Genomic DNA, 516,591 nt, shown 5'->3' on the forward strand with positions numbered 1-516,591 from the left:
TTCAGTTTCTTCTTCTCCAATGCATGGCTCCTTTATATATTTCATCACATTCTTAAACTTGAGCCTTGAGTTATGGCTCTCTCTGTTCATGTCACATGTTTCTATATAGCCATAAGCTTACTTAAGGCAGGAGAAATGTGTACTATTGTAATAGAAATATCAGGAAGCAGTATGTATTGGACACTTCCTAGATGCAAAACACCCTTTCATTTAATGGTAAGCCTGTCCTTACAATAGTAGCTATGGTGCTGTTCATCCAAGTTTATAACTGAGGAAACAGGGAAGGAGAGGAATTGTTTCCTCAAGACAGTCACATCTACATCCATGCCAGGACTGCTTGGCAGTTGCTATCTTTAGCCTTTTCTATAATTCTTCACTGGTTGGAACCATATAACATTCCCTGAATGACAAAAAGATGCAGAATGCACCTAGCTCCGGGAGGTCATAAACTTGAGTTTGGTTTAAGTAAATGGACTTGAAAGGTACGCAGTAATGATAGCTACAGTTTTTTATTTAGGTATCCTACCAAAAGTATTGTATATTCTGTTTTCTCTTTCCTTCCTCCAAGGAGAACCATCTTTATTTTTCTTTCAGTCTATTCAACAAAACTAGGGCATTCATGAAGCGTTTTCTTCACTCTGGATTTTGTTGATCTTCACAATTAATTTATAAGACAGATAACACTATTACATCATTGTATAGGTCACAAAAATGTATCTTAGGATGTTGAAAATTTTGCTTGAGGTGACATAGAGTACAGAGGACATCAACCCAGCTGTCACGGACACTAAGGCCCTAACTACAGAGCAGATGTCCTGTTGATACACACCCACTGAGACATCTATTCTGCTATAATTCATTTAAACATTAACACAGAGACATAAACATTCAAATAGAAAGCTGAGTGTGGTGGCACACATCTTTAATCCCAGCACTCAAGGGGCAGAAGCAGATTTCTGTAAATTCAAGGTCAGTCTGTTCTACACAGTGAGTTCCAGAACAGTTAGGGAAATGTAGAAAGACCCTGCTTCGAAAAAACTAAACTAAACTAAACTAAACTAAACTAAACTAAACTAAACTAAACTAAACTAAACAAACAAAAAAATCAAGTAGAACTAAGCATGGTAACAAACACCTTTAATTCCAGCATTCAGGAGACAGAAGCAGGAAGATCTCTTGAGTTCCTAGCAAGCTAGAGCTACAAAGTAAGACACTGTCTCAAGGGAAAAAAAATAGACATTTGTCATCATTTACAGAGGCACAAAAATTAAAATAGATGTTTTATGTTATAAATTTTATTTAATAACTAATATTCAATATTTGACTAAAGAAGTGTAGTGTGAATAATTTTGTAAAATGACAGACTTGGGGTTGGGGATATAGCTCAGGTGGTAGAGTGCTTACCTAGCACACACAAAGCCCCCAATTTGGTCACGCATCATATAAACCAGGTATAGTGATGCACACCTGCAATCCAAGTGCTTGGGAAATAGAAATGGAAGGATCAGAAGTTCAAGGTCATCCATGGCTACATGAGAAGTTCCATGTCAGACTGGGACACATGGACTCTTTCATAAAATAAGATAAAGTAATGACAAACTAGACATCTGCCTTTAATAAATCAAATTCTTTATTAGCTCATCATAAATGATGAGCTTACAGTAGTTTTAACTTGTAGAAAGACAAAATGTACAACTTCATTGAAATATAGAAACAGTCCCTATAGGCTATAGTTTGAAAATGATGCAAATTCTAAAAGGATTTCTATAAAATAATAGATCCATAGCCATTTATGAAGATCAGTGATGCTCATCTATTATAAATAGATCATCTTTGAAGTTATAAATAAAGGCAATAAATGGTTATTGTTGAACACTTGGGAAATTTAGAATATAAAATAAAAGCTATTGACTATAGTCCTGTCCCAAGCCCCTCATCTTTTGAGGTTAACAAGAAACAAGTAATCAGTCCCTTCTACCCTATGTAAGCATATGGAGGGAATTTGTCTAGTAACAAAGGTCTCACCTAACAGTGTATCTCTAGAGAGTTTTTCAGAAGGGGTTGAAAACAGACACAGGAGAAGAATTTGAGATAATAGTGCTTCCAGAGGCAACAAGTTAAGGGTCATAAAACCTTGAAATTTAGAGCTGAGAAATACACAAACAAAACTATATGAAATTTAAAAAATAGAATGAAAGATGAAAACTCATGTGAATTCATGTTTTGGGTAACTTCTAGAAGTTTTGTCACTATAATTGCAGAAATCATGAACATTTAAAGTCAAGGGTCTCAATCCATCGTTGTGGTTTGAGTGTTATAGTCTGTTAAGCTATCTTGGTAACAGTTTTAGGAATGAGACTTCTAACAGGAGATGAGGGTAACATGACTAGGGTTATCATTAGGAAAGCAGGTTCTCCTGAGAGACCTCCTGAAAAAAGGATGGATTCTGCATTTCCCTCCTGTTTACTTCCTCATTTGGGGTTCCTTCCACCTTTGTGGTAGCTTGAATAAGCTTGCCCCAGGAAGTGGCACTATTAGGAGGTATAGCCTTGTTGGAGTAGGTGTGGCCTTGTTGGAGTAGGAGTGTCACTGTCGGGGTGGGCATCGAGACCCTCCTCCTAACCACATGAGACCCAGTCTTCTTTTATTGGCCTTCAGATGAAGATGTTGAACTCTCAGCTCCTCCTGCACCATGCCTGCCTGGATGCTGCCATGTTTCTGCCTTGATGATAATGGACTGAGCCTCTGAACCTGTAAGCCAGCCCCAATTAAATGTTGTCCTTAAAAGAGTTGCCTTGGTCATGGTGTCTGTTCACAACAGTAAAACCCTAACTAAAACAGCATCAAATGTTAACTTGGCAGCCTTCATAACTGTAAGAAACAAACCCCTACATAAGGCCCTAGGGACATATATATTCTACTGTTATTTTGCTTAAAGGTAATGTCATCAAACTGCCTACTAAATATTCATGCTCATGCTCACATCAGCACTGCTCTTGACATTGATCTGAGAAGGCTCCTTTTGCCTTGGGTAGTGGTTAATGCAGAGACTCAAAGAGATGAGTCTGACCAATGAGTGCTCATCCCTAAATGGGATATCTGTATCAATCCACCTCTGCAAGGATAGAAGCCAGAGGATGGGTAACAGCCCTGTGAAGTGCTGTCTCTTGGATGTGACATGGCCATTTCACTTGTGATCTCATGGCAGTTATGGTTATTTGCATATGACCAACGCAAAAGTAAGCCAGTCAACATTCCCAGTGTGTATGAGGCCCTACATAAGGCCCTAGCTGAAGACCTACTGACAAGTTGATGGCTGCTGGGGGGTGTGTGTGGGGGAGGAAGGAGTCTTATTTCCCCCATGGATGTGGCTGCTGGTAGGTTGCCTATGCTCTAGTGGATGGATGGCTGCATACCCATGAGCATATGGTCAACATTAACTGAACCCAATGGGTAAGAAGGAGGAGGAGGAGGAAGAGAAGGAGGAGGAGGAGGCAACAGGGAGCGGAGAGGGACTGAGGAGATGGCTAAGTGGTTAAGAGCACTGAGTGCTCTTCCAGAGGTCCTGAGTTCAATTTCCAGAACCACGTGGTGGCTCTCAAGAAGAAGAAGAGGAAGAAAAGAGACAGCAAGGCAGAAAGAGGACATGTTGGGAGAGTAAAAGGAGAGAACTTGGGGTAGATATGACCAAGATACACTGTATATGTATGAAATTGTCAAATAAGGGCAGGAACTGTCATTCAGTGGTAGATTGTTTGTCTTGCATCCATGAAAACCTAGGTTTGATCCCTAGTACTTCCAAAATCTAAGACATTCTATATGGCGTCATTATACCTGTTGAGTGGGTAAGATGGCTTAGCAGATAAAGGCCTTGCTTCCAGGTCTGACACATCAATTCAATCCCCAAACCCACATGGTAAAAGGAGAAAAATCAACTTCTGACCTGCAGACTAGTGTGTGCTCAGAGTCTAACCCAGGTCCTCTAGAAGGCCAGAACTCTTAACTGGAACCATTTCTCCAGCCTCAAACAAGATTAACAGGAAAGAGTTTACCTTTCATAAAGACATTCAGGGCAGGAATTGACAGTGACATAGAAAGTCTGTACACTGCCTGCTGCAGCTGCAGACCTCAGCCATTCTCCTACAGAGTTCTTTAGCATGAACATAAGTTCCGCAGCATACTCCCCTGCCTTCTTCAAGGTCACCTCTACCCAGCCATGAAGGGCAAGACTGGAGTTCTCTCTGTGGAGATTTACTGTGTTGGCCAGAAGTTACTTCCACTGCCCTCAGTTTATCAAAGGAGGGAAGAGACATCTGCAGGCCTGGGGGTAAGAACAGACATAAGTGATGGGTGTTTTGCCATCCACAGGGCAGACAGAAACAGTTTGCCCTCTCAATACAGCTGGCCCTGTTCCAAGCTCACCTCCTCCTGGAGATGTTGGCACTTTTTAAAGTAGGTCCATCTGTAATGAGCCCAGTGCTGCTCATTACATTACTTAATGAATAGTGCATAAGATATCATGAATGGTTTTACAGAGACCTAACACAGCCCTAACTCCTTTGCAATATAGCTCGGTTCCCCAGCCATTAGCTATCACCCCTTAGCTTGCCTCCACACTCAGAGAGCCACAAACACAAATACACGTGGCTGAGGCAGGTGCTCCCTTAGCAGGAGCCAAAGTGAACAGCACAGCTCCTGAAACACCACCGAGTCGGTACGATTCTGAGATTGGAACTTGGCGCCCTTCAAAGTATTCGTGTTATGGAATCATTCTGTTTCCCCAGGCAACATAATCAACCATGAAACCACTTTGGAAACTTTTGATTAAGAAAGAAGAAAAGAGCATACAGTAGCCCTGGAAAACCTCTCAAGCAACACAAGAAAAGTCTTAGCTCAGAGGCCTCCCTTCGGTCAGAAGGAGAGAATGCTGTCCTTCAGCCCTAGCCTGATTTAGGTTTGGAAATTCTACAGTGTGGTCTGTTTATGGAAATCTATCTTGTGTGTGTGTGTGTGTGTGTGTGCGCGCGCATGCCTGTATGTGCATGCAGCCATGTTTATTTCTCCCAGAAAGCTTTTGAATTCATAGTTTCAAAGGTGTGTTCATGATGTCTAAGCCTTGGGTTAAAGAGCTACTCATATCCTCCAGGTTCCCTCATCCTCGTCCATGGTGTCCACAACTTTCCCAGGATCCTTACCTTACAGTATGATGTGATATTTTGTGTTCTGCATTTTTATTGTTTTGGTTTGTTTTTCTCAAGGCAGGGTTTCTCCACACAGCCCTGGCTGTCTGGGAACTTAGATATCCCTCCCCCCCCCCCCCCCCCGCCACTGCCTCTTCCTCTGCTGGGATTAACGTGAGAACTGCCCCTCTCACCTCGTATCCTGCGTTTAAAGTGATGTGCTTCTCTCTTCAAGATTCTGGATTTTTTGGGGGGTGGGGGGTAGGTATCTTTCCAAAACTCATTCTCTGCTTGCATTTCAAAGCCAAGTGTTTTACATTGAAGTGGTCATGTTTTTATAAAAATGGAGTCACCCGAGTTACTTCTAATGGGACACCTTTTCCTCTACTATCTGGACTGAGACTTCAATCATGATCCTTGAGCTGCCGATCTGCCTAGACATTTGACCCTGTCTTTTGTTCTAGCAGTAGTTTTGGTTTTTAAGAAATCTTTTTATAAATGAAATGCCCAAGTAAATGTTATAAGAGAACAGCATTACTTAAGGGATTTCTGGTTTGTTTGTTTGTTTGTTTGTTTGTTTGTTTCTTTCTTTCTTTCTTTCTTTCTTTCTTTCTTTCTTTCTTTCTTTCTTTCTTTCATGGAGGACTTCTTTTGTGTTTTAAGATTTATTTGTTTGCTTTATATGAGTACACTGTAGCTGTCTTCAGAGACACCAGAAGAGGGTATCAGATGGTTGTGAGCCACCATGTGGTTGCTGGAAATTGAACTCAGGACCTCTGCAAGAGCAGTCAGTGCTCTTATCCGCTGAGCCATTTCTCCAGCCCACTTAAGGGATTTCTAATGGGGAAAATTGAGACCTCGTACCCAGATGTAAAGGAATGGCCACTTCTACTCCACGCAGGCCAGAAGGTGAAAGTGGGGATGCTCTCAATAAGTCAGAGAACACAAAGGACTTGAGAAGTGGGTGAGGAAAGGCTGGTAAAATAGGAAAGCCCTTGGAGGCAGCAGTCAGAGCATTCCCAACCTTTCCTTTCAATGCTGTTCACAAAATAAAATGAGAAAGGATGCTATTGGTCCCCAGCAAGGACACCAAGGTTGATATCTTATGTCACATTCAAGATCCTTGCTTAACGTGGACAGTTAAACTGCATCATTTACAAAAATAATATGCTTTTAGCCAGCCTCAGCTTTCTAAGATGAGTAAAACTTGAAAATGGAAACGGTTGATGCAATTTTAAAATCTACTAACTACAGCTTAACAAATGATTGCAAACTCCGTAGTTTAAAATAACAGCAGCATTTATTTATTTTTCACAGCTATACTGTGACCAGAATCTGGGAGCACTTAGATGCTGGGTGGTTCTGGCTCGGGGCCTTTTGTCTAAAGACTTGACAAGCACTGACTGTTGGGCTTCTTTCAAACCCACTGCCCAGGCCTTGCCTGGAGTCCTCTGTGACTAGCCAACTGCCTGAAGACTCTCCTGTGCTCTCTTCCTGGGCTGGTTGAACTTCCTCTAAGGAGTGTGGGTGGCTCCCCTCAGTCTGACCCAGCAGCCAGAGAGCTACAGGGAGTTACAATGCCTTTTGTGTGCTAGGCACAGTTCTTCATTTCTACCATCTTCTACTCATTAGAAGACCCCTACATACAATCAACACCCAAGACGATGGGAATTACCCACTGACTTTTGGAGGTAGGATGTCAAACAGTTTGTAACGTATCTTAAACTATCAAAATGAACATCGGGAAACTGGAGAAGGGCCCAAGGCCCTAGAAGGGAAAGGAAGGAAGGTATCAGCTTCTAGAACAGAGCATTGGGGCATGGACTGGATCCTTGGATCCTAAGTTCACATCATCCTAGGAATTGTGCAAGATTTGACAGAGTCCTCTCAGAGACTCTCACTAAGATAGAGTCAAAATCTGGAGTATGTTAGTCAGTTTTTCATCGCGGTGAAAAAAAAAATACTTGAGAAAATCAATTTAAAGGAGAAACTGATTGGGTGTGGTGACACAGGCCTCTAATGCTACCAGAGCAGGCAGGCAAACTCCTACATTGGCAGTCAGTCAGTCAGTCACTACATAGTGAGTTTGAGGCCAGCCAGGGACAGACATATTGCAAGACTTTGTCTCTATAACAACAATAACAACAACAACTACAAACTTTAATTTAAAATGAAAGGAATAAGGTATATTTTGGTTTGTGGTTTTAAAGGTATCAATCCATGATCATTTAGCTTCCTATATCCAGGACATAGTGGCAACCAGAAAGCTAAGGAGAGGAGTCCCAACCTGTCCAACTACAGGTTGCTCTTTCTACAGCACTACCTACGAAGCCCTGCACTCCTCCCCAAAGTGTCACAGGCTAGCAAGCAAGCCTTTGGGAGACACTTCAGGTCCAAACCAAAACGCTGAGGGATATTGGGAGTGGATGTGGAGCCAGGTATTAGGAAGGAAGAGAGAAGGTAGAGAAGGGAGTGCCCATGTGACACAATGGGAAAAGTAGAAGGCTCTTCTGGGACTCACTGGGCCAGTGATCCAAAGCCCCAGGGTAATAAGAGCTCTCTGCAGCTCTGCACACACCCTCCATGGTGCTTTGCGGCTCTGCACACATCCTCCACAGCGCTGTGTGGCTCTGTGAGACTCTGTGCATGCCCTCCACACTCTCTCAGTTCCCATATCTGTTCTTCAAGCTTTCAGCTACAGCCACCTACAAATATCTTATGCTTTCTTTGGCTTCAAGAACCATTGTCTAGGCTGGCAGAAAGAACTGGAAACCTAGTGCCTCCTTGGGGCAAGGGTCACCTGATAACTGACCAGTCATTTGCAACTCCTCATGCTCAGCCGTGATAGTCTTCCCGCTCGCTGGAGCATTCAGTGGCCACAAGAGTGTCCTCCTGGTTAGCACCCCCATCCCTCCTTTCCTCTTTCCCTCTCACAGATGAAGTCCTACCTCTGCCTTTCTTGTTTCAGGTTCTGCCTGGGAGGAAGCCAACCTAAGATCCAGGGAAAAGAACAGAATCCTGTCAGGTCCACAGAAACTCCATTTCCTCACACTCCAAAAGGCAGAAGGGGCAAATGGCCTGTGGAACCTATTAGCACACGGTGGCACTTTCTGGCCTCCAGGCTCCTTCATTGTCACAAGTACCTGTTCCACATTTCAGAGTCCCCGCTAGCATCCTAGCCCTTGCCTCCTCCCTGCCCTAAACTCCAGCTCACAGGCTCTCCTCCCCACAGCTGCCCATGCGGCTGATTATAACCCTGTATTTCGACTGTAGGCCATCTTTTTGTCTTCCTTGCCTCCTCTCTCCCTCTCTCCTCTGTCATCACCCTCTGCCACCAGGTAGGGCACATTTCCACTGGGGCTATGAATTGTATATTTTTCTATACAGCACACACCCGTTGAAAGTTCTGTCTGGACACCCCTCATTCTTTGTCTCCCTGTCTCTCTGTCTCTCTGTCTGAATCTCTCTCCCCTGCTCTCCTCCCCCCACCTCTCTCCCTTCCCTGCCTCACAGTCCCGCTCCACTCCGAGACAGCCTTTGCTCCCCAGCCCTAACAACCCTCTTGCATTAGGTTTGTTACACAGTGTGAGCTATGAGGCAAGTCTTGGTCTGGACCCCCACCCCCACCCCCACCCCCCAAGGTAAATTTCTCTCCTTAATGCTAACACCCTCCTCTCTGACTGCTCTCCTGTCCTCCACGTCTGCGGCTCACACTCGGTCTCCTGCTTTCTCCATTATCTGTAGCATGACATCATTCTTCTTAAAGCAATGCTCTCCTCTTTCTGTGCCAACAGCCATACGTCCATCTGTCCTTAGCTATGACACTGCAGATAATCAAAAGCTGTTAACCTAAAAATCATTTCATTAGGGCTAATCGCATCTGCATGGTATAGTTTGGGTGGTTTTAGTCTCCACATTCACTTGTTTCTAATAGACACATTCTTTGTAGTAAGCATGTATGATTTTTTTATGAAAACAATTACGTTAATTTTTTTCCCTTAAAAAAAGCAAAGGCTAGAGGTTGTGGGGGGTGGGTAGGATATTGGTCAAAGCCTACAAGCTTGCAGCTATTTGAAGAATACACTTGGAAGACCCATGCACTGCATGGTAACTACACTAATGACATTGTGTTCTACACTTGAGATTGACTGAAAGGAGTGCTGAAATATTTTTGTTACAAAAAAAAAAAAAAAAAACCCAAAAAACAAAAAACTAAAAAACAGCCGGGTGAGCATGTGGGGTGATGGATCCATTCATTAGGTTGGCCATGACCACTTCAAAACTTACACACATACTGAAGCATCACAGAGTAGACCTGAATATGGATAATTTCACCAGTTAAACATATGAATAAACAAGTAAATGAAAAGTGATTCATTCTAGATGGCGTGAGTAGAGAGAGCCATGATCTCCTGTTAGGATTCTTCTGTTTCTCCATTCCTAGCAAGCAGTGACTGTTTTTAAAGTTGATAAAACATAATGCTGATGAGAGACAACAAAATGGGCAGTTTTAAACAATACAAGATTAAAGGCGGGTGCTTTAAAAACGATAAGTTGTCGAAAACTTTGAGAGATAAATTAACAGTATAAATCAGAGGCTTTAAAAAATCTTGGTGTGTTTGCTCCAATAATTCTGTTATTTAGTCTGAGGCTGGTTTTTCAAAGATCCCAGCATGAGAGCTGTCCAAAGACTCCTGAGTCAGTATCTCTGGGCCTCAGGCTGGGAATGGGGCGCTGACGGGCTCTCCTGATGAATCTTTCATACGTTTAAGTTGACACTCTACAGGTGTGAGAGAGTTGTCATTAATGCCGATGTCTTAGCAAGGAACAGGCTCTGTTCCCCACGTTGGGAATGTTCATCCGTGAGCAACACCACAAAGAGTCTTTGTGGTCATGAAGGGATTTACCACCATCATCATTATCATCATCATCACTGTTTAATTCAGACATTTTACATAAACAAACTTACTGATATGTGATTTGTCAGAAAATTAAGGTTTAGTGAAGATTCAATGATCTTTCAACAAATGACAAAAGTAACTCTCACCCTTTACTATAAAATTAAAACAGCTATGATCCATTTACACACACACACACACACACACACACATTGGTTAAAGAACTAAATGGAAAATAAACTCACATGTTGAAGTATGTTTGTGGGGGAGTTCTGCCCAACTCTGGCCTATATAATTCCTGAATAACAGACACAGAGACCAGCTACAGGCCCTGTGTTACATGCTGTTTGGGTCTCACCGAGGTTGCTGTGCTCCATGTGTGTCCTTAAGAGAGCTTCTCATGGCACCGTGCTCACGGTCCATCCTGCCTCATGACAACCTTCTTCTTCCTTTCTTCTGTCCTCCTCCTCTGGGTCCCTACCTGAGACCCCCTACCCAATCTGAAGTTCCTTTTTCCTCTCTCTTCGACCCAGTCCCAGGCTCTAGCCTTTTATTACCTAATGAGAGATTATCAGGGAACATTCTTTGCAGTACATTGGTTAATGCAATGCCCATGTCCAGACTGCAGCCAAATCTTGGGGCACAGAAGTCTCCATCTGAATACGCAGCATACAAGATCAACTCTAACACATGCACAAAAATACTGATTTTTAGTTCTCTCTGAAAATATGATTGTAGATTATTTCTATTTTCTTCTGTGTTCTTGGTTGTTGTTGTTTGTTGGTGGTGGTGGTTTTAAGACTAAGAATGAACTATTGACAAAACCAGAAGTAAATGTGATGTTTTAAAAAATTGATCCAAGGACCAGGGAAAATGGGAAATTGCTTCCAACGTGATTTCCACCCTTTAAAATACACTTTGACTTAGCAGCATTAGTAAATGGTTGTATTCATTCCTGTCTAATTCTGAGAACTTTCAATTTCATTTTCATAACTATTTTTTTTATTTCAGTCTAAAGGAAATAAGCTTTAAAATTTTTGATGAGGTCAAGAATTTTTTTTTAGTTCTAAGATTTTTTAATCGGATTTTATTATACTTTTTATGAACTTGGAATGGAAAACATAACTGTTATGTAAAATATTAGAGAAGCATAGAATAGAGAAAAAGTAGCCGTAATTCCAGCTCTTCCCCTTATCACACCCAGAAAAACACATATCTATCTTTGTTTAATACTTCCCTACTCTTTTGCCTCTCTCTCTCTCTCTCTCTCTCTCTCTCTCTCACATACAGAGCAGTGTCGCCTTTGTAATGACTTCACAGAACATGGATGGAAAACAATTCCCCTGGTTTACTCGTTGTAAGACTGTTGCTGCTGTGTCAGAGCCTATGGCCTCGGGTGTGTTTATAACCAGCTCTGACCACCTTCCTGAAAGCTCCCATATGTCCCTTCTTTGTCTTAAAATTTCTAGGATTCCTTTTTCCTTATCAAAAAAAAATCATTTAACAATTCACTTATCTTATGGGCATAAGTATTTTGCCCACATGTATGTCCGTGTACCACAGGCTTGCCTGGTGTCAAAGAGGCCAGAAGAGGGCATCAGATCCCTTGGACTAGGGAGAGTCACAGTTGTGAGTCACACTCTGTGGGCGCTGGGAACTGAACTCTGATCCTTTGCAAGAGCAGCGAGTGCTGTTAACTTCAGGATAACATTTTTCATTCTTTCTTCTCAGTACTTCCTGTCCTGTTTCTTGTGCTGGCCTTGGCTATCACCCACAGGATAGTAACAAACAGCTCTGAGACTGGTCATTTATTAGGATTTAAATCTAGAATGTCCCCTGAACATTTGTATGTTAATAGATTAGTCATCAGTTGAAGAACTTTTGAGAACTAACTGGGTCATGAAGGAGGTCACATCACTGTTACCCTCATCCATTCATGGGTTTACACATGGCTAGACCAGTAGGAGGAGGGGCCTCACAGTGATGCTATGCCTTTGGAAGCATGAATCTTGTCCCTAGACCCTCCCTCTCCCCCCACCCCCGACCCCTTGCTTTCTGTCTTCCATGAGGTAGGCAACTTTGCTCTGTCATGCCACAGCCCAGAAACAATGGAGCAATTAAATACAGATTGAAATTCTGAAACTGTGAGCCATTTCCTCTACTCAAATGGTTTCTTTTGGATATTTCATTCCAGACATGAAAAATGACTAGCAAACCATCAGCATAATTTAGGTAAAATGTGATCTTTGGGATTCTAGAATGATTAAGAGATCAAAGTTATCTACCTAGTTGGGGCCAACCTGAACCATTTATTCTCAAACCCTCTCTTCCCTCTACGTAACCTCAAAATCCACCCTAGCAATGGTGGCTTCAGGGTGCACTTTGGGGGGGGTGAATTTTCTTGTTTGTTGTTATTTATTTTTTGAGATTACAATTTTTTATTTTAAATATTTATTTAACAACCCAACTGCAGTTTCCCCTCCCTCTTTTCCTCCCAGTCCCTCCTCAACCCCATTCACTTCTCTTCTGTTTCTCTTAGGAAAAGACAGGTCTCCCTTGGACATCAAACAGCCCTGGCATATAAAGTTGCAGTAAGCCTAGGTGCTTCCTCCCCTATTGAGGTAGATGAGGCAACCCAGTAAGAGGAAAGGGTCCCAAGGGTAGGCAACAAAGTCAGGGGCAGCGCCTGTTCCCACTGTTAGGAATTCTACCTGAAGATCAAGCAACACAACTGTAACATACATGCAGAGGGCCTACCTAGGTCAGTCCCATGCAGGCTCCCTGGTTGTTGGTTCAGTCTCTGTGGGCTCCTATGAGCAGTGGTTAGTTGATTCTGTAGGTTTTCTTTTCATGTGCTTGACCCTTCTGTCCCCTACAACCCCTTCTTCTGCAGGATTCCCCAAGCTTTGCCTAGTATTGGGCTGGCTGTGAGTCTCTGCATCTGCTTCTATCGATTGCTGAGTAAAGCCTCTCTGATGACAATTACACTAGGTCCTATCTACAAGTGTAGCAGAACATCATTAGCAGAGTCAGGGGTGGGCTCCTTCTCACGGCATGGGCCTCACACTGGACCAGCCATTGGTTGGCCACTCCCTCCATTTCTGTACCATCTTTACCCCAGTGCATCTTGTAGGCAAGACAAATTGTAGGTCAAACGTTTTATGGCTAGGTTAGAATCCCATTGCCTCCACTGGAAGTCTTGCCTTGTTATAGGAGATATCTGGTCCAGGCTCTATATTCCCCATTGCTAGGTATCTTAGCTAAGGTCACTCTTATAGATTCCTGGGAGTTTCCATTGCACTAAGTTTCTAGCTCATTACAGAGATGCACCCCACCCCATTCCAGTTTTCTCTCCCAGTATTCTCCCCCTCCATCTGCCCCACACCTGATCCTTCCTGTTTCCATCCGTACTCCCATTCCCCCATCCCAATCTTATCCCTTCCCCCATCCACCCACAATGTCTATTCTATTTCCCCTTCTCAGTGAGATCCACATATCTTGAGACCTTCTTCTTACTTAGCTTCTTTGGGTGCCAAGGATAAGCCTCGGTTTGGGAAAAGGTCCTGAGTGTTTGAGAGGGGCAAATGAAACCACTCAAAGTCAATGATGGGGTGCAAGTTGACAGCTCTGTAGTCTGCTCAAGATAGGTCTCTAGACAGCTACTGGGTTTTGTGACCAAAGTCAGAAAACCTGCTAGAAAAATTCTAAAAGAGGTGTGTTAGCTCTCTAGGTAGCTCTCTCTTGCAGACCAAAGCCCAGTCTTTCATTTACATATCAATTCAATCATTTACCCCAGGTTCCCTATTGATAATCTCATAAATCAGCATTTAATGACCTTAGCCCATTGATTCTTAGAAAAGGACAGCAAGTGCATTTTTTAAAATATAGCAAATGAACTCAGAGATCTCCTGTCTTTGTAAACACAAGCAACAAGATAGTTTGGTTGGATCTCACACTGAGATCACTATTTCCACCATGCCTGGACCTAATCTCAGAAAAGCCAGTCAAAAAAAGCCAGGTGTGGTGATGCATACCTTTAGTCCCAGCACTTGGGAGGCAGAGGCAGGCGAATCTCTGAGTTCGAGGCCAACCTGGTCTACAAAGTGAGTTCCAGGACAGCCAAGGCTACACAGAGAAACCCTGTCTTGAAACAAAAAAACAAACAGACAGACAGACAAAAAAGAAGGAAAGAAAGAAAGAAAGAAAGAAAGAAAGAAAGAAAGAAGGAAAGAAAGAAAGAAAGAAAAAAGAAAGAAAGAAAGAAGGAAGGAAGGAAGGAAGGAAGGAAGGAAGGAAAGAAAGAAAGAAAGAAAGAAAGAAAGAAAGAAAGAAAGAAAGAAAGAAAGAAAGAAAGAAAGAAAGAAGAAAAGAAAAGAAAAGCCAGCCTTCCATTGGATATCAATCAATCCAGGATGGGCTTGAACTCAGAAATTTGCTTGCCTTTGTAAGCATAAACAGTAAGTTTAACTGGGTGGGATATTGCTATCCCATTCCCTATTTCTTTCTTAATATCTTTCTGATAAGCTGGCTCATTAGTGCAGCTGCCTCTGTTCTTTTAGGTCTGTGACGCCCCTCATACAATTTATATTGCATCCATATATTTTGCATAGCTGGGAAATTCTGTTTATATGTTCTTGAACTCGTGTTTTAGAGTTCTTTCCTACAGCCTTAAGGGCTGTCTTGAAGGTCACAGTGTTTACCATTTTGTTGAGGAACATAGACACATTATCACTTTCTGGATCCATGCTGTTCCTAATTATCACAGAGTCTTTAATTTGTCAAGGAAAACATTTCCCAAAGGAGGAACATGAAGTAAAATATATACGTTATTATACAAACAAGACTAAAACGTAGTAACCATCAGCACCTGTAGAGGCCCACACCTTGCTAGCTGTCCTCCTAAGTTCTCAAGGAGCATGTCATACCATCCTTTCTCCAGCCACGCAGGACTTGGCATTTGTGTCTGTAGATTGTAGCATGGTTATCCTTTACAGCTAATATCAATTTATAAGTAAGTACTTGCCATATTTGTCTTTCTGGGTCTGGGTTACCTCACTTAGGATGATTGTTTCTAGTTCTATCCATTTGCCAGCAAATCTCATGATGTCATTGTTTTTAACAGCAGCTGAGCAGTAGTCCATTAGATAAATGTACCACATTTTCTTTACCCATTCTTCAGTTGAGGGGCATCTAGGTTGTTTCCAGTTTCTGGCTATTATGAATAAAGCTGCTAGGAACATAGTTGAGTAAGTGTCATTGTGGTATGGTGGTGTATCTTTTGTGTATATGCTTAGGTATATATTTGGGTCTTAAGTCATAATTGATTCTTAATTTTTTGAAAAACCAAATTAATTTCCAAAATAGTTGTACACGTTTTCACTTCCACTATCAGTGGAGGAGTGTTCCCCTTGTTCCACATCCTCACTAGCATGAGCTGTTGCTTGAGTTTTTAATCTTAGCCATTCTGATGGGTATAAGGTAGACTCTCAGAGTTGTTTTGATTTGCATTTCCCTGATGACTAAGGATGTTGAACAATTCTTTAAGTGCTTCTCAAATATTAGAATTCTCTCTGCTTAGATATGTACCCCGTTTTTATTTGGTTTGTTGATTTCTAGTTTCTTAAGTTCTTTATAAATTTTGGATATCAGCCCTTGAAAGAAACTTAAAATTCAAGGTCCATGACTCATGTGGCTTGCTAGTTAGGAGGGCTTTTGGGGCCAGGAGCAAAGAACAAAGGCTGTAAAGTCATCTCAGGAACTGGCTAGCCATAAAGATAGAGAAGACATACAAGAATGTCCAGACTGATCCGATGCCTCCCTATCTCCCACCCTTCTGACATGGGTTAAATGTTAACCAGATGCTCTGCTGTTACCTCAATCTCCATGTACAGTTTGCTGATGTTTAAACTGTCCAATTGTGTGAAGCTGTGCCAATTCTTCCCCTACCCCCATTCTTTTCCTATATAAACCCGTAACTTTTGAGCCTTGTTTTCGACACCTCTGTCTCCTGCATGAGATACGTGTCAGCCTGGAGCTCCGTCATTAAACTACCTCATGTGTTTGCATCAAGACGGTCTCTCGTGATTTTTTGGGTGTGCACTATCTCATGACCCGGGTGGGGGTATCCCCACGGAAGTCTTTCACCCTCTGTCGTATGTGGGGTTGGTGAAGATCTTTTCCCATTGTGTAGGCTGCCATTTTGTCCTTTTGGCAGTGTCCTTTGCCTTACAGAAGCTTTTCAGTTTCATGAGGTCCCACTTGTTATTGTTTATTATTATTTATTGTTGATCTTAGTGCCTGTGGGATTCGTGTTCTGCTCAGGATGTAGTCTCCTGCAGGGTGCACATTTTTAATTGCAGTCAACAAAGTAGGAGAATGCGGTGGGCTGCTGTGGGTGGTTCTAATTTGCAGTTTCTCATATCAGGCATCATCCTGTCTCTAGTTTCCTGCTTCTGCCACTGTCTGCCACAGGAAGTGAAGAAGAGTTAGGAATCCTCAGGTTCTGCTGTTTTCACACATGCTCTCTCCTCACAGAACCCTAATGCCAGCTTCACAGTGGCAACCTAAGCAGGTAGAGCTGACATGAAGCCTGGTGTGCATGATATCCTTGGTTCCATCTTGAGCAATATACACTTTTTTTTTTAACTCCACAAGCTTCCCTAGAATATTCCTAAAATGAAATTTTAAAAAGAAGATTGTACTGATTCATGACATACCAGAGAACTTTCTTGGATAGTTAATTCTTGCCAAGTCTTATTGGTACTGATAACTAAACACAACTTTAATAAAACCAGTGATGGTATTAAGTCACTCTAGGAAGTTGCTTTCAGTTGAGTAGGGAGGAGGAGTGTGTGTGTGTGTGTGTGTGTGTGTGTGTGTGTGTTCTCAGGTATCGCTCCTGTTTTGACACCATCTTAGTTTTTGAGACAGAGTCTCTCATTGGAACCTGGGACTCACTAATTAGGCTATGCTGGGTAGCCAGAAAGTCCCAGGGATTAACTGAGCTGTCTCTGCCTCCCCAGCACTGAGACTACAAGAACATACTAGCTGTACTGGCTAGTTTTGTGTCAACTTGACACAGCTGGAGTTATCACAGAGAAAGGAGCTTCAGTTGAGGAAATGCCTCCATGAGATACAACTGTAAGGCATTTTCTCACTTAGTGATCAAGGGGGAAAGGCCCCTTGTGGGTGGTGCCATCTCTGGGCTGGTAGTCTTGGGTTCTATAAGAGAGCAGGCTGAGCAAGCCAGAGGAGGCAAGCCAGTAAAGAACATTCCTCCATGGCCTCTGCATCAGCTCCTGCTTCCTGACCTGCTTGAGTTCCAGTCCTGACTTCCTTTGGTGATGAACAGCAGTATGGAAGTGTAAGCCGAATAAACCCTTTCCTCCCCAACTTGCTTCTTGGTCATGATGTTTGTGCAGGAATAGAAACCCTGACTAAGACACTAGCACACGGGTGGTTTGTGCTTATTTTTATATGTTTATTTTTGGGTTTCTAAGACAGAGCTTTTCTGCATAACCCTGACTGACTGTAGTGGATCTTGAGCTATAGAGTAGCTGGACCTCGAACTCAGAGGTTCACCTGCCTCTGTCTCCTGCGTGCTGGAGTTAAAGGCATGTGCCACCACACCTAGCAGGTCCTCATGTTTCTATGATGAACAGTTTACCAAGTGTTCATCAAGTCTTTGCTGGGAGGAGTTAATATTTAAAAATTATCTCCACTCAATCCGAAGGCAGAAAACTGAAGTTATAGCTTTGGCAGGGGTGGGGTGGGGGTGGGGGGACAGACTCTTTGAGGTCAACACAATCCTGTCAATACTAAGTTAGAAAAGTTGGAAAGTTATGCCTTTTTCCTTAGCCTCATCTTGTTCGCAGTAATTGCTTCCTTTCAACCATAAAGTTGTTTAGTGTGGGAGACATATTCCAAGGCTTCTCTTTATATCCACTGCTGCGAGATCCCATTTTAGCATAATTACAGTCTTGGGGTTGAAGAGACAAGCTCACTCTATCTAGCTCTGCAGCTGGCTTTCTCAAATGACAATGGGATGTTCACCAGCTTAGCAACAGCATTGCAGGCTGTCAGCTGGGGCGAGGCCCTCAGGATGAAATTTCCCTTGCTTTGTCTGTATTTCCTCCCTGGAAAGGGGAAATGGTGTAGAGCTTTTGAGGAAGGGAGCTATTTATTTTTCTGGGGTTTTTAAAGGGACCCACTGAACTCTCAGTGCAGATTTAAGAATCACAAATTGAGATTATTCACCTACATGCCTCAAAGAGACACCACTGAGCACAAGCAAACAACAAAAGCACAGGAAGCCAAATTTTGCAAGGCTTTCCCCCTTGTTTTCTTCCGTGTGAGGAGACTAATAAAAGTCTACACGCTCTCACCTTCTTTACCTACATTGTGACTCCATGCTCACCATGGCCCACTTAGTACACACATCCTCTCCGTAATCTGAAATACCAATGGTCCAACTCAACCATCTGTTATCCATATGTAGACCCATGCTTCCAACCTCGCTGACTTCTCTGCCCTTCTGTGGCTGGTCTGGTGGTCTTGTCCCTGCTCTGAGTCCTCGTTCTTGTGCACAGCTAGTCATTCCCTTCTATCTCATATATGAAACCCTCAGTTTATGTCTCTCTATATCTCAATTCTCCATCATAGGAAAGCTTTAGAATGGCCCATGTACTTGTAGGGCCTCTCTACCACACTATTTCTTTAAATTAAAAAATATTTCTCTGATACACTCACCAATATGGTTAAATTCACCTGTGTAAGCATCTTTGCCTGGCCCAGTGTTGTGACTATGATGCTAGCTCACCACTTCCTTGAGTTACCAAGTAGTGTCACACTCTTAAAGATTTCAGATTGGCTTTCTCATAAAAATTAAATGAACAAAAGACCTTTTAAAAACCAATCCACAGCTGGGCGTGGTGGCGCACGCCTTTAATCCCAGCACTCGGGAGGCAGAGACAGGCGGATTTCTGAGTTCGAGGCCAGCCTGGTCTACAAAGTGAGTTCCAGGACAGCCAGGGCTATACAGAGAAACCCTGTCTCGAAAAACCAAAACAAACAAACAAACAAACAAACAAACAAAAAAAAAACCCAATCCACGTATGGCAGAGACCACGATCATGAAAGGACTTTCTGCCCTGGTCCAATTTAAATCTTCCTTGTTCCAGATTTGGGCTCCTTATCTGTTGTTATTGGATGGAGTGGAGGTGCTATGTTGCCTGCCTGGTAACATTCGGAATGTTTGGAGATCTTTTGATTGTCATGACTGATGTAGAATTAACTAGCATTTAGTCCCTGACAACAAATAGTATATGCCAAGGTTAGCTAACTCTACAGGTAACAAATTCCTCTGGAGTTCAGTATCATCTATTTCCCTATTATCAAATCCTATACAAATATTCAAAACTTGCTTCAGCCCGTCTCTTCCAAGGCTCTCCAACCTTCAGTGAATATATCAACTACCATTCTGTCCAGAAGCAATGCACTGTCCTCCATATGCCCTAGGACTGTGACCCCATCTTTACAGGATTCTGTTTCAGGTCACTGGGTCCATGTGGGACCATGAAAGGCAGCCTGTTTTCTGGTCAAGCTAGGTTTAAATCCCGGAGACCCAGCAGATTAATCTGTAAGGGACAGAAGACCTGTTTGCCATGCTCCCAGGCATAGGCTCCTGACACAAGACCCCCAGCTCCATAATTCTGTGGCCATCAGTCACATAGGCAATGCCCCAAGCTCCTGGTACTCTGGCTAGACTCCATGCCTACAGTCACCTGGTTACAGCCAGGTATGTCCTGCCCCACAGTTACATGGCAACAGCAAGGTAGCCCAGCTCACTATAAAAGGATCTGCTTGGCCCCTCCTCTCCCTCTTGTCTCTCTTAAGCTCTTGTTCTCTTACTCTCACTTCTTGCTCTCCTTCACTCCCTCCCTTCTCCATGGCTGGCCTCTTCTCTCTCTCTCTCTCTCTCTCTCTCTCTCTCTCTCTCTCTCTCTCTCTCTCTCTCTCTCTCTCTCTCTCCTCCTTTCACCATGCTGAAGTGATGGAATAGGTCTTCCCCTAAAGCCCCTTCTAATCTCCCTCAGGAAGGCCTCCCAGTTTTTCCAGCTGCTGGACGAGACCAAGGACTCTCGCCCACACAGGAACCACCCAGCACCTTCCCCCCAACACCCCTTTTTTCCTTTCAGCCTGGGTCCACTGCCACCCCAGGGGCTCCCCACCTGTTCTCAGCTTTCCTGTGGTGTCCAGCAACATCCTGAGATGCCCAAGAGTTAGAGCCTGTCATTCCTGGACTCTGTGAGGGACCCCAGACTGCTCCCTCTCCACCCCCATGGACTGGGCTTTGGTGGCTTCCCACAGCCAGACGCCCACCTGGTGATGTGGAGAGGGTGGCAGTGCCCTGCATCCACCTGCCCAGTTTCTCTGAGCTCTGGCGGGATGCGGGTCCTCTCTCACACCCCTTTTATTTCCCCACGTCTGGCACCCATGTTATGCTGTTATGAGCACAGCACTGAACACAGGGTCATGCACACATGACATAACTAGTAAATGTTTCTAATTCAAATGTGAACCCATCAACATAGAAGTTTGCAATTGAAGTGGCAGAGGAAGAAATTGCTACAGATTGAGACTCATCAAGCAAACCCCATTCAATGTAGAACTAGAGGAAATGTGAAGGAGGCAGGTAGCTATCAGGGTACGGCCCTTATGACGACAAAGAATGGAGTCTTCTTTTCTGTGTGTATGTGTGTGTAGACCTTGCTGTCCTGGAGCGCATTTATGTAGACCAGGCTGGCCTGCCTCTGCCTCCTGAGTGCTGGGATCAAATGTGTGCACCACCACTGCCCAGATGGATTCCTTTTCATGTGTATACAAAACATATAGAATGTATCACCTTAACTGCTTTTAAGCACACTGGTCTGTGGCATTAAGGACACACACACCATTGTGCAGTTACCACTACCGTCTCTCCCCAGATCATCTTCCCCAATGAAAAGTCTATACACAGGAAACACAATGGCTTTCAGACATATGAGAGACTCGTCTGTCTAGATAAAGATGACACTTGATGTAGCAGTTCCTTTTCTCACATCTTTATGCTGAGATCAGGCTGTTCTCTGGCCCAAGTTACCCCATATAGTGAAAGGCTATGGTGTGCAGGCTGGGCCTTGACAGCATGTGATTCTATTGTGAGTTCAAATGCAGAGGAAGGCTGACTCTGACTTTGTTGCACACATAGATAACACCCCACTCACAGGCACAGACTGCTCAATAACTTACTCCTAAGAGGCTAATGGCACTACCTTATAAATGCATTAAAGTAGATCAGGACCACATACATACAGTGGAGTGACAAAACCATATGAGAAACACCAGGCCCAAGAACTTATGAGATCCAGCAGATGGAGAAAGAGTAACATATCCTGGCCTGGACCCACAGACAAGGAGGATGCCTAAGACTGTGATTGTGGCGAGTATTTGGCTTGGCAGCGGGAGTGACACTAGGCAGCATGTTGCTTCCACATTAGGAAGCAGAGATGAGCACTGCTGTTCAACACATGCTCTTGTTTCCCCCTTCTTAGTAAGTCAAGGCTCCCAGCCTTGGAATTGTGCCTCTCACACTCAAGCTGTCTACTTGCTTGTTGATCATGTTCTTTCATGTACAAAATTTTTTAAGTTTTGATAAAATCTAAGTTATATGTAATATATATTATTTTTTTCTATTGTCCTTTCACTATTGAACAGTCATAGCATTCATCAAAAATGGTGATGGGGATGGCTCAATTGGTAAAGTGATTGCCTTGCAAGCATGAAGACCTGAGTTCAATCCTCAAACCCACATAGAAAAGCCAGGCATGGGTTGTAATCTCAGGGCTCGGGAGACACAGAAGGACTCCTGAGCACACTGGCCAGCCTAGCCTAATTCGTTATCCCCAGAACAGAGAGACTCTGCTTCAAAAAACCAGGGTGACCAGCTCTTGAGATGCAACAACTGAAGTTGACCTCTGGCTTCCACACATATGTTCACATATGTGTTCACATATGTGTGCATGCACACACACATGCTCACAAATACACACTCACACAAGCAAAAGAATACAAGAAATTCAAAGCTTGCTTTAAGGAGTCTGTTTCAATGCTCAGATAAGAATGGCTAAAATTGAGGACAAGAATGACAATTAGTGTCTCCTTTGAACCTTGTTTAACTCTTACTCCTAAGTACAGTGGACAAGTTTGGAATCTTCCTTAGAAGGTAAGAGCCCCACGGCATCAGGAACATGTATCTGTGACACATTCCATGGTCAGTGACCCACATCTCTACCCCTCCTCTACTGCATGCACTCAGTCCAAGTCTTCAATGGCTGCTCAGAAAATCTACTAAGTTTGATCAAATGCAGATAGGATCTTATGTAAATAATCACCTTGGCTATGTCGATGTCATCATCTTTCCCAGAATGAAAAGTCAAGCTGACAATGGGAGAGGCTGACCTGAGACATATGAATTAGTAGGGGCATTACTGTGTCAAGATTTATAATCAGAACAAGGCATGTGTCCCTATGGCGAAGAGGTCTGCCTCCTAGAATTAGCTCTTCTCCAGGGGTAGGAGGAGCCTGCACAGACTTGACTCCACCAAGGAAAAACCTCAGCTCTGCCTCTCTTCCTTAAATGTGTGCCGTCTCTCATATGAAATTAAAAACTTGTGAAATGTAAGCTCAGGTCTTAGAGTTGTTCTTTCTTCCTCTAGCCCCTCCCTGCTATTTCCTTAAATTGGAGACTGGATTTTTCTTTTTTTTTTTTTTTTTGTTTTTTTCATTGACTGCCATCTTCTTTTATTATTTTATTTTATTTTATTTTTTTTTTTGAGACTGGATTTTTCTAACCAGAAACTTATCTTTACCATTATTTGTCATCATTAACGTGTATGGGCATTTTGCCCGCATGTATCTCTATGTCTGGTGCCCAAGGAGGTCAGAAGTGGGTGTTAGATTCCCTGGAATTACAGATGGTTGTGAGCTACTGTGTGGGTGCTGGGACTGGAACCTGGGTCATTGGAAGAGCAGAGGAGCCAGCTCTCCAGCCTCATTAATCACACATCCTTGAGATTTTTCCACAGAAACCCCCAACTCTCCCTCTTCTTTGCTTTTCTTTTGCTTCAGCATTACCGCTACCCACCATCATGAGATTTTGTCCCAGGTCTGTTTTAAAGCTGGTTACAAAAACATCTCAGTAAGGCACAGTTCTCTACCATTCTTGCTTCTCTAGGGTTCAGACACTGTAACACAGAAGTACTCACCAATACTCCTTGTAATTAACTTCTGTTTGCTTTCCCACTCTATTTAAAATGGAAACATTTCTAAACTGGAATATATTTGACAGGATTGATTAAAATTGTTTTAACTCCCAGAGTTCCAACTCTAAGAAATTGCAGGCCTTACCCATATCTCAGAGGTTAAAACAGCAAACATCCCAGACTGAACCACTACTGGAGAAATCCTTAGTTGAGCTTCGCAGGCAGGGTGCCCACGTGGGCTGCCTCTACCGCTGAAACATGCCTGCCTCGTTGTGAAGAATGGAATAAACACACTTTAGACACTTACTTTTAACGTACGCCAGGGAGATAGATAGTTGCATTAGTCAATGTCACAGAAGATAAATGTACCCAAATTAGTTGCCCCCCAAAAATGCTCAGTGAGCATCAAAGAGCCACATTATGCTTTCCAAATTACTAAGCAGACTATTCAAAACTACTGAAACATTCCCTTTTTTTCTTTTTTCCACTGCAGATCGTTGAGCAGCAGTTAGGAACAGCTGTCTTTCTCTGCTACCCTGCAGTGACATTGCATGCCCACAGCAACTTTCCTCCTTCAGCCTTCAACACACTAAAGGTGTGAAAGGTTACATGAGATTTAGCAGTGCTTAAGTTTAGGATTTAACTGAAGGATTTTATGTACAGACAGTCATGGACCCAGCAAAGATATACATCTACATCTAGATGCATCAGTCTGTATGTCTGATATACATACAAATGCACCATACTTGGTACAAGTGTATCTTTCTGAGAGTCAGGACCCGAATCTAAGCCATAGTGTCTTTTATCTTAGTGTGTGTGTGTGTGTGTTGACAATTTTATATGCCATTCTCCAGGAGCTGCCTATGTTGAGCTTTTTTATGCATGTATCTGCATCTCTGAGTAGATATACATCATGTGTGTGCAAGAAGCCAAAAAGAGGGTGTCAGATCCCTGAAACTGGAGTTGCAAGTGATTGTCATTGCCTGACATAGCTCCTCTGGGACAGTAGCAAGCTATCTAATCATGGAGCCATCTCTCCAGGACTCCATCTTGTTTTTTATGACAAGGTCTCTCATTGGCCTGGCACTCATGAGTTTGTTTATGGCTAGTCAACCAGGGAGCCCCAGGAATCTCCTTGTCTCTACCTCCCCAGCACTGGGAGTACAAGCACATACTACCATGCCTGTTTTGCTTGTTTTATAACATGGGATTTGACTTAGGTCCTCCTGTTTGTGTGGGCAAGCACTTTACCAAATAAGCCTTCTCATTGGCCCTACAGTGTATTTTGAATGTGACATTTTGCTTTGTGTGTTAGAGGAGTTGACCATTTCTAAGTAACAATGTTTTTGTGGCTGTCATCAGGTTGTTGTTCGGTACTTTTGTTGTTTTTTGTGTTTTGAAGCAGTTTCTCTATGTAGCCCTGTCTGTGCTGGAACTCACTTTCTAGGCCAGGCTGGCCTTGAACTCAGAAATCCACCTGCCTCTGCCTCCTGAGCACTGGAGTCAAATGTGTGTACCTCCTCCACCCAGATTTCTGTTTGCCTATTTGGGTTTTTGTGTTGTTGTTGTTGTTGTTGTTTGTCCTTGTTGTTGCTGTTTTTGGTTTAGTTTGGTTTTTTTTTTTGTAACAAAATATTACATATTCTAAAATATTAGATATATTTTAATTAATTTATTTAGTGTGTGTGCATGTGTGTATGTAGATGTGAAGGCATGCTTGTGCCATAGCACATGTTTGGAGGTCAGCTTGCAGGAGTCAGTTCTTTCTTTCTACTGTGTGGGTCTCCAGTCACACCTGGATCTCCACACTTGGCAACAGTGCCCTCACTCACCCTCTGAGTCACCTCACCATCCCGTCAACTATGCTTTGAGATGAGATTTCCCAATGATCTGCATCAGAGTTAGCCTGACTGATAAAAACTGAAGATCCTCACACACAGGGCCTGGGAACCTCCCTTATAGCAAACTCCACAGGAAGCAGCCCTTTTCTTAGTCATCCTATATCTAATTAGGAAGGGTGTGTTGTTCAAAATCCCCTTAGGAGCACTGAGTTCCCCTCCAATCCATAATGGAAGGAAAGAAGTGAGCACGTATTCTCATATGTCGACAGAACTACTTGTAAAAAATACAAGCTCAGTTAGTAGCATTGTCAGACAGTCATAACGAGGCTGCCTCATCTCACTCTGATTTATTTAAGTAAAATGAGATGAAGTCTGGTGCTCCAATCCTATGGCCCAGTTTCCTCATAGCTTACTGAGAGCGGAGAATCTACCTCAGCCACCGTTTAAGGGATGCAGCATTCTTTATTAGTTATGAGTGAACTTCTGGTTACCTCTTTTTTCTTTCTCCTGGTCACTGAGCTTCCTGAGATGTTATAACAAAATGCCACTGAGTCGAGGGCTTAAACAACAGAAATGCATTTTCTCATAGTTCCAGAAGTCAGTCAAAGATTAGGGTGCTGGCTAACTCAATTTCTGTGAGGCAGCTCTTCCTGGCTTCCCACAGGGAATGGGTTTGGAGGAAGGAATTTCTAAAGTTTCCTCCTCCTCTCATAAGGGCATCAGCCTATCATCTTAGGGTCCCTCCCTCGTGCCTCATCCAACTTTCACTGTTCCTGTAGGCTTGATGCAAAGTCAGTCACTGCAGCGTTCAGGCCTCAGCTTTTGAGTTGAGAGGAAACACGGTTCAGGGCATCGCAGCTGCTGGGGATGAAGAGGTAGACTGCTTTATCCTACAGTGACAAATCACTCGACAAGGGAAGAGGCAAACTGTTGATACACAAACCAGCACGAATGAATCTCGAATTACAGTGCTAATTGATAGAAGCCTTGCAAAGTCATGTATGATGAAATTTACCATGTAACTATTGAAAAAAGGCAAACCTGAGGGACCAAATACAAATCAGTGCTTTCTGGGGCTTGGGGAAGTGTTTCACTAATAGTGATATGTCTAATATCCAACATGATCCTGATACAATCAGGATGAAGTTTTGGTGTGGTGAAAACATTCCATTTCTTGGTTGTCATGGTGCTTACATGACTCTGTCAATAACTGAAAACCTCTACACAACAATGGTGACTTTACAATAGTCAAATTAGGTATAACTTAAAAATCTTAAGAATCTTAAGAATGATAAAAAAGATTATCTTTATCAGCCAGTGTTCATATTATGGCCAATAATGTCTCGTAATAATATAGCAGTTCTTCCCTGATACAATGGGCTTTTTAAAAAAAATTATTATTTTTTAATTTGACAGAACCCTCCAGAAAAATAAAATCACTTAATAAAGCAGTAAAATGCTTTGTGTGTAGGAGGAGGAAGAGATGCACATGTATGTGCAGGTATGTAACCCTGCATGCAGGTGTGGAGGCCAGAGGTCGGCACTGTCTTTCTGTATTGTTCTCTGTGTTACTCTTTTTAAGATTTCTTTTTACTTATGTGTATGTGTGCATGCTTTTGTCTGTCTGTATTTCCATCGTGTCTGTGTGTCTTGGGTGGGTGGGTGGCTGCAGAGGCAGAAAAGGGAGCTGGTTCTTCTAGAGATGCCCTTGTGTTCTGAGACAGGGTCTCACACTGACCCTGAAGCTCACCGTTGGACTAGACTGGCTGGCCATAGAGTCCTAGGGATTCTCCCTTAGCCCTGTGGTTTCAGTGCTATTGTATGCAGCTCTGACGTGGGAACCGGGATCCCGATTCAAGTCCACATGCTTGTACAAACATTTTACCCACTAACCATCTCCATGAACCCCTAGGAAAAGATGTTTCTCCCTTGAGTTTAAATGTCCTTTGTGTAATCCTACAAAACAGAGGTTACCGACTAAGGCTCCAAGCCCACAAGTTAGTAATAATACTAACAAAGGTAAGATAGAAATCTTTAGAAACACAGCTCTGTTTTCTTGCCTAGAAGCAGCTTTTAAAAGAAGATGAACAAAGACATCAAAGCCCAGGGAGACACCGCCACGGCCTGCTGTGTCCACAGCCTACTGTGTCCGGCAGCAACACAGCTTCTCAGAGGAAGGGATGAAGGGTTCCATTCTGCAAACCATGTCCCACCTTGCCTCTCTCCATTTTCCTGCCATCTGCCAGGTGCCCACACAGCAACCAAATATTATCGGAAATAATATCACCAACGAGCAGAAAAGTAAACGAGTGAGCAACGCCTTTGTTATATCAACACTGAAAGCTTTTTACAAACCCTACCAAGCAGGAAATAACACACAGAAGCCACCATCCCCTGTGGAATTTGTTTCAGAGGAAGCAGGTGACACAGCATTGATAGGCTATCAGACTGAGCATGCCAGAGAGTTCCTAACACAATAATCCAGGAGGAATTTGTCTATTTGATTAGCAGCGAGACCTTGAATACTTTTAGAGATTAAAAAAATCCTATCATCATGCTCAAAAGTTCTAAAGAGGCCACATTTTCCAGGGTGAAGGTAAAAATGACTTTGCACTAAATAAGATCTCACCCACCCACTCTTTCCTTACCGGACAGAGCCCTCCCACCACAGGCTAGGAATAGCCGACTAGGCATCTTGGCACAATGGGTCTGAGCGTGTTCGCAAACATTGGCCACTAAGTTTCCAACCTGTTCTGAAAGGCAGATGGCAGTGGGGATGGAGATTGACAGATGGAGATCCCAAGCTGAAGATCCAGGGAATCCGCATCTCACCTAAGCGGAACCATGAGGGCGAGCGCTGTGAATGCTGGAACTGGTGTACGTGGAAAGAAAGCTTTGCTGCTCTGCAAAATGGCTGGGATTCAGGTTTGTTGTTGTCCAGCCTGCAGCTGCAGAAAAGTGACTCTGAACTGCCTTTGTCACATTGGTGCCACTCAATGAACCCCCTAAAACTATCCATTCCTCTTTCCCTCCGGTCATTTTTACTGTAATTTTAGGGCTCCTTAATAGCAGAGGAGCCTGTTACTGAGTAGCTAATATTTTGCATTCCCAATAATGTTTCTTTACTCACATCACCCCCACCCTCAAATCCATGCCACATATCCCCAGCTGTAAGGTCCTGAGGGCCAGGAAAAGCACACTCCTCAGTACGAGCTCTCAGCCTCGTGATTTGTGTGTGCGAAGAATTTTTCCTGCATTCACACTCAGCTCTGTCTAATGAGGCTGAGTCCCATTCCTAGATCTCCATCTTCACCAGAGACGGGACTAGCTATGCAACCTTTTTTTCTTCTTCTAGCCTTATTAGAAACAAGAAAAGCACAGCAATAAAAATAAATCGGTTTGTTTCTTTTTCATCAAAACCCATGCGCAGGAGAGCCGTATGTATCCCCACTGCAGCCCTATATGAAAGGGGAGGAGAGAATCTATGCCCTAAGTCTCCAAGCCAAGGAATTCTGCCACTGCTGATGTAAATCACAGGAGTATTTGGGCTGCTATTGTAAGATACCATATCATATGGGGGAGGAGAAATCTCTGCTTTTGTTCTATCTGGCCCCATTTTTAATCATTGAGTCTTGGCAGGTCTACGTCTCACCCAGAACTCCTCTTACTAACAGCTTATTTCTATTCTTAGCCTGGTGAGAATATTTGACTCTGTGCTGTATTCTGGGAAAATCAGCTCAAGTCATTGAATGTGCAAATCAGGACATTCATCTTCAAGGTGCATACATTAGTGTCATGTAAGACTGCAGCTTTCATAAATTAGTTTTTTGTAAGAAAGTCTACATTTAAAAGTATTGCATTTGCCAGGAATGGTGGCACTTGCCTTTAATCCCAGTGCCCAGGAGGCAGAGACAGGTGGATTTCTGAGTTCGAGGTCACGCTGGTCTACAGAGCTAGTTCCAGGACACCAAGACTATACAGAGAAACACCGTCTCTAAAACTAAACTAAGCAAAAACAAATAAAATTATTGCATTTATTATGACTTTATTTTGGGGGAAAACATTTCCTACTACCATAAGAAAGTTATTAGACCCAGTTCTGTGAATACAGATAGACTTTCATGTAGGGGCATATAGGTTCTAGATCACTGACATGGCCTCACCTTCTGCTTCCCCATGACAACTGTTATGCCCCACTAAAGCTGGAACCTGAAGCAGAGTATTCCTGGGGACAGGCCTTTCATTTTCTTGCCAACTTTTTGAAGTGTCAGATGTGCTCTTCATGATAGAAGAGGAATATAAGTCATTTGCTTTAGTGTGAAATTGAAACTCATGGGTTTAGACTCTTTTGATATAGATTAGACGAATGCAATCTAAATCCAGTGTTGAAATGGTCCCTCAGTACCTGTAAGGGACAAGAGCTCCACAGATATCAAAATTACATATACTCAAGTGTGATATATAAAATGGCTTAGTATTTGAGTAAAACCTACAGACATCTTCCTGTGTACTTTAATCACTTCAAATGCTCTACAGATATTTGTTACACTGTACTATTCGGAAAACAATAACAAGGAAAAAGAAGGTACATATTAAGTACAGATAATATTTTTCCCAAATGTTTTCAATTTGCTGTTGTTTGGGTCCATGGGTACAGAGAACTATTTATATTATTTCAATATTAATTTCAGCTAAATAAACCAAGAAAAAAAAATAAGGGTACCAAGGGATTTGGAACAGGCTAGGCACACTGATTGGTACAGAGAGTCCCTTTGTTGTTCAGAATATTACACATTTCTTAAAAACCCAATGGAGGAAGTTACTCTTACACGGTTATCTATGAGGTGAGCATGCATGAAGATTTTATATTTGATTCTGCAATTTTGGCATCAAAAATGTTTAAACATCATCATCTGTTCCTGGAAAACTCTATGGGTAAACGTATCCCAATAACTTCATCTTTGTTAGTGCACCTTTCCAAAAAGCTATGCCTTGTTTTCAATACCTACAACATGACACAAATAACTTCTGTTATTATCTGAAATCAATTTGCATCAGTCATATGTGGTTTTGTACCAAAGTACATCTTGGTAGAACGGCTTAGATTGTTTGCTTTAATTTTCAGAACTACTTTCCCCCAGCTAAACGTTCTGTTAGCTGTAACTAGCCCAGTGATGACTGGATAGTGCCATGGTCTCCACATAAGTGGTTCTCTGGGGACCTTGAGGACCTAGCAGTTGTTGGTTATCTAACTCCAAATGGAAACTTTCAGCGGAGGAGCTGGAGGAGCTGGAGGGGCTGGAGGAGCTGGAGGGGCTGGAGGAGCTGGAGGAGCTGGAGGAGCTGGAGGAGCTGGAGGAGCTGGAGGAGCTGGAGGAGCTGGAGGAGCTGGAGGGGCTGGGGGAGCTGGAGGAGATGGAGGGGCTGGAGGAGCTGGGGGAGCTGGAGGAGCTGGAGGAGCTGGAGGAGCTGGGGGAGCTGGAGGAGCTGGAGGAGCTGGAGGAGCTGGAGGAGCTGGGGGAGCTGGAGGAGCTGGAGGAGCTGGAGGAGCTGGAGGAGCTGGAGGAGCTGGAGGAGATGGAGGAGCTGGAGGAGATGGAGGAGATGGAGGAGCTGGGGGAGCTGGAGGAGCTGGAGGAGCTGGAGGAGATAGAGGAGCTGGAGGAGCTGGAGGAGCTGGAGGAGCTGGAGGAGATGGAGGAGATGGAGGAGCTGGAGGAGATGGAGGAGCTGGAGGAGCTGGAGGAGCTGGAGGAGCTGGAGGAGATGGAGGAGCTGGAGGAGATGGAGGAGCTGGAGGAGATGGAGGAGCTGGAGGAGATGGAGGAGCTGGAGGAGATGGAGGAGCTGGAGGCAGAACTGAAAAAAAAACAATCACTTCTGTCTTTCTGTTGTTCAGCCCCCTACAAACTTTGGGGACCAGAACAAGAGTCTCCCCAAGATCCACCTTGTTGTCTTTGTTTCAGAAAGCACCAAGAATAAGAAAATTTGTACTCTTCTGTGGGAAAACTCTGCTATTTAAGGTCAGTTGAGGTCCACCAATGACCAGATAGCCTTCGAGCTTGGTGGAATATGGAAGACTCAGGACCTTTCCTTCTCTGACCTTCTCTGGGGAATTAAGAACTCTACCTTTGGAATGAATGCCACATAGCCTTGGTTAGATTACAGGAGCCACTTCTTTTCTCCTGATAAGAACACATCAGCTAGCAGCTGAGATTCCTGAAATGCTTCCCTGTGCTAATGAGCTATTTCGGTACCCTAAGTCTTCAGCCAATGACCTTTGCCTATCCTGGATGTCCCTATTCCCAATTCCCCACAAATTATATAAACCTTGAGTTACCCCCAAGTAAAGTTGATTTGACTCCCCGCTGCTGGTCCTGGGGTGATCATTCACCCTAGGTACTCACACCATAGGGCTTCTGCCCTCACTCCCCTCACCCTCGTTTGTCATCTCTGCTCCCACTGCCCTCATGGACCTGATGTTCCCCGAAGGAAGAGAAAGCCACACTCTACAGCTACAGTTCTTGAATTCCCAGCAACAAGATGTGGTGTTTCTTCTCCTTCATCAACAGGAGCAGTGCGGGGTATCACCTGCTTCCAACCACAACCACAGATGGGTTCCATTCTGGTACCCAAAGGAGTCGCTTCGTTCCCTTACTTAAGGCAAAGGCAGCATCTTCTTTGCTTGTGTGGGAATAACTAGGTCTGGATCAGGATTCTGCAGTGACATAACTAGAAACAATATATCAGATAGCTCCTTATGAGGAGATCTTGATAAAAGCTCAGTTTTATTCTTTCATAATCTCTAGAAGCTAATGTGTGATATAAACTTTTGGCCCTATGCAAATTTCTTAGAAGTAAATAAGGAACTGAAGCTGCTACTTTGCACTTGATCACTATCGGTTTTAATAACTGTTTTTAAAGTAGCTTGTTTTGAAGCGAGCTTTGTTTTTCTGCATCTCATTCTCCCATCTGTCAGGTTTTGTAACAAAGCCATAATATGCTGTTCTGAGGTTAGTTACTGTGTTAATTAATGCACTGCTGTGCTAGAAATGCTTGCTTAGATGGCATGGGTAAGTACCGGGGCTTGGACTATGAATAGTAAGCTACAATAAGCATTTTTAAAAAGTAAACCATCTATGATACAGAATCAATTTTAGAATTCATGCATATTTCTTAGTTGCAGGTATATTTTAAAGGATTATGCCAAAGCAAAATGTATTTGAAAACATTTATTGCTTAGAAAAATGAAAGGATATACCAATGAAGAGATTCAGCTACTATATTTTTTTCTAAAAGATTTACTTACTTTGATTTATGCATATGGGTGTTTTGCTTGCATGTATGTCTGGGCACCATGTGTGCCTGGTGTTAATGGAGGCCAGAAGATGCTGATGCATACCCTAAAACTGGAGTTATGATGGCTGTGGGACACCAGGTGGATTCCGAGAATCAAACTCGGCTCCTCTGGAAGAGTAACCAGTGGTCTTAACAACTGATTCATCTCTCCAGCCCCAAGACTCTTACATTTTAAAGTAGTCCTTCATTTCTTATCCCAGCATAAAGTTAAGTAACTTCTCTCCTTCCTTGGACTATTATATTGATAAAACATTGTGTGTGTGTGTGTGTTGCACAAACATGTTTGTGTATTAAGGGTAGATATTTGAATTGATATGGAAAAGCTCCCTGAAGAGAGGTAGAGTTTCTGCTTCAATTAATTATTCTCTTGAAACATTTCATTCCCACTACTAGAAAGGAAGACCTCTTCATCTCCCTGACTTCCCAGTCCCTCGGCTCCCAGCTTCCATTTTTCTGCCATAGATGACGGTGCCAACACCAAGCTATCGCACCAACAGAGCATCCTCCCTGAGAGTGAGTCCAGTGCCTTCATCCCACTGCACGCGCCCTTGGTTCAGAGGAGACTTCTGGGGTTGAGGAGGAAAGACTCAGACCCAATGTGTCACAGTCGGGGAGCTGACCTTTGCACAGCTTCTTCCCCGTCATTAATGTCTGTCCTGCTCTGATGCCACCACATCCACCACTCACTGACTCATTCCTGCCCCTGACTTTGTGCCCTGCCTCTTTGCTGCCCTTTGTCATCAAGGGAGAAGGAAAAGCAGTCTATTATTTGAGAGATTTAGCTGCGGTAACATATCAAATGCTCTCAGGCAGAGATGGTTGTCAGCCTGCTCCTCTCTTTGTTGCTGTCATCGAGCTCCGGGAAGTAAGTACTGCCTTTCTAGCATGTTATTTACAGACAGGCATTAGCATACCACACATGCCCGATAAATACTTCTGCCCCTTTGAGGTCATAATCAGATGTTGAATGGATGGATAATACATCCCAGCCTCTGAAGAAGCTGCACCATCACTGAGCTATTATTGCTGGGAGAAGCTGAAAGCTGCTGCGGACTCCAGGTCAGACGCCCAGAAAGAGAAATGCCCCTCCAAGGTATCGAGTGTACCAAGTGTACCCCCTGGAACCCACAAACACTTCAGATGCTGAAGCAATGATCTCACACTCATCTGAGTAATGCTCCTGCCCACAGCACACACTAATGCTAAGACTTCAAAGAGAGTATACCATAGAGTAATGCGTTTAAGATTTACAGCCTACAGCTCAAGTGGAAATAGTTTATTTCTCTACCGCGGAATTCAGCTTATCTCTAAAGTCCTCTGTTTCACTGATGGGAGGAAACTCCATCTTACCACTCTCAAGATAACTAGGTATTTGCACTTTCAAAATCAGTCTCTTGGAGTAAATATTCAGCTCAGTTAGACTTTAACTCAATCTTTTTGGAGCAAGTTCAACATAATTACTGTTCAACAAACAGCCTTGAAGAGTTTCTTCTTCTCTCCCCATCAGGATGGGATATATCTGGATGGAAGAGAAAAATGAATGGTCACACCTGACTGTGCCCCCAAATGCCTCTGTTCTTGCTGCAGCCTAGCATTTCACAACTCTTTCAGTTATATATAGTTTTTCATCTGACCCCTCCACCCCTAGGTCAAGTGAAGCTTGGCGACTCAACCTCACGTCCATCCTTCAGGCTGCCCTCCCTACAACCTAAGCTGTAGTCACTGTGTCCAAAAATGGGACAATTTCTATCATGCCAACTCCTTCACTTGCCGGAACTCTGACTTCCTCTCCCCTGTTTGAGGTCATGATTATCTCTGGTCTCTGTATGTATCTTTCATTTCTGCTTGGTGTAGTTAGGCTGAGTTTGTGGCTGGGGCCATTTGACATCTTGGGCTTGATGGACTGGGGCTTCACAAGGGCCTTGATGGCTTCTGCGTGTGTACTCACTGCCTTTGCATTGTCAGGCCTTTCTTGTTGTGCTTCTTGGCAAAGTGCATGTTCCTCAGGAACTTGGGGTCAACTCCCTTAAGAGATTCGTATGTTTGTGATGGGGTTTCTTGATGCCATTTCTGTGCCATCTGCAGGATTGGTTATGTGGGTCTTGGACTTGGCCATGTCTGCACTGTAACCCGAGGTTCCCCGGACCATTTGTTGATACCCATAATGCAAAGAAATACTTAGGTTTCAAGATACCAATGTGGCATCACTGAGCATGGCTATGAAAAAATGTGCCCTGGCACATCATACAGAACTCTACCACAAAAATACAAAAGATGGAAGAGCAGCCAGAGTGTGGGAATAGAAATGCAGTAAACTGACCAAAAATTGACAGCCTCAAGTAATCACTAGTTTTGTTTTCAACATTATAATTGAATTATAATTTGATATCATTTAATCTTTAATAATGGCTGTCTTTAATAGCCAGCTCATAAAACCTCTAAGATTTCACAATCAGCTCTCCCCATCAAGCTAGCTCCAGCCTACTGAAGGTGCTGATGCAACTCTAAGGACCCTTTGCTCATTCCCCATTCTAGCACAGCAGTGGCACCATGAAGGGAGACAGGGTGTGTGGTTGTTTCCCTTGGACCTCACTAATCATGGACTGCTGCTGGGGCTGCCTTAGTTTTATAGATATCCCCCTGAATTATTCAGATCCACTGCTAGAGTTGAATTAGCCATGCCATCAGCCAAGCCTTGAGCTATGTGGGGACATGGTTATGGGTTTCAGTGAAATCAATAGATTCATTTTCTTTGTTAAATTCCATTCATTAAAATGTTCTAGATTTTCATGGCAAAGCAGATCTAAAATGTACATAAAAGAGTCATCATTAAAATGAACTTAGACACTCCTCAGGAGAAAAAAAAAGGATTGTATTTTAGAGGTGTGTTGATCTTGTGTTGTTTTGGTTTTGTCTTTTGGAATAGAATTTCACAGAGCTAATCTGCCTTAGAAGTTGCTTATGTAGTCAAGGATGACCTTAAATTCTTTTAAATGAAATATTTTGCATCCTTTAAATATTTATTTATTTATTTATTCATTTATTTATTTAGTGTGTGTGTGTGTGTGTGTGTGTGTGTGTGTGTGTGTGTAGGGGCAGAGTGCATGAATACACGAGCTGTGACATCCTTGTGGAAGTCAGAGGACAGCTTGTAGCAGCTGCTTCTCTCCTCTACCTTGTGGGTCCTAGGGAGCCAACTCGGGTCTTCAGGCTTGGCCGCAGAGTCACCATAACGGTCTCCACTTTTCTTGTTGTTTTAAAAAAGATAGATTGCTGATGGAGAAATTGTTATTCTGAGCTGTTGTTTATGTTAAAATAAATCTGAAAAATAGTTAATAATTATTCCAGATGTTAAGTTGGCTTTTTCTTTTCTTTTCTTTCCTTTTCTTTTCTTTTCTTTTCTTTTCTTTTCTTTTTGTTTTTTAAATTTTTTTGGTGATTTTTATGAACTTCCAATTTTTGTTTCCAATAAATCCACTACACTTGTAATATAAAATGAAACAATTTTTAGTAACCTAATAATCAAGTTTCACTGCTGTTGTCTCTTTAAAGGCTAGAAGGATTAAATAACATTTTCAGTAAAAGCCAAGGGAAATAAACATTACTGTGCCTGATTTCGTTTAAAAGCCAAATATCCAGGAACTGGATCTGGCTAATTATCAATTTCTATCCAGATGGAGAGTTTTCCTTTTCTCTATCACTAGATGGAAAAGCACAGCGTCTCTGGCTGCTTTATTACATTCAGCTGGTTCCGTTGGAACACATTCCAAAATCGGTGGAGTTCAGAAGGGTGGTATATTGTATAATAAATGAGAAGTTGATATGGATGTGGTGGCATAGCTTAGTTCAGTCTCTGGCAGGTTCATGTGTGAGTGCACACATGCACTTGCACACACACATACACATGCACATACACATGTACATACACATGAAAAAAGGAAAATTATAAAAATGGTAATGGTTTTATGATGAAAGACTGACTGCAGGTCGGTTCTATGACCACCTTAGTTGGAATCGGAGCTCAGATGTTCCTGTAATAATCTATTGCTATGTAACATTTCGCCAAGACTCAGCTACTTACAAGAAATATGTATTATTTCATGGTTTCTGTGGAACGTGAGCCTGGTTTTGCTGGATGTGTCTGCCTCAATGTTTGCAAAGAAGTTGCCAGCAGTATGTATGTAAGTACCCAAATGTTTGACTGGGGAAGAACATGGATCCAAGTCCTGCTTTCTTAATCATGAGTTTTAGAACACAGAGTAAAATTTAGAAGATAGCGTCTTAATAAAATGGTGCCCTAGGTTGTTTCTCTGTTGCTGGGATAAAATACTGACCCAAAGCAGCTTGGGGGAAATAAGGGATTTCTTTGGCTTGCAAGTTCTAGGACATCATTGAGAGTGTCAAGGTGGGAACTTGGCGGTGGGAACTGAGGCAGAGACCACAGAGGATCAAGCCTCACTGGCTTGCTCCCCATGGCTTTCTCAGCTTGCTTTCTTACACAACTCAAGACCTCCTGCCCAGGGCTGGCTGGGACTTCCTACAGCAATTATCAGTTTAAGAAAATGCCGTAAGACATGTCCACTGCCCATCAGATGGAGGCAGTCACTCAGTTGAGGTTCCCTCTTTCCAGGTGACCCTGGATTATGTCAACTGACATAAAGCCAACCAGCACAGATGGACCAGGGCGTGGATTCATGTTAAATAATTGCTCGTGCGGGCATGTTGGGTAATGAATCATACTGTGAGAATCTGTGAGAAATGCTTCTCTTTGGTGAAGTGGAGATGAGGGCAGAGAATCCGGGTGACTGGGGCTGCTTTTCCAAGCCAAGCAATTTTAGAGACAGAGCCAGGTCACGCTCTGGTCTTGGTTTGCCAATCACTCCGTGTCTTCATTTGTCAAACTCTCTTATTAACTGGTAGAACATGCTCTCATTCTCAACAGTCATAGCTTTATTTACATTATGAACACTTACTGTCCAGGAAGGAGATCCATATTTTATTATAAATGAGTGTTGGGTCTTATCTGATTCATTTTCTGCATCAATTGATAATGATGCTATGTGAATTTTCTTCTTTAGCCTGTGATATGTAATGTGGTTATATTGATTGGTTTATATATAGTTAAGATAGATAGTAGCTATTTACTTGGTCATATTGTGTAATTTTTAAAATGCATTTTTATTTTATTTTTTTTTTTTTGGTTTTTTCGAGACAGGGTTTCTCTGTGTAGCCTTGGCTGTCCTGGAACTCACTTTGTAGACCAGGCTGGCCTCGAACTCAGAAATCCGCCTGCCTCTGCCTCCCAAGTGCTGGGATTAAAGGCGTGCGCCACCACGCCCGGCTGCATTTTTATTTGAAATGCTAGCACTCTGTTGAGAATTTCTGCATCTGAGTTTATGAGAGATGTAGTTCTCTAGTGTTCGTTTACGGCACTGTATGATTCAGGGTATCCGAGTAGCACTGGCCTCCCAAAGTGAGGAGAGAAGCATGCCTGCCTTTTTGGTCTCCTGGAAGACTGTAGAAGGTTAGTAATGATGTTTGCTGGAGCTGTCCAGTTGAGAACATCTGTATCTTCTTCTACAACATTTTAATGGCAAGTTCAATTCCTTTAATGGCTATAAGGCTATCCGGTTTCATCTCATTTGACTTTCAGTAATTTGTGGGTTTTATACATTTGGTCCATTTTTTTCTAAAGTTGTTAAATTTGCAAGTCCAGTTGTGTCTTCTGTGCTCTGGTAGTCCTCTGATGACCGCTGGAACTGTAGTAATATCCTGTTACATGATGGACAATGGTGTTTTTCTCTTTTCCATTTTATTTTTTCAGGCCCACTAAAGGTTCACTAGCCAAGCTTTTGTGTCATTAGTTGTCACGTGATTTTTGCTTGTGTCTTTGTTACTTCTTTAGGCTTGTTTTGGGGTTATTTTATTCTTTTGTTTTTCATCCTCTGGATCCTGAAGGCAGGGTTATAGATGATCATATTGAGACTGTCTAATGTGATCTTTTCTTCTTTCCTTTTTTTTTTTTTAAACCACTAGGAGCTTTATTTTTAGAAACAAAGATGCCAACACAAAGTATCACCCCAAACAGTAGCAGTTTTGCTTTTTCATCCTGCTTAAGTGAACAAACTACATAAATCCAGACCAAGTTAAGAGAAGTAAGCCTTTATTTCCATCTTTCTCAAATTAAGCCGGCTGACTTGGTTGCTTTGACGGGATTAGTCGAAGAGACCGAATCCCATATCCTCATCTGATTCCTCCGACCCTTCCTTTGCCTCAGCTTTGGCAGGGGCTGCAGCAGTCGCAGGGGCAGCAGGGGTGGCAGCAGCTGCAGGGGCAGCAGCCGCAAATGCAGATGGATCAGCCAGGAAGGCCTTGACCTTTTCAGCAAGTGGGAAGGTGTACTCAGTCTCCACAGACAATGCCAGGACGCGCTTGTATCCATTGATGATGTAGTGTGGCACGGAGGCAACAGTCGGGTACCCGATCTGCAGACACACACTAGCCACGTTGCGGACACCCTCCAGGAAGCGAGAGTGCAGGGCCTGCTCTGTGATGTCGAGCACTTCCGGGTTATAAATGCTGCCGTTGTCAAACACCTTCTGGATGATCAGCCCGAAGGAGAAGGGGGAGATGTTCAGCATGTTCAGCAGTGTGGCCTCGCTGGCTCCCACCTTGTCTCCAGTCTTTATCAGCTGCACATCACTCAGAATTTCAATGGTGCCTCTGGAGATTTTCGTGGTGATGCCCAAAGCCTGGAAGAAGGAGGTCTTCTCGGGCCCCAGACCAGTGTTCTGAGCTGGCACAGTGACTTCACACAGGGCGATGGCACCAGCACGAGCAGCAGCTGGCACCTTATTGGCCAACAGCATATCCCGAATCTCAGTGAGGTCCTCCTTGGTGAACACGAAGCCCACGTTCCCCCGGATGTGAGGCAGCAGTTTCTCCAGAGCTGGGTTGTTCTCCAGGTGGCCCCTGATGGCCTTGTGCATCATGGTGTTCTTGCCCATCAGCACCACAGCCTTCCCTCGGAGGGACATGCGGATCTGCTGCATCTGCTTGGAGCCCACGTTGTCTGCTCCCACAATGAAGCATTTTGGGTAATCATCCAAAAGTTGGATGAACTTGAGGAAGTAGTTGGACTTCCAGGTCGCCCTGTCTTCCCTGGGCATCACGGCGGTGAGTCAGGGATTGCCACTCGGGGTTTAAAGACGATGTCAAGTCTTCAGTCGAATTCCCAACAATGGTTCAGTATAGCTGTGAGTGGAGGTTCAAGGATCTAGCAGTTACTCAGTCACACACGGCAAGCAGGAGAGGGAGCAAGAGCGAGACTCCCTTCTTCCAATGTCCTTATATTGTCTCCAGCAGAAGGTGTAGCCCAGATTAAAGGTGTTTTCCACCACACCTCTAGTCCCAGATGAGAGTTATAGCCCAGATTAAAGGTGTGTTTGGCCGGGCCGTGGTGGCGCATGCCTTTAATCCCAGCACTCGGGAGGCAGGGGCAGGCGGATTTCTGAGTTCCAGGACAGCCAGGGCTATACAGAGAAACCCTGTCTCAAAAAACCAAAAAAAAAAGGTGTTTTTCCACCACACCTCTAGTCCTAGATGAGAGATATAGCCCAGATTAAAGGTGTGTTCCGCCACACCTTTAATCCCAGATGACCTTGAACTCAGAGATTTAATCTTCTGGAATCCATAGCCACTATGCCTCAAGATCTCCATACCAAGATCCAAATCAGAAACTTTTATCTCCAAGCCTCCAGATAAGGGTCACTGGTGAGCCTTCCAATCTGGATTGTAGTTCATTCCAAATATAGTCAAGTTGACACCCAGGAATAGCCACTACAGTCACCATGCCGTGAAGCCATTAGAAACGGTGCAAATCTCTCTTCTTTCCTTTTAAAAATATTGATATGTTTATTTGTGTCTAAGTGCATGCTTGCCGCAGCAACGGAGGGCAGAGAACAACTTGTAGGAATCCTTTCTCACCTTCTACCACGTGGTTCCTAGAGTTCAAACTCAGACCTTCAGGCTTGGCAGCAGACAAAAGTGTCTGCTGAGCCATCTTGCAGGCCGTATTTTCCTCTTTTCTGATGTAATCATTGGTGCAAAGCAGCTCCTTCCAAGGGCAACACCTTAACTTTGTTTTGCAAATGTTGATGCTTTGGGGTTTTTGTTTGTTTGTTTGTTTGTTTCACGTTTCACTCAGCTTATGGTTTTTTTTTTTTTTTGCTGTTGTTTTAAAAAATTTTTTTATTTTCCCTTTAGATCTCCTCCTTGACAACATTTTGTTTAGAAGTGTGTTGTTTAACTTCCACATGTAGAGGGTTTTTCTGTTGCATTTTTCTCACTGATTGCTTTAAGGTCATAGGCCAAATCCAGCATCGTTGGCCTTCTAACCCCTATAAGAATCTATCGTGGTGCTTGAGAAAATAAAATGGCACTCTATTTCTTGCTCTCTCTGGAACCCTGGGATTGCCCAGGGCACGTGCCACCACCTCTAGTGATTTTCTTTTAAAAGAATGACTCTGTAGACCAACTTCTGCCTCTTTACATACATAACCGTGATCTCTGGCTCAGTGCCTTTGTGTTATAATGCCAAGAGAGCTGAGGGTTGGAGTGGTCCTGGAAGGTCTTCTGCCATGGAAGGTCTTATTGCCGGTTAGCAATTAGACAATACACATAGTCGTGATTGTGAATAAACTTGCAGCCCAAGCTCAGCTTCCCATGGTGGACCTCAAAAATCACTGTGGCCACTCTAAGAACACCTGACACAAAAAGAACTGTGACAGTGAAGAGGTCAGCTCAGGGCCTTTGGAAAATTCCACTAGACCCCTCCCCTCCTGGAAGAGAGAGGTCATGAGCACACAGGTACAGCTCTCTAGAACGGAGAGGCTGATTACATCCCTCAGAAAGAACCACAGGGTAGATTGACTGTTGGCTGCCTGCAGTTATGGGAAGCCTCTACTACCTCATTCCCTAAAAACCAAGCAGTTTAAAAGTCACACTGTTCTGTCAATCATATTATGCCTAGTTGCTGTTGCTGTATTCTACCCCTAAAAAACTATATAAAAACTGGCCGAACAGGCTGCCTGGGATGGCCACCTCTCCTTTGGGTGCAGGACGACCCCAGCACTCTGGAATAATAAACTCCTCTTGCTTTTGCATTGATCCCCAGCTCCACATGGCTCACTCAGGGGGTCTCTGGTAGTTAAGGCTCGTCAGAGTCTTACAACAGGGCATAAGTACTAAATACTAAATAGAGTACTAAGTACTAAATACTAAATAGAGTACTAAGTAGTAAATACTAAATAGAGATGATGCCCTCAACCAATTGTGTTCTGGGTGCATTACATTTGTAGCTTTCACAAAAAATTGTGACTATCACTTAGACACTTCCTTCAACTTAGGGCCTATGCTAGTGATGGTCTATGACAATTAATATTCATCGGTTTCATAAAAAAGTAACCCTGCTGCTGACCCTTTAGCTGTACAGAGGGAAGTAAACATTGAAGTATCAGCCTCAGAGATGTCTTTAAAACCTTGTTATTAACACTTCCTAGCATATATAAAAGAAGCAAGAAGAATATTATGAATAGTTGTTGTGCTCATGATTCAGCTTCTAAAATTATTAATCTTCTTGCTTTTGATTGGATGCTTTCAATTCAACAGAGAGAGAGAGTGAGAGAGAGAGAGAGAGAGAGAGAGAGAGAGAGAGAGAGAGAGAGAAACAGAGAAAGAGAGAAACAGAGAAGAGGCAAAGAGAAGGGAGAAGGAGAGAGACTAAATTTCATCATGCCCTCTTGTTGGCATCTAATGAAAATAGGCATGAGTGCAGCAAACAATATTATTTCAATCAAAGGAGAATTATAGGCTATGAAAAAAGAAGTTGCCTCTAGACCTAGATGGCCACCAACAGGTTCACAGGAGAAATGGGCTACTTAAAAAACCAACACTCTCTCTAAACCATCCAAGATGAAACAGAATAGAAATACTTAAAATACACATTTTCTCGATTTTTATTCCAGAGTTCTTGGATTTGGCAAAATCTTCCATCCTCTTTGCTGTTTATCGGTTTGTCTCACCATATACTCAGATTTACTTATATTTAGATCACATTTCTCAAATGTTTATTAAATATGATAGCTAATTTTATATATCGAGTTAACTAGGTTATGGAATTCACACAGAGCCAGTTCCCCGCCACTCCCATCGGTTTTATCTATACTAGTGTCTCCTGAAGAGATTTGCTTTGGAATTGGTGGAGGGAATGAAGGTGAATGAAGTGCCCCCCACCGTTGTAGACCTGCTCCTGTTCCACTCCTTGCACCTAGGTACTCCTGTTTTGAGTTTTCAGATTCAAACTGGGACTTACACTCGTGAGATGCTCAATTCACAGGCCTTGGGACTCAACGAATTGTATCACTAGATTTCCTTCTTGCTTGCAGACAACAGAGTCTTCCTGGACCATTATCGACCAATTCCCATAATGAACACACACACACACACACACACAACTTCCTTCTGTTTCTCTAGAGGCCTTTGAATAATGTACCAGATGCTAGGCACTTTCACACACAGTTTTATGTAATCTTTGAAACAAGTCTGAGGGAGCTGTTATCATCCCTATTTCTGAAGGTGCAAAGAGAAGTTCAGGAGGGTAACTTGGCTAAGGCTGCACAGAGAAGATAGAACTCCTAACTCCATATCCAGATATCCTCCTTATCATCTATACTTGCATAGCTTTTTAAAACTTCAAAGTACTCTTTTAGCTTATGAAATAGATAAAATTAATGGTAAAAGTCCTGAATCTAATTTATCTTCTATGTGCAAAATATCTTAACTTTCTTCCTCTGTTGAGGGAATTGTCCTTCTCATGAGGCAGAAGCTGGTCTCGGTATTGAAAATGAAAATCCATGTACTATACTGATGTTCCTGGTAGATCAGTTTGGAGCTGTGTTACTACATATGGTAGCCACTCAGCACACATGACCCTAAGCACTTGAAATGGGGCTAGTGTCCATGTTGGACATACTGAGTCAAATAAAATACACTGTTAGGTGGCTAGAGAGCCGGTTCAGTGGTTGAGAGCTCATCATTTTCTTTCAGAGTTCACCGGGACTGTGCGGGGCAGCAGGCAATCACCTGTCCACCTCCAGCTCCAGAGGAGCCAATGACCTCTTCCAGCTTCCTGGGGCCCTACACAGAGTGCACAACCCTCCCCCACATATGCACAAAAGTAAAATCTTTGAAACATATAATTAGGGCTGGGTGGTGGTGGCGCATGCCTTTAATCCCACTGGGGAAGCGGAGGCAGGTGGATCTCTGAGTTCCAGAACAGCCTGGTCTACAGAGTGAGTTCTAGGACAGCCTGGGCTACAGAGTGAGTTCTAGGACAGCCAGGGCTACAGAGTGAGTTCTAGGACAGCCTGGGCTACAGAGTGAGTTCTAGGACAGCCTGGTCTACAGAGTGAGTTCTAGAACAGCCTGGTCTACAGAGTGAGTTCCAGGACAGCCTGGGCTACAGAGTGAGTTCTAGGACAGCCAGGGCTACAGAGTGAGTTCTAGGACAGCCTGGGCTACAGAGTGAGTTCTAGAACAGCCAGGGCTACAGAGTGAGTTCCAGAACAGCCTGGGCTACAGAGTGAGTTCTAGGACAGCCTGGTCTACAGAGTGAGTTCTAGGACAGCCTGGGCTACAGAGTGAGTTCCAGAACAGCCTGGGCTACAGAGTGAGTTCTAGGACAGCCTGATCTACAGAGTGAGTTCTAGGACAGCCTGGGCTACAGAGTGAGTTCCAGAACAGCCTGGTCTACAGAGTGAGTTCTAGGACAGCCTGGGCTACAGAGTGAGTTCTAGGACAGCCTGGGCTACAGAGTGAGTTCTAGGACAGCCAGGGCTACAGAGTGAGTTCTAGAACAGCCAGGGCTACAGAGTGAGTTCCAGAACAGCCTGGGCTACAGAGTGAGTTCTAGGACAGCCTGGTCTACAGAGTGAGTTCTAGGACAGCCTGGGCTACAGAGTGAGTTCCAGGACAGCCTGGGCTACAGAGTGAGTTCTAGGACAGCCAGGGCTACAGAGTGAGTTCTAGGACAGCCTGGGCTACAGAGTGAGTTCTAGGACAGCCTGGGCTACAGAGTGAGTTCCAGGACAGCCTGGTCTACAGAGTGAGTTCTAGGACAGCCAGGGCTACAGAGTGAGTTCTAGGACAGCCTGGGCTACAGAGTGAGTTCTAGGACAGCCTGGGCTACAGAGTGAGTTCCAGGACAGCCTGGGCTACAGAGTGAGTTCTAGGACAGCCAGGGCTACAGAGTGAGTTCTAGGACAGCCTGGGCTACAGAGTGAGTTCTAGGACAGCCAGGGCTACAGAGTGAGTTCTAGGACAGCCTGGTCTACAGAGTGAGTTCCAGGACAGCCAGGGCTATACAGAGAAACCCTGTCTCGAAAAGAGCCGGAGCCCCATGACTTACTCTGTCCTTCATTCCAGGCGCTGCCACTTAAATAAAATGCTGTGCTCATTTCCTAGGGTCACCAAATAAACATCACAGTATAAACCGGTGTGTGGACTCGTGGTTCTGAAGGATGTACATCCAAAATGAGGTGTCAACAGGGCACATTCCCTCTGAAACCTGGGGGCCAGTGGATCCTTGCTTGCCTTCTCTGAGTTTCTGATGGTTTGCTGGTAACATTTGGCTTCCCCTGGCTTGCTGCAGCATTTATCTGATCTCTGACCTTGTCCTCACCTGAATCAGTTTTTGTCTGTCTGTCTGTCTGTCTCTCCCCTCCCTCTCCCCCCAACACCTCTGTCTTCTCATACAGATACACTCATTGGGTTACTTCCCTTTGATCTTAGGATCTGCAGTTCTAACTTAATTGTGGATGATCCCCCTTCCAGTTATGATTAGTAGAGAATTATATTAACTTATATTATGATCTCTGGTGGTTAGAAGCTGAACCTATGTGGGGGTGAGCACAACTCAACTCCAAACAGACGGTAAACATAAGGAAAGGCTGACACGATTCCATGATTTGCTCCAAGGATTACGGGAGAAAGAAACTAGAGGTGAGTGTTAAGTGGTCCTATATACTCCCTGGTTTTATATAAGGACTGACCAAGTTCAGATGGCATATGCCATCATGAATTTAACGCATCTCTTACCTATAAGGACCAGTGACCACAAATAAGATTGTAGCTCTATCTTAACTAGCAGGCTCTCTGTAGCCATCTCAGACAAAAACATATAAATTGTGAGAGATCATTAGAAAAGGGGGTTGTTGCAGTGATCCTGTAACTCTTCCAGAAGACTGGCATCTTTAGGGTCTAAGGAACTAATGAGAGTCTGGGTGGAAGAGTCAAACGCATTAAAGACGCTCAACCAAGAGCCAGGCGTGGTGGCGCATGCCTTTAATCCCAGCACTTGGGAGGCAGAGGCAGGCGGATTTCTGAGTTCTAGGCCAGCCTGGTCTACAGAGTGAGTTCCAGGCTAGCCAGGGCTACACACACACAAAAAAAGACGCCCAACCAAGACTTGAAACTCGTGTGTAGGATCTGCTCCATTTCCCGGGTATTTCTTCTTTCTCCGCACTGATAATATATGTAAGTTTTTAATAAAAATACAAAAATTTAAAAACAAATGATAAAATGAGTGAGTGCTCCTCCTAAGAGGAGAGAATGGCAGCTTTTTCAGTCAGGAGCCCAGGGAGGATCCACACAAGAGCAGCATAGGATGGACAGCGGCTCAGGTGGCTAAAGGAAGCCACTGCACAGCTGAGTGCCAAAGATGCTGCCTCCACATCCCTTCCCTAAACGGAAGGACAGGCCTGGACTCTGGATCAGCACTATCTTGAAAAGTTTTCTCGGTCAAGTGACATCACTTCATACAATGTGAGGACGGCAACCTAGGCGGGCTGTGGTAAGGACTAAGGATCTACCTCAGTACAATGGACATACAATAGCCATCTCAGTAATTTAAATTTTTCCTTTGCTCACCTCTACACATACAGATAATATAATCTCTACCTACTGATCCATTGCCCCTGATTTACATTTAATTTAAAGAGCCAGTAGGTGAAAACAATATAATACACCACTAACTGCTTAGGTTCAAATGTCCACATTCATTAATTCAACAGGTATTTATTGAGTAATCCCCCCTTGTCAGTCATGGTATTAAAAATGAAACATCGTCCTGCTCTTAGGGAGTTTACTGCTTAGTGAGGAGACAGTAAGTCAACAATAAATATATAATTTAAAATCATAGTCAGACACTGTAGCACATGTCTGTAATTCTAGCACTTGGAAGATAGAAGCAAGACGATCTGAGGTGCATCTGAGGACAGGCTGGGGTATCTGAGGCCCTCTCTTAAAAATGAAATAAAAATTGAAGGGCCAATTACAGCAATGCACACCTATAATACTGGGGAACTAAGGTGGGAGGATCAAGGTCAGCCTGGGTTACAGCGATACGGAAAGGACACTCAAAAACATCCTCTGCGTGGAAGAAATGACAAGGTGTGGTGGTGATGATCATGCCCAGGGCAGGGCAGATTTAGTTAGGAAAGAGGACTGAGGGGCCTGTCTGAGGTGGCAATTAAACCAAAACGTGATGGATGACAAGAAGTCAGACATGTATATGTCACAGGGAGGTCTTGTGGCAAGTCAATTTTCCATGTACAAAGGCAGTCAGGAGCTAATGCATTTGAGCTGTCGAGGGGAGGTTCAGCTGGAGGGACCACTCTGAGTTCCGCCCAGCCTCATACCCCGGCCTGGAGGCTCTTTCAACATGGCCTCTCCCATTCTAGCACCGTCTTCGAACCTTACTTCTATTTGTCCGTCTTCCCTCACAAACTCATTCCGCCTAAACTTCCTGTGTTCCTGTCCCCTTGATATCCTCCGTTCCAGTATCTTCCCAGGGCATCTGGTCAGTTAATCTTAGGGTCATATGTTATCTGTGGGAAGAGATTGCGCAACACCGTCCCTTGGTGTTCATTTTCTCTTCCTTGTTTGTTCTTTTTCTATTCCTTATCACTACCATCATTTTTAGTTTTGCTTTTTTTTTTTTTTTTTTTTTTTGGTCTATTCCTTCATACTAGAGTGTGAACTCCATGAGTTTATATCCCCCAATGCTGTAACCCTAGAAGCGGGATCAGTTTGTATAATAAGTGTTAACACCCAAAGAAAATTATGATAGACAGGTAATGCAAGCTGTCTAACTGATAGCTGTTTGAGATAAACTGGGGACGTCCGGAGCAGGTAGGTTTGGAATTAAATCGGGAGAGGACGGATGGCTGGAGGGGCAGCTACAGAACAAAAACCGATTTCTGTCTTCTCCACTGGGCTAGGGACTCCCTTTGCTCTAGGATCCATATTCACTTATTTATCTATAATCAGTGCGCTAGCCCAGGACGTGGCACTTGGTGGATGTTTGTGAGGAGCAGATGCTCACGGATAGCCGAAGTGTGCGCAGGAAAAGTCAACCAATTTAGTTTCAGTTCAGTTGGGAAAGGTGAACAGATTATCCCCGGAGAAAAGACCAGAAGAGAGGAACGAAATACCGCAGAGGCAGGGCATAGGCTGCTGCGGCTGCGCAGTCCAGTCCCTCATTCCCGAGCAGCGGGACGCCGGCCAGCCGCTCCCATCGCGCGTGCGCACTGCCCGCTTCCCGCCTCCAACAAGATGGCGAAGGCCCTGTGCTGAGGGGGCGGAGTGTGGCTGCCGGAAACCCGGCCGCTACCTTGGGGGAGCTTCGGGCGAAGGCCCGGGAGCAGCGGACCGAGGCTGGCGCGATGCTGTTCCCGGGGAGGGCAGTCGGCTACCGTTGAGGAAGGTGGAGCGAGGAGTGGCCCTTCCAGCGCCCCCTATGTACGCCTCCCTGCGCTCGGGGCCGGTCGCCGCGTTGCCCGCCTCCGTACCGCCCGTGACTCTCGGGGCCGGGAGCTCCGGCGGCGGCCGGGGTCGAGTCCCGGGGGAGGGGAGGCGCCCGGGCGGCGCCCGAGCTTGCGGCCGCGGAGCGAGCGTCTGGCAGGTGAGTGCGGCTGCGCGTGCCGGCGACTCCCACCCCGGGCGGCTGCGCTGGGACCCGACCCCGGCGGCCGGGTTCCGCCGCCCTCCGGTCTGCACGCTCCTGACCTGCCCTGTCTCCGGCCTTCTGCTGGCTACGGGCTCGCAGGTTTCCCTCCCCAGTCCGCGGGCGGAGGTCGCGACTCCCGCCGCCCTCGCACCTTTCCTTGCTTCGCAGGCAGCCTCGCCCTTGCTAGCAGTCTTCTGTCCGCTCTAGGTGCGTGGGTCGCCCAGCCCATTTCTTTTCGCGTTCAACCTTTTTTAAAAAAACAAAAAACCTGAGGTCTGGGAGGATTGTCTGAGCCTGACTTATGGGGTTGCAGAGGAAAGGCTGGTTGTTCAGAGGCGGATGTGATCTGGTCTTGAGTAGAGTCCCGGTAGGCTGGGATGGGTAGGTTAAGAGCCCGACTCCTGCCTGCCTAGTGGAGTCTACGATGGCAAAACGATTGTTCGCTTTTAAATCATTCATCTCTGTCACAGGCTTTGGACTCAGCTTTTGAGACGGAAGCGTTAGGTTTTGTAGATCCATTGAAAGAATTGGGGAGTGTTATATTCCTTAAAAAACAAAGAAGACCTTATAAATGTAAGATAATACTTACTGGCACAAGGAAGGATTACTTTCTTTAGGTATTAGCCTAAGGAGCGCATAGAAGCTTTAGAATCCCTAATGTGCAAGCCCTTTGTTGTTTTGCTTTGTTTCTAAAGAAAGGACTGATGGAAAAAAGCGTTTTAAGTTCAAAACTACTCAAATTTCTTGTATGCTCGGTTGTTACTAGTGCTTAACATCACTCGCAGCACTTGCTAGTTTCTATAACGTGGGTTTGTGCCAATCTCAGCTGCCCTTCAAGGATAGTCGCGATTTCCAGTTTGGAAAAAACTGTCCTGAGTAACTTAGGAGCCTTGCCAAAGTTTGCAAGTGCAAACTGCCCCTTCAGAGTGGTAGTGGAGGAAGTCGTCTGGTAGTTTGTCGCCTCAGACTCGGATGTGTCAAGAGCCCCAATGGGGATTAAAAATACCTAGAAAATGCCCAATGAGATTGCAAATGAGTGGGGTTTTGAAAGCTGGTTTAGAAGACTGAAGCATTAGCTCAGTGGTAGAGTGCTTGTAAGACGGACTCTGTACATTCTCCAGGATTGTTTAAAAAAAAAAAAAAAAGTTATGGGGGCTGGAGAGATGGCTCAGAGGTTAAGAGCACGGACTGATTTTCCAGAGGTCCTCAGTTCAGTTCCCAGCAACCACGTGGTGGCTCACAACCATCTCTAATGGGTTCCGATGTCCTCTTCTGGTGTGTCTGAAGACAGCGACAGTGTGTGTGTGTCTTTTTAAAAAAGTTATGAATTAAAGTTTTAGAAATAGAATTGCCTACCTTAAAAGAAGAAATCTTTTTGAGTTTTATATCTCATTTGTTTGTTGTCAGTTTCTCTCTTCTAGCACTGAAGACTGCATGGTCTGGCCCTCCAGTGCTGTGCTTTCCTTTCAGTTTTGAAGGGACAAGGGGGAAGTGGAGCCTTCTAAACTTACTGGCTGAGAGAATCCCAGCTGTCTGAGGTGTACCTCCTCCATCAGCTGTTTGAGGTGTATCTCCTGCGTTTCCCAGACAAGAGGGAAGTGGAGCCTTGTAAACTCAGTGGCTGAGAGAATCTCAGCTGTCTGGGGTGTACTCCTGTGTTTCCCAGGGCTTTTTTTGTTTTCATTACTACCTCCTTAGTTGCTTATATTTCAGAGCTGTGTGCCTTTGCGAGAGCAACCCCCTCCATCTCTCTCTATTCAGATCTGTCCATTATCACTATTTGGAGGCCTCTCCCAGTTTCTCCCTCTCTGTGCTGTATGCATGTTACTGTTTTCTACTGAGCTGCCAGCTACAAATCCGGAGGCACTTCCAGATTCCAAATTTCCCTTCAGGATTCTCCCATCCAGGGACTCTGATGTAGTTAGACTCTTTCCTTCAGTCTTGGCTTTGACTTGTGTTAAAATTATTTACTAGTGGCTGTGGTCATGTTACCACTTAGACTTCTGTATCTGTAATACCTTGCTCAGTGGATCTAGAGGGAGTGAATGTGTTAAATGTCCATGTCAGTGCTTGCCACATCCTTATCGACATCTTTTGTTTTCACTATGATGTCACTATGAAGTGGAAGTCCCACTGTGCTTGGGGCCATCTTGACAGTGGGTCAGTAGGTAAATGGACCACCTTGGAACCTGACAGCTAGAGTTAGCTCTCCAGGACCCATGTGGTTGAAGGAGATAACCAATTCCTGCATGTTGTCCTCTGACCTACATCACACACAATAAATGTAATTTTAAAAAAACATTAAAAAAATCACTAGGGCTGGAGAGATGGCTCAGCGGTTAAGAGCACTGACTGCTCTTCCAGAGGTCCTGAGTTCAAATCCCCAGCAACCACATGGCAGCTCACAACCATCTGTAGTGGGATCCGAAGCCCTCTGAAGACATCTACAGTGTACTCATATAAATAAAATAAATAAATCTTTAAAAAAAAATCACTAGAGAACACTAAGCACCAAACCTAATGCCAGTTTCTCTGTCATCGTTGGTTTCTGTAGGCAATTGTAAATTACATAATACTCTGTAGTAGTAAATGACATATTCTTAGTGTTCTCCAGTGTACTTCCTGGTTTCCTGGTCCTCGCTCGTAAATTCTTTGCATGTCCTGCCCTCTTTCAACTTTATTCTTCCCTTATCTCTGTATCAGCTAGGCAGCAAATAGATTCACAAACAAAGGGAATGTAATTGGCAGATGCATATTTAGAAGTCACATGAAGTGTGGTTTGTTTAGAGATCATGAAGTCAGTACTAAACGTCCATTTTTCTCCTTTTTTTTTTTTTTAAACATTATCTTCCTGTTTGAGTTCTTTGCTCAAACTTGCTTCTCTCCTGTTAACAGTGTTCATGTTATGGCCTTCATTTACTGCCGTAGGAAGTTGGAAGACTCCTAGACATTGCCCAGAGTCCTCAGCTCTTCTGTGATAGGGCGAGCACAGATCATGCTGTTAAGTCTGGAGCAGTATCATTTTGTCCTGAGGGCGGTAGTCAGGTAGGAGTGAGTCCTCCCTAAACGGAAGGACTGCAGCACAGCATGGGGCGGAGTGGGTCCCAGACAGGGGATTCAAGTCATCAAGCCTTTGTATATGTTCTTTGGTGTGTTTTCTTGATGATCATGCCATTCTTTTTCTTGATGATATAAATCATTTCTGTGTGGATTGTCCTGATTTCTGGATCTCTGTTCCCACTACCACTGTTTGCTGGGTATTCCTATCTTAGATGTGCTGCTAAAATTCACATGACAACAAACCGAATCAGTTTAGTGGGCATGCATCTCTGTCCTATGGCGTGTTCATATGTGTTTGTACATTTGGCATTCTCTTCCTCCCTATTTCTTGTTGTAACTGCTTTCTCGAGTCCCCAGTCTTGAACCTTATAGTCAGGTAGGCTCTTCTCCACTGCCTGGTAGTCGTCAGCTCTTAACCACGGGTTAGTTAGGCTCCAAGTTACAGAATATTTAACTGGGTGGTTTAATCAGCATCTCACATAAGAAGATGATGAGAGTTGGAGGCCTCGTGGGTCGTCAGTGAGCTGCACAGAAGGTTCTTAAGGACCCATCTCCTTGACTGACTCGTCCTTGAACATAGGCATATGCTGTCCTGGTTCTTCATGGCTCCCTTTTTCCAGGTATCACTTAATTGTCTTTGGTAGCCAAAGGCCAAGACCTCTTATCTCTTAGTTAGGTAAGTAAACCTTCCACAAAAGGCCTGTATCAATCAGGTGTCTCTCCTAACTGTAATATTTGGAAAACCCATCTGTAGCTGAAGAGAGACGTAGTGTCCACAGCATACTTCTACATTGTTCTGTGGAGAGTTAAATTTTAAAAAGAGAATTTGCTAATGACAGTAGTAGCTTAAAGCACCGTTTAGCTGCGCATTGTTATAAACCATACATAGACTATTTGCCAAACATTTTGAGAACCGTAAATAACTGTTTAAAGTAGATTCTTATGGAAAATTTGCAAGAATCAAATAGCCTGTACTCTCCCTGAGCTTACGTTTTAGTCGAGGACATGGCCAGCAAACAGTGTACATCTATGTACAGGTCATGATTAGGCTCTGAAGTAAATCGAATGGGTTCCAGTGATAAAACTCAGTACTCTGGATAAGTCTTCAAAGGACTTGAACAGAGGAAGTAGTGGCAGAGTCATGGAAGGGTCTACTTGGGTAATGGTCTGTATTGTCCTTGTCCGGATTTGAAGTCAACATTGCACTTAAGTATGTAAAATCTCTCTGCTCAGAAATAGTTTGTACACAATCAGTTGGAACTATTCCTCGAATGCTTGTTATAATCCAGCAGAGGAGACATCATGGTTCTAGTAATAGCTTTCTTGTTTTGTCAGGTGCAGTCATAGGACTGGGAGGTTTTTCTTTGTGGAAGTTTTCTTTAAAGGTTTTGCTAATTAAATTTCTCTCCTCTTTTTCTCTTCTCATCTTTCCTCTCCTTTACTGGGATTGAACCCTGAGCTTCACACAGACTAGGTATGCTCTCTGCTACTGAGCTATAGTGTGCACAGGTGAGTGTGGAGTCAGAAGTTGGCCTCTGATGTCTGTCTGGAGCCTTTCTTGAGACAGGATCTCACTGGAACGGGACTCCCTGGGGCTTCCTAATTAGGCTAGGATGGCTCCCAGTGCACCTCTGGGATCCTCCATCACCATCTTCTTGCTTGTGGGCAAGTACTTTACCAACTGAGCCACCTCAGTCCCTGTATGTATATTAATAGTATACATTTTAATATATGCTATATATTATATCAATATTATTTAGAGTACTGCATATATTTACTGAATCTTACATTTCCTATGAACTTTCTATGTAGGATCATTTTTACTGATCATAAAGAATATGAAGCTCATACTTTAAATGTTCTCCTGTCTGCCTGAAAGGTCTTTGTTTTCCATTCTTCTGTTTTTCGAGACAGGGTTTCTCTGTGTAGCCCTGGCTGTCCTGGAACTCACTTTGTAGACCAGGCTGGCCTCAAACTCAGAAATCCGCCTGCCTCTGCCTCCCAAGTGCTGGGATTAAAGGCGTGGCCACAATGCCTGGCTAATGCCATGGCTCTTAACATTTTCTTTTAAAATAATTTTGTTATGCCCTTTTAAGGAAGGAAACCTTTTTAACTTTGTTTTCCACTTTATTGTTCTGTGATATGGCGATTCTTTGGACTTCGTGAATGTATGGGTCAGTTCTTATCACTCCCACATATTTGCCAGTCAAAGGTGATTCAGATAATCACCTCCAATTCAGTATTCTCCTTTGTTAATAAGGTTCTTCATTGTGATGATTTCTGCCTCTTATGTGCCCTGCCCCCTCTTAATTTCTCTTAAAGGCTTTATTCTGGACAGTTTTATCCTTAAAGTATTTATTTTTTCATCTATATCTAATATTTGATCTAATATTTGATCACTCATCCGATAAGTGCTTAATTTAGGTTATTTTTTCCAAATGTATGTAACTTTTTATAGTTTGCAGTTCCATGTATATATATATATGTCATATATGATATATGTGATATACATATATATGTCGTGTGTGTGTGTGTGTGTGTGAGAGAAACTTAGTTTGGCCATTATCCTCGTGAGTATAATAATTAGGAGTTAATTATAATATCTGTCAGTTATAATAATCTGCAAACTCCAATGTTTACAAATCTCTACATCTGTTGGAGAAATAATTTGATATATAAGATGAAAATAATCTTTTTGTGAAGATTTTTATTTGGTATTATCAAGAGTTTGGGGCTGCGAAACCATCTTAATCAAATTTCACATTGTTAACTCTGCCAGACTACCTGCATGACTTATGTGTGGTCAAAGGTCATGATCTCTGAGATGATGTGAATGTGGGGAGTGACCTGAAGAGGTCCATATTAAAGGCTTGGTCCCTAAGGTATTGCTGTTAGGAGCTGTAGTGTGAGATGTTGGTATTGGTGTTGTCTCCTCAAAGGTCACTTTGCTTTTGGGGCTCATGTGATGAGCTGCTCACCAGAGTTCCAGAGTAGTGCAGTGAAGAGGTTATGGGAAGCTCTTCTCTTAGTGCTAACTTCTCAGGTGATTGTTGGAATGACAAAGCACAGCGTGGTCTCCTAGTTCTTTGTTATCCTAAAATGGAGGGACCCTTGGGAACCTCGGGGGGGGGGGGGGGGGGGGGAGGGGCAGAGCCAAAGTTGTTTTTACTGTTCTTGGCATCTGTGTCAGGGACTCTTGGTTTGGTTAGCCCCCAGTCTTGCAGTGAAAGCAACATTAAATGTTTGTTTGTTTGTTTGTTTGTTTTTAATAAACTCACCCAAAGCAAAAGTTGAGATCACTTTTCTGAGTTCCAGCTTTCAGTGGGTTTGAACTGTTACTTCTCATTATATTAGTGGTTACTTGGTGCTTTGAAGGAGGTTGTTTAGTATCTAACTTAAAGTTATTTTCAGAGCCAGTTGGTCTGAATTGCCTGGTGTGCAATTTCCAAAGAAGTCCAGACATTGGACAACGTGTTCCAAGAAGACCAAACATTCTTTAGTCATCTCTTTGTGTTAATCCCTCTTTGTGGCATACATGAGAGACTCAGGAAACATAAAAACTAACACGCAGTTGTTTTCTTAATACTCTACATTTGTTTTTGTTTTTTGAGACAGGCTCTCTCGATATCCCTGGCTGCCTCTAGCTTGGAGATTCCCCTGCCTCTGTAATTAGAGATCTGAGCTGAGCCACTCCCAGCTCTGATATATGTTATTTGCCAGGCTAGTTCCTCTACAGAGCCCAAGGAAGGGAGGCAGGATACTGTATTGGACTGTGGTCATTGGATAAATTGTCTGAGTTGTCTGTCTAACCCCTGCAGACATGATGTGAACATTGTAAAGCGGGACTTTGCAGGGATAGAGAGAATGAGTGCTGAGTTGCCAGGGCTTGCAAACAAATTGCCCTTTAGGTTTTGTTTTGTTGTTGTTGTTGCTGTTTTTCTGAGACAGGATTTCTCTGTGTAGCCCTGGCTGTCCTGGAACTCACTCTGTAGACCAGGCTGGCCTTGAACTCAGAAATCCACCTGCCTCTGCCTCCCAAGTGCTGGGATTAAAGGCGTGCGCCACCACTGCCTGACCCTTTAGTATTTTTGCTAGCACTTGGGTGTATTTTCAATAATTAATGTGGGAACTCTTGTGCTATGTGATATTTTGATTTTTTTTTTAAACTTTTTAAGATTTATTTATTTATTTTATGTATATGAGTACACTGTAGCTGTACAGATGGTTGTAAGCGTTCATGTGGTTGTTGGGAATTGAATTTTAGGACCTCTGCTTGCTCAGTCCCTGCTCCCTCTGACATAAAGATTTATTTATTATTATACATAAGAACACTGTAGCTGTCTTCAGATACACCAGAAGAGGGCGTCAGATCTCATTACGGGTGGTTGCTGGGATTTGAACTCAGGACCTTTAGAAGAGCAGTCAGTGCTCTTACCCGCTGAGTCATCTCACCAGCCCCGATATTTTGACTTTTAAAATCACATTTATGTTGGGGTGTGGGTGTCCACCTGTGTCACAGCATGCGTGTGGAGGGTCAAGGACTGAGGGGGGTTGGGGGGGGCCTCAGTACTCTCTTTCCCCCATGTATGTCCCTGGGATCAAGTGCAGGCTGTCAGGCTTGGAGGTCAGCACCTTTATCCACTCAGGCATCTTGCCAGCCCAGGGAGTTGTGAATTTTACTCTCTCAGGGACAAAATAGGAGTTTTAAATCTTACATGTCTATAAAATGCATAATTTGTATTTGAATTCTGAGTTTGATTAAAAGTGGAAGTCAAGCTTTTAATTTAGAAATTCTGGACTTTACGTTGGTGGGCTGTCTTCCTTGTTTGGAAGGTTATGTTGGAAATTTAGAATAACATTGGTATTTTAAAATGATTTGAGATGCCATCCATATCTGCAATCAGATTGATGCATCAAAAACATACAAAAGCGGCCCTCTCGGTAGGAAAACTAGAATTGCTGGGTTTTGCTTGATTTTTTTTTTTTTTTTTTTTTTTTTTTCTCTGCCAAATGAATGTACTGAAGGGAAGAGCCATGCCGTGTTGGTTATGGCGCCTTTGCTTCCTGCGTTGTCTTTCCTTTGCCCACTTGCCTTCAGAGCACTGGATGGTAAAGTAAGAAGCGATTTTTAGACTCAGAAGAGGCCCTGCAAGCATGGAGTCTGTTGGGTTCTCCCAACTTGCCGCCGGTGTAGACTGTGACGTAAGGAATGCCCTTGTCATTGTTTCCTCACGTGCTTTCTGCTTCGCACCTAGTCCTAGGCAAGGTCAGGATGGTATCTTGTCAGATCTGTTGAATGGCTAATGCACCTTGATTACTTACATACTTGTTGCCAGAGCAGTTAATCTTAGGCTTCATGAATTAAAGAGTGACTTTTGATTTGAGTCAGTCTCAGCCCATGGTATAGGAAGCTGTTAATTTTTGTGCCAATCCTGAGCCTGGCCTGTCTTGACTATTACTTACCCAAAATGCTTGAGACGAGAAGTGTTTTGGATTTTTATCCTTCCTGGATTTTGCAATATTTATATATGCATAATTTGGGGGTGGAACCCAAGTCCAAGTATGAACTAGCTTATATTTCTCACACACCTCAAGCTGTGCATGTGTGGACATAGTCATATAGTCTTCTGGTTGTGCCAGGACCGGACCCAGGGCGTAATGACATGATGAGCACAGACTGTATTACTCTTATTTTGTACATCAGTTTGTATTTTGATTCTGGCCTGTTACATGAGACTTGAGTGTTCATTTTCCGGTCACGTTGGCACTTAGGAAGCACTTCATTAGGGGCAGTTAGATTTGTGGTCTTCAGGTGGGAAGTCTCAAGCTGTCTGTCTTCTGAAGAGTTTAACTTACATTGTAACCTCAGTAAAGCAACTGTGTTCGATTATGTACCCCAGACAAGGAACACATGATGCTATTCGATACTGTTCCACAGTCATAGCATTTAATAGATTTAATTAGTGATTTTGTTACCTTATTTCCAAAATCTCATTCTGCTTGACTGACAAATACAGCGCTCAGCTTTTCCTGTTGTATTCTTTTGTGTGCACTGGAGTGTAGTTTCAGTTCCTTTAACCTCAGACCTTCTACCCACCTCAGCCTTTTAATTTCTTCATAATTTTATTTCAGAAAAATCTTCCATAGATTTTATAAATTTCCAGTAGCCTTTCCTTAGTTTCTCACTTCAAATACATTTCTCCTATGCCTTCTCTAACATTAATTTACATATTGATAGCATTTAAGAATATATTAGCTATCTGTTGAAACAAACTTAAGGGTTGGAAAGGGTTACTGTGGACAGGTATCTTAAATTTTTTATTGTTTAAATAGTTTATCCCTTTAATTTTGTGTGTATGTATCTGAGTCTATCTAAGTGTACAGGAGCTGGAGGAGGTCAGAAGAGGCATCAGATCCCAGAATGGAGTTGCAGGCAGTTGTGAGCAGTCATGTGGGTGCTGGGAACCAAACCTGTGTTCTCTGCAAGAGCAGCAGGTGCTCTTAGTCACCGAGCCATGTCTCTAGCCCCTAAAAATTATTTTGGTCTCTGTACTTCTTTGGTTGAAGCTTCCAGCTTACTACTTGATCTGTACTTATCATTTACTTTGAGTATTTTATATAATTTAATTCTTACATAGTAGATATAAACTGTCATTTTATTGAAATTAAGCTCTCATCATTGGTATAAGAAAAATCTGTTGAGAATTAATTGCCTTTAGTTCTTAGAGAAAGCAAACTTGGATTCAAATTTGGCAATTGTCTTAGTGTTCTATTGCTGTGAAGAGACACCATGACCACCACAGCAATTCTTTTTTTTTTTCCCCCTCTTTCCAGACAGGGTTTCTCTGTGTAGCCTTGGAACTCTCCTGTAGACTAGGCTGGCCTCAGGCTTACAGAGATGCACTTGCCTTTGCCTTCCAAGTGCTGGGATTAAAGGCATCTTACACCACTGCCAGGCACCACAGCAACCCCTGTAAAAGAAAGCATTTAGTTGGGGCTTGCTTCCAGTTTCAGTGGGTCAGTCCATTCTCATGCAGGGAGCAGCATCACGACACACATACATGGTGCTGGAGAAATAGCTGAGAGTTGTACATCTGGATCCCCAGGCAGCAGGAAGAGAGAAACATGGGCCTGACTTAGGCTTTTGGAGCCTCAAGAGCCACCTTAAGTGACATACATAACCCCCCCCCACCAATGCCTCATCTACTCCAGCCAGGCCACACCTCCTAGTCCTTCTCTAATAGTACCACTCCCTGATGACTAAGATTTCACATATACGAGCCTTTGGAGGCCATTCTTCAAACGACCATCACAGCTTTAATTTGATCTGGAAAATCCATTGGACGTCTATGTGGTTCACTTGTAAGTCTACAAGATGAAGCCATAACATATTTTATGCTTTTTAAATACATTTTCTGAGCTTATAATATGGAGCCACCTCTTTTATACAAAAGATAACTTCTATACAGAGACCTTTAAAACTCATATCCCACTTAGATTAACAAACATAGATCATTTGTTGTCATATCACCTTGGGTGCTTTCAGATTGTAACACTTGCTTATTCCCCTTAACCATAGCTGCCTCTTACCCTCCCACCAAGGAATAAACGTCTAGACAGTGGTGGAAAGCTTGTCTGGCAGGTGCAAGGCCGTGGCTTCAACCCTTAGCACTAAGATGGAGGGAGGAGTGGTGATGAGCATAATTTTAGGCTAAACGTAGTTGACTAAAGTAGTTTGAAGTTTCTCCCACTGTTTGTGTACACCTGTTCATGTGTGTTGGTACACGTATGTACATGTGGAGACCAGATTACAACCTCAGGCGTCATTTCTTAGGTGCCATTGATGGTTTGTAGCTTGCCTGAGTTGGCAGGCCAGTGAGTTTCAGGGATCTACTTGTCCTGTCTCCAACATCTGGGATTATAAGTGCATCACCATACCCGGCTTTTTAGATGTCAGTTCTGGGGTCGAGCTTGGGTGCTTGTTGCTTACAAGAAAAGCACTCTACCAACTGAGCCATTGTTTGTTTTCTGTTTGTTTGTTTGTTTGGGTTTTTGTTTTTGAGACAGGGTTTCTCTGTGTAGCCTTGGCTGTTCTGGAACTCACTCTGTAGACCAGGCTGGCCTTGAACTCACAGAGATCCACCTGCCTCTGCCTTCTAAGTGCTGGGATTAAAAGGATGCACTACCACTGACCGGCTATCATTCCCATTTTAAACATAAAAGAAATCAGCTTTGTCAAGAAACAGACTTTAACATTTTTTATCTTTGAATAGGTATTGCATGCATGCAGTACACATTTCTTTTTTTTTTTTTTTTTTTGGTTTTTCGAGACAGGGTTTCTCTGTATAGCTCTGGCTGTCCTGGAACTCACTTTGTAAACCAGGCTGGCCTCGAACTCAGAAATCCGCCTGCCTCTGCCTCCCGAGTGCTGGGATTAAAGGCGTGCGCCACCATGCCCGGCTCTCAAGGAGGGATTTGTACAGATCAGTAATACTAGGGTGTGTGTGAGTGAGAATGGTCCACTAGAAAAGGAGAGATTATGTAGAGAGAAAAGACTAAGTAAAAGATAAAGAGTGGCTAGAGAGAATCTATTGCATAGGTGTTAACCTTTGATAGCCGCAAGGGAACCTTAGAGGGGGTAAGGTTAGCCCACACTTATGGCACCAGAATGGAAAGATGGGGACTTGTGCTTGGAATTGCAGCACTTGATAGGCTGAAGTATGGGGATTTCCGTGAAATCAGATCAGCCTGGAGACAAGAATTGGAACAAAAGAGACAAACAACAGTAGGGTGGGCAGCTGGATCTGTGATGGTCATAATGAAGTTGCTTGCCTAGGGTTCCAGTCACCAGCCACTACCGCCCAGCTGCATATACCTTGAGATGTGCTGTAGCATGCAGGAGGTGGAAGGCTGACTTTGAGTTGTCGGCCGTGAAAGAATTCCCCAGGTCAGAGCAGAATGGGAAAGGCAGGTTTACTGAGAATACTGCAAGGGAGCTGCTGCCGCCATAGGAAGACAGCGTGCTGTGTGTGTGTGTGTGTATGCTAGTGGCCTTTGTTTGCTATTCTTAACATACATGGTTGGTTGGTGTTTGACTCAGGGGTGGGGGTGGGGGCGGGGTTTGTAGGGTAGAAGTTCTGTGTTGGAAGTTCATGGGATAGTTAATTTTGATTGGCTGTGCTTAGTCATAGCCTTTCTGTAGTGCCCATGAGACCTAACTAGTCCCCCACAGCTAGGACTCTTCAGTCGTCCAGCTGCCTGACTTTCTTGTTACCCTTTCTCCTGTAAGCAACATGGTAAACTCATTGGTACCCCTAGCTGGTCTTAGATGGGATCTTTTTGGTCTTCAATGTCCTCTGAATATGGGTAAAGTAGACATTCATTTATGTCTTCTCAGGAAAAGGCATGCTACCGATGTAATTATAAATCTGTGTGTTATGCTTGACAGGGTATGTAAATAGTTTTTCTTCAGTAGTTTTTATATTGTTAAATAATTGTATTGATTCTCTGAGAATTTAGTACAATATACTTTGAACATATTCGTCTCTGCCAGCACTCCCATCCCTTCCCACCCAACTGTATGATTACTTCTCCTTTTCCTTCTGTCTCCATCAAATCCAGCTTGTAGTCCAGCTAGTACAGTAATAGTAGGATTGGGGCCTGCTCTAGTGGGTCACGTTATTAAACCAACAAACAACTGACTCTCCCTCTCCTAGCAGCTATTAGGTGTTAACAGACACACACACACACACACACACACACACACACACACACACGCACACACCCTCACCCTCGAACACCCTTCCTCTGCTAAGATTTTGTCTGACTAGAGCTTGTTCAGGTCTTGTGCATGCTGTCCTGTTGTACATAGAAATCCAGGTGCTTTTATTGTATCAGTGAAGTTGGTCTTTAACTGAGCACATCATAGGTAGTAAAAATAGATTTGTTCCAGGTTTGAGGAGACATGCAAAGCTTAGAGGAGGGAAGCAAACTGTGTAGGAAAGAGTAGCTCTGCTAGGCAGTGTCGAGTGCCCTGTCGTGTCTATATGTGAAATCAAAAGGAAAGCGAACTAGCCGTCTGTCCCTGCACAGAGTGCCACTTAGTTCTGTCCCCAGAGTGCAGAGGAACCTACTTCCTTTGTGCTTTCAGAACTTTGCAGGCAACGTACTGTTCTTAGGGCCAGAACAGTGTTGTTTGTTTATTCCCCCCTCTTTTAGAAGATGGGGTTGGGGTGCTTCTGTGAGACAGTTACCAAATTCCCCCAGAGTGTTTATCACTTCAGTGGATTTGTCTCTCTCTCTCTGTGTATGTGTGTGTGTGTGTGTATGTATTCACTTGCATGTATGTCTGTTTGTCTGTAAAAAAGAACTTTGTATTTGTACTCTCAGTCATGAAAGACTACTTAGAAAGATACTCTCCTGCCCCACTTATTTTATTATTTTAGTTTAGTTTAGTTTTTCAAGACAGGGTTTCTCTGTGTAGCCCTGGCTGTCCTGGAACTCATACTGTAGACCAGGCTGGTCTCGAACTCAGAAATCTGCCTGCCTCTGCCTCCCAAGTGCTGGGATCAAAGGCGTGCGCCATCACGCCCAGCTTCCCACTTATTTTATTGAAAAAAATTTTTTACATTAAATAGCAGAACTCTGAGGAAAGATTAAGAAAAGGCCCTTTTCCTGTTCTATGGGATATAGTATGGTTTAACGTCAAGAGACTTTTTGATAGTCGATACCAGTTGAGAAAGGTATTTGAATGTGAGATGAAATTTAGTTCAGTTTTTGAATCTTACTTTTGGTTTCTATAAAAGAACCTGTGTGCTATTTCTACCTAACCTTGGATACTTGTACAAAAGACATTCTTAAAGACTTATGAAATTATATGTTTCCGTTCTAAAAACATTAGCTGGACTGGGAGTGTATTTAGTGGTAGAGAATGTGCTTAGCATTCAGACACACTTGTCCCCAGAACCAGGAAAAGGCCACCACATCTGATTGGAGGGAGGGAGGGAGGGAGGGAGGGAGGGAGGGAGGGAGGGAGGGAGGGAGGGAGGGCTCATGTGTATTCTGTGCATTGAATTCATTCCTCTCTTCTCTCTAAATGTAGTAGAGACATTCTTTATGAATCCATTGATTAGCGACTCATTTTCTTACTGAAATAAAGTGAAATCTGTGTGTTAAGTGCTACCTGTAGTAGCCCAGAAACCCAGTTTTCTGTTCTGAGTGACAACATTGTGTTACAGTAAGGAAGGTTTATAATTTGTTTTCCACGTAGCAAACTTGGATTATTTGGCCTGTAATAACAAGCTTTTCTTTTCCAATATACAGACATTATTGTTTAAAGTGCAAGAGAAAGCAAAAGGAAGGGAAGATACTCAAAAGAAGAAATCGGCCTATCAGCAGGAGATGCTGCCGTCTCTAATTGCTATAGAGTAATAGAAAAAGGATTTGTGGGCAGGGCCTTGTTTGTTTGTTTGTTTTTGTTTTTGAAAGTACAAGCTTAGGGATATTGCCAGGTGTCTAGCGTTTGGTTCGGGGACCCAGTCTGGGCTACATGAGATATTGTCTCAAAAAAACCCAAAACAACAACAGAAAGCATACAGACAGACAAATAGAACTAGGACGTATTGGCATGAAAATCAATCTTTTGAGCCAAGAATTTGGTTTAAAGTTCTAATCATAGCATTCATCAAGCACTATATTGATTCTTTTCTAATCTAGGTTTGGGATTTAAAAGTTAAATTATAATTGATTTTTCTTTGCAAGTTCTGATATAGTCAAGGGCTAATTTATATTACAAAGTAATAAATATCTCATCAGGTAACCTAGACATTTTAGATAACTGGAATATTAATGAGAAACTTGAGTCCTGTTTTACTAGGATAAATAATTTCTGAAAAGCAGGATTCTGTGTGTTCTTCTCTCCTATAGCCCTCCCTTTATATTCATGTCAGATAGACAGACAGACAGATAGATAGATTTTGCATGAGAGGAAACATGTTTGTCTTCCCTCATTGTCCTTCCATCCCAAATAATCTTCCTTGTTATGCCATGTGTACACACATGTGCACACACACATGTGCACACACACATGTACACACACACGTGCACACACATGTACACACACATGTACACACACATGTGCACACACGTACACTTTGTACTTTTCATATGAATGAGAACAAAGTGCTTGTCTGAGTCTGCTTTTTTTACTGTATGTGGTGAGTTTTGAGTTTGCCAATTTCCCTGCATATGATATATCCCCTCCTCATCCTCCCATGTCTAAATAAAATTCTTTTCTTGTATTTTTATCACATTTATCTGAGATGGACAGCTAGGCTCCTTCCATGTAGACTGAATATTGCCACAGTACACTTGAACGTTGAAGTATCTTGGTATATTTGCTCAGGTTCCTTTGGGTGTATAGCTAAGTCCTTTGGTGGTACTAGTGTTAGTTTTTTTGAGGAGCTTCCATGTTGATTTTTGTAGTGACTTGCTAATTTAGTTTACAGTCTCACCAGCAGCATGTTGGAATCTATTGGAGTCTGTTGCATCTCCCAACTCTTTCACTAGGATTTGTTGTTGATTTTTTTTTTCATTCTGACTAGGGTGAGATGTAATCTGGTGGTGTTTGTGCGGTGAAGTAAGGGGTATGTGGGATGGTGTGTGTGTGTGTGGTGAATAAGGGGTATGTGGGATGGTGTGTGGGTGTGGTGAGTAAGGGGTATGTGGGATGGTGTGTGTGTGTGGTGAGTAAGGGGTATGTGGGATGGTGTGTGTGTGTGGTGAGTAAGGGGTATGTGGGATGGTGTGTGTGATGCGGTGGGGTAAGGGGTATGTGGGATGGTGTGTGGGTGTGGTGAGTAAGGGGTATGTGGGATGGTGTGTGTGTGTGGTGAGTAAGGGGTATGTGGGATGGTGTGTGTGTGTGGTGAGTAAGGGGTATGTGGGATGGTGTGTGGGTGTGGTGAGTAAGGGGTATGTGGGATGGTGTGTGTGTGTGGTGAGTAAGGGGTATGTGGGATGGTGTGTGGGTGTGGTGAGTAAGGGGTATGTGGAATGGTGTGTGTGATGCGGTGGGGTAAGGGGTATGTGGGATGGTGTGTGGGTGTGGTGAGTAAGGGGTATGTGGGATGGTGTGTGGGTGTGGTGAGTAAGGGGTATGTGGGATGGTGTGTGGGTGTGATGAGTAAGGGGTATGTGGGATGGTGTGTGGGTGTGGTGAGTAAGGGGTATGTGGGATGGTGTGTGGGTGTGGTGAGTAAGGGGTATGTGGGATGGTGTGTGGGTGTGGTGAGTAAGGGGTATGTGGGATAGTGTGTGGGTGTGGTGAGTAAGGGGTATGTGGGATGGTGTGTGTGTGTGTGGTGAATAAGGGGTATGTGGGGTGGTGTGTGGGTGTGGTGAGTAAGGGGTATGTGGGATGGTGTGTGTGTGTGTGTGGTGAATAAGGGGTATGTGGGGTGGTGTGTGGGTGTGGTGAGTAAGGGGTATGTGGGGTGGTGTGTGTGTGTGGTGAGTAAGGGGTATGTGGGATGGTGTGTGTGTGTGTGTGGTGAATAAGGGGTATGTGGGGTGGTGTGTGGGTGTGGTGAGTAAGGGGTATGTGGAATGGTGTGTGTGATGCGGTGGGGTAAGGGGTATGTGGGATGGTGTGTGTGTGGTGAAGTAACGGGTATGTGGGGTGGTGTGTGGGTGTGGTGAGTAAGGGGTATGTGGGATGGTGTGTGGGTGTGGTGAGTAAGGGGTATGTGGGATGGTGTGTGGGTGTGGTGAGTAAGGGGTATGTGGAATGGTGTGTGTGATGCGGTGGGGTAAGGGGTATGTGGGATGGTACATGTGGGTGGGGTAAGGGGTATGTGGGGTGGTGTGTGTGTGGTGAAGTAACGGGTATGTGGGGTGGTGTGTGTGTGGTGAAGTAACGGGTATGTGGGGTGGTGTGTGTGTGGTGAAGTAACGGGTATGTGGGGTGGTGTGTGTGTGTGGTGAGTAAGGGGTATGTGGAATGGTGTATGTGATGCGGTTGGGTAAGGGGTATGTGGGATGGTACATGTGGGTGGGGTAAGGGGTATGTGGGGTGGTGTGTGTGTGTGGTGAAGTAAGGGGTATGTGGGGTGGTGTGTGTGTGTGGTGAGTAAGGGGTATGTGGGATGGTGTGTGTGATGCGGTGGGGTAAGGGGTATGTGGGATGGTACATGTGGGTGGGGTAAGGGGTATGTGGGGTGGTGTGTGTGTGTGGTGAAGTAAGGGGTATGTGGGGTGGTGTGTGTGTGTGGTGAAGTAAGGGGTATGTGGGATGGTGTGTGTGTATGCGGTGGGGTAAGGGGTATGTGGGATAGTGTGTGTGGAGGCCAGAGGTGAACATTGAGAAGCTTTTTTTTTTCTCCCCCAAGCCCCACTCCATGCCTTTTTTTTTAAATATTTTTATTACATATTTTCCTCAATTACATTTCCAATGCTATCCCAAAAGTCCCCCATAGCGCCCCCCACTTCCCTACCCACCCATTCCCATTCTTTTGGCCCTGGCATTCCCCTATATTGGGGCATATAAAGTTTGCAAGTCCAATGGGCCTCTCTTTCCATTGATGGCCGACTAGACCATCTTTCGATACATATGCAGCTAGAGACAAGAGCTCCGGGGTTCTGGTTAGTACATCATGTTGTTCCAACAATAGGGTTGCAGATCCCTTTAGCTCCTTGGGTACTTTCTCTAGCTTCTCCGTTGGGAGCCCTGTGATACATCCAATAGCTGACTGTGAACATCCACTCCTGTGTTTGCTAGGCCCCGGCATCGTCTCACAAGAGACAGCTATATTTGGGTCCTTTCAGCAAAATCTTGCTAGTGTATGCAATGGTGTCAGCGTTTAGAAGCTGATTATGGGATGGATCCCTGGATACGGCAGTCTCTAAATGGTCCATCCTTTCATCACAGCTACGAACTTTGTCTCTGTAACTCCTTCCCTGGGTGTTTTGTTCCCAATTCTAAGAAGGGGCACAGTGTCCACACTTTGGTCTTCATTCTTCTTGAGTTTCATGCGTTTATCAAATTGTATCTTATATCTTGGGTATCCTAAGTTTTGGGCTAATATCCACTTATCAGTGAATACATATTGTGTGAGTTCTTTTGTGATTGTGTTACTTCACTCAAGATGATGCCCTCCAGGTCCATCCATTTGGCTAGGAATTTGATAAATTCACTCTTTTTAATAGCTGAGTAGTACTCCATTGTGTAAATGTACCATAATTTCTGTATCCATTCCTCTGTTGAGGGACATCTGGGTTCTTTCCAGCTTCTGGCTATTATAAATAGGGCTGCTATGAACATAGTGGAGCATGTGTCCTTTTTACTGGTTGGGACATCTTCTGGATATATGCCCAGGAGAGGTATTGCTGGATCCTCCGGTAGTACTATGTCCAATTTTCTGAGGAACCGCCAGACTGATTTCCAGAGTGGTTGTACAAGCTTGCAATCCCACCAACAATGGAGGAGTGTTCCTCTTTCTCCACATCCTCGCCAGCATCTGCTGTCACCTGAATTTTTGATCTTAGCCATTCTGACTGGTGTGAGGTGGAATCTCAGGGTTGATTTGATTTGCATTTCCCTGATGATTAAGGATGTTGAACATTTTTTCAGGTGCTTCTCTGCCATTCGGTATTCCTCAGGTGAGAATTCTTTGTTCAGTTCTGAGCCCCATTTTTTAATGGGGTTATTTGACTTTCTGGAGTCCACCTTCTTGAGTTCTTTATATATATTGGATATTAGTCCCTTATCTGATTTAGGATAGGTGAAGATCCTTTCCCAATCTGTTGGTGGTTTTTTTGTCTTATTGATGGTGTCTTTAGCCTTGCAGAAGCTTTGTAGTTTCATGAGGTCCCACTTGTCAATTCTCGATCTTACAGCACAAGCCATTACTGTTCTATTCAGGAATTTTTCCCCTGTGCCCATATCTTCAAGGCTTTTCCCCACTTTCTCCTCTATAAGTTTCAGTGTCTCTGGTTTTATGTGAAGTTCCTTGATCCACTTAGACTTGACCTTAGTACAAGGAGATAGGAATGGATTGATTTGCATTCTTCTACATGTTAACAACCAGTTGTGCCAGCACCATTTGTTGAAAATGCTGTCTTTCTTCCACTGGATGTTTTTAGCTCCCTTGTTGAAGATCAAGTGACCGTAGGTGTGTGGGTTCATTTCTGGGTCTTCAATTCTATTCCATTGGTCTATTTGTCTGTCACTATACCAGTACCATGCAGTTTTTATCACAATTGCTCTGTAGTAGAGCTTTAGGTCCGGCATGGTGATTCCACCAGAGGTTCTTTTATCCTTGAGAAGAGTTTTTGCTATCCTAGGTTTTTTGTTATTCCAGATGAATTTGCAGATTGCACTTTCTAATTCGTTGAAGAATTGATTTGGAATTTTGATGGGGATTGCATTGAATCTGTAGATTGCTTTTGGCAAGATAGCCATTTTTACAATGTTGATCCTGCCAATCCATGAGCATGGGAGATCTTTCCATCCTCTGAGATCTTCTATAATTTCTTTCTTCAGAGACTTGAAGTTTTTATTATACAGATCTTTCACTTCCTTAGAGTCACGCCAAGATATTTTATATTATTTGTGACTATTGAGAAGGGTGTTGTTTCCCTAATTTCTTTCTCAGCCTGTTTATTCTTTGTGTAGAGAAAGGCCATTGATTTGTTTGAGTTAATTTTATATCCAGCTACTTCACCGAAGCTGTTTATCAGGCTTAGGAGTTCTCTGGTGGAATTTTTAGGGTCACTTATATATACTATCATATCATCTGCAAAGAGTGATATTTTGACTTCATCTTTTCCAATTTGTATCCCTTTGATCTCCTTTTGTTGTCGAATTGCTCTGGCTAGGACTTCAAGTACAATGTTGAATAGGTATGGAGAAAGTGGACAGCCTTGTCTAGTCCCTGATTTTAGAGGGATTGCTTCAAGCTTCTCACCATTTACTTTGATGTTGGCTACTGGTTTGCTGTAGATTGCTTTTATCATGTTTAGGTATGGGCCTTGAATTCCTGATCTTTCCAAGACTTTTATCATGAATGGGTGTTGGATCTTGTCAATGCTTTTTCCGCATCTAACTAGATGACCATGTGGTTTTTGTCTTTGAGTTTGTTTATATACTGGATTACGTTGATGGATTTCCGTATATTGAACCATCCCTGCATCCCTGGGATGAAACCTACTTGGTCAGGATGGATGATTGTTTTGATGTGTTCTTGGATTCGGTTAGCAAGAACTTTATTGAGGATTTTTGCATCAATATTCATAAGGGATATTGGTCTGAAGTTTTCTATCTTTGTTGGGTCTTTTTGTGGTTTAGGTATCAGAGTAATTGTGGCTTCATAGAATGAGTTGGGTAGAGTACCTTCTGTTTCTATTTTGTGGAATAGTTTGTGAAGAACTGGGATTAGATCTTCTTTGAAGGTCTGATAGAACTCTGCACTAAACCCATCTGGTCCTGGGCTTTTTTTAGTTGGGAGACTATTAATGACTGCTTCTATTTCTTTGGGGGATATAGGGCTGTTTAGATCATTAACCTGATCTTGATTCAACTTTGGTACCTGGTATCTGTCTAGGAACTTCTCCATTTCATCCAGGTTCTCCAGTTTTGTTGAGTATAGCCTTTGGTAGAAGGATCTGATGGTGTTTTGGATGTCTTCAGGATCTGTTGTTATGTCTCCTTTTTCATTTCTGATTTTGTTAATTAGGATGCTTTCCCTGTGCCCTCTAGTGAGTCTGGCTAAGGGTTTATCTATCTTGTTGATTTTCTCAAAGAACCAGCTCCTTGATTGGTTGATTCTTTGAATAGTTTTTCTTGTTTCCACTTGGTTGATTTCGCCCCTGAGTTTGATTATTTCCTGCCGTCTACTCCTCTTGGGTGAATTTGCTTCCTTTTGTTCTAGTGCTTTTAGGTATGTTGTCAAGCTGCTAATGTGTGCTCTCTCTAGTTTCCTTTTGGAGGCACTCAGAGCTATGAGTTTTCCTCTTAGAAATGCTTTCATTGCGTCTCATAAGTTTGGGTATGTTGTGGCTTCATTTTCATTGAACTCTAAAAAGTCCTTAAGTTCTTTCTTTATTCCTTCCTTGACCAAGGTATCATTGAGAAGAGTGTTGTTCAGTTTCCACGTGAAGGTTGGCTTTCTATTATTTATTTTGTTATTGAAGATCAGCCTTAGTGCATGGTGATCTGATAGGATGCATGGGACAATTTCAATATTTTTGTATCTGTTGAGGCCTGTTTTGTGACCAATTATGTGGTCAATTTTGGAGAAGGTACCATGAGGTGCTGAGAAGAAGGTATATCCTTTTGTTTTAGGATAGAATGTTCTGTAGATATCTGCCAGATCCATTTGATTCATAATTTCTCTTAGTTTCTCTGTGTCCCTGTTTAGTTTCTGTTTCCATGATCTGTCCATTGGTGAAAGTGGTGTGTTGAAGTCTCCCACTATTATTGTATGAGGTGCAATGTGTGCTTTGAGATTTACTAAAGTTTCTTTAATGAATGTGGCTGCCTTTGTATTTGGAGCATAGATATTCAGGATTGATAGTTCCTCTTGGAGGATTTTACCTTTGATGAGTATGAAGTGTCCCTCCCTGTCTTTTTTAATGACTTTGGGTTGGAAGTCAATCTTATCAGATATTAGAATGGCTACTCCAGCTTGTTTCTTCATACCATTTGCTTGGAAAATTGTTTTCCAGCCTTTCATTCTGAGGTAGTGTCTATCTTTTTCTCTGAGATGAGTTTCCTGTAAGCAGCAAAATGTTGGGTCTTGTTTGTGTAGCCAGTTTGTTAGTCTATGTCTTTTTATCGGGGAGTTGAGTCCATTGATATTAAGAGATATTAAGGAAAAGTAATTGTTGTTTCCTGTTATTTTTGTTGTTAAAGTTGGCATTCTGTTCTTGTGGCTGTCTTCTTTTAGGTTTGTTGAGGGATTACCTTCTTGTTGTTTCTAGGGCGTGGTTCCTGTCCTTGTATTGGTTTTTTTCTGTTATTATCCTTTGAAGGGCTGGATTCGTGGAGAGATAATGTGTGAATTTGGTTTTGTCGTGGAATACTTTGGTTTCTCCATCTATGTTAATTGAGAGTTTGGCTGGGTATAGTAGCCTGGGCTGGAATTTGTGTTCTTTTAGTGTCTGTATAACATCTGTCCAGGATCTTCTGGCTTTCATAGTCTCTGGTGAAAAATCTGGTGTAATTCTGATAGGCTTGCCTTTATATGTTACTTGGCCTTTTTCTCTTACTGCTTTTAGTATTCTATCTTTATTTAGAGCATTTGTTGTTCTGATTATTATGTGTCGGGAGGTATTTCTTTTCTGGTCCAGTCTATTTGGAGTTCTGTAGGCTTCTTGTATGTTCATGGGCATCTCTTTCTTTAGATTTGGGAAGTTTTCTTCTATAATTTTGTTGAAGATGTTTGCTGGTCCTTTGAGTTGAAAATCTTCATTCTCATCCACTCCTATTATCCGTAGGTTTGGTCTTCTCATTGTGTCCTGTATTTCTTGGATGTTTTGAGTTAGGATCTTTTTACATTTTACATTTTCCTTGATTGTTGTGCCGATGTTCTCTATGGAATCTTCTGCACCTGAGATTCTCTCTTCCATCTCTTGTATTCTGTTGCTGATGCTCGTATCTATGGTTCCAGATTTCTTTCCTAGGGTTTCTATCTCCAGTGTTGCCTCATTTTGGGTTTTCTTTATTGTGTTTCCTTCCCTTTTTAGGTCTAGTATGGTTTTGTTCATTTCCATCATCTGTTTGGATGTGTTTTCCTGTTTTTCATTTAGGACTTCTACCTGTTTGATTATGTTATCCTGTTTTTCTTTAAGGATTTGTAACTCTTTAGCAGTGTTCTCCTGCAATTCTTTAAGGGATTTTTGTGCTTCCTCTTTAATGTCTTCTACCTGTTTAGCAGTGTTCTCCTGTATTTCTTTAAGTGTGTTATTAAAGTCTTTCTTGAAGTCCTCTACCATCATCAGGAGATATGCTTTTAGATCCGTGTCTAGCTTTTCCGGTGTGTTGGGGTGCCCTGGACTGGGCGAAGTGGGAGTGCTGGGTTCTGATGATGGTGAGTGGTCTTGGTTTCTGTTAGTAAGATTATTACGTTTACCTTTCGCCATCTGGTAATCTCTGGGGTTAGTTGTTGTCGTTGTCACTGTTTAAAGATTGGAGCAGAAGCTGTGTTCCACTCACCAGCAGTCTCATAATCCTGTGGCGGGGGTCATGGGTAGCTGGCGGTACCCCGGTGCTGGTCCAGCCGGAAGAGGCCTGTGGTCCTACTCTGGCCGGTTTTCTGCTTCCCTAACTAATGCAATCTCAGGTCCCGCTCGCAATTGGATTGGAGCAGAAGCTGTGTTCCACTCTCCAGAAGTCTTAAGATCCTGTGGCGGGTGTTGTGGGTAGCTGGCGAGTGTCAGCCGACCCTGCGCCCTAGCTACCCCGGTGCTTTTCTAACCGGAAGAGGCTTGTGGCCCTATGTAGGCCGGATTTCTGCCTCCCCAACCAAAGCAGTCTCAGGTCCCGCGTTATTGGACTGGAGCAGAAGCTGTGTTCCACTCACCAGCAGTCTCAAAATCCTGTGGCGGGGGTCGTGCGTAGCTGGCGGGTGTCAGCCGACCCTGCGCTCTAGCTACCCTGGTGCTGATCTGGCCAGATGAGGCCTGTGGCCCTACTCTGGCCTGTTTCTGCTTCCCTAACTAATGCAGTCTCAGGTCCCGCGCGCAATTGGATTGGAGCAGAAGTTGCGTTCCACTCACCAGAAGTCTTAAGATCCTGTGGCGGGTGTTGTGGGTAGCTGGCGAGTGTCAGCCGACCCTGCGCCCCAGCTGCCCCGGTGCTTTTCTGACCGGAAGAGGCTTGTGGCCCTACCTACGTAGGCCGGATTTCTCCCTTCCCAACCAAAGCAGTCTCAGGTTCCGCGTGATTGGACTGGAGCAGAAGCTGTGTTCCACTCACCAGCAGTCTCAAAATCCTGTGGCGGGGGTCGTGGGTAGCTGGCGGGTGTCAGCCGACCCTGCGCTCTAGCTAACCCGGTGCTGGTCCGGCCGGATGAGGCCTGTGGCCCTACTCAGGCCGGTTTCTGCTTCCCTAACTAATGCAGTCTCAGGTCCTGCGCGCAATTGGATTGGAGCAGAAGCTGTGTTCCACTCACCAGAAGTCTTAAGATCCTGTGGCGGGTGTTGTGGGTAGCTGGCGAGTGTCAGCCGACCCTGCGCCCTAGCTACCTCGGTGCTTTTCTGACCGGAAGAGGCTTGTCAACTCCATGCCTTTTTGTTGGACCTGGGGTCTAACTGAACATGGAACTTGCCAAGACAGATTGCCTGGTCCAGCAAAGCAAGGCCCTGGAGTGGGCCTGTCTACTCCCTATTGACAGACCAACTGATGGCACTCGGCCTTTGCTGTGGGCACTGGTGTCCAGCCCAGGCTGTGGGGCTCATGCACAGGCGCACTCTCTACCTGTGAAGCCGTGCGTGCAGCAGGCGTTCTACCCAGCTCCCAGCTGAGTGTTTATCCGAATTTTCCACATAGCTAAGGATGCTGATTTTGATTTTTTTTTTTTTTTTGCTGTTTGTATTTCTCTTTTTAAGAACTCTTTGTTGGACAATTGGGCATTTTTGTTTGATTAAGAGTCTTTTTTTTTAAAAAAATATGTATTTTAGCTGTTCAGCCCTTGCCTAGTGTATAGTAGGCAGACTTTTTCTTCTTCTGTAAACTGTTCTCTTTGTTGTGTGGTATCTTTTTTTTTTTTTTTTTTCGAGACAGGGTTTCTCTGTGTAGCCCTGGCTGTCCTGGAACTCACTTTGTGGACCAGGCTGGCCTCGAACTCAGAGATCCACCAGCCTCTGCCTCCCGAGTGCTGGGATTAAAGGCATGCGCCACCATGCCTGGCGTGTGGAATCTTTTTAATTTCATGGAACCCACCCATCAGCCCTTGCTGTTATCTCCTGAGCGCTTGATGATCTTGTCAGAAAGTCCTTGTCCCTGCCTTTCTCTTGAAGGGCTTTTTTTTTTTTCTCCAGCTCTTCTTAATTTCCAAGTCCTACATTAAAGTCTTTGCCTCATTTTACATTCATTTTTCTGCAGGGTAGGTTAGGCAGTTGGTCTAGATCCATCCTTGTACAAGTGACTGCACAGTTTCCCAGAACCATTTGAGAATGTCTTTTATCCAGGGCACTTTTTTTTTTTTTGACACCTTTGTCAAAACTAAGAGATTTATTTTCTGCTTGTTATTCTGTCCAGTGGACATACTGCCTGTCTTTGTGCCTATACTGTCCTGGTTTTGTGGTCCGAAGTCTATTTTGTGATTTTTTTTTTTTAGTTGTTTTTCTGTTCCTGCTAATAATGTCATTAGATCCTCTAAATTATTCACAGAAATATAAAACAGCTCTAAAAGTCATACCAAAGTCATACCGAAGTACAAAAGACCCCAGATAGCTAAAATACTCAAACAGAATGTGCAGTGGTAGAGGGATCATAATACCAAATTACAAAATATATTTTAAACTTTAGTAACAAATTTTGTTCCCTAAGAAAGAGCAGTTTATTATGTGCCTTGACTCTGGGGTTTTAACAGCTTACTATAGTAAGAATTTAGGAAAAAGAATTTAAAAGTTGATAAATAAAATTCCTATTATAGTCACACTATATTCTTTTTCTTAAGGTTTTTTTTTTTTTTTTTTTTTTTTTTTTTTTTTTTTTTTTGAGACAGGGTTTCTCTGTATAGCCCTGACTGTCCTGAAACTCACTTTGTAGACCAGGCTGGCCTTGAACTCAGAAATCCGCCTGCCTCTGTCTCCCGAGTGCTGGGATTAAAGGTGTGCACCACCACACCTGGCTATTCTTTTCCTTATAAACGTTTTTCCAGTTGAAAATACTTTCAACCATTACACTTAGCTGTAAATTTTAAGGATATAATTTCTTATCATTTTTCCTTTTGAGTAGGAAGAGACGCTAGTCCTGTTGCTTTTTGTAGATTTTACTCTAATCATACATTCTTCTCTATTTAAAAATATGTATTCCATTGGCTGTAGAAGGAAGCTTAAAGTTGAACCTAATAGGTAAGATGAACCTCTCAGCCCTCAGCACCTTCGGGGCTGCTTCTGTCACTGTCACTCTCTACAGTCTTCTCTTGATAAGCTAGGCGTGTTCTGAGCTGCCATCTTTTAACCATATAAAACTTGAATCAGCTAATGATTAAAGCTTCCAGTACACATGCCCCAGTCCTTCCCAGGTTCACCAGCTGATGCTGTCTGTGCTTATCATTATGTCCTGTGTGTTCACACACTAACAAAACACATGAGACATTAACGTGCAGACTGAGAAGCAGCAAGGGCAGGCACATCAAGGCTCCTGTCCTCGTGGGGTTTATGTTCCAGTCCAGGAAACAACGAGAGGACAGTTTAATAAATGTATAGAGAGGGCCTTTTCTAGTTCAGATGCTGTGAGCACATATAGAACACCATGGTGTGTGATAGAAAGCGGGAGGACCAGAGTGGTGGTGAGGCTATCATGGAGTGTCTTTAAAAATGGAGGGCATGAAGAAACAGGCATTAAGATTTGGGGAGCAGAGTTCTTTGTTTGATTACTGGGGACTGAAATCAAAGGTTTTCTTCATGGTAGGTAAGTACTCTTATACTGGGCTGGATCCTCAGTTCTTTTTTGTAAGCACATACAAATATCCATACACAGACTTACACACATACACATAATTAAAAATAGAGTTGTTGGCTGGTGAGATGGCTCAGCAGTTAAGAGCACTGAGTGCTCTTCCAGAGGTCCTGAGTTCAAATCCCAGCAACTACATGGTGGCTCACAACCATCTGTAATGAGATCTGATGCCCTCTTCTGGTGTGTCTGAAGACAGCTACAGTGTACTTTATGTATAATAATAAATAAATCTTTGGGCTGGAGCAAGTGGGGCCAAAGAGAGCAGAGGACCTGAGTTCAGTTCCCAGCAACTGCACGATGGCTCACAACCATCTGTACAGCTACAGTGTACTCATATACATAAAATAAATAAATAAACCTTTAAAAAAATAAAGCTGCTTTTTAAAATGTTAAGAGAAAATGCATAGCCAAGGTTATAACTCAGTGATACACTGCATCATACACAAGGCCTTGGTTCACTCTCTAGCCCCCGACTCCCAAAGTTAGTTGGCATTGTATATAAAATTTAAATGGTCTATATTTTTATTATATCACATGAATTATGTAATTGTTACTTTCTACAATATTCTAATCTTGGAAAGGTTTCAGAAGTACAGTTAACCAACCTATTGTTAATAGTCGTAAAGTTTTTAACATCTTAGTAATAATGCTGAATATTTTTTTACAATATAAATATTTCTCTCTTTCTTTTGTTTGTTGTTTTTTCTTCTCGTTTTTATTTTGTTGATACTAGGATTGAACCCAGGGATAAGCACTATCATTGAACTGTATTCCTTCCTCTTGTTTTTTTAATTTTTTTATGTGCATGAGTATTTTGCCTACATGTATGTGTCTGTATCATGTGTATGTTTGGTGCCTGCAAGAAGACAGAAAGGGGCATCATATACCCTGGAAATATATCTCTTTGTAGGCAGAAATCTGTTCTTTTTGAATTCTGTAAAGAGATGGTTGAATTTATCATTAAAAGCAAGAGTCAACTAAGCCTCTCAAAGAGGAGTATTGATTCTAACTCACTTCAAAAAATGAATTAATATCATTAATGTCCTTGTCAGTTCTTTAAACTGTCAAGTTTTTAAAAAAGATGTAGTATGTACTGGTCTGGTATGAAATTGAACGGTACTCTAAGGGAGGAGTGAGGATGATTGTAGGAAAGTGGGAAAAGATGCAAGAGACAAACATGGGAGGGCTGCAGGTCGTTACCACACCAGCCTCGAGTGTATTTCTCATACACTTATACTACAGTACTGTAGGAAGCAAAGCCATAAGCCAACAGAAACAATTTTGCTGAAATGTATGTATAAGACATTTGTTCTCACCTAAAAACCTCCCTGTTCCTTCCATCAAGGTCAATAGAATCTTCATCCCCTCGCCTTGAGCTTCAAGTGTACCGCCTCTTATCATGCCATCCCTCTACAGGCTGGGAAATCTGCCAACAGACCCTGACCTGCCTTGACTCTGCCTGCCAGGCAGACTTTTTCTTTTTTTCTCTGCTTCAGAGAAGCGGCAAACAGCACTTACAAATGAAGCCATTTATTAAAAACAAACACAAAAATGAACAGATATTTAAAATTAGAAGTATTTCTGAAAAAAATGAAATATTAAAAGTCTTGATATAAAATTTATTTCAGTGTTATAGTTTGGATAAAAGTTATCTTTATGCAGGGGCGGGCGGGTTTCTGAGTTCAGGGCCAGCCTGGTCTACAAAGTGAGTTCCAGGACAGCCAGGGCTATACAGAGAAACCCTGTCTCGGAAAAAACAAAAAAAAAACAAAAACAAAAACAAAAAAACCCACCGCCCCCCAAAAGAGTTATCTTTATTTTTTATTACTCCATCCATTTGTGTGAGAGTGTGTCCCTATGTGTAGGTGAGGGGCCCAAAAGATGGTATCCTTGAAGTTGGAGTTGTTATTGTGAACTATACAAGAATACTGGAATCCAGCCCTCAACCCTCATGATAGAGCATCAAATGATCTTGACAGCTGAGACATCTCTGTAGCCCCCAAATACTATCTTTAATTCATGTATATGTCATGCAGTCATAGCATAGAATATAGATATAGGAGCTCTATTCTTATCACCCGGTACATATATATCATTTCACACTTAGCAAAAGGTATCATCATTGTTTAAGTTGTTAATTGGAGTTTTAAAAAAGCAGTAAGTTTAGAAGATAGAATTCAGTCTTGAGGAAGCTGGCTTAAAAGGGCATTTATTGGATAATTGAGGTTTTTGTTTTGTTTCTGCTTGTTTTTTTAATAATCCAGATGGCTGCATGATTACAGTATAAAACTCTTTGGGCTTCTTGTACTTGAACTGTAGTGGTTCAGGAGCATATACTGAGCATAGCTCTCATTGAAACGTAGTCATTTGGTGAACCAGGTCTAAGAAGGCGGTGGGTTCATTCTCCAGCGCCCCTCGGTCACTGAATCACTCACTACTAGTAGTGCATGTAGTAAAAATGTTAACAGGTTTTTGACTGTCAACTGATTTCTTAAAGTCTAAGTTACTTTTAACTCATAGCCTGAGTTAAAGTATTAGGCTTAATTGTTTCATAGACAATTAGAAAATTGTTTTGAGGAGCTTTTAAAGTACATTCTTGATTTTACAAGATAATTTTTCTTTCTGGAAGGTCAGTCATGTATGAGAAATTCTGAGTGTGTCACAGATGATGACTGTACAGTGAGTCCTACAGAGTGAGTGCAACTCTTCCAGTTAGAAGATCTTAAAAGTCTTTGTAAAACCAAGCCATTTCATGAAAGGCACTTAGGATCCAGTCAAGACGATTCACAGGTTTCCTTTGTTCAGTATGACTTTTTTTCTAAATATGTTAAGACTTTAGTGTTTAATTCTAGTTACAGTTACAGTGTGGTCAGTCTACAGAAAAAGAAAAAAGAACATATTCTCCACAATCTCAACTTCAAAAGAATAACTATTTTTGTTGTGTTTTATTTCTAAGATTTAATTTTTATTTTATTTGTGTATTTGTGTGTGAGTCTGTGCACATGAGTGCATTGCCGGTTGAAGTCTGGAGAGGGAGTCAGCTGCCCTTGTCTGTGGAGTTACAGGCATATGTGAGCAGGCAGTGTGTGCAGGAGCAGTAGAGTTCTTCACGACCACACCCTCTCCAGCCCTCATTTTCTATTACTATGTATAAAATGTCTTAGGAAGTGGAATTGCCTCTTAAATGCTACTTAACAGCTTCTTGTCATATTTGAAAAAATAAAGAAGTTATAATGTAATCTAATTCATTTAAAAAACTAAAATTTCGTTTATTTTTAACACTTAAGTAGATAGGGGCTAGGGCAGAGATACATCTTATTTGGTAGATGGTTGCCTAGCATATAACAAGTCCTGGGTTCAATGCCTAGCTCCTCATAAACTATGAGTGGTGGCATATACCTTTAATTAATACCAATTAATACCTTTAATTAACTGATACCAAATCATGGAGGCAGAAGTCCAGGGTCATTCTTGATTCTCTTAAGTGTGAGGCCAGCCTGGTTGCACGAGGCCCTATCTCAAAATCAGTTTTTAAAAATTTTCTCTTTTAATCGGAGCTTAAATTAAACTTTTATACTAGAACTTAATGTGAATCTTGTCCTTTTAACTCAGAAGTCAGTAAATGAAATGTAAGAGTACGCATTAGGATTGGTAGTAATTAACAGCATGCATTGTATGCCGGGGGTGCTTTAAATTTGCTCTGCATATACCAATTCCTATTTTATGCTTGTTCTCATTTTATAAAAGAAGGACTCTAATCACTAAGAGGCCAAGTGACTAGTTAGAGGGTGGGAGGAGCAAAAGCATTTAGTTCAGGCTGGAACTCTGAGGTCTGACACAAGTCACTCTGCTCTGTCATCATGGCTTTTCTGGTAGCTGTCCGAAATATAGTTGTAATTAGAGTTAATTTACCGAATAAGTTAATGATTTGCAATGTCAAGTTATTCGTTGTCATTCGCGGACTAGAATTATGTTTCTCTGCTGCATCTGAATCATGGGAATGAAATCTGTTTACTGCCCCTCCCACCGTCAGTATCCTGCATCCCGTGCGGGGCTTTCCACCCTGCGGAGCTCCTGGTTATGAGAGTCAGTCCGCGTCAGGCTCTCTGGGTTGGCCGAGGTAGGGGTTTGAAGGTGCACAAGAGGCTTGGTGTTCCTCTGAACAGTGCAGTGCGGTGGAGTGGGGAGGGGGGGGTCTCTGTCCTGCTGTGAAGCGCGGTCAGAAGTGTGAAGCAGCTGTGTAATCCGCTGGATGCTGACCAGGGCGCTCCCCATTCCAGTCAGGAGCCTGCAGATTGGCTGGGCGTAGGCACACGTGACCGACATGTGGCTGTATTGGCGCAGCCTGCCGGGGTGTCACTGGAGACAGAATGGAGGTGCTGCCGGGCTGGAAAATGGGGTAGGTGCTGGGCTGTGATGGTCAGGTTTGCTGCAGGGGAGAGGGAGGAGGTGGTTTTTCCGCGGACTGCCTTAAACCGTTGACCTTTCCTTGGCTCAGGCTCTGCTGCCACATGCCAAGCCTGGGAGGCAGGGGCGTCGTCCCACTCCTCTCCCCCACCCCCCACTGCAGCACAGGAGATGAATTTCCTGTGCTTCTGATCTTGGGATTTTGACAGAAGAGGAAGAAAGGGGGAGGGGTAGAAGTGGTAAGGGGAGGCTGGGGAGAAAGCCGTTTTGTTTTTTATAATGCCTGTTGACAGTGGAGTGGAATAACAGTATCTAAGGAAACGAGTAGAGGACAACAAAGAATGGAGCATATTCATGGCGAGGAGAGAAAGCCCTAGCCCTTTGAAAGGCAGCTTTTCCTCCTTGGCCACAAGGACACAGGCAGTGGTAGCCATGAGTGGGCATTCAAAGCTGCAGCTGATGGCTCATGTGGAATCTAGCAGAAAGGGCTCCCAAGGGTGGGAGGAAAAAAGGACATGCACTGCGGAGCCCAAGTGATCATTTGGTTGACTGGCGAAATATTGTTCAGTAGTAATATGCCTGCTTTTGTACAACATATAAGTGAACTCGCTGAGAATAGGGTGGCAAAGAGATACCAGTGTCTTTGTTAGCTCCAGAATGCAGTGGTCGAGGCTTTCTCTGGTGACTGCAGTAGGGCTTTGCTGTAGACAACTGCAGAGCTCTGAGTAAGTGCCCCTGAGCAGATGAAACGCACAGTAGCAGACCGCGGTACAAGACGATGGCTCAGAGCTTCTCCCCAAATAGGAGAAAACACATATTTTGCTTTTTAAAGGAGGAGATATATCAGATTATGAATGTTTCGGCAGTAAAATGTATCAAACGCTTTGATTTTATATCACAAGAGAGATGCCAGATGGTTTGATTTAATATAAATCCTATAGGAAATCTTAATGCATTATGTATGGAAGTGAATCTTTCCCTTTGTTAGTCTAGCTTTTATGCTGTTAATTAGATCATCCAAGATCAAATCACTTTAGAATGTAAATTACTTTGTGAAAAATTGTGGGCAGTAAATTTTTTATAATCCTGATACTTGAAACCTATATTTATTAAGTAAATTTGTATTTCTCTTTTGTTTTTTAAAATGTAATAAAATCTACAGATAACTACTTTAGATGTACGTCAGTTTACCGAGTATCCATAAGATATACTCAGTATAAAGTATTTTAATGACTTTGAATTGTACTTTTACTTAGATGTTTAAAAGTGTCCATCTGCAGATTGAGTCTTTGCCTTATTTCTGTGTATGTCTATGCCAACCTCCCGCACTTCTGATGCCCTGAACTAGACTAGCAGTGGCTTTGTGGAGCCCTCTAGGAGCAGTGTCCAAGACAGTCCCTTTTAAATTTATGTGGTTATTTTAAGAGAATTTCCAATTTTGTCTCAGTAGTTTTTCAAAATAATAAAGAATTATTACTTGAGTAAATAATATGACATAAAATTTTCATTGACAAGTTAGAACAGTTTATTCATTTCTGCTTTGCTCTTTGTTGCTGTTTTGAGACAGTCTCATTGTCTAGTTCAGACTGACTTCCAACTTACTGTGTACCCCAGAGCAAATTCAAACTTCAGATCCTCCTGCCTCAGCCTTCCAAGTGCTAGGATTATAAGACTATTCCAGTATGCCAGGCCTAACTTTATTCCTAAATTTTGTTTTGTTTTGTTTTATGTTTTAATGTTATGTGATTGTTAATATCAGGATTAAAAGTACTTAGGATAGCTTTTGAATCTGATAGAAACCTTAGCTAGGAGTAAAGCTATCACACAGAGCTGACAAGTGAGTTAATAGCTAGCATTATCCAATCCCCAGAATCTGAGTGTAGTTCTTGAGCCTTTCACAGATATTGCCTCACTTAATCAACTAGCAAATGTAGCATTATTTTCAATTTATGTATTTCCCAGTTCTCTTACTTGGGTGTGTGTAAGGATACTTAAGTGTATTTCATTTTACTTCTATAAAATTACTATTAATGTCTCAGTGTAGAGCATACAAAATAGTATATGGCAATTGATTTGAAAAGCAGTGTCATGCCTGTGGACAAGAACCCCCACATTAATGACTTTGAATGTTTTCTTTTTTGAGACAGGGTTTCTCTGTGTCCTGGCTGTCCTAGAACTCACTATGCAGACCACACTGCCTAGAACTCACAGAAATCCACCTGCCTCTGCCTCCCAAGTGCTGGGATTAAAGATGCGCACCACCAATGCCTTGTGAAGTTTTAACTATAAGAGTGCTTTAGAAAAGATTTTATAGCTTAAATTACATTTATCTACTTATTTGCTTATGTATTTCCTCTGTGTGTGTAGGTAACATGACAACCTAACTGGACTTGATTCTCTTTTACCATGTGGGTTCCAGGGATCAAACTCAGTTTATCAGGCCTGATGACAAGCACTGTTACCTGTGGAACCATCTTGACAGCCCCATTCATTAGCATATTTTAAAATCAGTCTTCTAAACATTTCTATATTAGATTGCAGTATCTTTCGAAGTTAAATAGACTAATTAAGAAAAGATCACTCCTATTTAGTGTAACATTCAGTATTTCACTGGGCTTTTGTAATCTTTAAAATTACTTATTGCTAATTACTGTATCTAGAATTATGTGACCTATTTAGAAATTTATAAATTAAATAATCAAAAGTATGTTTTGTGAACTGAATCAAAGCTATTCACGATTTTGTTTGCATGAATTACAATGTAGGTTTTTATCTCACTGTTTTCTCCTTTACTGATTTTCCATGCTGTAACTAGTATCACAGTTGTACATGTTTAAACGCTTTGTGATTCCGAGCCTGCAGTGTGCTAGCACTTGATTTAGGATGACAGGAGCACCTGAGGAAGTATACGAGCTACATACTCATCAGCATGCCAGCCACATGCCAGACCTCGGGAAGGTGATGAAGAACCAAATAAAGCCTGGGAACACACCTTTCTGAGACACAAAGTTACATTGAAGGCACACTGAACACTGGTAGCTTTAGTTAGCCTTGGGCACCTTTTTTTAAGGTTTATATTATCTGAACTGTGTTCTGATTTGCAAGGAAAGGGTGGATTGTTCTCTGAGGGATGTTATGCAGGGAGAGCTTCCTCCTCTTTGTTTTCCACTTCTTCCATTCTTCTGTCTGCTGGGGATTGAACCCCACAGCCTTCATGCTACACGAGCCTCTGCGCTGGGGCCAGGAGCATTTTTAAGTGTACAGTTCTGTGGTGTTGAATGCATTGTGCATCCACAACTGCTGTCATCTCCAGAATTTTTTCTTGTTGTGGAAACTTTTGAGAACATTAAAGCCCCATTTCCCTTGCCTCTTGTCACCTAGCAGTCAGCTCACGACTTTATACCTTTGTGAATTTACCTGTTGAAGGAACTTGTTACAAAAAGATTCATATATTTGACCTCTTGTGACTGGCTCAAGTCTTCAGCATAATGTCTTTGTATTCGTTTAAGTTATACCATGCTTTAATCTCCTAGGTTTTAGCTTCTTTCCTTTTGAAGCTAAGGAATACTGTTACGTGCTCCCACCTGTCCCCAGTAGTGCTGCGTAATCATGTGTGCTCTGAGAGCTGGTGTCTTTGCTTTCATGTCCTGTGTGTGCTACCCAAATGTTTTAACTCACTGCCATTTTGAAAGACCTATCCATTTTACTTCCTGCCCACTGATTTTGTGCTGCTAACAGCTGTATACCAGCCTGTATTCATGATTACTGTACTGGAGGCTGGAGGGTCCCTTTTTCCTAATTCTTCTACCCTCAGACTGCAGTGGTCTATCCTGCTCAAGACTACTCGCTGGCTGTCTTAGGTACACTACTGTCTTACACAGCACACCGACACTTAATGGCTTGAGGTGGCGTTGTGCTTAAGTTATAAGCATGGGATTGTTTCTAATAAGAGGAGTTCAGGAGCATCTTGTTTGTGTGAGAAAACTCTAATTTCTCGGGAAGCTTCAGTCAAGATTTTGGTCATCTTGGCAGTCATCGGGTCTTGACTAGACCCAAGGCTCATTCCAAGATGGCTCTCTCTCTCATAGCCTCAGCTTCCTCGTGGCTGTTGGCAAGCAGTCTCAGTGACTTGTTTTGTGGATCTCCATGGAACTTCAATGTCTTGATGACATGGCAGCTGGCTTTCCCCAAGTGAACACAGCCAGAGAAAGGAGAACAGGAAAGCACTTGTGACCTGGTCTCAGAATATGACAACATGTACACCGTATTTCTGTTGTTTCCCTTTATTAAGAGCTACTGAGTCTAGCCTAAAAAAAAAAAAAGACCAGTTAGGCCTCTTACAGGAGTAAAGTCAGAGAATCTGCTCATTTGAGGGCTGTTGCATGAACCAAGAAAATGTCACTGGAATTTAGTCCTAAGAGAAGTACGTTGTCATCATATTGGCATAGTTCCTGTTGTAAAAAAAATTACCACAAACTTAGTAGGTTTGTTATGTGTTTGTGATGATTAGTTGGTTGGTTGAATTTTTTGTTTGTTTGTTTTTTAGACAGGGTCTTGTATAGCTCAGGTTACCCTTGAACTATACATGTAGCTGAGGATGGCCTTGAGCGATCACTGATTTTTTTAACTCTACTGCTGAGATTCTGGATGTATACCCAGTTTTATGTGGTGGTGGGATCAAATCCAGGACTTTATGCGTGCTAGGCGAGCACCCTCCCAACTGAGCCACAGCCGCAGCCCACTTCATGGTTTAAAACAAAATTTACTATTGACCTTTTTTGGAGGTCAGAAGTTGACATGGTTCTCCCTGTACAGTGAAGAGGCACTTCAGAGGCACTGCGTGTCCTAAAAGCTGGAGAGAAGCAGTCATCTCTGCCTTTCTTTCCCCTGGCTCCACTCCCTTTCTTCATCCTCACTGTTTTAATTTGTCTCCCTGTGAACCTGATGCCTTGCTTCTGTTGTCACATGCCCTTTCCTGACTGACCCTTTGTCTTACTTCTGAGGACAGATGTGGTAACATTGGCTCTGCCAGAGTTTAGAAGAATCTGCTGCACAGGCCTTACTAATCACTGCTGCCAAGGAAAGCCATGTGTTTATGGGCTTGGGAGATGACAGTGCGCACAGCTTCCTGGATGGCCATTGTGTTGCCACAGGTGTCCTAACACAGCTTTTTTTCCTTGAAGCATTTTAAAAATTAATATTGAAAATCATTCTTTTGTGAATGAGTGTTTATCTGTATATTAACTACTTAGGACTTAGTCTATGATAGAAACTGAGAGACTTTTTGCAGCACCTTTAATGGACTTTCCAATCAACTCCAGCCTCCTTCTACTATCTAACCACATGCACAGTGGTGTTTATATCTCTCCCTCCCTGGTTTCCTTGATTCCTCTATATGTGGGGTTTGTGTGTCTGTGTCTGTCTATGTCTGTGTCTGTGTGTGTGTGTGACTGATACACACACACACACACACACACACACATATATAGTATTCCTGTTATTGAACTTGGGGGTCACAACCTGTGCCCCAGGTTGGGTCTGATCACCCATTCTTAGCGATTAAAAGCCAATTGAAAGAACCAAATTGAAAGTGGAAGCTGAAGACTTCTTGAGTGTGGCCACATTGGGAAAAGAGAGATGTAGTGACTCCCTCTCCCATCCATCTTCTCTGTCCTGGATTGAGACAAGGACAGGTCACCCATGCTGGTAGGATTTGTACATCTAAGCAGTTCAGGTCAGTTATGTGACCACTACCATCATGGTGACCTGTCTTTGTCTGGACTTTAGTCTCTTTCTGTAATATGAAAAGTTTTTACAACTGTGTGGAATCTCTTTCCAGGGGACAAGTTTCCCTCTGCTTCTTCCATCGTGAGATTCTCAGGAAATTTCTATTTCTTTGAGGATCCCTATTTCAGTAGTATGATAGTCAGATGGAAAGACATGGGTATCCCTTTTGTAATATCCTCATTTCTGCCACATCTGTTGCCTTTCTTTCCTGGAATACACTTGTATTGATGTATGCTGTGGTCGGATGGATGAAGCAGTTGTGAGCCAAGAGAACAGTAGGTGGCGCACACAGACTGATGGGTCCTTTTCAAGGAGTAGTCTCCTGCCCCCCAAATTCCAGTTGACCAGAACAAGGGACATATTAGCTTATCTTTTATAATATTTTCCCAGAGCTATTTTATCAAAGTGCCACAAACTGGTGGTTTAGAACAATCCCTGATTTTATTCTTTTGGAGACCAGAATGTTAGAAAGATTCTTTCTGAAGACTCCAAGGAAGAACCTGTCTCTTTCTTAGTTTTTGATGCTTGCTGACATCCATTACCTCACAGCTGTCTCCTCAGTCTGTCTCCATTGTCAGACAGTATCCCTACTGTGTGTCTACTTGTATCTGTTTAGTCACATGGCCTTGAATTGCACCAGTCACTCATTTAGATCCCTTTTTAATACAATATCTTAGCTTTATTACTATGCAGAGACCCTGTCTCCAAAAGGTTCATAACTATAGATTCCTATGACTCAAGCACAACCCAAACCATTGTTGGAAATGAAAATCAGCAACACATAAAAGAACACACAAAGCAGAAATAGTTTTCCAAGGTGATTTTTTTTCTTTTTGTAATAAGGGTAGGTACCAGAGCCAAAACCCTGCTAGCCAGCGTACTCTGAAAGTAAAAACCAGCAGCTGGGCTTGCCCCTGACTTAGATGGAGACTGCATCTCTTCCCACTGATGGAGCTTGGCTTTGTAGTCTGACTTGATTGGTGCGGTCAGCACAGAGTGGAAGGGGCGTAACTACTTTTGATAGGAAAAGGTTTCTTATACTACTAACCCCACCCCCTTGTAAGACTAGTTGATAGTCTATGGATAAGAAGTTAGCAAATATTTTTTGATTCCATTATATAGCCACAGAGAGGAATCCATTATGCTTTAATGGAAGATAATCTTGTTGTTTTTCTTTGACTTTGTCTTGCTTTCTGTTTGTTTGCTTCTGTAACTGAAAGGGCATTTCATGTCTGTTCTTTTTCTCATGCATTTATCTTCTGTGTGACTAGAATTGGGAAGATTTTTTGTGGAATTACAGAAGCTGTGTGTTACATACAGACCTCTCCTAAAGATTGTGTGTGTGTGTGTGTGTGTGTGTGTGTGTGTGTGTGTGTGCGTGCGTGTGCGCGCGCGCCTGCCTGCCTTAGCTGGGGAGACAAAACATGTCAAAGTAAAATAGAGCGCAGTTAGGCCAAGGTTTGTCATATTTACCACTCCTTTGTCAGGAGTGTGCAGTGTGGACTAGAAGTGTCAGGAAGGCTTTGTGTGAGGCAGCTGATGCATCCTAACAAAGCAGAGGAGGAAACAGCCTGGCATCCACAGAGGACATTAAAGCACACACATGCACACATGCACACACACACACACACAAAGGTACTCTCAATTCTCTTCTAGACTTATGAAAACTAGTCAGGTTCCTGAATACGAAGCAAACGTTCACAAAGCTAATACTAGTGGTTCCCACACACAGTGTGGCCAGTCTCAAAGCACACAGTCAGTGGCAGCAGTGACAGGACGGGTTCTTTGTACCTTGTAGAGAAGTCACTGAGGGGACAGAAGACCAGACAAACATGAAGGAGAAGAAAGGATGAAGAAGTTTAAAATGGCAGGATATGTGCAGTGCTGACAATGTGCTTAGACAGCTAGAGGAGACAAGTTGGCATAAAGCACAAAAAGACCTACCTGCTGAAGGCATTTAAAGAATCTTTCTTTCCCGAGGGAACTTTCTGATTTCAATCCTGGCTGATTTTCACAGCTTAGTATTCAAACTGTTCCAGACCACATTAAAAAATGAGACATGCACCACTTCATTTTATGGATGTAGCATAATCTTCATTCAAAATCTTAAAGCACACACACATACATACATACATACATACATACAGGGTCTCATAAAATACTGAAATACTAAAAATTGAAGAGAAAAAAGCTTGAACAAGTGGGGTTTGTTTCCGTAATGGAGGATGGCTCAGCATTAGAAAAACATACACTATGAGAGGAAAAACACCCAGCGACTGTCTTAGTTAAGGTTTCATTGCTGTGAACAGACACCATGACAAGGTGTCTCTTAAAGGACAACATTTCATTTGGCCTGGCTTACAGTTGCAGAGGTTCAGTTCATTGTCAGCATGGCAGGAAGCATGGCAGTGTGCAGGCAGACATGGTGCTGGATGAGCCAAAAGTTCTCCATCTTGATCCAAGGGCAACCAGGAAAGACTGTCTTCTTCAGGTAGCAGGAGGGGGCTCTCGTCTGTACTGGGTGGAGCTGAATATAGGACCTCAAATCCCACGCCCACAGTGACACACCTGGCTCCAACAAAGCCACACTTACTCCACCAAGGCATACCTCCTAAGAGTGCCGCTTCCCTTGGGCTCAGGATAGTCAAAGCACTATAGCAACCTCTTGTAAAACTTTTAAATGGAAGGAAAGTCCCTAAATATGCTTAAATATTTATTATAAAATTTAAGGATTTTAAATGCTGAACTTGTAAATTGTTCCTCTTAAAATCAGGAATAAGATAATTTATGTAACATTTTGTACATTCAAGGTAATAATACGAAAAAAAGAAATGAGATGTAAATATTCAGAAACAAGAGGATAAATGTGTCCTTAGTTTATAGAATTGTATTGCAGTAGATGTGCTAGAAAAACTTAAAATTAATAGTATTAATAATCTGAAAAGGTTAGCTGCATAAAGGACACAGGATATAGTGTGATATTTTATGCATATAAACTTAAATTGGGGAAAAGAAATAAATGGCTCTGGAAAGCATATGTTCTTTCTTGGTAGGTAATTTAGGGAATTTTACGTAGGGTGCTAAATGGAGAGTCCTGAGACATAGTATGACTTAGTGTCATAGAAATTTAAGTCTCCCATGTTAATATAAATAAAGTACAGTTGAGTTATAATTACATTTCTGTTCAATGAAAAATAAGTGGTTGAATATTATAAAATAATTGATTTCCTACACAGAAGGCCACTATACTCTTTTGATATACAGTTCTATATAAATGAATATAAAATGGAATTTTTGATTCAAGCCTTCTCTGATAGTAAAGTATTCACTACAGATTCTTGTAATGTTGACCAATCTTTCATTCCTAAAATAAGCACCACCTATTCATGCTTTATTCTTTTCTAGTGTTGGGAATTTCCTGTCTCCTAGGACACTATTAAAGTGATAGCACAGTTTTGAAAGTGTGAACTTATAATCTCAAAAGAGAGAAGCAACCAAATGAAAGACAAGGAAATTAAGTGACTGAAAAAAAAAAAACACCTCAGGTAGCTTGAGATGAGCCTCCTCGTCCTGGATCCTTTCGGCATGATAGACTGCCTCTAATTATAAATTGGCATTATTAAAGATAGTCATGCCTTCTCGTTTTTGTGGTTTTGAGGATCCTTTCTGCTGGAAAGACCAGGTACAACAGAAACCGTGTTGGCCTACAAAGGGTTATAATATTTGTTGTTTTCCCGTACAGAAAAGGACGTGCAACTTGGCATGGAGGTGCACACCTTTAATCCCAGCCCCTGGGGGGCTGAGGCAGGAGGAGCTCAGAGACTGTGAGGTCAGCACACAGACCTAGGGAGGTCTAGACCAGCCAGGGCTACAGTGAGACCCTGATCCCCCCCAAAAATGTCGTGTCCTCCCCCCCCCAATAATTTAACTGCGATGGCCACCTTAGAACTTACCACAATTGGTCCAGACAACATATATAGCCGTTGCAGGGAGTAAGGAAGGAGGGTGGAGAAAGAAGATAACAAACAAGAGCAAATGTCACTGGCTGAGGCCTAGAAAGGTGGGGGGGGGGGAGGGGGGCTGGGGGGGGCGATGAGGTTGCATTGGTTGTTAGAGTGAATGAGATATATTCTTGGAATTAAATCCGTTGTTAAAATTAGCATATCACTTGGAATCTGACGGTGTTACATCTTCACATTGAAGATCTCTTTTGTTTTGTTTCTTCCTTTCCCAGTCATTATTCTAAGATCTCTAGGCTGTGGTAAAAAGTGGCAAAAGTAGACAAACACCTGTGGTTCTCTGTATTTTGTTGTTGTTTGTTTTTTGGAAAGAGGCTGAATGCCTTTTTATGTGAGGAGTGTGTGCATAGGTTCATGTATGGGGAGGTGCGGGCCAAAAGTCAACCTGATGTGTCATTCCTCAAGTGTCATCCACTCTGTTTTTGGGCAAAGGCTCTCAGTGTCCTGATTAGACTGGGCTGGGTAGCCAGGCCTGCTGAGTTCCAGGGACCTTCCTGTCTCTGCTCCCCCTCCCCCTGCTGGCATTGCAAGCAGACACTGCCTTTAAAACAAAGCAAAAGCTTGGGTGTTGGGCATCTGCTGAGATCCTCAGGTTTGCTTGCACCATGCCTGGCTATATTGTACATCTTCTTAGAAAAGTATCTCATCTTTTTATGGGGTCAGTTTGGTAAATTATATTTTCTGGCTTGTTGTCTGTTTCATTGAAATTTTTTAAATTCTTGGACTAATGGTCTTTTATGATTTGCCTGGTTTTCAGTTGGTATTAATTCCATTATCATCTAAAAGTATTGATGGATATGTCTATTTTTAAAAAACTAAAACTCTATTATTTAAAAAAAAAACCAGCAACCCCAGACTTAAAATAGTAATAATGAATTCTCCACATTTAATTCTAATTATGTATCTTTTACATTTACATTTCCTGTCTTGTTTCTTGAATGCTGTGTTTTTTCAGTAAGCATTTAGAGAAGAGTCTCTAGATAATTGCTTGCTTTCGCCCTACCTCAAATATTTCTGGCACAAACAGAGACCTATATTGGCTCTTGACTATAGAAAACTAAGTTGAGGTGTGTGCGTGCTCTCAGTAAAGTCAGGTCTTGAGAGTATTTCCCATCTCACAAGGCATGGCGCCATTATGTGATCTCATACGCATCTTTCCTGTGCTTGTGTGGGTGCTGGGGCTTGAACCCAGAACCTTGCACATTCAAGGCAAGAAGTCTACCACTGAGCAACACCTCCAACCCCAAGTTATATTAAAGCAGTTGGTAAATGTCCAGCTGCAAGTTGAAGTAATAAAGGGGCAAATGTTAGCTGACAAATGACCACCCAAAGTAAATGCATGAGCTCACAAGTTTTGTGAAGAGCAGCTGCAGGTGAGGGAGTGACATCAGCATCCGAGGAGGGTTGCAAGGTCGAGAATTCCTGCATGAAGCGGCTTGCTGTTTCCTTTTTCCATTGTTGGAGCAGAAGGACTTCAGTGACTGAGGTTGTTTAGGGGAGTGGAGGTCACAAAAATCACTAAAGATTACCATTCAAAACAAATCTGGGGGTTCAGCCATTAAGAGTGCGTGCTGTGGCTTCCAGAGGAAGCCAGGGTTGGTTCTCATGCTGACATTAAGCAGATCACAGCCACCTGTAACTCCAGCTCCAGAGGATCTGATGCCCTCTTCTGGCCTCTCTGGGCATCGCACTCCTGTGCGCAAACTGACCCAACATCAACCCCCATCTGATCACTTGTAATAGTTTCTGCCTGCTGTGCACATTTGCTCTTTTTGTGATTGTGTAATAAGTGTAGCCTAAGTACACTTTGATTTTTCATTGTCCTTGTTTGTGTGTTGTTTTAGAGTAGCATCTGTTATTGTATATGAAATAAATTACTTTGAAACGTAATTATTAGAGCTTTGTCAGATCTCCACTTGTCAGGTGATTTCAATGTGCTGTGTATTTCTGGACCTGCTTATTATTGGCATGTCTAAAACAGAGAAATGGTTAATCCTGTGAGTCCTCCTCTGTCTCTAGGAGCTCGCATTGGTCCTGCAGAAGTGGTTTACTTCTGTACTCTCATCTGTTGGTGTAGGGAAGGACGGCTTCCCTGTTAGGTCTTGTTAAGAAGTTATGCTACATATGTGTTTTTATAGTTTATTTACTTACACATTTTTGTTTTTCAGTCTGTACTGTGTGCTGACTCCTAACAGTGTTCCTGTAAGTTATATTAAAGCAGTTGGTAAATGTCCAGCTGCAAGTTGAAGTAATAAAGGGGCAAATGTTAGCTGACAAATGACCACCCCGAGCCTAAGACCCATGTGTCCAAGTGCAAGTGCTCGTCCTTTGTGCTTTGGAGACTTCCTGTAGATGCCCAGGTTCACCAGTGACTTGTAGAACTGACTAGATCCGAGTTCCGAGTCCCTTGATGTGTTGTTAAGGTCCCTGAGTTGTACCATTCCCATATATCATGATTAGCCAGAATAATATTCTTGTGTTAAATAATCCAGAATTGCTATTTTTCATTTTTATTCCAAAGTGAGTTGACATTAAACTGCAAAGAGAATGTGGGCTTCCCTGCTCTTTCTTGATCAACCCTACGGTACCTTGTATCATTCTGTGTGTGCCCAGTCATGCCAAGGGCCTCTTAGTACTGAGCTGGTCTCTCCTGTCTCCTGTATTTTCTCTCCTTTCTTTGAAGTCTTTCTTCTGAGGGCATCCACCTTAACCTTTTTAGTCTCAGTTTAAATACTGACCACTTATAGGATGGGCTGGCTATCCCATCAGGATTTTATGTTTTCCTTTGTGCTGACTTTGTGAATGGCTGCAGTTCTGTGGCATCGTAAATCTTCAGAACTACTTTGCCATGGATTAAATTAAATGAACGTGGTAGGATGAACTCTGGTCTCGTTCATGATTCTACTTCCGAAGGCCTATAGACCATGTCCAAATCAGAAGCTAGAGTGCAGCATTATTCACACAGATTCTTTATCAGTGTCTGTGTTCTGTAAGTCTGACATACAGGACGAGGTAGGTCATCTTTAACCTTGAAACTGTCTTACCAGATAGAGGTCTTACCTGTAGCAGTGCAGATCTCCTCAGATGGGACTGAGGCTCTGCCTTTTGCTTTAACCCTGTTTCTCTTCAGCTCAGACCCCATGTTCCATCCTCTTAGGAACTGTTGCTGCTGGGACCATGGCGTTTGGAGCCCAAGCCCGCGAATAAGCACCACTCCTCCTGTCTGGAGAGCTTTGCTGCCTTTGTCTCTTTCTTCAAAACAAAACAAGCAGCTACTCCATTCTTAGTGGTGAATTTCAAAATCCTTTTTAACCTTATAGGTCCAAGGGTAGCCAAGGATGGCTGCAGCTTCATATGATCAGTTGTTAAAGCAAGTTGAGGCACTGAAGATGGAGAACTCAAATCTTCGACAAGAGCTAGAAGATAATTCCAATCATCTTACAAAACTGGAAACTGAGGCATCTAATATGAAGGTATCAAGACTGCAACTTCTAATTGTAGCTTATCCACTTTCAGTGTTTCCTCTTGTAAACTTGGAATAGCTATGACACTTTATTTACTTAAAATTATACATAATAAACTCTTAGAAAAGTTAACATTCTTAGTAAATGCATTAATCTACTGAGTCATGCAAAGAAAATAAATTAACATTGGTGTTGGTTCATTCTTAGTCTTTAATTCTAGAAATAAGATTCCCCCCCAACTTTATCATTAGACTTGATTTAATGGAAAGGTTTTCTGTGCACTTACAGAGACTAGCTTTATTTTATAGTGTATCTCAAGTATTACATTGTCTTATTTAGAAAATACAGGTATCACCAAGCCTAGGTGATAATTTCCATGGTACTTCCAAGCCCTGAAGTTGGCTTTGCAGGTAGCAAAACAGTTGGAGAGTATTTAGTGTGTAGAGGTGAAAACCTTCTGTCTTCAGAGCAGCTGATTTAAATGTCAGTTACTTTCATTTTCAGTTAGGCAGCTTCCCACTACATTTAATAACTTCATAAAATTGGAGATTGTCGATAGAAATGTTTATTTCCTTCCCTTAAAAAAAAATCTGTTTTGTGTTGTTTCTGTTGCTTGGCTATTTTAACATCTTAATTCTAGCTTCTTCCTTCCGAACACTCTACTTTCCATATCTTTACATATTTCCTAGTCTGTCTAGTTCTTTCTCTGTCATTTCAAAGTCTCCTTTCTCTTCTAGACTTTGCTATCACTGAGGAAGCTGATCTTCTCTTTCCTGCTTATTCTTTAGCTCCAGCATCCTATCCTAACAGGTCAGCCTTGATCTCACAGCTCTCTTACCTAGTTTTCTATCCATCTCTTTTTCCATTCTAATTGCCATAAAACGCTTCGGCAATAAAATCTTCAGAATATTCCCTTCATAACCCTTTGGAAATAGGTAAACTATAAAAACAAACACTTACTTCTCCTTATCATTAGCTACATATCAGGGACTTAAAATGCCTGAGTCAGTTATCTCATAGGTTAAAAAGGCCATTTGTTACCTTAACACTCCCCAACACGGTGTCCTTTAACTGCTGGACAGGGCTGTGCGGGAGAGCTGGAGGAAACCACGCACAGAGAATTAGTCTGCTGGACGGGACACTTGGCAGACCTCCTCCTAGAGGGCCTGCTTAGATAGTATAGATCTAGTTTGTAGTGCAGAACTCAGGTCTTGATTTAAGTTTTTATTTAATTACTTATGAATTCAAAAATAGTTTTTAAAGAAACACTTTGGACAAGACAGGCATTTTAATTGACACTTTAATCTCCACTCTGCTGAAGTAGAGTGTCTTTTCAGAGAGATTGTACAAGTCACAAAAACTTGTACCGTGGGATATCAGGATCCCAGTCTATATCAGGAGAAATAGAATCTAAGGTATGCCTGGACTCGGTGATTACCCAACTGGTTATGCACACATCCTGGCAGATCTATCCATGTATGTCATTAGTATTGGACCTATGGTAAAATAGCAATTACAGCCTTCATTGAAGTTATTTATGTATTACTTCCTTAACAAGCTCTGCTGTTAAAGAACAGAACCGTGGCCTGTTTAGTCTTCCACTGATGTATAAAACGATGCAATTGAACCCATTGGTGCTTTCCATTTTGGGTTATAATTAAGTATAGCCATTCTTCTCCCTAAAGCCACGTTAGTAGACTTTGGGACACATACAATCTCAGTTTTCCTGACCTTTATTAACCTAGGCATCACAAAGAAAGGCAAGACACAGCTTCAGATTAAATTAGGGAAGCCTAAAACGTAAGCAGTAGTACCACCTGCTGGTAAAAGAGGGTACTACATCCTGCTGTCAGTTACATGACATCACTATAAAATACAAAAATACTGTGAGGTAACAGCCAGGAGAATGTATATAAAGAGTTAGGGAAATCTGAGCAGACCACATATTTGAGGGAATTGAGGAAATACTTGGTATATGTATGATATTGTAGCTGTGTTCAGAAAGAATCCCTATTTAAATATACCTATTAAAATATTGTAAAAGAAATGATATGCCAATTCCCCAGAATCATGAAAAGGAAAGCAAGGCTGAGATTATTGTGATTTTTCTCTCTGGGGACACAAGCCAGGCTTATTCTGGTCACCAGCAGGCAGCTCTGCTGGAAGGTATCATCCCTGAAGGCAGGCAAGAAGAGCTCTAGAGACGGCTGCCTTGGATAGGAGGAGGTCAGGGAAAGGCGTGTGTTAGCTTGTAAGGCCTGCCACAGAGAGAGAAACTTTGGCTTCATAAAGTATTTGCCAAGTTTTGAACTCTTTGGACCAGATTAAAAACCTCAGCTCCAGGATGGACTTTCAGTGCTAAAAGACAAGCACCAGCAGAAAATAAGCAGAAGTGGAAAGCCATAGTGAGATCCTCAAGAGATGCATCTGCTGTGCCGAATGTGAGTTCACGATGAGCAGGAAGTTAAAGGCCAAGGAAGCCAATTTGCCATATTTTCAATATAAGTAAAAAAGGACACACTCAAGAAACAAAATCAGTTTTAAATTACCTGAAAACTAAGTTAGGTTTAAACCGTTCACTGTTGCTACTAGAATGGAAACTAGCAACCCCAACATGGGAAGGGTAAGTTCTGGAAGAAGAATGCACCCACCACCTTAAGCCTTTCTTCTTCTTACATATATACCATTGGCATTCTGTCAAGCTTGAAGAATAAGAAAATGGTAATCAAGAAAACAGAATATAGGTGGTAATTCAGAAGCAATCCAGGTGTTGGCGTTAGTCAGCAATTCTTTACATAAATATGAGAATGTCTTGGAAAAAAGGATATTTGATAAAATGCTAGAAATACTATAGATTTTTTTGACGGAATTGTATTACAATAAAAACAAATCAGGTGTGGCTCACAGGAAGCACTTTCCAAAAGTTTTCACCTCAGCAATGTTGGGCTCTTCTTAATTACTGGTAATTTCTCAGCTCTAGCCAACCAGCATCAAGTATCCCAAGCAAAGCAAAGGTTTCGCTTGAATAGGTCTAGACTTGTTAATCACTCTTCATCCGCAGTTGACCAGAACCATAGAATCTTAATTCAAAATAACAAATGACCTCCATAGAGTCTTTAAACTTCCCTCTGGAACATCACGAGCCAGGCCTCCATCTTTTGCACTGCCCTCAACATTCTTATCTTCCAAGCTCCACAGAACAGCCTACCAAGCTTCGAATACCCAATGGCTTTTCTAGCTCAAAGTTCCAAAATCCTTCCACATTCTTCCCCAAAACGTGGACAGGTCTGCCACAGCAACACCTCGCTGTCCTGGCACCGCCTTGTCTTAGTTAAGGTTTCTGTTGCTATAAGGAAACTCCAGGAGCAGAGCAGCTTGAGGAGGAAGGGGTTATCAGGCTTACACATCCATAGCACAGTGCATCTTCAAAGAAAGTCAGGACAGGAACTCAGGCAGGGCAGGACTCTGGAGGCAGGAGCTGATGCGGAGGCCATGGCAGGGTACTGCTTACTAGCTTGCTCCGCATGGCTTTCTCAGCCTGCTTTCTTACAGAACCCAGGACCACCAGCCCAGGGATGGTACCACCCACAGCAGGCTAATCAATCACTAATTAATCAATCACTAATTAATTAATCAATCACTAATTAACAAAATGCCTTACAGTCTGATCTAATGGAAGCATTTTCTCAACTGAACTTTCCTCCTCTCGGATAACTCTAGCTTGTGTCAAGTTGACATTTAAAACAAAACAGCAACAGCAACAACCCAGCCAGTAAAGACTTCATCAAAATTAGAAACATGTCGTCTAGAAGGCTTCAATAAAAAAGCTTGAAAAACAGTCCATCTTTCACTATTGAAAATCACTTACCATACTACACACAAAAAAGAACTTATTTCAAAATATAAAAGGATTTCTTCTATACTAAGATAGTGAATTTGTCGGCAGGTAAAGGCACAAACACGGTGAGTACAAGCAGGGTGAGCCCAGAAGAAAATGATGTGCTGCTGACATCTTCAGTCCCAGCACTCCTAAGAGCTGCGAGAGGAGAGGCAGAGACAGGAGAATCATTTCCCAGAAGGTCCTGTTAGCCTGGGAGTCTCTGGCTTAGCAGCAGCCTCAACAAAAATAGATGAGAACTGACTCCCCAATTTTTCTGACCCCCACAAGTGTAGCACACACTTGAGTAGACAGACAGATAAGTTTAACTATCCAGGTTTTTTTGCTTTTGCTTTTGTTTTTGTTTTTGCAACATGGCCTCAAAAATTAAAAAGATAATTAGAAAAGGAAGATAAATGGCCGGGTATGGGCTGGAGAGTTGGCTCAGTGGTTAAGAGCACCATCTGCTTTGGTCCTGAGTTCAATTCCCAGCAACCACATTGTGGCTCACGACCATCTATAATGGGATCCAATACCCTGTTGTGAAGTGTCTGACAGCTACAGTGTACTCATATAAACTGTCCAGGTACACTACTGGAGAATATCTCAGTATCACCTGTCATCAGGGAAGACATTTGACTCCGACTCAGATGACTAAGATTTAAGACAGAGTCACACTGATTGGAATATTGAAATGTTCACACTGCCCGTAAACACATGCACACGGGCACAGAGGCACACAGGCACTCACATACTCTACAGCATTTTCTTTTCAAGGTAAACCCTGTGATTGAAGCATTGGAATTCTGAGAAATAACCCTGAGAAGTAAGTACATATGTCCACTAGATGTCTGTACAGAGTGATCATATTAGCATTCTTCATAGCAGCCTTCATGAGTACCTGTGGTAACATGGAGGTATCTTGAAGATAATTATGTTAAAGTAGAAACACAGAGACTCAAAGGACTCTCTACCGTCTAGTTCTTTCTGGGAACTGAAGATGCTTTGACCAGAACTTGAGGGGACCAAAGCTGGAAAGGCTAAGCCACCAAGGACTGAAGATCTGTACCTGTGCACAGTGAGCTTCAAAACAGAAACACAGTTGAGCTTACGTTTGTTAGTAGGCGTAGACCATTCATTATGTAATGTAAGTCATGCTAGATGTTGTCGTCGTAAGGCAAAGTAACTGGAAGTGAGTGAGTTGGCTTGTCCAGCTTTGCTTGGTGAAGTTCATAATTAAAGGCACTTCACAAAGCAGACACATTGGAATAAGCTAATACTTTGTAAAATTGCTACTCTTAAAACCCTTAAAAATTGTAGCCTTAAATTTCATTTGTTTTATTTACATTGCTGCTTTTATCAATAGATTTCTAACAGATGTACAGAGGCTTTGGTATTGGCCTTGAGAATTAAGCCTAAGGTGACACACATTCTCAACAAAAAGCATTCTACTGCTGAGCTGTGCCTAGCCACGGAGACTTCCTGTTCAGTTATTTACTTGCTATGTCCATGCATGTCCATGTGTGTCCCTGTGTCTGTGTGCATGTGTGTTGCACATGTGGAAGTCAGGACAATTTGTGGGAGTCAGTTCTTTCCACCAAATGAGCTCCATGATTCAAATTCAGATTCTAAGTCTTCCCTTAAAGCAATAATTTTATTACAGTTGTGAATGTTCACTAATTTTAAGATTAGAAAATGTGAGCACTTATCAAAATCACTCAGTTTTTACAGGGATTTAGAGAGGGACTAATGCTCTCAAACTAGGACCTGTATGTGTCCTACCTAAAAGCACGCTACCGGCTTGCCCACTGATTTAGATTGTAATTCTGTCACTAAAGGGAGAGGGACATTCTATATAAACACATTTAATGGGATTTTTGTTTTTGCATACTTTGTTTTTCTGTATGATATACTTTGGCGCTCTTGGCATAAGATGATAGGATTGGTCAAAGTCTGCTTGCAGCTGTTAGCTATGGCTGGAAGAGCTAGAACCCTGAAAAAAGAAGTCATAGTCTGCAGTGTTAGTCTGAAGCTAAGGAAGAGAAGTGACCTGTAGCTCAGTTATGCATTTGGGCATGCTCTGCACCCACTGAGGCGAGGTCTTCCCATCCCACAGTGATGATTCTCTCTGGAGAGGATTTTCAGCGTGAATATCCTTGACCTTCACATTGCCACACCTACCAAAGCCGTTCAAATAACAGCACAGTCTGCTGTGTGAAGGGCACATGCTAAGACCACAGGTCATGTGTTTTCAATGCGTACTGTGACAGACCAAGGCAGGAAGGACCTGGAGCTGTCCCTCTAGCATCAGCTCGCCTTCTGGTAGGTTCCCTTTCAATGCTTCCGAGATCACCTTACCATACAGTGACATGGCCTTAAGTTTCAGGGTTGCAGATGTTCAGTGCGTTTTCCTGGACTTCCAAAAACAAATCGGTGAAACAAGGACATGCTGGAAGCTCCCATGGCATGCGTCACTACATAGGAAGTATGAAAGTTATTAAGGAGCACTAATAAAAAAAAAAAAGAATTACAGGTAGCCAGGCAGAAAAATTGGATAGAAAATGATTTCAAACTTTTTTGTAAAAAAAAAAAAAAAACTCAAGAAGTACTTTCTGTGAGGAGAAAGACAGTGACACAAGGGCGGGGGCAGCTAGCATGCAGTTACATGAGTGCCTGCAGAATGAACCCAGGCTCTGGCGGGCCTCCTCAGGTGTGCCTGGCCGAGTGGTAAGTCACTGAACAGCCGACTTGGCTCCTGCTCATGAAGTGTGTCTTCTAACAGCCACTTTTGTATGGCTTAAGCAAGTCTGTCGGTGTCAGCTGATTGAAAATAGTAATAATTGTAGTTTCTTAGAAGTAATTAGCCCATATTGTAAAAAATAACGGGTTTGTTTTACTATGCCTTTTAATGTATGCATATAATGTACTTGGATCACACACACACCTTTACCTTCCTTTTAAGTGTGCCATGAAGTGTCTTGCATGGAGACTCCTCAAATCACCATTATCACAAAATACCACTATTATTTTTGTTGGGATAGAACAGTGAATAATAGGTAATATATTTAATATACACTATACCTATGGCATGTTGTCAGTGTGAACTGAAATAGCTTTCTAAGAACCCAGTCATACCTAAGTGCCAAGAATACAGAATCCTGTGTTGGAAAGGTTATTCGGCATTCCATGCTGATGTACTGTGCTCTCTCAATAGGAAGTACTTAAGCAGCTACAGGGAAGTATTGAAGATGAGACTATGACTTCTGGACAGATTGACTTACTAGAGCGTCTTAAAGGTACGTTTTTAAAAGCACTTTAAAATACTGTGTGAAGCTCAGTGTCCAGGTCAGCTGCTCTCACTGGATGCTGGGCTCAGCTTGCTCCTCTTCCCCACCTCTCCCTGGGTTGTAGCTGTTGAATATAAATAGATAAAAAGCTGTTTGCTTGTGTCTGTGTCACATCGTTGGTTTTAGCTTATCCCCTCAATTCTGATCTGTTTATAAGACTTGTTTCATTCTACCAGTCACTAACTACGCTTCAGTAAGCCGTGTGCCAACGGCTTCTGTGGCAGATAGGTTCAGAGGGGTGGAGTCTTTTTACCTGTCTTTTCCTATGCCATCTCTAGTAACATCTGTCTTCAAATATCTTTCTTACTTTGTTGCCTAAAACTTCCAGCGCCAAACAGGGGCCCTGCTCAGTAATAAGTGAAACCAGACAAATTCGGTTTTGAGTTGCTAATATTATCTCCCGGGAATCTTAGGATTTTGTATGATTTCCCTTTAACACACTTGTTTTCTGTATGACTCATGCTGACTTTGCAGGGCAAGTTTTAACTATTCTAAATAATTATTCAACTGCGTATATTTGTAATTAAAATATAAACCTGAGGACTCACTTTTAAAATAATGTAATAACATTAGGAGTATTTTACATGGCATAAAGCAGTTACTACATAAGAACTTGTTTCTGTTTAGAATTTAACTTAGATAGTAATTTCCCCGGAGTGAAACTACGCTCAAAAATGTCCCTTCGCTCCTATGGAAGTCGGGAAGGATCTGTATCAAGCCGTTCAGGAGAATGCAGTCCTGTCCCCATGGGGTCATTCCCAAGAAGAGCATTTGTAAATGGAAGCCGAGAGAGTACTGGGTATCTAGAAGAGCTTGAAAAAGAAAGGTAACTAACATGTGTTCCTTGTGCAGTAAGTACTGTGTGTGCGTGGGAGTTTTACAATGCAAGAAACTGACAGGTGACATCCTGCACCATCGTTCTTGCTTTATAAACCAGGCTGGCCTCGAACTCAAGAGATTGCCTCTGCCTCTCTGTCTCTCTGCCTCTCTGCCTCCTGCCTCCCAAGTGCTGGAATTAAAGGTGTGTGCCACCACAATCTACTTGTTCTAAAAATACAAATGATTGTGTTTATCATAATTCTAAAAGTAGAAAGAAGGAATTTTCTTGAAATTCTAAAGTCTTATATTTGACTACTTAGGTATTTTAAATATTCTACACATGGTGAATCCTTGGTATGGTGGTGAGCATAGCTACCTTTCAAATAATCTGTACATTGAGTAAAACCCTAAATCATTATATTTATATCTAGTTAAATTATCAATGACATAGTAGAATTTCAGGTTATCTTTTGAATGAAATTCAATAACTACTAGATCCTTTATAAGGAACCCCATTATAGAAAGCAGAGGAGAAGGAACCACAAGTGAGAGAAATGGTTCTTCATGTCATTTTCCACTTAGCCTGGGCGCTGAACTGCGTTCTTGCAATGAACTATTCTCCTCGTAAGTTAGAATTCTCTCACCACACATGGCAGAACCATCAAGATATTTTCAAGTATTTTAGGACTCAGTGCCAGGTGGCGAAACTCTTCTGTAAAACACTGGTCTGACACTTGTAAAAGCAGAGTGTTAAGTTTACATATAAAGAGCAAAGCCTGGAGCGCTGCGGAGATGGCTCAGCTCTGCCAGAGGTCCTGAGTTCAATTCCCAGCAAGCATGTGGTGGCTCACAACCATCTGCAATGGGATTGGATGCCCTCTTCTGGTGTCTGAAGACAGCGACAGTGTACTCATATACATAAAATAAATACATCAGCCTTGGCCTGGGGGGGGAAGACAGTGTAGCTGTTAGGAGCATTTGGTGCTTTTGCAAAGGATCCAGGTTCAGTTCCCAGCACTCTTATGGTGGCTTACAGTTAGCGTAAACCTAGTTCCAGGGACTTGAACCCTTCTTCTGACCTCCATAGGCAGCATGCATATGATACACACACATACAAACAGGTACACTCACATACACATAAAATAAAAAGATAAATAAGTAAAATTATATATAGGTGGTAAATGCATCATGTTTCACTGGGAGACAAAGGCATTGTTATTATTTTGGCTTGGGGTGAGGCCATTGGTAACAGTCGGTCTGGCCATGTAGACTAGGAGGGTGTTGTGCTCTCTTTAATCCCTTACCTATGCTGGTCTTTATTTTTACCCTGGGCTAACCAAACACCGCCCTGATCCAAAAGGAGAGTGCTCAGGCCCAGGGTCTTTGTTCCCTTTCATTCTGTAAAGCAGCAAAGGCCATGTGAGCAGGCCAGACTTCCCAGGCACTTACTTTGGTGCTGATATTATTAGTAGAGAGCTTTAGCGAAAAGAATTTTTTAAATGGATTTTACTGCCAGTGCTAGGTTTCATAACAGCTCTTGGTAATGAAGACTTGCAGTGGCCGTGCTCCTTTTATCTCAGCCTCTCTGACACGTAGGGGGACGTGCTCTGGGCTCCTGCTGCGGCATCATTTATCTCTTGCTGGATCCTACCCATTTATTTTCTCTCAATTGAGGGTGCTTAGCTATGAAATTATTTCTCAGGAAAGGTCTTCTACATACATTTGTACTCATTACAAATATTTCCCAAGGAAATACCAAACAGAATTTTAAAAATAATGAATCATCAGAGAGGGGAGCATCATTGTATGGCCAAATTCCAGATCATAATAGAAAATTTTCACAGATCTGATTACATGAAAATCCAGATTTTCCAAATAACAAAATTATCTTAAGTGATAAATTGAAAAGAAAAGAATGCATATGCAGCCTAGTGAGTAAGGTGTACCATCCCCAGTATAGAAGTCCCCTAAATGAGAAGCAGAAATTACAGAAAGGAGTGGGTTGCAAACCTGGAAAAGTGCTTCGTCTCATCATGCACATCAGAAGAAATCAACTCAAGTCGTGGTGATATCCTGGAGGTTTATAAATCTGTACTCTAAAAGTGTGTCATACACTTAAATTTGTAAAAATTATAGCTTATATAATTGATACGACACCTTACTAGGACACTTCAGTTCAAATTCATGTACCCTCAAATTTTATCATGTGTGCATGCATGAACATGTATAGAGTGAAGTACATAAAGACATTCATATATATATATATATATATATATATATATATATGTATATATGTGTATATATATATATATCAAATTACTTAAGTCCCCAAGTGCTCCCAGCAAAGAATTGGCCATAGTATTTCTCCTTCATGAGTTTATGAATATTATAAGGTACACAGAGTATTAGGCAGCTATCAAGAAGTACATAGTAAGCCTTTTGTTCTCATATGGAATGACCTCCAAGATAGATGAAAAAAACATGTATAGGACAACATATATATTAATAATCTAGTATTTATGTTTTTAAGTATACATGTAATTATGCAGATTATTTTTAGCATTTTATAGAAAATCTCTGGAAACAACACAAGAAAATTATACTGTACATTGCTTGGGGAAAGGAGCCACACAGAACAATAGGGAGCGTGTACTTGTTAGTCCTATTGAATTTTATCTCAGTAACAGCCTTCTGTTATATGTTTATGTTTATAATGGTCAGATGTATAGTGGGACTGGTTCCTAGGGAATTATGTAAATTCATCTTGAGATTCCAAGCTTTAAGTCTCTGCCTCAGGGTAGCACCCTCTGGCTGTGGATGTGAAGTTTATTCACAGAGTTGCTGCACAGCGGCCTACCTCAGCATAGCATCCTACCTCAGATGCAGCCCCAGGCTTCTCTCTTCCCCAGCGTCAGTGCAGCTGGTCCTGACTCCGTTAGTGCAGTTTCTTCTCTTACTGACTGTGAGTTCTGTTCTCGCCTTACCTTTCACTTACTTCGTAGACTATGAAAGAGAGCCCTTGGTTGAAGCAGAACTGGTCAGCATCATAGCAGGGAAGGAGCACACTTGATACTCAGAAGTCAGTGATTGTAATACCCAAGTGCTACTACAAAACCCAAGTCAGTGCGTTCTCACTAGTTCATTATTGTCTTCGAGCAGCAGCTGCTGAGAGCTACCAGGCAATATGTATTAGCTTGTGTAATTTACCTTTCTTCTAAACAGATCATTACTCCTTGCTGATCTTGACAAAGAAGAGAAGGAAAAGGACTGGTATTATGCTCAACTTCAGAACCTCACAAAAAGAATAGATAGCCTGCCTTTAACTGAAAATGTAAGTAACTTGACAGTGCAGCTTTTAGATTTGGTAACTTGACCTTCGAGTACTCAGATTATCTAGGAAGAATTCAGGATAACTGAGTTTGTAATGATATAAAATGTAATGTGTCTTAATCAGCTATTAACCCGAATATATAATGATTAATGAGTATTTTCATGGCGGTTGTTCTTGCTTTGGTTTGTTTGTTTTCATGGGGTTTTGTTTCTGTTTTTGACACAGAATCTGATGTATCCTGGGCTGACTTCAGACTTGCTATATAAGAGGACCCTGATCCTCCCAAATACTAGGATTACAGGCCTCCTTTACTGTACCCACTTGTTAATTAATTTTTAATAGAAGAAAAAGTTATTGTGTACCAACAGATACTTCTTTTAATTCCACATGTGTTTGGATCTGAATTCCACTTAGACAACTATATTTTTAATTGGTAGAAACATTATACTATCTGCTTGCAGTTTCTGTACAATGCAGGGATCATGCCAGATGGTTCTTACAGCTAAAATGTCCTTGACAATAATTTGAATCTTACTCTTTGTAGTGTAAATGCCACTGGCTATAGGCCCGGGTCCTACTGTGTTTACAAACTCTGTGCCCCTTTAACAAATACACTGAGGTTTAAATTGTCTAAGTCTCAGCAATACACATACGTACTATAGAAAAAAACCAACTTTCACAAGTTATTGCAACTTCCACATTCATGTTGTGCCGTGTACATGGCTCTGAGTTAAGCCAGATCACCTCACAAAGTGGATACATGATACGTGCCTGTAATGGCTGTGTCCAGAACAGCTCCAGAGATGGGCATGACTGAGAGAGACAGTGGGGGGAATGAAGAAAAGACAGACAGACAGACACATGGACGGACACACATGCATGCACACACACACACACACACACAGAGAAACAGTGGATTGGGTTCTGATGGAGAAACAGCACCCTGGATGCTCAGAGTGTTTATTGTATAGTGTTAAACGAAGAGGTGAAGATATTGCATACAGAAAAACAAGGAGGCAGGCTTAGCTAATCTCAGTAGGAGCAGTCTCTGTAGGGGAGCTGTCTTCAAGCCATAAACATCAGGCCAGAGGGAGAAAGCTGTGGTGGGCATTATCTATACATACCATCAGAATTCACACTTAGACCAGGATTAAAGGCTGTGCCATTCATTCTCCATGGGTCCTTGGCATAGGCTTGCCCATGTTAGCAGCACACATTCACTCTGGCCTTCCTCTGCTCCTCCCGTGGAGTCTTAGCACCCAGGAATTTGAAGAGGAGTATCAGAAGTTCAAAGTCTCATAGCTAGGGTGAAGGTCAACAGTTAGAACACTCACTGCACCTCAGCAGATCTGAGTTTAGTTACCAGCACCCACATGGACATTCACAATCATCTGTAACTCCAATTTCAGGGGATCCAGTGCCCTCTTCTGACCTCTGTGGACACCGGGCACTCACGTGGAGTGCATATATACGTGCAGGCAAAACACTTGTGCATGAAAAATAAAAATAAGTCTGTTTTAACAAACGGAAGGCCATCCTTAGTTGTCTATAATTTGACACCAGTGTGGGATATATGAGGTCCTATCTAAAAGTAAAGAAAAAAAGAAAACTTAGGAAAGCGTTCATAATCTCAAGGCTCTATGTTTCATCAATATTTTATGTAGTATTTAAAAGGGAAAATAAGACAAGTGTATGTGGCTTATTATCTTATCCACCAGACCGTGAGGGTGGTAATAAGTCCAGGGCCAGCTTGGGCTGCAGGAAAGTGCTTTCTCAGTATAACCTTTATTCTTAGCTTAGATTTTCACGTTCTTATAGTAGTTTTGAGAGAACCCAATAGGCAGAAAGCAAACATAGAAGGAAGAAAAGCCTTCCAGAATATAGTTACCTGGGCTTCCTGAAGGCAGGAGCTAGAACTCAAGGCCTTAAGTGCTCACTTCCCTTGTTACAACTCGAGAGCAGTGGGTCAGCACCAGAGAATCAAAAGTAAAGAGCAGGTGTCAGATAAATTTATTATTTGCTATTTATGAAGTAACCATGTTTGATAGAATACACAAAAATACACAATCATCGTGGGCCATTAGTAACACTAATAAATTTAAACCTGCTTGTATTTTATAGTCACTATAGTTTGCTTTCTGATTGGGAAATCAAGTTAACAAGCATCTCCATATAGAAATATTTGTCTGCATATCAGAATATCATACCACGTATCAGCTCTAAACCATATTATTACAACACTCTGTGTCACATTCAGCAGTTTGATTTTTGTGGAGTGGTGGGGAAATGGAGGACAAATGACAGAAATAGCAGTACAGGCTCAAAGAGAGCAAATGACGTGCAGGGGAACATGGTGATGCTTGTCTTCAGTCCCCAAAGCCCAGCACTTAGCCGACAGGTAGGCAGGTTCTGTGAGATGAGTCCAGCCAAGTAGTGCACTTCAGGCTTCAGGCTGCATAGTGAAGCCCTGTCTCTAAATAAATGAACAGCGTGCAGGCTGTTTCATCTGTCATGTGCTCCTAACTTTGGTGTGCCTTCAAGAGTGCATTATGTGTATGTTTTGTTTGAGGGCAACTTAAAAGTTTGGAGTTCTTGGACCCAGCCTGCCAGGAGCAGTTTCCTACAAGAGCATGAGGAGCGTGAAGAGCACGCCCTCCTGCTCTCCATGGCTCCCAGTGTCTCCTGACAGTTACCTCAGTACACCTGTGAGGGTGTCAGAGCCACTGGGACTGCGTTTGCGTTTACAGCAGTGAACGGCTATGTGGGCACTGAGAGTTGAACCCCAGTCATCTGAAAGAGCAGTCAGTGCTCTAAACCATTGAATCAACTCTCCAGATCCAGTGTTTAATATATAGACCGTTTCCTTACTCCATTTTCTTCATATGGCACGTGGAGTGTTTTCTCTCTGTTTAGCCTGTACACATAAGCCTTAGTTAATCAGAAGGGTAAGGGTAGTGAACATCTGCTGGCTTTTTACTTCCCCCATGTTGTCTGTGTTTTGTTTGTTTGTTTGTTTGTGATAGAATCTCATGTGGCCCAGTTCTCCTGAACTCCCAGTGTAGCCAAGAATGACCCTGGACTCCTGATCCTCCTGCCTCTGCTTCCTAAGTGCTGGGATTGCAGGCATGTGCCATCACACCTAGCTTTATGTGGCACAGGTTGGGTGAGCACTGTAACAACTGAGCTGCGTCTGCTGTCTAAAATACTAATTTTAATAATTAGAGATAGTTCCTCAGGGTTCTGAGTTGTAATTCAATGGTACTGTACCTGCCTAGAGTGTTCAAGGCTCCAGTTGATTCCTAGTACCACAAAAATTAATCAGGTGCCCCTTTAACAGATAAAGAAATCATAAGGGGACAGAAGTTCAGCTCACCCTAACTGGACCAATTGCGTATTTTCATCAACACAGTCTGAGTTAAAGCCAGCCAGCTTTTACCTCAGGCAGTTCCCTGTGTAGTCAGGGACCCCAGTTAAGCCTGCTGCCGTGCTCATGGTTTTGGATTTCTCAAGCATGGTGACTTTCATAGTTGTTTACTCAATTTCTTAACTGATACTTATGTGCTTTTTGGCTTTACTAGTAAACTGAGAAATTAATGTGCTGTTTGTGGTCTTAGTTTTCCTTACAGACAGACATGACAAGACGGCAGCTGGAGTATGAAGCAAGGCAGATCAGGGCTGCAATGGAGGAGCAGCTTGGCACCTGCCAGGACATGGAGAAGCGTGCACAGGTGATTCTCCCACTGCACACTACAGCTCTGCTGATGGTTCTGTTACTCCATTACCTGTGATGCAGCGGTTACCTCGCTTAGACAAGGCCATCAGTCGGGCCTCCAGCACCATCAAGGAGAAACATTCAGAGTCTGCCTTAAATTGGCACTGCTTCAGGATAATTTCTCATGGCTGTTGGGCATTATAACCAGTACTGACATAATTCTGCCTCTGCTATGACACTTGGGTATTAATCTTTCTGCATAGAATTACAGGGAAGAAATATTGATTCTCCCACAGATAATAACTAGTTTCAATTCCTTTAAGATTGCTATTTCTTGTGCTCTAAGTTTATGTAGCGACATTCAGAAGTTCTTTAAAAAATAAAATGGCAGCGACAGCACATGTTTGAGACACAAAGGAGGCGTAAGGAGTACCTAAGGGAAGGGAGCGAGAGGGATGAGGAAGAGGATAACCCACAGGAAGGTCGAGAAAGAACAAGAACTGCTTTGATTGTAGAGCACTGCCTTGTGCACAGCTCTGTGAGTGGCTAGGCTGGCCCTGTAGAAGGCAGTGTCATTACTGCCTTACCCTGCTTTTCTGGCCGTTCTGTTACCTGGAGATGACATAGCTCATTTTGCTTGCTAACATTTTAGGAAATTTAACTTTGTATCTTGAGTAACACACACATTTTCTACTTGGTAATAACAGTGTGAAAATTAAGTTTAAAAACCACAAACAAGACAAAAAGCCAGCTGCTGGAAGGGCTGGCCTTCAGTGACAGCAGTGCAAATGGTGTCTCCTTTGTAAGAACAGAAGAGAAATGACAGTGGCAGGAGTGGTGGCCCCAAGAGTACACCAGAGCTAGCACAGTGCAGGAGTCATAGAAAATCAGTTATTCTGCAAGAGTTTCCATACTTATAAGGACATCAGCAAAGGCTAAAGCCCCTCCCCTGCTCAATCTAAATGGGCTTTATTTTGTATAGTTGTAAATGTTCTAGATTCATCTCATAGACCTCAAATACTACACATGATACTATTTCTTTGCTTGTTTATAATATGTAACTTATACTATAATGAGTTAAAAGGTGAGTATACAAATGTTTATAACATACCTGAGAATAATTTTCTGTATTGTACAGTGAATGCCTACAAATAAGTGACAACAGAAAGCAGACACCAAAATAGTGATAGTTCAGCCACTGTGTGTGCACACCCCTGTAACCCAGCACTCAGGAGGCTGGAGTAGGAAGGTGGACTTGGAGGCCAGCCTGAGCTACGTGCTGATTCCTCTTTTAAGAAGAGGGGCTTGGATGTGAACAGCTCCACCCTAAAACAAATTCAGTTGGCTAATAGTTGTGAACAATGATGGCACTTAGTCTTAATGTAAAGAAGCTACAATTAATAGAAGAAAATGTAAAACATTTGAGTCCTTAAGATAGAATGGAAACTCAAAAAAGCAATAAAAGTCATTTTCATAAAAATGTAAAGCACCTGTCCTACAAAAATGAAAAGGAAAAATATTTTAACGGTATAAAAAAAATAGTTATTATCCTGAGAACTAATTCTTTTTTTTGTTGGTTTTTTGTTTGTTTGTTTGTTTTTTCGAGACAGGGTTTCTCTGTGTAGCCCTGGCTGTCCTGGAACTCACTTTGTAGACCAGGCTGGCCTCAAACTCAGAAATCCGCCTGCCTCTGCCTCCCAAGTGCTGGGATTAAAGGTGTGTGCCACCACCGCTCGCCTGAGGACTAATTCTTAAAGACTGCCTTTGTTTTTAAATGACAAAGGATTGGCCAACAGTCTGTTTAAAGGATGGTGATGTCCAGTATAACATGTAGAGATCACTGGTAAATAATTTGAGGAAATTTAAAGTAGACCCCATCCCTGCTCCGGCCTTTGTGACCTTTGTCTCTGTTACTAGTTTGGTTACTTACTTAGCTTCCTTTTTCAATGACATCTGTCCCACGTTAGCATGTTAGTAAAGGCTAAGAAAATGCCCATCAGGTGTGACAGAGCCTACTTCTGGGCCAGTGTGCTGTACACATCTTGAATTCCAGTCCTGGGGAGGCAGAGGCAGGTCGACCTCTTGAGTTCCAGGCCAGCCAGGACTGCATAAGGTCATCTCCAAAAACAAAAGCAGAAAGCAATCTCAGATCATGTGTTTGAGCAGACATGTCTTTCAGTAGTTCCTTCACAGTTTGAATGTAGAATTGTGTCATCTTTGTGGTTCTTATATTGCAAATAGAAGTAATGTTCATTTGGAAAGCAGAAGACAGAGAAACACAATTCTAGGCTACCCTCAACCACACAGCAAGTTCTAGGCAAAGTGGGCTAGACAAAGAGACTGGGGGTCATGGGGGAGCAGGGGCAGCAACCGGCTGTAAAGTGAATAAGCTAAAAAAATGCACCCATGTCAAGCCACGCCAGGGGTGCCACATATTAATATGCACTCTACACATAAAACTCACTGAATATCCGACTTGTTCTCTTCTTCTGTTTCAGCGAAGAATAGCCAGGATCCAGCAAATAGAAAAGGACATACTGCGCGTGCGCCAGCTTTTACAGTCCCAGGCGGCGGAAGCAGAGGTTAGTAAAGCCCCCTTCTGGTACAAGTCATGTAAGGAGCTCTCCCCGGAAAAGAAGATGTGTGTAGTCAATGGGGCATCATTGAGATATGGACCTTTCAGAGAGAGAGGCGGTTGTCATTGTTTTAATTTATGTATTTTTATATGCATTGGTGTTGTGCCTGCACATATGTGAGGGTTCCAGATCCCCCTTGAGCTAGAGTTACAAACAGTTGTGAGCGCCACATGGGCGCTGGGGGTTGAACCTAGATTTCCTCTCCAGTCCTAATTTTATACTTTTCAGCAATTAAAATTTAGTCTTCAGCATAAACTGTCAGTTTGTCTAATCAAATCACCACTAGAGCTATCATTACCCTTTAAGTGGGCTTTTTCTTATATGTAATCCATAATGAGAAATTTGATCAGACGTGTTTACTTGTGGTTATCCCACAGTCCTTACTGAAATGTAGTAAAAGCATTACATGAAGAGTCACAAATACCAAGGAAAGTGACAGGAATAAAAATGGGGGCTCTGGAAAAAAGTTCGATAGACTTAACTGTTATAGCATATTATAGGGACCAAGGAAGGCGGTGACAGAGCTCGGTGTGTATCGTGGAAGCTTAAAGGGTTCCCGACTGGTTATGCAGCTCACCTGTGAATATAAGTATTAGAAGGGACTGAAATGAGCATTGGCTGCACTTCCAGAAGAACCAGGCCCAGCACCTGCATGGTAGCTCACAACCATCCATAACTCCATTGCTGTGGGACCTGGCGCCCTCTCCCATCCTCCATGGGTAGCACGCTTGTATGCGGTATACATATATGTATATGAGGCAACACCCGTACAGAGAAAAATGAATGTAATGAAGCAGATGAGCCCCTGACATTGCTCCACATTTTCAGCACAACTGTTGCTGTTTCTCTTTTCAGTCCTAACAGAAAATAAGTTATCCCCACACACCACCCCCTCAAAAAGGATAGGGATTTTTGACTAGATTACAGTAAATTAATACAATGACTTGAAGCTGGAGGTAAGTGTGTATAGAAAGCTGACTTGGTTGGAATCTACTCAGTGGTGAGATCCCTACTGTCCTCCAGCCTTGTCATCTCTCAGAAGCTTCTCTAAGGAACGCAGCTTACCCAAGAAAAGGCTCAAGAGCCACCAGCAAACCAGACCAGCCATTCTCTGGTCACCATAGCTGCAAACCTTCATTTAATTTTTCTGTAGCTAGCCCACTCTTCAGTCTGTATGGACACTAACGACTGACTGCTAGGCATTTTAATAATGTTATGATAAGAACAATCATAGAAGGAGAGTCCCTTGTTGCAGGCAGAAGGAAAGCTCAACACTACAGCTGACCTTCATACCTCGGCAGAAGCAGGGTGTGATTGTACACGCATGCCTGAACCTCAGCATGTGGGAGGCAGAGCAGGAGGCCAGCCTGGGATACATAAGATCCTGTTACAGTCATTCACTCAGGAGAATTTTTTTTAAAGATCTCATGAGAGTTAAATTTAAAACCATGATTGAAAATTAAAAGATTTTTTTATATATATATATATATATATATATAAAGTAGAACAAGACAATGAAACACAAAATAGAATGGTAGGCAGGGAGGATACTCAGCAAATGCAGGTGCCCACCATAGCTTGCTGGCTTGAGCTCACTGCCCCAGCCAAGGACCCATGTGTTGAAAGGAGAGAACCGGTTTCTGCAGTCTTTCTCTGAGCTCCATAGGCATGAATACAGAGAACGTGCACACAGATTAAACAAGTAATAATGAAAAAGGGGTTGTTTTTAAAGGAAAACTCTAAAGCCTAGAAAAGGAAGAGAAATGCCAGTAAAGCGAATTCCTTTAGATTTCTCAACAGCCAACAACCTAGGAATCCAGGGAACAAGACTGTGTTTTATTTATTTATTTATTTATTTATTTATTTATTAATCTTAAGAAAATTTTCAGTCCCTTTGACACCAAGTATTTGAACTCATTCTTTGTCCTACAATTCAGTTCAGTTACCTCAAGTTGGTATTAGATCCCACAAGCAAAATTCTTAGTTATTTGCAAGACTGTTCCCATTCATACATTTAACAACAGGGTTTGGCTGTGCCCACTATAACTGTTTCCGCCTGGCTAGGAATCCCACTGAAGTGGATGCACTGTAGACCTTTGCCATCCTGACCCTACCTGACCCCACATGACAAAAACCAAGTCCTTTATCCTTTAAGAGCCCCGGCGATATGCTACCCAATTGACACAACGCTTCCTGTTAGCTGTGATAACACCCTGGTGGGGAGTCACAGCAGCAGGAAGCAAGGACAGTGGACACTGTTTATTCCACCAACTTTCTCCTTTTATACAGTCTAGGATCCCAGCCCAGGAAATGAAGTCATCCATGGGGGCAGGTCTTCCCAACTCAATCACGTTAATAAATGCAGTGCTTCACGGGCATTCCTAGAGACCTGTCTCCCTCGTGACTCTACACTGGTAACATCACAGTTGTTGTATAGCAATTTAGAAATTCAAGCCTTTCCAAACATCCAGAGTGCTCAGAATTCACTAAAAGCTCTCTACTTACATGATTCTACTTTTATTATATGGGGACACGACAAAAGCCAAATGGGAGACACATTGCAAAGTCCACAGATGAGGTGAGATGGTGGCAGGTGAAAATATCAAGTGTTGTCCTCTTGGAATCTAGGTTTGTAATCCCTCATTTTCCATCTGGGTTGCAAACTTACAGGTTGGCAGTTCCTCAAAACATTTAATGTAAAATTGCCACATAACCCAGCAGTTCCAGTCTCAGGTATCTAGCAGAAAGGTCACATAATGATCTTAATGCTATTAATGATCTATTCAAACAGCCTTATTCATTGTAGCCCAAAAGGAAAGATGGGACGAATGTGACACTGTTAGGCTGCACTTAAATTTGGGTACTGTAAGTAAAATGTGGATAACTTTTGAAAACTCTTTAAGTAAAATAGACCACATAAGTCCACTTACAAAATTACCAGAAGACTGGGGAACGGCTTAGTGAACAGAGTGCTTGCTGTGCAGTGTGAGGGCCAGAGTTAGGATGCCCAGAGCCTACACGCTCGTTAGCGACACCAGCGACACTCTGAGCTCTGGGGTCAGTATGTAAAGTAGAAGGTGATCTCACAGAAGACATCCAGTGTCAGCTGTGGGCCTTCATACCTGCGTGCATGTGTGCACATGCACACTTTTAATTAAATGTCTAGAAAAAATTTATTTTGAAGATACAACTCAAGCATGGTAGCACTTGATAGGTAAAGGGAATTGGGAGTCTCAAGGGCCAACCTAGGCAACATAGTGAGACTGTCTCTCCCTGACAAAAACTCAAAACGAAACAAAGGAGATGAGCTGTTGCCTGGTGCACTGAGTGGAAATGTGGATTAACTGTAAGCAGGTGGGAGAGAATTTACTTAATGATAAAAATACTCGGTACATTTATCAAAATCATTACATTGAACACCTCATGGGTATATTTTGTGGCACTCAACTGCTTAAACAAAACTGCTTTTATTTATTTCATTAAACCAGTAATGTACTCTTATTATCCAGCACTCAGAAGGCAGAGGCAGGGAGGATCAGTAGTTCAATGCCCACCTCAGCTACAGAACAAATTCAAGACCAGCATGAACTACATAAGATCCTGCCTCAAATAGCATCTTTCTTCCTAGTCTGCCTCCTAGGGTAGAAGCCTGGCCCTGCTTTACAGCAGGTATAGGATTGTTGTTACCAGAAGTCAGTCACAGCCACCCTCTCTCTCTCTCAACAGAGAGTAGTGATGGAGGACAGGGACCCAGGAGTGCGGTGGGAAGAAAAGAGACGGAGGAGGAGGAGGAGAGGTGGTGCTAGTTATCATGAGTGCGCTTGGCAGTTGCTCTGTGACCTTCATAGACTTGTCTTTCTTTTGTTTTACCTGAGTGTCAGTTACATGCAGTCTTAAGGTTTCTCTCTCTCTCTCTCTCTCTCTCTCTCTCTCTCTCTCTCCCTCTCTCCCTCTCCCCTCCCCCTCCCCCTCTCCCTCCCTCCCTCCCTCCCTCCCTCCCTCCCTCTCTCTTTCTTCCTTCCTGCCTTCCCTCCCTCCTCTCTCTCCTTCCTTCCTTCCTTCCTTCCTTCCTTCCTTCCTTCCTTCCTTCCTTCCTTCCTTCCTGCCTTCCTTCCTTCCTTTCTTTCTTTCCTCCCTTCCTTCCTTCCTTCCTTCCTTCCTTCCTTCCTTCCTTCCTTCCTTCCTTCTTCCCCTTCTCTGTATCTTCTCTTCCTTAGACAATCTCACTAATGTTTTAAGGCTTTAGGTACCATCTATATGCTGTTTGTTCATGATTTTTTTTTTTTATCCCCTTGAGGTCCAGATTCTTAATCCTGTGTTCCTACCATGGATCACCACTTAGGACTTAGGATTTGTCAAAGATTTTAAATTCAACCTACTTAACACTTGGGTGACACACCCCTTTAATCCTATCACTTGGGGAAACAGAGTCAGGCAAATCTCTGAGTTTGAAGCCAGCTAGGGTCCACACAGTGAGTTCCACTTCAGCCATGGCTGCATAGCAAGACCTGTCTCAAAAAACAAAACAACCAAAGCCCGTCTACCCTCTTTACCAGCCCCCTTCTTTCTCCCTTTTAGTCCCCATCTTTCCTCTCCATAGTCTGCGTGAGCAAACGGTCATCAGAATAATCCTTCACACCCTTTAGCCAGTTAGTAACCGCTTACAGCATGCTACGCTGCTGTAGCAGATACCAGACACAAAGCAAATGAAGAGAACAGACAGTTTGAGAGGTTCCAGTCTGCCTTGTGGGTAGGACATGGAAGCATGAGCTCGGGGTTACAGTCAGGAAAGGAGAGGCAAGCGCTGGTGCTCTGTGCCTTCTCCCACCTCACTGTTTTATTTGGTCCAGAACCCAGCTGCTGAGTGAGTGGCACCACCCACATTCAGGGTAGATTTTCCCTCCTTGGTTAAGCCAACGTACCCAGGGTTGTATCTGCTAGGTGAGTTCAGATCCAGTCAAGTCATAACTGTGATGAAGATTAACCCTCACAAGGTCCACCCACCCCTTGTGAGCCTGACACCCAAACACATCCTTTTTAAATCATAAAATCCCACCATCACTCTCAAGTATTCATGGACTTTTCATAAGACAGTGCATTTAGTCCATCTCTACACATCTCTGTTGCTGTCTGGAAATCGCCACTCAAACCATACAAACTCTGATCTCAGTTAAGCAAGAGTAATTTATTGAATGCATACCTTAATCCTGGACTGCCCAGTGGTCAGTGAGTCAGTTGTAGACATAACAGTTCATATTGACCTTTGAATTGAAGGGTCCTACATAAAGCTTTGTGGAATTTCTTATGATTAGCAAACCTCATACAGAACAAAACGGGGTGTGTGATCAGCATGTCCTTGAGGCAAGCCTTCTCCATGTCAGTGACTGGCAGGCCAGTTACAGCAACAATATGAAGTAGCTGGCAGGCTTGGAACAAAATGGCTACAGCTACTGGGGAGGGAGGTCAGACGTAACAATTTCATAGGGTCATCAGGGCTAACATTGTTCAAAACCCCAGTCTCTTAACTGAGTAAAATAAAATAAAAAAATAGCTGTAACATTTTTAAAACATGGTGACAACAGTGGTGCAATAATACTGACTGACGGACCAGAGAGAGCTTATTGTCATAATAATAAAAATACTCTAAACTGGATTGTGGTGAGACTGGTAAATTTATTGAAAATAATTTAATGGAACACTTAGTAGGTATGTTCTGTAGCACTTGACTGCTTAAGCAGAATTGCTTTTTTAAGTTTTTACTTTTTTTTTTTTTTTTTTTTTTAGCCAAGCCAGTAATGCACTCCTGTTACCCAGCACTCAGAAGGCAGAGACAGGGAGATCAGTAGTTCAAGGCTCACATAGCAAACATTCCCATTCCAACATGAAAGACTTGAGAGGATAGCAAGGACAGATGAGACCAAAGTAAGTGAGAACCACAGCATGGCAGAGCCGGATGCTGCCCGCCTCTCTAGTTCTGCCTCCTGCCATGCATGCAGCCTCTCTTGTTAGGCTGCTTCTATTCCATGTGTGCGATTCTCTGCGGTTTGGCCATCTCTGATCTACTGAGCTCTTTACTGCAGTGAGGCTTTACCTTCACAGCCTCATGAAGTGGTCTCTCAGGGCCTCCTTGCAGGGACTCTGCCTCTGCCTCATGCCCCAGCAGCTTCCTAGACTCTTGGCACAAGTTTCCCTGAGCTATAAATCTTAAAGTTTGCACAGCTGCAAGACCACTTGAGCAACTCTGTCCAGTTTTGCTGCCAGCGTGAACGGTAGTCTGACCAGTTTTTATCTGTCTGTTGTGCACCTTGGCAGCAGAGCCAGGAAACTTTCCATGATGGATTTCAAGCAAGGCAACCTTGTTATTTCAGTTTCTCCCCTTCCCTATGAATTGCACTTTTCCAGCCTGGAGTCTTCAGTGGCTGGAGTCTTGCCTGTAAGGCACCTTTCCTCCTGAGGGTGAGTTTCTTAATTGTGCCAGCCTCTAACCTTTACCATTTGTCTGCATCAGTCCTTAATCAGCTTCAGACTCCCCTCCTGCTCCTTTGTTTGCCAGACTCCGCATTTTCCCAATATTTTAGTTCTCTCTCACTGTAAATCTAAGAGCAGTGCATGAGACCACACCACAGCCTGTATGGTGCGCTCTCAAAATTTCCTCTATAACTTAGTGTATTACCTTTGAATTATGTCACAGTTTTTCAGGATGCGTGGGGGTTTTTTTTGTTTTTGTTTTTGTTTTTTTGCCAGATGTAGCACAGCTGGCTTCTAGCCCAGCTCCTATAGTCTTTGTTCCCCTGGGAAGCCTGAGAGCATAGTTACTACTGTGTGCCCTTCTCCCAGTGCTCCCACCAGAACGGTTCATCAAGCTCTGCCTAGGGTAGGCCACAACCTGTAGGCTTCAACCTCTTCGGGGGAGGAAGACTGTCAGAAAACTCAGATATTTACGTTAAGATTCATAACTAGCAAAGTTAAAGAGTCGCAATAAAATAATTCTTTGGCTGGGGCGTCAGTAGGACACAGGAACTGTGTAAAAGGGTAACAGCATTAGGAGGGTTGAGAACCCATGGCTTACTGCATTCCAGGGCTTCTGTAGTCCACAGACCCGTCCCAAAGCCTATCTCCACATGGGCAGGGGCGCCACCACAGCAGCCCTGCTCCTCATGCCACTTCTGTGGGACGTACTTTCCTCATGGCTGTGAAAAATCACCTCCCAAAATTGAAGAAGGGTTTGAGGGGGCACAGCGTCTTGTCCTGGGAAGGCATAGGGTCGGGATTGTGAGGTGGGTAACTACAGCACCCCCTACAGTCAGAAACAGGAAAGTGAATGTGGGTGCCCAGCCACTTTTTCTTTCCCTTCGTCCCGTCCATCAGGTAGTGATGCCCACATCTAGCACGGCCTTTCTTCCTTGTTAATGTCCGTAGCACTCCCTCTCACATGTCTAGGAGAGTGTCCATCAAGTTAGCCAGGGTTAACCAAGGTCACACCAGTCTAGCACCAAATCCTGTCAGGGTTCTCTCTGTAGCTGTGCTTCCATCTCCACTACTACCCTCCTGTGACATACCAGCCTCTTCTTTACTAATGCTACTGCATTAGCCTCCCAACTGCTACTTAAGTCACTTAGGTTTGACCCGTTGGTATGTTAGTGTTGACCTCATGAGGCAGTAGATGGCGTGTAGTGTAGTTGGCAGAGTACTGACCTAGCATGCACAAAACCCTAGGTACCACATAAAACCAGGGATAGGGTCACACATCTGTTATCCCAGCATTTCCAGAGATGAGGACCAGAAGTTCAAGACATCCTCGGCTACACAGCAAGTTTGAGGCCAGTCTGGGTTACATGAGACTATCTGAGTAGTTAAAATGGATGGGATAATGTGGTAGCCTCAGAATAACTTAGGCAAACCAACAAAATCAGAACATTTTAAAAACTAGCATATAAAATTATTTTTATTCTATATGTATGAATGCCTTTTTGCCTGCGTCTATATCTATGTACCACATGTGTAACTGTTGCCAACGGAAGCCAAAAGAGGTCATCAGATCCCCTGGGATTGGAGTTCCGCCATGAGGATTCTGGAGCTCAAACGTGGGTGGTCTGGAAGAGCAGCCAGTGCACTCACCACTGAGCCATCTTCCCCCCTTAGCCACCTTAATTCTGCTCATCACTTTCCTTGTGGTGCTTGGGCAAGTTTGTGACCTTTTGCTCTGCTACAAGAAGCCACTTTCCCCTGCTGCAGCTCTTTCCATGTGACCCTCTGTTTACCATCCTAGTTATCAGGTCCTCTTTGCAGTGCCACTTCCTAAGAAAGTGCTCTGCTGCTTCACACAGCTCCCAGCTTTCTTCACGAGGAGCTCTTGGCTTTCCTTTGACGAACTTGTCAGAATTTTGACTTTATTGTTACAGCTTTGGTTTTTTGAAAGTGTGTTCCCTCGCCAGGACAAGCTGTGAGCATGCAGGCATCTGAATTACTGAGAGTCACTTCTCTTTTGCTTAGCTACAGCTACTACTAGTTTTGGGTGAAAATGATACATGTCACATTTTTAAGTGGTCTAGAAAGGCTTCCGGGAAGGCATTTTTAAAATATAATGGTACTTTATGTCAGACTGTTAAAGCATAATCTTTACATTAGATTATGATAATTGCATTTTCCTAAAGCAAACAGATAAGAGTTTCTGTAGAAGATATGGGAGATTATTTTAGTTCTTGTAAAGTACCCAATTTGTATTTACAAAGTACCCGATTTGTATATCCTGTTCTAAAATTACTACTTTTACTAGGTATAATATGTCACTTTTATTTCATATAACAGAGGGTGGGTACATTAGCAAAATTTTCTGTTTTATTTATCACTTTCAAAGAGCTTATCACTTGGTTTCATATGACATTGGCAGAAGATGTGCACATATTCTCCGTAAAAATGTGCCTACAGGGGAGCTATTTGTAACCCTTGGTGTTAGTTTAACTGCTAGATTTGCAGTTCTGTTAAATGCCAAAGTCATATGACCTTGCACCCAAAGACTGTTATTTTCTGTAGGTGGATTGTGTTCCTGATAATGAGAGAGCACATCTGGTGGAGAATAGCTTTACTGTGAGCCTCTGAAATCCTTTGTCTGTACAGCCCAAGTGCTCAGGGGACACTTAGCCAGGCTGGAGGTCCGAAGTGCAGCATGCACTTCTGTGCCTTTGTCAGCCTATATAATTGATTCACCGAGAGTTTTGAAGCAAAAAATAAGCAGTGAGCTCTAAAAGCATACTGTTTTTTGTACGTAATGATGCTAACTCCATGTTAACAGAGGTCATCTCAGAGCAGGCATGATGCTGCCTCCCATGAAGCTGACCGGCAGCACGAAGGCCACGGAGTGGCAGAAAGCAACACCGCAGCCTCCAGTAGTGGTCAGGTATGAATATTTTCAAATTGACAAGTCCTGTCTGTTTCCTTAGAATGTGTGCCTCTAGAGACATTCAGTATGAAAGCACTCTCGCTTCTCTTATTACATTAGAGACACTTTCTGATCCTGCTCGAATCACGTGTGTGGCCTTCAGCTGCTGCCGGGCGCGTTCTGGAGAGAGTTTACTTCCGAGCTGACCCTGGTGTTGTATGTTAGCACAGTTCTGCTTTCCTTAAGGCCTCAGGACAAAGACATGCTTCTGGTTTTTAACTGTCACAAAGGCTCTTTTAGCTCTTACTTTCTGGTATACTTTAAGTTTACACAAATTGAGAAATAAATCTTAATTGGAAAAGATTTTTCTGATGCTTATAAATAAAAAGCTCCATACTGTATCATGTTTAGCTGGGACTGTGTCAATTTTTACCATGTCTAAACTGTGCCACCAATTTTCTACAAACGGTTTATTGAAATACATTCATGTATCCTATATTTTTCAAATTTCCTTCAACAGACAGTTTTATGTTGTAAGGGAATGATATTTTAAAACTAAAATTTTATTAAATTGATTTTTCTACCAACACAGAAGACTGGTCTTTCTGAGTTACTTTAGATATACTGTTTATATCTAAAAAAGGGGCTATTCTGTTAATCCACTAATAATAAAGCTTAAGATACTATCAGAATATTTCCTTGTACTGAAGTAAAGCAGATACTTTACTCCGCATCGCTAGTTAGTATTGTACAGGAAAGTTATTTAATGGTGAATTAGAATTAGGATAAAATAGTGAGGTTTAAATAGAAGGTTTGAGTTCTTTCTCTGTGTTACTGTTCCAGGAATTCCTTGAGAACTGTATGTTCCTACAGTGTAGGAGAAAGAGGATAAGTTTCATTTGACAGTTAGTTGTTGAGGCTTCATTGAGATCATATTCTAATTACTGTATACTTTAAAGTCTTACTCATATGGTAGACAGTATCTATACAAATCTGTGATACTACATGGAAATCATCTTTAAGTTGATTATACTCGATATCAGAAATGGAGACTGCTGCAAATATAAAAGGACCAGAAGGAACTTTTTATACGGAAGTGGGTGGGAAAACCACAAAAGAAGGGTCAGTAGGTTTCAGAAGAATGTGAATACTTTAAGATAGGCAGACACAGAAGGTCAGGATGGAGAGGTTCTGCAGTTAACAGACTGGGCAGTCTCCCAGAGGACCCAGCCTCCAGACGCAGCACCCACATGGCAGAGCACTCCAGTCCCAGGGCATCCAGTTTCCTTTTCTGGCTTCCAAGAGCCAGCCACTCAAGTAGAACACAGACATACATGCAGACAGAACACCCATACATGTAAAATTCATTATTCAATTACATTTTTAACAAGAAATTATTTTTTTACTTTTACCTTTTTTAATTGAAATATAATTACATCATTTTCCCTCTGCCCTTCAGTCCCTCCTGTGTCCATCTGTCTGTGCCCTCTCCTGAAATTCATGGCCTCTTTTTCTTTAATTATTATTGCTACACACACACACACATATAACATATAAGTATATAAACAAAACCTGCTGAGTCTGTCTAGTGTTTGAGTGTCCATGATTTCAGGGCTAACCACTTGATATTGGATAACCAGTAAAGGGACTCATTTCTGGAGGAGACTAATTTTCAGTTGCCTGCAGTTCTTTGTCTAGGCCTCCTCCCCACCCCCCCTAGGTATCCCCCTTCCACACTGGCATGTCCGTTGGTATGTCCTTGTTCATAGGTCCTGTTTAGGTGCCGGATCGTGGGTGAAACTTCCCTGTCATTTTAAGAGACATAATTTCACAGCAGATTTCCTGGTCCTCTGGCTTTTGCAGTTTTCTGACCCTCTTCAGAGATGTCCCTGTGGTTTACGTACAAGAGTTCTGTTGTACACACACAGAGGCAGTTGTTCTCTGCATCCTTACTTTTCTGTAATGGTCTCCACCTATTTCAGAGAGAGGCTTCTTTAGTGAGGGTGGGAGCAGCGCTGAGATGCGGGTGTGAGGCTAGGATTTAGAATGGAGTTAGGAGTGTGCTGCTTTAAGAAAGTATTGGTGATAGTCTCCTCTAAGAGCCGTGGCCTCACTCGCCCTGGGTAGCTGGCTAGACTGCCAGCTCCAAGCAGAGTTTCAGTTTCCTCTGTTTAGCAGGCCTAGTTCTAGTTAGGCAACTGCTGGTTAACCGCCAGCCATGTATGAGGACCACTGTGCGCCCTTAGGGTATTTAATATCTTCCTTCCTTCTCTCTCTCTCTTTCTTCCTTTCTATATTTATTTATAGGTTTTTAGTTTGTTTGGGTTTTTGTATTTGTTTTTGAGGCAGGGTCTCTGTAGGCCTGGTTGTCCTGGAACTTGCTGGCTGGCCTTGAACTCAGAGATCCTTTGCCTCCCAAGTACTGGGATAAAGGCATGTGTCGCCACTGCCCAGCCCCCGTAGGGCTGTGTGTGACACGCTGGGCTTTGTTGTGGTTCCTAGGTGTCCTAGCTGGGCAGGCTCTTAGTTGCCCCCTCCCTTGTCACCTTGCACACATCTTCCAGTGCTATGACAGCTAGTCGTCAGGGAGGAGGCTTGACTTGGAAAAGTCAAGATCAAAGCTGGGCGTAGTGGCATGTACCTATAATCCTGTGATTTGGGATGTAGAAGCAATAAAATTTGGGAGTTCAAGGCTACCCTTGGCTATAGAGCCAATTAGAGGCCAGCCTGGGTTACAAGAGAATCTGTCCCAGAACAACAGCAAAAAAGTCAAGATTATGTTACTTGCAACCATTTATAGAAAGCAAAAAATTTAAAATATAAAGATATTTACAAGCCAGGTATTTAATAAAGATGCTTCAGAATTGGCCAGTGAGATAATTCATTACATGTGTTTGTGTGCAACTGCATAAGGAATGTCAGGGTCAGTGTTACAGTAGCTGTCATTGTGTGCTGAGGTCTTTAGAGCTTTTGTTTTATTGCTTATATATTTGTATATTTTAACTTTTCTGGAACTCACTCTGTAGACCAGGCTGGTCTCGAACTCAGAAATCCGCCTGCCTCTGCCTCCCAGGTGCTGGGATTAAAGGCATGTGCCACCACACACAGCTATTTTAACTTTTTAATAAGTCAAGTTTTTACATTGTGTAACAACTATAAGGTCATTTTTATTTTGGGAAAATGGAAGAAAATACTGTCCTGTTTTCCATTCCTCTGTCACTTAGGGTGTCCCCAGAGGCCTGATTGAAACTGTTGGGGTCCAGGAATCACCCCACAAACCATCAGACACTGATCTCAGTCAAACAGGGATAGTTTACTGAACACACACACACACGACTGATCAATCAGGGATGCAGTCAGACTCAGGAGCTGAGACTACAACCCTGACTGTTTCCCAGGGGCGGCTTATAAAGGCAAAACCCATAGAAACTCATAGCAATCATAAAAGCTCACACACAGCTACAGGAAATACTGCCGAGTGGTTGGGCGGATGGTTCAAGTCCAAGGAAGACAAGGAAGGAATTCAGCATAAACAAGCAGTATAGTTATTGTTGTTAGCTACACAAAGCTGTTCTGACCTTTATTGCAATTGCCCCTAGAAGAGGGCGAGGGTCTGGGCAATTTCCAAGAATACCAAAGCATATCCAGACAGGATTTGCGGTGGTTAATAGTTACCTTGGACACGAAAAAGGTCCTCTGCAACAGTATTAAGATGGCTGACCACAGATATAAAACAAAATGGCTACGGTAATGTCAGAAGGCAGCAGCCACCTAGGTCTTAAAGAGTCCTCATGTTATTTAGCGTGAGGATGGCAGAAGAGGGAATCATTGAAAGGAGTCAATCAGTCGTGGTAACCTTGTCAGTAATCCCAGCACTGAAAACTGAGGTAGGAAGCCGGGCGTGGTGGCGCACGCCTTTAATGTCAGCAATTGGGAGGCAGAGACAAGCGGATTTCTGAGTTCGAGGCCAGCCTGGTCTACAAAGTGAGTTCCAGGGCAGCCAGGGCTACACAGAGAAACCCTGTCTCAGAAAACAAAAAAAAAACAAAAAAAAAAGAAAGAAAAAGAAAAGAAAAGGAAGAAAAAGAAAACTGAGGTAGGATGGCCAGTTCAAGTCCAACCTGGGTTACATAGTGTGGCCAGCCATGAGCCATATGTAGAAACACTGTCTCAAGAAAAAGAAAGAAAAAAATTGGTAATTCAGAACCAAATATTATTCCCTCTCTAAATAATAAATTCTTTTGTTTTACATTAATTCCACCAACATTGTATACATAGTTATTATCAGTGCTCTCTCAAATCCTAATGTAGATGACAGTCAACATCAATGAGTCCAAGATTCCTTAGACACCAGACCCAGGGATTTGAAAGGCTGATGCAGAATTACCACTTTAGTCAATTTTGTGCCTCCAGGGTACTGAGTTTAAAAGGCGTATCCCCCTACAACTGGCCCTTCAACCTATCTTGATAGGATCTGTATACAAGATACCTTTTATTATTATTATTATTATTATTATTTATTATTATTATTCTCTCATTTATATTACATACTTAACTGAAGTTTCCCCTCCCTCCACTCATCCCATCACCTCCCCAGACCCATACTCCTCCTCTGTTTCCCCAGGGATATCAACTGCACATGGCATATCAAGATACAGTAAGACTAGGCACAGAGCCAGATAAGGCAACCCAGTGAGGGAAAGGGTCCTAGAGCAGAGATACCCCCTCCCAAGAACATGGAGCTACACAGCCGTAACTGTACATGCAGAGGCCACGGTCAGCCCCATGCAGGCTCAACAACAGCAGCGAGAGGAGCGCTCATTATCTAGTTGTTTGTTTTATGCACTACAGTCTCTGATAAATAATTGGTGGTTAAATAATTGAGCAAATGACTAGTGGTTTTAAAGGAGAACGATACATCCTTGCTAGAAAAAGGATTTCTTGATCTGTGGTAATTTCTTTAGGAAGCTAAGTGAAGTAAATTATTCAGGCAAGTCCCTGCTTATTTATGTTAGACTTCTTCCTTAATGGGTTCTCAGCTTTGCAGTTTAAAGGTCTTTGATAATGCCTTTGGTAGTGATGATGAAGTTCAAGCACAAGTTAGGGAGAGGTGGACCAGTGGGGAAAGCCATGCACCGCTGCTGGTCTCTAGGATTCCTTCCTTTGGGCAGTTAGGGATGGCATAAGATGAGAGTAACCTGGTTCCGTGTGGATCATATCCACTGTGACTACCCATTGCATTTCTGAAAATGTTCTATCATTTGTTCTATAAATATTTCACTGTTCATTTCCAAGATAAGAATGCTTTTCAAAATGAATACCTAATGTCATTATCTCCCCAGTGAAACAAATGATTTTAATAGCATAGTATAGCCTATCATGATTCGTTTGCTATTGTTTCATAAATGTATTTATCATATTTTGTTTCACTTTAGGCCTAGATAAAGACCATGAATCACAATATTGGCTTATATCTAAAATCTTTGCCACCAGTAATTTTCCCATCCTGTCCTCACATAATTTTGATTTTGCCGGTCTCCCACCTAAAGTCCACAGCTTAAATATAACATCTTTAAAGCCTTCTCAGATACTTAATTATTTAATCCAACCTATGTCCACATTAGAATGCACCGTGCTCTCCATATTTGTCTTTAGAGCTACCTTAAGTTTTATTTACTGCAGCTTTTCAGTCCAGAGCAGGTCATCGCCTCTTTTGTTTTCCTCTGGTATCTTGTGCAGCCTGCTATAGTTATGTTATACTGCAGTTATTTATCTCATCTTTCCCCAATAGAATCTCAGCTTTTTCTAAATTGGGAGCTTCAGAGTGGCCTATATTTATAATCTAAATTGCACTGCCTAACTGTGCTTAACTTCTAGAGTCCGGCTGCACGTGTGGATCAGGAACCAGCCAGTGTTTTGAGTTCTAGCGGCGCGCACTCTGCTCCTCGAAGGTTGACAAGTCATCTGGGGACTAAGGTAACGGCAGATTACAAAGCCTCCTGCTAGGGCTAGGGGGATTGTGCTAAGATGGTCTTCGTGAACATTTAAAGAATTCTCACTCAGTCTCTTAAAAAGAAAAATGACATTTTTATACAAAGAAGCATAAATGAGAGGAAATGGGAATTATAAAAACTACAGAATTGGGTGCCTGTTAATTTTGTTTTGAGCTCATTATCCATTTACCTGCAAACATCCTAAGCTCCAGCCAGGCTGACTTCTTCATCACTCCTGTGCCTTCCCACCTCAGTGTCGCGCCTGCAGCAGCGCACATGTTTGCCCCACCTTGAAGGGCTGTTAGTCTCTCCCCAGCTCAGGAGTCTGAGCTGTGTCTCCAGAAGGCAGTTTCTTAACTCCTAGAAGCTTCTTAACCCCACAGTGGGGATGAAACGCCCTCTTAAAAATCAGATTGTTTTTCTCTGTCTTTAGGATCTCACCAAGGCTACAAATGAGTGTTAATGAATATTTATTGAAATGGACAGAAAAAAATTCATTGAAACTGAATTAGCCAATATGGCAAATATCTTACAATTATGGGAAATGTATGAGAAGAAAATCATTTTAGTATTTTACTATGGTGAAATTATGAGCAATATGTTTTCAGTCAAAACTGAAGAATTACTGTCTTCATAGCATATTCTGTGCTTTGTAAATAATATGGGAATTCTTAGGAAACATTAAAGTAACATTAATTTAAGAAGTGAATTTTAGGGCTAAAGATGAAAATCATTGATAGAATGCTTGTAAAGTATGCTCAAAGCTCTGAGCTCAATTGATTAAGAAAAAACAGTTAATTAAAGAAATGGCTAGTCAGTGGTGGCTCACACCTTTAATCTCAGCCTTGAGGAGGCAGAGGCGGGTGGACCTCTGGGTTTGAGGTCTACACAGTGATAGCTAGGGCTAACCACAGAAACCCTGTCTTGGGAGTGGGGGTATTAAAGAGATGGATTTGAGTGATCAGTGGTAACTCACCATAGTTTCTGTTGGGACCTCTCTAAGCTGGGCCAATAAGTAATTATCTCTGCATTGTCACCAGTCCCCTAGATTCTTACTGAAAAGGAAGACGCTGCTTCAGGCCATCAGGCTTAGAGCTGATGAGATCGGCTCAGCATCAATACGGGGTTGACTCAGGCAGGATGCATTTCCTTTAGCGGTGATTTGTGCATAATAATCTTCAGGCCTGGTTTCCTGTGTAATGTAAATCCTGTCATTTTGTAGCTCAGAAAACTGATGCTCAAGAGAAATCACATAAGTCCTAGTACCATGGCTGCTTGCTTAAAAGTGATGGAGCCAAACTTTGGAACTAAGTCTGATAAAAACACATTTATCCTCAGTCCTGTTGCTGCCATAATAGAACTAGCATCAGTGGAAAGTGTGTGTGTTTACACATTCCAAGCAGTGTTTGGCAACCTCAGCAACATGGACTAAGTCATTCTGTTTCTATAGGATATTAAGCAGCGCCCCTGGCTTCTGCCTACAAAACCCCCTAACACTTATGTGCCGCTGTTGTTAGGACCAAAATTATGTCTCATCGTACAGCCAGATGTGTCCTTGTGGATCTCTGACTTCCACAGGTGATACACTCCCTATGTGCCCTCTCCTTTCATGGAGCATCCTCTGACTTGGAGGAGAAGCTGGTAACCCCATGCTAACTGGATGCTCGTGGTTTTCTGTTTCTGACTTGCTTCTAAGCTAATTCTCCCAGTCTGTCAAAGCAACTAATGCTTACCACTTGCTTCTCAGAAAGAACATGAGTCTGTGATTGTGGCATTTTTCTTTTTAATGGCAAAATAATTTTATATAACAGATTATATAAGTTTAAATGTCATTATAACCTGATGAAAGGTAATGATTGCAGAGAATTAGAATTTAGTAGATTATAATTGTTGCAAATGTTTTCTATTTCTTAGAAGTAAAAAAGGTTTTAATTTATTTGAAGAATTTAAATTAAACAAATTGCAGAGAGAAAGAGAGAGAGAGCGAGCGAGCATGTGAATGGAGTATCTGAGAGAAGAAAAATTATTTTCATTCATAATAATCAGTTACTTTGGCTGATACAGGCAAACAGCAATTTCAGTACTGTGAGAATCACAGTCTGCATGCACTATTACTGTTACTTACTCACATAAACCAACTGTGGATGTGATTTTTAAATAGCTGTCATCTCTTCATCCAGAAAAGTTTACTTTTGCTTTATTTTAATTTTTATTGAATATAGTAAATAATCCCATTCATCACTTCATTAGATCTAGTTTTGGGTATTAAAGTTATAATTTTGTTTCTAAACTCATTTGGCCCACAGGTGGAAATGGTGTATTCCTTGTTGTCAATGCTTGGTACTCATGATAAGGACGATATGTCACGAACTTTGCTAGCTATGTCCAGCTCCCAAGACAGCTGTATATCCATGCGGCAGTCTGGATGTCTTCCTCTCCTCATCCAGCTTTTACATGGCAATGACAAAGACTCTGTATTGTTGGGAAATTCCCGGGGCAGTAAAGAGGCTCGGGCCAGGGCCAGTGCAGCACTCCACAACATCATTCACTCACAGCCTGATGACAAGAGAGGCAGGCGTGAAATCCGAGTCCTTCATCTTTTGGAACAGATACGAGCTTACTGTGAAACCTGTTGGGAGTGGCAGGAAGCCCACGAACAAGGCATGGACCAGGACAAAAACCCAAGTATGTTCTTTACAGTGTGCATCTCAATGCATGTTTCAAAAGCTGTCGGTTAGAGATTCTTTTTAAGTTAGTATGCTGTCTTTATGAATAGAAGGAATTTGTATTAGCTAACTAATGCTGCTAACAAATTGTAAGGCTTAAATCTGCATTTCCCTGAAAAATTTTTACAAAGGAAACTGTTGTGTATAGTACTGTGTAAGCAGGTCAGATATAAGGGTAATCTGGGTGGGCAGGCTTGCTGGCCTTCCTTCCTTCCTCAGTGCACCATTGCTCCCACCCCACCCCCGAAGCCAAGTACTCAGTTAAAGAGGACAGCCTTCCCCAGAACACAAGGGCCATCCAGTCAGGGATATATGAGAAGCCCTGCTAGAACTTCCGGGCAAGCTTTCAAGAAGAAACAAACAAACAAACAATTTAAAGGTAGCTGCTTTGATGATGTGTGTGTGATCTCTGCATTTGGGAGATGGAGACATGAGAACCAAGAGTTCAAGGTCATCTTGGACTACACAGATTTCAGGATCAGCCTGTGTCATGAGACCCTGTTATAAAGAAGCACAAAAAAGAAGACTCTACTTATTAGAGCTAGAGTCAGTATGAGCAGTTAGGTTGCCTTTGGATGAACATTTCTTTCTTGATGGGGGTACCCACAATTATTTAATAATTTATATTATTGCTTCTGAAAAAATACTTTCTGTCAAATAATGACTTTTGAAATCTTACATATAATATTTAAAATGTAGGTGCATATTCTTGGATACTATTTTCTTTAAATTTTTACTATATCTGTTTGTATAGGAAACTTTCTACTGGGTATCACATTTGTATGCAGCCATATGCTTTTAATTTATGACCATAATAGTTGTTCACACTGAAATTAGAAACAAAAATCTAACAGTATTATACCAAAGTATGTTTATTAGCTCAGCAAACCTAGGAGAGATTTAGCCCACAGTCCTGGTTAAGGCTGATCAGGGCTGAGCATGCTTGTGGAACCAAGGAAAGCCCTCGGCGCATCTGCTATTCTGCAGCTGTGGTACTTACTCAGCCGTTCAGCAGTTGATCTACTAACCTTCTATACATGAGGGAGATGTCAATAGCATCTGCTTATTTAAGAATGTAGCGACGTCCTTTTTAAGATAACAAAGCCTTTTGACTCAGGTAACTTTGTTTTTCAGTGCCCGCTCCTGTTGAACATCAGATCTGCCCTGCCGTGTGCGTGCTAATGAAGCTTTCGTTTGATGAAGAGCATAGGCATGCAATGAATGAGCTTGGTAAGATAAAAGCTTTCCTAACGCCACAAATACATGCTGCTGAGTGTTTACAACACGAAAGAAATCGATTATTACAAGTTTAGACAGAGAAGTTGAACTAATGTGAGGCTGCTAACTTTGATCAGCTGTTTCCATCCCTATAGGAAAAAGAAAAACCACTGTTCCCTGTCCCCATGGGAGACAAACATCTATCCTCCTATGAACCAACTTCAGTATTTAAAATCTTAACTAAAGATTGGAAAATTACCAAGTGGACCACCTTGGTCCCTGTTGTCCAAGTAGATCCTGTGTTGTGTCTGATGACAGTTTGAATCACTGTTCTTGCAATCTGTCGGGCATCTTAGATGAACACCAAGAAGTTATTAAGATTTTAATTTCTCTTAAAGGTTATCAGTATTTTACTGGATTTTAACAATGGTTGAAACTAGTGTATATAGAAAGACATGTTCTAACTGAAGTTAGAAACACGTGGTTAATTTTGTAGAAATTACTTAGGTTAGGTATATACTGTTACATCCTTTAAACCCTGTGTAATCATTGAGCACCCATTTTTTCATGTTGGTTTTTCTTTAATTTCTAGGTTTATTTTACACATGTATTCATAAATTGCATCATGCTGAGCCATGTCATGTGAACTGGATATCTCTAGTCGCTCCACACAGCAGGAGCCGCACACTGAGTTCTGTCTTAGTGTGGCTGGCCCGCTTTTGTGATGTTGGTTCCATCACCCCAGCCCTGCCTTGCATCCTTACCACCTCACTGTTATTCATCAGTTACTGTAAGCGTGGTACAGCTGTGAGCCTTAAATACGACAGACTGCACTGCAGGAAGGGAGTGTTGTCCCCTTCAGAGACATCACTTTGGGAAGCTCTGGTCTGTGGTTTGAGGCCTGCCCTCCATTCGCGCTTTTCTTCCCACAGGCCCACCTGGTCCTCTTTCCAATGTCCTGTGAAACCTCACTTAATCTTTTGGGTTTTCCCCATTTCGGTACAGTCTCAGCATTTGGGAATTTTTTACCTAATGCCAATAATTAAGAAAAGGGATAAAACTAACAACCAGGAAAACTCAGTTTTAAGATATTGGAAAGGTTTTTCTATAAATGTTCATATGTTCCAATGGACTGTAGACTAGGACTGACACATTAATTATCTGAATTTGAGAATAAAACTTAGACTCAGTATTTGTTCCTCTTCTTCTTCAGGTAGGAAGGCTACCCGGGGCATTTCATCCCAGGAGCTAGGTCAGGGGCTTTCAGGTGAGGAGCAGGATGGGGCCTCTGGGGGCGTGGCTGTGGGACGCAGCCACAGGGTGACCTTCCTCTCACTCCTCGCCTTCACATTCGCACTGGGGCAAAGGAGAGTCAGTGAGCGAGTACAGGCTAGCACAGGGACTTGGCAGAAGGGGGAAGGAAGGAAGGAAGGAAGGAAGGAAGGAAGGAAGGAAGGAAGGAAGGAAGGAAGGAAGGAAGGAAGGAAGGAAGAGTTCCTAGGCCTAGTCAGTGAGCTCTGTCCCTTGGATGTGTGAGGGTCCCAGACAGTTTACTTTGGGCACTGGAGTTTTCAGATGATTAAGACACACTCTGGCTTCCAAAAAAATTTACATTAATATTTTACAATATTTCTAGGTCATAACAGTCAGTAGAAGTATTTGCCAGGCCAGATATGTCCAGCCCTGTAGCAAACAGACTTCCCAAAGTAGCCAAGGAATCCCATTAAATATCAGTCTGAATGATGCTTATGATTGTGGAACTGGAATATCAGTCTGCAGAATATTGATCTGGACCCTAAGACTCATTTTAGAGTAGAACATCTCATGCTAATGATGGCTATCCAAGGCATGTTATAAAAATTATATACTTTTAAAAATTAAATACCTTAATCTGGTTTTGACAAAGTCTAAATTACGGGTTCTGTTTAATATCATTTGAAACAGTTGAATTGCATCATATTTCAGTGAATCCTTTTACAGTTTTAACCTGTGAATTAATGTTTTTTGCCTCGGAATTCACTGATTTATTTATTTTTACCTGCCTCAAATTAGAAAGAGATCTTTTGCTCTAAAAATTCAAGTTTTATTAACGTTTCGTCAGTCATAGTATCGTTGACGTCCAGTATATCCTCCTTTCCTCTTTGCTTAAAATCAGGTCCGAAAATTGATATAAGTTCTCTGACAATTGAATGCCATCCTCCCACCTTCTTTAGACCATTTTATCTTTCTTAGGAAGCAGTCTATTACTATACCAGGAAGATTTCATGTAAATATAGAGCATAGTGTTTTACTTGGCAACTGAGACCCTGCTTCTCAATGCTCTACATCTTGAGTAAACATCGGTATCCTGGGCCACAGTCTTCAGGGCTGCAGTGACTTCCTAGCTGACAAGTCAGCTGTGGTGCTGGCTCCTCCTTTGCTCAAGTGTACAAATACTGCTCTTCATTTACGCTGGGCCTGCCTGATGCTCTGCTCTCCCTCTCTGTGTTGTATCGTCCATCCCTAGTGCTTCACTTAATGTATCAGTCACTGTTGAGCTGGTGTTCTTGAGATTCACGTCTCAATCTAACTTTCCCTTCTTCAGTTTTATATGTGCAGGCAAACACTCTACACCAAGCCCCTGGACATGTTCCTACTGCTTCTCTGACATTTCTCTTGACAATGGTACTCTAGACACTTGTAACTGAACTCTCACAACAGATCTTGTTAGCCCACCCCCAACTCTGTCTTTTTCAGCATTCCTTTTGGTATTCTAATAACCCAGCTGCTCAAATCAAACTCTGAGAAAAATCATACAGGGCTTCATCATACAGGGCTTCATTTAAATCTCCTACAGTTAGAAGCTGAGCACTTTAATCCTTTTTCTTGAGTGTATCTCAATCCAGGCGTGGTAGCACACCTGTAATCATAGTACTCGAGAGGCAAACAAGATTGATCTCGATGAGTTCAAGGCCATTCTGGTCTCCATAGGGTGTTCCAAGTCAGTCAGGGATGCATACATAGTGAGACCGTGTCTCAGAATCAACAGTGCATGTGTGTATATGTGCATATGTACATGTAATTGTTATTTCTCATCCCGAGGCAAAGCACCATTGTCTCTCTGGTTCTACATATTTTTTTCCTACTTTCAGTCAGAAGCCATTCTGCACATAGTGCCCACCATACTGTATTTACAATATAGCTCTCCTTACACTTTCCTCTGTCTGACATCCTTAGTGTGACATGGAAAGTCTCTGTGATCTGGTATCCACCCACCTCTCTAGCGTCACTTAGTGCTCTGCCTCACTGAGTTCTTACACATGCTGTCTTTTCTACCTAGAATAATTCTTCCTCCTCCTTGTCCTACCCTGTTAGCTATTCAGTCAGCCATTAGATTTCACCTTCAGTGTTGTTTCTCAGACCCTTTCCTTGGGGCTCTCCCACTCCGGATCTCAGTGCTTCACATCATTCGTAAGTTTCATGAAGGCAGGGACTGAATCCGGCTCACTGACTGTACTTCTCTATGATTGCAAATAGATGGAGGAAAGTCTTCATAAATGTGGTTTCGATTTTCTTTATACAAATTTGCTTGCCTATGTTCAGAGAATTGCCTGTCATCTCTTCTTGCCATAAAGGTCTGTATGAGTCTTCATATAGTCAAGACACCTTATCTTACAGTTCTTAGCTCAGCATAGAACTTGATTTTGTAAATGTGCAGATTCTGCCAATGATCTTTATCTTTTTATGCCATTCACAAAATGTTAGTGCACTGGCCTTTCAGGTTAGCAGCTTACTGAGACTTACAAGCATGGTTTGTATTGTTTTAATGCCTGAGCCACCTCTCTGGAACAATACAATACCTAAGTCCCATGTGATTGATGTTGATGATGGTGATCTATCAATAGTTCGTGTGCATTTTTATCTTTCTTTTATTCTCATCCTCACCATTTTGCTTGGCTTTTTTTTAATCTCCTCCTTTTATTGTCTTCCCTCTCCCTTAATGTTCCCAGTCCTCTCACCTCCTCCTGTTGACGGCATGTGATTCAGCACACCTGCTAGTTAGGCAGTAGGAAGAAGGGAAATACTGAAACCTGGTACACTTGGTTATTTTAGAGTATCAAAGAAAATTAAGATTATTTTTTAAAGAAACTGGATAAAACTTTGTAGTAGGTTAAACAGATCGTTCTTTTCATGAAGTAACTTTTACTTCAAGCAAAATTTCATTTAAAAGTTTCATTATTCCTAAGGATTATTATTTGACACATTAAAAAAGTATTAGACCACAGGATATGACAAATGGAAAGTAATTTTAAAGCCCTTATAATAGCAGTAAGTTAATTTTTCTGTTTAGGTTTAGAAAGACCAGTGTTACAAATAGCCTTCATTGTTGGCAAGGTACAGTGTACGTCAGTGAATAGAAAATAATGTTTATTTCATTCAGTAAAGCAAGTGGTGGGAGGGTCGAGACATTGACAGAGAATGACATCATTGTCAGTTGTAATTATGTTACACAAAAATTATTTACAACAGTTTTGTGGCTTTTAATTTTAAAGGCAAATTTAAACCATGTATTCTCAGTCTTAGCGTTCTTTCCCCTCTGGTTTTAAGTTACCAAATTATACCAGTGTATTTGATTCTAGATTATTCTATGTTTCCTTTTGCCCTTGTTAAATTAGGGGGACTGCAGGCCATTGCAGAGTTATTGCAGGTGGACTGTGAGATGTATGGGCTTACTAATGACCACTACAGTGTTACTTTAAGACGGTATGCTGGAATGGCTTTGACAAACTTGACCTTTGGAGATGTTGCCAACAAGGTATGTCTTTTATAAGGCTTACTTCTTAAAGTAGCTCAGTTAGAACTTTTTGAACTAAAGAAAGAATTACTTATAACTAGTTTTTTGGCGTCTCCCACAGCAGCCCAGTTGAACAGTGACTCCTGGAAGCACCTTTCTCATGGTGACTGCATATCCCTACTTAGTGGGTTGCCTTTTGCCCAAACAAAGCAAAAGCACACCTGAAGATGGAGCCCTACACTGAAATTATATTGTTGCTCCAACAGCATTGCTCATACTAGGAATGTGGCTAAAAAGGATAGTACGGTGACCAGCACTGTAGAAAAGGATAATTACTAAAACACTGTTTCCAGGAGTGAGATTAAAACCCTGTGACAAACAATATACACACTGAGGCCATCAGACAGAACGCCATGCTCTGGTTTTTGCTTATCATTTCTCAGAATTTTGCTTGAGTTTCCTAGTTAGATAACAAAAATACATAACAGAAATAGGAGACATCTATCTTTCATTTAGGTAATCTTGTTCTGGTTCTTGTACAGGTAAAAATAACATTTATGATTGAAATAAAAGCAGATCTGAAATTTAGTAGCTAGAAGTATGGCCATTTCAGTCAGGTTCCTTGATGACACTGCTCCGCTTCTACTGTTACAGGCTACGCTGTGTTCCATGAAAGGCTGCATGAGAGCCCTTGTGGCCCAGTTAAAATCTGAAAGTGAAGACTTACAGCAGGTACTATTTAGAATTTTAGCAATTTAATGTACTAATTTATATTAAGCTTTGCCTTAGTATTTAGTGGCTTATGTTAAAGTATGGTTTTACTAACACTAAAGTAAAAAAAATAATTATATTGAAGTAATTCTTTTTGTCATTCAAGTATCATTTTTGAAAAATTTACTATAGGCAGAACATTCCTATTTTTATTACTATAATCAATCATATTTGTTGTGCAAATTAGTGGGCTTCACCTGTGACCTTTCAGTACATGCAAATACCATGCTTTGATCTTAGTGGTGGGGCATTCCTAACCTAAAACCTAAACCAGGCACTACTTGTATTCTGCTAACCTGATACCACATGTGGAAACTCTTTTATAAAGCTGCTTTGTGTACTAAGTTATTAATATACTATAGAAAGTTACCGTCAGGTTATACATGTAAGGAGTATATATGTGGAATATTATCTCATACCCAAGGTATCTCACACATACTCAAATATTCAAAAAGCCAAATTTAAAATCAAAACACTTAAGCATTTAGATAGGTTGTATTTAAACTGCAACAGATTCTACTCTTACCTCTAGCATTAGAAACAAAAGGACAATTGGTGTTACTCATTTTACATGTAAATTGTTCTAAACTTGATTATTTCCAGGTTATTGCAAGTGTTTTGAGGAATTTGTCTTGGCGAGCAGATGTAAATAGCAAAAAGACGTTGAGAGAAGTTGGAAGTGTGAAAGCATTGATGGAATGTGCTTTGGAAGTTAAAAAGGTAATGTTAAAATGTTGGGTGCTGGAATAGGAGATCCACTAGCCTCTGACTCTTTAGAGCTGGTATTAAAGGCACACTCCACCAGAGAGACCCTGTCTAAAACAAGGAGGGAGGCAAGGGCCAGCATCTGAGTTGTCCTCGTTAACTTGAGCATGGTGGCAGGCACACACTATACACAACTCACACAAGCAGTTGCATGCTCTTCATACACACGCACATAGACAGATCCATATTTAAATGTGCATAGGCTCTATATAAAGATACCTTTGAAATGACTAAATACATGATTAGGACTGATACTTAAGGAAAGATACCAATAGCCACTAAGTGCTGAAAAGGGTACATAATGTTATTTGCCACTAAAACTACAGTGAAATGCTATTATACATACCATACTGGATTAACGTTAAAAGATTAACCACACGTCAAGGTTGCTGAACATATGGAAGCATTCTATATTGTTATTGTGAATATGAAATTGTATACGCACTTGGGAAGACATTTAGAGATTTTTTTGTTAAACATACACCTGCCATACTACCTTGCCATTCCACTCTTAAGAATTAACTAGTGTTCTCACAGATGTATACATGATGTTCTTCATAATTTTGTAATGGCCAGAGTCAGAAGTAACTATAATTACTGTTGTTGCATTTACATATACGTGTGTGTGTATATACACACACACACACACACACACACACATATATGAATGAACAATGAAATTCTTCAGAGCCATAAAAAGAATGAACTGGTTAAAAAAAAAAAAAAAAAAAAAAGTGTTGCATGCCTACAGCCCCAGCCTACCCAACAAGTTATGGCGGAGTTTAAGACCTCCCTGGGCATCATAGTGGGGTACTGGCTTTAAAAAATGAGAGTGGTGTGTGGGGGTGGGGGTGTGTTTTCATAAGTGCACATGCAAACTAGAGCTATATGTAGGCTGTCTTCCTCCATCCCCGCCCCTGGTTGGTTGGTTTCCAGAGCAGGTCTCAGGGTGGAACTTACTATTCAGCCAGAGATGGCAGAGACCTTCTGCCATGATCCTCATGCCTGCTTCCACCTCCCAACTGCTGGCATCACACACATGGGTCTCAGCTCTTGCTTTACACGGTCCCAGGGCTCACACTCGGGGTTTTATTCATGCCGAGCAGGCACTCTTACCTGCTGAGGCAAATATGTAGCTCACCCATCTTTTTTTTTCTTATGTATGGGTGTTTTGTCTGCGTGTATGTCTGTGTATCAGATGCATACCTGATATCCTCAGAGGTGTTGGGCCCTCTGGAAGCAACCAGTTGCTCTGAACTCCCGAGCCTTCACTCTCAGCCGATTTTTGGTAGGGTCCTCTCAGTGAACATAGAACACCTCTATTCAGCAAGACTGACTAGACATCTTCCTGTCTTTGCCTTCCGAGCTGTCTTGTCCAGCTTTTTACATGGATTTTGGGAAAATCAAACTCAGGTATTCGTGTTTGTGTAGCAAGCATTTTACCAGATGAGCTATCTTCCAGCCCAAAGAACAAATTATTGAAAAATAAATCAGTAAGATGTATTTAAAGAAACTTCTCCAGTTGGCTTTTGTTTTTATTTGTGTGAATGCATGCATGTCTGCGTATCTGCTGGCATCTGTAGGCACGTGTGGAGGTCAGAGAAAACTCTGAGGAGTTGATTCTTTTTCCACCGTGGACTTGAACTCAGGTCCTCAGGCTTGTGTGGCAGGTGCTTTTTGTTGACTGTCTCCTCGACAGCCTTAGTAGTTACCTGTAACCCTATATCTAGTTTCTTTGGTTCCTGGAGTTTTCTTTACCTTATACTTTTTGAAACTTAGACAGCAGCACCAGATAGAAAGCCATAGAGGGGAGGTGTTAATTAACCCTTTGCTCATTGAGGAGGGTGCTAGTGTTGAAAGCAAGTCAGTGCTTGTCTAGGCCCTGGGGTAAAATGAAAAGATGGGTTTGGAGGCATGTGAAGAAATCTTGAGAGGTGTAAATGTTTGTCCATTGATTGCAGTGAGGAGTAGCTACATTTAAAGTGATAAGAATGTATATGTAAAAGATGTACAGTTTATTTCTCTTCAATAATAATTCCATAAAATTGTACCAGGAAATCAGTGCCGTGGCTCCCACTTGCTGCTCACTTAGAGCCCTCAGTCCTTCCTTCCCTCTGCTTTGTCTTTAGATCCTTTTTTGTTTCAGCTGTATATTTAAAAATAGAAAGTCCTCCATGGCTTCTAATTACTAGAGGATTTCTTTTCCTATAATGACTAAAGTCCTTAGTTCCTCCTAATCTGATTTCAGATACCTTTTCCTTTGTCTCAGAATCTACAGAGGTTTACTTCATTAGGGTTTTCTTTTGAATTTCCTTGTACATTGTATTTTTTGATCAGCCACTTATTACAGCTCCTTTCCTCATTTCTAATCTCCAGCCATTTCTTTCCTTCTCCAGCCCTGCACTTCTGTCATCCATCCCATCCCGTGTGTACTGTGTCTATAGCTGTGCTCCTCAGCTACACCCCAGCTTGCAATCATTTCATGCCTCCTGTAATTTCAACTGTAAAACTTGTTTAACACAAACTTTTGGTCCTTAGCCTGTAATCTCTGGAGCATCTTACACTTAAATCACATTGTAATTAAAATTGAACTCAGGACCTTCTCATTTGTGTGCGTGTGTATGTGCGTGTGTGTTTTAGATGTTTTGTTGCTTTTGTTGTTGTTGTTGTTATTGTTGTTTTGAGACTGGGTCTTGTGGAGAGAGGCTGGCCTTGATTTTGTACCAATCCTTCTATCTTAGCCTCCCAAATGCTGGATTTCAGACATGAACTAGCTAGCTGATGAGTTACATAAAACTGGCCATTTATGTAAGGTTCTATGTGTCTGCATAAGACACTGGAATTGAGACTTCAAGTAGTTCCTGGTAGGAATTTTGTTTCTGGTGTTTTCTCTCTTACATTATCTACGTTACCCTCCTATACAGTGTTGTCTCCTTTGTGAGGTATTTATTTTAAATTCAGACTGCAATAGCCTCCTTTTTACTGTTTTGCATCTGGATTGTCTGCCTCTTGTTCTGACAGGAACATTCCTAATAAAGATTCTTTGATGATGTCATAAGAAGAAACACTGACATTTGGAGTATGACAAATTGTAACCAAATATCATTAATATCAGAGTTTTTCTGCAACAATTAGAATTTTTATATGTGAGGGAGCTTGAGCCTTTTTGTAATTTGTAGTTTCTTTAGCAGTTTTAAGGATTTGTGGGCTGGAGAGATGGCTCAGCAATTTAGAACACTGACTGCTCTTCCAGAGGTCCTGAGTTCAGTTCCCAGCAACCACATGGTGGTTCACAACCATCTGTAATGAGATCTGATGCCCTTTTCAGGTGTGTCTGAAGAGAACAACAGTATACTCACATACATAAAATAAATAATTTTTTTAATGAATTTGTATGTTAGCCAGGTGATGGTGGTGCACGCCTTTAATCCCTACTCAGGAAGCAGAGGCAGGCAGATCTCTTTATGAGTTTGAGGCCAGCCTGGTCTACAGAGTGAGTTCCAGGACAGCCAGGGCTATACAGAGAAACCCTGTCTTGAAAAAAGAAAAAGAATTTGTATGTTTTCTAGTACTTTTTTACTCAACAACACATGAATACATAAATTTGTTTTTAATACAAATAACATATTATATAACCTGTTCTGCAGTATGTTGTCATTCAGTACTTAGATAACTTTCCATATCCACACATAGTATGTGAAGATGTTTTGAGTTTTTGTTATCCTGATAATATTATAATGTGATAATGAATATCAGTTCTGTATCATGGAAAGATACGTGGTCATAAGTTTAATCCTGTGTTGATTTATAGAAACAGCACTGACCCAAATTTCATTTTGTGTGAAACTGTAAATGAAAGGTTCCTGATTTACTAGTGAGGAATGTCAGAAGGGAGGCAAAAAGGAAAAGGACTCTTAACTAAACGGCACACACCATGTTTCAATCGCGACTAGGAATCAACCCTCAAAAGCGTCTTGAGTGCCTTATGGAACCTGTCTGCACACTGTACTGAGAATAAGGCTGACATCTGTGCCGTGGATGGAGCACTGGCATTTCTGGTTGGCACCCTCACTTACCGGAGCCAGACAAATACTTTAGCCATTATTGAAAGTGGAGGTGGGATATTACGGAATGTGTCCAGCTTGATAGCTACAAACGAAGACCACAGGTATATACCAAGTTCTATATTATTCTATATTCTTTTATGTGAATTATTATAGTTTATTTCTTTAGAAAAACCTAATTCTACGTTGTTTTATATTATTATGAAAGCTCTAAGCAAAGAGGCCTCATTGTAGTGCAAAGATAACTATCAACTCCAAAAATAACTCATTTCAATGTTGTTGCTGATAAAGTTTAAAATATCCTATAGGAATCTACAAATATGGTAGTTGAGAAATCCAGCCATGCTGTAGAAAAAGGAATAAAAATTCATTCTCCCCTACTTAGATGACATAAAGAAACGCAAAACTAATTTTAAACAAAGGGAAACTTCTGAGTATGATGAGGAGATAGAAAGGCTCAGAGCTTTCCTACTGATGCCTTAACCAGTTTTGAAGCTTATTTATACCCTTGGCAATCAGTTTTAAACTAAAATAGAATATGTTATTACTAGATGTTAATTTATTTTATATTTAAAAGACTGCAGATCTCTCCAAGACCCAGAGCTCATTATAGTGACTGTTAGCCCTTATATTTATATGCTTTTTATATTTTTAAAACCTATACTTCATGTTATTTCTTAAAATAATGCTTACATACACAGTCTGCCAAAGTGTGCTTTGGACTTGGTGTCTTCACTGAGACAGAGATCCCTTACTCTGTAAAGTAAGTTTGCTGCTCTAGAAGCATACTGGGTGCTCCCAGACTACATAACCATCTGTCAGTCACTTGTCCTCTGCTTCCAAGATACCTCAGTAGTCAGCATTGTTGCTCACTGTAATTTCATGATGTGTTTATAATTGTTAAATTAGAGAATTATTACTATGTGAATGTAGAAAATGTATCTGCTCAAAAAATAAAAATCGTTTCTCTTATAGTGGATCAGAATAGGACACAGAATAAATGAAACATAACACTATTACCACTTTTGGAATGATAGATGATACTTGGAAAAAATAAACATTAAATGAACCAAGAGAACAGAAAGAGAGGAGATGGCTGATGTGCTCATAATGTACCTACTGTGCTTAGTAATCATTTCTGTGTTTAAAACTGTTTTCTGCCCCTTTACTTGTTGTCACTAATCACATTTTCCCCTTAATCTCACGTGTTTTTGTTTTAACTCAGGCAAATCCTAAGAGAGAACAATTGCCTACAAACTTTATTACAGCACTTGAAATCTCACAGCTTGACAATAGTCAGTAATGCATGTGGAACTTTGTGGAATCTCTCAGCAAGAAATCCTAAAGACCAGGAAGCCTTGTGGGACATGGGGGCAGTGAGCATGCTCAAGAACCTCATTCATTCCAAGCACAAAATGATTGCCATGGGAAGTGCAGCAGCTTTAAGGAATCTCATGGCAAACAGACCTGCAAAGTATAAGGACGCCAATATCATGTCTCCCGGTTCAAGTCTGCCATCCCTTCACGTTAGGAAACAGAAAGCTCTAGAAGCTGAGCTAGATGCTCAGCATTTATCAGAAACCTTCGACAACATTGACAACCTAAGTCCCAAGGCCTCTCACCGTAGTAAGCAGAGACACAAGCAGAATCTTTATGGTGACTATGCTTTTGACGCCAATCGACATGATGATAGTAGGTCAGACAATTTCAATACTGGAAACATGACTGTTCTTTCACCGTATTTAAATACTACAGTATTGCCCAGCTCTTCTTCCTCAAGGGGAAGTTTAGACAGTTCTCGTTCTGAGAAAGACAGAAGTTTGGAGAGAGAACGAGGTATTGGCCTCAGTGCTTACCATCCAACAACAGAAAATGCAGGAACCTCTTCAAAACGAGGTCTGCAGATCACTACCACTGCAGCCCAGATAGCCAAAGTTATGGAAGAAGTATCAGCCATTCATACCTCCCAGGACGACAGAAGTTCTGCTTCTACCACCGAGTTCCATTGTGTGGCAGACGACAGGAGTGCGGCACGAAGAAGCTCTGCCTCCCACACACACTCAAACACATACAACTTCACTAAGTCAGAAAATTCAAATAGGACATGCTCTATGCCTTATGCCAAAGTGGAATATAAACGATCTTCCAATGACAGTTTAAATAGTGTCACTAGTAGTGATGGATATGGTAAAAGAGGCCAAATGAAACCCTCAGTTGAATCCTATTCTGAAGATGATGAAAGTAAATTTTGCAGTTATGGTCAGTATCCAGCTGACCTAGCCCATAAGATACACAGTGCAAATCATATGGATGATAATGATGGAGAACTGGATACACCAATAAATTACAGTCTTAAATATTCAGATGAGCAGTTGAACTCAGGAAGGCAGAGTCCCTCACAGAATGAAAGGTGGGCAAGACCAAAGCATGTGATAGAAGACGAAATAAAGCAAAACGAGCAAAGACAAGCAAGAAGCCAGAACACCAGTTATCCTGTCTATTCTGAGAATACTGATGACAAACACCTCAAATTCCAACCACATTTTGGACAACAAGAATGTGTTTCCCCATATAGGTCAAGGGGAACCAGTGGTTCAGAAACAAATCGAATGGGTTCTAGTCATGCAATTAATCAAAATGTAAACCAGTCTCTGTGTCAGGAAGATGATTATGAAGATGATAAACCTACCAACTACAGTGAACGTTATTCTGAGGAAGAACAACATGAAGAAGAAGAAGAGAGACCGACCAATTATAGCATAAAATATAATGAAGAGAAACATCATGTGGATCAGCCTATTGATTATAGTTTAAAATATGCCACTGACATTTCTTCCTCACAAAAACCATCATTTTCATTCTCAAAGAATTCATCAGCACAAAGCACTAAACCTGAACATATCTCTCCAAGCAGTGAGAGTACAGCTGCACCTTCATCTAATGCCAAAAGGCAGAATCAGCTGCGTCCAAGTTCAGCACAAAGAAATGGTCAGACTCAAAAAGGGACTACTTGCAAAGTCCCCTCCATCAACCAAGAAACAATACAGACTTACTGCGTAGAAGACACCCCAATATGTTTTTCAAGGTGCAGTTCATTATCTTCACTGTCATCAGCTGAAGATGAAATAGGATGTGATCAGACAACACAGGAAGCAGATTCTGCTAATACTCTGCAGATAGCAGAAATAAAAGAGAATGATGTAACCCGGTCAACTGAAGATCCTGCAACTGAAGTTCCAGCAGTGTCCCAGAATGCTAGAACCAAACCCAGCCGACTCCAGGCTTCTGGCTTATCTTCAGAATCAACCAGGCATAAAGCTGTTGAGTTTTCTTCAGGAGCCAAGTCTCCCTCCAAAAGTGGTGCTCAGACACCCAAAAGTCCCCCAGAACACTATGTCCAGGAGACCCCACTGGTATTCAGCAGGTGTACTTCTGTCAGCTCACTTGACAGTTTTGAGAGTCGCTCCATTGCCAGCTCTGTTCAGAGTGAGCCATGTAGTGGAATGGTGAGTGGCATCATAAGCCCCAGTGACCTTCCAGATAGTCCTGGGCAGACCATGCCACCAAGCAGAAGCAAAACCCCTCCACCTCCTCCACAGACAGTGCAGGCCAAGAGAGAGGTGCCAAAAAGTAAAGTCCCTGCTGCTGAGAAGAGAGAGAGTGGACCTAAGCAGACTGCTGTAAATGCTGCCGTGCAGAGGGTGCAGGTCCTTCCAGACGCGGACACTTTGTTACACTTCGCCACAGAAAGTACTCCAGATGGGTTTTCCTGTTCCTCCAGCCTAAGTGCTCTGAGCCTGGATGAGCCATTTATACAGAAAGATGTAGAATTAAGAATAATGCCTCCAGTTCAGGAAAACGACAATGGGAATGAAACTGAATCAGAACAGCCTGAGGAATCAAATGAAAACCAGGATAAAGAGGAAGAAAAGCCTGACTCTGAAAAAGACTTATTAGATGATTCTGATGACGATGATATTGAAATATTAGAAGAGTGTATTATTTCAGCCATGCCGACAAAGTCATCACGCAAAGCCAAAAAACTAGCCCAGACTGCTTCAAAATTACCTCCACCTGTGGCAAGGAAACCAAGTCAGCTGCCTGTGTATAAACTTCTGCCATCACAGAATAGGCTGCAGGCACAAAAACATGTTAGCTTTACACCAGGGGATGATGTGCCCCGGGTGTACTGTGTAGAAGGGACACCTATAAACTTTTCCACAGCAACATCTCTAAGTGATCTGACAATAGAGTCCCCTCCAAATGAGTTGGCTACTGGAGATGGGGTCAGAGCGGGGATGCAGTCAGGTGAATTTGAAAAACGAGATACCATTCCTACAGAAGGCAGAAGTACAGATGATGCTCAGCGAGGAAAAATCTCATCTATAGTTACACCAGACCTGGATGACAACAAAGCAGAGGAAGGAGATATTCTTGCAGAATGTATCAATTCTGCTATGCCCAAAGGAAAAAGCCACAAGCCTTTCAGAGTGAAAAAGATAATGGACCAAGTCCAACAAGCATCCTCGACTTCATCTGGAGCTAACAAAAATCAAGTAGACACTAAGAAAAAGAAGCCTACTTCACCAGTAAAGCCCATGCCACAAAATACTGAATATAGAACGCGTGTGAGAAAGAATACAGACTCAAAAGTTAATGTAAATACTGAAGAAACTTTCTCAGACAACAAAGACTCAAAGAAACAGAGCTTAAAAGCCAATGCCAAGGCCTTCAATGATAAGCTACCTAACAATGAAGACAGAGTGCGGGGGAGCTTCGCTTTGGACTCACCGCATCACTACACCCCTATTGAGGGAACGCCGTACTGCTTCTCCCGAAATGACTCCTTGAGTTCTCTGGATTTTGATGATGACGATGTTGACCTTTCCAGGGAAAAGGCTGAGTTAAGGAAGGGCAAAGAAAGCAAGAATTCCGAAGCCAATGTTACCTGCCACCCAGAACCAAGCTCAAGCCAGCAGGCAGCTAGTAAGTCACAAGCCAGTATAAAACAGCCAGCAAACAGAGGACAGTCCAAACCAGTGCTGCAGAAACAGCCCACATTCCCCCAGGCCTCCAAAGACGGACCAGACAGAGGGGCAGCAACTGACGAAAAACTGCAGAATTTTGCTATTGAAAATACTCCAGTTTGCTTTTCTCGAAATTCCTCTCTGAGTTCCCTTAGTGACATTGACCAGGAAAACAACAATAACAAAGAAAGTGAACCAATCAAAGAAGCTGAACCTACCGACTCACAAGGAGAACCAAGTAAACCTCAGGCATCTGGGTATGCTCCGAAGTCATTTCATGTTGAAGACACCCCTGTCTGTTTCTCAAGAAACAGCTCTCTCAGTTCTCTTAGCATTGACTCTGAGGACGACCTGTTACAGGAGTGTATAAGTTCTGCCATGCCAAAAAAGAAAAGGCCTTCAAGACTCAAGGGTGAGAGCGAAAAGCAGAGTCCTAGAAAAGTGGGTGGCCTATTAGCTGAAGACCTGACACTTGATTTGAAAGATATACAGAGGCCAGATTCAGAACACGGTTTATCCCCCGACTCAGAAAATTTTGACTGGAAAGCTATTCAGGAAGGCGCAAACTCCATAGTAAGTAGTTTGCACCAAGCTGCTGCAGCCGCCGCATGTTTATCTAGACAGGCGTCATCTGACTCAGATTCCATTCTGTCACTAAAGTCTGGCATTTCTCTCGGATCGCCTTTTCATCTTACACCTGATCAAGAGGAAAAGCCATTCACAAGCAATAAAGGCCCAAGGATTCTCAAACCTGGAGAGAAAAGCACACTAGAAGCAAAAAAAATAGAATCTGAAAACAAAGGAATCAAAGGCGGAAAAAAGGTTTATAAAAGCCTGATTACGGGAAAGATTCGATCCAATTCAGAAATTTCCAGCCAAATGAAACAACCCCTCCTGACAAACATGCCTTCAATCTCAAGAGGCAGGACAATGATTCACATCCCAGGGCTTCGGAATAGCTCCTCTAGTACAAGCCCTGTCTCTAAGAAAGGCCCGCCCCTCAAGACTCCAGCCTCTAAAAGCCCCAGTGAAGGGCCGGGAGCTACCACTTCTCCTCGAGGAACTAAGCCAGCAGGAAAGTCAGAGCTTAGCCCTATCACCAGGCAAACTTCCCAAATCAGTGGGTCAAATAAGGGGTCTTCTAGATCAGGATCTAGAGACTCCACTCCCTCAAGACCTACACAGCAACCATTAAGTAGGCCAATGCAGTCTCCAGGGCGAAACTCAATTTCCCCTGGTAGAAATGGAATAAGCCCTCCTAACAAACTGTCTCAGCTGCCCAGAACATCATCTCCCAGCACTGCTTCAACTAAGTCCTCCGGTTCTGGGAAAATGTCATATACATCCCCAGGTAGACAGCTGAGCCAACAAAATCTTAACAAACAGGCAGGTTTATCCAAGAATGCCAGCAGTATCCCCAGAAGTGAGTCAGCATCTAAAGGACTGAATCAGATGAATAACGGCAATGGGTCAAACAAAAAGGTAGAACTTTCTAGAATGTCTTCAACTAAATCAAGTGGAAGTGAATCAGACAGATCAGAAAGGCCTGCATTAGTACGCCAGTCTACTTTCATCAAAGAAGCCCCAAGCCCAACCCTAAGGAGGAAACTGGAGGAATCGGCCTCATTTGAATCCCTTTCTCCATCTTCTAGACCAGATTCTCCCACCAGGTCCCAGGCACAGACCCCAGTTTTAAGCCCTTCCCTCCCTGATATGTCTCTGTCCACACATCCATCTGTTCAGGCAGGGGGATGGCGAAAGCTCCCACCTAATCTCAGCCCCACTATTGAGTATGATGATGGAAGGCCCGCAAAACGGCATGATATTGCACGCTCCCATTCTGAAAGTCCTTCCAGACTACCAATCAACCGGGCAGGAACCTGGAAGCGTGAACACAGCAAACATTCCTCGTCCCTTCCTCGAGTGAGCACTTGGAGAAGAACTGGAAGCTCATCTTCTATTCTTTCTGCTTCATCAGAGTCCAGTGAAAAAGCAAAAAGTGAGGATGAAAGGCATGTGAGCTCCGTGCCAGCACCCAGACAGATGAAGGAAAACCAGGTGCCCACCAAAGGAACATGGAGGAAAATAAAGGAGAGTGACATTTCTCCCACAAGCATGGCTTCTCAGAGCGCTTCCTCAGGTGCTGCCAGTGGTGCTGAATCCAAGCCTCTGATCTATCAGATGGCACCTGCTGTCTCTAAAACAGAGGATGTGTGGGTGAGAATTGAGGACTGCCCCATTAACAACCCTAGATCTGGACGGTCCCCCACAGGCAACACCCCCCCAGTGATTGACAGTGTTTCAGAGAAGGGAAGTTCAAGCATTAAAGATTCAAAAGACACCCACGGGAAACAGAGTGTGGGCAGTGGCAGTCCTGTGCAAACCGTGGGTCTGGAAACCCGCCTCAACTCCTTTGTTCAGGTAGAGGCCCCAGAACAGAAAGGAACTGAGGCAAAACCAGGACAGAGTAACCCAGTCTCTATAGCAGAGACTGCTGAGACTTGTATAGCAGAGCGTACCCCTTTCAGTTCCAGTAGCTCCAGCAAGCACAGCTCACCTAGTGGGACTGTTGCTGCCAGAGTGACACCTTTTAATTACAACCCTAGCCCTAGGAAAAGCAGCGCAGACAGCACTTCAGCCCGGCCATCTCAGATCCCTACGCCAGTGAGCAACAACACAAAGAAGAGAGATTCAAAGACTGACAGCACAGAATCCAGTGGAGCCCAAAGTCCTAAACGCCATTCTGGGTCTTACCTCGTGACGTCTGTTTAAAAGAGCTGGAAGGACAAACGTAGAAAATCTGGTGTTAATCACTACTGCTGTATAGAGACTTTATTTCAAAGAAAACGTTAAAGGTTGAAAATTTTTGTAAATAGGTTTGATTCTTGTTAGAGGGGTTTTGTTCTGGAAACCATATTTGATAGTACACTTTGTCCTCACTGGTCATTTTGGGAGGCACTCTTATTAGGTAGGAAAAAATGGTAAAGCCAAGTATATTTGTACAGTGTTGTTTTACATGTATTTAAATAGCATCCATCCCATTGTCCTTTAATTATCGCCTGTCTTAAAATAACACTACAGATAGAAACTATATGATATATTGCTGTCATCAATCACTTTTAGATTATAAAATAAACTTACATCAGGGAGAAATTGGTATTTATGCAAAAAACTTAGTCCTTGTGAATCCATCTAATGTCATAATTAATCATGTGGCTGTGAAATTCACAGTAATATGGTTCCCAATGAATATGTTTACTCAGCCTGCTTTGCTTTACTGCATGAATGAAGCTGACGGTTCAATTTCAGAAGTAACGATTAATGATTCTGTGATCACATGGTGTGCATAGAGATAGCTACAGTGTAACGAGTCACACTATTTTGTGCTCAAATCTGTGTAACTGTAAAGCATTGAATGAAACTATTTTAACTGAACTAGATTTTATCAAAAGTAGGTAGAATTTTTGCTATGCTGTAACTGTTGTATATTCTGGTATTTGAGGTGAGATGGCTGCTCTTTTATTAATGAGACACAAATTGTGTCTCAAACTAAATGAACATTTCAGAATAAATTATTGCTGTATGTAAACTATTACTGAAATTGGTATTTGTTTGAGGGTCTTATTTCACATTTGTATTAATAACTGTCAAAAGGACCTCTTTTAAAAGCTAAATGTAAATTTTTTTCTTCAGATTCTATGCATTAAGAGTAAAATTTCCTCTTGCTGTAATAAAGACAATTGAAGAAGATTGTTGACACTTAACCATTCCTAAAATTTATTTTTATGTAATTAGCACTTCTCAATGCTTGGTATTTTTCCACTTTTTTTCTTACTCCTTTGGGGTTTGATTAAAACAAATGCCTATAATAGCACAAGACTAGGCACTGGACATTAGGGCCCACATAGAATATCTCCTTTTCCTTAATAGAATCCATACTTGAAAAACATTGATTCTTGACAGGTACCAGTTTTGTCTTTCAGGCTTTCCAGTGCAACTGTCTTACCCCGTCATCTTCTCTGTATTGATACTGGGTCTGAAATAAATGCCTACTACCACTCTGTATATTAAGGCAGATTTTTTTGCAACCAGGCATAATCAGTATTTTCTCATACTCAAAAAATACAAGTCGGTGAAACGTCAGAGATATGTGATACTGTTATGATAATATTTCAAGAAAGATTCAAAAGAGGGCCAGTCAGTAGGTAAAGGTGACTGCCTCCAAACCTGAAGGCCCAGTTCACTTCACAGGATGCACATGGCAAAAGGAAAGAACCAACTCCCTGAAGTCATCCTCTGACCTCCACTCACCTGCCTTGGCACATTTGCATGTGTGCACACACAGACTTCTTACGTTATCCATGAAGACATGCAGGGCTAACGAGAAGGCTCAGCAGGTAAAACCTGGTGACATGAAGTCTGCCCCCAGAATCCTCTAACCTCCACACACGCTCCATAATTAGAAAGTCACAAGTTTTTTTTTTTAAATTCCTACGCTAAAGACAACTTCATTTTTAATGGGTACGGTGGTTGGGATGTTATGAAGTGCCCACTGCCCATATGAATGAGAATACACTGACATACTTAATAGCCAAGAGTTTCAGTTCTTGTCAAACGTTATGTGAAGTTGTTTGATATCAGTATTCCATATTGTTCTCCAAGGTTGCCATAAGCAATGGGAGATGGGAATATAGGTCACAGCTGGTTCTCTTTCATTCCTAGTTTTCCATTAGAATTACTGCACGTCAATTTTTATAAGGCACTTCAAGTAGTTTTGTGGAAAGAGATGAGGTTTTAGTTAGAATACAATTGCCTTTTCATTCATGTTTTAGGAAATCAATGTTGGAAGTTAAAGAAGAGTCCATTCCACCTATTGGAGACAAAGTTCCCATGGGCAGCCCTGCTGGGAAGGGTCTGTCTTGTGTTGTCCCTTGAAGATGGAGTTGTTGGATTAAACCCTTTGGCTAGAGATAATGGCTGTGAAAGCAAAGGGGTTGACCTTAGCTGTGCTTTGAGAAGTTCACTGGATGATTCCTTAACTGGTAGCAGGCCAAGTGCTCCTGGCTTTTGCTTGTTTCAGATGGCACAGTAAGCCCAGTCAGTGCTGGAGCTTGGTTACTGGGCTGGATGCTTATTAAAAGGGCAAGGACCTACTTAGCTTTGGACTGCAGCAAAGAAAGCCTAAGGTAGCAATTTCAAACAGGTGTGGTTGGATCACCAGAAGTGTTTATTAGATCATTTCTGGGCACATACCCCCAGTTTGATAAGAGTTGATCTGGAGAGGGCTACAAGAATTTGCATCTGTAATGTATTTAGGGATGGTGGGTGGTGTGTGGGCTTCTGGTATGGGGACCGTACCTGGAAAAGTGCTGTCCTAAGTGTGTACAGCACAGCTCTTAATAAGCAAATGAGTTCCTAATCTACCAAGTCAATGCTCCTTGACATGGAAGACCTGAATATTGAGTTGTCCAGTCTCCTAGCCTATGTCGACTCATCGTAGGGAGTAAACTCACCATACTAACGGATACGAAATTCAAGATGTCCACTGCCTCTGAGTGCATCACTCTTGTCCCTTTGAAATAGCTACTGTTAAAAAAGGATGTGTGTGTGTGTGGGGGGGGGTACTTAAAAATACTTAGTTTCTCGATGGGCAGTAAGAAGCTATGGAAAGGGAAATTCAAGATGAGGGAAGATTGGTTGTAAGTGAAAGGAAACTAATCAATTTGCTAGTACACAGTAGAAGTGATTAATTGATGAAAAAAATTATATTTGATAATGAACTTTACAAATTACCAGGGTACTAACTAGGTAAATAAATAAAAGATAAGCCCTGTAGGTATCAACCAGCAATAAGTAATGTTAGAGTTTTCTTTATAGTGTAAAATGTGGATCATGTTACCACAAAGTTAATTGAAAGATGACTTTGTCGCTGAAAATGGGAGATGGTTGCCAGGGTTTCTTTGCAGCTAAGAAAATGGAAAAATTAAACTGTCCGAAGCTAAAGGGTTTACATGGCCAGACAGTTCCCATACACCAAACAACTTCTCAAGAGTCAAGGCTGAAATAGAGAGTGTATATTCTTTCTCATTTCCTAGTGAGCCTATCTATTTCCCTGTGTACTAACCTTAGAAAACTACTTTGTAATGTGGAATTCTATGAACTGTGACTTCTGTAAACCCAGGTCATTTTCCTCCTGTTCTAACTCTGCTTTTTGTTAGGCCATTGATGCATCTTTCAAACTGTATGTTCTGTGTATAATACTGTTCTTGGTGCTAAATAGACTTTCTTTCCTCTGATATTCAGGATAATTTTTCTCTATACTTCTGTTCACTTGTTTTCTTGAAGTTATCTGATTGTTATTTTTAATTAAAAATACTTAAATGTATACTAGTGAAGGTTGCCATTGAATATAAGCATTGAATACTAGTAAGAAATGTCTGTTGAAAGAAATGTCTGCCCATTTACACATTCCCTTGGGACCTAAACACTATCCCACTGATGAACCACTGAACATGTACCCAGTCTTTCCCCTAGTCCTGGCTATATCTGAAGACCTATATGGTCTGCCTTAGATTAAAACTAAATTGCCGTCTGCAGTGGTGGCACATGCCTTTAATCCCAGCACTGGGGAGGCGGAGGCAGGTGGGTTTCTGAGTTCAAGGCCAGCCTGGTCTACAGAGTGAGCTCCAGGACAGCCAGGGATACACAATACAGAGAAGCCCTGTCTCCAAAAAACAAAAAAACTAAAGTAACTAGGCAAGTCAGTTTGAAGTAAAAGTCACATTTTCTTCTGGCCTGGTATTGTCACATACACTTGTGATCCTAGTTGGGGGAGGGGGGGCGGCATTGGAGGGTGAGGAGTTCAAGGTCACCTTTAGAGGTATGGAGGCCAGCCTGGGATGCATGCTGATTACTAGCCTACTCTGAAGTGATAGAGTAGAACACTGACCTTCCTCTGCCCTCCAGGAGTGCACAGCCTGACCACACGTGCACATACACCACACACTCATGTTGACTGGAGAGGCTGACTGCTGTAACTGGCTTACGCATGGTATAACAAGCCAGGGAAGGCAAAGGGGCAAGATTCAGGAAGGAGGCTTGGGGAGAGAGACTAAGACAGTCACCAGCCACTACAGTTACCCTGCTGCTTTCTGCTTTTCCTGACTTGGCATTTGTGAACCAACACCAATTCCTTGAACATCAATTCACTTGAAGCCAATAAAACCACATTTAGACACGATAGTTGGGTTTTGGTAGTGCTGGGGAATGACATGTGCAAGGCAAGCACTTGTACCAGTGAGCCACACTCCCTGCCTGAACTGTCTCCTAATTTAAAAGAGGGAAGAAAGGAATGGGTCACCTCCAAAGGAAAGGATTGACATCAGATTTCCACCATACTAAATGATAAAATTACTGCAAGACAGTGGCGAAATATATACAGTCCTTGGAAGAAAATAAAAACATTCCATTTGGGGTTGGAGAGATGACTCTGCAGTTAAAAGCACTGACTGCTCTTCCAGAGGACCTGGGGTTCAATTCCCAGCATCCATATGGCAGCTCACAACTGTCTGTAATGCTAACATCTGATGCCCTCAAACAAGACAAACAGGCAAAACACCCATGCACATGAAATAAGTTATCTTTAAGAAGAAAGAACATCGTATTTGTCTAAAGTACTTTTATTATTTGGGGCCCTTTAGAGTTCTTTAGTCCTTTAAATGACAAGATGTCTTTTTTTAGTTGCTGTGATGAAACACCATGACCAAAAAGCAACTTGGGGAGGAAAGGGTTTATTTTGCTCACAGTTCTGTGAAATAGTGTATCATTAAAGGCAGTGAGGGCAGGAAGTCACACACGGCCAGAACCAGAAGGCAGGAACTGATGCACAGGCTATAGAGGGGGTGCTGCTTACTGGCTTGCTCTCCCTGGATTATTATATTAAGACTGCCTTCTTACAGAACCAGAGACCACCAGCCCAGGGATGGCCCCACCCACAATGGGCTGGGCCCTCCCATCAATCACTAATTTTAAAAATACCCTATAAACCGGGCAGTGGTGGTGTACGCCTGTAATCCCAGCACTTGGGAGGCAAAGGCAGGCGGATTTCTGAGTTCGAGGCCTGCCTGGTCTACAAAGTGAGTTAGAGGACAGCCAGGGCTATACAGAGAAACCCTATCTCGAACCACCAAAAAGAAAAAAGAAAATCCCCTATAGGCTTTTCTTATTTATAAGAGGCAGTTTTATAGAGACATTTTCTCACTTGAGATTTCCTTCTCTCAGATGACTTTAGCTTGTGTCAGGTTGACATAAAACTATCCAACACACTAAGTGTATGTTTAGAATATTGGCTCACAGAGTCTGAGCGCTAAAAAGTCAGTCTTGAAAAGTACAACAGGAACCATTTCCAGAACAGACATTCTATAGTGAAGACCAGGCTGTTGCTCCTGATCACTGAGCTCTGGGCACTAGCATAATGATGCACCCAGAAAGAATCACTCCTCGCTACTTGCTCCCCGCTGAAGTCTCACTTCGGTGAGGATAGAGGTTGCATAGTTACCAAATCTCTATGGAGGAGGCTAGCTTTCTAAGATGTGGATTGCCTGAATCTCCTGGCGTCATTTAAAAAGCACTGGGAAGCCAGAGACCATGACCCTGCTGCATCACTGCACCAGTAAAATAGAGCGGTAACAGTTGGAGCAATCGAACTCTCAAAAGCAAGCAAGATGGGAAGGTGGGAGAGCTGGCCTACAATTTGCCATGTTGCTGGCAAGGGAAAGATGATCCTCTGCCGACACCACCAGCCCCACCTTCGCCACCTATGGCAGACAGGAGGGCTGGCCCCAGGACCTGAGAGCAGGAGAGCTAGCCCTGTACCTCACCGGGGCAGCACAGTAAAGCCGACCCTGGATTGGGGGTTGGGGGACAGGGTTTGTGGATGAGCCCAGTCAAGAGGACAGAGAGCAGGAGAGCTGACCCAACCCCTTGCCTGCTGCAGCACTCAGCAGACCCAACACCACCTGGGCAGCAGAGTAGAGGGCCTCTGCTGGTATGGGCATGGGTAAGCCACCCTGAGGGCCACCGGAGGAGAGCTGGCACTGTTCTTTGCTGGCTGCAGCATTGGATTGCAGCATTGCAGCCAGGGTCAGTAGTGCTGGAGAGCTCACCCTGGTGGTGCCCGTGCAGGAGAACTGGCAGGCTGACCACCTCAGACACCTCCCAGGCCTAGATCCAGGGCTTTGAGTTGGCCTACCCCAACATCTACCCCATCTGTGATCTGCTGGAGTGCATGAAGGGGCTGGTCCTGCAGATCCACAGCTGCAGGAGCTCCGTGACACAGGGCAGCAACGGAATATTCAAGAGGAGTCCCAGTAAGCATCCAGCATTGATAGTGTAGTGGAAGCCAGAGGCCTCAAACCAGACTAGTGACTCATTATAATGAATGTTTACAAGCAAAGAAGTGTGGACAGAGGGGTATACTGTGGGACACACTGTGACACACTACAGCTTCTACAATGAGATTTTTTTTTCCTTTGTGTGTGTATAGGGGGGGTTGCAAGAGCAGAGGGTTGGTGTAAGGGGACAAGTGGGTTGGGGTGCATGGTGTGAGGTTCACAGAGAATAAAAAGTTAAAAAAGGAAAAGCAAACAAGTAGGTAAACAATTGTGAGTCTCAATCCAAATCATGCAAAACAGGAAAGATGAAGTGCGTGTAGTTTTAATCTTACACTTCAGAGTGCTGCAAACCCTACTGGGAAACAAGGGTTCAAAGTGAAGCATAACACTTCAGAGTGCTGCAAACCCTACTGGGAAACAAGGGTTCAAAGTGAAGTATAAAAGCTTAGAAGTCTCTGAGGATTTCTCCACAGTTAACAGTTGATCTGGGGAGAAAAACACTGGTAAGATGCACGTGTTCCTATAAATAAACTTGTATCCAGCTTCTGTGCACATTCCTGGTGAACCTCAGTGGGTCATCAAGACAAGACATGAGGTAGAACGGGAGCTAATTAAGAAGAGAAAGGACATTAGCAAGAGTGGAGGGGAGCCAGAAGGTGGTGGAGAGATATATCACATAGATACATTAGGTATATGTATAAGATTGTCAGCAAAACCCATTGTTTTATATGATTAAGAGATAAATTTGTTTCACCTTTTAGTAAAGGAAGATGGAGAATTACAGTACACAAAATAGCATGCAACTGAATCAAGCATATGATTAGCCATTGGATAAAGTAAAATCCTCCATTAAGAAAAGACGCCAAAGGATCAAGAATAAGTAAAAACAAGACTGCAGTACCCACATCTCACGTGCTGAGAAAGCCATGATGGCCAGCCTGTGCAGAACTATGCGTGGTTCTGGAAGAAAGGCATTACACAGGAATAAACCAGATGGGTAGTAGTTATGGGGCTGCAAGTAGCTTTTCCAATCCTTTCACCTGGAGGTTGTATGTCCTGGGTGAAAAACGAATGTTCACATTTATTGTGTGTGTATATGTTTGGATGCAGGGGTGCCATGGCACATGTATGACAGAGTGCTAAACTAACACTGGGTATTAAACAAAGATAGAAAGAGGGCTGCGTAGGTAACATCGGCCTCCTTGCCACGGCCAGGTTCCCTGGTACCTGGAATGTCACGCTTTTCCAGGAATTGTGTGTGCTTTAAAAAGCATGGCTGCACATGGTTGCTGTATCCTAGCGTTTGTGGGCAGCGTGCTGAAGCAGGAGGATTTAGAGGGTAATACCAACCTGGGATACATAGTGAAACTCTATTACACACACACACGAGTGAGAATTTTATTGTATCAGAACCAAATCTGATCACATACTAAGAAAGTAGGAAGTAGCAGGAAGTAAGGTGATAGAGACAGGTCAGGGCGAGCTAAGCATCTGCTGTCAGTCATCTGCTCTCACTCAGGGTAAGGAAGCCAACTATCCGACCTCACTGCAGCTTACACTTCTGCAGGGGTTTGGGGTTTAGTTTTTTTTTTTTTTTCTTCTGTACAAATGAACATCAAAATCCAAGCACAGTGGTCCACAGTGCCTATTAACTGGGAAGCAGGTCATCCCTGGCTATATAGCAAGTTCCAGGCCAACTTGGGGTATATGAGACAAAGCCCCCCTCCCCTGCCCCATTGCAAGAGAAAAAAAAGAGGTGGATGAAGGGGCTCAGAGGACAAAGGTATAAAGGCCCACATACAATAATTCTTTTAAAATTAACGTCTTAGTGTACCTATTTGTTTTAAAAATTGCTTTGTAGATGTGGAATAAACAGTGTACTGGCTAGTTTTGTGTCAACTTGACACAGGCTGGAGTTATCACAGAGAAAGGAGCTTCAGTTGGGGAAATGCCTCCATGAGATCCAGCTGTAAGGCGTTTTCTCAATTAGTGATCAAGGAGGGAGGGCCCCTTGTGGGTGGAACCATCTCTGGGCTGGTAGTCTTGGTTCTATAAGAGAGCAGGCTGAGCAAGCCAGGGGAAGCAAGCCAGTAAAGAACATCCCTCCATGGCTTCTGCATCAGCTCCTGCTTCCTGACAACCACATGGTGGCTCACAACCATCCGTAAGGAGATCTGATGCCCTCTTCCGGAGTGTCTGAAGACAGCTACAGAGTACTTACATAAATACTAAGTGCACCGCTCTGGAAATTTACCTTCCTAAGTCGAAAGCAAGCTAAGGGAAGCAGGAAGATATGGATGAGCACAGAAGGGCAGTTTCCTTCCAGATCTAACCGGCTTCTCGCTCCATAGTACAGAGACTCCGTCCCCTGGGTGAAGAGCCCGGGCTACACCGGGAGAGCGCGCACTGCCGGGTGTGGATAGGGCTAAGGCGACTAAGACAGCCTGAAGGGTAACGGCCCAGCACGACCGGCCACCGTACTCTTCTCGCGGGAAGACCGTCTACAAGCCACGTCACTCCGTGCCGGAACCAACCTACGAGGGAAAGCCCGCTACCGGACGCTTTGGAGGTATGACTTCCGCCGGAAGGGCGGGCGCTCTCTGTGGTCCGAGTCAACTTCCGGCTAGTGCGCTGTCCGGCCTGCTAGGCTGGCGCGGCTGACGGGACTCCGTGGAGATGGCTTGCGCGGCCGCGCGGTCCCCGGCCGACCAGGACAGGTGGGTCCTCGGGAAGGCTGGCCGCGGGGTCACTGGGCTCGGGGCTCTTCCCACCGGAACCCCGGCATTCCGCAGCTTCCGAGCCCCGATCGCACCCCGGTCGCGGGGCGGCGCGGGTTGGTGTGGTGAGGACCGGACCCGACCCGACCCGCCGTTAACGAACAGTCGCGCCGCGAGAAGCGCGTTCTACATTCGTGTTGCGATCAGAGAGGCTCGTCCGGTGTCCTCTGAGTTTCTCCTTTCGGTGTAAGAGCGCGCTCCAGCCTCGGGGACGCTGGACAAGCTGTTGTGTCAAAATAACAGTTGCATCATTGTTTTACTTCTGTCATTAAAAAAAAAAAAAAAATATATATATATATATATATATATACACACATATGTCTAATAAATGATGGTGTAAGATATACTTCAGTCATTAAAAATATATATGTTTAATAAATAATGGTATAAGATGTCTCTGCTATGCCGATGAGATTATCCCATTTAAGTTACTTAGCTGTGCTTTTCTTTTCGTGTGTGTTTGTGGCAGGTTTATTTGTATCTACCCCGCTTATTTAAATAATAAGAAGACCATAGCTGAGGGGAGACGGATCCCCATAAGTAAGGTGAGTAGCTGATACCTAGGCGGTTGACGGCTTAGGGAAGGTTGACTTGTTGTGGCCACGACTGCTTTCTTTCTTTCTTTCTTTTTTAATGAGATTGAAGAGAATACTTGCAAAACGAAAGAAACTTCTTAATGGCCTATTTGTAAAGAAAAGAAGAGGTCTGGGTCGAGTTTTCATGTCTTAACACCATAATTATGACAGTCTCAGTGAAAGCAAAGTTTAGTGTCGGTAGCACAACACTCAGGATGCAAACTCACTTTCTTTAAAGTGTAGGAATAAAGGTTTGTACAAAGTGCGGGTTTGTTGAGTTTTGTCTTTACTGCTTTCTAAAGGAGTGTAAACTTACTATAAAGTTAGTACTTGTGGAAAGCAGGTGTAGGGAGTGGGTCGGGGGGGGGGGTAGTAGCTCCAGGGTAAAAAGAGCTCTTAACCCAACATGTGGAAGACCCTGAGAGATTTACACTTCTGAATGATGTGATCTGTAGATAGGAAAACCCTAGTTAGGGGCTGGTCTGGGGACTTAAGCTTAGAAAATGCCCAGTGCTAAATAAGAGAGCTCACAGGATTTTTATGTTTTATTCTACTTTTTAAAGAGGCACTTGATTTTATAATCAAATGAGATCTCAAGCAAATAATTATCTATTTGTATACTAATGTCTTTCATTTGGCTATTACTTTGAAGAGTAAAGTTCACCTTGCAGCCTCCAGAGCACTGTTGAGAATAATGCCCAACATAAGGCTTTTGATAACAGCTCCTGGGTGCTCTCTGGAATGTGTATTGTTTCAAAAATCCACTGATGTCTAGCTAACAAACTTAGAAAAGTGTATAAATTGAACAAAATTTCATACTGGGAATAGAGCTGGATATAGCACCCAAACGTAGACATTACCAGTTGGCATGCAGGAAGATTCCTCTGTCTCGTGTGTGTGTGTGTGTGTGTGTGTCTTCCCTGCGCTCACGCATACAAAGGAACATTATTCTGATCCCCAACACTTCAGGTCACCTTTTTATATGTATGGGGTTATTCATTGTGTACTTTTCTGACTTTTTCACAGATCTTTAAACTATGAGACTTACTGATATTCTTAGTATAATTTTTTGCATATTTTGATGCCCGGGAATGAATACGAAGCCTCCAATAGGCTGAGCAAGTTCTCTGTCACTAAGCAACACATCCCACCCCCCGCCCTCCGCCCCACCCTTGGAGAGTAGTTTAACTTTAGGTGCTCCACGAAAGCTTTCTTAGCACGGGCGACAGTGTTTGTTTTATTCTTGTATATATAAGTGTCTGTGTGTGGGAATGTGCAGGTGGGAATGCAGGCACTGGAGACCAGAAGAGGGTGTCAGATCCCTTGGAGTTTGCCTGCCTGTTTGGGTGTTGGGACTGAAACTTGGGTCCTCTATAAGAGCAGTGTAAGCTCTCGGCTGCTGAGCCATCTCTCCAGCCCTCATCAACAGTTCTGAGTCAGATAACTGTTGTGACAGTTCTGTCATTTTAAGGTGCATGCTAACATCTCTGGCCTCTACCTGCTAGATAACGTTCCCTCTTCTCTAGTTATTTTGAAGCAAATCTGTCACCCAGCATGACCAAATGTTCCTGGGATAGAGGGAGTGTGAACTTGCCCTGCCTCAAAGTACTGTTTTGCAGAACTGCATTGTGTGGATCTCACACTGCTAGTTTAGGCTCTTGTAAGTAGTGCTGTGGGGCTACAGTGATGGCTCAGCAGGTACGAATCCTTCCTGCTTCTGCAGAATACCGGTTCCCAGCACCCACATGGTGACTCACAATCATCTATAACTGCAGTTCCAGGGGATCCAAGGCTGCTTCTGACCTCTGTGCGCACTGCACAAATGTGGTACACAGACACATAAAATAAATACTAAAAATAAGATATAGTGCTACTACGAATATGCTTAAGTATATATATTCAGCTGTTGACTATATACATGAATTGCAGGGCCAGAGACAGTCATGTCCAGCGTTAGTAGGTAACAGTCAGTATTCTGGAATGGTTGTATGTATAATCGTTTAACCAGTCAGATGCATTGAGCACTACTGTGTTCAGATCATCAGGCTTTACTGGGGAATGTACTGATGATGTCCTTTCTCCTTATGTTGGAGGAGAGAGAAACACACAGCTGGCTTATTCTTAAGGATTTTTAAATTTTATAGTAAAAATAATTAGATAATAAAAAATAACGCTAGGGCTTAGTCTGTTTTAGCCATAATACTAAAAATGATTTACAGGGCTGGCGAGATGGCTCAGTGGTGAAGAGCACTGACTGCTCTTCTGAAGGTCCTGAGTTCAAATCCCAGCAACCACATGGTGGCTCACAACCATCTGTAATGAGATCTGACGCCCTCTTCTGGTGTGTCTGAAGACAGCTACAGTGTACTTATATATAATAATAAATAAATCTTTAAAAAAATGATTTACATACAATGTAGTAATAACTACTTAAAACTCAGCTGTTGAATGTTTTTGTTTTTAATTGTTCAGGCTGTAGAAAACCCTACAGCTACTGAGATTCAAGATGTGTGCTCAGCAGTTGGACTGAATGCCTTTCTGGAGGTATGATGGGGGCCTCATCACCGTGTCTCACACTCACTTCATTGACATCACGACTCTAAAGACCTATTTTTGTTTTGTATTATTTGTGTTAGAAAAACAAAATGTACTCCAGAGAATGGAACCGTGATGTTCAGTTTCGAGGCAGAGTCCGGGTACAGCTCAAACAGGAAGATGGCAGCCTCTGTCTTGTACAGTTCCCGTCACGTAAGCTTTTTAAAATGAATTCACAGGGTTCTTGGGTAAGGTTATCTGTACAAAAGGAATAAATACCACCACACAGAATGTTGAAGCAGAAGGGTTATTAGTTCAATACCTGTGTGGGCTGTAGAATGAGTTCAAGAATAACATGAGCAACTTTGTAAGTCCTTGTCTCAAAATAGAAAACTTAAGAAGTCTAGAGATGTGGCTCAATGCTAGACTCTACCTACCATGCACAGGTTCCTAGGTTCAAGCCCCAATACAGCAAAAATAAATCTAAGAAGCAATATTGAATGACAAAAGCAGAAATATTCATACTGTGGTTCCACGAGTGTAAACTTAAATATTAATACTATATATTGGTAAATATATTTATTACTGATAGAAATGTTTTTTTTAAATGGACTAGAAGCTAACATACCCACTTTTCAGACAGTACTTACCTAATGGCGAGTGGTAAAGTAGGTAGGGAGTGGGGATCAGAGACTAATAGAGAACACTGGAGGGGTGGATGTCGGCTCAGGGGACAAGGGTACTTGATGACCTTTGTTCAGGGGAAAGAAAGAACAGACTCCACAGTTATTTTCTGACATGTGTGTACATGTCACATATATATATACACACATTATGTGCATGAACACATGGTTTTAGTTCAAACACAGTGTCAAGTCTTTACTTTTTTATTTATTTTTAACCTTTTAATGCATATATTTTAATTTAAAGCTGTTCACTCCCCCACCACCACCGTCTTCAATTTTATTAAAATAAAACAATTGCACTGTCAGGCTAATTGATAGGAAGTTGTTTGTTTTTAGTCAAATACAGATGAATTGGTTTTTATACATCGATTATTGCCAGAAACTTAAGATTCTGACTCAAGAATAATAGATAGGACTGAAGGTGACTTTTTGTAGTTAGATGGAGCAGGATGTGGGTGTGTGTCATTGTCATCTGGGCTTAGGGTGAGGTCCCTGTTGTTGGTTGGTTGGTTGGTTGGTTGGTTTTTTGAGACAGGGTTTCTCTGTGTAGCTCTGGCTGTCCTAGAGCTCACTCTGTAGACCAGGCTGGCCTCAAACTCAGAAATCCACCTGCTTCTGCCTCCCAAGTGCTGGGATTAAAGGTGTGAGCCACCACTGCCCAGCAGGTCCCTGATTTTTAATATGTCCCTCCCCCCTCTCTCAAAGGGTAAGGGGTGGAGTCCTGGGCCTAGGACTGAGGTTTCAAGTCAGTAACGTGTATTATTTCTAAGATTGTTACACTAAACCTAGCTTCCGGTTTCTAGGTAAGTCGGTGATGCTATATGTAGCAGAAATGATACCCAAGCTAAAAACACGGACACAGAAATCAGGAGGTGCCGACCCAAGTCTTCAGCAAGGAGAGGGGAGTAAAAAAGGGAAAGGAAAGAAGAAGAAATGACGTGGTGTGAACGTGGAGCACAGTCCTGCTGGGAGAGACATGGCATCCTTGTGTCTGAGAGAACAGCTGTTTGTTTGTGTCATTCAACTGAGCTGTGAACAAGTTATCTCCATCTTCATCAACAGTTAGCAATGAAATAAGTTTACATCAGAAGTTTGCATCCAGCTTTTATAACTGTAAGAAGGAAAAACTGTGTGTGTGGAAGAAAGAAGAATATTTTTAACAGATAATGACTGTCCCATAAGTTACTTGAAATACTATATCTGTTTGTCCTCTATATAAACATATATTTCAGGTTTTATAAGTTTAATAAAATTTGAAATACACATTTTGTTCATCTTTAAGTTAATGAAATAAAAGATTGAAACTGACTTTAGTAGCTTTCACTTAGGAATCAGTTAATAGCAATAGAAGAGGCTAGTGAGAATACTGAAGATGGACAGGGTGGGTAAAGCAGAGAAGCGGGAGAGGCAATGTAAACTGTCTCTTCATCTGCTGGGACAACAGGCAGTTCAGGCTTAAGCTTTAGACTTGCTTATGTGTTAGTCTTATGACCATTGTTTCTGAGCTGGAGAGACTTTCAATATCAAAGTGCTTGCTTCACAAGCAGGAAGGCCTGAGTTTAGATTCCTAGTACCCACACAAAAGCCCAATGCACTGGTGTGGGAGACAGGGAGATCCCAGGGTTTGCTGGCCAGTCAGTAACTCAGTGAACTCCAGGATCAGTGAGAGACCCTGCCTCATAAGATAAAGTGGAGAATGATAGGAGACTTAATGTCAACCTCTGGCCAACAGACACACACACGTGAATGTCACACCAAAACGTTTCTAAGCCAATGTGTCACACACCTACAGTCTAGCATCCTGGAGATGGAGGCAGGAAGATCAGAAATTCAAAGCTGGCTTCAGCTACAAATCCAGTTCTGTCTGGACTACATGAAAAGCTGTCTTCAAAGAAAACAGACATTGTTTCTACCAAAGTTCTAAAAATAACCAGTGCTTTAGCATCGGGAAGTCAACTTTCTCTGAAGAAACTACCTTGGAAATGTTCTTGTGAATTCATTCCACAGCACTTCCTGGAGTAGTGGCTTTGAGCTGCCGGGGCACAGCAGGACTGTCGTGTTGTGCCTTCTAGAACTTGCTACATGATGAGCAACAGGAGGCCAATACTAAAGCCCATTAACTTAGTCATGGAGCCCCAGCCTTCCTGAATACATACAGGGAGCCAACGGGGTAGAGTACATGAGACCCCATACCTCCTGAGGATCTGTTGGTGGTTGCTAGGCAGGATGATGGGATAGAGGGAGGCAGTCAAGGTTTTCTTCAGTGGTATAATAATCATAAGTTGCCAATAGCCCTAATTGTGGTTTGAATAGGAGTGGCTCCTTATACATTTGAATGCTTAGTCATCAGGAAGTGGCACTACTTGATAAGGATTAGGAGGTGTGGCCTGGTTGGAAGGAGTGTCCCTGGAGGTGGGTTTTTAAATGTCTGTCTCTTCCTGATGCCTGTGGATCCAGATACCAAACTCTCAGCTACTTCTCCAGCACCATATTTGCCTGTGTGACACCAGGCTTCCCACCCATGATGATAATGGACCCTGAAATAAACCTCTGAAACTGTAAACCAGCCCCAATTAAATGCTTTCTCTTATAAGAGTTGCTGTGGTCATGATACCTCCTCACAACAATAGAACACTGACTAGAAGACTAAACTCATTAGTTTAGTGGAATCATTTCTTTGGACTGTAGAGTTCTGTCTGGGGTGAATAGATGTCTGCCCATCTCCACAAGAAAAGATCACAAAACACTTGCTGCCTGAATGTGGAGCACTCCAGAACTAAGGATGAGTTTGGATGTTAGATTGTCTCTACTGTTTATAAAAAGTCATGCAACTGAAGGTGGAGTACTCACAAGGTTATCCCAATATCGTCATCCTTTCAGCATTAGCAATGGCATTGCCCCTGCCACGGGTGGAAGATGTGCACCTAAGCAATCCTCCTGAAGGTGATGTGTCCCCAGGAAGATTCCCAGGGTGGTCACCTTCCTCTTTGTTGTATAAAGTAGAATACTACCCTGATGCATGGGCTCCACCAGTGAGCACAGAGATGTCTCCAAATGGCTGATCAGCTAGTGAATGTGTCACAGGGGCCAGAGAGATGGCTCAACAGTTCAAAGCACTTGCTATGCTTGCAGGTTCCAATCTCAGCAACCACATGGCAGCCCATAAGCATCTTAACTCCATGGTACCATGGTAACCTAACACCTTCTGCTGGCCTCTGTGAACATCAAATACACATGTGGTGCAAAGACATACATGCAGGCATTCACACGAATTTCTAAAGGAAAAAAAGTATATAATTACAATCCTTGAAAGTAGTGTATATGGGATAGGATCTTTGAATCTTAAGCCGCTTATGGTGTCTGTCAGTGGTGTGACCGACCTTTGTTCTGGGCAATAAGACATGCTGCTGAGGAATTCCTAGAAAAAAAAAAAATGGCCTGTGTCTAGGAGGTACTGTATGAGGTATTGTATGAAACAGACATGCAGATGTCACTGTCCACACCAGCCACTGACTTGGCCAGGAAAGGGAAAGGGAAAACAAGAGATGGAGGCACTGGCTTGTCCCTTTCTGCTGGGATTCTCAAGGGGCAGTGAAATTAGACCTGTGCTGTATCACTTCCCAGGAGCCCCAAACTCAGACTCAGGCAGTGAAGGCAAAGGGACAGAAGATAGCCCTGGGTCTGACCTTACATACAGAGGAAGGGACAACCCATAATGTATGAAGGACATTATGATAACCAGAAATAGTTTTCCTTTGAACTGTTGATTTGGAAAAGACTTGCTGTTTGAGAACAAGGTCTCTTATAGCCCACATTGGCCAGAAACAGGCTATGGCCAGGAATACCCTTGAGCTGAACCCACCCCCCACCTTCTTTCACTACTAGAAGGCTGGGGTTGCAGGCCTGAGTGCAGCCAGTCTGGTGGATTTGGTCCGGGGACTGAGCCCAGCATTCTGCCAACAGAGTTACAGCCCCAGCAGAAAGACTAGAAAGAATGTTTTTAATTACTACTCGTGTGTGTGTGTGTGTGTGTGTGTGTGTGTGTGTGTGTGTGTGTACACATGTGCCACAGAAGTCAGAGGATAACTTGAAGGAGTTGGGTGTCTGCTTCTACTAAGTGTGTCCCTAGGGACCAGGCTTGACGGCAAGTGCCTTTAGCCACCTCAGTAGCCTAAGTTATAAAGAGAAAAGAGAAAACCTGTCCCAGCATGGCTCTCAAGACGGTAGGACACGGGTGCAGATGAGAACAGCCGGTGAGTGCTATAGGAGTGGAGACCCTGCGTGCATAACTATCCAGCTATGAGGTCTTGCTGCTGCAACAGAGTACCTGGCAAAGCAACTTAAGGAAGGATCAGCGGGAGGGGGAGGGTTAGGGAGGGAGGGAGGAAGAGAGAGGAGGAAGGCAGAGGAGAGGGAGGGAGCAGGAGGAAAGAGGGAGGGAGAAGAGAGGAAGAGAAGGAGGAGGGAGAGGGAGCAGGAGGGAGTTGGAGAGGGAAAAGAGGAGGGACGGAGGGAGGGAGGGGAAGGTTTATTTTGGCCCACAGTTGGAGGATACAGTCCATCCTGGTAGGGAAGCCTGCTAGCGGAAGCTGGAGGCATTTGTCACATCCAACCCAGTCAGGAAGGGATGACTGCTTGTGTTCAGCGCCTGTGTGTTCTTTCATTTATTCAGTCCCAAACCCCATGTGATGGAGCTACCCTAAGTTAGAGTGGATCTTTCCACTTCAGTTAACCTAATCTAGATACAGACATGCCCAAAGGCTTGTCTCCTTGGTGAGTCTACATCCTTTCAAGATTGTTAAGACACAGTGCATTATCTGAGGTAATATGAGGAAAATCAGACCCTGATGGATTGGCCCATATGAGCCATTAGAGACAGTTGGGTGTCACCAGCTGAGGTCCCCATCGACATCAGTGACTGGAGGGCAGCAGAGAAACACCTGACACTGCTGAAAGATAGGCATGGAGATGTAGTGTTTGGTGCCCAGCTCACAGGCTGGACAGGGCCGTTTACAGGAGAGTAAATGGCTCAGCGGCTAAGAGCACTGGCTGCTCCTCCCAGCACCCACATGGCAGCTCACAACCACCAACCATCTTAACTCTGGTTTCTAGGGATCCATTGTCCTATGGCTTTCTCGGGCACCAGGCGAATGTATGGCGCACAGGCATACATGCAGGCAAAACACCCATACTCATAAAACATCAATTACAAATAAAATTTTAAAAAGCTTGATTGATTAGGGACTCGTGCAGGGCTTTGATGGCTTTGCTGAACCCACAGTATAACATGACCTTTATGACGTAGGAGGCGTTCTTACAGATCTGAAGGGTTTGGACGGGCATGCAAACTGGATTCAGAAAGCACAGAAACAACCAGGAGAAGATGAAAGGCTTGGTGACTCTTACCCAAGATGTGTGAGAAAGTTCTCAGGAGAACTGGACAGATACCACGTGCAGTGCTGTGAGCAGAAGCAAAGTCAGGTGAAGGCACAGCCCTAGGCATTAGCGGGAACAATGAGAGCCAGCCCTGGCCCTTGGTGTTGGTGGGGAGGTACCTGGCAGCCCTGTGGCCGCATTCCAGGATGAAGAGGCGGGTCGGCTCATGGAGAATGACAGCAAATGGGAGGCTAAGGAAGAACCCCACACACATGGCTGTGCGCAACATGGTCCCTGAGAAAACACAGAACACAGCCACAGAATCTTGTCATGCTCCATGGAACCTTGCTAACATTTTCCCTCTTAGCTGCTCTGTGCTGAGATCAGCTGGCACTTGCTTGGAATGGTGGGTGGTGGGCCTTCAGTGGCCCTGCCCAGCATCCTCTCCAAGCTTGGCATTGACTTTCATCTGCAGAAAAGGAGAGTTCCTTATTGCTTCCTCTCGTTCTTTCCCCTGTCATACACTTGTATGCCTGCCATCTTCCTTCCCTACCAATACATTCTCTAATTGAATCACTACTTAGAGCCCTAGCTGAGTCTGGAAATGTACAAATAAGTGTAGAGTAGGCTTGGGAACGTGGCTCAGTGTTACACTCAGTTAACTTGTGCAAGGCTCATGGTAGGATACCAGGGACAGCCAAATAAAAGGAGGGAGGGAAAGGTAGGCAAAAAAGGGGAGGCAGGGAGGAAGGAGAAGGGAGAGACAGGAGGAGGAGGGAGAGAGGGAGGGAAAGAGGGAGAGAGAGAGAGGCAGAGATATCAAAGATCCATTAGTGCCTCCCTTGGGAACTTGTGAAAAAATTCAATAGTGCTGGCCCAGCCTAGAATTCAAATACATTTAAGAGACTCCCTAGGCGGTTCTTGCATGTGTTAAAGTTGGAGACACTAGGAAGTGTGTTGTTGTTAATGATGATGTTGTTGTTCTGATTTTTTGGTTTCTTATATATTTTATTACATGGAAACCTGCTGTTTTCTTTGAAATTGAATATTTTGTACTTTTATTTACTTAATTTTAAAAATACGTCACAGGTTCAACTACAAATTATCAGTTGTAGAAATGTTCTTTCAAGGCCAAAGAGAGGACTCAACGGGCAAAGTGCTTGCTGCGTAGACCTGGCAACTCGAGTTTGGTTCCTGGAACCCACCGATTGGAAGGAGAAAAGCGACTCATTTTGGTATCCCCAGACCTCCACAAGTGAACCTTTACATATTCAGGCCACGTGTGCCTGCAGACAAACACATAAATAATGTAATTTTAAAAGCCTACTTCACAGCCAAGAGTAGCAGCTCTCAGAATCTGTAATTCCAGCACTAGGGAGGCTGAGGCAGGTGGATCACCACAAGTTCAAAGCCATCTGTGCAACTAGCAAATGCCTTTGGCCCTAGCAGACAAGCACTGGCCTCCAGGGAGTCAGTAGTGTGGACCAGAATGGTACAGAGGGGGAGGTGGCACAGGAATACCCTACGGTCTCACATCTAACACTGCACAGGGTGCAGAGGGGGGCTGAAGTGGGGACCACGTAGGTGAGCAGCAGGAGCCGTGCTTCTCCTCTGCTTTAGTAGTAGTTTATAACCAGGGAGTTGGGCTTCACTGGGCCAACTTCCTCCCCAAAGCCTCTAGACTTGTGCATTCAGAGGCCAGAACACTCCCCAAGGCAATGAATTCCTCAAGGGCCCCCACTGTGCTCCTGTAGTAAGACACCAGTGGGAAGCTTGGTGTTTGCTCCCAATCTTGCATTAACAGGGCCCAAGCTCAGTGCAATCGGAGGGGCAGCAGGACCACTCCTGCCCCAGCTAGACTGAGGTTTTAGAGCAAATTCCCTGATCTGGTTCTTGCAGGCACCACCTTCCACCCTTGCCAATACCAGGTCCCTGTACTGCAGAACATCTAGTGGGCTTGGGTTGGCTACTCTGATGACCAAGTTGGACTCAAAAAGCAAATAGATACACCCCATAACATTGCAGTGTAATGCCTGTGGGATCCCAGAGATTCTGACTCCTACAGCAGTCTAAATTTAAACAGTACCCCCGCCTTCTTCAAGATGGCTTCTGGTCCTGGCACCCTGCATTTCCCAGCAACCACATGGTAGCTCACCCTACTGGACGATGACAGTGAATCCTTCTCCAAAGTCAGGCTACTGGGCAGCTTGTACCCAAGTGTCCTGAAACCCCATGGGCAGCACACGTGCTGGGTAGGTCCTGTCTCTAGAGCTAGGCAGTGGGTGTTGGAGCATTTCCTATGTGGCTCCAGATCACTAAATCTAACAAGGTTTCCGTGTCCTCTGGAGTCCAGTGTTCTCCGATGATCCAACCACCTCACAATGCAGCAACATAGCCAACAATTCTGACTTGGCTGAGGTGAGGGTTGTATGCCTCTGTCAACCATTTTGCTTTCTGGTCTTTTGTATCATGGGAGATTAAGAGTTAATATTACAGCATGTTTACAAACACACAAGAAAAACGGGGTAAGGAAACAGTGACCCAAGCTGGAGAGATGGCTCAGAGGTTAAGAGCACTGACTGCTCTTCCAGAGGTCCTGAGTTCAAATCCCAGCAACCACATGGTGGCTCACAACCATCTGTAGTGGGATCTGACACCCTCTTCTGGTGTGCATGAAGACAGTGACAGTGTACTCATATGTTGGGAGCAACCTTGCCTGAATGTTAACTGCCTTGTCAGCCGTAAGTCTTGGCCTCTGTAGGAAAGTACTACCCCCAGTTGAGAACAAATAGCTATAGATCTTGTGGACAGGTACCTAGCAACCCATTCTGTTCTGTTCCTCCTGCTGAACTTTTTACCTGGACAATAGCCTGCTTTCGGGAACAGGTGCTTTCCCCCAGAAACAAAGCGACTCCCCTCCACCTCCCTTATCCCATATCCTGCTTCTATGAGTATATAACCTGTGTGGGAACAATAAAAATTTGTCAGCTTGACCAGACCTCCTGACTTGCTGTCTGTTCTTCGTGTTTCTTGTCCCCCATTCTCTCCACAGGTGATCTTCAGACCCTGTTCCACTGTCGCGAGGGACGGGGCACTCATACACATAAAATAAATAAATGTGTGTGTGTGTGAGAGAGAGATTGAGAGAGAGAGAGACAGACAGACCAGAGAGCATGCTCCTGTTTGGCTTTAGTGCTGGTAATAAAATGTGGCTTCACACACAATGCTAAGCTCCTACTGCACCACAGAAGTGCTGTTTCAAAGAACATTCTCAGGCTGGGGGAGGGTGCTTGTGTGTTTTCCCCCTTCTTCTTTTCAGTCTTGGTCTTAGGACAGAAGGTACAGAATTATTTAGAGGCCCGTGGAGGAGGTATTGAGGGTGTCACATGCCTGTGATCCTAGCCCTGGGAAGGCTGGGGAGGAGGGTGGGGAGGAGGGTGATTTTAAGGCCACACGGTAGACCCTAACAATGGTTACTACTGTGCCGTGTATTTGCACTGCCCGTCTGTGAGAGTTCTTTGCACAAATGCTCTGTGCAGGCGGAAAGCAGTGAGTTGCGTTTCCTCCCAATCCAGGCTAATCATTGGTAGATGGGATTGATAGGTTTGCTTTCTGTAGGGAGCCTTCCTTTAACAAACCAATCGCTAGGAGGGGAAGTACAACCCCAGGGCAGGATGGGGTTAATAAAATCCAATTCTCACTAAACTACCAGATTTCATCTTATTTTGTGGGAATTTTCTCTTCCTAACCCATATCTTAGCAAAATTTAAAGTAAATACAATAAACAAACACTGAATATGGCTAGTTACTATAGTCATGCCTATCTATGGTTTCAGTTTTGAGAGGTCAGCCACTCTGAAACACAGCACAGCAAGACATCCTGAGGTCAGAGAAGGTCTGTGGGTAAAGGCACTGGCCATCAAGTCTGACAACCCGAGTTTGGTCCCAACATATGGTTGAAGGAGACAACCAAATCGTCCTCTGACCTCCACTATGATGTGTATGCCCACATATCACACACACACACACACACACACACAATGTAATAAAACATTTTAAAGATATTTTGAGAGACCACATAAACATAATCTTTATTTGAGTATATGTTGTAATTCTTCTAATTGTCACTTTGTTCAGTCAGTAACCTTTGTCACATATGTACACACACAAGAAAGAACAGTCCACACAGAGTTCAGTACTCTCTCCAGGTTCAGGCAGCCAGGGGAGTCTGGGAGCGTGTAAGGAGGCACTGGGCACATCATTTCTACTCACACCTGAGGACAGGCAAGAACTTCCTTACAGGCCTTGGCTGTTTTCTGCAGGCGTGGATGGAGGACCTTCCCCCAATGTCAGGAAATAATTGCTGCACCAACTCTTTGGGACATTTAATGTTTAGCAAGAATTCTGGAACTTTATATGCCTAGGAAATACCACTCAGATACAAATAAATGCTTTGTTTCCAGCCAGACACAAACTCAGCTCATTTTCAACACTCTTAAGTCATGACACTATTTATTTGGGAAGGACCGGCAGGCAGAAGTCAATTCATGATTTCTCCCACTGACAGCTGCAGGAAGTAGCAGGGAGTCTCCCGCAAAGTTGTGGGGTTGATGAAGCAAAATTACTTTTGGAGTTTATTTCACTGCAGCGTTCCACCAATACAATCTCTAACTAGCTGTGAGCAACATTCCCTGCCTGCCCATCCCCCACAGAAAGTATTTTGTATATTAACACTCTGCTCCTATATGCTACACTGTAATTTTCATTCTGCCAACAAGAAAAACGTGCTTTTACTTATAAGGACCTAAATATTTTTAATGTTTAAAGCCTAACAATTGATTTTATCCAAACAATAGTTCTTATTTTTTAAAAGATCTCCCCTAAGTCATATGAAGCCTAATGACTGCTATTCCCAGGAAAACGGACACAGTGACCCATATTAGGCTAGGGCCACAGTGCCTCTTATTTTGTATTGTTAATATTTCATATCATATTATTATTATCTTAGTCATCTGGAGGAGAATTTCTATTTGTCTTAAAAGTAACTCCTGTTGTTCACTTTGGTAGACAACTCCTTTAGTCCACTTCAGACTAACTCGAAGGCTGGGACACTGGCGTGTGGTGCAAACTGCAGATTTTTAGACCCAAACCTCTGACCCATCAGACCATGGGCAGTCACTTAAACTTTATTCTATCTGTCAAAACAAAACCTAAAACTGACGAGATTTTTAAGGGAATGCTAATAATTATGAATTGTAAAGTAAGGAGACCTCTTGAGGTTGGCCATAAAACCAAAAAAGAGTAGAAAGTTTAACTCAGCCACTGCTGGGCGGACAGCAGCTGTTAGTCACTGCCCTTCACATGCCCAGAACAGCTCTTTGAGCCGGACGTCATCAGCGCAATGTGCTGCTGACAGGAACAAGAACGCACACGTATGCCAGCCGTGGGGCACAAGCTACAAGGAGCAGCAGTTGGGAGTTGGAGGGCTTCAAGGTTCTCCTGGGCTACGTGGGATCATGTTTTTAAAAATGGGGGGTGGGATGTTTTGGGAGGTGGGATGTCTGTCTTGGGAGGTGCCTTGAACTAGTTTTAAAGAGTTTGGGGAGGAGAGGACTAAGGACCTTGTTAGCCAGCTTTAAGGTAAACCATGAACGGCTGGCATTTCAGCATCTCAGATGAGGAGCAGGGGAGATGGTGCCACTGTTTCCTGGGGAACTGGAGCTGATCTCGGGTTCGAGTCTTACTCGCTTGCATTGATTTCTGAAACATTACTTGGAAGCTCAGACCTCCAGCCTCGGCAGGTGGTCTCGCTTCTCAGGTCACAGGTGGCGTCTACAAGCCTCTCCTGGCCTCTTCCTCACAAGCACTGTGCATGTTCTAGCCAAACAATAACATTTTCCATATTTATGTATATGCGCAGATACATTAAAACACAGTACTATATATCTATAAAATCATACACTGCGTGAAGCACAACCACAAAGGTTTCCTAACTATAAGCACAAGGAGACGCATGCAGGGTGAGCCCCGCAGAGCACAGGGCCTACGGACAGAGATTCCCAACCCTCTTTTGTATTTCCTGGAGTATAGTGGCATGTCTTCCTACACAGCAAAATATTTTAAACACTTGAGGTGCTGCCCACTCTGTTAGATTTAAATGAAAATGCTCCTACATATACGACAAAGGCAAAGCAGCTTACAACACATTCCATTTTTAATACAGCGGGAAGTTTCCAAGGCAACATTATCCAACGACTGTGCCACTGTCCCTAATGTGACACGGAGCTCCAGGGGGTGGGGGGGAGGGGCGCCCGGCCAGGCCTCAGGTGCTCTTCTTCTCATCGCCCAGCAAGTTCACCGTGGCTTTCTTGACTGTTAAGGGAAAAGAAAATGTATGAAGGACTTTTATAATGTAAGTTCCACCCTCCCTGGCTACTAGGTAAGGTGGTGACTAAGGCGGGTGACTTGTATGCTGATGAGCACACACGGACGCTTGTGGTCAAGGCTAAGAAGGCTCCCAGGAAATGGACACAAATTCTAAGACGTCGGCAGAATTCTTAAAGGTCATCTAGCCTCGAGGCTTGTATGACATCCTCACCTGGACCATCTGTCCTGTGTCCTTCAATCCTCAAAGCAGCAGAGACGGTCCTGGTGACCAGAGTTAGGACAGAACCCACACCACACTATACATGCCTAGACTTACTCACTGAGCCACTATTCCCCCAAGGCAGGAAGTGTCGGGAGACCGGCGAGTGGGGCACAGTGAGATGGCCCAGACAGTAGCTGGTTTTGTTGGAGCCCAGAGTCTCCCAGTGAGAGCCAAGGAATCCCTTTGTCTACAAGCTTCCTGGCAACTGCTCTCCCTTCAATCCCTTCAAATCGTCAGGCAAAGCTGACATCAAGGGGGAAACACGTCTTTCTCAGCTAGCTGTGTGAGAGATCCCCAGTGATGTTGAACCATCAGAGAACCACTGGGCCGTCTCTCCAACCAACTTTCTTCCAATTTCTAAATCCTATTCGGGGTCTCCTTTCATGATCCAAAGCAAGAACTGAGCAGTCTGATGGCCTGTGATACTGGAAATGTTCACTGAGACCCCAATAGGCCAGCCTCTTCCTAGACAGCATCCATGTCTCCTCCTGTTCCTTGACCCTCCCCCCTCCTTCACTTCTCTTTTCTTCTTATTGAGCAAACTGAAGCTCCCAGCTATACACTCAAAACCAGCTTTTCCAACACTGACCCCTCTTGGCTACCCACCCTGTGGCACACTAGATGCCATCCATCTCTGGTCTGCTTGAGGGCATGGTTGTGGGCAGCAGCTCCCCGCCCTGTGAGCTCTACTGACTTTCAAACATGATGTTTCTCCTACCGTAAGAAGGGTCTCCCCAGATATCTTCCTGTGCTCTCAAGGACACTGCTCCTGGTCTCTCAAATCTCTCCAATCAGGTGTTTGTTCCCAGTGCCCATAAAGCCACTTTCTTTGGGTCACTAGTCCTTCCTCACTGCTGAGTCTGACGGTCGTCTCTTGGTCTCCTCTCACCTAACCCTTAGGGCACATGGTGATGGACACCTCATTGTACAATACTCTCTGGCTGTCTTGCTATCCTGATCAGATTCTCCAGGCTGGCAGTGCACTTTCATTTCTTACCCTCAGTGTAAAATCCACTTCCTGAGGCTCTCAACATCTGTACTCAGGGGCTATCTGACTGCTCCACGCAGGTCTCTATCTAATAGACACTTCAGACATCTGCCCAGGACAGGATGTTGTATTTTCTGCTACCCAATCTTCCCACCTCAATGGCAAGTCTGCCTTTGAACTGCTCTGGCTTTAAGTCCTGGCCTCGGCTTCTTTCTCTCTCAAACTCCTAAGCAAATCCTGCTGCCCCACCTTAAAAAGCAATCAAGATTCCCATGCTTACTGTTGCTACTTTATTGTCACTGCTACAAATCATGAGGCCACCACCTCTTGCCAGATCACAACATCCTAACTAGACTAATATTTCCTTCCTTCTTCGGCCCACATCCCCCCAAACCCTGAGCTGAGGACGGAACCCACCCAGGGCCTTGCCCTTGCTAGGCAAATGCTCTCCTGGCTGAGCTAAAGCCCCTTAGTCCACTCTTCATACAGTGGCCACCAACACACTGTTCTGCTCAAACTTCTCCAGCAGCAGTCTAAGCCAATAGCCTTCCCATGGACTGTGGGGAGCTCCTGCCCCACCCCGTCCCGCCCCGCCCACTGGCTTCCCCGGCTCTGCCCACTGGCTCCCCAGCCCCGCCCACTGGCTCCCCGGGCTCTGCCCACTGGCTGCCCAGCCCCGCCCACTGGCTGTCCCTGCTTCTGCCATCCTTCTATGTTTCCTTTATGTCTTCTGCCTCCAAGCTTTTTTCCACAAGCAGTTCCTGAATAGTCTACCCTGAGGTCTCCTCTGTTGCTTTTTCAGGTCAGACTCAGGAAGCCCTCATGACAGCTGATCTTGTTTTCAACCTGACTCACCCGAGGAGGAGAAGCCTCTGTTGCAAAGCTGCCTCCATCAGACTGGCCTTGCATTTTCTTGATTGCTAATTGTAGGCCTGCCTGAACTGGATACATAGACATTCATCGAGCTGGTGCTCAACTCTGCCTGCGGTAGAAAAGCCACTTTTCTAACCTGATGACTGAGGAAGAAGCTGAGGACATGGGGGAGGACAGGTGTCCAGTGCATCTGTTATCTGAGCCTAGGGCATGGCATCTTCTCCACACAGTGCACAAGCTGTCCCCAAGGCTTACCTTCTTTGCTGATGGCATCTGCAGTCTCTTTGGCTTTGTCCTTCACGTCCTTCACCACACTGTCTACCTGGGACTCGTGCTTGAGGAAGACAGGACGGATGATTCGCCTGTAGAGCATCTCAGCCCCGTTAGCCGGGCTGGGGGCCATGCACCACAGCAGGAAGCCACACTGCAGAGGACAGAAGGCTGGTGAGAAGGAACCCGGGGACACGCTGGGACTCCACGCACCCCCTCCCCCACGCTGGGGACAACATTGTTTCTGACATCCCCACTGGTGCTCCAGTGTTGTCTAATGGCTGATGGGAGGCGCTTTCTTTCAGATGGAAAAAGCACGACCAGTAACGAGGTGGCCTGAGTGACACAGAGAGGCTGCGTTTCACAAGAAAGAGAAGGAAGAGACAGAGAGAGGTTGGGACCACAGCTCAGTCATTACAGTGCTGGCCTAGCTCAGTCAACCTCCTGGGCTAACCCCCCAGCACCACAGAAGCTGGGCACGGTGGTACCAGCCCACAATTCCATCACTGTGTGGAGGTGAAGCAAGACATTCAAGGTCGTCCACAGCTACACAGGAAGTGAAACCAACCTGGGATATGTGAGACCATGTCTAAAATAAATAGGTAAATAAATAATAATGGGAGACAGAGAGAGGAAAGTAAAGGGAACACAAATTATGTCTAGTGAAACCCATTATGTTTTACACTGTGTGTGTATGTGATATGATTTGAGATATGGGGCATGTGTGTGAGTGCAGGTACACACTTGAAAGTCAAAGGCTAACTTTCAGGGATCACTTCTCTCCCTCACTATAGGTTCTGGAAATCAAGTTCAGGGTGAGAGGCTTGCACAGCAATCACTGTTACACACGACACCATCTTGTCTGACTGAACTCCTTCTTCTTAAAATAAGAGCCTAGTAATAAAAAATAATGTAGAAGGGGCTAGGGAGGTGAGGGCCTGAGCTTAGATCGCCGGCCCCGTGTGTGGGGCTGGTGTGGGGGTGGGGCACACGCAGGTGAGCACACATACCCTGCACACACATAATTAAAGTAAGGGAGAGCTGAGTATACAGCAGTGCCTGTAGCCCCAGCCACTGCACTTTAACATACAAGTTCAAGGCCAGCATGGGCAAAATTGTCAGGAGCCATCTAGGAGAGGCTAAGGCTAGCGGGTGACTTTCCTGGAGGTGGCCCACCATGGCTTATGATGGGTGAGCTCTGAGAGGCAAGGTCCCAAGAGACTTCAACTCAGGATTGCTTCTTGCAGCTGACATGCCTCTTCCCTCAGCTCAACATAAAAATGAACTTTCATGAATTAATACTGTTTAGATGAACTAATGAATGAGGTCACATGAAACTGTTGCCTTGAACATATAATGAGCTTATCAAATGAAATACTGCTTTGAATTTAATATCAACATCCTTCTGTGACTCCCCTTTTGTGTGAAATTTTATTTATAAGCTAATTTTCTAAAGAACTTTTGTCTAAGAGGGTATAAGCAGGCCAGAAGAAAGAACAAAGTGTGGCATCTGGGGCTCTGCCCCATCCACCCACCAAATGTATATATGTATAAGTCTGTTGTAGATACATACATGGGTAGATATGTGTGTATGTGTGTAAGTATGCAAGAACACTTGTGGAGCTGATGAGATAGGTGGTCAGGCCTGACCAGAATATGTATGTGTGTGTGTGTGTGTGTGGGTGTGTGTGTGTGTGTGTATCTGTGCATACTGCCTATGTAAACTATTTTCTTTCTTTCCTTCTCTTTTCTTCCTGGTTCACAAAGAATTAATGAGCCCAAACCTCTTGTCTGGTCGGTGAGCCAGAGAGAAGGGAACCTAACAATTCTTTTTTTTAATCTCCTGATGCTAACAGAAAGAGTTTATTATAAGAAGCCAACAGCTTTTGGCCTTTATTACCAAACAGTTACAGACAGAAGAAAGAACAAAGGATATCCTGCCAAGGATAAATAAACGCTGCCCTCACCACTGACTCCAGCCCCCATCACTGCCTTTCCTTAGGGCCCTTTCATGCCGGCTGGACTCCGGCACAGAATATTGAAACTTCAAAGAAAGGAGAGGGATATGTTTCTGGCTACTATCTTTTTTTAAAACATAGGATGTCTCATTTTCAGGGATAAATTATTCACAGAGACATATATTCACATCAAAAGAAAGCACCAAGGTGAAATGCTAACGGCTGACCAGATGAACAATCAAAAGGGCCTGTCTCATGAGCACAGGCAAGCGAGAACGTCTGAGTCCTTTTTCTGTTCTGTACGGTTTTATGAAAATCATTTCTTTTTATTTTTTGCATTATTTACTTCATTGCCCAAATGCTTTGCCCACAAGTACATATGTGCACCATATGTGCAGACAGTGCCCACAGAGGTCAGAAGAGGGCATTAAATTCCTCTGGAACTGGAGTTATGGATGGCTATTAGCCACCATATCAGTACTGGGAATTGAACCTGACTTCTGCGAGAGCAGCCACTGAGCCATCTCTCCAGCCCCGTGATTTTTTTTTTTATCTGCTATCAGGAGGACAACAGTATCATCTAAAGTCCCCACTATTGATGGAACCCTCTGAAATATCACCCACCTACAGAGACACTACCTTTGAGCAATCCAGTCAGGCTGATTCTCTCTTATGGATGAATTAAGGCAAGATTAACAGATGGGACCAGCTCAAACATTTCTAGTTCTGTCGTCAATGTGATTACTCTGTAAAATATACAGCCAGCTATCCACTTGGTACTTCCTGGTACTCTCTAGCTAACTGTCTTGAGACAGTAAAATAATTACTGCTCTCTACCTCCATCCTCAGCACTTGCCAGTTCTCATATTAAGAAGGTTAATTACTGTTTAACTCTCAAGGCAATACCCAGCTACCAGCTTTCAGAGCTCCATCTTCGTCTATGGAACTATTTTTCACACAGAGGTGGCCATGCTTTTTGTCAAGCTCTCCTTCAAGCTGATAGATAACTCTAGAGACAGCCAGAGGAACCCACTCTAACTGGCAGCTCAGATGAAGGACACACCGCTCTAACGAGGCTGCTATGGCATCAGCACAGACACAATGAATCCATACACGACAACAAGCCAGGTGACTGTGGCTCAGTGCTATCACCATCCAAGAGTAGGGCTAGAACTGATAGTCAGGGGACTGTCGTGGTCAGAGTTTAAAGCTAACGCCAGAGAAAATGTGTTTCAAAGTCTGGAGATGTACTCAGTGATACAGTGCTTGCCTGAAAATGCACCAGGCCCAGAGGTCAATCCCCAGCAACAAACGCACACACAGGCACACACAGGCGCACACACACACACATACACGAGAGAGAGAGAGAGAGAGAGAGAGAGAGAGAGAGAGAGAGAGAGAAGGAGAGGGAGAGAGAGGGAGGGAGGGGGGAGAGGGGGGAGAAGAGGAAGAAACATGGGAGACTGAGACTGAATTTTTTTTTTTTGAGACTCGGTTTCTCTGTACAGCCCTGACTGTCCTGCAACCTGCTCTGTAGACCAGGCTGGTCTTGAACTCAGAGATTTACCTGCCTCTGCCTCCCAAGTGCTGGGATTAAGGATATGGGCCACCACTGCAGAAAATGATTTTGTGTCAACTTTTCCCACTATGCTACAATGAATCAGTCAGAAATCTAAGTCTTAGACACACAATACCATTTATGTTCTGATGACATGTAAGTAGAAAAAAAAAACTGTCAGGGAAACAAATAAGGGAAATATCCTCAATATACAATATATAGTTGTATAAAATTGCCTTATGAAAACCTGTATAATTAAGGGGAAAAGGAAATCTAGACCTTGGAAAGCCTTTGCAATATAGCCAGAGAAGGAGACAGGCTGAATTTAAAATAGATTGTTCAAAAAATAATAAAATCAATTGTTCAAACCGGGCGGTGGTGCCGTGGTGGCGCATGCACACCTTTGATAGCAGCATGTAGGAGGCAGAAGCAGGTGAAGCTCTGTGAGTTCGAGGCCAGCCTGGTCTACAGAGAGAGTACCAGGAGAGCCAGGGCTATACAATGAGACCCTGTCTTGAAAAATCAAAACAAAATCAATCATTCAAGTTGTGCACAGTAATCTGAGGTCATCTGAGCATAAAGCCTGTCTTAAGGGAAAATAAAACAGAGATGGCTGCTCTCCCTGACCCACAGTAAAGCAAGAAAAGAGCAGGAGAGGGAGCCAGTTCCCCACCATCACCACCCTTTTTTTTTTTTTTAAAGATTTACTTATTTATTTCATGTATGTGGGTACACTGTTGCTGTGTTCAGACACACCAGAAGAGGGCATCAGTTCCCATTACAGATGGTTGTGAGCCACCATGTGGTTGCTGGGAATTGAACTCAGGATCTCTGGAAGAGCAGTCAGTGCTCTTACCTGCTGAGCCATCTCTCCAGCCCGTTCCCCTTTTTATATTGAAGTATCCTATTTTTAGTTCTGTTGCAGTGACAATACAGTCTCACAAAAAGCAACCCAGGGAACGAAAGGGTTTGTTATAACTTTTGTCAGCGAAGGTGGGCAGGGCGGGAACTCCGCGGTAACAAAGCAGGCACCGTGGGTGAGGGACACTGGTCGCTGGTTCACTCATTCTCAGGGTAACTGGCTTTCTGCACAGCCCAGGACCACCTGCCAGGGAACAGGCTGTGCCCTCCTACAACAATTAGTGATCAAAATAATCTCCCAAGGACAAGCCCTCAGCCAGTCTGATGGCGAGTCCTTCAGGAGACCCGCTTCTCTAGTTTGGGTCGAGTCCACAATTAAAAGCTAAGTAGGACATAAAGGGCGTGTCATTTATTCCACAGCCTGAAAAGAGTTTATAAATCCCTTGGAGGAAAATCGGTTCACAGACCAAAATAATAAGATACTGGATGAGTACACTGTTTCTAAAGAAAAACAACATAATCAGCCACAGACCTTGTCAGGAGCAGAAGCACGACTGAAGGATGCAGAATTTCACAGTAGATTGTTTCTACGCTCAAAGAAGTGAGGCAGCTGTGCAAGCCCAAGGGCCAGAGCTCTACTGCATATTCCCAGAACCCATGAGAGACGCAGAACCAACTCCTGACATCGTCCTCTGACCTTCACACATGCTTCACACACATGCATACATGCACACACACGCATGCAGTCTCTCTCACACCCACACTCACATTCACACACACTCTTTCACATTCACCTACTCTCACACACAAGTAAAATAAAATTAAAATAAGTGCAGAACAAAACTAGCTAGGTTTGGAAATTATGATAGATGAAATAAAAGTCCTAACACATGGCACTGCTGCAGAACCGCTGTAACTACGAGCAAGTGTAAGAACAGTCAGACGGCAGGGACAGAGGAACGTGTGGACAGACTCTCTAAGATGAAGGCTAAGATCAGACAGCAAAGGAAGCTACATCTATTTTATCTGAGAATTAGAAATTAAGCCTAAGGAGCTGGCGGGGTAGGTCAGTGCATGTACAAAGCCCTGCTCAGGCTTGCAGCCCAGAAAAATCCAAGAAACTACAGCACGAGACAGCACACTACCCCCTGCTCTGCACCCAAGCCTCCTCAGATTAGAAAGCATTTACGTATGCAAGTGTATGCAAATAAGAATAACTGTAAATGGGTCATAAGACATATAAGCAACAATTGCTAGGTGTAAAAAAACCCACAATTCGGTGTGTTACCTCAGACCAGACTGAACACTGCCTTCAAAGTCGTAGTGTTGTGAATGCGAGTGACTCGGCCATGGAAAGGCTGTAAGGATCTGGTAGGAAACCACCTTTCAAAATATTGCACCAAATAGAGGCAAGCCCGGAAGCCACCTCTTACTTACAGATGGAGCAAGAAATGGCAAAGCTAAGTTGCCATAAGTGAGAGAAAATGAGCTTTTTTGTTTTTTAAAATATTTACTTTTATTTTGCTTCCTTGTGCCTGGTGCCCCAGAGGCCAGAAGAGAAACAGATTCCCCAGAACTGGAGTTCCAGACGGCTGTGAGCTAACATGTCGGTGCTGGGATTCAAACCTGGATCCTCGCCAAGGGCAGCAAGTACTTTCCACCACTGAGCCATCTCTCCAGCCCCAGCAATGGTTAGCTTTAAGGGAGGTGCAGAATGGATTGGTTTTTTTGTAAAACCTTTCAGAGTGACCTGAATCTTTAAGCTATGTCACATGTACTTTGTACTAATAAAAAGGGACAGAGGCTAGCCTGGAGCTCCTAGGGGCTGGGCACTCCACCTTGTCTAGCTTGCAAAGTCTGCAGTCTGTGCCTACATCACATCCACTCTTCGGGGAAGACTCGGGCCACCATCTGAGCACAGCTCGAGAAAGAACCACCATGCTCAGTAATGAGCAACCCTCTCCCCTCCTCCCCTCTGGGGAAGCCAGAAGCCCGCAGAGACCCAGTTATAAACGAGTTTCAGATTCCTGTCCTTTCCCCCAAGTGCTGGCAGCCTGGGCTAGTCCTGTGCCAAAAACAAGGTTTGGCAGGCCTGAGCTCTGACTACCACACTGCCAAAGTTACCAAGATAACTTTCTCAACCAACTAGACATTTTTCTTTCTCCAGATCTATTATGGAAATTTTTTGGTTTTCTCCCAAAAATAATGACTCCTCTTCAGCACTGTGAATGCTGAAAGCTGTGAAGGCTGTGACACACCACTGCATGGAGATTAACCTGGGTCAATCATAGGACCGCCATTCCCTGCAGTTACCAAACAGGCAACCGACACAAGGCCTTCAACAGAGGATGGGAGAGGGGAGTCCTGCCTCCTCCTCTGTAGTCTGAGACAGGAACCACTGGCATCCAACACTGGAGCCCTTGCTCCTACTGTTCCTGGTTCAGAGGTCCTGAGATGGAGTCTGAGAGACGTGTGTGGAAGAGAGGAGCCGTCAGATGCCACCGTACCTTCAGCATGTAGTAGAAGGGGAACCAGGACAGGAAGAGATCGGAGAAGAATTCTGCAATGCTGAACACACCATACACCACCCAGTACGTCAGCCACTGGGTGTCATCATCTTTGTTGGGACTCTCGATGGCTTTCATTCTGAAAAGCAATGTAAAAGAAAATACACCACCAATTAGTGAGAGCCACTCCTCCTTCACAGTCTGTTCTCCGACACCAAAACCTCAAGCAGATGTAGGAGCTGTGGCACACGTGCGCTCCAGCTCAGGGGGGGGGGGGCCGGCTGGGGGGGGGCAGAGGCAGGAGGATCTCTGTAAATTCCAGGCCAGTCAGGGATACATAACGAGACCCTGTCAAAAACAACTTTTAAAACCTTCATAATAGCCTGTAGGGTGTTTCTTGTCGTTGCTGCTGGTTTTTTGTTTTGTTTTTAGAGGAAGAACCTTAGCTTAGAGAAGACAGGCAGCATTGGTACAATAGCACAGCCTGGGTACCTAGGACACCTCCAGAGCCTGTGCTCACTCCACTGTAGAGAGTCATTTTCTTAATTAGAAAAAAGCCACTCACCATCAGACTTGACAGCGCCTAGCAACATGTCTGGTATAAAATGTGCATTTCATGTTTGCTAAGTACAATAGGAGATTGCAATCTTATTTCTTTCTGTAAGGTACCACAGATCTTGCCCTGTGCTAGGAAAAGCCAAGGTCCACAGGTCCTGGAGCATAAAGAGCAGAGAGAGGCCATAGTCTCAAAGTGTAAATTCCAGAAGGCACTCTACTACCCCCCCCCCTTACTGGGGCAGAGGAGGGACCACCAGAAGTGAAAGTCTGCTGGCTCATACCCCCCCAGAGGAGTCGGTAGAACACAGTATCTAGTTCCTTCTTGAGACCTACTAACTCAGGCTGTGGAAGGTGGCAGACAGCCACATGTTCTCAGAAAGCTGTACCGAAGCCAGGTGTGCTGGCACCTGCCCTCGGGAGGTGAGAACAAGAGAATCTCAAGTTCCAAGCCGGACTGCTGTCTCAAAAATTACAATAAACAAGAGAGGCTGGGCAGATGGCTCAGTGGGTAACGCAGAGAAGTCAGGACCTGGCCCAGATGCCCAGAACATAGCCATGTAAAGCTAAACCCAGTACAGTGTGTCTAATCCCACCCTATGATGGCAGATGGGAGGCGGGGACAACCATCCTCAAGCTCACGGGCCAGCTACCCCAGTGGACACACTGGCAACAACGAGCCCCGCCTCACCTGATACGGTCCTCTGACCCCAACGGGGGTGCCAGGGTAAGCTACCCCAACACACACACACGCACACGCACACGCACACCAAACACACTAAGATTTAAGAAGAAAAAGAAAGCAAACTGTGCAGCTGACCGCACCACAGAGCCAACTTGACAACCATCATCAGATTCCGCCTTCACAGCTCCACCCTACTCTCTTCTAAGAAAGAAAACCCCAGTAGCCATTGTGGTTTCTAACATGCTGCAAGTGAAGGGCAGCTACTGATTCCTGCACTGACTAGAAGGCCAAGGGAAAAGGCGCATAACTCCAGAGACATTCTGGAGCACTCTCAGTGGTGGCTGGCAACGACTGTGACTCTCTGCACAGGCCTGGCCTCATCGTAAGTGGCAGACACTGATCCTGAACTCTGAACTCCCGGGGTAAATATTCACAGCCTCTCTGGACACACAGTGGCCTTTAGGTCCATTACTGTTGCAGCCTACACTGCATTTTCTGACCCGGAGCCTGACCACCTCTGCTTGGCACTGTGGCTTCTGTGTTCTCTGTCCGAGCCTCACACCATGTTCTGGGTGGGAATGGGGCTTTACCTCCATAGAACAGATGGCAAGAAAGAAGCTGGACTGTGTGAGTGACAGGCAAAGCTAAGGAGGAAAAGATGGTCTGCTGCTCTGGGGAGCCAGGAACCCTACAATTTCACAGACCGGAATCAGGAGCCACAAAGGTCGAACTGGAGGCATCTCAAAGATGAATTGCTAAAATTCTCATATATATAAATTATACATATATATAAATTATACATATATATATATATATATATATATATATATATATTTGCTGTACAGCTGACTCTGGCCTTCAGCTGCTCATCTCCTGCTTCTACCTCCCAAGTGCTGGGTTGTAGGACCGTACTAACATACCTGGTCATGCTAATGTGTGTGTGCATGTGTGTGTGCACACATGTGTGAGCATGTACACCTGCCTGCCTGCGTTTTCGAAAATGAAGATCAAAGAGGTCAAAGTGGTATCAAAATTATTCTAATTCATTAAAATTATAAGATTATAGACGTTCCACACAACACATTTTAAAAGGGGGAATGGACTAAACACTTTTTTGTTTGTTTGTTTGTTTTTGTTTTTTCGAGACAGGGTTTCTCTGTGTAGCCCTGGCTGTCCTGGAACTCACTTTGTAGGCTAGGCTGGCCTCGAAATCAGAAATCCTCCTGCCTCTGCCTCCTGAGTGCTGGGATTAAAGGCGTGCACCACCACGCCTGGCTTAAACACATTTTAAATATTCTGAAGCCTTTATAACAGATAAAAACAAAGATATCCAAAACGTAAGATATGGAAACATATTCTAATTTGATGCTAAAACACAAGTGAACAAAGAAAGGCTGGGTCTGTGTGTGCAGACAGACGGAGATGGGTATCCAGAAAGATTTCAGAGAGCATAAAATCAGTCCTGAGCACTGGGACAGCAGGATTTTACTTCATTAAATGTCTCTGTAATGAACATAGTGCTTTTGGGGGGAGGGGCAAGACAGGGTTTTTCTATGTAGCCCTGGAACTCATGGTAGACCAGGCTGGCCTTGAACTCAGAGATCTGCTTGCCTCTGCCTCTGGCTCCTGAGTGCTGGGGTTAAGCGCATACATTGGCGATCCCTGGCCTAGCCTGGTGCTTTTTAATAACAGGGACAGAAGGTTTCATTTGGATACACTGAGCTACAGACTACACCTCTGAGGCTCCTTCTCTCTGGGGCTTTGTAATAACCAAACACTAAAGTGAACATGCTCACCTGACCTCTCTCTTGAGGAACTAGCTAATAGATTTCCTTATGAACAGTCTTCTCCAACAGTGACACAGTCTGTGCTTTAGGGATTAAAAGGTCTTTGATATATACACATAGAGAGAAGAGAGGGTATAACCCATCAGATGAAATGAAATCATTTGAACTTTCTACTTAAACAAAGTAAACTACCAAAAACTAATTACAGGTGAGGATACCCGGGCACACTATAACTGGCTTTGCAATCACTTAACCAGCCTTCCCCAGCCACCCATTCTCACCTTGGGGGCAGGGAAGATTCATTCTTTCTGGGCATTAGCTTGCTCATCTACCAAGTGGCTGAGAAACCTTACTGCATTGCTGTGACAATTACAGTAGTTAGTATAATGTATTTATAAACACTAAATCGTACAGAATAAATAGGTCCATAATAGGTAATAATTATAGTAATTTTTATTAGAACTCATTGGGAAATAAGCAATTAAAGAGAGAAAAAAATCAATAGTCCCTGGCTAAGATCTGGTACAGGAAATATCAGTAAGGCTGAAAGGAGAATAGAGAATTGTCTATGGATTTTAAATATACCCCAAATTCTAAGAGGAAAGAGGTCAGCTGAAATCCCCAAAGGCCCGTGTGCAGGTTAGAAAATTTTTGAACACTGGTAAAACACTCTTTGGGCCAACTCTGGGAGATATACTAGGGAAATTGTTTTCTTTAGTATTGAACTGGTACTGACCCACACACAGGGCACCCATGAGCCTCTTGCAGCCCACGGGGCTCCATAGGTGACACTGGCTGAGTCCATTCCTTGCTGGCTCACCTACTTGTTCCTAACTCTGAATCTGTGTTGGCTTGGGTTTTGTTTTGTTTTGTTTTGTTTTTGTTTTTTGAAACTAAGCCAAGAACCGAAGATGTTAAAGGATAACATCAAAGACATGAAGAAAACCAAAGTGGAGATGGTCATGAGCTACCAGTCTTCTCTCCCTGCCCACCCCCACCCCCAAACTAAATGCCATTAGAGAGAACAGAAAACATTCCCTGATCCAGACATGACTAAGCTGCACCGCTCAGGATTCAGGTGAGACAGAGGTGTCCACCCACGCTTAGATGTAACACACTCCTCTCTCTAGTAGGAATGCTAACTGTAGACCTGGCTCTGCAGAGAGGGAGGGGCAGGTGGGAATTTCTGGTTTTCCTGTTGAATTTTACTGTGGATCAATAATTACTCTTCAAACCAGGCTACTTTAAAGAGAAAAGTCTGCTTACAAACTAGACATTCTATACCGTATTTTTAAATCTTACATTACACTATGCTGTTTAGTTTGGGACTTTAAGGATGAGTATTGTTTTCTTTTTTTGTTTAGTTTTGTTTTTGAGACAGGGTTTCTCTATGTAGCCCTGGCTGTCCTGTAACTTTCTCTGTAGACCAGGCTAGCCTCGAACTGAGAGAACTGCCTGCCTTTGCCTCCCGACCGCTGAATTAAAGGTGTGTGCTACCACTGCCCAGCTACATTTTTTTTTTCTTTTTAAAAAGATGGGTCTCATGTAGCCCATGCTGGCCTCAAATGTAACCTGTAACCAAGGCTCTCTCTGACTGATCCTCCAGGCAGCCTGGTCTCTTGGGTATTGTGATTGTGGTGTGCCCTATCACAAGTGGTTTCATTTTAGCTGTTTTGATGAAGACAGAGTTTATCTTTTCCTATCTGCATAATACGGATGTGCTAATAGCATCCAAGATTATATATACTGCAGTCAAAATCTCTAACTGGCACCAGGGCGCTGAGTTTGTGAAATGGTGGACACTGTCACCATTAAACTTTCACAGCAACATTACTGCATCAGAAGTTCTAGCAAAGCCCCAAGCCCCCCTCACCGCCCAGTAAGACCCCCCCCCCCCGCTCCCTCCCTGGCAACCATTCCTTCCTCGTACAGCCACAGCACGGTTTTGTGCAGGTAACTGGCAGAGATGCCTTGAACAGGAGAAAAAAACCAGTCTCACCCCACTGTGGTAATCCCGTGCCTTGTTTGTTCAGGAGGCACCCGTGACATGGGAGGGAAAGATGCCTGACAGCTGAAGGACAGAATGTCCCTGCTGGTAAAATGAGAGACCCTTACAGCTAAAACCACTCCCCTCTCCCTCTTCCAGCCTGCTAAGCAGGGGTCGCTCAAGGGTGCAGCCCTACCCAGCACATGCAAGTCTCTGCATTCAACCCCAGAGCCGCACACACAGATCACACTCGAAACCAAAGCAGAAGCCGGAGGAGGAGAGCCCACAGCAGCCTCCACTTGCTCACTCGCTCTCAACAGAGCATTTGTTCTCGGCCAGCACAACAGAGTTTCAGTGTTTACATGTCAGCTGTTGGCCTATTCATTTTCTCCATGTCCTTCTCTTCTCCCAGACACGGTCGCTCTAGAGATAAATACAGCAGCAGCACTTGGAAGTATCAACAGGCTTCACGTTCTTTTCTTCGATTTTTTTTTTTTTAGAATACAGAGAAATGAATGAAGTAAGTAAGATCTTCAGTTTGTTTGTTTTCCTGAATTACATGTGCACCAGTGTGGATAATGTGGCCTGGGAGCCCACCACAGATTATCCGGTACAGCACAGGTGACCTAATTGCACTTGTCCCCGTGCCACAGTCTTAAGTGGTTCTCGGCAGTCTACAATCAAACATTTAAGAAGTCCCAGAGCTACTGTGGTATCTCACGCATGCAGTACCCAGGAGGGAGGCTGGGATGAATTCACAGCCAGTCTAGACTACATAGTGACACCCAAAATAAAGGCAAAAGTTCTTCCTAATCCACCTGTGTGCATGCTTGTGGGAGAGGGGTCTACCACAGAAAGTCAGCGTTATGGAAAACAAACCTCAACGGAGATAAAACCAAGTTTAAAAAAATGGATTCAAGTTCTTTTTTTGCTGTGCCTCCTGGATGGTAGGCCACGTCAAGATGAAACTCAATCTCCTTCCTACTCTGGCTGCCAGAAACTCACTGATGCCGATGAGGATGGCAAACCATACAGCCTGCGAGAAACCATGGCAACAGAGTAGTAGCTGCTGATGCTTGGGGTGAGGAGTGGAAATGATCCCTGGTCCAAATCCGTGCCTGATAGGAAAGCCAAGGCATCTGAGTGCGCCTGCTGGAGCCAGGGCCTTCTTGTTAACAGACCAAGGAGAACTGGAGATAGGAAGCCCAAGCCTGCTCAAGGCTGCATTGTGGGTGCCAATCTGAGTGTTCTAAGAGAGTTTGCCCTAAGAGACAGGGGGTGGAGGGTACTCCTGGACTGACAGGTATCCTTGTCCTTCAGTGGTTGGGGTCCCAAAGAGCTAGCAGAATCTACACACTTTCGTAAAGATGATCATGTCTGCCAATATGGTGTCAAACAGTCCTTAAAAGAGGGTAAGAAGCCAGGTCCTGTCTCTTGTGTCCTCCAACCCAAAGGTGGGCATATTGCTCTGAAGAAACTAAGGAAAACAAGGAGGAGGCTGCAGAACAGGCTTAACTTTTGGCCAAGAATGAAGGAAACCAAAGAAGACCAGGAACAGATGGACAGGAGCAGCGGGCCATCCTCACAGAGCTTCCACGCCTGAGTAAGAGTCGACCAAAAGTTAAGGCTTTACCAGGAGTGAGTAAATCATTGGCGTTTGGGTCCTCCACCCCACAAAAGAGCAAAAGAAAGTGGACTTAAAGTACAAACCTTGCTAGTCCAGGTTGGGTACTCTCTTCTAGGAAACAGCCTGTTCCACTGAACTGAAGCAGGACGAAAACCCAGGCCACACACACTCACAGTGCTGAAGCCACACACACTCACGGTGCTGAAGCCACACACACTCACAGTGCTGAAGCCACACACACTCACAGTGCTGAAGCCACACACACTCACAGTGCTGAAGCCACACACACTCACAGTGCTGAAGCCACACACACTCACAGTGCTGAAGCCACACACACTCACAGTGCTGAAGCCACACACACTCACAGTGCTCTGAAGAATAAAACCTTACAGTTCTTTTCATCTTTGGATAATGATGTCTTTAACATGTGGGTTAAGCACAGGAAAAAAATAACAAGAAAAAACAAAAATTAGTCAGGAGAAAATTAATGAAAGAAAACAGTATTTGGGAATACTCATAATTCCTAAATTGCCTGAAAGTTCCATGATGTAAAAAGTTAGGAAGTCCTAAGTATGACTAGGTTGTTTTCCCTTGTTGCCATAAAAAGAAGGATCCTTAATGCCTGCTTCTGGGACTCTTTTTTTCTTTTCTTTTTCTTGTTTTGTTTTGTTTTTCAAGATAAGGTTTCTCTATGTAGCAGAGCTCTGGCTGTCCTGGACTCCATTTGTAGACCAGGCTGGCCTCGAATTCACAGAGATCCATCTGCCTCTGCCTCGCGAGTGCTGGGATTAAAGGTGTGCGCCACCATGCCTTGCCTGCTTCTGTGAATCTTTACACACAATACCATTGAGTTTTATAAACATAGGCTGGAGCCCAGCAAGATGGCTCAGCTACTGAAGCCGGACAGTTTGAGTTCCATCCTCTGAGGCCACATGTGAAACAGAGTGCTCATGTCTTTAATCCCAACCCCATCACCCCTACCAGAAGACTGCAGTCCCATCAGCCAGACACTCACACACAACACCCTGTCTGAAACAAGAGAAACTCTGCCACAAAACCAGGCCTGAGGAGAGTGGGCTGGAGAGACGGCGTGACTAAGAGCTTTCTGCTCTTACAGAGGACCTGGATTCGGTGCCCAGCACGCACATCAGGTGACACCTCTAGAATCCTCAGGCCCCTGCCCTCACATACATACTCTCTCATATGTACACGTGTACATGTGTACAGTTTAAAACAACAAAAATACACTTTAAACAAAGCAATGAAGTCTAAGGAGCAAAACAGATGTCCTCTGATCTCTACACATGTTCATTTGTTCACTCCACACCCTCACTAAATACAAATATATATATATAATTCTTTTTAAGTTGGGCTCTTTGCCCAGAAGTAACACACCTTGTAATTATTTACTCTACATTAGCAGGCCTCTGAAGTCTCACACCCAATACACTTAGGCACATAATTCATGTGCCACTCAGAAACAAGTCACCTAAAGTGAAGAATATATCTTCAAAGCACAGGGACAACCATTGTCAACAAAACCAAAGGCTTTATAACTATAACCTCTATGTCAAGTGTGGTTTAACTTTCGGCCAAGTGTGATGGGACATGCCTAAAATCCCTGGACAGGAGAACGGAGGCAGGGGGATAATGAGTTCCAGACCAGGGAGTTACTCGTTAAGACTCTAGGAGCCAGGGGCTGGGATGTGTGTCAACAGCGCAGCACATGCACAGTGTGCGGACCGGGGTGGCAAGTTAGAGCTACATGACAGGAAACAGAAAAATTAATACCACTTCCAGCTCATGTTCACAAAACTCGGCAGATGCCCCCAGTGTACCGGGCAGGGGGTGGGGGACCTTATCTGAGAGATGCCGGACATCCTGCACAAAGCTAATGGGTTCAGAGCTGATTTAATAAAAGGAAACATTAACACCGGATTTTCTTCACTACATAAGGTTACGGCAAGAATCTACAGGACACACAAAAGGTCATGTGGGACGCATCTGACTGAAATCCAGACCAGAGACCAGGCTCCTTGGGCTCTAAACCAGTTCCCACAAACTGATCAAAGCCTTGATGAGGCTGCTGTTACTTCTGCCTCCTGTCTGAAAGAGTGGGAACTGCCATCACGCTTACATAGCAGGACCGTTCTGAACACTGAATGAGCTGTATTAGTGAAGGCCTTAACCAAATGCTCAGCATCTGTGTACGAGTCAAGTACTTGGGGCTGGAGAGATGGCTCGGCAGTTATGAGCTATTACTGCTCTTGCAGGGGACCAGAGTTCCATGTGGAACCCTCAGGTGGCTCACAAGCGCCTGTAACTTCAGCTTCAGGTGGTCCAGCACCTCTGGCCTCTTCCAGCACCCATACCATGTTCACATAGCCCCGCACAGACACACAGTTTAAAATAATAAAAATAAATATTTTCAGAAAAAAAAAAAGTCCTTTTTGTTTTTAAGAGCAGGTCTCATCCTGGCTGGGCTAGAATTCACTATGTAGACCAGGATGGCTCCACCTTTACAGTGCTGGGATGAAAGGCATACGTCATCATGCTCAGAGAAAATAAAATTCATTATTCTGGTGCCACGAGTTTAAACTGGGCTGGAGAGCATTAGGAAAACAAAATAACATGTCCCCAGGGTGGATGTGAGATCTCAAAACTTCTAAATACAGATGCCATCGTGATAACCTCTAAACATACTTACAGTCTGTGAGATTAGCACTAACGTGGCAAAGGTGGAGTAACTGAGGGCTGCAGGGCAAGCCTGCCCTCCAGCCTCTGTATAACCTTAGGAAATCCATCATCTCTATCCTCTCTCTTCCTCCTGTGTGTGTGTGTGTGTGTGTGTGTGTGTACACGCGCACGCACACAAGTGCGCACAACCTAGGCATAACCTTGAACTCCTGCTGTTTCAGGCTCCACTTTCTAAGTGCTAGAACTGTAGGTGTGTGCTCACCATGCCTGACCACAGAATAGCATTTCAAACTAAAAGGGGTTGTGTATTAGCTCAGTGGTGGAACCCACAAGGTCCTGTGTTCAACCCCCTACAGAAAGAGAACAAAAACTAACCCACACTCAACACTAAAGGACCTTGGTTTGTACCTGACCTCTAAGGCTGAACTCTGGCAACTCGGGGCAGAGTAGCAGCCTGACTTCTCTAAGCACATAAAAAAATAAAAAGAAAGGCAGGTGTCTGTGCAGAATTGTAAACCAAAAGCTTTCTGGGTAGGGCAGAGAACCTACCCTCCCTCTCCCTGCAGGGCAATAATAAACATAGAAACCCACACCATTAGACTTTGCATCATGGTTCCACTTGTATAGAGAAGCAGGGTCAGGACTCACGGCCAGCGTCACACCGCCAAGGGATCTTTGTAGATCTCAGGCAACAAGCTTTGTGTATGAAGATACAGAGTCCAATTCTCTGCTGGTCTCAGGGCCTCTTAATGAAGCACTGCCATTAAAAGCAGGACTGCACAGAGTCACAAAGGCCCAAAGTGCACGATCCCACCTATGTCCATGCACAGAGCACATTAGTTGAGACAGCTAAGGCTACCCAAAAGTAGAGAGGGGAGAAAGGAGAATAACCACTAATGATTTCCTTTTGGGGGTGACAAAAATGTTCGGAACTAGACAGTGGAGATGTTTGCACAGATTTGTGAACGTGCTGGCCACTGAAGTATATACACTGCTACAGGGGAAGAAGAGGTGGGTCTGTCTCTATAACAAGTTCCATTGTTGGCCGGCCTTTTCTTATCAGTGAGATGAAGGTAGATCTGTCAACAGCTCTTGGTAACCTAAAAGGCTGGGATTGGCTTCCAGACAGCCTAGACAGGGCGGCCAGAATGTCTAAACACAGAGAATAGGGGGCTCAAAGAGATTATGTGCACAGAAAAACACAAGACCCCCGGGAAGAAGGCCCGTGGGTGGGCACTAGCTCCCCGCTCACCTCTGCTTCCATGCTCCAGCATTCAGAGTCCTGACCTGGGGCCAGAGGCACCTGAGCTGCGCCCACGAATTTCTCAAGGGGGGGTGAGTAATGGAAAAAGGCAGGAGGCCAAATGAGCTTTTCCAAACTTCATCTCCACACCCTGCAATCTGTAGGCCCAATGCTGACCTTTAGATGCAATCTCTATGCCCTCTCCGATGGTGGCACAGGAGAAGTCTGCATGCGCCTACCTATGGTGCTACAGGGGAAGAACTAACAATAACTAAAGCTGAAAGGCGGAGAAAGAAGGAAATAGGTTCTGGTTGACTTTTTAGCAAGATCACCAGTCCCTTCCGGAGGTCTCGGCGGCCATTGACATTTCATCTGGGAAGTGCTATCATGTGACCCTTACTTAAGCCCTCTCTCACACAATCAGAAAAAAATACAACCACCTGAAGGGAAAGGTGCACCGCCCTCAGGGTCAGCCATGCCCTCTGCACGCCCGGACCCCTTTGGCACCTGCCTCTTCTCTGTCATTCCCAGGCACTCTTCCCTGTCACAGAGCCAGGTGGCAGTGGCTAAGGCTGCCACCACCTCAGGCCATGGCCCACTATACTTCTGCCAGGCTGGTTCCAGCTCACTCCTCAGGTCTTAAATAGCACCGCAGATAAATATCCAAAGAGCCGTTCCTGTTACTCTCTACTTTCCCTATATCTTGCCTGCTCACGGTCAGACTGCTGACACAGAAGGGAGAGTGTATCTATCTCATTCCAGGCCATATCTAAAGGGTGACACCGGCCCCTGGTGTACGGCTGGACTGACATTTGCTAAGCAGATGAACCTCAGATTTGAAGATTGAATATGTGGGGGACTGAGGAGCACAGTAGGGGATCAGAGGACGACTGAGTGAAGATGACCACGGCTTCTGGATTTCCATACCCCACAAATCAGTTTGATGGAATCCAATACCCCATAGCCTAAGACATGGGGACCTTCAGAAGGTGACTAGGTTATAAGGGTTCTGACTGATGTAAGCAACTCGAACAAGTCTGCTCTCCTCTTCTGCCACGTGACTACACCACAGGTTGATGCTGTTTATGAAGCACAGAACAGCTGTCAGATCACCAAATCAGCTGGTGGCTTGCAGTTTTGGAATTCTCAGCCTTCAGAAGTAAGAATAAAAAACCAACCTCACTCACAAATCGCCTGCTGTTAGGCTAGCCCAACCAGACTGAGACATGCAGAAACACGGTGGGGTGTGGATGTGGGTGTGAGAATATGCACATGAGTGTGTGGGTTTATGTGCCTGAGGGCCATGCAGAGGCCAGTGGAGGACTTCCAATGTCTTCCTCTATGTGTCCTTGAGACAAAGCCTCCTAGTGAACCAGCAGCAAGCGTTCCGTCAGCTAGACTGTAACCAGCGAGCTCCTGGAATTGGCCTACCTCAACCCCACAATGCTAGGGAGGCAGTGAATGAACGAAGACCCCACTTTTTATGTGGATGCTGGGGACTCACTTTGCACAGCAAGCACTCTGACCCACCGAGCCATCCCCCAACCCCTAGAAACAATGAGCTGGGCATTACTCAAAACCATCATTGTTAAGGATTTTCTTTCTTTAAAAACAAAAACCTGTACAATCTCAATGGCTACACAATGAACAGACTTGATTAAATTAACACTGACTTGACTGTTTACTGACTGCAGTCTGTATGCCTTGTATTGTGTACAAACACATTTTTTTTTTCTCTCCTCTCCAACACAGGGCAGAGCACTGAAGAAGTCTCTAGCCGATTCTCGAGAACAGAAGCCATTTTCTGCCACCTTCACACTCACAGGACGCTTCTGTATTGTTCCCTACTGCTGCTCTGAACCACAGGCTCCCAACACTTTCTGAGCACTAGAACCCCTTCAAAATTATAAAAGATTGACAAGTCTTTCAACCCACCCACCCCCCCCCCACGAGCCCAGGCCATATCCCTGAGCAATTAGAACAGGACCTATGGGGAAGACCCAGACAGCCATCAATATGCCTGTCCCTCAGATGACTCCAGTGGCTATCCAAGTCACACAATCCTATGCTGACTTTAAAGGTGAAAAAGTTGGACCTACAGAAAGGCGACATCATACACTCACACCGGCGGGCTGTATGCTCACTGAGCACTGCTTTCTGAACTTCTGCTTAAATCATTTAAGTGTCTTTTATTCTGTCTTTAGTGTGTTTTCTAACTCTTACTGAAATGTACTACAAATGTCACTTTGTCTCAGAATATCAAAACTGTGAAGAAAGTGTATTCACTTATTGACTAAATCCTAAAACTTGGAAAATCCCACCCAGCTCTACTCTTTAGAAGTAACAGGATCTGCTGTTTGAACTTCTAGCAACAGACAGAAACATTTAGCATCTTGTGAGTAAGGAGAGCCTGTAATACCCTGTTGATTATGTAGCCAGTGAATGTATGAACGAAGAAATAATACGGCAACTTAAAAACCACTGTGAACTATGACTGAGGATGGAGCAGCCTAAGATCACCTCTGGTCAGAGAGAAATAGTGGCTCCACCCCACTTTCAGTCACAAGCACAACAGGAGCAGCCAATGCCCTTTACTGCTGAGCCCAGACCCAAGAAACACTTAACCCTTTACAGCACACATACAATGTGTCAATGCCAACAAAGGAGCTCATTTCTCATACAATTATATATCAAGTAGCCCTGAAGTAGCCATGCAGTCTTTTTTTAAAGTCCATATTCTTGGGGAGGACTCATTGGGAAAAAGGCTTTCTGTCAAACCTGATAGCCCCAGTTCAATCCCCAGAATTCAGAGGGAGGAAGAAGAGAAACAACTTTAAACCACACAGTCCCCTGTAAAACAGTTACAAGTAAGATACACACAGACAGACATAGTCAGGTAGAGGCTAATACCATAGGGTAATTTTGTTACCACACACAGTGACCTACTAGCTATTCTGAATCAAGGTTGCATATCCCCATTTAACATTAGAGATCACGAGAAGGGCTTCTCTCTTCCTTTACCTGCAGTGAAAGCCAAACCGACTGTTCCCAGTCTACCTTAGTGATCCTAGGTACAATTACAAAACCCAGATGGTGCAGGTAACACCGGGAGAGTAAAAACCCTTGTCAACTTGAAGCCTGAGGGATCTCCAATGTCACAAGCAAGCTCATCATGCCAGCAGCTGGCCTTTGTCCAGAACAACGAACTTCTAAAAACAAATCTGGAAGACTAGCCAGGGTGACACTGCCTATAACCTTAGCACTGAGGAGATCGAGGTGGAGGATATCCTTGGCTACACAGCAAGTTTAAGGCCAGCCTGGGCTACTTGAGACTGTCTCAAAAAAAAAAAATGAAACAAAATACAAATAAAATCCTTTTTTCCCTTCTAGCATATGCTAAATTCCAATCTGGCCAATGATAGTCAGGTGGTATAAGAATATTATCTTGTGTCTTAGCCTCCAACTGAAATGTTTTTACCTTTTGTTTTTATCACTGTGGTTAAGAAGATTAAGAGAACAAGGATGAAACCCACCAACTTAGTTATAATATAAAACAGAATTCATTAATGGAGATATACAATTCTGATTTGAACAGAAATTAAGTTATAAAATTAATATCAGTAGATCCTAATCTTAGGATACATTTTTTAAATCTAATTACATGAATAATTTATATTACGAAGGAGTTTTGTTATGAAGGTATTTTATAAGATTTGTTACAGTGTTTCCAAATTTGCTTTTGATATTTGGTCCTTGGGCTCAGACAGATGGCTCAGCGGTTAAGAGGGCTGGCTGCACTTCCAGAGGGGCCGAAAGATTCCCAGAACCCCGTGATGACTCACAACTGTCTATAACTCCAGTTCCAAGGGGTCTAACAATCCTCTTCAGGCCTCCTCCAGCACCAGGCACACATATGGTACCCAGACATTGGCATGGCATAACACACACACCCACACCACTTTTTTTTTTACACACACTTTTTTTTTTAATTAAAAAAAGAATAGCCTTAATTTTTTGCCATTACCTTTCCTCAAGTGGCATGGAGGCCTTTGGAACTCAGAGGACAACTTGTTGGAGCCTGCTCTTTCTCCCACCGTGTGGCTGGCTGGGAATGGAACTCAGGTTGTCAGACTTGGGGCAATCATCAAACCACTGAGCCATCTCACTGGCCCAACAGTTAGCCTTTTTAAAATCAAAAAATTAATCCAGGCTGGTGACTCATGTCTGACATCCCAGTACTAGAAACGCAAAGGTGAGATCAGTCTTTGATACAAATCGAGTTCCCAGCCAATCAGGCCCTCATTTTAACTCTGAATGAATTAAGTTCTAACTGATTGGGTTTAACTGAACAAAAACATATGGTGGAAATAACCAAGTCACCAATGGGATGCAATTCACTCGCAATAGCTGCTGAGCCCCACATTTTGTGCAGCCGAGATAAAGTCAACTCCACGTCAGTATAATCTAATATAAAACACATTAGGCTAGCTGATAGAGATCAGGGAACAAGTTAAGGCTTCCCAAATGTGTAACCTTAGGCAGTAGTACCTTGACTTTAAGGTGCTTCGAGTTCTATGTCAGGGACAAGGACTAAACAGCCCCAAACAAGCCCTGAATGGGGATATGGTTGTGGAAGGGAAAGTGCGGCCGCAGGGTGAGTCACTTACGAGATGTAGGCTGGGTATCCGAAACCTATCAGGTTGCAGAGGAGAGAGGCTCCATAACCGAACACCAGATACAAAGCCACCAGTCCGATGACACCTGGAGACAGGAGAGAAGTGGGTTGGGTGGCAGGGCAGATATTCTAAAGGGACAGTCCCCGCCCACAGCCATACTTCGCCGTTAGGCCTTTCCTAGGCGGTTTTCTCCTGCCTCGAATACAGGAGAGAAACAACCACAAGGAGGTCGGTCGGGCCTGCCCATCGTCTGGACGCCGTTTTGGTTGGGGACACTGGAGAGTCCTCTGCCTCTCCTCCGTAGGCAGAGCGACCCTGGGCTGGGTATTCTGAGCAGTCCCCTGCCTCAGCTCCCTGGGATAGGGTCCCTCTGAGCTGAGCATACCGAGCAACCCCGGCCTCAACACCCTAGGGAGAAGGTCCCGGCTGGTTTGGGCACACCCAGCAGTCCCCTGCCTCTCCTTCCTGCTGGCTAGCCCGCGGTTTCCCCCTCCTCGGAAGCCCCGCTTGGCTAGACCTGGCTCCCGCGCGCGGGCGCACGCGAGGACTGTGCACGCGAGGCCCGGCTGCCGGGTGGGGGTGGGGTCCGGGACGTGAAGGCGAGCTTCACCCCGCTAGACACTGCGTCCAAAGCTGTAGGTCCTGGGACACTCGCGGCCGGCAGAGGCGACACGTCAGCGTCCGCGCGTCCCGCAGTCTGCGGCTCCCAGGCCCCGCTCCACGCGCGAGGAGCCTCCCGCCCGTCCTCTGTCCCTGCCCCGGCGCCGCTCCCGGGGACCCGCCGCCCACCGAGCGCGATGAAGCTCCGGTTCACTCCGGTCTTGGCCTCGAGCTTGGCCAGGAGATCAGTCATGCAGTTCTTCTCATGCAGGAACCGGTCGAACCTCTCCCTCATGGCTGCGGACATGGCTGGGCCGTTCGCGCCGCCCGGGATGCTCCGCAGCCGGCTGGACGCAGAACCCAGCTGACCGGGGCGGGGTGGGGGCGGGCGGTGCCGCAGCGCGTGCACGAGGTTCCCGGGCGCGCGCCCCGCGCTCGTCCCCGCCCTGCTGGCGCGGACCCCACCCTGCCCCTGCCAAGCGCTCACCGCAGCTGCCACGCCCTACCCGGCCCACAGTGCTGGGGCTCCGCTGTAAGCAGCTGAACCTGCCCGGAGTCCGCCTGACTTTTAAAATCCAACCGGTGCACCTAGACAGAAAGGGGCGGGTGACCTTAAATGCCTACAACCGAGTAAGACTAGTCTGCTGGACACCCTGCTGTGCAAAACCTTCGAAGACATATTTAACCTAAAAATGGAAATGTGTGACGGCCCTGAGCAAGTCAGGGTGCAGGCCTGCTTCCCTCCTGTGCCAGGACTCAGCGTAGTTTTGAAAATTCCCCTGGAGAAAGCTCACATGCCCTCCTCTAGGGCACACTATTTTTCAAACATGGTAGTCTAGCCTCCTGGTGGGCTATTGTTACCTTGAGATCTAAGAGAAAGGAAGTGTTTCCTAGCAGCTACCAGCGAAGTGGCAATCTTCACTTCCCTAAATGCACAGTTACCCGGAAGATGAGTGTGAGCCGTGGTGTCCAGGTTCTTCCACATAAACCTAGGCTCTAATGGTCTTTTACCCGAATTTCTTCAGAACACTCCTTCTGAAGTCGCCCTTTCTCCTACTCTGCCAAGTTTTCCTCATTGCATAAGACTCAAAGGCCTTGGCAGTGTAGCTCCATTTCTTAGCAGAGAATGCGAGGTCTCCTGCACAACATTCTTTCTCGGTCCTAAACCCTCCACTTGTAGATTGAGCTATTGTCTTCCATAGGAATGAGTAGATAGCTTGCTCGATCCGTATTTCTTATCTGCAAGTTCCCTCTCCTTTTCCCCGAGGGTCTTAAATGAACTCTTTCAGCTACCCCCACCCCAGTATCCAGCTAATCACTGAAGAAATTGAACCATAAAGTTAATAGCGTTGTTATGAAAGCATCCACACCCAAATGCCCATTACCCTACAATTACTTTTCAATGTTGCAGTCAGAGGAACCAAATGTGGGTCAAAGCCTGGCATGGTTTTGCATACCTTGTAATCCCAGCTCTTGGAAGGCGGGAAGGATCGGGAGTTCAAAGGCAGCCTCAATTACATAGAGAGTGTGAGGCCAGCCTGAGAGCCTTTTGAAAAGCAAGCAGGTAGAGCTAAAGACATGGCTCAATGGTCAGAAGTACATACTGCTCTTGTCGAGAGTGAGGTCCAGTTCCCAGTACCCAGCTTTTAACTCCTGTTCCAGCAGAGCCAGGCCTTCTTCTGGACTCTCTGGACACCTGTACTCATATGCACTTGCTTGATTGCGTGTATGTATGTGTGTGGGGGGGGAACACACACATACATACACACACCATTCAAAATTAAAAATAAGCCGGGCATGGTGGCGCACGCCTTTAATCGCAGCACTCAGGAGGCAGAGGCAGGCAGATTTCTGAGTTTGAGGCCAGCCTGGTCTACAAAGTGAGTTCCAGGACAGCCAGGGCTACACAGAGGAACCCTGTCTCGAAAAACCAAAAAAAAAATAAATAAATAAATAAATAAATAAATAAAAATAAAAACAAAGAAATCCCATTGTTTTGAGAATAAAAATTTGAAGGGGCTGGTGAGATGGCTCAGCAGGTAAGAGCACCCGACTGCTCTTCCAAAGGTCCTTAGTTCAAATCCCAGCAACCACATGGTGGCTCACAACCATCCTGAACAAGATCTGACTCCCTCTTCTGGTGTGTCTGAAGACAGCTACAGTGTACTTACATGTAATAAATGAAAAAAAAAAAAAAAACACACCTAGCTCATTTGCCGGGCGTGGTGGCGCACGCCTTTAATCGCAGCACTCGGGAGGCAGAGGCAGGTGGATTTCTGAGTTTGAGGCCAGCCTGGTCTACAAAGTGAGTGCCAGGACAGCCAGGGCTACACAGAGAAACCCTGTCTCAAAAAACAAAAAAAAAAAAAAAAAATTTGAAAACAGCCACAACCAAACAACCCAAAAAGTGAGCCGAACTGTGCTGTGTCTGTCCTGAATTCACCCTCTGGTGGTGACTTCTGTTTTCTAAGGAATAGCCTCATACTGGGCAGGTGGCTCAGTCAGTAAAAGTCTTGCCAGGCAAGCATGAGGTAAAAAGCCCATGCACCAGTGTTCCACCACTCTGAGGGAGATACTGGATCTCACGGCCAGCCAGCCTCACTGAACTGGTGAACTCCAGGTTCAGCGAGAGACTCTGACCCTCCATATAAGACAGAAAGCTGCTGAGGAGACACAGGAAAGCAAGAGCAGACCCCGAGTCCTGTCCTCCACACACCCCTGTGCACGCATGGCTGCCGTGTAGTAACATGCTGTTTAGAATGAGAAATGTCCCCATGGGCTCATGTGTTTGAATGCTTGGCTCCCATTTGGGGCTAACACTGAATGAGAGGAATATTACCATTTTTTTTCTTTAGATAATTGCAATCAGACTGGAGAAGCATGGGACCCTTAGCTCACATGATCCTCACAAACCTTTTATAGATGAGAAACAATGTAAAATAGAAGAGCCCTGTTTTAGGTCTTAAGCTAACCGCCCACTTCTTTTACCTAGTATGCCATGTTCTGGGGGCCAGACACTGTTAGTCTGGGACCACAGACCACACTATTGTCTAGAAAGCCAGGGAGAAGGCTTGGTCCAGCAGGAGCAGGTTGACTTTGGCAGCTCCTAGGAAGGAAGCCAACTTGACACGGGGTGACTCAAGTGCTGTTGGTAACCTCTGGGGAGGTGGAGAGGGTTCTCTGTGGGTTGGCTTTTGCAGGGCCGAAGAGTTTGAAGTCATTTGGTTCTGTGTCCAGAGGGGGCAGAGCTTGACTTGCTGGATAATCTTTACTGAGTACCCACTCTCTTGGCACCCAGCATCCGCGAGACACCAACAGGAGACCCTCAGGCCACAGGGACACTTACTACTGCCAAGTGTCCTCCTTCTGCTGAAGGAACCTTACAATGGCCCACATCTAAAGGTCAGAGGAACAAGTAAGTTTAAGGTGCTCCATGCTAGACTGGCTGGAGGGAAGCAGAGAGGCTGAATGCCATGTAGGAAACTTTTATCCAGCAGGTCACAAACACACACACAAAGACATAAAGGTGAGAGGACGACTTGGGAAAAAAAGCTTGGTGGGAGAGGGAAGGAGATAAGAGAAGATAATGGGGGAAACGCTGGTAAAAAATATGAATATTAATACATATATGTATGTATGTATATGTGTGTATATGTGTATATATGTAAATATATATGCGTATGTATTGTAAAGAATGTATATATACAATATACATACATATTCATATATACATACATGTTCATATATACATGCATATATACATTCATTTATAATTTCACATATATATGTACATAAGCATACATATAAAATGCATGACATACATATGAAATTGTAAAATAATAAATATAGAAATAAATTAATAATATTTTTAAAAATGCATATTAGTGTTCATTCTGCTTGTATTTGTGTATGAGGGTGCCAGATCCCCTGGAACTGGAGTTATAGACAGTTGTGAGCTGCCATGTGGGTGCTGAGACTTAAACCAGGTCCTTGGGAGAAGCAGTCAGGGCTCTTTAACCACTGAACCATCTCTCCAGCCCCAAATAAAAAATGTAAAGCTGTATTAAAAGAAATAGAATGTAACTGAGCATGGTGACACACTTACAAACCCAGCATTCAGAAGGGAGAAGCAGGGAGATCCGAAGTTTGAGGTCATTCTCCTTGGCTACATGAATCTGAGGCTAGCCTGGGCTACATGAGGCTGTCTCAAAAAAGACAAGACAGGACTAGGAAGATGGCTCCGGTGGTATAGAGCTTGCCACCAGGCCTGACGACCAGAGTTGACTCCCTAGAACCTTCATAATGGTGGGAAGAGAGAAATAAGTCCATAAAGCTGCCCTCCACGCCCCACACGAGTGGCATGGCCTGTTTGCCCCTCTCTTTCATGCACAGCCCACTAATAACAAGTAAAACTTCTATTAAAAAACATGTGAAAATGTCCATGCTTCATTGAATACCTTTGAATAAGATTGCCTTCCTCGTTTATCCGATTTTAAACATTTTTTTCTACTGAAAAATATAGGCAAAGCTTCTTGTTATATTTTTCCACTTGTCAAATAGGGAATTAGATTTTAGGAAATCAATGCTCACAACTGGGAACAAACCACCACAAGTAGCTTCTAAACGGACTGCCATATGTCATGGCCATTGCTTACAGACCCATAGATTTTTTTTTTTTTCAGTAGGCATGAAAGTGTTCTTTATTTCACATTCTCGTTTCTTAGTCATACCTGCACAGGGACATCCAGAAAAAACAAGCCACTGGAAGGTTGTTTCTCTGTGACCACGACTTGTCAGTCTAGTTCTTGACAAACCCTGCATTTAGATTTCATCCTTAACTGCCACTGTTCACTGGCCCTGGGCTATGAGTCCCACCCCAGAGAACAGTCCAGATGTGCCTAATAGTGAACAAGGTGGCGTGCAATTTTGACTGCCTCCCACCACGCCCCTAGGGCGTGTAGTGTATGTTCATGTGTACCTGCAGTGCAGTGCCTGTGCTGAGGCCGAAGGAGAGCCTCGTCTTATTGTCTCTCAGTCGCCTCTCAGTCCTTTGGGGCAGAGTCTTAAGCTTAACCTGGAACTAGGCTGGTGGCAGCAAGCCTGGGGAACGTCCCTGTCTCTGTCCTCTGTCTTCCATAGTAAGGGGGTTATGAACACTCTTGGGGCTATGCCCCCCCTCATGTTGGTACTGAGAATTTGAACTGATAATCTCACACACGTCGTCTCACCCACTCAACCATCTGCCACTCAGACCTCTTTTCAGTGAAGAGGAGAAGCAGGAGTTAATTTGTGCAGTTCTGTCCATGCCTAGGCGTCAAGGAAGTGTAGTTCACGGGAACAAAGACACTGAGCAGCATTTCACTGTCTGTTACTGCTGCACCAAGCCATCGCAAATGCGGGGCCTTAACACAACGTAAGGAAGCTATCTCGGAGTTTGTGTCAGAAGTCTGAGCCAAGTCTTACTGGGCTAAAACTAAGTTCTGGTTTTCAGGGTTTGGTTCCTTAGACTCCAGGGCTGAGTCCTTGGAGACAGGGAAATACTATTTCTTTGCTTCTCTGAGTGATTAACAGAATTCCGTTCCTGGGGTTCTAAGACTGAAGTCTCCATTTCCTTCCCCCTTTTTGGGGCTAACAGCAGTGGGATGACTTCCCCTCATACTCAAGTCTCTCTTCCCTTTTCTTCTGCCTCAGTGCTGTGGCCCATCTATTTTCTACTTACATGTTTTTAAAAGATTTATTTTCATTTTATGTGTATGAGTGTTCTACCTGCATGTATGTATGTGTAGCGCACGTGAACTGTACCTGGTGCCTATAGGACACCAGAAGAGGTCTGAGCCCCTGGAACCAGAGTTAACCTATGGTTATGAGCCACCATGTAGATGCTGGGAACAGAACCTAGAACCTCAGCAAGAACGGCAAGTGTTCTCAACTGCTGCGCCGTCTCTCCAGCACAGCCCTTCCTCTTTTGAAGTTGATTTATCTCTGGTCTTTGTTGCACTAACAGAAAGCTAGCGGGATGTGTAAGGAAATACAGTCATGGGTTCTGATTATTAGGACACAGATCTTTTGGGAAGAGGTTTACTCTTCTGTCTACATAATGGCCTTACCTGAGGCTCCAGACGCAGCCTCCAGCTTTCGGTAAAGAATGAACATGTTGAGATCTGACTGCTAGTGGAGCCAGCCCAAGGCATGCACCAGCTTGTGCTGTATGTAGATCCTGGGACTGACAGCCTGACTCCATTATTTACTAGCTGGGCGCTCTTGGAAAGGTTCATGACCTACAAGAACCCAGCTTTTCTTGGCATAAGAATGAGGGAGTCCAGGGAGTCTTGTGGAAGAGTTGGGGGTAGAAGTGAACAAATCAGAGGGGTCAAGGACACCACAAGAAGACCCACAGAGCTAACTAACCTGGGGCCATGCGGGCTTACAGAGACTGGGCCACCAACTAGGGAACATGCAGAAGCTGGACCTGGACCTCCTACACATCTGTAGCAAATATGCAGCTTGGTCTTCATCTGGGTCCCCTAACAAGAGGAGCAGGGAATGTCTGTTCCCTGCCATTGGATTCTCTCCCCCTGCCTCCTATTTGGACTGCCTGGTTGGATGTGGGAGAGGATGTGCCTAGACCTGCTAGGACTAGATGCCTCAGGATGGGGTGGTACCCAAGGAGAGGGTTCCCCTTCTCTGAGGAGAAGGGGAGGAGGCAATAGGAGGAGGGATTTGTAAGGGTAGGACTGGGAAAAGAAGAGGGAGGGCGGCTCAGATTGGGATGGAAAGTGAATATAAAAAGCACTTCTAGAAGTCCTGGTCTTCAGGAGCTCTGGAGATGTATGAGCTACGTCCAAAAGACTCACACAAAAATGCAGTAGACATCACAAGAATTAATGTCTGAAACACCAACACCATGTCCAGTGTGGTTTTTGACGCAGGGTTCCATGAATTCAAGGCTGGCCTTGAACTCATTATGTAGCCAAGAATGATCTCGAACTCCTGATCCTCCTGATTGAACCTTCCAAATGCTGGGGGTCACAGGTATGTAACATCGCACTCCACTTATACTGTGCTAGGAACCAAATCTAGGGCTTCATACATGCAACAGAGCTACATCCCTAGCCCTATAATCTGTTTTTTGGTTTTGATCCATGGATTTGATATCTATGCATGTGAGTCTGGTTTCTGTTAATTCACTAAACACCATGTGACCAAAAGCAACCTGAGGAGGAAGCAGTTGATTTCCCCCCACAAGTCAGAGTCCTTCATCAAAGGAAGCCAAGGCAGGAACTCCAGTTGACAAGTGAGATTAGACATCACACTCTGAAAATCAAAATGTTCTAGAAAGAAATAAAATCAAATTGTTGATCTCCCATTTAGCCCTGGAATCAACCAGTGCCAGAGGGAAATGCAGGCTTGCCAGATGTGAGTCAGGAGCTAACCTAACACCCTTAGTTGTTGAAGTCAGGCTGTTGGCTGGCACACAGCAAGCTGGCTGGTGTGGCTCTTTATCGCTGAGCTGTCTCCAGACTTCCTGCTTCTTTGCTCTCTGATTTTCAGCCATTTGGGGAGGTGTTCTGGCTTACCATCCGGCAGCTCTTGGACATAAATCATCACACGACCTTGCCAGTTGACTCAAGGACATGCTGCTGCTTTTGAATGCTGAAATAACATTTGCACCGTGAGGAGATCTGCCGTGCGGTTCCACAGGAACGAGTAAACCGCACAGCCTTTCCCAGTCCCGCAGGATGGCCTCTCTAAGGCTGATGCTGACAGATTTATAGCTAGCTGGAACTGGAGGGATTTTGAATTAGTTTTGTTCAAACAAACTTCTTTTTCCAGTTTTTTTTTTTTCTAGTGTACTGGCTATTTTTGTGTCAACTTGACACAGCTGGAGTTATCACAGAGAAAGGAGCTTCAGTTGAGGAAATGCCTCCATGAGATCCAACTGTAAGGCATTCTCTCAATTAGTGATCAAGGGGGGAGGTCGCCTTGTGGGTGGGACCATCCCTGGGCTGGTAGTCTTGGGTTCTATAAGAGAGTAGGCTGAGCAAGCCAGGGAAGGCAAGCCAGTAAAGAACATCCCTCCATGGCCTCTGTATCAACTCCTGCTCCCTGACCTGTCTGAGTTCCAGTCCTGACTTTCTTTGGTGATGAACAGCAGCATGGAAGTGTAAGCCGAATAAACCCTTTCCTCCCCAACTTGCTTCTTGGTCATGATGTTTGTGCAGGAATAGAAACCCTGACTAAGACAAATTGGTACCAGAAGTGGGGTATTCCTGTGACAACCTGACCATGTTTTGGGGAGGACTGTGGAAGGACTTTGGAACTTTGGGCTTGAAGATCCATTTGTTGTTAAGAGCTCTGTCAGATGTTGTGTAGGAGCTTGGAAGATAATGTTGAGAACAGTGCAGAAGATGGAGGCCTGGTTTGTGAAATTTCAGAGGGAAAATTAAAGACTCTTTTCAGGGCCATTGTTACTTTGGTTGTGAAGATTTTGTGGTTCTGGTTAGCTGGGGCTGAAGAATCAGCTGTGATTAACAAGATACCAGAACTACTAAAGCAAAAACTTTGCATTACTGGGACTATTGATGCTGGTTAGCTGGAGCTAAGAAATTAGCGGTGATTAAGAAGAGACCAGCATTGTTGAGGTGACATCTTCTGGGAAGTGTTTTCTGTAAGCACAAAGAGGCTGTGTTCCAGAGATAGGCAAGGTTGTACTCCTTCTGCAGTGGGACTTGGTAATGTGTAAGGGTCACCCAGGTGGTACTGGTTTTGAAGGCATGAAGGGGTCATGCAGAGCAGCTCAGGCTCGGCACTGTGAGAGGCCATGGAAGGCCATTGGTGAAGGTGCAGCCTCAGTTGTAATTGAAGGCCCAGGACTGAATGGGGTCATGCAGTGTTTTGGAGATTCCAGTACCATGAGATGACCACCAAGAACAGCAGCAGCAGTGGAGTACAGGCATCTGGAGCCCAGAGGACGAAGTGTGTGCTACAAAGGGCATGGCTGGAGAAGTGACCCAAGCCCTTGGAGGAGCCCAGAAGATCGTGAGTTGGATCCCAGATGTTGGACGGTTGGAGATTGATTTTTGCTTTGATTGTGACTGTGCCCTGATATTTTCCCTCTTGAAGGAAGAAACTGTTTTAGTGGAGCCCACAGTTAAGAGACTTTTAATTGTAAAAAGACTTTGGATTTTAAAAGAGATGGATATTTTTAAAGAGACTGAAATTTTAAGAATATGTAAAGACTGTGGGACTTTTAAAGTTATTTAGATCTTGGGGATGAATAAGAATGTAAGGGTTGAGGCTTACTAGTGATGTGTTTGTGTGTCAAGTTGACAAGGGGTCAATTGTACTGGCTATTTTTGTGTCAACTTGACACAGCTGGAGTTATCACAGAGAAAGGAGCTTCAGTTGAGGAAATGCCTCCATGAGATCCAACTGTAAGGCATTCTCTCAATTAGTGATCAAGGGGGGAGGTCGCCTTGTGGGTGGGACCATCCCTGGGCTGGTAGTCTTGGGTTCTATAAGAGAGTAGGCTGAGCAAGCCAGGGAAGGCAAGCCAGTAAAGAACATCCCTCCATGGCCTCTGTATCAGCTCCTGCTCCCTGACCTGTCTGAGTTCCAGTCCTGACTTTCTTTGGTGATGAACAGCAGCATGGAAGTGTAAGCCGAATAAACCCTTTCCTCCCCAACTTGCTTCTTGGTCATGATGTTTGTGCAGGAATAGAAACCCTGACTAAGACATCTAGCAACTCGTCAATCTATACAAAACAAACAAACAAACAAAAAAAAAAGTGTGCTAAGCCAGACATGGAGGCTCAAACTTAGAATTCTAAGCACTTGGGAGGCTGATGCAGATGGTTGGTCATGTCAACAAAACCTGCCGAAAGTAAGACTTCATCCATCTAGACTCAAGTGTAAATTCATCAGTCAGAAAAAAAAAAAAAACAAAAAACAAAAAAACCAAAACAACCCCACGCCGCTGCTGATCTGTGAGTTTGAGACTGAGATCTGGCTGAAGGCAGATCCACTCTGTCCGCTTGCTTCTCACTCTCCCTGGGTGGCAGCCTCTAATACTTTGTCCTACACAGTAACTTCCCTCCTCCATGTTCCTCATCAAGTCGGCTATCTCAGATGACAGCACACATTGTGGGATTCCCTACCACCCACTTGAAATGACATGAGTCAGCTATTTGGCATAGTTTGGGGGATTTCTCTGAAGGCTCCCTCCTGGGTCTCCCTGCTCCCTATCACCCTGACACAACATGGAAACGTTCGTGACCCACCAAGAAGACCACCAAGGAGCCGATCTGATGCAATCGAATTAGGGTCTCTTTATTTAACCTCAAGCTTGGGCCACATTATAGTCTCTGACAAAATAGAACAGGAGGGTGCAACCCCAAGCCCAGTTTCAGGCAAGCATTTATAGAGGCAAGAAGGAGGTATCTAGTCCGGTACACATCTGATTGGGGGCCATTATAGCCTTTAACATAGTTGGCTGGTGTTGGGAGTTTATGGTTATAAACTTAACTTCTGCTTTCCTCCTCTTTGGTGGTTGATAGGAAGTGAAGTGTCAGAGGCAGGCTTGTAACCTGGAGGTGCAGATTTGTTGGGGAATAACCTGGAAATTGGTGCTAGGTGCAGGTATTGTTGGAGGGTAGCCTGGAAACTGGTACTAGGTACAGGCCTGCTAGTTAACTTGAGTTTAACCTCAGGTCAGGTTCTCTAAGATGGAATCTGAACCCAAAAGATTTGATCTCTTAAAAGTATCGAAAATTATTTGGTGTAGACAGTCAGGGTTATGACCTCAGGAGGACAACTGGACATGGGTGGATTTTTTTTTTTTTTTTAGGACAACTTACTATTAGACCAAAGAATAGGAAGGTCAGGAATATCTCAGGTAAAATTATTCCAGAAAGCACTTTTCTACTCTTGAAGGGTCCAATTACTTAGAAATATTTGCTAAAGGTTTTACAATATTTTCAGAAAGCTAATGGGTCACACTTGACCTTAGCCCAGAAGTGAAGCAGTTGACATCAATGAATATTGATTGTTCCCACTTCCTTCTTCAACAGTGATTTACTAAGAACCTACCACCTGTCGGGCCTTGAAGAGACACAGGAATCAGGAGCGGTAAGACCCAAGCTCTGTGGTTCTCACAATAAATAATAGCTACCACAGCATTTGATATCCATTGTTGAAGGTTCAAAGAAACGTTAGTCACTTAGTATTTAAATTTTTCTCCTCTCTAAGAAAAAATAAATAAACTGTTATCGATAAAATCCCTCAGTGGGGGAATGTGGGTATATGTGTGCAAATGTGTGTATATGGAGGCCAGAGGTTAAACTTGAGTGGCATTCCTCAGAGTGTTATTATTTGTTTGCTTTGTTCTTTTTAGGAATGAGGTCTCTCATTGGTTTGGAGCTTGTGGTGGTCTCAATAAGAGTGCCCTTCCCCCCCAGGCTCATATATCTGAATGTTCAGTTATCAGGGAGTGGCATTATTTGAAAGGGTTAGAAAGATTAAGGGGTGTGGCCTTGTTGAAGGAATCAAGTCAATGCGGATGAGCTTTGAGCTCTCTCTCTCTCTCTCTCTCTCTCTCTCTCTCTCTCTGCCTGTAGACCAGGATGTAGTTCTCAGCTACTTCTCCAGCACCATGTGTGCTGCCGTGTTTCCCACTGTGATGTCAGGACTAAGCCCCTAAGACTGTAAGCAAGCCCCCAGTTAAATGCTTCCCTTCGTAAGAATTGCCTCGGTCATGTTGTCTCTTCGCAGCGTTAGAACGGTGATTAAGACAGAGCTCACCAACGTGGCTAGGCTGGCTAGCCAGTAACCCCTAGAAACAGTGTGTCTCCACCCCCTGGCACTGGGACCACACAACCATGTCCAGTTGTTTCACATGGGTTCTGGAACCCAAACTCAGGTCCACGAAAACTTGACCAACAAAGCCAGGGCCCCAGTCCGACTCTTTTTACGGTCAGACAGATACCACTTGAATCTTTCCCCATGGTGCTGAGCTCCATCTGTCCGTCTGCTTTCCTTGTCTCTTTCCCCAAGTCCCATAGGAGTTGAGAAAGCAGAGACCTTTGGTTGAGTTATTGTTTTTCTACATCTAATGAATTCATAAATACCAAGAGTCGGAAAATGACCCTCCGTGGGGGGAGGGGCACACATTCCTCACTCTCCCGGGATTTCCCTGGGAGCCCCACTTGTGAATTAGTCAGACCCCTGAGCACTAGGTGACAGAGGTCGTCAGGGACCTGACCCAGCACCTGACAACAACGAACTCTTTTATCTTACAGGGAAACACTTAGAGCTGTATAAATAGACACCTGATTGTTCTATTTCAGTGCAAACTGTGTTAGCAACTGTTACAGCACAGGCTAACATCTGTTAGCAATAATCTCGCACTCCCATGAGTAACTCTGGAGAAAGGATTTCAGAGCAGGGCATAGGGGCCACCCTGAAGTAACTCTAAGTGTGCAGCCTTGGACGGATCAGATCCTGGCACAGCTACAAAGTGAGCAAGCCCACGAACTCCTCTGTTTGACATACATTTGAGGAGGGCTGTGTTACGCCAAGAATACAGACTCCTGCCTGAAGATTTTTAACTTCTCTTTCCCAACTTCTCACCCCCACACACTCACACAGCCAGTACACTCATTAGTAGCCCTTGCCCTTTGCTCTCTTAAAAAGGAAAATTGAGATGTTTATTCTATGCATATGGGCATCTTGTCTGCGGGCATCTCTGTGCAGTGCATGCATGCATTGTCCATGAAAGCCAAAAAAGGATGTTGGATCCCCTAGAACTGGAGTTACAGATGGTTCCGCACCACCCTGTGGTGCTATGACTTGAACCTGCGTCCTCTGTGTGAGCAGCCGGAGCTCTTGACCACTGAGCCATCTCTCCAGCCCCACCCCCTTTAGCTCTGTAGATTTCTTTTACTAGAAACTTTTTTACTCGCTGTACACTGGGAAGAAAATGATGGTCAAGTCATATTAATGTATAGCTTAAACATTGTACTTTTATTTATTTATTTTTTGATCAGGGTCTCGCTATGTAGCCCTGGCCAGTCTGGAGCTTGCTTTGTTGACCAGGTTGACCCTGAACCCATAGAGATCCACCTACTTCTGCCTCCCAAGCACTGGTATGAAAGGCACGCACCTGTACTCCCAGTCCCAGCAGCCCGCTCTTTCCAAAGTGCTTACAGTTTAACAAAGGGATGCCCTTGGTCCAAAGCACTGAAACTAGTGGACTACAGAGGGACACTTCCCTTGGGGACATCTGAGTCTCCTCCAGCAAGAATAAGGCCAGGCCTGGGCTTGTGTCCTGAGTATAACATTTACTTTATATATGGACTTAGCAAACCAGCCCAATTCCTTTTTGTTTTGTCTTAGTATAATTAGACCAAAACATTTCAAGCCGTAGGAACATATTTTATTTTTTAGTCTGTAATTAAAGAAAACTTTTCATGACTTTCAAACTTTACTCTGTTGCCTAGTCATCTCGTTCTTGCCAAGTGCTTGCAAATGAGCACCTATACACATTTTAAAATTGAAATAAAAAATGTACAAGGTCAATTATGGGTACATATAAGATTTCTAGCTTCGATGGGGATGGTGGTATGGTTTATTTATTTAGTTATTTCTAGTAAATCCAGCAATCGCAGGAGACGTGGAAGCTTCCGGAGGAGGAGGGCATAAACCACAACTTCTTGTTTTCTTCCATTTTTAAATTGATTTCCTTTTTACATCCAGAGCATGGGGCTATAAATAAACCTTCCAAGGTGAACAGAGTGAGAAAGCATTTGTGATGTCTTCCCTTGACTGCTGTCGCTCTAAGGTGCTGTACATCAGGGCCACTGGCCTGACTGAGGGGGCAGAGCTTGCCCAGGAACCACTGCACTTTTTTCTTCTCCAGGAATAAGTAAATACTCTTCTACTCAGGCCTTCATTTTCTTTGTAAATCAGCTTGCAAAATGGTTCAGCAGATAAAAGCACCTGCTACCAAGCCCAAAGACCTGAGTTCAAACCCCAGGACCCACAGGGTGGAAAGCAAGAACACACTCCTGCAAAGTTCTCTGAGCTTCGTGCCTGGGCTGTTGCGTTCACACATACACACAAAATTTTCACAATATAATTGAAATTCTGCTTTCAGAAAAATATAGTCTTCACCAGTACAGTGTCCCTCTGTCACATACATACAGAAGAAGGCTTAAGGCACAGTAGCAGCTAGAAAGGGGCAATGTGGGACGGTCTCCAGATGTTGACTACGTGTGTCTGAAGAAGAATACACATTTATCTAAATGGAGCTTATGTGAAGGATGTCAATTCATTGAATTCTAGCCATGTGGAAATGGTTTTATTTCTGCTGTAGGCCTATCTCTCCTCTACACACATCCTTGCTTTTGCGACTCCCCCTTTAAAAAAAAAAAACCTTCTTTTTCTTTTTCTTTTTTTCCTCTTAAGAGGCTATAGTATTGGGAAGAGTTACAGGGTTTTGAAGACAGGGCAGGGGTTGGAGAGAGAGCACAGTAATTAAAAGCACTGGTGGCTCTTCAGAGGACATGGGTTCAATTCTGAGCTCACAATCACCTGTAACTGTATCTCCTGGGCTTCTGAGGGCACCAGGCACAGATGTGATGTACAAACACCCATGCATGTTAAATAACTACATTTAAAAGGAAGTATAATAAAGAAGTTGAAGTAAGGGTGCTGGAGAGATGGCTCGATGGTTAAGAGCACTGGCTGCTCTTCCAGGGATCCTGAGTTCAATTCCCAGCAATCCCATGGTAGCTCACAACCATCTGAGTTCAAGGCCAGCCTGGTCTATAGAGTGAGTTCCAGGACAGACAGGGCTATACAGAGAAATCCTGTGGCCGGGGGGGGGGGGGCGGAATTGTTATAAATTGCTATCAAATAATTACATTTTGTGGATGTTGTATGCGGTTTAATTAGGGGTCAACTATATTTTATTTTTCTTTATAGCATGTATCACTAAGTGCTGTAGTGTGTACATGTTCCCAGAACTGTGTGCAGGAAAACTGGCCCCCGTGCAGCTGCACTGAGAGGTGACATCTTTGGAAGACTTTGGATGAGGGCTCTGTCCTCATGGAGAGTTAATCCATTGGTGGATTGCTGGATTGCTGAGCGCCCAACCTTGCTATAAAAGTAAGTGCTCTGGTATCCTTGCTCTGCTACAGCGGTGACAAGACCCTCCCCAGATGCCAGCACCGTGCTCTTGGACTTGTAACTCTCTAGAACTGTGGGGTCACTTGTGGGGTCAGTTATGAGACAAGTCTCTGGTAACCCAAGCAGGCCCTGAACTTGTAATGTAACTGAGACTGATCTTAAACTACTGATCTTCCTGCTTCCATCTCTAACGTGCGGGGATTACAGGCTGTGTCTCCATGCCTAGCCTCTCTTCTTTGTAAATGACCCAGTCTGTGGTACTCAGTTATGGCAACAGAAAAGCGAGATCCTGAGGCTGTATTAGTCCCTTGTTGGTTTATCTCTCAATAGGATGTAAATCCTCTGCGGATTAGACCTTGGTTTCATTCTCTGCTGTACATCAGATGGGTGCCTTGTTCAAACTGTGTCACGGGTCCTCCGCTTAACCATGCTCCTGTTCCAATTCTTCTTCCTTAACAGAGACCGTATCTTGACGCTTGCTGTAGACAATCACTTGCTTCTTCAGAGTTCCATCACCTACTACTCATTCCTAGACCCTGAAGCTTAATTTGTCTTTTTAGAAAATTATACATCAAGCTAACAAGATGGCCGAATAGGCAAAGGTGCCTGCCTCCAAAGCCAGACAACCTGAATGCAGTCCTCAGGGCATGGGTGGTAGGAGGAGAGGACTGACTCTCTGGCATCCACACAAATACACAACAACAACAACAACAACAACAAGGGAAGGAAGAGAAAGCAATACAGTGTATAGCTTCATGTTGAGCAAATGAGGAGGGAAGAATACATTGTTGAAAACCCTAGGCCTTCAGACAGGGGACACAGAGGACTCTGAGCTGGAGCTGGCCTGGCCCTTCTTCCTGAGGACTAGCTTTCACGGTTCCAGAAGATGCCATGCAAGTTTCCAAAGTAGAGAGGCAACCAATATTCCTACCCAGCTATGATGCCTAAGAATCATGACAGTACTCACCAAGGCACAGCAACCCTAAGAATGTGGTAGTGGCACACAAACCTCAGCAGTAACCAACAGCTCTCTAACTGACGTAAGGCACATCAACAAGAGGGAAACGTGTCTGGTACTGGGAACCTGGTGGGTCGTGGATCCTGGAGGAGACTCTGATGTGTCATAAGGAAGAGAGAAAAGAACTAGTGATAAGGAAAGAATAGGAAGACCAGAGCCTATTAGACCTAGGTCACTACGCATTAACTGAAGAATTCACTTACCCAAAGGTCAAAACCATCTGTCTCATGAGTACCCATGTCATAACCAAACAATAAAACAACGGCTCAAGAGGCACATGCAAAAACATTCATAAAGTTGAAAACAAGAGTCAAATGTAAGTGTGTGTGTGTGTGTGTGTGTGTAGACTATATGGGACTGTTAACAGCATTTAGTGGATTTTATAGCAGATAAGTTAAATTTAAAATAAGAAGCCAGCCTGGAGAGATGATTCAACAATTAAGAGCACTTGTTGCTCTTGGAGAGGACATAGGTTCAATTCCCAGCACCCACATGATTGTTTACAACCATCCGTAACTCCAGTTCAAGGGGATCAGATCCCCTCTTCTTATACCTGGCACACACATGGTGTACATTCATAAAATAAGAACCATTGTTTAGAATAAAAGCAAACTTTAAAACAAGGTTTTATTTACTATTACCGTGTGTGTGTATGATGTAGGTATGATGTGTGTGTATGATGCTGTGTGTATGATGCTCACATGTGCCATGGCACTCACATGGCGGTCACAGGGGAACTCTGTAGAGTTCTTTCCATTCTTCTGCTTTGACATGAGTTCCACAGACTGAACTCCACTCATAAGGACCCTGCAGCAAGCACCCTTCCCTGGTGAACCGTCTTGCTGCCCCCAAGGGATGTAGTGATAATGATAATGACAACGACAATGATTAAAAAAAAGAGCAGTTTCTAGGAAAGATAGTAATTAGGAATTATAGTTTTCTTTCTTTTGTTTTTGTTTTTTTTTTCTGTTTTGTTTTGTTTTTTGTTTTTTGAGACAGGGTTTCTCTGTGTAGCCCTGGCTGTCCTGGAACTCACTCTGTAGATCAGACTGGCCTAGAACTCAGAAATCAGCCTGCCTCTGCTTCCCAAGTGCTGGGATTAAAGGTGTGTGCCATCACTGCCCAGCTGAATTCTAGTTTTGACGGGAGTCATGGCATGCACCTGTACTGCCAGCTGTCAGGATGCTGGGGCAGGTGGGTTTTTAATTTGGAGCCAGTGAAAGTTATATATGGAGATCCTGTCTCCACAAGAACAAAGTATTTGGGAGGTAGTTTAGCTATAGAGTATGTGTACACTCTTCAGTATAACAATAAAACAAAACAATAGTAATGATACAGTTTCAAGATTGCAGGAAAAAAAGGATACAATCAGGGTGAAAACCCAAAACACAGCAGGGATGAGGATCCCCTTCAGCTAGTAGATGAGCTGGCCAATAAACTAGAGAGCTTGATGGTGGTAATAGAAACCACATATAAGCCAGTGTTTCTCAACTTGTGGGTCGAGACCCCTCTGGGGTTACAGGACCCTTTCACCAGGATCTCCTAAGACCATCTAAAAACACAGATACTTACATTATTCATAACAGTAGCAAGATTATAGTTATGAAGTAGCAGCAAAAGTAATTTTATGGTTGTGGGTCACCACAAAACTGTATTAAAGGGTCACAGCATTAGGAAGGTTGAGCACCGTTGAATTATAAATGAACAGAGAGGAGCTTATGGAACACAACCTATTGATCCCTGCAAGTCATCCATTGAGCAGTGCAGGCTGTGGATAACTGAAGTCTCTCTATGCTGACAAAATTAGCATTGACCAACAAGGGTGCTCGAGAAAGGAGAACTCAGTGCGTTAGGTCAGAGAGCCATTCTGGTTATGTTTTGTTTTTTGTTTTTTTTTTTATTCAAGACAGGGTTTCTCTGTGTAGTCTTGACTGTCCTAAAACCAGACTCTGTAGACCAGGCTGGCCTCAAACTCACAGAGATCCAACTGCCTCTGCCTCCCAAGTGCTGGGGTTTAAAGCATGTGCCACCATCACCTGGCTATGATAACCATTTTGAAGAGCTAGTTGATATTATCAAATTGGAAATATATTTATAATTTGAAATTGTCTTTGTGGATAGGCACTACGGAGAAGCTCCTGTGTGTGTATAAGTAGATAACAGACAACACTCCTTGCAGTGGCTTTGCACCTTGGAAAACTGTTAAGTTATTTCAATCTGCATCAGCTAGAAAATAAACTTGCTAAAATTAAATTTTAGGTATCAAAATAAATGTTCTGGAGTATAGTATAAATGAAATAATTTAGAAATATTATGGATCAATTGTGAAGAGATTATAAAGTGATAAAGAGAAAAGAGCATTTAAAAATTTAAAACAACCAAAGTGGTAATATTTGTTAATTATTGGTACATTCAAATGTGGCAAAAATATGAAAAAAATGCATGAGAATGATATACAACGACATTTATAGTTTGATTGACCAGAAAGAAAGTAAGACTACTGTAGTGAGAAATTTGGTTTTATTAAAAATACAAAAATGTTGTGAGCATATGTTTTTGTTTTAATCCCAGGTGTGGGATATGGGCTGCTTCAGATTGTCCACAGCAGCTGACTGTGATTTGTCTTGTGCTCTGGCAGGGCCACGATTCTGCAGCTGAAGATAGTTTACGTTTGGGATTCTGGGAATTCTTGAGACGGTATAAAAATGCCAGAGCCCCAAGAGGTTGTGGTGGCTGCTGGTGGCTGGGGACTGCTATCCTGACAGTGAAGATTGGATTTGCCCCAAGGAACTCAATGCCCCTAATCAGCAGGAAGTAGTCTAATGCCCCCTGTCCCTTCTAACCTTTCTCCCCTACTAGTGTTGGGGGGTTGGAAAGAACTTGGGTGGAGAAGGGTGGTAGGAAAAAGAAATAGTCAAAAGTCCGGTTAGAGGCTACTAACATTTCAAAAAATAAATATGGCCAGGCAAGATGCAGCAGAGGAAGGCAGACCTCTGTGAGTTTGAGGCCAACCAGGTCTACATAGAATTCCAGGCCAGGCAGAGCTATACAGTGTGTGTGTGTGTGTGTACATGTGCAATTATGGAGTAACTACCGTATTTAATAAACATACTTATACTTACAGGATAGGAGCATGTTTTTACTAAGGAGTGTGTCCAAGTTTAAGAAAATGGCTTATCATCCCTAGACTGGCACCATTATCAACAGGCAGTAATCCCTTGGGAAATCTGGCAATTGGAGGCCACATGTTAGTTTTAGCTGAGTTGGCCTTCACTTCGCAATGTATAACCACACCTAAGTCAGAAGTCAAGCTTGACTGGCTTAAGGAGCGTTAGTCGGCTTGCACCTTTATTGAAGGTCATCTCTGTAAGGTAGGACATTCAAAATGTATGTGAAAGACCCCATCTCTTGTCAAAGTCCCTACAAACATTAACTCTGAAGATAAGACCCACAGGGAGTAAAATCCAGAGTGTGATAACTTGCCATATATTTATAGGACTTTAGAAAAGGAATTTAATGATTAAAGTGGAATCTAACAACTGTTGGTAAAGCATCATGAAATAAATAAAATTTGATCTTTTTTTAACTGTCTAGAAATCTGTTGGAAAATAATTGACATTTTAAAATGAAATTATAATTACATTATTTCCCTCTTCCCTCTAGCACTTCCCATCCCACCCCCATACTTTTCAAATGTCTGGCCTCTTATGATTTAATTATTATTATTACATTATATAAACAAGTAAATACATAAATGTAAATTGCCATGTTGCTTAGTGTTGCTTGTATGCATAATTTTTTTAGAGCTGATCACGTGGGACTAGATAACCATGATAACCACTTAGGCTGGGAAAGACTAACTCTCTCTCTTTCTGCAGTTTTTAGTTGACTGTAGCTCCTCGTGTAAGGGTAGGCCCTGCTGGATTTCCCCCAATGGTGACATCACTGTCCTAGTCTTGCTTAAGCAGCCATACTGCTGAGATTTCCCGTCACATTCAGAAGTCCACATCTCACAGCACACTTCCTGGCCCTCTTGTTCTTACAATCTTTCCAGCTACTCTTCCTCAATGTCCCCTGAGCCTTAAATATGTTGTGCTGTAGATATATCAGATGTGGCTGGAAACTCCACATCCAGTTGTCCTCTGCATTGTGAATGGTTGTGACTTTCTGTAATGGTCTCCATTTGCTCAAGAAAGGAAAAGAAAAAAAAAAAAAAGAAAAGGAAAGAAGAGAAAAGAAACTTGTTTTGTTTTGTTTTGTTTTGAGACAGTGTCTCTCCATGCAGTCCTGGCTGTCCTGGAGCTCATTTTGTAGACCAAGGTGACCTTGAACCCACAGAGATCCTTCTGGCTCTGCTTCCCAAATGCTGGGATTAAAAGTGTACACCACCATGACTGGCTAGGGTTGAAAGCTACATCTATCTGTGGGTATAAGAATAAATATTTAGAGATAATTACACGGGTGATTAGGAAAGTGAGTGCCTGGGATGAAACCCCTGCTGTTCAGTAGGCCTTAAGTCCAGCCAATGAGACAGCTGTTGGTAACCCCAGTGATATAAGTGCCACTATTGCACTCACACAGACCTGATGATCATTGTGGTTCATGGCACCACGGCTGGGTAGGACTACTGAAGGCTTTCCTCCTTTGCAAGGTTGTTCAGCACCTTCTGGTATTATAGAAAAGCTAGTCCTTGGGGAAGATTCTACTGAGTCTTATGTCCAAAGTACAAGGTTGTTTTCTGCACTGGGGACTGCTTTCAGCTTCTGAGACGCAACCGAGGACAACAGGAATAGTCTATATTTTAGGAGTTTCTCTGATTCTCCTAACAAACCACTCAAAAGGCAGTTTCTCATGCATGGTACTGGTTTTATGTTAGTCTATGTACTGGCTAGTTTTGTGTCAACTTGACACAGCTGGAGTTATCACAGAGAAAGGAGCTTCAGTTGAGGAACTGCCTCCATGAGATCCAACTGTAAGGCATTTTCTCAATTAGTGATCAAGGGGGAAAGGCCCCTTGTGGGTGGGACCATCCCTGGGCTGGTAGTCTTGGGTTCTATAAGAGAGTAGGCTGAGCAAGCCAGGAGAGGCAAGCCAGTAAAGAACATCCCTCCATGGCCTCTGCACCAGCTCCTGCTTTCTGACCTGCTTGAGTTCCAGTCCTGACTTCCTTTGGTGATGAACGCAGTATGGAAGTGTAAGCCGAATAAACCCTTTCCTCCCCAACTTGCTTCTTGGTCATGATGTTTGTGCAGGAATAGAAACCCTGACTAAGACAGTCTATGACCCTTGTGGATAGCACAAAGCTGGGATTTTTAAGAATGAGGGGAATGTGTTCTGAGGAATGGAATTTGAAAGTAAGACTGTTCTCAAACTGAGTTCTTGTTCTGTATCTGAGGGAGATGCTCTTATATTAACTATGGTCACTGGGTTTGAAAACAGTGAGTTCTTGTTCTGTATCTGAGGAAGATATTCTTACATTAACCACGGTCGCTAGATTTGAAAACAGCTTGACTTGCGTGCTTTAGAGAGACGGAACCTCACGTGACAAAATGTTTCCATGAGATTGGCCTGCAGGCAAGTCTGTGGGGATCTTTCCTTGATTACTGGTTGATGCAGGAAGACCCAGCCCGTGGAGCAGTGCCATCCCTGTGCAGGTTCTGGGTGGTATAAAAAAGCAGGCTGGTCAAGCTGTGGAGGAGAAGCCAGTAAGCAGCACTCCTCTATGGTCTGTGGTTCAGTTCCTGCCTCTGGGTTCCTGCCTTGGCTTCCCTTCATGATGGGCTATAAGCAAGAAGACCTGAGTTTAATTCCCAGAACCCATGTTAAAAACAAAAAACAAAAAACAAACAAACAAACTAACTAAAGGCATGCTTGTGATCCTCGTGTGGAAGGTGGCAAGAGGGTTGCTGTGGAATACCAGCCTTGGAATACTTGGCAAAATGCAGGCAAGTGAGAGACACTACCTCAGAGGAGGGGGGTGGGGCACCAATTCAGAGGAATGTCACTTCAGGAAGTATTCCTGCCTCTACATGTGCATATGTTGACACCTACGTGTGCACACTTGAACATACATACAAACACACACACAGTATAATACACTGACTGGTGAGAAACATTTGGGTGGTGTATCTCCATACCCCAGCCCTTCCTCGCCTCAGCCTTTGATCAGGAAACCTGAAGTGGAGTAAGGATCATGCTGCCCTTCTTCCTGTCCCACCTCAGTCTTGTGTCTCTCAAGGAGCAAAAACCCCAAACCCACTCAAACGTGCAACAGTAAAAAGAACCTATTGAATGCACTCTGAGATGCAGATGTGGGCAGACAGGGTACAAAGGGCCTGTGAACTGGAAAGTCGGGTGTGACATCTGTTCTCTCTGCCTCTCATGTCTTTCTTTCCTTTTTCTGTCTCTCTCCATTTCTTGTCTGTGTTGTCTTCCCTTGTTTATTTATCTTGCACATAGTCCATAAATACTAACTTTTACTAAGCAAAATTTAAAATTTTTCTTTTGCATTTATTTATTAGTGTGCGCACATATGTGCAGAGGTGGCTGTTTCCGGGCACACATTCATATGGAATTCTCTCCCTCACGTGGGTTCTGTGTAATGAGCTCAGGACGTCAGCCTTGCTGCCATGCTGACCACCAGAGCTCAGTTCCCAGAGCCTACCCAGTGATGGAGAGAGAGAACCACTTCAGAGAATTCCTTCTATTCCGGTTCTGATGCAGTTGTTGTCTTGTCTGTGTTACCGTAGAGTTCACCGTGTACGTTCTCTGAATCTTTATGACCCACACAGGTCTTTGCTTTGCCCTAACGTGTGACCAATATCTCAATTGGGAAATGATTCTTTTTAAGTCAGAAAAACAAAACATTTGTTCATTTTTGAAGCCAGGCAGTGGAGCTAGCACACACCTTTATCCTCAGCACTTGGGAAGCAGAGGTAGTCAGATCTGAGTTCAAGGCTAGCCTGGTCTATGGAGTAAGTTCCAGGACAGCCAAGACTACACAGAGAAACCCTGACTCAGAGGGGAAAAAACAAAAACAAAACCCCTCACAACATTTGTTTGTAGGGAGAAAGTAAGTGTGAAGTAGTGCATGTGTGGAAGGCAGAGGATGCTTGTAGGAATCCATTTTCTCCTTCTACCACATCAAATTTGGGAGCAATACACTTATTTTCTGTTATGTAATAAGAAATCTTGTTTCTGCCCAGCACCCAGGCCCGCCTGGGCTATATAACACAATTCTGTTCCTCCTAATCTTTCCTATTCGTAACTCCTTGTGAGCACATTAAAGGTGACGTTATAAAAACAAACTGATAATGATGGAAAGCCCAGCAATCTTTTTTTTTTTTTAATCAAAATTCAATACTTAAAGGAATACTAACCCCTGTAGTTGGTGGTTGTAGTACAATCAATTTAAGCTTATCCCTGAGTAGCTTACAAATAAATGAGACTCAGACTATGATTATTTTATTTGGCTTTCACGATTACGGGAGGTAACCCCAATCTACAATTCTAACTCCTGGCCTGGCTACCTCCCTAGTGGTGTACCCCAGATACTTGCTGTTTCTCCTGTCCATCTCCACTCATGATGGCTTCCTCTCTCTCCTTTCCTTCCTCTTCCTCCTCCTCCTCTTCCTCCTCCTCCCCTTCTTCCTCCTCCTCCTCTTCTTCCTCATCCTCCTTTCTATTCTCTCTCTCCCAACCATGTCACTCCAAACCCACCTACCTCTAATCCCTCCAGTAATTGGCTATAGCTAATTTTATTCAATGAATAGCTTTAAATCAAGGAGCGAGGTTTGCACAACAGAAACGTGTAAACATGAGAAGCCATTCTTAGGCCTAGACCTTCAGTATAGAATTTAGCATTACAATACATAGCATAAACCAAACCTCAGCAGGTGGTAATGGGCAACTATGTAGCAAAAATGCTCATTTATGACATTTGAATTCAACACAGACCATGAAGAATGCTGTGTGTCTGCCAATATCTCTTATAGTTCAAAATATGTAAACCTTTGCCCCAGTGATCTCAGTCCTGCTTGAAGTAAAGGCAACTAAAGCAGGCATTGTGGCCATTCTGTGAACAAAATCACAACACTAAACCTGGGGTCAAACTGCATGTCCATCAATAACTTGAGATCCATCTACCCAACAGAATATTAAGCAACACAATATTAGTGCCTTAATCGCTGTTCTATTGCTGTGAAGAGACACCATGACCAAGGCAACTCTTACAAAGGAAAGCGTTTAACTGGGGATTGTTTACAGTTTCAGGCTCATAGCAGGGAATAGGGAGGCAGGCAGTTGCGGTGTTGGACAAGTAGCTGAGAGAGACTGGGCCTGACATGGGCTTTTGAAACCGCATAAAACTTCCTCCAACAAGGCCATGCCTACTTCAACAAGGCCACATCTCCTGATTCTTCTCAGATGGCGCCATTTCCTGATGACCAAGCATTCAAATCCATGAGCCTTTGGGGGCCATTCTTATTCAAACCACACCCCGCTACCCAAAAGAATAAGTGAACTCATTTTTTACCAAGCAAAGGAAACACAGAGAAAATTATAACTTTTTTATTATACTTTTTATAAAAAGATTAAAACTTCCATATTATTTGTCTACTTATTTAAAAGAGCTGAAGGTAGGGCTGAAGAGACATCTCAGTGGTTAAAAGCACTGGCTGCTCTTCTAAGGGAGAAGATTTCATTCCCTGTAGCCACATGTGCCTCACAACTATCTGGTATTCCAGTTCCAGAGGATCCTACATCCTCTTCTGGCCTCTGCAGGCACACATGTGGTCCACATGTATACAGACATACGTATAGTAAAAACCCCTACATAGAAATGGAAGTCACCTCCCTCCATGAGAACCACAGTTCGTGGTACCAGAAGCAGCCACACAAGCTTTGGTGGAAGAGAAGCAGCCACTTGTTTTACCTACCTATGGTATTGGTCAGGGTTCTCTAGAGTCGCAGAACTTATGGAATGTCTCTATTGATTAAGGGAATTTATTGGAATGGCTTACAGTCTGCAGTCCAGCTAACCCAACCATGGGCAGCTATGAACAGGAAGTCTGAGAATCTAGTAGTTGCTCAGTCCCATGAGGCTGAGTGTTTCTCCTGGTCTTCTGTATAAGCTGGAATCCTGAAGAAGAAGGTTCCAACAGATGTGCTGGCAAGTAAGTGCAAGCAGGCAGAGAAGGAGGACACTTTTTTTTGTTTGTTTTTTGTTTTTGTTTTTCGAGACAGGGTTCCTCTGTGTAGCCCTGGCTGTCCTGGAACTCACTTTGTAGACCAGGCTGGCCTCGAACTCAGAAATCCGCCTGCCTCTGCCTCCTGAGTGCTGGGATTAAAGGCATGCGCCACCATGCCTGGCAAGAAGGAAGCCTTCCTATTTCCATTGTCCTTATGTAGACCTCCAGCAGAAGGTATGACCCAGATTAAAGATGTGTACTACCGTGCTTGGGCCTAAACTGTTCCTTACTTGGAATTTGCTCTGTCCCAGGCTGGCCTTGAACTTGGAGATCTGATTGCCTCTCCTGGGATTAAAGGCATGTGCCACCTTGCCTGGGCCTAAGCTTTTTGTGGCCACTATGCCTCAAAATCTGGATCAAAAGCCTGTGTCTTTCAGCCTCAAGGCCTGGATCACAGGTGTGCCCTCCATTTCTGGATTGTGGTTCATTCCAGATAGAGTCAAGTTGACGGCTGGGAATAGCCATCACAATGCCTAGAAACTACAGCAATGACCAGCATGTCACAAAAGCCCAAAGGGTGCAGTAGTAGCACACATACCTTGGCAGTAACCAACTGCTCTCTAATGGATGTGAGGCCCACTCCACAGGAGGGAAATCAGACCTGGTACTGGAAATCTAGCCAACTCCCTTAGGCTAATGAGGTCATGCGTCTTGGAGAGCCTCCAATCATCACTTTACTAAGCCAGCATAGTTTCTAGCTACATTCTAAATATTTATCCCTAGTCCTACAGATTAAGTGTAGTTCCCATCCCTCGGCAAGGAAACATCTCTTTGCAACAGACAGAGGCCATCACAGGAAGCCCCAACTGATCAGAATGCAGAGAAAACGTGATTGCCTGGTTTCCAGCCACACAGATAGCTCTTCAACACAACTCTTGCACCCAAGGCTCAGGGAAAAGGGAGAAGGGAGATTGTAAAGGCCAGAGGAAGAGTAAGTCAACCGTGTGGTTCTTTCTGTATTCTAGAAATGTCAGGGAAACCACATCCATGAAATTTCAACCACATGGCACCTTCACAAGACCTGAGCAAAGACAACTCTGATAAACATGGAACACGGAAGGGGAAATCTGACAGGATCCCAACCCCAGACAGAAAGCTACAGCCAACTAAGAAATGCTGAGAGCAGGAGAGACAGTCCTTCCCAGAGACAGTCCTTCCCAGAGACAGTCCTTCCCAGAGACAGTCCTTCCCAGAGACAGTCCTTCCCAGAGACAGTCCTTCCCAGAGACAGTCCTTCCCAGAGACAGTCCTTCCCAGAGACAGTCCTTCCCAGAGACAGTCCTTCCCAGAGACAGTCCTTCCCAGAGACAGTCCTTCCCAGAGACAGTCCTTCCCAGAGACAGTCCTTCCCAGAGACAGTCCTTCCCAGAGACAGTCCTTCCCAGAGACAGTCCTTCCCAGAGACAGTCCTTCCCAGAGACAGTCCTTCCCAGAGACAGTCCTTCCCAGAGACAGTCCTTCCCAGAGACAGTCCTTCCCAGAGACAGTCCTTCCCAGAGACAGTCCTTCCCAGAGACAGTCCTTCCCAGAGACAGTCCTTCCCAGAGACAGTCCCAGAGACAGTCCTTCCCAAAGACAGCAAACCACCTCTTTTGTTATTTAATACCAAGCAGTCAGCTCTGAAGTTATATACATACAAGGAATATATGGACTGAAAGGCTGTATTTATATGTTTAGGAATATGTACATATGTATACGCAACATGAATTTGAAAGAACAAGGAAGGATACCTGGGAAGGGTTTGGGGAAGGAAAGTGAATGAGGGAAAAATGATGTAATTATATTTAATTTCAAAACTATGTTCATTTTCAAAAGAATATGAAAGGGCTGGAGAGACAGCCCAGTGGTTAAAAGCACTCGCTGCTCTTGCAGAGGACCTGGGTTTTATGCCTAGCACCCACATGGTGGCTCACAATCATCTGAAACTTGGGTTTCTGAGCTCCATGGGCACCAGGCATACATATAGTGCACACACATAGAATCAGGGAAAACACACACATTAACTAAGTAAGTAAGATAATTTCTTTTTTTTTTTTTTTTTTTTTTTTGGTTTTTCGAGACAGGGTTTCTCTGTGTAGTCCTGGCTGTCCTGGAACTCACTCTGTAGACCAGGCTGGCCTCGAACTCAGAAATCCGCCTGCCTCTGCCTCCCAAGTGCTGGGATTAAAGGCATGCGCCACCACGCCCGGCTGTAAGATAATTTCTAAAAAGAACAAGGAGAAAGTAGCAAGAATTCACACTAGATTGCTAACATTTCTTTGTTGTTATTATTATTATTGTATTTTTTTCAAGACAGGGTTTCTCTGTGTAGCCCTGGTTGTCCTGGAACTCACTCTGTAGATCAGGGTGGCCTCGAACTCAGAAATCCGCCTGCCTCTGTCTCCCAAATGCTGGGATTAAAGGCATGTGCCACCACTGCCTGGCTCCCTCTTTGTTATTTTTAATGCATTTTTAATTAATCCTTTGATAGTTTATTCATGTATACAATGCACTCTGGCCATACTCATTTCCACTTCTCTCCCTTACTCCTCCTAGGCTAACCACCGCCTTCCCCCTCCTTTCCAATGTCACATCCTCTGGTGCTGGTTTTGTTTTTTATAACCCACTGAGTTCTATTTGTGCTGTGCATATATGCGTGGGTGTGGGGCCATTACTAGAGTGCGGTCAACCGTGCAGTCAACCTACAAAGAAAACGCCCTTAAAGTAAACTGACGTTCCCTGTCCTAGCAGCTATCAATTGTCAACAGCTCCTCACCTTGGGGTAAGTGTTCATGAGCCTTCCCCATCCATGCCTGAATGATGACTGGCTTGATCTTAGAAAGGTCCCGTGCAGGCAGCCACAGCCTCGGTGAGTCCACGAGTGCATGGGTCCTGTACATCTAGGTGTTGTACCATCCCATCCCACCTCCACATCCCCTCTGGCTCTTACAGACTTTCCACTCCCTCTTCTATGATATTGGGAAAGTGGGTGTGCTATAAATGTCCCATTTACGGCTGAGAACTGCACAGATACTTACTCTTTGTACTTTAACCAGGTATGAGTGCCTGCATTAATCAGTATCTACCGGACAAAGACACTTCTCTGCTGAGGGCTAAGTGCAACACTAATCCACAGGCATAGAGATGCCTGGAGAGAGGGCAGTTTGGTATTATGTCCATTAAGCAAAATGAGTTAGTTGGTTTCTCCTTGCTGTCTGTACACTCCCCAGCCATGAGTTCCTCCTTGCTGTCTGTGCACTCCCCAGCCATGAGTTCATGGCCAGATTTACAGTACCAGGCACACATTTCCACCTGTAGAAGGTAGTTAGCCAACTCCATGACATGCCTGCCACTAGTGTACCAGCAGGCATAGCATTCCTGGCCAGTCCTTAATTGAACCTTGCAGGACTCACAGCTGGGTAAGACTCTCAATAAGGTTTCTCCCCTAACAGCCTACATAGAACCTTCCAGCATGTGAAAACTAGCCATCTGGGAGGAGGCTCCCCTGTCAGTTCCAGCTTGACTTTCCATGTCTGTGATGAAAGCATGTGGTGTCTTCATCAATGGGGTCTCACCAACAAGCTCTTGTGGGCAACTAAGAGCAATGGCTATATATACTCTATATTGTTTTGGGAATCTCTGTGAAGGAAGATGTTACACCCTGGTACAAACTATGGCTTGGAGCATTATCCCCTGTGTAGGATCACTCAAATAAGCATATATTATATAACACACACACATAAAGTTTATAAAATTGAAGGTTTCCATATGGCTTTTCCAAGCATACTTAATGTGAGTTAACACTTCTAGTCTTTACTGTTTCTGGAAGTAGGGATGGGGCTAGAAGAGAAAGGAAAGAGCGGGGACACAGGCAAGCCTGAAGTTCTAAGCAGGAGAGGGGAGTGAGCAATAACTCAGTAATTCATTAGAGCACCTATATAGAGTGGGCTGATGCTTTGCACAGGGAGCTCTGGACTTGTGAAAGCCCGAGTGTGTTTTTTCATAGCTTCAGGGGGTGTTTTTTAATTATAGGGCTCTGGCTGAGTGGATAGCTTCTCTGCGGTAGAGGATGCATGCTACATTCTCCAAGCTCAAGCACCACAAGCCCTCTTCTGCAGAAAATGCTATGGACATATTTTAATGGAAGAACTGAAACAGAGCCAAACAGAGAGTTCCTCTGAGGCCTGGCAGCCTGCCTCTGGTCATTACTGGTTTCTCTTTCCCAAGTGAATATATATGAAGATATTATATCCAAAAGCTAGACAAAAACTTTAAGACTTTTAGAATTTTGGGAGCTATCGCCTTATGGCTTACATAACCCCAATGCCATGGCTATAATGGGATTTGTGAGCAAATGTTTGAAGTTATAACTTTTGCATAGTAATAATCATGGCTGGGGCGACGCATAAACTTTGCCTGCATTATTTGTTATGGGTAAGTCTCTCATTGATTTGTATTAATTTTCATATACAAAGTTAGGAAAATTAACTTCTAGAAAGTCATTTGCTTCTAAAAACAATGAGACTACTTTAAGTAGTGAGTAACAATGAGACTATTTTAAGTAGTAAGTTAGAAGCTGTTTGTTTCTGCTTTAAAAGGGAGTTTTTGATTAGACTGCTGAATGGGAGATAAAGTTTAATGTATTTACTTTGTGGATATTCACACTTTTAAACAGCTTTAGGACATTGGCAACATTATTGAAAATAAGCATTTGAACCCCAGCCATTAGTGATTCTTGTACCATGCAAATAAAAAGAACCAAGACAGTGTATCCTGTTCCCACCCACCTGACTCCCTGCCTGCAAGCCAGTCCCTCCTTCCCAAGGCCTTCCCAGTTTGATTCTTCCTTTCCAACTTTGTCTTTCATTACTGTCTCTGGCTGGGAAACTGTAGTCTCCTCACCCAACACTGTCCCTTGTAGTTCTGTATCTGCTCCCTAAATTCTGCACCCACTCAATGCCATCTGGGCCTCGTGTTTGCACCTGGCCTGCAGTTTGACATTCTGCTCTCTGTTCGAGTTTTGATCTGGACTCTCTCATTACAAGGCCATGGCTTCGTTGTGCTAACACAAGTGGTAAAACTGCCCCCTCCAGTTTGCTTGAAGAGTACTGAACTGGAATGGTGTTGCTTGGGAGAGAGATTTGAATGTAGAAGGTCATTTCATAGAGGTATTGCCAAGCAGATCAACGGCCAAGTTGGCTGCTCAGTGCGTCTCCAGTCTGTGGGACACAGGGCAGTTCCACATCCTGCAGCTTAGGACTCTTTCAGGCCTTCCCCTCTATGCTTTATTGACTTGCTGTTTTTCTTATTGATGTGTGGTTAGCCAGTTAAGCCCTCTGCTTGGATCTATGAGGCAGATCTCTGCAGACATCCTATCTCTTTATAATGTGTTGATTTTTTTTATTGTAATTCTCCAAGCTTTTGAATGTCACCCTTGTCTAGGACAGTGCCAAAGTTGGTCTAAGTTGTGGGTTCTATCTGAAACTGTACTCTTTGACTCTGTACTGCAGCTCTGCTCCTGCCAATCATGTCTTAATTTAAAAAAAAAAAACTACACAGCTATGCCTTTTTTTTTTATCTGTATGACAAAACACCAATGCAAGTTCTATATAAATTAGATTTTCTTGGCCCATGGTTTTGAAAGCTAAAGGTCCAGGATAGTGTTTGGCATTAGCTTAGCTCTGGTGAGAGCCCTTCTCAAGCATCACTCATGATGGATGGCAAAATTTGGAGAGAAGGGTCAGCAAGATAGCTCAGTGGGTAAGGGTGCTTGCAGCCCAAACTGACAACCTGATTTTCATTGCCAGAGCCCACACAGTGGAGGGAGAGAACCACTCCCATGAGGTGTCCTCTGACCACACATGTGCCATGGCATGCATACCAAAACATATAGGTGTATGCACACATGCATGTGCGTGTGCAAGTGACACATCACCAGACTAGTAGTGACACACCTGTGTGGGGCAGGTTTGGAGTTTATAACAATTTTTGGAAAAGTATCAAGGAGTTATGAGAAACACTTTAACTAATCCTTTTGAGGTCATGTCCCAAGCTACCCAAGAACTTCTCACTAGGCCCTACCTCCTAAAGTTTCTATACCATCTCCCACCACCTGAAGACCTAGACCCAGAAAGGCAAACTGCATCTGAAAGTAGTGATGTGCGATCAGTTCTTTGTTTGTTTGTTTGTTTGTTTTTAAACAGGGTTTCTCTGTGTAGCCCCAATTGTCCAGAAGCTCTCTCTACAGACCAGTCTGGCCTAGAACTCACAGAGGTTTCCCCAGCTCCCACGTGCTGGGGTTCAGCCTCAGATTCTCATGTAGCACACTCCCTTGACTCTGAGGCTCTGAGGTTCAGTCAGATCACAGGAATCACTAAAGAATGCCAGAACTGCCGGGCGTGGTGGCACACGCCTTTAACCCCAGCACTTGGGAGGCAGAGGCAGGTGGATGTCTGAGTTCCAGGATAGTGCGGGCATTAGCACTTCATTACCACTATGAAGAGCTGGATGCGAGGACTCAAACCCCGAAACAATCCAGGACCAAGAGCGGCAGAGGGACTACAGAGGATAAAGGGCTTCCTGTCAATCAGGGAATGTGAATACTGAAAAGTAAGAGGAGAGAGAGAGGAAAAGACAGAGGCACATTACACATACATAATACCAGAGGAATTGGTATCCTCTCCCTCCCTCCCCCACCTTTTTTTAAAGATTATATATATATATATATATATATATATATATATATATATATATATACACTGTAGCTGTACAGATGGTTGTGATCCATCGTGCGGTTGCTGGGAATTGAAACTCAGAACCTCTGTTCGCTCTGGCCCCGCTCAATCCTGCCCAAAGATTTATTTATTGTTATATGTAAGTACACTGTAGCTGTCTTCAGACACACCAGAAGAGGACGTCAGATCTCATTACGGATGGTTGTGAGTCACCATGTGGTTGCTGGAATTTGAACTCAGGACCTTTGGAAAAGCAGTCAGTGCTCTTAACCTCTGAGTCCTCCCTCCCTCTTTTGAGTCAGGACTCATTATGCAGCCCAGACTGGCCTTGGGCCCCCAGTTCTGTTCCCACACCCGTGTGCTGGAATGAACAAGTGTGTGTGTGTGTGTGTCCCGCAGTATGGCTGACCCTTGCTTTTCAGGTCACCTCTGCACAAGGCTGCTCTTCTAGCTGTCATTCTCCTCAAGCCCCAGCTGGCAGCATCTTTGAGAGAATGGATAATTGAAGGCGACCATTCTGACTTTAAGCCCCACTCAGAGTTCATGCCTCATTTGCTTTCTCCCCAGAGTGGAAACCGGTCCTCCGCAGCCCCTCCCTCCTTCCCAACCCCTCCCACCTCCTCAGCCCCTCCCTTCTCTCCAGTCCCTCCCTCCTCCCCAGCTCCTCTTTTCTCTTCAGCGCCCCCCCCCCACACTTCCCCAGCCCTTCCCTCCTCCCCAGCCTTCTCAGGTCCTCCAACCCCGTATCCTCATGGCTCAGCGCTTTTGTTCTAATCAAATAAGGCGAATTTCTGTAACATTCCACAGAGTGGTTACCTGCTAACAGCTTATTCCATTTGCAGTAGTTTGGGAGCTTTGTTAAAATATTCTATTTTCTAAAACAGGCCGTATCAAGCCTTGGCTGAGAACAGCCTCCATCTCCACATAAAGAGAAAACTGGTTCTGTTAGAACAAGCAAGAAGTATCATGACGTAGATGATATGGATGTCTTTCTAGGTGTGTAAGAGAATCAGGAAATGGGTACAGGCCTGGCTTCCTGCTCTAGGGTCATCAAGAACCATGCATCTTCATCTTCTTGCTTCTCTTGCCAGATGACCAATGGCTGGCCACAGGGTGTGAAGTAGCAAGAAAAAAAAGACCTGCCACAGACTTCCCAGAGGTCCTAGCCTGTCTTGTGTGGCTATTACCCTGGCTAAATAGGCCTAGCTTCGGGGGAGGCCAAGAACTGTGGGCTTTCGAGGAGCTCCTGGGAAAAAGGAAACCTCTCCAGGGAGTCTTTGCCAAATGGTAGAGATGTGCAGGGATCAAAGCCAGTCAGTGGCTGCCCTTGAGTGTTCCCATGATGCTTCAGCCTCTAAATTCCAAAGGCTAGAACATCTCTCTTTCTCCCCCTGCCTCTTCCTCCTCCTTCCTCCTTGTCCTCTCAAATTCACAATCCTCCTGCCTCAGCCTTCCAAGAGTCTGCGCTACTACATCCATATCTATGAGCCATTCTTAGCCACCACCCTCTTTTTTGAGTTAATTTATCTATGTTTTCTGAAACTAGACAATTTTAGGGACAGATTAGATAGTGTGTTTGACAGTTCTGAAAGACAGATTTAGGGATGAGTGCTAATATGGTAAAACCCTGGGTCATAAGCATTGGGCCTTAACGAATCAGATTTCAGTGTGTGTGTGTGTGTGTGTGTGTGTGTGTGTGTGTTCGTGTTCTTGTAGGTGCATATGTGTCTGAGAGAGAACATGAAATGAGTGTGACAGTGCTTGTGGAGGTCAGAGGACAACCTCAAGCATGAGTCCTCAGGAATCATCTATCTTGTTTGTTAAGACAGAGTTTCCATTGGTCTGGAGCTCACAGCAGGCTATGCTGATTGGCCATTGGACCACAGGGACCTACTTTCTCTGTGCTGAGCTTATGAATGTGTGCCACCTCCCTCCCTGTCCTCCCCCCACCCCCCAGCTTTTGTCTTGCGTTCTGAGAATCAAACTCAGATCCTGACACTCGTGTTGCAAGCTCTAGAAGTCCTAACTTGGTTTCTCTTGTGATATGACAGCAACCAAAATCAAATTAGAAAGTCAGGGGCTTCTCCCATCCTCCAGTTACCAACATACTCTATCAAGAAGATCAGACTGGGAGCATCGTGGTGCACACCGGGCACACACTGAGCCAGAGACCACTGAGTAATCCTGCTTACCCAGCTTGTCCCTGGCTTCTGTTCAGCTTGCTTCTTGGTACAACCTAGGGCTATCTGCCCAGGGGTAGCACTGCCCACAGTAGGGTAGGCTGTTCTCCATCAATTAGCAATCAGTAAAATGGCCCACAGGCATGCCCACAGGCCAGTTCAGTGAAGTCGATTCCTCAAAGGAGAATCCTGCTTCTCAAATGTATGAAGTTAACAATTAAGATCAAACATCACACTTGATTTGAACTATCTGCCAGTCCTCTTTCTTTCCTTTCTTACTTTCTTTTCTTCTTCCTTTTCTTTTGAATAGCCTTTGAATGTGCTATGTAACCAAGAACAGCTTGAACCACTGACCCTCTGCTCCACATTCCAAGCACTGGAATTGCAGCACTGAATCACCACACCTGGCCCATCCATTGTTTTAATATTCTTATTTGAGATTTCGTTAGGAAAACATAGGTGATCTCTGCAGGGAATTTTGGCGTTTATAACTGTGTTGAAGTTCTCCTTCAGCAAGTAGGACGGTCTAGACTCCAGCCTGAGGGGCTCTTTCCCTCTCTTGTCCCTTCAATAGCCAATGTCTTTTTTGGGGGGTAAGGGGGGGATGCCCTGTTTCATTTAAAATAAGGAAAAACCTCTGATACTATGTGAGGCTGACAGAAGAGAAGTGATGGAATTGAGATGCACCATGCTGACAGAAGAAGGCAGAAAACACACACAACGGTTTTCTAACAACACAACTTATAATGTCAAAAGACTGAGCCAGTCAACAAGCCTTTAAGAAAACAATTAAATTCTGTGGTACAATCATACAACCATAGCATAAAACAAAAGTGGTCACTTCTGCTTAATGGGAAATCTCCAACATGTCCCTTAAACAACACAGGCAGGTCATGTAAATATAGTTGTTAGAAAAGGTGTTTATGATATGTGATGGTTATTTTTGGTTGTTGACAACATCTGGAGTTAACTAAAAAACCCAAGTCGATGGGCACAGCTGTGAGGTATTTTTAGTTAATTGGACCATTTAAAGTCCAAAGACCCACCTTAAATCGGGGCCACACCTTCTCCGGGCTGCGGCGGTCCTTGCTCTCGCTTCCCTGGTATCAGATCCTACAGCTTTGGGATTCTGACATACTGTAGAGCAAATGAGACATCCAGCCTGGTCGACTGAACAAATCCTGATTCTTAGACGTTGGGAGACAGCCATTGTTGAAATAGCTGGACCACAGCCTGTAAGTCGCTCTAAAATATTTTTATATTATTAGATCAATTCTATTCCCAGTGTTCCCCTGGAGACCACTAATGCACGATGTATAGTTTACATTTCTCCATTTTGTTCTAAAGTGTCACCTTCTCACACCCCACCTCCTGATCACGTTACATCTCATTGCAGGCTGTTAAAATTTTAATTTACAACCTGCCAGATCATATCATGCATAAAGAAAACCACATCTGGGCCTCTGGGTATGGACACGTTTTTAAAATTCACACGTGGATGTATTAAGTGAATTGTGAGAACACTGAAGATTTGGAGCTGGAACTCAGTGGGTTTGGTTTTTGAGGCCGGGACTCCACATATAGGCCAATGTTGTGCTCTAAATCCGGACCCTCTCGGTGTTCATTTCCTAGAGGCTCGTATGACAACGAGCCTATAACCATCAACGGTGTGTGTGTGTGTGTGTGTGTGTGTGTGTGTGTGTGTGTGCGCGCGCGCGCGCGAACTTGGTTCTTTCTATTAAATCAACAATAAGACAAAAGGGAGGGCTGACACGTTTTTTTGGCCACTCATGTTAATACTGCAGGTGGTGACACTTATTTTCTTTTTACATCCAGAAAAATGGACTATAAATAAACCACCAGCTGCGCAACTCTCAGGAGGCAAAGCGCGAGCCTAGGCGGTGCCCTATCTGCGCAGGCGCACTAGCCTTCTGTCCAGGAACCCGCGCACGCGCACACAGGGCAAGCGCAGTAGCTCCGTTAGCACACTGCGGCACTACTGCGCAGGCGCGGGGCCGGGACTAGGGTAGAACGGGCAGAGTGGAACCGACCGTGTGGTCTGGTCCGCGATGTCCGAGGCGACTTGGTGGTACCGAGGAGGTGAGGGTGGGTACGCTTAAAGGATAGGTAACCCAGGGCCCATTGGCAACTCCAGGTACCCAGGAAGGAGCTCTGACCCCATACCCGCACTCTTGTGACGGTTGCCAGCGCTGCCACTGAAGCGAAGTTCAGAGGAGAGAGGCTGTCACCTCCGTGGGTGTGTGGGTCGCTTGAGGGAGTCGCGCCCTTGACCGCTAGCTACATCTGGAACCTGAAGTCACTAAAACTAGTTGTGTTTTTCCCATCTTAGTTACTTATATACGTTATAGTTACCCAGTAATATAAAGAAAATTCTTGTTTTACATCTCACAGGGACTTCAAAACATGACCTACATTACAGAAGGGAAGCGGAGGTTAACACCACACTCGAGGAGTTGTTACTCTATTTTATTTTCTTAATAAATCTATGCATATGTAAGTACACAGGAGTAGGTAAAAAAAAATGCTGGTTGAACTAGTAGTTAAAACCTCAAACTGACAAATTTTAGAGATCGTTATGACAAATTTCAGAGATCATTATCTTATGATTGACTCAATTTCCAATTTTTAAGGGGCAAAAACACAGATGTAATGGAAAGCTTCCATCGTCAACACTGGCTGAATATGATCATTATTAGTTTAGTTTGGAGACTATTTAAAACATAATCCCCTGGGTTGACAATTGGATTAAATTTGTTTCTGAGCCATAGAGATATATTGGTTTTGTTTCCAGAAATAAAAAGTACAGATGGGAGCCAACATGAAGTTTGAGAGTGGCCCCAAGCATCATGTGTTTCAGTAAACTGCTGCACAGTCAGTGATAAAGTACATTTGTGCTAAGAAAAGAAACGCAAATGTTTGAAGGCAGTCTATGCTCCCCACCCCTCTCAGTGAGGTCCACGGCATCGACTTAGCATGTAAAAAGTGTGTTAACGTTTTCTGTTTTAACTGCCCGACGTGTGTAGCTAGAAGCTGACACACAGGATTTCTCTCCTCTCCAAAGTGCAGCTGTATAGCAATTACAGTCGATTGGTATTGCAGGGGTAGGTGTCTGAGATAAAAGACAGCTGTAGCTAGCTTGATTAGGTATCCTAGGCTGGTTATAAAAAGCTTAGTTCTAGAGATAACACTAACACGTGTTCATTACCAACCATTTTAGGTAGGAGAAAATGTGAGCCAAAAGATTATATTTATAATTCCACTGGAGATTTTTGAATACTTAAAACAACTTATGTCTACAGTAAGGGGATTCATTAACCATTGTAAAATATGCAGGAAAGGTGCTGGAGAGATGGCTCAGCACTTAAGAACACAAGCTGCTCTCCCATAGGACCCCGGTTCAATTCCCTTCCCCCAAAGGGCAGCTCACACCTGTTTTTGTAACTCCAGTTCTGGGGCTTCTGACATGCTCACACAGACAGACAGACAGGCAGGCAGGCCACCAGTGCACATGAAATAATTTTTTAAAAAAATGCAGTGACATAAACACAATTGTTAAAGAATGACTCAGACATTTGCGTGCGCATGCGCCACGCAGATGGTGGCAGTCAGAGGACAACTTGATTCCCACCATCACACAATGTCTCTGATTGTCAGGTTTGACAATTTGAGTCTTTTCCCTCTGATCGACCTTGCTGGCCCCACAATAGGTTTTGGTTTTTAACTGGGGAGTCCTAGGAAAAAACAAAACACAATAGTTTATAAAAAGGGAAAGAAATACTACTGATTAATTTTTAAAAACAATACTGTGTTCCAAAGCATGGGTTTAAATATGTTACATGTTTGGCTGAAAAAAATCACTGTCTGTAAAGGAGGTTTTGTTTTTTTGGTTTTGGGGTTTTTTTTTTGGGGGGGGGGGTTCGAGACAGGGTTTCTCTGTCTAGCCCTGGCTGTCCTGGAACTCACTTTGTAAACCAGGCTGGCCTCGAACTCAGAAATCCACCTGCCTCAGCCTCCCAAGTGCTGGGATTAAAGGTGTGCACCACCACCACCTATATATTATGTGTGTATTTGTATGACGGAGGAAGCCACACACATGACGCATGCATGGTTGGAGAACAAGCTTGTGTGCTTCTCCCCCCCCCTTTATCCTTGTTGCTGCTGCATGTCAAGTTAAATGCTGAGCCATCTCACCAGTCCTGATTTGACTTTAGCTTTTTAAAAAGAGAATATTATATATGTATGCATACATACATACATACAACCTGGAGAATTCATGTCTAGCTTTAGTACAAGGACTAGAGGAAACTTCTACATAATTTGTATGTTTCTGGCTTTAATGATTAGATGCAACAGGGCTGCTGAGAGGGCTCAGCAGTTAAACGTGCTTGTGACCAAGTCTGATGGCCTCGGGTTGATCCCTGGAACCCACATGTACTGGCTAGTTTTGTGTCAACTTGACACAGATGGAGTTATCACAGAGAAAGGAGCTTCAGTTGAGGAAATGCCTCCATAAGATCCAACTGTAAGGCATTTTCTCAATTAGTGGTCAAGGGGGAAAGGCCCCTTGTGGGTGGGACCATCCCTGGGCTGGTAGTCTTGGTTCTATAAGAGAGCAGGCTGAGCAAGCCAGGGGAAGCAAGCCAGTAAAGAACATCCCTTCATGGCTCTGCATCAGTTCCTGCTCCCTGACCTGCTTGAGTTCCAGTCCTGACTTCCTTGGTGATGAACAGCAGTATGGAAGTGTAAGCCTCCCCAACTTGCTTCTTGGTCATGATGTTTATGCAGGAATAGGAACCCTGACTAAGACACCACACAAGGGGAGAACGAGCTCCCACAAATTGTCCTTTGACCACCACATTTGTGACATGTGTGTGCGTGCATACATGGGTGCACGTGCACAAACACACACACACACAGATAAATGTAAAAAATACTTAGGCAATGCTGTTGTTTTTTTTTTTAAAGCTGGGAAAATTAATATTTTTGAACACTGCTGAAGTGGGATTTTAAGTTACACATTTTAAACTTGTTCTCCTTAGTGACTTTTGGGATGGTCAATCCACATATGTACTATTTAAACAAAGTTATGTCATCTCTGTTTGTGGACACTTCTCTACCTGATGACGAAAGAAGCAGCTTTAGGTCCATTCAGAGCATAACTGAGTTTTGGAAGGTAAGATGTGTACCTGATGAAGTACCTGATGAAGTGTACCTAAGATAGCTCATAGACCAGTGGTTGGGCTAGCTTGTGCTACAATGCTTGCCTAGTAAGTGAAGGCCCTGGGGTATAAAAAGAAAAAGAAATTCACAGACGGCCCATAACCCTTGCTACACACAGAAAATGCTCAGGAAAGATTTATTAAAGGAGTTATGAAATTGAGTGCCATTTTTATTAGAAAGTCAACTAATAGTGTCTGTCCTGGAGCTTTATGTTCACATGCGATGCTGTTATAACTTCAATTTTTTGATACTTTTCCAAATATTCCCATTTCCCTTAGAAAATGCAAGATTTGTTATGTGTACTGAAGCCAACCAACCTTGATTGTGTAAATAAAGTCCACATGAGGATCAGTCTTACAAATTGTTCATTTCCCAGAACAAATATTTACAAATTATGTATGCAACCCTATACTGTGTGTTACAGTAATATGCAGTATATACTTTTTTTTAAAAAAAGCAATGTGTAATATAATTTAATTCCATAGAGAGGTTTCTTCAGCACTGGAATAGACAGGTTTTCTGTTACACACAGCACAAGTCACCTGGAAGGAAGAATAAGCCGCTGCTGACCACTAACATTTGGATGAGGCAGTGGGAGCTGGATGAGGCAGTGGGAGCTGGATGAGGCAGTGGGAGCTGGATGAGGCAGTGGGAGCTGGATGAGGCAGTGGGGAAGGCTCTCCAGAAGTGATGGCAGTGTGGATCCATTTTAAATGGTCAATAAAGAAAATGTATCCACCAGTCAGTGATGGTGCAGACCTTCAATCCTAGCACTGGACAGGCAGAGGCAGGCAGATCCCTGAGTTTGAGGCCAGCCTGGTCTACAGATCGAGTTCCAGGACAGCCAGGGCTACACAGAGAAACCTGCCTAGAAAAAAGAAAAACAAGTATTTTAAGAATAAGGGGCAGTACGTGCTGTGTGCATTCATGTGGAACTGAATGGGGTGTGACGATAGAGGAGACAGAGTAGAAATGAATGGACAGAGATCTCGGCACGACTGTCACACTGCGAAGTTGAAATTTACTAAAGAGACAGTTGTCTTTGGGGTATGGGCCAAGATGGTGGCTAAATTATGTACACAGAGAAGCAGTTAGATTGGCAGAGCAGACTTTAGCTGTGCCTTTGACCATGTTTGTCTGAGAGGGTTCACCACCAGTGAAGACCTACCCTGGATGTGGGGCACCGTCTCCAGACTCTGGTGGGATGGAATAAGGGAGAAAGCACCAAGCACGTTCACCCTACTGTGGGCCACGGCTCTCCGAGCCGCCCCGTTGGGCTGCACCCTTCCGAAGGCAGACTGAAACTTAACTGAAATCTCTCCTCCCTTAAGGTGTTCTGTTGGTATTCTTCCACAGTGACTAGAAAAGTTTAGTAAGAAAGAGATCAAATGTAAGATAAGGTCCAAGTGGTCCTAAGTCATTGGCCTCATAGGAAATGAGGGATACAAGTTGTCCTTTCTCCTTTAATTGTGCTATGTGGCTGGTGGCAAAGACAAGAGATGGGGGCATGGAGTCTTGGGCTTGGGACTTGTCGTAAAATACGACAGGGACATAGTGAGGAGCAGCAGCCACCGGGGGCTTTGTCTGGGTCAGAACTTAGACTCAGGATCACATGTGTGAATTCAGTTTTTGTTGTCAGGGAGGTTTTTCTTTTCCCCCATGACCCTTGTCTTTTTCTGAAGTTCATGGAAGGACCCCTCATCGACGGCTTGTACTGGGACTCGTGGTATGGCAACAAACAGCAGTACAGTGTGAAGAACAGCAGCCGCATCTACTACGAGAACGTTCTTCTCGGCATCCCCAGAGTGCGGCAACTGCGAGTCCGAAACAACACTTGCAAGGTCTACCCAGCTTTCCAGTCCCTGGTCAGCGACTGTTACAACAAGTACACAGTGGAAAACGAAGACTTCTCTGATTTTGGCCTCAAACGCAATCCAGAGTGAGCAATATGAAATTAGTAGCTTTTTCTAGCAACTACCTTTGAATCATTACAAAATTATTTTTTTAAATAAATGTCTGTCTTCCAGCTATAATAAGAGTTGAGAACTGCAGTTGAGTGGTTCTTCCTTTAAATAGTACGGGAAGAAGCCCTGACGTTGGCAGAACTTACAATGTAAGAGCGGCCCTGTTTGATGGAGGAGTGGGTGTCAATGTGGTATGCGAAATGAATAGTTATAGTGGAAGCCGGGGCGGGGGGCATCAGTCGGTGTGCATGCATGCATGTGTGTGTGCGTGCATGCATGTGTGCACATGCAAGGGAAGCCAGACATCAGGCATCTTTCTAAATCATGGTTCACTTTCCCTTTCTGAGACCGGGTCTCTCATTGATTCTGCCCATCTGTTCCAGGGAGCTCCAATCCTGTCCACCCCCAGCTCTGGGATTACTGATTCATGACCCAGCAGCTGGCTTTAACGCAGGTTCTGGGGACCTAATCTCTGGGCCTTGTGCTTGCTGTAGGCATCTCCCAGCCCCCAAAACAGCACACTTTTCTCTTTTGGTAGCTTTTCTAGCTGTGGCCCAAAGCTTTGTAGGATCCTTAGGGAGCATGTAAGAACTCTTCGCCGTTCTCTTCCCTCACTGCACTCACCTTAAGTAAAGCCCCTGGCTTCAGGACCAAAAGGGGCCATTCTGCTCTTCGGCCTCATTTGATGATTGCCTACTGAAGGTGCTATCTTAGTTACTATTTATTTCTGTGCTAAGATACCCAAACAACTTACAGAAGTTTGTTGAGGGCTTACAATTGTGGAAGGTTAGAGTCCATGACTCTCATGGCTGGGTGGTGCAGACCCACCACCTTACACTGAAATGTGAAAGGCCAACGCCACTGGCACCCCCACCCCCACAAACAGACAATGATGGCTGTGTCAGCACTGTTTACACTTTTGGTATCAGGTGTCCGATGAAAATCATGGCCAAGCCAGGCATGGTGGCGCATGCCTTTAATCCCAGCACTCAGGAGGCAGAGGCAGGTGGATTTCTGAGTTTGAGGCCAACCTGGTCTACAGAGTGAGTTCCAGGACAGCTAGTGCTACACAGAGAAACCCTGTCTTGAAAAAAAACAAAAAAAAAAAAAAGAAGAAAGAAAATCATGGCCATAGAATAAGGTCAACCTTTTTGTATGTCCTATTTATTACAGTTATTCAGATGTTTTTCTATTCACCGTGCTCCCTAGAAACAGCTATGCTTTGCTCTTTTGGTGACTACTTCTGTAACCAGGTGCTTACTGGCTCTAAGTAATATCCTCCTAGTGTTGTGGCTTTACAATCCTGTGTATTTCCTGTTCTGGCCAGGGATCTGTTAATGTAGCTCTCTTCTGCCACCTCCTGTACGTTTAACCTTCTATTCTTAGCCTCTCAGCTATATCTGATTGCTTTTCATCATTAGTCTAGAATCCCCTTTCTTCTCCCCCAACCTCCGGGATTGTTTTACGTGTGCTGTCTTTTTCTTTGTGTGAGTGAGGGATTTACTGTTACTATTCAGGTTATTGCCATAGACAGCCCCAGCTGCCTGAGTTTGGGGCATTTGTGAGGCCTTACATAATTTTTATAAAGGTTATGAATTCATAAATGTAATGACACACCTTTCAGATCTGTTTGGAGGAAACTGAATGGGGAGACTAAAAGTATTCTTCTTTTTGCTTTCTTGTAAAAGCCAGAAAGATGGAGAAATAAAATTTTAAACATTTTTTGACAAAAAATTAAATAAGATGTATGTGTCTGCATGTGTGTATGTGTGTCTGTGCATGTCTACCTATCTGTCTCTGTGCGTGTGTCTGTGTGAATGCAAACACACCTGTACTACAAGAGTACCACAAAGCCATTGGATGCGTCCATTGTCCGGGACAAGTTTAAACCTGCTGAGTGTTGGCCCTTGTAACAAGTTAACTCAATGTCTAGGCTACCTTTGAACTTTCTATTTCAACTGTTTTAAATCAAAGATTCCCTTAAATTCTTGGGATGCTTTCTCATCTCCCTTTTTTCTTTGATGCTCCACAGATGGACGCACACGCCTTCTTCCCGCACTGCCCCATGGCACTGGGGGTTTGTTGGCGTATACCGAGATGGAGGATATATAGTCATGTTATCAAAATCAAAATCTGAAACCAAAGCCAAATTTGTTGACCTTCGACTGAACAACTGGATTAGCAGAGGCACCAGGGCTGTTTTTATTGATTTCTCACTGTACAATGCTAATGTCAACCTGTTTTGCATCATTAGGTGAGTAGCTTGGGAGCCTTATCTTAGGAAACGGAATTTTTAAAGAATCCAAAGCCTTTCCCGGTGTGTACAGCTCCTGCATACATGTGCAGAGGTTAACATCATAGCTTTAAGATAAATATGATGTTCTGACAATAATTCAGGAGAGAACGAAGCAACACCAACACCACACTCGTGTTCTTATGTCAGGGCATGTTTGGAGATATGAAGAGCTATATGATATGATATGCTGTGTTTTATGGTCTCTGGGTGTGTGTATGTGTGCCTGTGCTCAGGTTGCACCATAGTGCCAGGTGTGCAGGTCAGAGGACAGTGTTGGGGAGTCCGTTTTTCCCTCACTGTGAGTTCCAGGAATCAAATTCAGGGAGTCAACTTTGTCTAATGAGTGCTTTCACCCAACTTAAAATGTTTTAAATAGCAACAACAAAAATTATTTTGCCGAGTAGGAGCAATTCCAGAATCAGGACAAGTAATTTTCATGGTAAGTACAAAAGTCTAGCTCTGTGTGTGTGTGATTTCTGTTTCACTATCCCCAGAGTCATCCTTATCTTAAGCTCCCCCAGGATGCCTGTGGACCAAAAGCAGCTGTGGGAAGATGTCCTATGTTCAGAAGAGCAGCAAGCAGTTCTGTCCATGACTGATTTGCCTCCAAACCCAGGCCATGGCAATTGATAGACCTGAAGAGGCTCTAGAACACACACTAGGGAGCAAGGAAGCAAACATCAGAGCATGACTGTAGCTAGGGGGTTGGGGGGGGGGGGGAGTCTACTTTCCCTGATGGGTGGGGTGGCTGAGTAACTGAACACAGTCAGAGCATGACTGTAGCTGGGGAGTCAATCAGCTTTCCCTGAGGGACAGATGGCTGAGTAACTGAACACAGTCAATGTCCTATTTGGAGGGAAACCTGGGAAATGGCTACCAGAGAGACAGATAACAGGGTCTCGGAAAGGCTGTGAGCCTCCCTTTTTCTCATAGATCTTACTTTTTTTTTTTGTTTCTTCTCAGAATGGAATATGGAGTTGGAGTTTACACAGGCTAGGAGATTTTGCCCCTGTGCAGTAGTGAAGAAAAACAGGCCATGCCCTTTAAAGTCTGTAAAAATATTAACAGACTAGTAACACAGGCAATGAGCACTTAACAGACTAATAACACAGCCAATGAGCACATATCGTCCACATTGTCATTCTTGCTTTTCCCTCAGGAGATGGGAACTTTGCCTAACATTCACCCCTTCCAATGTTCCTGATCGTGATAAAGTAGAACAGACCATTTCTGTGACCTAAATACGCTGGAACACTGGGACATTCCTTAAGTCATAGGAAGAGCTCTTCTTAATGGCATTAAGTCCAAGTTTCTTGTCTCAAATTTTTATGCTTATGCCATTAAACATTGAGAAATCAGATTTTTCACATACACATGCGTGCACACACTCCCAACCACTTACACACATTCCACATGCACACACTTCTACAATCACATACACACACACGCGCGCGCACTCCCTCATGTGTTTGAGGACACACACATGCACACACACATACAAGTGTGCATACACACAAGCACATATACACACACTCCCATGTGCTTAATGACACACACATGCACATACACTCACACACACACACACTCACTCACACTCACACTTGCTCTCACAGTACGATGCTTCTGCCTTCACTAGATTCCTCCCCTTAACTTTAGACTACAGAATCACGATCAAAACATTACTTTTCATTATAACAAATAACAAACCCAGCAGACTGTGAACCAGTTAACTCCCATGTCAGTCGTTACTGCTCCCACACAGCTTTTTTTTTTTTTTTAACACTTTTTCTTTTGGACCACTTTTTGCCCAAGATATTTTACCTGACCCCAGGTACATACAAGTCAAACATTGCCGATACTAAATTATAAAATCTGTTGTACAACACTTTTTGACACATAATTTGACATATAATTACGTCTCGACTGATTAATACCATAGGATGCTGAGCACTTACAGCGAGTTCAGAGTTGACCGATATTCTGGGTTTTATGATGTCAGTGCCAAGAAGACCACTTCACGTAAATAGTACCAGATGCCAGAAGTACGTTCAGAGCCACAGAGCCGTAACAGATATTATTGAAAATTCTGTCCTAATCCCAAGCCAAAAGTCATTGTTATTTCTAAATGACTCAAGTCCACAATTGAGACAGCATTTTTTTTCATTTATTCTCCCTTTCTTCTCTTTCATTTTTTCCCCATTTGAGACAGGATCTCACTATGTAGACCAGGCTGGCCTTGAACTCACAGATAACCCCTACCTCTGCCCTTCAGGAATTCAAATTAAAAGTGTGCACCGCCACATCTGGCTGCAAACAGCAGTTTTTAAACCAAATGTTCTACCACAGTATAATTCAGAGATATCTAGTGCTTAGATACTTACATGCTCAAAAACAACGGGAGGACAACGCTGAGTCTTTGTCCCCCGTTATCAAATCATCCCATCTCTCTAGGAGCAGAAAATGCTGCATGTATAGTAGAAACACTAATTCATGCTGTAGTCAGGCTTGTGGCCCGGGGGCTTGGGGCGGTCTGCATTGGTGGTGTGGGCTGGGAAGCAGTGCCCAGTGCCTTGCTGTGTATTCAGAACACAGGCTGCAGGGACACTGTGCACTGCTGCTTGGCACAGGCAGAAACAGGTCTGATTCGTCGCACACTTGATTGGAATTAAGTTTTAGTCATTGTGCACTTGGAAATGTTCACTGTTGACACGCGTGCGTGTCCTGAATTTGGTTTAAGAAGAGATGGTTAAACTGATCATGGTTATATATGCCTTTAATCCCAGCTTTCCAGAGGCAGAGACAGGTCTATCTCCTTGAGTATGAGGCTAGCCTGGTCTACATAGTGAGTTCCAGGACAGCCAGTGCTATGAAGAGAGGCCATATCTCAAAAAAAAAAAACAAAAAAACAAAAAAACAAAAAAACAAACCTCATGTTGGGTATTGCTTTTTGTGTGTTTCCTTCCTTGTTTCACTGACTGTGAAAGTGAGCAGAACTGTGCTGTCTCCCCTTCTGTGAGCATCCACTGTGCGCACAGAGGGAACAGTTCTGTTGCTGGGCTGCATCTGTTAGGAAGCACTTCATTTCAATGACGATAGAGTTTCCTCATCTTTAAGTAGGGACACAGCTGCACAGACAGTTGGATTACACTGTAATACTGTGGTAGAAAACGCTGCCTCCCTGAATTACTGCCCGTTCTTTTTTTTTTTTTTTTTTTTTTTGTAAAAGATTTATTTATTGTTATATGTAAGTACACTGTAGCTGTCTTCAGACACTCCAGAAGAGGGAGTCAGATCTCGTTACGGATGGTTGTGAGCCACCATGTGGTTGCTGGGATTTGAACTCCGGACCTTTGGAAGAGCAGTCGGGTGCTCTTACCCACTGAGCCATCTCACCAGCCCTACTGCCCATTCTTAATTACCAAAAAATCGTGGAGAAACTGAAACAGCAGTGAACAACCTCAAAATCTCTATTTTTTTTTTTTTAAAGAAAGGGTTAGACCTCTGTCTGTACAGCTTTCTGTCCAATACCCAATGCCTAAACAAATATTTGTCTTACCAGATTATGTGATCTTGACTTTTAAAGGCCAGAGAGGTCTCTGAGAAGCCAGCCAAGGAGAACAACCAATTTCCTCCCTCTGACATTAAGAGCTGTGGTTTCTGAGAGAAGCCCTTGCTAGCTACAGTCGCCATAGCACAGTGGCTTCTGGGTAGAGACGTTACTACCCAGGCTTTTCAGTTTTCTCTGAGCTGTGTGACTTGTCAGTGCATAGAAAAGGAAGCACCAATAAATAGCTAGTCTATAAATATCTTTCTTATTTAAAAATGTCAGCATCTGAAGGAAGAAAATTCTATTCTATAGCCTTGGATTAAGGGTGTCCTTCGGATTGCACCTATCCTGTGTGTAAGATTCCAAATGAGACTCAGTCAGCTGATGACTAACGTAAGGCACCGTGTGAACCATGAATGTCAGCGGTGAGTTTGTGCATGGTTAGTAAGTCACTTTGCTGTCATGTGTGTTGCATTTATTTATTTGTATTATTTATTTCAAGTTCATGCTCCACCCACAGCATGGCCTGTGTGACAAGGACAGAGGACACTCTGTGGGAGCTGGCTCTCTTCCCATGTGTAGGTCAGGGATGAACTGGTTGTCAGGCTTGGAAGCAGACCTGAGCTATCCTGCCAATGGGTCCATCTCTTAGCCATCTCTTCTTAAGCTGATTTTTTTAACCTTTGTGTACACATTGATTTTATTGATTTTATTGTAACAAAGCAACGTGTACACTTCAACTTGTAAAATGAGCATCCTTTTCCTTCCAGTGAAAACCAAAAGGAAAAAGGAAAAAAGAAAAAAATTAAAAATAAAATTACAACAGAGAATGCCAGCTCCAAATAGAACCCTCAGGTTCTGCTGATTCTCCTGTCGCGGGGCAGGGCTTGAGTCATCGTCAGGAGAGAATTCTATTTTAAAAGTGTCCCCTAAACCTGCAAGGATGTCTGTTACACATCACAGTTAAATATGCCAAAGGAGAAGCCATGTTGTCAGATGCCCACCTACCCCCCCCAAAACACTCCAAACTACCCCTGTTCACCATCTATTTCCCCCTTTTTTCTTTTTCTTTTTATTAAACAAAAGAAAATAGATACATGTTGGTAAATGCTAACCATCTGTGTTCACAGAGAGCGTAACCTCTGAGCCCAATGTCCAGAGAAAAGCAAAAAGCTAGAGTTACTGTGCACTGCTGCGCCAGGGCCCGGCACCCTCCAGCCTCCAGCAGAGCCAAGGGAACTGGAGGCTTCTCATTCCCCACAGAGCTCCGTGTGCTCCATGGTAGCGGTGAATGCAGTTTTTGAGACAAGGGATAAGAATGAATTGTAAAGCAGCAATGTGGAGATTCTTTTCCTGTTGTATTTTGTTCAAGATATTTTCCCCTAAATTAGTTGAGAACCATGATGTTGAGACCTCAAACAGGGCAACTGAACACAGAGGGACAGGGAGGAAAGGACTGCAACTTGCTTCCAGGGACTGGAGGAATTAAAAAAGAAAAATTTAAAAAGGGTTGGAATCCATCAATCTTCTGTGCCTTCCTCCCCTTCATCATCATCTTCACCTTCATCCTTATCTCCTTCATCAATATCTTCCAACCCTTCCTCCTCCTCTTCATCATCATCATCATCATCATCTGCCTCTCCATCCCATATTGGGAACCAAATAGTACTACAAGGGATTTGGCCAAATATCCTCTTTGATGACCTCTGCTAGCTCGTCAGCACCTGTGTCAGGATGGTCGGTAAACCAGGTAAAGCAGCTCTCTGGCTCTTCGTGCTGCCTCTTCCTGCTGGCCTTACTCTGCGTTTGACTTGAGCGCTTTGTCAGATCCTTTCCAGACTTCCATTTGATTTTGGTGGACTTTGAAGACGGGTCACTACTCTCGTTCAGATGAAATTCTTTGGAGAGAACTTTATTTTCAAAGTAAGGATTTTCATCACAATAAAAATCTATTCTGTAACCTGATTTAATGTCTTCAAATTCTGTTACTTCAACTCTGGTCAAATAGTGCAGAGCCTCCTCATCTCCATACACACTGCAGACACTTGTGGATGGTTGACAAGTGTTGTTAGCCAACATTTGGCATTTTGGCGATCAATTCTGACCCCTTCTGGTTGGTGGAGTTTGTTATATTTTTGTTCTACTTTGAAAATGTCCTCACTGGCTTGTTGGTTAATTCTATTTCATTTTTTAGTTTGTCAGTATGCTCAGCTGCGTCTTGCTTTCTCGCTATTTTTCTGAGGTCTCATCAGCCTGTCGTGATTGGAGTTGAGCTCCTTTTACCAGCTTTGGCCCTGGGCATAGATCTTGGTGCTCTCCGGGGTCAGGGTGGAGAGTGGAAGCGAGAGGACAGCCAAGGGAGCAGTCAGTGGCTCACTTGCTTACCCTCCTCCTGGCTGCCTGGCACTGAAGAGGCAAGCTGGGGTGCGTTGTAGTGAACCCCTAGCCAGGGCTCACACTGAAGGTGGGAGGCGGCAGAGGCTGGGCTTGGCTCCTTGACTCCTGCTGCTCTCCAGCTTGCCCTGAGCTGCCTCTGCCTCCACCCCCTCATCTTCCCACCCTCCACTCCCCCCCGCAACCCCACCCCCATCACCCACCCAACAACAACCACCCTCCACCTCTTCCTCCTCCTCTTTCTCGTTGCAGCCCCCCACCATGATTTTAAAATCGTGGTTCATATACATTCCAGCACATCTACAGTCCTAGGGTTTCTATTGCTGATTAAAAGCTGTGACTTGCGGAGGAAAGGGTTTATTTCAGTGTGTTTGTCCCAACCACAGCTCATGAAGAGAGACAGAGCCGGGCTGATTCAGAGCTTCCTGCTGATTTGCACTTAGTAGCTTGCTCAGCCCACTTTCTTATAGAACCCAGAGCCACAAACCCAGGGGTGACTCGCCCACAGCAGCCTGGGCCCGCCCCCATCAATCACCAAGTGTCCTACAGCCTGATCTCAGGGAGGCATTTTCTCAACTGAGCTTCCTCCTCTCTGATGGCTCTAGCTTGTGTCAAGTTGACATCAAAACCAGCAGTTGGAGCGTTAACTCAGACTAATGATGCTCATGTCACAAAACTATGGCTTCTGTTAAAGGAAAATTCAGCTTAGTATAAAGAAATGCAAAAAGAAATTTCAGGACTGATAAATGCTCTGTGTATGTGCTACTGTGGTGTAGACCCAAGTCTCAAATACGGCTAACAAAAGGGCTTCCTTTACCTTCCGAAGAGAAATGGGGGGATAAGAGCTCTGTTGGAAGTTGCCATCAAGATGCCCCTAGTAAGAACACCTACACTAGCACTAGCCACCTTGAACAAGCCTCTGGAGGTGTTCTAACAACGGCACGGAGCCAGCAGGGTCACCCACTGAGTCACCAAGGTTGACAACTGAGCTCTGTCCCTGAGGCCCACGTGGTGGAGAGGGGAGTCTGGCAAGTTGTCCTCTGGCCTCCATTTACACCAAGATGTACACATGCACCCACGCACGCACGTACACACACACACGTAAAAACAAAAATGTAGAGCAGTATTTATAAAAGTGAGAATGGTTGGGTTTTGCTGGTCCTATACATGGTCCTTGATGCACCATAAGGGCCCTTACTGAGACCCTTCTTTGGGGTGAATAGCTGTAGATGTCTATGGCATGGAAGGCCCTGCTGGTGGACCGTTTTGAAGGTCTTGCCTTGGTCTCAGGACTCTGGTGTCAGTTTGCCAGGTAAGATCTGGGTCTCCACACATTGGACAGCCATCACCGAAAAAGGGTCTCTTCCACGTGGTGACCCACTTGGTTCTTGTTGGCTCTCAGATGCTGGATGACGTCACTGGTTCCTCAAGAGACCTGTGACTGTAAGACCGGAATCTCGCAACAGCACGCCATCGTCCCGGGGTATTTGCCTATTTGCGTCTGACCAGCCCGTGTTCGTGGGGCCTGAAGGGTCGCTTTTCCTTGGCATATTGATCCAAACCAAGACAGACAAACTGCCAGCCACTCCACAGACCACAAGAAATCTGCTAGCTCTGCCACCCAGAGCAATGACAAAGGGTAGAGGACACTAAGCACTTACCCTTCCATTTGGCAGGGGCTCAGCTCAGCTATTTGAACGTGCCCTCAGAGCAAGATACACATCAGTACTGCTGGATCTGAGCTGAGGAACTGGCGCTAAAGGCAAGTTCTGCTTGAACAGAGCTGGACCATAGTTGTGTCTGTCTCCTGGAGCAACAGGCCCAAGAGCAGCAGAGACAGGCCAGGGAGATGGCACTCACCCACTGATCCGTCCCTGTGGCTGCAGTGCACAGGGGTACCATCCCAAATGGAAGGTTTTAATGGAACTCTCGAACCCAAGGAGACACTTTAAAATGAAAAATGGCTCTCACCGTATAGCCAGACTGACTGACTGTTGTCTCACGTCAGCGTCTGAGTTTCTGAGACTTCTTGAAAGGAAGTCTTTTCCTTTTTGAAAGGAAAATTTAAAATCGTATATGTATGGGTGTTTGCCTGCATGTGTGTTCCCTGTGTGGATATGTGGTGCCTGCAGAGGAGGATGTCAGGTTTCCTGAAGTCAGGGTTTCCAAGGCCACATGTAAATGTGGGGAGCTGAATTCTGGTCCTCTGGTCCTCTGGAAGAACAGGAAGTGCTCTTAACTGCTGAGCCATCTCCCCAGCCCCTCGTGGAAACACATTTGTACAAAATCAGTGGTTAGCATTGAGCTACATGGCATCATTGATTTAGACATTTTACAGCAACTTGAATACTCAAGCATAAACAAAACCTTGATTTTCTAGGCTGCTGGCAGAGTTCCCTGCGACCGGTGGGCTCCTCACCTCCTGGCAATTCTACTCTGTGAAGCTCCTCAGATACGTCTCCTACTACGACTACTTCATTGCCTCCTGTGAAATCATATTTTGTATTTTTCTCTTTGTCTTCATAATACAAGAACTGAGGAAAGTGAATGAGTTTAAGTCTGCCTATTTCAGAAGCGTCTGGAACTGGCTGGAAATGTTGCTCCTGCTGGTGAGTGTGTAGCCAGAGGCACGATTTAGGGGGATCCCTTCTGAACCTACAGTGACTTTCTATTCATCCAAGACTTACTTCAGAAGCTACAAGTACCAAATATAAAATGAGCTGTTAGAGGACAGGCTAATCCTATGCCCCTAGAAGAGAGAAATCTGTTTTCTCTGATTTAGTTCTGAGAGGGCCAGCAAAAGCCTTGGGGATTCCACAAGTAATGATTTTTTTCTCTCCCCTCTTTCTTCCCCACTTCCTCTCCCCTTCTTCCTCTCTTCATTCCCCCACTCCTCTCATCACTCCTTCTGACCAAATGTACTATGTAGACTAAGGTTGGCCTTTAATCCTCCGAGATCTGTCCTGCCTCTGCCTTCTGGGTGTTGGAATTTAAAGTGTGTGCCAGTGTTATGATTTAATGCACATGAGAGGTCTTGATAGCCACACTCCCAAAATGTATTTGCATGAGGCTTAGCACAGAGTGCTTATAGCCCCGTCTACTCGGGAGCATGAGGCTGGAGACTCCAGAAGGTCAAGGCCAGCTAGGGCAACATAGTGAGAACTGAGCTAAAATTAAAAATAAGGGGGGAAAAGGCTTAGGAAGATAGCTCAGTGGGTTGAGCAAATGTGTTGAGCCTGAGTCAAACTCCCCAGCACCCATCTAAAGAAGCTGGTAACCCAGCACTGTGTGGGGCAGATGCTGTCAGCTCGGCTCCCGATTCAGGGAAAAACCCAATTTTCAGGAATAAGGAAGAGAGTGGCAGAGCGGAACACCAGGTGGATGAACGTCCTCTGTTGGCCTCTGCTTGCGCTCACAGGTGTGTGCATCTGCACACACATGCATACATCACACACCAAAAAGAAAAAGGGAAGCAGAATGTCCTGTCTATCTCTCTAGTTTCCCCAACAGTGTCCAACAGAGAGCAGAACAGCAAATGTTACTTATTGTAAGTATTGTGTCAAAGAAAAGTCAAAGGAAAATCTCAAGCAGTTCTAAATCTCCAATGCCAGCCATAACTTGGATCTGAAGTCCTCTTTCAAAAGGCTCACTACAGCATTCTAAGGAGGTCGGCTCGTGCAGGTGGCAAGGGGCGTCGTCGTCGTCGTTGTATTACACAGTAGGAAAGACTAAGCTTTTAGGGGTGGTGGCACAGAGACCTTAGACAATAGAGTACCAGGCTGGCACTCTAGGATGGCCAGTAAACAGTGTCTCTTCATGAGATACAGTGACTCTAAGTGTCAGTTGAGCTAATTCCCTTCTATAACATCTCTGTTGTGCCTGGGCTGTCATCCTGCCAAGCAGAGAGAGTCAGCCAAGACCGCAGCTGGAAGGCAAAGCTACACAGGAGAGCGGGGAGGCCGAGGCAAGGCACTGCCTGGGCGGCAGCATCCTGGAGGCTGCATCCACGGAAGAGGTGGACTTCTCTGTTAGGCTCTATATAGCTGGAGACAGTGTGACCTCCTCACACCCACAAGGCTTATAGAAGGAAACCGACCATGGGGCTGTTAGGCAGGCCTCCCATTTCCTTCATTGTGTTGTAGTTAGTACCGGAGACAACAGAGATGCGTGGAGTTGTGAACACAGTTCAGAGTAAAAGCAAAATCGCTGCCATAGACTTAACAAAAGAGACATTTGTATGCTCTCGGCCCCAGAGCTTGACCAGTCTCCTCAGAGGAGCCAAAGGCCTGTGTTCATGGCAGGCGGCTCCCTTGTGCTTGGTATGAAAACAGACTTGAGAAGCCGCTTTTAACAGAGCTATTTTAAAAGCCTACATCCCATCTTTCCCCTCCCTTTTTATTCAGCATTTAATGGACTTTCTTCGTGTGTTTCTTCAGAGGCTGAGAGACATCTCGAGACAGAAATGGTCTCCAGTTTAACCTGTCTTCTTCTCCCTTTCAGCTCTGTTTTCTCGCCGTGTCTTTCTATGCATACTGTAACATGCAGAGCTTTCTCTTGCTTGGACAGCTGCTGAAAAACACTGACAGCTATCCCGACTTTTACTTCCTTGCATACTGGCACATTTACTATAACAACGTAATTGCTATCACCATCTTCTTTGCATGGATAAAGGTATTTATAGTTTAGTACGTAATCCAGTAGCACGTGTGTATTAGTAAGACTACTATGGTGGATGGAGGGGAAGCAGTTCCCCCACTAGGAAGTGAAAAAAATTTTTAAGATGTATTTATTTATTTTATGTATATGAGTACACTGTAGCTGTACAGATGGTTGTGAGCCATCACGTGGTTGCTGGGAATTGGACTCAGGACCTCTGCTCACTCCAGCCCCGCTCACTCAGGCCCAAAGGTTTATTTATTATTATGTGTAAGTACATTGTAGCTGTCTTCAGACACACCAGAAGAGGGCGTCAAATCTCATTACAGATGGTTGTGAACCTCCATGTGGTTGCTGAGATTTGAACTCAGCACCTCCAGAAGAGCAGTCAGTGTTCTTAACTGCTGAGCCATTTCACTGGCCCCAAGAAGTGATTTTTTTAAAAAAGCAATTTGGCACACTGGATAAGGTTTTTGCCCAAATCTGGTGACCCAAGCTTGATCCTTGAAAAAGAGAGAACCGGTTCCCCCAAGTTGTCCTCTGACATCTACATGTGCTGTGGTATCCTGTCCCACAAACCCCCATCACCTGTGCAAATCCCCCAAAAAGTAATTTAAAAATGAACTTGACCTTTAAATGAGTGCTTATTGATCTTCAAACACCCATGCATATCATTGTCTTCTTCTTATTTAGTAAGTTCTTCTGAAATTAATTTACTGGACTCTAAACAGCCCCACTGGAACGCACTGACTGTTGTGCCATGTTGCTTTCAGATATTCAAGTTCATAAGCTTCAATGAGACGATGTCGCAGCTGTCATCAACACTCTCCCGCTGCATGAAGGACATCGTGGGGTTCGCCATCATGTTCTTCATCATCTTCTCTGCTTATGCCCAGTTGGGATTTCTGGTTTTTGGGTCACAAGTTGATGATTTTTCAACTTTTCAAAATTCCATGTAAGTCCTGTAATACAAATTGTGATACAAATGTTTTCTAGCTAGAAAAAAAAAATCACAGAAAGTCGTATGATAAGTAGATCACTTAAAGCTTGGTTCTATATTTCACCTAAGACTACATGTCATGCAAACGACGTCTGCCACCTGAGAACTAAACTAGGCGGTAGTATCGATTTTGTAGTCATTGGTAGGTCAAGTCAGAAAAATAATTTTTAACTTAAAGTGCGAATATTACCCAAAATAACGTAAGTGGGCCCCAGGTTGGGGTAGCGTTTACTCTTGGCAGAGAGGGGATCAGTGTTTGCTACAGAGGCATCGTCTCTAGAATCTTTGCTTCCCCTGTTAACTCCGTTGCCCCTGGCTTGTGTGACAGACTTACACTCTAAGGAAACCTCCTGAACCAAGGCCTGGTGGTACGTGCCCAAAACCCAGCACTCAGGAGGCGAAGCAGAAGGAGCTCAGCTGAGGCCATGCTGGGCTATGTATTTTGAGACTCTGTGTCTCAAAAATAGAAAAACATCTAAAAATTTTTTAATATGTAAAAACAGCTTTATAAAAGGAAAGTGTATGACACACGTCTATATTCACAGAACTCAAGAGACTGAGGAAGGAGGATCACAAGTTCAAGACCAGCCTGACTAGGTCCACCCAGATTAAAAGAAAAAAACAAGAAAGATTTGGGTTTATAAAGCAATCAGTAACTGCAAATGAACCTATACAAGTGAATAGTTATGTGCCTTACAAAAATGTTCAAGCTTTTCTTCAAACATGAAATATTTCCTAGATTGTACTTATTTTTTGGCTGGGGATACAGCTCAGGTGATAGAGTCCTTGCTGCTCAAAGGAGAGTAAGGTGGCTTGTGACTGTAACATTCTGTCGGTGGTCCCCCACTCCCACCCCGCAGATGACAGGATGTCACTTTCCCTCATGGCTTAGTAATACTCCATTGTATGTGTGGGAACAGGGGAAGGACCAGGACAGTTACCATTGCCTAAACTACTTGATCAGCTGTTGAAGTACCGCTAATCATGCTTTAGGGGACTTTTTTCCTTGTATGTTTGTATGATACATGTGTGCTGTTCGCATGTATTTGTGTGGCCTTGTGTGTGTGTGTGTGTGTGTGCAGGTGAATGTACAGGAGGTGGCCAGAGGTTGATAGGAGGTTCCCTTGATGGCTTTACACTTTGTCTTTAATTGTGTGGGGGGCAGGGAGGAGAGAGGGATTATGCATGTAAGGTCAGAGGACAGTATGTAGGAGTCAATTCTTTCCTTGGACTTAGTGGCAAGCCCTTTACCTGCTAAGTCACCTCCTTCACCCTTCAGTTTTATTTCCGGGCCTGTCACTGAACCTGGAGCTCACTGGTTGGAGGCCAGCGAGCTCCTGGACTCCATTTTCTGTCCTGCCCCAAGACCTCCACGCTCAGCTTTGGCACAGGCTTAGTAATACTTGAGGCTTGAGACCCAAACTAAGGTTCTCATGCCTGCACATCAGGCTCTTTCCCCGATGAGCCAGCTATATAGCCCCACCTTGGGGACAGCTTGCTAGTGGCTTTAGAGAAATTTTTACTTTTTTAGAGGGTGCCATGTAGCCTACAAAACCCTTAAATTTGCAATGTTAGGGAGGCCACCACTGAATTCCTGGTCTTCTGCTTCAACCTCTGGGGTGCTGGGATCATAGGCATGTTCTACTATGCGCAGTCCATTTTTAGGATGCTGCCACAGCATAATAGAAGCCAGAGAGGAAGAGTTGGGTTGTGACTCAGTGGTAGAGCACTTACCTAGCATGCATGAGGTCTTGGCTTTAGCCCCCAACACTGAGGAAAGGGAAATGCCTGTGTCTTATGCAGCCAGAGTCATTAGCAATCCCAAGCTGTCATGTATGTGAATGAAGAGATGGAACATCTTCTAATGCTTTTCTTCTCACCAAAGATTTGCACAATTTCGAATTGTCCTCGGGGACTTTAACTTTGCTGGCATCCAGCAGGCCAACTGGATCTTGGGGCCCATCTACTTCATCACGTTTATCTTCTTTGTGTTCTTTGTGCTCCTGGTAAGAACGACTCCCACTCTTTTCTTCATTGTAGGCTAGTCACAAAGTTGTGGCATTGCATACTTAGTCCCCACCTAGTGGTGTTGTTTGAAGAGGTTTGGGTGGCGTGGCCTTGACTGAAGAAGGCTCAAGTGATTCTTGCTCAGCTTCCCAAGTAGCCGAACTATAGGCCCTTGAGCCACCCAGCTTTAAAAGTCTGTGTGTGTGTGTGTGTGTGTGTGTGTGTGTGTGTGTGTGTGTGTGTGTTGCGATGCTGGGGAATCAAACTCAGGACCTTTAACATTCTACATAAACGCTCCAACACTGAGCTGTATGCCTACTCCTATGTACATTTTATTGACATAATTATTTGAATATTTCTCCCCAGAACATGTTCTTGGCAATAATTAATGACACCTATTCTGAAGTTAAGGCTGATTATTCAATAGGCAGAAGACCAGATTTTGAACTTGGTAAAATAATTCAAAAGGTAAGTTAAAGCATTTTCCTAAATATAATTCACCTTTAGATCACTGAAATCCTCCAGTGAGACATGTGCCCTTTGGGTCTTTTCATTGTTTGAGAAAGGCTTTCAGGTCTACAAGTTGGCCTCAAACTCACTATGCTGCTGAGAATATTCTTAACAACCTCCTCCCTGTGCCTCCTGGGCGCTAGCGTTATAGACAAGCACCACCAGGCTCAGTTATGCGGTGCGTGGGCTGGAAGCCAGTGCTTCGTGTGTGCTAGGTAAGTAATGTCGACTGAGCTACATCCCAGCCCCTCGGGCTCTGACAATTTAGCCAAAATGATTTCAGAGTTTCACCTACTAAATACTAACTACAAAGCACTGTCAGATAATAAACGGAAAGTGTTCTATTGCTCCTAAATGTTTCTCAGGCTAGAATCTAGCAAACCTCCACCATCAGACTCCACATGTGCCCACCTTGTCTGCCTTGTGTGCCCTGTCTGCCTTGCTCTCCTGCTATGTTTATGGCAGCAACATCCAGGCTCTCCTGGTTCAAACATCGTCTGTCCTCGAGGCTTACGGCCTCTCTCTGCAGACAGAGGTCTTACACCTGTGGAATATCAAGGACCCTCCAAATTCTCCCTGCCTTCCATTCCCCATGATAACACCTTTACTGTTCTAACCTGCCCCCAGGCCTTCCTATTTTGAATCTAGCAGATTCCCAGGGCAGTCATATTATCCCAAGCCCCACGCTGCTTCAATTATCATGAGCTAGAGTTCTCCCTTTCCAGCCTTGGTCTCACTGGGCAGCTCTGGCTGGGCCTTGCTGTGTGGATCAGGTTGGTCTTGAATTAACAGCGGTCTCCAGAGTGCTGCCGAACTGAGTATGTCCGCATAACACACATTCTCCCTCTGCCTCCTCCTCGCGCCATTTTCTACCCACGAACTAGTCTCATAGCTCTTCTCTCTCTTGGCAACTTTCTGTTCTTGACAGAGTGAAATCTGCTGTCTTTTTGATATCTGGCTCGTTCTGAGTGACATGCCCACCTTACCTCCTTAGTTATGCTTAGATATGCTGTGATAAAACACAACGACTAAAATAATCTGAGAGGAATGTGTTTATTTCAGTTTACAACTTGTAGTCTGTAATCAAGGGAATTTGAGGCAGGAACTTGAGGGTAGGAATGTGGAGGCAGGAACTGAAGCAGAGGCTGTGGAGGAGTGCTGCTTTTACTGGCTGGCACTGCACCCAGTGAGCTAGGTCCTCCCTCCTCAATCATTAATCAGGAAAAATAACACACAGACTCCAGTATGGTACGGGCATTTTCTTGGTTGAGGTTCCCTCTTTTCAAACACTTCTAGTTGGTGCCAAGTTGAATAAAACCAGCCAGCATGCCTCTCTACCCCGACTTGTACATCTTGGAATTGCTTGTGTAATTCCAAGATCACTTCACAGAAGTGTCAGTAGCTATGGACCCGTGGGGCTTAGAGCTCTGTCTTGAAACTTGCCTGTAAGAGAATACTGTTAACATAAGAGTGTTAATATACTTAAATCAATCCATGTTTGCACTTAAAATCTTTTAAGATTTTTAATTGTGTGTATGGATATGTGTGACCCTCTGCCCTTGGGGATGGAAGGCCTGTATGGGCCCATGAGGGCAAAGGGAGCTCAGAGGATGGACTGGGGGTTGGGCAGCCCCACAGAGAAGACAACACACATTACCTTTACTTGGGGTGATTCAAGGCTTAGTTTTGGGGGATGGGGTGAGGTAAAACGATCCAGGATGTGTTGGCTTAGGTACCAGTACCGAAAGGCCTCATTAGCAAGGGGTAGCATTTCAGAAATCTCAGGGGCTAGCTGGAAGGGTTCTTGGGTTCTTATTGGGAGAAAGGAAGTTGAATCTGTAGTCTTAAGGCTACATGACATTCTGCAGGTAGAGTTGTGGGCGTGGGTGTGGGGGGTTGTTGAACTCTCCAGACAAGGTCAGAGACGGGGAAACCCTACCAATGATGGGATTCCTCCACTATGTACCAAGCTCAGGTTATCTGGTCAATGGCAGACTTCAACCTTAATTAGCAGGGCAATAGGTGTGTCTGGGTATGGGTATGTGCTTGTGAGTGCAGGTGCCCATGGAGTCCAGAGGCAGGAGTTACAGGTGGCTGGGAACTGCCTGACAGGTGGTGGCAACAGAACTTGGGTCCCTCGAAGTATACCATGTCCCTTTTACCTGCTGATCCATCTCTCCAGCTCACATGTTAAATGCTAAAGTGACCTTTGCCCTCATTCCAGTGATGCCCCTGACAAAGTTCCTGCTCCTTCATAAAGGCACAGTGAGAGGATCGCGGTGCTGTGCCAGAGGTCTCATTAGGCAGGAGTCCTTACAGAAAACGTGTCATAGTTCATGCATCTTGATTGACTATGGAGAATACAGGAAACAATGTTTGATAAATTCTCAAACTCTTTTTAATTAAACCAGAGTTGCTTTAATGTTCTCGAGAAACTCAGACTCAAGAAAGCTCAAGCTAAAGAAGAAAAGAAAATGTAAGATACTAAAAATTTTTTAATCATTTGCAAATTCTGTAAAGAACATCTTAGTTTCTTTTCTATTGTTGACTAAGGTAACTTTTAGAAGAAAGACTTTTAGGCTTTCCGTTCCAGAGGGTTCCAGTTCATGACCATCAAGGCAGGAAGCATGGCAGCAGGCAGGCAGGCAGGCATGGCGCTGGAGCAGCAACCAAGAGCTGACGTCTGATCCACAAACAGGAGGCAGAGAACTAACTATTGAAGGCACTGATTTTTAAAACCTTAAAGCCTACCCCTAAGTGACATCACCTCCAACAAGGCTGTACCACCTAACTCCTAAAATCGTTCCATCAACTGGAGATCAAGCATTGAAATGTAGGAGCTGGTGGTGACATTTGCATTCAAACCACACACAGACATTCAACTTAGGACAGGGTTAGCAGACTCCTACTTGTTTTGTGTTGATTATCGTGTAATTTATTGGCTTTGTATATCTAAAATCCACTAGCAACACTGCCAACTGTAGTGTTGACTATTCTCATGACCACATATACGCCAACAGGGAGGTCTGCTACCTGCTACTGTGCAGCATACTAAGAGTCTTACCACATTTTCCCAACCTGGAAAAAGATTAAGATTCATATTTTAAAGTATGATTTCTGTATCAGGTGGCGGTGGTGTACATTTTTACAGTTTTTTAATCCCAGGACTTGGGAGGCAGAGGTAGGTGGCAGATCTCTGTGAGTTGGAGGCCCGCCTGGTCTAGAGTGAGTTCCACGTCAGCCAGGGAAAGCTACACAGAGAAGACCTGCCTTAAAAAAAAAAAAAAAAAAAAAGAGTATGGATTTTGCTTCTGTATCATTATAAAGTCAAGAAATCATAAATTAGACTGATACGAAAATGGTAACATCTACCAGTGTTGCGGGAGAAGCGATGAAAGTTGAGGTTGGCCCGAGCTGATGTGTAGTCCAGTGGTAGAGAACATGGCCCCATGTGTGGCTTCGGGCATGCCAGAGGCAGTGGGTTCCGCAGAACCACTAAAAAGACAGCACAGCACATGTTTTGCCACTCAGGAAAGGCTCTGGCAGGAAGGTAGGAGAGCAACATCCCATGCACAAGTATAAGGCAAATCTCGTCTACATGCACAACTTACTCAATTATGGAAATAAAGACACTTCACAATAATTTATGAATAGGACTTGTGCTCAATGTAATGCTTGTGCTTGTTAATGACAATAAAAGTGATTTTTTTTATGGCTAATATCCTATTAATTACATTTTCTTTTCTTTTTTTCTTTTTTTCTTTTTTTCTTTTTTTTTTTTTTTGGTTTGGTTTTTCGAGACAGGGCTTCTCTGTGTAGCCCTGGCTGTCCTGGAACTCACTTTGTAGACCAGGCTGGCCTCGAACTCAGAAATCCACCTGCCTCTGCCTCCGGAGTGCTGGGATTAAAGGTGTGCGCCACCACTGCCCGGCTAATTACATTTTCTTAATGAGCAGCATTTGTCATCAGAAAGAAGACACAGCCCAGCGTTCCCTGTAGGTCTAAGTGTTCCTGGTTGGACACAGCCCAGCCCTTGCTGTAGGTCTGAGCAATCCTGGTTGGACACTGCCTACCTAGTCCCTCGCTGTAGGTCTAAGTGTTCCTCAGTGGACACAGCCTAGTCCCTTACCGTAGGTCTGAGCGATCCTGGTTGCAAGCCCTTTTTACTCACATATATTTATTTTGCATTTCTCATAGGCAAACCACTGACTCGGCCCAGAGAGCCAGAAGAGAAGGCTTTGATGAAAGTGTAAGATTTTAATTCATTTTTATAAATCAAGTGATCGCTTTATTAGAAGTTGATTAATAGAAATAATTTATAGCAACAGTTATCACTTCCAATATATCTCTCATAATCTGTGGCCTTTCCCATTTGCCACAGTAAGCAGTTTAAAGAACAATGGAGAGATCTATTTATAGGACTTAATATATATAAATAGATCATTTCTATTAAAAGGACCCATGTTAATTTTCACAAATCTGGGGATTGTTTTATGCATGTATGTGTGGGTACATTGTGTATAGGTGGGTATGTACACAGACCAAAGGTATTAATTAAGAAGGCCATCCACTCCTTTAAAACGGGCTCTCTCTTTGGCCTTAAACTCACCAATTAGACTAGACTGGATTGCCAGTGAACTCCAAAGGTCCTTCTGTCTGGCTCCCCGGCCCTGAGATTACAAGAGTAGACTACCACAGTCAGCATGTTACAAAGATTTACTTGTGTATTTGTCTATATAAGTATATGTACACATACATGTGTATATAGGTGCACATACATCTGCATGGACTTTGGGTCCTGGAGAAAATTTGGGTATCCTTTTGTAACATTTTCTACAGTTCAAGACTTTTTAAAATATAAGTCCATAATTCAATAACTCACTCCTGAGATAAAAGATGTGAAAATTAATATTGTATGAGAAACTTTACCTAGCGCTGTAAACATGAGGCTCATCCAAATGAAATTTGGATGTACTAAAAGGAAAAAATAATCAAGTTAGCATGAAAATGTTCAACACCATAAATCAACAGGATAATAGCTAGAATATCTTCACAGAATGATGTCAGACTTCTTATAGTCAACAAAACTGTGCTTCAAATACAAAGGTCAAATCTACATGAACTTAATCGAATGCTATAGCTTTCTGCAGATTCTTCTAAAGGATGAGTATAAGCCAACCAAAGATGGTGGAAAAACACTAGAGAGGGGGAATGGGGCAGGAAGTTACAAAGTTAGAGGAGGCTCACACACCTGCAGTCCCAGCATTTGGGAGATGGAGGCAGAGAGATTAGGAGTTCAAGGCTAGCTTCAGCTGCATAGTAAGTGGGAGATGGTCCAACTTGCTTCCCATGCATGAAGGCCTGAGTTCAAATCCCAGCACCCATATGAAAAGCAGGGCACATGATGCTGTAACCTGTGCATTGGACAGATGGACAGGCAGATCCTGAGAGCTTATGAACTGGGAAATAAGGCAGAATGTAACGAAGACACCTGAGGTCCTGGTGTGGCCTCTGCATGTGTTCATGCATTGTTGTATGCACCAAACAGCCCAGCCCTCCATGTGTGTGGATGGAGGGCAAAGTCAGCACTGGGCATCTCCCTCTATTGAGACAAGGTTTCACTGAACCTGGAGCCATCCACGACTAGACTAGCCGAGATGACAGGTACCCAATGTCACAACTTGGCTTTTGGTCTGGCTGCGAAGACCTGAACTCAGGCTCCTATGGCTCCCTAGCAAGTGCTTGATGGAGCAACTCGAGCTCCTTTTGAGACAGATTTGTGTGATGTAGCCCAGAGTGGCCTCAAATTCTCATCGTCCTTCTTTAGCCTCTTGTAATACCAGCATGCACATGCTACCAGAGCTGGCTTACTGAAACACTTGGATCATACCTGAGGACACTCCCTTCTCCTTTCCTGGGTTGTTTCTAATTTTCACAAATCTGTTTTATCCACCCTAAATTTGAGAAAAATGAGGCAGGCAAGATGGCTGAGCAGGTAAAGGCACCTGCTATCAAGCCTGACAACCTGAGTTTGAACTCCAGAACCCACATGGCCTTGCAAGTTATCCTAACATGCACGCACATGCACACACATGCACACACACAAACCCCTGAAATGTAATAATGTACTTGGACACAAGACAAGTCAATGGTGGTAAGGATGGGTCACAGGAGGACTCCACATCAGGAAGGGACAGTAACACTTGTTTTCTAGTATAAGAGACTTGGGTAAACAACACTGGTGCACGCAGACCATTAACCAAGCATGGAGTATTTACAATGGACTGAGTCACTTCTGTGCAAGTCTGGCAGAAAACCTGCAGGGAGGGCAAAGAATGGCCACAGACACATTCTGAGGGATTCTTGCTGGGGTAGGACTCATGGCAAGCAGAGAACCTACACAGTACATAGGAGACTCTGGCATCCAAACTCAGCATTGAAAAAGAGGGACAAGAGAGTATTAGTTCTGATTTATCCGGGAAGAGATGTGGTGATGCAGAAGAAAAAGGTGGGGAGTGAGGTTAGTGAACAAGATGGAGATGCACGCCCTTGCCTGTCTGTGCTGCGCAGCTCCCAGCCCAGGCTGTGGGGAGCCTGGAGCCTGGGGCCCTCAGTAGGCTACTTGGGAGTCTTTGGCATATACAGACAGCAGCCTGTGCTTGTTTACTAAATTGACAGGAGATCCAAGAGGCAGAGCAGATGAAAAGATGGAAGGAAAGGCTTGAAAAAAAGTATTATTCTACAGAAATTCAAGACGATTACCAGCCTGTCACTCAGCAAGAATTCCGAGAGTAAGTATTTGTGACATATACCAACTAGAGTATGTGGGACCCCAGGATATGCAGAATGAGGACACAAGTTATATATGTTATTTTCTTGAGCCAGAGTCCTATGTGCTATACCTAATTCTTTATTTTCTGCAGTTTCAAAATGAAAGCACACAACTCCATTTTCTTAGAAAGTAAGACCAAGGGGCTGGAGAGAGGGTTCGATGATGGACAGCACTGGCTGCCCTTCCTGAGGACTCACGTTTGATTCCCAGCGTTCACGTTCTAATTCCAGTCCCAGGAGATCAATGTCCTCTTCTGACCTCTCTAGCACCAGGCATGCCTGTGGTGCAGACATCCACATTAGGAAGTGGAACGTGGCATTGTCCCTCTCCATGACAGGCGGGCACAGCAGACTGTCCTCACAACTTCCTGTCGCCTGCCCCAACTACCCTGTGGGCTGGGCTTCAGGGGCTTGTCCCCCCATCTCCCATACAAGACAGTGATAAATCTACTTCTAAACTCTCCCCTAGGCTCTTTTTATACGCGGTGGAGCTTGAGAAGGAATTACACTATGTCAGTTTAAAACTGAACCAACTGATGAGAAAGCTACACTAGCAGGCTGACAAGTGGAGGTAAGACTGCACGGGAACCAGCGCCCTAGTAAATCCTCGGGGCATTTACTATATTGTCCCCTAAACATGCCACCCTCACCAGCACACATCATTGTTCTCACACAGTGCAGGGGACTGAGTGCAGCAGCCTGCAAATGCTAAGCGCTGAGCTGTGTCTGCAGCCGAGATGCACTGAAGCAGCTATCACTTATAATAGGATGAGTTCTGTGAATCAAGCACTTCCTGTCATCTGTACACAGGCACACTAAGATTTTTTTTTGGGGGGGGGTTGGGGGTTTGAAGACAGGGTTTCTCTGTGTAGCCCTGGCTGTCCTGGAACTCACTCTGTAGACCAGGCTGGCCTCAAACTCAGAAATCCGCCTGTCTCTGCCTCCCAAGTGCTGGGATTAAAGGTGTGCGCCACCACTGCCCGGCTCACACTAGGATTCTTATCACCACTATTAAATTCTGGGAGTATAAAAAGGAAAGTCCAAGTTAATGCTTCTCACTCCTGGTGGCAGATCTCTAGGTTGGATACGAGGGAGAGATGGCTCTCTCTGGGTACAGAGGACAACAACTGTGTGGAAGTTTCAACCATATCATATCCCAGGGTCTCAACTTGCTTGGGACAGATGTAAGTCAAGTCATAAGATTCAAAAAAGGGATTATATCAATATAAAATAATCTCCACTCTTCAAAATCCAAAACTCCTAGAAAAAGTCAAATACAGAACAAACTCTGCAGCTAAAAACAGAAATCTAGAAGAGCATTTCAAGTTTCCTAAAAGTAGAATAGAGAGCGGCACATTAGCAGAGGAGGGTGCTGTTGGAAAGTGTGTGTGGCTGGTATTTCAGAGACTGGAGGGGAAAGGTTACTTTCTACAAGTTCTACAAGCCCCTCAATAGCCAGGCTCTGTCCTGTGGGTCTGAGCTCCACCACACTCAACTACAGCACTCAATTTACACATCAATGCTCAGGGTGTATATTTAAAGCATGAATAAGTCAAACATTTTAAGAATTAAAAATATTGAGGCAAATATATATATATAAAGAAAATGTTGCCCAGACTTGCCTTGAAGCCCTGGGCGATCCTTCCCAGAGTAACTGGGATTAGAGGTGTGCATATCACACTGTGCCGAGTAAATTATGGAACTTGAAAATTACTACCACCTCCCTCAAAGCAAGGAGCATCCAGGTGGCTTTTTTTTTTTTTTTTTTGGTTTGGTTTTTAAAGATTTATTTTATGTATATGAGCTTTCTTCAGACACACCAGAAGAGGGCATCAGATCCCATAACAGATGGTTGTGAGCCACCATGTGGGTGTTAGGAACTGAACTCAGGACCTCTGGAAGAGCAATCGGTGCTCTTAACCACTGAGCCATCCATCTGTCCAACCCCTTTTGTTTGTTTTCAAGGCAGTAATTCACTGCAACAGGAAATGACTAACTCTGGCACTGGGCGGCAGGGAGCAGCGAGAGTTCAAGAACACCACAATGAAACTGTGTCTGGAGAGAAACAGGAAGGTAGTCTGGGCACTCTCTCTGCAGCTTCTCTAAATAGCTCTAAGAAGCGGTAGGCACATGGACCTCTCCCCCATAACTCCGCTGGCCAAACTGTTGAGCAACCTGGTTGTGTCCCCTGACATCATCACTGGGTAACTTAAATAAGCCTAGAACAATTAATACCGCCTAGAAAAACAAACATACATTTACAATGACTTAGAACAGTAAAGTTCTTTTATTATAAAAGTCTGTACAATGAAGTGCCAAACAAACACAGCAATGTAATTATAAGGTGGACACATATATATCTATATCTATATAGTATTTATATATAGATATAATTTTTATTTGTACCAAAGTAAACCTCTTGCAAGCTGCCTAACTATCCCCACTGCTAACCATGAGTCAGTGCAAGCCCATGGAAGCGTGCGAGCCACTTCACTACTCTATTCAGCCCAAACTAACAACTCAACGACCAAATTATGAAGCAGCTGTAACTCAACGAAACCAGTCAGGCTACAGACTTATAAAAATATTGTACTCAAATAGATTTAGCGTTATACAGAAGGAATATATTATTTAAAACATTTAAATAGTGCACATGAACATTTTTGCATGTGGTATACAAAATAAAACATTCATAAAAATATACAGTGCACATAAAATTACATGTAGCAATCCTGTCTGGGAAAAAACAAACTAAAAAGTACACCACATGATGGGTTCAAATCAAATGATACAGGGGTTTTTTGGCATTCTTAATTACTTTTCTAAAAATACATTATGAATGACCTAGTATTATCAAAAGGAAACCACAGAAACAAGGCTGGGTGATTCAGTACTTAACAAAAAAACCCTCCAACTACACACTCACTACTGCTGGATTTTCCCTCTCCCCCAGAAAGGCATTGCACACACAAGTGAAATGTGAAGTACGTAGACACACTATTCATTATCAAACTACTTCCTGCTCTTACTGGGTAATAATAGTGGCAGCGCTCAAGGTTCATGCTTTCCTCACCTTATTAAAGATGTTATGAAATTCCATTTATTTGTATGAAACAAACTATTAAGAAGAAAATCATGCATGAGTCATTACATGCAAAGCATGGGCAAAGTGAGACATTTATCAATTCAAAAAAGCACCGGGGTGGGGGTGGGGTATGAAGGACAGCCCACTTAGATGAAGCCTGACCCACATCTGTCATATTAACACAAGTTACTATCCAGTAAGAAATGATTAGCAGATTATCTGAAAAGCCATGCAAAGCCAAAGGAAAAAAAAAAGATGCTAAGAGTCTACGACAAGAAGCATACCACTACACATCCTGTGAGTGGCTGCTCTGAACAGCAAGCAACTGGGCGGGTGGGCGAGCGAGCGGTGGTCATCTGGAGATGAAGCCCCCTGAATAACCCTGGAAAGCTGCAGTGGTCTAGCCCTTGGAGAACACACTGAGGTGTGCTCATTCTTTTGAGGCCCATCTGATGACACACAGATCTGAGCACCACCCAAGTCCCTCCGCACTGGCATGGCTATTTTCTGACATTATCTGGAGGTGGGTTGGGGACAGCACAGGGTTTGATCCAGACAGGTCAGCATTGCCAGCTGGTGACAGTGACTGAAGTCCTGTAGGCAGCATGTGACGTGATTCAGCTCTGAGTGATGTGTGTAATGTTGCAATGACTAAGCAAGGCTGCTTTGTGCTCTACCCGCGCTTCCCTCCGTTCAGGAGCTGTGACCACTGAATTGCAAATCCTGGCTAAGTGCTATCTGTGCAGGGGTCACTTTGGGAACGACACAGAAAGGTGTTCCAATGTAGGATTTGAAAATCCAGTTTGGTTTTCTAGAAAAAAACAATACCGTTCCATATGTCACACTTATAGGCTATTCTTTTCAGTCATTTTATAAGAAAAGGCAACCGAAGAATTTCATTCAGTATGAAGATTTTTCCTCTCAATTTTCTTCAGTAATGCAAAAGAAAAAACAAAAAGTAAACAGAAGAGCTTTTTTATTTCAAAGTTCTTGAAGTAAAAGAGTAAAACTCTTGTCCTTTGCTAACAGCCGTGTCTGCAGTAAAACAATGAAGGAGCCTGCGTGTTTCCTAAGTGTGGAGAGGATCTGCGGGGTGTGGAACAGCTTTCCTTGCCTACTGGAACCACAAACAAGCACACAAGGGGACTCTGAGTGCCTGACAAAGTGAACGCAAGTACAGCCAAGCACACATGGTGAACCGTCAGGGAACACAAGCACTTTATGACGTCAACTTTCAAGGAACATATTTTATATGGATTTTGAAGAGTCTTGTTTGCTGATAAGAACTTCAAGGAGTCTAAGCTTGGCTTTAATTCTCTTGTATTCCTTATATTCCTCAAGCACCGGGACACGGTCCTCCTTCTGGGCATTCCTAGGGAAGATAAAACTCTGTAAAATACTCAAACTTTGTTCTACTGTGGAGTATAATGTTACAAATTTAAGCTGAAATTCAAAGCTGCTCTGTGGGCAAGAGGCTATTGGACTAAGTCACACAGGAAGAACATTAGTAGCTATGTCTACTAACTGCTTAAATAACGGTACATACTTACCAGTAAGCCGGATGACTTGTAAGTGCTAGAATGTTACCATGAGTCATGCCTTTATATTTTATAGTCATATCTTCTTACACTTCTTTATGAGTACATATGCTATACACATATACATGCTTAAGAGAAAGCCAGCCAGGCAGTGGTGGTGCATGCCTTTAGTCCCAGCACTCGGGAGGCAGAGGCAGGCAGATTTCTGAGTTCGAGGCCAGCCTGGTCTACAGAGTGAGTTCCAGGACAGCCAGGGCTACACAGAGAAACCCGGTCTCAAAACAACAAAAACAAACAAACAAAAAACAGAGACAAACAGAAAGGCAGAGGTAAACCTTAGGTGTCTTGTCCACTTTTTGAGGCAGGTTTCCCTGAAGCTGACTGAGTAGCTAAGCTAGCTGGCTGTGAAGCCGAGTGATACAGAACTTGAATACCACCACATCTTGCTTTGGCTCTGAGGACCGAACTTAGATCCACATCTTAGTACCCAGCAGGTACTCACTGACTAAGCCATTTCCCTGCTATTTCTTTTTAAATCATGTAAGTGTGAACCTATCTTTGTTATAGCCCCTGGTCTCGCAGGGTCACCTAGCTACTCAGGAAACTTTTGAGACTTTCCCTCAATTCTGTGTGAGTGCGCGCACAGGCACCTGCACAAGCCACAGGAAGACATTGGGTATGCTCTATCATTTCTCACTGAGGAGCCTAAAGCTGCTAGTTTTAGTTGGATTGGCTGTTCATAGGGATGTACCAATCTGTACCTCTCCCCAACTGTTAACTCTACACACCAGTTAAAGACACACAGCACACTGCTCTCTATAGGAGCCACACACCTACACCTCTAAGAGGGACGTGGATAACCTGACACCAAGCACACTGACAACTCGAGCTTCTCAGAATCGGAAGGAATCCATCCACCATTAATCCCTGAACTCAGAGGCAAGGGGGTCTCGAGTGTGAGGCCAGCCTGATCTATAGTGAGTTCCATGACAGCCATCTCTATGTAGAAACCCTGTCTCACAAACAAACAAACAAACAAACAAAAAAATCCCAGTCAAGGCTTTTCACTCCGTGGGATTATTCTTAGGCGATATCTTATACCAGGCAGGGTGGTTCACACCACTCTAATCCTGCAGGTAAATCTGTGTTTCAGGTCAACCTGGACTACACAGCAAGTTCCAGACATGGCTGCAAAATGAGAGCCCACCAAGCCAGAGATGAGTTTATAATCACTTCTAAATAGAAAGTCACCATGGCTGGGGCCGTGGCTCAGTGGTACAGCATTGGCCTCACGCTTGAGCTCCAGCACTATGAACAAGAAAACTGCTGCAGGAAAACTTATATTTATGAGATGTGTACTAACAACAGGTCTTGAAAGCACAAAAAACAAACAAAAACATTATAAAACTGGCCAGAAGAGGTGGTACATGCCTTTAATGTCAGGTGAATGTCAGTTCGAGGCCAGCCTGGTCAGTTCCAGGACAGACCCTGCCTCAAAAAAAAGTTATAAAACATTTTTATTTTCTTCTTTATTTTACTTTTTTTCTTTTGAAGTGCTGGGGATTGAACCCAAGAGCCTTGCACATGTTAGACAAAACCACCCTATGAGCAATGTATCTGTAAGGTTTCTCTTAGTGTGAGGACCTTGAGGGCACATGTGCTGTGACATACTTATGGACATCAGAAGGCGCCTCTTATGAGTTGGTTCTTTTCTTCCCCTATAGGAAGAAAAGGGTCTTGTGGATCAAGGCCTGTCAGCAAGCACATACTCCACTATATTAACATACATTTCATGAGTTGAAGGACAAAGATGTCAGTATCACCAATGCTTAACAAACCTTCCATTTTGTTGATAGAACGCTTCTTCAAACTCCCGTAGCGTCTTACGTAGTTTCTTTTTCTCAGCTCTGGCTTTCCAAAGTTGCTCCAGTAATTCAGGCCTAGAGTTAAAACAGTAACAAAACATTACTAAATGCTACAGCTTCTTTATTATATTAACAGTGGTTGTAGCCCTGGCTACAGCTTTTAGAAACATACAAATAAATCAAAATTACTGAGATTAAGGTTCCAGTCTCACTACGTAAACTTCTTCCTGTGCCTGGGGGATTGCTCAGTTGGTAAAGTGGTTCTTGCACAACCCTGAAGAACCTGAACTCGGAAAAAACAACAACAACAAAAAACCTCTTGAGTGCAGTGTTGTGCACCTATAATCCCAACTCTTCAAAAATCTCCGGCCAGCCAGTAGTCAATAAGCCAGTAATCAACAAACCCCCATTGTCAATAAGAGGTGCTGCTTACAAACGGGGGTGGAAGAAGGGGCTGCGGAGGGGAGAGGTAGAGAGAGAGCTCAGTGGCTGAAAGCACTCACTGGCTGCTCTTCCGGAGGACCCTGGTTCAGTTCCTAGCACCTATAGGGCGGCTCACAGCTGTCTATAACTTCAGTCCCAGAGGCCTGACCCTCAAGGAGCACCAGGCACACACACAGTGCAAAGACATAAATACAGGCAAAGCAGCCATACACATAAAAGTAAGTAAAAATGAATGGGTGCTAGAGAAATAGCTCAGTAGTCAGAAACACACACTGCTCTTGCAGAAGACCAGAGTTTGGTTTCCAGCACCCACGTGTCAGGCAGCTCAAAGTAGCTATGACTACACATCAAGGGGATCAGTCTTCTGACCTCCAGAAGCCCTCAACTCACGTGTAAATATCCACACAAACATACATAATTAAACCCATCTAAAGATAAGCAGGCCAATAAAGAACAGACAATTCTCAGTTGGTTCTTATAACTTTGTTATAAATTGAATACAACTTTTGATTGAAATACTTAATAAAGAAATAGGAACCACAACTGAGAATATGGGCTTATTAGCAAGTCAGAGTACTTGATATACAAGCCCAACACCTGAAACCCATATAAAATGACAAACATGTTAAATGTCTAACTCCAGCACTCTATGGCAACGCCATGTGAGGTGAAGACAACACAACAAAACCAGAGATCACGGCTTAAGCAAGGTGGAGGGTGAGAACAACACGTACGGTTGCCCTCTGAGCTGCACACACACACTTTTAAGATGGACAATGAGAAGTGGAGTCTGGGGATGTGGTGCTTGTCTCCCCCACACAAGGCCCTGGGGAAAAAGGAAGGAATGGAACTCAATCCATCCTCACGCACCCCTCTTGCCAGAGAAGCTAAAGTCACAAGCTGAGTACATACACAGAAGCTGCCCGGGTACTTGATAAGCAGAGATCCCGAGCCAGTTTTTCTTGATTTTCTTCAGCATCTGATTCTGAGTTTTCCAAGGACGACTGTGTGTGCACATTTGTGCTCAAGATGTCACCTAACTCAGAGGAGAGGCTGACACCATCTTCTTCTTCTTCCTAAAATGACAACCAAGCAGAGCCACACAGGCCATGACTTTCCATGCCCGTTAGGAACGTAGTAAGAGAGTAACTTTTCTACATTAAGTACCTTGATTTCTTCAAAAAAGTGTGCCGTTTCTCCTTCTATGATTGGCTGTAACATCTGACCCCGGCGCTTCGTGGAGGGAGAACCCTGTAACAACAGCAACACCGAGTTTTATATCCCACACATGTACATTAGGTACAACTTCACATTCCTATCATATAATGGTCGGCGCTTAGTACCCAGCAGCTAAAAACACAAGCAAACAAAACTCAAAACAGACAAACTAAAAAGAAAATCAGTAAGATAAACACCTAAGTAAAACTAAAGGTACACCAAAAAAAAAAAAAAACCGGTGGAGTGTGTTTTGTGTTGGCCAACTACTTTTTTGGGTTTTCTTTTTCTTTCTTTTTTAAAAGGTGGGAGTTTAGGAAGGTAGGGAGGTTCTGGGAAGTTTGGGGGATGAAGAATATAATCAAAATATACTGTATGGCCGGGCAGTGGTGCGCATGCCTTTAGTCCCAGCACTTGGGAGGCAGAGGCAGGTGAATTTCTGAGACCACCAGCCTCATCTACAGAGTGAGTTCCAGGACAGCCAGGGCTACACAGAGAAACCCGGTCTCAAGCAAGCAAGCAAGCAAACAATATATATATATATATACTGTATGAAAACGTTTTCAATAAAAATAAAAAATTTTCAAAATCTTAAAGCAGTCTTTTAAATTCATATTGAGTTCCTTAATAAACTCTTGTTTTTATAACATAGCAAAGTCTTACAGGAGCTCACTCTGTGCTGCCCACCTTTCACATTCAATGGATCAGGGGTGTGATGTAGAGACAATGAGGGTGAAGACCTCTGAAAAAGGGTTTGTTTCACTATGTAGCACAAGCTAGTGTATGAGATCCTCCTGCTGCGGCTCTCTCAGACTATGATTGTAGGCAAATGTCATCACACCCAGCCCAAGTATCTTTATTCTGAGGTCTGAGAACCCCCATAAATTTCTTTAGAAACAAAACTAAACCAAACAAAAAACTAGGATGTACTATTCATCCTAGCATGCTAGGTAATCATCACACGGCATAACTATATCCCAGGACAGGGTCATGCTAAGTTTCACTAGCTGGCCCTGTGATGTGTATCTGAGTACTACAGATTTCAGTTTCCTTCATGTTGGCATGCTCACTGGTCTAGCTCCTCAGAAGGCTGAGGCTGGAAAAATCACATGACCTCACAGGTTGAAACCACCTTGGACAACACCGCAAGACCCCACTTTAAAATAAGTTTTTTTTAAGTGTACACAAATACGGGTAAGCATTATTTAAAATATTTTATTACATTTCTTTGGTGTGTAGTTGGGGATGGGGAGATGGTGTGGATGTGCCACAGCATGTATGTGAAGGTCAGAGGTCATCAGACTTGATGCAAGCTCCTTTACCTGCTAAGCTCTCTCTCTCTGGCCCTGTGAATTAACACTGTTTAATTTTACTTAGTTTATTATTTGTTTGTATGTTTGTTGAGACAGGGTTTCTCTGTGTAGCCTTGGCTGTCCTGAAACTCACTCTGTAGACGAGGCTGTCCTTGAACTCAAGAGATTCACCTGTCTCTGCCAGGATTAAAGGTGAGACAGGTTCGGTCTCTCCTCTCTCCTCCCAACCCCCCCCTCCAACCTACCTCTGTCCTGAATCTCCCTATGTAGACTATGCTGGCCTTGAACTCACTGAGATAATCTGTCTCTGGTGCTAGGATTAAAGGTATATACCAGACACTTCATAATCGGTGTTATCTTAATGGGTTCTTTCTTTAAAACCAATTTTTAGGGTTGCCAAGCTTGACAACCTTGAGTTCTATCCCCAAGAACCTACATAGTAGGAGAGAGCCGACCCACCCCCCCACCCCTCCCTCTGACCTCCAACGCTCTTACCATGGCACACGCACAGTCCTTTAAATAAATACATGTTTAAGATTCATGTATGCTATAGTGCGATTGGAGGTAACGATGACAAATCTATGCAGACAAGAACTGAAATAGAGACTAGGTGAGGTATCATGTACAAGGGCTACTCTGCCATCTCTGCAGGTGAATCTGCATACAGCACTCCCTAGCTCTCAGCATCAGTTCCTAACTCGTGTGTGGTTTGTAAAGACTTGGTGCCACATGCACGTACGTAAGTGCTCACAAGTTACCTAATCCATAATCTCAACTAAAAACTTTTCATACTTGGCTACTTCTGTCTCTAAATATACTAAAATGTGTCGTTTCTTCTGTCTTCTTTCTTAAATATACATTGGCAAAATGAACTGAAGAAATACTTGTTCCAGGCATGGTAATGCATCCCTATAACTACAGAACGTACGAGTTTTGCTTGTTTGGGCTAGTGGGTTCCAAGCCAGTTTTAGCTACAAAGTGAGACCCTGTCTTTAAAAACAAAATCAAGCATTTGTTTTACTTACAAGGACAGGAGTAATGCTAGCTCTTGTCAGCATCTGTTTTACAAGCCTGTATCTATCATAGAGAGGCTTAACAATGTGCCTTTCTTCCCTGGTCACCTGAAGCCAAAACAAAAAACAAAAAACAAAACAAAACAAAAAGTGAAGCAGAGTAGCCTTTCTATCAGGAATCAGTTATCAGAGACATAAGCAGTGTGACTCCCTCACCCCAAATTTAATTTAAGTACACAGTCTCCCACCTACTGGAAACAACGCTTGATACAAACGGCTCTAAAGAACACAGACCACAGAAGTTATTCATGCTCTTCTGAAGAAATCAAATGGTCTCATCAAGAAAAAAATTACCGGCCTTCCGTGTTGACTTTCATAGTAAAGCAGACTTTTCTGCAGAGACGTCTTCTCTTCTATCAAATGATCTTTTGTCATTTTCTAGAACGGGAAAAGCACTCGTGTTAGTATTCTCCTCACGCTCACCATATAATCAGTTAGGTGAAAGGGCAAACGGTCAGCAATATAGACTAGGCAAATGCATTCTTTTTTCTGGATTTGCAGCATTTTTCAGTCTGCTATACAATCTAAACTTCCTAGAATGTCGATGTATAGCTTTTTATGGCTTAACTTATATTTTGTATGAATTATGAATGTTAGTTTGGGCACCTTAGCCATCTTGTGCTCAATATTCCAATCTATAAGTAGTACTCCACTCTTGCTCAAAGGCCTGCACTCACTGATGTAAGAGCTCTGGTAACAGTGCTTCTGCAGCACACAGGGGCTTCCACACCTGCCTGACATTTGATAAAGTTGCGAAGTCTTTCCTTACGACAACCTCAAATATGGACAGCTAGCAGACTCAGCAGGTTTCAAAATGCCTGGCCCACAAACCTAAAGACCTTAGCACAATCCAAGTTCTATCTGCAGAGCCAATGGGAAAGGAAAGCTAACTCCTCAAACACCCATATATATCTCCATCCCCCGCCGAGAGAGAGAGAGAGAGAGAGAGAGAGAGAGAGAGAGAGAGAGAGACAAGTAAATACAGGCTACGCAGAGGCCTATAATGCCAGCATTCCAGAGGCAGAAGCAGGAGGAATCTTGAATTTAAAGTCAATGTGGCCTTCATGATATGAGCCTTTTTCAAAAAATCAAAGACTGCTAATGTAATTCAGTGGTACATGTGCTTAGCTTTGGGCAAGAGCCCCTGGATTCAATTGGCACCACAAATAAATATAAATGATAGATAGGTGGGTGGGTGGATGGATAGGCAGACACTAGAGAGAGGGGGTGGGTGGGGGAAAATAATAATAATAACAATAATAATGTAGATGTAGACACACATTTCAGTAGATAAACAGATTTTATGAGTTCATGTCTCTACTCTACTAAGGAAACCCAAAGCAGTATAGTGTACAGATCCAAGAGAAAGCTCAAAATGTCAATTTGCAACCTTAGACCTCTATGACCACGTTTCCCTTTGCATGGATGGGCATACTCTCTACAGTGTAACACACTTCTCTTTTAATACTCTGAATGGTAGAGAGGACAGAACTCCCTGGGTATATTTGTATATAAAATTTTCCTTCTCTTCCACAGGCTCAGCCATTATCTTAATGAACCAATTCCACAAGATACCCTTCAACTAGGCCAAATAAATCCTACATATTTCCAGGAATGGCTAACAGTTCTCAGTCTCTCACTAGAGGAAATTAGAGATTACAAACAATTCATCTCAGAGTTGCCCTGTATAACAAGACCATTTCAGATTATATTCATGTACTAGGCAATAACAGTGCAGACCTTATAAAATATTGTCATTTTATTTTCAAGTTTGAACCTTAAATCTTAATAAAGCTAATGCAATCAAAAAGCAAGAGGACAAAAAAAAAAGATGATGCAGAGGAAAGTGATGAGAGTAACTTAGCCCGGTTCAAGGGAGACAAACAGACCAACATTTACACCATGAGGGAGGGAGAGATATTCGGAAATGTGTCTGCTTCACCACTTCCTAGACTAAGAGGAGTCAGGATACCCAGCTCTCACCCTGCTATGCCGGTCAGTTTGTTTCTGGTGGTCTAAAGGCCGCCCCAGGCAGAGCCTACAGCTCGGAATTACCTTGATATCCTCAGGAAGGTGCCGCTCGGCACGGTTTTCCTTCAACCGTTTGGTAATCAGCTCAAGAGTTGCTTCTTTCGATGGCGGCTTCTCTTTCTGAATGACTCTGGGCTCACCTTCACTCTCGCCGTCCTCATGGTCTAGAGAAGAGCCAAAACTTTTTGGCAGAGTGTTACTCCGAGGACGTGGCTGAGGCGCAAATTCTCCATCAGAGTTTTTGTGTTTTGCATCTAAATTTCAGAAATGAGAGGCTTGATAACCCAAGGCTCACACGCTTAGCATGCAGTGTACTTCAAACAATACCCACAAGGAGCCCAAGGTAAAGCACAACCCTGGTGGAAAAGAAGTGAACGCCGGGTTCATAAAAGAGCTGAGCGTGGGCAGGGCGTGGTGGCACAAAGCTTAATCCCAGCACTAGGGAGGCAAAGGCAGGGGAATTTCTGTGAGTTTAAGACCAGTCTTGTCTACACATCAACTTCCAGGACAGCCAGGGCTATATAGTGAGACCCTGTCTTAAAAAAAAAAAAAAAAACTTGATTTTTTTTTTTTTTTTAAAATTTTTGATGATTGAGGAAGATTGACACTGAACTCTGGTCTGCACACATACACAACAAAATAAATAAATTAATTAATTAAATAAAATAAAAATGGAGGAGTCAGAGTTGTAAAGAGAGCATGCTTTGGGGCAGGAGCAATACTAGATGAGGTTAACAAAGGCAGTCTCTCTGAACCGTGTGTTCTGGTTAACATGGAGCTAAACCTAGCATACAAGACTGAGGGTAAAAGCACTAGTGCCCAATTGAGGCAATAGCCTAAACAAATTCCTCCAAATCTAAGAACAAAAAAAGAGACATTAACATGATAAAAACCTACCAAGGGCAGTCTGTGCAAGCCCTAGAGAGCCAGAGTCTGGAGTGTGGATTTACAATAATTCTACATAGAGGATTTTAAATTCCACTGAGACGATTTTAAAAAGAGTAATTATTTTTTAAAGATATTTCTGGTGGCTGTGCAAATGACGGACTGCAAGACAGTAAGAGTGGGCGAGAACTGGAACAGTATACTATCTAGGCAATTTAATGGTAACAGCAGCTACAAAGTGGTTTAAATTAGGAAATGCTTAATAGAATAAGGAGAAATAATCCTTTTAAAATAAGATTGCAAAGTCCACAAGAGAAACAGTGTCTGAACACTTAATACTTGAAAGATATCAAAATTTCTACACTGAGTAAAGTTCAAAAGAATGAATCAGAAAAATGATACAAATTGTTAATGGCTGTCTTTATATAGGTAAATTTTAAAGTAGCTGTGATTATTAAAGCATACTCAGAATAAATAGAATTTCCAATAGCAACACTATACTAACATCCAAAAACACATAGCATACTTTATGGTTCAGAAAGAATTCACAGGGGCTGGAGGGACGGCTCAATGGTTAGAGCACTGGCTGCCCTTCTAGGGGGCCCAGGTCCAGTTCCCAGCACCCACACGGCAGCTCACAACTGTCTGTAATTACAGTCCCAAGGGATGTGACAACCTCACACCAATGTATAAAATAAAATTAAATAAATTATATTTTTAAAAATCTATAAACATAAGCAAGCATACATACACATTTTTTTAAAAAAAAGAGTTTATAACTTAGCAGTTAAGTTTTTATTTTATTTGTTTTGTTTTCTTTTTTTGAAACAGAGTTTCTCTGTGTAGCCCTGGCTGTCCTCTGAGATTAAAGGGGTATGCTACCATTGTTAAGAGTTAAGTTTCATAGTGTCAAAAATCCATTAAGCCTAGGGGCCCAACATAGGGCCTCCCACATGGCAGGCAAATACTCTACCATTGAGCAATCCTCCTAGCTCCTAATTATATCATCTTAAGATAAAATTTTACTCCCTGCCCATGCATAAAGACCTTAATGAAATACCTGCCAAAACCCAAATCATCTCAGTACTTGGACTATATTTCAGATAACTATATAGGATCAATTCATCTATGAACACAATCTAGATTATCTTTCAAAAACTCACACTCATGCAAATAAAGAGACACTGGGAAGAACACAGCACAGAGATTCCCATTTCTCTGTCACAGGATATTTGATCACACTTTGAACCCCAAGATTGTGGTATTTACTGAAAAGCCATTTCTAGCTGTGTGGCTCATCCCTTAGCCACACAACTTTAACTCCTCTGGCTGGAATATAGACACGCCCTTAGTACCTTTAATTCCAAATGATGAAGGTAAAGTTAGTTGGCAGAAGAAATCACCCATCTTTGAAAAGGATGTCTAATTAAGTGGCAGGCAGACAAAGCGACAAATTAGAGAAAGCTTTGATAGACTATGCTATGCCTAACTCTTATAAGAGTGGGAAGGGGAGAGAAGGAAAGGGCAGCTACTTAAGAGAGCATCGCAGAGACATGGGGGGTGGAGGGGGGCAGTTTTACTGGGATAGTTACAGAGAGAACAAGCTAGACACAGTGAAGACAGAGATAGTCAGGGAATGAGAAGGAGCCAGAAGATTAGAACAGATTGTCAAAGTTGGGATGAGGCCACACAGAGCTATTCCGGAGAAACAGAGAAAAGCCAGATTGAATTAGTCAGCTTGGAGAGGAGTTTGAGCCAGAACAGCTGAGTTGAACCAGCCAGCTAGAGTTCAGAAAAGAACTAGAAAGGATGAGTTTACTCAGTGTCAAAGGCTGAAAACATTCTAGGCCTAGCTAAGACTGTATGGAAGTTAGAAGCCTAGGACTAGGCCTAGGTTAGGAGATGAGGCGGGGTAAGCCTTAGCGACAACAATTACCTCAGGGAATAAGTTACATTTATATTTCTTAATATGCACTACTGGCGTTAACAATAGAACAAAAGAAAACTTATCTTTTTCAAAAATGTTCCAAGATAGAGTTATTATTATTATTTATCTTGGTTTTTTTTAAAGACAGGATTTCTCTACGGAGACCAGACTGACCTCAAACTCAAGAGATCTGCCTGCCTCTGCCTCCCTAGTGCTGGGATTAAAAGAGTGTGCCACCATAACTCAAAAATTATAGCTATATTTTGCACAGAATTATAAATGTTTTAAAGATGCAGATTTTCCACAAGATGCACTTATACCTTTAATTTGCTTCCGCAACTTCGTGAGCTCTGTCATCCATTTTAATACCTTTGGATTGGCTGCAATGTCGCTGTAGGAGGGCTGCAAAGTTATGGAATAGGATCAGTGACATTTGTAATGCCCAATAGTTATGTTCATTTATTCCTCATGGTGTTCACAGTTCCCATAGCATAAAATTTTATTCAATCCTCACTTTATTTTAATTTGATATCAAGCTCTTCTAAAGCAGGTCATACAACTGGAAGGGGCCAAGTCTGAGGACCGGTCTTTCCTCTCTGGGATCAGACGTTACACACAGAGTCTAATCATTACAGACACACACGGTCCTCATTTCCTCCTCCCCTTTTGTTAGTGTGGTTGGTGTCAGAAAAGAACGTTAATTTGTTAAAGAATTTGGTTTACAAATTCTAAAAACTGTTTGCAAATGGAAACACAGAAACACGTTGGTACAGTACTAAGAGCACTGTCACAGAAATCAACAACTAAGGGCCCATTGGCTCTCGGGCCTGTGTGATCACCATTTTCCCAGGCATCTCACATGTGCTCTCTTCAGGAAGAACTGCAGCACGCTCTCTTAAGACATGAATTCAAGCTTGTTCTAGGCAGCACTACAAACTTACCTTGCTATTTCTTTCCCTTTCAAATTGCTCCTCGAATTGCCTGATTTTTTTCTGAAGTTTCTTGACCAACTGATATGGTGTTCTGTCTTCTCTTTTCTCATCTTTTGAACTGAAGGATGACCTTCGAATTCTGAATTAAAACAACAGGCCAACACAGCACATTAAGTTTTCAAGTGTCAACACAGCATTACTTATTGTCCTGCTGTGTTCCTATTTCCAGTAAAGGACTTTTTTTTTTGGTTTTTCGAGACAGGGTTTCTCTGTGTAGCCCTGGCTGTCCTGCAACTCACTTCGTAGACCAGGCTGGCCTCAAACTCAGAAATCCGCCTGCCTCTGCCTCCCGAGTGCTGGGATTAAAGGCATGCGCCACTACGCCCGGCTAGTAAAGGACATTTTACAAGTGAAGGGAGAAGCTAGCATGAAGGCATGAGCAAGTAACACAATAATAACGGTAACAACCATCTTAAGTAAAATTAAACTACTATTACTAAAGGACAGTCAATAAATAACTTGGTTACACACATGGTGACAAAGAGTGTCAGGCTGGAGAGAGGACTCTGGCTGCTCTCGTCAGGGGACCCAGGTTCAGTTCTTAGCACCCACTGGCCTCTGTAATTACAATCCCAAGGGATCTGACACTTCCTCCTGCCTCTGGAGGCACACACAGAAAAACACATACAAACATAATTAAAATGGGAGGTGTGTACACTGGTTAGTTTTGTAGACACAAGCTGGAGTTATCACATAGAAAGGAGCCTCCCTTGAGAAAGTGCCTCCATGAGATCCAGCTGTAAGGCATTTTCTCAACTAGTGATCAAGGGGTGGAGGGCCCATTGTGGGTGGGGCCATCCCTGGGCTGGTAGTCCTGGGTTCTATAAGAAAGCAAGCTGAGCAAGCCAGGAGAAGCAAGCCAGTAAGTAACATCCCTCCATGGCCTCTGCTTCAGCTCCTGCTTTCTGACCTGCTTGAATTCCAGTCCTGACCATCCTTTGGTGATCAACAGCAGTATGGAAGTGTAAGCTGAATAAACCCTTTCCTCCCAAACTTGCTTCTTGGGTCCTGATGTTTGTGCAGGAGTAGAAACCCTGACTAAGACAGGAGAGCTATATAAAATGTATTTAAATGACTAAGATTTCTTATTGATTCCCTGATCATCATTTAGGCAAAATAACCCAGCCTATAGGAAGGTGGTGTGCTGTGTTATTGTAACCCTGTCAGAAGTTTTGTATTGTTTATTATTTCTGTTGTTGCAGTTGTTACTATTTTATGTGTATGGGTATTTTACCTATATTGTGTGCCCAGCATCCTCAGAGGCCAGAATAGGGCATTACGCCTCCAGAACGGGAGTTACAGATTGTTGTAAGCCACCATGTGGGTGCTGGGAACTGAGCCTGCAGGTCCTCTGCAAGAGCAGCAAGAACTCTTAACCACTGAGCCATCTCCCCAACCCCAAAGAATTATAGAAGAGAATGCTACCTGGATGTTAGGAAGTGACATTGCACACATGTTCTCCTACTGAGGTTAAAACCCTGCTGTTTACATTCAATGCTGAGAATAAAAACCCAACAAAAACAGACACAACAGTAATAGAAAAAAGCCACACAAATCATGCAGCTCACAGTAAAGGCTTCAAATGGTATCTTGCATTCTGAACGTTACCAATAATAGGTTCACTATCTCATTCCAGATATCTCCACACTAAAGCTGTAAATAACTTGTAAAAAATCTACACAGGAGCTAGGCAAGTGAGGCATGTTGCCTAGCTCCTGTGTAAAAATTTTCAGTTAACATCTGTCCCAGTTCTTCAACATTCCTTAGGAAAGTATGCATCCAGATGAGCCACCTAGGGGAGCTCCTACCTCAGAATGGAGGCAGACCCAGAAGCACTGGGGTGCCTCCAATGAGCCTTTCTATTTATGAGCTATAGATAACAGGCTCCAAGGTCTCACGATGCAATTTGTTTCCATCCCAAAGAAGTCTTTCTAAGCCTTTTAAGACAATGTTTGTGTTACGGACTGACTATGTAAGTTTCCCTTTCACTGTAAGTCTGCAGACTAGCAGGAAAAAGAGTATTAAAGCTCAACCTATGGCTACTCAGATTTTCTAAAGATACAGCAGCAACCCTGGAGCTTGCCTCCCTTCATTTGGAGGCATTCTTTGGAAGAAGTTAGTAGTCGTTAGTGTCTGCTCTTCATGTGCACCATCAAGTGTCTATCTTCTCTGACCATCAAAAAGGTTTCCCAGAATGGTAGGATGCTCAACAGACAAAGAAGTTTGCTGTGCAAGCCTGATGACCTGAGTTTGATAGGCAGACCCCAGGTCATGGTGGAAGGGAAGGAGCTGACTCTACTACGTTGTCCTCTTCCTTTCGTCACAGCATGAGATCTCCTGTCCCCAACACAGTATCATAAAGACAGTAATAGTAACACATTTTAAACTTATCGGAATAAAAATAATCAGAGATTCCATTTTCAATAGCAAAATTAATTTGTTAAACATGAATGACAAGCTGTGGTGTTGGTTCTTAGCAAACTCTGGTTTCTTGATACTGTTCCAACTCCATGAGCTGAAAAAAACATGCCAGTTTGAATCTAGAAGACAGACATTGCTTTCTTGGCACTGCTGAGCCAAATGAATGCCAAATGACTGAAGGCATGGGACTCTACAGGAGAGACAACAGTCCCTTTTCCACGGAAGTTCTCTTGCCTCTGCCAGCTTGGACAGTTCATCGATTTTTCTTGTTGTTTTTCTTTTTTGCATTTTCTTTTTGTATTCCCCTCCCCATAACCCCCACCCCACCAAGAACGTAGAGGGCAGAGATCCATTTGGCAGTAGATACTCAGGCCCACACAGTGGTGTGGCAGCTCCTCTAGGATGTATGTGCATTCTATGATGCTACAAGATGCCAGAGCCACTATATCTCAATTAAAATTAAGATTCAATTAGAGCAGTACAAACTAGTCAGCCTCTCACTTTCAGAATTCTGCACTCCAATTATTAGTGAATACATGAGGACTAAACCACAGGAACCGCCTACCGTCTAACAGTAAACCCCCAGTACTACGGAGCCTCAATAAATTCAAAATACAACAGCAGTTGAATAGACAGACAGATTTACAGGCCTGGAAGGATTTGTGTACAGAGTAAGAACTGCTTTTCAAATACAAGAGATCCCATACCTAGTGAAGGAAAGTGCCTTTGACGAGAAATCCAAAGCTTCTGGATCATGTAGGAAACGTTGGCTTTGCCCAAAATCTAAACTGCGATGAGATAATACTGGAGGGCAGTCCTCTCCCAGGGGATGGTGAGTCATCCTGGCAGCCTGTGGAGACAGCTGAGCTTCTCCAGACTCACAGTCTTCCTGCCAAGACTTAAATGCAGGAAATGGCTCTGTGAAACAAACACAAGGATAACACTATGGGTGACTTGAGCCTATATCATTGTATAGTGGGTTCATTTTATACATAGCAGGGGAAAACATCAGAGCAAGAAATGCTAGCATATTCATACTGCCGCCTGCTGCTTCTACATTCTTCATATTTGTTCACTAAGAGATACCGCTTACATGCCTAAACCCACTAAAAAAAGCAAGAAAGAGCACTTAAAGTTTTATAAATGTAATTCTAAAGATGTTATATAACATAATCCTAACTCAGTATTCTAAAGATGATATACAGAAAAACATTCTTTCAAATACAAGTCTTTCCTTAGAAACAGTGAACAGTCTCTCACTATCAGATGGTGACTGGCTATGTTTATATATGAAAGTTTTCCCCACACTACACAGCATACTAAGAAATGGAACTAATGCCACAAGAATTCTAATATTCCAAATGAGGAGCTAATTTTAGCCTGTCTACAATATGTTAAATAATAAGAAATAATGTTAACTGTTAACATTAAAGTAATGTTAGTTATTTCCTGTTATTAGGTTCCTATGAATCACTCACACACACACACACACACACACACACACACATTTAGTCCCACAACAGTATTTAAGGGAAAATGAAACAGCTCTGGTGCTCCATAAGCACACGGATTGTATTACAGTGATCCTGTGCACTCTCCACTGAATCCATGTTAATAACTTACATCTCTTCTCAAATACACCATCTATAAATATATGCCAAATACAACATTATTTTTAAGCATCACTGGAGTATGGGGGAGGAAGAACTTCTAGATATTATCTTAGAACTAAAAATTTAAATCTCATTGAAATAGCTATTGCAAAAGCAAAAACAAATGGAACAATGTATTAACAGTATTAAAAATTTTAAAGTTGTATTTTTCTTTAGAGAATAATCAAGATAGCCAGCCATTTCAGCAATTTAGTTTAATGCTATGTAGTAGCCACTTAAGTATTATCTTTTTGTTTTGTTTTTTCAAAACAGGGTTTCTCTGTGTAGCCCTGGCTGTCCTGGAACTCACTCTGTAGACCAGGCTGGCCTTGAACTCAGAAATCCGCCTGCCTCTGACTCCCAAGTGCTGGGATTAAAGGCGTGCACCACCACAGCCCAGCTAAGCATTATCTTGTAATAGTTTTTAGAAAATAATTTACCTTGCCTTTGAGGCCTAGATCATTTTGGTTTGACTAAAACTTGGGTAATAAGTATGTAATCCCACAATAAACTCAACAATACAGTGATTTCAAAGCAACCCTTGTACCTGCGTCCCAGCAGATATACTAATAATGAACATTTTAGGAGAAATTTTAATGTTTTAAGAAAAGAAATTACAAAACCCTTTTTCTGAGTTTTTAACACAGAAGTTTCATGTGGGAACAGCAGGAGAGGGCTGAAACAAGACAAACCAGTGAGCCACAGAGGAAAGCAAAGCTGAGCTGTGCGAGTCATACTTACCCTCCCCACCTCTCTGCAGATGCATTGTTTTGAAATCAATGAGGGGGAAAGTGATAAGGCATGATGCTAATAAAATGGAAAAAATGGCAAAAAATACTAAAGTGAACACACAGACCAGGCAGAACAAACCATACACATAACACAACGCCAAGGGCACAATAGCATTTCCCCAGGACCAGGCAGGAATTTGGCTGAAAAACCTGCTTCAAAGAAATGACTACTAACAAACTTTAAGCAAACATATATTTCTACTTCACAAGTAAGGAAAACTCAAAACTGATTGTTATTAAAATTCAGACACAAGGCCAATGAACCAAACCATCTTAACCACATGTGTTTGAAGCCTTCTGGTATGGTTGGCAGACAGAAGAGAGGCGACTCCCTTGGAAGGCTGAGGATGGTACTGCTAAATGGTGGAGAACTCCTTGGCATCCTGAAGGCTCTAGGTTCAACCCCAGGACCAAAACGAGAAAAGAAACAAAGAAAAGCCTCCCTTTTGCTCGTGTCTCATAAAAATACTGCTATTGTATGTTATCCCAAAGTCGTCAGCAGAAAAACTGAGGGAAAGATGCGACTACAAATTCATACTACATACAGGTAGGGATACACAACCTGCTTGCTGACTGTGTTCTGTTAACTACCCTTTGAGAAAAAAACCAAAGCCTCACTTACTAGGGAATAGTAAAGAGGGCCAGAACTCGTGGCATCACCCCTTTCTCTACTAGAGAACAAACAAAGTACGTCTACAGATTTCAAAGAACATAAAATCTAAAGAAAGCTTATTTCTTGAGATTTAACAAAAATATTCTAAGACATAATTGTAAAAAAAAAATCATTTTTTACATTTGTGGCAAAGTTAGAACAACATTAATGACATTAATGACAACCCTTCTCTCTCAGGGCTGGGAAGTTCACGCATCTGTCCTAGCACTGAGGTTCTGGTGTAGGTCACTGACCCACCCTCTTCTGGAAAGAGACCTACATGGACTTACTGAGACTGATGAGTGGGGGGTGTGGTGGGGGCACTGAAGAGCAGGGTCTCTCCTTTCCTCTGACAAGGGGAATCCTGACAGGGTTGGGGAGAGTCCAGCATCAGGTTCTCCTCTGAAAGTTCAAGCTATAGAGACCAGCCTCTCCAAACCATGGAAACTGTTCATCTCTTTGTGTTAACACAGGGTCAGAGCCTTCCTTCCGTCAGAGATCCTAAGTGGTTATTTGTGTCTCCCGCTAGAAGAGACAAAAGTATCCTAATCCTCATGTTCAGAGACTCCGTTCTTAACCAAGGTTCCCAGGGATGCTCTTTCAGCCACTGTGCCTTTCCACTGTTTCCTTTCCTTTCCACATCTAGGACATGCCATCTTCACTGTCACCAGTATGCTAACCTCTCGTAACTCAAGGGACTTTCTGCATTCATTCTAAGAGTTCTGAATAAGTCAAACAGAACCAACTTCATTTAGCTGAAGTTAGGCTCACAGTAAAGATTGGCACAGACAAGGGTTTGCTAAAGACTTCTAAAGCACGGCTGGACTTTAGGTTAAAAATCAAGAACAACAATAAGAAGAAAACCCTACATATTAAAACTATGGTCATATGGCAAAGGAACTCAGAGCACTGGTACTGCAATTCCTCCAGTTATTGCCACTGTGTGTTCGTCATCAAATAATTCTCAAAGGCTCAATCCCAGGGGTCTCTAGCCACTTGACCAGAAACTGGGCTTAGGATTCCTGAGTTGTCTCATTTTCTCTTATTAGGAAGATTCATAGCTCACAGATTCAGGGATCTCCAAGGTCTTGCTTTACAGTTGATAACAATACAGCACACAGTGCTGACAGAGGTGCTAACCACTGACACTGTACTGCTCCACATTTGTCACAGTACTCATCCATTTCGTCAGCCATCTTCTTCTTATGGACTGCTAAGGAAATGATAGATTCTTGGGTGTTTTTCCCAAGTAAATACTTTAGCATGTAAATAATTCACTTAAATCCCATATTTGTTTATAATTTATGGTATTTTTACTGTAAAACATTTACCAAAATTTTTCAGTGTAAAGTTTTAAGAAATTTTAGCATCTCCCCAAAATACTTTTGCAATCTATAGAATACAATCTTTGCTCAGAAGTACCAGTGAAGAATTAAAAACATAAAAACCTGTTCTCGATGATTATAAGGTAGCTGAATAACCTGTTCTAAACTGGTAAAAATCATCAAAACTTTAATATGCTCAACTTTCAAAGACCAAGAGATAGCATGTGATTTAACAATTAATCTATTGTAGTTTAATCTAGGGCACTTTTTATTTTTAACAAATTTTGGTCTTTCTTTGAGGAAGGTGCATTAGGGAGGGGTGCTGAGATGGTCTGGTCTAGAAACTCAGGATCATCTTTCTTTCCCACATGCTGAGGTCACAGGCATGCATCACTGCACCCTTTGGCAGCAGCAAAGCTAATAATTCAGTTACGTTCTGCCCATGAGAGAGCTGCCCTAGTAGTGTACTTGGGAAAAACAAAACAAAAAATAAACTTCTTCCCCCCCCCCACCCCCTAGAGAGAACAGATCAGGGTGGCAAGCACTGTCCAGAGGAGGGCAGGAGTCTTGTCACACCTTGGGACAGTATTTGGGGGAATAACATGCTTGGGTAAAATTACCTTCCCATTTATCACCATCAGAAACGTTCTTCAGATCTAACTGCGCAATCTGTATACAGGCTGCTTCTCCTTGAACACCAACACTCTGACCTTCCGTTACTTCCAATTCAGTGTTGGCATTCAAATCACGTATCTTGCTACTAGAATCCTGTATTTTAAAATAAAGAGTGCATTTCATAACCATGACTCTTTTCACAACTGTCTCAGAGACAATCTGCACACACATATATCCCTATGCATTTTTCATTACTGTCCCAACAAAACCAACTGTCCCATTTCTACTTATCTGTGCATAGGAGAAGGGGCTTTTGCTTGCACATACATTATGTGCACCACGTGCATGCCTAATTCCCAAGGAGGCCAAAGGAGGACCTCAGATCCTCTGAGACTGGTTACAGTTATGAGACACCACATGGGTGCTAATAATCAAGCCCAGGTCCTCTGGAAAGATTTATGCATTTTATGTTTATGAGTGCTTTGTTTGCTTGTGCACACAGAAGATGGCATTGAATCCTATGAATAGACCGTTATAAGTCATGTAGTTGCTGGGGATTGAACTCAGGACCACTAAAAAAGCAGAGCATCCAGTGCTCTTCATGGTTAAAGCCATCTCTCTAGCCCCAAGAAAACTACATTCAATTGTAAATTTGCACTTTATAATGTCTTACTAGAAAACCAAATTTAGGTCTCAAATATAGGAAAGAACTTTCATAACCCATAATTTTGTTACATTAATTACTGCGTAACTTTTACATTTGACTCCTTTCTACTTATCCAATATAAGAACTAAAGGCCAGATATAATAACTGGCACATTAAGCAACATTTTTAAGAACTATAATATAAAGATAGTTCTCACCAGAATCAAGTGCGGCAATTTATCACTGTCACATAATAAATATTCCTTCCTAGAAACAGAAATATAATTATTAGCATATAAAGAATAGAAAGGGTACTTTTATTACTTCTTCTTAACCTAGATTCTTTCTTTTCTTTCCCAATGTAATTAGCATTTAAAATCTGAAAGTGAAAAGTTATCAACAGGGCATATGCCCATTCTTTGGAGCCCTATATCTGAAAAATCACACAATACTGAAAAGATCCACAGACTCACTTCAGGTTTAGAAAACTAATATTCTCTACCACTCCCTCCCCACATAAACTACCCCCAAAAAAGAAAAATCTATATAAAAGGAAAATTAAAAACCAATTACAGCAGTCAGTGAGAACTGATGCATATTAGAAAAAGAATCCATAAAATAAATATTAGTTTTAACCAGTTCTATCCATGCAAAGACTTTTAACAAAGTTTTGGTCTGTCCTTTAAGGCGGAGCACTATCACAAGTGTATACCGTAATCTAGGGTTACATCAAAAAAATAAAGGGAGGGGATTTAATTCACCTTGTAGTTCCCCCCCCCCAAAATGAACCTCTATTTAAAAATCATGTTGTACATTGTCACAAACCATCTCTACCTCTTTGGCCAGTAAACAAAGCAAGTGTTACTAAGGCCCACAAATGGGAAATTCTCCTCTAACAGACCCGTGTTAATTTAATACATATACCTAAGTGCCTCTTTAAGTGGTCATTAATGTGGTGGGCACTTGGAAGACAAGCCTTGATTTAAACACAAGAAGTTATCTCTTTATATGGAAGTATCTTACCCTCGGTGGCCTGAGAAATAAACTAAAGTCCCTGAAAGGCTCAAGGCCTTCTTTTGGGGGGGATGGGGTGGGAGGATCAAGGCAGGGTTTCTCTGCGTAGCCCCTGGCTGTCCTGAAACGAGCTCTGCAAACCAGGCTGCTGCACTCTTCTTTCCCACCTACCCCTGCCTCACAAGGGCTAGGACTAAACGCGTGCACCACCAACCACCAGGTTTCTTCAACATCTTTTACTCAGGCTAGAAGCAAATGGTAGTAGGATAAGTTAGATTCACTCTCAAAGACTTACTCTGAAAGACATAACTACCTAATCTGAAAAACTTGATTATTAACCATGCAAAATGCAATCCACCTAGACAAAGCACTCTGGATCTACAACAAGTTTGCTAACCTACACACAAGTTGAAGAGCAAAGAGTTTTCCAAAAAAGACTGGGTCCTCACTAAATAGATACTTATTGCTCTACCATATCCCGATGTCATCTTTCTGGGGATGCCTGTTAATCTTATATCTTCAGCCCATAGCTCCAAAACTCCCTGGGCTGGAAGAGGATCAGTCCTGCCTCCTGAAAGGAAGCACAAGGAACTGCTGTAAGCAGGAAGACTGTGGATCTTCAGAGTATGAGGACACTCCAGAGACAGGGCTCCAAAGAATTTACTTACCCTCCAACAACAGGTTTCTACTCAAAAGACAACAGCATTAAAACATTACCTAACCAACAGGCTATCAGCAACCGGAAATGTAGTGGCCTCATTACTGAGTATAACCTTTGCTAAGACTATGAAGATATACATCTTGGCGTCTTCTGAAAGAATGATGCAAAGGGGTAGCAAGACCCAAGTGACTGGAAAAAACTTCTATCCACTGACTAAAACACCTTTTCCTCAAAGGGACTGTATCTGAGGAGACACTACATTTGATGGGTCTTACTGTCTCAAACACATTAACATGGATGGGGTGAACAAACACCAAATACAAAGATTATCCCTAGACACAGTGAGGAGGAGTAGCAGGAACCAAAAATATCCCACACTTACCCATCGAAGCAAGTATTAAGTTTTGAGTGGCTGGCCACAGTTCCCAGACAATCAATTAACTCACCGATGGGTCTGTTTACAGTATCAAATTCTAATTGTTCTATAAATCAAAGTTTTTGTTATCTCTAAAAAAAGCTGTGCTCTCTCTGAATATGTTCATAACTAATGTGGCTTGTAAGTTCTAAATATTTGTGGCTATTAATATATCTATATCTACCATTAAAATTAAAGAAGCCCGATTTTCTTTTTACCAAACTATGTCTTATAATGTATAGATGAACCCAAAATTTTCAACCAAAAATCTGTGAAGAAGTTGTTCCAATTCTCAAAACAATTTATCAGCAACAACAAAGAAAGGCTTACCTCTCAGGACAGCCATCTTCACTATCCCCGTGGTCACTACAAGGCTCTAACAGTATACCTACAGACTGACAAAAGAATACCACCACTGTTTATCAGCTCCCAACACTCATGTGTCAGAGAAAGATGCCAATCTAGATTAGGGCATTAGCACAGTTCTTCTACACAAGGTTTACCCTCCCTCAAGATCTGAAACATATCAAGTACTTGTGGGGATGCTGGTTTTCTCTCTCCAAGTAATAATCACTAGTATCCTCTTTCCTTAGAATTCTCTTTTGGCCAGGCAGTGGTAGTGCACATCTTTAATCACAGCACATGGGAGGCGGAGGAAGGCAGAATTCTGTGAGTTCAAGGCCAGCCTGGTCTACAGGGTGAGTTCCAGAACAGCTAAGACTACAACAGAAAAACCTTGTCTTGGGGAAAAAAAAAAAAATCCCTCCTTTAAAAATCACAGTTCTGAACTATGGGTATGATAGCATAGGAAAGGCTCTGGCCTGTGTACATTTAAAATAACTTCTTTCCTGCAGTGGCCTGGGGAGGGTGCTTGAGCCTCAGAAGCACAGAACAATCTACTTTTCAATTAGTTTATTAATACTACCTCTAACAAGAAAACTTATGTGGTGGCACATGCCTGTAATCTCAGCATTCAAGAGTCAGACGCAGTTAGACTCAAAGTCTGAGCTCATCCTAAGCTACAGACCAGCCTAAGCTGTATGAATGAACAAAATAAAAACCTCCCAAATATAATACAAATCCCTTCAAAATTTCACAAAGTATATAAACATTTTCACATTTTTATAACCTTTAAAATCAACAAAAACTTATATTTTTACTTTTTTTTTTAAGATTTATTTATTATATGTAAGTACACTGTAGCTGTCTTCAGACACACCAGAAGAGGGCGCCAGATCTCTTTACGGATGGTTGTGAGCCACCATGTGGTTGCTGGGATTTGAACTCTGGACCTTCGGAAGAGCAGTCGGGTGCTCTTACCCACTGAGCCATCTCACCAGCCCTATTTTTACTTTTTAATTCATTATTAGTATGTGTTTGCATGTGTATAAATCAGAGAATAAGTTTCAGGAATTGGTTCTCTCCTTCCTCTGTGGGTTCCAGGGACTACCAAGCTTGTGTGGCATGCACTTCTACCCACAGATCCCTCCTGCCACCCTTCTTAGGCTCTGTCTCTATGAAGCTGATCTGTTTGCTACTCTCCATCCAATCAAACCCATGGCAGTGGACTGAATACAAAAGGCAAATATGAGACCCCTCCCTCCACCTGTCCTGCCCGCTAAGCAGGCAGTAATTATATTTACAAACGTAAATCGATACAAACCCCAAATTAAAACCTTTTATGAGAACAGCTATTTAGAAAGAAAGAAAGAAAGAAAGAAAGAAAGAGAGAGAGAGAGAGAGAGAGAGAGAGAGAGAGAGAGAGAGAAAGAAAGAAAGAAAGAAAGAAAGAAAGAAAGAAAGAAAGAAAGAAAGAAAAAGAGGTTTCTAGGGAAAGTGCTCAGCCACCAGAGTGCGTCTACGTAAGCATGAAGACCCAAGCACCTAGGTAACAAGCCAGCCCCAGTAGTGCAAGCCTGCAATCCCAGCACTGGGGAGGCTGAGACGAGAGGATCCAAGGGACTTACTGGCTTCTAAATCTACCAAAATGCCAAGCCTCAGGTTCAGACTCTCTGTCTCAAAACCTAAGACAGAGAGTAATGAAGAGGAGAGTTGGTATCAACCTTTGACCTCCATCCACATGCATATGCACAAGTGCAACTCACACAAACTTGGATGGAAGGCTCTAGCCAAACATGATGGAAGCCATAATCACAACTATTCAGAGGATAACAGACTAAAGCTGGAAACAGATTCAAGGCACAGTGGGCAACAAAGAGGGGGTGCTTAAAAGACAGAATAAGAGAAGAAAGGAAGAGAGGAAAATAATTCCATTAATATTATCATGAATAGGGGGCTAAAGAGGTGGCTCAGTGATTAGGAGCTCTTATGCTCTTGCAAAGAAAGAGCCAGGGCTCAATGCCCATCATCCATATGGCACACTGTAACTCCAGTTCCAGGGGATTTGACATCCTCTTCTGACCTCCAAAAAAAGAACTTCACACATGTGGTGCATATACATTCAGGCAGGCAGGGGCACAAAACACCCATACACATTAAACAAAAATAAGTGAAAAAAATAATTACGAATGAATTTATGTAATAAATTATTTTTAAATTAATTTTACTTCTATGATGATAAATACTGATATACCCATATAAACAAAAAAAGTCTAAGATTTTCAATGTTTGATTTTTAAAAGATAAAAACCTCAGTGTGAGAGAACCAACGATCTAAAAATCAAAAGTTATTAGGAATGTAATACATTCTCAGAGTTTCTATGTATTAGGTCAAAGCCTGAAGAATCAGGACAAACTAGGATGCTACAGGAGCTGACAGGTTCCTGCTGAGTGAGAATCAGCAGGGTGGAAAGCAAATCCAAAAGAGCAATAGCCATGGTGAGCCTCAGAAACCCAGGTTCCACAGCACACAGATGGGATGACCGCTGATAAACCCCACCCACAACCAGACAGCACATGGTAACCAGCCCGCATTGTATACCAGCATCCAGCCCAGAAGGAAAAAAGGCTTTGCAGAGTGATTCCACTGCACACCCTACAGGAGTATCCACGCAAATAAAAGTCCGGTTCCTTCCACCTGAGGCCTGCCCCACACCTCTCAAACTAGTTAGCTCCCTGCTCTCCCACAACTAGGCACATGAAAACAAAAATCCAGTATTTCATATGCCTTAGTTTTTAAGACAGAATTTAAAAATTAGTTTGAGCTGGGCATAGTGGCATATTACTTCAATACTGGTGAGTTAGAAGCAGGCAGATCTCTGTGAGTTCCAGGCTAGCCTGGTCTACATAATAAATTCCAGAACAGCCTGAGAAACCCTGACTTGTGGGGGAGAAGTATGATTATCAGAAAATCTTGAAACCTGTATTACAAAAACAAGCTATCCTGTCACCAATTCTCATTTAATCTATACTTTTACTTGAAATTGAAATGACTGAAACAATGCCTGTCTCTTTCTTTGAAACAAAGCCTAACCTACATTAGCCTCCAGTACTAGAATGACAGGCGTGTGCCACTATGCCAAGCTCTATGCAACTGTTTTGATTGTGTGGAGGTGAGGGGAGTGAGGGGTGCTGGAGAACCTAATCCAGGACCCTCTGAAGTTAGGTAGTACTCTGCCAATAGCCATACCCCAGCTGTCTTAATTCCTTTTCTACTGCCGTGACACAACACCATGACCAAGGCAACTTGGAGTCCATGACCGTCAGGGTGGGGAACATGGCAGCAGGCAAGTAGGCATGGTGCTGTAGCAGCAGCTGAGAGCATAACATCAGATCCACAAGTAGGAAGCAGAGAGCAATGGTGTGGGCTATCTACATCTAGCTCAGTGATACATCCCCCAACAAGGCCACACCTCCTAATCCTTCCTAAATGGTTAGTTCTACCAATTGGGGACCAAAGTATTTAAACATATGGGTCTATGAGGGCTATTCTCATTCAGATCACCACACAAACCCTAAGTTTGATTATATTCCCCCAAACTGACATCAATCTTGCTTTGTAGCCTAGGCCAACCTAGTTGTGATCTTCCTGCCTCAGCAGCACCTTCTATGACCAACTTTTTTAAATATGCTTTTCAACTACTGAAGTAATAAATAAAAAAGCAACTGAAAGCAATATAAAAGAAAAATAAGGGCTGGAAAGAGCAGTCAGTAAAGTGCTTGCCTTGCAAGCATGAAGACCTGAGCTTTGATCTCCAAAACCCTCACTTCAACAACAACCACCACCACCACCACCCAGCATTTGGGAAGCAGAGACAAGTGTATGCTCACCTGTGAGATATGCTGTCTCAAAACAAATAGACCAACTCTATAGGAGCACTAAAACTTGTCCCCTGGCATGCACACATGCACATACAGAGAAAAATGACATGAAAACTATTCTCATGCCCAGAACCATCTATAGAGGCACACACACATAATGTTAGTATTTGAGAACTGTAAGATCTGTCTCAAAAAAAAACAAACAAAACCCAAATAAAAAAAACAAAAATGAAGAGAAAAGAAGAAATGACACAGACAAGAAGCGCTTGCTCCTTCCCTGTGAAGGAAGTTCCTGTCTTCCTCCCTCCCCACGTGCCTTCTCATCAGTTCTCCACAGAGAACTTACAGCACCCTGAGTCTCAACTCACCCTTCAGCTAGACAGCTCAGGCGGCGGCAAGGGAAAATCATCAGGACAAGTGCCTTCAGCAGAAAGGCCTTCCTGTCTCTCCAATCGTGAACCAACTTTCTCCTCTTTAAGAAAACGTTCATAGGGATGGCAAGATGGCCAGTAAGGCACATGTAGCCAAGCTTGACTACCTCTAAGTTGGAAGAGAAAATCAAGTTCTGCCTCCCCAGTGCTGGAAAAATTTTGTTTTTAATATTTGGGTTTTGGAGATCAAAACTCAGATCTCCAAGCTTGTTCTATGACCTCCACAAGCATGCTGTGGCATGTACACACACACACACTCTTAGTCTTTCCTCTGAAGCTGCTCTTGCAGTCCCAACAGATATGTACTGAACATCTTTTAGATGGCCTAATAGCAAAATTGATTCACTTGTGTAATTATCTCCAACTCTCCATTGAGCTTCCAGGGTATCTCTCTCACTGTTGATACTCTTTTCTTTAGTCAAACTATGCCAAGCCTCTTTGCTGTTCATTTTTTGGATCTTTGGAATTTGAGCAGTCCAGGGCTCTGTTATTAGATTTCTTGTTTCATTCACTTCCTTGATGGTCTCATTCACTCTAGTACCTTTGATATCATGTGTGTATGTTATTGATCCCAGATTGGAATCGTCACTCTGTTAGATTTAGACATGTGGCATAGTTTTTAAAAATTATGTATTTGGGGTAGAGAAATGGCAGAAGATGTAGGTTTGGTTCCCAGTACTTCCATGATGGCTCACAACTGTTTGTTCCAGGGCTGCCTTCTAGTCCAAGGAATCTGATACCCTTTGGCCTCTACAGACCTGACATGTATGTGGATGAACATATACACATACAGGCAAACACTCATACATGTAAAGTGATTAAGACCTTTTTAAATGTTTAGTTATTTACATATATGAGTATATGCCAAAGTGTGTATCAGGAGGTCAGAAGTTGTCTCCTTGCTGTGTGAGTTTTGGGGATTGAACTCAGGCTGTCAGGCTGGGTGGCAAGTGCCTCTACACACTGAGCCATCTCAGCTGGCTTGCACTCAAGTTTAATAGTGTCGAATATAGCCAGTGCTGTTAAAAGCAGAAGTGAGTACTGTCATCTTATAGGAGAGGGAAGAATTTCTGTCCAAGGGAGAAGACGGTTTTGAACTCACCTTCTGTGGGGTTAAAGTTTGCTAGGGATTTGTGAAAGATACAGAATGAATAGAGAATGAGGGCTGTAGGGAAATGGTGGTTGTTAATGTACATACCTAGCTGAGAAATTTAAGACAATTGAAGGTAGGCCTAAAATACTATCTAAATGGTTCTAGGGTTGTTTTTTGTTTTGTTTTGTTTTGTTTTTTTCAGTAGAAGAAAAAATATAGAAAACTCTGAAGAAAAGCTAATGAATGAATGGAGCCAAATCTGTATTTCAAGAAGAAAGCTGTTACAGTAGGTCCCCAGAACCTAGATGGGAAGGTAGGGGAAGGACAGTAATCAGGGATTTTTGTACCACATTTGAAAGAATAGCACTAGGGCTGGGAGGGAGAGAAAGAAGAGAATTTCAAACCTGAGAATAACTAAGACATAGGTTAGGTAAGTCTGGGGACTGCTTACTTAGGAAAAGAAGGAAAAAGACAAGCAACTGTGCCAACTCGATGGTGCTTGTTATTACACCTACTTTTCAATATGGTTTACACGGCTATATACTAAAGAAAAACTCCTTATTTAAAAGAGTGAAAAATGCCAGGTGTGGTGTTATACATCTTCTATTCCAGCACTCAGAAGGCAGAGACAGACTTCTATTCATCCTGGTTTAGATAGCAAGTTACAGGCCAGTTGTGGATAGCCTTGGGGGCTAATTATGTTTGATGTTAATTCTGTTTTCCAGTGAGGGGTTGAGTCAGCACTCAGGTGATTTCCTGTAAACCTGCTTCCCACCTTAATTTGTAAAATAAAGGAGAGCTGTTGATTGGGCAGATAAAAGGGAAGGTAGAGCTTTCAAAAGGTGGGAGAGAGGAGGAGGAGAAAATGGAAGAGGGAGAGGATGCAGAGGAAGAGGAAGAAGAAAAGCAGAGCAGAAGCACATGGCTTGGAGAAACCACAAGTTCTAAGGGGTCCCATTGCTGTGGAAGATGGTAGTGTAGCGGTAGATCTGCTCAATCTAGGTGCACAGCATGTATTCATATTAACTGTGTTGGGTTTTCATTGCCGGGGCATATTTGGGAGGAGATTTACTGCAACACAGGTCAGCCAGAGCTACAGAGTGAGACCCCGTCTCCAAAAGACTGGCTAAGTAAATAAATAGATAAATGTGTTTCGAAGCATGTCTTTAGAATGTCCTAGATACTACTTTTGTGTTTGTTTCTCTCTCAGTTCTAGGAATCAAACCCAGGAACTCTGCCATTCAGGCACTGACATACAATCCCAGCTTCTATGTTTGAACTTCTTTTTCTTTTTTTAAAAGCATTATGCCAAGAGCTTAAGCAGTACTACCGAGAGCTCAGCTCAGGTTTGCTGTCAGAGCAAAAGAGCTGTAATGTAGCATTCCGAACACACCATGCCAACATACTCCTCCTGGACATTACTTTGAGCTGATTATTTCAGAAAATAGCAAACACATCACTCTTTTTGTATCAGAACATTAAATCCATAAAATCTCATTAAGTTCAAATATCTCCCCCACCAGGAAGAGAGAGATGGCTATGTCACTAGGATTTCTATCACTCTCATCTAACAGAACTAAATACTTTCATTTTGACTCAAACACTTTTCCTGGTCATTTCCTACATACCTAACCTTCATTTCTAAATATTGGTGGAAGTTAAGCCACCCTTTAGAGATTTACTGTTTATCCAATTCCCACCTGTACTTGAGATATTGTTTATTAAGCTTGTTTTTCTCCTCTTTAATGTGTCTTCTGTTGCCAGGCCTGGTGGCCCAGTCCTTTAACCCCAGCATTCAGAAGAGAAAGACAAGATGGTCACTATTAGTTCCAGGCAGGACAGAGTTACATAGTGGGGTTTCTGTCTTATAAAGACAGAAGAGGGGAGGGCTAGAGGAGTGGTTAACAGTTAAGAGCACTGGCTTGTCTCAGAGGGCCAAGGCTCAGTCCCCAGATCCCATGTGGCAACTCACAATTGTTAACTCCAGTCACAAGGGATACAATGCCTCCCTCCCCGTTTTGCCTCTGGGACTCCACTAAGCATGCATGTGGTACACGCAAAACACTCACAATACATAAGAAGGTAACAAAAACATTATTTAAATCTGTCTTCTGTTACAGGGGTCTATTTCAACTAAAAACTGTAAAAGAAGAAGAGAGGAGTATGATGTTCTTCAGAAGTATGAAGAAATACAAAAAGCTTTAAAACTAATAAAAGCTCAACCTCAATACCACGAACTACTTCAGCCACCATCATTAACGTCCTGCCCTAGAAATATTTTTAAAATATGTTTGATGCTGTGCATGGTGGCACACACCTTTAATCCCCGTACTTGAGAAACAGAAGATATAGAGAACTCCACAAAAGCCAAGGCTATACAGTAAGAAAGACCCTGTCTAAAACAGCAACAGAAAACTTGCACTTGGGTACAAGTGCTTGCCACACAAGCTAAATCCTGAACCCACATAAAGTACAGCAGTAAAACCTGCAGTCCCAGTGCCTACAGCAACATGTGGAGGGCAGGCGGGTCCTCGGAAGCTCCTGGGCCAGACAGCCTGGTGTTCGCAGCAGCCAAACAATCCATCCTATCTCGGACAAGGCTGAGGGCAATGACTACTACCAAAGAAAGGCTTTCCTCTGACCTCCACACATGTACCATGACATGCATACGCTCACACTGTCACACAAACACACACAAAAGATTAAAAATAATAAAATACTGTAAGGGCTTTAAACTTACCTTTCTACCTAGCATGGCTCCTAAATTCTACAGAGAATGTATATTCTTAGGGATTGATAACAGAGACAAATATGTCAGCAAAATCACTCAACTGTAACTTTAACTTCTGAACAATGAGAATAATCTTTCTAGAATTTCTTACCTCATTATTTTTCTGATCCTCAAATACAAAATCTTGCTGCATGACTTCATTATCTGCAGTAGTACCAGCCACAGGATTTGAACACTTTATGTTACCATCACTGGCATTAGCAGCAGCAGCAGCAGCAGCAGCATCAACCCTAATAAGATTTTTTAAAAAATCAGATCAGGCCTTTGAGACAACTGAATAGCAATCATGACATAGGTTTGGTGTGGCAGCACAAGTCTGTAATCCTGGCACATAGGGGATGAAAACAGAAGTTCAAAAGTTCAAGATAATCCCAAACTATGCAAGAGTTTGGGGTTAGCCTGGACTACATGAGTCCACACTTCAAAGCAAATGATTCAGATATCTTTACTTATTTGAGGTTGGGGGTGAGGTCATTATTTGTTTGCCCTGAGATAGAAGCCTATCATGTAGTCCAGCTGACGTCAGACTGGCAATCTTCCTGTCTGCCTCTATTTCCTGGATACTGGCAGCTCCTCTCTGCTGTCATCAGAGACAGTGTATATCATCATGAACTCCACCTGACAGAGACAGTACAGAAGCTGGCTCTGTATGAGCAGCCTGCAATTGCTGTGACCAGGCTCTCTCCTGAGTACTAGAGAACACTTCCAGTTCAGTCTATATACTATCAACATCATCAATAACATGTTATTTATTAAAGAAAAGATATCCTCATAAAAATGTCCTTTTTTTCCTCTTGCTAAAGTTAGATTAAATCTGCAACATTTTTATTCTTCTTTGAATATTAACAGACCCTGTAAGAATTCCCATAAGATAAAACTCTTGTGTTTAAACAATTTCCTTTACAAACACACACTCCTAAACTCCTAGCTAAATACAAACTCAGTACTGGACACCATCACATATACCTTATCAGGTACAACAGCAGTAGCTTTGCATGGTAAACTTTCCATCTTACATAGTTCTACACACTATAGTCTTTGGTGATAAAGAGATCGCTAACAATGATGGGACACAATTATTTCCACTGGTGAATGAGAGCAGCATCTGAACAAGACACACAGGATTCAGGATCAAATGCTATAGAATTCGGCTGAGTTATATCTCTGTCACATTTCTCCCATACCTCCTTCCTTCCTCTTCCAATATCACTTGTTCTCTTCCTACTTGGTCTAGGGCATGGTTCTACAAGCCCTTCTCACTGCTGTTAACGGCCACACATGGGACCCGTCCCCTGTGCACAGCAGGCGAGCACTCCACCACACAGCCACCCTCAGTCCCAGCCAGTTACATTCAAATCATGGCATCAAACCATACAAGCCAGAGCCACCATCACACTGAGCTTCAGAGTCTGGCAATTCATACATGGTACATTTACAGTTGGATAGCATGGTACCTGAAAATAAGCATTCCTGCCACCAGTTTTCATGTCTACCAATAGTTTTCACTCCGTATTTAATAGTTAAGTCTTCTTCGGGGGCTGGAGATGTAGCTCGGTGGTTAAAAGCAAGAACTGCTCTTGCATAGGCCCCGAATTCAGTTCCCAGCACCCACACTGGGTGATTCACAACCTTCAACTCCAGGGGATCCAATGCCCTTTGATCCCCACATGGTGCACATAAACTCATACATACACATAATTTTTTTAAATCTTCAAAATAAACCTATACACTGATCAATTGTCATGATTCATCTAAAATATGGGTATATCTTTCACATGTCTCCAAAATGCAAACTTATATATGAACATATGAAAACCACTTCATTGTGGTCTCTGAGAGAAATACATACATATCATAAATGCAGGGCTGTGGTAACAGGAAAGGAAGCAAGTGTTTCCTCAACTGCAGTTAAAGATAACAGATCAGAGCAATACTAGATTAACAACACTCAACTACTAATCTAACAACATCCTGTGGAAGAGGACAGCAGTCTGTGTAAAGAATAACAACTTAGAGGGAACAAAATACCCAAGGAAGGAGTTACAGAGACAAAGTTTGGAGCTAAGACGAAAGGATGGACCATCCAGAGACTGCCCCACCCGGGGATTCATCCCATAGTCAGCCACCAAACGCAGACACTATTGCATATGCCAGAAAGATTATGCTGAAGGGACCCTGTTATAGCTGTCTCTTGTGAGGCTATGCCAATGCCTGGCAAATACAGAAGTGGATGCTCACAGTCATCTATAGGATAGAACACAGAGCCCCCAATGGAGAAGCTAGAGAAAGTACCCAAGGAGCTGAAGGGGTCTGCAACCCTATAGGTGGACAACAATATGAACTAACCAGTACCCCCAGAGCTTGTGTCATTAGCTGCATATGTAGCAGAAGATGGCCTAGTCGGCCATCACTGGGAAGAGAGGCCCCTTGATATTGCAAACTTTATATGCCCCAGTACAGGGGAACACCAGGGCCAAGAAGTAGGAGTGGGTGGGTAGGGGAGCAGGGAGCAGGGAGGGCATAGGGGACTTTTGGGATAGCATTTGAAATGTAAATGAAGAAAATATCTAATAAAAAAAGTTAAAAAAAGAGTAACAACAACTTAGCCAGCAGTGGTGGCATACACCTCTAACCTACCACCCTGCAGTAGTGGTTCTTACCTTTAATCCTAACACTCAGGGGACAGAGGCAGGTGAATCTTTGAGTTCCAGAGATAGCCAGGGCTATACACAGAAACCTTGTCTTGAAAAACACAAGAGTAACAGATGTGTAAATGTATTGTTTCATTCAAATGACATACACTAGAGTTATGTCAATATGCTATTAATATTCCTGTCTTAACCACAGCACTTTAGTAAATAACAGTAAAAGTTTCTTGCTGGGGGCTGGAGAGATGGCTCAGAGGTTAAGAGCACTGACTGCTCTTCTGAAGATCCTGAGTTCAAATCCCAGCAACCACATGGTGGCTCACAACCATCTGTACTGACATCTGACGACCTCTTCTGGTGTGCCTGAAGACAGCTACAGTGTACTTAGATATAGTAATAAATAAATCTTTAAAAAAAAAAAGTTTCTTGCTGGCTATTATTCTGTGCTGATCTGGCTGTTCATTCTAAGATGCTACAAACAGAACACTCACCCTAACTGGGTATTTGGACATATTAATATAAAGCCTAATTATAAGCAAATAAACTATTATAGCATGTAAACAGATAAACCAGGATGCAAAAATAAATATATGAAAGAAAAACATATACAGTGACTTAAATTTTCAAGAGGACTCTATCTATCAATGATCTAATATAAAGTATCCACACTGCCACTATCGTCACTCGGGTGGAAAGATTACTAAATAATTCCTCACTACATAGAAAACCATTTAAAAACATATTTTCATCAGGGTGTAATGGCACATGGCTTTAATCCTAGCACTGGAAAAGCAGAACAGACAAATCTCTGTGGATTCACAGCTAGCCTGGTAAGCATGCTAAGATCTATCTCAAAAAATAAATATTTCTCTAAGCTAAGTGTATAAAACACATCATGCCCAAATACTCAAATAAAACAAACTATGTGTGTGTGTATGTGTGTGTGTATATATATATATATATATATATATATATATATATATATATATATATATATATATCCATCTATCCTTAGGGTTTCTATCGCTGTGATGACATGCCATGACCAAAGCAAGTTAAAGAGGAAAGGGTTATACTTCCACATCACAGACCACCATTAAAGGAAGTTAAGAAAGGAACTCTAGGAGCCCGGGGGGGGGGGGGGAGTGTTGGGGGGGGAGTGTTGGGGGGGGGGGGGACGTGCTGCTTATAGGCTTGCTCTCCACGGTTTTGTCTTAGAAAAATATGTAGGGGCTGGTGAGGTGGCTCAGTGGGTAAGAGTACCCGACTGCTCTTCCAAAGGTCCGGAGATCAAATCCCAGCAACCACATGGTGGCTCACAACCATCTGTAACAAGATCTGACTCCCTCTTCTGGAGTGTCTGAAGACAACTACAGTGTACTTACATATAATAAATAAATAAATCTTTTAAAAAGAAAGAAAAATATGTAAATATATATGCTGGTTAGTTTATGTCAATTTGACACAAGGAGGAAACCTCAATTGAGCAAATGGCTCCATAAGATCCAGCTATGGGGCAGTTTCTTGATTACTGACTAATGGTGGAGGGCCCAGTCCGTTGTCTGCTCTCTCCTTTCTTAAAAGGTTGCAGAGTTGGCTTTGCATCTGGAAAAAATGCAGGTGAAAGGGGAACTGCTTGAGAGGCAAGAAGTGCAGAAAAAAGGCGAACAAAGGGGCTCTCAGTCCTGGTGACTGAGCAAGAGAGCATGAGTGTCCTACAGGAGGAAAGCAGAAAAGAAACTGTGGCAGCGAGTCAGAGATAAGCTGAAAAGGCTGGAGGACAACCCATACAGCCCACATCCAAAGAAGAGTTACCTTGAAACCAAGCCACCAGAGTGGGAGGAAGGGTGACCCAGGGTTACAAGACTACCACCATCAGCCTTCCCAATACCCATACAGCATATGCCTGCTATGGTGTGGAACAGGTTAAGAGATAGGATGGCATCCTATAGAAATGATAAATCTAAGGCACTTTAAATAGGCCGTGATTTCATATGGGATGTAGTCACCTTATGTGAAACAGATTCTAAATAACTAAGACACTCAAAGTTATTCCCCAAGACTGGAAGGAACTGATGGCAGCTGTTCTAGGCCCACGATGGAGGGAAGAAGTCAGGAATATGGAACAGTGAAATAGACCAAGGGGAATGAACAGTCAAAGACCAGATGCTGGGTGAAGGGTGGCACTATGATATATAAGAACAAATTCAACTTGATGACACTACTACAGAACAATGCCACTTAGTGGCTTTAAGAGCTTGGGGCTAAATTAAGGAGCCCAGAAAAAAGGTCCACCTTGTTTACAAAGACTATACAAGGCTCTGGAGAAAACTTCACTGATTTTTTTTTTATAAAGATTAGTCTCAGTTGTGAACAAAACCATATCAGATCCTGACACAACACAGGTACTGATAGAGACCATGGCATTCAAAAATGTGAATATCAATGTTAAAAAGTGACTAAAGTCAATTAAAGACAGAGGAAGTTAAAAAGTGACTACAGTCAATTAAAGACAGAGGAAGCACCTTCGGACAAGTGAATAAGGGATACAACCGATACTGGTTCTAACATGTACTATGCTAATATTATATGTCAAGCTAAACGCCCAGTGCTTCAATTGCAGGCATCTCTAAGAGCATGTTTCCTAAAATATAGACCAGAAAGAAGGCCTGGACTTCCAGGGGTGTACAAGTGACGTGGCAAGGGTTGTCACTGGTCCAAGAGAGATATCCAGCGTAATTTCATACAGTAGGGAAATGGAAATGGAAGTCCTGAATCAAGGCTCCACAGCAAAAAGTACGAGCTGTTTGCCTCTTGTTAGCCAAGGAGTAACGTACAGATTGAAATTTTTCATGTAAGTATTGCAGATCTAATGCATGCTACTTCAGGCAGTGTGGCTCTAGGTTTGGACAGAGATAAACATTTTATTCTATCCCCAAAGCTTGATGCTATAAAATAACTACTGGAGTTTAAGGTCCTTTGCTTCCAGGGAGAGAGAGGAGAAGGGATAACCTTGGGAAGGGGTGGATTGACTTCCCAGGGATTCATCTGCATCCAGAAATTCAAAGGGGAAATTAAAATTATGGCCTGTGTAAAAAGAGAGATGTAATTTAATGCAGGTGAAAGGATTGCTCAGGTCAAAATTGAAATTGCAAGTAAATGGTATTGAAACAGATGGTATGGTAGATACAAGAGCAGATATAAACTATCATTTCACAAAAATCTTGGAATTTAGAATGACCTTTTGTTACTGGGAAATGCTCTAAAGGGCTTCTCCTCCCACAGGCCCCAAAATCAATTCAATCATCATCTGTCAGCATCAGAGACACTCAGCCACAGAGCAACTACAACATTTATTGCCTGTTGTTAAAAACAACACTGCTCTGAATGTAATCAAGGACAGAATAGCTTCCACAGATAAAGTAAAAAACTCAGGAGAGACCAGAAAACAAGTATTTTGGCAAACTGCTACAAATAATCAAAGACCAAAGATAGACATACAGAAAAGTGGCATTGAAATCAAAGGTCCAGTGACACAGGAGCAGGTGTAGCAATAATGTCACCAAAACCTTTGCATCTAGATTGGCCTGTTCAGGAGGTAAATATTCAGATTCTAGGGATTAGAACATTATCTCAAGTAAAACAAAGTGCAAGGTAGGTTAAATATACAGGGACAGGAGGATAAATAGGGAAATTCAAGCCCTCTGCTGCTAATACAGCCATGAATCTATGGGGAAGTGATCTGTTACAGCAATGGAAACCACAGAAGTAAGTAACATTTCTCCAATCTTAGAAACAAACCACGAAGACTGCTTGTAAGGAGAATATTATAAGGTACTAACAACACTCACAGACTGTCCAGGTCGTCCATAAACAGGACGCGGCGGCAGGGGTTGGTCTTTCAAAAGGTACCAACCGCCCTACCATTAAAATTAATTTGCCAAAGTCATACTTGCCTTACTGGCATGAAAAGAGTCTTGGATTTTCTTAAACGACTTTTCTTAATTCCACGTTAGAATATTAGACTGTAGACTGCCACATGGCCCACACCATCTTGGACATCAGCTTTTAAGTTTTCTTCTTCAATAAAAAGGATATTCTTATTGTTTGGTATAAAAAAAAACAGTTAAGAGATTTAAAATATCTTAAATAAATTCAAAGAGTTAACACAATTTAAACTTGTTTTCTAAATCTCTAAGAATTGGAGTGATTTGGAGCCAAGATAAAATATTTGAGAAGGCAAGTAGTCCATGCCTTTAATCCCAGCAGAGACAGACAGATCTCTATAAACTAGTTGTTTTGTTTTCTAAAGTTAACAATGGATGGAGTGATGATGGTTCACACCTTTAATCCCAGCACTTGGGAGGCACACATCTTTGATCTCAATACTTGGGAAGTAGAAGCAGGCATATAAGAATTACAATGATTTAAATCTAAAAGCTGCTTGCAAAAAACAAGCTGAAATTCAAAGTGAATGTCCTTTGTGATCTGAAAATACAGTTAAATCTTTAATTTATGTATGTTGATTATAGATAGACAGACAGACAGAAGCAGGGAGGGAGGGGAGGAGGGAGAGATGGAGGGAGAGAGAGTGAAGGAGGAAATAAGTATAATTATCCGCAAAGGTATATTTGATTTCAAATATTCAAGAGAATTTTTTTAGTATCAATTGAAAGATATTCTTTATTGCCAAAAAACCATCTTGCCCTAGGAAATATATAACTGGCCCAAAAAGGAACCCCACCCCCACCCCCGAATTAGGGTTGGGGCAGGGTTTTATCTTCCCAGAATAAAAGCATACAACTAAGGACTCTGGAGACCACTGGACAAATGAAACATCTTAAGAGCGAAAAATGTCCCACAAAAAATAACATAAACTGTCCAATGGTTTCCAAGATGATAATGGGGCCCCAAAATAATGAACCACTTGGACTGTAATCACAATACTGTTGTACAAGGGAAATGTTAGTGATCCCCAAAAACACACAAAGGAGCCGATCTGATGCAACTCACAGCAGGGTCTTTATTCTTTTCAAACTAGCTTGCCTCCCTCCCCACCCCACAATGTACCACCATCACACAGGACAGTTTTGGTGGTGGGGGAGCCCCGAATGTCTATATAGTCTTACTATAATGTCTATAATGTCTTACTATGTAGCAAGACTTATAGTAAGCAGCAAATGGGAATACATGTGCAAGCATCTAATTGGAAAGCTCCTGTGGCCTTTAACACAATTGGCTGGTGCTGGGAGTCATAAACTTAACTTCTGCTCCCCTCTGCATTGGTGGTCGTTAGGCAAGGGGTGGGCTTGTAACCTGGGGTGCAGGTTTGTTGGGGGAATAACCTGGAGACACTGGTCTTGTTGAGGGTGTAACCTGGAAACTCTGGTCTTGTTGGGGATTAGTCTTAGAGACTGGAGCTAGGCTCAGGTTTTATTGGGGGCAACTTGGAAACTAATGCTACATACCAGCCTGTTAGTTTACCTGAGTTCAAACTTAGGTCAGATTATCTAAAATGAAGTCTGAATTTAAAAGATTTGGTCTCTCAATACCACTGGGCAAAACTGCCCCATGCCTCTTCCACTACCAAGTTCTGTGCAAACAGTGGATACCTGTTCTAGTTCATTTGAAAGCTACCATTGGGGGCTGGAGAGATGGCATAGCAGTTAAAAGCACTGGCTGTTCTTCCAGAGGTCCTGAGTTCAATTTCCAACAACCACATGGTAGCTCACAACCATCTGTAATGGGAACTGATGCCCTCTTCTGGTTTGTCTGAAGACAACTACAGTGTACTCATGTAAATAAAATTGAAAGAAAGAAAGAAAGAAAGAAAGAAAGAAAGAAAGAAAGAAAGAAAGAAAGAAAGCAAGCAAGCAAGCAAGCTACCATTACAAATTGTTTAGGATAATTAAGAAATGCAAGTTAATAATCAACCAAATATATGGTTTTGTTAGGTTCGGCTAATCACAGATGTTTTCTATGTTAATCAAGTAGTGAGTAGCTAGAGACGAGCATCATTTGCCTATTTAAATATACTGATAGGTGATCTGCAAAAACCTCAAACTTCTACCTAATAATGTGGCATTTAAAGATGTCTTAATAATTTAAGACTTTTTTGACCAATGAAACATGTCAGGCTCCTGATAGCACCACCATACGACTTCAAAGAAGATAATAATGAGCACTGAAGAACCTCCTTATAGAGTTTGCTTCAAGTGTGGTAAAAGTTGCTACTGGGCAAGAAACTGCCCTTGCTTTAACTGCTGACAGTTTACTAAGTGATGGAAAAACAGGACACAAAGAAATCCAATGTTAAACTCTGCCAGGACAAGGTATGTAAGTCCTTCATATAATTCTTGTTTCATATAAAATTCTGTCAGATATTATGGGCCAGTAGGCCAAAGAGATAGGTGCTCCAACACCGAAGAGGAATCTTGGGTAACTGTCCAGATGGCCAGCAGTCTCTGTCATTTCTATACTTTTGGAAGCTGCTTGCTCTACATTTCCTATTTATTGAGATAATATTAATCCTTCTCAGGTCGGCTGAAGACTAAAAGAATTAGTCTCACAGTTAAGCTTAAAGTTATTTAGGATTTAAGAAAATGTCTTAGGGTCTAAAAATGATGTTTTTAGGTTGGTAAGTCAAGTTATGATAGGAAGTGATGTAGGTACAGAACTTTGGAGTCACCGTGATAGGATAGAGTAGAGTACTTTCTCCAAGGCTGCCAAATACAAATGAACTAGACATTGTATAATGAACCAGACAGTATAGAGTTTATTGATGTTAGAGAAAGAGTCTTTTATTTAAACAAAAAGGAGAAATGCTACAGGATATTTGATCACACTGTGAACCCTGAGATGGTGTTATTTACTGAGAAAAGTTGTTTCTAGCTGAGGTGTGGCTCAGCTTTACCATATACCTTTAACCTTTCTGGCTAGAATACAGATATGCCCTTAGTACACACCTTTGATCACAAACAATGAAGGCAAAGTTAGCTTTAGAAGGAAGCACCCATGTTTGAAAGTGACTTCTAATTGAGTAGCAGACAAAGGAAAGATTTAACAGAATACACTATGCCCAACTCTCACAAGAAGAAAGAGAATAGGCAGTACAGAGAGAGGAGGCATTGTACTGGGATAGCTGTACAAAGACAGGTTGCAGAGAGAGAACAAGCTAGATACAGATGAAGACAGAATGAGCCAGAGAAATGAGAAGGAGCCAGAAGATCAGAACAGATTGATAAACTTATGAGATCAAGCAGCACAACTCAGGAGAAGCAGAGAGAGAAGCCAACTGAATCAGTCAGTTTGAAGAGGAGTTTGAGCTGAACTGAAAGAGCCAGCCAGAGCTCAGACCAAGAACAGGTGAGCTTACTCAACAGTAAGTTTCAGAGGCTGAAAAATTCTAAGCCTAAATTAGATTGGACAGTGGCTAGAAGCGTCCAGGACTAGGCCTAGGTTAGCAGTATGCCTCCAGACAACATTTACATCAGGTGAATAAAAATTACGTTTACATTGGAAAACTAAAGTTTGTACATCATGCCACTGATACAGTCAGCATTTTGATGGGCAATGAGTGCTACAAATATCAATATAAAGTAGGATAGGGAAGATGGCTCACTGGTAAAATACTTGCTGCGCAAAAATGAAGAGCTGAGATTGCAGTACACATGCAAAAGTTGGCATGGTATGCATCTACAACCCTAACACTGGGGAAAAAGGGGAAAACCAGGTAGATTCTTAAGATTTTAGCCAGTTTAGCCTAAGCAGGATCTATGTTCAGTGAGCGTTTCACAGCTGAACACAACTACACAAAGGTATGCACACATGCATGTGACTCCTGTAAGTAAAAAGGATGTAAGTAAACAAGTGTGTCGTGTTCTGTGTGCCAGTGCTGGAAGACAATAGGAGTTCACACATGTCAGGCAGCTTTCTGTCTATCACTGTAACAAAATACTGGAGATAATCAACTTAAAAAGAAAGAGATGCTTATTTCACTTCCTTGTTTTAAAACCTTTAACCCATGAGTGGCTGGTGATGTTGTTGTCTGTCTGTCCAGTGGTAAAGTAGCATATCAGAGTGAGACTGAGCAAAGACCGTCGTCAGCCTTATGGCCAAGAAGTAAAAGAAAAAGAAGAGAAAGGGACCCCAAAATCTCACTCAGGGGCTCTTACTGACTTAAAGAAAACCACTAGATCTTACCTCTTAAAGGTTTAAGCACTTCCCAACACTCTGGAGAACACAACTTTAACAAAGGCCTCAGATGGGCGGGCATTAAAGATCCAAAATATAACGATTACATGGCCACAACCATTATAGACAATATAGAAAAGAATTTTTAAAAATGAGGAGTCATCACTGAAAAGTAACATTTACAAAGAATTTTAAAGAAGTAAGCAACTATCTAGGTGGACACGTATCTAAATAAAAAGAAACTACAAAGGCTTAAGGGGAGAATATAACTTCGCACGTTTGAGAAATTCTGCTATAGCCAGAAGAGAATGACCAAAGGCACATTATCCAAGAGTCAAAGTAAAAGAGGTGGGGCAGCTGCCAGTGGGGCGTGCGTGCGTGCGCCTGTGCACGTGTGTGTGCGCAGGTTAGTTACAGGACTCTACAGTTCATTTGAGAATTCTGTTTACTATTACAAATAAAATAGGATGTGGAGAGCTAATAAAATCATCTGTGGGGTTCTGTTTTTAAGATTTATTTTCAGGGGCCAGAGAGATGGCTCAGTGGTTAAGAGCACTGACTGCTCTTCCAAAGGTCCTGAGTTCAAATCCTAGCAACCACATGGTGGCTCACAACCACCCGTAATGAGATCTGACCCCCTCTTCTGGTGTGTCTGAAAACAGCTACAGTGTACTTACATATAATAAATAAATCTTTAAAAAAAAAAAGATTTTCAGGGCGTGAAAGTCGCCTTAGTGGTTAAAAGCACTGGTTGCTCTTCCAGAGGAACTGGGTTCATTCCCAGCACCCACATGGTAGCTCACAACCATCTGTTCCTAGCACTCAGGTCAGGAAGTTGATTTTAGGCTAGCTGGAACTCCTGCTAGCCTCTTCTGTCCTCCAGGACAGAAGTTACAGGACACTGCCCTCATGTATACATATCCCACACATGCACACATAATTAAAAATATTTTAAAAGTCAATGTGGTAATTTGGATGAGAATAGTCCCTATAAGCTCCTATGTTTAAGTACGTGATCCCCGACTGGTGAACTGTTTGAAAAGAACAGGAAAGTGTGAAAGCGAAAGAGGTATGTCAAGCTGGAGAGATGGCTCAGTGGTTAAGAGCCCGGCTGCTCATCCAGGGGTTCTGAGTTCAATTCCTGGCAACCATATGGTGGCTCACAACCACCTGTAATGAGATCTGATGCCCTCTTCTGGTGTGTCTGAAGACAGTTACTATATACTCATACACATAAATCTTTTTTTAAAAAAAGAAAAAGAGGAATGTCACTGCAGCCTGCTTCAGAAGACTAGAGCCACTCCCAACTCCCAATGTGCTCATGCTATCTTGCTTTCATCCCACCCCCCACCTTCCAAACCCCATCCCCACCCCCAGCCCACCTCCTGCTTCTGGATCAAGATGTGAGCTGTTTTCAGCTGTTCCTGCCACGCTTTGCTCCATCATCATGAACTCTACCTCCCTCAACCATAAGCCCAATTAGAAGATTTCTTTCCAAAGCTATCTTGGTCATGGTGTTCTTCTGTCACAGCATAGAAACTGTATTTCAGAGGTTATAAAATCTTACCCAACCCAAAAAACTAGCTAATATGAAAACAAATTTTAGGGAAAGTATACACAAGGCTTTATTTCTGAAGAAAAGTGTGACAGCAGCAAATAAAAGATCCTTCATGGATTTTAGTTTTCTTTTTGCTCTTTTTTATACTCAAGTCTTTTGTTTTTCTGAGACAAGGTCTTAGTGTACACAGCCAGCATGACCTGGCCTCCTGCTTAAAGAAATCCTCTTACCTCTGCCTCCCAAACGCTGGGACTACAGGAACATGCCACCAGATACAGCCAAAATTATTTCCTTTTCTTTCTTCTTTTCAGTACCCAGGGTCCTACACATGCTAGGTAAACTCTCCAATACTAGCTACACCCACAGCTCAGAGTCACAAGCACGTCTCTTGTGCTTGAGTCTACAGTGAAAGTTGACTCAACTGAAACCTTTACCTTGTTGATGCTGTAACACTGTCTGATTCCAGGAGGTTTTCAGTCATCCTTAACTGCAACACCTCTGGCATGCCAGCTGACTTTTCTACACCTTCTTCTGGAAGTTCTTCTATATGCTCCAGCTTTTCATCTTCCTCTTCTTCCTCAGAAAGTTCATTAACCTACATACAGAGGAATTTCAGGATTAAATTTAATAAAGACTATTGAAATACACTATTCTAAAAAAAAAGTATAAAGGCAAATAACTCATTTTTAAATTTCTTAATCCAGTCTCTCCTGTAAATTGCCAAGTTTCTTATATCAAAGTAAAATTCTAGAGCAGGGAAAACATTTCCCTAACATGCTCAAGGCCCCAGATTCAATCCCAAACACTGCAAAGCTAAATAAATAATAACAAAAATAAACAAGTATAAAAACAAGACAAATATAACTCTTTAATCTTAATTTTGTTTATGTCAAACAGCATTTTGATGCAGGACAAATATGAATAATATTACAATCTAAACAAAAGCTTGCATGTAGCAGAAACAATGTTTCGTTTTTGCTAGGCATGGCAGCACAGGCAATTCCAACACTGGGGAAGCCAGGGCAGGAGATCACTGAAAGTTCCAACTGGCCAGGTCTATACATTAAAACCTTTCTCAAAACAATTTTTAAAGTTTCATTTTCTAACTACTTTTATAAATTTAATATGAAAGATATATAATTCCTTTCTCCATTTTCTAGGTACAATAAATAGCCATTTAATATTAAGTGTAAAAAGGAAGGCACAAAAATATTAACTTGGAACGTATCTGTAAACCCAGTAATTGGGAGACAGAGGCAGAATTATTAAAAGTTCAAAGTCACCTTACACAGCAAGTTAAGAGGCCAGCTCAGGATTTATAGGGGGCAGGTAAGTGATGATTTTGGCTGAGATGGCACACTTGTCTTTAGTCACAGTACTTAGGAGGCAGAGGCAGGCAGAGTTCTTAAGTTCCAGGCCAGAATTTTCTGGTCTGCACAGAATACTCTAGGCAAGCCAAAGACACAGTGAAACCCTACCAAGGAGAAAAAGAGGAGTGAAATGCTTTAGGTATTAGCTATGTTTCAGAAAAGGTCAGCTAACTTCTGATCACATTTTTTTCATGAAGAAATGGAACTCTAACTAGTGACGTAGCTCTGTGATAGAACACTTGCCTAGCATTTACAATGATGAGTTCAGTCTCCATCATTGTACAAAAAAAATAATAAAAAATAAAACAAAATAAAATTCTGAAACAAAGAACTTAGATTTTAACTATTTTTTAAGTAATTTACTTTTATTTTATGTGCACTGATGTCTTGCCTGCATGCATATCTGTATAAGGGTAGCAGATGCTGGAGTTACAGACAGTTGTGAGCTGCCATGTGAGTTCGGGGAAGTGAACCCAGGTTCTCTGGAAAAGCAGTCAGTGCTCTTAATCACTGAGCCATTTCTCCAGCTCCACATTTTAACTATTAAGCACAAAGTTGTAATTATATTTTTCTAGTAGGATATATAAAATGTCTCCATCATCAAACCGACTATATTAAGTAATCACTAACAAAAACAAATAACAAAGACCATTAAAATACTAAAGAAAAGTTAATAAACCATTTTTTTGTTTGTTTGTTTTGTTTTTTTGTTTTTCGAGACAGGGTTTGTCTGTGTAGCCCTGGCTGTCCTGGAACTCACTCTGTAGACCAGGCTGGCCTCGAACTCAGAAATCCGCCTGCCTCTGCCTCCCGAGTGCTCGGATCAAAGGCGTGCGCCACCACTTAATAAACCATTTTTAAGTGAAATATATTTTAAGGTTGTCTAAAAGAAGCAGTTAGGTGTGGTGGTACAAACCTACCTGGGCTCCAAGTGACTTTTAGGCCAACATGAGCCCCTCAGCAAGATCCTGTCTCAAAAATAAATTATCCCAAAGAAGAAACTATCTATAACTACCTAGTAGCTTTTATAAGCTAGGACCAGTCATTAAAATACTGAGCAGCACATCTTGTGCCAGAGCCTAGTCAAACTAGCCAGACAACCACAACAGATGAAAACGCAGAGAACAAGCTGATTGTGGGTGCCGGCCCCAACTACAGATCTAACAGGAACTCCTGCGCCTAAAGCTCGGGACCACTGACGGAAAGGGCATGGAGACTGGAAAAGCCAGAGAAAAGGCTGGAGAGATGGCTCAGTGGTTAAGAGCACTGACTGCTCTTCCGAAGGTCCTGAGTTCAAATCTCAGCAACCACATGGTGGCTCACAACCATTTGTAATGTGATCTGACTCCCTCTTCTGGTGCATCTGAAGACAGCTACAGTGTACTTAGATATAATAATAAATAAATCTTTAAAAAAGTAAAAAAAAAAAGCAAGCCAGGGGGACAGAAAATTTGCTGTGAAACTGGGTCTCCTAGAAATGTCAAACACTACACCCATGAAGTCTTATCAGCATGGCTCATGGCTGCCTACACCAAACTATGTAATTCCAAGTGGGAGCTTCTCAACAATAGCTGGTATCATCTGTCAGAGGAAAATTCAACAGTCAGTGGCTGGAGGACACAGCTCAGTGATTCGCTGCTTGCATAGCATACCCAAGACTATGGGTATAACCTATGGTCCCTCAAAACAACAACAACAACGAAAGCCAATGGCTTCAATTTGTAAATACATGACAGACTCCATTTAATTTGTTGTGCTTATAAATGTAATGCCTCATCTACCCCATGAAACAGTGATGAAAAAAACTTCAAAGGGGGCAGTGAGCTGGCTAGATAGCTCAGCAGATAAAGGCACTTGCGGTCAAGCCTGACTAGATGTCCTTAAGATTGTTCCCCAGAACTTATATACCAAGGAAAAGGAAACAACTTCCCCAAGATATCTTCTAACCTCCACAAGGAACCATGACACCCACATCACCCACATACACAATAGATTTAGAACTAATTTTTACTTAAACAGAATAAATACTAATTCAGTCCACCTATTTTTGGTCAAAAGGCACTATTTTAACATGTATCACTTTTACAAATCATTTTGGGGACTAAGGAGATGGCTCAGAAGGTAAAGTATATAACATGCAAGTATGAGATTAGAGCTCAGATTCCCAGAACCATATATAAAGCCAGGTAAGAATGATGGCCAAGATGCAGAGTCAGGGTTCCCAAAGCAAGCTAGCCAGCTAGACTAGCCCAAGTCAGTAAAGTCTGGGTATACGTGAGACCCTACCACAATAAACAAAGTAAAAAGTAATCAAGGAAGACACCAATATTAACCTCTGGCCTCCACACACAGGTATACACATGTACATGCATGTTTGCACAAGTGTGCCCATGAACATACAAACACATCTGCATCACAAATAGATATACATATAAGCTAAGATAAGTTAGATTCCTCAGTTGGCTCAAACAACATGCCACACAAGCATTAGGACCGCCATCTGGATCCACAGATGCCATATAAAAGCCGGACATGGTCATGTACATCTGTAAACTTAGTACTGGGGACACAGTCAGGAGATGCCAGCACACACTGACCAGGTGATCTAGACCAATTAGTGAGTGCCTGATTCAGTAAGACCCCCATGTCATAAGGCAGAGAACAATAGTGGAAGACACACAGATTGTCCTCTAGCCTACAAATACGCATACAACACACTCTCAAAAAATTTTTAAAAAATGTAAAGAATTATTTTTAGAAAGTGAAACTATGAAAGCCTTCTGTTACTTCAAACTGAATATATCATATTCAAGACAATAAACCTTGCATAACTGGCAATATTTTCATCAGCACTAATATAAGCAACTAAAAATATAACCTGTAGGTTTTTTTCTCAATTCCAATGCCGAGTACAATCCCTGGAACTTCCTCCAGTAATAACCAATCCACTTACTTAGAACAAGAGAGGACATAAAGGATACATACAGTAAAATGTCCTCTCTCATCCCAAATTAATCCTCGAAAAGTTCTTCATCTTTCCTCTGTCCACTTGACTGTCTTGTCTGCTCAACAATTCTTCTTTATTCGGAAGTTAACTTGAACTTGCCCCGTGTTGCTGCCTCGACTTCATGTAAGGAAAGCCTTCACCCATACTTACACCTCTTCTTTGACTGCTGTAATTCCCTTCTCTAGGGCCTCGTGAAATGCCTGCTCTCCAGACTCCAGACTGTGGAGAATGCTGCCTCCTGCCTTCTCAAACGTATAAAGAAACATAATTATCACTTCCCTCTTCAAACCACCTTACGGGACTCTCATTATTTACAAAGCCCAGTCAAAGCTCGCTTGACTTTTATCATTTCTCAAACATTCCCTCTTCATCACTCCAACACATACAATGAATGACAAAGACTACCTACTACCTACAGGAGAGCTTAACAACGAAATACCTGGGCTAATGGAACCAAACTCCCAAACAATACTAAACAAACTTGGCTTCCTTCAGATATCAAAATTAAAATAAAAAGCAAAGTTCTGCCAGGTAGCCATACTTATAGGCATGTTAAAATATGTGCAAAACTGCTCAGAGTTTAAGACTATCTTACTTTCACTCAAATATCTCATCAAGTCTACTAACGAATCAAAACTGCTCAAAAAAAAAAAAAAAAAAAAACAAGAAGTTTATTTTTTAATGTATAAGAAAATAGACCCTGGGGACCGGAGAGATGGTTCAATGGTTAAAAGCACTGGCTGCTCTTCCAGTACCAAGGTTCAATTCCAAGCATATGTAACTCCAGTTCCAGAAGATCCAACACCTTTTTCCAGCCAATGAGGGCACCAGGCATGCACATGGTGCACAGACATATACACATACACATAAACATAAATTTTTTTTTTTAAAGAAAAGAGATCCTATTAATTAGCAACTGGTAATTAAACATACATCCCTACTTCAAAACCCACCTCACTACCTCTATGTCTTGGAGCTATTTTGCTCAATATACTATTATCTTTTCCTTTTGTTTGTTTGTTTGTTTTTTTCAATACTAGGTTTATATGTGCAGTCCTGGCTATCCTGGAACTTGCTCTATAGACCAGCCTGTCCTCAAACTCAAGAGAATCCTCCTGAGTACTGGGATCAAAGGCATGTACAACCACGCCAGCCTTACTAATATCTTTTCCATTCATAGGCAAACAAAGAATTTCATCATTTTTTTCCTCAGTCTTGCTTAAGTATCATCCTTTGTAAAGCACAATATATTTTAAAATCAATTTTTCTAATGCTTGAAAAAATATAAAAATACTGACATAATACATATAGACATATAAGGAAATTATAAGAAAAGGAAAACACAAAATTATATCACAATATAAAGCATAACCAAGGCATATACTGCAAATTTTAGGCATCTATAAAAAAATCTTGAGCCGGGCAGTGGTGGTGCACACCTTTAGTCCCAGCACTTGGGAGGCAGAGGTAGGCGGATTTCTGAGTTCAAGGCCAGCCTGGTCTACAGCGAGAGTTCCAGGACAGCCAGGACTGCACAGAGAAACCCTGTCTCAAAAAAAACAAACAAACAAACAAACAAAAATCTTGAAATCAGGGGAAATCAATGATATAAACACATATACAGCCATTTTATTTTAAACAACTATTAATCTTAATTCTAAAAGAACTATTGGATTAAAACGTAATTTTAAAACGAATGATATACAGAATTTCTCAACAGATAAGATTTATAACTATCAAGACATTAAAGTTTAAGTATCAGCCAGGCATAGTGGTACATGCCTGTAATCCCAACACTGGAAAGGAAAGGCCACAAAATTAGAAGCTCAAGGCAAGTCTTGGCTATGTAAGGAGTTCCAGGTCAGCTTAGATTCTATGAGACCCAGTCACAAAACAAAACAACCTTTATGGCAGCTACTGACCTGTCCTCTTGATATTTATTCTCCAGCAACAATCATCTGAAGCTAAGTGTGGAGGCACATGCCAGTAATCCCAGCACTAAGAAACCTGAGCTAACAGCATCAGTAATTCAAGGCCAATCTATGCTACACAACCAAGTCAAGCCAGACTATGTACTACAGAAGACCCTACATCAATAAGCTATCCAGGTGTGGTGGCTCATGCCTTTAATCCCAGCACCCAGGCAGTGGCGGATCTAAATTAATAATGGCTTTACCAAAATATTATAATTATTCAGGCTCTGAAATTCCTAATTCATAAAGGAAAAAGAAAAATGTAAAAATGTAGGGACTAAGGATATAACTCAGGCAGAGTGTGAATAAAACCAAGTGTGGTAGTGAATGCCTAAAACTCTACCAGGGAGGTAGAGGCAGGAGGATCAGAGGCTCAAGGTCACTCTTGTCTGCACAGCAAGTCTGAAGCCAGCCTGAGCTATAGGAGATATTCCCTCAACAAAAAAAAACAGAAAACAGAATATGGCTTAAACAATGGATTTTAAGAGCCAGGCATGGAAGCTAATCCCAGCACTGGGAAAACTAATGCAATTTAAGATTAGCCTAGGCTACCTACTAAGGTCAAGCCAGACTAGGCTAAACTAAGACCCTATCCTCACACAAACAGTAAAAGCCAAAAATAAAACAATCCAAAAATCAATACATAAATCATGGATTTGAATAATTTATTAAAGTCACAGAAGTTAAAATTATCCACTAGCCAGGTGTGTTGGTATATCTGAAATCTTAACACTCAAGAAAAAGAAGTTATCCAGATTTCAAGGGCAATCTGGGCTACACAAAATCAACAATTTCTAGGTTAACAGTGGGGCTGGAGAATGAAGTACAAAACAATTTCTACCATGTACTCTTGACTTTTTCCTAGCTGAACATTTACCTCAATGATAGAACAATTTACCTATCATGTTCAAAGCCCTGGGTTCAATCCCCAGCACTATAAATTAATATATAATAAATGCCTTTTGCTTAGTACCTAAACTGAGATCAGAAATTAAGGGTAAGGGTATGAAATCCAATCATGTAAAACAATCAGAGAACCATCTCTAGTTTAGAAAGTAAATTCTATGTAAGTTCATGTCAAACTTATATTTTTTAAGAAATAGAATACTAAATATGCTCACCTGCTCAGTAATTGAACTCAAATCATTTGATGAAAAATCTTCCTCTTCATTCTCAAAAAACTCGTAATAATTTTCCAGAAGTCCCGCCATTATCCTGCTCACAATTTCCTGCTCTTTCATATCTTCCACATCCGTGTAAATGCTAAGAATAAAAGCTTAAATTGAGCTGAGTTCTTAAATTACAGGTAAAATAATGAGAAAACCACCAGTGAGTCACTTTATGAAACTAAGCAATTTATGTCATCATCCTGCGCCTCAGTTTTCCCATCCGTAAAACCTAATTTGTACCCTGAACGCAGCAATGCTCTGAGAATTAATCAGATATACTATAAAAAATAATGGTTCACCAAGCATCCTATGATCCTTGGGAAGACAGTATAATGATTCCATTCCACAAACCCAATTTTTAAAAACTTAAACAAAAGTTGTGAAATAACTTACTGGAAGACATCTGGACCAAAAACAGCAGCCAAAGAATTTGCAGACCAAATTTCTTCATGATGTGATGCTACATTGGCTAAAAACCTACACAGAAACTTTAACAAACTGTAATTAACAGGTGGAAGCTGTTGCAAGAGGAACCTCAACTTTCTTCCAAATTCATCTTCATTATTATAATCTATAAAACATAATGACAGGTTTTCTGAATGAAGTAAAGTAACGCTCAGATATTTTGCCAGGCTCACATTACTCCACCCACATCCTTTTTTACTATAACAATTCAAACCTCTTCACTTCCTCTGGAGAGGCCAAACCCCTTAGGGGCTTTGCATCTCCCTTATTAAGTGAAAGAAGAGTTTAAAGGAGAGGTGGAGATAAAGGACTCAGCCCCTCAATTACTGCAGATGCCTTCCCCACCTCTTACTCATGTGCCTCAAGTCTCTAATTCTTCCTCATGCTGTCTCCTGTAGGACAATACCTGACACTCCAAACAAATGCCAACTCAAAGAAGTCAAAATACATTGACCTCCAATCATCAAAAACTACTAAGGAGCCATCAACAAGCAATTATCAATGACAATTCTCTTCATCATGGACAAATAAGAAAATAAGAAATGAACAGGGCGACAGGATTTTCTGCTCTCTCGGCACTCAGAAAACAATTACTAAACATAAGTGATGTGGTCCAATTAAACTGAAAGGTTTTCTGTTTCTCATTTGGTTTTCTTCTCTGTATTTTTTGGGTTTGTTTTTGAGATGGTCTCACTTGGTAGCTTAAACTGACAGGCCCAGGCTAGCCTAAAACTCATAGGCAATCCTCCTGCCTCAGTGCTGGGGTTATAGGCATAAACCACCATACCTGGCTCTGGTTTCTTTTTTTACCAAGTGCATAAGATCACAGAAGCTATTAGGCCTTATGTTTGTTATAGCAATGAGTTTTTACTAATAGAAACTAGAGTTTTAGAAACCCCGTTAGTGGATGATGTTCTAATTTTGGAGAATTTCTCAGAGGTACTTCAAAATAAATTACTTTCATTTTTTTTTCTGCAGGTTTCTTAAAATTAACTCATAGGGAGGGGTAAAGTGGTAAAAGGTTATTTAGGGACATAATAATATTGGCCATTTCTGCAAGACAACAGACGTATAAACAGTTTATCAGGGGCTGGGGAGACAGCTTAAGTCAGTAAAATTCTTGCTGCACAAGCATCCCCAACATCCCATAAGAAGCAAATACAGAGATGAGTCCCTGTAATACCAGGACAGGGAGGCAGAGTCATGAGGAACCCTGGAGCTTGCTGGCCAGCCAGGCTAGGGGACTCAGAACTAAATTCAGGGAGAGCCCTAGCTCAAAAAATAAGGTAGAGAGTGACTAGACAACTAACATCAACCTCTTGTCTACAAACACACACACACACACACACACACACACACACACACACACACGCTCTGTCTCTCTCTCACACACACACACACACAAAGTGTATCAGGAAGAGGTATAGTCACATGATTTACTTAAGATTTTTAAACGCAACGACTTTCCTATACTTTGTGATATTAGCAACTGTACATTCAAATATACCAGTACTCTGATCTCACAACTGAATGAAACATGCCTAGGATTATAGACATAACTATCACATATTTAATATTTTAATAATTTAATGTTTTTAAGACATCATGCCTATAATTAGTGGAAAATTAATTGTAACTGGGTGTGGTTGTGCACACCTTTAATACCAGCACTCCAGAGGCTACACAGTGAGCTCTAGGACAGCCAAGATTACATAGAGAGACCCTGCCACACAAAAACAAAAACAAAAACAAAAACAAAAACAAAAACAAAAAAAAAAACCACATAGGCAGACAGGTGAATAAATATTTGTTAACTTCTGTGAAGAGCTTCCAGAGAGAGACACAGACAGACAGACATGGCTTTAGCGGTTCGATGTGTGCTGTTCTTGTAGAGATTCTTAGTTCAGTTCCTTAGCACAAGAGGATCTGACACTCTCTTGGGACTCTGCAGGAACCTCACTCACACAGACACACATATATACATAATTAAAAAAAAAATAAGCCGGGCGTGGTGGCGCACGCCTTTAATCCCAGCACTTGGGAGGCAGAGGCAGGCGGATTTCTGAGCTGGAAGCCAGCCTGGTCTACAGAGTGAGTTACAGGACAGCCAGGACTACACAGAGAAACCCTGTCTCGAAGAAAAAACAAAAACAAAAAAAAAAAACCTTTTAAGTCACTTATATCAATTAAAATATCATTCAATTCAATTAACACTAATTATACCTACCATCTCCAATTTGTCCTGTTTATTTTGTATTTATCATCTATTTCTCTATATACACCTGTAAGCTTTATTTTAGCTCAGGCCAGAGGACTAGCTCAGCATGTAGAGGCACTTGCCACAAAGTCTAGAACCCTAAGTTCAATTCCCCAACTGTCTGGATCTCCGGAAACCATGGAAAAGTAGGAAGTTGAGGAACAACACTCAAGGCTGTCCCCTGATGCCCATACTCACACGGTGGGACACATGCACGCTCACATATAAACACATATATCATATACACAAAAATATATACTTAAGTTTTTTAATAAGTACTACAAAGATCCAAGAAAATTGCCACTCCCTTAACTATATACCCAGAGGACAAACAAGGAAATAAAAAATTAATCTCTGAAATATATATACTAAACTAACTACGTATCAGATTTCTAAAAGGTAAGGACTCTAAAACTAATAATACATGACTGATAAAAATCCAACTGTTACCTTGAGAAAGCTGCAGCAAGTGAATATGCAAGCTGCCAGGTATGACGGGCTCAGGGAGCTCCTGCAGGAAAAACCTAAGGAGACTAATGGCTGAGGGGACGTCCGCTTCCTTAACCAAGTCCACCTCTTCTCCACTGTCGTATCTCTGCCGAAGCCACTCCACTGTCTCAGCATTCCCATTGACTTGAAACAGCCCTTGTTGCTCCAGACCTCCTATGTCAGTTCAAGGCAAGAATTAAGCTGCACCTTCAAGTGTCTAGCCACATATGCATATTCATATTCATTCTCAACTTAAAATGCTCACACTTTTGGAAAGCCTTTCTGGGCTCCCCAGATTTAATTAAAAAACAAATTGATCATCTAACACATAGTATCTCTGAGGGATATTTTATTTCATCCCACCCTTTATATTCATTTTAAATTTTCCTATTACCCCCGCTGAAAATGTTCTCAGCTGGGCAACTGCCATTTCCAGGTAAATCAATTTAAGTAAAAATATCTTTTTTATTGTTTCTTAGTGTTTATATTGTTCTCCATGCTTTGCACTATTTTAAGAAAAAATTAAATCCAAAATCAAAAAGGGGTAAATTGTATTCATTACAACAAAAGCTAGCCCTCAAAATAAGGAAATGTATACCATGTTCCTCAATATAGTCCACAACGTGGCGGACTATGAACGGAACCTCATTGTCTGGATGTCCTCCCTGCTGCAGCTCATCAAGTGGAATTCCAAATATTTTGCTAGCAAGATCGGAGTTGCAGTTACTCAAGGAAGGGGAGGAGCTCTTCCTCATAGCTTTTTTGCAGCCAGAAATCAAAGCTGTCTTTTCTGCCAAATGAAAGACAAAAAAGAAAATAGAAAAGGGGGAAAAAAGACTATAATAATTAACAGGTGGCAAGATGAGTAAATACATTAAAGAAAAAATGCTTTTACACCTGAATGTGCACTCGTCTATTTAAATATGTCCCAGTTATCAGGCCCACGATACAGCCTACAAATACATCTCCGTGTAATCATCTAAGTTTTTCTCTACTATACAAAGCTCTGTAAAGTCTGAACACTTTATCAGCCATCTAAAACTTTATAAGTCATCTAAAACTTTTAGGAAAGTGACATAGATCCCAAGACAATTAGGGTCAAATATGGCCCCAAGACTTTCACTCGGGGAGCACAGTGATAATGAAGTTTTTAGACGCAGCAAACCCAATCCAACTCTGAGCCCTGCAATATGAAACCTTCCCTTCACAAATGGGTGATCGGGAAGAGTCTCCTTTGATAAACTGAGAGGCTTATTTGAGACATGGTCTCAAGCTTGGGATTGGCCTTAGCCTCAAATCCTGCTGCCTCAGCCTCCTAACTGCTAAGACTCCTAACTCCATATGGAACATTCCTCACTAACAATCATTTTTTATAAACAAGGGCCTGATAGGAACAAGAATAATCACTGGGTTTGGTTTGTTTGTTTGAGACAGGGTTTCTCTGTGCAGCCCTGGCAGTCCTGGAACTCACTCTGTAGACCAACTCTGTAAATTCAGAAATCTGCCTGTCTCTGCCTCCTAAGTGCTGGGATTATAGGCATGAGCCACCACTACCTGGCATGAATAAGCATTATTCTTGTTGTTTTTCAAGACTGGGTTTCTCGGAGTAACATGCCTTGGCTGTCTTGGAATCCCTTTGTAGACCAGAGTAGCCTCAAACCCAGAGATCCACTTGCCTCTGCCTCCCAAGTGCATCACCACACTTCAACGTTAGTAAGGAAAAAATTCCAGATCCTCAAGCTAGTCCAGAAGAAATGGTCTATGGTTGTCTTAATTTTGTAGGATAGAGATCAGTAAAGAAAAGAAATAACTGTCTCCAGTATCTAAAGCAATAACTACCAAGTAGTCCAAAAAATTAACTAATTCCAGTAAAAATCCATTCTTTAAACAAAAGGAGAAAGAATTATCTTTAAAAGAAAAAAAATTCCAAATACAGATACTTCAGACCAAAGGTAAACTCCCAAGATTCTAAAGTTTAAAAAATTAAGATTGAATCAACTGTATTAGCTAGATCAAACGCACCATAGAATGACCAGGAAACAATCCAACCAATTTTCAGGAATGGTAGAAATTGAGTTAGGAACAAGAAAATATCATGAATTCAGAGACTTGGGAAAAGAACATCTATTCTTTGATATAGTTGGTATCAGCTAATACAAAACCTCAAAGTTAACCAAACAGCAGCTAACTATATGAATCGTTGACAGCAAAAAAAAAAAAAAAAAACAGAAGAAAAAATGAGTAGCAGCTATAAACAGCAAACTCTAAAAGTCTCTGTGGGTTGATAGAACATTACCAATAAGAAAGCTTACCTTTGAGTACTTAAACACCTAAGTTTAAAACACGGCTTCTGCACCAGCTTCCCTCACTGAGCAAGCATCGTTCTGTCATTTATGGCTGTTTGAGATTATGGCAGAAGATCAGCCTGTAGTTCCTCATTGAAGAAACGCAGAACTCGATCAGTACTTCAGAACTTAATCTATAAAAAGAGAGAAAACAACTGCTTCAATTCCCATAGCTTTACGTGTGTTTGTGTGTGGTCTCCTAGTCTTATTTTTTTAAGAATCTCTCACTGAATCTGAAGCTTACCAGTTCAGGTAGACTAACCAGCCAAGGAACTCCCAGGAAACACCTGGGAGTTCAGGATCTAGCAACGATTCCCAGATAAATGCTGAAAAAAATCTTTAAAAACAAAAAAACCAAAATAAACAAACAAAAAAAAAAAACCCAGGGTCACCAGGCGTGGTGGCACACACCTTTAATCCCAGCACTCAGGAGGCAGAGACAGGCGGATTTCTGAGTTTGAGGCTAGCCTGGTCTACAAAGTGAGTCCCAGGACAGCCAGGGATATACAGAGAAACCCTGTCTCGAAAAAAAACCAAAAACCAAAAACCAAAAAACCTAGGGTCTCATTATGAGCCCTGCCTGGGTGGCCTCAAGCTCACAAGAGATCATCCTACCTCTGCCTCCCAGCCAAATCTAATCATTGAAATGCACGAAATTTCCCAACTGTCTTCCACTACCCAAAGCTCTGTATTTCTGGGGTGGAGGGATTAGTAGCACATATTTGTATGTATCTTGTATTTCTAAAGCAGAGTAGAGAACGATACACTAATATACAACGTACATAGATATAATACACTAGGAAACTTAAAAGTCTAGAGCAGTGGTTCTCAACCTAACACTGTGATCCTCATATATAGTTCATCACTCTGTGGTGACCCCCAGCCATAAAATTATTTCACTGTTACTTCATAACTAATTTTGCTGTTATGAATCATAATGTAAGCATTTGATATGCAGAGTAACTGATATGCGACTCTCAAAGGGGGTCACAACCCACAGCTTAGGCTAAAGAGATGACTCAATGGGTACAAGTACTTGTTGCCAAACCTAATGACCTGAATTTGATCCTTGGTAAATTTGATCATTTGGTAAAAAGGGAGAACCAACTCCTGAAAGTTGACCTCTAACACACACCCCTCCTCCCTCTCAAACACAGACGGGGCGGGGGGGGGGGGGGGGCCGACATGGAGAGAGGGAGACACACAGAAACAGAACGGAATTAAAACTGTACTAAAGGGCTGGTGAGATGGTTCAGTGGGTAAGAGCACCAACTGCTCTTCCAAAGGTACTGAGTTCAAATCCCAGCAACCACATGGTGGCTCACAACCACCCATAATGAGATCTGATACCCTCTTCTGGTGCGTTTGAAGACAGCTACAGTGAACTTATACTAATAAATAAATCTTTGAAAAAAAAAAAAACTGTACTTAAGCTGAGCGTAATCAAGGCGCACCCGCTTTAGATTCTAGCACTGAAGGCAGAAGCAGGTGGATCTGTAAGCTTGAGGCCACCCTGGCCTACAGAGGGAGTTCCAGAGCAGCCAGGGCTACGGAGAAGTCCTGCCTTGGAAAAAAAATTATTATGCTTAAGATTGTGTGTGTGTGTGTGTGTGTGTGTGTGTGTGTGTGTGTGTGAGAGAGAGAGAGAGAGAGATTTGTGTGTGTGTGTGTGTGTGTGTGTGTGTGTGTGTGTGTGTGTGTGTGAGAGAGAGAGAGAGAGAGAGAGAGAGAGATATTTGTGTGAGACTGCAGATGCCAGAGAGAGAGAGAGATATTTGTGTGAGACTGCAGATGCCAGAGAGAGAGAGAGAGAGAGAGAGAGAGAGAGATTTGTGTGAGACTGCAGATGCCAGAGAGAGAGAGAGAGAGAGCGAGAGAGAGAGAGAGAGAGAGAGAGAGAGAGATTTGTGTGAGACTGCAGATGCCAGAAGACAACATTGGATCCCCTAGAAGTGGAGTTTCAAGCAGTTGTGAGCCACCCAGTGTGGATTCTGGGAACCTAAACCTAATTTAGGTCCTCTACAAGAGCAGCAAGTGCTCTTAACCACTGAACCATCTCTCCAACCCATCTTTTTTGTTTCTTTCTTCCTAAAGACAGAGTCCTATGTAGTCAAGACTGGCCTAAAATTCAAGATCCCCCTGCTTCAGCCTCCTGATTACTGTGAAAATCATACATACTTGGATAACTTATTTTTTTTAATAAAAGTACAATGCACTTGTTTTCATCAGAAAAAGGTATTAGAGGAATTCTATAACTTATTCTAGACAAATTGATTTCCAGAAATGGAAATATTTCTCATTTTACACAGCTGGCAAAAAGTTCCTTTTTGGGGAGGAGGGGATAAAGGTAATATGAGGACTTAGAGGAGAGTTAAGTGCTCACGCCACAAGAAAGAAGACCTGCATTTCATCCCCAGCACCCGTATAAAAAGCCAAGCATGCTGGCATGCCCATGGAATCCCAGTGCTGGGGAGGCAGACAGACCCTGGGCTCCACAGCAGATAAGCTAGCCTAGCATAATCTGCAAGCCCCAGCTCCCAGTGAGAGACTAGCTCAAAAAACAAAATGGATGGCTCCTGAAAAACAATATTCCAAGTTGTCTTGGCCTTCAAATGAAAACTCAGTCACACAGGAACAATAACTAGCAACCACACCCATATGTACATGTAAGTATATACAACCATACACACGAGATAGGCACACGAACAAAAGCAGCACTGACCTAACATGCATAAGGCCATGGGTTTGATCCTAAAGTCCACAAAATGAAAAAGGTAGGGACTATACTTTCTTGTTTTGTGAACTTTGAGCAAATCTCAACAACAAAGACTTCTTCATTTTTTTGTTTCCACTTCTAAACTAACCAACAGTAGAATCCAAGAATTTGAACTGATGCTATCATTTCCAGTATTTTCCAGTTCACTACCCACCAAAATCCTTCAACAATCTGGTGAGGTAAGGAGGAAAAAAAGATAAAGGCTCAGAGAGCTGACAAAACTGGTCAACTTCCAGAGCTTGTGACAAAAGCTGCAACTGACTTTGAAGTGGATGCCCTTTCTAGCTAATAAATATAGATCCCACTGAAACTGCTGCTTCAATTTTCCTTAAGATGTACAAAGCCACAGCATGCTTCCCATTTGTTTAATGTATCATGTGAAATGAGTTGTTGCATTCAAGTGGCATGCACTATACTCTATTCCAAATCCTTCATTGTTCCCATTTCTAGTTAAAATCAGCTTCTCACACATTAACCTTCTGTTCTCTCTTGGAGACGTTCCAATGCACTCAAGTTTAGGGAACACAAATTGTAGGCAAGTTCATCTATACATCCCATACTTGCTTTTTCTAGACCATTAACTCCTCCCACGTTCTTGGCATGATACAAAAATACTTTATTAACAAAGACATATCTGGAAAATACTTATTTGTTGATTGATAGGTATTGTTTTTCAGACAGTGAGTGTCTCACTATACATCCCTGCCTACCTAGAAACCAATCATAAACAAGACTAGCCTGGATCTCCTCAGCATGCTTGGGAGCACTCTGCTTACAAAGTACTGGGATTAAAAGTGTATGCCAACTGGGCAGTGGTGGTGCATGCCTTTAATCCCAGCACTTGGGAGGCAGAGGCAGGTGGATTTCTGAGTTCAAGGCCAGCCTGGACTACAGAGTGAGTTCCAGGACAGTCAGGGCTACACAGAGAAACTCTGTCTCAGAAACAAAAGAAAAAAAAGAAAAAGAGAAAAAAGTGTATGCCAGGCATGCCTTTTCCATATGGATGTGACAGAAACAGATTCTTGGTATTGATATTGATATATCTAGTCTAAATTTAGGCTGAGACCCTTTTCCAAATATAAAATCAAGCTGGGGGGTGGTGGTGCACGTCTTTAATTCCAGCACTCAGGAGGCAGAGGCAGGCAGATCATTGAGTTTGAGGTTAGCCTGGTCTACAGAGCGAGTTCTAGGACAGCAAGAGCTACAGAGAGATCCATCTCAAAAAAACAAAATAAATATAAAAACATAAAATAGCTTCTTTGCTGCTTATCTATAAAACAGATGCTATATAAAGCAGGATGCTATATAAAATTAATTTTCAGTAATTTTCAGAAATGTTAGGTTTTTAAAAAAGATTTAACCCATATAGAAAATAAAAAGACCACACCTACAACTCAACAAGGAAACAACTAAGTTAAAAATGGGTATAGATTTGAGATAAATATCTCTCCAAAAGTATCAAATGGTAAGTGTGCTAGTTGTTTGTTCTTTGTCAACCTGACAGAGGCCAGGGTCATCGGGGAAGGCGGAACCCAGACTGGCCTGTGACAAGTCTGTGGAGCACTTTCTTAATTAATGATTGATGTGGGAGAATCTCATCCACTAGGGTTAAGTGCCATCCCAAAAGGCGGTCATGGGTTGTATAAGAAAGCAGCCTGAGCATGCTAGGAGCAAGCCAATAAGCAGCATTCTCCCATGGCCTCTACTGCAGTTCTGCCTCAAGTTCCTGTCCTGACTTCCCTCAGCAAAAACACTTCGATCAGTAAAGCAAAATGAACCCTTTCCTGCTCAAGCTGTTGGTAATGATGTTTTATCCCAGCAAGAGAAACCTAACTAGGGCAGTAAGCATAGAAAAGCTATCGTGAGGCCAGCGAGGTAGCTCAAGTATATATATAAAGCACCTTTACTCTCTGCCCCACAAGCCTGACAATCTGAGTTCAATCCTCAGAACCAACAAAAAGGTGAAAGGAGAGCTTTAGAGAGCTCAATGGATAGAGCACTAGCAGCTCTTCCAGAGGACCCAGGTTCGAGCACCCACACAAGCTGTTTAAACCTGAAACTACAGCTCTAGGAGTTTTGGCCTCCAGGGACAGCAGGAATGCACATGGTGCAGACTTACATGCAGGCAAACATCCGTACACAGAAAAAATGTTAACAAGTGGAAGGAACAAACCACTCCACAAAGTTGCCCTATGACGAACCTCTACACCCACCAAGACACAGAAACCTGCACCTATACACAGATACAAACTTTCTCAAGTTGCCTATTACCAGTCTCTAGAGACATAAAAAATAAAAGGCGCAGGAGAGGCTAAAAATTTGACTCAGTAAACACAGTTGCTTACCTCATCGTTCCCTAACACTGCAAGCTTGTAACCTCAACACTGAAGGAAGAGGACTCAAAGGTCAGGAAGAATTCCTAGACTCAACTGTGGGTAGGCAGGGGGATTGGAACAGGGACACCCTCTGGCCAGAACCTAGTGGCGTTACAGAGGGATGTGGCGGTGCCCACTGTAATGTCATCCCAGCACTCAGGCAGCTTCCGTACAACTTTTTGAGTGGGGCCATCCAGGGATAGAGAGAGAACACCTCGAAGATTAAAAGTATGTCAACTGTGAAATGGTACATTTTATGTATATAACTTGAAGATTACAGAGAAGACACAAGGAGTAAAGGCACGTGCCACCAAGCCTGACGACCCGAGCTCTACCCTAGAAGCCACGGCATAGACAGAACCCTGAGGGTTGTCCTCTGACCTGCAGGGTTTGCCGTGGAACATGCGATGGTGCTGGCTTTTGCTCCCAGCACTTGGGAGGGGGGCAGGAGGTTCAGGAGTTGGCGGTCATTCTTCCTCGGATGGATAAGACAGACTTCCATGAGACCATGTCTCAAAATAAAACTGTCCTTTTATTGTTGGGGAAATCCTGGTAAATCACTCTTTAATTCAGTCACTTTTATTTTATCCAATAAAGATTATAATGTCACTAAGGTACACTGCATACTGCAAGGACTGTAACAATGTTACAGATACCTCACTGGGAAAACTGTGAGACTGTATCCTAATTTTAAAGGATAAAGAAGAGGCACTAAAAGACAAACAAATGGACCGGGTCATTCAACAAGTATTTCCTAAGAGCACAGTGCCTTTGAAAACCCAAGCCAAACTGCACTTCAGGTTACAAAAGGGGGAGTTAAAGGTACAAATTCACACTAACCCAAGAACAGAAAGTTAATACTCAAAACTATCCTTTAATATCTTCTACAAACTTGCCTGCCACGGCTGTTTAATGTTAAATAGACAAATACACTGCAATTGTGGTTGCCATTTTCAGTTTGGCTTCCTCCAAGCTGATTAGAAAGCCTACCAGGGAACCGGATGAAATGATGCAACAGTTTTTCTAAGTCACTTTGGGTTTAATTGATTACAAACAAAGAGGAGTTTAACAGTTCCCACTAGGCGGGTGTGCCAACTGAGTCCACTTCCTATCATCTTATCTAGCTGGGCGCCCCATCAGAAACTCGACGCCCTACATAGGGACCCCTCAGGCCTGACTCTGGCTGAGTGCCTTGTAAACGAGGTCCCTGTGCACCAACAGCCCAATTTTGGCTATATTCTCCGAGCGACTTAAGGAAGTCAGTAACCACTCATCTCACGTGACCGTAAAAAAGGGACGCAGCTGAGCCCGGAATAAACCACCTTTTTCTTTCTTTCTTTCTTTCTCTTTTTTTCTTTTTTTTTTGCCTACATCAACTCCTCTGCCCAGCTTGAAGGAAGTGGGCGCAGAGGTGGCAGAGAAACGGTGGGCAGGCGAGGCTGAGAGGTGAGGCACACGCCCGTTTGCGCGCACTGCAGCAGCTGGAAACCCAAGGCTGCCACACCCCCCCGACAGCCAAGGCCACCGCCTGTGCTTCCTCTTCCCAGCAGACAAGAAGCCCCCCTCAACCGAATGCCCACCGGGGCTGTCCCTTGCATCTCCCAGACCCCGAACGGCATCGCCCAGCGGCCTGCCGCGGGTAGGACCCCGGGCTGCCTAGCAGCCGCAGAGTCCGGGGTTGGGGGAAGGGCCGCCGCGGCGAGCCGCTGCGCATGCGCAGTGCCGGGCCCCCGCCCGTTTACCCACCGTTGGAACCGCGAAGCCCCGTTCCCCGGCCTTGGCCGCTTCTCCAGAACCCTTGGCGACGTCGACGAGGCGAGAACTGAGGCCCTAAGTGGCACGGCGGCCGGCGGGTCTCCTCCCGAAGCGGCCTCTAGCGCGAGGCTGAAGCGACTGCAGTGGCGCGGGGCCAGCCCGGTAGCGACCCCCCGGAGACCCCGGGCAGCGGCGGCGGCAGACGCGGAGAAGTGGGCGGGAGCGGCGGAGGCGGAGGCGGCTGAGGCGCAGAGCCTCCCTAACGGCGAGCGGGAGGGGAACAGGGCGGAGGACGAGAGGCCGGGCCGGAAGTGACGCGGGAGGCGGGGCGAGCGCGCGACGTCCCGGTCAACCCGGATTCGGCGCTGGACTGCGGCGGCTCCGGCCCGCCCACTTGTGGGTGCGGAGGTCCTGTGCCGGGAGCTAGCGGAGGGACGGAGGGACGGGGGAGGACTCGGGAGGGATGAAGGGGAGGACTTGGGAGGGATGAAGGGGAAACTGAGGAGCGCCTGGTCACTGTTAAGCTGTGCCCCAGGCCGTCCAGGAATCTGAGAATTTCATAAACCTTCCGAGAAGCTGCGAAGTGTTAACCATTTTCTCACTGCCGGCGATCTGGGTGAGATGAGGGATTCCTGGGGCTCTGCCTCGCCCCTTTCTCCCTATCCCACCCCCCAACCCCGCTCTACCTAAGTACCTGACCTAGACTTCAGAGAGATTAACGAGCCGTGGCTCCCGGAGGGATCGGAATATGGCCTTTAATAGACTACTTGCTCACAGAGAACTTCTGGTACTAAAACCAGATCTATAGGGCAGGAAGAGAGGAGTTGTGAGCCTAGGATTATGACCTTGCTTGTGTGAGACTACGTAGACCAACCTTGCAGCTCCCTCACGTCCTCAATAATATGATTACATCATCTCTTCTGTTAGTGGCTTTAAGAAAAAAAAAGAAAACGCAGTCTCTCAAAAATATAAACCACTACCGGGGTGTGGAGGCATCCCTCTGTAATCTCAGCACTCTGGAAGCTGAGGCAGGAGGATCACTTCCAATTGGAGGCCAACCTAGACTGTATAACAAGTCGGAAACCATCCTGAGCTGCCTCAAAAGACAACAAAAATAATAAAAACAAACCACCACAATTCCCTGTCTGCCTTTGTCAGAAGTTACTAACCTGGAAAATGTAAAAACAAAACAAAAAAACTCACAGACCTTGACACAAGATTTATGAAAAGTGATCAGCCAGGTGTGATACTCAATGTCCACAATCCCAACATTTGTGGGGTAAGGGCAGGAGGATTAGAAGTTCAAGGCCTAGACTACATAATGAGTTTAAGGTAACCTGGACTACCTTATCTCAAAAACCCACAAAGATTTATTAAAAAAAAAAAAAAAAAGTCATGGAAGGCTAGAAAAATGGCACAGCAGTTAAGAACATTGACTTCTCTTCCAGAGGACCCAGGTTCAATTCCCAGCACCCACACAGCAGCTCACACCTGTCTGTAACTCCAGTTCCAGGGGATCCAACACCCTCACACAGACATACTTGTGGGCAAAACACTAATGTTCATAAAATAAAAATAAATTATTTAAAAAGTCACCCTATGCAATGATCTATCTGTAAGTGTTACAGAGACCAAAGTGGCTCCCAAGCGTCATCAGAGAGACTAAAAATATTTGTAACCTCAGGGTCACATGCCCAGGTGATGCTGTCATAACTGAAGGGTGTGGTCCACAAGAAGTCTAGAACCGTAGCATCTGAGTAAGAATAGAGAATGTAGGAGCTGGAGACACGTGCCACTGGAGCTCCTCCTCCTCTTCTACAAAAACTGAGTGATTCACAGCACTCGAGTTGGGCAGCTCAGTCTGCCTGGAACTCTAGGTCCAAGGGATGGACCTGACACACTAATTAGGCATCTACACTTACATGTACAAGCACACAGATAATTGAAAATAAAATCCTTAAAGTTTCTGTGATTATATATATATATTATACATACATACATGTATATATTGTAATTCCCACTCTGTCCAGAAGAAAGATAGCTGGCTCTGATGACCAGGATCATATACCCAATATCAGGGCAAAAAAACCTGATTCAAAGCTCTGAGGGATAGGTCAATGAATAAACACCTCAGCAGCTTAATTCCCCAGTACCCACTCTCACCCCACCCCAAAAAAGTTTGTTTTGTTTGTGAGGCAGACTGTCCATTCTGTAGCTCAGGCTGACCTGGAATTCGTGAATCTGCCTGTCTCAGCCTCCCAGTCTGGGATTACAGTCACGAGCAGCATTTTCGGCTGCGGGGGGGGGGGGGGGGGGGGCCGCGGGACCCTTTAATGCTCATACGGTCATTTAATTAATACTTATTGAACAAATAACTATGCTACAGCCTCTTTGGACACATAGCAAATAAAATCCTCCCCTCTGGGGGTTTATGTCCTAGCAAAATTAAATTCTGTATATCCTTGATAAACACAAAGCCCCATGCTCCAATGTCAAACTCAGCAAATAGCCTTTCCATCACTCAAAGGATCTCTCAAAACACGCAGTAAAATAGTCCAGGGCACACAAATGACAGCTGGCTAGCTTTACAGTCTCAGCCCATTCTCAGCATAATTGATAAATTAGGTTCCATCCACTGGGTTGAATTTTGAGGTTGTTCTATCCAAATTAGTTCCTCAAAGCCTAATTAAATCTGAGCAAGTGAAATTTAGGTTTCCACATCTGCCAAACTAGGCCAACAAAGATAGTTTAGCAGGTAAGGGTGCTGCTGCCAAGTCTGACAACCTGATTTTGATCCTAGGACCTAGATGATAGACAGACAAAAGGGACTTCTACAGATTGTTCTCTGACTTCCACATATGTGCTTCTGTGCACTCGTGCACACACACACCACAAATAAAAAAAAATTCTACCAAACCAATGGCCAAAGCCTGTTTCATAGCAGCTCAATGGAGATGCAGTTTGCATTTAACCTTATATCTTTCTTTAAATGTTTGTTTTGCTTTGGAAATGAGGAAAACAATATTAACTGACTTGAGAGTAACACTACCTGTTGAGCTCACACATAATGGCTCAGTCCTGCAGTGCCAGCACTCCAGAGACAGAGGAAGGAGGATCAAGATCACCCTTAACTGTATTATGATTTGAGACAAGCCCAGACAACAGGAGACCCAGAATCACAAAAGGCCAACAAGTCTGTGACCCTCCTTCCCTGAAGTTGACAGATCTCATCCAATCTCAGAGTCTAAGCAGGGTCAACCTGGTTAGTACTTGGATAGCGACTGCTTTGGAATTCAGGGCACTGTAGGCTTTTCTGGGAGGTGGTAGCAAAAGCCTTCAATCCCAGCACTTGGAAGGCAGAGGCAGGCAGATCTCTGGAAGGCCAGCCTAGTCTACAGAGTTCCAGGACGATCAAGGCTACACAGAGAAACCCTGTCTGAAAACAAAAGACTGGTGTGATGGCACAGGGCCTTCAATTCCAACACTGGGCAGGCACATCTCTGTGAGTTGCAAGCCAGCCAGGGCTAGAGAAAGAGACCCTATCTCGAAAAAAAAAAAATTAATTTTAGAAGAAAGGTGGTAAGGTTAGGTCGGTAGGGAAGGAGTAAGGGTCTGGATGGAGTGAAGGCAAGGATAACTATGACCAAAATACATTGTGTGGGATTCTCAAGAAACTGATTTTTTTTTTAAGAACCATTGGTAAAGGGAATATATTTTCAGTTTTTACAACATTTTCTTCAAATAATGAATTCTGGGAACACACCCATATTAATTTCTGTCAGAAATTTCCAAATTCTTAAAGGATTTTTAAAACACTGGAAATTTTCACAAAAGTATGAAACTCTGTTGAAACTGAAAATCCCACCTCTGGGGAACTAGTGAGATGGCCCAGCAGGTAAAGGCAACTGCTTCCAAGCCTGATGACCTGAGTCCGCGACACGCACTACACAGGAGAGAAAAAACCACCACAGGTTGTCCTCGGGTCTCTGTCCATGCTGTGTCACAGATACACAGTAAATAAATAAATAAATAAATACATGTTAAAATGGTTTTAAGAAAAAAAATTCCACCAAGATAAACATTTTGAAAAAAGCCTTTACCTGCAAGTCCATGGTTGGAAAACAGGGCAGCTTGGTGCTTCCATAGCTGAATCAAAAGCAAGTGGAAGTCATTGAGTAGTGCCTGAGGGGACACAAAGGCTGCCTGGTCCCCACCTACCCGGCCCTGGTGGCCACAACTGGCTATAGTAGGTACTTTGTATGAAGTCCAAGATGCTAGCTCCCTGCTTGCCCCTAGGCAGGAACCTAGTATTAAAGTACAGGTTTTCAAAAGCCTAGTGACTTGATTCACTGAACATCTTCCCCCTGGGATGTTCAAGGACATGTCTTAGAAAACAAATTCTGGATCTTAGTAATTAGAGTATTCAGTATGCAGAGCCCATGGGATATAATTTCTAAAATAAAAACAGAATCTGGTCAGAAGCAGTGGCACAGACCTAAGGTCCCATTGGGAAGCAAAGACTTGAGGCTGCTGTGAGCTCAAGCCAGCCAGAACTACCCAGGGAACCTTCCTCACAAACCAAACAAACAAACAAACTAGCCATGGGGATGGCTCTCAGGTAAAAGCACAAGCTGCAAGCCTGAGAACCTGGACCCAGTCCGAGAACCCACAAAAAGCTGGATCCATCGTAATCCCAACACTCCTGTATCAAGATGAGGGCTGGAGACAGAGTTGCCTAGAAGATTGTGGGTCTGCTAACCCAGTATAGCAGAGCAGCAGAAATGAGAACCCCTGCCTCAACAAGGTGGGAGTAAAGAACTGACCCCCCCACCCACAGTGTTGCTCTCTGACCTAATCTCATGCACACACGGGGAGTTTGCTTTCATTTAAAAGAAAAAGAAAAAAAAAAAAAAAACCCTTCTTTTGCCCTCCCTTTGAATTTGTACAGAGGGAATCATGACCTAATTGAGAAGCCAAGAAAGTTCCATGAGTTTTATGAGTCCCCTTAGGAATAGAAAGTCCTGTGATGGCTGAGTCACAAGAAAGTGAACCTTTGCCCTCTTCTCCAGGGGGGTAGGGGGGACACTACCTGCTCTCTCATCTCCTCCCCCACTTTACTACCTAGAGCCACAGGGAGGAGAGAGAGGAAAGGAACAGAAAGGGTCTTTCTTCCATGTGATCAGCCTATGCTCTAGGCTTACATCTTTAACGATGACTTTTCCTGGTGGACATTTCATGACTTCAGAGGCCAGCCTGTCGTGGTTTGTCACCCCTAATTCCTGTGATCCGAGCAGAACCCTCTATTCACAAGCTTTGCTTTTTCCTTCAGTCACTTTGTGAGGACCCCTGTCAGCTACGTTGTAAGGCCAAGGCCCTGAGCCCCTTGTCACTGTCCAAGATCAACTCTCCATAGTCTCCTCCTCAGAGATGCGTGTGCGTGTGTGTGCGTGCGTGTGTGCGTGCGTGTGCGTGTGTGTGTGCATGAAGTATCTAGAAGAGCTTGCTATTGTTGCATCTGTGTCAGTTCGGTGGCAGTACTGTACAGTCTTCACAGGACCACAGGAAGCTCACATCAATTTGCCCGAACTTGGGAGGACAGCCCCATCTCAGTTCGGACTCAGCATTCCTCTGCTCTGCTGTCCAAATAGCCGTCAGCCCTGGGAGTCAGGCACAAGGCCTTCTAACTGCAAGAAAAACATGGCATGTGCTGGGTGGTTCCACAGAGGGGGGCCTGTCACCTGCTTAGGTAAGAGGCAGATAGATGCCTGCCTCTGGTAAGATGGCAGCATACAGCTGCACTCCCCAGAGGAACCCTCAATAGTTCTCACAGAACCTTTGACAACTGACTCTGTTTAGTGTCATAGTGCCACTGTTGTCTAGAATTTCTAAAAGGATGCACCTCAAAGATCACTCTTGGTACTTCCATTAAAACAGTAGTTCACCAGCAGTCAAGATAACTCCATGCAAGCCTTGAGACCTGAGTTCAATCCCCAGAACCGGAGTAAAGGTGGCAGGCAAGAACTGGCTTTAGATGTTGTCCTCTGACCTCCACATTTGTACTGCAGCACACTGCCCAACCCACCCCCAACATATGCATAATTGCTTTTAATTAAAATATACTTCCCAACCAGGGCAAGTTTGGGGCCACTGCATAGATATGTTGTTGGTAGATAAACCTGGACAGACCCAGAAGTCAGCCCAAGGCTGCTGCTGAATCTCACACACAGCACAGGACACTCCACAGTGAAGATGGGGGCTTGTGGGGAGGGGGGACACACAGTTGTGTAGAGGTCAAAGACAACTTGCAGGAGTCAGTTCTTTCCTTCCAAAATATGGGCCCTGGGATTCATCAAGCATGGCTCCAAAGTAGTTTTGCCAGCTAAAGCGATCTCCCTTCGCTGAGAATATAACTGCTGGTGTAATATAACAGTTCTAGAAACTTGTCAGTCATCTCCCAAATTACATAGATTTTCTATTTTCTTATGTCTTACCTATAGGCATAGAAGTCATGTTTTGTTTTAGTTTGGGTTTTTTTTTTTCTTTCACTTCTAAGACAGTCTCATGTAGACGAGGCTGGCCTTGAACTCCTGATATTTCTGCTTCACCACCTCCTGAGTGTTGGGATTACAGGTGTATGTCATCACGCTGGGCTAGACCTCATACTTTTATATATTTCTAGTGTTGAAACTACAGCTATTTAGCCAAGATGAGAAGTGACAAAGCCTGTGTGTTTCTAAGAACCCCTGAAGTTAATCCAGTGAGGGAGGTTATTAGAAATGGGAGACCTTTCATCTTTTCTGTTTGAGGTGACTTTTTAGCACAGTAAAATAAGTATTCCATCCTTCCCTGAACTCAGGCACTATGAATCTCAGAGGTAAGGCTGTGCATCGAGTCACTGGAGAGGGGGGAGATCCTTGCCTTAACTGAGAGCCTGCCCTAGATGCCTGGCTTGTCTGCCTTCTAAGGATCATAAGTCTCCCTGGGGTGAGGCTTAAGTCAGGGCATAACCCTGTGTCTCTTGTCACCTTACAACCCGTGTCTCCTTAGAGAATGAAAACAGACTTCCAGACTCTCCCTTTATATTCACTTGGTAGACCTGAGCTCTTCTCGGCATAAGGCTTCCAAGCCCATCTCTTCTGCCTGATGAGGAGAAACCCCGTGCTCCCCATCCTTACTCAGCCCATCCACCCCCGAAGTAATCTGAGTGCTGGAGTTTTGCTCAGTCAAGATTGCCATTATATCTTTGATGCAACGTTAATGAGTAATGAGCCACAGAAGTAAACAATCACAAAAAGACATCTCTATCCCCAATTCTATCTTACAAAGTTAAATACACAGCCATTTAGTACATATACAGACTGAACTTAGAATAAGAAAACTTCCATTTGAGTTGTAGACTCTGTTGCTAGCCTTGCGGCTCTGGTCAAGTACCTGGGAGTTCCCAATGATAAAATAAAAAAACTAATGTGAGCCAGGTGGTGGTGGCAAACAGCTTTAATCCCAGTGCTCAGGAGGCAGGGGCAGGCAGAGTTCTGAGAGTTTGAGGCTAGCCTGATCTACAGAGCTAGTTCCAGGACAGCCAGAGCTACACAGAGAAACCCTGTCACAAAAAAGAAGGAAGAAGAGTAAGAGGAGGAGGAGGAGAGGAAGAAGAGGAGGAGGAAAGAGGGAGAAAAGAAGGAAAACCTAGTGTGAGTTTACATATTAAACGGTGTTTTATGAACAGTATGCTTCGATATTTTCTCACTCCTCTCCTACTCTGAGGCCAAAATTCTATCTCCGGAAATATTTTGCTTCTAGGGATCTTTAGGGATGATCTCTGTGTGGAGACTTTTCACAGAAGTTACCAAATGCTTGTTCATCTGTCTGGCTATGTGCTTTTTTGTTTTGTTTTATGTAACAGGGTTTCTCTATGTAGTCCTGGCTGTCCTGGAGCTTGCTCTGTAGACCAGGCTAGCCTTGAACTCAGTGGGGATCAAACCCAGAACCTTATGCTAGACACCCTGTCCCTGGTCAATATGCTTTCAGATGAAAACCAAAAACATTAAAAGAAGAAGAAGAAGAAGAAGAAGAAGAAGAAGAAGAAGAAGGAGGAGGAGGAGGAGGAGGAGGAGGAGGAGGAGGAGGAGGAGGAGGAAGAGGAGGAGGAAGAGGAGGAGGAGGAGGAAGGGGAGGAGGAGGAGGAGCAGCAGCAGCAGCGAGGGAGAGAGAGGGGGAAGAAGAAGGAGGGGGGAAGGGGAAGGGGAGGATGATGACAACAACAACGACGATGACCTGGTTTCTTGGTGCTATTTTTAAAATCTACTGACCGTGTCTTCTACAGGACATTTTTCCTGCTAAGTATGGTGATATATGCCTGCAATCCCAGTGCAAGCCTGGGCCATATAGTGAGTTCAAACCTAGCCTTGCTATCTAGAAAGAGCTGGAGAAGGAGAATGGGAAGGGAGGGGAAGAGAAGGGAAGGGAAGAGAAGACAAGAGAAGGGAAAAAGAAAAGAGACGCTCTTCCCTAATTAGAAGAATGGTTATGTTGTCTGCTTGTAAGATAAGCCATGCCTCTAGATATGGATGAGAAAACAAGCTGTTTGGGGAAAAGATGAGGCGTTGCCAAATAGAGACAGAGGTTGTCAACTCTGATTCTCAAAGAGCCGTGCACTGTGCAGTGCTATCCCAGTCAGTCAAACTTAGCTCATTAATTCCCCTTTCTCAAAGTTCTTGCCTCTCTTGTCTTGTGAAGAGAGGAAGGACTCAGAATCCACCAAAACTACAGTCTTCCAAAAAAGGAGGAGCAACTCACCATTCGAGCCATGGCACTGCTGCCTCTTCTGAGGGATGCACAAGATGTCTGTCTGAGCCATTTGCTCAGGACCATTGTACCCGTGCAAGAATGTATGTTCTTCATGAACAACAACAAAAAATTCCTAGCTACAAAGAGAAGAGACTGTTCCAGAGAGTACAAATCCCACGCCAGCATCCAAAATAATGGCAGATACTGTTCTGCCCTTAGCAACCCAAAGTAATGTTTGTGTCATTTATTTTCTTAATACATACTTCCTGAGCAACTATTATGATGTGCGGGAGAATTAATGATCTCTGCCCTGGAAAGGCTTCATCATACATCCCTCTGAAATAGAATGGCTTTGGAAGAGGACCAAAGTCAACACAATGCAGATTTCCGTTGCTATATTCACTCCCAGAGACCCTAGTGCCAGCCACATCGAGTTTGAGGAGCTGGGACAATTGACAGTAATGCTCGTTTTTGCCAAGTTCACATTTTTTTGGCCTAGTAATTTGGAATTCTTTGTATGACAATAATGCGAACATTTGCTGTAGACAAATTTGTTTTGGCTTCTTGATGAAGTGCCTACAATCATCTATTTTCTACAATTGAACAATATTTTTAGAAATAAAGAAGTTAAATAAACATCAATGAGTAGATGTTGCTTTCTTTTTCTCCCTCTCCGTGTATTCATATTAGAAACAAAGTTTACAGAGCCTCCGATGGTAACCTTCACAGAACAATAAACCCTTGTCTGCTTCTCAGCCTGAAATGGTCTTACCATTCTGCAGTGCCCATCTCTACCTCAGAGGCCCTGAGGGTCTGCCGTATCTGGCCATCCAGACTCCATTTCATCCATCTCTCATTGGAGCCTGTCTGTGGCAAACTGATAGTTCAAATGCTTAGTCTACTAAGTCTTACCCCGAGGGTGTAACAGGAGATAACTAGTGTGAAAGTACTCATTGAGAGAATAGGAGCATTAGCTTGGCACATGATTTTAATCTCAGCCCTCTGGAGACAGAGCAAGTGGATGTCTATGAGTTCAAGGCTAGCCTGATCTACATAGTGAATTCTAAGCCAGCCAAATCTATATGGTGAGACCTGTCTCAGAGAAAGAGTCTAGTGTAGTGTCCCAAGCCTGTAATAGCAGCATTTGAGAGTAGAGCAAAAAGGATCAGGAGTTCAAGGACAGACTTTTTAATAAGTTCAAAGCCAACCTAGGCTACATTAGACTCCACCACAAGCAAAACAACAACAACAACAAAATAAAACATAAAGGAAGAGAGTGCATCCATAGTTTAACCAAATGTGTTGCTTCACAGTAAGGAGGTATTGATATTTTTATATTTATTTAGGGTGTGTGTGTGTGTGTGTGTGTGTGTGTGTGTGTGTGTTTGAGACAGGATCTCAGTACATAGCCCTGGCTGGCCCAGAACTCCAGTTGCCTCTGCTCTCTACTACCAGAGTTCTGGGATGAAATGGGTAGGTGTGCTACCCACTGGGCCTTTATAGTAAGGTTTTGCTGTTTGTGTCTTATTTTCTGTGTTTCTTTCTCCTGGAATATCTATCCCTTCAGTAAATAGTATTCACTGAGGTCAGGCCTGGTGCTCAGTGCTGGAAACCTCTGAGTGAACTCTGCGTTTGTACTCTAGCCTTCGGGATGTAGTTCTTACCCGTCAGAAATGCACTGTGATCATGCCTAAGACTTTCACTTCCCCCTCAGTAACCTAAACTCACCTGGAATCTTCCAAAGCTGGCTTTATGTCCCTACACGATCACCTCTCTAAACTTGCCTGCTCATCTGTACTGAAGATCAGAATATATTTCCCTATACTTATTACACACTTTCCCAGGAGCTTCCAAGGGAACCACGGGAATCGGGAAAAGTGTTTTCTTTGTTCCAACTTGAAAGATGTGTCACCCAGAATCCCACTCCAGTGGTTTCACAGAGGAGCTGCTCACAAACAAGAAACTAGCACTTCTTCACTCTGTGCCACCATCCCTGTTTGCTAAGAGATGCTGGGATGCTGAAGTACAACCTACAGTAAAAGATGACCTCACTAAGGGGCAGAATGTCCTGGTGCCTTATAGTTGTGTGAACTTGTAGCAGGCCTTCAGACCTCAGCACAACTGACACCAGGTTGGAGGCGCCATGCTGACCTTAAAACCCAGCTCAGAGGCTCCAACGTGTACCAAAATAGGACTAGAGACCTAGTCAATCAAACACCTAGTCTTTGATTATAGTTCCAGGATCCAGGAAGACCTCCAAATGTACTAACCTTGGTTTTTGGCTTCTGTAGTTCTACTTCTTGCTAATCATTCTTGCTAACTGAAGTATGTCAGCCAGGATATGATTTTTGTACATAAAAGACTTTTGTGAGGGTCAGGGCTTCATGATTTGGGCAAGTTCCCCTGGGCAGTAATAAAGACTTTCTCTTTAGCATTAAGAGTTTCTCTGCATCCTCTAATGGAATGACCTCAACATTTTTGAGGCATCGGCAAAATCTCTAAAGGCTGAGACACCAAGACACTGGGAGTCTTGGACTACCTCTGGGGCAACAGCACAGAGAAAGGACAGCTTCTAGAAGTGCACACCCCGAGACATTCCAGGGCCCCAAGACCTTCACCTGTCTCTACTCCTGAACCTCCACCCTTGATGGGAAGTTACACAACATTTCCTGGATCTGTCTCCAGCACAGGTGAGTCTGTCTATGGCCCCTTCTGGGAAGTGCACTTAGGAAAGGCTGGATCTGTGTAAGATGTCACTGGAACTCCTGGTTTAAGTCTGAGTAGTGGCCACTCCTGGTTGTCTTTACTGCCACCTGTCTATGTCCCTCTGGTTTTCCAGTCAATTCTGTTGGCTACAAGGATTAGAGCTGTGATAGAAGGTGGGGTGAGCGGTCCCAAGACAATGTTAGGGTATCTGTATCTTACCTGGGAAATTCCAGACCTTCTGTGAAACAGAGTAGCTCTCTGTTGCAGCTGGATGGCCCAGTGACAGATCTCTGGACCCCTAAGCAGTCCAGGTTGTCTGGAACATAGTGACTGGAAACTCAGGCCACCCTGACCAATTTCCCTACATTGACCAATGGCTTTCTCTGGTGCAAGGTCCATTTCCTTGACTTAAGACCTGTGTCCTCTCCTTGGGAACCTGAATCCTTTTGGTTTGGCCAGGTTAATCAGAAAAACCCAAACCTCTGCCTCTCCTCTCAGCCCCACAGCAGGAAGCTGACTTTTCCCTTCTGTATGCCCAGTACAATCCCATCCCACCCCAAGAAGGAAATCCCCTGGCAGTGTTGGGGGTGGGTTATATATTCTATCTTGGGTCCCCTCTCCCCTCCACACACACAAGAGTGACTCTGGCTATGAGGGCTCTGGGAGAAATTTCCCTGAGGCAGGGGTACCCTCCCCATTCTCCCTCTAAGGAAGATGAGCCCCCTCCACTGTGGGGCCCAACCCCTGGACGTTCTATGTCTCCCTTTTCATAGTTTATATCCCCTTTTCAATCAGTGATCTATACAACTGGAAAACTTAGAATCCACCGTTCTAAAAACAAAAACCTCAGGATCGCATTAGCCTCCTTGAGACAGTCTGTTACTCGCCTGCCTGGGGAGCAGACAGGTTGGGCAGGGAATCGCTCCTGGACAGTACATCCAGATAAGAGGGGGTTTTCTCCTCTGCCCAGCCTGACCAGGACCCCAGCACTGACCAAGGTAAGGAGGCAGGGCTGGAAACTTTCAGCAGGCCCTGTGAGGAGAATTAAAGGCAGTTAGTTGCTAGAAAACCTACCAATCTGTCTAAGGTAGGTGAAGTAGTACAGAGCCTCTAGAATTGTCTGTGGGTTCCCGGGGAGCATCTAGGAGACTTACAGGATGTTTACCCCCATAGACCCAGATGTGCCCCAAAGCCGCAAGCAACCAATTATTTCTTTTGTTATGCAGTCTTCTAAGATACTAGAAAGAAACTTCAGAAGAATGGTTTGAGGGTATCAATAGGTCCCAGTTATTGAAGATTGCTCCAAAGCTTTATAATAACCATGACTCTGAGGAGGAAAGTCAGAATAAGGTCATCCTGAGCAGCAGTGACTGCTCAGGGGCTGAAGAGAGACACCCCAGGGCTCAGGGGCTGTTGAGAGACACCCCAGGGCTCAGGGGCTGATAAGAGACACCCCAGGGCTCAGGGGCTGATGAGAGACACCCCAGGGCTCAGGGGCTGTTGAGAGACACCCCAGGGCTCAGGGGCTGATGAGAGACACCCCAGGGCTCAGGGGCTGATGAGAGACACCCCAGGGCTCAGGGGCTGATAAGAGACACCCCAGGCCTCAGGGGCTGATAAGAGACACCCCAGGCCTCAGGGGCTGATAAGAGACACCCCAGGCCTCAGGGGCTGATGAGAGACACCCCAGGCCTCAGGGGCTGATGAGAGACACCCCAGGCCTCAGGGGCTGATGAGAGACACCCCAGGCCTCAGGGGCTGATGAGAGACACCCCAGGCCTCAGGGGCTGATGAGAGACACCCCAGGCCTCAGGGGCTGATGAGAGACACCCCAGGGCTCAGGCAGCTGTAATCTTCTGGAAAAGAAGAGCCTAGGGAAGGACCAACATGCTTCTTACAGGCAAACAGATGCTGGAAAAATTAATGCCCAACCAGGAAGAGGGAAGGAAAGATGCCTCGTCCTTCGTATGGTGGGGAGTTGATGGGGTCAGGGCTTTCCACTGATTCCATGGGAGCCCAGAGGCAAATCAGCCATCTTCAGAACATCGCTCCTGAATTCAGTGGCCCTAGACAGGCAATTCCAACAACCATAAAATTGAAGTTCTCCTTTCCTTTTTATTGGCAGGTTTCTATTTACCTCAAGCCAGCCTTGGACAAGTTTGAACCCTGACCCTTCTGTCTCTACCTTCCAAGAGCCAGGAAGCTGATGCACTATGCCCCACTCCCTCCCCCTCTTCTCCTTCCTCCTTCTAGTTATTTTCTAATCAGGTTCTTTCCTGTTAATGTTTTCTTTCTTAAATTCGAGTTCTTCTCATGCTTCTTGAATGAATCACCAAACTTCACCCAACTGGAAACTAGATATGGCAAGAACTTAAAGTGGGTCTTAGAGAGACAGTATGGGGCATGCCATTACTGTTTTTTCTCCTCCTCCTCCTCTTCCTCTCTTCCTCCTCTTCTTTTTCTCTGACGTTTTTATTTTAAAGACAAGGTTTCTCTGTGTAAGCCAGGTTTGCCATGGAACTCACTCTGTAAAACAGGCTGGCCTTGATCTTAGAGATCTGTCTGCCTTTGCCTCCCTAGTGACCCCACACCTGGCTTCATCACTTTAACAAGTTGGAAAGGAATATATGGGCCCAGAAAGATGGCCCAGCAGGTAAAAATACCTGCCACCAAGCCTGACAACCCATCCCAGGACCCACACGGTAGGAGAAAAGTGGTTCTCTGTTCTCTATACAAACACAGTGGCAGAGTCTCCCATACATGCACATAATAGGTGAATGGATGGATGGATGGATGGATGGATGAATGAATGAATGAACGAACAAAATGGTTTTAAGTAATACATATTCCTGGGTATAGGCACAAACAATGACCATATTATAGTCATTGAGAATTCAGAACAATAAAAAATAGGCAATGAAGGATGGGATGTAGCTCAGTATAGTAGAATACTTGCCTAGCATATGTAAGGCCCTAAGTTCACAATACTTAGCTTGCCCATGGACGCAGTTGTGTGCATGAATGTACACACACACACACACAGAGTAACAGAATATGAAAAAATTCTCATGGCAGAAAATATTGGCATACACCTATACTCTCAACACGCAGAAGTATGAGGCAAGTTTGAGGCCTGCCTGATCTGCATAGTAATTCCCAGACTAGTCTGGGCTACATAAGAATGGCCTGTATTACAATTCATGTCTGGAATACTGCATTTGGAAGACTGAGGCAGGAGAATTGCCTTGGGTTTGAGGTCAGTCTAAACTACATGCTACATAGTGAGCTCCAGTTCAGCCTGATTTACAGAATGAAACCCTGTCTCAAAAAACAAAACAAAAGCCGGGCGTGGGGGCGCACGCCTTTAATCCCAGCACTCAGGAGGCAGAGGCAGGCGGATTTCTGAGTTCGAGGCCAGCCTGGTCTACAAAGTGAGTTCCAGGACAGCCAGGGCTATACAGAGAAACCCTGTCTCGAAAAAAACAAAAAAAAACAAAAAAACAAACAAAACAAAACACCAAATAAGACAGTGGAAGAGATGGCTCAGCAGTTAAGAGTGCTTACTGACTGCCCATAGAGAACCCAGGCTCAGTCCCCAGCATTCACAAGGCTGCTTACAGCCACCTGTAACTTCCATGGACTCATGTACACATGTGATACACATACTTTTACATGCCTATATCAATTTTTTTTTAAAAAGTGTCCCCTAATATTCTATCTACTTTGTGGGGAGATTTTTTGTTCTCTGCAACAGAACAATGTATATGTATGTATGTATATATGTATATGTGTGTGTGTTTGTGTGTCTGTCTGTCTGTGTGTGTGTGTATGTATGTATGTTTGTGTATATGTGTATGTATATATGTATGTATGCATTCATGTATGTACATAGCCCTGGCTGATCTGGAACCAGACTGTACTTAAGCTTACGGAGATCCCCCTGCCTTTGCCTCTGCAGTGCTGGGATTAAATGTGTGTGCCATCACCAGAGCGTCTATCTACTTTTTACATGTAATATTCCACAGAAATATGCCCAGTCAGTACATGAGTTTCCGTTTCTCCATGAGAAGGGACTGGGGTATGCTTGTTTGCTCACACACACATTTGTAGGGAACATGTTCCTAGCAACCAAGTAAAACCAGGTAGGAGAGTAAGACACTTAGCTGGGGTGTGGTGGCCCACACCTATAATTCCAACACTCAGGAGGTAGAGGCAGGAGAATCAGGAATTCAAGGTCATCCTTAACTATATAGCAAGTTTAAAGCCATCCAGAGCTACAGGAGACTTTGTTTCAAAATAAAATAAATGTTAAAAAGGAAAAATAATCAAGACAGTAAAAATGAACACTTGAGCTTTGACCAACAATGGATGCTGTATATAATTTCCTTTCTTTTCTATTTTTTGAGACAGGCTCTCACCCTGTCAGGCTGACCTGGAACTTACTGTGTACCCAAGGCTGGCATCAAACTGACAGCAATTCTCCTGCCCCAGTCTCCCAAGTGCTGGGATTGCTGGCCTAGGCCACCACACCTGACATCTAATGAGGCTGAGGAGCAGCAGTGGCTTCTGCCTGTGTTGTCCTGACTTTCTGTAACAACAGGTGACAGCACATCGGCCCTCAGGACACAAGTGTCACCTCTGAGTTTCCCATCCATCCCTGCTGCCTATTTTTCTGCATTCAATTTCTTCACATTGATCATAAACATAGAACACATGGCTGTGAGCCAGTTACCACATTAGATGGGGCTTTAAGTTTTTAAAACAGGGTCTTGCAATGCAGCACAGCCTGTGCTCGAATTCGGCAATCCTCCTGCCTCAGCCTTCCAAGTGCTAAGACCACAGGCATGCACCACCACCTCTAACCTAACCAAGCCCGAGCCAATTTTACTCTAAAAGTGCCACTTCCTTTGCCATTCCCAACATTTCCTTTCATTCACAGGGAGGCCTCAGAGGGAAGGGACTCACCCGGCTCAGCGCAAGGTACTCATTTCAGTCATTGGAGAGCTTTCACCATCGGGTCCTCTCCCCAGAAACAAGGAGGAATGCTGCCCAAAGGGCCACTCAGGCCGACTTGGCTGGCTATTATCTCTGTCCTTAGGAGATAAAGGACCAGCCCACAGGACAAGGGTCAAAGATAAATAAAATGGGAACACCAAGAAACAGAGAGAGAGACCTTGGCCCCATTCAGTCCACACCACAGTGAAGCAGGAACCCAGAGCTTGACAAATAAGCTGCTAGATGTCTACTCTCCTCCCACAAGTGTGGTATACGTTCTTAAGACGGAGTCCTGGACAACTGAGTTTTGTTTTTTTTTTTCGGGAAGTTGAGGCTTTTGGGGCTTTCTACTCTTTTATCCTAGGTCCCCTTTTATTTTTATATTTAAGACTATGTTACCTTAGTTGGCCTTGAACTTCCAATCCTCCTTCTTCAACCTCTAGAGAGGCTGAAATTACAATACAATGCCATACTGAGCTTTGGAGACATGGCTTGTTTTTAGAGTCAGGGTTTCTGTGTGTAGCCCTGTCTGTCCTGGAACTCACTCTGTAGATCAGAGATCCACCTCCCTCTACTTCCTGAGTGCTGGGAATAAAGGTATGCGTAGCTGCCTCTAGATGAACTTTTTTTTAAAGGTTTATTTATTATTATACATAAGTACACTGTAGCTGTCTTCAAACACACCAGAAGAGGGAGTCAGATCTCATTATGGATGGTTGTGAGCCACCATGTGGTTGCTGGGATTTGAACTCATGACCTTTGGAAGAGCAGTCAGTGCTCTTACCCGCTGAGCCATCTCACCAGCCCTAGATGAACTTTTGTTTAAGTTTTTTTTTTTTTTTTTTTTTTTTGGTTTTTCGAGACAGGGTTTCTCTGTGTAGCCCTGGCTGTCCTGGCACTCACTTTGTAGACCAGGCTGGCCTCGAACTCAGAAATCCGCCTGCCTCTGCCTCCCAAGTGCTGGGATTAAAGGCATGCGCCACCACGCCCGGCTCTAGATGAACTTTTAATCACAAGTCTAAATAACGAATAGACAGTCTCAGCCTCTTTTTATGTAATCAAAATAATTATTTTATAATCCTCTCAATTAAATAGGTCACAATGAAAGGAGCTTCCTAAAATTATCTTCTCTGGGCTTAGTGGCTCACACCTGTAACCCTAACAGTCAGGATGCTGGAGCAGGGTTGATGTGAGTTCAAGGTCAGCCTGGGCTACATAGTTCCAGACCAGCCAGAAATACATAGCAAAACTGTCTCTAAGAGCAGAAAACAAAACAAAGCAAAAATTAACATGTTTTGTTTTCTTATTTGGGTCTTTTGTTTCTTTGTTGTTTCCACCCCATCCCCCACCTCCATAGTTTCTTAAAATCTGAGTAATCTATTAAATATAAGAAATTATTCTCTCATTACCTGTCTTAGTCAGGGTTTTACTGCTGTGAACAGACACCATGACCAAGGCAAGTCTTATAAAAAAACAACATTTAATTGGGGCTGGCTTACAGGTTCAGAGGTTCAGTCCATTATCATCAAGGTGGGAGCATGGCAGTATCCAGGCAGACATGGCTCAGGCAGAGCTGAGAGTTCTACATCTTCATCCAAAGGCTGCTAGTGGAAGACTGACTTCCAGGCAACTAGGGTGAGGATCTTAAGCCCACACCCACAGTGACACACCCATTCCAACCAGGCCACACCTCCAAATGGTGCCACTCCCTGGCCCAAGAGTATACAAACCATCACATTACCTATGCTTATATTAATTATTGTCTTTCAGAGAGAAGGCTCAGGTGACTCACATTTGAGAAACTGCTAAATTCTCTTACTCCAGCAACATTTAAGCGATACTTGTATAATAAATTGCAAATAGCTTGAAACTATGAATGGATACATTAAGCTTCCATCTTAGAGCTTTACTGCTGTGAACAGACACCATGACCAAGGCAACTCTTATAAGGACAACATTTAATTGGGGCTGGCTTACAGGTTCAGAGATTCAGTCCATTATCATCAAGGCAGAGCATGGCAGCATCCAGGCAGGCATGGTACAGAAGGAACTGAGAGTTCTACATCTTCATGGAAGGCCACTAGGAGAAGCCTAGCTTCCAGGCAGCTAGGACAAGGATCTTAAGCCCACACCCACAGTGGCACACCTACTCCAACAAGGCCATACCTCCAAATAGTGCCACTTCCTGGGCCAAACATATTCAAACCATGACAGTTACTCTTTCCACTTCTACCTGATTAAAGACCTCCAATAATTATAAAATAAAAGTGAGCTAGGCCCTGGGCTGAACAGTGGCAAGCCATGTATTTGACAACTGTCATTGACCACGTTCCAGCTTCCAGGCACATTCACAAGCATGTTATCTGACTCTTCCAGGAAATGGGTCTATTACTGTGAATCAGCCTGGAGCCCCTGGGAAAATGCTCCTGGAGCCTTCTGACTTTTTTCCTTCCTTCCTTCCTGGTCTTTTGTTTTCCTGTGTTAATCTAATCTGAGAAGGGTGAGATCTCTGTCAGCTGGTAGAGTGGGGTGGGGTGAATTGAAAAGAGACCAGGATGGCAGAGGCAGTGTGTGGTGTGTGTGTGTGTGTGTGTGTTTGTGTAGGCATGTACAGGGTGAATATGTGTGTATCTGGTGTGTCTGGTGTGTATGTGTGTGGTATGCATATATGCATGGTATGTATATGTGATGTGTATAATGTGTATGTGCACGGTATATGTATGTGATGTATATATATATGTCTGTGTGTAGGGGGTGAATATGTATGTGAGTAGTGTGTGTATATGGTATGTGCCACGTGTGTGGGTGAATATGTGTGTGGCATGTGTATGTGTGTAGTGTGTAGTGGGTGAATATCTGTATGTGTGTGTATATGTGATATGTATATTGTGGTGTGTGTGGTATATGCACACACATTAATTTCAGGATGCTATGTTGTTGTTCAAACATGGCTATATATTACTATCTTGTTGTTTTTGTTTTTGTTTTTTTGTTTTTTGTTTTTTTGAGACAGGGTTTCTCTGTATAGCCCTGGCTGTCCTGGAACTCACTCTGTAGACCAGGCTGGCCTTGAACTCAGAAATCTGCCTGCTTCTGCCTCCCAAGTGCTGGGATTAAAGGCACGTGCCACCACCGCCCAGCTCTTGTTGTTTATACATGACCATGTTGTTGTTGAGATGTGGCTATGTAGCACGCTGTTTAGCCTTGGCTGTGTAGCACTGGCTGGCCTGGAACTCTACATCCTCCTCAACCTCCTGAACTGGGTTTACAAGCATTCACCCTTAGCAGAGTCCAACCTTTTGAAACTTAGGATGAGGGGTGGGGAGATGGCTTAGCCAGTAAAACATTCGCTGCCCAAATGGGAAGACCAGAGTCCTATTCTCAGCAGCTACATCAGTGCCAAGCAGATACAGTGCCACTCCTGTAAATCCAGCACACAGGAAGTGGAGACAGGGTCTCTCCAGAGTGAGCAAGCTATACTAGCCAATCAACAAGCGTTGGGTAGAAGTCTGTGCTCTGTGTCATCATATAAGGCGGAAAACAATCAAGGAAGACACCCAACATAAACCTCTGGCATCCTCACATATGTCCATCTGTGCACATGTCCCTGCATACACATGTATGCCCCATCATCCAGAGAGAGAGAGAGAGAGAGAGAGAGAGAGAGAGAGAGAGAGAGAGAGAGAACAGATATATGCTTAGGGTAAGTTGTAAGTTCCCAAGGCAGTAAGAGCAGGGCCCATGGGAGATGATGATGTAGTCATAAGGCACATAGGACCCTCCCTTGAATGAGGGAGTAATTCTCCCACTGGGGTGAGAAAGCATGTCTAAAGTATGTGGGCTCCTTACTGCCTCAGTGCCTCAGCCTGAGATACAATCAACACTAAGCAATCTCAACAAAGATGGCCTTCTCCTAGCAGCCTTCCATGAAGATGTAGAACCCTCAGTTCCTCCTGCACCATGTCTGCCTGGATGCTGCCATGCTTCTACCTTGATGCTAATAGACTGAACCTCTGAACTGTAAGCCAGCCCCAATTAAATGTTGTTTTTATAAGAGTTGTCTTGGTCATGGTGTCTGTTCACAGCAGCAAACCCCTAATGAAGAAAGAAGTTGGTACCAGGAACTGGGGTATTTGCTGTGATAGGCTTGGCCATGCTTTTGTTTAGAAGAATGTGGATTTTGGAACTTTGGATTTGGAAAGTAGTGGAATGCTTTAGATGGGGCCAAATAGGCCATCCTAGTAGGAAAATGAAAAACTTTGTTGCTGAGAGTAATTTGAATTGTTCAGACCTGGCCCAAGAGGTTTCAGTGGAGAAGATTTTCAGTATGTGATGTAGGGACTGTTTGTGTGTTATGTTGGTGGAAAATATGGCTGCTTTTTTGCCATTGTCTGAATAGTCTGCCTGAGGTTAAGGGGAAGAGATTTTAAATTGATTGCTTTGAAAAAGGAAGTCTCAAAACAGCCTGCTATAAATTCTGTTGTGTGGTTACTAAAATTCACTCTTGGTTTTTTAAAGATTTATTTTATTTATTATATGTAAGTACACTGTATGTGTCTTCAGACACCCCAGAAGAGGGCATCAGATCTCATTACATATGATTGTGACCAGCCTGGTCTACAGAGTGAGTTCCAGGACAACCAGGGCTACATGGAGAAACCCTGTCTCAAACAAACAAACAACAAAAACAAAAACAGATGGTTGTGAGCCACCATGTGGTTGCTGTGATTTGAACTTGGGAACTTCAGAAAAGCAGTCAGTGCTCTTAACCACTGAGCCATCTCTCCAGCCCTAAAGTTCACTCTTATGAAGAGCATTTTAATGAAAAGAAGCAAGCTGAGAAAGAAAAAATACAAAATATATGGTTCAAGTATTAAAGGGGCACCAGGAAGTAGAATGGAGCTGAATCCTATTTTCTAGGATTTAACAGATTAAGGGAGTGGGACTTTGGGGCAAGATCCCAGCCAGCTAGATTTAGGTCCAGACATGGTGGTACACACCTTTAATCCCAAGAGACAGCCATGGAGATCTCAGGGTTCAAGGTCAATCTACAGAGCAAGTTCCAGGTCAGCCAAGTTTAGGCAGTGAAGGAGTGGAAGACAGAAAGCTGTGATAATGTAACAGAACAAGAGGGGCCATATTCCAGCCCCAGCAAGTAGCAGGACCCAGCATGGCCATTCAGCTCTGGCTCTATAGTCAAGAATAGAAGGGACTACTGGGACAATTGATGCTGGTTAGCTGGAGCTGGAAAATAGTGGTAATTAAGAAGAGACCAGCATCAATGAGGTGAAATCTGGGAAGTGTTTTCTGAGAGCACAAAGAAGTCAAGGCTTAGCACCATGATGAGAGACTATTGGTGAAGCCTAGTTGTAGTGGAAGATCTCAGGGTTTTGAAGATGCCAGTACCATGGGATGATCACCAAGAACAGTAGCAGCTGTGGATTGGAGTCAACAAGAGCTTAGAGTTCTGTAGAGGGCAGAGCTGGAGATGTGACCCAAACCCTGTGGAGGAGACCAAAAGATCACGTGTGGATCCCAGGCATTTGAACAAGAAGTTGTAACACTAAAGTTGCTTTGGAGACCCCCAAGATGTTCAAGATGCCAGAGCTGTGGGCTATCTGCTGAGGAAAGATGCTAATGGAGTGGAACCAGCCCAGAAGAATGTTGTTGCAATCAACAAAGATGAAAAAGGAATTGGAGATCTGAAGACTGCTTTGACATCAGCCATGGAGATGCAGAGTTTGGAGTCTGCCCTGCTGGTTCCCTATCTTGCTTTGGGGATTACAGTTAAGTGTTTGGATGAATCTCAGAAGAAACTTTGAACTTGGGACTTTTAACATTGTTGAGACTGCTATAGACTATGGGGGCTTTGGAAATTGAACTAAATGTATTTTGCATCATGCTATGTTTAAGTATGGCCACTATAGACTCATGTGTTTGAACAGCCTATGGGAGCCAGGTAGTGGAATATGATGCTTTGTATATTCTTGGCCCAGGAAGTGGCACTGTTAGAAGGTGTGATCCTGTTGGAGTGGGTGTGGCCTTGTTGGAGTAGGTGTGTCACTGTGGGCTTTAAGACTCTTGTCCTAGCTGCCTGGAAGCTAGGCTTCTCCTAGCAGCCTTCCATGAAGATATAGAACTCTCAGCTCCTCCTACACCATGCCTGCTTGGATGCTGCCATGCTCCCCCCTTGATGATACTGGACTAAACCCCTACACCTGTAAGCTAGCCCCACTTAAATGTTGCTTTTTATAAGAATTGCCTTGGTCATGGTGTCTGTTTGCAGCAGCAAACCCTAAGACAGTCTCCATCCAGTTCCCACCAAGAGACCCTAAAAAAGCCCAGCAGGAAGGCAATGTGTAGACTTCCTCCCTCAACCCTTCTCACTTAGGGAGCTCTCACTTTTCCTTAATAGGTCTATATTTACTTGCCCACTCCGTGTATTCACTTTCCTTATTATTCTTGGATATGAGGCTGGGAACTCAGAGGCCATTGGCTCCGGGTGACTGCATGTTGGGTATCCTGGACCCTAGCACTCTGGCTGGAACTCACCAAAAGCTGAGGAAGGTTTCATCTCTCTAAAAGAACCCACATCAGGAGGTCTCTTTGGACTCAGGATGATTCTCCTACCTCAAAGAAGTCAAACCAAGACACAGGAGAAAAAAAAAAAGAAGAAGAAGAACTATTTTCCCAGGAGTAAACCCTCATTCTCTTCAACTCCCAGCTTCTGTGAAGCTTAAAGTGAGAGTCAGAGCAGATGTTAGCAGAAACCTTGTTTTACTTCCATCCATGTACACACATGCCTACATATTCACTCACAATAATAATAATAACAACAACAATAACAAGGATTTGCCAGCATGAGAACCCTGGTTGCTACCTAAAGGGACGCAATGACAAGCACTACTGAGAGGTCACCTGCTTCCAGCAACTTCCACCAAAGGTGGCAGCAAAGAGCCAGCAAGAGGCTGCAAGAGAAGTTGCAAGCTCCTGAAAACATCCCTTCCCAAAATTCCATAGAACACCAAGTAGTGAGAAGCCAATAAACCTTGGGCTGAAAGCATTACCTCATCAGGATGAGCCCCAGTTAGCTGAATACTACGGGCAAAGCGTGCCTTTAACCCTCTCTAACACTATGTATGAGACTCCTTATTCCCACACTGCCTCTTGTTTTCAAATCAGGAAAATGGGTAAGTGTGGGATCAACAGACCTTGCTCTCACACTTTACAATAAGCATACCACAATACTAAAAGGCAGTTGTGAGGTCTGTATTCCCATCCCCCCAAATTATTTGGTAACCATCTGCAACAGATTGTTAAATATGGGATAGGTAGGAAGGGATGATGTGAGCAAACTCTTAGATCTTTTTCTAAATTTGCAGTGGAATTGCCAGGAGGACCAAAACCAAGAAGAATTAGCAAAGATCAAAACATTCTGAGAAAGAATGCAGGCCTTGAGGCTCCAGCTCTTGGGAGGCAGGGGCAGGCAGATCTCTGTCTATTGCTGGGTTTTGTTTTTATTATTTTATTTGTGTGTGTATGAGTGTTTGGCTTGCATGAATGTCTGTGCACCAAATACATGCCGTACCTGCACAAGCTAGAAGGAAGCATGGGATGCCCTGGGACTGCAGTTACAGACATGACACATGAGTCACCATGTGGGTGCTGGGAACAGAACCTGGGGCTTCTGCAAGAGCAACAAGTGATCTTAACCACCGAGCCATCTCTCTGGTCCCATTTGTTTGTTTTTGACACAGGGTCTCTCTATGTAGCCCTAGCTATCCTGGAGCTCACTGTGTAGACCAGGCTGGCTCAGAGACCCTCCTGCTTCTGCTGGGTCATTGCACCCAGCCCAGTTTCTCCTCACTTCTTTTTTTTTTTTTTTAAAGATTTATTTATTTATTATATGTAAGTACACCGTAGCTGTCTTCAGACACTCCAGAAGAGATTCAGTTATCATTACAGATGGTTGTGAGCCACCATGTGGTTGGTGGGATTTGAACTCAGGGCCTTCAGAAGAGCAGTCGGTGCTCTTAACCACTGAGCCATCTCTCCAGCCCAGTTTCTCACTTCTTTGAGGCAGGGTCCTCAGCACTAATTTGACCAGCTGAACTTGAGCTCACGGAAATTTACCTACCTCTCGGTCCTGGGTGTTGGGATTAAGATGTGTTCCATCCAGCCCTTGGAGATCCTGTCTAAACCCCTCTGGCTTTAAAAAAAAAAAGATCTATATACAGATATAGATATAGATATATAGATATATAGATACACACACACGATGAGTATACTGTAGCTGTCTTCAGACACACCAGAAGAGGACATCAGATGGTTGTGAGCCACCATGTGGTTTCTGGGAATTAAACTCAGGACCTTTGGAAGAACAGTCAGTGCTCTTAACCGTTGAGCCATCTCTCCAGCCCTGGTTTTTTCTTTTTCTTTTTTTTTTTTTTAACTACAAATTTTCTAAAAGTTATCCTCATAAACTGCATCTTCCATTTTTTCATGAAACCTGCCAAAAAGCATCCCTATTTGTAAAAAGGTAAGGAACCAGGATCAGACAAATCACATTCCACGGTGAGGCAAGTACTCAGTACACCTGTCTCTCTGTCGTCTCTCTGTCATTAAAGCTTGTATTTGATGGGACCAGGAACAGAGGAGTGCCTGCTCCAAAAGCTTTGCTTGGTGATTAAAGCCACTAAGGATGGGAGACACAGTTGAGGAGATTAATATTTTCTACCATGTTAAAGCTGTTAACCCAGGGACTGGCAAGATGGCTCAGCTGGGTAAATGCCCTTGCCACCAAGCCTGACAAACTTGAGTGTGAGCCCCAGGGACTTCATGGTAGAAGAAGAGGCCTCGCTCCCACAGACTGTTCTCTTGCCCTCCACTTGCACACACTGACCTGTATAAGCACACATGTATACACATACACAAATTAATAAAATGTAATCCTTCTTAATAGTTATTACCTCTTACCTAACAGCTAGTCTACAGACAAGAAACAAAACTAACAGTCACTGAAAATGCTGAGCTGACTAAGGAAGGTAGGCCTGGCTACCATAAGGAACATAATTATATCCTTTCTTCTAAGTTACTGTATTACTTAGTCATTTTATCCCAGGCTGATCTCAAACTCACCACATAGCCAAGCACGAAAGCTTGATCCTCCCTCCTCTATTTGCCCAGTGCCAGGCTTACAGGAATGCACCTCCATGCCTTGTTTATGAAGTGGCATGCATCAAACTGGCTCAGCCTACATTCGACCAACTGAGCCACATCCCCAGCGCCTCTGTAATCTTTAAATGCCAAGATACTAGAAGATCGTCATTTGTCGTTGGCTCTACAACAAGTTATAAAGCAGCAACGCTTAGTGAACTAGGTTAAAACAACAGCTGATTGGCTTTTTCTATAATGCAACTCCCACCTTCCATAACGTAGCCAGGCCTGTTTTCAACTCAGTCCAGACTGTAGCCAACCATTTCCAAACCTGTTGGTGGTCTGTGGAACATTATTAATAGGAAATCCTACAACAGAATGATTTAATAATATAAAACAGAACTAGACACTAAAATCCTCCAGAGACAACACATTCTACTTTGAATTGTGCCTGGTATGCGCTATAAGAATACTACTCACCTTGGGGGTCTTGTTTTGGTGTCTTGAAGACCCTTTGTCTTCAGCACTTGGCTCAGTCGGCTGACATGTCCCATGTGTCTGTGTTCATGGTGTTTATGTCAGATTGTTGTTTATTCAGACATGGCCTCCACTAGAACCACAAACACAATGGAAGGAGCTTACTCCCTTTCATGAAGCTCCTTAGTAGTTTGTGGCATTTGTTGAACATCTTTGCGATGTGCCAGGGACTTTTTCCTACACTGGAAGTTCCCAAACTTTCTCTATTCAAAGAACTCACAGTGTCTCGGGAATTTTCCGCTGTGTTTTGAGGCCAAAAGAAATACCTCAACGGGGTCGGGAAGATGGCTCAGAGGGCAAAGGCAGTTTTGGGGTGGCTTTTGTTGTTTATTGGCTAACTTGGGGGCTTTAGTTTCTTTTTTAAGCTTATGAACTGAGTGTACCCTGGACACCACATGCACGCTGGTAGCGGAGGCCAGAAGCTGGCATTGGCTTCCCCTGGAACTGGAATTGCAGACAGTTGTGCGGCACCATGTGGGGTTTTTTTTTTGAACTGTAATAAATTCCTTTTATAAACAAAATCTTAACTGAAAAGCCACAGTAGATGGAAAAGGAGAAAGGCTATTACTTTGAAAAATCCAGTGAACATCTACAATAGTTTTTTTACAGCACATTTAGGTATTCTAGGGTTTTATATCTTTACCTGCCTTCCATTTCTTAGTTGTTCCTTACAAATTTGCCAATTATGAACACAGATTTGACCTCAAAGCCAGTCTTGAGTTAGAGTGCCAGGAAAAGCAAAAATCCAAATGTTTATCTTGATATTACAGTTTTAATTTTTAAAAACAGTTGTTTAGGACAAAATACTCAAAAATGGGGGGGGGCACAAAAGAGTCCAAGCATGTCCTACATAACTCCCACAGAACTCCCAAAGGCATCAGTGCAATGTGCCGTCCTCCGTAACTGTACTACCACCTACTAACCAAAGAACCATGAGGTTTCTCTTAGGAAAATGTGGGCCAAAAATTTTGTTGCATCTTTTCATATATACATTTCCCCTTAAAATTGTCATATCTTTATAACAGCATAGGCCCTGAAGGTAGAATTTTTCTTTAACTTGTTGTGAAATTTGAAATTTAAATTTTATGTATTGTTTACAATCGGAATGAATCACTGGATTCATTTGGTTTGCTCTGTTTTAATCAGTCAGAGTTTATATTCTGTTAAAGAATTTGCATCAGTTTAAATATTAAAAGATACTTGGTTGAAACAGCTGGCAAACAGAAAATATACATTTAGAAATCAGAATTTCCATTAGTTTTACTTCTCCAGTGAACTGTAAAGCAAATATCTGAAGTGAATCTTCGGGGTGGGGGTACTGAAACCTTTCCTAGAATAAGTATGTTTCACTGTGTGGGAGCAGAAATCTGTGGCGAAAGGTTTTCCTTTTCTTTTCTTTTTATCCCCATTCCTGAAAGTTGCAGATCCACACAAAACTTAACAGAAATTTGGCAAGGAAATAAATAACACATAAACACACATTCTATATATGTATATACAATGCCATATAGATATGTATTTATTATGTCATAAACTACAATAGGTAACGTTAAAGACTTCTCCCTTCACTTGTACATTGAGATGAATGTCTCTCTAAAGACTGCAGTATATGTGCGTTTCAAGGTTAGGTAACAGTGTACTATGTATGGTTTTATATCTAGGCTCGCCTTGTCCATCTGTCTGTTCGGGGGTATCTGTGTCTAAGCACAATATCTTCACACTGTGCTGTATTGCTGCTGAACTAAGTGCACTTTCCCCATTCCCAGGGCACTGGCTTCAGACAATTCAGTTCAATACTGTTACTTTCCGTCTCACCATGTGGTTTCTATGAATCAAACTCAGTCCTCTTAACCACTGAGCCATCTCTCCAGCTCCTGGTTTGGGGTTGCTTTTTGCTGTTGTTTTGCTGTGCTTTGGGGACAGGGCCACACTGTATAGTCCTAGCTGGGCTCATGTTTGAAGTGATCCTCCTGCCTCTGCCCACCCCAAGTTCCATGCCCTCCTCTAGTGCTTGCTTTTGAGGTAGGGTCTCGTAGGCCACACTCACCTCAAACTCATGGCAATCCTGTTGGCTGAGCACTGGGGATGCAGGTGTCACCGCATCCCCTGAAATTTGGATCATTTGAGGTGATCTGGGCCACGCCTTCTCATGGCAGCCTATATACAAGAGGAGAAAGAAAATTCTCTTTGCATGCTTGCCCTTGCCAGCATGGCTGATCCTTCACTGTGGCATTAGAGCCTTTTTTTTTTTTTTTTCTGGGTTCTGGTATATACTGAAGGCCAGCTGAGATATCCTGCCTGTGGACTGAATAACTGCTGGATTCTTGGACTTTCTGTCAGAGGACAGCCATCATTGAACTAGAAGGACCACAGTCTGTAGGCCATTTTGATAAACTCATGCACACACACACTTCGTTCTGTTCCTCTAGGAACCCTGTCTGATTTGGCCACTAAGATTCTTTTTTTTTTTTTCGAGACAGGGTTTCTCTGTATAGCTCTGGCTGTCCTGGACCTCACTCTGTAGACCAGGCTGGCCTTGAACTCAGAAATCTGCCTGCCTCTGCCTCCCTAGTGCTGGAATTAAAGGCGTGTGCCACCATGCCCGGCCGGCCACTAAGATTCTTAACCTACAATTCTACCCGGAATCAAATTATGGCTAAGATGTAACAGTATAGCAAAGACATTTTAGATCCAGTGTTGATACCTCTCTCTCACACATTTTGAGAAAGGATCTCATTTGACTAGCCCACTGGTTTTCAGCCTTCCCCATGCTGCAGTTCCTCATGTTGTGGCGACCCACAACCTTCAAATGATTTTGTTGCAGCTCCTTACCTGTAACCTTGTTAAGGTTTTGAGTTGTAATGTAAATAGTTTTGGAGATAGAGGGTTGCCAAAGGGGTCTCGACCCACAGGATGAGAACCACTCTCCTAGGCTCACCACATAGCTGACACTTTGTAAACCAGGTTGGCCTGGAACTCAAAGAACCACCTGCCTCTGCCTCCTGAGCGCTGAGATTAAAGGCATAAATCACTACACTGGGCCTGGCCCTGAAGCCTTGAGACTCAGGTCTGCACCTGGATCCCAGGTATTGGGAATTTGGGTGTGCTCCAGCACACCTGCCTTTGTGCAGTTTCTCAAGAAGCAATTTAGCTAGGGGGAGAAGTGTGCAGGTGTGTCGGAGGCGAGCCATCTGTCTCACAGCTGGAATGAGAGGCTGCAGGCCATGCCTGTAGGGAAGTATTTCTTGCTTGAACCATAAAGCATTTGTGGACGTGTGACTAGTCAGTAAGGCTCCAAAGGCAGATGAAGGAGGATGATTAGAAAAGTCCAGACACTGGCAATCTGGGAGGACAGAGGGAGAGAGGGCTGGAGAGATGGCTCAGTGGCTAAGAACATGCACTGCTCTTCTAGGGACCTAGCCATGGTTCCCAGCATCTACACTGAGTGGTTCACAGCTTTCTGTAATTCCAGCTCCGCAGGATCTGACCCTTTTTTGTTTTGCTTTGTTTTTGTTTCTGTTTGGTTTTATTTTCCAAGACAGGGTTTCTCTGTGTAGCCCTGGCCATCCTGGAACTTACTATAGTCCAGGCTGGCCTCGAACTCAGAGATCCACTGCCTCTGACACTTGAGTGCTGGGATTAAAAATATATGCCACTACTACCTGGCCACATATCTGAACCTTAAAAAATAAAGTTGAATTAAAAAGAGGTAAGGACTGTGACCAGAGGGCTGTTTATTTTGTGATCTGATTTTGTTTTAAACTGTAGATATTTGCTTTATAATTCCATGTAACTCCTCCTCTGCCCCTCCCTCACCTTTCTTCCCTCTCTCTCTACGTAAACATATATGTCATTTTCTGTGTGCTTTCTATTTTATTTTTTATTTGTGTGTGTGTGTGTGTGTAGTGACAGATGATTGTGAGCCACTCTGTGTGAGTACCTAAGGGGGCTCCTCTGCAGGAGCGCAAGTGCTCATAACCATGAGCTGTGTCTCCAGCCCTTCTATTATTACACTTTAAAATAAATTACTTAAAGACAGCAAGGTAGCCTACAGCTATACCACCCTGTAGGCTCCTGGTCTTGTCTACAAGCGCAAATGAACCAATTATTAGCTAAAACTCTCTCACAGGTGTGCTCAGCCCCTCGGGTTTTTAATTCCAAATGTAGTCAAGTTGACAGCCAAGAACAGCCATCACAATGAGACTTTGAAAAAGTGTATGGGTTTCCAGGACAGTCAAGGCTACACAGAGAAACCCTGTCTATAAATAAGTAGATGTCCTTCACCACAGCCCAGCGTCTCTGGTTTCTTCTATGGTGTTCTTCACTCATGCTGTGGACAATCAGTTCAGACTGTGTCATTGTTAATGTTCACGCTCATTGTGAGTGTAACTGCCTTCAAGCCATTACAAAACCCACTGCCAGCGTTATCCTGGATAGGGATACACTCAAAGTGTTCCTCTTCTCTCCATTCTTGCTCCATACAGTGCTTGAGGGCTTAGCCAGAGCAATAGACAAGAGAGACAAATAAAAGGATATGAATGTGAAAGGAAAAACATTTGATTCTATTCACAGAACTCTTAAAAGATCCTAAAACTTCCCGTGGGAAAGTCTTAGAGCTGATAACTCATGAGCCAGGTTAGAAAATCAAAAAAATCAACAGTTTTCTCTCCTCCTCTCCCTCTTTCTCCTCTGCATCTTGGGTTGAGGCAGAGTCTCATGACTCACAAAGTAGCTGAGGATAATTTTGAACTTCTGAAGGTCCTGAGTTCAAATCCCAGCAACCACATGGTGGCTCACAACCATCCATAATGAGATCTGACGCCCTCTTCTGGTGTGTCTGAAGACAGCTACAGTGTACTCACATGTAATAAATAAATAAATAAATCTAAAAAAAAAAGAAAAAGAAAAGAAAACTCAAATAAATAAATAAAAATAAATCAAAAAAAAGAAAAAAAGAAAAAGAGAGAGACAAAAGAAAAGAAAGAAAAGGAAGGAAAAGGAGCACTGGCTGCTCTTCCTGAGTTACAGTCCCAGCAACCACATGGTGGCTCACAACCATCTGTCATGGGATTCAATGCCTTCTTCTGATGTATCTGAAGATAGCTACAGTGTACTCATGTACACAAAGTAAATAAATAATTATTTTTTTGAAAAAATGAAAGCCAGAGTGATGAGATGGTCGAGCAACTAAAAATGTTTGCTGCCAACGCAGTTTGATCCCTAGACTGCATAGAACAGAAGGAGAGGACAGAGTCCACAGGTTTCCTCTGACCTTCATCTATGTACTGTCTCTCTCTTTTATTCCACATAAATAAATATAGGTATTTTTTTAAAGATTTATTTATTTATTTTATTATATGTAAGTACACTGTAGCTGTCTTCAGACACACCAGAAGAGGGCATCAGATCTCATTACGGGTGGTTATGAGGCACCATGTGGTTGCTGGGATTTGAACTCAGGACCTTTGGAAGAGCGGTCCGGTGCTCTTACCTATTGAGCCATCTCACCAGCCCCCAAATATAGGTATTTTTTAAATCTTCTTTTAGTGTAAAAGGAAGGTTATTTGGGACCTGGGAAGGAGCCACAGGGAAGGGAGTGGAGGCAGAGAGAGAAAGGGGACAGAGAAGGACAGGGAGAGAGAAGAGAAAAAAGAAGGGAAGAGGACAGCCAGGAACACGTGGGGTAGAGGAAGAAGATGGAGAGAGGAAGAGAAAGAGCATATTTTTAATCTTAAAAAATAATACGAGGACTAGAGAAATGTCCCAGAGGTTAAAACAAACAAAGAAAAAAAAGATGTAATTAATAAATAAATAAGGCTCAGAAATATCAAAGGAGTCTCCTCAAAATTCTAAAAAGCCACACAAAGGCCCAATCGTGATATTAAAGACGCATTGTATAGACCTTCACCATTAAACAACTGGGTCTCTAGGAAGCTTAGAGTGGAAAAGAGTTTATCTCAGCGGTACAGAGACTCACTTCTGTACTTTGGAATGCACATGAGTGAGAGTCACGGGAAGCACACCAGCTTTCCTAGGAATTCTACTGAGAGTAGTGGTGCCAACTTGGAAGAGACTGTAGACCTTTGAAATGATGCTAACAGGAATTTAGGCAGTAAACCATGCACTGGGTTCATGCCTTTAATCCTGATGCTCCAAAGGCTGGGGATGGAGCAGCTAATCCAAGGAGAACGTGGGATACAAATCATTGTCTCAAAGTGGGAGGAAGGGGACAGAGAGACAGACAGACAGAGAGAGACAGAGGCAGCGAATGAGAGTTGGCTCTAGGTAGGGTGACTCATGCTTGTAGTCCCAGCACTTAGCTAGGTGTGACATAGGAGCACTGTGGGTTCAAGGACAGCTACACAGTGAGCACCAGCCTAGGCCACTTGTGGCCCTCTTTAAAAGAAAGAGAATGACCCAGAAGATGGACGTACAGTGTCATAAAAGATAGACTCATGACATAAAAGTTCAAAAGTACAGCTAGATGTAATCTCAGCTCTTGGGAGACGAGTTTAAGGTCACCGTCAGGAAGTCAGTCACATAGCGAGTTCCAGGCTGGCCATGACTCAAACAAACAAGTAACAAAATAAGACAAAAGATAACAGAGGATTAAGAGCACAATCCCATGTTTTCAGTTATATATTTATGAGCTAAATCTGGTGGCAGAAATACAATTGCAACACTTGGAGGCTGTGGTAGGATTACAAACCACAGGGCATCCTGGGCTATATAGTGAGGCCTTATTTCAAAAGACAACAGCAGAGCTGGAGAGATGGTTCCGTGGGTAAAGCAACCTCTGGACTCAAGTGAGAGACCCTGCCTCAATTTATAAGGTGAAGAGCTCCTATTGGGTGAGGAAAACACACAGTGTTAACCTGGGGCCTCCAGATACACGTGCACATGATACAATCATACCTGCCCACATATATGGGAGCATGCACATGCACATGGATTATATATATGAATATATATGAATATACGTGAAGAGAAAATAATCCACACTAAACTGATCATAAAGCCGGGCATGGTGGCGCATGCCTTTAATCCCAGCACTCGGGAGGCAGAGGCAGGCGGATTTCTGAGTTCGAGGCCAGCCTGGTCTACAAAGTGAGTTCCAGGACAGCCAGGGCTACACAGAGAAACCCTGTCTCAAAAAACCTAAACAAACAAACAAACAAACAAACAAACAAACAAATAAATAAATAAATAAACTGCTCATAACGCTTGCTTACAGGGAGTGGGATAGAGATTCATATTTACTATATTATATATTTCAACTTCAGTTCTTTTTTTTTTTTTTGGTTAACAAAGCAAAATCACTTTGATAAAAACACATTTTTGTGTAGACACACATTACCTACTTGATAGATAACATTAAAATTTACTATGTATATACAAGTACACTTATAAGCTTTTTAGGAACATTCTGCAAGCTTGACCTGCCTCAGAGAGACTTCAATGAAGGCCTCTCAACAAAAGCCTGTCATACCACTACATGCCACTAGGTGGCAGAACTCACACAAGTCCTCTCTACAGCGGCTCCTCATCCAGCGGGTCATGAGTCACTGAGTCCTGTAAGCTTCCCTCTGTGCTAAGCCAAAGATCCTCCTGCATAGTATTATCCCCTGCTTCATCTTGGACCCGTAAATGTGCAGTGCCGGCCTGAACCCACAGGGCAATATTTTGGGGATGGAAAGAGAGATGTATTTATGCATATGTTTCTGCAAACTTCTAAAATCCCACAATCAGCTTCATAGCCTCCTCCTTGAAACGCAGGAAAGAGAGGAGTGGAGTAAATGTCTCACTGCCAAGCTGGTCGACCTGAGTTGTCACGCCAGAATCCACGTGAAAAAGAAAACAGATTCCCACAGGTTGCCCTCTGCTTAGCGAGGGTTAAAATCTGGTACATACCTGAAACAGATAATTTTTTAAAATTGTACATACTGATTCACCTTGCATGTGTGTGTAGGGGTGTTCAGTGCACAGGTAAGAGGACAACTTGCAGGAGTCAGTTCTCTCCTTCCACCATGTGGGTCCTGACGATTGAAGCCTGCCAGAAAGTGCCTTTACCCACTGAGCCAGCCGTCTAGCCAGCTCAAACCAAAGCTATTTGCTGGTAACTTCAGCAGGAAGTTGGGCAGGTAAGATGGCTCATGGTTTTAATCCAAGTATGCTAGAAGCAGAGGCAGGCAGATCTGAGTTTGAGGCCAGCCTGGTCTATAGAGTGAGTTCCAGGACAGCCAGGGCTATGTATATAGTTTTTTTCATTCCACCCCCTGGCAGGCTAGAGCCTGGGCTCTCACAGCGTGCTGCATGCGGCTTATTTGACTCTTGAGAGTGGTCGTTCTCAGAAATGTCGTGAGAAAGATGGTATACAGTCGTTATTAAAAGGTGAGTTAAAGGGAGAGATGGCTTGGTGATTAAGAGCACTGGCTGGAGGCTGGTGAAATGGCTCAGCGGGTAAGAGCACTGACTGCTCTTCCAAACGTCCTAAGTTCAAATCCCAGCAACCACATGGTGGCTCACAACCACCCAAAATGAGATTGACCATCTCATAATGAGAGCTGACACCCTCTTCTGGTGTGTCTGAAGACAGCTACAGTGGTACTTAATAAAATGAATAAATCTTTGGGCCAGAGCAAGCAGGGACTGAGCAAGCAGGGCGACCAGGGCAACCAGAGCAAGCAGAGGTCCTAAAAATTCAATTCCCAACCACCATATGGAGGCTCACAGCCAGCTGTACATGTACTCATATACATAAAATAAATAAATAAATCTTTAAAAAAAATAAAAATAAAAATAAGAGCACTGGCTGCTCTTCCACAGGACACTGGTTCCATCTCTAGAACCTATATATATGGCTACTCACAAAGAGGTCAAAGGGAGCCGGGCATGATGGCACACGCCTTTAATCCTAGCACTTGGGAGGCAGAGGCAGGCAGATTTCTGAGCTCGACGCCAGCCTGGTCTACAGATAGAGTTCCAGGACAGCCAGGGCTACACAGAGAAACCCTGTCTCAAAAAACAAACAAACAAACAAACAAACAAACAAAAAAGAGGTCAAAGGGAACCCAAAGCCCTCTTTACTCTTCAGGTACTGCACACACATACTGCATAAAACATACATGCAGGCAAGCCTGCTACTCATACACAAAAATAAATAAGTCTAAAACCTTAAATTAAATTATATAACCCTATCTTTAGATTACTTTAAAACAAGATATTACTCAAAACTTATCAATTTCTAGATTTTTGGTACGCGTGTCTATTACCTGAGCTCTTGAGGTTGTTGACAATGTTTGTTCCTTCTCAAGAACAATACCGTATAACACTCGGCTGCTGGGCATCTCTTTCCACATTCATGGTGGTAGGCTTAAATCAGCCACGACGTGAACACCAGCAAGCACACACACTCCCTGCAGCAGGACGGCTGTGGAGCATTCACCACAGAGGCACCAGCAAGGCTGTCTTGTGGCCACCACTGCCTAGTCTTATCCCCTGCTCTGGCTGTCAGCTCTAGACCTCTATTCACAGAAACCAGTAGCTGCATCATCACTTACACCCGAGTGAGACGTGTCCTGAATGGTGGTGCGGGCCTGTGATCCTAGTTCTCAGGATGTTAGAGCAAGAAGGTTACAGGTTGGAGACCAGCCTTGGGATGCAGAGCAGCCTGCCTGTCTACACAGTGAGACCCTGCACTCCCCAAACAGCAAAATGGCTGCTTATGGTAGCACTTTTGCGTTCTCCCTTTTTTAAATTTTTTTTTTTATTTTATTTTTTGGCTTTTTGAGACAGAGTTTCTCTGTGTAGTCCTGGCTGTCCTGGAACTCACTCTCTAGACCAGGCTGGTCTCACACTCAGATCTGCCTACCTCTGACTTTCAAGTGTGAGATTGAAGGTGTGTGCCACTATATCTGGTTTGGTGGCACATGTCTTTAATTCTAGCACTGGGGAGGCCAAAACAGGCAGATCTCTGTACGTTCAAGGCCAGCCTGGTCTACCTAGTGAGAACCTGTCTCAAAAAGTTAAACAAACAACTAAATATAAGACCCACCGAAGCCACACGAATCCCTCCGAGCATAAACTGAGAAAGACTACTGAGTTGGGGCTGGTGTGGTAGAGGAACATGCACTTAGTACACATGGCAAGGTCCTGGGCTCAATCCCCAACACCAAGGCACCAGCATGGGGCACACAGCAATACATAGGATGGCTAGAAATGATTCACCCCGGCTCGCTTCCTCCTTCTAAGGGACCTTTGTCAACACAGCCCAAGGGTCTTAGGTGGACAGACCCACAGGGCTTTGAAGAAGCCATGGATTATCCTCCAGGTGCTCCCTTAAAACTCTATTTATTGTGGCTGCAGAGGTGGCTCAGTGGTTAAGAGCACCGGCTGTTCTTCCAAAGGTCCCGAGTTCAAATCCCAGCAACCACATGGTGGCACACAACCACCCATAATGAGATCTGACGCCCTCTCTGGTATATCTGAAGACAGCTACAGTGTACTTAGATATAATAATAAATAAATCTTTAAAAAAAAAAAATCTATGTATTGCCCACAGCAGGATTCAAACATGAGTGAGAGGATTTATGCTCACAGCTTACAGTCATACTGGAATTAACAACTTCTGTAAATCTTTTTTTAAAATAGGTTTATTTATTTTGTTTTGTGTAAGTTTGTCTGCATGTATGTATGTATGTATGCATGTATGTATTACGCATGCATGCTTGGTTTCCTTGGAGGTCAAAAGAGGGCATGGAAACTCCTGGAGCTGGGGCTACAGAGGTTTGCCAGCCACCACATGTGTGCCCAGACTCAAACCAGGGTCCTCTGCAAAGAAGCACGTTCTCTTAACTACATGGAAACTCAGTCCCACCCAGGTCCTGTAAACCTTACCACGAGAGTGCGGTGTGTAAGAGAGCTGGGAATTGGTCTGGTTCCCCACATCCTCAGCTCAGTGATGAAGAAACTGAGTCCACATGGGCTCATTTGTTAAGAAACTATAAGATCTTGAGATTCCGAAGATGGCTCAGTGGTTAAGAACACTGCTGCCCTTCCATAGGAGCCAGGTTCGATTCCCAGTACCCACACGACAGCTCACAACTGTTTATAAAAGAGAATCTGATGCCCTCTTCTGACCTGCAAGGGCACCAGGCATATATGTGATGCACAAACATACACCCAAGCAAAACACTCACACACACAAAATAATTGAACAAATCTTTTAAACAATTATATAAAAATAAACCGTGTAATCTTTATTGAATCTGAACAGAAGCAAGCACAAAGTGTGCACACACACACACACGAACATGCAGACAAAAGCACCCCACTTTCTTCTCTGCTTTCTAGAATATATATATATATATATATATATATATATATAGTACCCACTAAGCGCCACATGCAGGGCGGTACTCAGAAAAATAAGACCTAGCCAGCTAGACCTGATGACACTGCCTCCAATCCTAGCATTCTAGAGACCGAGGCAGGAGGATGACAAGTTTGAAGCAGGCTTGGACTACATAGTGTGTTCCAAGCCAGCCTGAGCAATAGGTAAAGAGTTTCTCTATACAACAGCACACCACTGCCCAAAGGAATCAGAGCAGACCTACCCCTCGGACACGGCACAGAGCAGACCTACCCCTCACAGGAGACAGAGCAGACCTACCCCTCGGACACGGCACAGAGCAGACCTACCCCTCACAGGAGACAGAGCAGACCTACCCCTGGGACACGGCACAGAGCAGACCTACCCCTCACAGGAGACAGAGCAGACCTACCCCTCGGACACGGCACAGAGCAGACCTACCCCTCGGACACGGCACAGAGCAGACCTACCCCTCACAGGAGACAGAGCAGACCTACCCCTCACAGGAGACAGAGCAGACCTACCCCTCGGACACGGCACAGAGCAGACCTACCCCTCACAGGAGACAGAGCAGACCTACCCCTCGGACACGGCACAGAGCAGACCTACCCCTCACAGGAGACAGAGCAGACCTACCCCTCGGACAAGGCACAGAGCAGACCTACTCCTCACAGGAGACAGAGCAGACCTACCCCTCGGACAAGGCACAGAGCAGACCTACCCCTCACAGGAGACAGAGCAGACCTACCCCTCGGACAAGGCACAGAGCAGACCTACCCCTCACAGGAGACAGAGCAGACCTACCCCTGGGACACAGCACAGAGCAGAACCAGGCTAAACGTCTGGTTCAAGGGGCTGTGGGGGACAACACTGAGATGCTATTAGCCATCCCTCCCCAGCCTAGGAAGTCACCCCCAAATCAAGCCTATTCCTAAGAAGTGAAGGTTAAATAACAGATTTTTTTTTTTAATTAAGAAAAGTAGGGACAGAGAAAGGGATACTGAAGCAAACTCAGAAAGCTTTGCCCAGGTGCCTTCAATCTGAGATGTCTCTTTCCCCAGCAATGAAGCCCACCGTGCAAGCTGTGGCCAGGAGACGGACTTCTCATCCAGCAAGGACTCCTAGAAAAGTGAGAAGGGAAAAAAAGAAACCGAAGAAAAGTCCGTTTAAAAAAAAATTAAACATACTATAAATTATTGCATAAGATTGCTACATGTCACCCGGCGGTGGTGGCGCACACCTTTAATCCCAGCACTTGGGAGGCAGAGGCAGGTGGATTTCTGAGTTCGAGGCCAACCTGGTCTACAGAGTGAGTTCCAGGACAGCCAGGGTTATACAGAGAAACCCTGTCTCGAAAAAACAAAAACAAACAAACAAAAAAAAAAAAAACAAAAAAAGATTGCTACATGTCTCTAGACACTAATTTTTCATAATTATCTTATCATTGAAGAACAATCGTGGCTGACCCCTACTCTGAATCCTGCAGACTTGTGAATTCTAACGCTTCTTTGATGTGTGGCAGGTGAGCCGAACATGCCTAGGCATGATCTGGAGAGTGTGCGGGTCACAGAACAGAGGCCGAGATTGCTTTCCCATCTTGCTTTCCCCTTAACTAATCTTGCCTCCGCAGCCCTCGGGAGGAGTTGATGTCACTCTGCCCCGTCTCTAATGGTGCCCCAGTCCTATTAGAGCCCCACCTTTCCTTCCTTCGTTTATCCAGCTGCTCTCTAAGGTACTGAGCCACCGACGAATCTGAAAGACAGGTTTCTGTCTAAGTAGCTGAAACCCTCGTGACAAAGCAGGCAGCATTAGAGGAGGCTGCAGGTGTCACTCAGCAGTAGAGTATGCTTAGCATGCAGGAGTTGCTAAGTTTAACACCCAGTACCTCTCATCCACAAGGTGGTGTTGGTAACAGAAATAAAGGTAGCCGGCTGGAGAGATAGCTCAGCTGTTAAGAGCCCTGACTGCTCTTCCAGAGGTCCTGAGTTCAATTCCCAGCAACTCACAACCATCTGCAATGGGATCCGAAGCCTTCTTCTGGTGTGTCCGAACACAGCAACAGTGTACTCATGTATATAAAATAAATAAATTTTAAGAAAGGAAAGGAAAGGAAAGGAAAGTGGCGGTCTTTTCAAATATAGCCCTGGTGACACAATGATTGTAAGTAATTTAAAAACTGGAGAAATGAAGGAAATATACACCAGCTCTTAGTAGAAGAAACGGTGGCAGAGACAGCCTCTGGCAGCTTCCGCTCCACAGCCTCCACAGCTCCCTACAGTCACCAAGGGAAGAGGTAGAGACAGTAGGAGGGGGTCCCTAAACCGGGGGGGGGGGGGGGTGTGTGTGGAGGGCGTGGTCTCATTAACACATGAAGACCTGAAGCCCCAGGGGAGAGGTGACCTGAGTTCAGGGGAGGGGCCTAGGCTGCTGGAGGCTTCCTAATTCTAAGCAATGGGCCCTCTCAAAGAAGTCAATGTCCCTAAGGGTGGGAGACCTGCTTCAGCCCCTCTCAGTCTGGGAGAGAAGGGCGTGGTCTCCTTGAAGGCTTTGGGCTGAGACCCTCCTCTCTGATCCCGGTTAGGTCAGTGACTCCCAGGGTTCTGCCAAAGAGATGGGCTGCTGTTTCCCTCTTGGCTACTGTGAACTTGCCCACATAAATACCAAGAAAGGCTCTGCCGGCCTTACTTCTCTGCGCTTGGTCCTGGTCCCCCGACTGGGCAGGACCATGGGACACTTGTTAATGCTGTGGGTGGCTGCGGGCATGTGCTATCCAGCCCTGGGTGCTTCTGCCTGGTAAGTCACTCTCCAGCCTTTAGTCCCCACCAAGGAAGCCACCCACTGCCTCAGCCCCGCTCACCTCAGGTTTTCTTTTTGGTAGGTCAGTGAACAACTTCCTGGTAACGGGTCCCAAGGTAGGATGGTCTTGCACCTCTCCTGTTTTTTATCCTCTGGGGTCTCTGATAGAACTCTCTGGGGACAGAAAAGAGGATCGGGGACCTCTCACCCAGAAATACAGCACTGTTTATTTTTGGTTGTGTTAACCTAGGGCCTTGTGTATGGGTAGGCAAGCCACCACTGAGCAATGTCCCCAGGTCCCAGGCTGGTTTCTTACTGGGAAGCTATCTGAGTTCTGCTTTCTCCCCGAGCCGACACGACCTGCACCCAGGGAAGCTCACAGCCCTTTCCCCGGCACAGGCCTATCTGACCTACACCGCCAGTGTGGCCTTGGGAGCTCAGATTGGCATGGAAGAGTGTAAGTTCCAGTTTGCCTGGGAACGGTGGAATTGTCCTGAGCATGCCTTTCAGTTTTCAACCCACAACAGGCTGCGAGCTGGTAAGTTTTCGTGGGACCACACCTCGCTATGGGCTGGTCGCGCATGCGTACATGAGATGTGTGTGCGTGCGGAGGGAAATAGGAAAGGGACCGGGCGGCTCCTGCGACGGTTTCCTTGCTATGTGACCCTGAGTGATGAGTGAGGGTCTTTCCCTCTCTCAACACATGGAGGAGGGGCTTCAGAAAATGCTGCTCGAAAAGCGTTTTGTACCATTTATGTATTTACTAGGGGGCATGTTGGGGGAGGAGGGACATTGGGAGAGACTTGAGGGACTGAACTCAGGTCATCAGATGCAAATGCCCTGACCCCCTGAGCCATCTCACAGGCCCTGGGGGTATTCTGAGGGTTGACTAAAACGACCAGAAAGGTATTATTACAAATGTTATGGCAGGTTCTGATTCATGTCTGCAGTGGAGTGCTTATATACATTCATCTTGCTCTGATTTTCATGAAGTGAAGTAAAAATGGAGAAAGGGAACATGGAGCCCTCAAAGGAGCCACCTTTGTCCCATCATCATGAAGGCCTGTGACAAGGAAGCCAAAAGATCAGAATGAGTTTGCCTCAAGTGGTTGTGTGTGCAGTGTGTGCATCTGTGGTGTTTATCTGTGTGTGATGAGTATATGTGTATGTGATGTATATGTGTGTGTATATGTGTGTCATGTGTATATGTGTATGTAATTTGTATGTGTATATATGTGTGGTGTGTGTAGTGTGTAGGAGTGATGTATGTATATGTGCATGTATATGTAAAATATGTGTGTGTATATGTGTGTGCATGTGCAATGTATGTGTATTTATGTGTGTGTGGTGTATATGTGTATGTCTGTGATGTGTGTGTATATGTGTGGGTCTGTGGGTGTGAGTGGTGTATGTGTGTATATGTGCATATATATGTATGTCTGAAAGTGTCTGTGTTTCGGTGTATATGTGTGTATGCAGGCATATGTGCATGTGTGTGTGTGTACATGTGCATGCTTATAATCAGAGGCAGTAGTTTATATGGAAAACCTTTTTACAGAAGCAATGGAGTTGCTGAGAAGAGTTAGGAGAGTATAAAGGAGATAACATGCAGGGCAGGAAGAGCTTCCTTCCCATGGAACCTGCAGGTAGACTAGGAAGTGTTTGTAAACTAAGACGTCGGGGGTGCGGGGAGATGGCTCAGTGGGTCAAGCACTGCACAAGCATGAGGACTTGGTTGGGATCTGGGTGTGGTAGCACACACCTAAAATCCTGTCTCTTGAAAACAGAGACAGGAGGAGCCCAGGGCCTTACTGACCAGACAGTCTAGCCAGCCACTGGGCTAGATTCAGTGAGAGACACTACCACAAAGTAAGACAGAGTAGAACTCGGGAAGACAATTGACCTTGGGCCTCTGCACATGCATCCATTCATACATGTACACACACATACACCAACTCTGTGCTCAGAAATAAAAGGTCATTGTCATTTACCTATGCCAGCCTTGCAGCTGATCTCACTACGTGTGTACTAGAGGACAGAAATCTAGGCTAGACTTTAGGTGAGCGAACTCTTGATCCGAAAACCACAGCTGGCCAGTAAGCAGCCTTAGCTTTGTAGTTCTTGACATTGCCAATTCCCCATCAGTAGCATGGGATGTCCATTCCTGCCTGGATGAAGTGCAGCCTGCTCTGAGGGCAAGGAACACCTTAACACAATGGGTGGGAGTGGGGACAGCAAGAGCTGTTGAGCAGCACTGTCTTACCAAGGCCTTTGCTTTGGGCTAACGAGGATTCACACAGTCAGACCCTGTTCCTCCCCAAAGCCACGAGAGAGACATCCTTCATTCATGCCATCCGCTCTGCTGCCATCATGTATGCAGTCACCAAGAACTGCAGCATGGGTGACTTGGAAAACTGCGGCTGTGACGAGTCACAAAATGGAAAAACAGGTAACAAACTTGCTCTCTGATACAGGCAGGAAGAGGTGGGACCTGCAGTGCTAAGCACAGACAGAATCTTTTAAAAACAGCCTCTGGCCTCAGCTCTCTTGAATCCCAGACTCTAGCAATCCCTTTCCTCCTGGGAGTTCATGAATTGATGAGACCAGGAATTAGAAAGGTTCTCTAAAACCAAGGAGACTCGGAGTGAGAAGCCTGGGGGAGTTGGAGACCAGTCCTGGTACAAGAAGAGCTTGTCCTCATCCAAAGCTACCCCACTATTTACAGACCTCTGAAGACCCAGGCCTGCTGCCAATAAGGGCAGAGGAGGTTCCGATATTATAGAGATCCAGAATGTTTGAGCTACAAAGAACCTCTGAGGCACCCAGGTCATCACACACGCCTGCTTCCTGTGGGTAGAGAGAACCTAGCAGCCCAGAGAGAGCTGAGGAGCTCAGGACCCCACCCACCCACTCCAAGCACCTCCATTCCCCTGCCTCAGCATCAGATACACAGAGCTTTGGCAGGTCCTCCTAGGTTTAGCTCTTCCCCTGGGATATAGCTGAAAGGTGTGTGCAGAACTCCTTTCCTTGTGTGTAGGTGGCCATGGCTGGATCTGGGGAGGCTGCAGTGACAATGTGGAATTCGGGGAAAAAATCTCCAGACTCTTCGTGGACGGTTTGGAGAAAGGGAAGGATGCCAGAGCCCTGGTGAACCTTCACAACAACAGGGCCGGCAGGCTGGTGCGTATAGGAGTCACCCAGTTTTGACAACAGTTCCTCACAGTCACCAAGCACTGTCTTACTCATCCCCAAAGCCGTTCAGGAAGAACTCTGTTCTCTGCCTGACAAAGACAGCTAAGTCAAAGCCAAGTGGCATGTCTGAGACAACACAGTTGATAAACCTTGCTTCCATGCAGTGTGTGTGTGTGTGTGTGTATGTGTGTGTGTGTGTGTGTGTGTATGTGTGTGTTCTCCAAAATGGGGTCTTTTAGGAAGCTCTGGCTTGCCTGGTAATTCACTATATAATCCTTGAACTCACGGCATTTCTCTTACCTTAACCTCCCAAGTGCCGGGATTACAAACATGAGCCACAAAACATGAGCCTTAAAAGATTTTAGTCACTTTTAACGATGTGCTAAGACATTCATAGAGGCCTACTTTTGCCCTAAAGTCTGCCTGGGGTTTGAGAAGTTGGGACAGTAGAATCTACTTTTCATCAAGGTTCTGGTAGGGTAACATTGTGAACTCAAATCTGGAAGCAAGTTGGACTTAGAACAAAAATCATTGAAATGTTCCTGGGAGCCTCCTCCTGGATATTCTGGCCACCATGGCCGGAGAGAGGCGCTTTCAAGGCAACTCCATCTGCTGCCTTGAGAGAAATGGGTTCAGATACCAGGAGCTCCCTTCTCTCTGAGAGGGCGTGAGCGAGTGTGTGTGTGTGGGAGGGTGGAGGAGACAGAATAGGGTGACAGGGGACAGACAAACCACCACAATTGCCATGACATGTCTAGCTCCAGGCTTCAAAAGAGATACAGTAACTGAGGTAATTTTTAAAAATGACTTATTTTTATTTTATGGACACTGGTGTTTTGCCTGCATGTGTGTCTGTGTGTGGGTGTCAGACATCCTGCCGCTGGAGTTACAGACGGTGTGGGTGCTGGGAACTGAACCTACATCCTCTGGAAGAGTCAGTGGCCAGTGCTCTTAACTGCTGAGCCTCTCTTCAGTCCCTTGAGGTTGTAATTTCTTTTACAATTTACAAAGCGTTGCTTTGACCGGTCTGTTTTGGTTTCCTTTTGGGGGGTTATGAGGTGCCGGAAACTAAATTCTGAGCCTCACACATACTAAGCAAGCACTCTCTACCCTTGGGCCCTGTTTCATCCAATACTTGTTGCAACTGGGCCAGGAAACACACTGAAGAAGTGATGGGCGTGAACCAAGACCCTATCTATGTTCCTGGCTTCCGTTATCTTCTTAGGCTTGGCCAGCTCCTGGTCCTATCCCCTTAACCCTGACCAGTCTCCCTGAAAAGACCTAAGGCAAGGTTAGGAGTGCCCCTCCCCAGTAATCTACGTCTCCAAAGCTAGGAACCACAGCTCTAGGATATTCCATTTGCTTGCTAGCCACTGGCCTTCTCCACCAAGTTATTCTTCGTGTTCTCCCTCTCCTCCTCCTCCTTCCCCTCCCCCACCCCCACCCCCCAAGGCAGTGAGGGCCTCCACGAAAAGGACCTGCAAGTGTCATGGCATCTCAGGAAGCTGCAGCATCCAGACGTGTTGGCTGCAGCTGGCTGACTTCCGGCAGATGGGAAATTACCTAAAGGCCAAGTATGACCGCGCACTGAAAATTGAGATGGATAAGCGCCAGCTAAGGGCTGGCAACAGAGCCGAGGGCCGCTGGGCTCTCACGGAGGCCTTCCTTCCCAGCACAGAGGCTGAGCTGATCTTCTTAGAGGGTTCTCCTGACTACTGCAACCGCAACGCCAGCCTGAGCATCCACGGCACAGAGGGGAGGGAGTGCCTGCAGAATGCCCGCAGTGCTTCCCGGCGGGAGCAGCGCAGCTGTGGGCGCCTGTGCACGGAGTGCGGGCTGCAGGTGGAGGAGAGGAGAGCAGAGGCCGTGAGCAGCTGTGACTGCAACTTTCAGTGGTGTTGCACTGTCAAGTGTGGCCAGTGCAGGCGTGTGGTGAGCAGATACTACTGCACACGCCCTGCAGGTAGTGCCAGGCCCCGGGGCAGGGGCAAGGACAGTGCCTGGTAACACCACCACAAATTCACGTGCTGCCTAGTTTCAGGACAGTGGAGATAGAGACTGAACTTCTGGCCTAGGGGACACAGACTGGAAAACAATTGGGACATCACAGGGTTAGCCCGTAGACCTTCCACGATAGGTGGGGTAGATGGATGATCTTTCAGCATCTTCTTCCCAGGACTGAAATCGGAACCTTGTTCTCCTGGCTTGTGGACCCAGCCTTTCCTGCGCAGTTACTCTTGGACTTAAGCAGCTTGTTAAAGAGGGAGTTTGATTTGGGTGCACATCCAGAGGACCCTGGAAGAACGTGTTCCATTAAGTTTCAGATACCTACCGTTCCACCCAGCTGTGCTGCTGGGAGTGTGAGGGAAGAGAAGTTAAAGGAAAGGAATTCTGGGGGCTGGAGAGATGGCTCAGTGGTTAAGGGCCCTGGCTGGCCCTCCAGAGGACTGGCTCACTTCACAGCACCCACTTGATGGCTGTGAGCCATCTGTACTTCTAGTTCCAGGGGATCCAATGTCTTTGCCTGGTCTCTGTGGCCACCAGGCACAAATGTGCACAGACAGACATTTATACATGTAAAATAATAAAGTAAAACTTACATTTTAAAACGGTAAGTTTTGTTCCCACCTGTGAAGAAGCACCCTTCCTCCATTCTGACCGAGTGCAGACAAACTCGTAGGAGACCTGGGGCGGGGACCAACTCTCTCCTACAAGGAGGTTGTTAGTGAGCTGGGTTTCTCATCTGCTTATGAACTCTAAAAAATCCTCCCCTCACCCCAAGTTACAGTCTAGGGAAACCAGGACCCAGGATGACCATGGATCTACCTCATTAGCCTCAGATCCAAAACAACACCAAATGGACAGACGATCAGGGCTTTCCAGACAAGATCCTAGAAGAGCCAGAGAACATCTCTGCTCTGTGACTTTTCCCAAACTGTAGACTCAGTTTTATTTGCAATAAATGCTTCTAGGGTATATCTAGGTGGGACTTTCCTTTTTTCTTTAAATATTTATTTTAATTTATGTGTATAAATGTTGTGCCTGTATGTGTGTCTATATGCCATACACAGGCAGTGGAAGTCAGAAGGAGAACTGGAGCTACAGATGGCTGAGCCACCATATGGATGCTGAGAATTGAGCTTGGGTTCAGCTATAAACGGAGAATGAGGCCAGGCTGACTCAAAAAGCAAAATAATCTGGGTGTGGTGGCGCTCCCCTCTAGTCCCAGCTGCAGAGAAGCAGGTTCATCTTTGTGAGTTTGAGGCCAGCTTGGTTTACAGAGTTCAGAACAGCCAGGGCTCTGTTACACAGAGAAACCTTGTATGTGTGTTGGGGGGTGGGGGCTAAATAAATAAAACTAAACATCAAGCCAGGTAGTGGGACATGCCTTTAATCCCAGCACTTAAGAGGCCAGCCTGGTCTATGGAGTGAGTTCCAGGGCAGCCAGGGCTACACAGAAAAACAACAAAACAATAAAAATGAGGTAACAGGAAAAGAATAAGCACAGGTTTGGGTGTAATTCAGAGTGATTTAAGCAGTTTGGGGAGTGAGCAAGCCCTTTGAACTTGGGATTCATTTGAAGTGTTTACCTCCTAGGGTGTAGACCTCCTAGGGTGTCTGCGCCCCAAGACCTGCCCCGGGGCAGTGGTCTAGGATAGCTGTGGATTCGGCTTCCCGCATTCACACTTTGACTTCTTCCAAAGGCCATCTCTGAATATCACCCCTCTTGGTGATAGCCCACAAAGCTGCTTGCCTCTTCCCCAAGCCACTGGGTTCCTAACTCTGAATTTCACAGCCCAAGGAAGCTGCCCAGACTGGCCAGGATCCCTGCCGGCAGGCAAGTGAAGGGACTGCCAAGAGCAGGCAGCGCTCCCCGGGTTTTGCTGTAACGTCTGTTTCTGTTTCGTTTGTACTTGCCTACAATAAACAAATATTGTGGCCATTGGAAAGGAGTGTACTTCTTAAGTGCCTGAAGGAATAATCAGTTTATCTTTTAATTTGAATTATGTGCATTATGTGGGGGTGGTGCTGATGCACTCTGGGTATCAAAGCAGGCCAGGGGGCTTTAGATTCCTTTGGAAGTGGAGTTAGAGATGATGGTGAGCGACCTGACAGGGCTGCTAGGAATGGAACTCAGGCCCAAGAACAGTACATATTCTTTTTCTTTAAAAAAAATATTATTTATTTTGGCTGTGAGCCACCACACGGTTGCTGGGAATTGAACTCAGGATCTCTAGAAGAACAGTCAGTGCTCTTAACCACCGAGCCATGCCTCCAGCCCAAGAGTGCATATTCTTAACCGCTGAATGAACACTCCAGCTCCAACAGTCAGCTCATTTTAAACTGTTTTCAGTTTCAGGTTGTAGTGGAATGCTCACTAAGGAAGTTGGTATCATGAGAGACACCATGAGCGAGCTGCCTTTAAGGCCTAGCCTGGCCTGGTCTGACCTCTATAGCTTCCAGTTTTTAAACCCCTACATGTATTGGAGAGCAGATACAATGGGGAACCTATAGAAACACTTTTCTCCGTGGCCTACTTCGAAGCAAAGGCCTGCATAACAGTGACAGCAGAGAAAGGCGGTGTGGACGAGGCTGTGATGACAGGGACAGCAGAGAGACAAACTAGAGGGCAAAGGCTTTGAGCAGGCAGCCCAGGGAAAGACTGATTTCCTGGGAAGTAAAAAGCTTGAAATTGTGTGATCCTGAGTGTCAACCCTCGATAAATGTGGATTTCAAAGTACCCAGCCTGACACTCGATTCGAGCTGTGAAGCTATGTTAGGGAAATGAACAGACTCCGTTTTCTCCCTGTTTCCATCCAAGGCACCTGCCGCCCCAGCATTCCACCCCTACCTACCTCCTGAGCCCACACTGAGTTGATGTATCCCAATACTCTCGGAACGGAGGTGTTCGGAAACAAAGCCACCCCTGCTGCTTTGTTTAAGGCACCCAGGAGAACACGCCCTGTGGTTCCCCAGGAGCTATAGAGGAGTTTTTGCTAAGAAAGCACAAAGAAAAAAAGAATTCTGAGGAAAGTTGTTGAACACCCCCCCCCCCAAAAAGCTGGTGTCTTCTTGCAAGTCTCCCCCACCCTCATCCATCTTGTCTCCAAAGTCACCAACTGTCATAGCTACCAACCTGCAGCATGGACGCTCAGCCAGGAGCTAAAGGAATTTAGATTTCTTCACATCCATCACCTTCCTGCCAGCCTCATTCAAATTCATCAGTTACAACCCTGCCGTCATTTCCTCTCGGTGCTTCCTTAACGAGCTGGCTACCATTAAGGTGACAAAATAAAAGTCACACGTTCAATAGGTTCAGAGTCGGGAAACAGGCAGATGGAACCCTCAGTTCCATAGTGGACTTGAGAATCCGCTGGAAGGGGGGAATTCAGTGAGGGAAGCTTGCCCCTGAGCCACTCACTTTACCTGGAAAGTGGACTCGTGTATTTTTGGTTCAGACTAGAAAATGCACTTATGTTAGTCACAAGCCCCGATCAGACTCTTCCCCACTGCTGTCTTCTCGTCCTTCCCAGGTGAACTCCGATGTGAGAAGAATTAGGACTCCCCCCTCCAAAAACAAACAAACAAAGCCCCTGAAGCCTGTTTTCCATAGCCTGCCAGGCTGTCCCACTGACATAAACTCAGATAGCAGTTTGATAATCTTTCAGGGTACAGGAACCACGATGAGAAGGGTATTAGACTTGCCAAATGACCCTCTCCATCAGTCTTCAGAACATCTAAAATTAGCGGGGGCTGAGGTATGGCTCCAGGTAGGATGCATACGCAGCATGCACAAAGCCCTGGGTTCAGCTCTATAACCCCATGTTTAAAGGCTATAAAACACCCCATGTTTAAAGGCTATGATTATTCCTTCTTATAGCGACTCAGAGAGGGCAAGCACCCCAACCTGAAAGAAACAACAGGGAGGTGGGTTTGAATCAGACCTGTCACCTCATAAATTCAAATTCTTCCCTTTACAACCATTTCCCCTGTAGGGAGCCCAGAGTCTCCAGCAACGCTGTAGCCACCCCGACAGCTTTGAAGAGCGAGAACCATTCACATGCAGTATAAGGTGTCTTCCTCCTCTCTCCTCTACAAGTGAGAGAGTTATATTTCTCAGCCCTTCTCCTGAATAAAGACCTTAACTTTTGACTTGCAAAAGCCTTCCTTAGAATGTTAAAGCAGCTGGCCCGGCACCTGCTGACTGGGGAGGGCGGACTTCTAATTCTCCAAGCGGCACTCAAAGGAAAAAAACAAAAACCAAAACCAAATCATTATGTATTCATTAGAGGTCAAAGTTTCAAAAGAGGGGATACTGCTGAAGGCAGAGGAGGGAAGACGCTACCCTAAGGGAAACCCTAGTCCCACACCACAAACTGCCTGTGATTCTCAGTGGTGACAGAAAACACCAGGTTGAGAAAAAAACAAAATGAAAGCAAGAACCACTTCAAAGGGTTAAAATTCAGCTCTAAGCTCCTGGTCCCACTCCTCTCCCTACGACCGACCGACCGACCGACCGACCGACTGACCGACCGACCGACCCGATCGGAGGAAAGAATCCTACAGAGCAGAGGAGAGGAGAGAAGAATAGACCCCTACCCCTGAGCAATCTCCAGGGCTGATGCCCTGGTCATTCAAGTCAGGCTGCTCTTCTCAGGGTGAGGCAACAGAAAAGCAATCTGTAATAACCCGAGAGAGGCATGGACACAGTTAGCTAAGCCCTGGATCCTCAGACTGAACGTTGTCAGAGAAGTTAGAGAGACGATGGAAAGGGGACTGGGGATGTGGACAGGAGGAGGTTGGGTACAGAGGGGCCTTGTGGTTGGTGCACCAGGTGTCTAAGAACATACACTCAAAATAATGATGAAAAAACAGACAACCAAAGAAAAAGATTATTTCACTGGGGTTCAGAGAACTTTTTTTTTTAAATTGTAATTATCTGACTCTGAGGTTAAAACTCTCAGTAAATAATGATGTCGTTTCCTAGCTGGTGTGGTGCCACATACCTGTAATCCTAGCAGTTGGAAGGCAGAGACAAAAGGATAGGGAATTTACAGTTATTCTCAGCTGCATGTGTGTGTGTGTGTGAGAGAGAGAGAGAGAGAGAGAGAGAGAGAGAGAGAGAGAGAGAGAGAGAGAGAAGCTGGGTGTGGTAGTGCAGGCAGGTGGATCTCTGAGTTCCAGACCAACATCTTCTACAGAGCTAGTGCCAGGGCTATACAGAGAAACTGTGTCTAGAAAGGAGAAGAGGAAGAAGAGGAGAAAGAAGAGGAAGAGAAGAAAGAGGAAGAAGAGGAAGAGGGAAAAGAAAGTAAAAGAAAGAACAGCACACACACTGTTTTGGGTTTATTGATCGTCCTGAGTTTATTTGTTTGTTTGAGACAAGGCCTTGTTATGCAGCCTAGGCCGGCTTTGAACTAGAGATCCTTATGTCTCGGCCTCCAAGTCCTGAGATGACAGCCAGGCACCTCCTATCCAGCCGTGCACCCTGTCTTGAAAGGCCATCAGAAGAAGGAATGACAGTGCTTCTCTTCCTGGGACAGGTGCTTGTAAGACACTTGGTAAGCCTCTGTCTTCTAAGGGCCCGTGTTTTATGTTCAAGTCTTCAACTATTCCTAATTCTATGAGAATAGCCCCAACACTCCAGTTTCTCACTAGTTAACTCTAGGCCAGAACAGGCCACATGAGACACTATCTTTTCCCCCCAGAGACTCTATCATAAAAACAAAAACAAAAATGGAAACTCACAATGGAGCTGACACCTCTCTCGTGGAGGTAGGACCATAATGCCATCATCAAAATCCCATTAGATTCCGTGGCCTCTGGAAAGACAGGATTCTTTCTATTATGTCTTAGTTTATGGCTTTTATTGAAAGTGCAATTATTATGACTCTGTCATTCGGAAAAGTGTCCTGGATTTTTGGTTTATTTGTAGTTTGGGGGATCCAACTCAGGGCCTTGTGCATGAAAGGCAGGTGCTCTACCGCCAAGCTAGGTCCCCAACTTGTCTCTGTTTCAAGACAGTCTTGTTATGTATTTGTGCTAACCTAAAACCAGCTATGTAGGTTAGAACTGGCCTCAAACTTTCAGGAAGGACTCTATGCCTCAGATCCCCGGGCAGGGTGGCACACTTCTGTTATCCCAGCCCTGGGGAGGCAAAAACAGGTGAATCTCTGGAGTTTCCTGACCAGCCCAGCTTGAGCGATGTGGTTCAGGTTCAAAATAGGGTGATAAGCAACTGCAGAAGAGCCTTGATGTCTCAGCCGGGCGTGGTGGCACACGCCTTTAATCCCAGCACTCGGGAGGCAGAGGCAGGAGGATTTTTGAGTTCCAGGCCAGCCTGGTCTACAAAGTGAGTTCCAGGACAGCCAGGGCTATAGAGAAACCCTGTCTCGAAAACAAACAAACAAACAAACAAACAAACAAAGGCCTTGATGTCAATCTCTGGCCTTCTACACACATGCTTGCTCATGTGCATACCTACAAACACATATGTACATTATGTGGGGGGAGGGTGTGCACGTGTGCAAGCACATGGCCAGTAAGATGGCTCAGCAGATAAAGGCACTCAGGCCTAATGATCTGAAAATCAGTCCCTGAAATTCAGATAAATTTGATTTATCTGATAAAGATTGAAAGAGAACCTCTCCATGTTGGCCTTTGACCTCTATACAAGCTGCCGTGCCACACCCCCCAACCATGCACACCCAAAATAATGATAATGATAGTAATAAATACTTGTACTCAGCCTCAACAGATGCATAAAAGCAAGCACAGTTACAGCATGCCCCATGATAAACATTCTAATGGACTGCCCAGGGCAGAGACCCCAGGGGTTAAACGTAGCACCGGGACAGCAAAGAGAGCAGCAGTTCCAGAACAGGAAAGCACTGCCTGCCCTCTGCCTACTGTGGTCTTTTAGTTTTAAACAAATCCATGCTTCTTAGTGGGAAGGTAAAATCATGACAGGTTGTGGGTGCAGAAATAAGGTTTTTGTTCGTCTAACAGTTGACAACAGAGAACAGGCTTTTCCATTGAGCCTTGGTCAGTCAGGTGTGGGGGGCATAGAGGGAAAATTGAGAAGGAGTAGTTTATTATTACGGCTTTCTGTGTGTGTGTCTGTGTGTGTCTGTCTCTTTCTCTCTGTCTCTCTCTCTCTCTCTCTCACACACACACACACACACACAGAAATAGAATCCTTTGCCTTGGGCATAAGGGTCATAACCAGTATGATAAGTTGTCATTTAGCAGAGGAGGAAATTGAAGCTTCAGTTCCTTTGGTGGCACGAATGGGGTTGATGACAGCATTCAGTCAGTCAGCAAGAGGCGCTTTTACCAACTTTGTTTTGCAAAACAAAACCATTCACGTTCACACTCAGTTGGTCATTTCCATAGATTAACACAAGAGACCCCTGGAGAGCAAGGCGTCGAGGACAACTCTTCCTGAGAAATGAAGGGTTAATCCAGGGCCAGCAGAGTGGGGAGCTTTGTGAGATCTTTTGGGTCTTTGGCACCCTACATTTCCCATCCCTCCCAGAGCCCCTCTCTCTCTCACCTGCATCCTCAGGTTGACTCTATAATCTCTAGAGTTTGGAGGACAGGGCTGGGTGAAGGCTAAGAATGTGTCTTCCCATCATATATTTGAGTCTCCTTACATCAAAGCTGGGGAGTATGGTATGGTAAGGGAAAACGTAACAAGAAGCCATGAGCAGTGTGTTAGTCAGGGTTCTTTCTCTAGAGAAACAGAATGGATAAAAGGAATGGTAGAATTATATCTATATATTTGAATTTGTTAGAGTGGCTTACAGGCTAAGGTCCAGCTAGTCCAACAGTGGTTGTCTCCCAATAGAAAGTCTGAGAATCCAGATGAAGTCTGAAAAAAGTATCAACACAAACATGAACAAATTTCAAAGGAATTTATGTGAGTTGTATCACTTGCCAAAGAAAGTTATGATGAAGGCCATGGGCCTTAACTCTTCTTGGGATGAGATCGTCACTGTAGCCCTAGGTTCGAGTTCATGGCTTCACACAAGGGCCTTGATGGGGGTTCTAGGGATCCAGTGCTTAAGAAGAACCACTTTATCCATGAGCCATCTCACTAGGCCTAGTTTTTGGTTTTGTTTTCATTTTATAATTTTATGTATATGGGGGTACTGGCTAGTTTTGTGGGTCAACTTAACACAGGCTGGAGTTATCACAGAGAAAGGAGCTTCAGTTGAGGAAATGCTTCCATGAGATCCAGCTGTGAGGCATTTTTTCAACTAGTGATCAGTGCCATCCCTGGGCTGGTAGTCTTGAGTTTTATAAGCAAGCAAGCTGAGCAAGCCAGGGGAAGCAAGCCAGTATGTAACATCCCTCCATGGCCTCTGCATCTGCTCCTGCTTCCTGCCCTGTGTGAGTTCCAGTCCTGACTTCCTTTGGTGATGAACAGCAATGTGAATCTGTAAGCTGAATAAACCCTTTCCTCCCCAACTTGCTTCTTGGTCATGATGTTTTGTGCAGGAATAGAAACCCTGACTAAGACAATGGGTGTTTTCTTGCTTATTGTCTGTGCACCAAATAAGTGCCTGATGCCAAAGGAGCCCAGCCAAAAGAGGGCACTGGATCCATGGGACTGGAGTTACAGACAGTCTATACATTAGATGGGTGCTGAGAATCAAACCTGGGTCCTCTGCACGACCAGCCAGGGCTTTTAACAGCTGACCCAGCTTTATATCCCCTAATTCTGATTCTTGACATAGGCAGGGACCACTTGTGCTGGCTAGTTTTGTTAACTTGACACAAGCTAGAGTTATCTGAAAAGGGAACTCCAGTTGAGAAAATGCCTCCATAAAAGCAAGCTGTAAGGCATTTTCTTTTATTTTCTCTTCTTAAAGATTTATTTATTATATATGAGTACACTGTTGGTTTCTAGAGACACACCAGAAGAGGGCATCAGATCTCATTACAGATGGTTGTGAGCCACCATGTGATTGCTGGGAATTGAACTCATGACCTCTGGAAGAGCAGTCAGTGCTCTTAACCGATGAACCATCTCTCCAGCTCAATAAGGCATTTTCTTAATTAGTGATTAATGGGGGAGGGTTTAGCCCATTGTTGGTGGTGCCATTCTTGGGCTGGCAGTCTGGGGTTCTAAATGAAATCAGGCTAGCTGGCTGTGGTAGTACACTTCTAGAACTTAGGAGGCAGAGGCAGGTGGATCTCTGATCAGGTTCAAGGATAGCCTGTTTTACAGAGTGAGTTCCAGGACAGCCCGAGCTACATAGTAAGACCCTGTCTAGACTAAAACAACAACAAAGGGGGGGGGGCGGGGAGAAATGAAGGAAAGAACAAAAGAAAAGAAAGGCTGAGGGCTGGAGAGATGGCTCAGTGGTTAAGAGTGCTGACTGCTCTTCCAGAGGTCATGAGTTCAATTCCCAGCAACCACATGGTGGCTCACAGCCATCTGTAATGAGATCTGATGCCCTCCCTCTTCTGATGTGTCTGAAGACAGCTACAGTGTACTCACATATATAAAATGAATAATTTATTATTTTAAGACAGGCTTTTTTCTCTCATGAGCTCCAGGTTGTCCTGGAACTTGATATATAACTAAGGAGATAATGGCCTTGAATGGCTGGACTTTTTGCCTTTCCCTCCCAAGCATGACACCATGCCCAGCTTTATGTGATTCTGTACTGAACCCAGTGCTTGATGCTTGCTGGGAAAACTCTGCCAACTGAGCTATATCCCTATACACAAGGGTGTTCATTCCTCTACTCTGTGACACGCTTATTTCACAGCCTTGGGGCAACTATGTAGAGGTCATGGCAGGGCTGGGATGCAGGAAGCCCTGGACTCAACACAGTACCAGATAACCTAGAGGTACTGCTGCCCTCCTGCAATCCCAGCATGCAGAGCGGGGAGAACTAGGAGCTCAAGGTTATCTGCTGCTGCGTGTCGAGTCTGGGCAGTGCTGGGATACATGAAACACTGTCTCTAGAAAAGAGAGAGAAGAGAGAAAGGAAGGAAGGAAGGAAGGAAGGAAGGAAGGAAGGAAGGAAAAGAAGAGGGGATAAAGGAACAGAAAAAAGGTGAAAGAAAAGTAAATAAGAAAATAAAAAGTGAAAGGGGGGCTGGTGATGGTCAGAGGGTGAGGGTGCCTGCTACCAAGCCTGAAGGCTTGAGGGTTTCCCAGAGTCCTCAGGATAGAAGGAGAAAACTGATTCTCCATAGCCCGCTGAGTTCTATAGCACTGTGACATTTGCACACCACTCACACTAAATAAAGAAATGTTAAAGGGAAGAAAAGACTGTAGCTGGTGTGGTGGCTCAGGCCCATAGTCCAGTATTCAAGAGGCTAAGGCAGAAGGAACAGAGCTGGGATACCTATGATGCTGTCTGAACAGAGAACATGCAAAGACTTGGACTCCATCAAAAGACCCAGATCAAACAGGCTGGTGCCTGGGGCTTAGAGCAATCAGTGCACCAACCTATATAAAAGGAGGCAGGGTTCCTCCACCCATTTTAGAAAGATGGACAAAACTATGAGTTCACTGATGGAATGATGGCCTTAACACTATGACCCGACTTCATTTAGGACATATTCTGTGTTCTCTCAAGTGTAGGTCTTTTCTTTCTTAGCCATCCTTGAAAGGCTTGAAAGAATGAATAACAGTTTGCTCTTTGTATATTGAGCCCACACCTGTAAGGCAACAACTGGTCAAACTAAACTAAACTGGAATCTGGAATCCTCACAGCAACCACACCGTAACTGGGATGAGGAAGCCTAGGGCAGCCGGCTTAGCATGTGTCCAGTCTGTGGGTGGGGGAGAGCCATGGCTGACACAAAGGCCTGCACCACAGAGGGAAGGTGTTCATTTCCAAAGCTTCTGCCTACATAAAGACGGCTTCAGGCTACTCCTGGTATAACCATCGTATGGCACCAAAAGGCACTGACCAAATAGATAAGCTAATGACCGCTTGAAATGCTCTTAACACTGGCAAGGGTCAGAAACACTAGATAGGGGCTGGTGAGCTGGCTCAGCAGGTAAGAGCACTGACCTGAGTTCAAATCCCAGCAACCACATGGTAGCTCACAGCCACCCGTAATGAGATCTGGAGCCCCCTTCTGGTTTGTCTAAAGACAGCTACAGTGTACTTATTTATAATAATACATTAATCTTTGGGCTGGAGCAAGCAGGCCTACCGGAGCAAGCGGGGTTGACTGGACCGAGCAGAGGAATTCAATTCCCAACAACCACATGAAGGTTCACAACCATCTGAACAGCTACAGTGTACTCGAATACATAAAATAAATAAATAAATCTTTTAAAAAAGAAAAAGGCCTGGGCATATATCCAGAAGATGTTCTAACCGGTAAGAAGGTCACATGCTCCACTATGTTCATAGTATCCTTATTTATAATAGCCAGAAGCTGGAAAGAACCCAGATGCCCCTCAACAGAAGAATGGATACAGAAAATGTGGTACATTTACACAATGGAGTACTACTCAGCTATTAAAAGGAATGAATTTATGAAATTCCTAGCCAAATGGATGGACCTGGAGGGCATCATCCTGGGTGAGGTAACAATCACGAAGGAACTCACACAATATGTACTCACTGATAAGTGGATATTAGCCCAGAAACTTAGAATACCCAAGATATAAGATACAATTTGTTAAACGCATGAAACTCAAGAAGAATGAAGACCAAAGTGTGGACACTGTGCCCCTTGTTAGAATTGGGAACAAAATACCCATGGAAAGAGTTACAGAGATAAAATTTGGAGCTGTGACGAAAGGATAGACCATCTAAAGACTGCCATATCCAGGGATCCATCCCATAATCAGCTTCCAAACGCTGACACCATTGCACACACTAGCAAGATTTTGCTGAAAGGACCCAAATATAGCTGTCTCTTGTGAGACGATGCCGGGGCCTAGCAAACACAGAAGTGGATGCTCACAGTCAGCTATTGGATGGATCACAGGGCCCCCAATGGAGGAGCTAGAGAAAGTACCCAAGGAGCTAAAGGGATCTGCAACCCTATAGGTGGAACAACATTATGAACTAACCAGTACCCCAGAGCTCTTGACTCTAGCTGCATATGTATCAAAAGATGGCTAGTCGGCCATCACTGGAAAGAGAGGCCCATTGGACTTGCAAACTTTATATGCCCCAGTACAGGGGAATGCCAGGGCCAAAAAGGGGGAGTGGGTGGGTAGGGGAGTGTGGGGGGAGTGTATTGGGGACTTTTGGGAAAGCATTGGAAATGTAAATGAGGAAAATACCTAATAAAAAAATTAATTATAAAAAAAAAAGAAAGAAAGAAAGAAAAAGAAAAGAAACACTAGATAAAGTCCAGAGAGGTTGCCATTCTGGCTACCCGGAAGGATCAAGGTTCTACAATCTTTATTTAAGATTTATTAAGTATCCTTCTACATAGGGGAGATGTTTACTATTTTTTCTTCTTAAAATTGTGTGTGTGGCCAGGTGGTGGTGGCGCACGCCTTTAGTCCTAGAACTCGGGAGGCAGAGGCAGGCGGATTTCTGAGTTCGAGGCCAGCCTGGTCTACAGAGTGAGTTCCAGGACAGCCAGGGCTATGCAGAGAAACCCTGCCTCGAAAAAAAAAAAACAAAAAACAAAAAACAAAAAACAAAAAAATGTGTGTGTGTGTGTGAGAGAGAGAGAGAGAGAGAGAGAGAGAGAGAGAGAGAGAGAGAGAGAGAGGAGAGCGCTTAAGGAAGTTGGTTGGTTCTCTCCTTCCACAGTGAGTCCCAAGGATCAAACTCAGGTCATCAGGTTTGGCTGCAAGTGCCTTTACCCGCTGAGCCATCTTGTCAGCCCCATGATGCTTATTCATATAAGCAGACTTAGCCAACTGCATTCCTGATTATGTTGAGGAGTAATGAGCTCCTAGCAAAGCAACAGAGGACACTAATTGAGTCATCTATGTGATGTTGCCTCAAAATGGGAAAAGTGAACCTTGACAGTGATCAGCAGAGGACTCGGAAACTAGCTTAGGGTGACCTGCCATTGCTGGTTTACACTCTTGAGGAGTTCTCTCTCCCAGATCCTTTGCTCCTGCTGTCCTTGTCTCGCCTGTAAGGCCACCTGAGTCATGATGCTCGCGCTCTCTGAGCACAGTTGGTTTGCGAAGGCAGATAGGAGATGGGAACTTTGAGCCTTAAGGAAGCCAGACTCTTGAGAAGTAGTTCCCGACCTCAGCCCTGAAACGCCGATGAAGCGCAAATCGGGGAGAAACGGCGGTTTTTTATGATTCCAGTGCTGGGGCTGTTGGCGGGATTAGCTGCCGCCTATCTGCTAGCTGCTCCGGCCTTTCCCTCCCCGTCCTCCCCGTCCCCAGTTCCCCCTCCCCCTCCTCAGTGTGCTCCACCACACAGCAGCTGCTGTCCAGGAAGCCTGGGGACCGGGCTCCCCTTGGAGCAGATGGCAGAGGCAGGGGGTGGACTATAAAAAACAATTTGGTCTGGGAACAAAAGGCATCAATCACGGCTGGCAGCGTCTTCAGCCTTTGATTTGGATGAGAAAGGGAAAGGCAGAACTCAAGGCTTCCATTCCTGGAGGGTCAGTGGGCCGGTTGATAGGAAAGGCGCCCGCCTGAGTGGAGGTCCTCTGCCGGCATGTCTGTGGTGAGATCAGAAGTCGTCCCACAGTCTGTATCTGAAACTGCCAAAACCAGTGGACTCTGCTCTAGAAGGCAGCTTCTCTGTAGGCCTGAAAGTCCCTGATCTCAGATGTTTTTCAAAGACACTGTATAGTCTCAATCAGAGTACAGAGTAAACTCAGCTGTTGCTAATGGCAAGGGAATCAACAGGAGGAAAACCCAAGAGCAACCAAGGCGACAGAAACTGCAACTGAGACCTGGGCCATGACTGAATCACAGTTCGATCGGAACAGTTCCTACAAGGAGCTGACTGAGAAGGAGCAGGGTCAGTATTTGGGGGTACAGACTTCTCAGAATATATTTGATAATTTCAGTTCACCATGGTGCGATCCAGGCTGTGGAAGGAAGCTCCACAGTGCAAGGCTGCTCAGGACAACTGTGTTAGACCCGGCCTAGAGTAAAGACAAACAAGAACCTAGCTCATGGCAGGTAAGAGCTTTAGGGACCATGTGCAAAGCCCTCTGTCCCATGAGCAGAACTGCATAACAAAACTACTACTAATAACAACATGAAGAGGAAGAAGAGAACAGCTCACTATGTAGAACAGGCTGGCCTCAAGCTCACAGAAGTCCACCTTCCTCTGTCTTTTGGATATTGGGTTTAAAGTTCTTTACTAGTGGCAGTGGTGGCTCTCACCATTATTCCCAGCACTCAGGAGGCAGAGGCAGGCAGGTCTCTGAGTCTGAGGCCAGCCTGGTCTACAGAGTGAGTTCCAGGACAGCCAGGGCTACACAGAGAAAGCCTGTCTTAAAAAAACAAAAACTAATTAATTAATGGCTTAGTAGCAAAGAATTCATATACTCTTGCAGCAGACCCGGGTGTGGCTCCCCAACCCCTGCCAGGTGATTTAGAGCTACCTGCAACTCCAGCTGCACGGGACCATGCCTCGCTCCCCAGGTTCCTGCACTCACAGGCAAGCATACACCCCCATAGAGACACATATATGCTTTTAATGTAAAGAACATGGTGAGCGGCTCCTTACAGTAAGGTAACTTGGCTCTCGCTCTGAGAAGCAAACTAAGGCTCTTCTGTCACTGGGAAATGACAAAGTTTAGGTTTGTTGGGATTATTTTTCATCAGCCAATCAGCGAGCCAGATCTATGGAAAAAGAAAAACTAAAGTTAATAAACATTTAAATATTTCCTTTTGATGTATAATGAACCTATCGACTGAAAAATTAAAAATCTTAAAAAATAATTTTTTTGAGATGGGATCTCACAGCTGAGGCTATCTAGAACTTACGATGTAGACCAGGTTGGCCTTGAACTCCTAGAGATCTAGCTGCCTCTGCTCCCTGAGTGCTGAGTCGAAGGTGCACTCAGGGTGGGGGTGGAGGTGTTGCACTTCAGCTCCTAAGTCTGTTCTGCATACCTGATGGATCAGTAGCTTGGTTACATTCTTGTTTCCTGTCTGACCTGGTGTTTGAGTTGTGTTGGATATAAGTGGACCCCATAACAAGCCCAGTGTAGACAGTGAATCAAAGCAGGAGGAGATGCCAAGAGAGCAGGGAGGAGCGGAGGTTAAGTCATTAGAACTGTAGCAATGTAGAGACTGCAGCAATCACACACTCATGCACTCACACACTCACACACACACACACACACACACACACACACACACACAATCTCAAGCCTTTTAGGGTTTGTGGCCAACCTGGATAGTGTTAAGGCCAGCCTGGTTTATAAAGTGAGTTCCAGGACAGTCAGGGCTACACACACAGAAACTCTGTCTTGAAAAAAAAAAAAAAAGTCAAAGAATAAAAATAAAGGTCTTCTGAAGAGACAGACAAATAGACATAGACACACATACAAAATAAAAAAAGTAACTAAAATTTTTTTAAGAATGAAAAAAGAAGCCAGGCGTGGTGGCGCACGCCTTTAATCCCAGCCCAGCACTCAGGAGGCAGAGGCAGGTGGATTTTTGAGTTCGAGGCCACCCTGGTCTACAAAGTGAGTTCCAGGACAGCCAGGGCTACATGGAGAAACCCTGTCTCAACAACAAACAAACAAACAAAACAAAACAAAACAAAACAACAAGAATGAAAAAAGATAGGATCTGGGATTGGCTAGTTGACAGAATGTTTGCCAATTAAATACATATATAATAAATATATATTAAATAATGCCTTGGGTTTGATCCCAGAACCTGATAAACTGGCACACATCTGTAATCCCAGCATTTGGGAGGCAGAAGCAGGAAGATCTGAGTTTAAAGTCATCTTTGGCTACACAGCTTGTCTAGGCCAGCTCAGGATGCAGGGAATCCTCTCTCAGAAAACAAACAAACAAACAAACAAACAAACAACATCAGTAATAAGTGGACGGCCAGAGAAGTGCTTAGCAAGGTGCTTGCTATTGAGCCCGAAGATCTCAGTGAGACGCTGAGGACTCCATGGCTCTCCAACTCCATACGGGTGCTGTGCTTTGCACAACGAATAAGGAATGAATAAACAGATGTAGTTGTTATAAAAAGTCTGGAGGCAGCCGGGCGTGGTGGCGCACGCCTTTAATCCCAGCACTCGGGAGGTAGAGGCAGGCGGATTTCTGAGTTCGAGGCCAGCCTGGTCTACAAAGTGAGTTCCAGGACAGCCAGGGCTATACAGAGAAACCCTGTCTCGAAAAACCAAAAAAAAAAAAAAAAAAAAGTCTGGAGGCTAGAGACAGGACCCAGCAGCTAAAAGTACTGGCCATTCTTCCAGAGGTCCCGAGTTCAATTCCCAGAAACCAGAAAAACAAGCAAACAAAATTCAAAAAGAAAGAAAGAAAATTTAACGGAGGGTGAAAGTTTGCACACGGGCCTCACCCTTTCTAGGGATTCACAGGAAGTTGGTGGCTGATAGAGAAGGAGTAACACTGTCTTCAGAGATGCAGCCATGGGTAAGAAACCCTTGCTCATTTAAACAAACCCTCACCCGTGTTCCTGTGAACAGCCCTAATGACACCCGGTCAGTCAAAGGAAACAGAGACATGGAGGGAGCAGAGAGGCTAACTGGAAAGAGGAAAGGGTCAGAGGGACAATAGCAACTAAACAGGGTGTGCGCACATTTGTGATCAATACATTATCTACTATCGGCCAGCCAGGGCGAGACAGAGAGACCTTGTCTTAAATGCAACATTAAAGACCAGCCTGATCTATAACAAGTTCTAGGGCAGTTAGTGCTTCACAGTGACACTTTGTCCTCCTCCCTCAACACAAACAACCAACCTCCCCCCCCAGTAAATAAGTAAAACAAATCACCCCATATTATGCACATGTATGAAGATGTCATGATAAAACTCACTATTCTGTATAGTAACTATATGTTATAATATAAAGAATAAGAAAACGGACTCCAGGTGTGGTGGCTCACTCCTGTAATCCCAGCACTAGGGTATGAGGGAGAATAACCTCAAATCTGAGGTCAGCCTGGGCTAGATAGCAAAGTCCAAGGCCAGCCTGCAATACGTAACAAGATCATGCCTAAAAAGAAAAGGAAAGGTGGTGGGGAGGGTATGGGGGACTTTTGGGATAGCATTGGAAATGTAAATGAAGAAAATACCTAATTAAAAAAAAAAAAAAAGAAAGAAAAAAAGAAAAGGAAAGGCAGGCCAAGCAAAGCACAGGAAGCTAAAGTAGGAAAACCAAGATCCAACGCCTGGGGCTGGGGAGATGGCTCAGCAGTCTGCCCTGTGTCCAGCTCTTGCAGAAAACCTGAGTTCAGCTCCCAGCACTCACATCAGGCACATTATGACCACCTGTAACTCTAGCTCCAGGGGATCTCACAGCATCTGGCCTCCAGAGGCACAGGCAGCGCAATACTGTAAAAAGGCAAAGAAAAAAACATCAATTTTTTTTTTCCATAAAAGGTTCAAGACAGTTGGAAAGATGGCTCAGCAGTTAAAAGCACTGACTGCTCTTCCAGAGGTTCTGAGTTCAAATCCCAGCAACCACATGGTGGCTCACAACCATCTGTAATGGGACCCGATGCCCTCTTCTGGTGTGTCTGAAGGCAGCTACAGTGTACTCATCATATATATAAAATAAATAAATAAAATCGTTAAAAAAAAAAAGGTTCAAGACCTTGCCTCAAAATTAAATAAATAAATAGTGCCTGAAGGCGTCACGGCTCTGCTATTAAGAGCACGTGTTGGTTTTGCATAGGACCGGGGTTCATTTTCCAGCACCCACCTGTCTGCTCACAGCTATCCACAGCTTCAGTTCCAGGGAACCCAATGTCCTCTTCTGACGCATACAGTACACAGATATATATGCAGGCACAACACTCATCCACATAAGACCAAATAAGTGAATTTAAAACTGTATACTAAATAAATAATCAAAACAGAAAACCTTGAAACTCTATTACTTCCGGTCTGTAAAACTGTCACGCACAGATCTAAATTTCAAAGGAAGAAGTAAAACTGTCTTTGTTGCTGATGGCAATGATGCCACACAGGAACAAAGCTGATCCAGAGAGCTGTATGGTTCCTCCTGCCTGGAACCCCAGCACATTGGAGACTGAGGTGGAGGGGCCTAGGTTCAAAGCCAGCCTGGTTACAAAGTATTCAGCCCCCACCCCCCACCCCGTCTCTCTTTCTGTCTCTGTCTCTCTTTCATGCACTCTTTTTTTTTTTTTTGGTTTTTCGAGACAGGGTTTCTCTGTACAGCCCTGGCTGTCCTGGAACTCACTCTGTAGACCAGGCTGGCCTCGAACTCAGAAATCCGCCTGCCTCTGCCTCCCGAGTGCTGGGATTAAAGGCGTGCACCACCATGCCCAGCTCTCTCTCATGCACTCTTAAGCATGTGCGCGTGCAAACACACACACACACACACACACACACGCACACACACACACAGGGGGAACCTGAATACAGACTTCACAAACTCCTGGCAGGATGCTCTCAGCATCATGAATATGCAAATCATCCATCGCCACATCTACTGGGGAGCTGATAATGAGCAAGAAACAACAGAAACATAGGAGTGATGGCCATACAAAGAGAAACTGGAGCCCTCATACCATGCAAATGGGAAGGTAAAATGGAACAGCCCTTTGTGGAAAAGATTGGGTGGTTCCTGAAGGAACAGTAATTTCAGTAACAATAACCGAGCCAAATAACTGCATTCCTATATATTGACACACAATCGTGGTCCACAAATGATACTGCAACACTGCACATACTAGTCAAGAGACAAAATGTGCTGTATGCATATAATGGGCCACTATTCGCCCTGTGGAAGGGATGGGATTGTGGCACACGCTAATCACTACTGTCTGGCTAATAAAACACTTAGTGAAATAAGCAGACATAACTCTTTTCCTCCATGTTGGAAACTTAGGGTTTTGTTGCTCTGAAGAGACAACATGACCAAGGCAACTCTTATAAAAGCTAAAGAGCAACAATTGTCCCAGTAGTCCCTTCTCTTCTTGACTCTAAAGCCAGAGCCATGTGTCTGAAGCTGTAGAGCTCTGCTGCTTGCTGGGCCTGGCTCTGTAGATGACTTTGAACTCAGAGATCTGCATGCCTCTGTCTCCTGAGTACCGGGTGCTGTACCACAATGAGACCTCAAAGCCCCAGCCCCACAGTGACACACTTCCTCTAACAAAGCAACACTTCCTCCAATATGGCCACACTATCTAAAAGTGCCACTTCCCGTGGGCCAAGCATATTCAAACCACCACAAAGTGAACCCAGTGCTTTGGCTATACCTGGCAAATGCCCTGCTATCAAACCACACTCCCTAATGGCATGTGTGTTGTTGGGAAGGCATACGGGTCAGAGTGCACCTGTGGGGGTCAGAGGACAACTTTCAGGAGCTGATTCTCTACTTACATTCCGTGGAATCACAGGATGGAACTTAGGTCAAGAGGTTTGCATAGTAAATGCTTTGCCTATCTCTCCAACCCCTCCCCAGCCCCCAACACACACCATTGCTGGGATAGGGGGTTGTAGTGGGTCTCACTAAATAGCCTTGACTGGCCTGAAATTCACTATGTGGACCAGACAAATCTTGAATTCACAGAGATCTGCCTGACTCCACCTCCCAAGTACTGAGATTAAAGGCTCTGGCCACAAAGACCATTCCACCTTTTTATTTTTTTATTTTATTTATTTATTTATTTATTTATTTATTTATTTATTTTTTTGGTTTTTCGAGACAGGGTTTCTCTGTGTAGCCCTGGCTGTCCTGGCACTCACTTTGTAGACCAGGCTGGCCTCGAACTCAGAAATTCACCTGCCTCTGCCTCCCGAGTGCTGGGATTAAAGGCGTGCGCCACCACGCCCGGCCATTCCACCTTTTTAAACTTTTATTTTGAGACAGTGTCTCACTAAATTGTCCTGTTTGGTTACTATGGAGCCAACACATAACCCAAACAAGCCTCGGAACCTGTGAGTCTTCAGGCGGAAAGAATGAGTATTAGCTAGGCCTGGTGGTGTCTTTAATCCCAGCCCTCAGGAAGCAGAGGCAAGTAGAGCTTTGTGAGCTTGAGGCCAGCCTGGTCTACACAGTGAGTCCTAGAACAGCCAGGACTGCATAGTGAGACCCTGAGTCACAAACAAACAAATTTACAGTTTTAAATATGAAAACCACAAACAGTACGTATTCTCTAGTAAGAATAAAAATGTATCTTACGTAAGGGTCTGGTGGCTTTTGCTTACAAAGCTCTGTGAGTCCTTGAAGTAGGGTTGGTGCTACGTACAAGTTTAGGTAGTCCTTAGCGGCTTGTCCAATTGGAATGGGTTCAATAATCACTGCAAATACAAATAAGATCTCACTAAAAAGCAAATATAAGTGATTAAACATTACATAGCTATTTTTTAAAGATTTATTTATTATATATGAGTACACTGTAGCTGTCTTCAGACACACCAGAAGAAGGCATCAGATCTCATTACAGATGGTTGTGAGCCACCATGTGGTTGCTTTGAATTGAACTCAGGTCCTCTGGAAGAACAGTCAGTGCTTTTAACTGCTGAGCCATCTCTCCAACCCCATTACACAGCTATTTATTAAAGGGGTGCCTTCGAGAGTTTTTAACTGTCATGAGACACTCGGAAGCTTTACATTTGAGTTTTACATCTTTACATTTATTCTTAAAGTATTATAATTGATATTATTACTGGCTATCTGATAGGGTCTCACTGTAGTTCAGGCTGGTGTGGGACTCACTAGGCTGGCATCAAACCCACAGTGACCTTCCTGCCTGGTCACCTGAACACTGCGAGAACAACTGCATGCCCACACTTTACCTTTCACAGCTTACTGAATTTGTGATTATACAGAGAAATAAATATAATTAAAAAAAAAAAAAGCAATAACCACCACACACAAAAGAAGAAAAGCAATCCAAACCAACACTGGCAGCCACTCAGGAGGCTGACACAGATGAATCAAAGCAGGCTTACCTGTGGATAGCATATTTAGACCTTGCCTCAAAACAGAGAACTGGAAAAACCAGGCTGCAGTACGTGCCTGAAATGCCAGCGCTTAGAAGGTAGAGGCAGGAAGATCAGTGTTCAAGGCCAGCTAAGACATACAGGCCTGTCTCAAAATAAAATAAAAAATAAAAAAGGAGGTCTGGGGAGGATGCTCAATGGTTAAGGTCAATTTTTCTTCCAGAGGACCTAAATTCAGATCTCAGCACTCACATTAGGTTGTTCACAACTGTCAGTAACTCCAACTCCAGGGATCCAAGGCCATCTGCTCACACATTCACATAGACATAAACAAGAATAAGATAATCTTAGAAATAAATAGGTAAATAAAGGAGGCCTAGGCAGCTCACTGGCAACGGTTTGCCTGGTACGGAGCCCTAGGTCCACTCCCCAGTACGTAAAAGACAACACACTGTTTCTCAGTATATTTGCTTTTTAAAGGCTCTCCAGCCGCACGATTTCAAATAGGAGGAAATAAGAAGGGATGTGGAGCCGGGCAGTGGTGATGCACGCCTTTAATCCCTGCACTTGGGAGGCAGAGGCAGGTGGATTTCTGAGTTCCAGGCCAGCCTGGTCTACAGAGTGAGTTCCAGGACAGCCAGGGCTATACAGAGAAACCCTGTCTCATAAAACCAAAAAAAAAAAAAAAAAAGAAGAAAGAGAGGATGTGGAATTATCATTTTCACATTGACTCAAGACTATCTTGGCTTGTTTTGTTTGGAAAAAGACAAGTTTACTGAATGCAGAACAAAGGCGCAGTAGTGGGGCAGAGACAGAGCCTGTGCCTGCATGCATTACACTTGTTACTATGCTATACTTGTTAATCTGTTGCACTTGCTAATCTGTCACACTTGCTAATCTGTTGCACTTGCTATTCTGTCACACTTGCTAATCTGTTAGCTCTTTTAGGATCCAGGTACCAACACATTTGTGAAGCTTCATGGGTGAGTAGGAAGAATTACAACAGCACAGGGGAAGACCAATCCTAAATATATGCAGTTCGGGAGAAGGAAGGAAACAAAGGAGCTCGCTCTCTGGAGCACAGCATACTTTCTGTAGTCACTTCACTTTTCCACTTTTGGCTTCAAAACTTGTTTTGCTGTTTGTTTCTGCTTAAAAAAAATACTTATGTGTATGGATGTTTTGCCTGCACAGATGTACGAACACCAGCTGTATGCTTGGTGCCCAAGGGGGTCAGAGAGGGTGTTGGATTCCCTAGAATTGGAGTTATGACCCATGGTGAGCTGCCACGTGAGTGCTGGGAACTGAACTCGGATCCTTTGCAAGAGCAGCGAGTGCTCTTAGCTGCTGAGCCTTCTCTCCAACCCTTGTTTTTGCTTTTGTATTACTGACACAGGTCTCTCCATGTAGCCCTGGCTGACCTGGGACTCACAGAGATCCTCCCACCTGCCTCCCAGATGCTGAGAGTTTTTGTTTGTTGTGAGCTGAGGTCTGCAGATGTCTAGATTAGCTTCCCATAGGGCTAACACTTGAACTTCTGATCCTCCTGCCCTCACTCTGTAGGGTTGACATTAGGATTACAGACCTGTGGCCCCATGCCCCACTTTAGCATGTGCTAGGATTCAAACCCAGGACTTCCCAGGAGCTCAGCAAACTCCCTACAAACAGAGATGCATGCCAGGCCCCTCTAGCTTCAAGTTTTAATGATTCACAACCTGAAAATATACTAAAGCATGTTTGGAGGAAAATGCTATCTTCCTTCCCAGACATGTTTTCAAGATACAACACCAACTTTAAGAGGTGGACAAATGGGAGGTGCAGACGAGGAAGCAGGCACAGCGAGCGACTCACCATCTGGAAACATGAACCTGATCTCTCGCTCTGAGGCAGCGAAGTCATTGCTCCCATGAAGTGCGTTCCTGAGCTCGTCTGTACCGTATATCGCCCTTAAGCTAGAGAGAATTAAAGATGTTGTCCTTCCATTCTGACATTGTTTCCTTCCTGCATAGCAGAGAGCTTGGTGGAGGTCAGAGGACTACTCTAGGAGTGGGTTTTTCCCTTCCGGGTCATGGGTCCAGAGTTCAAATTGAGACCCTTCTACTTGGCAGCAATCATTTTACCTACTGAGCCATGCTCCCAGCCTTTTTCTGCCTTTTTTTTTTTTTAAGAAAAGTCATCACTAATTTAATCTCAGGGTTTTAATCTACTTAGAGGAGGGTCAAATACATTTCTGGATGCCAGTAGCATCCTCTATGGAAACAGGCCTTCTCTAAGGGGAGAAAATATTTTGAGAGAAGTGAAAAGGAAATAGAATTTAAAACTGCAATAACAATTTCATTTCTAGAAACTAGTGCTCGTGTTGAAAAGGTGAATTTTTTTTTAAATTATTTATTTATTTAGACAGGTTCTCAATGTATCCTTGGCTGGCCTGGAACTCTCAGAAATTTGCCTGCCTCTGTCTTTGAATTCCTGAGGTTAAAGGTCTGTACTACCATGTCCAGAAAACAAAATTTAAAAATTCTTATTTTTCTATTAAAAATCCTGCTTCAGGATCAATGAGTCGGCTCAGTTGCTAAAGCCACCAAGCCTGATGGCCTAAAAGCCACCAAGCCTGATGGCCTGAGTCCTGGAGCCCACATGGGAGAAAGGAGAGAAGAAAACCCCACAAGTTGTATTCTGACCTCCACATGTGCAAGACACACATGCGCACAAATAATAAATAATAAAATGTAATTTTACAAATCCTACTTCATAGTCATGGCTGTGGCTCATGCCTGTGACCCAACACGGATTTTGAGGTTTGTGAGTTGGTGGAGGTGGCCAAAGTAGGAAGATTGTCACAAATTCAAAGCTAGCCTGGGCTACACAGTGAATTACAGCCCAGCTTAGGCTACAGAGGAAGACCTAGTCTCAAAAAAATATTAAAACAAATAAACAAAAGCAGGGTGGTTGTAGTGTACACCTTTAATCCCAACACTTGGAGGCTGAGGCAGGGGGATCTCTGTGAGTTCGAGGTCAGCCTGGTCTACAGAGTGAGTTCCAGGACAACACAGGGCAACACAGAAAAACCCTGTCTTAAAACAAAACAAAACAAAAACCCAATTAATCAGTAACTCCTACTTTGATGCAGTTTAATGCAAGGCTAACCAGCCATGAATGAGATGTTCTCTGACACCTTCTGTAGCACTGGGTATTAAAATAGACATGAAATGTTGAGACTGTCAAATCCACTGCGCTATACCAGAGAAAAGTGCACTTAAGAAACTTCCACGTGCCAGGAAGCCTGCATGTGGAGCCACTGTAAAGATGGCAGGGTCCAGCTTTCTTATGTTGTTGGGGGTTTTCACACTTTAAGGCAGGCTTCAATCCCTCAAATCACTTTCAATGGAAATTACCTGTCTGGGTGTGTCTCCTTGGCTACTAAACTGTTACTTGGTCCCATAAGTTCTTTCCAGTAAGAGATGGCGTTATGTCTAGCTAATATCATAGCAACAAGAGGTCCAGAGCTCATATAAGCTGTTAAGTTTGGGAAAAACATTTTCCCATACTGCTCCACATAAAAGTTACTACAGTGCTCGGGGCTCAGGTGTAGTTTCCGTCTCTGTAAACAAAACAAAGTCGACAAGAGCATTTAAAGTGGCACCTCCCCAAAAGCTCACTGAGTCATTAGTAACTCACAGGCATGGCGGCACATGCCTGCAATTATCTTTGCGTTATTATACAGAAAGTAAATGGTAATTAAATACGCTCAGAGGAAGTATTTATCTCACTTAAAGAAAATGACCCCTGGACCGCTGCCAAGGCTAAGGTTCTAAGTTCAATCCCTAGAATTATCACATAGGGAAGAATGGATTCCCTCAAGTTTTTAGACCACAATACATCCACTGTGCATGTGCATACATATATAAACACACATAAGTAAATATAAAAACCCTTGTTGTTTTTTGGGGTTTTGTTTGTTTGTTTTTTGGAAGAGGATTACTCTGTGTAGCCCTGGCTACTCTGTAGACCAGGCTGGCCTCAAACTCACAAAGATCCAACAGCCTTTGTCTCCCGAGTGCTTGGATTAAAGGTTTGTGCTACCAGCACCTGGCTAAAAAGAATTTTTTAAGAGTGTCTGCTGAGCAATCCTGAGGACGAGAGTTCAAATCCTGGCACCTACATGACAAGTAGGGTACTCACCAGACACCTGTAACTTCAGCTACAGGGGGTTTGATGCCATCTGCTGACACCATGCACATGTCGGTCTCCTCCCTCTCCTTCTCCATCTCCCCCACCCCCTCTGTCTCTTACACACACACACACACACACACACACACACACACACACACACAAAGCTAGTTCCAGGTTGGCTAGGGCTACAGAGCAAGACCCTGTCTCTGAAACAATGCACACTAGTTTGCCTCCAGACATGGTATTATAGGTTCTAGAGATTCCCCAGACCCTCACATAGGAATATTCTGATAAACTCTATAGCCAGCTGCCAAGAAATCTAGCTCTCACATGACTCCTTGCTTATAAGGAGTCCACCCCAGCTCCCCGTGTCCAGTACACAAGCTGTTTGCTTGTTTTGAGATAGGGTTTTATTATGTAACCCACGCTAACTGCCAGTGTAATCCTACTGCCTCACTCTCCCTGATCAGGGCTGCTTGCATGCCCAACAGTCATGTGCCCTTTCTTCAGGTTCTTAGCTCCTGAAGCATAATTTTAAAAATTTAGACTTCATCTTTAAAGTCAATGCGAAATTAATGATTCTATTGGTCGCTTTAAAATGAAATCAGGTGAAAAATCCTTTGAAATTAATTTGAGAAACCTCGATACCAAATACATGCAATAGAACTCATAGTTTTCAACGGAGAAACGGCTGCCACCTGCTGGACAGAGGGAGAACTTTTCAGAGCTTTCTGAGAATCCACCACAATAAAGCCAAACAGACAAACCTTAAAAAATCCTCAATTTCAATGATATGAAATAGCTAGGAGAGTCAAATTTCTGGAAAAACTAGGACAGTGATTAATTACTAGGGGTTGGAGGAGGTGGAGACACAACACACCTCCTGCCTTTCTAAAAGTAGTTCTCGGGCCGAGAGGTGGTTCAGTGGTTAAGAGCACCCACCGGCTGCTGTTCCAGATGACACGGGATCAGTTCCCAGCACCCACATGGCAGCTCACAACTGTCTGTAACTCCAGTTCCAAGGGCTCTGACACCTTCACACAGACATACATGCAGGCAAAACACCAATAAAGCACATAAAATAAAAAAATATTTAATGCCGCACATTGTGCTTTAAAAATCGTTTAAATGGGGCTGGTGAGATGGCTCAGCAGGTAACAACACTGACTGCTCTAAAGAAGGTCCTGAGTTCAAATCCCAGCAAGCACGTGGTGGCTCACACCACCCATAATGAGATCTGACACCCTCTTCTGGTGAGTGAAGTCAACTACTTATGTATAATAATAAATAAATCTGTGGGCCAGAGTAAGGAGGGACTGAGCTATTGGAGTTGACCTGAGCGAGCGGGGCCAAATGGAGCAAGCAGAGGTCCTAAAAATTCAATTCCCAACAACCACATGGAGACTCACAGCCATCTGTACAGCTACAGTGTACTCACATAAATAAATAAATAAATAAATAAATCTTTTTAAAAATTGTTTAAATGGTACAACTGATGTAATATATATTTTGTGAAAAAATTAAAGCACAAAACAAAGACATCACTGTGGTCGCAGTAGCAGCATAGACAGCAGCCAACCAGTCTAACGTTCACTCTGACGTAAGTGTCTACTAATTGTTTGCTATTTTGTTGTTGTTTTGAGTTCCTGGGGTGGCCTGGAACTCACAGAGATCCACCTCCCTTCGCCTCCTGAGTGCTTGGATTAAAGGTATGTGCCGCCATGCCAGGCTCTTGAGTTTTAATTTATAATAAACACAAGCCACTTAATTATAAAGTCTATTGTCGGTGGTGTTTGTTTGGTTTTTTTTATTACTATGGACTTAAGATTAGAGAGATGGCTCAGTGAATAGAGGAGTGTTTGACCTGTAAAGGCCAAATGTAAGGACCTGGGTTTGAATCCCTAGAATTTCCCTAATGGCCAATGTTGTAGAGTGGCTTTGTAACCCCTGTATACTATAGGGAGGGTATTTGGAGACGAGGCATCGTAGAGGCTTATTACCCAGTTAGCCACTAGCAAATGAGAGAGCCTGTTCTAAACAGCAAAAAAGGTAATGTTTGGGGTCTGAGGTAACTTGTACACATACACTATACACACACACACACACACACACACACACACACACACCTATATACCACCACCACGTACACACATAAACACCCCCACACCTCCCCAAACATAACCACACCATACAAGCACACACATATCCATTTACCCCACGCACACCACAAGCAACCACACCCCCACATATAACCACACACATACAAAGATACAGATCTTTTTGGGTTTTTTTGTTTTTGTTTTTTTTGGTTCTTCGAGACAGGGTTTCTCTGTGTAGCCCTGGCTGTCCTGGAACTCTCTCTGTAGACCAGGCTGGCCTCGAACTCAGAAATCCACCTGCCTCTGCCTCCCAAGTGCTGGGATTAAAGACGTGCGCCACCACACCCGCTAGATTTACTCTTTTTGATTGAGTGGGATGGTAGTGATTGAACTCACAGCCCCTTGCTTGCTAAACCTGCACTAAGCTATACCCTGACCCCACCTACAAGTTTAATTTTTAAATACTTAGATCCATTTATAGTTCTCCCAGAACAAGTACTCAGTTTCATAACAACATTTATTAAAGACTTTGTGTTCCCCTGTGTATTTCCTGTACCATCCCAACTCTGTCGAAATCTCCCCACCATGTCATCTCTGTGAGTGACACATGCACATGTCTGTGTTCGTCTGTATATGCACATATGTGGGAATGCAGGTGCCATATTGTGGAGCCATAGTCCGCACTGGGTGCCAGCCACAGTTGCTCGCCACTGTGTCTCCAGGACTCTACTGCCCTGCTGCCCCAGCACTGAGATTACACACAGGTGCTGCCGTCACACCTGACTTTTACATGCTTGCTGGGGATTCAAACTCATGACCCCGTACTTGCTCAGCAAACCCTGGGCCACAGACCCCTCTCCAACTCTGTTTTCTTTATTTTTTTCATTCATTTATTTATGTTTAAAGATTTATTTATTTTATACATGTCAGTACACTATAGCTGTTTTCAGACACACCAGAAGAGGGCATCAGATCCCATTACAGATGGTTGTGAGCCACCATGTGGTTGCTGAGAATTGAACTCAGGATCTCTGGAAGAGCTCTTACCATTCAACCATCTCTCCAGCCCCCAGTTTGTTTTTGTTTTTTATTTTAAAACACTTAGAAAAATAGATAATATGATACTATATAAAAAATTTAGCTGGAGCCAGGCAGTGGTGGCACACACCACTTTAATCCCAGCACTTGAGAGGGAGAGGCAGGTGGATTTCTGAGTTCGAGGCCAGCCTGATCTACAGAGTGAGTTCCAGGACAGCCAGGGCTACACAGAGAAACCCTGTATCGAAAAACCAAAAAAAAAAAAAAAAAAAAAAAAAAAATTTAAGACACTCTCAGGCTGTTGAGATGGCTCAGCAGGTAAGACTGCTCTTCCGAAGGTCCTGAGTTCAAATCCCAGCAACCACATGGTGGCTCACAACCACCCGTAATGAGATCTGATGCCCTCTTCTGGTTTGTCTGAAGACAGCTACAGTGTACCTATTTATAATAATAAATAAATCTTTGGGCTGGAACAAACAGAGACTGAGTGAACAGAGGTCCTAAATTCAATTCCCAACAACCACATGATGTCTCACATCCATCTGTACAGCTACATTTTATGTATATGTCCTCATATACATAAAATAAATAAATAAATCTTAAAAGAATAAAAGTCTCACTATGTAACCCTGGCTGGCTAGAAACTTGCTATAGAGACCATGCTGGCCGTGAACTCAACAGAAACATACATCTCTGCTTCTCAGTGCTGGGATAAAAAGCACCAAACTCAGCTATATTCATACATTTAAGAGAATAAAAATATTTTATTCTCTTAAAATTATAGTTCAAATAAAATTCAAACAAAATATTACAAACACTAAGCTCTATTTCATCTATTTATAAACTTGTCTTTTAGTTGGAGACCTTGTCTACTAGAGGACAGTTAAGAATTCTGTGAAGGGGCTGGCAAGATGGCTCAGCGGGTAAGAGCACTGACTGTTCTTCTGAAGGTCCTGAGTTCAAATCCCAACAACCATATGGTGGCTCACAACCATCTCACATACATACACTTAAAAAAAAAATTCTGTGAAGCCCAAGATCGCTGGGAACTCAGATCCTCCAGTCCTACCATGTCTAGTGCTGGGATAATATGTCATTACTTCCAAGGCCTGCATCCCTGTATCCCAGGACGGCCTAGGACTCACTATGAAGTCCAAGCTAATCTCTCACTGTCTTCTGGGAGGCCTGACTTCTTTGACTTTGTTTACCAACTACAGAACAAATATTGCTTTTAACTCTAAATGTTCGCTGGCTGTGGCTGTGCTCACCTTTAATGCCAGCACAGGGAGGAAGAGGCAGGGGGATCTCTGAGTTCCAGGCTACTTAGTGAGTTCCAAGTCAGCCAGGGCTATACAGAGAAATCTTTTCTTGAAAACAAAAACCAAAAGAAAAAACAAAACAAAACAAAAATAAACCTACTGACTCCAGGAACCAAAATATGCACAGGAATATTGCACATAATATTGCATGTAGGTTCTCATTTAATGATGCAGAGTGTTAGAAACACCCAGGAGAAAGAATGTAGCTAGGCCATTGCCCCTCCCTAGAGCTGACTTGGGGAAGGGAAGGGAAGGGAAGAGAAGGAAAAAGCGGTTGGCTTCTTTGGTGTCTTACTCTCCATCCTTTGAAGTGTGAAAAAACTTGTCTGTTACTTGTATCTTGTTTGTTTTTGAGACAGGTCTGCCAGGCTAAACTTGGAAGTCAATACATAGCTGACCCGCCTCGAGCGCCTGATACCGAGATCACAGGCATGTGTGGAGCACATGCCCAGGTTATATATAACCTTTATATTTAGAAATGTAAACTTAATGTTACTAAGGATCTAAACGGGTGGCTACATTTATATAGGAATAACAGAAAACGAATAAAAGAGACGGCAGACGTTACCTGAATAATGGTGAATCCAGATCCCAGAATAATATCCTGTATCTCCTCTTCTTTGTCAACAACATCTGGCTTGATAAGGGCTAGGGTTTTTTCTACATATATCTGAGGCAGGGGCATTGATACCTCCATTCTGGCGTTTTCCGGTACAATTTTCAAATCTCCTAACCAGCTATCCACAGCAACGACAGGAGTCCCGGTCCCAAAATCAGCCTGTGGCAAAATCTGGTGCTAGATTTGATTAATTTATAAAAACGGAAACTGCTAAGTTTTTCTACGAGAGCAGTTTTGCAAGAATCCGACTTGTACAGCACGCAAGGGGAGCCCTAGCCGCTTGACTGAGGCTGGAGGACAGATGGTCAGCGTCGCTCTCCAGGGGTAAAGGAAGGCCCCTTGCCGGCTGTCCTAGCGAAGGGGCCCCACACCGTAGGGGCCACTTGGTCCAGGCTTAAGCATGACAGGAAGGATGAGTCCCCGAGCCCTCGGGAAATCTCCAGGCAGGACCCTCCCAAGCTTTACTTACCTCCGTTCAGGTGTTGTCAAAGCCCGTTGCTAAGCGACCCAAAGCTGGTTTCCTAACGGTGGCTCAGAGGGCCAATTCCAGCCGCGTTTTAAATGGCTCTAGTTAGTTTTAATCTAGGGCAACAATTAGCCGTGCACATTTTATTCTTTTTGAGTCTTATATAGTACTACACACACTTCTAATGTTTCCCACACTAATTTTAAAAACAATTTTATTTACTGTGTAGTGTGTGTGATGTGATGTGATGTGATGTGGAGTTAAGAAAATAACTTTGTGGAGTGAAGTCCTTCCCGTGTTTCTGTGGTTTCCAGGGATGGAAATCAAGTGGTCATCTTTACCCTTTGAGCCTTAGCGCCAGACCTTCTCTAGATGACCTCCTTTCTTGAAGGATGTGTATCCACGCGCTGTAAATGAGATAAATCAGACACCTCTCTCGGTCCACTCCAGTTATTTACTTTTTCTTTCCTTTTCTTTTCCTTTTCTTTTTTTTGGGGGTGGTGGTGGTGGTGGTGGTGGTGCTTAGGATCAAACCTAGGCAAGCAATTAACCACTGAGCCACATCCCCAGCAAACACCTTCTGGGCTTCACCACGTGATGCCGGCCCCTCTAGTTCCAGCTTCTTTTTTTTTTTTTTTAAAGGTTTATTTATTATATGTAACACTGTAGCTGTCTTCAGACACTCCAGAAGAGGGCGCCAGATCTCGTTGCGGATGGTTGTGAGCCACCATGTGGTTGCTGGGATTTGAACTCTGGACCTTCGGAAGAGCAGTCGGGTGCTCTTACCCACTGAGCCATCTCGCCAGCCCTAGTTCCAGCTTCTTTAACCATTTAGAAACTGCCTTTGCAAGGCCTGGTGGTCTGGTGGTGGAAACCTCTAATCCCAGCACACCATTGGAGGCAGAGGCTGGATGCAATGGGGACTTCCAGGAAAGCCTAGGTTTTGATACTCTGCCTCAAAAAACAAGCAAAATCTTTAGTTTGCAAAATATTTATTTATAGAGAAACAAAGGTTCAATCAAATTACTTCTAAGTCTATGCAACAAAAATATGAGCAATATTTACACCATAAATCCAGATCTTGGTACCCCACCCCACCCCTTTAAAAAATATTCCATCTGCAAGCACCATTGGCTTCTTAGTGAGGAAGCAAGGCATTATTGTCCTTATTTGGAAAGGGAATAGAGCGAGAGGGAGGGAAAGCCTTCACATCGTCTCCGGCCAGTCCTAAGAAGAGCTGTAACTGAGAAAGAACCAGACTTGTAGTTCCAGGCTAACAAAGTCCGCTTTCTTCATCCACTGCATTAGCTGGTACTCATTCCAGACTACTCAAGTCCTTCCTTTTATCCAGCCAAGTACTCAGAACCTACAGGAGCAATGCACAGACAGGAAACCATGAACCTTGAGGGCCCGGAGGAAGCGTAAGCAATTGTATTTATTTTATTGGCAAACAGATAAAACTACACCTTTTAAAATTTGATACTTTCCAAAGAGAAATCCTTACAAGTCTCCTTGAACTCACTCTGTCTTCTCCAAATATGGGAAACATACATGTACATTAATATCAACAGTTGCAACAAATGAGAGATGGACAGTGGGTCCAGCACCCGACTTGCTTCTAGCCTTACGACTCGGGCCTCTGAAAGCAGACCTGACCATTACTAACTCCTCTCCGGCCGTCTTGCTGCTGGCCTTCCCAGACAACCTCACCCCACTGTGTGTTAAATCTGGATCCATTAAGACAAGGAGCTTCCCCATCCCAAGTGTACCCTAGTTCTTCAGGCCCTTCAGTCACCTCTGAAGATAAACTCTAAAACACAAGCTCAACTCCACACCATCTGAAGCCATCGCACAGGCTTCTGAAATCCCATTGCAGAAAGCACCGTTCCCGGCCCTGTAGCACTCCGTGTTAACAGTACCTGGATCTGCTCCAAGACTTCCCGCTGCATCTCCACAGCCATGTGGTATATGTGATGATCAGAGTCGTTGTACATCACGGCATTTTGGAACATCAGCATCAGATCCCGCTGGAATTCAGCCATGGTGTGAATGCGTCCCTTAGACAAATTCCTCTTCAGGGTCGTTAAGTCCATGGGTCTGCAGAAGCCAGAGGAAATCAAACCTTAGTATGTAAGGTCTGATGAACTGGTATTTTGGAGGCGAGGCAGGAAGATTCCCTTGAGTTTGAGGACAGAATGAGGCACACAGTGATTCCAAGTCAGTATGAGTGAGCCCCTGTTCCAGAGCAGACAGGACAGGCAAAAAACTGTAGTGCCTATAGCAAGCTCTAGAGAACTGGTTCCTAGTGAAACAGCAGCAACACTGTTTTGGTTTGGTTTTGGTTTTATTTTTGTCATCTTGGTTCAAGCTGAGATTATCTGTGAAGAGAGAACCTCAATTAAGAAAATGTCTCCATTAGCCTGGCCTATGGGCATGTAGGGACTGTTTTGTTTGTTTTGTTTTGTTTTTGTTTTTTGATTAATGATGTATGTGGGAGGGCCCAGCCCACTGTAGGCAGTGCCACTCCTGGACAGATGGTCCTGAGTTCTGTAAGAAAGCAGGTTGAGCAAGCCACAAGCAAGCCAGTAAGCAGCACCATCCAGGGCCTCTGGTTCCTGCCTCCAAGTCCCTGAACTGAGTTCCTGTCCCGACGTCCCTGGATGATGGCCTAAGAGTGGTAAAGATGGAGTAAACCCTTCTCCCCCACGCTGACTTTGGTCACGGTGCTTACCCCAGCAATGGAAAGCAAACCAGAAGAACAGCAAAGATATCAACTTTCATAAAATAATAAAATAGCAGCCGGTTACATCTGATCCTCTACAGAGGTGAAGCACTACGCTGTGCACATTCTATGGTAAATTAATCTTAGTAAACACACAACGTAGGCATTACTTCTCCTCATCATCAGCTTAGAGGCACTGGCTAGTGAACCTAGGATAGCAGTTCTCAACCTGTAGTCACAACCCCTTTGGGGATCCAATATCAGATGTCCTGCACATTAGATAGCTTACAATTCCAAACAGTAGCAAAAGTACAGTCATGATCTAGCAACAAAGTAACATTACGGTTGAGGGAATCACAACACGAGAGACTGTTAAAGGTCACTGCATCAGGAAGGTTGAGAACCACTGCCCCAGTGCCTTACACATCCTACATTAAGTAGCTTCCCAATAAACCCTTACCCCAGCCCTCCTTTTACATTTTCACAGACAAGATCTTATGAGGCTGCCAGGCCGGCCTTGAACTTGCTCTCCGACTGCACTGTCACAGGGAATTAGCCTCTCAGCTTGCTGACCTGAGGCCCACTCTGACTACTGTTTCTGACATGGGGTTTGCTGGGCATGGTGGCATCCACTTTCACCCCAGCCCTTGGAAGGCAGAAGCAGCAGGGCCGTCTGTCTTGCCATTGTTTATGCTGGCCTTCACCTGGTGATATTCCTGCCTCAGCCTCCAGAGTAAGAATGGGAACCACGATGAGGCCTGAAGAGATGAAGCGCTGCTCCTTTCTGGCTGTAACCATGGGAGCACCAAGAATAAGAAAAAGATGGGGGCTGGTGAGATGGCTCAGTGGGTAAAAGCACCCGACTGCTCTTCCAAAGGTCCAGAGTTCAAATCCCAGCAACCACATGGTGGCTCACAACCATCCGCAACGAGATCTGGCGCCCTCTTCTGGAGTGTCTGAAGACAGCTACAGTGTACTTACATATAATAAATGAATAAAAAAAAAAAAAAAAGAAAAAAGAAAAAGATGGCTCCTGATGTTCTAGAAACTCTTAATAGAAAAAGGCTTTTCAGAGTTGAAGGCAAAGCTGCTGAGAAGTGTTCCCAAAAGATGCCTCAGAAGACAAAGAGGAAGCCTATCGTGGAAAACAACAACAACAACAACAACAACACAACAAGCCTTCACACTATCACAAGGAACACACACAGATGTACAGAGCTGAGACTCCAATGGCCAGATGGCAAGAACAGTTGGCAACTTCTGTGTACTTTGCAGAACTCAAATTGTCATTTGTCGTCAGAATCAGAGGTGTCATTGTTGTGTTTGAATGTAAAATAGCCCCTAAAGTCCATGTGTTTGAACAACCAGTCCCCAGCTGATGGAGTCACTCGACAAAGTTGTAGAACCTTTAAAAGGTAGAGCCTGCTGCAAGAGAAATGGGGGAAAACAGACTTCTGTTCTTGTTCTCTCTTTCTCTGCTCTGTCTCTCTCTGTGTGTCTCTTTGTCTCTCTATGTGTTTCTCTGTCTCTTCTCTCTCTCTCTCTCTCTCTCTCTCTCTCTCTCTCTCTCTCTCTCTGATTCCTGCGGACCAGTCATCCACTTGTTCTCTCTTGTTCTGCTCCTACACCTTCCGTGACATGATGGACCATATTGCTCTGGAACTGTAAGATTATCGTTGTTGAATAGAAACCTCTGACTCTGTTTGTTTGTTTGGTGTAGGGTTTGACTGTGTGGCTCTACTGTGAGGAATAGACTAGTTGTCTCAAACACCAAGTCTGTAGGCACTCTGATCTTAGACTTTCCAGGTTCCAAACCCATGGGAAAAACATTTCTGTTGTTCATAAATTATTCACTTAGTGGCATTTTATTATAGCAGCACAAATGTGTGTGTGTGTGTGTGTATGAGTGTGTTCCTGTGTATATGTGAGTGTGTGTGTGCATGACTATACACATGAAGGCCAGAGGTTGATAACAGTGTCTTCCACACTTGTTCTGTGTTGAACCCGCTGCTCATTGTTTTATGTAGATTGGCTGGGATCTTCCTGTCTTCACGCCCCAGGAATGTAACTAAAAGTAGGTGCCATTGCCACTGTGCCTAGCTTTTTCTACAGGTGCTGGGGATCCACTCTGGTCCTCACACCAGTGGGGTCAACACTCACTGACGCAGACAGACTCCATCATGGCAACCTTTTAGATGTACTTGCTAACATTCAAAATTCTCCGCTTAGCCAATGTGTTTAATTTCTATTTAACATGTCTAACACTATCTTCCTGAATAAACACAGGGTCCTCCTTAAATTTTTCTTCATGAAAATATTGTCGGGCCGGGCATGGTGCACGCCTTTATCCCAGCACTCGGGAGGTAGAGGCAGGCGGATTTCTGAGTTCGAGGCCAGCCTGATCTACAAAGTGAGTTCCAGGACAGCCAGGGCTATACAGAGAAACTCTGCCTCGAAAAAACAACAAACAAACAAAACAAAAAACAAAAAAGAGAAAATATTGTCAAATGTGGACTGACAAGGGGATTTGTGCACACATATGTAATTATAGCACTGTGTAGGACTGAGGTGGGAACATCTCCAGTTAGACAAATGGCAAACAAAATTTAAAACAAAACATTAGCAATATCTATAACTCTAGTCCTCAAGAGGTAGAGGCAGAGCTTCATTGGCTGTAGACCATATCTTGAGTCTGTGAGTGCTGTAAATAAGGTAAGTAGCCCAAGAGATGGGAAATAAAGAGTGAAAAGACAGACAAAGAAGTCACCAAGGGCCTGGTGGAGTGGCTCAGGCCTGCAATCCTAGCACTTCACAGGTAGAAGAAGCAGAAGGACTTAGAATTCAAGGTGAACTTCAGTTATGTAAGACCAGCCATGCAACCCACAAAACAGAACAGGCAAACAAGAGCTGGGCCAGCCTGGGCTACATGCTACATGCAGCCCACAAGACAAACATAAGAAAGAGAAGAGCTGAGCCAGCCTGGGGTTGTTGCACAGCTGGCAATGCTTATTTAGCACACACTAAGCCCTGGGTCTAACCCACAACACCACAAAAACTTGGCATGGCAGCCTAAGCCTATAATCCCAGAACCCAGAAATTGGAGTCAGGAGGGTCCCTCAGCTATCTAGCCACTTTAAGGCTACCCTGGGCTCCATGAGACACTGCCTATAAATAACTAAAAATCAATACTGAAAAGGCGACCAAGCTTTCCCTTGTCCCCCCCCCCCCTACTGACCTTTTCACCACATCCTTGTATCCCGGAGCCTGCTTCTCTGACACGGGTTTCAGAAATGGGCTGCTAAACCTGTTAAGAAACAAACCCAAGGAGGATAAAGAAGTCTGCCAAGTCAGTCAGTCTTATGGAGAGGGTGGCAGCTAACAAGAATACTTAAACTACAGAGTAAACCAGGCATGGCAGCTCCATAACACTAAGGAAGCTGAGACAGGAGGGTCACCAAGAACTGGAGGCCTGCCTCCACAGCATATTGAGGTCTAGTTCTAGTTCTAGGTGAGCCAGGCTACAGAGCAACAAGCAAGCAGCAGTGATGACATATGACTTCTTGTTGACTTTCCAAGCAGCAAAAATGTGGGGCAGGGGCAGGGGCAGGGGCAGGGGGTCTAACCCATGGAATATTTTAACTATTATTATAATCTTCTCTCTCTCTCTCTCTCTCTCTCTCTCTCTCTCTCTCTCTCTCTCTCTCTCAAGACAGGGTTTCCCTGTGTAGTAGCCCTGGCTGTACTGGAACTTGCAACTTGCTTTTAGACCAGGCTGGCCTTGAACTCACAAAGATCCACCTGCCTCTGCCTCCTGAGTGTTGGGATTCAAGTGCGCCACCCATGCATGCCATGCCTGGCTCATTGTGATCTTTTTAAATTAAGGGTTCACAAATTTGTGGAAGTTTTCCAAGACCCTGATCTTTAGTTTCCCTTATAAAAATATGTATTTCATGTTATGCGTAGGAATGTTTGAGTCCATATACATATGTGTCCATGCATGTACATATGTGTCCGTGCATGTACATATGTGTCCGTGCATGTACATATGTGTCCGTGCATGTAGTGCTCACAGAAGTCAGAAGAGGTCGTCTGATGCCCTGGAGCTGGAGTGCTGGGCACTATGGGGACTGGGAACTGATCCTCCGATGTCATCTGCAAGAGCAGCTAGTGCTCTTACCTGCTGAGTTCTCTCTCTCTCTCGTCATTTATTTGTTTTTGGGGGTGAGCAGGGTCTTATGAAGCTCAGGCTAACCTCAAACTTGCTATATTGCAGAGGATGGCCATGCATCTCTGATTCTCTTACCTTGACTCCTCAAGTGCTGGAACTATAGCTGTAGACCTGTATACAGGTGTGTGCAACACTGAGGATTATTAGATCTGGGGTTTCATGACTGCTAGGAAGGTGTTTTACCAACTGAGCCATGTCCATTGCTCTGAGGACCTGCTACTGTGGGAAGGAGGCGTATACTTCTATTTCCCTAAGGTTGGGATGGTAGGCTTGTGTGGCCACAGCCAGTGTTTGCTATACTCAGATGAAACCTAGGACTTCATGCTCTCTGGGCAGGCACATCACCAGGTAAACTGCAACCGCCAACCCAACTGTGGCTTGCAGGAGAGACGGACATATCCCCTCTGTGCTCGTATCCAAGTATGCGTTTTGGTTCTGGAGAGGATTTCCCTTTGGAAACCTACCTGTGACTGGCAATCATCTTCCAGACTTGCAAAAGAGTCTTCTTAAATAGGAACTGATCCTGAATAGGATCACCTTGGCTTAGGTCATTCCTACAGAATACACGACAGAAAAGAGACAGTCGCTTCATAAGTGGTACTGTGTCTCACTGGGTGGGTAATGAGGCTTTTTCACGCCATAGTGCTCCTAATTACACATTTGAAGGAATATAGTCTCATAGGTATGAAAATGCACTTAATACTTTTAAAAAGGAGAGTATGCTATATACATATATATATATATATATATGTGTGTGTGTGTATTCGCATTTTTTCTTTTATGTGCCTCTGTGTGTGCCTGTGTGAATTTATGTGTATCAAGAATGAACTGGTATCAGTAGAGCACAATAGGGCGCCCTTGATCTTGATAGTGAAGATCGTAGTGAGCTGCCTCTTATGGGTGCTGGGAACTGAACCCAGGTCCTCTACAAGAGCTGCAAGGGCTCTTAACTGCTGAACCATGTCTCTCCAGCCACAATAAACTATGTCACTACTACCCAATGAAGTGGTTACTTTCGTTGGCTTGTTTTATATTTCTCTCTTTTTTTTTTCCTTTAGAGTCAGGGTCTCGTGTAAGACAGCTGGCCTTGAACTAGCTATGTAACTGAAGATGACCCTGAGCTACTAAATTTTCCTCCTCCATATTCTATAATACTTGAATTATAGGCTTATGCCACCATGCTGGGTAAGTGTTCACTACAGCTCTCAAATTGCTTGTGCCCCTTTTCTTTCTTCTCTTTCCTCCCTGCCGCAATCCCACGTATTTGGCGAAAGGGTCAGCTACATAGTAAGAACTATTCTAAAAATCTCTGCTTATAGCCAGGCAGTGGTGGTACACGCCTTTAATCCCAGCCAGCTGCCAGCCTGGTCTACAGCCTGAGCTCCAGGATAGCCAGAGCTACACACCCAGTCTTGAAAGTCAAACAAAAAGCCGGGCGTGGTGGCGCACGCCTTTAATCCCAGCACTCGGGAGGCAGAGGCAGGCTTTCTGAGTTCGAGGCCGGCCTGGGCTACAGAGTGAGTTCCAGGACAGCCACGACTACACAGAGAAACCCTGTCTCGAAAAACCAAAAACCAAAAAAAAAAAAAAAAGAAAGTCAAACAAAAACAACAAAACAAGCACAAACAAACAAAACAAAACAACAACAATAACAACAAAGTCCAGTGTTTAGTCCAGGCTGTCTTTAAACTGTTCATTCAACCTTTATCCTGAATCTCCAGCTCCCCAAATGCTGGGATTGCAGGTGTGTCTGCCTGGCTCACCTGTGCCTGGGCTTCTCCCGCTCAATTCCACCTGTGACTCTACAGAGCTGACCTAGAAAGTGGTTTTTGAAGTGGGCATGGTGGTACACACCTGTAATGCAGCACTTTGGAAGTAGAAGCAGGAAGACCAGAGGTTCAAGGCTACAGAATGAGTTAAAGGCCAATCTGGGCTACATGAGATGCAGCCTCAAAAGAAAAAAAAGTTTTTGTCCAGTGTTCTTTCCTAAGTACATATAACCACCTGACACATAGTAGATGTTATTAATTCCTCATGTATCGAAGAATTCTCTTATGCTTTATTAGGATTCTAAAACTAAATATTTGTTTTGTTTCATTTCTCCTTCTCCTCCTCCTCCTCCTTCTTCTTCTTCTTCTTTTGAGACAGGGTTTGGTTTCTATGCATTACCAACGCCAAACTAGCTAATTTTCCTTTTCATTCTCTCTTATTAGAAGCAGGCAAGTACAGCAATCGGGAACTCCATTTCTTTGGGCTACACATCCACCAACCATTTTTCTAGGAGTGCACTTGGCAGCCTAACAAGACCCTTACCTGGATGCACTACGCATACACTTCCTTCTCTGAACAATGCACCTAGAAACCTGTCAGCAGCCTGGCACTCGACCTGCTTTACACACTAGAGATACGCTATTCTCCTTAGCAACCCTCTTAATAATGGCCACCCTCCGCTTTCTGTGCTAACACATTCTCACACGGGCCCATTTGCCCGACACTAGTTCTGGGTGCAACTGTGTCTCCTAAGTGAACTTTTTTCTTTTTTTCCCTCTCTGCTCTGGGGATTAAACCTGAGCCCTCGTGCTTGCAAGCCAGTAGCCCTCAGCCCTCTTCTGTATAGGAATATTAGTTGTTTTAGGGTTTTTCCTAATTTCTTTTATAGTGTGTGTTTGTGGCGGGGCGGGGGGGCAACTTGATGAAGTGAGTGCTCTTCCTCCTCTGTATGAACCGTGGGGTTGGCACATCACATGCTCAATCCTTGCTCTGAACCCTGTCTTGTTTTTATTTTTCATTTTATTTATTTATTTATTTATTTTATTCATTTATTTACTTATTTATTTAGGACTTCTTGTTTTCTGGGCAATCTCTCTATCACCGAGCTATAACCTTAGCTTCATAGTCGTTAAAAAAATACCTACTATAGATTCCTTTCTCCTTATGATTCTTTTTTTTTTAAAGATTTTATTTCTTTATTATATGTAAGTACACTGTAGCTGTCTTCAGATCTCATTACGGGTGGTTGTGAGCCACCATGTGGTTGCTGGGATTTGAACTCAGGACCTCCAGAAGAGCAGCCAGTGCTCTTAACCGCTAAACCATCTCATCAGCCTTCTCCTTATGATTCTTTTTTCTCTGGGCTAAAATCTCTAATTTTTCTTTTCTTTCAAGATTCAATAGTTCAATATTTTATCTCATCTTATAATTTTTCCAAGTTGAAAGCTTTTCTGTTGAGCCAGGTGGAGGTGGCGCACACCTTTAGTCTCAGAACTCAGAAGGCAGAGGCAGGTGGATTTCTGAATTCGAGGCCAGCCTGGTCTACAGTGTGAGTTCCAGGACAGCCAGGGCTACACAGAGAAACCCTGTATCAGGGAAGAGGGTGGAGGGAGAAGGAAAGAAAACTTTTCTGTTTAGTCTATGTTATGTATCCCACATTATATACTGTATCATTCTCTCAAAAGACCTTCTGGTAACACTTAAATGTCCACATTCTCTAAATCAGGCATGGTGGCACAGCTGTCATTCCAGCACTTGGGAGACAGAAACAGGAAGGTCAGAAGTTCATCATCCTGGGACTGCACAGTGAATTCAAGGATAGCCTGGGCTACATGAGACCCTGTCTCAGGAAGAAAAAAAATACAGTATCATTTTGCATTGTATACCAAATGATATACATTCATGTGATATCACAATTCCTGTTATCTATTCAGTTCTAATTCCCCTTATAGCTATTTTATCATGTAATACAATAGTTCACCCGTATCTAGATTCCATTTGTAGACTTATTTTATTTTAATTTGATGTGTATGAATGTTTCAATTGCATCTATCTCCTGGCACTGGAGTTACAGATGTTTTTGAGCCACCTTGTGTGTGCTGGTAACCAAAGTCTGGCCCCCTACTAGAGCAGCAAATATTTATAACTGCTGATTCATCTCTCCAGCTCCACTTAAATAATTTACTAATTTATTTTGAGATATGGTCTATGTATCCCTGACTAGCTCAGAACTTGCTATGTAGGCCAGGATAGCCTCGAACTCACAGAGATCTACCTGCCTTTATATCCTAAGGGCTGGGATTAAAGGAATGCATACCACACTCGGCCTCACCTGATCTAAATTGTATCCCATCGAATCATGTAATTTTACTATGGTCTTTACTCAATTTATTCCTAAAAGCTATTACTTACCAAAAAACCCACTATCCAAATAAGACATTTAAAGCACAGATTTCTTTTCTTTTTTCCTATTTTATTTATTTTTTTAAGATTTTATTTTTGTTTTGTAAGTCTGTGTGTTTCTGTGTACATGAGTGCAGTGCCAGAGAAGGCCAGAAGAGGGCATCAGACTCCCTGGAGCTGAGTTACAGATGGTTGTGAGCCTCCGGATATGGGTGCTGGGAAACGAACTTGGGTCTTCTGCAAGAGTAGCAGGAGCAAGTGTCCTTAACTGCTGAGCCATCTCTCCAGCCATTCCTATTTTATTTAATGTTTTTATTAGCATATATCAATTGTACATAATAATGGATTTCATTACATTTCCATACATTCACATTAATATATTTCAATCATATTCACCACCCTTCACCATCTCTTTTTTTTTTAATTTTTATTTATTTATTATATGTAAGTACATTGTAGCTGTCTTCAGACATACCAGAAGAGGGCCTCAGATCTCATTACGGGGGTTGTGAACCACCATGTGGTTGCTGGGATTTGAACTTTGGACCTTTGGAAGAGCAGTCGGGTGCTCTTACCCACTGAGCCATCTCACCAGCCCTCCCCTTCACCATCTCTTGTCTTCCTCCAACTCCTGCTAATCTCCTTCCTTTTCCCAGAGAGCCTCCCTTCTACTTGTGTGTGTGTGTGTGTGTGTGTGTATGTAGTGTCTGTATGTGTGTATGTGTGTATGTGTGTGTGTCCGTCCCAATGAGTGTCATTAGGTTTCAGGAGGGTAGTTGAGAGATTTGTTTACAGTAGCATGTGTGCCTTAAGTCTTTGATCACTCAGACTAAATTAACAATAGCTCCTTTGTACTAGGTTGTAGAACTTCATTCATACATTTAAATAATAGGTATTTAATGTATCCACTACATGTACTATGGTAGGTTTTATAAACTCAAAATTAACCAGCTAAGCATATTTTAAGAATTTCCATCTGACCTTTATTTTACCTATATGGATATATAGCAAGCAACATAAATAGTAAAAGCAAGGGAGTAGATAGAACCTGTGTAGAAGTGGAGACCAAAAGGCTCCATTTCTCTGGTCTGTCAGTAGGGACTAAGGGATGAGCAAGAAGAGGGTCAGGAGAATATCTGTTTTGTTTTCCAGGGCTAGGACATAGTCTTTGAGTATGCGAGCCAAGAGCTCCGTAATGAGCTCCACCACTGGGGTCTGCTCCACCTTCCTACCTCAGGGACTGCTGTTTGACATAGGGTCAACCAGGGAGCTAGTGAATTCTGGGATTATAAGTATGAGGCACCAAGCCCAGGTATGGGACAGTTTATTAGAGGAGTTTTAAACCTCTGCTTTAACATAATAATTCAACGTTCTATCTCACTTAGGAGGTAAAAACAGCAGGGTCAGAGGTTTGAGCCCCTTCTTACCATCATACAGAGCTCTGGGCCAGCTTGGGTTACATGAGACCCTGCTTAAAAACCAGATAAACAGAAAGGGTATTTGGTCAGCAGGCATCATTACTGCTATGCCACTGCTTTCTTTCCCTTCCCCGCCGCCTCCCTCCCTTTCTTCTTTCTTTCCTTTTCTTCCTTCTTTTTTCTTTTAGATAGAGAAGATATATGCTTTTTTTTTTTTTTTCTGAATTGAAACATTCCATTTTGAAGTGAAACTCCTTAAAAGATTCAGGATGTTAAAAGATTCAGGATCTTTAAAGATGCCAGGTGTGTTGACACAAGCCTTTAATCCCAGCACTTTCGAGGTAGAGCTAGGTGGACCTCTGTGAGTTCACGTGAGCCTGGTCTATATAGGATGCTCCTGGACAGCTAGGGTTATGTATGCTTGAGACCTTGTCTCAAAACAAAACAAATGATCAAACAAACAAACAAGACTTGGGGAGTTCTAAAGGAGGCTCTGCAAGCTCAGTAAGCAAACAACTGGCAAATCTCAGGACTGAAAAGATCCACAGCACCCTGCCCAAAGAGTTATATGAATAGTGAGGACTTCTGACGAGACTCTCCAATTTATTAAGCTGGCTAAACTTGAACAGAAAGATCAAAGGTTTCATCTTTCATAAGCTGTTACGTAGTATGGGAAGAGTTTCAGTGACATAGCTGCCTTTGTGACATCCATTCTCCTGTAAGGAACCCCTCCCCTATTTTTCAGTAAATGATCCTAGCAAATCCCTTAGTTCTCCGGGTTGGACTCTGGTGGTCCCATTCCTGTGTTCTGTTGTCAGTTTCCTAGTGAAGTAAATAGATGTTTGTTCACATTTCCCCAGTAATAATGTCACATGAAAACAGGTTCGTTATACAGTTTTGAGCACCAGCCCCTCTGAGTGCTGAGATTACAGCCTGCCTGCACCGACAGAGCTGGCTGGCTTTTGCTTTCTAGTAAACAGTCTGATGGAGACTTGTCACCCCAGCACTGAGGAGTCAGAGGTGGGAGGAGCGGGAGGAGCGTTACAGGGCACAGAACAGCAAGAGCTGGAATTCACTTTGTAGACCAGGCTGGCCTTGAACTCAGAAATCCGCCTGCCTCTGCCTCCCGAGTGCTGGGATTTAAGGCTGTGTGCCACCACTGCTCAACCTGTTTCAATAGTTTCAAAAAGGTATAGTGTGTATAATAGTAGGTCACTTAGCATCATTCCCAAAGTAAACGAAACCAGTAATTATTGAGAAGGCGAATTTGTAGGAAAGACTCTATTTGCCTCTCTTTTTCACAGTGCTGGGGATTGAACTTGGGACTTTGCATCTACTAAGCAAGTGTTCTACCACCGAGCTACATACCCATCTGTGAGACTAATGTCAACCAAAGAGCTTTAAAAACATTTATTTGATTTTATAACTATGGATGTTTTGCTTGCATGTATATATTAGTGTTGTGTATATGCCTGGTACTGAAGCAGGTCAGAAATGGGTGTCAGTTCCCCTGGACCTGGAGTTAAGGGCAGTTGTGAGCCACCAGGTAGGTGCTGGGAATTGAACCCAGGTCCTCTGCAAAAGGAGCAAGTACTCTTGACCACTGAGCCTTATCTCCAGTTTCAAATCAGGCTTGTTTTGTAAGACAATAGCATATAAACCTCTATTTATAGTACGTTAAAATTTTAACATAATTTTTAGCGTTGGAAACATAATGAGAACTTTGTTCAAAAAATTCTAAGGGTTTTCCACCTGTAACTTCCTTCTTAAAAAAAAGACTTATAAAACAATTTATTTCATGGTAATGAATTCAAGTAATTATAAAGAGAAATAAATAAAAGTATGAGTCTAACACCCTTGTAGGAAGAACTATGTTAGAGACCCCAGCAGTGCTGGGGTCACATGCAGAACCTTGAGTGTGTTACACAAGCACTCTACCATTCAGCTACACTCAGCCCTGTACTTACAGTTGTGAGGAGTTGTACAGGATATTCACCAGGGGAGTTTCCTGAACTCGGATGCCTTCCCGACCCTCACCTAAAGGGGGCATGTCTTCTCCATCTGAAGCTGACCCTTCACCTTGATCATCCTCTTTTGAGTCTTGCTGCGCCTCCCCCTGAGAAATCCAAGAAGCAGTAGATAAAATTTACTTACACAGAGTAAAATGAAGGCAGACCTTAATGTAAGAAGAGGCCAATCCCATGAAGATACCAGAAAAATTAGAGGAAAGTGACTTCAGTAGACAAATCAATAAAGTTTTCCATGATAATCTGAGCAATTTAAAAATGGCTTCAGGGGGCTGGTGAGATGTCTCAGCGGTTAAGAGCACTGACTGCTCTTCCGAAGGTCCTGAGTTCAAATCCCAGCAACTGTAACGAGATCTGACGCCCTCTTCTGGAGCGTCTGAAGACAGTGTACTTACACATAATAAATAAATAAATAAATAAATAAATAAATAAATAAATAAATAAATAAATCTTTTTAAAAAATGGCTTCAAGATGAAAAAGTGAATTTACTCAATTCTAAGTTTGACATTGACTTCTATAGGAAGAACTAACAACAAACAAAACGAGCCCCTCCCAATAGAAAATAAATATATATATAAAAAAAAAACCCAGCCCTCCACTATAACCTGTGGTCTTAAAACCAGCTATTATAGCCGGCCAGATAATATCAACGATGAGAGTCTAAATTTACTGATTATGTATGTTAGCGCTAAGACACTGTTAGGATAAAAATGGTACAGTTTGGGAACCCTGGGAAAGCTGAATGACAAGGGGCCTTGTAACTAGTGTGGCACATCTAACTGGGGTGGGGTCAGTTCTCTCCTTCCAATATGTTGGTTCTGGGGATTGAACCTGGGTCTTCAGACTTGGTAGCAAACACCTTTAGTTGCTGAGCTGGCTCACAGGCCCATATTTTCCTATTTAGCTATTTATTGGTTTGAGACAGGCCTTACTGTCTTGCCCAAGAAGATCTCAATCCCTAAGTTCAAATGATTCTTGTACCTCAGCCTCCCGAGGAGCTGGTACTATGGGTATGCATCACTGAAGTTGGCTGGATTGTCTTGTTTTCCTGTTTGCATTCCAATCTTATTTACCTCTTGGTATAGCTGTGGGTAACCTCAAATATCTGATCTTCCTGCTGGGATTACAGGTGTGCAACATCACACCCTTCCTATTTGGTACAATGGCTCAAACTCAAGGCTTTATGTATGTGTGCTGAGCAAGCTATCTACCAGTTGAACTCACCCCCAGCCCTGTTTGTGTTTTAAGACAGAGTGTCATGTAGCCCAGGCTAGTCTGAAATTCATTGTGTAGCCAAAGGTGACCTTGAACTTCTGATCCTCCTGCCTTTGCCTTCCAAGTGCTAGGACTATAGGGGTATGCCACAAAGTTTGGCTGAATTCTTACATTTAAATCACACACACACACACACACACACACACACACATACACACACACAGATACAAATTAGTGTTCAAAGTAGAGCACTAATCTGTCTGGAGCAGAGAAAAAGGGTTCTCAATATCCAGTAACATACTGAAGATCACATGGCTAAAACTCGTGCTAAAGCCAGACTTTGGACACAAGAATTTTCTCTAAGTCTTTGGAGTTAAGCCTTGTGTTTTAGCCACTCTGTTCCACCTCCCTGTGACGATCAGGTGGCATAAGCATGTCACCTCTCCACTCTGTGGATAGCCCCTTTATGGCCTAGCTATGTCCAGGGGCAGGAGCTGCCTCTGGCTTTCCATATTCTCTCAGGAGCTCCTTTTCAGCACTAGGTCTAGCTTCGCTCTCCTGTCTGTCTGCAGGGATCTTCTACTTTGGGAGTTCCCACTACCCTGCCCTTCTATTGCCAGATACCAGATGAAGGGCAACAGGTTTCATTTGATTCTTTGCTGCGAATGCACAATGGCTCCATTAAATAAGTAAGCTACCTGCAATCAAAGTTCATTAGTGGATGCAAGGGAAACAGCAGGGGAAACGGGCACCATACATTAGAAGTGCCACATGCTCACAATGTCAGCATGACTAAGTCTAAGAAAGCAAGTAGATTTAACTCAGCCAATCATTCAGTCATTAAACTGTATTACAGGTTAGTTGCTGGGGCCATTAGGGTGAACATGTAGATATAGTTCTTGGCTCTTTCAGATTAAATTATACCATAATTTTATCTATTCACACACACACACATATACATACATATATATATACATACATACATACATACATACATACATATATATATATAAATTGGGAGTGGCTGCCAAACAAACCTGAACTCTATTCCTTCTATAGAAGTGGAAACATCTATAAATAAATAAATATAAACTCACTGTCTCAACCTGTTAGTCTTCTGCGCTTAACCAAGATGACACTTGGGCCAGGCGTGGTGGTACACGCCTTTAATCCCAGCACTTGGGAGGCAGAGGCAGGTGGATTTCTGAGTTCAAGGCCAGCCTGGTCTACAGTGTGAGTTCCAGGACAGCCAGGGCGATACAGAGAAACCCTGTCTCGAAAAACAAACAAACAAAAAACCCCCCAAAACAAAGATGAGACTTAAACATATGGCAAGAACACTCATCATAAGGCAGCCCTGCATATAAAAATTCTACTCCCTGAGACCCAGGGTCCTAAAGACTGTGGATTTAGGACATTTAGTTGCAAACTACATATTTGGTGTATATTCTATATTAGAAGCAATCAACCACTGCCATAGTGAAATTTGTATTTTGATTTTATTTTTCAAAGATTTATTTTTATTTTCTGGGGTTGGTGGGGGCACACCTTTAGTTCCAGCACTCAGAGGGCAGAGGCAGGCAGATCTGCTTGAGACCAGCCTGGTCTACACAGTGGGTTCCAGGATAGCCAATGCTGCATAGTGAGACCCTGTCTCAAAGAAACATACATACATACATACAAACATACATACATTCAAAAAATTTTATTTACATGTGTGTGTATTTCTGAGTATACACATAACACATGTATGTTGGTGTCTTCAGAGGCCAGAAAAGGGTATTGGGTCCCCTGGAGCTGTAGTTACAGGCATTTGCGAGCTGCCTGATGGAGGTGCTGAGAACCCTAGTCCTCTGCAAGAGCGGCAGTGCTCTTAACCACTAGTAAATAGTAGGATTGTTCAAGGCTAAGAAGCTGAGTGGGCCATGGTGCTGCATACCTGAAAGTTCCAGGCCTTGGGAAGCTGAAGCTCAAGAACCTCAGGAGTTCCCGGGGCTCAGTGGCCAGATCCGATCTCAAAAGGAAAGACAAGAGAAGGGAAGAGGAAGGGGAAGGGCTAGAGGGGAGGGAGGGGAAGGAAGGGAAGGGGAAGCTACAGAAACAATAGCTTCCTTCACCATTACCTCAGAGAGCAGTTCCTGGGGTGTGCCTTGTTCTGCCTCTTCCCGAGCTTCTTCACTTTCTACATCACCCACAAAAAGCTCGCTACATCCTCTCTCTGGGCTGCTTTCCTCGAGCTCATCAGCCTCAGCCTCTGCATCCTCGGTGTCCTTCCAGCTGCCCACATCAAGATCCAGACTGGAGTCCCAAGAGCTGAGGAGGGACCTGCAGTCATTGCTCAACTCAGAGTCATCATGAGAGTCTTGTCCAGAATCCAACCAAACCCACTCACACCCCGCCTGTAAACACATTGAGAAAAATGTGTTAATTAAAAAAAAAAAATAACAAATTCACTCAAATCAACACTCCCATTACACCCCTATCTTCCAAGTTCATAGGAAAGGTCCAGAAATGTCTATTAACTAGGAGGCATAGAGTCTAGATGAAGGGAGAAAATAAAAAAAAATTATGTCTTGGGAAAAAATAGCTTTATGTTTATATTACCCCATTTTAAAACTTGGATTTGTTCATACTCCAAAAGAAGAGAAAGAATTAGAACATATCTGGCTTAATAGACTTGTTTTATTACAAATAACCCAGGAACTCAAAGACAATAAACTTGAGGATAAAAAGGTATTCCTCAGTGTACACCAATTTTAATCTATTATTAACTTATTAATCATTAGTTTCAAAACACTCATGGTTACCTTTGGCATCCTTCTGGTCATATCTGATTGTCAGAATAAAAACAGAAACACTTGAGTTTTATTCATTTGTTTATTCATTTATTTGGAAGTTTTAAAGATTTTGTTTTTAACGTGGTATATCTGTGTGCGTGAGTGAATGAATACGTGTACAGGAGTCCATGGGGTCAGAAGAGGGAGAGATTGATCCCGGCATTACAAGTGGTGGTACCCACCTGATGTAGGTGCTGGGAATCAAACTCAGGCCTTCTGGAAGAACAGCAAGCACTCTTTCAACATGTTGATCCATCTCTCCAGCCCAAAACACAGATTTTAATCACCTTCTTGTTTCCTTTCTTTTGCAATTTTCGTTTTTCTTTCTTTTAAAGACAGGGTCTCATGTAGACTGACCTTGAATTCAGTAGGTAGCTGAGAAGGTGACCTGGTTTTATCTGGTGCTACAAATGGAGTCCAGGATTTCCTCAGTGTTAAGATGACCTAGCTACGTCCCCAGCATCTAGATACAGCTTTCAACACGTCTTCTTTACTTGAGCTCTTGCTTGGCCGCCTTCTTTGTCATTAATTCCTTTAAAGTTTTAACTTTTTTCTCTGTTCAGTTACTTCCTTGGTTTAAAAAAAAATTTTTTTTTTTAAATGACTGTTTCTGTTTCTATGCCTGTGTGAAATGCTGGCGCCTCAGCTGCTGGAGTAAGAGTTTTAAGAGGCCTGATGTGAGTGCTAGAAACTGAATTCAACTTCTCTGCAAGAGCAACACACACTTTGCATCCCACCCTCCCCACTTTCTAGTCTTACTATGTCTTCAAACTCAAAATTCTACTTAAGCTTTACAAGTACGTGCTGGCTGAAATTACCACGTTGTGCCACCATGCCTAGCTTTCTAGCTCCCACCACGAGGTGGAGTGTCTTTTGTCTCATCTTTTCTTCCAATTACATCTCCTTATTTTTGCCCCAACCTTGGTAAGCACATGTATCAGCTTTTTTATCAACTGAAAATCTATCTTTTAATGTATTATATCCACAAACAATTCCATCTTAAATTTTGTATTAGATATGGTCTCAACCATGCAACCCTAGCTAGCCTGAAACTTCCGTGGGCCAGGCTGCCTTGCCTATAGATTCACTTGCCTTTGCCTCTGCAGTGCCTTGGTATTTGTAACACATGCCAGTTTGTGAACTGCTTTGAGTCTTAATTCCTGGACTGACTGAATTCTCTATCACCGCAAAGACTAACTTCTCCCTTAACTTAACAAATTTTACATTTTCAAACAGGGTCTTGTGGTCTATATCTTGCTTTGTAGGCAATTAAATCCCTTTGACCTGATCCACCATCTACCTGCTGAGTGCCAGGATTACAGGTTTGTGTCACAATGGTAAATGAAGGGCTAGGGATAAAATCCAAGGCTTCCTCCACAAACTCTAAGACACTTCCCAAGCCCTCAAATTTTATCAGCCATATCCTTTTGTTTAGATTTTTTTTTTTTTTTTTTTTTTTTTTTTTTTTTTAATGTCAGGGTCTCACTAGGTAGCCCTGGCTAGCCTGGAACTATGTATGTAGACCAGGCTGGCCTGGAACTCACAAGAGATTACTTGCCTGTGGAATCCTAGAATTAAAGGTGTTCAATACCACACCTGGGTTTAAGGATCTTCTTAAACCGTTTTCCTCAAGATAGAATAAAGAACTAAAGAATGCCCCACTATTCATTTTATTTTATTTATTGATTGATTGATTGATTGGTTTTTCGAGACAGGGTTTCTCTGTATAGCTCTGGCTGTCCTGGAACTCACTCTGTAGACCAGGCTGGCCTCGAACTCAGAAATCTGCTTGCCTCTGTCTCCTGAGTGCTGGGATAAAGGCGTGAGCCACCACGCCCAGCTTATTTGCTTTATTTTTAAAAAGGGTCATACTAGTTCATTTCACTGCTGAATCAAATTTTTATTTAGTAACAGAAGTTAGAAGTGAGGACATATTAACACATTACATTTGTGTGCACACATACATGTACATATATATGAGAATGCACATGCCACTATGCCGTGGAGGTCAGAACACACCTTGCAGGAGTCCGTTCTTTCCTCCCACCATGTGGGTTTCAGAGATCAGATTCAGGTGGTCAGGCATGTTAGCAGGTGTCTGAACCCACTGAGAACTCCATGCAGGTCCCACTAATAGATTGTTTTGAGACAATGTCTCCCTCTGTAGCCCAGGCTAGCTTCAAACTGTCAGCTATCCTCTTGCCTCAGTTTTCAGTGTTGGAATTACTGGTATGTTTCCATGGGATTTCTTTCTCCCAGCACTGGCAATTGACAAGGAAACTAGCCAAGAAGCTGTACCATTATACTAGCAAAAACATTCCCAGCCCCAAACATCACAACCCTCAAAAATTAACCTTTACACAAATGTAATAGTAAATTTTGTTTGTTTGTTTTTAAGCACTCTTGGCTTAGCGTGCTACACACACCTGTAATCCAAGCTACTGGGAAAGTTCAAATTGAAAGATTTGAGCTGTAGGCTAGCATTATCAAACAAGGGAGACTCCACCTCAAAATAACCAAACTGATACCGTATACTAGTTCTACCTATAGAGACGCTGACAGCATCGGCAAAGACTGGCATGTCTGCTGCATTTGCCCGTGGTCTAATCCCTAAGAAACATAACCAGATCTTAAAACCCTTAGTACTTCCCAAACATTCAAGAAATGCCCAGTAAATAGTCAAATCATCCTTTTTACACAATCAAGTCCTTTAAAAACACTAATTACTACTTTGGTCTTGACTTACCTCCTCTCAGTCACAGCAGGCAGCTTATGGGACTCCTCAGCTCTAACCATCTTCTCCCATACACACTCAGTTATCATGGTAAAGAAAACACATCTCAAACACAAAGGACACACCAAAGGCCAGAGTTTTCCTTCTGATTGTTATATATACACACTTCACAGGTTTATTATTATTATTTTTTTAAAAATCTGTACACTTCACAAGACAGTACAAATTAGCTACAATCTGCTAGTTACACATTAGGGCATTAACAGAGCCCATGATTTCTGCCCTAAAACAGGCATCTGTGCTACTCCAACTCTCTGAAAAGAGATTTTCTCAACTCATGTCATTTGGCCCAGGCACCTCCTCTTCTGTAATTCCACTTCTGGACTCCCTGCTTCTCAGCCTTTTGACTAAGATCAAGTGTGGAACTGAGCCCACAAGCCCAAGCTAAAGTATCTTGCTTATTTCTATTTCAGGCTCAGCTCAAAGAGGGCGTTCACTTCTTCATCTTCATATCTGCTTCAATGGCACAGCGGCGTCCCCTGGTTCCCCCATCCTAGACAACATCAAAGAAAGGAAGAAAACATGAGTGAGTTGCTTACATAGTAAGAGATGAGGTACAGCAGGAATGCTGGGAATTTGATTTCTTGGGGGAAAGAATCTGCAGAGAATACCGAAGGGATGAGGTGGAAGGGATTTCCTGTTTTCCCACAGAGTAGCTAAAAGAAGACCTGGTATTCTGTGAGTGATACTGTAAGACAGTGTTGTCTTCGTGTCCTCAAAATCCACCTGGTGTCCCACAGACTGACTATATGTCACCCCACCCGGGCGGGCTCAATTGTGTGAAAAGAAATAGTAGAGAAAATGAAAGGTGGGACAGGCACAAAGGGCAGTGGATAGTGAGGTGCGTGGCTAACATACCTGTCCAGTTGTTGGTCCCTATAAGAAAGGCCTTTCCTGCAGACTGACCCTGGCACTAGTTCCCTAGCACCTCCTGACAGTTGTTTTCCATGACATCAGGACAATCAGGCTTCATTCCATCTGCTGTTCTCTCCCTGTAGCCCAGATCCTTCCTCTTGTGCAAAACTTTGCTGTCTTCGATAGATAAAAGATCCTATTAACCAGCCTTGCAATAGCCAGCCACTCGAATGAGGATCCAGTCACTGTTGCAGGCCAATAAGAAAGAATAGAGGTCACGGTGTTCTTCTGCCTGTGGTACAGCTCTACAGGCAAGATGAACTAGTGAACACTTTTGCCGGACCAGACCAGTTTTGCATTTCTAACATGCAAGGATTAAAAAATTTTAGAACGTAAATTGCCAATAGCCAACAGTAAGAATAGAAATAATACCTTGCATTTGTGTAAGATTTTAATTAATTTTTTTTCAAGTTAGTTTCATAACTTATTTAACCCTCACAACATCCCTGTGAGGTAGGCTGGACAGGTATCTCAATCTTACTCTTTTTTTTTTTTCCTTCCAATTATTCTTTTTTTTGTTTTAAAGACTTGTTTTCATTTTATATGTACAAATGTTTGGCCTACATGTGTATATGTGCACCACAAGTGTACAGTGCCTGTGAGGGCCAGAAAAGGGCCTGGAGTCCTTAAAACTGGAATTACAGGCAGTTGTAAGCCACCAGGGGGTTGCTGGAAACCCAACCCAGATCTTCTCAGAGCAGCAAGCGTTCTTAACTGCTGGGTCCCCTCTCTAGTATTCCCACATGCTTTCTTTTGAGACAAGGTCTTACTCTGTGTACTACGTATGCATTGATTCTGCAGGCAATTCTCCTGCCTCTCAACTCATAACTACTTCTATCACACAGATGGAAAATTAAGGCTCTCAAAGGTTATCCAGTGATCGTAGAACCATAGTTTTTTAGCAAGGTCTTTCCCTCACTTCATTGCTCTACCATGAACAAGGTCAGTTTTTTAACTCATGGAATAAACAAACAAAAGCCTTGGGGCTAGATCTATTGTGTTTATCTATAATCCATAAGCTATTATTGTATCTGGTGGTCACTATTATTGTATGTGACATATGTATGGGAGCACACATGCCATGGTGCACATGTGGAGTTCAGAGGACAGCTCTGTGGAGCATTCTTCTTCCACCTTCAGTGGGGTACTGGGGAATCAAACTCAGGTCAGCAGACTGCCATGGCAAGTGCCTGTATCCACTGCATCATCTCACCTGCCCTTGCTGCTGTCTCCCATTGTAAGTTAAGAATTGGTAAAAAGTGGAAGCAAGAAATGAGGAGCAGGTGCGTCCTAGGTCTTTACCCCAAGAATGTCTCAGAGTTCAATGCAGTGACCTTCAAAGTTGCCCCTCCCAACCCTCCACACACACACAAGCAAAGAGACCAGAATGCAGAAGACAAAGAGCTTCTATTCAATGGATAAAAAGAATTTCAAGACATTGCCACAGTCTGCATGTTGGATTTCCCTCTGCCACCCAGGCCCAGCAGGAGCTGAGAATCTTTCTGGCAACATCACCACTTGCAGCCATTCAATACTTACAAAGAGAGAGAGAAGGAAGGCAGGAGAGCCCATGGGGACACTGTCCTGTTAGAGGACAAACAAATACTGATCAGGTTCCACAGAAACTCTCAGCCACAAGTACCCCAAACCTCAGGACAGAGACAAAAGCACCATACACACAAAACAAAGACAAAATTTTAAAACTCAAGAACAAGAGGAAAGAGATCCCACAGCCATCTAGCCATATCTAGCAGCCAACTGCTGTGAACTAATCTATCCCCAACCCTGACAGCACTCTCCCAGAGGATTAATAATTCACTCACTCAGCTCAAACTATCTCCCATGTAACGTATTTTCAGTCATAGCAGCTTTCTTCAACAGTTAGACAGAAGCAAGCCATCACCATTCTAACATCTATGCAGATACCACTGGCTTACAGAAGGTTAGCGGTATTAGAGTAACTTAAGGTTCTCTGGATGTTTTATTTTGGTCTGCTCACCTTCTCTGAAGCATCTTGTTTTCGGGTAGAGTCTCTCCCCCGGAGACTTTTAGCACTGATTCCAGACTCAGATGTTTGCATAATCAACTGTGTGGCCAAGAATTGCTGTAGGGAGAAGAAAAATGGGAGGCCATAAAGATCCAATCCAGTAGGAAAGAACTAACATACTTCACATTTTATAAACAGAACGTATACAGAACTTATACTCTTCTATCCAATTCTTTTTGGCTTACTAAAAGGCTCATTTCCAGCTATTCCTAAAGACTTTAGAAGTGAAAAGAAGCTTTAAAACAAGCCAAAGAGCCTTCAGCAACTAAAGTCACGTGGCAAACTTAACAAAGATACACTACTGCTTCCAGATCAACATCACAAAGGGTGTGTAAGATTGAAGTAGACTACTTGTGATAACTAGGGTTATAAAGTCTTGGTTGAATACATGTGCCACAGTAACTAATAACACCAGCCCTTTATACACTGACCTGAAAACTTCCAAGGGGGCTAGGGATACAGTTTAGATGGACAGTGCTGGTCCAGCAGACATGAAGCCCTGGGCTTGACTCCTAACGTCAGTCAGCTGGGTGTGTGGAGGATGTGATGTAGCTCGCAGGTACCAGATTTGTGCACCCCGTGAAGCACTGGTTTATTAGATTCTTACCAACAAGAACAATAGCAACAACAAAAACCTTCAAAAACTGAATTCATTTGTCCAAGAAAAATACAATTTTTTAAAAGACTTTTATTTTATGTATATCTTCAGACACACCATAAGAGGGCATCAGATCTCATTACAGATAGTTGTGAGTCACCATGTGGTTGCTGGGAATTGAACTCAGGACATGTGGAAGAGCAGTCAGTGCTCTTAACCACTGAGCCAGCTCTCCAGCCCAAAAAGATAGAATTTGTATCATAATTCTTCCATCAAACCAGTCAAATCTATAAAACTTCAGCAAGAAATAAAAATATTTACCAATGAACTCATCAATTCTTCCCTGCATTTCATCCCTACTGAAACAAAAATGAGCATCAATGTACCTGGATCTGTTCCAAGACATCTCTCTGCATCTCTACTGCCATGTGATAGACATCATGGTCTGAGCTATTGTACATAACAGCATTCTGAAACATCAGCATGATGTCACGCTGAAACTCAGCTGTGCTTCGGATCAGTCCATTTTCAATGTTTTTCTTTATAGTTGACAAATCCATAGGCCTAAATAAATAAATAAATAAATAATAAGAGGGGTAACTAGCCACAGAGGAGGATTCACTTGGATTTCCAAGTACAGTATTATTATACAGTCCTGTTCACATATACCTTCAGTATCAGCTACCAAGATTTAAAAGCTAACCCATTATCCCAAAGCTTATACTCAACTCCCCAAAAAGCCAATCTGCATAATAGGCAACAAGAAAAACAGTGATAGGTGCTCATTCTTTTACACTATTAATGACAATACAGTCACTGCAATATAAGCCTTTAACAATCTCAGCACTGGACTGGGCGGTGGTGGCGCACGCCTTTAATCCCAGCACTTGGGAGGCAGAGGCAGGTTGATTTCTGAGTTTGAGGCCAGCCTGGTCTACAAAGTGAGTTCCAGGACAGCCAGGGCTATACAGAGAAACCCTGTCTCAAAAAACAAACAAAACAAAACAAAAACCAAAACCAAAACCAAACAAACAAACAAAAAAAAAAACCCAAAACAACAATCTAAGCACTGGGGAGGCAGAAGCAGAAATTACTCTCACTTTCTGTGAGTTTGAGGCTAGCTTGGTCTATAGAGTTCCAGGTCAACCAGGGCTATATATAGTGAAACCCTGTCTCAAAACAAAACACCACCACCACCACCAACAACAACAACAAAACAAAACAAAACAAAAAAAACCCACCCTTGCTTTAAATAAGGCAAAAATTCACTTAAATCAACACAAATTTTAAGTCAGGTGTAATAGTTGGATGATGGCTTACCTCTGTACAATGCTATGGTAGCCAGGAGCTATGTCATCTGTAACAGGTTGCAGGAACACATTGGCATACCTGACCAAAAAGAATAGGTTTATTATTTATTCTCCAGAAGCAAAAGGAGAGAATTTTCTTCACGTAGTAGAAGGTACTAAGAATCAATGTTAACATAAGCCGTCTCACAGCTTACTCCAATAATTTCCTAAGCCTACAGTGAGGAGCTGGTAATACCTGCTCACCTATGATTTGCTGCAGCCCTCCATACAAGCATGATGGCTTTCTTCCATATTTTCTGAGCCTGAATTGCTTCTTGATCTTCACTGCACACGGAACTGAAATAGATACAAGAGTGCTACTAAGTGGGGGCTGGTGAGATGGCTCTGAGGTTAAGAGCACTGACTGCTCTTCCAAAGGTCCCAAGTTCAAATCCCAGCAACCACATGATGGCTCACAACCATGCTTAACGAGATTTGACGCCCTCTTCTAGTGTGTCTGAAGACAACTACAGTGTACTTACATATAATAAATAGATCTAAAAAAAAAAAAAGTGCTACTAAGCATAAGGAAAGAAAAAAAAAAAAACTGTTTCTCTTCAACTATTTGTTTCAAGCCAAGAAAGGGAAGGTAAATACAATGTGGCTCTATAGTAGAATGCTAGCCTACCACTCAAAAAGTCCTGGGTTCAGTCAGTGCATGTGTACACACACACACACACGTACACACATGGTGGGGTGTAGGAGTATGTCTGTAATTCAAGATCACCCTAAATTACATAGTCTGAGTTGACCACCAGCCTGGAGTACATGAGCCCACCTAAAAATGAGAAGAAAAAAAAAAAAGAAAAAAAAAGGAGGAGGAATCACAGATACTCACAACTGGGAGGAGGCAGGGCTGCTTGGGATGGAGTCTGCCAGAGTGTGTGACTGCAGTGTGGCGTTATGTATACTAAAGCCATCATCACTCTCACTCACAGGGGGCTCATTATCCATCTCAGACAAATAGCCTTCTCCTTGGTCCTCTTCCTTAGGCTCCTCTAGGCTAGCTGCTTCACTGACTCCATCTTCTTCCTCATCCTCACCTGGGGCATCCTTAGATAAGTGTGCATCAGTCAGCAAATGCAAGCAAAGCTACCTAGTAAGGCATTACTAAATGACATCTGTTTGGGGTTAGATGAGCCCTAGAAACCGCCTCACACCAATGTTTGGCTGAGCCCTCTATCACTTATACTTCCCTCTACTTAACTGACTAAGTAAGACATAACTTAGAACCTGGACAAAGAATAAAGCCCAGGATCTTTTTGAAAGGAAGAAAAAAAAAAAAAAAAGCTACTTACTTAAGACTAAGCTAAGAGGCGTTCCTTCTTTCCCCTTGCTCTTGAAAGGAACTCTGACCCTGGATAAAGTTACCAAAAATAGTTTTATTTCATGTCTTTGCTAATGGAGCAAGCTCACCTCACATTATTTTAAATCCCCGTTACTACTACTTTTGTAATTCTAAATAACACCAGATAATTCTCTTTTGATAGTCTAAACTGTGACCTGACTCCTCTGTGATCTTCTAAGTTACTCTGGATGGATGAAAGCTTCTTTGTACATTACAGAAAAGGACAGAAAGGACTGCGTGATCTTTACAACTCTCTCATTAGGGGAAGCACATACTGCTTTGTACTCCCATTAGGTCAGAATGTCCACTTCAGCTTTTCCTCACCTAACTCCTTACCGCTTTACAAGACAAAGATAGGAATTTAGGAATTTACTAAAATTCATTGTAAAAGGTAGTACTGTGGGAAAATCTGATCACATGGCAAGAAGAATAAAGAAAAGTCTGAAATACCTTTATCTGGCTTCCAAAAATAGTCCCTGATTCTTCTTTCAATGAGTCTGCAGAGGAGAGAGAGACTGCCTGAAGATTGTGCCCCTCAGCCTTCCCCTTCCTACGGAGCACGACTCTTCCCTGCAGCTAGCTCTCCTTTCTTTTCAGGCTGGCCTGTCCTACCTCCTCTACTTGCCCACAACCCACAATCCCTGAGAAGTCAGTCAAGAATTCAAATTAGATACAGTTCAAACGTCCTGTCCGTTATTTACCTGACATTTCAAACTTGTGTTGAGTCTCTGCCTCTAAAGGATCTTCAATAGGATTTGAGCCATGTGATGGAGACAACATGCTCTCAGGGGATGCCTGAAGACCAAAAAAGAGTCAGTGCCCTAGTTACTGACAAACTGTTATAGCTCCCACAATTCTATTCTCCAGTGTCAATGAGACCATAGAAGAAATCCCGATGGTTACTCGTCTCATATTTTAATGCTCACTACAGAAGGACAGATAGCACTGATCACAGCCTGTGGCTTTGGATATGTGCAACAAGTCAGAACTCAGGAACTCACACACCCGAGCTCTTCTCACCTAAGTCCTAGCCCTCCTCCTTCCGAGCCCAACTGTGTTCAATACCTCTGTCTTCACAGCTGAAAGTGGCCTCTCATCGCCTTTCCCACTGGAACCATCTGCCTCACCAATGTCTCCAGCTGCAGAACTTCTAGGTTCTTCATCTGAGTCTTGACTCCTGAGTTCTGGTGGCTCCATATTTGGAAGTGGACCAACTCCAGCTACTATCTCAGCCCCAGACATGCCTGGCTCTGGCTCTGTGGGTTCCACCTTAATCTCAACACCCGCATCCCTGATGTCCACCAGTTCATGGAGCCCTTTGTTTTCTGATTCCTCGAAGTCTAGCCTCTCTTGTTTGACTGTCATCTCTGGTGCTGGCAGAGGTACTGGCTTGTCTCGCTCCTGCTGGATAGGGTGCTCCCAGGGGCCAGGCAGGGACTGAGGATCATCATTCTCTTCACAGAACGATAACGCTGCTTCTACAGCTGCCACATCCAGCACTTCAGGGTGATCATCCACCTGTCCCACAATACACACACTGTTGAGAACACAGGGAAAGCCCAGGTCCCTCAGTTTACCAGGTCAGAGTCAGATGCTGAATGTACAGCTGTTCTCTATTACCATTTAGTGGAATGGACAAATGCAGACCCTTGTGCTACGCAGGCAGTGAGAGAGATGGGAAGGAAGGTTAGTTTATCAGAGTACAAAGATGAAAAAGGCAAAAGGAGAACTAAATAATCCTAAGTCAGAGACAGGAAGAAGAGTATAGTGCCCAGGAGACTTTTTAGGATTTTGCTACACAGTTACCTTGTCCTCAATGATGGCAATGATGTCTCCAACTGTTTCAAAGTCCAACTCTTCACCTGTGTAAGACACAGCAATATCCATCTTCTCTGCTAGATCCAAGTCTTCCTTCCCATCTATGCTTGGAGCCTTTGATCCACCAGGAGCCTCTGCTACCCCTGAGCGGAAACACTCTTCTTTGATGGAATTAATGATCATGGAGATTTCATTGCTATCCATGGAAACAGTCACAGTGTGTGGATCCCCCACAGCTTCCAGGGGTACACAGGGCTCAGGCTGGCTCACTGATGAACAAGAAGAAAAGGCAACTCAGAAGCTGACCCAGTATTAAGTGACACCCTGAGATCACACCAGGACTGTACACACTCAAGGTCAAAAACTTATTTCTGACCATGCTTTCTTCTCCCTCGTTTTATTTATAAAGTAAAGTGAGAATACAGCCTCAAGCCTGCTTATGTTATTGCACTTAACTTGCCCCACCCAACTCACAAACACACACCCACTTCTATCCTTGTAGTCCTAAGGATAAAGATGGTCCAAGTCTATGGAGAACAGAAGTATCTAGGTGGGAGATCATGGTCTTGGCCACCTTTCTCTATCTAAGGTTTGGTCCTATGGCTGCTCAGGGCGTGGGTCAGGGACGCACCTGGAGCTACACTTTCAGAAGTGGAGACAGCCGGAGCAGAGGATGGTGCTGGCAGCGCAGGCATCATGACAATGGTAGCCTGGGACACAGACTCTACAGGGGGTGGCACAAGCTTAACTGGAGGCTCACTGGCAACAGTAGTGAAGGAAGGAAGAGGAGTGGTGAACTGTGTGGGACCAGCTTCTAAAAGCCGGGAAAGAGTGGGAGCACCTGACAAAGAAGTACACAAAGTGAGGGAAGACAGCACATGAACAAGAAGCTACAGCCACTCTAGGACTTAAGAATATGTTATAGTTTCAAAGAACAAAAGTAAATTCTGTGTTGAATAAGCTATCACCTACACCCCTCCTTTCTTTAACCTCACCTAAGATCTTCCAGATAGGAACAACCTAAGTACCAGATTATACACTGTATATATTAAACCTGGGTGGTCATTTCCTCTGAAGAAAAATAAGCAGTCATTGACAATAAAAACGACTGGTATGACAGGCAAGAGGCTAAGGAAGGAGCAGAGTTCAATGGCTACTGAGCAAAATCCTGGGCAGCTCGAGGTCCACATCAAGACCCTGCCCCAAAAACCAAAACCAAAACCAAAACCAACCAACCAACCAACCAAAAAAAAAAAAAAAAAAAAGAAAAAAGAAACGGAGGAAAAACCCCTTCTACTTCTGAGATTCAGCACACGTATACCACCTAAGTTCAAAATATTAATCAAATACCAATCTCTTATATGGTATTACTATTTTTCCTTCACATTTTGTTATTTAATTTTTAACACATCCCTGTGAAGTATATATGCCACCATTAATAAAAAAGGAAACTAAGGCTCAATAGTTAAGATGCCTCTCCAAGATAACAAAACCAATAAATGTTGTTGATCTGAGGTTCAAACTAGGTTTTTGGTTCTAAATCTCTTACCCTTACTTTAAAATCACCAGAGTCTCTAGCATCTTTCCATAAATCTGCAAGCACTAATATATTGCAAACATTAATAAAATAGAAAACAGTCTCAATAGTTACCATTCAAAGTCACAACATCAAATAGTATGCAAGACATGAGATTCAAGCCCAAATCTCCAGTTGTAAATTTCTTTTCCTATTTCCTAGTCTCATGGATCTCTGGCATCTTTTCACATTTTACAAGACAGAGAAATACCTTCACTACTAACTTTACTGTTTCTTTGATCATTACCTATACTGTGGTAAATTAGAGCTATCAATATTTTACATATGCAATGGATCAATAATCTCAAATACGACATTGTTTAATAGAAAACTATCTCCAAAGCAAAGTCTAAAAACTGTAATTGGGCCCGAAATACAAGATGACTACATTCTTTCTAATAAACATGAAAGGGACAAACAGCAGCTTACCTGAGGCAGCCGGGGAGGCTGCCACAGCACTGGTTGTTGGCTGTATCTCCCCACCATGTATCATGGGAAGAGCCCCGCCTACCTCCAAGAGAACCCCTGTGCTGTTCAGATGGCCAGAGGGCACAGGCATTTCACTCTCATTTACCTACCAGGGAAGAACAGAGGTGAAGGCTATTCTCAAGCTCTTTAACTACCACTTCCCCCCAAAACAAAACAAAACAAAACCAAACCACACTACAGTAGTCAACGAAACTTCTTGAAACTAAAACCTAGTATCCACAGAAAATAATTCAAGATAGAAGGGAAATTCTAAACTACAATATTCATTCAGAACTTAAGTGTCAAGAGTTCTTTCTCTAGGGGAAGAAAACCACAGTAACTATCGTTCAGACACCTTAGGATCCAAGGATCCTAATGTATTGTTTTTTTTTAAGTTAACCTTTAACTAGGACATTTTTTTCCCTGTTTTTTTTTTCCTTCCTTTCTTCCTTCCTTCCTTTCTTTTTTTTTTTTTGGTTGCTGATTTTTTTTTCCCCCAAGTCTTATTTTAGGGCCCAGGCATTCCCTTCCAAGTACTAAATCACCACAGCTCTCAAACACCCACAGAAGTCTCCATACCAGTCTGGGGCTAGTAGGCAGGAGGCTGCCCTTCTTCAAGAGCTCTGACAGCAGAGGGGAGGGGGGTGGAGTTGCTTTCTGTCCAAGCATCTTTTTCTGGGGTGAATCATCTGTTATTGGGGTCATGGGGGCTTCTAAGGGTGCAGAGCCTGGAGGAAGGGTGTCAGGAATCCCAGGAAACGAGGTGACTGGGGTACTCGGCAAAGTCCCAGGGGTTACCTAAGAGACAACAGAGAACCTTTATCTGACTTTTCAAACTATGGAAGGTCCCCTACTAACCTGGCTGGGTTAGTGTGTCTATTATTTTATTAGTTCTGAATGGAAATAACCAGAAACCATCTACACTTCCTTCCCATAGTATTTTCTCTTCCACTCACTCTAACCCACAACCCAATCATTCTGTCCAAGCTGCTATTTTCTAACTCCTTAAACACCATGGCTATTATATTTATAAAGAAATGGTCTCTTTCTTCAGCAGTAACTTTATAAGACTAAATACATTGACAGATAATCCACACAGTCTTTTCGCTATCCCTCAACAGTCAGAGCACCTTTGGTCCATCCTTACAGCAGAAGCGTGTGTAAAAAACTAAGTCTTTGGTCATCCTTACAGCAGAAGCGTGTGTAAGAAACTAAGTCTTCAGTGCTTAGGCCAAGAGTTGCTTCTAGGCAAAAAGTGTGCTTTCCTATTATTCAGCTCTCTGCTGGCTTATTGTCCCTTCACAAATCAATTTCAATAAATACAAATACACTTACCCCAGAGGTAGCCTCTTCCATAGTGGTTGGAGTCAAGTCTCCAAGTGGGTAATCGCCTCCTGGGGAGGCAGAGTCTACAGGAGAGCGGACCATCACAGTCGGTAACCGGCGCGGAGGCGTTTTCACTGCTTGTCGAGCTACAACAGAAGCAACAGATGAAATCTTCAGGGTTAAATAAGTGAAACCAGCCACTGTTATACCCTGAAGCAGAGATTAGAAATTTTATTACTACTTTTTAGTTTAGTTTTTCAAACTCAGGGCAATCCTCACATTAAACAAATTAACTACTTAACTACTTCAAAGGTCCTTGCTGTAGCACATGGTTTACATCTCAACATCTTCTGCAGCAACTTAAGAATCTGCTTTTAGAAAGAGGAGAAGGCCTCACTGGTTCTCACCATGTAGTCTGTCTTACAGTTGCTAACACCCATGTTTCCCTCCTACCTCACCACCCAAGATGAACTCTTGATCCCATCCTCCTTTTGATTCCAATTCCAAATTCTGGGATTACAGGAGGGCGTGGGGGTGGGGGTGGGTGGTGTCTCTCACAATGTAGCCCTAGCTGGCCTGAAACCCACTACATAAACTGGACTGGCTCACAGAGATCTTCCTGCCTCAGCCTTCCCAATGCTAGCAATAACAATGTATACCTCCGCACTTGGCTCACTTCACGGCTGACCTTTTTTATTGGCCTCTGAGCTCTAGAACCTTAATTAAGGTTAATAAGATGGTTCTTGCTGGATGATCTAAGGTCAATTTCTGGGACCAATCTGGTGAGAGGAGAAAATGGACTTTCACAGCTTGTTCTTTGGTCTATACATATCCACCATGTGACATGTATCCATGTCTCCACTTCTAAACAAGCAAATGTAGAAAAAAAAATTGAAGGAAAAAAAAAAAACCTGGGTGTTGGTGGTGGGGCACACATTTAATCCCAGCACTAGAGATGCAGAGGCTCATTGGAGTTGGAGGCCAGCCTGGTCTACAAAGTGACTGCCAGGGCTACACAGAGAAACCCTATCTTGGGGATAGGGGTGGGAGTACTCAAAAAATAAATATATGAAGAGAATAAAAATAAATAAATAAGTAAAACCTTAAATTATATTCAGTCTGCCATTATCAAGCTTGTGAGTCCTACAAGTAAATCAGAGACCTAGGGAGTACGAGAGACCTCATTTTTCGAAGTATTTCTTCTTGAACATAAAGGATGGTTTATTCTGGTAGAAAAGAGATAACAGGAATGATTTTTTTCTCTGTAGTTGTTTGTTATGCTAGAGACTAAGACTCATGCATGCTAAGCAAGGGTTTACTACTGGGCTCCATTCTTTACCCAGACACCTTATTTTATGAGACTTCTATGCATATGCACACAATAAATCTGTACATTTTTCCTGTTCACTGCCAGTTTGCTCCAGAGATTCAAAATCACTCAAACTTTAGAGAGAAGAGGAAAAGTTTTAACTGCCTTACAGTTTAGCAGATAAGTCAGGAGCCTAAGATACTGGGCTTGATCCACGGTCTACGACTGGGAAATCATGGGACATGACAAAAATTAGTGACTGGAAAATACAAAAGATGAAAGAACTCTGATGGGGTAGGCGCTGATCCTTGTGAAAGCTTGTTTATTTATTGCTACCTGGAGGTCTAATTTTAGCAGGCATGCACAAGGCCCTCAGCTCAATCCTTAGCAGAAAAACAAAAAGAATAATGTTTTGAGGGAAAAAAAGAAGGGGAGGGACATGATAAATGCTGCAAGTCAACACAACTGTGGACTGTACATTAGAAAACAATCGGCAGCTAACTCTCCATAGAGCAGTGGCCATCACACTCCTCTAACTACACAGTCACTGTCATTAGCATGCAGAACCACATGGTCAATGCTAACAGAAGCACGAAACTCAGCTTACCCTGGTACGCAGCATCGGTGGCCTTCCTTTTTACTTCAGCCTCTTCCTCTTCCAATTTCTTTTTCCTAAAAAAGGAAAAGAATTGAGCTATGTCAGCCAGCTCGAGCTCCTCTCCATAGTTCACAACACACTTATAAAAAAGTGTTCGGACACACTGGCAGAGCACAAATGGAACCTACATTGCAATGTCATTGCAGAGCTCGTCCAGTCTGCTGTCCATGTGCCCAGCTTGGATTAGTTCTGCATCTCTTTTCAGACGCCTATAGAAACAAAGAGGCAGACAGTAGTTCTCGTCACAATTTCTTAGTTCTTAAGTTTCTGGGTTGTTGAGACAGGGTCTTCCTCTATAGCTCAAGCTGGGCTCAAACTTAATGTTGGGATTACAGGCATGAGCTACCATACTCTTTTTTTGTTGTTGTTTTGTTTTTCAAGACAGGGTTTCTCTGTGTAGACCAGGCTGGCCTCGAATTCAGAAATCCACCTGCCTCTGCCTCCTGAGTGCTGGGATTAAAGGCATGCACCACCACACCCAGCGCTACCATACTCTTTTATTACTTTATGTGTGTGTGTGTGTATTCAAGTACAGGTGGACACATTTCACAGCACATGAGGTCACAGGCCATCTCCTACCACCTGGGTCCCTTCCATCGCTGCCACTGAGTTGTCTAATCACCACCTACTATAAACCACATTCAGAGCTTTGTACTTGTGGTCTCAAGTTACCGTTTCATTTCAAACTCCTGAGTAGCTGCTGTAGACATACCATGCATCCAGCATTTTAACTATATCCCTCCCCTCCCCTCCCCTCCCCTCCTCCCTCCCTTCTTCTCTTCCTCCTCCCCATCTCTCCCTCTCCCTCCCTTTCTTTTCTTATAGGATTTATTTACTTATTATATGTAAGTACACTGTAGCTGTCTTCAGACACCCCAGACGAGATTCAGTTATCATTGCAGATGGTTGTGAGCCACCATGTGGTTGCTGGGATTTGAACTCAGGGCCTTTGGAAGAGCAGTCAGTGCTCTTAAACACTGAGCCATCTCTCCAGCCCTCTTTCTTGTATTTTAAAGACAGGTTTCTCTGGGGAGCCCTGACTGTCCTAGAACTCACTGAGGACCAGGCTAGTTTTGAACTAAGAGCTCCGCCTGCCTCTGCCTCCTAGGTGCTAGGATTAAAGCGTGCGTCACCAGAGGATGATGGACCCGAGCTTAGTTTACAGACAGAGTTCAGGCCAGCAAGGACTATACAGTGAGACCCTGCCACTCATCAACACCAACTTAACCTTGTATGTACCAGAAGTCAGCTTTTTATGTCTTTCCAACGCCCCTCCCAAATCACCCCATAACTACCTGTATCTCTCCTGTGTCTCCTTTATGACTTTCTTCAGTTCTTCAACTCTCTCAGCAGTCAGTTTGCGAACAATAACATCTTCAACAGTTTCTACCACTTCTCCTTTTTCACCCCGTTTCCGTCTGTGGAAAATCAAACAATAAATCCAAATTTAAGTAAAAGGACATTTGTTTCCACTTGTATTCTTTGAGCCTTTCTACCATGTAATCATAACATCTGCTATACTTTCTCACCCAGAAAGATATATTTCCACAGTGAACCCTTCCTGACCAAACAGATGTACCTGGGTTTATACTCACTTTGGAGTCTCAGTAGTCTCCAAGAGCTCAGAATACTGAGAAGCACAATGCTATAAAAGAAAGAAAGAAAAATGTGATAAGCAAGCTTGGAACCAAGCTTTCAAAGTTTCAACAAAGAGTAATAAGACTCAGTGAGGATATCTATTCATGATTGTGTTGTTAGCTGGCCGTGGTGGGAAGCAGAGGCAAAGGATGATACATAGTGAAACCCTACCTCTAAAGAGACTCACTGTGTGTCTGGGGCTGGGAAGGTGGCTTAGTGGGTAAATAACCTGAACTCAATTCCCAGAACTCAGGATGAAACTGATTGCTGAGAGTTAGCCTCTGACTTCCATACACGAACACACAAAAAACTACTACTAAATTTTTTTTTTTTTCAATGGCACTGGGCAGTGGTGGTACACGCCTTTAATCCCAGCACTTGGGAGGCAGAGGAAGTCGGATTTCTGAGTTCGAGGCTAGCATGATATACAGACTGAGTTCCAGGACAGCCAGGGCCAGGGCCATACAGAGAAACCCTGTCTTAAGAAACCAAAAAAAAAAAAAAAAAAAAAAAAAAAAAAAAAGGCTTTTTTTTTTTTTTGCCATTCTAAATTTTTTTTCCACTTTTTTTTTTTTTTTAAAGATTTATTTATTTATTATATGTAAGTACACTTTAGCTGTCTTCAGACACTCCAGAAGAGGGAGTCAGATCTGTTATGGATGGTTGTGAGTCACCATGTGGTTGCTGGGATTTGAACTCCGAACCTTCGGAAGAACAGTCGGGTGCTCTTACCCACTGAGCCATCTCACCAGCCCAATATTTTATTTTTATTAAATTAAAATTTTATCTTTATTACATTTAAAATACTAAGATACTTTCACTTAAAATCTTATTTTTTATTTATGTCTGTGTATGTATGCCTTCATGAATTTATGTGTGCTATCTGCCTTAAGGTGCCCTCAGAGACCAGAGAAGGTACTGGATTCCCAGAAACTAGAGTTATTTAAAAGCCACCAGATGCAGGTGCTAGGAACCAAATCCGAGTCCTTTGAAGAGTTTTTAAGTGTTCTTAACCACTAAGCCTTCTTTCCAGTCCTTTTTCACTTTTTAAAAAATTAATTAAAATGTTAAAAAATATTTTATGTGCATTCGTATTTTGCCTGCATGTATAAGAGTGTCAGATTCCCTAAACTGTAGGTGCAGACAGCTGTGAACTGCTATGTGGGTACTGAGATTTGAACTTGGGTCCTCAGAGAGAGTTCAGTGCTCTTAACTTCTGAGCCATCTCCTTAGCTCCTACTGTGTTCACATGTTCACACACATGCATTAGTATGGTACTTGTGTGTGCACATGCATGTGGACACCCAAGATGAAATCTGGGAGTCTTCCTCAATCAGTCTTTACCTTATTCTTTGAAGTAGGGTCTCATAAAGAAACTGGAGCTTATTGTTTTGACTAGTCTAGAAAGGCAGCTTGCTCCAAGGATTACTTACTGCTTCTGTTCCAGCCAGTGTAATAACTGGCGGGCTGCCACGGCTTCTTGGTATGTTAAGTGGGTTTAAGGATCTGAACTTCAGTCTCTGTGCTTGTGCAGCCAAAACTTTACCCACTGAGCCACACTCCCACAGCCATGGTTTCTTTTGGTTTTCTTTTTTGTTTTTAAAGGTTTATTTATTTAATATAATTAATATATATATAACACTGTAGCTGTCTTTAGACACACCAGAAGAGGGCATCAGATCCTATTACAGATGGTTGTGAGTCACCATGTGGTTGCTGGGATTTGAACTCAGGACCTCTGGAAGAGCAGTCGGTGCTCTTAACCACTGAGCCTCCAGGCTTTGTTATACAGCCCCGGTTGGCTTGTAACTCTGCATGTAAACCAGGCTGATCTCGCACATGCTAACATGCTCCTACCTATCTCCCAACTGCTAAAATTACAGGTATGCACCAGCACACCTAGCCTATAGCACTGTAAGTTATTTTTCCCCTTCATGATACCAAAAACCTTGTAGGCAACAAGACAAAACCTGGTAAAGAATCAATTTCATATTCCAATGAGCATAAAAGAAAGTCTGATTGATAACTTACTTTTTGAGAGAACCAGTCTGGAGGCCGGCCAGGTTCTGCAAAGGGCTTGATCGCTCTGCTAACTGATACCCTACAAAATAAGAGAAGCCTTGAGGTGCGCCGAGCTCAAAGTGTAGAGATCACATAGAATAAAGGACTACAACTAAAGTACTAGAATGCCTTTCCGTTATTATTAACTCTATTTACCTACTTTTCAGTGCTGGGAATAAAAACCTGAGGTTCACAAACATGTTAGGTAAGTGCTCCCCCACAGCCATACCTCTAGTTCTGGAATACCGGATGATGGAAAATGACGCAACCATTTACAAAGCAACTCGGGCTGGTGAAATGGCCCAGTAGGTAAAGGAAAGGCACTTGCTGCCAAGCCTGGCCCTGACTCCACCCCCAGAACCTACAATCTTCTATACCTACTATAGCTACTATAGCTACAGGGTAGGAGGACCACTTCTTAACTCCCACCCCACCACAGTGGTTTGCATATACACATACACGCACAATAAGTAAAAATGCAACGATAGAATCTTTAAATGAATCCAGGGCCTCACCTAGGTAGGCAAATACTATATGACAAAACTATAGTATATGGCAGCCTGGATTAATTTTTGAAATTGGCTCTATGGCCTTTGAGAAACCAGTTCATATATTTAATATAGCTTTCATTTAGGACTGGTTTTTGAGAAGCCTCCACCCTGCTCTCATTTTCCTTCTGAGTAGTCCCTTTCTCTCTTAAGCCTCATTATGAAACTTTAAAACACTTTTTTTTTTTTTGGTTTTTTGAGACAGGGTTTCTCTGTGTAGCCCTGGCTGTCCTGGAGCTCACTCTGTAGACCAGGCTGGCCTCGAACTCAGAAATCCGCCTGCCTCTGCCTCCCGAGTGCTGGGATTAAAGGTGTGCGCCACTACTGCCCGGCGTGATGCCTTCTTTTTGAATTGTTAAATATCAACTATATTTGGGAGGGATAAAAAAAAGCCACACACACACCAGATTTGATGGTTTTTAAAAGCAGACAACAGCTGGGCAGGTATGAAGATGTGTACCTGTGATCCCAGCACCTTGGAGGCAGAAACAGGAAGATTACCCAAGGCCAGTCTAGCTTACCAGGCAAGTTCTAGGTCAGTCAGAGCAATAGAGTGAGACCCAGTCTAAAAACACCTATACACATAATGACAAAAGGTGCAGAAAAAACATTAACTGGTGTTGAAATTTATAAGCCCATCTCAATAGTTAAAATTAATGGTGTTTTGTTGTGTTTGGTCAGAGTCTCAAGTATCCAAGCAAGCCCTGACCTAAGGATGACCCAGAACTTCTGACCCCCCTGCCTCAACATCCTCCTATAAGACTCCAGAAACACACGCTGACATCCAGGTTAGTTTATCCAGAGGGTTGACGATGTTAGGTAAATTACCAATTGACCTTTATCTCTGGCTTATGGCTTACTTTTTTGGTCTTGTTTTCTTTTTAAAGGAAATGTCTCAGGCTACACTAGATTTCCTGATCCTCTTATCTTCCCCTTTCCAGTGGGCAATATTTACGTGTGTGACACCACACTAGCTAAAGATTTTTCTTTATATTTGAGCTGGGTATGGTAGGAGGATCAAATTCAAGGCTATCCTTGATTCACAAGTTCTGGTTCCACAATGAGGAACCACTAAGATTTCTGGGCCAGGCTGGGCCAATAGTGAGTTCAAATTAAACCAGACCACATATTCAGACCCTGTCTTTAAAACAAACAACCAACCAACCCATGAAAATGTCTCAGAAAGAAACTATTTGCTTATAAGGCTGGTCGTGGTGGTACAGACCTATAATCCTAGCAACTTGAGAAACTGAGGCAGGACAGCACCTACGAGGCTATCCTATGTGATTATGGTTCTGCTTTTCAAATAAATAATACCAGGCAGAGTAGTGGATGTCTGTAATTCTATTGGGAAGTAGTCAAGGTCAACTGCACGGTAAATTCCAGCCAGGACTATAGAGCCAGACAGTTTTAAGAACAAAAATGGCTTAGAGCGATCAATCACTCAGTGATTAAGACAACGCAAAGCTGTTGCAGAGGATCTGAATTCAGTACCCACATTAGGTGGCATGCCACAGTTTGTAACTCCAGCGCCATGGGGATCCAATGTGCGCTCATGCGTGTGTGCATGTGGGTGTGCACACATACACACACACACACACAGTTTAAAATATGCTCTTGCCCAGGGCTATGCAGAGAAACCCTGTCTCGAAAAACCAAAAAAAAAAAAAAAAAAAAAAAAACTCTTGCAAAAAAGAGGAAAAAAAAAAAAAAATTCAGGGCATCAGGTCAGGGCTACCAAAATCAGGTAAAGTTGCTTGCTCTTAAAGCCTTCCAACCTGAGTTTGATCCCAGGAACCACATGAAAGAAATTCATTCCCACACACAGTTGATCAGAGAAATGCAACAATGCCAGGCAGTGTTGTTACACATCTTTATTTCCAGCATTCAGGGAGGCAGGTGGATCATATGAGTTTGAGGCCAATCTGGTCTACAAAATGAGTTCCAGGACAGCCAGGGCTACACAGAGAAACAAAATACAAAAGCCCCCAAACAATAAGCTACTAGATGTGATAGCTCACATTTGTAATTCCAGGTCAGAAAGCTAGAAGGGGGAAATCACTGAGATCTAGGCTAGTCTGGACTACATGCATAGACAAATCCTGTCTTAAAAAGACAAAACCGGGGCTGGTGAGATGGCTCAGTGGGTAAGAGCACCCGACTGCTCTTCCGAAGGTCCAGAGTTCAAATCCCAGCAACCACATGGTGGCTCACAACCATCCGTAACGAGATCTGGCGCCCTCTTCTGGAGTGTCTGAAGACAGCTACAGTGTACTTACATATAATAAATAAATAAATCTTTAAAAAAAAAAAAAAAAAAGACAAAACCAAGGTGCAGCAAGTTGGCTCAGCTGGTAAAAACACTTGTCCCCAAGCTTGAAGATCTGACTTTGAGCCCACAAGGTGGAAAGAGAACCAAATCCTGCAAGCTGTCTTCTGACCTCCACCCACACTTATGCACACATGCAATTACACAAACAAGTATGAAGGAAAATCTGTAATGAGATGACTTACTAGCATAGCTACTATAAAAATAAAGAAATATAGTAAAGCAGAAAAAGAAACTTAAAGGGGTGGGGCTATAGTTCCATCGAGTACCCGTCTAGCCTGTGTGAAACCTTGGTTTGATCTGTACTACAAAAACTGGGCCTGCCTGTAATCATAGTATTCAGGAGGTAAAGGCAGGACCAGGAGTTCAAGGTCATCCTAGGCTACATAGGGAGTTTGAAGCTAGCTTAGTTAAAAGAAATCAAGATTTGAGTCAGTCATAGTGCTCACACCTTTAATCTCAGCACTCAAGAGGCAGAGGCACGAAGATCTGAGTTCAAGGCCAGCCTGATCTATATCTACATAGTGAGTTTCAGGACAGTCACAGCTATATAGTAATACACTGTCATGAAGGAATGAAGGAAGGAAGGAAGGAAAGAAACAAGCAAGCAAGCAAACAAACAAGGTCTGAACTTGTGACACAAGCTAGTGGGATATGCTGAAGCAGTAGACAGCCTGGGCTAGCCTTTTTTTTTTTGCTGAGCATGGTGGCACATGCCTTTAATCCTAGCACTTACAAGACAGGCTAGGAGGACCTCTGAGTTGGAGGCCAGCCGGATCTACAGAGTGAGACTGTCTTTTAAAAAAAAAAAAAGATGGTAGAATCTTTACTCAGCATGCACCAAATTCTGAGTTCCACCCCTAGTACGTCCACTCCAATTTGGAGGGATAAAGAAATGGCTCAGGGGTTAAGAGCACATATTGCTTTTACATAGAGCCCAAATCTGTTCTACAAACCCATGTCAAGTCAGATATTTCATATCTGCCTGCAACTCCAGGGGATCTGATGTCCTCTTCTGGCTTTCAGGGGATTCTGCACTCATGTACCCATACCCCCAACCCAACACACAAGTAAACATATATAATTTTTAAAAATAAAGCAAATGGTTCAGCAGTTCCTCAAAAAGCAAGCAAACAAACAAACCAAAAAAACAAACCTGGAGCTACCACATGACCCAGAGACTCCACTTCTTGGGTGAGATCTCTGGGGAACTGAAGACAAAGTCCACAAAGACCCAATTCACATCTGCCCAAAGGTGGAAGTCCAAGTGTAGGTAATGAATATGTAGCTGACTGTCTAGAGTCAGGGGAAGTGCATTCTTGGATGTCCTCAGCCTAGGTTGGACATTACAATCATCCAAAAACAAACAAAAAGCCGTGTCTGCACAGACACATTCCCTAACCAGTGGCTCTCAACCTTCCTAACTCTGCCTCCCTTTAATACAGTTTCTCAGTCATGATGACTCCCAACCATAACATTATTCCTGTTGCTACTTTGTAATTGTAATTTTGCTACCACTATGAATTATAATGTAAAATATTTTTGGAGGTAGGGGTTTGCTAAAGTGTCACCACCCCACAGGTTCTTCTGCCCTAAACCACTTACATGCTATTTCATTGCATTAGGTAATCTGGAGATAATCTGGAGTACTCAGGAGGATGTGTGTTGGTTACATGCAAATATGAGGTATCTTATGTAAAGGAATTGAGCTACTACCATTTCTATACCCTCAAGGGTCCTGGAACTAAATCTCCATGGAATGGAAGGGATGGTTTGTACTATTATCCGGCCAACACTAGAAAAGAACTAGTAATGTCTGTTACATGGGAGTAAACCTCGAAGAGAGTGCTATGTTAAGAGACTAAAAAGCTAGTCCCAGAAGACTACATATTATACCTAAAGGAAGCCAAATCTAGGGAAAGAAAGAGAGGGAGAGGTAAGTGCAGAGAGATTTACTTCAAAGAAACTTCTTAAATTGGAGGGATGGCTGTACAACTTTGTGAACATAGAAGAAACCATCAATATTTTCCCTTTCCGTAAGCTTATTTTAAGGTATGTGATTTGTATTTTGGTAAAGCTGACTACTCCATAAAGCTTAATGAAACTCAAGAAAGGAATATATTGAGGTGAAAAATACTTAGTCCTGGCTAGCTTAATTGCACATTCCAGTACTAGGAAGGCAGAGGCAGGCATTCTCTGAGTTCAGGCCAGCCTAGTCCACAGAGTGAATTCTAAGATAACCAGAGTTACACAGAGAAAGCTTGTTTCAAAAACAAACAAACAAAACACAAAAAGAAACTCAGTGACATCTGATGACTCAAGAAATCAGGTATCTTCATTCCTTACCAGTTCTGATCCCCACTCCTCATGACAGAAGATGCCAAACACAACTTCTCTCGGATGGACCACGGCTCTGTTGGGCCAGTACTCAGCAGCTTGTGCTCTGAAAATAAAGAATGCTCAGGAACAACCTCTGAGCGAGTCCTCAGCCCCAGAACTGCTAAACACCTCAGATAAAATAACAACCCAGGCAGGATTACTGTGGAGTAGTAATCCTGGCTCTCAGGATGCAGAGACTAGCCTGGTCTGCATGAGTTCCAGGCCAGCCAGGATCAGTCACACCATAGTAGCCTCTCTCAAAATAAATACATTCCAAACTTGTTCCAACAGTGTGAACCACTACCATCAATTATTATCAACAAATCTTGATTTTTTTTTTCACCGTTCCAATGAAATATCACCATTACTGGCTACAGTATTTTTTATTGAATACACATTTTTTGAACATCGTGTTTAAAATGCCATGGCTTTAAGGTGGTCTGCTTCCAAAAAACAACAACAAAAAAGGCAGTGTTACGTTAAAAAAAAAAAAAAAAAGGTAATAAGGTTCTCATTTTAAAAAAAACACTTCTAAAACTTTCAGTTTGAACTCAGCCTTATTTCCCACGATTCCCAGCGGCCACAGGCTCCGACTGCCCGCCTACTACTTTGCATAAAGTTGTTTACATGCGGCCCCGCCCCCTAACCGTTGGCTATAAAGCGGTTCCGTGGGGAAGCAGAAAAATGGCTGAACTCGGGAAGACGCGTTTCCCCCTGCGGCAGGAAAAGCCTACAGCTAACATATCACCTCGACTGCTCCTCACCGCTCGGTTAGATAAACAGCGGAGTCGCTGGCCACTTCACTCTGCCTTTCCGTTTTACCCTAGGCAGCGCCTAGCCCGCCCACAAAGGCTTCCCGGGCTGTTTCTCCACAGCCTCCGTCTCCTCCCAACACTGTTAAACCCCAGGCGGGAGTCCCGAAAGCGACAGGAAAGGCAGATCTATGAGCTCTGCGCTCCCCGACATCCCACTCCTCTCACGCCTTTCACGCCTGAGAAGTGGGATGCTAGTCTCAACTCTACAAAGGCCTTGACTATAAAAGGGGGGCCGATACTCACTGCCTGTCCCGGTCGCCATCTTGGCTTCGACGTCTTCAACGCTGGCGACAGACGCGGGGAACTCTGGGAAACACAGTGCGAATCCTTTCGCGGGGCCTCGTGGGTAATGTGGGTGGGTCAGTTTGCCCTAATAGAAGCGAAGTCCCTCTAGGAAAAAAAAAATCTCCTTTTTAACTAATAAAGGACAAGGGATCGCGGCTGAAGCCTCAGAAAAGAAACGTCTAGATTTAGAATTAAGCGACACGAATTCCAGGATGAACAACTTGGAAATGTCAGTTGGTAACCCGGACCCACATTAAAAGCAAACGGCCTTCCGGTCGGCGCTGCCTCCTCTCTTCTGCTGATTGGGTCCTTCAGACTTTGCTTTCTGATTGGCCGGACAAGCCCAGCGCGCAGTTTAAAACATTGTAAGAGGAACAAAGCTGTTCCTCGTGGGCGGAGTTGTGCTCTCCAGCCGCAGGGGTCTTGGTGCGCGGGTGGGTAGAAGCTGGGATCCGAGAAGCGGCGAGGCAGACTGTCTTCGGGTGAGTGCAGTTGGGCTGGAGCCCGGGTTATCAGCTGCTGCTTGCGCGTCCGCAGAAGGCTCCTGTGTCTTCCATAATTCCCGAGGTCTCGTGGTCTTTGGAATAAGGTTGGAAAAGTACCCTTGGGATCCTAAAACACGTTCGCTGGCGGGCCTGTAGACCACCTCTGTAGAGCGTGGCCTTCTGTTCTGCTTTAGAACTAGGTATCTCTCCGTGCCTATTTACCTTCAAAAATGCAGCCTCTGGCTGTACTAGTTGTTCTCATTCTCTTCCTCTTAGCTAATAATGGTGTATAGTCTCTACCTAGTGTCCAAAGCAAGGGCATCCCACCCCACCCCTTACCAGGTGACTGTTTTTAACCTACAGGTTTGCAGGGTTTGTCCGTTAATATTCTACCTATCTTGTCTCTTATTAGACATTGACTGACGCTGCTTGTCATGTCTCACGGGATCCTTTCTCCGCCAGCGGGCTTACTCTCTGATGAGGATGTTGTAGACTCTCCCATATTAGAATCCACAGCTGCAGATCTGAGATCTGTGGTCCGAAAAGACCTGTTGTCAGACTGCTCTGTCATCTCTGCCTCTCTGGAGGACAAGCAGGTAACGGAGTTGAGTGGCTTAGGGGCAGAAAGTGGTATCTTCAGCTAACAGTTGTTTATACAAGGTAGTATGAGATCAAAAGCCAGTAATCCGGAAAAAATTAAAGATCAGTTTAAAAATTAAGGGTAAAGCTGGGCATTGTGGTGCATACTTTTAATCTCAGCACTTGGGAGACTGAAATAGCAGATCTCTGAGTTCAAGGCCTGCCTGGTTTACCAAATGAGTTCCAGGACAGCCAGCAATACACAGAGAAACCCTGTCTTGAAAAATCAAAACTGGGTTGGGAATTTAGCTCAGTGGTAGAGCGCTTGCCTAGCAAGTGCAAGGCCCTGGGTTCGGTCCTCTGCTCTGGAAAGAAAAAGAAAGAAAGAAAGAAAGAAAGAAAGACAGACCAAAATGCTGGGTGTGGTGGTGTACACAATCCCAGCACTCGGGAGGCAGAGGCAGGTGAATTTCTGAGTTCGAGGCCAGTCTGGTCTACAAAGTGAGCTCCAGGACAGCCAGGGCTGTACAGAGAAACCCTGTCTCAAAAAACCAAATAAATAAATAAATAAAATATTTATTTTGAGATAGTATTATAGTCAAGGCTGGCTTTAAACTTCGGATCCCCCTCTCTCTACCTACTACTGAGTGTTGAGATTAAAAGCGCACTCCATCATACCTAGTATATGGTGATTTTCTAACAACTTTGGTTTTTTTTGAGACAGGGTTTCTCTGTGTAGCCCTGGCTGTCCTGGAACTCACTCTGTAGACCAGGCTGGCCTCGAACTCAGAAATCCGCCTGCCTCTGCCTCCCGAGTGCTGGGATTAAAGGCGTGCGCCACCACGCCCGGCTGGCACACACCTTTAATCCCAGCACTTGGGAGGCAGAGGCAGGCGGATTTCTGAGTTCGAGGCCAGCCTGGTCTACAGAGTGAGTTCCAGGACAGCCAGGGCTATACAGAGAAACCCTGTCTCGAAAAACCAAAAAAAAAAAAAAAAAAAAAAAAAAAAGGTGTGTGCCACCACGCCCAGCCTCTAACAACTCATTCTTACTCAGGCAAGCCGGGATTGCAGGGCAGTGTTGGACAGGGAAGGGTAACAGAGTTCATGTGTGCTAGAATGATGTGGAACCAAAGAATGGCTGCACAGGACCACTTAACGCTTACTGAGGAATGAGGGAGCAGAAGCATGCTTCCTAGGATCTAGGCTGTTTGTCCTGGTTTACAGGTTAACTCTAGAATCTGTTACAGGCTCTACTGGAGGACACCTCAGAGAAGGTGAAAGTTTACCTTCGAATCCGACCGTTCTTGACTCCCGAGTTGGATCGACAGGAAGATCAGGTAGGATTTAAGGTGGATTTAAGGTAGTGGTAGGAGAGGCTCCCGGGAATGCTCCTTTACTCTGTTAACCCTGCTTTCTACCTTCCCAGGGCTGCGTCTGCATTGAGAATACAGAGACCCTTGTGCTGCAGGCACCCAAAGACTCCTTTGCCTTGAAGAGTAATGAGAGGGGAGTCGGTCAGGCCACTCACAAATTCACTTTTTCCCAGGTATGCAATACTGCTGTATGAACATTTAGGAAATGTATTTCTTTAAAGGATTTCTACTCGAGTGTGGGTTCTTGACATGTCTGTATTTGTAATTTTAAGGCCTTTTTATGTGCTAGTCAGTGTGTGGGATACTTTTATGTACATGAACCACCACTGATGTTATTACTATTACTCCTCTCCCTGGTAAGAATGCTATGGCACATATTACAGTGACGGCGATTGTGCTGAAGCTATAGAGCTATTCAGTGGTAAAGACAGAACTGAGATTTGGATCTACCGTCTCCAAACCCATGCTTACACCCAACTGTACAACCCCGCGTGTGTGCACAGCACTACACTTAATAGCATTCCTTAAGTGTTTCATTAGGATGAATTGTACTAGCAGGGGGCGATGGAGTCCATCAGGGAAACCTGCTTGAGCAGTCTCCAGGAGAGGATTGTATCTACCAGTCCGGTCCAGGAGACGATGGCAGAAACAATGTGGCTTCTGAGAAATCGGTGTCTTTCTAGATATTTGGGCCAGAAGTGGGACAGGTGGCTTTCTTCAATCTGACCATGAAGGAGATGGTGAAGGATGTGCTCAAAGGGCAGAACTGGCTCATATACACCTATGGAGTCACCAACTCGGGGAAAACGTACACAATTCAAGGTCAGTAGTGAGCTTCAGCAGGGTTGTCAACTGGCAACTTAGGGTTGGTTTTCCCTTTGAGGCCTTGAGTAAAAGATCCTATTGCTATTATTCCAGGTACTAGTAAGGATGCGGGGATCCTGCCCCAGTCCCTGGCTCTCATCTTTAATAGTCTCCAGGGCCAACTTCATCCGACACCTGATCTGAAGCCCTTGTTGTCCAATGAAGTAATCTGGCTAGACAGCAAGCAGATTCGACAGGAGGAAATGAAGAAGCTGTCCTTACTAATTGGAGGCCTCCAAGAGGTGAAATGCTCATGAAGTTGGGATAAATAATACAGATTTTAGAAAAGATTAGTGCTTATCTTTTCTCTGTGCCCCTTTAGGAGGAGCTGTCCACCTCTGTGAAGAAACGTGTCCACACTGAAAGTCGGATAGGTGCCAGCAACAGCTTTGACAGTGGCGTTGCTGGGCTGTCTTCTACCAGTCAGTTCACCAGCAGTAGCCAGCTAGATGGTGTGTACCATGAGTGAGCTCTATGCTGGGCAGTCAGGGTTGGGAGGGTCGGTGGGATATGACCCACTCCCTATTCCCAACAGCTGTAAGTGGTATAGATCAAAGACTGCAACTGGAATTTCAACTTTCTAAGTTTCTGTAGACCAAAGTAAAATGGTTATTTCCACGGTTAATGACATACATGTATATATTGGGTTTTTTCACAGAAACAAGTCAATTATGGGCACAACCAGACACTGTCCCAGTAAGTGTTCCAGCAGACATTCGCTTCTCTGTCTGGATCTCCTTCTTTGAGATCTACAATGAATTGCTTTATGACCTGTTAGAACCACCTAGCCATCAGCATAAGAGACAGACACTTCGACTGTGTGAGGATCAGAATGGCAATCCTTATGTGAAAGGTATGCAAAGGTAGAGGAGGTTGGCAGGAACCCTGGAGGGACATGGGGAAATTAGAGGAGGAGCCAAGTGTTCCCACCTTACTCTCTTGGCTCCAGATCTCAATTGGATTCATGTTTGTGATGTTGAGGAAGCCTGGAAACTTTTGAAAGTGGGTCGCAAGAACCAGAGCTTTGCCAGCACCCACATGAACCAGCAATCCAGCCGCAGGTCTGCTATGAGAATTGACTCTTGACTATATCTAGATAGCTTTAGCCTTCCACCTGATCATAGAAGTTATAATTTTTCCCTTTTCCTTTTCAGTCACAGCATCTTCTCAATCAGAATCTTGCACCTTCAGGGAGAAGGGGATATAGTGCCCAAGATCAGTGAGTAAGTTTTCCCACTTAGAAATTTGATCATCTTGGCCATGTGGTTATGGGGGCAGAAGGGAACTTCTCAAAGCAATTTGCTCTTTCCCTTCTTCTGATATGAACAGCTTGGAAGGGCCTTTCCCTAGAGAGAGGAATTATAGAACAAACCAAGTTCCTTACATCAGCTCCTATGCTTTACTCCAGACTGTCACTCTGTGACCTGGCTGGCTCTGAGCGCTGCAAACATCAAAAAAGTGGTGAGCGGCTAAAGGAGGCAGGGAACATTAACACTTCTCTGCACACCCTGGGCCGCTGTATTGCCGCCCTGCGACAGAATCAGCAGAACCGGTAAGCTGCAGGCTGCGGGGGCCTGGGCCTGGCCCTTTGCTCGGTTCCTGGTCAGCCCTGAGGGTGGTGCTTGGATGCACACGCCCTGCCAAAGGCTGCACTTATACTCAAAATACTATTTATCTAATTCCATGCAAGGTCAAAGCAGAACCTGATTCCTTTCCGTGACAGCAAGTTGACTCGTGTGTTCCAAGGCTTCTTCACAGGTCGAGGTCGTTCCTGTATGATTGTCAATGTGAATCCCTGTGCATCTACATATGATGAGACTCTTCATGCAGCCAAATTCTCAGCCCTAGCCAGCCAGGTGAGAAGCTATACACATGATTGTATTTTCCTTGGATGCAATTTTTTTTTTGGTCTTTTGAGTTGGGGTTTCACTGTGTAGTCCTGGCTATCCTAGAACTCACTCTGTAAACCAGGCTGAGATCCATCTGCCTCTGCATCTGGAATGCTTGGGATTAAAGGCATGGGTCACCACCACCCAGCAGGACTGGCAATCTTAAAATAGCTCTTAGGAGCCGGGCAGTGGTGGCGCATGCCTTTAATCCCAGCTCTTGGGAGGCAGAGGCAGGTGGATTTCTGAGTTTGAAGCCAGCCTGGTCTACAGAGTGGGTTCCAGGACAGCCAGGGCTACACAGCCCTGTCTCGAAAAATAAAAACAAATAGCTCTTAGGAACTAGTTAAGGAGTCAATTGAGATTTTTTTTCTCCCTCCAGCTTGTGCACGCCGCACCTGTGCATCTGGGAATCCCATCCCTGCATTCATTCATCAAGAAGCACAGTCCTCAGGTTGGCCCTGGCTTAGAGAAAGAGGACAAGGTCGACTCAGACCTTGAGGACAGTCCTGAAGACGAAGCTGATGTCTCCGTGTATGGCAAAGAGGTGAGGACACAAGGCAGCTCCGTTGTGGCAGCTTGGTGGCTGGACATGTGCCACAAGGTGTCCTGGTGGATATGGGGCTTTTTAAAAAGTGCAGGAGGGCTGGCTCATAGGTGTGGTCTTCTAGGAGCTACTCCAGGTGGTGGAAGCCATGAAAGCGCTACTTTTAAAAGAACGACAAGAAAAGCTGCAGTTGGAGATACAGCTCCGAGAGGAAATTTGCAACGAAATGGTGGAACAGATGCAACAGCGGGAGCAGTGGTGCAGGTACTGCTAGCCCAGCCCCTGTGACAGGGACAGCAGTGGGGTGTAGGCTGTTCTCCAGCTTCACTCAGGATCCTCACTACCACTTCCTGACAGTGAGCGTTTGGACAACCAAAAGGAACTGATGGAGGAACTGTACGAGGAGAAACTGAAGATCCTGAAGGAATCACTGACAACTTTCTACCAAGAGCAGATCCAGGTGAGTTTATCCCGGCCAGTCTCAACAGCCAGTCGGCTTCCATCCTTTGGGTCAGAGCAAACAAATGTCTACTTTTACTCTGTCTTGAAAAACCAAGCCAAACAAAACAAAGTCTGGCTGTCCTGGAACTCATGCTATAGACCAGGCTGGCCGTAAACTCAGATCCACCTGCCTCTGCCTCCTTGGGACTAAAGGCACACACTACCTACCGCCACTGCTACTGCCAGCATCTTATGGATTTCTGAGATAGGGTCTCACTATTGTCGCTCTGGCCAGCCTCAAACTAAGTTTTATAAACTCTAGAAAGAACAGTAGTATATACTATAATTAATTTTTATTCGGTTCCCATAGTATCGTGAAGCTATTGAGTTTAAGTTGAGGGGTGAGCTCAGCATGAAGTGTGCTGCAGGCTAATGTCAGCATGAATGGTACGGACAGGACGCTTAGGTTCTTTTAGTCTGCTCCTCTGGCGTTTGTCTGACCCTGGACAAAACTGTGCTCTCTCCTTCCCTCTTAGGAGCGGGATGAAAAAATTGAAGAGCTAGAAACTCTGTTGCAGGAAGCCAAACAGCAGCCAGCGGCACAACAGTCAAGGGGGTGTGAACTGTCCCTCCTCCGGCGGTCACAGAGGCTGGCAGCATCTGCCTCCACTCAGCAGTTCCAGGAAGTTAAAGCTGAACTAGAGCAATGCAAAACAGAGTTAAGCTCTACCACTGCAGGTGAGGAAGGCAAGAAGCCAGGCAGTGAGAGTGGGCAAGGGAAAGCTGGCATTCAATCAGTCCTGACTCCACCTCTGGGCCATATCTACCCAGATCTCACTCTGCTGCTGTTAAAGCCCAAAGCTGAAAAACCCATGCATTAAGTGTAAGTGTTATCTATATATCCTGTGTTTCTCCCCTCAGAGCTGCACAAGTATCAGCAAATGTTGAAACCGCCACCCACAGCCAAGCCTTTCACCATTGATGTGGATAAGAAGTTAGAGGAGGGCCAGAAGGTATTTAACCTTAATGCATTTCAAAGGCCTGTATCAGGGGTTTAAATGAGAGTAAGGTATTTTTCTTTTTTGCAAGGGTCTGAGGAATGAAAGCCAGCTTGTTTTTGCTTTTTATTTGTATGTAGTGATGTGGAAGACAGAACAGTTCTCTCTTCCCACCATGTGGGTCCTAGATGTAACTCAGATTGTCGAGGTTGGGTGCTAAGCCAGCTCACCAGCCTCCAGCTTCCCTAAGTTTGTCTTCAAATGGCTGCTGATTGATTTTGGCCACAATCTGATTCCTACCCTTTCAGAATATAAGGCTGCTACGGACAGAGCTCCAGAAACTAGGACAGTCTCTGCAGTCAGCAGAAAGAGCCTGTTGCCACAGCACCGGAGCAGGAAAACTTCGTCAAGCATTAACCAACTGCGATGACATCTTAATCAAACAGGTGAGGGCAGCCTAGCCGGTGTATACGTGAGAGGGAAAGAGAAGAACCAGTGAAAAAATAAAGCTAACGTCCGGGCTTTTTGTATGCTAAGCAGGCACTCTACCACTAAGCTATGGCATTTCTCATTGCTAATGGTACCTGATCTCTTAAATGATAAATGTATGTTTTAAACTAAATATAGCATACCCAATAATTATGTTTTAACTTTTAATGTTCTTAGAACCAGACCCTGGCTGAGCTGCAGAATAACATGGTGCTAGTGAAACTGGACCTTCAGAAAAAGGCAGCCTGCATTGCTGAGCAGTATCACACTGTGCAAAAGCTCCAAGGCCAAGCTTCTGCCAAAAAGCGGCTGGGAGCAAACCAGGAAAACCAGCAACCAAATCATCAACCCCCAGGAAAGAAACCATTCCTGCGAAACTTACTTCCCCGAACACCTACCTGCCAAAGCTCAACAGACAGCAGCCCTTATGCACGGATCTTGCGCTCACGGCACTCTCCTTTACTCAAATCTCCCTTTAGCAAAAAATACTAAAGTTGTGGGGATGAAGATGCATGGTTGTTGCCCTGAGGTTGGCCAGCTGCTCAGCTGATAAGTCTCTTTTAAGCTTCAGCACATACCCAGAACTGTATTCAGAATTATTGTATTATAATCACCTATATAATCTTGTTTTTTTATGCACAAATATTATATGGAATAAAGACATTGTTTATGCTTTTATTTGGATTCCAAATTTAGAAAAATATAAAAAGGGGGACAGAAAATTGATATAAATACCATCTGGCCTGTTAGACCCTTGGACAGGAACAGCAGAGGGAACCAGCCTAATGGAAATGAGTACAATTTTAATTGATACCCAAGAGGCTTGGATAGCTTTGTCTGGCCAGGAAGTTGCTATGTCAAAACATCCACCTGCCTGTCTCCAAATGCTGGGATTAAAGACATGAACCACTACACGGTACCCAGTTAGTGTTCCTTCCATTAAAAGGGGAGTAAAATGTTCTGAGTACAAGAGAAGGAAGGCTAGCTTCTAACCACGGAATGATCTACTGCACAAGCTCATTGTAGCAGACATCAAGCAGATCTGAAACCTAGAAAAACACAGTGAATTCTTCAACCTTGTAGATAAGGTTGAAAACCAAATTGGAGATAAAAAAAAAAAAATTACATCAAGCATTTACTAAAAGATACCAGCATAGACTTTAATATCTGAAGTAAAAAAGTTCCTTTCAAAAATGTCCATGAAGTTCTCTCCTTGTGTTGCTTCATCATATATAGTTAGCATGGCCACAGTGGCCATCTGGCCCTCATGTGAGCCACAGTCCATGCTCACTGACTCTCACTTGGAAGATTTTAGGAGGCTGCTTTTGAAAACTCCAAGATCATATGGATAGCTCCACTCTAAACCTAATCTCTTATCCGAACAGTACACTCAGTAACATAAAGGTCGATCTAGTCAGGCCTCACTCAGCATTCGCCTGTAGTGCTATCATTATTAGGGCGGCTGAGGCAGAAAGGCCACAGGCTAGGATACACAGAAACCCTGTCTTAAAAAAAAAGTCCTAGCTGTGCTCCCTGCGTGCAGAGGACAGGCACCAAGCCTGGTGAGCTTCCCTCCGCCCTTGTCTACCCCTCTCAGCAGTGCTGAAACCTTGCTTCCGTGGCATCACTGCTGGTTAAGTGTAGTAAAAGGGATTCCTTGGGGGAGTGGAGTGGCTAGAAAGGCCAAGACCTGCCACTCTGAATAGAAGGGAGCATTGCTAGCTGGCTGCAGAAGGCCATCTTTCCCCCACCATATTTCTGCCTGCCTCTGACGGTGGTTCCATAGGCTGCCCCTCAGCCGTTTCTGTCTATAGAAATGAGAAGAGCTTAGGTCCTTGGGAGAACAGACGTGACTGTTCTTTACTGCAGGTGAGGTTTACTATTGGTCTAGCAATGTGCTGACGTGAGAGTAGTCGACTATGGTGTGACTGAAGACAGGTTGAGTGGAGAAACCCTGCGTGTGGGCGTGTTGTTTGCAGACAGTGAGGCGGGGAGGAAAAAGGTACCCGGCGTGTCTGAGGTGGGCGTCTCCCCTTGGTTCCTCAGCTGCAGGATCTGGCGGAGCAAGGCCTTACCTTCTTCCCGGGTCTGAAACAAAGTCACAGCTGTTTCAAAATATATTCAGTGCTAATCTCAAGAAATGATTATTAAAATACTGTTCAGATCATTCCTTACAAATAAAAGGAGTTCTGCCCCCTTTTTAAAAGGTACTATTTCAGGGCTACACAGAGAAACCCTGTCTCGAAAAACCAAAAAAAAAAAAAAAAAGGTACTATTTCACAGATGACTTCCACAGGTCAAAGCAAGCTCTACACACCATGGTAAAGACCATCTATTTCGGCCTAAAACCCAAACCCTTTAAAATCTAATACTCACATCATTAAATGCACAACACTTTTGGGCACAAGTTGAAGCTTCATCCCACAGCTTGCACTTAAAATAGTACTGGGCCAGGTATCGGAAGGCTGTGCTCTCCTCCAAGTGCTCCACGGTCTCCTAGATAAGGAAAGCAGGCGTGACCGAGGTGACAGGAGCCCATCTGTGACAAGGCTCTTGTGCTCTGACACATACCCCACAGGAATAGATATCTTGGATGTATTTGATGTAACACTGGGCAGCCTGCTCTGACTCAGTCAACTGTTCATGAAGCCTACAAAAGAAATTGAGCTTTAAATAAGTCAGGCCACATAGCAAGTCAGAAACTAAAAAGTAAAGATGTAATTAAAATCAGAAATGACAGGTAAACAAGTAAAATTTAACACAGATACCACATTGAGACCCAAAGGACTGTCAGTGCCCACCAAGTATAGGAGCTAAATTCAATAACACAGAGGCAGGCTGAGTTTAAGGCCAGCCTGGTCTACAGAGCGAGTTCCAGGACAGCCAGGGCTACAGAAAGAAACCCTTTCTTGAAGAACTTACCTTGGCTTACATTGGCCAGAGAGACTGGCCATTGCAAGTTGATGAGGCTCCAATGAGTATATGGACAACAGAAAAAAAAATTTTTTTTGGTGGGGGGTGTCATGGGGAGGGAGGACAGACATGGGAGGACTGAGAGGTGAGTGCGATTGGGTTGCATGATGTGAGATTCCCAAATAATCAATTTTTTAAAAAAGTGACAGCTCTCTTAGGGTCTTGTTCTCTTTCTTATCTCTCCCCTCTCTCCACGTGGCCATGGCCGGCTTCTACTTTCTACTCTTCTCCCTCTCTCTGCCTTCCTACAATAAACACCTTAAAACCAAAAAATAAAAAATAAAAAAGGGACAGGTGTCTTAACCAGGGCTACAGAGTAAGTAAGACCTTGTCTCAAGACAAAACAAACAAACCCAAAAAGCCACCACCACCACCACCACCACCACCAATAGTTGTTAAAGGGCTGGTAAGGCAGCCCTTAGCAGCAGATAAAGGCACTTGAAGACAAGCCTATTATTAACTCTGTTCAGTTCCCAGGACCCACATAGTGGCAGGAGTGAACTAACTCGCCACAAGTTGTCCTGTGACCTCCAGACACACATGCACACACATACAAAATTTTAAAAAATGTTAGCCAGGCGTGGTGGCACACGCCTTTAATCCCAGCACTTGGGAGGCAGAGGCAGGTGGATTTCTGAGTTTGAGGCCAGCCTGGTCTACAAAGTGAGTTCCAGGACAGCCAAGGCTATACAGAGAAACCCTGTCTCGAAAAACAAAAACAAATAAACAAACAACAACAAAAAAACAACAAAAATATTTACAAAAAGAGTAGTTAACTAAACTGGACAATTAGATAATAAATGCTTTCAAAATTTTCCTGTTAATACCAGTGAGACTAAGAACTATACCAATAGCCGGGCGTGGTGGCGCACACCTTTAATCCCAGCACTTGGGAGGCAGAGGCAGGTGGATTTCTGAGTTCGAGGCCAGCCTGGTCTACAAAGTGAGTTCCAGGACAGCCAGGCCACACAGAGAAACCCTGTCTCGAAAAAACAAAAACAAAAACAAAAAACAAAAAACCAAACAAACGAAAAAAGAACTATACCAAATGACTGACTACTTCTGAGTTCTAAGCAGTGCTCCCATGCAGTCCTCCCATGCACACAGGCAAGTCCTCAACCACTGAACCACACTGCTAGTCCAGTCCTGTCTTTTTCAATTCATTTTTCATCTCTTGCCTCATAGGAAATCTATTTCCAATGCAAGGTGAAGTGGCACTCTCTACAGTCAAGAGTCTAGGGCTAGAATATAACTCTGTGTCTAGCCTGGATAAGATTCTGGGTTTCTCCCTACAACTTGAGGGAGAAAAAAAGAAAAGAAAATGGTGCTCAATTGCTGAGCCAGCATTTCTGCACCCCGCTGACTCATTTACAACCAACCACCGCCCCAGGAGAACAGGCCTAAGCACCCCAAACATCCACTCACTTGGCCAGCTTTACCAGAGCCATTTTCTCCACGTCTCCCACGGCATATGCTCTCCAATAACACTGTGAACAGAGTGAAGAGACGCCTCAGACCACTGCGCATGTGAAACAATTCATCACATTAGTGTGGAGGCCATGTGAGCCTTCTAGAAATGCAGGCTTGCAGACTGAGGAGTATCTCCTAATGGTGATAGTTCCAGGCTACATGAAGACATCCATACTGATAATCTCAACCTACATTTCATTTTATATTATATAGCTACAAGATATTCTTTTTGCTACACATAGATCAGAATACAGAAAAACAAACAACAATAAACAAAACCACAGTACATACAACCCAAGCTCCTTTTAAACAGCAGATTTCTGCTCAAATTCTCTAGGCTACAATTTGAGGTACCTTTTTGGCTTCCACTAGTTGATTGAGCTTCTCATAACATTCTCCTAAGGCAACCAGCATGCGAGAATCATTGGGACTATGAAAAAGAGTAACATTGTCAGACCAAAGACTTTACTAATACCTCAAGTCTTCAACCCAAAGATTAGTCTCTACTGTGTCCATGCTATTCCAAATCTATGCAAGGACTGTCCCTCAACAAAACAACACACTTAATTACTTTACTTTATGCTTATCATTATCCTATAAACTCATTAGTAGAAGACACTAAGTAAAAATGACTAAGCCATTCCCTTTAGGGAGAGAGAAAGAGACAGTGTCCTATCAACCCTTCCCACATTGTCCAATAACCAACTTACCGAAGCTGGTGGGCCCGTCTATAATAATAAAGGCAATAAAATGGCATTTTAAGGATTTCATAGGTCTGTCCAAGGCCATACCAAGCTCTGTAGTCTCTCTTGTTGACCTCAATGGCATGTCTAAAAAACAGACAAAACATGGCAAAAGAATTAAAGTTAGCAGCACAGAGACCAACAAGCAGCTCCCACCACTGCAGGAATGGGATCTGCTCACCCCTGCCCCCCGCCCCCCATGCTCACCGGTAAGCCTGAATAGCTGCAGACGTGTTCTTCATCTCCATGTACTCATGCCCCATCAGTGTCCAGGCCCCAAGGTACCGAGGATTCAACTTTAGGGCTCTCTGAAAATACAAAGCTGCTTTCTCATGCTGGGAGCGTAAGCTGTAATAATTGCCTAATTAAAAAACAAAATAAAACAAAATGATCCCTAGTAAAACACACACACACACACAATTAAAAGGGCTGGAGAATGGCTCAGTGGTTTAAGAATATTGACTGTTCTTCCAAAGGATCCAGATTCAGTTCCCAGCACCAGCAGGGCAGCTGGCAACCCCTCTATCCAGTGCTATGAAATCTGGCATACTTTACTGACCTCCTCTTGTACCAGCACATATATTTACATATATTTATATAGCCAAAACCTAATAAACATAAAATAAATAAATCTTTTAAAATAAATAAAAATAAACATAAAAAATTAAAAACTGTTCCCCTCATTTCTTTATTTTATGAAGATAACAGTTTCTTGGTTTTTTGTTTTGTTTCATTTTTTGAGACAGACTTTCACTGTATAGCCTTGACTGTCCTTATAGAGATCCACCTGCCTCTGCCTCCCAAGTGCTGAGATTAAAGGCATGTGCCACCATCATCTGGCTAGATATAGCATTTATATACATTTTTGTAATATAAGAATTTTCTAAGCCATCTTTAGATTGGTAATTTTTTTTTTAAAGATTTATTTATTTATTATATGTAAGTATACTGTAGCTGTCTTCAGACACTCCAGAAGAGGGCGCCAGATCTCGTTACGGATGGTTGTGAGCCACCATGTGGTTGCTGGGATTTGAACTTTGGACCTTCGGAAGAGCAGTCGGGTGCTCTTACCCACTGAGCCATCTCACCAGCCCTAGATTGGTAATTTTTATTTGTTGATTTTATTTTACTTTTTGGTTTTTTAAAACAGTGTTTCTGTGTAGCCATGGATATCCTGGAACTCATTTTGTAGACAAGGCTGGCCTCCAACTCACAGAGATCAGCCTGCCTCTGCCTCCCAAGAGTTGGAATTCAAGGCATGCACCACCACACCCAACTTGACTTTTGTTTACATTAATGGTTCTAAACTATATTATTTTAAATCTAGACTTCAAAGGAATTTCTCAAAAGAACTAAGGAGGTAGAGCAGTTCTATACTACTGTTTGTGTAAAGAAAAGAACAATTAGGATGTCGCAAAGCACAGTAAGAGTCTAAAAGCCACCTGTCTTACTGAGTCATAAATGAATAAGTAAACTACAGTAGACCAAACAATGGGACATAATCCAGGAAGAAAAACCATTCCTTTAGAAGCTGGCTGGGTGGCTGGCGAATGAAGGCCTCAAATCCCAGCATTAGAGGAGACAGCAGGTCTAGGCAGCCAGGAAAGAGAGAGGAAAAGAGAGCTAGAGATAGACAGACAGACAGACAGAAATTTGCTACCTACAAGAAATCAGACAACAATATCTTTGCTGATAGATTCCAACTGTGATGTTACTAACAAAATTGTAAATCTACAAAAATCTGTTCAACCATGAACCTAAAACAGGTAAGTCCTGTGGTTTGCTAACTGTTCCATCAAAGCTTTTCTCAGCCAGACATGATGGCCCACTCCTTTAGTCCCAGCACTCCAGAAGCAGAGGCAGGCAGATCTCTGAGTTCAAGGACAATGTGGTCTACAGAATAAGTTTCAGGGCAATCAGGGATACACAGAGAAACTCTGTCCTCAAAAAACAAAACAAGCCGGGCGTGGTGGCGCACGCCTTTAATCCCAGCACTCGGGAGGCAGAGGCAGGCGGATTTCTGAGTTTGAGGCCAGCCTGGTCTACAAAGTGAGTTCCAGGACAGCCAGGGCTACACAGAGAAACCCTGTCTCGAAAAACCAAAAAAAAAAAAAAAAAACAAAAAAAAAACAAAACAAAACTCAAAAAAGGAACTAGACTATTACTGAAAATTGAAGGGGTTTTCTTTTTTAAAAAATTGTATTTACTTTGTCATTTATCTATGCCAATGAGAGAATCCAGTGCCTAGGCAAGCACTTTGCCATTGAACCAAAGTCCCAGTCCCAACACAGGTTATAGGGTGAGACCTTACCTCAAAAAACAAAGTAACTTTTCCTTTATGTATAAATTATATGTACACTAATAAGCCAGCCAAAACAGGCAGCACAGTATGTACTATGTCAACTTGCAGAAAATGTAAGATACTATTAAGTACAATAATGAAAATCTGAAGTAGTTATATAAAGGAGTCCGTTTTGGTAATCCAGTAACAACAAAAACTCTTCATATGTTTTTAAAATGGCTTCAGTTTGTTTAGATATCAACTTTATTAACTGTTTATATCTGATTATTTAAGTTCAAACTCAATTTCATGTTTACCTAGAAGAAAGCAGTAGGATTTTATGCCCATTATAGCCATGTACACATGTCTGTACTCAGGAGGCAGCCTGGTCTATACAGTCGGTTCTAGGACAGCCAGGGCTCTGTAGATAGTCTGGCTTTAAAAAACAAGGCTTTCCCCTGCACCCCTGCAGTCTCAGTACTGCATAGGCAGTCGGGAGACTAAGAAACTCAAAGTCATCCTTAGCTACCCAGTGAATCCGAAATATAAGAAAGATCCTGCCTCAAGCAAGAGAAAGACAAGGTGGGTGGGGTAGCACATGATAGTAATCCTGGCATTTAGAAAGTGATAGGAGAATCAGTAGTTCAAGATCATCCTCCACAGGTTACATTCCGGGCTGAAGCTACCAGAAGCTGAGACAACTGTCTCAAAAGAAAACAAAACAGCAAGCCAAACAGAGCGAGAGAGGTGCCTCAGCAGCAAGGGGTGTAAACTGATTTTGCAGGAGACCCTTGATCCTTAGTACCTAGCCCCTATGTCATGAGGCTCATAACTGTTGTTAAATCCAACTCTAGGGGGATCTGACGCCTTTGGCCTCTGAGGACAGATACCAGAACTCATAGGCTGAGCACAAACAAACATTTTTTGAATCAAAATTTCAAAAGCAAGCCAGACATAGAAGCTCCTATCAATAATCCCAACCCTTGGGATCTGAGGAGAAGCAGCAGAGTGAGCTAAGGAGTTTACATCACTTAGGATAGGGTGAGACTCACTCACTCAAAGAACCTCTCGCATGGGTCTGGAGTAATAGCTCATCAGATCAGAGCAGAGGCTACTGTTTCAAAGGACCTGGGTTCAATTCCCAGCACCCACGTGGCTGCTCACAACCACCAGTTCCAAGGTGCCAACTCCTCCCTCCTCTGGCCTCCACGGACACCAGGCATCTCAAGGAAATAAAGCAGCTTTACATGTAAATAAAATTTAAAATTAGAAAGAAAAAAAGAAAAAATCTCTAAGAAGGCTCACAAGTTAAAGGCACTAGCTGCCAGGCTGGACACCCTGAATTTGATCCCTGGAACCCTCATGGGAGAAAGAGAACCTCTTCAAGTTGTCCTCAGACCTGCACAGTGCACTTTGGTACATACATGCATAACCACACACAAAAAAATATCATAAAAGTAATTATAAAAGCAGGGCTAGGCCGGGCGTGGTGGCGCACGCCTTTAATCCCAGCACTTGGGAGGCAGAGGCAGGCGGATCTCTGAGTTCGAGGCCAGCCTGGTCTACAGAGTGACTTCCAGGACAGCTGGGCTACACAGAGAAACCCTGTCTCGAAAAACCAAAAAAAAAAAAAAAAACAGCAGGGCTAGTAAGATGGGTTTTAGGCCAGTCTATACAAATGCTTGTGCTTATGTTCAGTAATCCGTTACTGTCTCAGAATCAAAACAAAACAAAACAAACAAACAAACAAACAAACCAAGGTAGAGCCAAGTCTGGTGGTTTTGTCTTGCCTTTAATCCCAACATCTAGGAAGCAAAGGCATGCTATCTCCGTGAGTTCAAGGCCAGCCTGGCTACACAGCAAGTTCCAGAACTATATATAATGACACTGTACTGGCTAGTTTTGTGTCAACTTGACACAGCTGGAGCTATCACAGAGAAAGGAGCTTCAATTGAGGAAATGCCTCCATGAGATCCAACTGTAAGGCATTTTCTCAATTAGTGATCAAGGGGGAAAGGCCCCTTGTGGGTGGGACCATCTCTGGGCTGGTAGTCTTGGTTCTATAAGAGAGCAGGCTGAGCAAGCCAGAGGAAGCAAGCCAGTAAAGAACATCCCTCCATGGCCTCTGCATCAGCTCCTGCTTCCTGACCTGCTTGAGTTCCAGTCCTGACTTCCTTGGTGATGAACAGCAGTATGGAAGTGTAAGGCGAATAAACCCTTTCCTCCCTAACTTGTTTCTTGGTCATGATGCTTGTGCAGGAATAGAAACCCTGTCTAAGACACATTGTCAGAAAATTGAATAAAATAAAAGACAGAGACAGAGAGAACTTAAAAAAATAAAAGTAGTTAACGCTCACCAATTACACAGCATGTTTCTACTCGGTATTTATCAATTTCACAGAGGTTATGCGCCAGGTAACTCAATTCAGACTTCATGCTCTGGGAGAAAAGAGGAAGACCACATGAGCCTGAAAAAGCACCCTGAAGTTGTTTCTTGCTTAGCTAGTGCAAACACGATTATCTAATGCAGGAGTTTCATCAAGAGAAACAAATTACCCTGACATAGAGAAGGTTGGAGAATGTGTCCATATTTTCAATCCTGTAAGGATCTTGTTTCCTCAGCTCATTGAAAATAGAAAGGGCTTTGTCGATATCTGCAGAAAGAAAGCAGAGTCTAAAACCCACCTGACTGCGCCTCTGCCTCTGCCGGCACCCAGGGTTCTTAGTCACTCACCTCTGATATTGTGATAGGCAACTGCAATTTGGGAAACAATGTACGAGCTCTTGGAAAAGCCCACATCAATGAGATGCTGATACTTCTGCAGGGCCTCCTCTATCAGCTGCAGTTCTGTGTATATATGAGCCAAGAAGAACTCTTTCATCCAGGTGTCAGGCAAAGACAGGAACTTCAGCTGGCACCAGAAGAGAGGTACACACTTACTATAATCTGGTCTTTCTCCCCAAAAGAACACCAAAGAAAAATCACTGCTTTCTAAAAGGATTCATCACTAAAATTTTATTAGAACACCTGTAAATAAATACAGGATAATCCCACTAAGTTTGACTCAAGCATAATCGGAGAGAATGGCTCACTGGGATAGACTTAAAAAACAAAGCAAAACACAAAACAACAAACAAAAAAACACTTGAGAATAATTAGAATCTAAATAGGAAGAGGGAAGAGAAAAAAATAAAGCCATCTAGGCAAGAGTAACAGTAAGACTGTGAGCACAAGGAAACAAGCTTGGCTCTTTCTTAAATCAGCACTCAGGAGGCTGAGTCAGGAGGATTGCCATGAATTTGATACCAGCCTGGTCTACATAGAGAGGCCATCTTAGAAAAAGAAAAGGAGCTATGTATGGTGGTACACACATTCTTTAACTCTAGTGCATGGGAGGTAGAGGCAGGAGGATCCCTGTGAGTTTGAGTTTACATAGCAAATTGCAGGACAGCTAGAGCTACACATAGAAGCAGAGAAAAAAAAGAAGGGGATGGGGGGAGAGGAGGGAGGGGAAGGATGGAGAGGAGAGAGGGAGGAAGGGAGGGAGTAGGCATGGTGGAGCACGTCTCGAACCCTGGCACTTGGGAGGTATAGGCAGGAGAACCTCTGGGAGATACTGAGGCATGGCCTACACAGACAGTTCCAGGACAGCCTGGGCTACATAAAGAAAATTTATCTCAGAGAAAAGGAAAAAAAAAAAAAAAAAAGGCCCTTGAGCAGACCTGGATTCAGTCCCCAGCACCCACATGGTGGCTCACAACTGCCTGTACTTTAGGGATCCTGACGTCTTTTTCTGACCTCCTTGGATACCAGGCGCACATATGGTGCACATACATTCATGCAGGCAAACATTCATATTCATAAAATAAAACCAAAATTTTTTAATATTAAAAAAAAGTAATTTTGGAGTGGGACGTGGTGGCGCACCCCTTTAATCCCAGCACTCGGGAGGCAGAGGCAGGCGGATTTCTGAGTTCGAGGCCAGCCTGGTCTACAAAGTGAGTTCCAGGACAGCCAGGGCTATACAGAGAAACCCTGTCTCGAAAAACCAAAAAAAAAAAAAAAAAAAGTAATTTTGGAAATGGTGTAGACAATGACTCAGAAATGAAAGAGTGTAAACCAGAAACTACAGAGAAGTGTCTCCAATTAAGTAATCCAGACCTGAGATGCTAATAGAGGTGACAGGCAGCGAAGAGAAAGACTCCTATAGAAAGGGAACCATGGCACTGGTTCCTCGTGGATAAGAGACAGGAGAGAAGACGGCAACAGACTTGGACGTGCTGAGACGGATGTGACGATTTATGATACATGGCAATGGGAGCGCGTTCTGCTCACTGAAGGATCTAGTTAACAGTTACTATGAGCAACACCAAATGCACTCACTCCCACTGCTACTTGGGATCCTTGAATAGTGAGAATAATGACCAAATTGGAAAAAAGAAAAAAATCTCATAGGCAAGAGAAGAGAGGTTTTGATATGCAAGATGAAAATCTTGCTTTTGCATATTTTGAGGTCAGGAAAGCATAACATAGGGGTGAATACAAATAAAGATACATTTCAGACACTGGCTTAGCAGCACAATTGTTGGGAAAGGGAAGAATAAACCCACTTTTAGTTTTTATTGTATTTAAAAGAAGATCTCAAAATATAGCCTTGGCTGGCCTGGAATTCGAAATATTGATCACAATAGCCTTGAACCCACAAAGATCTATCTGCCTCTCAGGTGCTGGGATTAAAGGCATTCACCACCACGCCTGGCCCACCTTTAGCTCTTTAGAGCAAGAAAAGGAAGTGGGTTGTGCTTGATCAACAACTGAAGGAGGACAAAATGAACACTCTAAACAAACCCCACAGACATCGACAATAAAAAAGATCTCAGGACAGGTAGAGTGGCAACACCTTTAATCCCAGAGTCTGGGAGACAGCCTGGTCTACATAGAGCTTCAGGATAGCCAGGGCTACATGGAAAGCCTCTGTCTCAAACAAACAAAAAGCCAGGCATGATGGTACACACCTACACTCCCAGGCTTCATGGAGGCAGAAGAACAACCAGGTTAAATAAACCCTAAGTTACCTCGTGAGTTCCAGGTCAGCCTTTACAGGCTGTTCCAAAAAATACCAACAGCAAAGAGCTAGCTATGAACAACTGCTACAGTGGTAGATAGCACTCTGTCCCCACAAGATTATCACAGATTACAAAGGGTTCCCCATGAAGCTCACATCAGCTTACCATCTCTTTGTCTGTGATCAGGTTACACAGCTCCAACCAGGCTCCCCAGTGCAAAGGCAAAACATGAGTAGCCTCCACAAACACATCAATGGCCTCTTTCACTAAGTCCAGTTTCCGAAGCACCACCCCATACCTGGAAAAGAGGGAGGTTAATGCCTGAGGACGTCTCCTCTACTCAAAAGGACAAACATACAGCAGAACACTCCACAGCCCTGGTACTACTCACAGGTAAAGGCCGAAGCCATCAAGTCCCCGAGCCTGGTGCTTCCGGCTGAGCTCCACTCTCAGTTCTCTGAGAGCCTCGTTTTTGACTTGTCCTTTCTCTAGGGGTCCTAGGGGAGAATAGAGGATGCTCAGCCTCAGCCTCTGTCACACACACACACACACATCCTCTCACACACACATCCTCTCACACACTCACACACACACACACACATCCTCTCACACACTCACACACACACTCACACACACACACATCCTCTCACACACTCACACACACACACACATTTCTGTTCACATCAACCAAAACTCTGCCTGCAGCCTAGAGTAACTACAGACAGCCCACTCACTCATACAATCCAGTTACTCTAGATGATGGCTGGTGTAGTCCACTTATCAATGTTTACAACTCAGACGAACAATTTTCCACCTTAGGTTGCAGAAAGCAAGCACGATTCAAGCTGGCCAAGCAAACCCACAGGCTGATTCTCACAGCAGCCCTCGGGTGGAGCTGGATGACAGCGGTGGCTGAGGGAAGCCACTCTCCGTCAGTACAGGCTGTGCAGTCTTAGGGTTCATGCATGTTCCTGCATGGGGGTGGCGGGGGCGGGGTGGGGGATCATACCTAGGCTATCAACTGTTTCGTCATCCTTCTTCTTCTCTCCAGACTGTAAGGGGGGAAGAAAGAAATCAACGAATAGGGTTTGGGTTTTTGTTGATGGTTTCTGTTGTTGTCTGGTTTATTAGAAAACCACCAGCTGGTTCTATCTACAGGGCTAACTAATGCCTAAGCAAAACAACCTCACCTTATAAACAACCATTCATTCAGGTGTTCCCACTGAATAAATATGGAATAAATTAAGCACCAAACACTTAAATATAGTAAATATAGTATGAACTACAGATATGTAAAAATATGAAAGCCGGAGCCGGGCGTGGTGGCGCACGCCTTTAATCCCAGCACTCGGGAGGCAGAGGCAGGCAGATTTCTGAGTTCGAGGCCAGCCTGGTCTACAAAGTGAGTTCCGGGACAGCCAGGGATATACAGAGAAACCCTGTCTAAAAAAAAAAAAAAAGAAATACAATGAGCTCTTGTTGTTACTAAGAAATAAATGTGGGAGGAGTTGGTGGCTCTTACTGGAAGCAGAATGCCTCATGTTGATTAAGTGTGGAGAGACTGCAAGAATAGAAAACCAAATCATTTTGCAACATTGGGTAAAAGTACTTTGGGGGAGAAAAAAAGTCTATTTCAGGTAAAAAATAAAATAAAATCAGCAATGACTATTGTGGCTGACCACTGTAGCTCAGTTTTAAGAGTGCCTGCCTACTACAACTGTGTCAGCTTACTCTGCTTGTCAGCTTATGAATCCAGAACAAAAAATGGGTAAGAAACAGCAGACACCCCAAATGAAGAATGTTGTTTTTGTTTTGTTTTGTTTTTTTAAAAAAGGAGTCAAACTAATCCCAGCACTTGGGAGGCAGAGGCAGACAGATCTCTGTGAGTGAGGCCAGCCTGGTCCACACAGTGAGTTCCAGGACAGCCAGAGCTACCCAGAGAAACTCTGTCTCGAAAAACAAAATGATAAGCAAATGAATAAAAATGTAAAAGGAAACAGTGAGCTGGCTCAGCAGGTGAAGGAGTTTGCCACCAAGACTGATGGCCAGAGTCTGATTCCCAGAAGTCCACACAGCAGAAAGACCAACGCCCCCAGCTGTCCTTCATGTGCTGACATACCTACCTCCCACCAAATAAATAGAAAAAAAAAAAAAACAAGTAAACGGAAAGCATTAATAAAGACTAAAGCAAAAAAGGGGTGGGAGTGTAGCTCAGTGGGTAAGCCTGCTTGCTTAGCATGTAGGAAGCTTTGTGTGTGAGCCCAGAACTGCACGGACTGACAGCAGAGCACACACCTGCAAGCCCAGCACAGGGGAGGCACACAGGTGAGAACCAGAAGAGTTTAAGATCATTTTAGGCTAAATATCAAGTTGAGGGTCAGCCTGGCAAAACTCCTTTTGGAGTTTTGAGGAATCCAATGCCCTCTTCAGACCTCTGCTGGTACTAGGCCTACCTATGGTGCACACACACACACACACATATGCAGGTAAAACATCCATATATATATATATATATATATATATATATATATATAAAATTTCTTTTTAATTAAAAACTTTCCTAAATATAGATGCTTCACCGAAAGCAGACAACATCTTAAGTGGACCTCACCAGGTATCTGGAATACATGTACAGGAAATAGGCTTTCTTGCTATTGCAGCCGTGAAGGAAATGTGCCGCCCGGTCATACTCTTTCACATCAAAGTAGGCCTTGGCCAGGGTGTAAGCGTCCACATCCTGCGCGTCCTCCTACAAGGAACAAGTTATGTGAGTGGTTAGGTCTCAGACAGCCAGAGCTCACCTAGGGAAAGCACAGTCGTTAACTCTGAGATACAGGAAAGAACGATTATTTCCCCTCCCCAAAATGTGTGCATGCACTTATACAGCTTATACAGTATTTTAGAGAAATATACCACATAGAATGCCAAACAACTGTTTTTCCAAAGTATTTTTTTCAAGATAAACAAATGGAGCTTGGCACAGTGACACCTACCTTTACTCCCAGCAGTTGGGAGTCAGAGGTAGGCAGATCTCTGTGAATTCAAACCAAGCCTGGTCCACAGAGTAAGACTCAGGAGAGCCAGGGCTATAGAATAAGACTTAAGTCTACGGCCATACCACCCTGAATGCACCTGATCTCATCTGATCTCGGAAGCTAAGCAGGGTGGGGCATGGTTAGTACTTGGATGGGAGAGCGCCTGGGAACACCAGGTGCCGTAGGCTTTAACTAAAAAAAAAAAAAAAAAAAAAAAGGTTGAGGTCCGGGGAGATGGCTCAGTGAGTAAAGTGCCTGCTATACACACATGATGAACTGAACCTGGCCCTCAGCACATAGAAACCAGACATAGCACCATACAATCGTAACCCCAGTGCATGCCTGTAATCCCAAGATCCAGCAGGAGGACAAATTCAAGGCTCTCCTCAGCGTTTGTGTGAGGCCAGTTTGAGGACTCAGCAAATTTGAGGCCAGCCTGGGCTACAAGAGGCTCTGTCTCAAAAGAGAAGGAAGAGTGAGGAAGGCAAGGAGAAAGGGAAGAGGCAGAGAGAGGGAAACAAGGTTACCCTCATTACTACAGTGGGGAGCACCCCTGCCCAGCACACACACGTTTGCTGGGGCCAGCAAGATGGCTCAGAAGGTAAGAGCTCTTATCTCCAAGCCAAGCCGGAAATTTCCAGGACCACGAGTTAGACAGGGAGAATTAACTCCTATAGGCTCTCCTCTGACCTTAACATATGTGACATGGCATGTGTGCACACACATACAGATACAATAAGTGAATAAAGAAGATTATACATGAATGATGATGAAATTCATCCAGGCTGGGTAAGGTACCTATAATTTCAGCACTCAGTAGGCAGGGGAAGGAGGGTCATTTAATGGCCAAGGCCAATCTGCTCTATGTGTATGTATGAGACCAGCAAACACTACCAAAATATTATGCAAAACTATATAAACATATGTAGTGGTTTGAATGTGCTTGGCTCAGAGAGTGGCACTATTAGGAGGTGTGGCATTGTTGGAGGAAGTGTGTCGTAGGCATTGAGACCCTCCTCCTAGCTGTCTGGAAGACAGTCTCTTCCAGGCTTCCCTCAGATCAAGATGTAGAACAGAACTCTCAGCTCCTTCTCCAGCACCAAGTCTTCCTGCATGCTGCCATGCTTCCTGCCATGATGATAATGAACTGAACCTCAGAAACTGTAAGCCAGCCTCAATTAAATGCGGTCCCTTGACCTTGATCATGGTGTCCACAGCAATGGAAACCCTAAGACAACATACATACATATAAAATATAATTATTCATAACTTTTCATATATACAAACCTTCATAACTCAGAGTTTCACTACGTGGATTATATGCCTTGGAATTTGTCTTTGGGAGCCAGCAGGATGGCTCGGAGGGTAAAGAAGCCTGTCACCACACCTGGGGACCTGAGTCTGATGCTTAGGATCTACCTGGTAGGAGAGAACCAACTCCCTTCATCTTCACATCACCACATAGCATAATGGTGTAGAACTTTAATCCCACCACTTATGAGGCGGAAGCAAGCAGATTTCTGAGAGTTCAAGGCCAGCCTGGTCTACACAGCAAGCTCAGGCATCTTAAGGTTACTACTCCTGTGCTCAAACATCATAACCAAAGCAACTTGGAGGGGAAAAGGTTTACCTCACTCGCAGTTCCATACTGTCAAAAGCAGTGAGGGCAGGAACTCAAGCAGGGCTGGAACCCAGAGACGGGAGCTGGTACGGAGGCCATGGAGGGTGCTATTTACTGGCTTGTTCAACCTGCTTTCTTATACTACTCAAGACCACCAGCCCAAGGCAGGGAAATAAGGGGCCCTCTCTGATCAATCACTAATTAAGAAAATGCCTTACCGTCAGATCTTACAGAAGCATTTTCTCAATCTAGGTTCCTAATGAAGCAGGAAGACGGCAAATTTAAGCCCCGTCTAGGCCCCTCAGTGAGACTCTGTCTCAAAACAGAGTGGACTGGAGAGACAGTCCAACAGTGATGAGGACAGGTTGCAACTGTAGAGGACCTGACCCTGATTCCAGCACCTGGGAGGTCACTCATAGGGTCTCTGACGTCTGCTGGCTTCCATAAGCACCAGAAACGTGTGTGTGCTGCACACATGCATGCAGACACACTCCCACACATAAAATAAAAATAAATCTTTTTTTAAAGTAGAAAGAGAACTGCCAATATAACTCAGTGTTAGAGTGCTGCTTAGCACAGTTCCTAGGTCCAGTACCTACCTAAAAGAAAAAAAAAAAAAAAAGCACCCAAAGTTTTAATGTTTACTCTAAACTTTAGATAAAGGTTAAATTAGTTTTAAAGGTTTCTTCCATGACAGTCCTTAAAATAAAAACAAACACTTGACAAATCAGCAAAGAGGCTGCTAAGTCAATACATCTCATAGCAAACTGAAGGCTATTAACCTTGCTGATAGCTACCACTTCCTAGTAATTCAGTGATGGCCAGGGTTCTATAATGTCTATAAAACCCAAGTGTTACATGAGTTCTTCAACACTACACACTTTTCACTTATCTAGTGTGTGTGCGCGCATACATGCCACACCATGCCTGTGTCAGCCAGGAGTTAGTGCTCTACCTCCACGTGGTCCAGGAGACCAACTCCAGTTGTCAGCCTCTCTCCTTGGATCTGACATGAAGGTGGAGAGCAGACAGTGGCTGCGTTCCTCTCACTTGCTACTGTTCTCTGCTTACTCACTCAACAGAGCTTCAGACTCCTAAGGACGTCCAAGTGCCGAGGCACCGTGACAGTCAGTACCGAGAAGTACAAGCCAATGAAACGGGTGCAAATCACAGGGATTTAAAAATATTATATATTTTTAAAAATATTCTATAGTTATATAGAATATGCGCACAGTCAGAAGTGGTGGCGCGGTAGCCATCATGAATGACACAGTAACCATCCGGACCAGGAAGTTCATGACCAACCGTCTGCTTCAGAGGAAACAGATGGTCATTGATGTCCTTCATCCTGGGAAGGCAACAGTACCAAAGACAGAAATTCGGGAAAAGCTGGCCAAAATGTACAAAACCACACCAGATGTCATCTTTGTATTTGGATTCAGAACCCACTTCGGTGGTGGCAAGACCACTGGCTTTGGCATGATCCATGATTCTTTAGACTATGCTAAGAAGAATGAGCCTAAACACAGACTCGCAAGACATGGCCTTTATAAGAAGAAAAAGACCTCCCGAAAACAGCGAAAGGAACGCAAGAACAGAATGAAGAAGGTCAGGGGCACGGCGAAGGCCAATGTTGGTGCTGGCAAAAAGCCAAAGGAGTAGATCTGTGGTGACTTGATGTTTTGCTGTGATGTGCAGATTTCTGAGAGGACAAATAAACTAAAAAGCTTCTACAAAAAAAAAAAAAAAAAAAGAAGAAGTGGTGGCGCATGCCTTTAATCCCAGCACTGGGGAGGCAGAGACAGGTAGGTTCTGAGTTTGAGGCCAGCCTGGTCTATAAATCAAGTTCCAGGACAGCCATGGCTGTTAACAGAGAAACTCTGGTTCGAAAAATCAAAACAACAACAAAAAGTTAAAAAATCTATATGCTTTATTTTACCCTCATTGCCTTATTTAATCTTCTTGAAAACTGCAAGGTGAGAAGGCCTTTGGGAGGGGGCTGGAGGGTCAGAGTGCATGCTTACTCAAGTGGCTGGCTTTAAACAACCGGCAATCCTTCTGCCTCAGTATCCCAAGTGCCCTGATTACAGGCATGTGCCACCACACCCAGCAGCAGAAGGCTTGCAACTTAAAACTCACCTGCCAACACTGATATCAGAGTTGGAACTCTCACTGATAGTAGCCTGGAATACAGAAGGCAACGCAGTTGCAAGTCACAGGCACTCTACCTCCGCTGTTGATGGGAATGGTGGATTTTCCTGACTCCTGTGGGACTGGTGCAGCTTTTTTAGTTTGTATTTGCTTTTGAGGTACTGAGGGCTGAACGTAGGGCCTCGTACATGCTACAGAAGAATTGCACGAGGTTGTGTTTCGATTTACTTTGTATTCCAAGCAGGTCATCCTCTGGCCTCAGCCTCCTAAGCAGCTCCTGTGCGCCAAGCCTGGGTATATATCTATGCAGTGTAAACCTTTTATCCCGTTTAATTCTCTCTACAACACAAAACAGATACTATAAGTATCTCCATTTCACAGATAAGGAAACTATGGGCCAAGAGGTTAGCTTGCTCTGTGTCACTAATTTGAACTTCAAAACTTTTTTTTTTTTTTTTTAATTTTCAGGACAAGGTTTCTCTATATAGCCCTAGCTGTCCTGGAACTCACTCTGTAGAGCTGGGATTAAAGGCCTATGATACAGGTCAGCCCAAATTTTGCAATGAAGAATAATGGTATAGAACAATGATTTCGCTCTGTTGCAAAAACGTTTTATACGCTTCCTATTAGCACTGTCCAAGTTGTCTACAAAACCTAAAAGCCTTGAAGGGTTTGTTACTGTCTTAATTTTCTGTGTATGAATGAGTGGCTTGCTACAGGCAATCATTAACTGCCTCTGTGGATGCTAGAAACCAAACCCAGATCCTCTAGAAAAGCAAAGTGCTGCTAATTGCTAAGCCGTCTCTCCAGCCCTCTTTTTAAAAGATTTGTTTTATATTTAATTATGTATGTATGTATGTACGTGTCTTCATGTAGATTGTACACGTGCCTGCTGAAGCCAGAGGAAGATGTCAAAAGATCCCCTGTCCCAGGCGCTGGAGTTATAGGTCATAAACAACCCCCAACTCCCACAGGGACTAGGGAGTCCTCTGCAAGAACAGTACACACTAGCCACGGAACCATCTCTCCAGTTTAAGGATGAACTTTGAATTTTTTTTTTCTTTTTTTACGTGTATGCATGTAAATCTGTTTGCCACATGTATGGTATGGTGTGTGGATACCTGCAAAGAACAGGAAAGGGTACTGGATCCCCTGGAGTTTTAAGTTACAAGTGCTTTTGAGACACCTCATGAGGGTGCTGGAAATCCAACTGGAGTCCTCTGGAAGAGGAACATGGGTTCTTAACCACTGAGCCATCCATTCACCTCCGCCGAGGCTGGGATCTTAAGCAATAATTGCTTACCAGTTCCCCCCAGCTTCGGTAACAGCGGAGACTACATCTACCTTTCAAGGCACAAACAACCCCCACACAGGAACCCCCTTGTGAGGCCCCGCTCAAATGCCGGCGTCTCTGCGACATCACTGCCACTGAGCAGCTGGCTCCCCTCCAGTGACAGGGCGCTGAGTACCCAGGGGCACATCCCTCGGTTAGCGGGAACGCCACTGTAACGGTGCCCTTACCTCTGTCAGAGGCGGCGGCGGCTGCAGCTCGGACAAAGGCAAGGCGGGCAGAGAGAAGGCCAACTCCGCAGACCTGGAACACCACACAAACCGCGTCAGCCACACGAGCCCCCGAGGCCGAGATCCAGCGCCGCCCCGTCCGACCCCGACCTCTCACCATTTGCTGCTGTGCAGCAGGCCCCGCTCCCGAGTGAGGCCCGCGATGAGCAGCAGCTGCTTTTTAATTTCCTGCAAGTCTGAGAAATCCGCGACAGTGGACACGCCCGGCACCGTCGTGGCGGCCACTGCCACCGAGACTACTGAAGAATTCGCAGCCATTTTCCTCCCTCGGCCGCTCCAGCCAATCAGTAGCGACAATATTTGCTCAGCCGAACCGAAAACCTCGGCCTCTCATTGGCCTAGCCTTGCACGAAGCAACCAATCACAAACCTTCTTTGTAATGTTCCGAAAAGGCGATGGGAAAAAGAGACTGTTAGATCCTGATTGGCAAGAGCTACTGAGGGAGGTAAATTAGAACAAGAAGTAAAGGGGAGGGGCGGGCACGGCCTGAGGCATCCCAGCTTAAAAAAAAGATGGAGAATAGAAAGCCATGTACCTTACGGATGGTGCATGAGTCCGTTATTCGCCAAAGAGTGAAAGCCCAGATTCAAATAGTATGTAAAAACAAGGAGTTTTTTTACTCTGTAGAAGATCAGCATAGCCGGGCGTGGTGGCGCACGCCTTTAATCCCAGCACTCCGGAGGCAGAGGCAGGCGGATTTCTGAGTTCGAGGCCAGCCTGGTCTACAAAGTGAGTTCCAGGACAGCCAGGGCTACACAGAGAAACTCTGTCTCGAAAAACCAGAAAAAAAAAAAAAAGAAGATCAGCATGTGGGGGGGGGGTTCCTAGTTACAAGATGGAGAACCCCCAAAGTGAGCTCATGGGCCTAATTTAACGCACATTAGGGGAATTCCAGGGTTGGTAACCTCTATCTTAATCTGTTGGGTCCATCTCTATGGAAATTCTAGAACCATTACCGGGGCGTGGGTCCATCTCTTCGGAAATTTCAGAACCTTTGCCAGAGCATGGGGCTGGTGGCAGGACAGCTTCTGACTAGCTGCCTGAAGCATGGGGTTTCTGTTTTGTTTTGTTTTTGTTTTTTCTTCCAGTAACTGGCTTGTCTGGACTTGTCCAGTTCTTGGAAACAGAGATTTAGATGTAGTCCCCGTAACTGTCAATTTGAAGCCTGTCATGCAGTCAGTCTGTTGCATCCCGCTCGTTTCCCTCCCCACTTTCAGGAATGGGCCATCTCGAGTCCTCAAGATGTTTTTAACATTTTCATGGACTGGTATTGCTTGAGTATTATCAATTGAACAGTGGAAATCTGTCCTTTGGCAAACGTAATTAAAGCATTGATTACACAGGGACTGTAAGTCAAGGCCAGCATCAGTAGGATAAGAGGACCGTCAGGGCAGACACAAGGGTGGTCACCGGGAGGCCAATTGAAGAGGGACTCATACCAACGCTGATACTGTTCTGTTTGAGGTTTTTGTTTGTTTGTTTTTGTTTTTGTTTTTCATGGAGTCTCTTTTTGACTAAGGCCATGGAATCTTTGACCACCCCTGAGTGGTCAACATAAAAAATTTCTCATCTAAGGCTGCACAGAGTCCTCCCTGCTGGAGGAACAGTAGGCCTAGGCCTCTTCTGTTCTCTAGGACTGCTTCTGCCATGGAGGACAGGGAATCCTATAGGGCTGTGATGGACTTTTCCATCTCCTGTATATCTGTATCTGAAAGATCCTGACAGAATGTAAAAGGTCACAGAAGCCCTGAAATTGGCAAAATAGACTTCATTGTTAGCAGAACTAACTTCACTGATTTAGAAAAATGGAGGTGCACAATGCTCTGGCCACTCTTTGACCCGTGTGTGTGCCCACTGATGAAGCTCATTGCCAGGTGTTTGTGATATTGGTTGCTGAGAAAGAGTCAGAAAATCTCTCCAGCAACCACAGCCCGGCCAATCCTGAGTTGCTACACCTGCACCAGACTCTTTCCTTGTACCCCCCCTCCCATACCCATTTCTTGAGAATAGACATTGTTTAGATCTGGAAATCCTCTACTCCCCCCTTCTCCTTTCCCCCCTGAGAGCCTATAAAAACTGGGACCCCTTTCCCCTCGAGGTCGACTCCTCTACCCCTGTGTGGGATACGAGTCGTCCCCAGAGCTCTGGCTTTCCCCGAATAAAGCCTCATGTGATTTGCATCAAGCTTGGTCTCTCGTGAGTTCTTGGGGGTCCGCTATTATCCTGAGGCCTGAGCGAGGGGCTCCTCTCAGGGTCTTTCATATCTATTGCCATCTGTAGGGCCCTGTAATTTTTATCTTGGCGTACTAGGGCCGAGGTCCGTACACTAGCAGCTCTGGGCAGCCCTATGCCAAGGAGAGAGCCTAGCAACACAGTGGAAATGGCCACCCATTTTACTCAATTATTTGTCTTGAAAATCTATAAAAACTAGTAAATACTTATATATTCCTAGTTTTATTTTTGTATAGTCTGTTTCCCAATTAGCTGCTGGCCTTTGACCCCTGATTCTGGACCCTGGAGTGGCTCCTTTTTGTTTTGTTTGGTTTTGTTTTTTGTTGTTTTTCAAGACAGGGTTTCTCTGTGTAGCCCTAGTTATCCTGGACCTCACTCTGTAGACCAGGCTGGCCTCCAACTCAGAAATCTGCCTGCCTCTGCCTCCCAAGTGCTGGGATTAAAGGCAGGCGTACACCACCACCACCCGGCTGGAGTGGCTCCTTGCTTGGGACCTGAGGGGTTCACAGCCTGGCAGCTTGGACAGTGAGATTACCTGATCAACCAAGTGTCTTAAGTCAAATATTTTGTACCTTGTCCCTCACGGCAATTTCAGGGACCCCCATGTGAAGCTTGATGAATCTGATGGATGAGTGGCTTAGCAAACTTCTTCAGAAGGGTGGTGCAGCCTTCAGAGGTGGGCAACCATCCATCTCTTCTGAAAACTCATTGGCATTTTACCTGATCTCTTTTGTCTTTAGTGATATATTCAGGAATAGGTGGGAGTGCAGGGGGCAGCAAAGCTATCAGGATGTTGGCAGTGGAAGTCTGGGCAGCCTCCCCTGTGGCTTTATCAGCTGGCCTGTCCCCTCAGGCTATTTCTGATGCCCAGGGCAATGACCTATGGCCACTTTAAGAGAAAGCCATATTGTTTTCAGGACAGTTTTTATTGTTTTATTTTATGGTTTTTTCTTCAGCATTCAAAAATCCCCTCTTGGTATATGGACCCATATACATGAGCCATAGCAAAGGCATACCTGTAGTCAGTGTAGATGTTAGCTATGGCCCTTTTACCAGTTTTAAAGCCTGGGTCGAACCTTTAGTTCAGCTTTCAGGGCTGAAGTTCTCAGTGGCAAAGCAGCAGTTGCCCAAATAACAGAGTCTAAGGTGACTACAACTGCCCCTGTACATCTGATTGCATTTTGGATAAAGCTGTTCCCACCCATGAAGTAGATACATTTTGAGTCTGGCCAGGGTATGTCAGTCAAGTCTGGCCTGATGTTCTGAATGCATCCCAGAACTATAGAGTTTAGTCATGCTGCACATCCAAGGATGGGTAAGGTAGTGGGGTGGCTGCGTTAAAGACAGATGATGGGTTATGTCTTATGTGTGGGAGACTCAAAAGTAGAGCCTGGAAGTGTTCCAGTCTGGCATTGGACAGCCACTAGCTGGGTGGATTCTTCAGGGTCTCCTTGATAGCATGGGGGGGGGGGGGCGGGTGATAACAAGCTCTTGCCCTGTGGTTATTTTGTCAGCATCCTTCACTAGCAGGGCAGGGGCAGCTACGATCCGGAGGCATGCTACCCATCTTTGGGCTGCCAGGTCCAGCTTCTTAGATAAATAAGCCACAGGTCTTTTCTAAGGTCCCAAAGTTTGGGCGAGTACCCCCTTTGCATTACCCTTCCTCTCGTCCAAAAACAGGTAGAAAAGTTTGTAAATGTCCAGAAGAGCCAAGGCCAGCACCTCCAATAAGGCTCTTCCTAGAAGCTATGTCCATCTCAGGGGTCTATTCTATTTTGGCTTCTTGGCTCCTGGTGGCTTTATATAACAGTTTGGCTATTGCAGTGAACCCTGGTACTCAAAGTCTACAAAACCCGACAGATCCCAGAAATTCCCATACTTGCCTTTGGGTTGATGGAACTGGGATGCTAAGGATGGTTTCCTTCCAGGCATTTAACAGCATGCACTGGCCCCTCTCCATTAAGTATGTAGCCCAGAGAGGTGACCTCAAGTTGACAAAGCTGGACCTTCTTAGCAGAAACTTGGTAGCTGAGCTGACTCAGCTCCTGTAGGTCTCTTGTGGCCTCCTGGCATGTCTCCAAGTCACCCTCCCTTATCTCCCCGACAATCAAGATGTCACCTACATACTGGAGCACCATTATTTGGGGATGGGCTCAAAGGTACTCACCCAAATCTTCATGTAGTGCCTCATCAAAGATAGTTCTTGAATCCTTGAGGCAGACATGTCAAAGTCAGTTGTCCATTAAAGCCCCTCTCTATAAGTCTTGTCATTTAAAGGCAAATAGGAGCTGGCTTTTGGGTGCTAGTGGCAGGCTGAAGACAGCATCCTTCTTCAGGTCAAACACAGTGTACATTGTGTGCTGGGGGCGCGGGGAGGCTACTCAGCAGGGTGCACTGGTTTGGAACTGTGGCATGGATGTCTTCCACCTGCTTATTTACCTCCCTTAAGTCCTGCACAGGCCGATACTCATTGGAATGGCCTTCTTGACCAGAAGGAGGGAATGTTCCATGCTGATTGGCAAGGATTCAGCATCCCTGCCTCCCAGAGCTGAGCAATGTGAGGGATGATCCCTGTTTTGGCTTCTCTGGGCGTTGGAGATTGTCTGACTCTGTCTGGGGTAGCCCCAGCTTTCAATTGACCTAGAACCGGGACCTGATGTTGGGAAAGTCTCATTGGATTTTTTTCTGCCCAGACCTTGGAGACTTCTGCTAGCAATCTCTGGAGATGGGCTTGGAGATGGGCTTGGAGATGAGGCTGGCTGAGGGAGCAGTTTGTGTTCCTCTTCAGGGCCAAGGTCAGAGCATGGATGGGCTATTCTTATCCAGCCTCATATAATGGTTCCCTCTGGGCCAACATGGATTTGGGCTCCCATTTTGGTGAGGAGGTCTCTTCCCAGCAGGGGTATGGGCACCTAGGAATGACCATAATGAGTGAGTTACCCATCCCACTCCCAAGTTCAACTTTCTTCAGGTAGTCCGTGGTTAGTGGTTAGGGCTTGGTGCTGGGTGCCCCTGCACCCATGTTTTCAATCTGACAGTGGCCTCAGCGGTTGTTTCAAAACAGAATGTTGTGCCCCTGTGTCCACCAGAAAGTCTATGGGCTTCCCCTCCACCTTTGCGGAGGGGCTGAGCCCCGACACCCTCAGTCGTTTACCTCTTCTAATGCCAGAGCCTCTGGGCGCTCAGTTTGGTTCTTCTTAGGGCACTCATTCTTCCAATGGCCCTTTCCCTTGAAATAGGCACATTGGTCCTCTAATGGAGGATGGGTTTTTCCTTCAGAGGAGCCTGGGGTAGCTTTGCCCCTCCCATGAGCTAGGTTTTTCAGTAGGGGAAAAACAGCCAATATTGATTGAAAGGTTACCTGGTGAAGTATTGCACACTTTTACAAACATAATCTGATTTAATTATAAATTCAGAACTATGGTATTCCTATCGTTTTAATACCTCAGGTTTATAGATAAGAAAGGGATCACAGGCACAGAGGTTAACAGCACTGGTTGCTCTCCCAGAGGGCCTGAGCTCAATTCCCAGCAACCACATGGTGGCTCACAACCATCTGTAATGGGATCCGATGTCCTCTTCTGCTGTGTCTGAAGACAGTGACAGTGTACTCACATACATAAAATGAATAAATCTTTTTAAAAATTATAAACGATGAGACTCTAAAGTCCAGTGCTCTTAACTATCACCTGCAGGTTACTGAGGGTGTAACTCTTGCCCGGGCTCAATCCCTAGCACCCCAAAAGTTACCTGAAGATTTTAAAAAAGATTTTATTTTATTATTTATTTTATATATATATATGATGAGTACACTGTAGCTGTCTTCAGACACACCAGAAGAGGGCATTGGATCCTGTTACAAGTGGTTGTGAGCCACCATGTGGTTGCTGAGACTTGAACTCAGGACCTCTGGAAGAGCAGTCAGTGCTCTTAATCACTGAGCCATCTCTCCAGCCCCCATGAAGATTTTTAACACTTATTTGCTTGCTTGATTTGTGGGGATAAGTTTTTATGGAGCTCAGGCGGGCCTTGAATTGACTTCGTAGCCAAGGCTGACGTTAACTCCTAATCTTCTTGCCCTCACTTACTATGTGATAAGATTACAAATGAGGACTGCCAAGCATGGCTGGATTTTTTTTTCCCAAGAGTCTTTCCTATAACCAGATATGGCACATGCCTCTAGTCCTGTTCTTCTGGAAGTTGCAGAAGGAGCACTGCCGTGAGCCCAGAAGTTCTACATTAGCCTGGGGAACATAGTGGGATTTTTTTTTTTAATGTGCATAGTAATATAAAGTGCAAGCTAACTAAAGCCCTTCTGTGGTGGTCTGAATGAGAGTGGCCGCATAGGCTTGCACATTCAAATCATTGGTTCCCAGTGGGTGGGAGGGTTGGGAAGGATTAGGAGGTGTGGCCTTGTTGGAGGAGGTGTGTCACTGGGGAGGGCTTTGAGAGTTCAGAAGCCTACTCCATTCCCAGTTAGCTCTCTCTATACCCCTCCCCTCCTCCCCCCCACCCGTGGATCAAGGTGTCAGGTCTCAGCTAGCACTCCAGCATCATGCCTGATGACATGCTTTCTGCCATAATGGCCACAGATTCTAACCCTCTGAAACTGTAAACTCCAAATAAATGCTTTCCTTTATAAATCGCCTTGGCCATGCTGTCTCTTTATAACAATAGAGACGTAACTAAGACGCCTTGGGAAATTTTTGAGCTATTTTGTTATTCTTTGGATTTTTTCCTTTGTTTGAGTTTAGTTCGAGGTTCTTTTTTTTTTTTATTTGTTTATTCATTCATTTATTCATTTTTTTTTATATTTTTATTACATATTTTCCTCAATTACATTTCCAATACTATCCCAAAAGTCCCCCATAGCGCCCCCCACTTCCCTACCCACCCATTCCCATTCTTTTGGCCCTGGCATTCCCCTATATTGGGGCATATAAAGTTTGCAAGTCCAATGGGCCTCTCTTTCCATTGATGGCCGACTAGGCCATCTTTCGATACATATGCAGCTAGAGACAAGAGCTCCAGGGTTCTGGTTAGTACATCATGTTGTTCCAACAATAGGGTTGCAGATCCCTTTAGCTCCTTGGGTACTTTCTCTAGCTTCTCCATTGGGAGCCCTGTGATACATCCAATAGCTGACTGTGAACATCCACTCCTGTGTTTGCTAGGTCGAGGTTCTTTTGAAATAGTCTTTTTCTGTAGTGTTGGCTGTCCTGGGATTCCCTAGGTAGACCAGGCTAGCCTCAGATTTACAGAGATCCACCCACCTCTGCTAGGTGGATTTAAAGGTGTTCACCACCATGCCAAGAATTTCTGGGTGTTATTTTAAAATTATTTCAAAGCAGGTTTGTAGACCTACATGGTGGAAGAAGAAAAATCACTCCCCACAAGTTGTCCTCTGAACTATACATACATACACAGCGAGAGAGAGAGTAAATAAATAAATGTAATTATTAATCCCAGCCCTTGGGAGGCAGAGGCAGGCGGATTTCTGTGAGTTCGAGGCCAGCCTGGTCTACAAAATGATTTCCAGGACAGCCAGGGCTACACAGAGAAACCCTGTCTCGAAAAAAAAACAAAAAACAAAAAAAAAACCAAAAAACCAAAAAACAAAACAAAACAAAAAAAACAAAAAACCCCAAAACCAAAAACAACAACAACAAAAACCCAAAAAATTACATTACCTTTTCATCCCTTATCAAAGAAACGTATTTTTGTAACAAACAGATACTATTAAGGAAAACCACAACTAATCAAAAGCCAGAGAGCCAGAGCCCAGCTGATGCAGCCCAGCTGATGCAGCTACAGCACAGCTCCTGCACCTCAGGCTCTGGGGTCACTGCAGAAGAGGAGCAGAATGATCATAAGAGCCAGAGAAGCGGGAAGTTTGCTGTGGGAATTGTGTCTTCTAGAAATGTCAAAGATGGGAGCTGGCGAAATGGCTCAGTGGGTAAAACTCACTGACTGCTCTTCTAAAGGTCCTGAGTTCAAATTCCAACAGCCACATGATGGCTCACAACTACTCGTAATGAGATCTGGCAGCCTCTTCTGGTGAGTCTGAAGACAGCTATAGTGTACTTATGTATAATAATAAGTAAATCTTTGGGCTGGGGCAAGCGTAGTTGACCAGAGGGAGCAGAGGTCCTAAGAATTCAATTCCCAACAACCACACAAAGGCTCACAACTATCTGTACAGCTACAGTGTACTCACATACAGAAAAAAAGTAAATAAATCTTTAAAAAAAAAGAAAGAAAAAGAAGGGGCTGGAGAGATGGCTCAGCGGTTAAGAGCATCGACTGCTCTTCCAAAGGTTCTGAGTTCAAATCCCAGCAACCACATGGTGGCTCACAACCAACCATAATGAGATCTGATGCCTTCTTCTGGTGTATCTAAAGACAGCTACAGTGTACTTACACATAATAAATAAATAAATAAATCTTTTAGAAATGAAAAAGATATTACAGATATTACCATGAAATCTCATTAATAAAACCAATGTCCATGGACGAAGGGACGTTCGAGGAACTCAATCCTAGACAAAGAATTTCAGGCAACTAAGGAAAGCCAAGAGCAGGGAAAAGAGTCTTCCTCAGGAAAAATTGCCTCCATGCCCTACTGCTTATCCACCACCAAGTGGTCATCCCTGAGACGTGTGTGTGTGTGTGTGTGTGTGTGTGTGTGTGTGTAACATTATACAGACTAAGGTTGAGGTTGTATTTAGGAATATGTATTTATGAAAAATTAAAGAAAAAAGAGGCCATGAGTTTGGAAGAGAACAGGGAGAGGTTGAAGGGAACACTGGAAACATTGCAATTATAACTTCAAAAGATGTAAACATCATAAACCAAACAGTGGCGTAAGCTTTTAATCCCAGCACTCAGGAGGCAGAGGCAGGCGGATCTCTGTGAGTTCCAGGCCAACCTAGTCTACTTAACAAGTTCCAGGTCAGCCAGGACTATGCAGTGAAGCCCTGAAGAAATGGCTCAGCATCAAAAGTGCTTCCTGCTCTTACAGAGGATGAGAGCTCAGGTCCCAGCACTCACAGCTTCCTTGAACTCCAGCTGTGACTCCCTCTTCTGAGGGGATCTCTGAGGTGCCCACAGACACAGACACACAGAGACACACAAATACCTGTGAGTAAAACCAAAATAAATCTTTAAGAATATGTGTAGAACTGTGACTACCCACTACCCATAAGGCCTTGAGATAGTTACAAAGGATGAGAGTCAGTACCACATCCATGTTTTTCTCCCCTCCTTCCTCTTATCCATCAGTCTTATTTCATGCTTGGCTGTTAACCTGTGTGTTTCCAAACTTGCTGTTTCAATCTTTACATTAATTTTAACCCTGACATTTGTTTTATTCATTTGTTTGTTTGCTTGTTTTGTTTTGTTTTTCCAAACAAGGTTTTTCTATGTATCCCTGGCTGTCCTGGAACTCACTCTGTAGGCCAGGCTGGCCTCAAACTCAGAGATCTGCCTGCCTCTGCCTCCCAAGTGCCAGAATCAAAGGTGTGCATGTGCCACCATGCCTAGTCTGATGTTTGTTTTAATCGGTGTGCTAGACAGCTTTAGGTCAACTTGATACAAGCTCGAGTTATCTGAAAGGAGGGAACCTCAATCGAGAACATGCTTCTATAAGATCCAGCTATAGGGAATTTTTCCCATTAGTGATTGGTTGGCGAGGGCCCAATGCATTGTGGGTGTTTTGACTCCTGGGCGGGTGGTCGTAGGTTCTATAAGAAAGCAGATCGAGAAAGCCATGGGAAGCAAGCTGGTAAGTAACACCCCACCACGGCCTCCGCATCAGCTCCTGCCTTGTGGTTCCTGTCTGCTTGAGTTCCTGTCATGACTTGATGACAAGCAGTGATTTGCAAGTGTAAGTCTGATGAACCCTTTGCTCCCCCACTTACTTCGGTCGCGGTGTCTCATCAGAGCAATAACAACCAGGATCCTGACATATGCCATTACGAAGGCTCTTGGCCTCCTGCAGAACAATACCATTATCTCCATATCACAGCATAGATAATGGCCTCATATAACAGTGAGGTGAAATGAGCTTGGGGCCTGTTCACCTAATGGCCATATTCTTCTGCTATATATTATAACCTTAAATTTGTAGTATGGATTTTTTTAGATTTATTTATTTATTTATTTATTTATTTATTTATTATATGCTTAGTACACTGTAGCTGTCTTCAGACACACCAGAAGAGGGCATCGGATCCCATTACAGATGGTTGTGAGCCACCATGTGGTTGGCGGGATTTGAACTCAGGACCTTCGAAAGAGCAGTCAGTGCTCTTAACCACTGAGCCATCTCTCCAGCCCCCGGTGTAGTATTATTATTTTTAAATTTTTACTACAGTTTTAATTACTTGTGGGCACACGTGTAGGTATGTGCATACCATGGCACACTTTTGGAGGTCAGAGGACCCTTTGAGGGTCAGTTCTCTCCTTCCACCATGTTCGTTGTGGGGACTGAACTCAGATCATCCGGTTCCATGAAAGGCACCTTCGTGCTTTGAGCCATCTTGCTGACTGTTACTGTTTCTTCTTATTTCTATGTTGTCATTTAGAACTCATTTTCAAATGCTGTCGAGTCCTATGAAGTAGGCCCACTGCTCTTTCTCAGATGCTAAAAAGTGCATCCTAAAGATTCCTCATGACAAGGAGAGAGATGTGCACTTGGGAGATCCTGGTGTTTCTGTGAAGAAACAGGATGACAGGATGGCAGGCATTCAGACATTGTGCAGTAAAGAACCACGGCTGGGTGTTCAGCCTCTCCTCCTATGGCTGCTATTCCAAGAAATAGCCTAGGGTAGGGATGCAGAAGAGCTGAAATTGGTCATGATCTAAATACACCTGCAAAAACTTCTCTCCTCTTCCTCCATTCCCTCCCAGGGCCTCAGTCTCTCTGTTGTAAAGGGACAGAGCTAACCAAGGTGACTTCAAGATTTTTTCCACCTGTGTTAAGCTTCAATTGAGTCAGTTTGCCTCTGAGAATTGGAAGGGGGAGCAGTGACCTCCTCTTCTTGGTTTATTAATAGTAAATAAATGCTAGCAGCACCTGTCATCCCAGCACTTGGAGGTAGAGGCAGGAGGACCAGAAGTTAGAGGTCATCCTTCACTACAAAGCCTGGGCTACATGAGACCCAGTCAAAACCACAAAAACGAGCTGGGCAATGGTGGCACCGAATCCCAGCACTTGAGGCAGAGGCAGGAGAGGCAGAGAGAGAGGCAGAGAGAGAGGCAGAGAGAGAGGCAGAGAGAGAGGCAGAGAGAGAGGCAGAGAGAGAGGCAGAGAGAGAGGCAGAGAGAGAGGCAGAGAGGCAGAGAGGCAGAGAAGCAGAGGCAGAGGCAGAGGCAGAGGCAGAGGCAGAGGCAGAGGCAGAGGCAGAGGCAGAGGCAGGCAGATTTCTGAGTTCAAGGCCAGCCTGGTCTACAAAGTGAGTTCCAGGACAGTCAGGGCTACACAGAGAAACCCTGTCTCGAAAAAACAAAACAAACAAACAAACAAAACGATAAAAAAGAAAAAGGAAAGGAAAAAACAAAGGAGGAAAGAATAAAAAATGAATTCTAAGTTCATACCTACAAAATGACAGAATACAAAAGTTCCTTAAAGGGAACAGATGGAAGACAGAACAAATGAAGAAAAGAAAAAAGGCAATGGGACTAGATCAGGAGAAAGACATGGGGTGGGGTAGGAAATGTCCGGCAGTTGAGAGTACTTGTTCTTGCTTGCACAGGACCTGGGTTTGGTTCCCAGCACCACGTGGTCACTCATTCCAGGTCCAAATCCATGATTTCCACTTTGTTTCTCGACGTTTTCAAGTCACATGTTGCTTCACTAGATAGTCTCCTGTCTCCTTCTGTAATCCTGGATGCTGCCGGCAGATGGCGCTCTTCCCTTCCTCCCTCCGGCTCTTCAGCCTGCTGGATTAGAAAGCTTTAGCGCAAAGACACCAGAAACCAATGTACACTGGGAGCGGGCTGCTACTGGAAAGAACTCACTAACTGACTCAGTTCCCAGTGAGTCAGTTCTCAATGTTACCGTTGGTGACATTTGAGCTGCTTAATTCTATGGTGTATGTGTGTGTTATTGACTGACTGAATAACTACTTACCTACTCAAGCTCTCAGGATAGATTGATGAGCAAAATGAATCCACATTCATGAACATCTCTCTGTGTATTGTGGAGGAGAAAGACAATAAATGAACAATCACATAAGAAACTCTTTAGTGATAATAGTAACAGGCCAGGTATCAGGTATGTGGCTCTTATCTAGATTCTTTTTTTTTTTTTTTAAGATTTATTTATTTATTATATGTAAGTACACTGTAGCTGTCTTCAGACACTCCAGGAGAGGGCGCCAGATCTCGTTGCGGATGGTTGTTAGCCACCATGTGGTTGCTGGGATTTGAACTCTGGACCTTTGAAAGAGCAGTCGGGTGCTCTTACCCACTGAGCCATCTCACCAGCCCTCTTATCTAGATTCTTAACATTTGGGAAGATGAAGCAGGCTTCGAATTGGAGGCTAGCCTGGGTTTTGCAAGTGAGTTCCAGATGAGCCTGGGAGGTAGAGTGAGATCCTGTCTCAAAACGGAAACAAACCCGAGGCAAATGTGGTGACATGTGCCTGTAATCCCAGCCCTTAGGGTGTGCAGGCAGGATTCTAAGGTCTTCCAAAACAACGGCGAAAAGCCAAAACAGTTACGATAAATGCAGGGAAGAAAATGCTTAGGGAGCTACAAGGGAGGCCTATATGAGGCTGGGAACAAAATGATCACCAGTCCTCCTGTTCCTGGTTCCATGCGGTCCTTTACAGCGTGACGTTGTATCAAGAGGTGAGTTTGCATCACTGCCTTTGACTCGCCACTAACCCTGTGACTTGCTCTAAGCCAGAGACTTCACTGGCAGGGAGTGATGTCACTTGTGAGCCTTGGCCACATAGATTGTGCAGCTTTACCCTTCCAAACTCTTTCTGCCCTGCAGACATACAGTAGGAGGCACCGAGTTAACCTGTCAGCTGGCCAGACATCTGACTGTCTGTGATTTCCTCACTGCCCTGCCTAAGGCTATACAGGACATCAGCAGGACAACTGACTGAAACACAAAAGTGACCCCAGGCAAGACTGAGTCCACCTAAATGAATTCTGGAAAAGAAAAAAAAGCTGGGTGCACGGGTCCCATGTCGTCTGTGTCCCATCTTTTCCTGCTCCCGACCCTTTGTTTTCTGGGCTGGCAAGATGGCTCAGTGGGTAAGAGCACTGGCTGCTCTTCTGAAGGTCCTAAATTCAAATCCCAGCAACCACATGGTAGCTCACAACCACCCATAATGAGATCTGAGGCTCTCTTCTGATGAGTCTGAACACAGCTACAGTCTTATTTATAATAATAAATCTTTGGGCCAGAGTGAGTGGAGTAGACTGGAGTGAGCAGAGGTCCTAAATTCAACAACCATAAGAAGGCTCACAACCACTACATAATACCTTTTAAAAAAAAGAGAGAGAGAAAGACAGTTGGTTAGAGCAGATTATTGTGCAGGCAGCGAACAGACACGAGGCCCTTCCTTGGCCCAGAAAGTACCTCAAAAAAGGCTTCCTTGAAGAAATCAGGTTCCAGCAGAAACCAGAAGGTGAGGTAGGAGCCAGCCTGATAGCATGGGGGAACTGCCCAGGCAGTGAATCCAATGGCTTGAGTGTCTTCATCATGGGTGTCTGGGGACCCAAGTGGAGACTGTGCAGCACAGAATGGTGTGAGGAGAGAGACGAGCCCAACTGAGTGATGAATGGAGGGCTTTACTTTCTACCCACTGTGGGCCTCCTTCCCCAACCCAACCTTTAGGTTTTACCCCATTCTGGCACATCAGTGAGCCAGATGTATCAAGTTTATGAATTTCATCCACTGTGTATGTTGAAGAATTGAAAAGTTGAAGATAGAGATCAATATTAACCTGCTTCCCAGATGCCTGGGCAGGGTTAAGTCACCGTCTTCTGGGGGTCAGTGGTAAAAAGGGGCTGACAAGGCTGAGCACAGGGAAAATGTATTTTTAATAGCTGTGGTGACCATCAGAGCTATTATGGCCCCATCTTCACTGGTCTAAACTCATACTTAAGTGGAAATTTACTTGAAAAGCCCTTTCTTTGCATAATGGGAAGGCAGGCTTGTCCAATTCCATCTCTCCAAGGTATTAGCCCATTGTGTAATCAGATGCCTCTTTGTCAGTTCTGCTCCCAGGACTCCCAGCCTGTGTACCTTCCCCACTTTCCAGTATCTCGCATCCCTTTTAATAAGGATGCCTCACCTCCCAGGTCACTGCTAAGAACTATACAGAGAGAATTAATTGAGCTGACATCACTTGTGGCTCAGCTCCTTCTCTGTCTAAGGAAGATGATGGGGGTGGGGGTGGGGGGAAACACTCCCTTGCAGGGGCAACAGGCTAAGCTTGATCACAGCAAGCTCCTGTCAGGTAGGCTACACAGCCAGAAAAGCCTACATTTATGTATCAAGGGCACTGGTTACTCTGCCAAGGTTCAGGTCTCAGCACCCACAATGGCAATTCACGATTATCTGTAACTCCAGAGCCTTTTCTGGCCTCCTCAGACACCAGGTGTGCACATGGTACACATATGTACATTGAAGGGCACACACATACACATAAGATAAAATAATGTTTTTTTTTATTATTAGTTTTCTCAGACAGAGTTCCTCTGTGCAGCATTAACTGTCCTGGAACTTGCTCTGTAGATCAAACTGGATTCAAACTCACCAAGATCTGCCTGCCTCTGCTTCCTGAGTGCGGGGATTAAAGGTGTGCACCACCACTGCCTGGCAATAGTTTTTAAATTCCCTTTAAAAAGCAAAGCAGAGCCAGGCAGTGGTGGTGCACGCCTTTGATCCCAGCACTTGGGAGGCAGAGGCAGGCGGATTTCTGAGTTCAAGGCCAGCCTGGTCTACAGAGTGAGTTCCAGGACAGCCAGGGCTACACAGAGAAACCCTGTCTCGAATGGAAGAAAAAAAAAAAAAAAAAAGCAAAGCAGAGCAAAGGGAGACTGGGCCAGACCCCTCACTGATAGGCTACCTTGCCTTCCTCTTTACCCTGTCACTGTCTCCAACACAGGAAGGGGCATTAGTTTTAAGTACAAACAAGAACATTCATTGCAGTAATAAAGTAAATGGCCAGGTGTGGTGGCACACACCTTTGATCCCAACACTCTGAGGGGCAGAGGCCTGCGGATCTCTATGAATTAGAGGAGGCCAGCCTAGTCTCAATAGCCAGTTCCAGGACAGCCAAAGCTAAAAATTTAAATGACTCATAGGAAACTATAATTTGGAGGCAGGAAGATCAGAAGTTTAAGGCCATTCTGAGTACCTCATGATAAGAGTAGGCTCTATGAAACTATCTCAGTAAGAAAAAAAAAAGGACTAGAGACATGGCTTAGTGGTTAAGAGCACTGACCTTCCGAAGGTCCTGAGTTCAATTCCCAGCAACCACATGATGGCTCACAATCAGTACATTACATCTGTATTTTATTCTGCCTTTAAAAAAATTAATTTTTGTTGAGATGAGGATCAAACTCAGGTACTTGGATATGCACTTTACCAACAAGCTAGATCCCCAGCTATGCTAGAGAAGGTCTCACTATGTTGTTCCTGACGCCAATCTGCCACACTTCAAGGCCCTTACCCCAGTCAGTGCTACAGCAGCAGACAGACGAGTTACACCTGCTCAACGTAGTCTGCTGCCCCCCACCATTTTGTTTTATTTTGCTGTAAAATATTCAAGAATATTTATACTTAAAAAAATTGGATGGCGTCAGGTGTGAAGGAAACTCCATTTCCCAAAATTCTAAAAGGCAGAAGGGACAAATGGCTCCCTGTGGCACCTACCAGTATAACAAAGCACTTGCTGGCCTTGGGGCTTCCTCAGTCTCACAAGTACCTGTCACACATTTCAGAGTCCATGCTAGCTAGCATCTGAGCTCTTCTCACCTCTCCCTGCCCTAAATTCCAGCTCACAGGCTCCCCTCACCCAGCTACCATGCTCCTCGCTATAATTGTATTTTGGCGGAATGTTCTCTCTAGCTCCATCTTCCCTCCTTCTCTCTCAGCTCTCTGCTCCCCTCGCCCCTCTTTCTGTTCCTCCTTTAGTACCATGTCTGCCTGCATGCCACCATGTTTCCTGCCTTGACTATATATACTAGACTAATCCTTTGAAACTGTAAGCCAGTCTCGATTATATATTTTCCTTTATAAGAGTTGCCATTGTCATGTGTCTCTTCATAACCATAAAACTCAGAGACACAGGGTCTCCCCATGTAGCCTTGGCTGGCCTGGAATTTTATGTGGATCAAGATGGGGACAAACTCCTAGAGAGATATGCCTGCCTCTGCCATCCATGAGTGCTGTTATTAAAGGCATAAGCTGCCACACGCAGCCAGTTTTGTGGCATTTTTGTAGTAGCAGAATGAAGAGACTCATAAGTCAAGGTGCTTTAAAATATATTGGGGGAAACATTGAGTATTGAGGCAGCAGCAAGGTAGAAACAGTTGCAATCCCCCGGGGTTATCTGATGACATTCTTAGCCTTTGTGTTAGTGGATGCTACTGAGCTGTTAGTACATTCCAGAAGCTTTTACCTTAGTCACAATGATATTAGATTACACACACACACACACACACATGGACAGTAAATGGCTACTTAGGAAGCTAAAGATAGCCAAAATAATTCAGCACTGGACCTATAACACTTCTGGTCTCCACAATCCCAGTTCTAATCATTCAGTCAGCACCGCAGGTGTTTAAAACAGGAAAAGCTGTTTTTCTGGGAACTTGATTTTTCCCAGTGAGTGGTTGCTGCCCGCTGAGGAAGACAGGCAGAGGACACTCCAAGCCTCCATGGAAAGCCATGTGGCCATAGTAGGCGAGTGGAAGTTCCCTGAGAAGCTAGCAGAATTCTCACACGTCCGAAGGTCTGAAAGTCTAGGCAGGGCAGCCCAGACCTAAGCTCTTTATCTGGAGTCAGAGAACATCTTCAGTCTGATTTCCCCCTTCAGCCATGAGCATCTTCATTTAGACTAGAAGCTACTAACAGAAGCTGACCCAACAGGTTTGAGGGCTAAGAGGACATCATGCCGTGCGTGCACACAGTGTGTACACAGATACACACAGGATTTAGCTGAGTTCAGGTCAGGAAAGAATCATTACGCATTTCACCAGCCTCCAAGGCCCACCTGCATGTTAGACGCTAATGAAATCCTCCTTCCTCCCCATCCTGCTCTGCCTTCTAAGCCATGGCTGGTTTGAGGTTGACCCAGGTAACCAGAGTTTTAGGGGAAAAGACTCAAGTGTGGCCACCTGTCCCCAAGTGCTAATTTTTAAAGAAATGAGTAAAATTCAAAAGCAGAAAAGTAGAATTCAGCCAGCACCTCCATATTAGGAACAGATAAAGAGATACATAAAGAACAGAAGACCTAGACCGAATGACCCCAAATCTGGCTTCAGCATATTGGCAGGAGCTTTAGGTTTAAATAAAGGGAAAACAGGGGCAGGGGCTGAGAGGTGTGCAAACTGCACAGTCCTAGCCAGGGTGATCCTAGCCAGCACAGTCCTAGCCAGCGCGCACTCTCCTTGATCTTTGTCCCACCTTAGCAAACTACCCAGAAGAAGCCATACTGCTGGAAGAGATAAACTGGTTCTTGGGGAATAACTATTTCTGCTGTGTGGTACAGAACCGATATCATGGAGGGTTACCCTTAGCTGAGGGTGTGTGGCTCCTGGCACCATTAGCTTTACTTCCTAGAATCAGGAGAGAGAGAGACTAGAGAGAGCATAGTGAAAGAAGGAGGAGGGGGAGGGAGAGAGGGGGAGGGGAGGGAGAGGGAGAGAGGGAGGGGAAGGGGAAGAGGGAGAGGGAGAGGAAGGGTAGGGGGAGGGGAAGGGGAGGGGAGAGGGAGGGGGAGGGGAAGGGGGAGGGGAAGTGGAGGGGAGAGGGAGAGGGAGGGGGAGGGGGAGAGGGAGAGAGAACACATACTGAAAACAGCAGAGTTATAAGGAGAGAATGAGTAGCTGGGGGGGGGGGGGGAGCCTGTGGGCCGAAGGGAGTTTTTAGGGTGGGGAGGAGTCAAGAAGGACAGGATGCCAGCACAGACTCTGAAATATGTGACAGGTGCTTGTGATACTGAGGGAGCCGGGAGGCCAGTGTGCACCTTAGTGGGTAAAAGGCACCACAGGTAGCTAGCTGTATGCCCCTTTGGTCAGAGGTAAGGGAAACGGCTTTCTGATAGACAGGAACAAGTTCCCGAGGAATGCTGGCTTTTATCTAACCCCCCCAAAATCCTCAGATAGTCCAGACTGAGCCAGCTGGACTGCCTTTTGGAGTTTGGGGGAACTGGGGTTTCCTTTAAACCTGACAAAGATGGAAAAGTAGAATCTGAGCCGGGCGTGGTGGCGCACACTTTTAATCCCAGCACTCGGGAGGCAGAGGCAGGTGGATTTCCGAGTTCAAGGCCAGCCTGGTCTACGGAGTGAGTTCCAGGATAACCAGGGCTACACAGAGAAACCTTGTCTCCAAAAACCAAAAACCAAAAAAGTAGAATCTGGGAGTTTCTCATCTATATCATCTATCTTATCTGTGGCCCCTTCCCTATGTGACATCAGGGATCCGTCCACGTCTTAGTCCCTCCCCTTTACTTCCTGAGCCATCTTGCTGGCCCAGCAAAGCAGTTTTTAAGTGTGTGATAGAAACACATCTCTACAGTGGTAATACCATACCCGAGTGGCTTTCTGACGTCCCCCAAGGAGTTAGTCTGTAGTAGATGACAATGTCTCACCACCCTAAGGAAAAGAAAACTGAGTTATCAGCTTTTTGTTCAACGTTCAGTGGTTGTGTGCGCGCATACAAGCACCAACTGTGTGTCTGTCTAGTTTTCTCTAATCTTTCCAACAAGCTGGGGAGGGAGATGCTGTTTTCTCTCTTTAATGCACAGGAAACCGAGGCTTGAAAACGTTAAGAACAAAGGCACAAAGCCAGTGGGCAAGTCTAGTTTGGCTTTGCACACCTGTAATCCCAGCACCCAGGAGGTAGGAACAGAAAATGGTGGCTTCCAACCTGGGCTACATAATTAGACTCTGTTTTGAAAAAGAAAAAGAAAAAAAAAAAGAAAAAAGTCAGTAGGTGGCCAAGCCAAGATCTAAACCCAGACAACCCACCCACAAGTATTTCCAAAACCTCAGGCAGGGAGTGCAGATCTGCTGATGAGCCAATCCCAGCACTGCACAAACATGTACGCATCCACAGCATCGGAAGGTAGCAAAATCTAAAAAAAAATTCTTTAAGATGTACTTATATTATTTTATGTATATGGGTTCATTGTTGCTTTCTTCAAACACACCAGAAGAGGGTATGTGATTCCATTACAGATGGTTGTGAGCCGCCATGGGGTTGCTGGGAATTGAACTCAGGACCTCTGGAAGAGCAGCAGTCAGTGCGCTTAACCACTCAGCCACCTCTCCAGCCCTGGGAAGCCTAAAATTTAAGGTTGTTGTATGAAGCTCAAAGGAAGCCTGGCTCACCTGAGATCCTGTCTCAAGAAAACAAAACAAAACCAACCAACCAAAGGAAATACACCCTTTAAAATAGGATGCTTCCATTTAAATTAACCCTTTTGTAGTAAATAGTAATGGTGGTCTAAGGAATTGAATCTCAAAGAAATTTAACACCTATGCAGTAATCAATCATATTTATTCCTTTGCCCCATTGCCTCTTTGTTTGCTGATCACCCCTATTTACTGACCTTATACACCCGTCATTTGCCAGGCCAGAGCTGGATAGGGCTTTTCTTGTTTACTAGTGTGTCCAGAATGTGCCAGTCTGGTATGTATCCTCACTTACGTAGTGTTTGCTAATTGAAATCTCTGTGACTGCTTCTCTCCTGCCTCTCTTCCACTGCCTGAGGCGGGGTTGGGGGCTGGGGTAGGCGTGTCCCTTGGGGACATGGAAGTATGATGACCTCAGACTGGGCCAAAGGCAATAATAGTTGCTGGGAATCCAGCCTGAGGTAGCAAATGGAAGGCCCCAGAGTCAGTCTGACTCAATCCCATAATGGAAGGTGACTCAGATAAAGCTTTATCAGTCTGTCCCGGGATGTGGGACAAAAAGGTCATTCTAGAATCAGGGAGGGCAACCCAGAGGTGCTGCAAAGCCTGACCGACTGGAAGGCCCAGGGGGAAGGTGAAGGTATGTCGAGGTGTTGAGGTGCATTTTACTGGTATTCTCCAGGGTTGGAGAAACAAGAGGGAGAGGAGAGGATGAAGGACCCATCAGTTCAAGCAGACTGGACATCAAATTCCAACAATGCTTAGCAACAGTGATGATGATGGTGGTGGTGATGATGATGATGAGGCTATTTATTAGGCACTATGCTAGACCTCTAGGTGAACTAGCCCACAAAGCCTTCACAAAAAACGTCTGGACAGTAGATGCCATTACCATGTTTATTGAACAGGAATTCAGGAGAGGACACATATTTTAACTGCCCAAAGTCACACAGTTGCTAGAGTTGGGAAGCTCAGATGCACACTGACTAGAAAGCTCTCCGACGGAAGTGAAGGATGTGAACGGAAGGGAAGGAAGACTGGCAGTGCCCAGCCACAGCCTCACTTAGGACCCGAAGCTTGGTTTTCATGCCCCTCTTCCTGGAAGACTTCCAGGGTTTATGCAACCACAAGCTTCAGCCTCCCCATTACCCCAAAGGGAAGAAATGAAGCCTAAAGTAAGTTGATCTGACCAATCATGAGCAGAGGGGCTACCAGCCACCCCCACCTCCCAACCCCCGGGTGGGGGGTGTGTGTGTGGGAGGGATGGCTTCACCAAAGGCAAAGTGCAGTCTGGCATCCTGCCAAGAGCTTTCTCTCCCCCGTGGCTCCCTTCTCAGCCTCCCTTCTCTCTCCCCTTTCAGTTTTTCCTAGATCAACTTTACTTTTAAGACTCCCAACCTACGGGTCTCCTTCATTCAAGAACACTTCTAAGTACTCATTGTTAGCAATGGCCTGGGGAATCACCTCCCTGGCTGCCAGAGAGAACCTGTACCATCCAATATTAATAATAGCTACCACTTACGGAGCCAGTCGTGCTGCCTTCGTCTTGAGCAGGAAAATGCAGGCAGAGTGAGCAAAAGCTTTTATGTCTATCACAGGAGACAAGGTTAGACAAGGGGAGGGAGCCGATCTTTCATGAACTTTGGGATAGCCCAAACCCACACAGGAGGCAAAAGGTCTGTTAACAGAGAGTAGGGACTCCGGGTTCATACGGAGAAGCCCGAGGCCATCGACCATGCATTGACAGATAAACTAATTCTCTGCATATCAGCTTCACTTACAAAAAAAAGCAAATATTAAGTTCTCAGGCTACTGTCATTGCTCTTGGCTGCCCTAGACTTGCTTGCTGCAGATACAACACACTTCAGTTGCAGGACAGAGGAATCAAGCTGGAACTGACTTGACAACTTCCTCTAGGCTGGCTTGCTATCATAGGACTGGAAAATGCTCTGCAGGCCACAGAGGGAGAAAGGTCATCAATGGTATTAATTATCGAGTGGTGAACCCTGACTACCACAACACTGACCTGCCAGGCACGATGTGCCCACTGCTTAATAGTGGCACACAGATGGTGTAGATAACTAACCACTCTCTGATTAGATTTGGGGTCTGCTCCACAGGAGGGAAATGTATTCCTGATTGTAAACCTATCCAAAAACCTGAGGTTTGGGATGTCAAAGGTCCTGGGGAGGTGTGTCCTACGACTGCTGCTTCGCTAAGTGGTCATCTTGTCAGACTGGCTGTTAAATATTAGTGTGTACACCCATAGGTTAGAGCTGCACTTAACCATGGCCAGATAAGCTTCTTTCTTTCCTCAGTGGGCAGCGTGTATGCCGAGACTTATAGCTGGCCAAAGTGTGAGAAAACATGACTGTTGAGTGTTCCACCCTAAATAGGGCATCTCTGTCACCACTGCGATGAGGCAGAGGATAGGGAGGACTGAGGCGAAATGCTGTCCTCTGGGCATGACTAGCGTACTCATGAACTCACTGCACCTCTGGTTACTTGTGAGACCTACAGAAGGTCAAGCCAGCAAAATCAGTCAGCATCCCAGCAGACACGGAGCTACAAAGAAAAGAGGAAGAGAGGCCAGAAGGCGATAGGTTATCTCCACTGATGAAATGAGCCAGCTCAAGCCAGATTTAGGTATAAATGCAGGTTCACTGGCCCCAAGGAACAAGGCCAAGGAAGTGGCCATGCAGAGGGAGACAGAGGGGAAGGGGAAGAGAATGAGAGAAAGATGTCCGTGTGTGTGTGTGTGTGTGTGTGTGTGTGTGTGTGTGTGTGCGTGCGTGCGTGCGTGAAGTCCAGCCCTGGGGTTGGAAAGTTCAGCATAGAGCGTGGGGTATGTCAGCTATGCCTTGTAGCAGGTAGGGACTGAGGGATGCTGGGAGAACCTGGAGGCCAGGTCTGCTTTGGTATGTTAAATATGCAACTTAGCTGGCTTATCCCGGGTCTGAAACCCATCAGAAGGTGGGAAGGGAACAAGTTGTAAAATGTACAGGGAAATGGAAGGCAACAACTGGAAAAACAGGACCACATGGAACCCAAAATGACCTCCAGTTCACTCTGCAGCTAAGGATAACCTTGACCTTCCTGCTTCCATCTCCCAGTTCTGGGGCTGCAGACATAAACCACAAAGTCTGGTTCATTCAGTACTAGGAGTTGAATTCAGGGCTTCTTCTATGCCAAGTAACTACACTGCCAACTGAGTTACATCCCACTCAAACATTTAAAGAAAATTGAAACTTTCATCTCTCCTTGTTTATAATAATACCCATGTAACTGGGTTTTTAATTTTCTGTTTGTTTGTTGAGGTCTCACTTGGAAGTCCAGACACGCTTAGAACTAATTCATGGAGCCCAGGTTGACCTCAAACTCACTGAGAGCCCTTTGCCTCCGCCTCCAGGATTAAAGGCATGTGCCACTGGCACGGGCTGGTGAGTTTTTAAGGACTAGTCTTACCTCACTGTTAAATGACTTTTTTTCTGAGGAGACATCTATTCACTCCAAATTGGGAGAGTACTCACAGAGTAAAGAAACGTGTCTGTTAAAGTCTAGCATGGTGGGATTACTTTCAGGAGCGGGAACAACTCACAGGCTGATAGATATACAACAAGGAAGGCCTGCTGGGCAGCTACACCACTGAAGAGAACCACCCTCAGCATAGACGACGCAATAAAAAAGCTACATCACTGAAGATAGCCCTGGAAATCTACAGACAGCCATGCCACCAAAGAGACCCAACCTTGTCAGCTGTTTAATGCTTACATAACTGGGAAGGCCTGAAGCTTGGGACCTCTCTCCAAGTTCCAGGAGCTCCGCCTCCGTCCACAAGGGAATGTTTGTTTGCTTTCCAGACAGGGTCTCATGTAGCTCAAGCTGGACTCAAACTTGCTATATAAAGACAACCTTGAAACAATCGATGGGGGCGCATGCCTTTAGTCCCAGCACTTTGGAGGTAGAGGCAGGTGGATCTCTAAGTTGGAGGCCAACTGGTTCTACAGAGCTAGTTCCAGGACAGCCAGGGCTACACAGAGAACTCCTGTCTCAGAAAAAGAAACCAAACCAAACCAAGACAGCCTTGAGTTTCTGATCTATCACTGTCTTCCAAGCGCTGGCACTGGGCTTACAGAAAATTTAATAGGTTTGATCTAGTGAGGGTCTTCTGTAGGTGATCAACCACTGCCCCCTGCTTCAAAGCTACTACGTTCATGTCCAACCCAGAGGAAAAAGACACGTAACACCAATACAGGGACAAACTACTTGGAACCATTTTAATAATAGCAAACCATTTCATGAGCTCTCACTGGCACCTCACAGTCTCCACGGAACCTCCCAGGCACGCATTATCATCCTTTCCCTTCTTTGAGACAGGGTCTCACTATGTAGCCCTGGCTGGCCTTGAACTCTGAGAGATCCACCTGCATCCGCCTGCTGAATTCTGGGACTAATGGTACATGTGACTATGCCTATCTTAAGTATTTTATTTTTTCTTTTAGTGTGAATCAGTGTGTGTGTGTGTCCTACGTGAGCCTGAGGAAGCCAGAGATGGTGTTAAATCCCCTTCAAGAAGTTGTGGATGCTGGGAACCCAATTCAGGTCCTCAGAAAGAACAGTCAGTGCTCTTAACCAGTGAGCCATCCTTCCAGCCCTTCACTGTTATTCCTGTCTTACAAATGAGGAACTTCAGACTAAGTGAGAGTTAAAGTCACAGAATCTTGTGCTGTTTGCTGCAAAGCTGTGTGCTCTTGAACACCAGGAAGGGAGGCTTATGCCATTGTGGTTTACAAAAAAGAAAAAAAAAAAGCAGCTTTTAGTTGCAAAATTAGCTTTAAACCATGACCTCAGATACATTTGTAAGCTCTTCATAATTCCTCAGGATGGACTTATGCCAGTGACTCGTAGGAACCCACAACAACCTGTGAGATAGTAAGGGCTGACTCAAATAAAGTGTCTGTCCCTCCAGTGCTACAGGACTCCCAGCTTGGGCTCTAGGGTGTGGAGCTTACAGCCTGATCTGTAGTCTGTGGTCATCCTACCATCCCACATAGGTTCTTGACCCTGGTTTCTGGAAGCTTTGTAGAGCTGGGTGGTTAGAAAGTTTCTTTCCCTGGGCATGTGACATGAGTCCTGAATCTCAGCACTGGGGAGGCAGAGGTGAATAGAGGCCAGCCCGGATGACATACTGAAACCCTGTATTTAATACATTTTTTTTTTAACAGGAGTGTTGGGTATGATGCTCATCCTTTAATCCCAGCACTCAAGAGACAGAGGTAGGTGGATCTCAGAAGTTTCAATGCCAGAGTGGTCTACATAGTGAGTTCCAGGCTAACCAAGGCTACATAGAAAGACTCTATCTCCAAAAACAAGGAGGAGGAGATGGAGGAAGAGGAAGAGAAGGAAGGGGAGAAAGAGGAGGAGGAAGGGGGAGGAGAAAAAGAAGGAAGAGGAGGGGGAGAAGGAGAAGGAGGGGGAGAGAAAAAATTTCTCTCCCTAATTTTCACTCCAGCCTGTGTAATGGCCCCCAGAACACTACCACCCCTGAAGCCCCTTTGCGGATGATAGGAGTTGGTACCCCTCAAGTCCAAAAGGAAAAGCAGAACAAGAATTTCTGGTTCTGCTGAAGCTGCCTTTTACATTTGGCTTCTTTTCCATTAAGATCGAAAGTTGCAATTCAATCAGGAGAAAATTGCCCTCGGGACCATTGAACAGACATCTTAGCTCAAATCAGGCACTGAATACATGTGTCAAAAGTACCTCACACTCTCGTTCATTGCCAGCCAAGTCTCAGGGGGCAGCCCAATTGATTTGGGAGCATTCAGTCAGACCTAATGTTTATTGCACACGTCTTCTGTGTATTGTAGCTGCCCGGCCAGCCATCTGATTCCAAGTTCAAAGTCCCTGTTCCAATGGGCAAGATGAATCTTCCATGTGATAAATAGAATACTCAGGGATAAAAGACTCAGGAACAAAAGACTAACTGATGTCATCTCGGCTGCAGGATGACCTAGCTGAGGAGACCAAATGCACAAAAAAAAAAAAAATTCCCCGGGACTTAAGAGTTGGTAAGAGAACAACCAGCAAACACCTGGCAGGTGTGGGTGCTTGACCTATACCAGTTCAGTACATTGTAACAACTCCACCAGTGTTCCAGTTTGCTTTCTGTTACTGGGAGAAAACACCAGACAAAGCCACCTTGCAGGAGGGAAGGATTTATCTGGCATCCGCCTCTCTATCACAGTCCATCATTGAAGGAAGTCAGAACCGCAGCAGGAACGGGCAGGAAACAAGAGGAAAGCTGCTTACTGGCTTCCCCCAGTCTCAGACTCCTTTCTTATATAAAACAGGATCTCCTCCTGATGCGCTGCTGCCTCCCACACCAATCATTAGTCAAGAAAATGCCCCCACAGACTTGCCTACCTGACAATTTAATGGAGATGTTTGCCTCGGTGAGATTCCTTCTTCCCAGACAACTCTGGCCTGTGTCAAGTTGACAAACAAACAACCCCAAGCACAACCAAATAGGGAAGATCCCATACCATCTGTTTATAGATGAAAACAATAGTTAGCTATGGAAAGTAGAGTTTTGAAAACACAGTAAGCACAGGGGGCCATGGGTGCATCATTACCGTCAAAACTAATTTCTCTCTAGTCCAGTCTGTGGCATAGTGGCACACCTTTTAGTCACAGCACTCAGAAGGCAGAGGCAGGTCCATCTCTGGTCAGCCTGGTCTACCTGCTTAGTTCCAGGCTGGTCAGGTCTGTATATCAAAACCTTGTTTGTCTCAACAACCAGTTTCTCTCAGAGGTTACTGGGACAAACTCTCTGGGTAGGAGTGGTAAGTGGTCATCATTTTTTTTTAAAGATTTATTTATTTTTATTTATATGAGAACACTGTAGCTGTCTTCAGACACACGCCAGAAGAGTGCATCAGATCCCATTACAGATGGTCGTGAACCACCATGTGGTTGCTGGGAATTGAACTCAGGACCTCTGGAGGGGCAGTCAGTGATCTTAACTGCAGAGCCATCTCTCCAGTCCATGGTCATCATTCTTTATTGTTCTGGCATAGTCATCTTTGATGAGACATTTTATCTAAGTGAGGTTTGTGGGTAGAAAGATCTGGATTCAAATCATGGCTCTTAATGGCAATCATGAAAATGACCTCACTCTAATATTTCCAACAAAGAAAGCTTAATACAGGGAAATTAACACTGTGGCTGCTTTGGTGATGGAGAAGCTGACATATACTGGCAGAGATAAGCAGGGTCAGAGAATACCAGAGCAGTCTGCCTTCTTCTGTCCCCTTTGTTCTCCGTGTCAGCTGATTTCATTTCACTGTGACCACAGCATCTGTGGGGAGCGGGTGTGGCGGCAGTCCCAAAGGCGCCAGGGACTGCAGCTAAGTCGTATGACTTGTACCTGACTTCCTCATATAAACCACAAACATCGTGAGAGCTGCGCAGGTGTACCAGGTTACTGGCGAAGTCATTTTGGTGGAGATATGCCCCTGCTGCCCTGATTAGCTGAAGCTGCGTACCTGGTGAGGTGATGTGGCCTGCTGTGCGTGGATGGGAACTGATAGTATATAAGAGTGAGAGGCCCAGGGCTCGGGGTCTTTCGCCTACACAGTCAGTGCTCTCCCAATAAACGTGTGCAGAAGGATCCTATTGTGGTGTCTTTCTTGCTGGCGAGAAGGGCGCTCATCTGACAGAAACAACGGAAAGGGAGGAACGATTTATATTGTCTCAGAGGGTTTTGGTTTCTCCTGGAGGGGAGGGCATGGCAGAGTAGTTCAGTTAGCAGCAGCAGGCGCATGTGGCAAAGAGGCTCACATCTCTGAGGCTCAGGAGGCAAAGAGAAGGGTGGAGACAGTCCAGCAGGATCTGAGGCCCGTCTCCTAGTGGCCTGCTTGGTTCCTCCTCCTCCAGGGTCCTGAGCCTCCTGAAATGGACCACTGCTCGGCAACTAACATTCAAGATGAGAGCCTGAGGGCTAGAGAGACGTCTCAGTGGTTAAGAGCATGTGTTGCTCCTGGAGAGGACTTGGTTCATTCCCAGCCCTACATAGTGGCCCGTAATCACCCAGACTCCAGTTCCAGGAGATCCAACAGTCGTGCACACAGTGCACACACACGCACGCAGACGCTACTTCATACACATAAACATAAAATAAGTTAACAAGAAAGGAAGGAAGGAAGGAAAATGTGGACCTGTGAGAGACAGTTCAAATCCAAACCATAACCTTATGGTCTTGTACCAGTCCCCACCCCACCCCTCCCTGTTAGCCAAGCTCAGTCAGAATGCAAGGGATCTTGGGAAAGGCACCCGGTCAGGGGTGAGACAGGGCTAGGATATAGGGTAGACCTGTAACATAGTAACCTGAAGAGCTGCAGATGTGAGGGTAAACTAGAGTCAAGTTTCTACCTCATAAAATGCACACGCCTTTAATCCCAGCACTCGGGAGGCAGAGGCAGGCGGATTTCTGAGTTCGAGGCCAGCCTGGTCTACAAAGTGAGTTCCAGGACAGCCAGGGCTATACAGAGAAACCCTGTCTCAAAAAAAAATGTTTTTCATTCAATGGGCAAATACACAGAAAATGTTAGCACAATCCCTGGTACCTAACATGAAGGCAGCTCTAGCTCATCTTTCTCCTAGCTGGGAAAACCAAGATTCAGATAGATTAACAGATCTGACTCAGCAAAGAGGCTGGGCATCTGGAAGGTCAGGGCAAACTTGAGAAGTCAATTCCTTTCTTTCAGCTTTAATTCTCCTTCCTAGTCTTTGGATTGCTAAGGAAATTCACTCTTTTTGCAAATATTTTCTGAGCACCCGTGGCTTCCAGGTCCTTTGCGGATAAACAAGACAGACACACAGTCCTCACTCTGCTGGGGTTAACAGTCTGGTGGGAAGAAAGGCTTGCAGTTAGACACAGGTAACCATATCGTGGCATTGGTAAATGCCGCAAAGAACCAAGTACTGTGAGGGAGGATGAGGTGGTCTGGTCTAGCCTAGTGAGGTCAGGGCCTTGTGACCTGAGGAGCGAGCAGGCAGCAGCCCAGGAATCGATGCAACCAGAGAAGCCGAGGCTGGCAGGGACCACGCCTCACAAGCTCTCAGAAAGTCCCGGGCCTTCGCACCAGGGCACCGAGCAGGTCCACAACGCAGGTCCTAGGCCCAGGTTCCCCGCCCCGGGGCCGCTGCTGATCCTGCGCGCACTAATGCGTATTGAATTTTCGTTGAATTGGCCCGCGCAGAGTGTGCAGCGGTGGCTGCACACTCTTCCTAATTCCCTTTGCATCGATCCCGCCGCTAATGACATAACCTTCTCCTCTAATTAACTGACGGCTGCATTAGCGGCCAGCAGCTCGCAGCCCGCCGCTCCCTCCCCTTCCCCTTACTCCCCTTCCCGCCCCCCTTCTCTTTACTCCCCCATTCCTCCCGCGCACTGCTGCAATGCCGCAGGCTGAGGAACCCAGAGCAGTTGCTGCACTAACTGGACCCAGGTCCGTTTCCAAGAGGGGCAGGATTAGGCCAACTTTCCAACAGCTCAGTTCACTGTTATTCGTGTTGTTGTTGTTGTTTACTGGGTTCCAACACTGGGCAGAACACTAAACATACGTTAGCCTATGATTTATTATAATGACTCAAGAGACACATAGTGGAAATTGGGGCTGGTAGGAGGGAAAACGCAGAAACCACAAATGTGGAGTAAGCCACTAGGAAGGAGACTTCCAGCCCCGTTCACCAACTGGTTGGACTCCCAAGTTTGTGTTGTAACCCTAGAAAATCCCTAACACTAGTCTAAGGGTGCTTGGTAGAATTGCAGGCAGATAGCTGAGCACTCAGTAACGTGAATGTTGAAACGTCAATTGTGTTTATTCCCTTTTTTTCTTTGGTGTTAGGAGGGGGTCGTGGGTGTGCCACAGCACGTGTGGAGCTCAGAAGACAACTTGCCAGAGTTGGTTCTATCTTCCCATCATGTAGGTCCCTAGACTCGAACTCAGGCCTTCAGTTTAGCAGCAAGCGCCTTTACGTGCTGAGCCATCTTGCTGGCCCTTGCTTTACATTTTTATCACTTACTCACTTTATGTGCCCGTGTGGAGAGTGGAGGAGAACGTGCCTGAGCCCACCCATTCTCTTCTTCCCCACGTGGGTTTCCCAGAACAAGATCACCAGGCTTGGCAGCAGATGCCTTTGTGGTGCACCCTCAGGTTGGCCCCGGTTTTGATTTTGAATCAAGATCTCCTTGTGTTGTTGGCCTGCAACTTTCGATCTTCTTGCCTCAGCAATTGGAGTGCTGGGATTATGGACTTATGCCAACATAGCCAGAAAGTGGTTATGCTTTTGAATTCCTTAGGTGGCATAGAAAACAGAGGAAGCTGTCTTGCCAAACACAAATGCAGAGTCCCAAATTTTATAAACTACAATTGCTATCTATCTGCTTATCTGTTTGTCTGCCTCTGCCTCTCTGCCTACTCTGCCTTTCTGCCTTTCTCTGGCTCTGTGTCTCTCTTTCTCTCTCTCAGTGTGTGTCTGTGTGTTTGTGTGTCTGTGTGTGTGTCTCATTTTCTGAGAGAATCTCAAGTAGCCTGAGCTGGCCTTGAACTTCTGACCTCCTTGCATTAACCTCCCAAGTACTGCAATTTCAGTCCTAAAATGTAAACGTTTTAAAAATCTCTGTTGGGACTGGAGAGATGACTCAACCGTACCGGCTGCTCCTGCAGAAGATCTAGGTTTGGTTCCCAGCACTGACATAGTAGCTTAAAACCATCCTTAACTCCAGTTCTAGAGAATCTGATGCTGCCACCAGGCACCAGACATGCATGTGGTGTACACACACACACACACACACACACACACATGCATATACATACAAACAGCCAAAACACTCATTCACATGATTTGAAATAAACAAATAAATATAAAAGAATCTGTCTTAAAAATAAAAGATGAAATAGAATCAGGCAGTGGTCACGAACATCTTTAATCCCAGCACTCAGAGGCAGAGGCAGGCATATCTCTGAGTTCAAAGCCAGCCTGGTCTACAGAGCGAGTTCCAGGACAGCCAGGAATACACAGAGAAACCATCTCCAAAAACAAACAAATAAACAAAAAAGATGAACTAGCTCTCCAGCGTATTTATTGAGAGGAAGAAGCATGTGAAGGTGGAGAGACTGGCTTAAGGCGGTCTGTGGTATTGCTCTAGTGATGAAGAGACAGCCAGACCGGAAACCCTCTCTGCTCATCTGCCCCCTCTTTCTTTTCCCTCCACTTTCTATGAATCTCTCCTGAAGGCGAGGCCTGGATTTGACATCTTTAACATCTAACATTGAAGTAAATACTAGGCTCACTATATCTGACAGTGTTTCCTCTTCTTCTTTGACAAATCTACTACACAAAAGGGCCAGTCCCTTTTGAGAGAAACACGGTTAAGCCATTGGTTTGCTGAGACTCAAAGTCAGATCAAGCCAGATCTAGTTTCCAATGTGCCCTTATATTACTGAGTGTTTAAGCCAGGAGGGGCCATGATCCCTGACAGCCAGCATTGTCATCTCTGAGGAACTGAGTATCTGATTTGGGAATTTGTTTCTAGGTCCCCTCACCACAGACCCCGCCCCTCTTCCCCACAGTGGGGAGCCAGCTCCAGTGAGATGATGTCTTTCAGGGGTGACAAGGGGTCTTTGTGTTAAGAGAGCAGAGACAGAATTTGCCTGGGGCCAAGTTGGGAAACAGACAAGTCTCTGAAGGGCCAGGCTCACCCTCCTTGGGGGTGGTGGTGGTGAAATGACTCCCTTCATATCCTATCTGACATGCGTGTCCCTAAGGCCTCAGCCCTCAGCTCAGACTGCTGACGCCCTTCATGTTTCTTCCAAGATGATTGCAGCACTCTGAGTTCCTGACCGTCCTCATGCCTCTGAGAGTCTTCAGAGGGCAAGTGCTTTCCCACTACGCAAAGAACATGCGTCCACTACACACTACAATGGTTAGTGGTGTGACTCTGAGCATGGGTTAGCCTCAGATACCTGCTTCCCCTTTCTGTAATGGTTGATGTGTTTATGAAAAGATAAAAGAGAGGAGGGATGTTTTAGTGGATGTGTGGTGAGGTGTGGGGGATGAGGGGCCTCCAAGGGCCCATGCTGAGGCACCCCTTCCCCCTGAGGGACCAGCCACACCACCACGATTTTATATAGTATAAAGTTTATTCAGGGCATGGCAAGGGGGAGTTAAGAGGGTAGTAGAGGCAGAGAAAGGCAGAGAGAGAGGTAGGCCATGAGCACATGGAGAGAGAGAAAGAAGGGGCAAGAAGACAGAGCAGGAACAGGAAGGCAAGAGCAAGAGGAGAGAGGAGGGGGCAAGCAGCCCCTTTTACAGTGAGTCAGGCACACCTGGCTATTGCCAGGTATCTGTGGGGTGGAGCTTAGACACACACACACACACCCCCACCAACAATGATGATGGGAGAAACAGCTCAGCAGGAAAGATCATAAACAAGATGAGTCTGGAGCCCAGTACCAGGGCTAACAAATAAAATCAGTGCTCAGCTGCTGAACCTGCCCAGTGCTCCCACTGAGTCCGATCTCCAGGACCCACAAGAAGGATAAGGAACACCAACTCCTGAACGTTGTCCTCCGGCCTCCTCCACACCCAAACACATGTAAATAAAGACATGTAATATAGTAATTTGTTAAAGCCCAGTGTAGGTGTTTGCTCTGTAACCTAGGACTGTGAAGGCAGAGGACATAGGATTGATGGGATTTGCCTAGCTCCAGGCATCAAGAACTCCAGTCTCAGACGAAGGAGGTGGGCAGTGGCAGAGCAGAGCTGATACCCCCTCTGGCCTCTCCAAGCAAAGCAAAACAAAAACATGAGATGGTGATGATTGAAAATGAAATAGTAAGCCAGGCATGATGGTGCACAACTTTAATACCAGCACTTGGAAGACAGAGGATCTCTGAGTTCAAGGGCTCTCTGGTCTACAAAGCCAGTTCTAGGACAGCCAGGGCTACACAGAGAAATCCTGTCTTGAGAAAAGAAAAAAGAAAAGAAAATAGGATAATACTGCCAGCCGTAAATAAATATTCACTTTATTTTCTGTGTATGTGTGTTTTTACTTGCATGTATATACACATGAATATATGTATGTATGTGTGTATGTATGTACACCACATGTATGCATGGCTCCCATGGAGGCCTGAGGAGGGCATTGCATCCCCTGTAACTGGAATTATAGATGGTTGTGATCCATCATGTGATTTCTAGGAACTGACCCAGGTCCTCTGCAAGAGCACCACGTGTTCTTAACCCCTGAGACATCGCTCTAGCCCCAGATTTTAAGTTTTGCTACCATTATTTTTCAAAGAATGTAAAATTGATACTGAAATTTTCTTTCAAAATCGGTAGGTTTCTGGGGGCTACTAAGAAGAGACAAGCCACGAGGCGGCTCCACCTTGAAGGCCCACACAGGCAAAGTCCTCAGTGCAGTGTCTAAGCTCACAAAGAACACACCTCTCACTATTTGTCTGTCTGTCTCCACCACAAAACTTGTCATGATAGGCTGCCCTACTGCCTGCCTTATCCAGCACACAGCAGGTGCTTAGCAGGAAAAGCCCCAAAGTCAACTAAGTATGGATAGCCCAGGGTCTGAGATAAAAGTGCCTGTGACTTCAACTGAACAGAGATCAAGCCGGCCTGTGGGGGGACTCCCTCATTGTTGTCTCTGTTCTAGCTGAGACACAGGCTCATTTCATCTTTTAACCCCCACAGGCCAGTGACCTCTGCTCTAGGAGGTGAAGGGTGAAAGGTCACAGATCTCCCCATGGCCAGGAATACCAAGCATGCCAGACTAGACTTCTGCATACCAGCTCTCTTGGACCCCTGTCCCTTCCACAAGGCCTAGCTTGTGTTCTCGCAGCCCCATCACACCCTGTGCCCTTCCTCGAGGACAGAAGGGGCAGGAAGAGCTGCTCACAGAACCCCAGTCATGGCCCACCACTCCCTTCCCTCCCTCAGCACTTCTGAACCTTTCTGGCCTCTGCATTTGTGCTTTTGATCCCTGGGCTGCCCTTTCCTCACGTCTGAAATAAATCCTGTTCATCATTCAAGCCCGGCCCTTCCAGGAAGCCTTCCCTGCACCCTGGAAAGAACTCCCTCTGACTGAGCAGGGGTCAAGATCCTATCTCTTTTTGTAAGTTAGGCTATGGGGTCTCAGCCCAGCACTGGCCATCGGGGAGTCAGGAAGGTTGAGCTTTGATGCTAGATCAACCTTGCAGCCTTGGGTAAGTTGCTTGGCTGCACTGAACCTCCTGGAAAAATTGAGAAAATAAAGTAGGATAATTCTGAAAATTAAATGAGAAAATGCTCATTGTGCCATTAGCATGGTGCCTTATGCACATTAAACTCACAATAAATGTTAGCCACGAGCGTCGCGTCTGTTTTCTCCCATCCCCATCCCTAGTATTCAGATAAGGCCGTAACCTACTCCATATCTGAAAACAGATTCTGTTTTGAAGGCAGAATTTTATTGGAACTAAAAACCTTCCTCCAGAGAGAAACAGCCAAGTTGTGAACATTGCAGAGAACCAGAGATCCCAAGAGAGGAATAAGGACGGGGAGGGACCTGTAGGATGGACGGCCTCGCAAATGTGTTCTGGAGAAGAAGGCAGAGTGTCTGGAGGCTTACAGATCAAACTAACAAATACAGGTGGTTGTTTTGTTTGTGTTGCTTTTAATTTTGTTTTGAGATAGGATCTCAGTACAGGTCGGGTTGGCCTGAAACGCTTCTGTAGCCCAGGCTGACCTCAAACTCACAGAGATTCCCCTAACTGCTGCCTCCGGATTAACACGTAGGATTAACAGATGGGATTAACGTGTGTCGGAGTAAGGGCGTTCCTTACCACACCTGGCCTCAGATTTAGGTGTTGTTGTTTTGTTTTGGTGGGTTGTTTGTTTTTGAGATAGGGTTTCTCTGTATAACTCTGACTGTCCTGCTCTGTAGACCAGGCTGGCTTGGACCCCACAGAAATCCACCTGCCTCTGCTTCCCGAGTACTAGGATTAAGGGCGTGAACACCACTGCCTGGCTCAGATTTACTTTTTAAAGGAAGAAAGGATTTGTTCTGGCTCCTGGTGTGTAAGTAGAGTGTTTTGTGGAAAGGAAGGTGTGGCGTTGTGAGAGTCCTGGGGACACACACACACAACAGGAGGCAAAGCAGCAGATTTGTTAGTTTTTGCACGTGTAAGAGGTCATAGGAAAGCAAAGAAACAGACTCCGCAGCATCTTTGTCCTTTTTGACAAGAGGAAGAGGATTGAACACTTAATAGGCGAGTCACACACATCACCTTACTACTGGTCCAGGGCAAAGAGCAGAATTCATGGTGGCCTACAGCTGTCTTTTCCAGAGGCAATGATAACAATGGCTGTCATTTATTCAGTGCCCATCCTGAATGAGGCACTATGTTCTAGTAATTTCCAACCTTCAAAACCACTGGGGACATACATCTACTGGCAAAGTGCTCAGTGTCCAAACGTAAGAAACTGGATCCAGACTCTTAGCATCCACATTAACAACAAACAAACAAACATCCCTAGTCAATAACAACAACCCTCCCCCCAAAATAAAACCCCTAGGCTTGACAGCATTAGCCGTGGGTGGAGCAGGACAATCCCTAAAGCTTGCTGGCAGCTAGTCTTGATGATCACTGAGTTCCACATTCAATAAGAGACCCTATCGCAGAAAAAACAAGACAGAAACCAGGCATGGTAGCACATACCTTTAATCATGGCACTCTGGAGGCAGAGGCAGATGGATGGATCTCTGTAAGTTCAAGGCCAGCCAGGGCTACATAGGAAAACCCTGTCTCAAAACAAATTGAAACAAAACCAGACAACAAACAAACACAGAGGTCTGCTGCCCCATGACTGTCACTTGGCACTCAGACCTGCTACCAGGAGCCCATCGCATTGTGCCACACAGAAACTAGTCTAATGGCATTAACTATCTCAGCTAGCCATGACACCATTAAGAGCTTCAGCCCAGCCACTGTGCCTCCACCTGATCTTGGCTCTGGGCTGTGGGCTGGGAGAGTGTCTGGTTGTTTACCAGGAATCTGGACCTTCTTCAGAGAAAAGCACAGATGACCTATTAGTCTAATTCAAGCACTTAGCACGGAGAGACTGCACCATTCACACCCTCAGGCCCAGGCTAATGGAGCCAAGGCAAATGGAGAGGCCTTGACTGCTCAGAAATCTCCCTGGGAGGAGAGAAAGAAGAAAGGCGGAGAGACCCTGTGCCCCCACTGGAGTTTGCAGTGAGGCAGCTTGGCTGAGCATTTCCTGGG

The 516,591-nt window shown here is 43.8% G+C and overlaps 11 protein-coding genes, 2 non-coding genes and 2 pseudogenes across 45 annotated transcripts; 7 read left to right on the forward strand and 8 right to left on the reverse strand.

Moving 5' to 3' along the window:
• Positions 1-13,740: 13,740 nt before the first annotated feature.
• On the reverse strand, positions 13,741-13,802 carry LOC115029951 (U7 small nuclear RNA). Its single transcript, XR_003835506.1, has one exon. It is a non-coding gene; the product is annotated as a U7 small nuclear RNA (small nuclear RNA).
• Positions 13,803-38,772: 24,970 nt separating this feature from the next.
• Positions 38,773-39,798, reverse strand: LOC110285157 (large ribosomal subunit protein uL10 pseudogene; annotated as a pseudogene).
• Positions 39,799-47,680: 7,882 nt separating this feature from the next.
• On the forward strand, positions 47,681-151,892 carry Apc (APC regulator of Wnt signaling pathway). 19 transcript variants are annotated; one of them, XM_029472055.2, is made up of 17 exons: positions 47,682-48,600; positions 92,925-93,077; positions 100,160-100,241; positions 100,920-101,118; positions 104,334-104,442; positions 108,057-108,170; positions 110,653-110,736; positions 120,083-120,187; positions 126,047-126,145; positions 128,469-128,847; positions 130,023-130,118; positions 131,320-131,373; positions 134,762-134,901; positions 135,535-135,612; positions 136,255-136,371; positions 140,370-140,584; positions 141,706-151,892. In XM_029472055.2, exons 2-17 carry the CDS (start codon positions 92,943-92,945, stop codon positions 148,277-148,279), a joined length of 8,580 nt encoding a protein of 2,859 aa, XP_029327915.1. In that variant the 5' UTR covers positions 47,682-48,600; positions 92,925-92,942; the 3' UTR covers positions 148,280-151,892. The 19 variants fall into 19 exon arrangements, with proteins under 19 accessions (XP_029327924.1, XP_085689884.1, XP_029327925.1 ...); XM_085833756.1 differs by having other exon boundaries at positions 128,772-128,847; XM_029472056.2 differs by lacking the exon at positions 47,682-48,600 and adding an exon at positions 79,722-79,790.
• A 5,580-nt stretch (positions 151,893-157,472) lies between these two features.
• Positions 157,473-164,067, forward strand: Srp19 (signal recognition particle 19). The gene is made up of 5 exons (XM_021150739.3): positions 157,473-157,616; positions 158,146-158,221; positions 160,724-160,795; positions 160,888-160,999; positions 162,276-164,067. Exons 1-5 carry the CDS (start codon positions 157,576-157,578, stop codon positions 162,407-162,409), a joined length of 435 nt encoding a protein of 144 aa, XP_021006398.1. The 5' UTR covers positions 157,473-157,575; the 3' UTR covers positions 162,410-164,067.
• Positions 164,068-173,044: 8,977 nt separating this feature from the next.
• Reep5 (receptor accessory protein 5) lies at positions 173,045-198,797 on the reverse strand. The gene is made up of 5 exons (XM_085833419.1): positions 198,559-198,797; positions 197,761-197,854; positions 182,513-182,651; positions 175,614-175,782; positions 173,045-173,220 (listed from the first exon to the last, which is right to left on the reverse strand). The coding sequence occupies exons 1-5, from the start codon at positions 198,674-198,676 to the stop codon at positions 173,171-173,173; spliced, it is 570 nt and encodes a 189-aa protein (XP_085689545.1). The 5' UTR covers positions 198,677-198,797; the 3' UTR covers positions 173,045-173,170.
• A 35,965-nt stretch (positions 198,798-234,762) lies between these two features.
• On the forward strand, positions 234,763-268,992 carry Pkd2l2 (polycystin 2 like 2, transient receptor potential cation channel). 3 transcript variants are annotated; one of them, XM_029471802.2, is made up of 15 exons: positions 234,763-234,814; positions 235,127-235,228; positions 237,775-237,908; positions 239,638-239,894; positions 241,952-242,173; positions 250,537-250,765; positions 252,657-252,827; positions 253,586-253,767; positions 255,698-255,818; positions 256,186-256,287; positions 258,741-258,805; positions 260,527-260,578; positions 263,008-263,120; positions 263,630-263,731; positions 268,937-268,992. In XM_029471802.2, the coding sequence occupies exons 1-14, from the start codon at positions 234,784-234,786 to the stop codon at positions 263,712-263,714; spliced, it is 1,866 nt and encodes a 621-aa protein (XP_029327662.1). In that variant the 5' UTR covers positions 234,763-234,783; the 3' UTR covers positions 263,715-263,731; positions 268,937-268,992. The 3 variants fall into 3 exon arrangements, with proteins under 3 accessions (XP_029327662.1, XP_021005970.1, XP_029327663.1); XM_021150311.3 differs by lacking the exon at positions 268,937-268,992 and adding an exon at positions 267,275-267,373; XM_029471803.2 differs by lacking the exons at positions 234,763-234,814; positions 237,775-237,908; positions 268,937-268,992 and adding an exon at positions 267,275-267,373 and having other exon boundaries at positions 235,164-235,228.
• Positions 247,283-249,706, reverse strand: LOC110285078 (protein SET-like; annotated as a pseudogene).
• Fam13b (family with sequence similarity 13 member B) lies at positions 265,429-356,783 on the reverse strand. Of its 5 annotated transcripts, none has more exons than XM_085833473.1 (21): positions 356,760-356,783; positions 323,697-323,863; positions 321,983-322,174; positions 321,346-321,558; positions 318,567-318,744; positions 318,126-318,267; positions 311,089-311,249; positions 298,347-298,485; positions 290,050-290,114; positions 287,848-287,896; positions 286,990-287,137; positions 282,657-282,867; positions 279,478-279,607; positions 278,857-278,938; positions 275,749-275,978; positions 273,988-274,071; positions 273,646-273,741; positions 271,260-271,343; positions 271,005-271,168; positions 269,622-269,723; positions 265,429-267,617 (listed from the first exon to the last, which is right to left on the reverse strand). In XM_085833473.1, the coding sequence occupies exons 3-21, from the start codon at positions 322,137-322,139 to the stop codon at positions 267,494-267,496; spliced, it is 2,559 nt and encodes an 852-aa protein (XP_085689599.1). In that variant the 5' UTR covers positions 322,140-322,174; positions 323,697-323,863; positions 356,760-356,783; the 3' UTR covers positions 265,429-267,493. The 5 variants fall into 5 exon arrangements, with proteins under 5 accessions (XP_085689599.1, XP_021005967.1, XP_085689600.1 ...); XM_021150308.3 differs by lacking the exon at positions 356,760-356,783 and adding an exon at positions 330,627-330,933; XM_085833474.1 differs by lacking the exons at positions 321,983-322,174; positions 356,760-356,783 and adding an exon at positions 330,627-330,933.
• A 14,129-nt stretch (positions 356,784-370,912) lies between these two features.
• Positions 370,913-376,182, forward strand: Wnt8a (Wnt family member 8A). The gene is made up of 6 exons (XM_021151107.2): positions 370,913-370,980; positions 371,066-371,099; positions 371,383-371,521; positions 373,307-373,432; positions 374,021-374,163; positions 375,628-376,182. The coding sequence occupies exons 1-6, from the start codon at positions 370,913-370,915 to the stop codon at positions 376,180-376,182; spliced, it is 1,065 nt and encodes a 354-aa protein (XP_021006766.1).
• Positions 376,183-390,778: 14,596 nt separating this feature from the next.
• Nme5 (NME/NM23 family member 5) lies at positions 390,779-406,992 on the reverse strand. 3 transcript variants are annotated; one of them, XM_021150942.3, is made up of 6 exons: positions 406,945-406,992; positions 406,425-406,634; positions 400,623-400,828; positions 399,079-399,179; positions 396,464-396,582; positions 390,779-390,946 (listed from the first exon to the last, which is right to left on the reverse strand). In XM_021150942.3, the coding sequence occupies exons 2-6, from the start codon at positions 406,551-406,553 to the stop codon at positions 390,866-390,868; spliced, it is 636 nt and encodes a 211-aa protein (XP_021006601.1). In that variant the 5' UTR covers positions 406,554-406,634; positions 406,945-406,992; the 3' UTR covers positions 390,779-390,865. The 3 variants fall into 3 exon arrangements, with proteins under 3 accessions (XP_021006601.1, XP_021006602.1, XP_021006600.1); XM_021150943.3 differs by having other exon boundaries at positions 406,425-406,652; positions 406,945-406,966; XM_021150941.3 differs by lacking the exon at positions 406,945-406,992 and having other exon boundaries at positions 406,425-406,938.
• A 1,034-nt stretch (positions 406,993-408,026) lies between these two features.
• Positions 408,027-451,987, reverse strand: Brd8 (bromodomain containing 8). Of its 4 annotated transcripts, XM_021150671.3 has the most exons (27): positions 451,782-451,987; positions 450,691-450,787; positions 445,438-445,507; positions 443,364-443,413; positions 443,064-443,186; positions 441,897-441,977; positions 441,718-441,782; positions 439,811-439,947; positions 439,055-439,273; positions 438,437-438,581; positions 437,063-437,272; positions 436,420-436,700; positions 435,679-436,131; positions 435,315-435,408; positions 435,064-435,110; positions 434,104-434,318; positions 433,470-433,562; positions 433,237-433,305; positions 432,303-432,480; positions 431,271-431,375; positions 430,811-430,855; positions 424,849-425,124; positions 421,450-421,598; positions 414,356-414,445; positions 412,899-412,967; positions 408,861-409,038; positions 408,027-408,307 (listed from the first exon to the last, which is right to left on the reverse strand). In XM_021150671.3, exons 1-27 carry the CDS (start codon positions 451,798-451,800, stop codon positions 408,257-408,259), a joined length of 3,609 nt encoding a protein of 1,202 aa, XP_021006330.1. In that variant the 5' UTR covers positions 451,801-451,987; the 3' UTR covers positions 408,027-408,256. The 4 variants fall into 4 exon arrangements, with proteins under 4 accessions (XP_021006330.1, XP_021006335.1, XP_085689711.1 ...); XM_021150674.3 differs by lacking the exons at positions 408,027-408,307; positions 408,861-409,038; positions 412,899-412,967; ... (1 more) ...; positions 421,450-421,598; positions 424,849-425,124 and adding an exon at positions 427,306-428,849; XM_021150676.3 differs by lacking the exons at positions 408,027-408,307; positions 408,861-409,038; positions 412,899-412,967; ... (2 more) ...; positions 424,849-425,124; positions 437,063-437,272 and adding an exon at positions 427,296-428,849.
• Kif20a (kinesin family member 20A) lies at positions 451,400-460,141 on the forward strand. 3 transcript variants are annotated; one of them, XM_085833587.1, is made up of 19 exons: positions 451,400-451,493; positions 452,721-452,904; positions 454,137-454,226; positions 454,316-454,435; positions 454,946-455,084; positions 455,181-455,368; positions 455,449-455,578; positions 455,785-455,979; positions 456,076-456,187; positions 456,281-456,349; positions 456,535-456,678; positions 456,817-456,982; positions 457,395-457,559; positions 457,684-457,823; positions 457,917-458,019; positions 458,537-458,738; positions 458,922-459,013; positions 459,307-459,444; positions 459,665-460,141. In XM_085833587.1, exons 2-19 carry the CDS (start codon positions 452,743-452,745, stop codon positions 459,977-459,979), a joined length of 2,670 nt encoding a protein of 889 aa, XP_085689713.1. In that variant the 5' UTR covers positions 451,400-451,493; positions 452,721-452,742; the 3' UTR covers positions 459,980-460,141. The 3 variants fall into 3 exon arrangements, with proteins under 3 accessions (XP_085689713.1, XP_085689714.1, XP_085689712.1); XM_085833588.1 differs by lacking the exon at positions 451,400-451,493 and adding an exon at positions 452,008-452,052; XM_085833586.1 differs by lacking the exon at positions 451,400-451,493 and adding an exon at positions 452,011-452,305.
• On the reverse strand, positions 458,337-480,681 carry Cdc23 (cell division cycle 23). Of its 2 annotated transcripts, XM_021150685.3 has the most exons (17): positions 480,507-480,681; positions 480,350-480,422; positions 474,633-474,770; positions 473,031-473,073; positions 472,413-472,518; positions 472,187-472,319; positions 469,689-469,866; positions 469,511-469,608; positions 469,312-469,393; positions 464,881-465,034; positions 464,641-464,760; positions 464,285-464,360; positions 463,886-463,947; positions 462,059-462,137; positions 461,864-461,983; positions 461,494-461,575; positions 458,337-458,698 (listed from the first exon to the last, which is right to left on the reverse strand). In XM_021150685.3, the coding sequence occupies exons 1-17, from the start codon at positions 480,665-480,667 to the stop codon at positions 458,688-458,690; spliced, it is 1,716 nt and encodes a 571-aa protein (XP_021006344.1). In that variant the 5' UTR covers positions 480,668-480,681; the 3' UTR covers positions 458,337-458,687. The 2 variants fall into 2 exon arrangements, with proteins under 2 accessions (XP_021006344.1, XP_021006343.1); XM_021150684.3 differs by lacking the exon at positions 458,337-458,698 and having other exon boundaries at positions 460,143-461,575.
• LOC115029898 (5S ribosomal RNA) lies at positions 475,126-475,244 on the forward strand. The gene has a single exon (XR_003835476.1). It is a non-coding gene; the product is annotated as a 5S ribosomal RNA (ribosomal RNA).
• LOC110284786 (small ribosomal subunit protein eS24) lies at positions 477,905-478,414 on the forward strand. The gene has a single exon (XM_085833375.1). The coding sequence runs from the start codon at positions 477,938-477,940 to the stop codon at positions 478,337-478,339; it is 402 nt and encodes a 133-aa protein (XP_085689501.1). The 5' UTR covers positions 477,905-477,937; the 3' UTR covers positions 478,340-478,414.
• Positions 480,682-516,591: the final 35,910 nt, after the last annotated feature.

This window comes from Mus caroli, unplaced genomic scaffold, assembly GCF_978045245.1.
Source record: "Mus caroli unplaced genomic scaffold, Mus_caroli_1 scaffold_19, whole genome shotgun sequence".
Lineage (NCBI taxonomy): Eukaryota > Metazoa > Chordata > Mammalia > Rodentia > Muridae > Mus > Mus caroli.

Coding starts and splice junctions, on each gene's coding strand:
- Srp19 (XM_021150739.3), top strand. CDS start 157,576: ATGGCTTGCGCGGCCGCGCGGTCCCCGGCCGACCAGGACAG. Junction 157,617..158,145: donor TCCCCGGCCGACCAGGACAG/GTGGGTCCTCGG, acceptor TGTTTGTGGCAG/GTTTATTTGTATCTACCCCG. Junction 160,796..160,887: donor GACTGAATGCCTTTCTGGAG/GTATGATGGGGG, acceptor TATTTGTGTTAG/AAAAACAAAATGTACTCCAG.
- Pkd2l2 (XM_029471802.2), top strand. CDS start 234,784: ATGTCCGAGGCGACTTGGTGGTACCGAGGAG. Junction 252,828..253,585: donor TCTTCTTTGCATGGATAAAG/GTATTTATAGTT, acceptor TGTTGCTTTCAG/ATATTCAAGTTCATAAGCTT. Junction 256,288..258,740: donor TTGGTAAAATAATTCAAAAG/GTAAGTTAAAGC, acceptor TAATTAAACCAG/AGTTGCTTTAATGTTCTCGA.
- Wnt8a (XM_021151107.2), top strand. CDS start 370,913: ATGGGACACTTGTTAATGCTGTGGGTGGCTGCGGGCATGTGCTATCCA. Junction 370,981..371,065: donor GCCCTGGGTGCTTCTGCCTG/GTAAGTCACTCT, acceptor TCTTTTTGGTAG/GTCAGTGAACAACTTCCTGG. Junction 373,433..374,020: donor GTCACAAAATGGAAAAACAG/GTAACAAACTTG, acceptor CCTTGTGTGTAG/GTGGCCATGGCTGGATCTGG.
- Apc (XM_029472054.2), top strand. CDS start 48,436: ATGTACGCCTCCCTGCGCTCGGGGCCGGTCGCCGCGTTGCCCGCCTCC. Junction 48,601..100,159: donor GCGGAGCGAGCGTCTGGCAG/GTGAGTGCGGCT, acceptor CTCTCTCAATAG/GAAGTACTTAAGCAGCTACA. Junction 101,119..104,333: donor GAAGAGCTTGAAAAAGAAAG/GTAACTAACATG, acceptor TCTTCTAAACAG/ATCATTACTCCTTGCTGATC.
- Reep5 (XM_085833419.1), bottom strand. CDS start 198,676: ATGTCCGCAGCCATGAGGGAGAGGTTCGACCGGTTCCTGCATGAGAAG. Junction 182,652..197,760: donor GGATACCCAGCCTACATCTC/GTAAGTGACTCA, acceptor ATTGCTTTTCAG/AATGAAAGCCATCGAGAGTC. Junction 175,783..182,512: donor CCTTCTACTACATGCTGAAG/GTACGGTGGCAT, acceptor TGTCCTCTGCAG/TGTGGCTTCCTGCTGTGGTG.
- LOC110284786 (XM_085833375.1), top strand. CDS start 477,938: ATGAATGACACAGTAACCATCCGGACCAGGAAGTTCATGACCAACCGT.
- Kif20a (XM_085833587.1), top strand. CDS start 452,743: ATGTCTCACGGGATCCTTTCTCCGCCAGCGGGCTTACTCTCTGATGAG. Junction 452,905..454,136: donor CCTCTCTGGAGGACAAGCAG/GTAACGGAGTTG, acceptor AATCTGTTACAG/GCTCTACTGGAGGACACCTC. Junction 454,227..454,315: donor TGGATCGACAGGAAGATCAG/GTAGGATTTAAG, acceptor CTACCTTCCCAG/GGCTGCGTCTGCATTGAGAA.
- Nme5 (XM_021150942.3), bottom strand. CDS start 406,553: ATGGAGGTATCAATGCCCCTGCCTCAGATATATGTAGAAAAAACCCTA. Junction 396,583..399,078: donor CAGGTTCATGTTTCCAGATG/GTGAGTCGCTCG, acceptor TTGTATTTGCAG/TGATTATTGAACCCATTCCA. Junction 390,947..396,463: donor AAAAGCCACCAGACCCTTAC/GTAAGATACATT, acceptor CTTTTTCCATAG/ATCTGGCTCGCTGATTGGCT.
- Brd8 (XM_021150671.3), bottom strand. Junction 439,948..441,717: donor CACCGATGCTGCGTACCAGG/GTAAGCTGAGTT, acceptor CTTCTGTTGTAG/CTCGACAAGCAGTGAAAACG. Junction 431,376..432,302: donor ATGTCTTGGAACAGATCCAG/GTACATTGATGC, acceptor TTCTCCCTACAG/CAATTCTTGGCCACACAGTT.
- Cdc23 (XM_021150684.3), bottom strand. CDS start 480,667: ATGGCTGCGAATTCTTCAGTAGTCTCGGTGGCAGTGGCCGCCACGACG. Junction 472,320..472,412: donor GATGGCTTCGGCCTTTACCT/GTGAGTAGTACC, acceptor CCTCTTTTCCAG/GTATGGGGTGGTGCTTCGGA. Junction 463,948..464,284: donor AACTAGTGGAAGCCAAAAAG/GTACCTCAAATT, acceptor CTCTGTTCACAG/TGTTATTGGAGAGCATATGC.
- Fam13b (XM_085833473.1), bottom strand. CDS start 322,139: ATGAGGAAGAGCTCCTCCCCTTCCTTGAGTAACTGCAACTCCGATCTT. Junction 318,268..318,566: donor TTTGGTCCAGATGTCTTCCA/GTAAGTTATTTC, acceptor TTTTATTCTTAG/CATTTACACGGATGTGGAAG. Junction 275,979..278,856: donor GTTGCGGAAGCAAATTAAAG/GTATAAGTGCAT, acceptor TCTGAAATTTAG/ATGCAAAACACAAAAACTCT.